General features: G+C 36.6%; 1 protein-coding gene across 3 annotated transcripts; it reads right to left on the bottom strand.

Annotated features, from left to right (window-relative positions):
- Positions 1-156893: 156893 nt before the first annotated feature.
- LOC150106175 (uncharacterized) lies at positions 156894-412116 on the bottom strand. Of its 3 annotated transcripts, XM_090394523.1 has the most exons (5): positions 411989-412092; positions 315194-315327; positions 260642-260877; positions 172308-172383; positions 156894-161567 (listed from the first exon to the last, which is right to left on the bottom strand). In XM_090394523.1, the coding sequence occupies exons 4-5, from the start codon at positions 172323-172325 to the stop codon at positions 158682-158684; spliced, it is 2904 nt and encodes a 967-aa protein (XP_090250649.1). In that variant the 5' UTR covers positions 172326-172383; positions 260642-260877; positions 315194-315327; positions 411989-412092; the 3' UTR covers positions 156894-158681. The 3 variants fall into 3 exon arrangements, with proteins under 3 accessions (XP_090250649.1, XP_090250648.1, XP_090250650.1); XM_090394522.1 differs by lacking the exon at positions 315194-315327 and having other exon boundaries at positions 411989-412116; XM_090394524.1 differs by lacking the exons at positions 315194-315327; positions 411989-412092 and adding an exon at positions 411010-411067.
- Positions 412117-576716: the final 164600 nt, after the last annotated feature.

Raw genomic sequence — 576716 nt, 5'->3', positions numbered from 1 at the left:
GTGTTGTGAAATTATACTCCTAGGAGATTAAAATCTCCTACGTGTATAATTTCACTGTTGGCAAAGTGGGATTGGAGAAAGTCAATTTTTAAGGAGAGGAAATTAGAGCTCAGAGTGGTTGGTTGTGTTGGGGGGAGCGATAGTGAGCAAATGAATTTTTGACTGAGTGGGGAAGGGATATTTTCAGCCAAAGTTGGGTGCTCTCTGGCAAGGTATGTCAGAGCAGATGTATGTGCAGACACCACACTTGGGATGAAAGTTGTTAAAGAGTGAGTAGTTTGGAAGGTTGAGATAAATAGTGCTGGGAGTGAGATTTGAATTTCTGCCAGAAAGAGTACGGCTTGGCAGACTGAAGATGGTAGCAAACACTATTAAGATTTAGCTTAAGGATGTTGGTGTTTGGGGATTGTCAGTCATATGTTAACCTCAAATGTCTTGCACATTTCCTATGCAGTGCCTGAATACTGGTGGCTGCTAGGGGCATCACTTGGTTTTGGCAACAGTTTAACTTGTTTGTAGTCAATGATCCAACTGTTGTCACCATTTTGACATTTTTCTTCGAGTTGTCTTCAAAACTGGCATCTTTTTTCCCTTTGTGAAAATGATAAATCTGGTCTATGATATGAGTAATTTACTCATATCATAGCACGTGTGCACAATTGCAGACAAGTGTCTTTAACCTTGTTGTTGATCGTTATTAATTTTGATGTGCTTTTCAACACGTCACATACCAAATCTGAGTCTTGCTGTGGGAAGGTTCCAAGATAGTGGAAATAAGGCTAGATAGTTACATCAAGGAGACTCCAAGGAATAAGAAGAAAATGAACCAAATTAAGTAAGTCAGATATTGGATAAGTTGGTTGAAGGTAGAATTCAGGAATGGGTGAATAGGAATAATAACTTATGTTGGAGAGAACAGCATGGGTTTCTGAAAGGTAGATTTAGTCTTAGTAATGTACTCATATCATCTGAGTGATGAATTGAATAAGAGAAATGTCTACACTATGATACTGCTGGTCTTTGCAGAGATATTTGAGAGATCTGTACAGAAAACTATTACATAAATTGGAGCAGCAAATAGGAATAGATATGAAGTTGGTATCAAGGATTGTGGTTGGCTGACAATGAAAGTAGTATATGGTGGAGTATGAGAGTGACTAGTGGAGCTCTGTACTAGGACCACAACTGTTATTTGTATAGCAGTGATATATAAAATTATTTGAGAGGAAGTATTCAGTTGTTTGCTGCTGATATCTGCATAATATCTGCAATTAAGCAAACACAATAACATAATAATCACTAGTCGATGATTATAACACTGCTTTGTTTATCAATAGTAATTATAATGGGAAAATGATTTATGTTGTTATTTTAATGGCTAACATAACCTACTTTCATTTAGCAATGCCTTTTTTTACAATGTCATTGGCTCTTTACTCAAATCTTAGGGCATTACTGAAGTGTTATGAATCCAATATATAAAGAATAATATAGGAGGAAAATTTGGACATACCCTTTTTTGAATGTTGTTTTCTGTCTCCTTATCCTGGCGATATGCATCTGCTGTTAAGCTGTTAAAGGAAGAGGGCTTTGGTAAAGTGGGGGAATTATATGAAAAAACAGGTTTTTTATGTGTATAATATTATTATGGGTGCATGGAGAACATTTGGGTGGTAGTGTGAGGGAAGGATTTGAAGACAGAAATTTTTTGGGGGGGAGAGAAGGGATTGATAGAAAAAAGTAAAGGGTGGAAGTAATGGGGTGTGAGCAATTTTGACAGCTTGTTGTCTTCGATATGGGAAGTGGAAACTATGTCATGTCAGTTTTTGATGTGCATGTGTTGTCTCCTATTGTTCAGAGCCATTACCTAATTTTTATGTTATGGAGCTTCCAACACTCAGAGATTATGCAGTCAGTGGTCGTTTATTGAGTTTTCATCACATTTTATGGCTGTCGTTTCTGATATTCTAAGCATTGTTTCATTATTATGTCTAAAAGGATGGCCTTGTCGATTTGCAGGGTATGTTTCTGTTCAAGGCCATGGACTGCTATTTCAGTTTCCCCTGTACTTTGTATCCTGTTTTTCTTTTTGTTGTTGCGTTTTTCTGTTTAAATGTTCTCTTTAGGAAATAAGAACCTAGCCTAACCATACCACCAGAGATTAGCTCTACTAACACATTCCTTGTTGTTAAGAATGTCGAGATCTTTCCTAATATCTTCATTTTAATATGATGTTGCCATTGATGCCATCTGTTCAAATAGCTAATCTTTCTCAGGATTCTCATATTTGTTGTCTCTAGTCTTTCATCAAGTGTTTTGCTTCAAATCTAGCTTTCATATTCATAAGTTAAAATTGGATTGAACACTGCCTTGTATACAGCCAATTCAGTGTTTTGACTAATTTCTCCTAGTCTATATAATTTATTCAGTTGACTTTCTACCATACCACCTTAATTGATTCCGTTGTCTACAAGGGTTGTTCAAAAAAGACCAAACTTTTTAAGCAGCATGCCAATCAGCAGAGAGTGCACTGTGGCTACTGACCACACCTAGCAGGTTTTTACAACACAACGACCGTGTAGAGAGAGAGTATGTGATGTGATTCATGGAAAAAGTTGTTTAACACTCTGATACGTTCCTGAAAAAGTTTGCATCAGCATAGGATTTTGCCATCAAATGTTGGTGGAAAAACTTCAGATGTCTCTCGTCGGTGAAACATTCTTGACACGTTTGTTGATGGAGGATCAGAAAGAGAATCATGTTTAAACCAGTCAGGAAATGCTTGCCAGTTCACATGACAATGACTTTCTTTAGAACATCATAACAGGAGATGAGACATGGGATTATGCTGATGTTGAAACCAAGCTGCAATCATCAGAGTAGGTGGAGAATGGATCCTGTTGACCAAAATAAAGCATGAATGAGTCAGTCAAAGATCAAGGTGATGGTTGAGTTAACTCATAGGAAATGCATTGTCCATTATGTATTTGTATTATCTGGTCAGAAGGTAAACAAGGAGTTGTACCAGGAAGTTTTGGAACGTATGAGAGATGCTTTGCACAGGAAGAGGACTGAAAAGGGAAAACCAGGCTTGGATTTTACCCCACAACAATGTGCCAGCTCAGGAATTGCTACTCATCTGGAGTTATATGGCAAAACATCAGCCCTAGCACACTTTTTCCAGTTTCCAAAACTTAAAACCGTTTTGAAAGGAAGTCATATCCAAACCATTGTTGCGATTTGGGATATATGATAAGAGAACTGCACACCTTCACAGAAAGTGCATTGCACTAATGGAATAAACATTGGAAATGATGTATGACAGTAGAGTGGGATACTTTGAAGGGGACAGAGCTTACAATTTTGTAAAATGAGCAATAAAGTCTTTATAACAAAAGTTTGGTTTTTTTGGAACATACCTTATATTTCTACTTAATTTACCATCTTCAATACAAAACATCGTGCCTAAGTAGCTAAAATGTTTTACTTGTTCTATAGCTTCTCCATTCACAACAAAGTTAATAGTTTAAATGCTTCTGCCTATTTTTCTTGTCTTTCTCTTATTGTTGCTGAGGTTCATTCCAAATCTATTACAACAGTTATTCAATTTCGTTGGAGAACCTTGCAGACTTGTAGCGGATTTATTTAGAATTATAACGTCATTTGCATAAAGCAAAGAGCTGACATAACATCTCCAATCTTGATATCAGCTTTAATAACACTTTCTTTCATAACATAATCCATGTAGATAATAAATAACAGAGTGGATAATGTACATCATTGTCTGACAGCAGATTTAATACTAAAGCATCTTCCTTTACTTCCTTCAATTCAAGCTTGTGATTTTCAACTCAAATAAAGACAAAGTAATGCTTGAGGTAATGCCCAACTGACACCTTACAACTGTAGCGTTTTGAATGGCTTTTCTGTTGGCACCTTATCATATGACTTTTACATATCTACAAAACTTAAATACAGATATTTGTTATATTCCCCTAATTTCTGAAGTATTTGTTATAAAGTTAAAAATCTTGAGAGCTTCTATTTGGCCTGAATCCCACTTGTTTTTCACCAGGCTTTTCTTCCACAATCATTCTCAACTGTTTCTCAAGTATAATTGCTTAAATCTTACAGGGAACACCCAGTAGAGAAACACCTCTTTAATTCTCACATTCAGTTTTATTTCCGTGTTTATATATGGGTACTATGAGAGCTCTACCCCAATCATATGGAATTTGTACCTCTGTTCAGGCTTTCTGAACTATAGTGCAGCCATTGTAAGAATTCATACCTCCAATTGTCCTTCCACATTTCAGGCTTTTGATGGCTTTTTTTCTACTTCAGAATCGATATGTATACCTGACTGCATATGTGTTGAGTGTTTTTTACAACTGTGCTTTCACTGATTGTTTGGTCAAGGAACTGTTTGAATTCCTCCAAACAATAAGTTTATATTTTCACAAATGCGCATGTCACCTTTAATTTCTTTACAGCCCTCTATCTCTCATTTCTGAGCTTTTTCAACAGCCTCCCTAATACTTTTTCATCTTCGTGATATTTATTTTCTATGTTCTTAGCAAACACTTCCCATGACTTTTGTTTAGCTAGCTTTACAGTATTTAGCTTTCTACATTATTCTGTATTCTCACAAGCTGAATTATTAGTAGGAACTTTTGACATGCTGTTATTTTCCTTCAATGCCTCTTGCTTCCTGTGTCCACCATGGAGTTCTCATTTTTTCTGAACTTGCACAACAACTTCACCACATGTCTCTCTGGGCTGAATCAATGAATGTTTTCTTCAGGATTTGCCACTGAACTTCCAAGGTTTGTTTCCTATTCTCCAACTCTTTCATTTTTCTTGAATAATGTTTGTGTATTTTTTCTACCATTCAAATCTGAGAGCTGCTCACCTTTTATTCACTTTTAAACTTTCTTACATGTTCTTCTTTTCAATATGAAATTCAATTTTATTCTGCTCAAGACTAAATGGTTTATCACTTCCAATTTCAAATCCTCTGTACACTCTGGTGTACAGAGGATTTGAGATTTGTTTTCTCACTGGCCCCAGTGAGAAAACAGCACTATCAACAACAACATAGTGAGACTTTTCTCATTCCTTACCTCTTCTCTCCATGTGAATTTGTGCAAATTGTATGTTGGAAAATTGTGTTAGTAATAACCAGTACATTTGCTGAGCAGAAATCCAATTGTCATTATTATTAGCTTTGCTCTTTTCTCCAAATTTTTCCAAAATATTTTTGTATTGTCTGACCAACCAATTTTTGCCTTTTTCTTTGTGTGAGCTACTTTCTCTAAAGCCTCAAAACATTCCTCCACTTTTACCCTCTGTTACTTTTATGCATATTTTAAAAACTGCAGAAGTAACAAGTGATTATCAGGGCTGAGAAGAGAAAGAAGCAGATATCTGAAATAATAATGAAGAGTTATAATATATAAATAATATTCAAATCAAAGTTATAATATTCAAATAATAATAATTGAGAGGCAAAAATATTCTATAAAGCAGGATGTAAAGGAGTTGTTAGAAACCAATCTGAAGAATGTGAAAATGAGCATTGTGAAATCTCCTGCCATGCAAAGATAGAGACGAACTTTGGAGAGAAATGGTAGTAAATGAATATGCAGGTTGTGTAGAAGTAGCGATGTATGATTTGTGGGAAAACTACATTATTAAATGCAGAAAATGCTGAGGAGAAGGGGAATGAATAACTGGGATGAGAAAACTAAGCAATAATCAAAGACAAGAAAGGAGTATATAAGCAATGGAGAAGCATAAAATTAGCTGGAAGCAGAAATTAATCAAAATTGCAAAAGAGCTATAGGAAAAAACATACAGGGAAAAGAATAGAGAAATATGGGATAATTTCTTAACAAAATCGAAAGGAGATCAGTGAAGAGATCAAATCTAAATATTTCATGTAGTTTTACAATATTATATATATTGATTATAAATTTCATTAATGAACATTATTTTATATGATATCACTAAAGATATATAAAAAACTTAAACTAATCTAATATATATGTAGTGTTCATGTTTAGTAATATACTTATATGCTTAGTATTACTGGTGTCACTATGTGGTTAAGTGGTACCAATAGTAATCTGAAAAAAGTAATTAAGTAGTAAAATTGCTTACTGTATACTGTAATCCTTAGCAATTCATATAGAAATAATGTTGTAAGTATATTATTGTTTGCTTTTTTATAATAGTGTTTGTATGGCACATGATTACTGTAGATGTCAGGATTGTAGTTATGGCAACCATTTTGTCCCTTGTTTTGCACTGAATCTTGGTAATAAATATGCATGATCGTTTTTTTACAACAGCCGCTGCAGGGTTACAAGAACACTATCAAGCAGGGAAAGAGGCCAATAAGCTCTAATAAACTACTGAGTTGCATTCTCTAATCTTTAACAACTTTCCAAGCAGAAAATGTGAAGTTAATAATTGAATGACTGCATAACATACCAAGCTTTTTTATATGAGAAGCAAGTGATGTACAGGGTGTTCGGGATAAATTTGACATATTTATAATTAATTATATTTTTCCATAAGTTACATGTATTAACACACACTTCTCTTCATTTAAAAGTTTGGACCCTTCTTCATTCATATACAAGATGTCAGAAAGGATGGATAGCTGGAACCCACCTGAATCATGGAAGAGAATAACTTGTATCATGATGATTCGTGCCCGCCATCAAAATAAGGATATTACGACTGCTGCCCAATGCTCCCTGAATACAGTAAAAACAATCAGGCATGAACTAGAGACTTGCAATGGTGACTACGAGGATGTAGCAAGAAGAAAGATCCCTAGCAGACGATCTGATTGCGTTCGTACAGCAGAATTCCTCGCAAATCTGCAGGAACAGGTGTTGAAGAACCCTGGCATTGGAATTCGGGCTTTGTTCGTGGAGTTGCTAACTGTAGTCAAGCCCTGGATAACAAGGGTAGCCAATGGTAGGCCGTATGTATGGCAGCAGGATTCGGCCCCTTGCCACACCTCTGGGAAAAGTCAAAAATGGTTGTCTGAAAATTTCTATGACTTCACCAGTCCAAATGTTTGGCCTCCAAACTCCCCAGACCTTAACCCCATGGATTATTTTGTATGGGGCGCAGTTGAAAAAGACACCAATCGCACTTCCAGTAATACAAAAGCCCAGTTAATGGATAAAATTAAAACAGTTTTTGCGGCCCTTCCTAGGGAGACTGTAGCATCAGCTTGTTCGAGGTTCCAAAGCAGAATTGAAGCTGTGATCGATGCTAATGGTGGTTATTTTGAGTAAATCTTGTTGATAGTATTGTAGTTAACTCTGCCTGTAATGTTTTTTTGTCAATTCATTAAATTTAATAGATACAAAGAAGATTTTCTTTTTCCTTATGAAACTGTCAAATTTATCACGAACACCCTGTATGTTCCACATAGCAAGAGAGAATCAGCAGTAAACTTTCTTTTATTGGAAAAGCATTTGGAATGATCAAATTATTGTATTCTTGTTGTCTGAACAATTATTCTTCATGCCTACTTCAGAAACATCAGAAATATTTAAGGAAACTTGCTTATTGAAAGATGACATATGCAAGTATATTTGTCAAGCAAGGCTTTTTAACTTTGAATATTCTAAGAATTTCAGATAAGGTGTAATGAATGAGTTAAAACAATAAAATAAGTACTGCAAAGTCAAGTGAAACTACATAACCTTTCGCTGAATGGTATGTTCAATTTGTTTTATATGGTGTTTGGTGTGATTTGAATTTAACTGTGAGAATCAGAGAATGAAATCATTTTTCTTGAGCTGATACTGAGTAATTCTTAGAATGGCCAATTAATTATGTGTGTATTAAAAGTTAGAATTTAAATTACTGCCTTTAATTCTGTAAGGAACGACATAAAAATGATCTTATTATAGACAATTATCTTGTTCAACATTATATAAGTTGAATAAGATAATTCTGTATAATTATATATATCAAGATATATATCTGATCTAGGGATAACTAGGTCAAGATCATTTGCATAATTTACTTTCATAAATTTACTTTCATAATTTACTTTCATAAATTATCTTGTTCAACATTATATAAGTTGAATAAAATAATTCTCTATAATTATATATATCAAGATATATATCTGATCTAGGGATAACTAGGTCAAGAACATTTGCATAATTTACTTTCATAAATGAAGACTAACCCAAAACCTCAATAAGACCGAGCTCAGCTCTTTTCACCTGAACACCAAAAGTGGCAAATAGGAAGCTTCAGGTCATTAACAACACAACACTGCAGCATCACGTTTTCTCTAAATATCTGGGTGTAATCTTTAATAACACAGTTTCTTTCAGAAGACATCTGGAGAATAAGATCATAACTGATAATATCATGCAAAAACTGTATGCTTCTGCTGCTACTACATTGCAAAGTTCCAGGTTGGGCCTAGTCTACTCTGCAGCAGAATATTGTTCATCAGCATGGCAAAAGTTCTCATATCAAGAAAATCAACATGAGAACAAATGCAGCAATGAGGACAACAGCCAGTAGAATGGAGTGGTCCCTTCTACTAACTTCCAACTTTCAGCAACATTGCACCCCAGAACTTGCACAGACAAGATGCTCTCAAAAAAGTGTACAAAAAATATAAATATATGAAGACCGCCTAGACATGAGTATAAATTGCTTTAAATCCTGATTGCTTTCACTCATACTGGCTGTAAATAGTAAATAGCATTTAAAATGTTCATTCAAAATGGCTATAAAGTGGAAAGAAAAATTCCACCATATTTAAACAAGTATGTCCTTCCCAACCAAAATCAGAAAGGGATTGAGCTTATGCAATGGCACTAATTTACATTCCTTCCATTCCCTGGGCACCTTTCCCATAGCCAGACTTTCACTGAAAGGCCTGTCAAAGGAGCTGTCAGTTCCTTAGCACATTCTATCAAAACTCATGATGAAATACCATCCAGTCCCACAATTTTACTGACATCCAGAGTACTCAGAATTTGGAACACACACTCCTCCTGCACCTAAACCCTCGAACCTGCCCTATCCCTCCATTATTAAAATTTACTCCTCCAGGAAGAAATCCACCAATAAAGTGTTCATTGAACAATTCCACTATGTCCTCTGCATCAGTCACTCTATTCCCATTTTTATCCCTCAATGTCATTCTTCCAAAACCATTTCTCCTCCTTCTGGCCACATAGCTAAAAAATTCCCTCGGATTTTCTTTGGATCTTATGGCCAATCTCTTCGCATACTCCACTTTCACCTTACTATGATACTAGTCACTCTCCTGGCCTGTGTCTTATATTCTTCATGCATCTGCTCTTCACATGTACCTTATACTGTATCTCTTCCATAGCCTCTTTTTCACATGCAGCTCCTGTTTAATATTGTTTGTCATCCACTTGACACCAAATTGTGTCCTCTCCTTCACTCGTGGAATACAGCTTACTATTACTACTAACAAAGATTCCTTCACAATTTCCCAAGCACTAGTGATATCCTGGCCTTCCAATTCCTTCCTCCATGAAACTTCTTCAAGTTGATGTCTAAGACTATTGTAATCACCTGCGTTATAATTCCACATATATTCCCATCTCTTTGATACTCCTGCATATCTATTCATCTTCCAAGTCAAAACCACATAATCACTCTATCCAATGGTGATCTCACTTATTGTCAGCTCTTCTGATGTTATGACCAAATTCAAAACTCTTGAACCTCTTGTTCCCTCTATTACATGTTGCCTAAGACATTTGTCCCTCAAGAACTCCAGAAATTCCATTCCGTTATTGCTATATGCATCTTCGTCTCCCCAATTTATACTGCTGTAGTTAAAATCTCCCATAACAAATATTCTTCTTACACTTGCCAAGCTCAACTGTCAAAACATCTCTTGGTCCACACTTTCTGTGCTCCGTGGTATGTAGCAACACACCACTAAATAATGTTTTGCTTATCTCTACCTGACATCATATGCTTTCAAAATCATTACTGTATTCCATGACTAACTTCATAGAGGTTGGATATAGGTGTTAATAACATAATTGGAGTTATCAAGCTTCTTTAAATATAACACACAGAATTATAAGAAACAAGAATAGGGATTTTAAAAAAATTGAAGTTTGAAATAATCAAAGAGAAAACCTGGCTGAACTTTTTTCAAAACTTATGACAAAATAGTAATGAAAATAATACTGATTTAATGCTAAATATACAGTGGAAGATATAACATTACAAAAAATCCAACATACTGCAAAGAATATCATTAAAATCCCCTGGAGAAGATAAAATAAACTTAAAACTTAATATGAAAGTAGGCAACAAATGTCATTTGAAATATATAATAATCTCTAGAGACAAATAGAAATCTCAGAAAGTTGAAATACAGCAATTATCATACTAGTATACAAAAAATTACTCTCTAGGATCCAGAATTTGGTTGGCAACAATGGTATTATCTTTGATGGATAGCATGGATATGCTAAAGAAAGATCATATTTTAATAATCTACTTACTTATTACAATAAACCAATGGCTTCATTGGACAAGGACATTAGGGTGCACAGCAGCTAGGTTCTCGTTCCTGTCCCCTGTTAGTAGCCATTAAGGGAAGCTAAAGCTGCTATCAACCAAATACAAGCAATCGAACTAAAATGCTCCCAAATTCATGCCCTACAGGATCCTACCTGGGGCCAAGCCTAAAAATAATATAATTTAAAATTAAATGTTTCTCCAGTGTCAAGCAAGATTTCATTGCAAATATTTGCAGAGATAATGACAGTGGTGTGCTCTGCCTGCAAGAAACTCACAGAGGAGAAGGTGCTGCAAGACCTTACATCCATGACATGAAATTCAAAGAAATACCCCACGATAAATATGACAGTGCAATATTTACAAAAAAGAGAACTTGAACCCATCGTCCATTGAATCAACGAAGTACAGAAACATTGAGATTATTACGATCACATTTAAAAATATCTCAATCACCTCAGTCTATAAACCACCAGAAAAAGCTTTCTCCTTCCCTGACAGCCTCCTCAATAATAATGCATACATGACTAATGTTGTATTATATGACATTGACAGTCGTAGTGTTAACTGAGGTTACACAAAGTCCAATAAAGATGGAGAAGTTGTTGAATGGGTTGAAAACCTGTCTCTAAACCTGATACATAATCCAAAACTCCCTGCATCTTTCAACAGTGGCAGATGGAAGTGAGGCTATAATCCTGACCTCATATTTGGTAGCTCAAAAATATCCAACATCTGTATTAAAAAGGTTTTAAATCCAATTCCACATATACAACATAGACCAATAATGCTTCAATTCATCCCAGCAATTATGCCTAACACTGTCCCTTACAGACGACGATTTAATTTCCAAGAAGCTAATTGGAAGGGTTTCATGGAGGATCTGGACCTCTCGATAGAAGAAGTTCTTCCAAACCCTCAAGAATAACCAGAATTCATAAAAACACAAAAAAATCTCCACCAAACACATCCTCCAAGGATGCTGCACAAACTACATTCCAGGCCTTTCCAGAGACAAAGCCCAGTATGCTGATTACTTATAACTTTACAACACCAACCCCTTCTCAGAAGAAACAATCCATGCAGGAGAAACATTATGCTCAAAGATGGCAGAGGAAAGGCGTTCCTCATGGAAAAAAGAAATAGAAGCGATTGATATGACCCATAGTAGCAGAAAGACATCGAACTCGATCAACAGAATTAGGAAGGATTTCTGTAAGACACATAAGCATCAACAGGTAACAGCTAATCAAATTGCTCACCAGCTGCTGCTGAATGGAAACTTCACTAAAAACACAAAAAATAAGATACATAGACCCCCAAGTGAGGAACAAAATATAATTAACTCAGATGTCACCATCACTGAACTCAACGCTGCCATAAACCTATTAAAACCTAGAAAATCTGCAGGCCTTGATGATGTCTGTAATGAACAGATTAAACATTTTGGAACTAGGACTAAAGAGTGGTTATTAAACCTATTCAATACTTGCCTCAGAACCCTAAGAATACCAACTATCTGGAGGCATGCCAAAGTGGTGGCCTTTCTGAGACCAGGGAAAACCCCAACTAAATCAAAAAATTACCAACCTATATCACTAATCAGCAACCTCTTTAAACCCTATGAATGATTAAGTTTGAATAGGCTACAACCCCTAATCGAACCCTACCTTATTGCTGAGCAGGCTGGCTTTAGACCAGGCAAATCCTGCACATCACAAATTCTCAACCTCACTCAATATGTACAAAATGGTTATGATCAAAAACTAGCCACAGGAGTAGTCATTTTAGAACTCAATGCAGCATATGATACCATAAACAATCTCACACTCAGAAAGAAAATATACAGAATAGCTAGAGACTATCACCTTGTGCTCCTGATCCAATCACTCTTGGAAAACAGATGCTTTTATGTGGACCTTGGGGGTAGGAAGAGTCGCTGGCACCACCAAAATATTGGCCTCCCCCAGGGAAGTGTGTTATCACCATTACTTTTCAACATCTATGTCAATTATCTCCCATCTTTCCAGAAATGAGGAATTTTATCTATGCTGATGAACTTGCCATAGCTACTCAGTCAAAAAATTTCAAGTTCATTGAAACTACTCTATCACCTGCCTTAAATAGTCTAACCACATACTATACCAGCAATCAAATAAAACCAAACCCCTTGAAAACCCAGACTGGCCTTTTCCACCTTAACAATAAGGAAGCCAACAGGAAGTTACAGATTTCTTGGGAAGGCTCTAATATAGAAAATTCCTGGAAACCAATCTACCTCGGCGTGACTCTCGATAGCACCATCTCATAATATATCCACAGAGAAAACACAAAGGCAAAAGTAAATGCAAGAAACAACATACTAAGGTAGCTTACCTCCAAACGGGGTGCAGACCCTAGCACACTGAGATCTTCTGCCTTTGCCCTTTGATATTCTTCTGCTGAATATGCCTGTCCAGAATGGTCCAGATCCTGCCATGCTGAAAAACTTGTACCAGCTTTGAATGAAAGCAGCCACTTAATTACAGGATGCCCGAAACCAACATCGCTAAAAGACGTGTATACTTTGGCTGGTATTGCACTCCCTTCAATTCGAAGATCTGCATTCTCAGCTGGTGAAAGAAGCAGAAAAATGAATGCCATCCACTGTTTGGCCAGACACAGTACCCCAAAGACTAAGATCCCGACATTGCTTCCTGACAACTGTTGAACAACCCAAAAACCTCCCAGAGACAAGACTTCAACAAGGGCTTGCACTATATCCTGAAAATAATACATGTATTCCAACAGCCGAACATTTTCCACGTGGTGCCCACTTGGACTGGAATACTTGGAAAAGCCTAAACAGACTCCAGAGGACAGGACGCTGCAAACAAAACCTTATCATATGGGGATACCTCACTGGCCCAGACAATTGTGAGTGTGGGACAACCCAGTCCATGGAACACCTTCTTTCTTGTCCCTTTCTTTCATCACCTTGTGCGAAAGAGGGCCTTATATCTTCCACAGTAAAAGCAGTTGATTTTGCAAGATACTGTAGGAACATCTGACCATGTTTATTGTATATAAGTTAAGTTATGTATAGTTTCCTTTTTTCATATTTAATTTTTATTCCCTATATAATTCACCTACCAAATAAAAGCTGATCTCATTGTAATGTATCCTCATTTGTTGTAAATCATGTTGTACCACTTACTACTCTATTACTTGTGTTTGGATACGAAATAAATTGAACAAAGAAGATAGATACACAATATTATACTTAGGCTTTGCAAAGGCTTTTGATCACACTACAGATGATCGGGATGGATAATAGACTACTGCATTGGATTGGAGATTGGCTATCTGAGAGGTATCAGCAAGTTGTGTAGAGGAGCAATATCCCAGAAGAGAAAAATCACTGGTGGTGTCCATCAGTGTGTTTAAGGGCCATTTTTGTTTAACCTTCCTACTGGCTGAGGTAGATGAAATATCCAGCCCACCATAGCATTCTGCATGGATCAAAACTTCATTGGCATTGTACCTTTCATCATGCCATTACCTCCCTCCACCATTAATCCCTTTACGGCTATTTAAAGCCATTCGTGGATTAACTGTTAGTGCCTGCCTAACAGTTTGTGTCACCGGTCTTTACATACACTGTTTTACTAGGAATTTACTTTACTGTCCTAAAATATTTGACTTTTTGCCTCTAAAATGATTTATTGTGTTTCTTCCCAAAAATTGAAACGAATTTCACATGTGAGAAAATAATCAATCTTGAAACAACCACCGATCAGCCTTTGCAATGAATCTATTTAGTAGTAGCAAATTTGCTGTATTATAAATTTATTCTTCAAATCACTGTAATGGAACAGTTGCACTGGTTGTTTCAATATAAAAACAACTTTTTCGCGAATTTTCAGATGTTTGCATTGATTATGAACATATGTCACATATTTATATTTTTAAATAGTATTGATTGAAATAAATATGACCTTTTGCTTTCTTTCCTATCAAAATACCATTATATGGATTATCACATTTCAGTTCTGGAAACGAATTTTTTTTATGAACAACAAAATGTTATATTGCATAACTCGGTTTCAGATCATGAATCTTTTTAGTATCGAAAATTTATACCCAATGATGTTTTATCAGGGATACTTCGTCTTTTCTTTTTTTTTTTAAGACACACATTACTATAATATCCAGTACATAACCACCGTAGATATGTTGAAAATATAATATGAAGGCTATGATATACAGAATAATTCAAAATTTTTGCTCGTTTTGAAGATTTTATAATGCCCTCCCCCCCCCCGATCCTTATCCTCTCCTGCAATTCAATTACATAACCACTCTAAATTTCTACAAGTTCGAAAAAACGTTTCAAGATATTCAAAATCTATTACTTCACTTTACCATTTCGACAAAAGAAATAAGACAATAATATTGTTGTACTGTGATGCTTCTAATCCTGTACTATTTCTTCGCAATCTAAAACCAGCTGTTCTACTGTCTGCAGAAATGATTTGAAAGTTTAGAAATACTACACTATATTTTTACCACATAAAATTGTTTATATGCATACCACACAAAAAAAGTTTAGTAGTGTTATTTTAGTTTCTTTTTCTTAAAATAATCTAAATATTTTTACTTCTACTTATGCTTCTGGTTGCTATAATCTACGTCTTAGAAATATTTGTAGTAATCCTCTTAACTGGAGGGAAAGGAATAGGCTTAGATTACTCTCAGTGCTATTGAGAATGCTTAGCTAGAAGGGACACCAAAGTGCCTCAAGCTATAGTGCGAGATACATCAAGAATGTCGTGTTTCGTTTTCAATTGTTCATTAGTAGACATCCTAACATAGAAAAAATACAGACATTTCTTTTGCAGGTTGATACAGTATTTAGGCTGAAATAAGTTCTTAATTTATAATGATCACTTACATTTTTATTATTGAAAAATTATTAATTATTTCATATAATTATCTTGAAAAAGAGGACCTGAATTATTTTAAAAGAAAAGGAGCATATACTTCACATAATCTTATTTTTTGGGGAGATAAGGAAGGTTATTTTGAAGACATATTCAATTTGCAGATATTTCAGAGAATTTATTTTATAAATCGTTCGCAAGACTACTGTTATGAACGTAAATCACTTGGGGAACATACCCATTCATTTTAGTGTAAATAGTAGCAAAGGTTTAGCTACTTCAATAATGCCACATATCTAAACTAGAAGAAAATGTTGTTATATCTGCTGATGTCAGAATTCTTACATAAATAATTTTTCTGGCATGAATTCTCTATCAGCTATAATGTAATCAATCTACAGATTTTTGCCCTCTTGTTTTCTACCATCTTATGCACAGTGATTTCATCTTTGTACTACAAGAAAAAAAATCAGATAACACAAGAAATATATGGAGTATTTTCTTTTTCATTGGGTTAATTTACAATGTTCTCTCTTTGTGTTTTGAAAAGAAAGTAAAGCTATCCTGACTGTTTGGCCATATTGTAACTGCAAAGGACTTGATATACTGTTGGTAAGTCTAGGGGATGTGGCTAGTCTCTGGTAAAGCAGATAAGAGATGCCAATTTCTTATGGGTTTCTAGTTGTAAGGTCATATTTCCTTACGATTTTTTGTTAATTTTTCAGATCTGTCCAAATATATGGAACTTGATAGTTTTTGATAAATCTCTGTTCTGAAGGGGAAGTGGTAGAGATTGTGGTTACAGTTTTAATATTTTAGGGGGGGGGGTTTCATTAGCTAAGAAAGTATTAATACTTTCTTAGCCAATGAGAATGATATATGCAAGTATACTTGAGAAACGGTTGAGAAGAATTGTGGAAGAAAAGCTTGGTGAAGAACAAGCTGGATTCCGGCCAAATAGAGGTTGTCAGGATCAGATCTTCACTTTACAACAAATAGTGGAGAAATCATGGGAATATAACAAAGATCTGTATTTAAGTTTTGTCGATTTGGAAAAGGCATATGACAAGGTGCCAAGAGAGAAGCTACTCACTACGTTACAGTTATATGGAGTCAATGGGGCATTATATCAAGCAGTACTTAGTCTTTATTTGAGTTGTAGTCAGCAGTTAGAATTGAACGAAGTACAGGAAGATGGTTTAATGTTAAATCTGGTGTGAGACAAGATGTACGTTATCCCCTCTGTTATTCATAATCTATATGGATCACATTATGAAGGAAAGTGGTATTAAACATGATATCAAAATTGGAGATGTTAAAGTCAGCTCTCTGCTTTATACAGACGATATTATACTTCTAAATAAATCTGCTACAAGTCTGCATTAATAATATTATTCATAAATTGAATAACAGTGGTAATAGATATGGTATGAAGGTCAGCAATAAAAAGACAAAGACAACGAAAATTGGCAGAATCATTGAAAATGTCAACTGTGTTGTGAATAGAGAACCTGGGGAACAAGTAAAATATTTCACCTACTTGGGCACGATTTTTAGGGAAGATGGTAAATTAAATATGAAAATAGACAATAGAATCAACTAGGCTAGTATGGTACGAAGTCAGTTGAATAAATTCATATGGAATAAAAGAGAAATTAGTTGGAACACTAAATTAGCTGTATACAAGATAGTGTTCAAACCAGTTTTAACTTATGGATGTGAGAGCTGGATCAGAAGTAAAACACTTGACCACAGACTAGAGACCACAGATATCTGAGTCCTGAGAAAGATTAGAGGCATGAACAAATGGCATCAATGACAATATCTTATTAAAAACAAGAATATCAGGAAAGAACTTGACATTGTCTGCATCCAGGAATGTGTTAGCAGAGCTAATCTTAAACAAATTGGGCGAGGAAAGATTAGCAAAACTACTGTTATCTGCCAAGTTGTCAGGAAATGAACCAGAGGAAGACCAAGATATAGGTGGATTGATATGGTACAGAGTGCCTTAGACGACAGAAATATAAGATCTGGTAATGTTGGAGTCTTGACAAGTAACAGACTGATTTGGAGGAAATTTGTGGATAGGAAGATAGTAATGATGTAACTTTTTCATGTAGTACTATCATATCCTGTACACCCTTGAGGGTACGTGGCAGGAATTTGATGATGATGATAGGGCACAATTATCTGAAATGATTAAGTTTGCCCTGTCATATAGTGTTCTCTATAAGCTCATATTGTCAGGAGGGAGGAAGGGGAACTGCAGGTGATTGTATCTACCTGTATGTGTAGGTTTTCTATAAATTAAGAAGTAAGGTATCCATCAGGCTGGTATGTAATCTGAGTATCTAGGAATGGGAGACAATTGTTTTACTTTTCCAAGGTAATCCTGTATCCTGCGGTGTTGCTTGTTTAGGTGTGTTAAGAAGAAATTGGAGTGTATCGAGATCGTGCGGCCAAATGCAAAACATATCACCCATGTAGTGTAGACATGGGGAAGTTTTTAAGGCTTCTTCTTCAGAGGTTCCCATAAAGAAGTTGGCCAGGGGGTGGAGAACCCATGGCAGTGTCCCATCTATTTGTAGAATTTTCCTTGCCAAATGAAATAGACTGAATTCATGAACTGAAATAGGGCTGAGATATTGAGAGGAAATATGACTTTGAATGAGGTCTGAGGTATCTTTGAGTGAGATATTGATAAATAAAAAGGAGACATTAAAACTGACCATTATCCAGTGTGTTAGAGTGTCAGGTTTTCTATACTGGATTTAAAGTGGGCTGAGTTTTTTTATGTGTGAAGGTTAGTTGCCATATATTGTGCAAGCACTTTGGCTAAATGTTTGGCTAATTTATACATGGATGAATCAATGCCATCAACAGTGGAACGTAGTGACAAATTTTGTTTATGGATTTTTGGTCTATATATCTGGGGGGTAAGTTCTAGATTTATATGGTTTTAGTATGTAACTTCCACAGGCCAAGTGATAACCTTTCTAAGGAACCTATGCACTGTTATGATTTGTAAGCTAGTAGGATCATAGTCTACAGGGAGGTAGATATGATTTATAAGTAAAGAGGCAAGCTTGCATGAGTAATGTGATTGGTTTAAAACCACTGTGGCATTTTCCTTATCTGGTTTGGGAATTAATTTGTTCTTGCTTATAAGACTATTACACTTTTTTATAAAATCTTTATCAAGTAGCTTTATTTTTATCCTCCTACATGTTTTGCCAATCTGTTTCTATTGACATCCTCAGGGAATACAAATCAGTAAGCTAAAATGAAGGTTACAGACTAGGTTATAACCGATTGTTCTAAATCATACAAAAAATCGGTATTGAGCGTGACAATGTGCGTGTCCCGTTAACATGATTTATTCGTAATGACTCATGACGTAATTGTTATGAAAGTTCATTTCTTTGATATTTAATGATCTGATAAATGGTTTCCAAATTTCTGGTAAAATTAGACCTTGATTCTTGTTTAGGTTTTCAGTTTTACAGACAACTGTAGCTGCTTCTTTATAGGTTCTTGAATGGTAGTTATCTTCTATGTATGGCATAAGGCTCTTATCCCATTCGATGGTTAGTAGAGGCAAAGTGGCCTGAAAGGCCTGAAATGTCTTGTCTGTTATTTCTGACATATCCAATGTGTTCTTTCTTTCTCGTTTCGAAGCTTCTAGATGTCTGACCTACGTAACTAATACCACATGAACAAGGAATATTATATACTCCAGAGTACTTGTAGAATGGGTGAGGATCTTTCGGTGATCTTAAAAATTTCTGAATAGTGTTGATTGGTTTGAATGCCACCACTCTGATCTTATGTGGTTTTAAAAGGTTAGCTAATTTTTTGGAAATGTTGACAAAAGGAATCGTGATTGTACTGATGTATTGGACGTCATCACGTTGTCGATGTGGTATATCAGTAAATAGAATCTTGTTATAGAGTCTTTTAGGGTAACCATTTAAAGAAAGTTCTCTGGATATTGTAGTTAATTCCGTTAGTAGGTCATCCTTGTCTGTCGTATACTGTATAGCTCTTTTCTTGAGACTATGGATAATGCTAAGTTTCTGAGCTATGTGATGAGCTGAGTTGAAATGGAGGTAACGTCCAGTATTTGTAGGTTTTCTGTATACAGATAAGTTGATACTATTATTGGATTGTTTCTTTATTAAATCGTCAAGGAATGGCAGTTTTTTATCTTTTTCCATTTCTAATGTGAATTTGATGGTATTGTGGAAACTATTGATTTGGTTGAGGTAATTCATTAGTTCTTCTTTTGTATGATCCCAAATGATAAAGATGTCATCTACATATCTGTACCAAATTTTCGGTTTTGGAAAGATCGGGGTTAAGATTTTTTTTTCTGTAGATCTTCCATGAATAAGTCAGCACAAGGAGGTGAGAGGGGACTACCCATAGCTAATCCAGTGAGTTGTTTGTAGATCGTTTCTTGCCAAATGAAATAGTTAGAAGTTAAACAGTGATTGAACAAAGTAGTGATGTTTCTTGGGAACAATTTGTCTAAGATGTTGATGACTTCAACCACTGGAATGTTAGTAAATAGAGATGTGATGTCCAGGCTTGCTAGTATCCTCTTCAAAAATAGGGATGTTTTTTTATTTATCTATAAAATGTTTTGAGTTTTTAATATAAGTATGCGAGAGATGAATGTGTTGTTGTAAAATGTTTGCAAGATACTTGGATAGTTGGATACTTGAAAGATACTTACAAGATACTTGAAAGAGAAACTTGGAGAACAAACTGAGCTCAGGACAAATAGTTACCTGTATCATATATTTATTTGACACAAACAGAAAATCTTGGGAAAAGAAGAAGAAACTTTGTAGAGATCCTTGTTATATTCAGGGATTTCTCATCAGACCTCGAAAAGATATCTAATAAGCTGTCGAGAAGAAAGCTTTGATATAATACAATTCTATGCAGTAAATTGAACATTTTATCAAGCAATACATAGCAAATGATATCCAAGATAGCAGTAAGAATATAAAGAGGAAGGAAGTGATGGTTTGATATGAAATCCGATGTGAAACATGGTGCATGCTATTATTTTGCAGTGAATATGGTATTAGGCTTGATATCAAAATAAGATAATAATATTGATATCATCAATATTATGGAGATGAATAAGACTAATTTGGAAGAAACTGTTGAGAAAATAATGTAACTATTTCATACAGTACTTACTATTATTGTATCCTTTATGCCTCTCGATTCTATGTGTGTATTATATATTATATTATATTATATTATATTATATTATATTATATTATATATATATACACACACACAATTAATTTCCTTCTATCCTTTCAAAAATGTGGTAGAAGGACATGACACTTGCATGTATGGTACCACAGCCATTGGCTGTGGTAAGGAAAAAGCAAAGTAATTTTTCAAGGATAAAGCATGGGAAGCTGACATTTTATACAAACACAAATTTTGTTCATTTCAAAGCTAAACAGCAGAACAGTAATGAGTGCCAGATGCATCATACTCAATAAATGCTTCTCATGTAACAGTTACCACAAGTGAACATTTCCACCCCTCTCCTATTTAATGTTTATTTCTTCAGAATAATCATCCTGTGTTTTCTTCCTTCTCTCCAAAATTAGCTATAAATAGTTCAGACATATCCTGCTACTAGATAAAATGTACTGATGATTAGCTTGATAACTTGCAACCAGTAGCTTATATGCATGCATGAACATGCATTTTGCAGGAACTCCAAACATGCAGACATGGTAATAAAAGCTGTCAAAGTTTAGCTTTGTGAGTTTGTTTGTAAGAATTAAAAAGAAAAATATGATCCTGCATATGTTGTATTTGTAAAAACTGAAGAATCTAATCATTAGGACACAGTATACAGGATGAAGTTACTTCAGAAGATGGAATGAACACAAGAGGAGTATTGTATTAGACAACATTACTCCTATTCTTATAAGAACAGAAAAAAGTGGAAGAATAATAAGTGGCTGAATAAAAATAATATTATTTAGACTGAAAAAAATATTTATATATGTACATTTGGGAAACATTTGCTATATGTTGCAAATAGTTCATTACACAGAGCAGAACATTAGCCTGTAATTTATTTCAAATTGCTGACTTCAAACTTGGATGTGATGGATATCAGGGAAACAGTTTAATATATGTACATGAAATAAAAAATCGACCAATAATGACTACTAAACTAATTTTAACTTACTGATTTTAGTGAGGTGTGGTTAAAAATAAAACAACTCCAAGGACAACAGATGTGAAAATAAAATTACAGGAGTGAACACGTAGCTCTAATGATAAAATTTTTACAATATAGAAAACTTCAAGAAAATTCAACACTAGTGTGTTAAAATGTTCTGTCAAAGTTATCAAAATTTATTTTGAATTAAGTCGTGCTTACCCTTACATGTCCTGTTCAAAAAATGACCAAAGATATTGATGGTAAGCATGAGCTTCAGACATAGCATACAAAAGATATGTTGCCTGGGCTACAGATGTAACTTCATTAATGTGGGTTAGTAATGAAATTTTTCAAAAGCACACTACCCTCAGGTGAATCCAGTGGACAATTAAGATGATTAAAATTCTAAAAAACAGATGGAGAAGACCTTGTCTAAGAACTTCAAGTTCATTGGTAGAATTCTAAAAGATTAATAAATGTGAATTTAATTTTCATTTCTTAGTAATTACAAGCCACGAATTTGTGAAATAATTATCAAAAAGAAAGCAATGCATATATATTGCAATTTTGTTCACCAATTTGTTTGTCTGGTTGTCATGTAACAGACAACTTTTAATTCAGTGAGTATTTCAAATTAAATAGTATAAAACTATAATGAAATAGAACAAATTATGCATATTATTATTATGGGCAACTCGAAGGAGTCCTTAGACTCATTGAGGGAGGCCCTAAACATCACGTCAAGAACAACTATCAGCATCTGGACAGTATCTATCATACTTTGCTTTGAATTCATTTACAGTCATGGCATCCACAACAAACTCAGGCAGCTTATTCCACTCATTCACCACTCTCCAAGTAAAAACTCTAATTCTAACACCCTTGCTAACTACACTCTTGCTCAATTTCTATGGCATTGAAATATTTCATATTTCAATGACCCCTAGTTCTCCCACCACCAGACCTGTTCTAAAAATTTCCTCTGAATTAATACTGTAAAAACCATTCAGTAATTTGTATTTTTCAATCATATCACTCCTTTTCTGCCATTTAACTAATTTCTGCAACCCAGAGATCTTCAACCTGTTCTCATAAAGTTATTATTAGTATTATCCAGGCCTCCATGTAGTAAAAAAAGACTCATCATGGGAAGTTTGTTTTCAGGTAACACAGTTTATCGTATCACATTGTCTGTTCCAACTCCAATCACTCTCTCAGGCAATGCAGTCCAAGGTTCAACCACCCTCCATGCAAAGAAACCACTCCTCACGATCTTGCACAAGGCCTCTTTTCGTAACTTCCAGGGATGCCCCATTGTCATTGCTCCTTCCTGCCGTTCCACGAAGTGAAAGAACTCTCCAATGTCTACCACGTAGCTGTCTCTAAATAGTTCTAAATGTCTCTAAAAGGTTCAACCACCCTCCATGCAAAGAAACCACTCCTCACGATCTTGCACAAGGCCTCTTTTCGTAACTTCCAGGGATGCCCCATTGTCATTGCTCCTTCCTGCCGTTCCACGAAGTGAAAGAACTCTCCAATGTCTACCACGTAGCTGTCTCTAAATAGTTCAAGTCTCGATCATATCACCTCTCCTTCTTCTATCCAAACTCTGCAGTCCACATTCCCTCAGTCGATCCTCATAACTCATATTGTACAGTCCTGAAAATATCTTTGATATCCACCTCTGTACCCCTTTCCACAGTCAATATATCCCCTTCAAATCCTGGGGACCAAATCTGAGAACAATAGTCTAAGTGTGTGGGCTGATCAGAGTCTTATACAATGGAATGATAACTCTTATCTCAGCAGGTCAGCATCCTTCTCAGTATTGCAGCAATCCTCTGAGTTACCCTCACCACCTTTGCAATATGCCCTCTGAATTTCATTTTTCTATCAATCATCACCCCCAGATCTCTTGTTTCCCCTGCCTCCTCCAATCCAGTGTGCATCACCCCATTGATGGATTCCAAACCTCAAGACTTTACATTTTGCTCTATTGAACTGATACCCCCATTCCTTTTCCCATCTATCTAGTTTATTCAAATCGGCTTGCAGGATGCCACATCTGCACTATTACTGATAACCCATTCATTTATTAAGTTATTCAGAAAATTTATTCCATAGACCACCTATCATCTTCGTCACTTGCCTCTGGATCCAAGATCCCTCCACCCCATCAAGAAGAAACCCTTGTGTGCAGATCTGGGCACAGTAGTCAAGGTGAGGTCTTATCAAGGCTCAATAAAGAGGAACAATAACCTGCATGTCTCTGCTCATCAAAGTATTCTTCAGTAACCAAGTGATCTGATGAGCTGATTTAGCCCCTTTTGCAATGTTCCCCCTAAACTTCAACTCGCTATCTCCCAGAGTGCTAAATGGAGACCACCAGAAGTAAGGCGTCTGAAAAACAGTCGCTTGCAGAAGTCAAAAGCAAAGACAATGCTGATTTGCTACTACGATTCCAAGGGCATTATACAAAGAATTCATTCTGCCTGGCCAAATAGTCAATGATGAGTTTTATCTAGAAGTTTTGAAGCAATTGATAGCGGGAATTTGTCGTGTACAGCATGAAAATCGTAACGATGGACAGTTCAAAACACATGTCACTCTTGGTACTATAACTCAGTTTCTAATGATACAAATATCGTAAACATTTGACACAATACTAATGAAGGTTGCCCCTTTCGACAACAAAAAGATACAACAGGCAGGGCCATTAGCTTCTATTTTCGAAAAGTTCGGGTTTTTTGGACAGAAGGTGTATATCGTTCATCAAAAACCTAAATAGCAGTGGTCCAAGAACAGAACCCTCTGGCACACTACTAGTCATTCTTTTGGACTACTCCTGAATAAACTACACTCTGATATCTCTCCATCAACCACCCTCCTATCCACCTTACCAACCCTATTTCCATCCCTATATGATGCAGTTTACTAATTAGAATTCCATGTGGTATCCTGTCAAAAGCCTTAGCAAGGTCGAGCAGTATCACTGTAAAGCCATTACCCTTATTCAGTTCAGCCGCCACTTTGTTACAAAACGTGAGCAAGTTATTGTGGCATAATTTACCTTTCACAAAACCATGCTATCCCTCATACCGTATCCCATTATTATGATTATTATCATTATTCGTATACCTCCACGGAGTCCGAAGACTCATCGCGGGAGGACACCTACTATTATACAACTGTCTCAACCAATACACCGAACCTCTACTACTAATCATCTCCATCAACATCATCTATCGCCCACCTCCATTACAACTAGTATTTTTTGTTTGTAAATTGCATGTGTCCTGAAGGGCTGATTTGTCTGTATGCAGATGAAAAACCCAACTTTCTGGGAGAAAAAACCCTGCTACCTCTGTATGAGATCGGCTAACTCACCTTCGATTGAAAATCGTCCACATAAAGATTCCTCCCATCATGACGAGAATTGAACTTACACCTATTCCAAACGAAGGGAACAATGTACCGTCGTTCTTCCAATTGCACAACTGCAGAGGCGCTATCTATTCATTCACATATTTTGCTCTAGACTAATTTCTCCAAAACCTTGACAATGATTCCTAATATACTGATTGGTCAGTAATTTGATCAACAGTCTTGGAGCATCCTTTATGCAAAGGAATTATTTTCCCATCTTTCTACCCCCTCAGGACCAACCCAGACATGAGAATTGTTTTGCTGCTTCACATAAGACATGACCTGGTATACCATCCAATCCCACAGATGAATTTACATTAAGGTTTTGTAATACACTATTTACTTCCATTACATTCATCTCAATTCATGTATAAGCTACTGGTTTCCTTATTCCTGCAATAACACCACCTGGATGATATACTTTTGCAAAGTGCTCGCTTAGTAATGCTACTATTTTAACTGATTCAGTCACCTCCCTACCATCTGCGTTCCTTAAAATCATTCTGCCATATACATTTTTTCTTTTACTTGCAGCATATCGAATGAACTGTTTGGGATTCTCTTTACCTTGCATTGCTAATTACTTTCATAATCTGCATTTTCTTTTCTTACCACACTAGTTACCCCTCTGGCCTGTGATTTATACTGTTCATGTGCCTGCAGGTCACCTTTCTCCTTAAATTCGCTCCACAGTTGTTTCTTTTTTGCAGCTCAAACTTAATGGTGTTATTCATCCATTTAACTCCCACTTGATTTACTATCCAGACTCCAAGCACAGGCCAGAAGGGTAACTAGTGTGGTAAGAAAAACAAAAGCAGATTATGAAAGGAAATTAGCAATGCAAGCTAAAGAGAATCCCAAACAGTTCCTTGATATGCTGCAAGTAATTTTCTATACCTATACCTAGAGAGGTGTGCAGTCAGCCAATGCTCCTTTACCACTTTCCATGCACTATTAACATCCGGCCCTTGCAGTTTTACATGCCATGGCACTGAACCAAGTAATCTCCTAAGCTTGTCATGCTTACCAGCCCGGTAATTCCACATGTATAATGTCTTAATTTAAAATTCCACACATTTAGCCACCTCCCAGGTCAAGATGATCACTCTCTGCAATTAGTGGCAACATGGTGATATTCATTACAGTCAAATTCTCAGATGCAATTACTAGATCAATCACTCTCGAACCCCTAGTATATTCCATTACATTCTGTCTCAGGTAGTTATCCCTCTTAGTAACTGCATAAAAATCCATTTCCTTCCTCCCATGTGTCCTCTCCTCCTTCCATTCAATGTTACCATAGTTGAAATCCCCGATAATAGTTACCTGTCCTCCAATCCATCAGTCTATTTGCCTATGCATACTACCTGCATCATTTATTCCATCACCTGGTCTATAGCAACACCCAACTGTATATTTTTGTTCTGCCGGCCTCAATCTCATCAAATAGTGCCTCAAATATGCTATTTTCATTATTCTGCAGTTGAACTTCTATTCTCTTTGGCTGCAATTCATCAGCTATCATCAATAACACTACTCCCCATTCTTTTCTCTCTGTCTCTCCTGAACATACTTCACCCTTCACATTCTATCCCACTAACTATATCATCTTCTGTCAGCCATGTCTCACTAATATACAGAAGCATTTCAGCAAACATATATAAAACATTCAATAAACAAATATCACTGTGTTATATGACACTCCAATTTTTCTTTTCATTCCTTTCTCTTATTAACCCTCCTTAACTTTTCTGAGTACCAGATTAGTCAATCATATTCATTCAATTCTCTCCCTAAAAGAAAACAAAATTTTAATCTTAAGATGTGACTTCTTGATATAGGAATAGCGAGAGTTTTAAAACAAAATTTTAATTATGACATTTTATTTGGTAAAGAAAACAGTAATATATAAGTAACAAAAACTGAAGGAAGTCATGAATTATTAAACAATTTTTATGAACAAAAACACAGCAGCCAACTAGCAACTAAATTCACTGTCTTCCTCAGCATGGAAAGATAAGGTCAGGTACTTTAAAATTTCAGCTTCAATTGTATTTACACTGAAACTATATGGCATAAATAAAATTACGGGATAGGAAAAAATTAGACGTGCTGGGTGTTAAGTATGCAGAAATTGTTCACAAGACTTACATTCCTGAATGTGTCTAACTATTCAATACCAGGAATAATAGATAATCATTACTCTGTATTTCTTGGATCATCTGTTTATTTTTAACCCAGTAGCAGCTCCATTGGTTTGAACACCTGTCTTTTATATAGCTATTTTGACTAATTTATCACTTATTCTACAAATATTTATTCAGTTGAATTGATTGAAATGTTCCTAATGGAACATTTTTGTAAAGAGCACTGTGATACCGTATATCTTTGATTTAAACAATGACAATTAAACTGAACAGCATCATATAGCCTTAAAACAAAAACAATTTCAATATTCAACCAAAGTCTAGTAGATCTGGTGGCCTTCAGTAAACCCCTCCATGGGAAATATTATTATATCAATCTATTAATTCATAATTTATTTTCTTATTTTTAAACTGGTTGTTGTCTTTCTTAAGCTTTCGTGGTGCTTTTTAAAATACTATTAGTATTTTAATTGTGCTCAATTTTCATTGTACTGAATATGCCTTCAAACATCAAGTGTATATCATCACTATAAATCATCCAGCAATGTCTATCTAGTAGAGCAATGACAAAACTCACAAATTACCCATACATTGTCTTAAATCAGTTAATTTCTTGCATCCAGGGATGGGTTGATAGGCATTTTAATGAATGTACTATATCATTCCTTTGCTGCATCCCCAGGAGTAGATGAGGATATGTGTTTCCAGAAATGTCTGTGAATATTTGTTTTCATTGGAAGAGCAAGAGTGCTTACAACAGGAAAAACATGGGGAGAAACAACCCTGCTGTCTCTGCATGAGCCTGTCAAGTTGCTTTTGGTTACAAATCATCCAGCAATCTTGGTATTTCCAATCAAAGGGCAATGTTATGATTAATTACTGTACCAGTACTCCTATTACTACAACCAAATTTTTTGAAACTGAATTCATGATTCTAATGACAAAACTAGAAGAATTTTCCCAAAGTCATAGTCTAAGACTGAATAAATCAGTGCTTCAAGGAGAATGAAATTAAATATATGAGCAATTTTGTGGCCTAAACAATACAAGATTCACACAACCACCTTCTCATATACTAAACATATTCAACACACATGGCTAATTTTTGCATCCACCTACATTTCATTAATTTTTAAATATTCATTTAAAGATGACATGTTCAACAACTAAGTTAGATAACAACCAGTGTACATAAGTTTTTGTGAGCCACTTGAGACATAGCAAAAACCATAAGTACATGCATATGAGTTCAAGAAACAGTTTAGTTACATAAAGATTATTAATAACATATATAACTAAATATTTCAATCTGAAACTTAGAGACACTCTTCCAATTCAACAAGACAGAGTGATATAATACAGACCAAATTTTTATTAAGGAAACAGTCATAACAGCACAGCTTAGGCAATGTATTGGTACTTGAGAATATCTTTAAATAAGCACTCAATGCTTATTTAAATAAGCACTTTAAATAAACACAGTGAATCAATGGCCAGTGTTGATTCACTGTGCAAAACTAAACCAGGACGTTTTTAAAAACAGAGTATACAACTAATATTCCTGCAGCTCTTCTTAATAAAACACAGTATTTGTGCACAGTTTGAGATAGAGCAATCCCAAGGAGCCTAGTAGCCAGCTGGAAGGGAAAGAAACCTTGTCATTGGTAGAAGGCAAGATACAAATTTATGTGACAGAAATAAAGTAGGGACCAAGTTATTTTTTCCCTAGGTCCTTTGAAATTGATTCACAGATTCTAACAGTATATGGGAATCAGCTAATGTATTTATCGTACTTATTGTTTTTTGCTACTTCTCGAGTGGCTCTAAAAACTTATCTATATTCGTCATGTAACTTAACATATTGAACATGTCAGTTTTATATTTACATGTTAAAAAAAGTATGATAGTGAAGGTGCATATGAAAATAACCTATATGTATTGAATATGTATAATATATGAGATGGTGAGTATGATTCAATTATGTGTATTGCTTCACTACAGGATTACTCATAGGATTTCATACATACATCCTACATACAAGGTAAGAGTTCTTTGGAAACAGACTTGTCTGTATTAATGATATACTGATTTTATTCAGGCTGAACTATTCAGTTGCATAATCCCAGGGATAACATAAAATTCTAGTTTAAGGTCATATGGGTTGGAATACAAGAAGTGCTCTATTAAAAAGAATTTTGCCAATGTGTACTCTTTTTTTGAGATAGAGAATGTGCTAAATATTGTTTTATGTATCAGCCTCTGAAAGTTAGTTTACAACATACTGATGTTTTCAGTCTGCCAGATGGAGAGCAGGTGATGAGGATGTTCAGAAAGCTAATTTTCCATCCTTTACATTCTTCACAAGGAATTTCATGGTCAGAGGATTATTATTATTATTATTATTATTCGTGACACCTCCAAGGAGTCCGAAGACTCATCGCAGGAGGACACCTACTATACAACTGTCTCCATCACTCCACCGAACCTCTACTACCAATCATCTCCATCAACCGCCCACCACCACCACAACTAGTATATTTTGTCTGTAAATCGCGTGTGTTCTGAAGGGATGATTTGTCTGTATGTGGGATGAAAAACCAGAGTTTCCAGGAGAAAAAACTATGCTACCTCCATATGACATTGGCTAACTCACATTGAATATGTTGGAAGCATGAAGATACAGCATTTTCAGGATGTGGCCAAATAGCTATGCCCTTATCCACATGCCATAAGCAGAATGCAGATGACTATTTAATTGAATATTTTTACAATGGTTAATTTCTCATTTCATACACTTACTCTAAACAACTTTTCAATATTGTTATAGAAATCAAAGTACCTCTCTGACCAGGTTTCTGTATTTGTTCATGTTGGTTTCATTTTGTGTATTATTTCTTCCTGCACTTTTGGCATTATATATTTTAAACTTACTTATCTGCAGAAATAAGTATATTTTCTGATGCTTGCATACTGATTATCAGATTTTAGGAATAAGATTATCCTGTAGATTAGTATTTTTTCAACATTTTTATCTGGACACAAGCCATGATAGAAAACACATTTAACATCGTGCCCCGGTACAACCACATTATATATACAGTATATACACTCACACAAATTATGCACATATATATATATGAAATTAAATAAGTTTTACAAAACAATGTTCCTTACTACATATAATGAGCGACCACATTACTAGGAACACTCAGTCATAAATGTTCCTAATAAAGTGTTCACTCAGTGTATAATAAAGTAAAAACAAAAACCTAAGAGTAAACGTGAAATGTGTAAATGTGAAAACAGCTGAATATTTTATTAATATTTAAATACAACACAGAAAAAACTCAAAAGTAAAATATTCACTAATATAATTTTAAAAAAATTTTAATGGTATGGGTATGCATGCCATAAAACAGGAGAATTCATCTTATCTATAGTCACTCACAAATCTCTGGCCTCAATTTCATACATTTCAATTCCAATCAATGTGATATACAGCTTGTGGTCTCTTCCTCACAGTGTATGACCTTACAATTGGCACATGAAACTGACAGCCACCATCCTATTCCCATACTACCAGTCCATTTAAGTCATCCTGCAGGATTTCTTTACTCTTCTTAGCTTTCCATCATTAGAAAACAGCTGAATATTTCCCCTTAAATCATTTCTGTATCATTGATGTACAAATTAAACAACAGTAGTCCAAGTACTGATCTGTGTCATAATGGTAAACCAATAGTCATTCCCATATGCACTGATTTGATATCTGTCCATTAGTCACTCTCTTATTCTTGCTTGATATCCGTCCTTATTTACACCTATTTATTATTATGAGAGCTCCTATTTTCACTCCTATTTATGTAACAGTTTCATGTGATATCCCATCACATCTTCTGTGAAGTTCATCAGTAACACTTTTGGTAATTCTGTTTCCATAGGATCTACATCTCACTCATTTCCTTCTTCCAGCAGATGTAAGTTCATAGTTAAAAGTTCCTTTTAAACCCTTCCCCAACATAACTTTTTCCAGTATTTCATGTGCTAGCATAATATATATCCAAATTACATTAACTTCTGTTTAGCAATCAATGCTTCCAAGGAGCATTCTGTTTTTATATTCTTTAAAACCTTATTACTCATTCTTGGGGACCATGTGATTCTTAATAGTCTCCTCCATACATCCATAATTCAAACAAATCAATTTCCTTGTTTGCTTCTCAATGTTCCAGCTTTCAAACCTCTACATCACTACAGAAACGACCATTGCTTTAACAAGTAACTTTTGCAGCCTTGCTAATATCTATGTCTTCTATATTTTTTGTCAAATTTAACATAGCTCTTTCCCTATAGCTATGTTTTTTTTTCAATTATCTTCACATTGACCAATTCTTATTCTGGATCTTAGTAAATCATAGCTATCAATCATCTCCCTCAATAACAAATGTATCTAAGTTGCAGAAGTTTTTTTGTTTCGCTGATGTTTATATTAAGCCACCTTAATTGCTTCTCCACTTATCTAAACAGAATCAACTGCTACATATCTTCCTTAGTTTATGCTATGAGGATTGCATCATCTGCATATCTTAAATTCTCTATTTTTCTGCCTCCAATCTTCTTCTTGCTGGGTCTTCATCTAAGTCAGCCATTCTAATAACATATTTACTATAAATATTAAAGCATTTGTAATAAATTTGGTATGAAAGTAAATCAGAAATGAAAAGAGAAAGCAATTAACAGTGAAAACATGAATTGTTTAAAAACATGAACTGCAAAGATGCTAAATTAAATATGGAATTGACAACAGAATTAGAAAACTGGTTAAAGTCAGCTGAATAAATTTATATGGAATAAGAAAGAAATTAGTGAAAACACTAAATTAGCTGTATACAAAACAGTGTTCAAACCAATTGTAACTTATGGATTTGAGTACTGGGTTAGAAATAATGATTTCTAATAGAAAAATTGATACTGTTGATGCATGCCTTCAGGAGGATTTGAATAGACTTTTTTACTTGGACAAAGGAGTTTTATGCCATGAGGAAGTGCAAGGTGTTGCATCTTGGACTGCAGAAATATAAGGCTGTGTACTATATCAATGGTGCCATACTGCAGGAAGTGGATGAATTTAGATATATATTTAGCAGTGATGGTTGACAGTGAACTGAAGTTTATGGTGCCATACTGCAGGAAGTGGATGAATATAGATATATATTTAGCAGTGATGGTTGACAGTGACCTGAAGTTTATAGGGCATATTGCTAGTGTTGCAAAGGCTGTACACCAGAGTGCTTCTAAGATAAGAAGTACTGTATCATGTAGGAATAAATGTGCACTTCAATCTGGTCCCCTTGTTTTCAGTGTGATGTGAAGACATTGAGAGTCCAGAGGTGAGTGACAAAGGCAATGTCAGGACTTTGAACTGCTGGCTATGGGGAGAGAGGTTGAAAAAGGTGACGACAGAGTTTGGTGCATAGAAAGAGGTGATATGATAGAGACATTTAAGCTAGTGATAGGATTTTATCGCATCAATCCAGATGAATAACCATGATATATGAAAGCTATTTCAGGTGGTATGGTCACTTAAACAGAATAAGAAAGGAAAGATTAGCAAAACAATTGTTCTCTGCCAGGTTAGCAAGAAAAAGACCCAGAGGAAGGCCAAGATGTAGATGCATTGATACAGCAAAAAAGCACCTTAAAAGACAGAAATAAGATCTGATATCAGTCTTGACAGATAATAGATTAATTTGTAGAAAACCCTTTATCAGATGTAAGTAATGGTGTAACTTTTTCATGTAGTAGTGTCATAATTATCCTTCACAACCCCTGAAAGTATATATAATATCATCAAGACTTTCATGATATTAAAAACACAGGGTGACAATATCATTGGCAAGTGGTTATTGTATCTACTCTCTAACCAGCAGGCTGCAGGTTCAAATACCACTATATTTGTGATTATCTTTAGGTGAAATGTGAATTTCATTATCTGATGTGAAACTACAACCCCACTTATTAGAGACGTGAGAGTGGTGTAAAAAGTTTCAAAATTTGTATCTGGAGCAGGATTTCAGATATACAAATATATACAAATAAATGTATATAAAGCAAATAAACAAATGTATATAAAAATATACAAAACTGATAAATTAGTATTATATGGTATCTCCATGGAGTACAGAAACTCATCATAGGAGGCACACAAGACTGTCAAAAACATAAAACCTATCATATCTTTCCTTATACTCATTTACTGTCAGAAAACTCAATTAATTTGGAAATCCATTCCACTCATTCACCACTCTCCATGCAAAATATCTAGTCTGCACACCTTTGCAAACCAGACACACAATTGCCATGGATTTGCTGTCACTTATTATAAATTACTAAAACAAGAACTTACCTTTTACAAAGCTGCTTCCCACTACACAGCATCGGATCTCTATCAACCAACTGTTGAATTTTGCCATTAACCAACTTTTTCCAATACTTTAACAAACATTCCTGAGATATGAATTGGGATGTAGTTTGCTACTTTATCTCAGAGCAACCCTTTTGTAGTGGAACTATCTTACTCTCAATCCACTCCATTCGAAACCTTGCGAACTATGAATTAGATTGAAAAACTACATCCAAGGCAATACCAATTCTCTTACACATTCACATAAAAAAATACCTTGCCCACACATGGACACTCCAGGTTCTCCAATTCACACATGCTGCAGGATTTGGCTTTTTTATTGGGGGGAGAAGAATGAGTATTGATGTTTTATAATCTCTGTCAGGATATTTTCTTTCAACTCTGTTGCCAGATATTCTCAGTTGCTTTTTTTCACGACTTTGTCCCCATTTCACGACTTTGGCAGCTGTTCCATTCCTCATATCACCTAACTTTGCATTACATTCCTGAGATATTTTATCATAGCTAACTTAACAAATTTTCTCCTTTTAAATTCGTTTCCATATTAATATATTTCTTGCACAAATCCTCACCCATATTTCATCTTTGTTTCACTCTTCTATCAAATGTTTTCTCTTATTACTTTTTTAGTATTCCTAATCTAGTGTTAAACTTTCCTGTAACCTCATTTATCAATAGAATATCTCTGTTATCTATAGCACACACTAACTGTTGCAATCTACTGTAAACTCTTCTACCTCTTGTTCACTTGCATCTATACTGAGTGCATATACTTGTATCAGTGAGACATGCATTCATGCATCTATACAATATGCATCTATTCTGATTTGTATTATTCTGTTAGATACAAGGTTATATCCTAAAATGTAGTTTTCATCCTCTTTTCTAACTATAAATGCAACTTCATTTCTTCTGAAATATTCATGTCTAGAGTAGTAAATCCTAAAGTCATCAGTATTGAAGTAACCCATTCTTGTTTATCTAAGCTCATTATTTCCTAAAATCGTAATCTGAGTTGTTCTAATTTTTTTCTTGTTACCAGTACCAGTTTTAATTGATTTATATTACTTCTTACATTCCATGATCCTATTTTATGTCATTCAATAAAGTGGAGACAGCTTCTTCTGAAATTAACTGTACTGGAGAATAAACTTCCTTAAGGCTTTCATCCAACTTTAATTTCATTGGAAGTTTCGCTCTGATGTTCTCAATAATTGTTTTGATGCCTTCTAACCTCAAAAATTTCCTGGGGGTCCCATATGAATAACTTAAGCCTGCATTCATTAGACTTTCTTGGCAAAATATGTAGACATGGTTTGCCATTGCCTTCTATGTTTCCAGTGCATATCTGTCTGGCATCAGAGAATCCTACTAGAGAAACTTGCACTTCTCCAGACAGCAAAGTCATCTACAATCAAAGTTCATATCCACCACCACACTAAAGTGGTGTGCATCTGACATGACGAGGAATTATGTCTTAGCAACAGCTGTATAAATTCTATTTCCTTTTCTTCCTTTGGCCATTCCTTTTTCCAATCTGTGTCCAATGATTATACAGATATCTCTGGATTCAGAAAACTCATCATGGGAGACAAACTCTGGCCTTCATACACACAATACCTAATACACATTTCCTTATCCTTAGTCATAGTCAGGGCACTCACAGCTACTTGTTGAAATCCATTTCACAAATTGACACCTCTCCAAGCAAACATCTAGTCTACACACGGTTGCTAATGACACTCGTAAACAAATTGGAGATATTTTCTCAAGTTCTCTATTCGCCATATACTGAAAATTTCTTTTCTGTCAATCAGCAATATCAAAATGTGAGAAATGATAATACATCCAAGATTACACAGAGGATTTGAAACAGAATCAGATTTAAAATAGAATTACCTCTTAATTGGAAAAATAAAATGGGAACCAAGATGGAAAAAAAACAAAAAAGCATAAGGAAAATAGAAATTTCTAAGCCTTCAAAGTTAGACTTTTGGATGACAATAGCATTAATGATGTGCAATTTAAAACTTATGAATGTTTGATTTCTGGAATTTTCCATTTAATATTTCTAGGATCAGAAATATTAAATGGAAAAATAAAAATACTAGAAAATATATGGCAGGATAGCATTTCTAATACTGTCATTCTTGAAGAAAGCCAGCAAAGACATCTAATGGTATCAAAAAATAGTCAGTTGAGGTAGTTAAGACACTAACTTGGACATCCACCTTTACCCACATGCAGTGCTCTGGATCCAAAAGGCCAGTATTACTGAAGCCAAGAATAATATTACTATTATTATTATTATATATTGGAGGAAAATTGTAGATAGGAAGTTAGTAATGATGTAATTTTTTCATGTAGTACTGTCATATCCTGCACACCTCTTGAGGGTACATAGCAGGAATTTGATGATGATGATGATTATATATGCAGGTATCGCCATCGAGTCCATAGACCCATTGTAAGAGATCCATTTTAAAAACATTAATCAGCAATTGTCAATGGTTGTCATATTTTGCATTGAAATCATTCATCAACAAAGCACACACAACTGGCAATCTCTTCCATTCACTCACCAAATAAACAGCTGCAAAAAAACCTGAGGCAACCAAATCTGTGCACAATAATCCAGATGAGACCTTATCAAAACCTTATAAAGAGAAATAATAACCTATTTATCCCTGCATTTCAGGATATTTCTCAATATCTAGGTAATCATATGAACTATTTTAGCCACATTCGCAATACACCCATTGAATTTCAACTCCCTATCCAGCAATATCCACAAGTCTGGCTTCATCGAGTTCTTGGAGTATAGTACCATCAATATGATATAGAGCTGGTAATCTTTTCATTCCAAAATGCATAACCTTACACTTTGCCACATTAAATTGACATCCGTTCTGCTTTGCCCATACTACCAGTCTATTTAAATCATCCTGGAAAATATCAACATACACATCAAAATATCTGCTCTACTTAAAGTTGCATAATCTGAAAACAACTATTTCCTCTCAACTTATTTCCTATATCATTAATGAACAAATTAAATAGTAGCGGTCAAAGTAGAGAGTTCTGTGGCACACCACTAGTCAATGGCCTTCTACAGGAGTGCATGCCTGCATAAACTACCACCTGATATTATGTCATCAACCACTCTCTTATCAATACCCATTTGATATAACATATAAATGAAATATACTATCAAATGCCTTTGATAATTCCATTGTCATACTGTTAGTATGATCATATGGCCCACCTATCACCTTATTACAAAATACAAATGTGCTACTGAACATTACCTCTCCTTTACAAAGTCATTCTTCCCCCCCATACAATAACTCATTCCTAAATTTTGTCTTTGACCAACTTCTCTTATACTTTGACCACCACTCCTGAAATACTAATTGGTCTATAATTAGCTATTTGTCTTGAAGCCACCTCTATGCAATGGAACTAATTTTACTTCTTTCCATCCATGTGGAACTCCACATCAGCTGGGACTCTGAATAAAAATCTAATCAAAGGGACTAACATTCCGCTAGCACATTCTCATAATAAATGAGCAATAGCTGTACTGACATATTTCTTTAAGATCCAATTAAATTAAATTAAACCCAATTATGATTGTTTAGGATCCAATGTAACTCGACTCCCTCTGTTCTTATTTTCATCTTAAATCCTGACATATGTATTACTGTAATATCACCACCTGGATGATATGCTATTGCAAAATGATTATTCAATAATTCAACTAGTTTGTCTGCTTCTACTTCTGCACCATCTACATTCTTCAAAATAATTTTACTGTGGTCATTCTTTCTTTTGCTTGCCACATTCTGACAGCTCTTTTGGATTACTCTTAGCTTGTTCAGCTGGTCTCCTCTCATACTCCCATTTGGCCTTCCTTACTAGTCAGTTACTTCTGGCTTGTGCTTTATGCTGCTTGTGGGCTGGTTGGCCACCTTTATGACTAACTATCTCTTTCACATGCTTCACTTTCTTTTTAACACCTACTATAACTTGTCCATTTCATTCCCAGTTTATAACTTCTCTTAACTCTTGCAGTTAGCCATTTCTTCCTTCAAACACCCCTTTACCAGCTGCACTGCACTGCACTACTAACATCTTTTCCTTGCATTATATCCTCCCATGGTACTGCTTCAAGCAATTTTCTTAGTTTCTTGCAGTTCTCAGCTTTTAATTCTACATCAAACCCTTCTTTACTGAAAATTCCACATGCTTAGCCACTTCCCAGATTACAAACGAATGATTACTCACATGAACTGCACAGGTAATTATCTGCTGCCTTAGGTAATTATCCCTGAAAAGCTGCATAAATTCCATTACCTTCTGCATATACGACCTTTCCTCCTTCCAATCTATATCCACATAATTAAAGTTATCCACCCTTTACTTATTGCATTTACTAGCCAATACATATCACCCACATCATCCTTTGCATTTCCTGGTCTATAACAGGAGCAGCCAACCAAATACTTTCTCACATTAGCTTGTATCTCACACATTTATATCACCAGATGGATCATCCATCCACTGTTATTACAGATGACTGAATATTAGAAAATTATTTCTGAGTAACACTAGTGTTTGTATATGAATGAGGAGGGAAACGTTATTTTGATGACTGATTACATTGTGAACTTGGGTCTTTTTTCTATTGTGAACAACATTGCTTAATTAATATCCCAAAACTCTTTTATTGATAGAAAATATATGAATCTTGAGTTCACATGTGTGTGGAAAGGCTCATGTGTTCACAGTATAGGTTATTCATTTTCATGGTATTGATGGCAATACAGAATGATACAAAAATAATATTTATAAACATTTGCTGATATTTCACTGGCATTATATCCAGTATCTTCAGAGCACAAAACAGTTTGTCACAGTACATGAAATACCAATTTTAACTTTATGACTAATTAGGACTAGTTTCTTGTGCTATCTGTTACAAAACTATTCCCAATGTTTTACCACATTGTTATTTTATGAACTGTTTTTGTGGTCTGAAGATGCTAGATATCAAACCAGCTAATTATCAGCAAAGAAGATAATAAATATTTCCTTATCATTTTGTGTTGTATCTAATCAACCTGTATGTATTAAGTTAGGGTTTGCTACAAGAACAAAATTTCAAAAACTTCTATTAGGCAATCCTTTAAAAAAACATAGCTTCATAGAACTGTTTTCCTCTAAGAAATTCTTAAAAATACAATTACTCTAAAACTCTAATCACCTTAATCAAATGTTTGGCTAACAGCACGCTGGTGTAGTTAGGACTAACAACGTTACAAATTCAGACAACTTTCTTACCATAGGTGTTAGCTGATTTTTTTCTTACCTTTTAGCAGTCATGAAAAACTTATTGCGCCACATATAGAAATCTCTGAAGTTGGAAAAAGAGAGGGAAAATTATTTTATAAGTCAACATTGAATCATTCCAAATTGCACACAAAACTACTACATAAAAACTTATCAAAAACTGGCATGGCACAACATCTACATGAAAGAGTAACCAATATTGGAGGTTTCAGTGTACAGAGCCCTCTCGCGATCAATCCTTTGTGAAAAAAGATATTAATGAAAATAATAATAATTACAGCAAAAACAGCTGCATTAATTTAGTCTTCTTTTTTTTATTTTTTATTACCATTATGTGACACAACCAGGGAGTCGAAAGCCCCATCTAGGGAGAGTGTGCCAACAGCATCGAACGATTGAATCCCTTCCAACTACTAACCGCACTCGAACTTGCTTAAATTTTTGCAAGCCTTTAGTAGCAGAGACTCTACCAATCGAGCAACCTTTGCTGGCAATTAAATCTTTGAATGACCGTCTTGGTCATTCAAAGATGAACTCCAACACAAGAACTGACAGCAGTAAAAAAACTTCTATTTATCAAGGTTTGGTGAATTTTCTTACTTATTTCTGTTGTCTGAATATGTAGCGTTGTTAGTTGTAGGTCAGGGTGTTCACTTAGAACATGTTTGGTTGTTTGGTACATATGGAATTGTTTTCTACGTTTATTGTCACTCCATAATTGTTTGTGTCCAAGTTAAACCTAGTCTAAAACCGAGCGAAATATTATCCAGTTATTAAATACATCATTTGTTTTAAATGTCCTGTTGTTTTATATCATACCTTTAAAACATTGCTAAATAATTTCCACCACACCTAAGCTTGTCCACAAGATTGAAATGTACTCATGACTACATTCATTTAGGATTTTTATTTCTACAGCTATTCTGATAACTCATTTTGTTTAAATAACTTTCAAAGTAATTATTCCAGATAACCAGAATATCTATGATCCAGATTTCTGCTACCTTTAACATCTCTAAATCCCCCTTACGTCTTTAGTCATATTCTGTAACACACATAATATTTTGACATTTCCATGATAGTAATATTTTATATTCTTCCCCAAACTCTTTCGTTTAGTCAATTTTGTGTCCACAGTGTGCAGTGGCAGATTACCCAACAGGTGCACTTGGTGCGTTCCTAGGGCCTCGTCATCTGGAGGGGCCACAAAAATTATATAGCAAAAAGATAATATGCCTCTAAAAATGTAGTGAACGTTTATATTTATTATTTATTTATTATCTAATATATTTTAGATAACTAATATTTATTTTCTATTTTATTTTTATTGCATATTAGAAAACAATTAGGAAACATATTAAAATGAAAAGGTGATTTGAATCGGGAGCAGAAAAAAGAAAACGAAAAAAATAAAAAGTAAAATATGCTCAAAATCAAACAAACTTCCTATCATTATCTTAAACCAGATTTAAAAATTCCTTTACATAAAGGGCCTTATAAAAAATTGCACCTAGGGCTCAAAGGAACATAATGTGCTTCTGACAGTGTGCCCATGAAGTAAAACAACAACAATTATTATACTAAAATATAGAACTATATTTAGAATTGTCAATAAGATATTCAAAATAATCTCCCTCCAACTCCATACAATGTTTACTCTGTTGTACAGGTGTTTGAAGGAATGATAGAAGTTCTGAACGGGAACTTCCATTATTGTCTTGCCCAAACCACATTGGATGCCTCAATATCACTGAATAGCTCCCCTCTCAAGGCATACTTCAAAGATGAGAAAGATGAGGAAAAGTTCGTAGGGCACAAATGTGGCGAATAAGGGGGATATTCGATCTCATAGATTGACTTTCAAGCCAGAAACTGTCTCATATGGGGTAGCACACAACACAAGCCTCAAAGAAATCTTACTCTTGCGCAAATCTATAAGATTAATGTAACAGTTTCCTTACTGGCACCAAGCTGCAGAGCAAGTATCTTAGTTATTATTCGCCTGTTATAGGCAACAATTTCCTGAGCTTTCACATTTTCATTTGCTTTACCCAATGCTACATTTCATCTCACAGATCGAACGTCTGTGGGACGTGGTAGGGTCAATATCAGGGTTCTGTGGAGGCTAGTCAAATGTGTGGTGACCATCGTGTTGTGATCCTCAGTTCTGAATGTTTTTTGTGCAGATTCGTGTTCCAATCGTTGCCGGGAACTCCGCATTAACTGTGTTGGCTGACGAATGGTGGTATTTACATATTATCCTTCACTGTGCTTTATGGTCACGTTTCATGAGTGTGGTAGGTCATCCACTGCAGGTAGCACTTGCAGTTTATTCTCAACCCTTCCATCTTACCACAGAATCGCTGATTGTTGTCCAGGGATAGTCCAAGTTGTCAACAATTTGCCGAACATGTATGCCTGCAAAATGACATTATATTACAATGCCTCTTTCAAACTCTCAGTTCCAGATGAAATGGCTATGACAAGAGCAAGCATCAAAAATTATACAGTTTTAAACATGTGATGCATTACATGCTACGATGTCCCTTGCTGGCTAGGGGTGCCCTGGACTTCTTTCTAAGCAGGGTATAAAACCACTTTCAAAAGAAATGCCTAAGCTTGCAGGAAGAAGGAGAATGCAAAAATATTGAACTCCAAGAGACATCTGAATATTGTAGACAAAGCAATGCATCCTAGGTTGTGGCGATTCAAAGGAAGTGACCATTGTCTCTTTCAGAAAGACAATGTATGGTGCATGGTCATAAGGCAGGTATTGTAACTGCAGTGTTACTGGACATGAACTTCACCATACTTGATTTACCTCTATGACAAAATGATCTAAGCTATGTAGAACATTTGTGTGATCAACTAGAGCATCAGGTGAGGTCAAGGGATGTCAGCCTCACAACAGTCCAGAACCTCATTACATGCCATCAGGAAGAATGGTCCAAACTTCTCATTGACCTCAATCGTTAACTTGTGGAAAGTATGCCACATAAGATTGGTGCAGTCATCACAGCGAAGGGACATCCTACATCTTATTATGGTGGGCACAATGGCAGTTTGTTCCACACACTACAGTTGGTCTGTAGACTGCTTTCCAAGCAATGAAAATATTGTAAATATCATATATCAATAAAAACGTTTGAGTGATTTGTTGACAAAAAAATTCATAATATTAATGTCATCATTATTATTAGTAATAGTATATCTTTCGGTGGCTAGCAGTAGACCATCCATGTGAAATTGCAAGTCATTCTATCACATAGTTTGTTTTATACAGCTGTCTGAAGTAAAAGTGTTGCATGTATCCCTTGAAATAGATAACATTAAGTGTGGTTCGGTTATAAAATTCTTTGTAAAGGAAGGTTTAATGCCAAAAGATATTCATTTGAAGTTCATAGTGAAGCTGCCGAGTTTAAACATGGCCGTAACAGCCTTGAAAATGTTCCACATGAAGGATGTCCAAAAAGTGAGACAACATCCAAAATCATTGATTAAGTACAGGATATGATACTGGATGACCACAGAGAGTAAATATGCATGACATTGCTGAGACTATAGGCATTTCGAAAGAACAAGTATGATATATTTTGCATGAAGAATTGCAAATAAAAATGCTTTGCACAGGATGGGTTCTGTGCTTGCTCACAGCAGATCAAAAACACACTTGTACGAAAATCTCTGAACAGTGCTTGGAGTGTTTTAATAAGAATAAAACTAATAATTTTTTGTATGTTGATTTATTACTATGGATGAAACTTGGATTACTCTCCAGAATCCACACAGCAGTCAAAACAGTGTACAGAAGCCAGTTGTGCGCCAAACAAGACAAAATTGGTTTTATCAGCAGGAAAGGTCATGGCATCAGTGTTTAGGGATGCTAAAGGCATTTTGTTTATTAATTATCTTGAAAAGGGTAAAACAATAACCGAGGAATATTATTTCTATCTCTAAACCAGACGAGACGAAAAAATGTGGGAGAAAAGACCTGGTTTGCAGAAGAAAAAAAAAATCTTTCATCAGGACAATGCACATGCCCATAAAGGTATTTTGGCAATAGGAAAATTAAAGGATATGCATTATGAATTGTTAGAACATCCACCCTGTTCCCCAGATTTGGCTCCCTCTGACTGCTATCTCTACCAAAAACTAAAACTCTTCCACTAGTCAGCGTTTTATTTCGAATCAAGAGGTGATTGCAGCTGTAGATGGGTTATTTGTAGATCTGACTGATAACCACAACAGGGACGGGATAATGTCCCTGGAGCATCTCTGCGATAAATGTATTAGTCTTAAGGGAGATAATGTTGAAAAATAAAAATAAATTTGAAATTATAAATTCGTCTTTTCATTAAGCCGAGAACGTATCAGACCTTAAATACATTTAATAATAAATAATAAATATATACTGTATGATTCATTTAATTGTATAAATGTTGTAAAAATGCAACACTAGTCAACCTCAAGTTATAAATTACCACCTATACTATTATTAATACATTATACCGAAAAAAAGGAAAAGTTGTACGAATTGCATTGAAACAAAAAAAACACATTTGTATTTGTTGTAAATATGTAATCATATGCGCTGACTATATTACAGTTACCATATTCTAAAATGCCAAAATGCTGACACTCCATCGCCTGACCAACTCGTTCCGGACACAAATATCTAACACAAAAATAAATACATATGTTTGAAATATTTACCTTTGTAAGCTTTTCATTAATTAGATGTGTTGAGTATGCTTATTACAACACACAAAATATGAGATTTTAACTGTCCTCATAAGATGTATGAAACAAGAGAGGCCTACATGAAAAATAATTGTTCTTATCACACTGCATACATGTTAATGAAAATTACTTTGTTAATGAAATTAATTATTTGTTAATGAAGTTAATGTGTTAATGAAAATGACTTTACAGCCCATATATATTTTTCACTAGACCTAATTTTCTTTAGCAGTTCTTTGTTTCGACACAAATAGTCGAACAAATTTTACATGTAAAATGTCTGTAATTAAATTTAACCAAAGCAAGTCCTTTCACAGGTTCTATGCTAAGTCTATTTCTTTCCTTGGTCCACTGAGCTTGTGTTAATGAAAAGAGCCTTTTAACACTGGTATTTTGATTTTGACTTGGAATTGCAAACAGAAACTGAGCCATCTTTGCAGTTTCCTTGTACTGTTCTTCACTCTTACAGAATTCAATGTAGTCACACCATTTTATTCTGACTTGACACTTCTTTTCCATCATATGAAACAACAAATCTCTTCAAGTTGGAAAATTGGGCAAAAGAATCTCTCATCAACTTGCACACCTCACTTCATCAAGAAGTATATACATTCTTGTACACTTTCCTATGAGAGTTCTTTAAGACCTAGCCACTTAAAACAGGAAAATTCATTAAACTCTTGCATCCACATGTTCAAATAGTCTCAACACCCTACATAGATTATTTACACATTACACCACAACGTTTTTACCCCTGATTTGAAGCCATCACTTTCCATTTTATTCAACATGTCCTTTGTTTTCAATGTTACGAAATGTTCATGTTTCCTTTCCTAAAGATGATCATGTAAGGAAGATTGTATTTCCATTATATCGATAAGGGAATTGTCTTCTTTGTCTAGCCTACTAATATGTGAATGGAACACACCAATTAGAGACTGCAAATGCCATAGATAGATTCATTGAAATGATCTTCAAAAAAGTTCTTTATTACAGCTGGTGGTCTATTTTGAGATAAAACAAATGATGTAAGATTTGGATACATTTGAATTAGTCTTTTAACAGCAGGTAACAAGGAGAACCATTGTGTTTTTCTGTGATTTAAAACTAGCTGTTATTCTATATCCACAAACTCACAGAACCCCTTGAAAGACTCCACACAGACATTGTATATTGAAAAGTAATTATATATTTTAACTATTAAAGTTTGTAGGCCAATGTCCAGCAAGTCTGTACCATGTGGATGCAATTATTGAGGATGTATGTAGGGCATCCCACTCCGACCAATGATTTGTTAACAATCCTCTTTAAGTTGGCAAATACATTACTGCCTTGACCTCTTGCAAAACCCCCAAACATGATATTGCAATCATCAAGCCCAAAAGCAACACATTTATTTTGAAGTCCCAAATTGTTTAGTGTTTCACTGACATAAGTTGAAATAGTTTCTGCAGTTTCATTTGGTTTAAATTTAACATTTACTACTTTAATCTATAAACTTCTATTGTTGTTGTCAAAATATTGAATAAGGATAGGAAATACTTTCACATTACCATAGTTACTAGCATCTATTGAAACACCAGTAAAGGGAATATCTGTCATGGATTTGATTATAGTTTCTATCGAATGGAGAGCAAGAACATAATTTACAACGGCAATTTTGAATTGCTGAAAATTTGCTTCAACAATCCAGTAGCACAGTCCATGAAATTGTAACTGTTGTGATGAACAACAGTATGATATGCAAGGGTGCCTTCAGCAGCACTTACACTGTCTTCCGATTCTGAATTTGGCTTGATAAAATAATTATTTAATTTCCTGCTATTTAATTTTCCTGCTGAACTCTGTCCGCTAACACATTTAAATGATTTTCTGTTTTTTCATGTAGTTCTGAGTCTCTTATCCCATACTTTGTGACCAAAACATATGCACCAGGACTGCATACAATACATTCAGCCTCCCATTGGCTCATCTACAGGGCAAAAACATGGAATTTTTTCCTTATGATTATCATTGAAGGGGCACTTTCTTTTAACTTTAGACATCCTCCAGATAATCTTAAAATAAATATAAGTAAGATGACATAAAATTATATCGTAATGTTTAGGTAGGTCTATATAACGGTTATGTGATAACCTAAAACGTGGTATATATTTTAATTCTAATATAATTTGATATTTTAATACCTTACTTACTTGGTAAGTTCATTAATACTAATAACAAATGAACGAAACTAAGGAAGTGCCTTGGTTTCCACTTCAAACACAACCACTATCATAGCACTAAGCACTCAGTAACACCATTAACGTGAGGCCAGAGTCAGCAAGAAAGAGCAAAAAGTTGAAAAAAAACGAGTGTGAATGTCTAAAAGCACAATTCGATTCGATTATTGATTCAAAGGTTCTATAATATAACCAACCTCCTGCATTTTTGTTTCACTAATTTGCCAACACAGGAGAAACGGCTGGGGAAAAATCTGAAATGCTCCCACAGAAATGGGGATAAAACGGTGGTTTTTCGAAAATGTATAGGGATATATATATATATATATATTATTTATTTATTTAACTTGTTAAAATAAACATTACACGATAGGTAACAAGGACTATTTACATATTATATATTATAAGTTTTTAATTATATATATTTCAGAGAAAGAAACATTTTCCTTTCGGGTGTACAATACAGAATGCAACAAATGAATTAAAAATTTACAGTTCAGTTTCAGTCTGAGTTATCTTTCAGATGAAGCACATTGTCATCGCAATCCAGAAGAGGGTACCAGTCAGATTCCACATCTCTATGAATTTCGCGACAGTTCTTGTTTCTTTGAAGTGCTCAAGTTCCAATATCAGCCTTATTTTTAGTTTCCGATGGAGGATATATATGAGGGTTTGTGCAGTTTCAGTGATGGATGGGTGCTGGTTACTTCTTGTCTGTTTTAGGTGGAAGCTGTAGATGACGGCCTTAGTGCAGATGAAGAGAAAATTGCATGTTCTCTGTCTGTTTTCTTCTGTGTGGACTAAATTCCGTAAGTCTTCTTGGCTGTGTGCACAGTTACAGGTGCTCGAGGCAGTATTCAGGGCCTAAGTGATTATCATTTTGTTTGCAGGACAGGTCAGATATGTGTGTGTTCCAAGGTACCTGAAACGTCACAGAATAGACACAGATCCATTTCTCTTAACTGAAATTTGTAGAGCTTAGAAGGAGTTGGCAAGATGTTGTGCCATAGTCTCCACTGTACATCGAAATCTGGTTTGGCACATTTTGATTTATATGGCAGATCCCACTGAAAACTGTGTGGTATATGCAGCCTTGTAGATGAGAGTGTTAAGGCTGACTATAAGAAGGGCGAGGATGGGGACATGAGGAAGTGGTATATTTTCTTGTAGTTTGAGGGAAGAATTGGAAGTGAGGTTGATATTGCTTTTCAGTTTTTGGGTTCTTCATTGGTAGGCTTGTGAATGCTTTCCACTTTAGGGTTTAGGTTAGGAGGTCTCCTGTGACTCTTATTCCTGCCCAGTTCGATGTAGGCAAAAGAAAACGCTGGCCTGTTGTGAGACTTGTGATGTTTCTCATCGCAAATAGTGGCTCTGTAAGTACAGCTGATTCTGTTGATCCTGTGAGTGTGTGATGAAGGCCTGTGTTTTTCCATTGCTGTAGAGCGTCTTTGTAAAAAAGAGGTAGCTTAGGAGGAGATGGTGCAGGACTGGCCATTCGGAGGATTGTGGAAAGTGAAGTCCTCTGATGGATGATTTCGTGATGTAATCGAAGGTGGTCACATAAGCGTGATTGCATTGAAGTGTTTTTAGGAGGAGGATTATCCTGAAGGATCTAATCTTGTTTTCATGGGAAATCAAACCTTGACTTCCCTTGCTGAGTGGCTTGCAGGTTTGAGGGTATGTTGTCCAGTGAGTTTTGTTCAGAGGAAACGTTTGATTTCCTTTTGAATGTGGTAGAGAAATGCTTCAGGAGGTGTGAGTACTTTTAGCGTATGCCAAAGATACTCGCAGCCATCTGGTTAACTATTAGTACTCTTCCTCTAAGTGATGACATGTGAAACATGTGAAACAGGTGCTAGGTAAATGAAACGCTGTTCCATTTACCTAGCACCTGTTTAAAACGATTGTGCAGCTGAGTCCAGTTCAGTGTGTTATATATTTTGGTGTTGCCAAGGTATACACCTAGGTATCTTTGTCCCTCGCTTGACCAGGTACATTCGATCGGAGAATCATTTCTAGACATCCATCTGCCTGACCACAAGCCCGTGGTTTTGGCAAAATTTAATTTGGCCCCTAAGGCTTGTGCATATAGTCTGTGTGCTTCTTCGGTTACTGTCATTTCTTCTTCATTTCGTACTATTACAGTGACGTACTCTTTTTAAGAAGGGTTCTATGGCCAGTGTGTATAATTGACCTCATAGGGGACATCCTTGCTTGATCCCTCGAACATGACAAAGTGCGAGTGAGCCTCTTGTTGATTTTTAAGTAGAAGTGTGCATCTCTGTAAAGCAATTGCACTGTTTGAATGATGAGAGGACTATACCCAAATGCCTTCAGAACTTCATAAAGGTATTCGTGCTCTACCCTGTCGAAGGCCTTCTCCAGATCAAGGCCGACGAGAGCTAGATCTTCATGTTGGCTGTTTGCGATGTGGATGAGATCTCTTATTAAATGGAGGTTGTCATGTATTGATCTTCCTGGGACAGAGTACGTTTGATTTTGGCCAATAACTTCGGACAGTGTTGGATTTATTCGGTTTGCTATAACTTTGGAAATGATTTTGCAATCGGTATTAATTAGGGAGATTGGACGCCAATTCCGGATATCCGTGCGTTCCCCTTCTTTGCTATCAATCGTGCTACTGAGGTCGTGACGGATTGTGGGAGGCCATTGATGGAGGCTTCTTGCAGTGGTTTGAGGAGAAGTGGTCCGAGTTGATTCCAGAGACTTGGAAAAACTCTGACGTGAGACCATCAAGGCCAGGAGATTTGTTCTTTGGCAAAGATGTGCATGTGGTTTTCAGTTCATCTAGCGTGATTTTCTTTTCTACGTGGTTCCGATCTGTTGCAGAGAAATTTTTTTGTTTCTTTCAGTATTTCGTGAATGGCATGATGGGATGTTCCTGTAGTACTGTATGCATTCTTGTAGTATTGTAGGATTTCAGAGGTGATTTTTCTTGAATCTTCTGTGATGCTGTCATCTTGAAGTCTGATAGCAGAGATAGAATTTACTGCCTGGCATGTTTTTTCCAAAGAGAAAAAATATTTTGTGGGGGCGTCTGAAAGATTTATTTGTGTATGCTGCGATCTAAGTAGGGCACCTTTTGCCGATAATTCTGCCTGTCTTTGCATGGCTTGGAAGGCAGAATGATGTTCAGGGCTTTCTTCTGGGAGATACTTGAGCTGTTCTTCAAGTTGTCGGATTCTAATGTTCCTCTGTTGATTATTCTGGTGACTGTAGATCTGCGTAAAGGATTTTATTCCTGATTTTAAGTGGGGCCACCATGTTTTCGTTGGTTCTGTATCCATTTTCGAGTGAGTGAGGTTGGTTATTAAAGCCTGAGTGTTTGTTATATAAGCTGGATCTTTCAGGAGAGTATTGTTGAAAATCCAATAGGCACTTCCTGATTTGGATGCTTCCCAAGATAATGAAATTTGCAGCTTGACGAAGCAATAATGATCTGATATGTAGGAAGGGATGTGTGGAATGTTTCTAACTAGAGGCAAGGTGTGTTTGGAAATGTATCTGTCCAATCATGCTTGGTAGAGTGGCCTATTTTTTGCTGTGATTGCTGACCTCCATGTGTAGGATTTCTTATCACGATGTTGATGCCGAAAGCCGTCGATGAGTTCATTATCGTTTACCAGTGTTTGAAGTTTGTTTATTAATTGGCTACGATGTTCACCACACTGAAGTCTGTCTTTTTCTTGGTCAAGAGTGCAATTAAAGTCTCCAGCTATTATGACATGTTCTTGGTCTATACTGGAAAGGTGGTTTTGAATGAAATCCAGGAATTGTAATGCCAGAGCATCCTGTTGTGGTATATACAGGGTGTTCGGGATAAATTTGACATATTTATAATTAATTATATTTTTCCATAAGTTACATGTATTAACACACACTTCTCTTCATTTAAAAGTTTGGACCCTTCTTCATTCATATACAAGATGTCAGACAGGATGGATAGCTGGAACCCACCTGAATCATGGAAGAGAATAACTTGTATCATGATGATTCGTGCCCGCCATCAAAATAAGGATATTACGACTGCTGCCCAATGCTCCCTGAATACAGAAAAAACAATCAGGCATGAACTAGAGACTTGGAATGGTGACTACGAGGATGTAGCAAGAAGAAAGATCCCTAGCAGACGATCTGATTGCGTTCGTACAGCAGAATTCCTCGCAAATCTGCAGGAACAGGTGTTGAAGAACCCTGGCATTGGAATTCGGGCTTTGTTCGTGGAGTTGCTAACTGTAGTCAAGCCCTGGATAACAAGGGTAGCCAATGGTAGGCCGTATGTATGGCAGCAGGATTCGGCCCCTTGCCACACCTCTGGGAAAAGTCAAAAATGGTTGTCTGAAAATTTCTACTTCACCAGTCCAAACGTTTGGCCTCCAAACTCCCCAGACCTTAACCCCATGGATTATTTTGTATGGGGCACAGTTGAAAAAGACACCAATCGCACTTCCAGTAATACAAAAGCCCAGTTAATGGATAAAATTAAAACAGTTTTTGCGGCCCTTCCCAGGGAGACTGTAGCATCAGCTTGTTCGAGGTTCCGAAGCAGAATTGAAGCTGTGATCGATGCTAATGGTGGTTATTTTGAGTAAATCTTGTTGATAGTATTGTAATTAACTCTGCCTGTAATGTTTTTTTGTCATTTCATTAAATTTAATAGATACAAAGAAGATTTTCTTTTTCCTTACGAAACTGTCAAATTTATCCTGAACACCCTGTAGATGTTGAACACATGCAGGGTATTATGGTTGGGTGCTATTATGTGAGAATACAGGGCATATCCTGGTATCTCAGCAATCACATTTAGTTTGTAGGGAGATCTATGATGTACACCTAAGCTAACTCCTGCTCCATGATGTTGTTGGGTTGCAGAGTGCTGTAAGTCACAAGGCCACTCTGCCCATCTTCTGGATAAATTGGTTCAGGAGTTGATGTTTGTTTCTTGCAGAAGCATTAGGTCTATATGATATTTTTGTACCTGGTCAAGGACTATTCTGTTGCGTAGAGCAGAGGCACATCCTCCTCTTGCATTGACAGAGAAAAGGCTTATAGACATTATGATTTATGAAAGTTTGATTGTAAGTTTAATCTAATATTGATCCTGGTACTGTGTTTGTAGCCCGTTAATTAGGTAGTAGATTCGCTTACTCCTGTTGACCTCTGCTCTGCTTTTTTTACATTTCCGTTTCGAATGTAGGTCCTGAAGTTGAGATATTAGTTCCAGGATTCTTGTGGTGTATTTAAGGGCTATAGTTAGTTTGTGAGGAGAGCTTTGCCCTTTCTGTATGAAGGATGACAGCTGCTTCATGGTTAGGGGACCCTCAGTGTGGGGAAGTTCGCCCTCAGCTTCCTCTTCTTCTAGGTCGTCATGAGGAAATACAGTTTCCTCATCGTCTGTGAGCTCTGTTTCTCCTTGGCTGGCTGCAGGTGATTAAAGGCCATTTTGAGTAGTTTCTTCTATAGGGTGAAGTTTTGAATTTATGGGAGGCTGGGTTGGTGATTCTGATTACTGGGTCTGGGGATTGCTTTTAATTTGTTCGTCCTTGTCATCTCTGTTGGGAGCATCGGTGTTTACGTGCTGTGAGACTTTGTTATCAGAGCCTTGGATCTCGATACTTTGCTGATGTTCAAGAGCGACATGAGCACTGTCTTTTCCATTTCGGGATTTTCTTTCCTCCGTAGTTCGTGATGGGGAGAGAATTTTTGGTTTACTTTTTCCTATGCTTTGATTTTCTTCATGTACGATGTTATTCTGTTCAACTGGTTTGCTATTCTGGGCTGGGATGTTTGTTGATGAACTGTTGGTAATATAGGGAGATTATTTCCTAATGTGACCATCTTCATGACAAAAGAAGCACTGTGATGAGGAAGATAAGTTGAAAGTGCAGGTTATTCCATTTATGTCCGTGTTGATTAATTTTGGGAGGTCGTGTAGTGCGTCGTTGTTTGGAAAGTGCATTAATGCCTATCTCCGAAAGCTTTTGACATGGGAAAATTCGGGCTTCTTCATGACTGCTGACAATGTGCGTATTTTTCCTGTGAAAGAACCGTATCTTGATAACATGGATCTAATGAGTTGATGAGGAATTTCAGGGGGAACATTTGATACTGTTAATTTTGTTTGGGCCAGTGCTATTGGGGCTGCTTCGAAGTGATAATCGCCAATATCGATGCCTTTTTGCAGTACCGTTTGTGCCCATGAGATATGGCTAAAATATACCTGCACAGTTCCAGCTACGCGGGAAGTGTCAGTAATATTTTTTGCTGGTACAATTTTGGCGATAGCTGTCAGATAATGTTCTAATGGGATGTTTTCTTTGGTGGCGAAAATAACAATCCCATTTCCTCGGGAAATGACGTTCGTAACAGTGGTAATTATTTTTGCGTTAATCGGTTTACTGCTGGCTGATGTGACATTCGTGTGTGAGATCAGTGTTTTGGGAGACGATGGTTTATTTCCATTAGATACAACATTAGCGTACGATTTTGAATCGACTGACCTGTTTTCCATGTACATAGCTCCGGTGAACGTTGCTCTTTCTGGGTTTGAAGTTGTAGGGGGTCTTTGAATTGCTAAATGCTTGGTAGTACATGAATGTGCCGTTGCCATGGCGGTTAGTCCTTCACTGGCTATAGCGTCAGGTGAGAGGTGCAGGAGTCGGAGAAGAAATTATGGCGTTGAAATTGAAGATATATACGGACTCGTACACCAGGAGAAGAAAACTGTCATAAATCACTTATCACTATATTTACGCGTACACGACTAGTATGAGTAGATAGCTCTCAGCTTGGAGAATAAAGCCATATAAAAAATTAAGTCCTTCCTTTCGGATAAACGTATAAAAGGTGGGGGAATGGAATGCAGGAGCGGTATGAACGCATGTGCACCACCTTGGCCACCTAATTATCTATAGATAGATAGATTTTTTTTTAAATTTAACTTGTTAAAATAAACATTACACGATTGGTAAAAAGGACTATTTACATATTATATATTACAAATTTTTTAAGTATATATATTTCAGAGCAAGTAAAATCTTCCTTTCGGGTGTACAATTGAGAATGCAACAAATGAATTAAAAATTTACAGTTCAGTTTCAGTTGAGTTATCTTTCAGATGAAGCACATTGTCGTCATCAATCCAGAAGAGGGTACCAGTCGGATTCCACGCCTCTATGAATTTTGCGACAGTTCTTGTTTCTTTGAAGTGCTCAAGTTCCAATATCAGCCTGCTTTTTAGTTTCCGACGAAGGATGTACATGAGGGTTTGTGCAGTTTCAGTGATGGATGGGTGCTGGTTACTTCTTGTCTGTTTTAGATAAAAGCTTTAAATGACGGCCTTAGTATGGATGAAGAGGAAATTGCATGTTCTGTGTCTATTTTCTTCTGTGTGGACTAAATTCCAGTAGTCTTCTTAGCTGTGTGTGTAGTTACAGGTGCTCGAGGCAGTATTCAGGGCATAGGTGATCATCATTTTGTTTGCGGGACAGGTCAGATATGTGTGTTCCAAGGTACCTGAAACGTCACAGAATAGACACAGATCCGTTTCTCTTAGCTGAAATTTGTAGAGCTTAGAAGGAGTTGGCAAGATGTTGTGCCATAGTCTCCACTGTATATCGGAATCTGGTTTGGCACATTTTGATTTATATGGCAGATCCCACTGAAAACTGTTTGGTATATGCAGGCTTGTAGATGAGAGCATTAAGGCTGAGTATCAGAAGGGCGAGGATGGGGACACTGACATGAGGAAGTAGTATATTTTCTTGTAGTTGGAGGGAAGAATTGGAAGTAAGGCTTCAGATTGTACAAGATGAAATATTGGCTCCTAACAGTTTCTAGGAGGAATACGGATTTTCTAAGGTGTAGCGATATCTGGATAGGCTTTTATAATGGAGGCTTGCAGCTGTTGATATTGCTTTTCAGTTTTTGGGTTCTTCATTGGTAGGCTTGTGAATGCTTTCCACTTTAGGGTTTAGGTTAGGAGGTCTCCTATGACTCTTATTCCTGCCCAGTTCGATGTAGGCAAAAGAAAACGCTGGCCCGTTGTGAGACTTGTGATGTTTCTCGTCGCAAATAGTGGTTCTGTAAGTACAGCTGATTCTGTTGATCCTGTGAGTGTGTAAATGAAGGTGTAGCGATATCTGGATAGGCTTTTATAATGGAGGCTTGCAGCTGTTGATATTCCTTTTCCGTTTTTGGGTTCTTCATTGGTAGGCTTGTGAATGCTTTCCACTTTAGGGTTTAGGTTAGGAGGTCTCCTATGACTCTTATTCCTGCCCAGTTCGATGTAGGCAAAAGAAAACGCTGGCCCGTTGTGAGACTTGTGATGTTTCTCGTCGCAAATAGTGGTTCTGTAAGTACAGCTGATTCTGTTGATCCTGTGAGTGTGTAATGAAGGCCTGTGTTTTTTCATTGCTGTAGAGCGTCTTTGTAAAATAGAGGTAGCTTAGGAGGAGATGGTGCAGGACTGCCCATTCGGAGGATTGTGGAAAGTGAAGTCCTCTGATGGATGATTTCGTGATGTAATCGAAGGCTGTCACATAAGTGTGATTGCATTGAAGTGTTTTTAGGAGGAGGATTATCGTGAAAGATCTAATCTTGTTTTCAAGGGAAATCAGGCCTTGACCTCCCTTGCTGAGTTGCTTGCAGGGTTGAGGGTATGTTGTCCAGTGAGTTTTGTTCCAGAGGAAACGTTTGATTTCCTTTTGAATGTGGTGGAGAAAAATCTTCAGGAGGTGTGAGTACATTGAGGGTATGCCATAAGATACTCACAGCCATCTGGTTAACTATTACTACTCTTCCTCTAAGTGAAGACATGGAACGAACGCTGTTCCATTTACCTAGCACCTGTTTAAAACGATTGTGCAGCTGTGTCCAGTTCAGTGTGTTATATATTTTGGTGTTGCCAAGGTGTACACCTAAGTATCTTTGTCCTTCACTTGACCAGGTACATTCGATTGGAGAGTCATTTCTAGACTTCTATCTGCCTGAGCACAAGCCCGCGGATTTGGCAGAATTTAATTTGGCCCCTGAGGCTTGTGCATATAGTCTGTGTGCTTCTTCGGTTACTGTCATTTCTTCTTCATTTCGTACTATTACAGTGACGTCATCGGCATATTTGATAAGGTAATTTTTTGATGTGGCTCTATTATTCTGGTTGGTTTGGAGATGATGGTGTCATGTACTGTTTTTAAGAAGGCTTCCATGGCCAGTGTGTATAATTGACCAGAGAGGGGACATCCTTGCTTGATCCCTCGTGAGTATCCTTCGAGATCCCTCGACAAAGTGTGAGTGAGCCTCTTGTTGATTTTTAAGCAGAAGTGTGCATCTCTGTAAAGCAATTGCACTGTTTGAATGATGAGAGGACCATACCCAAATGCCTTTAGAACTTCATAAAGGTACTCGTGCTCTACCCTGTCGAAAGCCTTCTCCTGATCAAGGCTGATGAGAGCTAGGTCTTCATGTTGGCTGTTTGCGATGTGGATGAGATCACTTATTAAATGAAGGTTATCATGTATTGATCTTCCTGGGACAGAGTACGTTTGATGTTGGCCAATAACTTCGGACAGTGTTGGCTTTATTCGGGTTGCTATAACTTTGGAAATGATTTTGCAATCGGTATTAATTAGGGAATATATATATATATATGTCGATATATATATATATATATAGACGATTCTTGCAATCTGTATTATTCTGTGATATAAATTCCACAAGTGCAATTATAAACATCTTTCAAATGTAAATGATGCAAAATGTAAAATGCAAAAATAGCTGTTTATCAATTTTTTGTCAAACGGTAAGTATATATTTTTTTGTTAGGATTAGTATTAATTTTAACATTGATTATAATATCACACTGTCCTAATCATAATAATTTTAATAATATATAACGAAATGTTCTCTACATGCATGTAATTTCTTCCAAAGATAATAAACTGTTTTAAAGAGAGAGAGAGACAGACAGAGAGAGAGAGAGAGAGAGAGAGAGCGACCTCTAAGGAGTCAGTGACTCATTAAGAGATGCCAAGAATTAGATGCACCACATATAATACTTATTCTTGAATTCATTCACATTGCTTGCATATACCATATTCAATGTCAGTACATTCCAAAAACGCACAACTCTATGAGAGAAAATTCCAGCCCTCATCCCTTGTTAGCAGAATTCATTCTCAGCTTCCAAGGTTGCCCTTTTCGCACCCTCTGTAAATTGAAAATTCCATCAACTGAATTCCTGTATGACTCTTTCATACATTCGTACGTCTCAGTCATATCGCCCCCTCTTTCTCCTGTGTCCTTGTGTATATGCCATCTACAAATTCTCAATCTGGCTTCAAAATGAGTGTTTCTCAATCTTGATATCAGTTTAACACCCTCTGTTGCACTGTTGCCACTGTATCAAAATCAGAATCTAAACTATGAAACCAGTCCTCCTCACATTAATCCAAGTGAGGTCTTATCAAGGCCTCGTAAAAAGGCAAAACGACATCCTTATCTCTACATGTTAAAATTCTTTTCAGCATTGCCATTACTCTCTGAGTTGTATTTGCAATCTTGGCTACATGGACCCTGAAATATAACTCCCTATCTACTAACACTACAAGATCCCTACCCTGTTCATTTTCTTGTAGCAAAATCCTACCAGTATAATACGATATTGGGTATCTAATCAGACCAAAGTGCATGACTTCACAGTTACTTACACTGAACTGGCATTCCTTTTCCCATGCCCACAATTCCAGCTAATTCAAATCATTATGCAAGTATTTCAAATCAGTAATATCCGAATTACTCTATCCACTTTGCATCATCAGCAAATAGCTGTATGTCGTCTGTCAAATCTTTCCTAATATCATTAATGTACAGATTAATTAACAGTGAACCAATCACTCATCCTTGTGTTACACCACTAGTTACCTTAAATCTTGCAGACTCATATCCCCCATATACCTAGATATCGGTGAGTTATCCGTGCTCTTATCCACTCTAATATTTTATAATCCAAACTCATATCTCAAATTTATGCAACATTATTCCATGCTGTATTCTGTCAAAAGCCTTAGCAAAATCCAAATGTCTCATGGTGTATCCATACCCCTTGTCTAGTTCAACCGAAAATTATTATAGAATGTGAGCAAGTTGCTAAAACAACCGTCTCTTAACCACCCAACCCGCCAAGACGTATATATGCGTCGAGGTTACCATGGATGCAAACTGCATATTAAAATTGTATGGGACTAATGTATTTTATCCATATTGATGGGAGAATAAACGTCGTTAATGAATTTATGCTGCTTATTGCAAAATAAAGATTGATTGTCAACCCATTTCTGAATGCAAACCTTGACCAATTTTTCGATATTCTTCACCACTACTCCTGACATACTGATTGGTCAATAGTTGAATACATCGGTCTTCACCCTTGTGCAATGGAATTATCATTCGTTCTTTTCATTCCTATGGAACCTTCCCTATTCTGAGACACAAATTATATAGATTGGTCAAAGGAATTGCCAGTTCAGCTGAATACTCTTTCAGCACCGTTTTCATATCCAAACTCTCCCTATTGCTGAATTGTTATTCAGCATGGGCATCAGCTGTAATACCTGCTCTTCATATAGCTGAATTTCTTCATTCAGTGCAGAGGTAGGATTCAGCTCAATGTTGTCTACTCCAGGTTGATAGCTTTTAGCAAAATGGTATTCATTAGTTAAACAACCTCTACTGCATATGTCACCCTCAATGCTTTGAGAAGTGCTATTCTTTCATATTCATTATTTCTTTTACTAGAAGCATATCGATAGAATTTCTTTAGCTTTCAGAGCCAGTTGCTTTTCATACTCATATGCTACTTTCTGTACAATATTTGTGATTTTTCTTGCAGGCTACTTATAATTCATAATGGACATCATCCATATTACAGTGTTCCTTCCACATCATCCGTTTCTTTAGAATCTTTTGCTTAATAATATTGCACATCCAACAAGAAATTTAAGACGTTCACACAACGCATCCCATTCTGATTGAAATTATTTGTTACCTATGTTTTCACTGTTCAAGTGACCAGAAACCAGCTCGCAAATGGTGAAATTACAGCAAAAGATATTCCACTAGGCGCCACATATAATTATGTTCTAAAATAATCTAAGTAGTCATTACCTGCAGATCGTATTAAGTGTTTCAGCAAAATACAGTACATAATCTGGTCAGATATGTCTCTAATTTCAGGACATTTCTATTTATTCCGCATCTAGTTGATATCCAGTTATGGAATGAAAAAAACGAAAGCGAGAAGAGGATCACACTTAGAAGAATCAATCGTTTAGTTGCCTTCTTTATCGGCAATATTAAGATCCCAGTTAGGTGAGGTCACTACCCAAACTGGTTTCGACCTTTATTGAGGTCTCATCAGTTAGTAGGTAGACCTGGAATACCAAGGTTTAAGTGATACTGAACTTACATATACCCGTACTAAAGAATTGCCAGAGCGGTGTACCTATATATTATTATTATTACGATAAAGAGCCAAGAGGCTATTTTTTTCGTTAAAGTTTTTTCGTAAATTAAGTTAAGGGGGTATAAATCCCTCATTATTTTCAGCCGGATGTGAACCTCAGAGATCGAAAACTTACTAGTTTTCGATCTCCGAAGAAAGTGCCGAATTTCATGCCGAAGAAAACTAGTTCTTTGGCATAAACTCTTAGATTTCGATAGTTTTCGATCTCCGAGTTTCACATCCGGCCGGAAAATAATCAGGAATTTTTATCCCCCTTAACTTAAGCGTATTAGATCTCCTATTTCTATTACTAATCAATAATCTCGATGTTGGTAATTTTATTTGGTGTTTTTACATTATATAGATGTAAAAATATATAAATTAGTGTGCAATTAGTGTTTGTTCATTTGTTCACCTTTCGAGGTTGTGTTGCTGCTGCACACCAAATTACTAGATTCGCATTGTTATGCGGCCCTCGGATAATTTTTTTTAATGAGGCCCTCATATTACCTAGTGTTTGACAGCCCTATTGTAAAACATTGCCTGTTTAAACAGTAGTTAGTAAACTGGAAGGAAAAGAATACATGGTCAGTGTCCCTTTCATCAGGATAAGAAATTTGATGTTATCTTATCACTTATCTATTAGCTAGACCTCATTACAATAATAAATCTGAAACCACCCTTTTAATTTTAACAGAATTTAACATTTTGTCTCTTTTCAAACTAAAAATCAATGTAGCATTTAATCAAATTCAGTGAAAAAACACGTTTTATGACAATATAAGGATTAATGAAGGAAAAGAGTTTTTAAATATCCACTCTCAAGAAATGAAATCAAATTATTTCTCGTTACCTGTTTTATTTTGCTAACTGTGGCACTCTTATGGTAATCGGGCATTAGACTGATGTTTAAAATCCAATTATTTTAGTTAAAACATTATTAGGAAAATATAAAAGTTAAGATATGGAGTTGGCTACTGAAAAAATGGTATAAAAAGAGAGGTTATTTTAGATTCAGAAATGAAACTTTATACTTTGATTTCATTATGTTCTTTATGGTAATTACACACAAACACACACACAGGTCGTAAACGTGTCGCAGATTCAGAAACGCGGATTGTTAAAGTAAGCTGAAGACATTCCTTATCTAAAGCAAACATGAACATTTTTCAAGCCACTTTCAAGCATTCGTGCAGGGCGGTGTCATGGATATTATGTGTACACTTGGCAAAATAGAGGTTTATTTGGAATTCAAACAGTAGAATGGAAATAGGCTGTCACTGTAATATGTATTCCTTCACATGCTGTTATTGTTCCCCTCATGAGGAAACAGAGTATTATTTCTTTAAACACGGTTCCTCTCTCTCTCTCTCTCTCTCTCTCTTTCACTGTATTCACTTTCCAGAATATTTCTTTTGTTAACCAATACCAGTCTCATTCTTGGTAAACCATTACATGTAATGTATCTTGGCATCTGCACATTAAGTCTGAGATCTTCTAGCCTTTTAAAACACTTGAGTGCATGTATTATACCTTGCTCTGTGGCACTAAGTTATACCAAAAATCTGATACCCAATCAAACGGCTCTTCATATTTCAAGAGATTTCTTTATCAAACTTAGTAAAAATTAATAAGCAAACACTTGCATTAAAGACATTTTTAGCCTTTTACTGAGGGAATTGCTAAAGATTCATTTTCCATGCTATTTCAAAAAAGAAGAATGTGTTAATCGTCGGAATTCAGATTCTCCTGTATTTGAATAACGTTTGCAAGATTTTTTTTATATAAGAATCCACTGCTCTCCATAAGGTACGGTCGATGGTAGGTGATTAAAAAACCAAATGAAGAGTCTCTAATTTTCCGTCTAATATGTTACTCTAATTAGGCTAAGATTCAGGTTGTTATAAAGAACATGGTGATGATTACATCTTTGTTTCTCCTTATGGACTAAAACATTTCAGAATGTGCATTCTTATTACACCTTGTTCATAATGATGCAATATGGTTACGAGGTTCTAAACAGATGACAATATATTTAAAAGTAAACATTGTTAAACTTCCATAATATAAACGCGGGAAATTCAGAATTGAATCAGAATGCATGGCTGGAAGATATTCAGTTCAGATACATTGTAAAGCTAATGAAAATTACATTGGCTGCTCTATGGCAAAGTAACTTGTAGGTTTCCCTAATCGCTCTAATATTAATTACCACATATGTTTCAAAGTAAGTAACTGTATGATTTTAAATCATAACCAAACCCGTCATTATTTGCTGTAATTCTTATTATGCTATAGGAAGAATTTCGATCATAATATCTTTGATTTCGAAAAAAAAGTTAAATTAATATAAATCATGATCATTTTTTAACTCTTTAGCTTTGTCAAAAATTTTTAAAAAAATGTATTTTTTAATGTAATAAAACAATATTTTCCTTGCATGTTTTTCACAAACTTTCTTTTCTTTCAGGAATTATATTATAGTCATTATTGTGGTTATATTATTATCACTGTTATAATTTTAATTTTTCACCAAGCATTTCTGCTGCTGAATATGAATAGACAAATTACATATTTGGTGTGTGTGTGTGTGTGTTCCTCCCAATGGTAATCCTATCAGGAGGTAATTTATTGCTACATGTTCCATTGCATACAATGCTTATATTACATGTAGATTCCAAGTACTGATTTACATTTACATTTCTAATTTTGTATTCATATTTCCATTTCCAATTTTGCATTAATATTCATATCTACATTAAATTTTTACATCTATATGTGCATATTGTGACTTTTGCATTCATATTTATATTTATATATACATATATTTAAAGTATATAATTCCTACATTATGAGTAATTTATGTTACTTTACCATGACTGGTGGTTTTTTGGCAAATTTAACTAATTCTGAGAAATACGTTTCGATAAATCTCTGTTTTGATACTTCCCACTTATCTGCTGAAGTGATGTCGTGTTGCATTAGGGGCATCCATATGAAGTCCAGTAGCTGGAAGTCATAAAGTGTGTGGTCAACAGTCTGTTGGAGTTGTGAATTACACATACATGATGGTGATTCCAGGATATGGAATCTGTGTAAGTAGTGTCTTAGTTTTCCATGTGCCATTAATAGTGTGGTTAAACTTGAAGAAATGGCATGTTTTTCAGTTGGAGTCTGCTTCTGATGCTTGGCAAGAATTTGTTTGTTGTTGGTCCGTTTTTTGATGTTTTCCATTCTTCTTCCCACAAGTCTAGGGTTCCTTCTTCTGCAAGTGTCTTTATAGCAGATTTTTTGAGTACTTTTAGTAACTCGTTTCTAGCCACTTTTTTAGCCAACTGATCTGCTCTCTCGTTTCCTACAACCTCTGTATGTGCGATCACCCAGCAGAACTTAATTTCCCATCCCGATAGAGTGAGATTCAAAACTAGCTTTCTTGTCTGTTCTGTTAACACTGTATGGTTGTTCTGGTTTTGTGTGTGTGTGTGTGTGTGTGTGTGTGTGTGTGTGTGTGTGTGTGTGTGTGTGTGTGTGTGTGTGTGTGTGTGTGTGTGTGTGTGTGTGTGTGTGTGTGTGTGTGTGTGTGTACACTGAAATCTTCATAATACTCTAATACTCCTTTCTTCCCGGAAAGACCGAAATTTTAATGAGGACAATACCTGCTTTATGTGGAGAAAACAGTAAACGGTAAAAAAAATTAACAAAATTGCAAGAAATTAGAATAGTTTATATATATATATATTATTCTAATTTCTTATATATATATATCATGTGTGTAGAAAGTATAAAATTTTGCAGGCGTAAACTTGACTTATTTGTCTGTTTGCTTACTTGGGAAATAGAATAAAAACCAAGTTTAAAATAGCTTGGTATCTTTAACTCGACACTGGTAGCCCTTGAGTTTCAAAACATTTCAAATAAAGTGAAATGAAAACCATGACATATAGAAGTCATATATATATATATGACTTCTATATATATATGACTATATACATATAGAAGTCATATATATATATATGACTTCTATATATATATATGACTATATACATATAGAAGTCATATATAAATGACTTGTATATGTATATCTATATATATATATGACTTCTGATGACTCGAATTTTGAAGACTCGACACACAGGGTAACCCTGGAGTGTTGAATCTTCAAAACGCGGGTTCTATCCCCAGGTGCCCAATTCCCGAGTTCTGGATTGGTAAGCCAGTTCTCCTTGAATTCTAATGACTCAACACTTAGGTAGCCCTTGAGTTTCAAAACATTTCAAATAAAGTGACATGAAAACAGTGATATTTTAGCTTATCTTTATATATATATATATATATATATAACATATTAACCTCTTGTCAAACAGTCTAAAAAACATAGTGGATTATATTAAAATAAAAAATATAAAACCCTTATGATTCTGATAGAGATTGAACTGCCCACTCAGTCTCCAAAAAGCTAAATAGGGTATATAAAGGCCTCGCCTACTCCCTATAAGGGAATAAAAGGCGTTAGCTGATTTATTTTTTTTATAATTCTGATTTGTTTTCAGTATTCTGTAAACCAATCAGGATTATAAGGTTTTTATATTTTTCTATATTTTATATATCGTACAACGAAGGACATCTGATCACCATGAGACAAGTGGGGTGTTGAGTCAACACTTATGAAACAGTACTTAACTATTTTAAGTTCTTCAACAATAAATTTGATTACTTTCTCGCCCATTATTTTAATAAATTCCTTACACATGGCAATGGAAAGGAAAGATACGAAACAAACCATTTTCCTTTTTTCCCACTTTTGGCAATGTGCTCAGCTGAAAGGGATCAAATTCACTAGTGTCAAGTTACTGACCACTATACAGTAGCTTTCCTTGCTGCTGTCTCGGTCTGTATAGTTATGCAGAATCTAATTATATGCTGATATGCTTGCAGACTAAACTTACAATGAGGAAAAGAAAAATATATCTCTACTTTTGAGTAGATGCAGCATATAAGGAACATGTTATAATTATGAAAATGAGAGCCTGGAAATTTCCGCTGACCCTCAAAATTTGCCACTCTAGGCCCAGGCCTATACTGCCTATACCTAAATACGCCACTGTATGTGTGTATATATATATATATATATATATATATATATATATATATATTTCAAAAAATAGATTTAATGACTCCAAGACCGAGATAACATATAAAGATTTTAATGATAAATACTACTAGTTTCGGCATATAGCAGCCTTCTTTAGGTATTTATAAAGGAAAGGAATACTAATAAACATTGAATTATTTAAACAAACTGGAAATTACAGGTACAAATTGCTTCACATAATCGATACATAAAAACGTTGTATTTTTCAAGTTGTTGCAACTGGCGTGCCATTGTTTGTTGCAATTGTGCGTGCAAGTTCACGTGAACACCAATATTGAATAACTGCAGCATGGCTATCTGGGATATATATATATATATATATATATATATATATATATATATATATATATATATATTATTATTAAGAGATACCTCCAAGGAGTTAGAGACTCATCGATTGAGGCCACATACTCACAACATCCAAAGGCAATCCATTGCAATCGCACATCACTCTCTGAGAGAAAAATCTAGCCCTTACACACTTCTTAGTGGCCTTCATTCTCAGCTGCCAAGTATTAGCTCTCGTTCTTTCCTCACCCTCCATAATTTAAAGACTTCCATCAATTGAAATCCTGTATACATATATAGATGTTTAGTGGAGTTGGGGAGGGAACAGCTCCCTGTGGCACTCCACAGTTTACTGGTAGCTCTGTACTGAGGTTTGACTCGATGCATGTGATATGTTTTCTATTTTAAAGGTGTGCTCATGAGTGAAAAACCAAATTGTGGATTTATTAAAGAACGCAAAGGGTTACGGAGATCTTATAATAGCCTTCAATGCCTTTTATAATATTTTGTCAGTTCATTCTTCATTTGCATTCACAACCAAAATGAAACATCTGTAAACACCCATGTAACATATTTAATGAAAGTTCAGAAGTAAGGCAACAATTTGATTCATATCCTTTTGTTAAAGAAGCCTCATGATTTTAGTGTTCTTTTTGTTGTGGCAATCAATCATCTCCTGAACCATAGCAGAAAATAATTTAATGGCGGCTCTTTTCCACCATCTCTTCAACTTCAGTTAGCGATAAATTCATAAGCATATTTCTTGTAACCAAAAATCTCGATTTAGATTTACTGCTAGATTTGTTTCATAGCGTAAAATCCAACATGATATTTGTGCAATACTTCAATATGCATCGTTTTACAAAGAGGAAAATGTACTGTGACGAGATGCTTATATTTTTAGAAAAAGAGATAGACACTGATTATTAGTGTAATACTAGAGAAATAATAATATACGAAGAATTAGACTTGTGTAGAAAATGGATCTCATTTTTGAAGTATTTTGATCTCATCTATGAAAAACAAAATATTAGTATATTTCTAAATGTTATTAAATTGAAATTCTACATACGAAAAGTGATATCTTCCTCTTTTATCAACAATTTAAATTTGTTTATCCGTGGAATAGGCCTACTGGGGATACCACGTTAAATAAATAAATAAAAATAACGAGCCTGATACTCTACCTCAAAGGTGGTGCAGAAAAGAATAAATCTGTCCCTTTTCTGTCTGTCGATATTCCCATTAAAAAAAGCAAATATCAACATTAAGTAGGAATAGTTTCTTTTCCGTGCTTTATTCTAGTTGTATGCCTAAATGTCGATAAAGACTAATTTTATATCCGACTTAGATTCAATCAACAACAAACAGGCTTCTATTAGATCGTTTTCACGGTTGCTAAAGTATCCAAAATCTGGAATGATATTATGATAGTTATCGGTTTCCAAAAGCTTTTACCCTCAAAATGTGTTTTTTGTAGAAAGAAAGAAAGACAAAACCTGAATATTATTCATTTACACGACTCCTCTATATTTGATATTGTTTAGTTTCTTGGCAAAAAAACTTTTAATCTTCGATGTAATGAAAGAGTTGTGGTTGCATCTGTTGTGAAATGGTTAAGTGGATGTTAGCTAATCATGATCGATGCAGAAAGTTAACCATGGCTATTCGTACTGTAATTTTTTTATTGCTGTCCATTTTTTCTTTCGTACACTGAAGAGGCAATTGGTCATTTTTTGATGTATGTTACAGCCTTACTCCCAACAAATGGAATTTATTAGGAATTAGAAAAGCTTAAGGAATTTAGTCGGTCTTAATTTGAGAACTTAAAGATTAGTTGTCAAATCTTCACCTTCGTATACCCCTTTGGGTTCTGTGAGTTTCTCTAAAATTGATTGCAGAAACTTTGGATTGTCCATAGACTGCTGTTCTGGAGATACTACTGAAACATCAAAAGATTGGAAGGCAAATACATTACCTTTTCCTTAATGCACGATTTTTTTATTATTATTATTTCTTTGCCTATTTTGTATTCCCTCTGTTTTCGTATGTTCAGCTGCTGGACATTTTAGAATGTTTCTTGCTTTCCAGGAAGGAAGCAAGAAACATTCTAAAACTTGAAGATTTTAGCCATCTGATATCCAGCGAACAGTTTTTTTGCAAAAAATGACTGAATTTATATTTCAATGTTAAAGTAACATATTTCATTGAACTAAATTCTAATATTTTTCAGGTAAATAAATCATCGATAGAAGGACAATAGCACCGCTCTCCAACTTACCCACGATCAGGTGTTTCGTCAAAGTGATTCACATTCATATTCGGAACAACTGCAATTCATACAATTCTTGATCGATGCTGGAGCAGATGTAAGTGATTCGTCAGAAAAGGATCTGATGCGTTCAAGTTCTAATTTCGAACCCGACGAAGTGGTAGAAAAACTGATGAATGCTAAATAATACCTGAGAAAATGTGACACAGACCGCACGTCACCGTTATTTTGACTGGCTAGGAACTGTAAGAAGAGTGCAGTTATTATGATGGTGGCAGCAGGAATTGACTAACATAGGCAAACATGCTTTAAGAACAAGTTGCTTCTTGATGCCGTTGAAAAACTGATTTAAAGAAGTGGTTGCTGGATGAGGTGTCACCTTCGCTTTTTGCTGCTTAATCTAAGTCATGTTTCCACCAGAAACATCTCGGAAAGAAAGCTGGAATGCCCAATGACACTGAAAAACTATTTAGATGTAAAAGGTTCTGGGCACCTCAGGTCTGAAGTGTAATTTATGAAGGACAATTTTGTAATTCAAGGATTTATATTGGAAAATATTTAAAACTTCTGTGAAGTATTGACAAATTGTGAATAACGTGGACAGCTGTACAGTTTCTCAGTGACAGTTGTTTGATTTACTCTGTTAATAAACCTTTGTAATTGAAAACTTAGTGATTTATTCGTTCAGTCACACACACACACACACACACACACACACACACACACACACACACACACACACACACACATATATATATATATAAAGATAAGCTAAAATATCACGTTTTCATGTTTTTGTCACTTTTTTATTAAACGTTTTGAAACTCAGGGGGCTATGCTGAGTGTCGAGTCATCAGTATTCATGGACAACCGGCCTACCAGTCGGAACTCAAGGGGTTTGTCACCAGTGGCTGGAAACCACCTTTAGAAGACTCGGCACTCAAGAGGCTACCCTGAGTGCCAAGTCTTCAAAATTCGGGTCATCAGAATGGTATTCATTCTTAACAAAATGACTTTGCCGCATCAACAGGACATCATTGAACGATGAAGAATTTTTTCATAATTCACATCATTTAGCAAACTAACAGAGAAGCGTATTCATTCACTTATTATTACTCTTCATTATTCGAATGATAATAAATAGGAAGAGGATTTTTATGTAACAGATTGCCACTGCTTACAGTCACATCAGTTACGCAAAGGAATTTAAATGATACCTAAGTTTAGGGTTATTTTGTTATACTTTCCAAAATTAATTTATTTTTATATACAAAAAGCTTGCATTATTTATATTCGATCAAGATGTTTAAAATAACTTTTAATAGTTATTTGTATTCTTTGCAAAAAAGTAAGCTTATTCAGACCCCTGTAACTCTTTAGAATCATTACTCTTAAATTAGCAGAAACATTTTCCACCATTTTTTTAAAGAATAATATAATCTGATTGCAATGCTGTAGCCAATGAAGTTCCGACTGAGGCTTGGCTATTGCTGTTACCCTCTTGCTATGATCAGAGCTTTAATTTAAAATGAATGGCGGAAACATTTTTATGACTATGGGAACTGCGTGTTGTGGCCAGGATAAAAATAGCCCTTCAAGTTGGAAGTTTCATTGAATATTAACAGCACGGAGAAAGGATTAAAAGTAATTTTGATGCTTCCAATATTTCGTTTTCATCACAGGGATTACAAAAACGTTTTGTAACACACACACACACAAATATAATACACTAGTGAGTGAAACTAAAATCCTATCTAGGTGGTGCACCCTCTATGGGCATTTGCAGGTGGCCTAGGATGTAAAAAGGGTTCTCTGATAATTAATGTTTCCCAAATTTTTGGAAGTTTGATGCAACCATATTTGTTTAAATTAGGCTGATTCCTGAGTGCAAATGCATATTCAAATAACAGTCTTTCTCTTCTGAATTTACTATGGTGGAGCATAGTGGTCTTTTTCCAGGAGATTCTGTGGGTTGTATCCAAAACATGGTCTGCAAGGCCAGGTTGACCATAATCGTGATTGCAAATCTATGACTTGTATTCTTCCAACCGGATGAATGCTGATCTACTTGTCTGTCCAAAGTGAGCCAGTTTACAGGCACAAGGAACTCTATATACTCCAGGCACTGAAAGAGGAGGGAGCTGGTCTTTGATGGAATGGATAAGAGTAGCAAGTTTAATGGTAGGGCTTAAATGCTGTATGGAGGTTGTACTTTTTTAATGATCTGGCTACCTTTTCTGATGTACCATGGATATAAGGTATGGTGATGGCATTTCTGAAGTCCTTCTGAAGAGATGGTTGGTTAATGGGGAACGACTTGGTTATTTTTTTAATTCTTAGTCACTGTAGCCATTGGAAAGGAAAGTGTTGTGTATGTGTTTGAGTTCTGATGAAAGGGCAGTTTCACTGGAACAAACATTGTGGGCTCTACTGGTTACAGTTTTAATAATGCCATGCTACTGAGAGGGGTGGGACTGGGAGAGTTTTTGAATCTATCTGCCTGTGTGTGTAGGTTTTCTATATACAGAGAAAGAAAGGCTACCATTAGGAAGGCGTGTTACTAAGGTGTCTAGAAAGTGTAAAGTATTGTTATTTTCCTTTTCTATGGTAAACTGGATTCTTGGATGTAGACTATTAAGGTGACTGAGGAAGGAATCTAATGTATCTGGGCCATGAGGCCAAATAGAGAACACATCGTCTACATGTCTTAGTCAGATAGAAGGTTTTAGAGGGGAAGAATCTATGGCTAGTGTTTCAAATTTTCCATGTAAAAATTGGCAAGAAAGGGGAGGAATCTATGGCAGTTCCCTCTATCTGCATGTAGATTTTGTTCTTCCAAGAAAAATAACCAGATTTGATGGCAAAGGAAAAGAGATCTAAGATATCAGAAGGAAAAACGTTTTTAAGAGTGTTTAGTTGTCAATTAGGGGAATATTCGTAAACATGATGAGATGATGTCAGAGCTGACCAATATGTCTGTATTATTTAAAGTACGATTTTCAATTAATTTTTTAAAGTGGGTAGATTTTTTTACATAGGATGAGGTAAGACCACTGAGGGGGGATTAAAGAGGTTGCTAGCTATTTTGATAATTTGTAGCAAAGTGCACTGGTGGCATCTACAGTACTATTGGTCTTAGGGGAAATTGGGTTTGTGGATTTTTGGTAAACCTATATACGCAGGGGACGAGAACCAAAAGGCTTCAGTTTTTTCTAATTTCAGGAGGCCAGGCAGACAATTTCAAGTAGGTTTTTTAATTTTTTAACTTGAGTTTTTCTGGGATCGTGTTCAAGTGTATGTAGATAGTGCGATCACGGAGAATGATATCCATTTTACGCTTATATTCTGAAGCGTTAAGAATGACTGTGGAATTTCCTTTATCAGCACTGGTAATGACAATGCATTTTTCTTTCCTTAATTTTCTGAGGGCAGAGAGTTGTCTGGAAAATAAATTAATTTTTGGAGATGAACACCAGGAAAGAATGTTAGCTACATCAACTCGGATATTATTGGCTATTTCTGGAGCTAGGTGACAGATTCTGCGTTCGATGTTGTACATAATATCCAATACTGGAACATCTTTAGGTGCGATGGCAAAATAATGTCCGAGGCTTAGGGCACTAACGGCATCTTTGCTAAGTCTTTTAGATGATATGTTGACTACTGTATGAAGCAGCCGAACTTGAGGTAGCGGTTTAGAATTACACAGGTTATTAAACTTTTTATGTGCTTTTTTTGGAATTCTTTCTGAGAAAAGCTTCTGAGATGCTAAAGAGAATAGACCAAAGTTCAGGATTGAGTAGAGCGGAGAGTTCTGATTGTAACGAGCCAAGAGTGGTGTTTGTATTAGCGAGGCTGGAGTGAGTAGTGGTAATCTGCTCTCCTAAAAGGGTTTATTAGATTTAAATTTGGTTTTAAGCCTAACACAGTTAGGAATAACTCTAGAGTCCAGACATCTTTTTTGAAAAGGCCAGCCAATTTAATTGCCACAATAAGCTTAGATTCGACTTACCATACAGTTTTGCTTTGTGTGCTATTTCTTCACTATGAATGATCAGAATCCGTGTGTTGAGGCTTAAGTGCTGTGAAGAATTCATGTTAGCGGTTTAACACGTTCACTGCCACGCTACTTCGGCAGAGTCTGTTCCCGTACGCCGAGTAATTTCACTTCTTCAAGGTCAGTACGGTAATCTCGTTGCCGGTGGTAAGTATCATACGAGTATAATCGTAGTTGGCTTGTGCAGAGCATATACCATCTATGAGAATACACAGTTTTGATGCTAGCGCCACAAGCCAAGCATTTTCACTTCTTCAAGGTCAGTACAGTAATCTCGTTACAGGCGGTAAGCATCATAAGATTATACTCGTAGCTGGCTTGTGTGGCTGGTTTACCAACTACGACTATACTCATAGTTGGCAGCGAACGTGTTAATGGAATATTAACAGCATGGAGAAAGGATTAAAACTATTTTTAATGCTTCCAATATATCGTCTCCGTAACAGAGACATCTTCATGGATTGCAAAATCTTTTGCAACAACACATACACAAATATAATACACAAGTGAGTGAAACTAAAGTCCTATTTAGGTCGTGTGCCCTCTATGGGCATTTGCAGGTGGCCTAGGATGTAAAGAGGGTTCTCTGATAATTAATGTTTCCCAAATTTTTGCATTAAAATTAGTTTTAATATTTTCTGAGTGCTGTTAATGTTCCATTAAACCTCCAACATGAATTTGTGACAGCACTTAATCCTCGACACATGGATAAGAATATCCACTAGCCCCATTGTAGGCATTGCATGTCATACGAGGCAACTAAAATGGATACCCAGGGAGGGTAATGGATGGCAATTCTATAGCCAATGATGTTTAAGCGAGGCTAGGCTGTTGATGTTACCCTTCTTCCAAAATCACAGCTTATATCACTATATTACCCCATCCATAAATTTCCTTCTACAGGTAATGGGGAATATGAAAAGCATATTGGTTTCTCCTATTTAGCCAAAAAAAAGACAGTGAAAAGGAGTGAAACAACTCATATTGTTGGGAAAGCGCTTCATGCAATAATTGCATTTTGCTTCGGGTAGCTTAATGAATAAATAAACCAAACGTTCATCTGCAAAGTGATATCCTGTATTTTTTAAACTCTTGAAGAAGATTTGATCATGTTGAAGAAATAATAGTTCAAGTTTCTGTCTTTACAGCTACTTGAAAAGAAGGGTGATGACTTTAAAAGTAAGCGTTTGTTAGCCTTTGCGAACCTGTGGCAAAAAACATTATATGAAATCTTTTGTCAAAAGTAATACTGTTGGTATCAGTTTTGGTGAATATATAAGTATACAAATCCAAATAACGTCCCACTAAAGACGAAATTAAGAATTGGGATTGTAAGAAATGATGTCTGCAGAATTCTTCTGTTCGTGGTGGTTAACTGAGACATTGAGAAATGAATAAAAGGTCATCATTATCTGAAATGGTGATTGGATTTGAGTCACAATTGTGACTTCATAATATTAGGATTCACTCAATCTTACTCAAATAGTTTTCGTTGATTGTGAAAAAATGGTTATTGAATTGATCTACTAGTCGTTTTTCTTCCTTCTTCTTTCTTCTTTAAATTATATTTCCAAACTCTGATTACAAAGTTTTTAACCCAACTGTTCCTTAGAACTGTTGGGAAAAGCTTGTTTTGTTATGAAAAATTACCCAGGAGATGTTGATTTAGGACCTCTTACTTGAATTTTTTTTCTACTTAAATTTCTAGCAAATGCATGATGGCCACATGATATTATACCATTGTATTTTTTCGTTGGGATATTAATATGTAATAGTGAGATGAAATGCTGTTCCTCACAAGTTCGTATTCGTATTCCCGATTAGGAGATCTTTGTCTAACTTCATCTTTACCCAATTTTGTAAATATTAAAACATCCAGCTTGTCTGTAAATCTTTGGTTTTTCTGGAATTCAACTTATTAATAATATTATTATATTTTAGAGTATTACAATTTCTGAAAACTACAGTATAAACCTTGCACTCTATCTGTACAATTTATTCCCATCAATCATTACTGTTGTAAGTCAGTTTATTCTGTAGCTGGTTTCTATGATTTTAGAGAGATTTACCTTACTTTTATTATTAAAAAACTGCCATTTCATACTTTATTGATATATAATAAACGTTGATGTTTTTTTTCGTATTTTATATCCAATTCACAATGTATATACACTATAATACTTACTATGTAAAACTATGTAGAAGAAGAAGATTTCTTCTTCTTCTTCTACATAGTATTCTCTAATACTTCCTCTAATACTTATCTTCATTTGAAACTTGGCAAGTTTAAGAGCTCAAAGTCGCATACAAAGCGTACGCATCCGCATACGCTTTGTATCCATCATATATTTCATTGTGTTTACAATGGTATTATAATTTTAATAAGCACTTCGCATCCATGATAACGTGAACGTCTATAGACGTCTTGGCCGGTAGCGTGGTTAAAGCAATACTGAACATCATATTTATGTAAGTTCACGTAGAATGTAAAAAGTGAAGTTTACATATGAATAGTGTACTGAATATTCTTCCATTATGAACTGAACACCAAGAATCATCTCATTCCTAAACTCTACTGGACAAATCCAGTGTCAAAAAAAAACTCCTCCCTCAAAACTGAGTGTTTAAAAAACTTTGAGGGAAAGATAAGAGAGTCGCGTTCTGCATACAGAGGAATAATAAGACGAGATCCTTTGGAAAAAGACTGCAATCGCCAGAATCCTATAAAATACCAAACTAATTGATTAAAAAAAAGAAATAATGAAAGAAGCTGAGAAGATATTTATCTCGTATACTTCCCGAATGCTTTATTCCCGATGTTCAATCATATTTCCTTGAGTATCTCGTGGTGACGACTTTCCAGGAATGTGAAATGACATCTGTTATTCATCTGCGAAAGAAAAAAAAAGCAGTCTTGAATGGGGAGAGATATAATGTATATGTAGATAAGCACAATTAAATATAATTGTGAATTTTTATAATATAGAACTGTGTTGTAAATATAATATACACATCGAAAATAAACACGTCCGAAAAGAGGAGGTACTTTGCTTTATGGGATACAAATGATATATAAGTCATTAGCCTCTACTATATATATATATATACAAATAGTTGAGGCGTGATTATACTTCACTCGCAAAACTTTGTTTGGCTTCCTTGGTATTAAAACCAAGTATACAATTTCCTGGTATCTTTAACATATATATACAGTGGTGAGCTATAAGGGGCTCGCGATGGTCGCGTGAGCCCTTTGTTAAATTTTTCTCAAATTTGTGAGCCTCTTGTTCTTGTTTAATAATCTTGTAGAACTAGAAAATACCACTGTGCAATGTATACATGCTACTATAATTGCTATTTTGAATTCATGCGGATTTTCTGATAACTATATAAAAAATTATTTCATTGCATTTTGTTCTGATGGAGCTAGTGTAACGTTAGAAAACAAATCAGGTGTTGCAATCAAACTTCTACAAAAATTTCCCAACGTTGTGATTTGGCATTGCACTCATCATTTACATTTAGCATTAGACGATTCGATAAAAAACATTAAAGAAATAAATCATTTTGAAATATTTATGGATAAATTATATGCTTTTTATCATCAATCACCAAAAAATCAACGAGAATTAAATACGATTGCAAAAGACCTTGGGATCGAAATTTTAAAGTTCGGCCATGTGTTTGGACCATGCGTTTGGACTGGGAATTTAATCAGCTTGCAAATTACGAACGGCTCTTGATTAGTGGACAAATTACCGAGCTTTATGCAAGCATTTTGCATCTATATGAATACGGATTCATATCGATGTCAAATCAATATCCATATGAAGGATATGGATATTGTAATACCCAATTTAATCCGACTTGTCAAATTAGAATTTTTAAAAGATCTAGCATCAATGATTAACATCCTACAAGAATTATGATATCCGGCAGAAGCACTACAAAGTCGCAATATACGTACTGTATTATAAGTGCTAAGTTATGTTTTTTTTCTCGTCGATGCTAGCCCTTTGTTAAAATTTCCATAGCTAAAATTTCCATAGCTAAAATTTCCATAGTTAAAATTTCCATATATATATATATATATATATATATATATACAGTGGTGAACTATGGATGTATATATATACATCCATATTGTCCTTTATCACAAAACTATTCACATCACAAAACTAGACCATAAGGAGGAAAGTATGTTTCGATAATTTACGTAAATTTAGTGTTATGAAGTAACTGAAATAACACATTAATGGCATCAATATATGATAAAGATAACATAAAATAAGTCATCATTTAATGGTCAATTCGGTAAATTTATTCCCATATATAAAGCGCACCTATTTTTAAACAGACCCGAATTGATTTAAACAGCGGAGGAGATGCTTTCAGATATTCTGCTATCAAAGTAGAATTAACAGAAATTAATAACAAAGACATTTCCTTGAAATGCATATTGTGAAAATTGGGTTAAGTGGATTTTATGTGAATAATATTGGAACCAGTGCTATTAATACAGGTTAGCGCTTATAAGTGGGACTAATGAGCTTCTCCCCTTGTTAAGTCAAAGAGATAATTACTTAAGGAAAAAACAAAATTTGGAAACGGATGAATTGATGAATACTTTCTTATTTATATTCAGTTGAAAAAAAAAATAATGCTTTATTTTATAAATTAGGTGCAATTAAAACTCTTATTTAAAAGCTCTTGCTTTTCACCACTAAGACAACAAACGGGATACATTGCTAGCAGTTATAAATCGCAGAAAGTTAGGGAAAATAATTGTCAACATCGTGTTATACAATATATATGAGGGTGGTCTGAAAAGTTCTCGGCCTAACAATGAAAAAAAAAACGAATTTATAATTTCAAAATTATTTTTATTTTTCAACATTATCTCCCTTAAGACATTTATTCCAGCGGTGCTCTAGGGCTATTATCCCATCCTCCCTGGAGTGGTTCGCAATATAGATCTCCAAAAAACTCCTCTACAGCTGCAATCATCTCTTGATACGAAGAAAAACAGTGACCAGTGAGGATGAGATAGAAATCAGAAGGAGCCAAATGTAGGGAATTGGGTGGATGTTTCAACAATTCATAGTGCAGATCCCTTAATTTTACCATTGCCCAAACACATTTGTGGGCAGGTGCATTGTCGTGATGAAAGAACTTTTTTTTCTTCTGCAAACCGGGTCTTTTCTCAGGAATTTTTTCGGGTAGTCTGGTTAAAAGATCGGAATAATATTCCCCGATTATTGTTTTATACCCATCTCAAGATAATTAATAAACAAAATCCGTTCACATCCCAAAATGTTGATACCATGACATATCCAGCGAATGGAATCGACTTTGTCTTCTTTGGCGCTAAACAACCGGCTTCTGTCCACTCTTTTGACTGCTGTTTGGATTCAGGTGCATAATGGTGAATCCAGGTCTTATCCATAGTAATAAGTTGATGCAAAAAATCAGTTTTATTCTTGTTACAATGCTCCATGGACTGTTCAGAGATTTTCATGCGAGTGTATTTTTGATCTGCTGTGAGCAAGTGCAGTACCCATCTTGTGCAAAACGTTTTGAATTGCAATTCTTCATGCAAAATATATCCTACATGGGCTTTTAAAATTGGTGGCCTCATCAATTTCACGCACTTGGACTCGCTGGTTATCCAGTAACATATCGTGCACTACATCAATTATTTCTGGTGTCGTTACAATTTTCGGACGTCCTTCATCTCAAGGATGGTACTGCCACATTTAAATTTGGCAGTCCATTTCTTAATTGTCAAAAAGGAAGGAGAAGAGTGTGCATAAATCTCTATGAAGTTCGAATGAATTTTCTTGGCGTTAAACTTTCTTTTACAAAGAATTTTATAACCGCACGTTACTCAATTTTATCTATTTTAAGGAATACAGACGATACTTTTGCTTCACACAGCTGTATAAAACAAAGTACTTGATAGAAAACAAACTACCTGATAGAATGACGTGTAATTTCACACAGATGCTTATGACAGATATACGAACTTATGAAAAAAAATTGCCAATAGTGTTGCCATCTATGGTGGAGGTCGAGATCATTTCAGACCACCCTCGTATACGTAATACAGCAGCAATAAGTGTAGTAATCCAGTGTATAGTTGTAATACCTTCCATATAATGACTGACTTACTATTGTGTTCATCCATATATGCGTCAGAGGAATCAAAGATTTTTTTCTACGTTTACTGCAATAAAGTATGCATCCCGAGTTATTTCATTATCATTTAGAGAGGCAAAAAAATGCGTTTAAACATAAGATAATTAATTTTACTGTACCTGAGATGTCAGTTGTAAAAGTGTTTCTTTGCTGTGGACATGCATCTACCTACTTTGTATTCCCGAATGGTCGCTGTGATGGTGAAGGCATTTGGGAAATAACATAATGCAATTCGTATTAATCCATGCAAACCTAATAAAAATCCTAGTAACAGGTTTTCTGCTGTTGGTTCTTAAAGTGAATTCGCAAATCACTTTTAATCACTCGAATAACAAACAAACTGTTGTTATAAAACACCATTAATATTCAACAATCAAGCGTTTTATTACTTTTGTTTTTGTTGTTTTATTGTTGTTGCTGTGATTATCACTAAAACCTGTTTTATTTTTATTTTTAATTAATTTATTTATTTGTTTATTTTTGTCTTTGTAATTAAAAGTGTGCTCAGTAATGTTGGCTAATGCCAGCTAATGGCTAATGATAATCAAATTATTCAATAACGTAGTAATCTAATTAATGAGTCAGACGATAAAAGAACCGATGTCATTAGTTATATATATATTTATATATGGCAAGACAATATGACCTTTGGAGTCATCCTGTGTCTCTATGTTGTTATGTTGACGGCGGGATAATTGGTTGTTAATACTTTTTAGAGAGTAGCCATTGTTTTTAAAGGACTTTGAAGAAAAGGCGATCTCCTCTTTTACTTTAAAACCAAAAATTTGGCTTAGATATGTGGACGATATATTCCTCATATGGGAGCATGGTACTGAGAATCTTAACAAGTTTCTCGACCACTTAAACAACCGCCATCAAGATATAAAATTGACTATGGAGATTGAAGAAAATAGTTCCATCTGCTTCCTAGATGTTAAACTCACCAAGACGCCTAAATCAACTAAAGTCTCTATTTTTAGAAAGCCAAAACACACAGACAGATATTTGCATGTGTCCTCCCATCACCATCCAGCGCAAAAGTTGGGTATTATATCAACTCTAGCGAATCGTGCAAGATCTGTACTGTCAGATGACGAAGAACTGAAAAAGGAACTACAACATCTTAAATGGACCTTTATAAACAATGGCTACTCTCTAAAAAGTATTAACAACCAATTATCCCGCCGTCAACGTAACAACGTAGAGACACAGGACGACTCCAAAGGTCATATCGTCTTGCCATATATCAGCACACTATCCAAAAAGCTGAGCAGAATTCTAAAGAAGTTTAACATAAAAACGTGCTTCTCGACTCTGCCAAAAATAATATCATGCTTCAACAACTATAAACAACCTCACAACCTTCTACAATTCCCAGGTGTATACAAGGTCACTTGTGAATGCGGAAAGCCTTACTATGGGCAGACAGAGAAATCTCTCTTACTACGTCTCGAAGAGCATCAGAGAGACATTGCTTATAAGAGAACCAGAGCAACTGCTCTGTCGGGCCATGTCCTGCTTTCAATAAACACGAACAACGAAGGCCACCAACATGAAATAAATTGGACATTGACTTCAAACCTACACATCAGCCATGATGAAATAGAGCACCGCATTGTCGAGTCAAGGGAAATCACCTTAGACCCTTTTCATTTGAATAATAATCTTAGCTATAATTTGGCAGACTCTTTCAACTCTACTATTAGATACTGGAGATCGCATGATTCCACACACGCACAGGTGTACAACAATAGAACTTTAACTCGGACTGTAGTTAAAGCTCATAATAACTGTAATTTATAGTCGAATATTATGACTTTATAATTGTATAGCTTTAGAGTTTGTCAAGGTTAATTTAAGTGTCTTTTATTATCTTTCTATGTTCTTATCGCCTGAAGAAGTCATTTTTGACGAAACATGTTGCGTTTTTTTTCAAATAAATGTCATTGTGTTATAATTCTCGGGTTTAAGTCAGTTAATTTAGAAAAATAAATAAATAAATATATATATATATATATATATATTTATTTATTTATTTTTATATTTTTATATATATATATATATATATATATATATATATATATTGTTTTATGAAAAAAATTGAAAGTCACATAATATTTTATATACGCCAATGTATTTGAGTTGATGATGACAAGGTTTTGGGTGGCTAATTAAGGAACGGATCTTTAGAAGTGGAGTGAACAAGATTCTGATATTGTATTTTTTTAGAACTTTTGCTAATTTATGTGAAACAGTACTTATGTAAGGAATAGAAATATTGCCTTTGAATCTATTTGTTTCTTCTGAGTGATGTCTAGGAGGATTAAGAAGGAATTTGTTAATGATTTTCTTGGAATATCCATTAACTTCGAAAGAAGTTTTCAGGTGGTTTATTTCTGTAAGCAGTTCATTTGGATCATCAAGAAGAGAACGGGCTCTATGTCCCAAGGTGGAAATTATTCCAAGCTTATGAGGAGGGAAATGATGGGACTGACTGTGCAGATATCTGTTGGTATGTGTGGGTTTTCTATATATCGATATTTTTAGTTTACCAGAAGAGTGAGTCAGTTTGACATCAAGAAAAGGCAAGGAATTATCCGTTTCAAGCTCAGCAGTAAACTTAATACTTTGATGTCAGAAGAAACAAATAGATTCAAAGGCAATATTTCTATTCCTTACATAAGTACTGTTTCACATAAATTAGCAAAAGTTCTAAAAAAATACAATAACAGAACCTTGTTCACTCCACTTCCAAAGATCCGTTCCTTAATTAGACACCCAAAACCTTGTCATCATCAACTCAAATACTCTGGTGTATATAAAATATTATGTGACTGCGATATTCCTTATTTCAGGCAGACAGACAAATCTGTCGAAATGCGTATGGAAGAACACATGAGAGACATTACTTACAAGAGACAGCGAGCAAGTGCATTACCAAGTCATATCCTTTTCTCGGCTAATCCTAATGATGATAACCAAAGTCACAAAGTCTGCTGGGAAAAATCTACAAACATCTTCCGTTGCAGTGACGAAATAGAGAGAAAAATTGTGGAATCGAGAGAAATCATCTTCAATCCTGTTCATCTAAGTAACAACTTAAGCTACAACCTCCCAGATAGTCACTCAGCTGTAACCATGTACTGGCGTTCACGTGATGCAGCAAGCACGCACTCTGCCAACAATGCAACAAATGAAAGAACAGCTTCAAATACAAATACAACGTTTTCATGCTAATTATGTATAAAGACTGTCTATGCTGTTCATAGTCTTTTAACCCTCAATGTTCATTCTGTCATATATATATATATATATATATATATATGTATATATTTAATTAATTCCAACCACTGGGTGAGAATTCTGTCTACTGCAGGTTCAATGGAGAGCCACCTTGTTGAACAATTGCTTACAATTCTCAGAGAAGCATCATTTTCGTTGATAGTTTGATACAGCTCTTTGTATGCTGCTTGTCTTGAAGAAGAATGTGAAATCACTTATATGTTTCGGCAAATAAAAATTCTAATTTTCTTGGGAGAGATTCTGCAGAAGTGTGAGACATTGTAATGAATGGCATACACATCTAATTAAAATTAAGCAGGGAATATATGCTTCAGTTGTTCATAAACGCCACAATATCCCCAACCATAACACTGGCATTGTCTGTACTGATTGCAATGAGATTTTTAATGTTCAGTTTCTTGGTCAAGAGCTCTTTTTTCAATGCAGCCACAATACTACTAGCTTCACACTTTTCTAGAACCACCATGCTCAGAAATGTCTGCATAATTTTGTTGAATTTCCTACTATAATAAATGATGACAATTCCTAAAATCTTATTCTGTAATATCATTCGATTCGCCTATTATCAAGCTGAAATTTTCATCTCCAATGTCCGCAATTAGATCTTCTTCAAAATGCTCACTTAGAATGTTCTTTTATAATTGCAAAGCACTTAGTTCGGTGCATTTTTACCTTTTACATAATTTGACTGTCTGGGATGATATTTTTGCTAAGATCTACCAGATGATCGCAACTGTTGAATGATGAGTGACAACAAAGGAATAAGTTATTTTATAAACTTGGTAAAAATAACCAAGTTTATAAAATAACTTGGTTATCCTAATATATATATATATATATATATATATATAGTCGAGTCTTCAAAATTCGAGTCATCAGAAATCAGGGGCGGAACCCCCCTTTCGAGTTATCACAATTAAAGTAGAACTGGCCTACCATACCGGAACACAGGGGGTTGGGCATAGCCCCCCTAGTTAATAAATGAAATATATAAATAATAACGGGAATATTTTCACCTTGCCAACACTCAAAATTGGTGTGATATGGGTTCCAAATTTCTTGTTTCAGAGATATATATATTACAAAGTTTTGTAATACAAATTTCTGCTACAATGGAGTTTGGCAGAATCACCAATAGTATTACTACCTTATTTCTGTTTCTCGTGTGGGAGGAAGACAGTGAAATGTCACTCTTATAATTATATGAGATGTTATAATGGCAAAAATATTAAGAAAAAAGTCATTTGCACTTCCTCTTCAAAACACAAAGAAAGAACATTGTAAATTCAGCCAGTGGAAAAGAAAATACTACATATTTTTCTTCTGTTATCTGATTTTTTTTCTTGTAGTACAAAGAAGAAATCACTGCATAAACATGAAGTCTGCAGGAGGGGAAAAATCTGGAAATTCGTTACATTATAACGAATAGAGAAATCATGTCAGAAAAATTATTCACGTAAGAATCTAATCTCAGCAGCCATAACATTTTCTCCTAGATTAGATATCTAAAGTAACTGAACCTTTGCTACTATTTTACACTAAAATGAATGGGTATGTTCCCCAAGTGATTTACGTTTGTAACAGCTGTCTTGCGAACAATTTGTGAAATAAATTATCTGAAATATCTGCATATTGATTAGGTATATACCCCCCCCAAAAAACGGAAGATTATGAAATGCATATGCACCTTTTCTTTGAAAATAATTCAAATCCTCTTTTTCAAGATAATGGTATGATTTAATTTCTAATTTTTGATAATAAAAGTGAAACTGATCATTATAAATTAAGCAATTATTTGGGCATAAATAATGTATAAGCATGTAAACGAAATGTCAGTATTTCTGTTAGGATATAGGTAATCAACAATCGAAAAGGAAACAAGACATTCTTGACGTATTCTGCACTACAACCTGAGGCACTTTAGTGTTCTCCCCTTTCTTCTCAATAGCACTGAGAGTAATAAGCCTTCAACTTTTCCTCCAGCTAAGCAGATATTAGCAAGTATTTATAAGACGTAGTTTATTTCAGAAATAGCTTCCAGCAGCAGAAGTAATATTTAGATTTTTTTTAAAGAAAAACAAACCGAAATAATACTACTGAACTTTCTTTTGTGTGGTATAGATATACACAATTTTGCATGGTGAAAATATAGCATATTATTTCTAAAATTTCACAAAATTTCAGCGGACAATAGAACAGCTGGTTTTAGATTGCAAATAAATAGAACAGAATTAGATGCTTCACGATACAATCTGATTGCCATATATATCTTTTGTCAAAGTGGTAAAATGAAGTAATTGATATTGAATGCGGTCTAGAAAATCTTTCAAACCTGTATAGAAACTTAGAGTAGTTATGCAATTGAGTTCCAGGAGAGGATAAGCAGGGGAGGAAGCATTAGAAAATCTTCAAAATGAGCAAAAATTTTAAATCATTCCGTATATGATATTTTTCACATATCATATTTTCAACATATCCACGAGGTTAGGCACTAGATATTATCGTAATATGCATAATACAAATAAATAAATAAATGACAGTAGAACAGCTGGTTTTAGATTGCAAATAAATAGAACAGAATTAGAAGCTTCACTATACAATCTGATTGCCATATATCTTTTGTCAAAATGGTAAAATTAAGTAATTGATTTTGAATGCTGTCTAGAAAATCTTTCAAACCTGTATAGAAATTTGGAGTAGTTATGCAATTGAGTTCCAGGAGAGGATAAGGGGGAGAAGCATTAGAAAATCTTCAGAATGAGCAAAAATTCTAAATCATTCCGTATATGATATTTTTCACATTAAATGTTCAACATATCCACGAGGTTAGGCATTAGATATTATCGTAATATGCATAATACAAATAAATAAATAAATGACGAAGGTGAAGAATCACTGCTAAAATATCATTGGATATAAATTTTTGATACTAAAAAGACACAATCGGAAACCGAGTAATGCAATTTTGCATTTTAACATTATTTTTTTATTTTGTCTTTATTGAATAACAAAAAATCGTTTCTAAATCTGAAATGTGATGATCCATATAATGGTATTTGGCTAGAAATGAAAGCAAAAGGACATATTTATTTCAATAAATATTATTAAAAATATAAATATTTGACATAATATTTTCAAAGCAAACATTTGAAAATTCTAAAATTAGAAAAAAAATTATTCAATTATTATACGTAAAGTGAAAGAACAACCAGTTCAACTTTTCCGGTGCACTGATTCATAGAATAAAATACACCAGAGTTACTATCACTGAACAGATTCATTGCAAAAGCTGATCAGTGGTCATTGATTTTTTCGCATATGTGAAATTCGTTTCAATTTTTGGGAAGAGACACAATAAATCATTTTAGAGGCAAGAAAGGTCAAATCACTTAGGAGAGTAAATGAAATTCTAAGCAACACAATAGATGTAAAGACAGGAGGAGGGGACAGAAATGTCATTCAGCAACAGATAATCCACTAATGGCTATAGAATAGCCGTAACGAGATTAACGGTGGAGGAAGGTAATGGCATGATAAAAGGCAAAATACCGACGAAGTTTTAAATCATGAAAAAAGCTAGGGAGTGTTGACTATTTCATCCACACTGGCTGGTTGGGAGGTTAACGTAACAAGCGGTGTACCTCAGGATTGAGTCCTTGGGCCATTATTGTTCAATCTATACATTAACCACAACAGGCAGGGTCTAACATCAGATGTGCAATTGTTTGCCGATGATGCGAAGATAGGCCAGGCAATCAGGGATGCTACTGATATTCAGCAATTATAAAAAATGAATTGAATAGACTGGAAATTTGGGCAAATGAAAACGGCTATCAGTTTAATGTTAGTATGTGTACAGTTATGCACTTTGGCGAGATTACAGTTCCTGGAAGCATATTATATTAGCGAGGTTATGATAAAAGAAGCTGAAGAGGCAAGGGATCTTGGGGTATTGGTGGATAAGAATTTAAAGTTCGAAGGTCACATAGAAAACGTTGCAAATACAACTCAGAACAGAATTGCTATGTTGAAGCAAACCTTGACATGTAAGGATAAAGAAATCATTTTGCCACTTTATAAGGCTTTGATAAAACTACACCTAGATTAATGTGCACAGATTTTGTCTACCCAGTTCCAAGGGGATAAAGAAACTGTGGAAAGAGTGCAGAGAATAGCTACTAAGATTATATCTGGATTGTGGGACTTAGATTATGAGGACAGATTGCTAGTATGTGGATTACAGACTCTGGTTAGCAGGAGAAAGAGGGGTGATATGATAAAGGTCTATAAACTTTTGAATGGGTGTTATAGCATTTCAAATGAACTTTTTCGTTATATGGAAGGCGGGGAGAGAAAACGGGGGCATTCATAGAAGTTAAGGTTGCTTTGAGTCAAGAAAGGGTTAAGAGCTAGATTTTTCTCCCAGAGAGCAATGAGTGAGTGGAATAATTTGCCCTTAGGGGTATTGAGTGCATCTAGTGTAAATGAATTCAAGGGAAGGTATGATAGCTGGGTTGGGTAATTTACAGCCTCCCTCAATGAGTCCTTGACTCCGTGGAGGTCTCAGAAATTTTTTAACATTTTATTATTTCTCAGATAACTACATACATTATATGAACACAATTATGCATAACAAATACTTTCTCGTACATAAAGTTTTTTTTAAATAATAATAATAACAATTTTAAGTTAAGGGATATTACATCCCATATTGTTTCTTAGCTGAATAAGAAACTCAAAGTGTTTCATGCCGAATATAGAAACTATATAAAGTTCGGCGAGTCCAAGTGTAAGCAAATACCTGGATACTGCAGCAACTGACCCTTTAGGTAGTGCAAGCTAAGGCAACTCATATCAAAGGTGGAGCAAGCTCCGATCACTATTCTTGATATTTACCCATGATGTAAACTTAGCTCCTTGCATATGTCACTACCCATACCGGTTTCAACCTTTATTGTGGTCTCATCAGTGAGTAGGTAGACCTAGTTAATAATACCAAGTTTGTAGTGAACAGAACTTACATCCATTGTATGAGAATTGCCAAGAGGTATCCTAAGGGTGATAAATAAGTTATATGTCGCCGAACTGAAGCCTTTGGCTCTTTATAATTAGTAATTTATTAGGACACCTCCTGGCAATTCTCATACAAGGGATGTAAGTTCTGTTCGCTACAAACTTGTAACTAGGTCTACCTACTCACTGATGAGACCTCAATAAAGGTTGAAACCGGTCTGGGTAGTGACCTTTCCTCATAATGTAGAACAGTAATACAGCTCCTAGGAGCTAAGTTCATATTATGGATAAATATCAAGAATAGTGATCGGAGCTTATTCCACCTTTGATATGAGTTGCCTCAGCTTGCACTACCTAAAGGGTCAGTTGCTGCAGTATCCAGGTATTTGCTTACGCTTGGAATCGCCGAACTTTATATAGTTTCTATATTGGCATGAAACTCTTTGAGTTTCTTATTCGGCTAAGAAACAATATGGGATGTAATATCACTTAACTTAAATAACTTATATGTCGCCGAATTGAAGCCTTTGGCTCTTCATATAATTAGTAATAATAACAATAACTGTTTACAACGTATATTATTATAATATTCTTAATAATGATTATTACAGATGTTTCTTTGCAATTTTATACTCTATATATACAATATTAATTGATATAATCACTCTGCATTGCATACCTGTGTTACAGTTATTACATACATTTGATTGCATATGTTACATTACTTACATTACATACATTTGTTTGCATATGATACTTACATTACATACATTTGTTTGCATATGACACTTACATTACATACATTTGTTTACATATAATGCATATATTACATACATTGCTTTACATGTGATATGTACATTACATGCATTTGGTTACATATGATACTGTTACACCTGATATCTTGAGAATATAATATTCTCAGTTATCATGGTGTAACATGAAAATTAAATAACATAAATAAAAACCCCTGCATAAAAAGGATAATTTAATTGATAAAATATTCTTGCATCCAGTATAAAATGAGTAAAATGTAAAGGTCTATTGTTTAGTTAAGATAACAAAAGAAAAGAATGTATTAAGATGTATTATGACTAAATATGGAATTTTTTTCAAATAAGTAGCTAGCTAAGAATTAATATAGTAATGCGATTAAGAATGAAAGAGTTAAGTGCATAAGTACAAAAGAATGAGTCATAAAATGCGCTATGTAAGAGGCTACAGATTAAGCATTAAGTAGAATTCTGAGAAAAGGTTTGAAAAGGGGTTAAGATAGAGGCTAGCAAGGGAAATAACGGAATATCGGTTAGGGCCTGTACCCGGATAGAAACTTCGTTACGAGTTGCCGATCAAAATGACGTATGGCGGCAAAATACTATCCAATTGGTAGACAGACGGAAAACAAATAGGAGGCGGGAGAAAGAAGTAAGAAAGGGCGCCGACAGGGAAGCAGCTATATAAGGGTTGGTAACCCCCCCTCGGGACTTTTGACCAGGGAACCTTTTTTCTTGAAGGTTCGTTTCGAGGGGGTAGGCTCTCTTGGTTTGGGGGAGGACGTTTAGATGGTCAAGGAGGCTTGGGGCCTTTTTTTCCTGTTGCGGGAGGAGAAGAAACGTTTGGATAGTCGCGGTGATTTTAGTTGGTTTTTTCTAGTGGATTTCATGGTGTTCCTGAGTGGAGAGAAATGGCTTATATCCTCATGCCACAACAAGGAACCAAAGGTGAGCAGGAAAGCTTCGCCCGTATTCCTATGTAGAAGGCAAAATATACCATAAAGTCACAGGAAACTGTGAAGATATAGGTGTCCTCGTTTCGGATAGTACAGCCGATGGCGCAGATGTTCATAAAGCCGGAATTGTAAGAAGTTATTCAAGCATGTTCGTTCAATAGAAGGTAAAGGCCCGTAAGTGAAGCTAAAGAAAGATATTGTGAAATTTGTCTTATGTTAACTAGAAGTTGTTTGTGATAGGTACCATTGTCATAATACGGAACTGTTAAAGTGATTAAGGAGAAATTATAATAGGACTTTAGAATTTGATAGAGAGTGTTAAACTTAAACTAGCTAGAATGGAAATTTTGTGAATAATTAATTGCCCTAAGAATCTTGAGTGCCTACTATATAGAAAAGGGAAGTTAATGACATAGATGTGCGTTATTGAAGTAAATGGTTTTGTTAATATTGAGTTTGATTAGTGTAAATTGAGTAATCAAGTAGACTGAGGAATTTGAATGACCAGTGTGATGTATAAAGAATCGGATTTGTCATAAGTATGTGCTAGATTTGTTAATAACTTTATTAGTGCTTTTGAAGTTGGATAATCTATTAATGTGTGGTGATCTAATCTTTCCATGTTATGTGAATTCATGTTTTGTATGAAATTTTGTGGCGGCATGATTGTAGTAACTTTTGTCGAATCATAGCCCAACTATTTGTATTAAGCTAAACTTAGTGTGCAAATAATTTAGGTGAATAATTTGATATGTACCATGCTTAGAGAAATAATAAACCTTTGTTTAATGGAAAAGAAAGTTGTCTGATAATGCTAATCCAATGCACCGCTTAGAAACATTCGAGCCTAACCATGCAGGGAACTAAAGAAATGGGAAGTTTAAGAAATTAATGTTGAGTAACAAGAAATAGTATCATGACTGCAAATAGATACACTTTCAGATATTTGAGTTCCTTTCTCTGTTTATGCATAAAATATCTTAAACTAAATATCCTAAAGGGCACAGCTAAATACAAATACTAGGGATATTAAGGGGAACAATAGCTCACATATAAAATAGAAACTTAGTTGATGTCTTGAAAATCGAAATTAGGAGGATATAGACAAAGGCAGTTTGGAAGTCAAACAAAAATTCATAAGATAGAGACGTAACAATACATCTTGAATGAGAACTAATTTCTCTGCTTTCATCCTTGAAGCTTATATGTAAACTTATCTGAGGATGACACCAGTTGGTTATTATTTATTGGTTTTTTTGCTGTGTTGGGAAGCTAAGAAATCTATGATTGAGAAATTCGCGCGCGCGCACGGACACACACACACACACATGCAATAGCTTGGAATGTCTTGATGCGTCGCTGAACTGGAAGCCTGAACGAATATATTTTTTCATTAAGTTTGTATGGTATTTTGGGTGCATGTTCTTGTTCATTGTATGTCCTTAGAGCTCTTTCAGGATATTGTAGTTGGTAAGGTTTCTCTATTCAAAAATGTAATTTGTATATCATGTCTGGGATGTAGAAGTTTCGCGTGGCCTTGCCATAGTGATTATTGAATTTATATGTGATATAATTAGTTGTCTGAGGTTTTGTTATACGGTATGTATTTCTGACTGTCCTGTAGTTGGCATCGAAATAATGTTTTAGCAAAGCTGCATAGTGACAAATGTTTTGCTGTCAGTATTTTGTGTTCTGACATTGCAGTGTATATAAAATCGTTATTTACTTTTTTTGAATGCCAAAAGATCAGTTTTATCATTTTGTACTGTAGCGACATTAATCTATTTAATTTGTAGGGTGCACAAAAAGCATACGTTGTTATAGCGTATTTTAGTATATTTTGGCATAGTGCTTTGTATATTAGTGTTTTAGGCATATGGTAACTATGTCTTTTAACCTGTAGAGTTTGCCACTTATTGTTCGGAGTTTGTTGTGTAGATGGTTTATGTGGTTATTCCAGTTCATATCTGCATTGAAGTAAATTCCAAGGTATCGTATTGATTCAACCTGAGTGATTGTAGTGGTTTTGCTGTTCTGTATGTTTTTTATGTTGGAAAGTGGATGTTGGATGGTTATATATTTGTTATCAACTGGTCGAGTCAGTGGATTTCTGAATATCATTAATTTTGTCTTTTCTGAGTTTAGGTGTATGGAGTTTTTCGTGAGCCAGTCTATCATCAGATTTATGTCATGTTGAATATTTGTTTGGGCTATGCTTGCGTTATTATGGATGGATATTATAGCTGTATCGTCTGCATATTGGAATATCTTACCTATTAGAGGTAGCTGATTAACCACCTTACCGGCCGTTATGGATCAAATACGCATCCGCATACGCTTCGTATCCATCATATATTTCATTGTTATAACAATGGTATTACAATTTCAATAAGCACTTCGCATCCATGATAAAGTGAACGTCTATAGACGTCTTGGCCGGTAGCGTGGTTAATATCGTGCTTGTAAATGTTGAATAGAGTTGGGGAGAGTACAGCTCCCTGTGGTATTCCACAGGTTACTGGTAGCTCTCTGCTTCAGTTTGCCATGATGCGTGAGCTATGTTTTCTATTTTGAAGGTATTTTGTAAACCACCTGTGAAGGGGCCCGTCTATTCCAACATGCCTCAGATTTTCTAACAAGGTTTGATGTGTGAGTGTATTGAATGCTTTAGTTAGATCAATAAAGACTACCATGGCAATTTTGTTTTTGTCTAAGGCGGTATTAATTACGTCTGTAAATTCTTCCAAGAGAGATGTTGTTCCCTTATTTTTCTGAAATCCATATTTTGTTTTGGGAATAATATGAAAGGTCTCTGTGTATGCTGTAAGTTTCTTCAGTATGATGTCCTCCATAATTTGATTGATAATTGGTAATGTTGCTATGAGTCTGTAATTGCTGATTAAATTTCGTTTTCCATGTTTGTATATGGGGTGTGATTATGACGGTCTTTAGAATACTTGGTATCTGTCCTGTTTTAAATATTTTATTTATTAATTTAAGTAGGATAGGACTTAAACTAGTTGCATGTTGCTTTGTATCTTTAGGTCTTATACCATCAATTCCTGGGCCTTTTTTTGGTTTGATTTGATTTGTTCAGAGTATTGCAGAGAGAAGTTCTGCTTCTTTTATGGTTGGGAACCATGATGTCTGTTTTGATTGCAGTCAATGTAAAGGGTCACGTTTTGTGATTCGGGAAATATTTCTGTCCAGTTCTTGGATGGCGTCAGCAGAGTATTGGTTAAAGTCATTTGCTAGTTGTTGGATAGGTTTTGCGTGTTTTATGGTTTCGGAGGTGGTCATGTTGGAAACATAATCTAGCATCTCATTGATCACATGCCAGGTTTGTTTCGTGTTATTTTGTGCAAGGTTAGTTTATCTCTGTAGTAGCTTCTTTTTGCATTTCTGAATTGTGTTGTAAGGCGAATCCTTGTTATCTTATATCACAAAATCCTTGTTATCTTATATTCAGTTTTTAAAGCTGTATTATTGCTTTAAAATGATATCGCTTTAATTCTTTCCATAAAGCGTCCATTCTGTGTATTTCTAGGATTAAGTTTTGTGCTATCCAAGGATTTTGTGTTGTTTTTGAACGAATTCTGACTTTCTTTGTAGCTTTCATATATATTTCCTCCAGTGTGAGTTTAATGTTGTTGTATAAGATATCTGCTGAATATGATGCAAGGTGTTCCCAGTCTGTTTTTCTTATTTCGTGGTTGACTATTTCTTCATCTATTATTCTTTTCTGTCGCTTTTCTTCTGTGGGACATTGCATGGATATTGTCTTGGTGTGCAGGTTTAGAGTGGTGAAGTAATGGTCTGCTACTTTGCAGTGTAACTATTTAGTGGTGCTCGGACGTTTATATGATCTAGACAGGAGGCAGTGATAGTATTTCCGAATATTTCTTCTCTAGTACATGATGTTATTGTTGGCATTAGATTATACTGTACATGGATAGAGTGTCTAGGTATTGTACAGTGTTGTTCTGGTTTTAGTTTGCCATATTTATGTTTATGTCGCCAATTATCATTTGGTATTCGGTTGATCATATTTCTTGGCGTGAAAGCCAGCAATTCAGTTCTTGTAAGAATTTTATCATGTTTAGGTTTGGTGGCCTGTAAATAGCATTTAGTATTATGGGATGCTGTCTGTTTGTTGTATTAGTGATTTTGATGCAATGGGTTTCAGAATGTTCAAATTGATAGGCCATTTCTTTTGCTATTAATTTTTGTGGCCTCCCCCAAATATTAATACTTGGGGGAGACCACACTCCTACCAGGTGCGTCCCCCGGGTGGTGGATGGGGGAAACCCAAATGGGTTGCTCTGAATATAGAATAAAGTACCGTGGACCAAAGGATGTAGCAGATCCATGGCAAGCTGGCTACATTATTATGCAAGTAACTTTCATGAGCAGGAGAAAGTCTACAAACTGAGATAGTGCTACTGTGTACGGGACAACCGACGCGCCTACTCGACGACCACATAGAGTAGGTGAGAAATCAGCAATCTGGTCAGCCAAGGATGTGAAACATGTAGCCACCCTCAACATAAGATCACTATACTGACCTGGAAAATTGCAATTAGTCCAGGAAATTTTAAAAAGACTGAAATGGAGTATTTTAGGTTTATTAAAGACACATTGGTGTGGAGATGGATTCATGGATTTACCAGAAGGAAGACTGTACTTCTCAGGAAGAAACGATAACATACACAGAGAAGGAGTTGCATTATTAATTGACAAGAAACTTACACACTCAGTAATTGAAATAAACCCAGTGTCTCCTAGAATAATCACAGCCAAACTTCAAGCAAAAGAAAATCAAACGATTAATATAATCCAAATATATGCACCAGACAGTAACCATTTAGAGGAAGAAATAGAAAATTTCTATGAACTACAACAGGAAATAGATAATCCCAAAAATAGAGAACTCATGATAGCGATGGGAGATTTTAATGCCAAAATAGGACAGTTCACAGCAGACAAAAAAGATATGATGGGGAAATTTGGATATGGAGAGCATAACGACAGAGGAAAACAGTTACTCCACTTCTGTAAAGCAAACGATCTAATGATTACAAACACATTGTTCTATCAATGCACTAATAATAAATATACATGGATATCCCCAGATGGTAATATAAAGAACTGCATAGACTATATCATCATAAACAAACAATGGAAAAGATCAGTAAATAATATACGAACATTAAGAAGTTTTGATTTTGACACTCACCATGAAATATTAACTCCCAAAGTGAAGATAAAATTCAACAGGAAAAACAATATCAGAAAAGAAAAAACAACAACCTATCAAAACTAAAAGATAGCTCAAGCAGAAGTCGATATTTAGAACACTTGTGCTTGAAATTAAAAACCCTCCATCTTCCAGAAAAGCGGAAAATACTGGGAAGAAGGAAAAGAAACAGTGTTATCAATTGCAAAAAACACTCTAGGTTCCAAACCCAAAATAAACAAACAGTGGATAACCCAAGAAATCATAGCTACCATAGAAAAGAAAAGAGAGGGCAAGATACTTGTAAACCAACAAAACAATGAAGAGAATAGAGAAAAATACAGAGCACTAAAAATAAAGTTGATAACCTATGCAAAAAAGCCAAAGAAAAATGATTAGAAGAAAAAGCTAAGAAATGCCAAGAAGAATACCAACAAAATAACCTAAAAGTCTTCATTATACTGTAAGAGAAATTAAAAAGGATTTCTCAGCAAAAGCGGTAACAATGATAAACAACAAGATGACTGAAACCGGGAATATTGAATATATAAGAAAAATCTTATGAAACCATTTTAAGACTATCTTCCACCAAGGAAACAAAACTACAATGCCAACAATAGAAGAAAATAATGATCACCCAAACATTTTACAAGAAGAAGTTAGATACGCAATAAAACAGATGAAAAACAATAAAACACCAGGCATTGAAACTATCCCTACTGAACTGTGGTCATATGGAGGCAGCATATCAATAGAATATATAAACACCCTATTCAATAAAATACTACAAATAGGAGAGATCCTACATGACTGGTGAACTGGAAAAATCATCCCAATATACAAGCAAGGAGACAAAAGAGACTGCAGAAATTACAGACCAATCAATTTACTCCATCACACCTATAAAATATTCATACGAATTATACAAAATAGATTAAAAAACACCTATGAAGAAATGATAGGCATAGAACAAGCTGGTTTCTGAGGAAGCTATTCAACAATAGACCAAATTTTCACATTGCACCAACTAGCAGAACTCAGCTGGGAAGACCATAAAGAACTATATTGTTGTTTTGTGGACTTTAAATAAGCTTTTGATAACATCAAGAGAGAAATCCTTCTTAAAATTCTACTAGAAAAAGAAATAAATAAATATATAATACAGTTTCTTATAAAATATTATTCTAAGACAAATGCAATAATTAAAAAGACAAACTCACAACAGAACCCATAGAAATTCAAAAAGGAGTAATGCAAGGATGCCCATTATCCCCATGGCTATTCAGCATATATCTAGAAGAGGTTTTAAAGATGGCAATAGAAAATGAGCCTGGAATCAATGTCAATGGTTTAAATATAAATAATATCAAATATGCAGATGAGCTCATCCTTCTTGCAAGAACCCCAAATGAACTACAAAAGTTGATCAACAAGCTAAACGAAACCTGTAAAGCATATGACATGACAATAAATATACAAAAGACAAAAGTGATGAAAATCGGGAGGAACAGAACTACCATCTCAGCCGCACTAAACGGAGAACAAATAGAACAAGTAGACAACTTCGTATAGCTTGGATCAAAACTTACAGAAACAATAGATGAACTCAAAATAATCAAACACAGAATAGCGATAGGATGAACCACCATGGAAAAATTACAGAAAATATGGAAAACAAAAAAGATATCTAAGCAACCCAAAATCAAATTATATGAAGCAATAATTATACGAACAGTCATCTATGGAGCAGAAGCATGGAATGTTAAAAAAAGATGGGAGAAAAAACTGCTGGCATTTGAAATGAAATGCTTAAGAAAAATAAATAGAACAAGTTGGATAGAAAAGAAAATGAACATTACAGTCAGACAAGAACTAATGTATAAAAAGACAATAATAGAAAAATTAGAAAACAACAACTGAGATGGTTTGGACACAATGTACGCATGGACACAGACAGATTTCCTAGCGCCCTAATCAATACTTTTCCAACTGAAAAAAGAAGACCTGGAAGACCAAGAATTACCTGGCTGAAATTAATAAAGAACATCTCGGGATGCAGAACACATAAGGAACTTTTTTCGAACAGCAAGGAATAGAGAAGACCGGAAGATCCTGCTCAAGAGACGACTCGACCCGTCTTAGACAGAAGAGAAGAAGAAGAAGAGAAATATTAATATCCCCTCCCCCTCTTTTTGTTTGGCGACATGATCTATGTTGTTGGAAGCCTGGAATTTGGAAGCAGTCGCTTCGTCATATGGATACTTCTGTTAGAATCAATATATCAATAATATCAGTGTAATTCCTCAGATAAGCCTGTAATAATAACCAATGTTTTCGGATGCTTCTGATGTAAATATGGAAGATTGAGAGACCTCTCGCTTGTACTGTGTGTTGTTTCCGTTCATCAAGCGATTCGAAACACCCTGTATGTAATTACATACAGGGTGTTCGGGATAAATTTGACAGTTTCGTAAGGAAAAAGAAAATCTTCTTTGTATCTATTAAATTTAATGAATTGACAAAAAAACATTACAGGCAGAGTTAATTACAATACTATCAACAAGATTTACTCAAAATAACCACCATTAGCATCGATCACAGCTTCAATTCTGCTTCGGAACCTCGAACAAGCTGATGCTACAGTCTCCCTGGGAAGGGCCGCAAAAACTGTTTTAATTTTATCCATTAACTGGGCTTTTGTATTACTGGAAGTGCGATTGGTGTCTTTTTCAACTGCGCCCCATACAAAATAATCCATGGGGTTAAGGTCTGGGGAGTTTGGAGGCCAAACATTTGGACTGGTGAAGTCGTAGAAATTTTCAGACAACCATTTTTGACTTTTCCCAGAGGTGTGGCAAGGGGCCGAATCCTGCTGCCATACATACGGCCTACCATTGGCTACCCTTGTTATCCAGGGCTTGACTACAGTTAGCAACTCCACGAACAAAGCCCGAATTCCAATGCCAGGGTTCTTCAACACCTGTTCCTGCAGATTTGCGAGGAATTCTGCTGTACGAACGCAATCAGGTCGTCTGCTAGGGATCTTTCTTCTTGCTACATCCTCGTAGTCACCATTGCAAGTCTCTAGTTCATGCCTGATTGTTTTTACTGTATTCAGGGAGCATTGGGCAGCAGTCGTAATATCCTTATTTTGATGGCGGGCACGAATCATCATGATACAAGTTATTCTCTTCCATGATTCAGGTGGGTTCCAGCTATCCATCCTTTCTGACATCTTGTATATGAATGAAGAAGGGTCCAAACTTTTAAATGAAGAGAAGTGTGTGTTAATACATGTAACTTACGGAAAAATATAATTAATTATAAATATGTCAAATTTATCCCGAACACCCTGTATATCTCATGGTTCACATTCATTTTTGTTGTATTGAGATCTTCGTATTGAACTAAGTTGGAGGCTTTTGTTTCACTCTGGCAACAACAGTAATAATAATAATAATAAAATTCCACCAAATGCAACATTTTCATTTTAGTGTTGTGATATGAAGAAAAGAAGCCACGTGTAAGAAACAGTGAGGAGTAACGTCTTATCTGGTTTGGGATTATTAACTATTTACAGCAATTACACATCAACAAAGTGATCCCATATGATTTACAAAAAAAAACCAGCAATACTTAAAAAAGTCCATATTTTACGACGCAACCTGACACACCATTCTTAGATTCTTGGTTAGAATCTGAATTGTTCAGCATCACCAGTCAATCATTGTTTAAATGATATCTATTTTGACTGTGTATGGATTACATGAATATTGTTTAGGATTATTTTTATTATTAGAGACCTCCAGGAAGTTAAGGACTCATCGAGGGATGCTATAAATCACCTAAGCCAGCTATCATACCATACCTTTTCATAAATTCATTCACACTAAATGCACTCACTACCCCTAAAGCAAACTATTCCATTCACTGCTCTGTGAGAGAAAAATCTAGCTCTTACTCCTTTCTTGACTGCAAACAAATTTAACTTCCATGGATGCACTGTGTTTTCTCCCCACCTTCCATATAATAAAAAAATTCTTCAGATGATACAACATATTCAAAAGTTTATGAACCCCTATCATACCACCTTTCTCCTCTTAACCAGCCTGTAATCCACATACTCTCAATCTGTCCTCATACTTTAAATCTCATAATTCCAGATATAATCTTTGTGACTCTTTTTTGCAACTTTTCCTTAGCTTCTTTATCCTCTTGTAACCCTGGAGACCAAATCTCCACACAATAATCCAGGTGTGGTCTTATCAAGGTCTTATAAAGAGGGAAAGTAACTTCCTCATCGTTATATGTCAAGGGTCGTTTCAACATCGCAATTATCCTATCAGTTGTATTTGCAAATTTTGGTATGTGAACTTGGAACTTTAAATTCCTCTCCACCATTATGTCAAGATCCTTGGTTTCTTCAGTTTCTTGTAACATAACCTCGCTAATATAATACACAGCTGGAAATCAAAGTATATAATTTGACACTTACTTCCAGTAAACTGATAGCCACTTTTGTTTGCCCAAATTTCCAGCCTTTTCAAATAATTTTGTAAGTGGTGGATATCCGTAGCATCCCTGATTGCCCTGCCTATCTTTTCCTCACCCAGAAAATATTATGCATATTGTGTTAGAGCCTTCCTAATGTTGTTAGCGTACAAATTGAACAACAGTCGCCCAAGGGCTGAACCCTGAGGTACACCACTAGTCACTTTAAATCTGACAGATTCACCCTCTCTGTATACCACATTTTGCTATCTGTATCTGGACCATTCACTGATTCAAGTCAAGAGTTTATAGTCCAGTTTATGTAACAACCTTTCGTGTGGTATCCTATCAAATGCCTTAGTAAACTCCAATATTATCATAGTGTATTCATTCCCTTTTCCCAACTCGGCTTTTAACATTGTTATAAAATATGAGCAAATTGCCATTACGTGACCTCCTTTAGTAAACCCATGCTACTACTTGCAGAGTATAGCTTGTGTATAGATGTATCAACCATATTGATGTATTTCTTACTAACTTCTCTAAAATCTTCACTACCACACCCGAAATACTGATAGATATTGGTAGTTACACACATCCATTTTTGCACCACCCTTGTTCAATGGAACTATCATACATTCTTTCCATCCATGTGGTATCATTTTTGAGCTGAGATTCAAGTTAAAGAAACATGTGAAGGCCTAGCCAATTCTGCTGAACATTTTTTAGAAGATGTGCTGATATTCCATCTCTCCCTATTTGGCAAATTATCATCCAGGTTACCTCTTCATCCAATGTAGCAGTAGCACTGTGCACCATGCTACATGCACCTGGTTGATACATCTTAGCAAAGCGAGCATTCATTAATTGATCAATCTCATTAGCTTCTGACACTTCAGTACCATCTGCATTCAATAACTTTATTCGCTCATGTTCATTCTTTATTTTTCTTGCGAAATAAGGATGCAATTCTTTTGGATTGCCTTTAGCTTGTATGGCCAATTACTTTTCCTACTCCGATTTAGCTTTTCTCGCAATACTCGTTACTTTTCTGGCCTGAGCTTTATATATTTCATAACTCTTCTTACTCTTATTTTCACGATATTCTTTTCACATCCTCTTCTTCTTGGGGATCTCATCCATTTCACTCCCAACCTATTTATTCTTCGAACACTTGGGGAGCATTAAGATATCGCCTCATTTCAGCATTGTTCTAAGATTCTCATGCATTGCTGACATTTTATCATTCAGTAACTGATACCACGGGACCAAAAATAATATTTTCCTAAGTTGATCATCATTTACTTCTTTGTGGTTCAGCATGTAACCTGTTCTAATTGGAGCATCAATATGATTAGATACTTCCAAAGAACCTACAGCATGATCACTATCACCCTTGTGTTGAAATAGTTTTATTCTTAACAGAGGCTCCTTCTGACGCTATGAGCAAATCTGACAATCTTTGACCTGGAGTTCCTTTTTTCGGATTCTGCTTCAGAAAACTGTCTTCTAAAAATATAATAAATAGCTCTTCATTATTATCATGAATTTTTTTTCTACGCAGTTTGTTAGGATATTTGAATTCACCCATAATGGTCGCTCGTTTAGTACTCATAATGCTAAATTGGCAATGAATTTCCTCGTCCCATGCAGCTGTGCTGCCAAGTCTCTAGCAACACCTCACCATATATTTCATTCTGTTAGTCTCCACTTCACACCAGGTAATCTCAAACTCGCCACTACCTGAGACATTGTTACCATCATTGTTTCCTCCTCTCGTAACTCTTCTATCATTTCTTAAAATAGTATACCCATTGCAGTCGATCCCAGTTAATATACATGATTCTGATAGCCAGATTTTACTAATGCTAGCAATCTTAGGCTACATCGTATTCAATAAAGCAACCAACTGAACCATTTTGTTTCTAATGCTCCTGGCATTTTTGTATAGACATAAAAAATTACCACCTAGCCTATTCTTATAATTTGATATGCAATTTATTTGTTCCTGTTGAAGAGCTTTCTCTTTTCCCTCCTCAGACATACTCAAAAGATCCGAACCCAAAGCATATTTTTCCATCCCTAAGCCACTTACATAACCATGTTCGAAGACATTTATATCTTCATCACGTTTGCAATCATAGCTGAACTTTGACACACGTTCCTCATTTCTGCCTTGATGACCTAGTTTCCATAACTCATTGCATTAGGTCTCATACCAAGAAATAATCTCTCCAACCCCCTGATGACAAATGAATTCAAATACAGGCCATCCTTCTTATACAAGTATTTTCTGCCATTAAACACATTCTATACATCTAAAAACTTGCATCCATTTCTTCTACACAGCCTGTGCATGAAATCATTTGCTAATTTCACCCTCCTTCTTAGCTCAATACTCTCATATCTGGGTAGCTCTGTAACTTTTTTGCGGTTCTTCCAACAAACCTTTCATATTTTCTCTCAAATACTATTTTATGCTACTTAAATTATTAGTTTCTTGCAGAACTACCATCTATATTACTTTCCTTTTCTATTTTTCAATTACGTTTGCCATGTCTTTAATTTTTGCCCCTGGGAAATTAGAAGCGGTGCCTCCCTCGGTAAGCGCAAATTTTAAGATTGAATCCCCATACCATGTAACCTCTTTTTTCTTAGATTTTAATTGACTTGCCTTGTTGTTATTAATAATATGATTACCAAGTTCAATTTTTTCGTGCCTCTTCTTGTTCTCATCCTTTTTCGTATCCTGTCTAACGGTTTTTCTGCTTTTCCTAATTCTCGTCGATTTTCTAATAATTTCCTTTAATAATTTCCTCTAATAATTTGCTATAATAATTTTTTAATAATTTCCTTTGGTCGCCTGTCTTTCTAGTTGAGAAGCAAGCTGTGGAAAAAGTTAAAAGGCAAATGACTAAAGCAATATCAGGTTTGTGGAATACTGACTATGAAGACAGGCTGAGAGAATATGGATTACAGACACTATTCAATAGGCGGAAGAGGACGATATGATTGAGATATAAAAATTGCTAAGGGGTGCTTATTAAATAGATGCCGAGGATATTTTAAAGGGTTGAAGGAGGGAAGGGGATAGAGACAAGAGGTCATTCTTGGAAGTTGTATAAAGGTATGGTGCATAAGAGAGTGCGGCAAGACTTTTTGCATGGAGAGTGGTTGGTGAGTGGAATTTATTGCCAAATAAGATGGTGAGTGCAGAAGCATTGAACCAATTTAAGGTGAGGTATGATAAATAAACATTACTGCTGTTAGAATGCATCTTACTATAGTCTCCCTTGTCTTGACTGTCTTGACTCCAGGAGGTGTTTATATAATAATAATAATAATAATAATAATAATAATAATAATAATAATAATAATAATAATAATAATAATCGGGATATTTCTAATGTCAGATTATCCTCGGATAAATTATCATTATCACTACAGCAACATTTTTGTTCATCAGGACAAACGACCTCTTCAGTATTAACAACTCTAACTTGACTTTAGACTCCTGTTGCGACGAGTTTTCGATGCCATTCTTAAGAGGAGCAAAATCTAATAATATTTCTATAATTTTGTTAATAAATGCTCTAGTACAATAAATACACAAAAACCTACAATAATGTAATAAATTTAAAAATAAATCTAAGAAAATATTCAATAAATCAAAAAAAATCACCGATCTTTCAGGAGCTTCCTAACAGCAGGCCTTTTCATCTTTATCTGGTGAAAAGACGTATATTAGGCTTAAAAGACATGACAGTACAACTCAGATCAATTCTTGCAGATTTTTCTCACCTGCTCTTCTCAAGAAAACGATATATTACCTGAAACCTGAACGTTCACTAAAGTTAGATTCACGGATGGCGATAAGTGCAACTAAAATTATCTTTCATTGGTGTAATTTCGCAACAGAAATATAAACATACATAAACTGGCATTAGTTTCGAATTGTTTTAAATCTATCGTACATTTACCGCCTTATTCCACCTTTCCTGCTCAAACGAAAAGTAGTTCGAAAAAGTTCCAAGCTTGCAACTTTTTTCAGACAATGCAGACTTCCACCAAACCAAAGTCGTCTTCCACCTAAGCTCTCAATTAAACGCAATTTCAGTAGAAATAAGATTCCTTTTCTCTTGACTTTCAAAAAAACTTACCGTTCGTTGAAAAGGTCGTAAATAGACAAAAGTTTTAATTTTCTTTCGGTGCTGGCTGGCGAACATAGAAAATTACAGGATCGAACGAGTACGGATACGACAAGTCCACAGCTCTTCTTCAGAGACGGTAAACATTTCGATGGCGATGTCTGCTTCCTGTAAATAAACAAATTCGCAATGAATCCAATCGCAATGAAAGCACCATCGATTTTAATGGGAATACATTCAACTTTCAAACATTCGAATCCTTTCCCCATTTCTCGTTCACGCGGACTGCAATATGCTCCAAATGGAGACGCAGTTATTTCAGAATGTTAAGGAATTAATATTTGCAGATATTATGGGGAAAAGAAATGTCCAAACAACTTTTTTTTCATTCTTTTCTAGGAATTCGAAAAGTACCAAAATCAAACTAACCACCAGAGACGTTAGCATTATTACTTTGCGTTGTGACGATCTCCACACAATCTACTATAAAAAATTATTTCAATATTTCACTGAATCACTTTGAGAAGAAGCGAGCGAAAACCATGAAGACAGAAAACATGAGAAGAAACAGAGAGAGAGAGAAGATGAAATAAAGAAAGAAGAGCAACAAAAACACACACAGGAATATAGTAAAAAGGTACAAGTTTTAAAAGATTTTTTCCCTTCTACATAAAATATCAACGGTCAATTATCGAAACGAATTTCAAAAACTTTATTCAGACATTTCCATTCCAATCCTGCGAGGACAAAAACTTTACTGATGCCTCTCAAATATTTGTTTCCAGTTTTCCACACAAGTTTTTTCTTTTTAAAAAGAAATAAATGAATTATTTTTTAAGATGACACAAACGTTTTCTGATGCTTCTTCCACTGAATTAAATTGGAACCATTAAAGCTAAGTTGTCGAATGAGATTACCTTTCTGTGGACCATTCCAACCATTCCTGTCCATGTCCTGTTTGGAACTCGACCTTCCCACTGTTTATCCCCAGGTGTCACGATGGTGTATCAGAAAAAAGAAAGAAAACGAATTTTTCAAGGTGATTTTGTATGAGCAGCACCGATTTGTTGACACTTCTGAAACAAAGCGACAAGTGCAGTCGCTTTTCACATTTCACAGTCATACAGAACTAAGCGTTATGTTTGTGTTCCTGGTCACAGGATGAAAGAGGAGAAACATGACAAAAGCTGCAACCGAACCCTTTAAGTTCAAGAAATCCAGCTGTTTAAATAAGAAAAAAACCTGTTATCGTAAACTATATTTACAATAAAGTACGTTATTTATTTTTGGAAGATTTATAATTTGAACTTAGCAAAGGGGAAAACAAATACCTAAATTGCAGCATTTCTGAGAAGAACTGAAGACGTCTGTATTCTAAGCCTACAGAAGGAACGAGTCCACCACCATTCTCACGTGCTGTTATTTCGAACACATGCTGGAACTGAAAGTGAAGAGAAGCGTAATGCCATTAAATTTGCAATTTGTTACAATGGAAAGAAGCGATTTCAATACCGAGTACAAACGTGCATCAGCATGCACCGCTATTGGCAGGCAAATATTGTGACACGTGAAGTAAAGGAAAATGTGCCACGTAGCATAGAAACTGGTGAACTTGCTTAAACGAAGAGGAAATGTTACTCGACATCACAAAGCCTCATGACAGAGCTACAATGTAGCTCTGCAATGAAGTGCAGCGAGAAAAAAGGTGAAATGATTATGATGATTAGAACAAAACTCTGACAGGCAGTGGAAATTGTGTGGAATCAAGGGGTCGGGGAAGAAGGCTTAATTAAGAATTGAGAACGAGATCAAGAAGGAATGATAACGCTAGTCCTTAGAACATGCAGGAAGAGAACAGATAACGTGGATATGTGTGGAGCAAGCAACATATTTTGGAAATCTTATAAAGATAGCGTGATTAAGAGAGTGAGACGGTTGTTTTGAAGATTGGATATTACTGGATGAATTTGCAAGTACACAGATGGCAAAGCAAATTCACACAAATTATGGCAGATGCTGTGCGTTTTTAGATTGATCCCTTATCTGGTTACCTTCTTCCATATTAGTCTGACTGCGGAGGTGTTCGCAGTTATAATGACACTACATCGACACGATTTCATTCACATAAACTATGATGCACTATAGAAGCACTATCGCACACTTTCTAAAAGGGCTCGAGACTGTTGTGAGAGGAAAACAAATAAATGAAAAAAAATAAATGCTTATTTTAAGTAAAGGCAACACCAAATTTTAAAAATAATTCTGTGCATTTCAAAGTCTTCGCATGATTAGCTGACCTCAGAGCCTTGCAAACAAATACTAATGTAACATAAACATACCAGGAGATATACCATAACAGCATAAGAGAACGTATGCACCAGGAATACCTTCCTGGCAAATATTTCGAGGAAATATTTGTGACAAGAATTTCGACGAAATTCTCTTGGAGAATGTAGGGGTGCTATGACTGGAAGGGGGAGGGGATAAGACGTGATAATATCGAGTGAAAATATAGCACAGCGGGGAAAGGTACAGGAGTTACGCAACAAGATTTTAACTAAAAATTATGATAGTACGATAACTGCCCCTTACTAATCCGAGTTCATTTCATCCATCTCATGGAATCTTTGTCACTTCTTCATCGGTTTTTCATAGTTTGAAATTTTTTGTACAAATCATATCCATGAAAAGTTGCATCTTTTAGTACTATGGGGAATGGAGAGGAGGCTAAGGGCTATGGTAATTCGGAAACCTGATCAAGAGACCATACTGTTTTGAATGTGCTGAAGCGATTGCAGGCCTCCACTAAACTTTCACTCTGTGCGTTAAGCACCTAAAAACACACTTAAAAATTCATAAACGTCTATGCTAAAAAGGGATCGAACCATTGGCCTGTTGGATGGAGAGCAAAGACAAGATTCTCCAGATCAACCAAGACTGCAAAGATCGCCTCTTACCAAACAATTTACAGTGCACATCATCGTCATCAAATTCCTGACATGTACTCTCAAGGAGGGGTGTACTGGATATAGAATTATATGAAGACCTTACATCATTACTAACTTCCTATCTACAATTTTCCTTCAAATCAATCTGTTACCTGTCAAGACTCCAACATTATCAGATCTTATATTTCTATCGTCTAAGGCACTTTGTACGGTATAAATCCACCTATATCTTGGTCTTCCTCTGGGTCTTTTTCCTGGCCACTTGGCAGATAACACTTGATTTGCTAATCTTTCCTCGCCCATTCTATTTAGGTGACCATACCACCTGAGATTAGCTCTGCTAACGCATTCTTGGATGCTGACAATGTCAAGTTCTTTCCTAATATCCTCATTTTTAATATGATATTGCCATTGATGCCATCTGTTCATGCTTCTAATCTTTCTCAGGACTCTCATGTCTGTGGTCTCTAGTCTTTGGTCAAGTGTTTTACTTCTGACCCATCTCTCCGATCCATAAGTCAAAATAGGTTTGAACACTGTCTTGTATACAGCTAATTTAGTGTTCCGACTAATTTCTCTCTTATTCCATATGAATTTATTCAGTTGACTTCCTACCATACCAGCTTTGTTGATTCTGTTGTCTCTTTCCATGTTCAGTTTATCACCTTCACTAAAAAGTGTGCTAATTAGCTGAAATGTTTTACTTGTTGTATAGGTTTTCCATTAAGAATGCAACTGATGTTTTCAATGTTTCTGCCTATTTTCATTGTCTTTGTCTTTTATGCTGATTTTTACATCAAATTTATCGTCATCATCATCATCATGATTTCAAAGATTTAGACGTAGAGTGGCCTGTTCCAGATTTAGAAGTCATCCTTGAATCTCTTAAACTTTACTCTTTCCGCCTTCAATATACCCTATTCCTTATATGGGTTGAGATTTGGAAGAGAGCCAGTTCAGAAGCCTTGAGTTAGCACCCCTACCACTGGATTATCCCTCACCAGGCTAGTTACCTCACATGGAGAATATTAATCTACCTAATTTATTACAACAGTTATTCATTTTAGTCAGGGAATCTTGCCAACTTGTACCGGATTTATTCAGATGAATAAATCCAGTACATCATCTGCATTAAATAATAATTTAAGATAAACACCACCAAATTTGATATCAGGTTTAACCTTCTTACTGGCAGTGGTAGATGAAATAGCCAGACCACCCCAGCAGTATTCATGGATCAAAATTTCATCGGCATTCTACCTTTTATCAAGTATTTACCCTCCTTAACCGGATTAACTTTGGTAAATGACTTTTGTGTTACTTGGAATTTCCTTCACTGTATTAGGATATTTGATCGGGTTTTTCTTGTTTTTTTTTTTCTGCACAATTTATTTATTGTCTTTTTTCAAAAATAAAAACGATTTTTACATCAGCAGAAATAAATAATCAATCCTGAAATGCCCACAGATCAGCCTTTGCAATGAATATATTTTAGTAATAGTAAATTTCCTTAACTTTACTGACAATATGGATTCTTTTTGTGAATTTTCAAATGTTTGTTTACATTTAAAATATTGTCAAATATTTATATTTTTAAATAACATTTAGTGAAATAAATATGACATTTTGCTTTCTTTTTTTGCAAAAACTTTATATGGATTGTCACTTTTTAATTTTAGGAACGATTTTTTTTATGAACAACAAATGATCATAAACTGCATTATTACGAGGTTTCCGATTGTGTGTTTTTCAGTATCAAAAATGTATATCGAATGGTATTTTATCAGAGACTCTACGCCCTCTTCTTTGCTTGAAATTGCAACAGTTTTTTTTATTTTACTTTTTTTTTATTTTTTTGTAGGATGCACATTACTATAATATCAAGTACTTAACCACTATAGATATGTTGAAAATACAACAGGAAGGATATCTGTAAGGAATGATTCAAACTTTATGCTCATTTTTAAGATTTTTTACTGCAATTTCCCATTCTCCTCTTCTCTCCTGGAACTCAGTTACATATCTACTTTAAATTTCAACTGGTTTGAAAGCTTTCAGACAGTACTTAAAATCTCTTATTTCCATTTATCATTTTGACAAAAGAACTAAAGCAATAATATTGTTGTATATTCTAATTCTGTACTCTTTCTTTGCATCTGAAATGAGCTGTTCAGCTGTCTGCTGAAATTATTCTAAGATTTAGAAATACTATGCTATATTTTCATTATGTAAAACTATTTATGCATACCACACAAAAGAAAGTTCAGTTGAGTTATTTTTATCTCTTTCTTTTTTTAAAAAAAATTCTGAATGTTTCTGCTTCTACTGTTGCTGATTGCTATTTTTGAAATACGTCTTAGAAATGTTCTACAATAATTCTCTTAGCTGGAGGAAAAGCTAAAGTCTTAGATTACTCTTACTGCTTTTGAGGAACACAAGAGAGAAAGTTTTTCCCAGACGTCACACTAAATTGCCTTGAGCAAGAATGTCTTATTTCATTTTCAGTTGTTGATTAGCAGACATTCTAACACAGAAAAACTGACATTTCTTTCACAGGCTGATGCAGTATTGATGCCAAAAATGATTTCTTTCTTTATTTATAGTAACAGTATCACTTTGATTATCGAAAAATGCTAAATTATTTCATACAATTATCTTGAAAAAAGGATTTGAATTTTTTAAGAGAAAAAACACATATCTCTTACATAATCATTTATTTTTTGGTGAGGGGGGAAGAGGCAGCTATATTCAATCTGCAGGCAATTGTTACAAACGTAAATCACTTCGGGAAGATGTTCATGCAGTTTAGTGTAAAATAGTAGCAAAAGTTTAATCATTTCAATAATGTCACGTATCTCAACTAGAAGGAAATGTCGTTATAACTGCTGATGTTAGAACTCTTACATAAATATTTTTTCTGGCTTGAATTCTCTATCAGCTATAATGTAATCAATTTACAGATTTTTCCACTCTTGTATTGACAAAAGAAATATGTGCAGTCATTTCTTCTTTGTACTAAAAGAAAAAAAACAGATAATAACAAAAGAAAATATGTAGTATTTTCTTTTTCACTGGGTGAATTTACAATTTTCTTTCTTTGTGTTTTGAAATGAAAGTGCAAATGATTATTTTCTTACCGTTTTTGCCGATAGAAAATCCGCTATAATTATACGAGTGAAATTTTACCGTTTTCTCCCAATGGAGAAAAGAAATAAGGCAATAATATTGTTCAATCTGTCGAACTTTATTGTAGCGCATATATATTTATTATCAAACTTTGCTGTTTTGTAATAAACAAAGATTATTCGTGCTGCTTTGAAAATTGCTAATCTGTGGCACACACTCATACGAAAATTTGATAGACAAAGTTTCAGCAAACTGGATTCTTATTTACAAAAAAAACAATCTCATAATAGGCATATTTGTAAAACAATTGCATTAGGTGAGATTGTGGTACACAGAATGTTTCAAAAATTAAGAAATAAAACAACTCAGAGAATAATTTACCCTACCATTCAAAATTGTTTGGAATATAATTAAGATATTATATAGAATATAGAAATGTATATATAGAAATTTTGAACTACTTATATCACATCAATGTTTTGTGTAGTAGTGTGTTGGCAAGGATTTATAGATTTTTATTATTTTTTTAATTATATTATTTACATTTTTCATTTTTTGATGAAATAATTTACTTGAAAGATGAAATGGAAACAGTACAGTCAGGTTTCTCTGTATCAATATTTGTATTCCTGAAAAGAACTGTGTTTGAGGACCCTGAAAATAAACATTTTTGATTTTACTGTTCAAAATTCATAAATGTTGAACAGTATGGAACACCCTAAACCAAGAATGAAGGTCACCTGCTTTTTTATTGATATTTTATCCCTTCGAAAATATACTATTAGACATTTTGAAAGAACAATATATCATTGTGTTATAAAAATAACTTAAAAATTTCGCCTTCAAGATGAAATGGAAACAGTACAATCAGGCATCTCTGTATCAACAATTGTAGTCCTGAAAAGGACTGTTTTGATGGTCCTGAAAACAAATATTTTTGTTTCTATACTGTTCAGTATTTAAAAATCTGGAACAGTATGGAATACCCTAAAGCGCGGGTGTTAAACTGGCGGCGTGCGGCCCCCGACGCCGCAAGGAAATATTTTAAAAAAAGGACGATTGCTTTTTTATAATAAAACAGAAATACTGTATTTAATTGAATATAACTCTCCCTCACATATGACTCACACCCATGTACCCTGATTTTACTTTATGAAAAAAAAATTTTTAATTTTGCATGTACTGTACATCGCACATGAAAATAAAGTTTAGCCACTTTCACATCAGAACAATAACTTGCGCACCCACAGTAAACAACATGCCTTCCCCAACTGCAATTAGAGACAAGTGGTATAAAAACGGCACAAACTAATGAATCACATGTCTCCTCTCACATTAACTATGCTGTTTAGACTTATGCATAACCATATGTTTCACGGCAAAGACAGTATCTAACTAAAATTTATTGTTTTAGTTAGATGCGTGTGAGTGCCCCACTAACTCAGACACAAAGCTGCAATAAAATTGGTAAACGTGTTAAAACTAAGACATATAGAGTGAATGTTGTTAAGACAGTTTCAGATATTATGGAATTTGGTTGAAGAGAATTAGCGTTTCAGCTCAAAAATGTCAGCTTGACTTTTTGTTTTGGTAACGCGATCTTTCGTTAATACCGCACCAATCATATCCACATCTTCATAGCTGTTCTATCTCTATTGCCCTACCATTACCGCCTATTTCACGTTCTGCTTTCACTTCTCAGATATTTGTGAAGGGTGGTCATTACGTATCTATAATCTTGTAAATTACTTGTAATTTTTACTTGGAATAATGGGAAAGAAGATGACGCTATTTGGATAGATGACTTTCACAATGCACACAAGGAAACCGCTCTGGAGGCCGAAAGTAGCTATAACGAAGAGGAGATTCTTAGTAAGTCATCCCTATTTTCAGTTTTTTTCTGAAAACTTTAGTTTCTAAAAATCCCCTCATATATCTCTCACACCATGATTTTTTAGCTTTAATTTTTGGGGATGAAAACGTGCGAGTTATATTCGAGTAAATATGGTATCGATTTATTCGTTTTCATAAGAAATTTATAGTTACAATATGGATGCAACGACATGCTATAATTGCAGTAATAAAACTTTATATGGCAATTTCAATATTAGATCAGATCAGATCCTAATCAGTTGTAAACTATATTTATGCTTTCATTGTTAATTTACAGCATGCTGCTGGTAGTGTACTGAAGAAGTTGAGTTCTGTTGGCTACCAGCTATTTATGTGATGTGCAGCATACGCACTCATGGGAATTCAGCAGCTATGTGTTTATAATTGCCTGCTATAGTCAATCAGTGATATTTGAAGTCAGTGTGCCAAACATGATTCAATGACAATCTAGCAGTGAGAGAATCCTTTTATTATTTTTTTATTTGCAATAGTATCGTGCACTGGTCTACAGTTTTGTGCATTTTTATTCAAACATTTTTATAAAAATTGTTAATAATATTAATACTATATTTATTCACCGAGGCAATGTCGCTTTCCAAACCAACAAGAAAAAGAAAAATTGCTGATGAGAGGAGAAAATTTCAAGAAAAATGGGAATTAAATTACTTCTGCACTGAAACAAAGGACAAAACTGTGTGCATTATTTGTAATGAAACAATTAGTGTCGCCAAAGAATATAATATAAAAGGCACTACGAGAAAATTCACAGAGAACAATATTTACGCTTTGAAGGTAAACTGAGAGAAGAAAAATTAAGAAGTATGAAGAATTCACTTCAAAGTCAACAAGTATTTTCAAAACTTATGAAAGATAATGAATCAGTAGTGAGAGTCAGTTATGAAATCAGCTATTTATTGGCGAAACATTCCAAACCTTTTAGTGACGGTTCCTTGGTTAAGGAATTTATGATAAAAGCAGCCGAAAACGTATGTCCCAAAAATGTGCAAGTATTTCGCGAATATTGCTTTGTCCAAAAATACTGTGATCGAATGAATAACCAAAATGGCAGATAATCTGCGTGACCAGTTGCAAGAAATATCCGCAAACGTACAGTGCTTTTCAATTGCACTTGACGAAAGTTTCGATATTCACGACGTGGCTCAAGTTGTTTTGTTTCTTTAGGCTTGTGACGACAATATGAATATTACAGAAGAGTTCTTGGAAATGATTCCCATTCATGGAACCACTACAGGGGAAGACATTTTTGATGCCGTGTTGGCATTTTTGAAAAATATCAACTTCCTCTGAACAGGCTCGTAGCAGTCACTACCGATTGTGCTCTAGCAATGACGGGCAAAAATAAAGATGTTTTGTTTCAAGACTTGCAGCAAAGTTAAAGGAAAAGTATCCAGACAATCCAAAACTGCATTCTTTCTGCTGCATTATTCATCAGCAGATGCTGTGCTTCAAAATGTTGGAAATGAGCAGCGTACTTAAGCCTGTGACAAATACCATGAACTTCATCTGAGCCAGAGGTCGCAATCACCACCAGTTTGAACAATTTCTAAAAGATTTGGAGAGTGAATTTGAAGGGCTACTTTATTACACAGAGATTCGTTGGTTGTCTTGTCATAAGGTTCTAAAAAGCTTTTTTTTTACTTTTAGAGGAGACCAAATTGTTCCTAGAAATGAAAAATCATGATGTTGCATTTCTTAATGATCAGACATGGGTACAAGATCTAGCATTCTTAGTTGTCATTATAGGACATTTGAATGATTGAAATGTCAAACTTCAGGAGAAAGATCAGTTAATAACACACATGTATGATGCACTGGCATGGTTTAGAATGTAAGTTAGTTTTGTTTCAAAATCATTTAAAAGAGAATATTCTAAATTACTTTCCTATGTGTGAACAGTTGAACAATAAGAATCAAAGTTTTACCTTTTCTCAATATTGTCCCAAACTGGAAAAGATAAAAGAAGAAAGGCGATTTAAATATATCAAGGAGCAAGAGGAAGTTTTTTTGCTTTTTACAGATCCTTTTTCCTTTAATTTCGAAAAAAGCTACTGTTTTTATTCAAATGGAACTTATTGATTTCCAAAATGATTCTATTCTAAAAGCTAAATACCGAGATGTTGGTGTACCAAAAATATACAGTTATTTAGGTAAAAATATCAGGAAATAAAAAAAGTTTGCAACAAATATTCTATGTTATTTTGGAATCAACTATTTATTGTGAACAATTATTCTTATACATGAAAGGAAACAAAACAGCCCACAGATCAAGATTAACCAACGTCCACTGTTCTGCCATAATGAAGTTCGTATGCTCACAATCTTTAAGTCCAAATTTTGACAGGCTGGTTAATAATAAACATTGTCAAGTGTCAGGAAAAAAATAAAATACTGAAATTAAATTATTATAATTATATTATGCAAGTATATATATATATATTTTTAACCTGAAAATATAATTTTTCTCCAAAATATTTTCAGTAACATTTAAAAATTCCTTTAGAAATTCAAAATATAGGCTCCCCCTCTCCCACCAAAAAAAATGTACATAGAAGTATTTTATTTCAATGCAAACACAAAAAATTTCAAACTAACAGGAGGCTCTGTAAACATTTAAGTGAGGAAAGTATGCAAGGATTTATATTTTGTCCTGGAATTTAAAACTGTACAATAAATTGGGAAAATAAAAATAATTTCTATATTTTTATCCTCTCTAATATAACCAGCAGTTAAGTTGTCCAGCATAAAACAAGGAACTGCGTTCCTTGTTATAGAGAACTGAGACTCAGCTTCGCGAGATAATCTGGTTAAGTGTTCTCTACAGTGGGAAGGATTATCGCACCTTCTAAAGTACAAAACAGCCAAATCGTACTTCTTATCCATGTTCTTTCAACAGATGTATGAAGGGTATCCAGATTTAGCTGGACGTAGATATATTTCCTGGCCGGTTGGAGGGTTACTGGAAAGTACTGCTTTCCTTCGTCATATGATCCATAAAGATATAATGAATAACAGAGGAGGTAACATCCTTGTCTGACTCCATATTTAATATCAAACTATCTTCCTGTACTTTCTTCAATTCTGACTGCTGACTTACAACTCAAATAAGGACTAAGTATTGCTTAATATAATGCCTCATTGACACCATAAAACTCTAACGTTTTGATTAGCTTCTTTCTTGGTACCTTGTCACATGCCTTTTGCAGGTCCAATAAACTTATACACAGATCTTTGTTATATTCCCACGATTGCTCAATTGTTTGTCGTAAAGTGAAAATATGATCTTGACAGCTTTTATGAGCCCTAATTCCAGACTGTTCACCAAGTATATTTGTATATTTGGATAAATCTTAGGAACACTCATGTCATTCTCGCATTCAGTTTTATTTCCCTTTTTTTGTATATGGGTACTATGGGAGCTCTACTCCAATCATCAGGAATTCGTCCCTCTGTCTAGGCCTTCTGAACTATGCAGTGCAGCCATTGTAAGAGTTTTATACCTCCATACTTCAGCATTTCTGGTTCAATATCATCTATTCCTGCTGCCTTTCCACATTTAATACCTTTGAAATGCGTGAAATGTGGAAAGGTGTAGCTTGGGGGGCTATTTCTGCTTCAAGTATGGAATGCTGACTGCATCACTGTTGAGCGTTTTTTTACCACTCTGCTATTACCGCCTGTTCCATTTAGCAATTTTTCAAAGTAATTACTCTGTAGTTCAAGGATATCTTTTTCTCCCGTTTTCATCTCAACTTTATTATCTCCAGTTCCTTTTTCAGCACTCTTTCCTCCATTTCGGAGTCCTTCAACAACAGTCTTCCCATGAATTTTGTTCAGATAGTTTTACACAGTGTTTAGCTTTCTTACATTTGTCTCAGTATTCTCTAAAGGCAAAAGCTGACTTATTTGCCAGAAACATTCTATATGCTTTCTTCTTTTCCTTCACTGCCTGTTTAACTTCCTGTATCCACCATGAAGTTCTAATTTTATCTATCCATGCAGACTACCTCACCACATACCTCTCCAGCTAAATCAATCAATGTTTTCATCAGGACTTTCTGCTAAATCTCCAAGGTTTGTTTGCTGTTCTCAAACTCTTTCATTTTTCTTGAATAATATTTGTGTATTTTAGTCTACAGTTCACAGCTGAGAGCTGATCAACTTTTATTCTCTTTAAAATTTTCTTACAAGTTCTTTGTAATATGAAATTCAATTTTATCCTACTGAAGACTAAATGGTGATCACTTCCAATTTCAAATCTTCTGTACACTCGGGTGTCCTGCACGAGGGAGAAAACATCACTATCAACCATAACATAGTCAATGAGACTTTTGTTATTCCTTGCCTCTGTTAGATTGTGATAGAGTGGAAATTTCTGAACTCCTATCTTATCACAATCTAACATGCTTTTCCAAACAAGAGAATGAGATAAATACAGTAAATTGCCTCTAAGTGTAAAATAAGTAATATGTACATATGTATCAAACATGTTCTTTAATGAAAGGGTAAATAAGTATGTATTTTGTGCCGTTCACGAATGTGATTAAATTGATATTGAAGGTATGAAACAGTAACAGAGCATTATAAAAGTTCATATATAAAAGAATTATAGAATGCAAACACAAATTCAACAGTTGGGGGAGTCGAGTCCAAAGGTTACAGAAACATATGAGGGAGCAGCTCGCCCCAAGCAAACAACGTGACGTCAGCATACGTGTGATAAGCAGGGCAGAGAATGGACGCTCTGACGTAGCATGTCTGAGTCGGCCGGACATCGAAACAGGCGAAAATCGCCGAGAAGAATAGGAGGAAATATAAGGGTGATGCGACCCTGTAACATGGCGTTCCTGGATCTCCTGTGTGTTCCTCCCTCTCGTGAGGTGGCAGAGGGTGAAGGTGACCCGGTATCGGAGGGGATTCCGATTAAGGCAGTCGCGGGTCTTGGCGGCAGTATCTCCATGGAAAGAAGCAAGTCCGGCTGTCCACAGAAGGCCAGTTTCCTGTGAACCTATGAAGCACTAAAGAACTGAAAAGGGAAGATAAGTAAACTTTGTTTGTGTTACACTGATTTTGAGTGAAAGATTTGTGCCACGTTAATATGTTATAGAAGAAGAACATTAATGATATAGGATAGGATTGTATTGTTATCACTTTAGAAGAATATTGATTTTAACCTTACTATCTGTCATTGTGTTTAAGTTCACTTTTATATTGAATGAAGTTAAGGATATGTTAGAGTAAAGAATTGGCATAATATAAAGAGATTGTGAAAGATATGAATGTTATCTTGTGTAGTCTAACAGAGCTATGGAGTTTTAGATTGATTGTGATAATAGTACATAACTAATGCATTAGCGAACGTTAATATAATTCTTACTTTAGGAAGCTACTGTATAATATTTTATAAGTGTAATAGTAGTGTTTCAATATTATATACCTTGTCTGGAACTCCCTTAAGATAGGAATTTAATTTATGTTATTATGTGTATCAACTTTTGAGTGTAATAAACCTTGCTTTTGATTCTAACAAAGACTTTCTATGATTTCTGGAATCCGATGCACCGCTTATAAAATATTAATGCGAACCTATGCAGGATATTAAAAGGATATGTTTTCGCCACATCTGCAGAGTTGATAGGTATCATTAAGTACTGTCCTGAGATTACCTCTTGGTTGTTAATAATCTAATAGCACTAAGTGGCACAGCGAAACAAATAAATTTCTTGGCGTTTTACGAGAGGTAAATCTCAGACACTCTGATACTCTGGTACTACCTTCATCTCTAGGAAATTCCATTGTCCCTCAGAGGTACCACGTGCTACCCAATAGAGTGTAATATGGAGATATAGCATAAAAGATTAAAATAGTTGTGATAAGCAAATCGGCGACACAACACCTCTTCTCTCCATGTGAATTTGTGCACATTTTATGTTGGAATATGGTGTTAGTAATAACCAGTCCATGTCCTGAGCAGAAATCCAACAGGTATTTGCATTATTATTACATTTGCTCTTTTCTCCAAATTTTCCCAAAATATTTTTGTATGTATGCCAATCATTTTCTACTCTGCTATTTAGATCTCCTTAACGACCAACGTTTCTTTTTTCACTGTGACAGTTACTTTCTCTAAAGCCTGAAAAAATTCCTCCACTTCTACCTTAGTAGAACCTTCTGTGGGACCATAGGCACAAATAGGTTTCATTGTACAGTTCTCCATTCTGATTTGCCCACATCTCTAATTAAGAAAGCCTGCCATTCAAGAAGATTAGCCTCGTATTTAGTGTTGAATACTATGGCTACTCCTTCTTTTCCCTTGATTGTCATTGCCTGAATATAACAATTTCTATTTATTGCTCAGAAAGATCTCACCAGTTTTTGCCTTTTTTGTTTCAGTCACCCCAATTATGTTGATCTGGTATTTATCAATGTTCCTCAGCCAATTCCATTTCTTTTCTAATCAGGCTTCTTTTGTTGATAGTACACATTACAGTGCACACCGCATATTATCCTAACCTCTTTCTTAGAGAAACGAGCGGACTTTCGTTTGGTAATAAATCATAACAAAGAGAGAGAGAGAGAGAGAGAGAGAGAGAGAGAGAGTGACATGGAAGTCTGCACCTATTTTCTGGGTTACCTTCGAGAAGAGAGGCAACTCAGTGAGAAGGATTACTGATGCTAAGGGATCGAATATAATACAAGAATAGTGTAAATTACTGTTAGATTACATATCCCAATCGACATGAATTTCAGGGTGGAATGATTAAGGAAAGACTTTCAGTCGTGGAGAAATCGAATTCCACTGATGGAGATGTGAATGAATTTCCGGAATAAGAAAAAAGAGAACTGTAGAGAAATTAACAACATTTTTGTCAAGAAACAAGAAATGAAAAGAGAGAGAGAGAGAGGGGATTAAATTTATACAATCACTCTGATGTCATTAACATGTGACACCAGGGACTTCGTAAATACCTCGGAAAGACTCGTATTTTTTTTTTTTTGTGAGTGCGTGTATCACCCTTGAAAGTCAGTGAAATCCCTCATATATTTTGCATCATGAGTGTGATTATGTAGGCATTAGATAATCCGTACCCTACTCTAATTCAATTCGGGTCTGTAAGAAGTAAGCAGGGATGTAGTCCCTCACCAGATGATGAAGAAATTGTCTACTGACTGAGTGAGGATGGGGATAGCGAGAAGACGAGCTGGATGAAATGATGCTAGAAGTGTTCTTTGCTGAGAAGGTTCAAATTACCCTCCCCACTTTGAAATTCTGGCGTTCACGTGAGGAGTCTTCAGATGTCAAAGAAACGCGAATTAGAATGAGACAACCATCGGTCATGGCACAATCTCGTCCAGGAAAGATTCCGTATCGCACATTATCAAATAACTGGACTAAGTGATAGATAATTTTTTTCTTGTGAGAGAATGCAATGCCTTTTCAAGTCGCTTCGTGCTTCCAGTAATGTTGACGTTTATTTTAAACGTATATTATAAAAAATTCCTCTCAATGTTATATATATATATATCAATTTTTTTTCTGTATGTACACGTTTGTACTCATAGATATTGTCATTTTTTACTGACTGTGTCGCCTACATTGTGTTTTTAGAGTAACCAGTGGCTACGGCCCTTGGTTACACACATTGTGCAGTCTTTCTCATTTACAGGGTGGCCATGATTTGAACTTCTCTTATTCAGAACCTTACGTAGTTCGATCTAATTACTGGAATTTGTTTTCGGAGGCTAATTAACACATGGGAAGAAAGATTCTGCAAAAACAAAATCACAAAGTCGCTGATAAGAGGAATATGGTGCTGATGTAGCCTAAGAAGCAGAAAGTTTTCATAAAACGAAGTTAAGCACTTGTTTTCCGGACATAATAACAGCTATAAAGTAATTTTATCTGAATGAGTGCCATGCATCAGCTGCTATTCGTGAGGTTAAAACCTGCCAGAACTTGCGTAAAGGTCCTGTCAGCTAATGCAGTTAGATTGATAATTCGGCAGTTTGAAGAAACGTGATTGGAAGTTTGACCTGGCAGAGGACGGAAATCACTGCTTCCATGGGTAATTGACGAGTAACCCAGCAATTGCTGACAGAACAAGCGAACATTTTGCCGGTAGTAGCAGCGCCCGTGGAGTAGATCGACATATGCTTTATTAGATATGCTTTATTCAATGGTATGGAAAGTCTTGCACAAGATTATTACATTTTATCCATACGAGATCAGCCGCGCACAGCAGCTGCTAAACGATGATTATGACAAGCGACTGACATTTGCTCTGACATTCCTGGTTAGAGTAGAAATCGACGATACTCGGCCTTGGAAAATTCTGTGGCGAGATGAGGCATATTCGTGTCTGAACAAAATTGTCTAATTTGCGCATCCGAAACACTCCATGCGCTCCAGAAACTCCCATTACATGCACAGAAAATTACCTTTTCTGTAGCTTCACAGCAGATTTCATAAAGGGCCATTCTTTTCATGAGGACATCACTCAGACAGGACCAGTAACTTGTTCCATTAACACCCGGAAATATCGCGATATTTCGTGCGTTTTGCCATTCTGCAACTTCAGCGAATATGATTTCTGTATGACACTGTTTTCATGCAAGATGGAGAATCTGCAACCCCCCCCTCCACATTGCATGCCTGATACAGCTTCTACAGCATCGCTTGACAGAGAAAAAGTGATTACTCGCTTCTTTCCAGTTGAACGTCCACTTCGCTCCCCTAATATTAGTCCATGAGATTTTTGGTTTTCGGGGTTCTTGAAGGCCAACGTCTATCACGGTGGTGTCTAGAACTTGCCAGCCAGTCAGGACAATGCATCACGGGCACCTGGAAATTTTTTCTCTCACGGCTTCGAAGTAAAAGCTGACAGATTTTCGTTTTCTTATTTCATTTTGGCTGTGAAATGCGCCACTGCTAGACTTGAACTTGCAAGCGAAGTTGAAAATAAGAAGGAAAGGACACGCAGGAATTTCATCGTCATTTGTACCAGTTTATGGTTTTTTATCCTATTTTTTATGCAAATTCCGTCCCCAAAAGTTTGTAAACCCCTACTACAATTTAATTATTACCCTGGACAGCTTAAGCTTAGCAGATATCATTGGTGCACCAGAAGGAAATGAAAGCCGCAGTCTATTTGGAGACGTCAGCATATAATTTCGATAAACATTTTTCATGGCGAATATCATTTATTCATTGAAGTCAATGAACCAAAATGACTTATGTCAGCGGCACTAATATAAGGATCGCACACACACACACACACACAACGAATTCTTTTAAAGCTTGTTCAACGTCTACATTTATTATTTGCTGTCGCAAGTACCAAAAAAGTCTTTCTCCTAATGAAATCGACTCCAGTCAGTATCGTAAATGTCAGCATCGTTTCACTCTTTGGGCAAGGCCAAAGAGAGAAACGAAAACAACAGAAGAAATCAAATTACTTTTATTCAAATTCTTTTGGAAATGCAAGTGTTCAGAAATCTTGCATGTGGTCATCATGATCTGTGTGCGACACTGAAGCTTCTGGCTTGACGGAGAAAAAGATAACTTACTTGAACTGCTGCAATCCTCAACGTCATTCTTCCTAAAGTGCGAAGATCGCTTTCCTTTGGAGGGTGCATCTTCGCGCCTCCAAAATGCCGCAATTTGAAATCCCAAATGCCATTGTACTGCTCCAGATGCAGGATTTCATTCTGAACCAGCAAGAAAGATGTGGAAATGAGAAAGCGAATGCAAAGAAATCAGGGTGAAATGGGACTCTTAATCGCTGATTAGCACACACACACACACAAGCACACACACAACGTTTCAGCGGAATCAACTTTTAAACAAAGCGATTGGAAAGAGAAAGAAAGGGAGCATTCTGCAGTTCCATGATAAAAAATTAAAAATCGTTCATCACAAATCAAAGAAGAGATTGTTTAAAATTCTGTGTCATGTTGGTGATCTGAATGACGTCAAGTTGTAGTTCGGTTCATGAGATATTCATTGAGTCGGTTGCAACTCGATTGCTGCAACCTCTGCGCTTCACATTACGATTGTGAAGTACTGACTTGGCTGAACACTTCGTCCCCAACTTGCTAACTGATGCGAGAGGCAGATGAAAGAATTAGTGAAACGAGCTTGAGGCACTACGAGAGACTACATATGAAGACGCCAGACATTTTGACATGGGATAGAACAGAAAAAACGGCCTTTAAGGAGAGTCCGTCTGTCCAACAAAAACAAGGAACTTCGTGAGAAATTAACGAAAAATGTCAGTATCAAAGGATTAGAAGGTCGGGTGGTGCGATGGTGTCAATCTCATGCCATCGGAAGGACAAAGATATGGAGACTAAATCAATACGCGATTGACCACTCATACCCAGCCACAGTAAAACAAAAGGACATGGAAGCAAAACGATGGAATGCGGAATGATACTTTCCTGACCCTCCCTTCACATCCCGTAAGTACACCTCCCAGGTGGTGGATTCCCCAACCGTATTATGCACCACCTCAGGTGTCTCTGCCAGCAATGGTCATAAGAGCTGCTCATCAGACTGTAACAGATTAGGCCATCTGTCCATGAAATTTTATTCATGATCGTTTTATTTATCATCATTATTATCAAAAAAGCAAAGCTATTTTGGTAATGGCTCAGCTTCTCTTATTAAAACAGGATTAGGGTCTGATATATTTCTGTGCATTTTTAAAGGAAAGGATGGCATTGCACTCGAACAGGCCTTGATCAGGCTGAGATGGTACGAAATTAGGTGTTCACGATGAAGACACGCTGAATGTATCAGATAGCTTGAAAAACAAGAATAAATCCAATAACGAAATTCGAATTGAACAATAAAGAGGAGAAAATAAAAAAATAAAAAAAAGGGAACAACAACACAAAACACCTATTATTATCGTGAAGCCAGCAACATGACGGTGTGCTGGAAGTACCATTGAAAACGTCATCACCGATATTAATTGTGAGCTTGTGGCATAGAGACGATGCATTATGAGTAGATGTTGTATTATGAATTTTAATTGGATTAAATTAAATTCTTTATTCTGTTTAACGTAGTTGGATGAAAGGAACTGCTTCATTAAATAAATAACTTTGCTTTTTATTTTTAACTTTAATATACGTTTTAAGGAGCATGTTGATTTTATCAGAATTTTCAAGTATTCAGACACTGTCTTTAAATGTAAAAACAAACAATTTAAATAAAATGAAAATTAGCAGTAAATAAAAAATGGATTATGTGGTTCTAGCAATTACTTATATGGGGTTTAAGTCCAGCATTGTACATCAGCTGACTTATCAATCAGCTATTTGCTGAGTTGACGCGTTCTTACCCTGTAACCAGTAACAAAGTTGTAATCTCAAACTTCTGTGAAGGTGGGCAGTTACTAGAAAAATAAAACAAGCCACCTTACTTTAGCTTGTATATATCAGGGATGACTAGGGGTCGCATATTGTGGAGGACAGAAGAGAGTAATCCAGCATTTGAATTGCAGTAATACAAAGAGAAAATGGGTATTCTAGGAAATCACCTAATATCTGCGATAATTCATGCAAATGGGAAGAATAATTAATTGATCTGAATGGTACGTTAAGCTAGGAATCAGAAACGACAGCTAAAATTGACATAAAATCATGAATACCGTTAAGAAGTAAGTAAAAGAGGAAAAAATGTGAAAGCCTCCCCAGCAATGGGAGTGGCCTTCCCATGAAACTCTTGATGAAGGTACTTGCATCATAGACACCCGGGATTCGAAAATTTCAACCAAAGGCATCGTCGAAACTAATTCGGGGAAGAGGCGCTTTGATGTGTGAGTGGCTTCATAAAGTTAATTAGGATAAGAAATCTCTGCCTGCTCTATTTGAAGTAGTGCATATCTTGCAGACACTCTGCCATGGGATCCTTAGTGTCTCATGCCAGTCCCAAGCCTGGATAAAGGAAGGTCGGTCAGATGAGTGTCGATGCTCTGACCATAAAGAAAAAACACGATTCTTATCTGATGCCTATACAATCAACAGTTACAACATGCCAGCTCGGGCGTCGCACAGATAAACAAGGCCCGTGATATCAATCGAGCGATCGGGGTTGGATCGAAAAGTGGGATACTGAAACAGAAACTGAAACTTACAGAACTGTTATCAGTAGGAACGTGGAATGTGCGGACACTCTGGATGTAAGGAAAATTAGAACTACTTCGTGAGGAAATGAAGAGATATTGGTGTGATATTCTAGTACTGGTGAGATGAGATGGACATCATCTGGAGAGATCAATTGATGCGAACATGGTCAGGACATTACACCATGCACGAAGCAGGAGTTGGCTTCCTTCCTAACAAAAGATCTCGAGAGGCACTGTTAGGCTACAAACCAGTTAATGAACGAATCATAGTAGCAAGATTTCAGCAAACCCATTCAATATATCAATAGTCCAGATATATGCACCCACATCTGACAGCACAGATGAGGATATTGACCTATTCTACAAAGATCTGATAGAGACAATAGAAACAATGCCAAAGCAAGATGCGCTAATTATTGAAAGAGATTGGAATGCCAAAGTTGGGATAGATAATAATGATTTGGAAAGATTTGTGGGAAAATATGGTTTCAGAGAAAGAAATGAAAAATGAACGAGGTGAAAAATTGTTAGAATTTGCTATGGATCACGAGATGATGATCTGTAACACAAGATTCCAACAAAAGGAGTGTAGAAAATGGACCTGGCAATCAAATGATGGGAAAACCAAAAATATGATTCATATGATTATGATTAAAAGCAGATGGATAACATCAGTACAGTAGTGTCAAACTTTTCAAGTAGCAGATATAGACTCGAACCATAGTTTAGTGATTGCAAACATAAAGTTGAAATTAAAAAAGAAATATAAACCCCAACATTTAATAGAAGAGATACAGCACGAATTCAATAGAAGAGAATTCAATAGAAGTGATACAGCACGAATAAGTGAAGCAGAAATAGAAAAAGGTACAGAACAGTGTTAGAAGAGAAACTTAAAAGTGTGGAGAAAGAAAAAACTCGAATTTAAGAGTGAAAAGGCTAATGAAGGCAATAGAAGATGCAGTTGAAGAAACAGTACTAGAAGAAGAGAAGATCAAGAAGAAATGGATTATACAAGAAACACTGAAGTTAGTACAGGAGAAAAGAATGTTGAAGATAAGAAGGTATACATCAGAACAAATAGAAGAAAGTGTAATGAGGTGAAAAAAAGCAGTCAGAATGGATAAGATGAAATTGTTAGAACCCCAATGCAACAATATAGAACAGTACTACGGAGAACATAAAACAAGGGAGGTATACAAAATAATCAGAACCATTAATAGAAAGTGGCAACCAAAACAGACCACAATTAAAGATGAAAAAGGCAAAGTATTGATCAATAAAGAAAAAATTGTACAGCGGTGGACAAGATACTGTAGTAAGTTATATGAAGAAAAACTAGATTCAGATAGCGTTGGGAAACTGACTGAATAATTAAAGCAGATATCACCACCAGGTAATGAGCATGATATGGACATTTTAAGAGGAGAGGTAGAAAAAGCAATAGGACGGCTAAAACACAACAAGAGTCCTGGTGACTTTAATTATTTCTCCAGTAATGTTATCGTCACCAGGACTCTTGTTGTGGTTAAAGTATGGTTACAGAAATGCATCAACTATGTAATATGGCATGGAAAGAAGGGAAAATGCCAGATGAGTGGGTGAAATCAATAGTAACATTATACAAGAAAGGAAATAAGCTAGAATGTAAAAATTATAAAACAACTGCGTTGACAAGTCACCTTGGTAAAGTGACAATGATGATATTGACAGAAAGATCGAGAACACAATTGGAAGCATATCTTGCAGACGAGCAAGCAGGAATCAGGAAGGATAGAATTACAATTCAACAGATTTTGACAATGAGGTTAATAGCAGAGAAAGCTAGGAGAAAAAACAATAACATATATTCTTGCTTTGTTGATTTTCTGAAAGCATTTGACAGTATTGACCAGAAAGTTACATTAGCAGTTCTGGAATCCTATGGAATTGATAAAACAAAATAATAGCTATATTAAAAGATGTTTATCAGAATGCAGTTACAGCAGTTAGAATAGGTGATGATTTAAGGAAATGGTTTAAAACAAGCAGAGGTACTAGACAGGGAGACCCAATATCACCAAGCATTTTCATCACACATTTAGAAAGAGCAACGGACAAATTGAAGGAAGATGCCAAAGGAATATCTGTACACGGAATGAGAATTAACAATCTGAGATTTGCAGATGACATTGTTATTATTGAAGAAGACGAAAGAGAACTACAAAAAAACTGAAACTGTTAAAGGAGGAAGGGAAGAGATTTGGACATGTTCTTCTCACCAAATACCATTGTATTTGGTAAGAAGAATATGAAACAAAAGATATAAGTGAATGGAATTGATATAGAAAATGTAGAATAATTCACATATTTGGGAAGTAAACTGACATATGACAGACTAATAAAGAAATAAAGATCAGGATTGCAAAGGGAAGAACAAATCTGAAGGCGATGGATAACATCTGGAAAAGTAATGTGATCAGTGCAAACAAAACTAAGATTATTGGAAACATGCATCTTCAGCGATGTACTGTACGGATCTGAAACGTGGGTAATGAATAAGGAATCAAGAAAAAGAATTTTGGCATTTGAAAGAACTTGTTACAGAAAGATTCTAAGAATAGGATGGGTACAGAAAATCACCAATGAAGAGCTCTATCAGAAGATACAACCAAAACAGAATCCAATGCAGAAGATTATAAAACAGAGGTTGCAATTATTTGGACACATCTGTAGAATGAGTGAGGACCAGAAGATAAAGACATTTATGTTTGGTATTTTGCAAGGTTTAAACAGAAGAGGTAGACCATACAGAGAATGGATAGACGATATAAAAGACTGGTGTGGAATGGGTGTACAAAAATTGCAACACTGTGCACCTGACAAAGAAAAGTGGAAGAAGACAGTGAAACAGGCATCAGACATCAACGGGCAGTGAGCATGGTTCATGATGATGATGATGATAACATCTTGTGAAGCAGTTGGATAAACCTGTGTGATGTCTCATATGCAAGGTGACGAAGTGACATTTTGGCCATCGATTTACACACACACACACACACACACATATATATGTATGTGTATATATATTATATATATATATATATATATATATATATATATATATATATATATATATATATATATATATACAATAGCTTTCCAGGGAGAACAGAGAGTACTGCAGCAACTGCTGCCATCTCGTGGCCCTATCCTTAATTTATTGTTTATGCTAGCATTGTGCGATGCACCATTAACATTCCCTTTAAATTACTAGTGGTGGTAATCGGAGGTAGATGGCGTTGGCTTAGATAATTAAGGTAGTTTCGGTTGGTGAGGTGGTGCAGACGACTGGGCTGTAGAGTAGGTACCTTCCCTCGATGAGTCTTTGAACTTCTTGGAGGTGTTAAATAATAAAAAAATTACGAGCCAAAAAACAACAATCAACATATTATTTTCTAAATATTTCACGAGAGCCGAGTTACCCGAAATTATTCAAAAGCATCTCGTGAGGCAATGGAATAAACCAGCAGAATGTCGTATATGCAAGAAGTCACAGTGATATTTGAGTGCAGTCGATTTACATGCACAGCGGACGAAAGAAACAAACCATCGAATAGACAGAGAAAGGCATTCTCATTGGCTGATCTGCAAAAATGTGGGGAAATGAATGATAGTGAATTATGTAGGTTGTTATTTAAGTATTCAGTTGTTCAGTGCCAAGCAATATCTTTCAGCCGATCACATAAAAGTAATTCGATACACAAAGCACTAATTCCAGCTATTGCAATACGCTGCCTTCAGTTCTTATTCTGAAAAGCGCACACAGCCTCACCTACATGCCAACAGATATTCGTAGAAGTAACAATCGTAAATTTCTTAATTCAATACCGACTAACTAAACGAAACCTCTCACAAAGCAAGAAAAAGGAACCAAACAGCAGATGAAATAACTATACACTGACTAAGCTATCACTGTGTCCAAAGCGACGAAATTCATGACCTAAATTATAACTTGGCTTTTGCACTCATTAACAGCTTATATTCTCATATCCTTTCTCCTAATTTTCATTTTATTTTAATTTAGTTTTATGTTGTTATTTATCGATACGCAGAATTCTCTTTCATGGAAAGCATGGGTTTGCTAAAGGAAAATCGTATTAGAGTAATCTGCTTCAGTAATGATAACAAGATGAAAAATGAATTGGACAAAGGGGATGCATATGCAGTGGCATCTTGAAAAGGCCTTGGATAGATTGCCACATCACAAACTGGCAATGAAATTGGGACAGATGGGGATGAGTGATAGATTAGTGCATTGGACTGGAGATTGTCTAATAGGTATCAGCAAGTTGTTTGTATAGGAGTGTTATCCCAGAAGAGGAAAATCACTAGTGGGAGTCTGTTTTGGAGCCGTTGTTCTTTAATTTTCATGTAAATGAAAATTAAAGAACAGTGAATAATTCTAATTCATTGGAAAGGACTTAAATGGCGATACATACTCGTTTGTAGGTTATGCAAAGTTGGAGAGAATTATGAGGAGTAGAAACGGATGTGGCGATGGATATTTTACATACTGTTGATATAAATTTACTAGCAAAGAATGAAGAGGACCTACAAAGATTAGTGAATACATTCAATAATGGAGCAAAAATAAAATATGATCAACAGAAAAAAAAGCTAAAATGATGACGGCTGACAAGGCACCCATAATATGAAAATCAGAAATTAAAGGGAAAATAATTGAACAAGTTAGTAAAATTAAATATTTAGGAATAAAATAAACAACTATGGCTTCAGACAAAACGAAGTTCAAGAGCAAGCAATAAAAGCTAGTAGACTATCTGGATCCCTCAAATGCCTCATCTGCCGAATAAGAATGTAAGCAAAGAAACAAAAATAAAATCCTATAAATGAGTAATCAGACCAGTATGGACACATGAAACATAAACACGTGCAACAACTACGGAAATTAAAAAAGCAATGAAACTATTAAGAATAAAAGGTTGTTTCCGACCCATATCTCACTGAACTATGCACAGAGAATCGGTAACAGCAGGCATATGCCTATAAGTAAAACAAAAGTTTCCAATTCAGGGAACGATATGGAGATAAAGAATGCAGGATGGAAAAGTAAAGAAAAGGAGAACTAGATGCAAAAGTGAAAAAGAAATAGAGGGAAACCAAGAAAAATATGACAGGATACATTCAAAACGGAGGGACTATAAGCATAGTGTTGTGTCCCTATTTACGATTATTAAACTTTCGTTTTCTCATTTCAAGTGAATCTCTATATTTTCTTTAATCAAAACTTAACTATGCACGAGATATTACAAAATTCAAATATTTAAGCTTTTTCTCCCCTCAGTGTCCCTAATATTTATATTATACTGCCCCTTTCAGGACATAAGGTTTAAGATATATAATTCGAAAACAAGGAGCAAAATACAAAAACATGTCTGAGCGTGAAACTATTAAGCAGTCGTGACCCTTTATCTCATAACTTAACACATTAATTTCCCGTGTGATTAGATTCGTACGTTTTCAAGTGGTGCATTAGGCAGCAATTTCAGACAATTGTATTATTAATGAACAAAAGTATATTTAATATCTTAAACATAGTGCAATTCAATTTCTATTATATAAAACACAATTCAATACTAAGAATAAAATTACAAATACACAAGCAAAATATAAGTACTAGGGCAAAAATCCTATATGGGAATTTGCGATCATGCTGTCATAACAGACTTTATACATATAAATATACACATATAATCCTGGAACAAATTAACACTTTACTTAACCTTATACTAGTCAGAATTCTATATATTGCTATAATACCATGGACATTAATGTTTATATTCAGTTTACTTTATCTAACTTACAAAACAAAACAATGCAGGTTAAACTATCCTTTCACTGTGCCCATACATATATTTGACCTTTAAGACACTCTCATTATGAAATACCATGTGCATACATAAATCTCTAGCACATGAATGCTTATCAAATAATATAAACTAGTTTACTCTCATTCTACTCTGATTTGTACTAAAGTCCTAGTATATCTTCGACTGTCCAGTAATTAACAATGATTGCAACTATATGCGATTTCATCTGATACAAGATTTTACAGTACCTTTCTTGGACGAACCCTGGTTTTCATGTTCTATACCTTTCGTGCTTGAATAAAGGACACAAACGGGATCTTCTATTCTATCATTATGGAACTCATCATGTGGACACGGATTTCTATATAGATTTTCATTCCATCTATACGAGTACTGGCTGATGAGATACTTAGACAATTCCTTCCTTCTTGTAATACACGGTGTTCCTCGTCTCTTCCAATAGGAATACGGGATCGAATTCACACTTTGTTTCCTCGTTGTGTCGGACGGAGATAACTCCTACGCCATCACTCAGGAAAACCCATGTTACCTATCCAAAAATTCGAGAAGAAACTCTGAGGAAATAAACCCTGTGGGGGGTTCCTAACCCTTTTATCTGCATGGCCCCTATCGGCCCCTTCTTCAATTTCTTTTCTTCCCCCTACTGGAGTCGATCTCACTCCCCAATTAAAGTCGTGTTTTTCTGCCCAAAACATGCTACGGTTCTTTGCACGCGATCACGGGATGGCATCTCGCTTCGGGAATTGACCTTGAGCGATCGTCATTTGTTTTAAGCTAGCCTCTATACTAAATTAATCCCTTTTTTTTTTAATTTACTTCAATATTTTAATCTCCTCTTTGCGAGGTTAAACTAGCCTCTCACATACAAATTCTTATCTCTAATCTTCTATGTCTTACTTAACCTATTTTTTCCATATCCTGTTTTTTTTGTAATAAGAATCCCTTTTTTCTTTAGTTAAACAAAAAACTTCTGCTATAATTAATTTTCTTGGATGCAAGCATATTTTCTGTCTTTAAATATCTTGTATTTTATAAAATATAAAATTTTATATTTTTATTTTCTTGTTACACCATGATAAGTGAAATTTTTACATTCTTGGTTATCAGGGTGTAACAATAGTGCATAATAGTGAAAAGAAGAAACGGACGTTGTAGAAGATGTGCTTTGCATTATGGGATACTAAGCCAAGTGATGTGAAGTCATCAGCTTCTTTATACAAGTTTCCCCAATCCTGGAAATAGTTTAGGTGCAAACTTGTTTGCTTATACTTGGATAAAGGATTAAACCTAGTATATAATTTCTTGGTATTTTTAATTTAATTTATAGTATAACCAAGTGGAAAAAGTTCCAACAACTTTATCCAATTGAGAGAATGCAAACTGTAGAGCCTAGTGGACAGTAGGAGACAGGGGCCGTGATCGAGACTAGAAGTCAGTAAGAAGTAATTACCAGATCAATATGGATGAGACATTAGGGCTGGAGGAAGGCCATCCCTGGAAGCTTTATAAGAACTGTGCGAACAACAGGTAAGGAGGAATTTTTTGTGTGAAGAGCCATAGGTGATTAAAATACATTGCCTGAAAGTGGTGAGTGCAGAGAATGAATGCATTTAAGTGATGGTATGATGAGCTATGTGGGTCAGAGTGGGAATGTATAGGTCTCTTCACTCCATGGAGATCTAATAATAATAATAATAATAATAATAATAATAATAATAATAATAATAATAATAATAGTTTGGACTTCAGAAATGTGAAACCCCTCAAGAAAACACCCCCAATGGAACACGACCTTGTTGAGGCAGTGTGGCTTGCATGCTTCAGTGATTTTGAGAGCTATTCTGGTGCTAATATAACTGCCAGCAGAGCCACCCTTGTCAGACAGGACTCATCTGAGGAGTTCCACCCCCATCTTAATGATGAAAAGTAAGATTAAATCCATACCAGAACAGTCGATGCCCGGATCATCAAGGGGCTGCATCAGATGTTGGGGATCCTGGGCATCAGGCAACAAATGAGCTACAGGACCCATCTTTCCTTGCTAGGAAATCAGTTCAGGAAGCTGAAAAGCGACTGGACAAAACTAAACGTAAAAATTCGACTGTAGAAGAAAACAGAGAAGTTATGGAATGTGTTTACAGATCAACATGAGAAAAACGGAGTTTTCAAATACATATGCATTTAATTTGGAAACAAAAATTCCCAGAATCTGCAATAACAGAACAAAGACTTATGGACCAAAAGAATTTTATTTTTGATAACAAAATATTTACTGAACTTGAGCTGCAAAAGTTAAGTAATAAACCAACAACTCCAGTAACAGCAAATCATAAGGAGGTAGCAATATCAGACTTTGGAATTCAACTCAGTAAGCATCAAGCAGACAATATACCTCAGAATGTTTTGACAGAAGTGCAGTGTAAAATGAAGTCAGGGATACTGGAACATATGAACTCCATAAATGACTGTATAAGACTACCACCATTAAAAGCTTTACATAAATCTACGCTAAAACACAAATTCTGTGACTAAAACCACAACAACCAACAGTATAAAGGAAACAAATCAGCTCCTATACAGCACAGCCTACATCATTTCAGTGAAGCTTGGTTCCAAACTGAAAGAGCAAAAGCCGAAGATGAAACAATCTGCACAATGGAAAATCCGGTTGGAACGAAAAGTCAACAATCTTCGAGATGATCTGAGCAACTTAAAGAGTTTTAAAGGATGGCTGAAAAATAAAAACATCAAAAGCAAGCTGATTAACACATAATTTGGCCAACAAAATAATTGCTGAAGTTACAGAACAGCTAAAAAAGAAGTATAGCGACTGCAGAGAAAATTAAAAGATATGAAGCAAGAATAAACAATATGTATGTACAAAATATGAAATTTCGACAGAACCAACATCACTTCTTTCAGTCTCTTCAGAGAAATACAAATGCAAACAATCATTCACCATAAAAAGAAGAAACACTCAAATTTTGAAAGTCAATGTGGGATTAAACATAATAAAGATGCTTCATGGATTAAGGAAATAGAATCAGAATGAAACAAAAACAAATGCCAAATGTCAAAATGTCATTACTACTTAAGAAATGGTCAGTGCTCAAGCTAGAAAATTAAACACTGAAGTGCACCTGGCAAAGACGAACTTCATGGATTTTAGCTAAAACATCTAATCAGTCTACATGATCGAATGGCAGAACAATTTAATTATTTCTTGAAGTCAGCCTCATTGTAAGACTGGATATCTGCGCACACTTTTCTCTTCATGAAATATAAGGGTGCAGACCCAAATAACTCTCGTCAAATAACATGCCGACCTACTATGCTTAAGCTGTTCATTGCAATCATAGCAAATTCAATATATCACTACTTATCAGATAATCAGATTATCCGATTGAACAAATAAAAAGACAATTTTCAAAAATCTAGAGGAATAAAAGACCAGTTCCTTACTATTAAAATAATCCTCAGGAATTCAAAAAGACGAAAATCTATCTTAAACGTGTCATTGATAGAATCTAAGAAAGCATTCGATTTCCTTCCACAATCTTGTATCCTGAAATCACTAAAATATTTGGAATTAGCAAAAACATACATTCGCTTTTGGCTATTGCCATGAAATCATAGAAAGCAACTTCAATAGTCAATAACGAACGACTCGGAGATATTAGCATTTAACATGGAATTTTTCAAGATGATTCCTTGTCATCATTGCTTTTCTACATTTCTTCGATACATTTGTCTATGGTTTTGAAGAAAACAAAACTTAGATAAGAAATTCTTAAATATAATATCAAAATGTCCCATCTTTTGTATATGGATGACTTGAGGTTATATGGAAAATCAGCCCAGAAAATAGTCTTTCTAAACATGGTTCGCATTTGCCATCAGGATATCAAAATTGAATTTGGTTTACATAAATATGCAATTTTATCAATTAAACGAGGAAAAATTAATGACACTAGCAATTTTAATTTTTATCAAGAAAAATGCATAAAAATAATTTCAACTGACGAAATCAATAAATACCTACGAATATTTGAAGCCAGTGACATTCTCCACTCGAAGGTTAAACAACAGGCAGCAGCAGAATACACCAAAGGAGTTAGAAATATTCTGAAAACAAAACTAAATGGATATAACACTATTAGTGCAATGAATTCTTGGGCTATAGGAGTGATCCGCTACCCAGCTGGCATAATATATTGGACAACAAAAGAAGACCTTGACAAACTACTGCAAATCTAGAAAATTAATGATTATGCATCATGCATTACATTCACGAAGTGATGTCTGGTTTTATCTATCAAGGAGAAGAGGTAGATGGGGGTCTGCAGCAAATGAAACAGACAGTGGAAAAAGAGGAAATTAGCTTAAAAAGTTATATCGCCAATAGCTCTGAGCAAATGCTTCAAGCAATTACAAAAAGAGGGCCTAAAAGCAACAGGAAACAAATCCGATTACAAAAATCAATAGCAAAATAACCGCTATGTGCGCTGTGTAAATAAACCCTTGCATGGCCAATTTCTTTGAGATAATGAGGACAAAATTGGTTTGATCAAGACGTGACAATGGCTACAATATGGACATATTAAAAAAGAAACAGGATTTATTCTAACAGCTCAAAAACAGGCATTACAAACTAATGCATTGAAAGCAAAAATTTTGAACATCAATAATAACAGCAAATGCAGATTGTGATCAGAAAGATGAGACTGTAGAACATCTAATTAGTGACTGTAGTAAAATGGGTCAAACTAACTATAAATACCGCCATGACCAAGAGCCAGAATAATTCATTGGCATGTAAGTAAAAAATATACCTTTCCTACTTCCAACAAGTGGCAGCATAAAATAGAGACAGTACTGAAAACGAAACAGCAAAAATTCTCTGGGACTTTAGAATACAAACTAATCGGCATTTGGAATACAATAGGCCTGACATCACAATCATTGAAATCAACAAGTTTCGATTATTGATATCGCAGTACTCACCGATAACACCATCAACAAAAAATTGTGAAAAATCACTAAATATCGAGATCTGGCGTTCGAAGTTGACCGGCTATGGCTTAAACACACCAAAGTTATTCCAATATTTATCAGTGCACTTCGTGCAACTTCAACTATCAAACCATTTTTAGCAATTAAACATCGACGAAGCGACCCCAGTAGTATGGATGGCACTTCTGACGAGATCAAGATAAGACAAGGAATCGTGATGTGATTGGGTGTTGATCTGATCGCGTCATGAGTTTGAAATTTCCCTAGGGGCATATGTGTCAGTGCCGTCAGTTCTTGTGTTTTGGTTCTCATATGGAATTATGGGTGATGGTAAAGAAAAGGAATCGTGACGTGAATGAATGTTTGTTCAGATGATGACGTCATGACGTTATTGTTTTGAATGGAAAGGAAGATATATTAGTGGATAAGGATTCGTGTTGTGGATGTGTGTTATCAGATGAAGATAAGTGACATAATTTGTTAGTTGTAAATAAGTGACATATTGAATTGAATGGAAAAGGAATATATATTAGAGGATAAGGATTCGTGTCGTGATTGATGGGACACTTTTAACCAGATCAAGATCAAGATCAAGATAAGATAAGGAATCGTGACGTGGATGTGTGTTGTTTTCAGATGAAGATTAAGTTTGGAATAATTGGAAATTTCGGGGGAACATATGTCACTGTGATATCATATGGTGTTTTAGTTTGCCTATGGAATTATGGGCGATGTTTTTGAGATAAGATATCTTGGAATTTTCTCAGAGTAACAAATATGCATCATTGGTGTCAAGTTTTGTGTTGGTTGTCTATACATGGCTATACAATGCTGGTGTCCCTCAAACACACACACACGTTTTTTTTCCATAGCTCATACATATTTTATTCTATATTTATATTCTAAGGTTATATTCTTAGAGTAGTGTCGTGATGGCGGCAGTGTTTAGGCTTTTCTGAATAATTTAATTATGTGGTGGTGTGCCCACAAACACATGCACATTAGACATGAAAAGTCACCAATGTATCCATGGTGATACTCTAAAATGTACCCTATGATTATTCTTATGGAAAAAAAACTTCAGTATTACAATTGCGCTTACCAAAACATAAGAGCAGTGTTCTTGAAATTACAAATATCACTTATGTTTAAGTTAAAAAAAAGATTAACTTGCATTTCTTTCCACAATGGGATATCTTGTAACTATCTAGGTGTTCTGAATATTCCAATTGTTGATTTTTAAAATATATTCACACCACAAAACATAAGGTCTGAAAATGCAGTTGACTCTATTTTTCCATATAGTTACTGTAAATATCGTTCATATCTTTCACACCTTGTTTTCTCATACTATGTTTTCCCACGGGTTCTGTCCAAATGATAATTTAAATTACTTACCTTTTTTCCAGAATGGCTCTTCTAAATGCGAATATTTCAAAATAGCTGAATTTTATATCCACAATACAACACACACTCACAGATGATTTGAAAGAACAATATTTATGTAAATAACTAGAAAATCTAGTTGTCATCCTTTAGATATTTATCCGTTTGGTTCTGTTCATTAATTCCTTCGCATGGTTCTCATGTTATGTTTATCACAAGCTATCTGTCCCCAATGACATCATACTGTTGACGATACTAATGGTTTCCTGTTTTTGGAATTCTGATAGATTTGTCATTAAGACACATAATTTTTTTTCTCTATTTCACTTTAAAAATCAGTTAACTACAATTTTTCTAGCCAGGATAACTGAGCAATAAATAAATAAATAAATAAATAAATGTGTGAATTTTTTTCCCCACAGTGCTTATATTTTCATTAGTCTTTCTTGAAGATTAGTCATTAATTTCCAGTCTTAGTTTTGGTCCTCTTTCAGTTCCCACAGTGACTAAGTGATTTTAGCATTCATGTGAGGTGAACTATGGTTTTTACAGTAGAGGCAACAATTTTCCATTAACTCAACATGTCTTTTCCTGACTAAAATCCGACAATTTCGCATATCTAGAACCTTGGCGTTGCGATTTTTTTACGATAAATAAACAGAATTGCATTAAGGTATAATGTTATGAATTTGTATGTCAAGCCAGCAGAACAAATAACTAGTTATTTCTTATTGTTTCAAATGAATATTGGGATCATAGTATACTTTGTAATTAATTAATTTATTTAATTTTCATGTTACCAAGTTCTGATCATTTAAAACTTCAACTATATGATATGCTTAGGTAAGCGTACAACATGTCTTTTCATGACTCATTTCATTCCTTTTAAGTCAATGCGTTTACTTTTACATTTAAGTCAATGCACCACCTGCAATATTTATACAACGTGCAGATGTAAGAAACACGGGAGTTTAAGATAGTAAACGGTTATGACTGCAGTCAAGAATTAATTAGTAATGGCTTGAGAAATTCTGATAGTTTTGGAAATAATGATAAAGTGTGAGTCATATCTCTGACAAGAAATTCTATCTTGTATAGAAACTAAGATGGCACAGCTTATCAAATAAATTCTTAGTCCCGAAAAGGATTTGATACCAGATTTTCAATCAGGGAGAAATTGGGTCTAGCTTGCGGCATTCTCTTTGTTTGAGTTTTGCACACGATTCTAATTCTAGGATAGGTTATTCAAAATCATAGCACAGCAGATAAGAACGAACTTGAATGAAGTTTTAAAGGAATAAAACGTTTTTGTCATTTAGAAAGAAATTAAATAAGTTTATTAAGGAAGTCATTGGAGTTTTACAATACAAATTAATTTTAAAAAATGGTGTTACAATGGCACAGCTGACAGGATGTAGATTTACATAAATTAAAGAGAGCAAAATTGAATTTGTAAATCTAAGTAACCCGGTTTTGACTTAAGATCAGACGATTTTGGTGCAGGAATCTATTAGCAATAATAAGCAAGATATTATCGAAATTTCGTAAATCTATCTACAAGTATGAGTCTACCATCTAGTTCAAACATGGATGGAAAATTTTTCAGAACCATTAATCCTCAACAAGTTTTTCCGCAGTTTTCCAGAGAAGAGAATGGGACGACTTCTTAGTTCGATATTGTCCTCTAGTCAAGCTACGTTGAGGAAGACAGGGAGGTGGAGGGAATTCCAACTTTTGATCTTGCTGCATAGTAAGTTGGTGGGGAAGGCTAAGAATTTCCTCCATTCTTCTCCCATACTTAAAGAAACACTAGACTATGCAAAATTCAAGGATGTCCTCATCTCTCTGTTTTCTAAGTTGAGAAGCACTGGTCCAAACTTAGGGAAATTACAGAGAATGGTACAAGACTGTGAGAATGTGACTTTTATCAAGGTTATTGAGCCTTGCTCACACCCTGCAAGTATCTAATGAGGATAAGTCTCACCTGGAATGGGCAGGTCTTTCACCAGTTCATATTGGGAGTGAAGCAAGAACTCAAGGAAACATCCTATAAAAAGAAAGTAACTAATATAAAGTAGTTCCTAAATGCAGAGAGATAAAGGGCAAATACTTTGTGACCTTGGTCACGCATCTGCTACTGGCAGTGTAAATCTAATTAAGAAGGCAATTCAGATAATAACTCCAAACCAGAGAAGGAATCTCAAGAGAAAAGGGAGAAGCATATGAATTTAGATAAATGAGGGAGATAGAACTAATTCTGTCAACACTAATCAAATAACAAGTGGTGTGTTGGATATAAACGAGGTCCAATCGAGAGTTCAGAGAGAGGGCAAACGCTTACGACAAAAAGTCATGGATCGCCTTGATGCTGTTTAAACCCAGCTGGCAGCAGTATCCACAAAAACCTCTTAACTCCTCATTCAAGTCAATCGGACAGCTGGGATAGTAAGGTTAGAAGCTGAGGGACTGCAACAACCCCTGCTTGACCGGTTAGACATAGTAATGAAGAAACTGGCTGAGGTGACTTCTCAAAATACATCAATCCCTCCTTTGAAACTGGAGGGATTGATGATTCCCTTCTGAGGGATTCAGAACGGAACCTCCTAAATGGTTCAGTTGTAGCAAGCCTGGGCATTTTGCTCAGCAAGCAAAGATCCAGTAGAGGTTATGATGGAAGATCAAATTCCCACTTGTGAACAGAGCTTGAGAAGGGGGTTAGAGAAACCGCTACCAGTCCCAGAGTTGACAGTAAAGGGAATTATCTGTGGTAAGCACTGTAAAGCAATTCTAGACCAGGTTCCCAGGCCTCTATTATTACAGCAGATTATTTTGAGAGGATAACGCCACGTGAGGGATAACATCTGTTATTTTAGGCCTACACGGTTATCCAGAGTGTCATCACTTACCGTTCATGTCTCAAAGTCAGTATTCTTGAAGGTATGTTTACCAGAGTTTAATGTGTGTGTTCGCCATGAGTTCTTGATCCTGCCCAGGTTGTCTCTCCCACCCATTAAACTAATATTTGGAAATGACTTCCTAATCAAGAATAATTTTATATGTAACTATTCCAATGGTGAAATACACCTTCTAGAAAGGAAGAAAGACAACAAGAACATACTAGGGTCACAATCTTCAGTTAGAAGTAGGAATCGAGTCGAAATAGGCATTCAATGCGGAGGCACTGCAGAACAGATAGAAGTTAGAGAAGGTATGACTCATGACCAACTAAATTCAGAAGAGGCTTCCACTTCAGAAGAAAATGAACCTACTGATTTGCCTAGTGAAGTGAAAAGTTCAAGGGAAGACATGGAAGAAATTCATCCAAGAGCAATAGAGATAAAACTGGTCATGTTTTTAACTGCCACAGGACAGCTCACAGATTTTCTAAACACAGAGAGAATTATTGGAAAAGGAATGACAAGATGAAGCCAGCAACACACAGGCAAAAAGAGAGAAAACATCATAAAGAAGGGGACATGAAAGTTCTGATAATTTGAACACAATCTATCATAGATATAGGGCACATTCAAGCCAAAATCACAGAAATGAGAGATCAGTAAATAACATGAATGGAAAGGGAGGTATAACCAGTGATGGAAGTGAAAAAACTTGTCCAATGTAGATATAACCTAAGACCAAGGGGAAATAGGAGAACCTACACTAGAAAAATTGGGTGACTGAGGTGAAAAATTTTCCAGTGAGAAAATTTTTTTATTTTAAGGGGGAACCAATGTTAAATCTGGAATGAACACTTAAATTGTCTTCCAGTGATTCATTTGGGATTTAAATGAGATGCAACATCTTCCTGGAAAAAAATCACTTGAAAATAGATAATAGTTGAATCTTTGTACGTATAGTATTAATAGTCTTTTCATGGAAAAATTAAATTGTATAAGATTGTAAATGGTCCTTAAATAACAAGAAAAAAAGGTATTGTAAAGGTCCCTTTGTAATAAGAATGTCAAAGTTTAGCCTAAACAGTCATAATCCGATTAATAATATGACTGCGGGCAAATTGCGATACGAACCGAAGGCACGTGTAAACTAACCTCACGAAGATGCAATGAGAAGAGAAGGTGCGATGTGCAAAATTTCGGTGGCATCTGAAAAATCAATGATGTAATAGGGAGAACAGATGGAGCGTATAAACTTTAGCGATGCTAGTTCAGGGCTTCTTTTTGGTGATTTTTTTTCAACTCGTTCAGGTTTTGGGTGTTGGCTGTCCCCTGCAGTTTTCCATGGGCAGTTGCTTCTATGTGACGGGAACGTGTAAGTGTTGTTCGGCGGCGACGATATGGCAAAGTAGCGGGCTTGTCCAAGTATAGTATTCCATGCAACAAGATGAACAGCGAACACCAAGGTTTCGAGTAGCTGCAAACACACATTTTCGTCTGATGGGTTCCTGAGCATAAGGTTAGAAAGCACGTGTCCGAGGAATTATCGAATGGCCAAAACAAGGAAAAAGGAATCAAAAGACAAGGAAGCGATTGGAAGGTCTAAAGGAACAGAATGAGAAGTATTTTCTATTTGAATTCATCAGGCCGGTAAAGTAGAGTTTATGTCTTATTGTATATCCTGAAGGGTGAGCAAATGTGTATAAAATTTGTAAATCAGACTTGTTAAGGCAGAAGTCAGGAGTTTGTACATATTTCTCTAACAAGGATCTTTAGTATTAGAATTGTAAAGTTTCAAGCATTATTGTTAAATTTTGGTCGATGTATTGTATTGAAGTTAATTAAGGAGGAAGTGAGACTAAATCTACTTGTTTATATTAAGTAATTGGGATATAGACAGGTTTAAATTTTGTTATACATCATCTGATGAGAAATACCAATTGTGAACCTTATCTTGCGTGTTAGTTTACCTTATTTAATTTTAAGGGCCATTCAACTAATTTAAGTTTTGTTTAACATGTATCATATTTAGTATGAATAAATTTCTTTGTCTTTTAATAATACATGTCTGATCATTTAAGTCAATGCACCACCTGGTATATTTATAGAACCTGTATATGTACGAAGCATGGGAGTTTAAGATAGGAAACAGTTACAACTGCAGTTAAGAGTAAATTAGTAAAGGCTTGAGAAATTCTGATAGTTTTGGAAATCGTGTAATCTGTGAGTCATATGACTGAGAAGAAATTCTATCTTGTATAGGAACTAAGATGGTGCAGCTATCTTAGCTATCGCAAATAAATTCTTTGTTCCAAAAAGGATTTTATAACAGATTTTCAATTGGTGAGAAATTGGTGCTAGCTTGAGGCATTCTCTTTTTGTTTGAGTTTTGCACACGATTCTAATTCTAGGATAGGTTATTAAAAATCATAGGAGGACAACAGATAAGAACTTGATTGGAGATTTAAAGGAAGAAATAATTTTTGTCATTTAGAAAGAAATTAAATGTTTATTAAGGAAGTCATTGGAGTTTTACAATAGAAATTAATTTTAGAAAAATGGTGTTACAATGGCACAGCTTACAGGATGTAGATTTACATAAATTAAACAGCAAAATTGAATTTGTAAATCTAAGTAGGTTGGTTTTTACCTAAGATCCGACGATTTTGATGCAGGAATCTATTTAGCAATAATAAGTAAGATATTATCGAAAGTTTGTAAATCTTTCTACAAGTATGAGTCTACGATCTAGTTCAAACATGGATGATGGAGAATTTTTCAGGACCATCAATCCTCAAGTTTTTCCAGTTTTCCGGAGAAGAGAATGATGACGTCTTAGCTTTCTTTAGCTATGTCGAGGAGTTGAGGACGGCAGGGAGGTGGACAGACTGTCAACTTTTGATCTTGTTGCATAGTAAGTTGGTGGGGAAGGCTAAGAATTTCCTCCATTCTTCTCCCATACTAAAAGAACTAGACTATGCAAAATTCAAAGAATTCCTGATCTCTGTTTTTCTAGGTTGAGAAGCCTTGCTCCAAACTTATGGAAATTACAGAGAATGGCACAAAGAGCATGAGAATGACTGACTTTTATCACAGGTTATTGAGCCTTGCTCACACCCTGCAAATATCTAACGAGGATAAGCTTCACCTGGAATGGGCAGTCTTTCACCAGTTCATATTGGGAGTGAAGCAAGAACTCAAGGAAACAGCCTACAAAAAGAAAGTAACTAATATAAAGTAATGCCTAAATGCAGTGACAGATAAAGGGCAAATGCTTGGTGACCTTGGCCCCCGCATCTGCTACTGGCTGTGTAAATCTAATTAAGAACGAAGGCAATTTCGATAATAACTCCAAGCCAGAGAAGGAATCTCAAGAGAAAAGGGAGAAGCATATGAATTTAGATAGATGTAAGGGAGATATAACTAATTCAGTTAACACTAATCAAATAACAAGTGGTGTGTTGGATATAAAAGAGGTCCAATCGATAGTTCAGAGAGAGAGAGGTCAATTACTTACAACCAGCCATGGATCGCCTCGATGCTGATCTCAATCCAAAAATCAGTTGTCTATCAGTGTAGAAACATTGAGTTTTGAGGTTTAAATGAAAGGCAGAATTTTCCAGATATCTACAAGAAAATCCATTCAACTGACAGATGACATTACTCAGATCACTTCATCATTCAATTAACATTAGGAATTATCACAAACGGGGGGAGCTTAACACGTTCGCTGCCAACTACGAGTATACTCGTAGTGGCTAATCCTGCTTCACAAGCCAGCTACGAGTATACTCGTAGGACGCTTACCGCCGGGAACGAGATTTTTGTAGTGACCTTGAAGAAGTGAAAATGCTTGGCTTGTGGGGCTAGCTTCAAAACTGTGTATTCTTATAGACCGTATATGCTCTGTACAAGCCAACTACGAGTATACTCGTAGGTCGTTTACCTCCGGTAACGAGATTATCGTACTGACCTTGAAGAAGTAAAACAGCTCGGCGTAGGGGAACAGACCATGCCAAAGTAGCGTGGCAGCGAACGTGTTAATGTACCTATTGATCTTGCTGGATCTAATGTCCAATCCTCACCTTCTCGGTGTGCATCATGTTATGTATCTACTGAAATACTGAAAGCGGATGGGCTGGCAAATTCGGATTTAGCTGACCAAATTGATTTCTTATTGGCTTTAACCAGAATAAAAAACTGATACCACATAACAGAATTTCCTGCCAGCTGGGGCATTATCAGGTTAAATAAGGCCCAAATTGTTTTTGCCAGGGAACCAGGGTGAACAGTGAAAAGTCAGGCACTGGAACAAATCCTGAAATACATCGCAACTCAACACAAGCAGAGATCACAAGATTCATACTATCATCATAAGAAGCTTGAAGGACAAAGAAATGGTGCTAGCTGAGGAATTGGATTAGTACCCGATCAAAATAATAGAGGTTACTGAAACAAAAGACCAAAACTGGCAAGATCATTCTCAGCAATAAATAAAATGTTATTCAGGAAATAATAATCAGGAAAACAAGAAGTAGGTATAGTAATTAACATTAATAACAGGTTAATCTTCTTCAATGGCAGGCAATATTAAGTAGAGTGATGTGACAAATATGAGAATAGGGATATAGACAATGAGATTTATTTGTGCCTATAGTCCCACAGAAGGTGTATATTCTCCTAATATACAAGTGGAGGAATTTTTGAGGCACTAGAGAAAGCAACGGACAATGAAAAAGGAAAAGTAGGTCCTTGTTCGAGATCTCAACAGAAGAGTGGGAAATGATTCAGACATACAAAAATATTTTTGGAAAATATGGAGAAAAGAGCAAAACTAATAATAATAAAATATAACTGTTGGATTTTTGCACAGGGCATGGTCTTGTTATTACTAACAATGTTCCAACAAAAATTGTTCAAATTCACATGGAGAGAAGAGTGAAGGAATAAGAAAAGTCTCATTGATTGTTATTTTTAATAGCGATGTGTTTTCAGTGGTGCAGGACACCAGAGTGTACAGGGTCTTTCAAAATGGAAGTGATTCACTATTTAGTCTTAAGTAGGATGAAATTCAATTTCATATTAAAAAGCTCATGTAAGAAAGTTTTAAAGAGAATAAAAGTTGAACAGCTTTCAAATGTAAACTGTATGCTAAAATACAGATTATTCAAGAAAAAATGAGTTTCAGAACAGGAATGTAACCTTCGAGATTCAGTGGCAAGCCCTGAATAAAACATTGATTGTTACAGACAGAGAGGCGTGTGGTGAGGTTCTCCGCAAGAATAGAAATATCAGAACTCCAGGGAAAATACAGGAATACAGGAAGTTAAACAGACAGTGACGGGAAAGAAGATAGCATAACAATTACTAACTATTATAATAACGGAATTAACTCACCTAAATTATTCTTTATTCGTAGAATTTTCACCTGAGTATCACAGGCATCATCAGTACAGATACATGGCTAATTAAACAATAACTGTTATATTCACAAAGCGCCACCTAAGTAGATAAGGTTAAATTTCCTAAATTTATTTTTAATTATTTAAATTTAATTATTCAATTATAATAATTTTAATTTTTTTTATAAATATGTGTCTATACAATTATATGTTAGGAAAGATTTGATGCTTTATAAAGTACTGTCTCCCACAAGGGGAAAAGACGTAGACCATCGGATCTGTTTAGGTCAGGGGAGTGAAGTAATGTTTCACGTTTCTTTTTATAGCATTCCATTAGGAACCGCCTTTTGTGAATGACTTTTGTCTTGTTCCACTTAACTCTATGTCTAGTGTTGATGGCACATTCTGCAATTCCAGACTGTTTGGGTTCAAAGTACTGGATGTACGACTGGTGTTCTTCTAACCGGACCTGAGCAGATCTTCCTGTTTATCCGAAATATGATAATCACAAAAGCAGGAAATCAGATAGACACCTTGATAGCTGAGATGTGGGAGCTTGTCCTTTGGAGACATTAGGAATGTGGAGATTTTTCTGAATGGTCTAAAAGCCACACAGATATTTACTGGTTTTAGCACCTTAGCAATGCGTTCACTAACCCCGTGTACATACGGGATAGGTATACGTGTAGGTTCTTCTGTACTTGAAGAGGATGCTGGAGCACTACTACTTAAAGCTCTTTTTATGAAGGACTTCTTATAGCCATTGGATATGAAGGAGGAATTAATATACTGTAATTCTTTTTGTAAAAGTTGATTACCTAATTTCTGACAAACAGGAAGATCTGCTCAGGTCTGGTTAGAAGAACACCAGTCGTACATCCAGTACCTTGAACCTGAACAGTCTGGAATTGCAGAACATGCCATCAACACCAGACATAGAGTTAAGTGGAACAAGACAAAAGTCATTCACAAAAGTCAGTTCCTAATGGAATGGCTATACAAAGAAACATGTGAAACATTACTTCACTTCCTTAACCTAAACAGATCCGATGGTCTACGTCTTTCCCCCTTGTGGGAGATAGTACTTTATAAAGCAGCAAATCTTTGCTAACGTATAATTGTAATATACACATATATATATATTTATAAAAAAATAAATTTAAAAAAATTTTAAAAATGCTTTTTTAAATTATTATAATTGAATAATTAAATAATTATTTAATAATTAAATAACTAAATAATTAAAAATAAATAAATAATAATAATAATTAATTAAATTTAGGAAATTTAACCTTAACTACTTTGGTGGCACTTTGTGAATATAACAGTTATTGTTTAATTAGCCTTGTACCTGTACTGACGATGCCTGTGATACTCAGGTGAAAATTCTGCAAATAAAGAATAATTTACGTGAGTTAATTCCGTTATCATAATAGTTAGTAATATGTCTACTCATGGAATTTCCTTACTGAAACTTATAGCATATCAAAAGTTCCTGATGAATAAGTCAGCTTTGCTCTTAGAGAATACAGAGAGAATTGTAAGGAAACTAAATACAGTAAAACTAGCTAACAAGTCACGGGATGACTGGTAAGAACATAGAAAATAAATATCAAGAAGGTAGCAAAATATTCTAGAGTCTGAAGAGTCTCAGAAACGGAGGGGGGGAGAGAGAGAGAGAGAGTGCTGCCAAAGGAATTGGAGATGATAAAGGTGACAAGAAATCTGAAGAAAAAGATATCATTGATGGATGGAATAATTACTTTGAAAAATTGCAAAACGAAACAATCAATTACAACATTCTGGTAAAAAAACACTCAACAGGCATGCAGTCTGGAATACATGTCCATACTTGAAGTAGAAAAAACCATCAAAAGCATGAAATGTGGAAAGGCAGCTGAAGTAGATGACATTCGATCAGAAATGCACAAAAATTATTATTATTAGGGGCTGCTCCAAGGAGTCCTTAGACTCATCGAGGGAGACCCAACATAATGCTAAGAACAACTATTCAGCATTCACACAGTATCTATCATACTTCACCTTGAACTCATTTACAGTCATTGCACCCACAACAGACTCTGGCAGCTTATTCCACTCATTTACCACTCTCCAAGTAAAAAAACCTAGCTCTAAAACGCTTGCTAACCACACTCTTACCAAGCTTCCATGTATGGCCCCTAGTCCTCCCACTACCAATCCTATTCTCAAAAATATCTTCTGAATTAATCTTATAGAAACCATTTCTTTCACTCTTTGCTTTTGCTCCCTAATAGACTCACATCCTTAATGGTCGCACTAGGTTGGTACGATTTCGTCAAATTCTCTACTATCACACCTCGTACTAACGAATCTCCATACAGCACTCGCTCCTTCATTTTCTTTACGTTCACAATCATACTCTTATTTTTCCGATCACACTTTTTTTATTGGCTGGTACACTTGGTAGATATTTGTGCATACGCTCCAGCTTTGCTCTATGTATCACTCTGCTTAACAGCGCGATCTCACTCATTGCATCTATCTCATCTTTTTTATTATCTGTTGAATCATGAATTTGCTCTGTATTAATACCTTCGAGGGAGACCCAACATAATGCTAAGAACAACTATTCAGCATTCACAGAGTATCTATCATACTTCGCCTTGAACTCATGTACAGTCATTGCACCCACAACACTCCATACAGCACTCGCTCCTTCATTTTCTTTACGTTCACTATCTTACTCTTATTTTTCCTATCACACTTTTTTTATTGGCTGGTACACTTGGTAGATATTTGTGCATACACTCCAGCTTCGCTCTATGTATCACTCCGCTTAACAGCACGATCTCACTCACTGCATCTATCTCATCTTTTTTATTATCTGTTGAATCATAAATTTGCTCTGTATTAATACCTTCATTCACACTTTCTACATTCCAGCCCTCACAGCTCTCTGGTACAACCTCACAATTTCTTATCATATCGAGTATGGAGGCAGAAAAGTTGAACAGCGGACTGTATAATTCAGAAGGCCTGGACAGAGGGAGGAATTCCAGATGATTGGAGTAGAGTTCTCATAGTACCCATATATAAAAAGAGAAATAAAACTTTATGTGAGAATTACAGAGCTATTTCAGTACTGAGTGTTCCTGGTAAGATTTATGCGAGTATACTTGACAAACAGTTGAGATGGATTGTTGAAGAGAAGCCTCATGAAGAATAAGCTGATTCAGGCCAAATAGAGGCTGTCAGTATCAGATTTCCCTTTATGAGAAATAGTTGAGAAATCATGGGAATATAATCAAGATCTGTATTTAAATTTTGTAGATCTAGAAAAGGCATATCAGAAGGTGCCACAAAAAAAACTATTCAAAACTCTATCATTATATTGTTTCATTGGAACATTATATCAAGTAATTCTTAGTCTTTATTTGAGTTGTAATTCAGCAGTTAGGATTGAAGAAAGTACAGGAAGTTTGTTTAATGTTAACTTTGGTGTCAGACAAGGATGAACATTATACTCTCTGCTATTCATTATCCATATGGATCACACTGTGAAATAAAAGTAAAGTGATATTAAACCTAATATCAAAATTGAAGATGTTAATCTCAGCTCTTTACTTTATGCACGATGTTATACTTCTAAATAAATACAGTACGTGTGCAAGATTCCCTGACTAAATTGAATTACTATTGTAATAGGTTTGGTATGAAGGTAAGCAATAACAAAACAAAGACAATGGAAATAGGCAGAAGGCATTGAAAATATCAACTGCATTGATATTTGTGAGTGGAGAACCTATAGAACAAGTAAAACATTTCAGCTACTTATGCACGATTTTAGTGAAGATAAATTAAATATGAGCGGTGTTTAAAAAGTTTGTTAAATTCCAAATAGTTGGCAACACAATGCATTCATTCATACCAGTGTTGGCACGTATATTTTTCATGACCCCTTGCAAAAGTTTACCACATGCAATGCATAGTTCCCAATTGGCAAACATTTAAAATGACCGTGGGTGCATTTTTCATAAAAATAGAGAAAATCGAGTTTTGTGCAGTGAGAACACTTTTATTTGAAGAAGTGGATGGCCACACAGATTAAAGCTGCATTAAATGAAGTTCATGGGGACGCTGTACCAGTATTAAGGACTATTTATTTTGGGATAAATGAGTTTGAATGTAGTCATAAGGTCCATTGAAGATGAAGCGAGATCCAGATGTTCTGACAAACGTCAATGGAAAGGAAATGATTAGCAAATTAGCATGGTATCTTTATGGAAGACCACCGAGTTAAATTGCATGAGATTGCTGAGATTTTAGGTATCTGATGAATGGGTGGTAATATCCTGCATGAAAAATTGCACACGAAAAAGGAGTGTGCATGATGGGTGCAGCGATTGTTGACTGCCGATCAAAAACGCAGTCACCACAGTGGACAATGGCTAGTGAAAGAACTAAAAATACAAAGACTGTTTTGTTAACTGGGAAGGTGATGGCTACTGGTTTTTGGTATTCCCAAGGAATTATAATGTCAGACTATTTGGAAAAGTGTAAGACAATAACAGTGATCTATTATGCATCATTGTTGGACTGTTTAAAAGAACTGAAGAAAAACCAACCAAGATTTGCACACAAAAAGTGCTGTTTCATTAAAACAATGCACCATCCCACACATCAACCATCACAATGGCAAAATTGCATCAGCAATCACAATGGACAATTTGAGATGATTGATTCCACATCCACGGTATTCTCCAGACTGTCCAGTGTGACATCTTTCTCTTCACAAACTTAAAAATTTGGCTTGGTGGGAAAACATTTCCTTCAAATGTGTATGTCATCATGGCTGCCAATGACTATATCTGCACAATTTGACAAATCCTACTTTTAGATGGGATGAAAAAATTGGAAACTTGCTGAACAATATGTGTAGACCTTGATGGAGAATATGTGGAGAAATAAAGGTGATGTTTTTCAATAAAATGTGCTTAACTTATTTTTTACCAAATTTTTCAAACAACCCTCATATGGAAATAGACAACAGAATCAATAAAGCTGTAATGATAGGAAGTCAACTAAATAAACTTATATGGAATAAGAGAAAAATGAGTCAAAACAATAAATTAGCTATATACAAGACAGTATTGAAACCAATTTTAACTTACGGATCTGAGAGCTGGGTGAGAAATAAATCACTGACAATATTATCTCTAATCTATTGTAAGATAAGAGAATCCTAAGAAAGATTAGTGGCATGAACAGATGGCATCAATGACAATATCATATTAAAATGAGGATATCAGGAAAGAAATTAATATTGTTAGCATCCACGAATGTGTTAGCAGAGCTAATCTCTGGTGGTATGGTCACTTAAACAGAATGGGTGAGAAAAGTTTAGCAAAACAAGTATTATCTGCCAGGTTGGCAGGAACGAGCCCCAGAAGAAGACCAAGGTATAGGTGGATTAATATAGTAAAAGTGCCTTAAAAGATAATATTATAAGATCTGATAATGTTGGAGCCTTTACAGATATCAGATTGATTTGGAGGAAAATTGTAGATAGGAAGTTAGTAATTATGTAAGTTTTTCATGTAGTACTATCATATCCTGTACATCGCTTGATGGTACATAGCAGAAATTTGATATGATGATGATTAAAAGAAACAAGGCAAAAAAGATCATGAGACTTTTGTTTGTTAGGAATGCTCTGGTTTTTGGGGTTGGCTGTTTGCTGCTACTGGTTCTCTGATCTGCTCGGGTTGGTAGTATTGTTAACTGAATGATGTATTTTCAATATTGATACCAAAAATACATCATTTCATAACAGAAGTAAGTTTTCTGATCATCCATGCAGCAAGTGAAAAGCCAATAGTGAAAATGTCACCTTCTTTATTCAAAAAAGTTTAGAATGACTGACTGGTGTCCAAAAACAGTTAAGAAGCTATGCTTTGGTGATATCCTTGTAGAAATATATATCAACACTCTGAAATACTACTCAGAGCAATATGACTGTGTAATCCCCACAGTCATGTCATTCTGAGCCAATTACAGTAAACACTTCATAAAGCACTCAACTCATCTAGAGGAGTAATCTCAGAATGGGATATCTTTGATGCTCCTGATAAATACATATGTTCTGAGCTTAAAGATAGGTGAGTGACAAATAAGAGTTGCATCCTGATCTGTTGGGATGGTCATTTAGTTCGAACCCCAAACATTATCCTTACTTTTGGTACACCAACACTGCCACCATCTATAAATGAAGGGTATCTCAACTGTCCTTTTAGACTGCACTAAGATGATTCAAAGATCAGAAATATAGACATGCCCAAGCTGCATGTCATGGCTTTACCATTTCTGCCTGATGTAGTAATAAAGAGAATGATAAACTTTCTCTGCAAATAAAGCTAAATATCTCACTTGTAGGGGAGATCATCCAGCTTACTTCCATGTCAGAAGTCGATAAATGAAAATGAAATACAAGAGATTAAAAGAGAACAAAATCTATCATATACAGATGCAAAAAAGGAAATTAGCCACCACCACACGTCCTGAGATCTTCTTATGTTGACAAGGTGCAGTTAAGAAAATGTCAACAGCAACTCAAACTTATATGGCTATCCCACAATCTGATAATTTCACCACACCAGAACTTTATGAAACATGAGGGCTTCTCTGTTAGTGACAATCACATGACCATTACTCTCATTCTAGAAACAACTCCAAAATTGGTACCACTCTATAAGAACCCACTTCTTAAAAATATAACCAGGATATTACTGAAAGTTAAATCACTAGGTATTCCCACAGAAGAAACAGTTGCTTTGAAGAAATGGACATTGCCTGTCTATACTTCCCAAAATCAATTGATAAAATCAACCTGAGAAAGGTCAGTCATTAACCTCTTGAAAATCAGACAAGTCTATGAAGCCAAAACAAAGGAAATTTTCAACATTGGAACTGTTGTGGATTTCACCAGAATATTCAATGATATTAAGATTTTGCTGCAGAAACAGAAGCCTTCCTGTTTCTGCCTGAAGGAAACATTTAAAACCTAGTGAGGACCCTGCCTTAAAGAATTTTACCATTGTATGCAATGGTAAACTCCAGCAGAACTGGAGATCGTCCTGCTCGTGGTCATATTTTGCAATAGATCTTACAATATGCTCCCTGCGATTATCACTGCCCACATGGCTTGTCGAAGAGAACATATATGGAAGTGAACATATTCCTTTTTTGCACAATGCCTTCACAAGAAACCTGTTTGCCTACAAAGATCCCTGTGTGGAAATTAGACCAGGATCATGGGGTATATTCTGTATATTATCCACAACATCAAACTTAACAGCTTTTGAATGTGCTCAGACAAAGTATAATGTGTGAGATATCAAAATCAAAAGCAATTTAGGATCCATTTACCTCATCGATTACCCAAACAACCAGAGTCAAAACTGAATGGGATAAAATCCAGAAAAGTATATACAGAACAAACTGTTTGTTTACTTTGGATCATAATGCATTGTTCTTGCTGATCCCAGAACTATTGCACACTTAGGGAGAATATTTTGCTAGAATCTAAGCAACTGCTTCATATCCTCCTGAGTTTTTAATATTGAAACAGCAGCAAAATTTTTCTACCAATGAGCATAAAAAGTACAATCATCTGTTTGTGGAACTAAAAATAACTCTTTTTTCACTCACCCCAATGCAGTAGGTTCTGATGACACCCATTATGGAATGATAAAATATCTTCCATCATATTCTATGGATCTTTTCTTAATATATATAAACAGAATAGTTAGAGAAGAAGAGTTTCTGTATTCTAGACATAAATCAGTTGTGAAGCTATTCCAAAAACAGGAAAGGATCCAACACAAGTAATTAATTAGGGGTATTGCAATGATTAGCTGCCTTTGTAGGATATTAGAGAAAATGATTAATGCCAGACTTCTCAGAACACAATAATCTCTTCTGCAATACACAATGTGGCTTTGTAAACACATTACTCAACTTTTGACCACTTGGTCAGTTTAGAAATTTGTATAAGACAATCATTCTTCAAACAAGAATATTGTGTTTCAAGAATTCTTTGACATGGAAAAGTTTATGCTAAAGATATGGCATATTAAAAGACTTGTATAACTTAAGAGTCAGAGAACACGTTCTCCTAAGCCCTAGATATCAGTGGATACAGGAAGCTATCCTTCTCCAGTATTTATTTAAATTTTTTCTGCCTAGCTGAAAATGCACTCTTCATCCAGATCCTGTAATATGAATACGACAAACTGTTACTCCAGTAGCAACAAAGGTTCTTGGGACTTATCTTTGACAGAAACATAGGTTTGCATTCCTTGCACACACCTGTCAATTATGAGAAAAGTGCAAGAGCGCATTGAATCTCCTCCACACTATCCTCTACTGAATGGCGTGCTGATCGATTATCACTGCTTCCTCTTTATAGTGCACATATACATTCAAAGATTAATCCATATGAAGTGTGCGGGTCTGAAAGGTATGGTTTGGCAAAACAGGGTAACCAAAGTTAGATCCAATCCATTATCAAAGCATATGGTTAACTATTTGTGCAATTTGCCCAATCAAAGCCTTTATGCTGAAGCAAATTATTCAGCTATATCATTTTGACAGAAACAGTTGTATCCTAACTATGCCCTAAAAATAAAGTCTCTCCAAGGGCATGCAATGTGGACTAGACCTTCTGCCTGCATTGAACGAGCTCAATATCACACATGTTACTGTCATTCATAATTTTGGAATGCATATTAAAGAGATTATGGAAACTATTGACATGAATGTTGACATTGCTTACACCAAACATAACAGCATTCCTCCATAGCAGTTTGCACTCTGTCCCAGAACCTGTCACTTTGTCAACTACGAGTCTCACACATCATTATACTGACCTGGTTGGCTGAGTTGTAAGAGTATCCTCTCCAGCTAAAAGGCTGCATGTTCAAATCCTGCCATGGGTATGGATGTTGGGATTGTCTGTGAAAATACTAGTCCTGGTGGCAGGCAGCAGAGGGCATTGGTGTAGTTAGGTTAGTTTAGTTAGTTGGTCAGAGTTAGTTAGTCAGTTTGTTAGTTGGTAGATTGATTGGGGGTAAGAGTTGTAGAGTACGTACACTCCCTTGATGAGTCTTGGACTTCCTAGAGGTGTCATATAATAATAATAATAATAATAATAATAATAATAATAATAATCTATTTTGCCTCCAAGTGTGGCTCATGCTTCCAAATCTGAGATTTCTGTTGGATGAGCTTCTGATTTTCCTATCTCCAACCAGATCCCTCTCTATCACAATAATTATACAACAATGATGGTCTGAAAAGTTATTGGCATGATTTTTTTCCGAGTTGGAACATCTGTCATAAGCATCAATGGGGAATTGCAAGTCATGCTATGAAGTAGTTTGTTTAATACAGCTGTCTGAAGCAAAAGTGTCGTGTGTATCCCTTGAATTGGATAAAATTTGGTATCATGCAGTTATAAATTCTTTATAAAAGGTTTCGTGCCAAAAGAAATTCATTCGAAGTTTGTAAAACTTTATGGGCTGCCAAGTCTAAATTTGGCCGTACCAGATTTGAAGATGATCCATGTAAAGTCTATCGAAAAAGTGTAACAACACCAGAAATCATTGATCAAGTGGAAGATATGGTATTGGATGACCAGCTAGTCAAAGTGCATGAAATTGCAGAGGCTATGGGCATTTCAAAGGAAAGTGTAGGATCTATTTTGCATGACGAATTGCAAGTGAAAAAGCTTTGCACAAGACGGGTGCCACTTCCTCACAGCAGAACAAAAACGCACTCACATGAAAATATCTGAACAGATATTTGGAGTGTTTTAACAAAAATAAAACTGATTTTGTGGGTCAATTTATTACTGTGGATTTGATTTGGATTCACGAACACACACCAGAATCCAAAGGGCAGTCAAAACAGTGGATAAAAGCTGTATGTTCAGCACCAAAGAGTAGACAAATTCAGTTCCATCAGCAGGAAAGGTCATTGCATCAGTGATTTGGGATGTTAAAGGTATTTTGTACATTAATTATCTTGAAAAGAGTAAAACAATAACCAGGGACTATTATTCCAATGTTTTAACCAGACTAGACAAAACAAATTCATTAGAAAACACCCAGTTTGCAGAAGAAAAAATCATCTTTCAACAGAACAATGCCCACAATGGTGTTTCGGCAATTGGAAATTTAAGGGATCTGTGCTATCAATTGTTGGAAACCGTATTCCAGAGATTTGGCTCCCTCTGATTTCTATTGCTTCCCCAAACTAAAACTCCTAATCCCTAATTAGTGTTTTTCTTCATATTAAGAGGTGATTGCCCCTATAGAGAGGTATTTTGCAGATCTTATTGAGAACAGCTACAGAGATCCAATCCCTGTAGCTGTTCTCGCTGGAATAAATGTATTAACCTTCAGGGAGATTATGTTGAAAACAGAAATAATTTTGAAATTATAAATTCGTTTTTTCATTGTCAGGCCAAGAACTTTTCAGACCACCCTTGTACAACAAAATAGCATGCCACTCGGCTCACACTAATTTGTGCACATCAAAGAAAACTCTTTCGAAAAGTGTACAGTTTATATACTCTGAGTTCTTTACAGGCTATATCCTCTCCTGTGTATAACCACATCCAGTGTTTTGTAAGGTGTTCTGACTGTTGTACAAAATGAAGACCCCTAATTTTGATGTTTCTTTGTTCTCTATTGCACAAATTTGCAAAAATAATGAAGAAATTTAATATTAGAACTTACTTCACTACCCTCCCAAAACTTCATTCTTCCCTGAGTCAACCCCAACCAAAACCTCACCAATTTCAGTTCCCAGGAGTATATTAAATCATCTGCAGTTGTGGGAAGCCGTATTATGGGCAAACCAATAAGTCTATCTCACTCCAGTCATGTCCTTTTCTCTGCCAACTCTAATTTTGAAGAGCGTTAACACCACATAGACTGGAATCTTACTACAAATATTCATAAATGCCTTCAGGAACTAGAACGACACAGAATCGAGAAATAGTTCTGGATCCCTCACACATGAACAGTAATTTAATTTACGGTTCCTGAATCACAGAGCAGTAATTCAGTTTTGGCACTTTCAAGATAGTTTCCACTCACTAATGCTTCGAGCTAGACCTGCCAATGCATACGCAAGTTCAATTTTGATTGTTGTGGTTCCTAACTTGTTTATATGAGAAGTTTATTTTTTATCTTGCTAAGTTTCCAGTTTTTTGTGAGAGTACGTATACCTGAAGACGTTGCCATTCTGATTTCATCAGAATGGCAACGTCTTCAGGTATACGTGAATTTGGTTCCTGAAGACAAACTCAGGAACTGAATTTGTCTTCAGGTATAAATTACAGTTTTTATCTTATCACAGTGGTTCTAGTCAGTAAAACTCTAATATAAAACTATATATATTTAAATTAAAAGTTTTTAATTAATTCTTTTTATTTTATTTATTTTATTTCATTTTATTATTTTTTAATAAGTTAGGAAATTTAATGACCTTTTTAGTTATCTTACATTAGCTTAGGTGGCACCTTTTGGAATTGTCAGTTATTGTTCTATCAGCTTTGTACTGAAGATGCCTGTGATATTCAGGTGAAAATTATACTAATAAATAATATTTTATGAGTTAATTTTGAATGGGTACTGATGGTAATTCATTATTGAAAACACAAACTATCTTTTCATTTCTATCGTACATATACAAAAAGTAATATGGCAGATACACTTGTGGGAAATATTCCAATTCATAATAATCTAATATCCACAAACGATTTATCCAAAAATAAATTAAATGTTTCATTTTTGTTGCTGTTTTGTTAATATTTCATAGTTTTCAAATTTTTTCGCTCTAACCTTTAACACATCTCAGGAAATTTATGCATCGTCACTATTGCATGTTAAAATTTTCTGCACTTTTTAAATAAAATTTCAATCCAGTTAATATTTCACTCAAAGTCATTACCAAAGAGGAATGAATCATATTTGACTTTAATTTGACTGTATGCTAGTTTTTCAATAAAATTTTGAATATCTATAATCTGCAATCATTACTTTTCATCAGCTGAATACTACTCTGAAAATCCTGCCGTACATGTCGTTGTCCACACTATAAATGTGTGGACAATGACTTGCACTCATTTATAATGAATGTTATGTTTAAATGCCTTTCAATCTGACATATAATTGGTGGGAAACTTTTCTGCATTTTTAACAAATGCTCTTTTATAAATTCTATCATATGTTGTGAACACGTTATTTACAAACAAACTTGCCATTAAAATTTCCTTATTGGTTCACAATTTTAATGAGCTTCATTGAACTCTTTGCATGGGATATTTCATTGGTACCCCTATTCCAAACTAATTATAAATGTACATTGTTTGGGACAACATTTGGTACACAGTACATTTAATAATTCTCTCAATTTGTGGAATATTACAATGCTAATGTTTGCAATCAAATTTTCAATAGTATCATCAAACACAAAATTTGATATTTCTGAATACATGATATTTTGAATGTCTATGAGTATGCTATCAAATAGTTATTTCTTTGATACCTTTAATTTGATATTCAGTGCATTGTACAAACGATAAGAAGTTTTTAATTCTCATTACTTGACTAATAATAACGCAGATGTATTTATAAAATGGATGAAGAAAAATACAACATAATATATTGATATTTTAACAGTATATATCTGACATTAATATAAAATGCCAATGATAGAATACTGTAATAACCTCTAGTGGACATTCTGAAGTTAAAAACCTACCCACTAATTAGACACAAATATCATTTCCCTCAATCAAAATGTACTTTAAAACAGATATAATCATGTTTTATAATTATGGTAAAACAATTGGGTACCTAGTCAGTAAACTAAACTACTATTTCTGCATCCTGATAGCCATTTTCATATGCATTTGATGTGATATTTTATTCGTCACGAAAATGTAAACACTTTTCAAAATTTAACTTCGAAAATTTAAATTTCAACTTTGAAAATAATTATATTTCAGTGTACAAAAATGTATATAAACATAATTACATCATTTGCTTTTTGGAATATGATATATCTTATCCTAGGAAATTAGTTTGAGTTAGCAAATGATCAAAAGCAAATGATCAAAAGTTAGCAAATGGCTAATATATGGATTGATATAGAATTCAGTTGAATTCTATACCAATCCATATATTAGCCTTATTGCTAAAATCGCTAGCGAAATTGTTTGCAACAATTGTTTCCAATTCTGAAATCATATTCAGCAAGCCACTGGAAGTTCTAGGTTTGCAATTCTCAATCATTACCAGGTTCATGCTAGAAGCAAATCATTTAAATAATGTTTCCTCTACCTCAATTTCATAACAAATGGGTGTATATTAAAGGTTAAGAATCCCAATACTGTACTGGAAAATGACATTCCCAAACTAGTGCTCTACTGGAGAACAACTTTAATGGAAGTAAAAAATAGACAATGGTATGATGTTTTTAATACTTATTTATTAAAATTATTGTACATGTTTATGAAACACCAAATGTTTCAATATGATTGAAAATTGTGAAAAAATGTATAAAAACGAAATGTATAACAACATATTTATCTCCAACTTTGGAACTTATACAATCCTCATTCGTTAAAAAGTCAGAATATATAAACACATAGGAAAAGGAGTGACAATATTTTACTAAACATATTAAAAGTCACTACAGTGACCACTATAATTTCGAAATTATCAGAAATCCTATTTTCTCACATGATGACTGCAATCACTGTGATATGTACTTCACTAAAAATTTACTAGCTTAGTTGTTAATAGTAAAAATTCCAAACAAACTCTTATACATCGAAAACGAACACGTCAATAACCTACCATTGAGTTTTGCATGCAAAGCAATAATTTATGAAAAAAATATCCAGTTTAATTGTTTAAAACCAGTAAATCGGAATGAAAGCATTATTGAATAAACCAACAGACTAATCTATTTTGTCTAGAAATGCATAAATTAAATGATTGTACCAAAGAAAATTTTCCAATTCTGAAACCATATTCAGCAAGCCACTGGAAGTTCTAGGTTTGCAATCCTCAATCATTAGCAGTTTCATGCTAGAAGGAAATCATTTAAATAATGTTTCCTCTCACTCAATTTCATATCAAGTGGGTGTATATTAAAGATTAAGAATCCCAATACTGTATTGAAAAATAACATTCCCAAACTAGTGCTCTACTGGAGAAAAACTTTAATAGAAGTAAAAAATAGATAATGGTATGATGTTTTTAATACTTATTTATTAAATTATTGTACATGTTTATGAAACACCAAATGTTTCAATATGATTGAAAATAACAAAAAAAAGCTTAATATATAAAAATGATTTTATAAATGTGCATGTTTTAAAAAATATCATAAATTATATAAACTCATGGTTATATTAGCTCATTCCAGTGGCCAGCAACAAAATAATCTGTCATGTATTCTAATAAATCCTTGGACTTTTTTAAAATTAGTCCCAGTTTGGAAAAATTAATTTCCTTTAATGAAGAAATATATACCAACATCAGTTACATTGAAACCATCATATTCATTATACACACAAAATATTTCAACTTTTCGATCGATCTACAAAAATACATACGTAGTATAAGAAATGGATATGTTACCTGTAAAATCTTTCTATACTTTAATGTATTCATTAATAAATAAGAAAAGAAATTCGGACAAATTTCTACAGAAATATCATGTACTATTGTTCTAAAACAAATATTACCATTTCTTAAACTCATTAATGATGTTGACATAATTTGTCCAAGAGAATTCTCCTTTCACTTTAAACAGTAAGATTTTACACTCATTTTTTTAGTTTTCTTGTAAATAAAAAAACTTGTATATATAAAATTTATTTTTAAAACATTTAAAATATAAAAATGTAAATCCTATAAAAGTAGCACTTCTTTATAACTCTCATATCAGGATGTATTGCATATATTACCTTTGGTGAGCAAAGAATAAAGAATATATCAACATATATATTCTTTGATAACTAATATTTAAGGAATTGACAGCGTATACTAGAAATATAGATTAAATAAACTCTAATATATACTTTCCGATATTTCGGCGAACGTCACGTTGCCATCTTCTTGGGAACTTACTACAAAGACACGTGCACCAAAGTACTAATAACAGCAAATGAGACTGAAGCTAGGAAGCTAGCATTTTCCTAAAGTCCTGATGGTGCCCCCCTGGCAGGCTATATTGGTAGTTCTTGGCCTTTGGGCTGAAGTTCTTCTGATAAAAGTTTCCCAAATTTGGGGCAGTTTCATGCATCCAAATTTGTTGAGGTTTGGCATGTTCCTAAGGGCCGAGGCTGATTCCATGAAGTCTTTCATACTTGAACTTGCTGCGGTGTATTACTGTGGCTTTCTTCCATCTTATTCTGTGGCGAGTATCCAGAGCATGGTCTGCAAGCCCAGAGTGGCTGTACTGGTGAAATCGGATGTAATCCTTGTGTTCTGAGATTCTGATATTTGCTGTCCTGCCTGTTTGGCCAAAGTAGGACAGTTTCAATCAGGACTTTAGGAAAACGCTAGCTTCCTAGCTTCAGTCTCATTTGCTGTTATTAGTACTTGTGTGCACGTGTCTTTGTAGTAAGGTCCCAAGAAGATGGCAACGTGATGTTTGCCGAAATATCGGAAAGTATATATTAAAGTTTATTTAATCTATATTTCTAGTATACGCTGTCAATTCCTTAAATATTAGTTATCATGTTTAACCAGCATATAAGCCTCTCAACAAGAATATATATTCTTTATTCTTTGCTCACCAAAGAAACTACAAAAGATGTGATTCATTTTCTTTTAAATATAAAAATAAACAATCCTTTAGAGAATACAAATAAGAGAAAAATAAAAAACGAATTGGTACCTGTGATATTAAATATCCTGAAGTATTCTACAACTGTGAATTTGCAAATAAAATTATAGTTTAGTTATGTAATCAATAGTTTTAGTAAAGACAAAAGAATTTATATGCAAGGTCTTTGAGAAAAAGAAGATTCACAAAATATGGTAGTAATAATTAAGTTTCCAAACTTATTGAAAACCAATACCAATAGAGAACTAGAGAACTAAACAGTTAAAGAAAAAAGTGACCAAATTCCATTCCAAGATAAACTTTGAAGAATTGTTAATAAATATTTTAGTGAAGTTGCAATAGGTCAAACCCCAACTAAAATTACTGAAGATGATTTTAAAAGATATCAAAGTCATTTAGAAAATGATAATATTCATGTTACACAAAATGAAATAAAAACATTAGATTCTTTATACAATCCAAAGGAAGATGTAATATTGAAAAGTGCTCAATCAGATCAAGGCAGAACAGCACTGGATATTAATTAGAAAAAAGTATGGATTTTTTTAGTTTTCTTTTAAATAACAAAAACATTTATATAAAATTTTTATTTTTAAAACATTTGAAATATAAAAATGTAAATCCTATAAAAGTAGCACTTCTTTATGACTCTCAGATCAAAATATAATATCCCATGAGCATTCTATTCAAATCTTGTATTGCATGCTAACTTTTTCCAAAGAAAAGATCAGATGCTATTTTATTACCAATCATAATGCTATAGATATAGATACAATTAAACTATATACAATAAACGGGAAATTAAATTGGAAATGAATACCATAAAAATATAAATGGATACTGCAATCAGTAACAAATATTTTGAAATGAGAAATATAAATGCCTTACAAAGTAGGGCGTCCTTCTTTTTAACAAAAGGAAACAATTCATTCTATGATTATTGTTATAGTTTTAGGTTGTAAATTTTTATTATGCTATTTAAATATAATGTCAACTTTTTCAGGACAACCAAACTTTAGTGTGGTATTTGGTGCTTTAACCTGAATTATATTTGATTCCTGAATGTTACTACTTTTGTATTTTAGTTTTTTTACTCTAAAAAAATCGACATTGTCAAATATATAATATTTTCTCTGATTTCACTTGATGATTCCTGTTTAATATAAATTTTGTTATAATTGTGTTTTCTTTTTAAGTTTGGTTTAGGCATTTCTTTATTTTTATTTAATGAAGGAAAATGGGGATTTAGATAATGAAAAATCTGTAGTCTCTGAATATGTATGTACTCCATTTGGAGGAGTTTTAGAACTTTCGAGAGAATCTTTGATTGTATTAATTATAGGAGTTTCTGATGCAAGAAATTCTTTGGAAGCTGGGGAAGATAGCAAGTCATTAGAAACTGCAGCATCATTGGAAGCTTTGGGGTAATTAAAAATTGGGTTGCCATTGGAAGCTTGGGAGTAAATGGACAATAGGGAAGTTTGGAAGTCATCAGGACTTCCAAATTCCAAACTGGGGAGTCATTAAAAACTGGTGGAGATATGGATTCATCAGAAGCTATGGAAGGTATAGATTTAGCTGAATCTATTGGAGCAATAACAGATGCATTTATACTAGATTCAGCTGTATGAGAAATGTCTATAGTAGGTGTCTTGAAAGAGAGGAGAATTGTGATGAAGGGGGAAATTGAGCCTTTTCTAATAGGGAATTTTGATGTTTTATATGCCTCCTAATTTTAAGGATACATCTTCTTGGTAGTGGGATAAATTTCTTTTCATTACTAGTATTTTTTATTGATTCCTTTATACACACTTTCTTATTTTTAAGCTTTTTTTTTATCCATTTTTCTAATTGTCTTGAATTTACTCTCTCTCCATAATTATTTATAATTTCTTTTTGGCTTTTATTAAGCTTGTATGTTTCAGTTTGTTCAACTTCTCTTGGTAATACTTCTGAATAGTGAACTGTATTAAAATTTTCATTTGATGAGTTTGAAGGATTTTGATTTTCAACAATTATAAGATTGTGTTGTATCAGGTTATTAATGTTGTCTTTTGATATTTGCATCATTAGGTCAGAGGTCAACATATTGGCATCAATATTGTCAGAATGTTCTGTGAAATCTCTAAGAGAATCCAGGTCTTCTGTTGTGTGTGATTGTTTGGCAATTATGGTTTCAGTTTGTTCAACTTCTCTTAGAAATACTTCTGAATAGTGAACTGTATTAAAATTTTCATTTGATGGGTTTGAAGGAGATTGATTTTCAACTATTATAGGATTGTGTTGTATCAGGTTATTAGTGTTGTCTTTTGATATTTGCATCATTAGGTCAGAGGTCAATATATTGGCATAAACATTGTCAGAATGTTCTGTGAAATCTCTAAGAGAATCCAAGTCTTCTGTTGTGTGTGATTCTTCAGCAATTATGGTTTCAGTTTGTTCAACTTCTCTTAGTAATACTTCAGAATAGTGAACTGTATTAAAATTTTCATTTGATGGGTTTGAAGGAGATTGATTTTCGACTATTATAGGATTGTGTTGCATCAGGTTATTAGTGTTGTCTTTTGATATTTGCATCATTAGGTCAGAGGTCAATATATTGGCATAAACATTGTCAGAATGTTCTGTGAAATCTCTAAGAGAATCCAAGTCTTCTGTTGTGTGCGATTCTTCGGCAATTATGGTTTCAGTTTGTTCAACTTCTCTTAGTAATACATCGGAATAGTGAACTGTATTAAAATTTTCATTTGATGGGTTTGAAGGAGATTGATTTTCAACTATTATAGGATTGTGTTGTATCAGGTTATTAGTGTTGTCTTTTGATATTTGCATCATTAGGTCAGAGGTCAATATATTGGCATAAACATTGTCAGAATGTTCTGTGAAATCTCTAAGAGAATCCAAGTCTTCTGTTGTGTGTGATTCTTCAGCAATTATGGTTTCAGTTTGTTCAACTTCTCTTAGTAATACTTCAGAATAGTGAACTGTATTAAAATTTTCATTTGATGGGTTTGAAGGAGATTGATTTTCAACTATTATAGGATTGTGTTGTATCAGGTTATTGGTATTGTCTTTTGATATTTGCATCATTAGGTCAGAGGCCAATATATTAGCATCAACATTGTCAGAATGTTCTGTGAAATCTCTAAGAGAATCCAAGTCTTCTGTTGTGTGCGATTCTTCGGCAATTATGGTTTCAGTTTGTTCAACTTCTCTTAGTAATACATCGGAATAGTGAACTGTATTAAAATTTTCATTTGATGGGTTTGAAGGAGATTGATTTTCAACTATTATAGGATTATGTTGCATCAGGTTATTAGTGTTGTCTTTTGATATTTGCATCATTAGGTCAGAGGTCAATATATTGGCATCAACATTGTCAGAATGTTCTGTGAAATCTCTAAGAGAATCCAAGTCTTCTGTTGTGTGTGATTCTTCGGCAATTATGGTTTCAGTTTGTTCAACTTCTCTTAGTAATACTTCTGAATAGTGAACTGTATTAAAATTTTCATTTGATGGGTTTGAAGGAGATTGATTTTCAACTATTATAGGATTGTGTTGTATCAGGTTATTAGTGTTGTCTTTTGATATTTGCATCATTAGGTCAGAGGTCAATATATTGGCATCAACATTGTCAGAATGTTCTGTGAAATCTCTAAGAGAATCCAAGTCTTCTGTTGTGTGTGATTGTTCAGCAATTATGGTGTCAAAAGCACTAAGAAATTGTTCAGCTGTTTGCAGTGATTGTTCCATGGTTGGTGGTGGTTGTACAATAGCTGCAATTATATCTTCTATAGATGGCAATAATTGCTCTGTGACTTCATTTAATTGATCTGTGGTTGTTGGTAATTGTTCTGTGATTGGAAGTGATTGGTCAGTGGCTGGAAGTGATAGTTCAATGGGTACTGTGTAAGAAACGTCAACTGTATCTCCATCAAAACTGGACCTCAAAAAATTTGTATCAGATGCATCTAGATATGACTCTTCGATGATATCTTTTTCATATAAAAGTGTGTTCTTTGTTACAAAAAAGAAATAAAATGTGTCATTCATAATTTTTATGAAACTGTTAGGAGGAACATTTTTTTTTTCAAAATATTGAATGAATTCTGGACAACATGTTACAATATTTGTCGTTCCTTGGAAATTAATAAAATCGTCAATATTTTTATTATGATTATTGTTACCAATATAGAATATTGCATTTGCATGAAATATAGTGTAAAATTTGACATTGTTGGTTTTCATAATTCCAAAATATGTATTCCGAGAAGCAAGAATGTAACGGTAATTATCACTTTGCCATTCTTTAAAATATGCACTCTTAAAGAATAATCTAGCACTTATATAATAGTCTAGTATGTCATAACACACATTTCCTTTTCTCCCTTTGTTTGAAATCTTAAAATCTTTGTCCTTATCATCCACTTCTATTGCAAAAGTTGCCACTCCTCCATTTCTGGATCTATAGTTTCTCATAATTTTGCTCTCTTTAAGGCTCTGCATAAAAGCCACAGCATCAGCCTATAAAGAAATCAATATAAACCATAAGTTACTATTTTAGTGCTACATAGCGATCTAAATCAGCGTTTTTCAACCTTTTACACCTGCAGACTGGGGAAAATAGGAGAAATATTTCGCAGACCAGCTGATGGCTAAGACAGAAACATAAACCAATGTAGATATTATTTTATTTATTAAATCCAATATTATAAAATTACAGTTTTTTGCTAGTGCAACATCTGCTGCTGCTTAGAGGTTAGAAAATTTGATATATGTGGCAGGAGCATCGTTTCTGAGACGAAGCGCTGCAATAACATCCATTTGATTTCTCTGTTTGGTTTTCGTTACTGACATGGCTGAAAAAGTCTTTTCACACAAATAGAAAGTCAAAAAATGACCAACAACTTGATAGTTTTATAACTCAGAGATGGATATTCTTTTTCGAGTGATATCCAAAATTGAGACAATGATTGCATTTCATGTCTGGACACCAGAGTGACATCAGAAAACAACTTGATCAGCTTTTCTTTTTCACGAGGATCAAGTGAACATGATTTTATATCTTCCAAGAAGGGATTATTAATCCAGAGGTTATCTTTATAAGGATCCTCATTTTTAGGGAAATAATTATTAAAGTGTTCAGCTAACCCCTTAAATGTTGACTTATGTTGATGACTTACTAGTTGACATCAGTAGCAATTAAAAATTCTCCCAAAAGTGGAAACATTTCTATATCTTCGAAAGAGCCAGGTTATTTTGGAATGCATCAATTTTATTTCTCAGCGTAAAAATATTTGTACAAGATCCCTGAGGAGAAATATTAAGTTCATTAAGAAGGCTAAATATGTCCGCCATATACGCAAGCTTAGCCATCCACTCCTCATTCAACCAAGGCCATTCAACTTAGTCAGATTTTCGCTCTCACAGAAACTGCTTTACTTCTTTTGCAGTTCGGAAAGGCATGCAAGAACCCTTCCTCTCGATAACCTCCTCACTTCTGCATGGAGAAGGAGATGTTGGTGGTGTGAGTCCATACTCTCACAGTGTTGTGAACAGCCTGGTGTTCATAGCTCGACAACAAATTTCATTAACGATCTTCACCGCATCATTCATCACAGTGTTTAGTTCAGTAGAAAGCTTCTTTGCAGCTAGGTCTCCCGGTGGAACATACAGTGAGGGGACAAAATTTCTGAGTACACAACATCTTTTATTTTCGCAACTACACCTCAGCAACGTCCAGTCATGCTCGCAGCACCGTCCATACACACTCCGATGCATTTGCTCCAGTCTAAGCCCTGGGCTTGAAAATACCAGTTAAGTGCATTAAGTATCTGAATTAGTGGTAGTTCCAGTAAGTCAATGGAACAAAGAAGTTCTTTGCTTAAGTCTTCATCTTCACTAAACCTCACAAAGCAAAGTAGGATAGCATGTTTACTCATGTCAGTTGATTCATCAAGTTGAATCACGAAAAATCTTGATTTCTATATCCCTTCTACAACTTGCTTTTCAGTATCAGTGGCCATATCAATAATTCTCCTCTGAATGGTGGTGTCCGAAAAGCGATATACCCTCCAATTTAGTGCCTTGATGACCCAAAATTTCTTATATGACATCTAAGATGCAAGACTTTACTAATTCCTCACCAATAGTAAACGGATTTTTCATTTTAGCTATTCGAAGAGCAAATAAATAACACACTCAAAGCAGCGACTTATCACTAGTCGTCATCATTTTCATTTCACTTTTCTGACTTTTCATCTGGTTGCATAATCTTTCAAAAAAGACCAGTGGCTTATCAATAAAATCTCTGTGCTTCGAATGCCAATGACAAGCAACTTTGGAAGGTTTCACAGAGCCATTTCACGGAGAATTTCGGAACACACTACACACACAGGCTGTGGCAATAGTTCACTGCCAGCGGCTACAACGAGACCAAGCTTTAAATAGTCCTTGTCAAAACACCTAACAAAGTTTCCTTTTTTTTTTGGTTTCTATTGTACATTCCAAAGTATCAACATATTGACTTTTCTTTGTTTCTTCTAAACTTGAAGCACTAGTACTTGGCATACTTTCGGTATCATCAATACTTTTCTTCTGAATATTGTCCTTGCCTTTACTAAAGATTAACGGTTTTGCAGTTTGACTTTTTTGTCTCCATTTTGTAGGGTTTCAAATTTTACGAAACAAATAACTTGTTTTCCAAAATACCACAACACAATATAGCTTTGAATGCAAATGACAATATGCACAAGAGTGGTAAAATAAGAATTTTTGCAACATGTTTTCAACAGGTGAGTTGATGCAATATTGATATTCGACAGCCGTGCACTTCACCTATACTTCTAGCTCTACATTGTTGCATGCAGCATCCCACTCGCCCTGCAACAATGTACCGCCTGAATCATGTAGCCTCTATATGATTTGGAAGAAATTTTTGGTGAACCGCCAGGAAATTTGCCTGACCACAGGTTGAAGAAGGATCTATATCATTTGTTAACCCTAAACATTTACATGCCATCATCAAAGCTTGGCAAAATAATAAAACATATTACAATTATTGTGCAGCAAGCAACGAAAAATGACTGTAAATTTCAGTATTTGTTGCAATATTTTTCATTTTATTCCAGATCCAAATCACATTACTAAATCGTTTTATGTAAAAATGCCAAAATTCACTTTCTTTATACATATATAAAAAAAATATTCACAGTTAATTGCTGGTGGTCGAGTTAAAAAATATAGCTCAAGATTTATTCGTTCTACCTGATCCAATCTATTGGCAATTATCTTCCTCATTAAATTACGAAACACTGATCAATTATTTAAATCCCAATAAAAAATATTGTATTTATAATGAAATTTCATACAAAAGAAACAGAGCAATAGACAGTAGTTTTTGGCAATCAGAATAATTGATGCTGGTGTCAACTATAAACTTAGCTATTACTATAATCTTTTGCAAAACAATCCACTAAATCATTGCAGCATCACATACCATTCCAAAGGCAGAGTCCATTTGGCAATCAATAACCATTGCTAAATTGGCAGTATATACAGGGAGAACCATCACAGTGCCTGCTCCTTTCTTGTGCCCAAAAAAATCATATTACCAAAGTATATTTACAATACATTAAAAATAGATAAATGGTTCATATTCAACAAAATGTTGTCACTTCTACCAGAAAATTTAGGTGCTCACAAAATCAAAGATATGTGGGGGAACTATTGCATAGGCATTCCTTGCAAAATATTACATGGATTGAATGGGATTTTGAAAGTGCTGAATTAAATGTTTGGTCTGTTTCCTCATTAGAAGCACAAGCTGATTGTCATTTTTTGTTAAACAGGTAAGAAAATAGTTTTACAAACAAAATTGAAGTCAGTGATGTTCGAAAACATGGTTACAGTTATTAAAAATTAAGCAATCACTTACAGGATGTTAGTAAACTACAGTCAGATAGTTGACAATGAACAAATTATACAAGGGTAGGCTGAAAAGTTCTGGGCCTCGACCATAACTGGCAACACTATTGGCAAATTTTTTGGTACATCGGTCATAAGCATCCATGTGAAATTGCAAGTCATTCTATCAAGCAGTTTGTTTTATACAGCTGACTATAGCAAAAGTGTTGTCTCTATCCCTTGCAATGGATAAAATTGAGTATTGTGTGGTTATAAAATTCTTTGCAAAAGGTTTAACACTAAAATAAATTCATTCGAAGTTCAATAAACTTTGTGGGACTCTTCTCTGTTTTCAGCGATTAAGAAATAGGCTGTGAGTATAAGTGTGGCCGTACCAGCCTTGAAGATGATATACATGAAGGAAATCCAAAAAGTGTAACAACACCACAAAGTATTGATCAAGTGCAGGATATGCTATTGGATGACCAACGAATCAAAGTGCATAAAATTACTGAGACTATAGACATCGCAAAGGAACATGTACAATATATTTTGCATGAAGAATTGCAAATGAAAAACCTTCTGGAAGATGTATGCCAAGCTTGCTCACAGCTGATCAAAAATGCACTCGCATGGAAATCTTTGAACAGTGCTTGGTGCATTTTAACAAGAATAAAACTGATTTTGTGCATTGGTTTATTACTATGGCTGAGATTTAGATTCACCATTACACACCAGAATCCAAACAGCAGTCAAAACAGTGGACAGAAGCAGCACCAAAGAATACAAATTCAGTTCCATCAGCAGGAATGGTCATGGAATCGCTGTTTTGGGATGCTAAAGGCATTTTGTTGTTAATTATCTTGAAAAGGGTAAAACAATAACTGGGGAATATTATTCCCTTTTACCCAGACCAGACAAAAAAATTCGCAAGAAAATACCTGGTTTGCAGAAGGAAAAACATCATCTTACTTGCCCACAAAGGTGTTTTGGCAATCGCAAAAATTAAGGGATCTGCACAATGAATTTTTGGAATATCAACCCTATTCCTTACATTTGGCTCCCTCTGACTTCTATCTCTTCCCAAAACTAAAATTCTTCCTCGCTGATCAGCATTTCTCTTCAAATCGAGAAGTGATTGCAGCTGTAGAGGGGTATTTTGCAGATCTTACTGAGAACCACTACAGGGATGGGATAATGGTGCTAGAACATTGCTGGAATAAATGTATTAGTGTTAAGAGAGAGATTATGTTGAATAATAATAATTTTGTAATTATAAATTCGTTTTTTCATTATTAGGCTGAGAACTTTTCAGACCACCCTGGTATATGAAGATATTTTAAGCAAAATGTACTACAAAGAATTAATGTCAAAGAATACATTTTATAGCCTCAGTCAAAAATATTTCACTAATATTTGATAACAAACTCAATCTTTTCGTATTCAGGTGACACTTGAATTGAAATGAAATTTTGCATCTCCATGAATAAAATGGCACTTTTCGGTATAATACCATCAGAGGTATACATCATATCAGTGTCAAATAAGTTTTTTTTCATTACAGAAAGCTTAAGCATTACCACAAAACCTCTTAAAAACCTCCATCGACACACCTCCACTCCAATGTGAACGACCTTTGACTGGTTATTTTGTCATTTTATCTTTTATACAATTTTTTACAATGTGCATATGATCCTATGCTTTTCCTATCAATGCTTGTCCTTTGAATTCATTTCCCTTGTGATTAATTAAGCAATCATAATCTCTACCATTATCTATTATATTCAATAACTTCCCAATTGTTTGCCTCTTTATGATGCAGTTCGAATTTATTAATAAATCTCGAATAACTTCATATCTTCATCGACTGCATATGGTATTTTTGCCCATGCAAGCTGCAGAATTTGCCACTGTGACCAGACTGAATATTTTTCAATATGATAAACAGATAATGGTTCATTTTGTAATACTTTAAATGATATCCATTTTTGGTGTTGTAAACGTGATCAGTATGTTTAATTTACATGAAATATTTGCATTTTTATATCCAGTATATTCAAAGTTCACTTTACTATGTCCAAAAATATATCATGTTTTGATATATTCATAGAGGGTAAAATGTTTCGCCTCCTTAGACTCCCTAGAGAATTAAATTAAATTCAGATTGTGCAGGTTTGAGTAAATGAAAAATATTTGTATTTTCATTTACACATGCAATCTTCTTCAGTTAATCCATTGTAAGTGGCAAACATCACAATTATTTTATAACTATATTTCCAAAAATCTATTTACAATATACATTTTTGTAAATAGATTTACAAAAATACTGGTTACAAAATCTATTTTCTGCCATCAAAAGTACACCTTCGTGATTTGCTTTCTTTGCAGAATGCATATAACATTTCTAAAAAATAATAACTATATATTGATTCCATAGAAAGAATAGATTTTCCAAACCATTTAATGTTCGTATATATTCTTAGGAAATTGATTATGATTGAAATATGGAATAAGTTCTATACATGTTATTAAACTAGTAAGTAATGCAAGTCATTAATTATAGTATCAAATTTGTTCAAAAATTGATGTCCTTCAGAGAAAACAGTCTTCATACGTCTATAAATTGAATTTGTTTTCATTAAATTTATTAAATTCAGTGTTTCCCAACACGATTACCAATATTCGGTAGTAATATTGGTAATCGTGTTGGGAAACACTGGTAATCCCAACTGTGATTAGCAATATTCGGTAGTAAGTAATAACAATATATTTCTTGATCGTCATGCTCCATAGTAGCACACACACATCATCTGTCTTCCAACATTTTTCATGTCCTTTGTCCCTTTCAAACAAAAGAAACCAATGCACAATCATTTAAAATTCAACGCATAATTTGATTTTACTTTATTAGATATTTTGCACGTCAATTGACTAAGATACATTATTAACTGGAAACAGGCCGAATTGAAATTCTGATAAGTACTCTTATATCAACATATATTTTGTTAATAATTCCAATTTCACAATTTTCTCTGAATGGCACATTAGTCAACATTTTCTTCTTAGATTCAGATTTGTTATTAAATTGCATCTCTTTTAGACAGCATATATATCAGATCTCCATTTTCAATATACCTCATGTGAATTTTTATTTGTTTTTTTAATTGCTTATACAGTACTTTATCACATTTCCATTTTTAATGATGAACCACAGATTTTTTTTAAAATAACTTATAAAACAAATGAGTGGGCATAATGGTATTTTGTGGTGCAAGCTACTGATATCAAATATTCGGCCATAGTGATGTATCATATAAAATTTTCAGCATCGTCGTCATCATGAGTATCAAGGATTTAGGACTAGCATGGCCTGTTCCATCCTTAGAAGTCATCATTGAATCGTTAAGAGGACGTCCTGGTTTTCTTTTTCCTAATGGCTTGTATTTTAAAGCTTGTTTTGGTAACCTTTCTGTTTTCATTCTTTGAACACGTTCCATTCATTTGTTTATATTTTTTAATTTTTTCTATTACAGGTTCATAATTTCTTCATTTCTTTTGTGATCAAATAGGGTACACTTTGCAGTTTTTCTCATAAACTTCATTTCTGCTGTTGTTAATCTTTGTCTTTTTGTTTTATTGTCCAGATTTCGCTTCCATACATTAAGACTGGTAGGGCTAATGTATTATATACTTTTAATTTGGTTTGTTTTTGAACTAGAGTTAATTACACCTGTTATTTTTAAATATTTTCCAATTTTTACGTTTATATCTTTTTCATATGTGATCATGCATCCCAGATAGTTAAATGAATTCACCTGTTCTAAGATTTTGTTATCTATTACTATTTTAGTTTTTGCTGGATCTTGTCCTTTAAAAGCCATAATTTTTGATTTTTCTGTTGATGTCATAAACTTTGGCCATCTTATTTAGATCTAAAATAGCTTTTTGTAAATTATCTTCAGAATTTGTAATTATTATTTGGTTGTAGGCAAAGAGTAGTGTGTTTAAGTTTACTGTAGGAGAAAGTTTAATTCCTTGATGTAAATTTTTATTTCAATTTATTATTTCATTTAAGTAGATATTAAAAAGAGTTGCTGAGAGGATCGCAATCGGATCCCTTGATTTATCTCTCGTATATGATTGCTCGTGATTTAATCTTATTTGTATTTGATTATTTTCATATATACTTGTGATAGCTTTTAGGATATTATTTGGTATTTGTCTTTCTTTTAATATGTTAAATAATATATTTCTTTTAACTTTGCCAAATACTTTTTCAAAATCAATAAATGAAATGTGTTTCTAAATTGAATTCTCTTCTTTTCTCTATTATTAATTTTAAGCAAAAGGCCGGGTCTATACATGATCATCCTTTTCTAAATCCATTCTGTATTTCTAAAATAAAGTTTTCGGAATATTTCATTAGAATCTTAAATTAATGAAAGAATCTTAAATTAATTTCATTAATTTAAGATTCTGCTATGTATTTTGTAACAGGAATTTAGTATAATGATACCTCTATAGTTTTTAGGGTCATCTCTATTACCTTTTTTAAAGATGGGAATCAAAATTGCTTTTTTCCATTCTCCATTCTATTGGGAGGATACCAGTTGAATAAATTTTATTTAAAAATAATGAATCTTGTTCCTGCGTATTTATATAGTTCTGAACCTAGCTTATCTTCTCCATTTCTTGTTTCTTTCAGGTTGATTTCTAATTCTTCTTTAGTTATTTCCTTTTCATTTTCGTTAATTGTTTGCCAGTTGTCTTTTTTAAAATATTTGTCTGTCCACAATTCTGTGTAGTAATTTAGAAATTCTTCTAATTTCAAATCGATGTTTAATTTTATGTTTTCTTTGGTATCTGCATTTAAGTGTTTCAAAATCTTATATACATTGGGTCTTATTTTACATAAATCATGTTCTAAATTAGAAACAAATTTGTTCCATGATTCTCTATGTCTTTTTCTGACTTCTCTTTTAGCTATGGCTCTTATTCTTTTATATTCTATTTCATCTTCTAATCTTTTACTGCTTAACCACTTGTGATAGGCTTCTTTTTTTTTTATTATTTCTTTCATTGTTTAAAAAAATTTTATTGAATTTTTTGGTGCTTCCTAAACTTTCATTTGCTGCAGCATTTAGTATCGTTTTTATATTAAGCTATTCTATTTCTATTTCTTCATTTTTTTTTATTTTATCTAGATATTGGTTAATTCTTGGTTCATATAGCCACTGTACATTTGTATCATTGAATAGTCTAGTTTTATAAACAAATGTTTCAATTTTTCTTTCTGTTATTGTTACTTGTAGCCATTTAGGTAGTAATCTTAATTTTATTTTAACAAGGAAGTGTTCACTGCTTATTTCATATACTCTGTGAACGCTAACATCTAGTGAAAATTTTGATGTCTTTTCATTTAATATAAAATAATCTAATATTGATTTCCATCCTCTTGCTGCCCAAGTATATTTCTGTATGTCTTTATGTTTATAGAAGGAATTCATTATTTTTAGGTTATTATAAACTACAAAGTCAATCAATTTTTTAACCTTTTCTGTTTAGAGTGTGTTCTCCATGTATTCCTATATTATTATTAATTGTCGTGTTTCCATTTCTTGCATTTAAGTCTCCTGCTAAAATCACATAATCATTTTTATTTATTTTATTATATGTTTTGTAGCTGATTATAAAAATCAATATTATCCTGTTCTCTTCCTTTTTCTGGGGCATATAAACCAATTATTGTTAAATAGCCTCTATCTATTTTTATTCTAGCTTCTATTATTCTTTCATTCCATAATTTATAATGTTTTAACTGTTTTGAAAGGGAGTTATGAATCCAAATCATGACTCCTGCGGATGCTCTTTGGTCTGTCGAGTCTACTGTCACCGTATATCACAAAAATTTTTGGTTCTCATAGTTCCTTTTAATTTCTTTTTTGTTTCAGTGATTACTGCTATTTTAAAATTTCTTTCATTTAATAATTGACGATGAAATAGTTCAGTGGTAGGGCTGCTACCTTGAGGCTTCTTCCGAATTTAAACCCATAGGAGGAATAGGGTATATTGAAGGGGAAAAGAGTAGATTATAGAAAAATTATAGTAAGGTTTATAGAGAGCATAGTTGTAAGGCCAAAAATGAAAAGACCCCATGTTCCTCGAGTACTCTAATAGCATAAGGGTCATAAAATAAGAAGAGTTGGCTGATAAGGCCTTATAGGAAAGATTAAAGTAAGTGGATCTTCCTCAAAGTAGAAGGAGAGGATAGATCCAGCTAGGAGTCCATGGGAGTGCCGCTTCCCTTACAATGAAAATAATTGCCCCTTATGGCCCTGTTGGTCCACAAGTCCTTATTCAGTATATTCGGATCACCCCACCATACACACACAGTGGGCTCCCCTATCTGCCACCCAGGGGATGTGCTCTCTAGGGGTTACTCCCACCCACCCCCCCAAGAGATAACCTTTCGTGTCTACAGGATAAGGGCTTTGAAAAGTATTGCAATAAATCTTGACTATTAATTTCCTTTTTACTGGATGTCAATCTCAACATTAAATCACCTGATCGATATTTAATATTTTCCCCCATCCTTTAATTTTTTTGTACTTCTTTATGATAAAGATTCTTCAAAAAAATGAATTTAACACACTTTTCTTCACTATTATATCTACACATTCATATTATAGTTTATTTAATCAGATCCACATTTCGTACCTCGTTTTTCAAAAACGTGGGAATTGTTTTAATGATTCGTTAATGTTTATTTATATCTGTATGGCATGAATAACAAATCATGCAGTATAATACACATAAAATTAAAAGTCATTTTAAAAACCAATAAAATTAAAAAGTTAATGTAAAAACAAGTGATAGCAATGTCAGTAGTTACTCCTCATAGTTCCCATTGATAATATTTCACAATCATATCACATTATTCTTTAATTCACAAACAGCGATATCTGAAGCTGATCCAATCATAATTGGCCATATAACGTTTTAATTTTTGAAAATGAATGTCACACATTTTCTGCAAAATAACAGACCATTCAAAATCGTGAAAGCAGTATGTTTCTCTTGTGGGAAGGCTAAACACATTGCATAAAAATTTTTCAGTATAAAAATTATAACTGTTTATAATATGACAAATGATTTGTTTAACATTTCCTTTTGAGCTGACAACTGTAATACTTGCTCGGCAAAACTGTCAGTGCATTTATATCTACCAAAACCAGTAAAATGAATCACTGAAATGATAAAAATAAAAATAACAAATAATAAATATCTATTTACTCGTTTAACATATTCTATATATGTTGGATAATTATCACCCATAATCGATGATAAATATTTACTTACAGGACTACCCAGATTCATCTTGCTTTCTGCAGTTTTGCTTTTTGAGGTCTCTTCTCTGAAGTGTTTCTTTGAAGTGCTAAAATAAGAGTGAAAATGAATAGGCAAGAAATTGATGATTTGCCATTATTTAAGAAAAGAGAAAAATGAAAACGGGGTTCATAAGGAAAGTATTGAAAACTGGGAAAATGCATGGTGCGTTCCCTAAAATTAATGAACATACATATAGATATACACTTAGTTAAACAAGACTTAAATTTAATTCACCTAGTTATTGAAAATGGATAACCCTTATTAATTGGGCCCATAAAAACATTCTCAACCTTGATCAATATGCACCATTTCTCTTTTACAATGGACAGAAAGAACACTGATTTAAAAGAAATAATTTGCATTGCACTAGATACACAAAATGAAGACATGAGAATACTCATGTACATTATAATCAACATAGAAGTCTTCATAAAATTATGAGCTGCACACTATGTATAAAGGTAGATGGCTCCCTATCCTCCCACTATCCAACTAATGCTGTGGTCCCACAAGGTTCAGTTCTCTCGCTGACCCTCATACTTTTGTATGTACATCAATGATCTACTTCAGTTGACCTCCAACCCAATACACTGTTTTGCAGATGACAGCACATTGCACTTCTCCCTTTCATTTGATAAATCTTACCCTACACAAATCACTTCAACCCAGAGAACATCAACCACAACTTCCCTTAGTATAATAACATTTGGTTTACAGATCAAGCGTTGATCAATTTTATTAGCTTAACCAACTAGTTTAGCGACACTTTAACTGTTTGGCATCTTCAAGGCACTTACATATAGGCTGAAACAATCTCACAATTATGCGCTGCAAAACTGACAAGAATAATTATAAAAAACTGACTAGAATAATTATAAATAAAATAGTATCGAAAGTGAGTGAAACACGTATCGCATGTACAGGATTAGCTAGCCGTTGCTAAGGAACTTTCTGCAGTTTGTATTAAAGTTCATTTCTTTTGTTTTTAGAGATCTGATTAGGGTTTACCATATCTCTGGGAGTATTAGGCCTTGATTTCTGTTAAGGTTGACAGTAGAACGGGCGACTGTGGCTGCTTCTTTGAAAATTTTTGAATGGTAATCTTCCTCTATGTAAAGGGAACAGCTTTTGTCCCACTCGATGACATGTTTAGTTGTAGAGAAATAAGACAATAGGCCAGAAATGTCCTGTCTGTTGTTTTTGACATAGCCAATGTGCTCTTTTTGCCTGATTTCGAGGCTTCTCGAAGTCTGTCCGATGTAACAAGAGCAACACGATTGCTACTAAAGCCTTCTAAGCTACTAAGATCTCTTTTGGAGATCTTAGTAGTTTACGAATAGATTCTATTAGTTTAAATGTTACTCTTATTTTGTGTTGTTTGAGGAGGCTGGCGAGCTTGTTGGAGATGCCACTTACAAACGGAATTGCAATAGTTTTTATATATTGAATATCTTCTTGTTCAGAGAAAAGGACTTTATTGACTAGTCTTTTTGGATAGCCATTCAAGTACAGATTGTTGGAAATTAATGTTAACTTATCTTGAAGGGTCTCGTTGTCAGTTGTGATGTGAATCGCTCTTTTCTTTAACATGTGTACAATACTAAGTTTATGAGAGATGCGGTGAGAGGAGCCGAAATGTAGGTTGCGACCTGTATTGGTCACTTTTCTGTACACTGATAGATTTATACTGCCATCAATTTGTTTTTGATTAAGATGTCTAAAAACAGTTGTTTTCCTCTTTCAAGTTCCAGAGTAAATTTAATAGAATGATGGAAGGAGTTGATCTTTTTTGAGAAAATCATATAGGTCATCTTTGTTGTTCCACACCATGAATATATCGTCCACATATCTAAACCAAATTTTAGGTTTGGGAATAATTTGGGATAGGATTTTGTTTTCTAAATCTTCCATAAAGTCAGCACATGAAGGTGAGAGTGGGCTCCCCATCACCAAGCCTGTTAATTGTTGGTAGATCTTATTTTTCCAAGAAAAGTAGTTAGAATTTAGGCAGTGAGCAAACAATGAGGTTATATCTTGTGGGAACAAGGTACTTAAGATGTCAATGACCTCCACTACAGGAACGTTTGTAAAGAGAGAGGTGACATCTAGGCTGGCTAGAAGATCATTATCCGATATGTTGATGTTTTTTAGCTTTTCCACAAAATGTCCGGAGAATTTAATGTAACTCTCTGAGTTGATGTGTTGTTGTAAGAGTTTCGAGAGATGTTTGGACAATAAGTAGGTCAGAGAGTTGATTGCATCAATGATTGGGCGTAAAGGAATACCATCTTTGTGCACTTTTGGAACGCCATAGAGTCTCGGAGTTAAAGGATGCATGGATTTTAGTTTTTTAATCAAGTCTGTTGGCCAGTTGGATAAATTGCATAGTAATTCATTGGTATCATGGTGGTTTTTAATGTCGGATCTTTTGTTAAAAGATGGTAAATGGACAAGTCAGATAGTAGATGGTTGACTTTGTCCTCATAGTCCTTTGAGTTCAGTATTACAGTACTGTTTCCTTTATCTGCTTTAAGTATTATGATGTCTTTGTTGTTTTTTAAATCATGAATAGTTCTTCTATCTAGTGAGGAGAAGTTTTGTTTTGTGAAATAGGGAGAGGAAAGTATACAACTTTTTAGTCTTAGATCATTTGCTGTGTGAGGCGGTAATAATGAGATTCCTTTTTATGGACTACAGATATTAATATTATTATACTAATTCATATGATCAAGAAAATAAACCTTCATTAACAACTCCCTTAATTCAGACCTCCAAAACATCCTCCAATGAGGCTCAAGATAACCTTGTTAACTTCAATGCAAGCAAAACCCAGTTGTCGTATTTCCACAAAAAAGAAACATTTTCCCCCAGTATTATTATTATTATTATTAAACAAGACCTCATGGAGTCAAAGACTCATCTAGGAGGTCCTTTTATCTCACACACATCTCATCATATCGGGTCTTAAACACATTCAAACTCCTTGCAGACACCACACTCTCAGGCAAGGCATTCCAATCATTCACAACTCTGCACGAAAAAAACCTGCCTCTCACTCCCCTACTCACACCCTCTTTATACAGTTTCCAGGGATGACCTCTGGTTCTCCCCTGATCTCCCACTATTCTCTGTAGAACTTCTCCACCATTGATCCTATAGCAACCCCTTACCAACTTGTAGGTCTCTATCATATCTCCCCTCTTCCTTCTCTCCACTAGTCTCTGCAAATTACATCTTTTCAATCTTTCCTCATACTCGACATTCCAGAGGTCAGAAACTACCTTAGTCAGTCGCCTTTGGACCCTTTCCAACATCTCTTCATCCTTCTGAAAACCAGGTGACCAAATCTGGGCACAATAGTCCATGTGTGGCCTAATCAAAGCCTTATACAATGGAACAAGAATCTCCCTACTTCTACATGTCAGTGTCCTCCTCATCATTCCCAGAAGTCTTTGTGTTGTCTTCACAATTTTGGCGATGTGACCCCTAAATTTTAGATCCTTATCCACTATCACTCCCAGATCTCTTATTTCCTCTACTTCCAACAATATATTCTTACCAAGCATAAATTCTGCATCCCATCTTTGTTTTCCAAATTTTAAAACCTTACATTTTGCAACATTGAACTCACATCCCCATTTGCTTGCCCAATCAATCAATTTATTCAAGTCTTCTTGCAAGGCCACAACATCTTCACTACTCTTTATGGTTCGTCCCAACTTTGCATCATCTGCAAACAACTGAATATCTCCATCCAAATCTTCGCCGATATCATTAATATACAAGTTAAATAGTAATGGCCCTAAAACAGATCCCTGAGGCACTCCACTAGTGACTTTCCTTTTCCTGGATATTGCACCCCCATACACAACTTGTTGATACCTATCAGATAGCCAGTCTCCAATCCAATGCACTAATCTAATATCCAACCCCATCTGCTCTAGTTTGACTGTCAACTTATCATGAGGCACTCTATCAAAAGCTTTTGCGAAATCCAAGTATATTACTGTGTATCCTTCTCCTCTGTCCAAGGAAGCAGTCACTTTATTGTAATAATAAGTAGATTACTAAAACACGACCTCCCTTTAGCAAATCCATGCTGTCCATCAAAGATTATACCATTGTTGTCAACCCAACTCTGGATTCTAGTTCTCACAAGCTTCTCCAACAACTTAACCACAACACCCGACACACAGATAGGCCTATAGTTTGATGCTTGAGTTCGATCACCTCCTTTATGAAGTGGCACAATCTTGCCCTCCTTCCACTCTTTAGGGACTTGACCAAGTGCAAGACTCGTATTAAAAAAATATGTCAAGGCAGGTGTCAACTCTCTGGCACATTCCTTCAGAATACGCGGTGATATATTATCAAGTCCCACAGCCTTATTTACATCTAGTTTACTCAACTCCCCAAACACCTCTTGCTCACTTACAGTCAGTCTCTCCTCCCCATCATCAACTGCTCTTAATCTCTCCATGAAGTCACATTCACAAGATTGAAAGATCTTTATGAACTGCTCATTAAGTATCTCCACCACACATTCTGCAACAGCTGTCTTTATACCATTTCCTCCAATCAATGTCATCCTTCCATAATCATTCTTTCTTTTGCTGGCTACATATCGAAAGAACTCCCTAGGATTCTTTTTAGCTTCATTAGCTAACTGCTGTTCATACCTCTCTTTAGCTACTCTCACCAACCAAGTCACTCTCCTTGCCTGGTCTTTGTAGAACTCATGAAATTGGTTACTTCCACTTCTCTTATGCTGCCTCCACAATGCCCTTTTTCTCTGTATTGCATGCTTAATCTCTTTATTCATCCATCTCACACCTAACTTATTTAACCTTCTCACCCGTGGTATACATTTAGACATTGCATCCACTAAATATTTTTTGAAAATCCCCCAAGCTGCATTGATCTCTTTTCCAGCTAACTCCTCATTCCATGCTACACCTGCAAGCTGTCTCCTGAGCTCTTCATAATCACCCCCCTTGTAGTTCCACATATACCCTTTTTTCACAGGGGTCCTTGCACTGCTGGCAACTACCCAAGTAATCACCTCATGGTCACTTTCACCAATTGGTGGATGATTTGATACCTCATTGATAATTACATCCTCCGATGAGATGACCAAATCCAAGATCCTTAATCCTCTTGTGCCCTCTGTTACATACTGTCTGAGGTAGTTATCCCTCAAAAACTCAAGAAACTCATTTTCTTTACTTCCAGTTGCTATCTCTTCATTCCAGTCTATATTGCCGTAATTAAAATCACCCATAATGATCACCCTTTTCTTATTTGCTTGGCTTATTTGACTATACATTTCACTATCACCATCTCTGGGTGCACAGACGCAATTAGTGCAACCATTTCACTCACTATCTCTGGGTGCACAGACGCAATTAGTGCAACCATTTCATCCGCCTTGTTTCTTATACTTCTAGCATTGGTATACAAACGCAACAACTCATTTCTGGATCTACAGCTAGTTCCACTGATACCACTCACTCGATGTGATCTCTCCATGCTGGACTGGGGCCATTTCCCTTTCTGCTTCTTCATTTTAGAACCCTTTGCAATTCCATCTGTTTCCTTTTGATCCCTGATCATCCCATTACTTTCCTGCCTACACATTCTCTCACCTCCTCTTGGAGCATCCACCTTTCTCACGCTGTGTATCCCTGTCCACCCTGAGCCTCCCCGTTTCCCTGCTCCTCTTGCACACCCATTCTCTCATTATCTATACTCATACCACTCACTTCCACATTCATTTCCACTCCTTCAATCTCTCCTGTCTTACTCTCCTGCTCTTCCACATCACTCCCCTCTTGATCTGATTCATTCTCTCTATTCACTTCTCTACCTTCCAGCAGCAGTCTCTCCAAGCGACTCACACCATAACCACTCAAATGCAGTCCATCGCTCCCATACAGCTCACTTCGTCCCTCAAACTCATTCCACACATTAACAAACTGTACTCCCATCTCCTCACACATTTTAGCCAGAATATCATTCATAATCCTTGCTCTCCGCCTCATTTCACCACAATCATACCTAGGCAACACACTGACCACCCTTCCTGTCACACTATTCTCCTTTATCTTTCCAAGCAGTCTCCTGACATTCATTTTGACATGCTCTTTGTTCTCTCTCAAATCATTTGTTCCAATTAATACAATTAACTCTTTTGCTCGTTCCCGCCTCATGTTCAATGCCTCAATCACTCTACTCATTTTACCGCCTGGAAAACATACCTTGTGCATTTTATCCTCTAGCACACCTTTAATAATGGAGTCGCCATACAACGCCACTCGCTCATCTTTTGTTAACTCTTTCATGCCATCATGATTTATTTTAATAGTTTTGACCTGCATTCTCTTAATTTCATTCCGCATCCATTTCATTTCTTGCTTCATCCAATCCAATTCACCTTCTGAACCTCGCGACACATTCACTCTATCATGAAATCTTTCTAACTTTCTAACTCTCGACCCTCTCTTCTCACTTTCCCTCTCATTCATCCTTCTTTGTTTCCGTACTTTCGGTCCAACATACGTCCAACTTTCACTGTCATTCTTCTCACTTTCACTCTCACATATCTTTCTTTGTTTCCGTACTTTCAGACTAACATGCGTCCAACTTTCGCTATCATTCTTCTCACTTTTACTGTCATTCATCTTTCTTTGGTTCAGTACTTTCGTTCCAACATGCGTCCAACTTTCGCCATCAATCATTCTTTTTTCGCTATCATTCATTCTTTCGATTTTTTTTACTTGCGGTTTCTGCACCACGCCATTTCTACTTTCATTCGTTCTCTCAATTTCGTTTCTTTCCGCCTCACTTTCGTCCCTTTTAACATCCGTTACGGTTGTCAAATCGCTCTTTTTCTTTTTTCCTGATTTTTTAACATTTTTTCGCCTGTCTTTCTCGCCATTCTCTTTCAAACGTGCACTCACGACACAATCGGTACTAGCACTTTCTGTCATCAACTTCATATTCGCATTCATCAATTCCTCGTTCAGGTCACATTTCGCACACACCCTTCTTCCATCCGCACTAAACATCCACAAATCATTTATGTAATCGAAGGAATACATATAACAGACCTCACACTTAACGAACCTACTGAAATCCAAATTAAAATCATGGAATGACAATGCAGCCGCCATTTTTTTTCTCTGCAGGTTACTAGGTCTAATATTAACGTTTTCGTATTTAGTTTAAGCAAGAAAAAAACCCCACACTAATAATATCGGTAGCGTACAACGTTTACAGCCGCTCTTACTTAAACAATTACGCATATATACTTAATTATTCCTAGTAAAACTTATCTGAATCAGGAGCTCTTCAAAGCACATTCGTAGCGCTTGACCCACTAGCGCCCTCTATTATTTTTGATAACACTCAAAAAAGACAAGATGAAATTTCTCTTCTTGGAATTACCATGATATCAGGCCTCTCCTGGCATAAACACATCACAACCATTGCATCCTCAGCTTCCAAAAAACTAGTCTTTCTCTTTCACTGAAGATGTTACTTCACTTCAAAACAGCTGTTAACCTTATACAAAATGCAAATCTTCCCAGCTATCGAATAGTGTTCTCACATCTGGAGTGGAGCTCCTAAAAGCTCCCTCAAAATGCTCGACTCAATACAGAGGAGTGCAATTAGACTTACAAATGACCAATCTTACCAACTCGCTCCCCTCACCTTTACATAGACGTTTAGTCTCTGCAATTTGTATATTCTATAAATATTTCCATGGGAAATGTTCATCTGAAACAGTATCAATAATTTCCCCACTCTGTACTAAGCCCATTGAAACACGTACCGCTGCCACCCAACATTACTTCACAGTACACCTTGAAACCCACCAAACAAGTTTCTTTTCCTCCTTCTTCATCCCTGCTACTGCTGTATTGTGGAACAGTTTCCCCCTGATGTGTTTCCCAAGGAATACAACATACAGGCTTTTAAATCGAATGTCAACAAGTTTCTCCTTTCCCATCTCACTACCCATATAACGGTACTAAAGTACTATTGGTTGACCAGCCAACCTCTCGTATATGGGCCCAACATTAATAAACACTATTGAATAATGTTTTCTAAAGGATTATATGCCAAATTCATGATAGCATTTGAAACCAGGAAAACAATACCAACTATACAGACAAGGAATTAGCTTTATAGTATCTTTATGGAATACCTTTTCTCATTGGTTAGAATCTGTTTGAAGACACTATTTCCAAGCATATAAAAGTCGCTCATATTAACTTAGTTGTTACTATGTGAGGATGATCCAGTGTTAGTGAAATCCACTGGTGTAAAAGATATTGAGGTGATCCGAAGTCGGGTCTAAAATATATAGATATTCCAAGCATTCAAGACCCAAAGTTAACAAGCTTAGGTAATATAATTTTCTTATTCTTATTTTTATGTTAATTATGGTTCATTAATTTCTCATGGTCATCAATTATACTTTTCTTCAACATTACCTTGATTAATTGAAATACCTGACATTTCTTTAAAACCTTGGACCATTAACTTTACCTCCATATTATTTTTATATTTACAATAATTTAATTCTTTGTTTATTTTAACATAAATTAACTTAACCTGTGCATTATTTTTTCTCTGCAAAATTGTGGTAAAAATAATGTACATGTTCAGGTAGTTGATGTATAGTTAATGTTGGAAAAAAAAATTATATTGCCTTAATATTATTCAGAATTATGTAGATGATGTCCTATATCTTCTAGAGTTGACATGAAATGGCCTCAATATCTTTTATACCGGTATACTTCACTTCAGTTGACTGTCATTACTTAGTAGCTACTGAGATAATATGAGGCCCTTTTGTATGGTTTGAAATGTTGTCCAAATACATACTAACTAATGTGATAACATCTCTATGTGGAAAGAGTACTATCCAACAAGAAATTACTATAATATAGGTTATTTCCTGTAGGAAAAGAAATTATTAGAAAATAGGTTATAATTACTGTAGCAAAATAGGTTATAGTTCTTGTATCAAACTACGTTATATTTCCTGTTGTGCCTGATTTGTGACACCATTACTTATTAGTAAGACTTCTCATTGGTTAGAATCCGTTTAGTGACACTATTTCCAATCAAAAAGACCCTCATATTATCTTAGTTGCTACTATGTGAGGACGATCCAGAAGAGTGAAACCCACTGATGAGAAGATGGTGAAGCAGTTCCTAATCTGGTCTAAGAGATATAGATATTCCAAGCAGTCTAGAGTTAAGCTTAGGTAATATACTTTTCTTATTCTTATTTTCATGTTAATTAGAGTTCATTCATTTCACCTGGCCATCAACTTTACTTTCTTGAATATTAACTCAATTATTTGAACTACTTGAAGATTTCTTTAAATACAGATAGTTCACTTTATGAATTTTTTGGATCGGAATTGTTATTTTAAACTGTGCATGGTGAAGGCAGTTATGGGTGTGTACAGGCAATTATGAAGTATGTAATGATGTAGTTAGCAGTTAGAACGAGCCTCAGTCACTCACAAGCTTTGGCAACGCAAGTGTGTTAATCATAATTTCCTAATATTATATCTGATTTTTATTTTGCTTTCTTTAACTATAATCCTTTTACTTTTCCAGCAATGATAAAAAGAAGCAACAGTGCAAAACCAGAAAAGGAGCAAAAGAAAAAAAAGTAAACCAATTACGGTAGAGAAAGTATGAAATTATTACCAGCCATCAAGCATGTAGCACTGTTATAGAGCTTTCTGAAAATTTTCTCTTGCTGCTTCTAGTTTTCACCATTTTAAAGCATAAAAAAATATGACGTCTTAGACTATTATAATCACTTGCCTTATAATTCCACATATGTTCCCTTCTCTTTGATACTCCTGCACGTTTATTCATTTTCCGAGTCAAAACCATATGGTTACTCTCTCCAACTGGTGGGTGAAATGTCATCTCTCATCTCTCAGTTATTATCAACTCTTCTGATGCTATAAACAAATCCAAAACTCTTGAACCTCTTGTTCCCTCTATTACATGTTGCCTAAGACATTTGTCCCTCAAGAATTCTAGAAATTCCATTCCCTTATTACTACATGCATCTTCCTCTCCCCAGTTTAGACTACTGTAGTTAAACTCTCCCATAACAATCATTCTTCTTGCACTTGCCAAACTCAACTGTCTAAACATTTCCTGGTCCCCACCCTCTGTGCTCCTGGGTCTGCAGCAACACCCCACTAAATATCCTGTCTTGCCCACCTCTACCTCATACCATATGCTTTCAAAATCATTAGTGCCACTGCCTACCAAAGTTTCCACTCTCGCTTTCCCTTCCTATCCTGCCAAAAAATGCTATACCCAGTGACTGCTATTCCTGTCATCATAGCCTCTACTGTCAACCACATCTCAGTGATCCCAATAATTTTTGGCCAGGCTGATGCTATTTGCACCACCAATTCCTCTCCTTTATTCCAGATACTCCTGGCATTAGTATAAAGCATATAAATGCTGTTGTTTCTATACCCAGCATTATACACCCTCTAGACTCCACTGGGCTCAGTGTTAGCTGATGTCCTCCCCCTTTCTCCCAAGTACCCATTCCACAAGAGGCCACCCCTGCTACCACCCCTCCCTGGGACACACTGACTTGTTCAGAACAGCAATCTATCCAGATGCCTACGTCCTTCCTCATTTAAATGTAAGCGATCTCTTGCATACAATTACTCTCTGCCCTCAAATGCACTCTAAGCATTCACATATTCCAGTCCTCTCTTGTCACACATTCTAGCTATTATGTCATTCAATATTACTGCTCTTCTGCTCAGCTCGTCATTATGATACCTAGGCAAGACACACACACTATCTTTCCTCTCTGTGTCTTCTTTTGTACCACCTCAAGCAAGAATCTTATATCTCTCGTGGCCCTATTCACACTACCACTCAAGTCATTTGTTCCCACAATCATCTCATCCACTCTTTCACCTCTCTTAACGGCCAAAGCCACACTTTCTATCGTTCCTCCTGGCAAACACTCCTCACACATTCTATCTTGAACACCATGGATCATTGAGTCCCCATACATTACACCTCTTACCATTCCCTCTCTCCTACTGCTTCCATTTCCTCCTCTTCTTGCATTCCCAGACCTCTCTCTCATTCCCTCTTTCGTACTGTTTCCATTCTCTCCTCTTCTAGCACTCCCATATTTCTCTCTCATTCCTACTGTTTCCATTCTCTCCTCTTTTAGCATTCCCATGCCTCTCTTTCATTCCCTCTCTCCTACTGTTTCCATTCTCTCTTCTCTTCTAGCACTCCCATGCCTCTCTCTCATTCCATTTCTCCTACTGTTTCCATTCTTTCCTCTTCTAGCACTCCCATACCTCTCTCTCATGCTGTCTCCTACTGTTTCCGCTCTCTCTCCTCTTCTAGCATTCCCATACCTCGCTCTCATTCCCTCTCTTCTACTGTTTCCATTCTATCCTCTTCTAGCACTCGCATCTCTCTCTCTCTCTCTCTCTATCCTACTGTTTCCATTCTCTCCTCTTCTAGCACTCCCATATTTTTCTCTCTCTCCTACTGTTTCCATTCTCTCCTCTTCTCCTTTCTCTCCATTTCCATTTCCACATTCAATTCTATTCTCTCCTCTCCTATCATTCCCAAAACTCTCTCTCTCTCCCCTACTCTGATTTGCCTTGCATTTATCTCTTCCATTTTCCTAATCTCATCTTTCATACTTCCACCGAGACATTCCACCTCCTCTTTCAGCTCCTCAATCTTGCTCTGCAGGTCAGACACTGTTAATTGAAATTCACTCTCCCAAACAAAACCATCTCCTAAACTTTCACTCACGCCTTCTGCATTATCAACTATTATTTTCTCATTCATATTTTTTTCTTCATTCTATCCTATCACACTACTCGTCTTCCAGTATTCATTTCCTGTTCCTGAAGCAACAAGGTCGGTTATTGAGATATCTACTGCATTTATTTCCTCCCACTGCCTAAACCTTATGCACCCTCCCCCCTCTCTCTCTCTCTCTCTCTCACACACAAGCCAGATATCCAATTCCCGAGACGCATACATGCCGCAAGTACTGCATGCCATAAACACCTTTATTATATTGCTTAAAATAGAGTTCTTAAATGGTGGAGGACTTGGCGACATCATTTGCGACTACAGCTGAATCTGCCATTATTCGTTACTGCCGTAGTAATAATTAATGATTACTACTAGTAATCATTAATTATTCAAAATAGTGTCACTAATTAGTGTCAAAAATAAACACTAAATAAGTATTAAGGAGTATAAATAAATAAGAAAAGTACAAATAATTACAAGCAAAACAAAACATTAAGTACACTAAATAAAATGAAATAAAACTAAATACAGTAATGAAAACTTAGCTTCGTCTTGTCTTCCACCGTTCTGCATTCGACCCCGTCTTCTCAGTAACCAAAATAAACAATATCCCGACCATAACTAACTTCAAAAAACAACCACTTAAGTACACTTATATTCCAGAGAAACAATTTAGCACTCAAAAATGTAGAAAAACGGACTATTCACTGATTAAAAATCACTTTCTTTAGCACAGCTCAAATTCACCACCACGTGCTACGGCGACACTAGCGCCACCCCAAAACCAAAGATATACGGTTAAAGCCAAAATCTGGCTTAGACACGATGATGTTTTTATTTACTGGTCCTATGGTGGCTGTCATCAGGTGGCTGCCAGCCACCTAAACAAACAACACAAATGCATATAATTGAAATTAAAAGTCAGAAAACACTTCCTTTTCTAGATACACTTGTGACACGTCTTCTTTCTGGCAATGTTTCCTTTACTGTTTACCACACTCCTACACACACACACTGGCCAACATACAGACTTAACACCATCCAACACAAAAACTCGGTGTTATTAAAACTAAAAACAGGCTTTTGAATATTTGTTCCAGAGAAGAAGCACTTAAACATGAATTAAAAGTTATCAGCAATGCCTTCCTGAAAAATGGCTACAGCAAAACTACTATTAATAAAATTGTTCACAAGACTCCACTTAAAAATAAAAAAAAATAATTACAATAAAATTGTAGCCATTCCATGCCTTAAAGGTATATCAGACAAAACAGAATACTACAAAAATGAAACTTAATGACACCTTTATACCTCTTCTGCAAAATTAAAGAACTAATTCAAAGCCTTCAAGGATCATGCAGTGGCCAACTGTGGAGTGTACCATATTCATTGCACCTGTGATTTGTGCTATATAGGTGAAACAGGATGCACAATTCCTATCAGAAAAAAGGAACGTAAATAGCTATTTATGGTGTGATGGCGTGATGTAAACTACAGGTGCTTACCCAGTCAATAGTTTACATCACACCATAATATGGTATGAGCATAAATTTAAAGAGGCCTGTGAAATTCTTATCAGCTACCCAAATGGTGGTCTAAAAATCCCAAGAATATAGATGGCACATATTCAACCCCATGTAACCTTTTCAGCTATGAGTTAATCATAATTCTGTCTGTAAGAATTGTGAGATCTTATTAATACAACATCGATGTTAAATTATGGATTAGGCTACCACATTTCCTGTATTAAACCTATCTATATGAATTTCTTCTCTGATGATGTTATAAACAAAGGTGTGCCCATTTTTGAAAACCTGTACGCAATGTTGAGCTCACTCTTAGCTCTTCACTGGAGGAAGAAATTCAGGTGTATATTACGATGAAGCATTAGAGATATTGCACAAACTGAATAAGAATTCAGCAATAGGAACTGATAAGATATAAACATGTGTGCTAAGAGACTGTTCACCTGAACTGGCTATTCCTTTAATGAGACTGTTTAATATAAATCTCACAATAAGATTCTGCAAGAATGGAAAAAAGTATGATAATTCCATTGCATGAGGGGGATGCAAAGTTTGATTTATCCAACTATCAACAACGACAGTGAATCTCTACTTTGCAATCAGCAACATGGGTTTTTTAAGAGTTTAAAAGGAAAAGTCATGTTGTAGCAACTTGCTCACATTCTATAACAATATTACCATTGACCTAGACAAGAAGAATTGATATACCATGACACGTGAAGATTTTGATAAGGTCGTTGCCAGAATACAGCATGTATGGTAGACTTGCATAAATTCGAGATGGGTTTGGATTATATGAGGGTGATTGAAAAGTTTTCAGCCTCTGCCATACATGGCAAAACTATTGGCATGATTTTTTTTTCAAAGTTTGTACATCTCTCACAAGCATCCATGTCAAATTACAAGTCATTCTATCAAGCAGTTCATTTTATACATGTCTCACATGCATCCACATCAAATTACAAGTCATTCTATCGAGTAGTTTGTTTTATACAGTTCTCTGAAGAAAACGAGTTGCTTGAATCCCTTAAAATGGATAAAATTTTGAGTATATTGCGATTGTAAAATTCTTTCTAAGGGAAGGTTTACCGCCAAAACAAATTCATTAGAAGTTTGTAAAAATTTATCGGCACTCTTTTCCTTCATTTTCGACAATTACGAAATGGGTTTAAACGTGTTTTAATCGAGTTTAAACATGTTCATACCATGTTTAAGCATACCAAGTGAAACCATATGGCCATACCATATGAGAAAGCTTTGCCTTGAAGATGATCTACGTGAAGGAAGTCCAAAAAGTGTAACAACACCAGGAATCATTGATCAAGTGCACGATATAACACGGATGACTGGCGAGTCAAAGTGGGTGAAATTGTTGAGACTATAGGCATTTCAAAAGAACGTATAGGATATATTTTGCATGAAGAATTGCAAATGAGAAAGCTTTGCACAGGATGAGTGGCATGCTTGCTCACAGCAGGACAAAAATGCACTCACATGAAATTCTCTGAATAGTGCATGGAGCATTTTAACAAGAATAAAACTGATTTTGTGCATTGATTTATTACTATGGATTAGATTGGATTCACCAGTACAACACATTCAAATTGGATAATAGCCGTATGTCCAGTGCCAAAGTAGACAAAGTGGGTTCCATCAGCAGGAAAGGTCATAGCACTGGGATGTTAAAGGCATTTTATTTATTATCTTGAAAAGATAATTAATAAATAAAATTAAAATTATTGTTTTACCCCAGGTAAAACAATAACTGGGGAATATTAATCTGACTTTTTAACCAAATAAGAAAAAAATTTGTGAGAAAATACCTGGTTTGCAGAAGAAAAAAAGCATCTTTCATCAGGACAATGCACCTGCCCACAAAGGTGTTTTGGATTGGAAAATTAAGGGATCTGCACTATGAACTGTTGGAACACCACCCTATTCCCCAGACTTTGCTCCCTCTGACTTCTATCTCTTCCCAAAACTAAAACTCTTCCTCGCTGGTCAGCATTTTTCTTCGAACCAAGAGGATGGGAAAATTAAGGGATCTGCACTATGAACTGTTGGAACACCACCCTATTCCCCAGACTTGGCTCACTCTGACTTCTATCTCTTCCCAAAACTAAAACTCTTCCTCGCTAGTCAGCATTTTTCTTTAAACCAAGAGGTGATTGCAGCTTCAGAGGGATATTTTGCAGATCTTACTGAGAACCACTACAGGGACAGGATAATGGAGCTGGAGCAATGCTGTAATAAATGCATTAGCCTTCAGGGAGATTATGTTGAAAAATAAAAATAATTTTGAAATTATAAATTAGATTTTTTTTTCAATGTTAGGCCGAGAACCTTTCAAACCACCCTTGTAGAATAATAACACAGATAAAAGGATGGCTAACTGAGAGATATCAAAAAGTGGTATAAATGGTGGTGAGAGTCTCCAAGCATTGGGATGCTAAGGCATTTTGGTATCCTTGTGGTAAACCACTGATATCAGTGGTTATTCAACTATATATATTACTGATATTGGGAAGGATTTGACAAACAACATAAAGCTATTTGTTGATGATGCAAAGAAAAGTAGGGTAATCATATTTGCTGCTGCCACACAGTACTTGCAGAATGATTTCAATAGGCTGTAATCATGGGTATGGGAAAATGAATGTCTGTTCAATATCAGTAAATGTAAAATCATGTACTTCAATGTGATTAGATATAAAAATTCATATTATATTGGTGCTATTACGCTTGTAGAAACTAATGAATCTAGTTGCAGTATTAGCTGATAGGAAGTGGAATTTTAGGGGCCATGTAGTAAAGACTGAAATAATGAAAGAATTAAACCAAGAACCAGTAATAGAAAAAATTAAAAAATATAAACATAAATGGATGGAACATGTTCAAAGAATGAAAAAAGAAAGATTACCAAAACAAGCCTTATAAAGTACAAGCCATTAGGAAAAAAAACCACGACGTCCTCTTAAACGATGACTTCTAAGGTCGGAACAGGCCATGCTAGGCCTAAATCCTTGAAACGCATGATGATGATCATGTAGTAAAGACTGCAAATACCACTCAAAAGATAATTGCAATGCTGAAAGGAATGTTGTTCACATGTAAAGATTAGGATGTAATTTTGCCTCTTTATGAGGCATTGATAAGAACTGACTTAGGCTATTGTGCACAAGCCTGGTCTTCTGGCTTCCAGTGTGATTGTTAGAGGAGGGCGCTAGTTGCTGGAGAATGTGGTGGGAAATTTGAGCTGTGCTGAAAAAAAGTGCTTTTTTAATCAGTGAATAGTCTGTTTTTCTATACTGTTGTAGTGCTGCATTGTTTTTCTGCAATATGAGTGTCCTTCAGTGGTTGTTTTGAAGTTATTTGTTTGCTATATTGTGTATTTTGGTTGCCGAGAGGACGGGATCGGAATCGGATGCATAATGGTGGAAGACAAGACGAAGATAACATAAGTTTTCATTATAGTTTTATTTTATTTATATTTAGTATACTTAAATTTTTTTTGTAATTTGTTATACTTATAGAGTTATACGGCCTTATACGTATTTAGTGTTGAGTTGTGACACTATTTAGGGAGACTATTTTTGACACTAATTAGCGACACTATTTTGAATAACAGCAGTATTGGCAGTTAAAATTGCAAATGGCATATCACCAAGTCTTCCCCCATTTAAGGACTATTTTGTATGATATCATAGGGGATTTTTTTTTAGCATGCAGGACTTGTTGAATGTATGCATCCCAGTGGGTGTATATTTGGCAGGTGAGAGAAGGGAGAATACCTATATGCGCAAAATGCATACAATGGGAGGAATTTGGTGAGTTAGATATGACTATAACTAACCTCATTGAGTCAGAGATGGGAGATTCTCCACCTAGAGAGCTGAGTGAAAGCAAGAGAAATATGAATAAAATAATGAGAATGGGGAGTATGGAAAGGTTGAATGATTGTGAAATTTTTTGAGATGGTCTCAATTGGGAGGATGAATGGCAAATAAGAGTGGCTGACTTGCAGAATAGATAGATGAGCTGAAAGAGCAGGTGGATGTCTAGGGAATGAGATGAGAAGTGTCAAAGATGAGATTAGGCAAATGGAAGAGAAATGCAAGCCAAATCAGAGTATGAGTGAGAGAGAGAGTTATGGGAATGATACAAGAGGAGAGAATAGGAACAATATAAGAGAGGAAATGAGAGAGTTATGGGAATGATAGAAGAGGAGAGAATGGAAACAGTAGGAGTGAGAGGAATGCAAGGGAGCACTGGAACCAAGGATAGAGTGATAAAGCAGGTAAGTAGGGGGCATAGAGAGAAAGTGTTAGGGATGCATGTGAGCAATTGAGGAACAGGGTGGTAAGAAGCATAATGTATGGGATTCAGTAATCCGTGATGTTCAAGATAGGTTGTGTATTTGCCTGGAGGAACGATAGAAAGTATGGCTATGGCAATTAAGATGGGATGAAAGGGTGGATGAGATGATTGCGATGGTAGGACCAAATGACTTGAGAATAATGTAAATTGGGCAGGAAGATATATGAGATTCTTGCTTTAGGTTGTATGAAAGAAGACAGAGAAGAAAGATAGTGTGTGTGTTTCCCAGATAGTGACAAGCTGAGCAGAAAACCAGTAATATTGAATAATATAATAGCTAAAATGTGTCAGAAGAGAGAATTGAAATATGTGGATGGTTGGAGGGCATTTGAGGACGGAGAGGAATTGTATGCAAGAGACTGCTTGCATTTGAATGAGGTAGGACATAAGCATCTGGAGAGATTGATGTACTGAATGAGTCGGTGTGTCCCAGGGTGGATGGAAGCAGGGGAACGACATCAGGTAACCTCTCGTGGGAATGGGTACTTGGGAGAAGGGGGGGGTGACATCAGGTAACGCTGAGCTAAGTGGAGTCTAGAGGAGATAATGCTGGGTATAGAAACAATGGCATTTTTAAGTGTCATGCGCTTTTAAGTGTTATCCTTTATTCCAGATACTCCTGGAATAAAGGAGAAGAATTGGTGACGCTGATAGCATCAGCATGGCCAAGATTTTTGGGATCACTGAGACATAGTTGACAGAAGTGAATAAATAACAGGAATAGAAGTAGCAGGGTACAGCATTTTTTGGCAGGATAGGAAGAGAAAGCATGGTGGTGGTGGTGTACTGCTTATGATAAGTGATGAGTTATGTCATCTATGAGTGGAGGCTTTGGAAGGAAGTGACACTAATGAGGTGGGCAAAACAGGATATTTAGTGGGGTATTGCTACAAACCAAGGAGCACAAAGGGTGGGGATAAGAAGATGTTTAGACAGCTGAGCTTGGCAAGTGCAAGAAGAATGATTGTTATGGGAGATTTTAACTACAGCAGTATAATTGGTGAGAAGAAGAATCATGTAGCAATAAGAGAATGGCATTTCTAGACTTCTTGAGCAACAAATGTCTGAGGCAACATGTAATAGAGGGAACAAGAGGTTCAAGAGTTCTGGATTTGGTCATGGCATCAGAAGACTTGATAATAACTGAGATGCCATCTCTTCCATCAATTGGAGAGAGTGACCATATGGTTTTGACTTGGAAGATAAATAGACATGCAGGAGTATCAAAGAGATGGGAACATGTATGGAATTATGAGGAAGGTAATTATAATAAGACTTCAACTTGGGGAAATTTCATGGAAGAAGGAATTGGAAGGACAGGATATCATTAGTGCTTGGAAAATTGTGAAGGAATATTTGTTAGCAGCAATAGTAAGCTGTATTAAACAAACAATATTAAACAGGAAATTCATGCGAAAAAGAGGCTATGGAAGAGATACAAAGACAGGTGAAGAGAAGATGCATGAAAAATATGACATGGGCAAGGAGAGCAACTAGTATGGTAAGGAAGGCAAAACTGGAATGAGAAGAGATTGGCCCTAAGATCCAAAGGAATTTTTAGCTGTGTGGCCAATAGGAGCAGAAATGATTGTGGAAGAATCACATTGTGGGATAAAAATGGAAATAGTGACTGAAAAAGAAGATATAGTGGAATTGTTCAATGAACATTTTCTTGGAGTATTTCAACTTGGAGGAGTAAATTTTAATATTAGAAGGATAGACTAGTTTCGAGGTTTAGAGGAGAATGTGATCCAAATACTCTGAATCTCAGTAAAGCTGTGGGACTAGATGGTATTTCACCACGAGTTTTTGTGCTAAAGAACTGACAGCTCCTTTGACTTGGCTTTTCAATGAGTCTGGCTACGGGAAAGGTGCCCAGAGAATGGAAGGAAAGTAAGACTGACCCATTGCATAAGGGCAGAAGAAGACTGAAAGTGTCTAATTATAGGCCAGTTTGTGTGTCATCAGTAATTGTTAAGATCTTGGAGAAATTAGTGATGGACCATATACAGCATTGGGCAGATGATGGTAATGTTATCTGTGAGAGTCAACATGGATTTGTGAAGGGGTGCTCTTGTTTTAGTAATATCCTATCCTTTTAAATAAAGTTACAAGGGCAGTAGATGAGGGAAAGGCATATACTGCCATTTTCTTGGACTTAGGGAAGGCATTTGACAGGGTGCCACATAAGCTGATATTTAAGTTGCAGCACATGGGTCTGGATGTCAGATTGGTCAACTGTATTCAGGATTGGCTATCAGATAAGTAACAGAAAGTTGTGTATGTGGGGCACTTTCACGAGGGAGAGGGTTACAAGTGGAGTCCCACAGGGACATACATTGTTTAATCTTTATATCAATGACATTGTTAATGGATTGCAAGGGGATATTTTCAGTTGTTTGCAAAGGTTGGGAAGGGTTATCAGTAATAATGCAGATGTGGTAGCCCTGCAAGAGGATTTGAATAAGCTAGACAGATAGACAAATGAATGGAGGTTTTAGTTTAATGCAGCAAAATGTAATGTAAGGTTTGGGACATATCGATGGGATGCTGCATACTCTACGGGAGGAGTTAAACTGGAGGAAGTAGGGGAGACAAGAGATCTGGGGGTTGATGATTGATAGAAACCTGAAATTTTGGGTACATATTGCCAAGGTGGTGAAGGTAACAGAGAATTGCTGCAATAATGAGAAGGACACTAACCTGCAGAGATAAACGAGTTTCAGCTACAATGATAGTTATGATACAATGATAGGATGGTTTCAGCTACAATGATAGTTATGAGGATTGGATGAGGGAATGTGGACTGCAGAGTTTGGTGGATAAAAGAAGGAGAGGTAATATGATTGAGAATTTTTAACTGTTGAGAGGTGGTTACAGGGTTGGCAATGGGGAGTTCTTTTGCTTGGTTGAACAGCAGAAAGGGGTGATGGCAAGGGGCCATCCCTGGAAGTTACAAAAGGAATCTGTGAGCAGGAGGGTGAGGAGTATTTTTTTTTTTGCATTGAGGGTGGCTGAACCATGGAATACATTGCCTGATAGAGTGGTGAGAGCGAGAACGGTCAATGAGTTTAAGGAGTGGTATGATAGACTTTGTGTTTCCTAGGAGGGTAATCCCATGATGAGAGTCTTGACAGACTGTGTTTCTTAGGAAGGACCTCCCATGATTAGTCTTTTGACTCCATGGAGGCCTGAATAATAATAATAATAATAATAACAATGATAATAATTCTGACATATTGGGGAGAGTGTTAAAATGATATCAAGATTATAGAATACTGATTATGAAGACAAATTGAGAATCTGTAGACTGGGGACACTAGCAAACAGAAGAGAGAGAGAGCAATGATATGATTGAGACTTACAAACTTCTGAAAGGGTCATACAGGTTTTTAGTTGATTTTTCAATTTATGGAGGGTGGGGAAAGGACAAGAGGGTATCCTTGGAACTGAGAATGAATGACACTAAGAGGAGAGTGTGGACTAGATTTTTCTCATACAGGTTGGTGCATGATTGGAATGGATCCCCCATTTGATGTTATGAGTGCAATCTGTGTGAATCAATTTAAGAATAATGCTTGTGCATGTAGTATGTGGCCACCCTCAATGATTCCCTGACTCCATGATGTAGTTATTTATGCTTAGTATGAATAATCTCGAGGCCAGCGGTAATCGACATATGAGTATATTCGTAGTTGGCTTGTGAAGCTCATATACCAGCGAACGTGTTAATCAGTTACAGTCTAACTGTAACTGATTAACACGAAAATGCTGCAGAAGTAAGTACTTGTGAATTTTAGTGCGAGTTGTTTTTAGAAAAAATAAAAATATATCAAAATGGATGAGACTAGTAATAATTATTTGGATGTGGAAAATGAATCTAATAGTTCTTCAAAAAAAGCTCGGCTCAAGAAAACGTTTATGTATTTCTTCAGATTCGTGATCTGATTGTAGCAGTTAAAACATTACAACAAATAATTCAATTGGGCAGAAAAGAAGTTGCTCAAAATGTCCAAAAGCATAGAAGAATAAAAGGTTTGAAATACAGAAATAGAAGGGGATATTTAATACCTGCAAAAACATTTGTAGATGTAATATGTCGATGTCGTCAGAAGTGCAATAAAAAAATTACTTCGGATGTAAGAGAAGCTGACATGGAGGCATTTTATAATTTAGACAGTGAACTTGAGCAAAATATTTTTAAGCGGTTGTATTTTTTAAGCAGTTAACGAAATAAAAAGAAGACGCCCGAAGGATAACAGTAAAATGCCAAGATCATGTTCTTTCACATATTCTTTTCCAAATAGCCAAAAAAATTATATTTATGTTTGCAAAAAATATTTTAAGGATACTTATCAGATAAGTGATGGACGAATATATGACTGTTGCTGTAAAGAACAAGTTTTGTCTATGATTGATCATCGCGGTTGCCATGTTCCAAGTAATAAAATCGATGACATATGTTATAAAACATAGACTCATTTCCCACCTATACTAGTCACTACACAAGAGCTCACAATCCAGGACGAAAATATTTAAATCCAGATCTAAATATTAAGAAAATGTACGAACTGTACATCATGCAATGAGAAGATGAAGATATAGTACCAGTGAAAGAAAAATATTACTACAAGGTATTCTCCACTAAATTTAATTTACATTTCAAGCAACCATCTAAAGATACATGCCAAACTTGTGATTCTTTGCAAATAAAAATTCAGTCTTTGGATAGTGAGGGAATTCGGATGGCAAAACTTGAAAAGGACGCTCACAAGAGGCTGAAAAGGCTCATAGTCATATGGCTGCAGATGGAATGGCAGCATCCACAGAAATTTTTGTATTTTCTTTGGACTTAGAAAAAGCAAACGTTTTCTTTTAGCTTTTCCTAAACTTACTACATCGGTAGCTTATTATAAGCGAAATCTATATGTTTATAATTTCGGTTGCTACGATTTTAATAAAAAATATAAGCCACATTTTCATTTGGCAAGAAACTGAAGGATCTTGCAGGTCGCAGGAAATTTCGTCATGGCTAATAAAGTATAGAAAGACTTATGCTAAAAATTATGAAAAAATAACCTATTCAGATTCGTGTACCGGACAAAATAGAAATATCAAAACTATCTCAAGTTTATTGAAATTGGTTCAAAGTACAGAAATAAGAGCTGAGTCAACTGAAATGAAATTTTTGGTAAGTGGACATAGTTATATGCCTAATGATTCAATTTTTGCCATTATCAAGTCACATGTAAAAAAAATTCAAAACATTTTTTACCAGATGATTGGTACAATAATCAAAACCAGTAAAAAGAAAGCACCATTTAATGTGGTTCAAATGACTCATCAAGAGTTTTTATCAACAGATCCTTTAGAAAATTCCATCATTAACAGAAAAGTAACAGTTACAGGGTTACCAGTAAATTGACTCAAAATGCACTGGATAAAATTAGAAAGGTCGAAACCCCACGTCATAACATTCAAATATGACTTTAATGAAGATTCAGAATTTCATGCCATTAATATAAGAAAATCTGTAGCAGGTAGACCACTAGGTCTGAAAAATGTAGAACAGCCTTTGTTATATCCTACAGGTAGAACTGTGACAAGAGAAAAGAGGAAAGATATGATGGACCTGTTGAAATTCATTCCTCCTATTAAACATGATTATTATAAAAACATAAGAACAAATCGACATGACGGGACCTCAAATACAGCTGACGAAGAAGACATCATTTATGTTGCTGATGAATCAATTTAAACAAACTAATAATAATAATTGTAACAGAACAGTTATTATTCATTTTTGCAAAAAATCTTTAATAAAAAATGTATGATAATGAAGTTTTTCTGTAAAAAAATAATTTGAAGGCTGAATTTGATGTTATTACTTTTTTTCACAAATCGATTCACTTCCTTAATCAAGCAAAAATTTTAATAATAATAACAATTACTCCAAGGATATTCTATCTTATACATTTTATATGTCGTTAGATAAAAGCTACATCTGCAATAATACATTCTACAATGGTTATTTGAATTTATATTTTAAAAGGAATTTTAAAAAACAATGTATATTATTTTATCACTTTTCTCCACTTTTTGTTTTACAGAGTTAATTGATTTGGCACAAACACACACACACACTGTGTGTGTGTGTGTGTGTGTGTGTGTGTGTGTGTGTGTGTGTGTGTGTGTGTGTGTGTGTGTGTGTGTGTGTGTGAATACTCCAGATATAAAGGTCAATATGAAGGTCAAAATGTTAAAACTAAATGGTCAAAATTAAACTAAACACAGTTGCAGACCTACTAAAATGTAAGAAAACCTATGACTGATGGCATTTGTGATATGTTGCCACTCCCATGTGATTGTGATGACCAAAGGTCCTCTTAATATTTCAACAACTGCTCACAAAAGCAACTTGAAAAATCCTCCTCTCAAAGCTATTCCTGTAAAAATACATTAATTTGCTAGTCATATTTCACAGTCTAGCTTTGAACATAACAGACTTTTGTAGTCTGCATCCTTTCACTGCTCTTGCAGAAGAGCACACAAACCTTAAACATACAAATTTTAGGAACCATACTGATGTATTTTTTTTCTTTTAATGCATAACAATTATGGCACAGATTTATTATTGGGTATCTTTCTTGGATTAACACGTTCGCTGCCAACTACGAGTATACTCGTAGTAGGTGAACCTGCTTCACAAGCCAGCTACGAGTATACTCGTAGGACGCTTACCGCCAGGAACGAGATTATTGTAGTGACCTTGAAGAAGCCAAAATGCTTGGCTTGTGGGGCTAGCATCAAAACTGTGTATTCTCATAGACCGTATATGCTCCGTACAAGCCAACTACGAGTATACTCGTAGGACGTTTACCTCCGGTAACGAGATTATCGTACTGACCTTGAAGAAGGAAAACTGCTCGGCGTAGGGGAACAGACCAAGCAAAAGTAGCGTGGCAGCGAACGTGTTAATAAATATATCATAATGTCTTCTGAAAATATGATACTCCAAAAAGTACCATCTGAAAAAAGCACAACTCTGTTCTGCACTAAAATAACTTCCGTATGATGTTTTACTACTATATTAATCCAAGAGAAGTATACAAGATTCACTAAATTGAGTTTTTTTTTAGATTGGTTGTTCAACTATAGAACATTAGTATCATATATGGGTAGTGGGTTGGGAAAGGAGAAAAATGTTTAGATTTCATTTAAAAGCCTCTATACTGTATTGCTAGGGGAACTCAAAGGGAAACTTTGCTTTTCCTGAGGGAAACACATCACAGGGAAGACCATGTTATCCCTACTACTACACAGCAGTAGTAGGGATAACAGAGGATGAAAAGAAATTTGTTCTGTGTATTGTGAAGGGATGTTGAGCAGCACCTGAACATGTTCCAATGGGCTTCGTATTGAGTGGGGATTTATGGATGGTATTTCAGATGAACATTTGCCTTGGACATATTTATAGAATACACAAATTACAGAAATCAAATGTCTGAAATTGAGGGGAGTGAGTTAGTAATAGGGCTTATTTATCAATCTGATTGCTCTCCTCTGTATTGAGCCAAGTTTCTCATATGTGAGAGCAGTATTCAATAGCTGGCAGATTTGTGATTTGCATTTTAAAGTTAACAGCTGTTCAGGGGTGAAGAAACGTCTTGAGCAAAACAGAAATCCTAGTTTTTGTAAGCTGAGAATGCAAAGGTTGTAGATGTGTTCATGCCAGGAGTGGCTTGCTGTCAGGATAAATCAAAGTAAAATCTTATCTTGTCTGGAAATGTGAATGTTATCAAATAAAATCCTGGGATAGAATTGAGTGGTGGTTGATGTTCTGTAGGTTGAGGTGAGTTGTGTAATGTTTATAAAATGAGAGGGAGAAGTACAATGTGCTGTCATTTGCAAAACTCTGTAATAGATTAGGGTTCACCTGAAGCAGCTCAGTAATAAGTAGAAAGAAGAATAGAAGGCGAGAGAACAGAATCTTGTGGAACTCTTATCATTATTCGAATGTAAGAGAATAAGGAACAGTCCACCATCACACTGTGTGTCCAGACAGAAAGCTGGCAACCCAACTGTAGAAGCCCAAAGACCAAACCTTAGGAGTTTGCTTAGGAAGATTTTGGTGTCAGACCTAATCAAAAGCTTTGCAGATATCAAGTGCAACCACTTGAGATATGCTAAACTTCTTCATCACACTTGTACTGAAATGGGTGATATATATGAGTAGATCTGTTGATCAGTAGTGATGGAATCCATACTGGGGGACATTTATTAGCTGGTTGCTTGCAAAGTAGTGCAGGAGTTGGGAATTGATGGTTTGAAATAGGGCAGTAAGTACTATTCAACTGCAGGATTGAATACAAGCCAATTTTCAGGTTGTTGGATAGACACCAGAGGAGGAGGAGAGTATATATTCAGGTGACATAGGTTAGCAGAATACGTAGGTTCTGAAGGGTTCTGCAAAATAACCTTTTGCAGAACCCTTCAGAACAGTTGGTTAAATACCAGAAGGGCCAGGAGACTTTTTTTTGTGTCTCATTTAGAAAATATATTCTTCTGATCTCTTTCTGGCAAAAGGATATTGGGCAGCTGGAATGACTGGGGCATTTACCATTGTGTTATACATGTATTGGAGTCAAAGTATGAAGCCAGCAGACTGGCATTTTCTGTGGCGTTGTTAGAATAGAGGCATTGGATATGGTCAGGGTGGGAATAGTGTTGGGCAAAAATTACGACAATTGTTTTGGCAAGAGATCAAAAGGCTCAATAGTCATTAGGGCAGACTGTAAGGTTCCTGGTTTTTGCTCTTTCAAACCCTGTTTTGGAAGCACTGTTTTCTGAAACTTATTCCTTTCTCAGTATAAGTACTTAAAGGAGGGTGAGGTTTTTTATGTTAGCCAGTTGTGGTATGTTTGATTTTTCATTTCTAGTCTTGGCACATCTTTAGGAGAACCATATGGTAGTTGGGTAATAGATGTTTGGAGAGTAGTGTGGGAAATGTATGTTTCCATGCCAGAGAGGATTACTTTGGCAATATAAGAAAGAATATAGGAAAAGAATTTAGTAATATAGGAAAGAATAGTCCAACCATGGAAATGAGGCATAGAAGTCAAGTAGGCTGTTTCACTTGGCACTGTTATTATGCCAAACCACTCATGTATATGAATGGCTGTATAAGCCTTGTTCTAGGTGAGAGGAGATGAGCACTATATTGTGGTCAGAATTAATGAGGGAGATTACTATTTTTACTTTGTATTTGGAAGGGTTATTGGTGAGAAACAGACCTAGGGTATTTTAGGAGTGGTTTGGATTATATTAGATAAGATAGGGAATTTGAAACTTCAGAAATGATCATACAGGAAACCAGTAGAAGGAATTTCGCATTTTATGAAGAATGGGGAGAGGTTAAGAGGGCCGTCATGAAAGACAAGTATGAATTAACAAAGAAAGTGGATGAGATGTAGATTATAATTTTCATCAAAGAACAGGGTATTACTTGAATGCCTTATCTTTGAATATGGTGCAAGCTGGTGGTGTGACTAAATTTAATAAAACGGGATCAGCATTCATTACCATAAAATTATGCAGACTACAACCATGATATGAATAGTAACTTTAACTGATATTTTGTTTTTGCTTACTGGTATGTCTGACAGTCATTAGTCACATTCTCCAGCCACCTAAACAAACAACACAAAGACATACAATTCACAACTGAAAGTGAAAGTCAGAAAAAAATTACTTTTCTAGATACACTTTTCACACATCTTCTGTGCAGTGTTTCCTTCACTGTTTACCGTAACCTTACACATACTGGTCAATATATAGACATAAATTCTTACAACCAACAACAACAACAAAAATTAGTTGTCGTGGAAACAGTAAAAAAATAGGGCTTTAAAGATTTGCTCCAATGAAAAAACATGAATTAAAATTATTTGAAAAATGTCTACAGCAAAACTACAATCAACAAATTTCCTAACAAGACTTATCCCATCCATCATCAAAGCATATGGACAGCTAGTAGTGCCATTTGCCCAATCAAAGCATTTATGCCGAAGCAAATCAATCAGCTATATCACTTAGACAGAAACAGCTGTATCTTAACTATGTACTAAAAATAAAGTCTCTACAAGAGCATTCTATGTGGAATAGATCCTCTCTCTCTCTCTCTCTGCATTGCAGGAGCTCAATATCACACACGTTAGCCTGAAATATTAAAAATATTAAAGAGATTATGGAAGCTATTGGCATGAATGTGGACATTACTCACCAAACATAACAGCATTCCTCCATAGCAGTTTGCACTCTATCCCACAACCTGTCACTTTGTCAAGTACAAGTCTCACACATCATCATACCAGCCTGGTTGGCCGAGTGGTAAGAGCATCAGCTCTCCAGGTAAAAGGCTGCGGGTTCGAATCCTGCCATGGATATGGATGTTGTGATTGACTGTGAAAATACTAGTCCTTGTGGCAGGCAGTAGACAGTGTTGGCAGTGGCATAGCTAGAGCTTTTGCTGCCCAGGGTAGTTCCTGAGTTTGTCACCCTTTTCAATACACACCAAATATACTAAAAAAAGTCAAAAAGACCATAGCGTTTTTGACAATCTGAGGCTTAGTCACCATCAGCGCTGGTAAGACTGCCTAACGTTTTCGCCACAGATCCCTGATCACCGTAAACTCCCAAACGCACAGCAGTATGATAGATTTGTTTAAATCTACACTCTAGAAAATCTAGAATTTAGACTAAAAATCTAGACTCTAGTTTTCCAACAAGGGGTCAGCAACTTGTGCATGCCAAAATCGCTTAATCTTTGATGCAAAATTTTCTCACATGCCAAACGAAATTTTGGGGAACATTATTATTTGGTGTCTTAAGTATTGGGAAGACCTTTACAAATAATCAAAAATCGCACTAGAATGGTAAAATCAAAGAATATTGTAAGAGTGATTATTGTAAAGATTGAATGAATATAAAAATTAGTGATGGAATTTTTACTTAAAAGTCCTTCTACCCTGTTGATAGCGTGAATATTTTTTATTTGCATTTAAGTGTAAACTAGATGTCATATAAAGCCACACAATTTAAAGATGCAATTTTTAACATCAGCAATTACTTAAATAAAGAGCCAATACGCTTCATTTCAGTGATGTAACATTATTTAAATTAAGGGGATATTAAATCCCACATTGTTACAAAACCGAATAAGAAAACTGAAAGATCGGAATCAAAGAGTTTCATGCCGAATATAGTCAACTATAAAAGTATCGGTGGATACTAGCGTAAGCCAAAGCACATAGTACAAACTAGAACAACTCATAGCAAAGGTGGGTAAAGCTCTGATCACTATTCTTAGTATTTCCCATAATGTAAAAACACATCTCCTAGGAGATGTATGATGTTATACATTATGGTGGAAGGTCACGTTAGAAGTTCTTTACGCTATACCCTCGGTATTAATTTAGTCTACCTACTCACTGATGAGACCTCGATAAAGGTCGAAACTGGTCTGGGTGGTGACCTTCCGCCATAATGTACAACATCATACATCTCCTGGGAGATGTGTTTTTACATTATGGGAAATACTAAGAATAGTGATCAAAGCTTTACTCACCTTTGCTACGAGTTGCCCTAGTTTGTACTACGTGCTTTGGCTTATGCTAGTATCCGCCGATACTTTTATAGTTTACTATATTCGGCATGAAACTCTTTGATTCCAATCTTTGAGTTTCTTATTCGGTTTTGAAACAATGTGGGATTTATTATCCCCTTAATTTAAAGAGTAAACAATGATTCTGATTTTTTTTCTTTATGAAGATCAATCAGACATAACTTTATTCAAGTTTTCCCAATATATTGCAGTGCACAATCTCATAATCGTTTTTCTTGACTAAAGCACAATAAAAGAAAATAAAATTAAGATATAATTGTATTACTTCCTAATCCTTACGAGTAATACATAAAAATTACAAACAAAATAAATTGTTATTTTACCTACATAATATATTAAACAGAAGTCAATCTTTACCATTTTTAGCAGAAAACATCAAATCAAAACTAAAGAAAAATAGTTGACATTTTATTTATTTAGTATCAGACTTTTGCTGCTGCTGCATTATTGACAATTAATTTATATCAAGTTTATATTTTGTAACCTTTAGAGATATGCATGAGCTACTAGTTTCATCTGTAAGGCTTCTCCTGTTAGAGACTTAACAAAGGTCATCACTGAGAACAATGATTCACAAGAATATGTAGAAGCAAAAATGGATAATGATGCTGTTGCAAGGGTTTTTAAACATACAAAAGTTTCGGGAATAGCGTTCCAAGCTCTTAGTACGTCTTTTTCCGCACTTCTCTCTGTACTCCCGTCTCTAATCACCCCTTTTCAATATTTTTCAAGTCCACTCTGAGGTCAACATATTTCTGCCTCCAAATTGAGCTATTTTTAAAATCAATTAACTGCATTTCAAAATCATCCATATTTATCCATGAAAACATCTGCAAGTTTATTTGAAGATGTTTTTGTGTCCTGTAGTTTGAGGTTCAAGTCATTTAAATGTTCACAAAAATCTGTAATAAACATGAGTTTACAAACCCACACGCTGTCATACATTACTTTATAAGACATTTGTTGATTAGTCAAAAAAGAGATTTATCTCATCCAGGCATTCCACAAATCGTTTCTGAACAAGACCTCGACTAAGCCAATGAACATTGTTGTACATTATTAGTCCTTTGTACACCGAATCCACTTCATTCAATGGATTCTGAAATTGTATTTCATTCAAAGCAAGTGCAGAAATGTAATTAACAACCTTGGTTACATTTTTCATCACTTCTTGAAGTTCCCTTAGGGCAGCATTTGCACATAAATTCTCCTCATGTAGGATGTAATGAAAAACTATTAGTGGATGTCCAACATGTTTTGCAAACAGATTTACAAATTCTGCTTCCTTGCCATGATTGGCAAGGAAGCAGAATATAACTCATCTTCACGTATAACTCGCATCACTGATTTTACTTTGTGAAAAAAGAAATTGAAAAATTTCGCATATACCTCTCACAAGGAAAAAAAAATCGCATTCACCTCAGGGCAATAGCGACTCGCTTCCGGAGGCAAACCACACTCCCTGACACGTAGCCAATAATGACTGCAGACACAAGTAAAAGCAGGTTGTTTTACTGTATCACTGAATAAGATAGTCCATGCAGTTAGCCTAGTGGCTTTGCGCTTCAAAACCATATGCCTGGGGAAGGAATGTCCTGGGTTCGATTCCCATTGCCGATGAGAGGAGCTTGAGGATTTTCCTCAGCCATAGTCAAGTTATTCGGTCTTGGGCATAGACAGCAGGGTTTTCCCCCAGTTTATCTGGGGTTTTTCATCCCGCAAGCAGGCAAACCAGCCCCGTGAACACACACGGATCTACAACCATAAATACTTAACCTCCCAATGGGGGGGGCTCGACTCGCCCCAATAGGGACGGGGTGAAAAGGGAGGAAACTCCATATGAATAAATAAATAAAAACTGAATAAAGTACAGACATTTGCAGTCTGTGTATTATATTTCTCAACAAATAGTGCAATTAGAGACATCTGGGATAAAAATGGCACTAACTAATGAAACACATGTCCCCTTCCCACAGAAACTATACTATTTAGGCTCAAGCAAAACCATATGCTGCACCAGCAAACACTAAAAACTAGATGTGTGGCAGTCTTTCCTCCCCAGCTCAAATGCAAGGCAACAGAAAGTGTTAAAATTCGTAAACGTGTTAAAGCTAAGAAATATATAGTGAATATTGTTATGGCACTTTCAGATATTGAATTTGGTTGAAGAGAATTAGCATTTCAATTCACGAATGACTGCTGGCTTTTATCTTTGACTCGTGCGATCTTTTGTTAATACCGCACCAGTCGTATGCACATCTTCATAGCTGCTATATCTTTACTGGCCTAGTACCATAGCTGTCTAATCATTAGTCATTCGTGAAGGATTATTCATTAAGTATCTCAAGTCTTGTAAATTACTGGTGTTATATCTTCGTCTTTGGCGTCTTATCTCTTATTGTCTTATCTTAAACTTTCTTTTACTTTTTAATTTTGTATTTTACTTATTATCAGTTAATTATTTTGCCAACAAATTTGTATTATTTAATGACTGCGCCAGCCAGCAACTGAATCCTGATATGCTATCCAAGATTACTTAGAAAGAAATGCAGGGATCATGAGTATGGATTATTTAGTGTGTTAGGTGGATTATTATAGGTGGATTGATATGGTACAAAGTGCCTTAGATGATAGAAATATAAGATCTGATAATGTTGGAGTCTTGACAAGTAACAGCCTGATTTGGAGGAAAATTGTAGATAGGAAGTTAGTAATGATGTAAATTTTTCATGTAGTACTGTCATATCCTGTACACCTCCTTGAGGGTACATGGCAGGAATTTGATGATGATGAAGTCAGAGAAGATGTTTAAAATGTATTTTTTTATTTAATTATTTTTTAAGATGAGCCGTGGGTTACTTGCCGGAAAAGTCGTTGGTGAGCCACGTTTGGCAGGCATGCCAAGGGTTGTCCACCCCTGCTCTAGACTAACCATACATAAAGAATATAATAAATATTTTGAACAGTTTCGATAATGAGCCAATTAATCTAAATGTGTAACAGATTAAAAAAACTAATGATGAATCAGGCATTTTAGCATTTTTAGGGTAAAAACGGAATTATGTTTGTTGATTTTTATACACTGTATAAACGCATCAAAAGGGTTAAGCAAAAACCCTAACATGATAGGGAACCACCAGGCCCTAAAATCTTGTTGATGGTTATACGCAAAATTAGAAGAAATTTTGACCGTGTGGTGCCAGCTGCTGAGAAGCAGCTGCCACAGTACAGTATAAGCAATAAACCAATAAAGCAATTGCCTTGCCATGCATTTTATTGTTTTATTTTTAAGAATTTGGATTATAGCATGATGGGGATATGTAATGGTTTTGTTATATTTATATTTTATTTATAATTATAGTTGTTAAAAACTAATTATTAAGTAATAAAAATTACTAAGTTAACATAAAGAAAAGAATCATCGACAAATAAAATTGTGTCTCATGTGATACCCCCAAAAAAGTGCCGCACGGGGTGGACTGCCCCCCCTCCCCCCCTGCAATGCCACTGGGTGTTGGTGTAGTTGCAGGTTTCTTAGTTGATTGATTAGTGGGAGGAAAATTGTAGATAGGAAGTTAGTAATGATGTAAATTTTTCATGTAATTATCATTGAGGAAGTGCACTTCCTCAATGAGTCTTGGACTCCATGATTGTGTCATGTAATTATAATAATAATAATCACCTATTTTACCTCCAACTGTGGCTCATGGTTCAAAATTTTTCAAGATTTCTGTTAGCTGAGCTGTTGATTTTACCATCTCCAACCAGATCCCACTCTATTAGAATAATTATACAAGGGTGGTCTGAAAGGTTCTCGGCCTCGACCATTGATGGCAACACTACCAACAAGATTATTTTTCTAAGTTGGTACATCTGTCATAAGCAACCATGTGGAATTGCAATTCATTCTATCGAGTAGTTTGTTTTATACAGTGTCTAAAGCAAAAGTGTTAATTTTATCCATTTCAAGGGACTCAGACGAGTATCATGCGGTTATAAAATTCTTTACAAAAGAAAGTTTAATGCCAAAAGAAATTCGTTCAAAGTTCAGTTTATGGGCACTCTTCTCTTTGTTTTCAACAGTTAAGAAATGGGCTGCCGAGTTTAAATGTGATCATACCACCTTTGAAGTTGATCCACGTGAAGGACATCCAAAGAGTGTAACAACAGAAATCATTGATCAAGTGCACGATATGTATTGGATGACCGGCAAGTCAAAGTGCATGAAATTACAGACTATGGGCTTCAAAGGAACGTGTAGGATATATTCTGCATGAAGAATTGCAAATGAATAAGATTTACACAAGATGGTTGGCATGCTTGCTCACAGCAAATAAAAAATGCACTCACACGAAAATATCTATGCTTGGAGTGTTTTAACAAGGATAAAACTGATTTTGTGCATCGATTTATTACTATGGATGAGACTTGGATTCACCATTATACACCAAAATCCAAACATCAGTCAAAACAGTGGACAGAAGCCAGTTGTTCAGCGCCAAAGAAGACAAAATTATATATTTAGTTTAATCCTTTATCCAAGTGTAAGCAAACAAATTTTGTACCCGAAGTATCTTCAGGACTAGGGCAACTTGTGGCAAAGGTGAACAAACTTCACATAGTATCCCATAATGCAAAGCACATCTCCTTGAGGACATTTTTAATGCTATGCATTATGGAAAGGGAATATGTGGCAAAGGTGGACAAACTTCACATCACTTGGTGTAGTATTACTATTATTACTATTATTACGGGCAACTCCAGGGAGTCAATTAGACTCATCGAGGAAAGCCCCAAATCATATTCATCACAACTATCTGACATTCATACAGTATCTATCATACCTCGCCTTAAACTCATTCACTGTCACAGCATCCACTACAGACTCAAGGAGCGCTTTCCACTCATTCACTACTCTAAAAGTAAAGAACCCAGCTCTAACACCTTTACTAACCACACTTTTGCCCAGTTTCCATGGATGTCCCCTAGTCCTCCCACAACCAGCCCTGTTCTCAAAAATATCTTCTGAATTAATTTTATAGAAACCCTTCAGTAATTTGAATGTCTCAATCATATCTCCCCTCCTCCGCCTATCAACCAATTTTTGCAACCCACAAATCCTCAACCTGTTCTCATACGGTTCATTCCACAGACCTCCTATCATCTTGGTCACTCGCCTCTGGATCCTCTCCACATCCTCCCCATCAAGAAGAAACCTAGGTGACCAAATCTGAGCACAGTAGTCTAGATGGGGTCTTATCAAGGCTCGATAGAGAGGAACAATAACCTGCTTGTCTCTGCTTGTCAACGTATTCTTCAGCAACCAAGTGATTCGATGAGCTGTTTTGGTCACTTTTGCAATGTGTCCCCTAAATTTCAATTCCCTATCCACCAACACTCCTAAATCTCGTGCCTCATCAATTTCCTGGAGCAGGGTTCCACCAATGCAGTAAACTGCCTCCAATCTTTTCACCCCAAAATGCATAACCTTACATTTTGCCACATTAAACTGACATCCATTCTCCTTAGCCCAGACCTCCAATCTATCCAAATCATCCTGCAAAATTTTGACGTCATCTGCATTCGCTATTGCCCTACCCAACTTCGCATCATCTGCAAACAAATGAACTGTTCCTCTCAGATCATTTCCTATATCATTTATGAACAAATTAAACAGCATTGGTCCAAGAACAGATCCTTGTGGCACACCACTAGTCACAGGCCGTCTTGTGGACTCTACTCCCGAGTAAACCACTCTCTGATATCTCTCCGTCAACCACCCTCCTATCCATCTCACCAACCCTATGTCCATTCCCATATGCTGCAATTTACTGATTAGAATTCCATGTGGAATCCTGTCAAAGGCCTTGGCAAGGTCCAGTAGAATCACCGTAAACCCATTACCCTTATCCAGTTCAGCCGTCACTGTGTTATAATACGTGAGCAAGTTACTGAGGCATGACCTACCCTACACAAAACCATGCTGTCCCCGATACAGTATCCCATTTTCTTCAATCCAATCTTGTATTTTCCTTTTGACTATTTTCTCTAAGACCTTTACAATGATTCCTGATATGCTAATTGGTCGGTAATTTACAACAGCAGTCTTGGAACCACCTTTATGCAGCGGAACTATTTTCCCCTCTTTCCACCCACTCGGGACTAACCCAGTCCTGAGGCTCAAATTAAACAAAATGGTCAAGGGTACTGACGATTCTTTAGCTGCTTCTCGTACAACATGAGCTGGTATACCATCCAATCCCACAGACGTATTGACATTGAGGTTATGCAATAGACTACTCACCTCCACTTCATTAACCACAATTCCCGTATAATCTACTGGTTTATTCGTTTCTGCAATGTCACCACCTTGATGATATACTTTTGCAAAGTGCTCACTCAGTAACTCAACTATCTCAACTGATTCAGTTACCTCCCTACCATCGGCATTCTTTAAAATCAATCTGCCATGTACATTTTTCCTTTTACTTGCTACATATCTAAAAAACTGTTTAGGATTCTCTTTAGCCTGCATGGCCAATGTTCTTTCGTAATCCTTTTTTGCTTTTCTTACCACACTCGTCACCCTTCTGGCCTGCGCTTTATACCGTTCATGTGCCTGCCGGTCACCCTTCTCCTTAAATTCCCTCCATAGTTGTTTCTTTTTTTGCAACTCAAGCTTAATGGTGTTATTCATCCATTTAACCCCTACTTGATTTATTATTCGGACTCTAGGTATACAGTCAGCCATTGCTTCATGCAAGCACTTCTTAACTACCTCCCATGCACTATCAACTTCTAGTCCTTGCAGTTGTACATGCCATGGCACTGAACCAATCAAACTCCTAAGCTTGTCATACTTTCCTGCCCGATAATTCCACATGTACCCTGTCTTAATTGAAAATTCTACACCTTTAGCCACCTCCCAAGTTAAGACCCTATGATCACTCTCACCGATTGGTGGCAATGTGGTCATATTTGTTACAGCCAAATCCTCAGATGTAATTACTAGGTCAAGCACTCTCTGACCCCTAGTATTTTCCATTACATGCTGTCGCAGATAGTTATCCCTTAATAACCGCATAAAATCCAGTTCCTTCCTCCCATGTGTCCTCTCCTCACTCCAATCAATGCGACCATAGTTGAAATCTCCCATAATAATCACCCTCCTTCCACCCATTTCTTCTATTTGCTTGTGCATACTGTCACCACCATCTTTTCCATCACCTGGTCTATAGCAGCACCCAATTGTATATTTAGTTCTGCTAGCCACAATCTCACACCAAATGGCCTCAAATGTGCTCTTTTCTCTATCCTGCAATTCAACTTCTATTCTCCTTGGCTGGAGCTCATCAGCTATCATCAACAATACTCCTCCCCCCATTTTATTCTCTCTGTCATTCCTGAACACACTATACCCATCACATTCAATCCCACTAGTTATATCATCTACAGTCAGCCATGTTTCACTAATACCTATAACCTGTGGTCTGGAAGTGCCAACCATGGCCAAAAACTCTTCCTTCTTGTTCCTAATACTCCTAGTATTAGTGTACATGAATTTAAGACCCCCATTAGCCCCAACCCTACCTTGATGCCTTATATTAACTATCCCACTCTGATTTGTTGTCCTTATTTGCTCTAGCATATTATATTCATTCTTACATTCAACTGCCTCCATAAGGACTGTATCTCTACCCCCCCCTAACAAATCTAGTTTCCCTGAATTTGCACATCCACTACATTCAGCAACACTTTTTCAAGTCTTCTTACACCGTAACCATTCAAATGCAAGCCATCCACCTTATATAGATCCTTTCGCCCATCAAACTCACTCCACACATCCACAAATTCCACACCACTCGTCATACATAACCCACGCATAAAGTCATTTGCAATTATAGCCCTCCTTTTAAACATTTCACTGTCATACCGTGGCAAAAGACTAATCATTCTAACTCTCTCACTCTTTTCTTTTGCTACCTCAAACAATTCATTCAGGTCTTCTATCATTTCCATTTTATCTCCTTTCAAATCATTCGTACCTGCCACAACAATCATTTCTTTCACCCTTTCCTTTTGCTCTCTAATAGACGCAGTTACGTCCTTTATGGTCGCACCAGGTTGGTACGATTTTGTCAAATCCTCTACTAACACACCTCGTACTAACGAGTCTCCATACAGCACTCTATCCTTCATTTTGTTCATGTTCACATTCATACGTCTATTTTTCCTGTCATACCTTTTATTATTGGTTGGTTCATTCAGTCTACTTTTGTTCATGCACTCTAGCTGCTGTTTTGCTCTTTCTATCGCACTATTCAACAACGCGATCTCACTCAATGTATCTATCTCATCTTTTTTGTTCTCTGAGAAACCATTTATACTATCATTCACACTTTCTACATTCACACTCTCACAATTTTCATGTACAACTTTGCCGTTTCTTGTCATATCCCTATTTCCTTCATTTTGAAGGTTGACAAAAATATCACACTCACGATCCGAAATACGCTTCAATTCCGCATTCTCCCTACATTTTCTACACACATTCAATTCTTTATCATCATCTAACCACACTCCGACCGCACTCCGCAAAGCGTACATTTCACAGCTAGTACACTGACTCATTTCTTTTATGCTACCGTTCTTTGATAACGATGGCGAACCTTCATTACTGACCGCCATTTTCCTACGCACAGGTGCCATATTTATCCGTAACGTGTTTTGTCAAATTAAACGTTATAACACACCAAAAATAGACGCACTAAAATACGCAAGGCAAATAAAACAAAACTACACAATATTAAGTAATTTGTATCGATAACTGAAAATGATACTTATCTTATCTGGAGCTTGCACGAACACTACTCATTACGAATTCATCTAGCGGCGACTTCCGACATAGATTATGTTATAAAACACTTTAGTACACTAACCACGTTAATAAAGCTCTGATAGTATCCCATAATGCAAAGCACATCTCCTTGTGGACATGTATTCCCTTCCCATAATGCATAGCATTATACATGTCCGAAAGATGTGATTTGTATTATGGGCTACTACTCCAAGTGATGTGAAGGTTGTCAACCTTTGCCACAAGTTGCCCCAATCCTGGAGATACTTCAGGTGCAAACTTCGTTTGTTTACACTTGGATAAAGGATTAAACTAAATATATAATTTAGTCTAACCAAGTGAAAAATACTTCCAAAATCATTCTCTGATCCAGGGTAATTCATTAATAAATTGTGACACCTTTTGGCAACTTGTATAGGTAAATATGACTTCTGCATTGCTTCAAACCTTGGTATCACCTCTGGATCCTACTAAAGAGACCTCAATAAAGGTTGAAATCAATCTCTGTAGTGACCCTTCCCATAATGCACAGCATTAAACATGTCGGCAAGGAGACGTGCTTTGCATTGTGGGATACTAACACAAGTGATGTGAAGTTTTTGTCCACCTTTGCCATGAGTTGTCCCAGTCCTGAAGATACTTCAAGCACAAATTTTCTTTGCTTACACTTGGATAAAGGATTAAACTAAACACACTCGGGTCTCTTTTTATGCAGTAGATATACGCCACAGAAAACCGCTTATACAAATCAGAGGAAGCAGACCTAACTTACATTGAAAAATTAGAGATCTTTCCATTTTTCTAAAACCGCATAAAACAGAAGCAATGATTTAAAAGCACCTAAAATCGCATAAAAAATGTTTATAAAAATTCAGGAAAATAAGAATGCCTAAATTTGTTTTAAAGCTTTATTCGTTTAATTTTAAAACTTTTTTTTTACATTTTTTCATCAGAATTATCATTGCTATTAGACAATATTCAGCAACGTTTGCAAACTGGTGCGAAATCACTTTCATCACCAGAAGATATAGTCAGCACATCCGATCTGTATGGTAAAGGCAATAGTTCTTCACAAACAGAATTAGATTCACCCTCATTCTGTACTGATTTTTTTTCTTCGTAATCAGTGATTAAACTTTGCGATGATGATTTTACTAATTTTTTATACAGTGTGCGATATCCAGACATACAGTTCTTCAGCTTACGTTGGAATTTAAAGGCTCGTTCAGAATTTGTGTCATGAACAAGAAAATGATTTTCCAATTTATTTCACAGTTCAAGACCTCAAATTATATTTCCAGTGAGGGGAACAGGTTTTTCTTCTGCTTCACTATCGTTTTCTAGATCTTTGACAATATCTAAAGTTAATCGATATCCAATAATATCATCGTCACTTAAGGCATTATCCACAAGCAATTTGTCTATCATTCTGGCTAAATGTATCAAAATCTTCTCCACCAATTTCATGTGCCAAAGTAATGATTTCAGCTGATAATGTAGATGTTTGGATGGTTGCAACACATCCAGGCCAAGCTGCTTTCCAGCAGGCATTTAAAGTTTGTGCTCTTAATTCAGTGATAGCAGATGCAACATGATTTAAAGTCCAAAATAGAATTTTTTTACAAACGTTACTTACTCTTAATGATTCAGTTTCTAGTTTATCCAATATAAATTGAAAAGTGTGCTTAACGTAATATTTTTTAAAAGTAGCAATTATGCCTTGATTTTATGATTATTATTATTATAAAAAACCTCCATGGAGTCAAAGACTCATTATGAGCAATTATGACTGAATAATGCTGTATTGGGTGGAAAAAACACTAGCTGCACATTTGGATGTTCTATGTGCAGATGACAAAGTGCATTGTCAACAATTAATAAAATTAAAATCCAGAGCTTCTTGCTTCATATATGTTTCCACTTCTGCTACAAAGCAATTATTGAACTATTCAGTAAATACAGCAGTTGTTATCCAGGCCTTTGTATTAGCCATCCAATGTACTGGCAGCTGTTTTACATCTTTGCCTTTCAGAGCACGTAGTGTTAGAGATTGATTTACTAGGAGGAGTTTCAACATTCGATCACCTGATGCATTGCTACAAATTAACATTATTCGATCTTTGCTTGCTTTAAATCCACTTGCCTTTTTTTCCGACTTTGTGATGTAAGTTCAACTAGGCATTTCCTTCCGAAACAATCCTGTTTCATCAGTTAAACACTTGATCGGGACAATATCCGCCATTTTGAATAATTTTGACTAACTTCTCTAAATTTTTGGTTGATTCTTCATCTGCTGCTGCTGCGACATCGCCTGTAATCTTCACGTTATTCACGCATTCCTTTTTAAAAACCCGGTTAGCCATCCTTTGCTAGCCAAAAATTATTTTTCAGCCTGGGAAGCAGAAATAGATGCTCGAATTGCTTCATCTATTCATAAAACCAAAGAGCTTTTTATTAATTAAATAACCACATGTAGGAATTCTTATTCGAGTTAATTCTTCAATCCAAATTACGAGCACTCGTTCAGTATTTTCTAATAAAGCATCTCTTGAGTACATGATAATCTGGCACTTAGTTTTGTGCCAGAAATGACAGATTTTCTTATTGCAACTTCATTCTTTTTAATTACTCTTATAGTAGATTTGCCTAAATTAAAATGTTTCCCAATTGCTGTAGATCCCTCTCCTTTTGCTAAGCGATCTAAAATTGCAATATTCATTTCCAAAGAAATTGCTTTTCTTTGGTGCTTTCTTTAAAATAAAAATTCGCAAAATTTAGACTTATGATAATGAAAGGCAAACACAAACTTACTCCCATGTAAAATTAAACTTCACTGACACTCACTGCTCACACATTAATCACGTTACGCCAGAATGTGCTGCAGCACGCCGTTCATTATGTACAATGGTATATAACTTTAAAAGTTATGCACCACATAACTTCAAAACCACATAAAAAGATACACATAAAAAAGTGACCCAGGTGTATATACTTTATAGTCTAACCAAGTGAAAAAACTTCCAACAAAGAAGACATAGTCGGTTCCATCATCAGGAAAGGTCATGGCATCGGTGTTTTGGGATTATAAATGCATTTTGTTTATTATCTTGAAAATGGTAAAACAATAACAGGGGAATATTATTCTGATCTTTTAACCAGACTAGACAAAAAAATTTGTGAGAAAATTTGTTTGCAGATGAAACAATTCATCTTTCATTAGGACAATGCACCTGTGAGAAAATTAAGGGATTCCACTATGAATTGTTGGAACATCCATCCACTTCCCAATTTGCTCCCTCTGACTTCTATCTCTTTACAAAACTAAAACTCTTAATCGCTGGTGAGCATTTTTCTTCGAATCAAGAGGTAATTGTAGCTGAAGAGGGGTATTTTGCAGATCTTACAGAGAACCACTACAGGGACGGGATAATGGTCATCATCATCATTATACGTATCAAGGATTTAGGCTTAGTATGGCCTGTTCCGGCCTTAGAAGTCATCGTTGAATCGTTTAAGAGGACGTCCTGGTTTTCTTTTTCCTAATGGCTTGTACTTTAAGGCTTGTTTTGGTAATCTTTCTGTTTTCATTCTTTGAACGTGCTCCATCCATCCATGTTTATATTTTTTACTTTTTTTCAATTACTGGTTCTTGGTTTAATTCTTTCATACTATCTTCGTTTCTTTTGTGATCAAATAGGGTATACTTTGCAGTTTTTCTCATAAACTTCATTTCTGCTGTTGTTAATCTTTGTTTGTCTTTTTGTTTTATTGTCCAGATTTCGCTTCCATACATTAAGACCGGTAGGGCTAATGTATTGTATACTTTTAGCCTGGTTTGTTTTTGAACTAGGTTTGGTTTAAATATAGAGTTAATTACTCCTGTTATTTTTAAATATTTTGCAATTTTTATGTTTATATCTTTTTCATTTTCATAAGTGATCATACATCCTAGGTAGTTAAATGAATTCACCTGTTCTAAGATCTTGTTATCTAATACTATTTTAGTTCTTGCTGGATCTTGTCCTTAAAAGGACATAGTTTTTTATTTTTCCGTTGATATTATCATACCATAATCTTTGGATATCTCATTTCGATTTAAAATAACTTTCTGTAAGTTATCTTCAGAATTTGTAATTATTATTTGGTCATCTGCAAAGAGGAGAGTGTTTAAGTTAACTGTAGGTGAAAGTTTAATTCCTTGATGTAAATTTTTACTCCATTTTATTATTATTTCATTTAAGTAGATATTAAAAAGAGTTGCTGAGAGGGGACATCCCTATCGGACTCCTTGGTTTATCTCTCTTGTATATGATAGCTCACGATTTAATCTTATTTATATTTGATTATTTTCATATATACTTGTGACAGCTTTTAGGATATTATTTGGTATTTGTCTTTCTTTTAATATGTTAAATAATATGTTTCTTTTAACTTTGTGAAATGCTTTTTCAAAGTCAATAAATGCAGTATGTGTTTCTAAATTATATTCTCTTCTTTTCTCTATTATTCATTTTAGGCAGAAGGCTGGGTCTATACATGATCGTCCTTTTCTAAATCCATTTTGTACCTCTAGAATAAAGTTTTCGGAATATTTCATTAGTTTGTCATTTAAGATTCTGCTGTACATTTTGTAACATGAATTTAGTATACTGATACCTCTATAGTTTTTAGGGTCATCTCTATTACCTTTCTTAAAGATAGGAATCACAATTGCTTTTTTCCATTCTATTGGGGGGGGATACCAGTTGAGTAAATTTTATTTAAAAATAATAAGTCTTTCTTTGAATCTTGTTCCTGCATATTTATATAGTTCTGAACCTAGCTTATCTTCTCCAGGTGATTTTCCGTTTCTTGTTTCTTTCAGGCTGATTTCTAATTCTTCTTCAGTTATTTCCTTTTCATTTTCGTTAATTGTTTGCCAGTTGTCTTTTTTAAAAGATTTGTCTGTCCACAGTTCTGTGTAGTAATTTAGAAATTCTTCTAATTACAATTCAGTGTTTAATTTTATGTTTTCTTTGATATCTGCATTTAGGTGTTTCAAAATCTTATATACATTGGGTCTTATTTTATATAAATCATGTTCTAAATTAGAAACAAATTTATTCCATGATTCTCTATGTATTTTTCTGACTTCTCTTTTAGCTATGGATCTTATTCTTTTATATTCTATTTCATCTTCTAATCTTTTACTGCTTAACCATTTGTGATAGGCTTCTTTTTTCTTTTTGATTATTTCTTTGATTGTATCATCCCAGATCTTCAGTTTTTTCCTTTTATTTAATTTTTTGGTCTTTCTTAAGCTTTCATTTGCTGCTGCATTTAGTATCGTTTTTATATTGAGCCATTCTATTTCTATTTCTTCATTTTGTTTTATTTTATCTAGATACTGGTTAATTCTTTGTTCATATAGCCATTGTGTCATTCAATAGTCCAGTTTTATAAACAAATGTTTCAATTTTTCTTTCTATTCTTGTTACTTGTAGCCATTTAGGTGGTAATCATAATTTTATTTTAACAAGGAAGTGGTCACTGCTTATTTCATATCCTCTGTGAACTCTAACATCTAGTGAAAATTTTGATGTCTTTTCATTTAATATGAAGTAATCTAATATTGATTTCCATCTTCTTGATGCCCAAGTATATTTATGTATGTCTTTATGTTTATAGAAGGAATTCATTATTTTTAGATTATTATAAACTACGAAGTCAATCAATTTTTTACCATTTCTGTTTAGAGCGTGTTCTCCATGTATTCCTATATTATTATTAATTTTCGTGTTTCTAATTCTTGCATTTAAGTCTCCTGCTAAAATTATGTAATCATTTTTATTTATTTTATTATATATGTTTTGTAGCTGATTATAAAAATCAATATTATCCTGTTCTCTTCCTTCTTCTGGGGCATATAAACCAATTATTGTTAAATAGCCTCTATCTATTTTTATTCTAGCTTCTATTATTCTTTCATTCCATAATTTATAATGTTTTAACTGTTTTGAAAGGGAGTTATTAATCCAAATCATGACTCCTGCTTGTGCTCTTTGGTCACTGTCGACTCCACTGTATATCACATTAAAATTTTCAGTTCTCATAGTTCCTTTTAATTTCTTATTTGTTTCAGTGATTACTGCTATTTTAAAATTTCTTTCATTTAATAATTGGTCTAATTCTATTTCTTTATATGCTATTCCTCTTACATTCCAGTTTGCTATGTGTATTATATTTTGTCGTTTCCATTTTCGTTTTCCCTTTTCCATTCCAGGGTTGTTTCCCATAGATTCAATCCGATTATCTTTTTCTGTCAGCTTACAAGTATGGTTATGTTCTCCATGTCAGGGGACTAGACTTACGATGGAATAGTTCAGTGGTAGGGCTGCTACCTTAAGGCTTCTGAACTCACCTTCTTCCGAATTTAAACCCATAGGAGGAATAGGGTATATTGAAGGGGAAAGGGTAGATTATAGAAGAAATATAGTAAGGTTTATAGAGAGGACATAGTTGTAAGGCCAGAAATGAAAAGACCCCATGACCCTCGAGTACTCTAATAGCACAAGGGTCATAACGTAAGAAGAGTTGGCTGATAAGGCCTTATAGGAAAGATTAGAGTAAGTGGGTCTTCCTCAAAGTAGAAGAAGGAGAGGATAGATCCAGCTAGGGGTCCATGGGAGTGCTGCTTCCCTTACAATCAAGATGATTGCCCCTTATGGCCCTGTTGGTCCACGAGTCCTTATTCAGTATATTCGGACCACCCCACCATATATATATACACACACACACGCGCGCGCATGTACACACACACACATGGTGGGCTCCCCTATCCGCCACCCAGGGGACGCGCTCTCTAGGGGTTACAGGGTCCCCTGATCTTACAGAGAACCACTACAGGGACGGGATAATGGTGCTGGAATAAATGTATTGATTCTTAAGGGCTATTATGCTGAAAAATAAAAATAATTTTGAAATTATAAATTTTTTTCATCATTGTTAGGCCGAGAACTTTTCAGACCACTCTCGTACAGCAGAGTAGCATGCCATTCGGCTCACACTAATTTGTGCACATCAAAGAAAACGCCTACCAAAAGTGTATAATTTATACACTCTGAGTTCTCTACAGATGATATTATCATAATGATGGGTGACCTAAATGCAAAAGTGGGCTCAGAAAAAATCTCATTTTGCATGAGAAACCAAGGGCTTGGAATCAGAAATAAAAGAAGTGAAAGATTAATTCAATCCTGTGAAACCAATGACCTAATAATTGCCGACACATATTTAAATATACCCCTCCCAGAAGACTATATACATGTAAAAACCCTGGGAACATCTACAGAAACCAAACTGACTATATAACAAGCAAAAGATACTGAAATGCAATAACAAACAAAACATATCCTGCAGCAGACATAGGATCAGATCACAAACCAATGATTGCAAAAATCAAAATAAAACTTAAGATACCAGGACAACCATCCATAAGAGGAACTTATAATTCAGACTCACTTAACAAGCAAGTTAAAGACTGCTTTATAAAATAATTCACAAAATCGCTTAACAAGTCTGACATCACAACTCACGCACAAAATAGAACACCAATTGATGAAATTAACATGAAGTGGAAAACATTGAAGAATAGCATCAATGAAGTAGCCAAAAATACACTCCCACGATCAAAAAGGAAAAGGAGTAAATCTTGAATAAATGAAAAAATAAAGTTGACGGAACAAAGAAAAGTTAAAGAACAAACCTGAATATAAAAGCATGAATTGTCATCGTATGTTACGCTTTTTGAGCAGGCCTGCACATTTTACCGCATTAGCTTCCGTAACCAATAATCCAGCAGAATAGGTTGGTTCTTCTTATTCCTGATTGTATCCCATTTCTGTCAAAGTGTGTGTTCACAGGGCCAGTTTGCCTGCTTTGCAGGAAGAAAAACTCCAGGATAAACTGGGGGAAAAAATCTGCTGCCTGCACCCAAGACCAACTGACATGGCTATGGCTGAGGAAGATCCTTCAGCCACTCATGTCTCTGACGGGAATTGAACCTAGGACACTCCTTCTCCCCGGAATATGGATGTGCAGACAAAAGCATGAATAATTTGTCTGGAATGTAAAAGGAATAGAAAAAAAGACAGGAAAGCCAAAGAGGAATGGATTAAGAATAAATGTACAGACAGAAAACCTTGATAGAAAACACAGAGATGAAAAAAGATGATGAGATCAGAGAAATGACAAACAGGACAAGTACAGTAAATTGCTCAAGTGTTAGAGACTCAAGAGACCATATTCTAATGCATAAAAAAGAAATGGAAAGATGGACTGGATACACAAGGAAATTATACGAGCAACAAAGAAATAATATTCCCAAACAGACTGATTTAGAGGGCCATACAGTTTACTTTGTGAAGTTGAAAATGCCATCAGAAAACTAAAACCACATAAAGCTGCAGGAATAGATATCTTGGCAGAATGGTTAACGGCTCTTGATGGAGGAGGACTGAAATTCTTAACAAAATTATCCAATAAGATATATGAGACTGGATTTCTACCCAGTGATATTAATCACTCAATTTTCATTCCAATTCCCAAAAAAACAAAAGATACAAGATGTCAAGAGTTCAGGACAATTAGCATCATCAGTCAAGTATCTAAAATCTTCCTATACGTTATTCTTGAAAGAAATAAAAGAAAAATAAATGTAGAAATAAATTATACACAACGTGGCTTCAAGAAGAATGTAGTTACAAGAGAAGGTATTTTCAACGTCAGAACCATCATAGAAAGATATCTAGAAAAACAACAAGATGTGTGCCTCTGCTTCATAATTACAAAAAGGCATTTGACAATGTTCAACATCAGCAATTAATTGAAATCCTTTCAAAAATAGGCATGGACAGAAAAGTCATTAGGCTAATAACTAACCTTTATTGGGAACATACTGCATCTTTGAGAATAAATAGAGAGACCTTAGAAGAATTCCCAGCTCAGAAAGGTGTGATACAAAGCTGTCTTGTCTCCAATTCTCTTTAACCTGTACACAGAAAAAATATTTAATAAAATTAGTAACATCAAAGGAATCACAGTAGGGGGCAGAAACATTAATAGCCTAAGATATGCAGATGCCATGGTTCTTCTAGCTGAAAACAAGTATGACCTCAAGATTCTTAGAGATGAAACCCTCAAGTACAGCAAAGAATATGGCCTCAGTTTCAACTTTAAGAAGACAAAAATCATGATAATTTCAAGAGAAAAGGAAATACCAAAAATAGGCATCAATATAAAAGGAAATAAATTAGAACAGGTGCAAATACATACCTCAGACACTGGATCACAGAGAATGGCAGGACAGAAGATGAAATTAGAAAAAGTATTGAAATTGCAAACTCAACTTTCAACAATATGAAAAATCTACTGACATCTAGAGAATTAAATCTGAAAACAAGACTAAGAATCTCCAAATGTTACTGGACACTCCAATCTGAGTGTGAAAAAACTGGAGACCTTGGAAATGTGGATGCTGCCAAGAATTATGAGGATATCATGGAAAGGCAAAAAGACAAATGAAGAGATACTAGAGATAGCAGGCATAAACTTTAGCCTGATAAAAGAAAGTCAGCTATTTTGGACATATTCTGAGACATCTGTGCCTACAAAGGACAATTCTCTCTCTCTCAACAGTTTCTTTAAGAAGAAACTGTTGAGGGAAAGAGAAGGAGAGGAAGACAAAGACTGGAGTGGATGAAATATATAGAAGACTGGACCTATCTCTCATATGAGGAATGCAGCAGAGAGGCACAGAATAGGACATGGTGGAGACATATGGCAGTCAATCTCCTGGTGGGAGAAGACACCTTACAGGACAGGACTGCATTCATTTTTTTCATTAATTTCAAAAAACTTAATTTTTGTACATATTATTTACTAACTTATCCCTTTATGATAATTTATTAATACCTTGTGAACTACTGTAACCTTTGATATGGTGCAGCATGACTTTTGCTGTCCCTTCATCAATAAATCTTAAATCAGTTAACTACCAGCAGCCTACAGGATAAAAATATGACCAATATATGCAGTATCAGATGGCAGTTTCTGCAAGTTAATGTAAGTCACTGCCAGTGAGAAGTGGAGATTAATTAGCTCCAAAATTACCACTATGAAAGTGCTATAATTCTCTTGAATTATAGCACTTTCATAGTGGTAATTTTCAGCTGCTCACTTTAATCATTCTTCATGAATGATTAAAGTGAGCAGCTGAAATAATGTTGTTATAGTGATTGACAAGTTGCTTTCTTTATTAAAATATACAGAGAATTCCGAAGAAAGGCTTTTCCCATCATCAAAGGCTGGTTGGTAGACTGAATTTATTAGTGAAAGACAGGAAAAGACCTACTGTACCAAACCACATGTTAGAATAGTACTTAAGGTAAAAATAGACAGTAATAAAGAGATAAATTAGTAAAAATCGATTGAACTGCTGTTCCCTCCCAGAATGTGACAAATGGTATGAAGTGTTGAGTTGTTCACAAACACAGGTGGATCATCAGCTCTCAACAAAAAAGAATGTATAAGATGAATGTGACTTATGAGGAGCCAAGCAAGAACAACTTCCTCTCTTCTGTTTCTCCAATGACTTGACTAATAATGCTCAATCTAATGTAATGTATTTCTCTGTGCTTCTTGCAATGATGACTGCCAGTGGATTGCTAGCTATGATATTATAAACTGTTGTAGTCTATATAAAAGTGACAAACATTACCTGGAAAATGTATGAGCTGATATAGCAGCTGCATTTGCAGTATCATTTCCCTTATTTCAAAGTGGCTGGAAATCCAGCAGAACTGAATATCAAAATTACTCCTTCATTCCATAGTCCACAAAGAACCATGAAAAATATTAGGAAATATTTTTCACAGAAATATTCCACATCAATCAAGCACCTATTCAATTATTTATATTGGCTATCCAGTTTATTCTATGTCTGCTTCTTTTAGTAGAATAAGTCCTTCAAGAACATGCACTGATAGAACATTTGATTTGCTGATATGATATGTTATTTTCTTTGAATTTATCATAGTTGGTGTAAGTGGTCCAGGAGGCTTGGAAGCCTTGTTTGAGACATTATCTTCATGTTACTCGTGATTCATCTCTGGGACTTCTTTTGTGTGAAGCACCAGCAATGTACCACAAGGTAACACTACTGGCCAGATGGAACAGAACCTACACCCCAGATGTGTGCATAGTCTCTAAAGACCCTCTCTGCCAACAACCAGAACCATCCTCAACAGATTCCCTAATAGTTAGATTGTCCAACACTAAGAGAGACAGGCACATCAATCCCAATCACCAGCAGAACACCAATCTTTAGATGGAACCTATGCAGATCCAACTGGAATGCATTTGAATAATCAAAACTGCAGCCAAAGCCTCTATTCCTAGAGGCTACAGAAAAAAATACATCCCATGCTGCAGTAGAGAAACTGAGGAACTTTTAGCCAAATATGAAGACGGAAGACCAACTGTTGCTAAGGAGCTCATAGCAACGCAGGATAAAAAGAGAAAAGATGGATCACAACCATCCATGAACTTGATTTCACATCTAGCTGGAAAAGCTGGTCACTTCTGAGAAAATTAGGTGGGGCAGAACCAAAAACACACAAAACAACAGAGATAACTCCTGATCAAATGGATAATCATTTATTGAATACCGCCAAGATACATCCCAGCTCTATCAGGAAAATTACTCTGCAACCTTTCATCAGACAAATCCAGAACATCCTGAACTTGTACATCCAGTATCTCGGTAAGAGGTACAGACAGCCTTAAAACTCACCAAGAATGGCAAGGCTGCAGGAATGGATGGTACCCTCCCCGAGTTTCTAAAACATCTCGGTCAACAAGGCCAAACATAGCTGGCTGCCCTTTTCACAAAAGTTATAATGATTGAAAAACTACCAAATCTGTGGCAGGAAGCCAAAATAATTGCCATGCCCAAACTAGGGAAAGATCCAAATGATGTCAAAAATCTATGACCAATCTCCTTGCTTTGCTCCACCTTCAAGCTCCTTGAAAAACTTCTCCTTAAAAGAATATCTGCACTCATTGAAAGAGTACTTCCGATTGAACAAGCTGGCTTCAGGCGGGAAGAAGTCGCTGTGATCATGTCCTGGCCCTGACAACACAGACTGAAGCAGGCTTCCAGAAGAAACTTAAATCTGCAGCCACTTTCATTGACCTAACACAAGCTTATGACACAGTCTGGATCAGGGGCCTCCTCCTAAATCTAGGAAATATTATAAGGTGCAAAAAAAAACTTTACAGCTTCTTGAACCCATTCTCTCCAACAGAAAGATCCGGGTCCATATTGGCAGAAAAAAAGAGCAGGCCCAGATTCCTTCATAATGGTCTCCCACAGGACTCTGTGTTATCCCCTTTACTCTTTAACATCTACGTGCATGAGTTACCACATATTGTATGCCCACAGATCATGGAACCTGGGCTGGCAGATTACCAAGAATAGCCAATCCATGCTGAAGGGGAGAAAGAAATAAACGATGTATGAAATGGTCACCAACATACAAAATCACGTGCTTTATACGTAAAATTTTCCAACTGTTATACAAGCAAAATAGTTACCCCTTTAGAAAACTACAATGCTCATAAAAGAAAAGTTAATTTTCCAACGTGTAATAAAAAACAACTCAACCAACAAGATGGATTGATTATCCTATTTTCGGAATGGATTCTCCTTCTTCTAACATGTGCAGGAGTGTTGAAGGGTCTTGCATTTGTGGGTGTACAGTACCAGCTCAAGCAAGTATTTGTATGCTGATGACCTAGCGATCCTACATCAATCTACCCCCTTTGTCATTGGAATCAACCTGGAACATAGACCTGAACATCCTAGAAGAGTACTTCAAGCAGTGGTACTTGAAGCCAAATCCAACAAAAACTGTGTCCACAGTATTTCACCTGAACAATGCAGAGGCGAATCGACACCTCAACCTTTCTTTCTGTGGAAAAATGGTAGAACACGACATTCACAAAATACCTTCGAGTAAGCCTGGACAGAAGCCTAACCTATAAAAGGCACATCACCAACCTGTCCAACAAAATTAAAACAAGAAACAATATCATTTCAAGGCTTGCTGGAACAACCTGGGGTTGTGGTGCAGAAGTCCTAGGGTCATCTGCACTAGCAGAAACTAGCCCTCACATTCTCGGCAGCAGAATATTGTGCCCCTGTCTGGGAAAGAAGCACACACACTAACATTATAGACACCCAGCTAAACTCTATCATGCACACAATTAGTGAGACAGTGAGAAGCATCCCTCTCTCCTGACTGCCAGTCCTATCTAACATTGCTCCATCAAACATACGGAGAAGATAAGCCTCGATTAAAGAATTTAATAAAGTAATGAGCAATCCACTCCTGCCCCTGCACTAGACTCTCATAAATCCACCTAGTCTTCGCCTAAAATCTAAAAAGCCTTTCTGGTCCATGGACGAACTCTCTTCAGCTGCCCTGCCATCAACACCTGACATCTGGAGAGAATACTGGTCCAACAAATCTTCCAACAAACTGCTTCCTCGTAGAAGTTCCTGTGCTCTGCAGCCTAGTTTTGCTCTTCCTAAGAAGATTGGGTCATTATCAAAAAAGATCAGAACTAACCAGGGCAGATGTGGCGACCTACTACATAAATGGAGACTGGTAGACTACCCTTATTGTGATTGTTCTCCCGTGGCTCAGACAATTACTCATATTGTGAACGACTGGCCAAGGCGCCAATTTCACGGTGGCGGCCTACAGGACATCCATAAGGTGACGGATGAGGCCTTGGACTGGCTTTCCAGACTGGATATCGACCTGTAGCTGTTCTGTATTCCTTTTGCCATAAGAATAAATAAATAAAAATAAATTTTCTTTGAATCTTAGTTATGATGTTATCTCTTGGACCACAAGAGAATTGATTCTTTGTCTGACATCTAACAAATTTCTGATGTGATCAGTATGGCATCTCTAAGAATCAGCTATAGCACGTTTCAAATGCCAGGTACTTCTTTTCTTCTTTTAGGAGGGTCCAAGTTTCACTTCTCTAGAAGTACTGAATTAACTATTAATATTGAATATCAAAATTAAGGACCTTTAATCTGTATATCAGTTGAAGAACCTCACAAAGCACTTGATGTGAATTATATGCAGGAGAGGTCTCAGAACTTAAATCATTAATATTGATGGGAAGGTAATCAAGAGTGTTTTGTGTGCATTAAATAATGGCATGTACATGGATGAGGGAATGAAACTTCCTTAGATAGTAGCAAGAGTTGTTGCATGACAGAGTGTAAACCTGATACAGAGTAATGATGTTATGTTCAGTGCAGGTAATGTTGTTAACATTCATACCAATAGCTTTTACATAATCTATTTACCATGCATTCTCAAGAGACATACAGCAGTCTGATATGTGTGATACTCAGCTTCCCAAAGCAGTGAAAAGATCAGCCCATCTAGGATGCCCTGGAAGAGACTCAATGTTTCTGTCAGACAGCAGGTTTGTTCTCCTTAACATAAAAACTTTGAATGGGAGATGTGCAAAATGCACCAGTAACTATTAGCATTCCCTTAAGATAAATAGGATCCAACCCCAGCATGCTACTGCCTGCTACACTGAAGAACTGTACACCCGAGACCAAAAGCGCTGTTTTGAATGTATGAATTCATGATAAAAATGAAACAATGAAGATTAATCTATACTCTGTAGAGGATTGAGTGCAGATGAGATTGAATAATCTCTTTCACTTTACCCTAAGTTGACAATTGTGTGCAAGGAATATGGGTTTGTGTCAAACATGATTCCTAAGAATTTGGCTTCTGTTACTACTGGAATAAAACTTTGTCTAATTCCTAACTCAGGATCTGGATGAATAGTGTGATTTCAGCAATAGTGTGCACAAACATTTTCTGCTGAAAACCTGAGCCCATTACTAAGGGCCCATGAAGAGAAACATGATCAACTGATGACTGAAGTAACCTTGGGATCTCTTCTTGATGTGCCCAAGATAATGTGCTTCCCACTTGGACTTGGCAAACTAAGCAAGACAGAAAATAGAAGAATATACTGTCTAAAACCTAGGATACAGAGGTCTTCTAATACCATATATATCCAGGATGTGTTGAAAGATTTTATCATGTCAAAGAATAATGTAAAACCAAATATTCTTATTTCAGGAATAACACATTTTCTAAACAGACCAAATTGTCAATATGATGTTATCTTCAGCCCAGAATGTGGGCTGAAGATAACATCATTGCTTTCTAAATACTAGAGGGGGGTCGGGCATTAACCAATTTGTCAAATATATCACAAAGAAAGCAAGTCAGAGTGATAAGTTGATAATTGTTTGTTTGTGTTGGATATTTTCATGGTTTTGAGGTGACAATGAAAATTAACTTATGCTAAGAAGCAGAAAGCTCTTCTTCTAAGTATTCCATTGTATAGTAACAGAAGACTCATAGAACATGACAAAAAATGTTTTATCATCTCGTAATGGATGTCATCATAAATTTAGTTTAATCCTTTATCTAAGTGTGAGCAAACAAAGTTTGTGCCTGAAAGTATCTTCAGGACTTGGGGGAGGGGGGGGGGGTACAACACCAGGCAACTCGTTGCAAAGGTGGAGCAAGCTAACATCACTCCTATCTCAGTATCTCCCATAGTACAAAATACATCTCCTTGCAGATATGTATAATGTTATGCATTAAGGGAAGGGCCACTACCCAGACTAGTTTCGACCTTTTGTGAGATCTCTTCAGTGGGAGCCAGGCCCAAGTGGAGATACCAGGCAGAAGCATTAGCAAGGTCATCTCTAACTATAGGAGTTGCCAAATCAGTGTGCCATCTTTTTTATTAAATTACTCTGGATTTAGAGAAAGATGTTGAAAGTTTATTTTTCACTTGGTTAGACTATAATAAATTTAGTTCAATCCTTTATCCAAGTGTGAGCAAACAAAGTGTGTGCTTAAAAGTATCTTCAGGACTGGGTAAGGTGGTATGATACCAGGTAACTCATTGCAAAGGTGGAGCAAGCTAACATCACTCCTATCTCAGTATCTCCCATAATGCAAAACACATCTCCTTGCGGATATGTATAATATTATGCATTAAGGGAAGGACCACTACCCAGACTAGTTTCAACCTTTATTGAGATCTCTTCAGTGGGAGCCAGGGCCAAATGGAGATACCAGGCAGAAGCATTAGCAAGGTCATCTCTACTTGTCATCAGGACCTACACTAGTGGGATGACGCAGCAAGAGCTTCATCTTTAACACGTGAATGACAGAACAACTCTAGTCCATTGATGGAAGTTTAGCCACTGTTTCTATCATTGCTTTTTCAATATTAAAATTTAAGAGGATATAAAGCTGTTGCTAACTAGCAAAATTGTCTTACAAAGCTGCAATAGTTTTGGAATCAGAAACACTAAAAAAATCATGTTCCAAGATAGACAAAAGTCCATTTTATATCTAACTTTCTTTATCCAGATTTGATCTTTCCTTGGCTGCTCAACACTCTGGGCTCCACAGAGACTTTGGATAATAGTGTAAATTGAAATAATGTTTTTGGAGTGGTGGCTGTTACTGCTTATATATCACTACTTCATTGAAAAGTGTCTGACTACTTATGCATTAAGTATTGCAATATTGGAAAAAGTACTCCAGTCAGTCTTGTCCATTTCACAAATGGGCATCCCTGTAGGAGAATATATACCATGAGAAGACAGTGCAAATAACAGAAAAATTATGCTTCCATAGATGTTCACTTCAATGTTCTATATGAGAAGTTGAAAAAATGGTAAGCTAACACACTGTATAATCTATTGTAGAATGCAGGCAAGCAGCATGTGGAAGAATGTATCGAGTATCATCAAGATGAGAGAGAGGTCATGATCAAGCATTCACTCAATGATATGACCTTGTCTATTCATGTTGGCACTATCCCAGCATGTTGTGTTCATTAAGTGTGGCATGAGGCAGCTGCAATATAATATAAATAGAGTATACGTTGCAGTTTTTCTCATAAACTTCATTTCTGCTGTTGTTAATCTTTGTCTTTTTGTTTTATTGTCCAGATTTCGCTTCCATACATTAAGACTGGTAGGGCTAGTGTACTGTATACTTTTAGTCTGGTTTGTTTTTGAACTAGGTTTGGTTTAAATGTAGAGTTATTGTTACCTGTTATTGTTAAGTATTTTGCAATTTTTACGTTTATATCTTTTTCATATGTGATCGTACATCCTAGGTAGTTAAATGAATTCACCTGTTCTAAGATCTTGCTATCTATTACTATTTTAGTTCTTGCTGGATCTCGTCCTTTAATGGTCATAGTTTTTGATTTTTCTGTTGATATTATCATACCATAATCTTTGGATATCTCATTTAGATCTAAAATAGCTTTCTGTAGTTTATCTTCAGAATTTAATTATTAGTCGGTCGTCGGCAAAGAGGAGAGTGTTTAAGTTTACTGTAGGAGAAAGTTTAATTCCTTGATGTAAATTTTTATTTCATTTTATTATGATTTCATTTAAGTAGATATTAAAAAGAGTTGCTGAGAGGGGACATCCCTGTCGGACCCCTTGGTTTATCTCTCTCGTATACTTTCCTAAGCTTTCATTTGCTGTTGCATTTAGTATCGTTTATATATTAAGTCATTCTATTTCTATTTCTTCATTTTATTTTATTTTATCTAGATATTGGTTAATTCTTTGTTCATATAGCCATTGTACATTTGTGTTATTCAATAGTCAAGTTTTATAAACAAATGTTTCAATTTTTACTTTCAGTTCTTGTTACTTGTAGCCATTTAGGTAGTAATCTTAATTTTATTTTAACAAGGAAGTGTTCACTGCTTATTTCATATACTCTGTGAACTCTAACATCTAGTGAAAATTTTGATGTCTTTTCATTTAATATAAAGTAATCTAATATTAATTTCCATCCTCTTGCTGCCCAAGTATATTTATGTATGTCTTTATGTTTATAGAAGGAATTCATCAATTTTTTATACATCAATTTATACATCAATTTTTTACCATTCCTGTTTAGAGTATGTTCTCCATGTATTCCTATATTATTATTAATTTTTGTGTTTCCAATTCTTGCATTTAAGTCTCTTGCTAAAATTACATAATCATTTTTTTTATTTTATTATATATGTTTTGTAGCTGATTATAAAAATCAATATTATCCTGTTTTCTTCCCTCTTCTGGGACATATAAACCAATTATTGTTAAATAGCATCTATGTATTTTTATTCTAGCTTCCATTATTCTTTCATTCCATAGTTTATAATGTTTTAACTGTTTTAAAAGGGAGTTATGAATCCAAATCATGACTCCTGCTTGTGCTCTTTGGTCTCTGTCGACTGTATATCACATTAAAATTTTCAGTTCTCATGGTTCCTTTTAATTTCTTTTTTGTTTCAGTGTTTACTGCTATTTTAAAATTTCTTTCATTTAATAATTGGTCTAATTCTATTTCTTTATATGCTATTCCTCTTGCATTCCAGTTTGCTATGTGTATTATATTTTGTCATTTCCATTTTTGTTTTACCTTTTCCATTCCAGGGTCATTTCCCATAGATTCAATCCGATTATCTTTTTCTCTTTGCTTACTAGTAGAATTATGTTCTCCATGTCAGGGGACTAGCCTCACGATGGAATAGTTCAGTGGTAGGGCTGATACCTTTAGGCTTCTGAACGAGCCTTCTTCTGAATTTAAACCCATAGGAGGAATAGGGTATATTGAAGGGGGAAAGAGTAGATTATAGAAGAATTATAGTAAGGTTTATAGAGAGGGCATAGTTGTAAGGCCAGAAATGAAAAGACCCCATGGCCCTCGAGTACTCTAATAGCATAAGGGTCATAAAATAAGAGTTGGCTGATAAGGCCTTATAGGAAAGATTAAAGTAAGTGGATCTTCCTCAAAGTAGTAGAAGGAGAGAATAGATTCAGCTAGGGGTCCATGGGAGTGCCACTTCCCTTACAATCAAGATGATTGCCTTTATGGCCCAGTTGGTCCACGAGTCCTTATTCAGTATATTCGGACCACCCCACCACATACACACACGCATGCGCGCACGCACGCACGCACGCACGCACACACACAAGAACACACACGTGCGCACAGTGGGCTCCCCTATCCACCACCCAGGGGAAGTGCTCTCTAGGGGTTGCAGGGTCCCCCGAGAGGCAATATAATTATTAACAAGTTTAATCTCATTTAGCTCACAACTCAGTTGTAAATATACTGTAATCAGGAATACCACAGATAACAAATTTGTAATGTTTTCAGAATAGTGTGAATCTGGGCATGTTGGAAAGGAGTATGAGTACCAAAAGGATAACTACTCCTTTTGGTACTCATACCAAAAGGATGAACAAGAGCATCTACAGATGTCCTTGCAACTAGCAATGAAATTCTTTAAAGTAGTCCTCAGGGGTTTAAATGTTTCTTACAGAAAGAAATAGAATGACTTGTGTTTCTGCAACAGAACTTAAATATTACTGATATTTTGGAGACATCCAAGACAGTTCAACTGTAAAAATTTTCTACTTGGTTTGGCTATACATATTTGTCAATTCCAGTTTCCCTGAAGTTGGGGAGCTTAAGCAACCAATTTTGGGAAGCATGTATAGTCATTGTCCATCTCTTACACTAGAAAAAAGTTCAATACATTATCTGATATGTTAAGAACATTTGTTGAATTTAGTTCATTTTTGGTGGATAGAGAAGTATACATTCTTTCATGTTTTAGTGTCTGGCGATTATCTTTCAGTGATACTCCTGTGATAATTTTCTTTGAAATAATTCTCATGGAAAGGTCATTTTTTGGAGTCGTTTAAAGATTTCGACCATAGATCATGTGACCAAGGCACTCCACAGAGAAGCACTCATAATCATAGTTCAGGTATGGCGAAATTATCAGATGGTGGAATAGACATACGCATTTGAGATAATTTTTGATGCTTTCTTAATTGCCACCTTCACAGCACAAGAGAACCAAGAAGAGGTGTGTGGTGGTGATAGTGTAATTTACTTTTTGCATCCTAATATTTTTTTACTGTTTTTAACCCTTCATATTTCATTGACACCCCTTCACCACTGACAACCTCAGAAATAAGATGGTTGATCTTCCTGATAGTTGACATTTTCCTTTCTTGCAGGAACATGATTTTTTATCATATTTTTACAAGCACACTGGGCAAAGGTAGTAGAGCCACAACAGGCAGCCTGGGCATGTGCAGATTTCTCACAGTTAAAGAATCTCAAGGGATTAAGAATGTGCAACTCACAGGACAGCTGAGATAAACTACTTTTATCTCGCTAGAGGTATGGGTATATTGAAAGTAAGTTTCTGATGGAATCAAGTGACCATCTGTGTCCCAAAATGTACCTCATACCTGTCACTCCTTCATCTTGAATATATGTCCTCATTTGGAAAGTCAAGATCTCATTTTGATATACCTCCTTTAGAAAAGTGTTTTATGAATTATTACTGTAATTGATATTCCACTCACTGATGTTTCTCTAAGTATTGCTGACGGTGCATCCAGAAGAATAATACCAGATCATAATTTCTATTTTGTAAGTAACTATTTTTGGAGTTCATGCTAATCCTTCCAAACCCTTATGAATATAGAAGTTGATATTTTCCTGGATGGTTTTTACCTGTTGCATTGATGATGAGAAACACAGGTAACATTTATACTGGTGTCATATTTTCTGTTTCTTACAACTGTTAGAAATTGTTTCTTACAAATGATATATATACAGTATATTGTACTTGATTGGGACCTTGTGAGGGTCCCTGAGAAATATCAAAATGAAGAATTCATGATCAAGAGATTTTTTGTTGGAATCAGAGCTTTCCACTGACTATAAAGCCACATACGGGCACCCACTATCTGGCAGGCACTAAATATGCTCTGATGTGGCATGCAATGATTTAACCACATGCTATACCAGAACAGCAAGCCTTTGACAGCACTCCAGACCATTGGGGATAGGAAATTACTGAACACCGTTGAACTGCACAAGCAAGCTTACTAGACAATTGATCCTGACTGCACCATCCAGCATGCCCATTTTGCTGAAGCAAAGTCAAAGTAGTGCATGCTATAAATTAAAGATTCTGGGAAATTATATTCCTGCTTTAATCCTTTATCCAAGTGTAAGCAAACATTTTTGTGATAGAAATTCGTGAATGATAAAAAGAGGAGAGAATGGAATTGGATATGGAAATGGAGAGAATGGAAACAGGAGAGAGAGGTATGGCAGTGCTAGAAGAGGAAAAAATGGAAACAGTAGGAGAGAGGGAATGAGAGAGAGATATGGTAATGCTAGAATAGGAGAGAAAGGAAACAGTAGGAGAGACGGAATGAGAGTGCTAGAGGAGAAGAGAATGGAAACAGTAGGAGAGACGGAATGAGAGAGAGGTATGGGAGTGCTAGAAGAGGAGAAAACGGAAACAATAGGAGAGAGGGAATGGTAAGAGGAATAATGTATGGGGACTCAGTGATCTGTGGTGTTCAAGATAGGATGCATAAGGAGTGTTTGCCAGGAGGAACGATAGAAAGGGTGACGATGGCAGTTAAGAGAAGTGAAAGGGTGGATGAGATGATAGTGATGAGATGATAGGGAACAAATGACTTCGGTGGTGGTGTAAATAGGGCAGCGAGAGATATGAGATTCTTGCTTGAGGTGGTACGAAAGAAGACACAGAGAGGATATATAGTGTGTGTGTTACCTAGGTGTGATAATGACGAACTGAGCAGAAGAACAGTAATATTGAATGATATAATAGATAGAATGTGTGACAAGAGAGAGGACTGGAATAAGTAGATGCTTGGAGTGCGTTTGATGACAGAGAAGAATTCTATGCAAGAGACCACTTACATTTGAATGAGGAAGGATGTAGGCATCTGGAGAGATTGCTGTTCTTAAAAAGTCAGTGTATACCAGGGAGGATGGTAGCAGGGGTGGTCTCTTGTGGGAATGGGTACTTGGGAGAAGGGGCACGACATCAGGTAACACTGAGCCCAGTGGAGTCTAGAGGGGATAATGCTGTGTATAGAAACAACGGCATTTATATGCTATATACTAATGCCAGGAGTATCCAGAATAAGGGAGAGGGATTGGTGGTGCAGATAGCATCAGCCTGGCCAAAAATTATTAGTATCACTGAGAAGTGGTTGACAGAATAGGATATAATAACAGGAAAAGAAGTCGCTGGGTACAGCATTTTTCGGCAGGATAGGAAGGGAAAGCGTGGTGGTGGAGTACAGCTTATGATAAGTGAAGACCTATGTCCTATAAATGGAAACTTTGGAAGGCAGTGACACTAATGATTTTGAAAGCATATGGTGTGAGGTAGAGGTGGGCAAGACAGGATATTTAGCAGGGTGTTGCTACAGACCCAGGAGTTCAGAGGGTGGGGACCAGAAAATGTTTAGACAGTTGAGTTTGGCAAGTGCAAGAAGAATGATTGTTATGGGAGATTTTAACTACAGTAGTATAAACTGGGGAGAGGAAGATGCATGTAGCAATAAGGGAATGGAATTTCTAGAATTCTTGAGGGACAAATGTCTTAGGCAACATGCAATAGAGGGAACAAGAGGTTCAAGAGTTTTGGATTTGGTTATAGCATCAGAAGAGTTGATAATAACTGAGATGACATCTCTCCCACCAGTTGGAAAGAGTAACCATATGGTTTTGACTTCGAAAATGAATAGACATGCAGGAGTATCAAAGAGACGGGAAAGTATGTGGAATTAACTTATAATAGTCTAAGACGTCAACTTGGGGAAGTTTCATCGAGGGAGGAATTGGAAGGCCGGGATATCATTAGTGTGTGGAAAATTATTATTATTATTCAGGCCTCCATGGAGTCAAAAGACTCTTCATGGGAGTCCTTCCTAAGAACATAAAGTCTGACAAGATTCATCGAAGGGAGGTTCCCCTTAGAAACACAAAGTCTATCATACCAGTCCTTAAACTCATTGACCGTTCTCGCTCTCACCACTCTATCAAGCAATGCATTCCACGGTTCAATCACCCTCCACGCAAAGAAACCATTCCTCACCCTCTTGCTCACAGTTTCCTTTCGTAACTTCCAGGGATGGCATGTTGTAATCACTCCCCTCCCGCTATTCAACCAAGTGAAAGAACTCCCGTGTCAACCCTGTAACCACCTTTCAACAGTTTAAAAGTCTCAATCATATCACCTCTCCTTCTATCCACCAAACTCTGCAGTCCACATTCCCTCAGCCGATCCTCATAACTATGCTTGTAGAGTCCTGAAACCATCTTTGTCATCCGTCTTTGTATCCTTTCCACAGTTAATTTTTCCCCTTCAAATCCTGGGGACCAAATCTGAGAACAATAGTCTAAGTGTGGTCTCATCAGAGACTTATACAACGGAATGATAACCCTTTTATCTCTCCAGGTCAGTGTCCTTCTCATAATTGCAGCAATCCTCTGTGTTACCTTCACCACCTTTGCAATATGTCCCCCTAAATTTCAGGTTTCTATCAATCATCAACCCCAGATCTCTTGTCTTCCCTACTTCTTCCAGTATAACTCCTCCCATAGAGAATGCAGCATCCCATCAATGTTTCCCAAACCTCAAGACCTTACATTTTGCTGCATTAAACTGACACCCCCATTTATTTGCCAATCTATCTAGCTTATTCAAATCCTCTTGCAGGGCTACCACATCTGCACTATTACTAATAATCCTTCCCAGCTTCGTATCATCCGCAAACAACTGAATATCCCCATGCAATCCACTGGCAATGTCATTGATATAAAGGTTAAACAATATAGGTCCTAGTACTGAGCCTTGTGGGACCCCACTTGTAACCCTCTGCCTCCTTGAAACTGCTCCACCATACACAACTCTCTGATACCTATCAGACAGCCAATCCTGAATCCAGTTGCCCAATCTAACATCCAGATCCATGTGATGCAACTTAAATATCAGCTTATCATGTGGCACCCTGTCAAATGCCTTCGCTAAGTCTAAGAAAATTGCAGTATATACCTTTCCCTCATCTAATGTTCTTGTAACTTTATTATAAAAGGCTAGCATATTGCTAAAACAAGAGCACCCTTTCACAAATCCATGTTGTCTCTCACAGATAACATTACCCTCATCTGCCCAATGCTGTATACGGGCCCTCACTATTTCTCCAAAATCTTAACAACTACTGATGACACACAGACTGGCCTATAATGCCAAGTGGCATTATAGGTCAGTTATGGGAAGAGTCACTACCCAAACTGGTTTCAACCTTCACTGACATATGTTAAAGCACAGGGATGCCTCTCCAAAAACTCTGACCAACCTACAAGATCAATCTAAACCACAGTGAGTGACTCTAAAGGATCACTACTAAACTCATTAATCCTGAACTGAATCACTCTGAGATAGGAAACTCGGTAGAGGTTCTATCCACCGAGAGGCAAAATCTGCTAGATAGAACCTCTCTACTCTCCAACTGAGCAAACCCAATGATGAACATTAATAAATGTCATTGGTAGAAACCAGACGCAGAAGATATACCAAGGTAGAAGTAATGCAGAAGTCATAATTTCTCACACAAGTAATAAAATGGTGAATCCCCTTAGTTTTAAATTACTCTGGATCAGAGATGCAAAGAAATTATATTCTATCCATTTTTCCAAGCATAAGCAAAGAAAGTTTGAAAACGAACTATCTTCACTACTTGACTACTTGTATATAGAGGCTAATGACTTCACATCAATTGCACTATCGTCCCATAATACAAAGCACCTCCATTTGTAGATGTATAAAATGGCATATAATGTTAGGCACTATGGCATCTATATACATTTTTTGCTTTCTTTTTAATGTCATGCCCATACACGAGTGGTTGGCTGATCAACCTATAGTACATTAGTACCATGTACTAATGTACTATAGGTTGTACTAACTAGCCCAGTCATGAAGATACATTCAAACAGTGATGCACCTTTTCGCTAATATATTGAAAATACTTGACTCCATCATTCCTTGAACCTTGGCATCACTTCTGGGTGTGGCTCCCACTGATGAGATCTCAATAAAGGTGAAAACAGTCTGGGTAGTGGTCCTTATCATAATTCTATACATTATGAGAGCCACTACCCAGTATACACATCCAAAAGGGGCATATAGAGGCTAATGTCAATTCATTAGTCTATACACAGGTAGCCCAGATTTGATGATACGTCACATGCAAAGTGTGTTTGCTTACAAGGTTGCTTACACTTCTTGTTTGAATCTTTAATCCAGCTGTAAGCTGGATTAAAGATTCAACCAAGAATATAATTTCTTGGCATCGTTAATTCACAGTTTATCATCATCAAATTCCTGCCATGTACGATCAAGGGGTGTACAGGATACAATAGTACTACATGAAAAATTTACATCATTACTAACTTCCTATCTACAATTTTCCTCCAAATCATTCTGTTACCTGTCAAGACCACAACATTAAGATCTTATATTTATATCATCTAAGGCACTTTTACCATATCAATTCACCCATAACATAGACTAACTCTGGGCATTTTTCTTGCCAACTTGGCAGAGAACACTTATTTTGCTATTTTTTCCTCTAGCAATCTATTTAAGCAACCATACTACCTGAGCATTCCTGGATGCTGACAATGTCAAGTTATTTCATAACATCCTCATTTTTAATATGATATTGCCATTGATGCCTTCTGTTCATACCACTAATATTTCTCAAGACACATATCTACAGTCTCTAGTCTTAGGTGAAGTGTTTTACTTCTTACCGAGCTCTCAGATCCATAAGTTAAAATTAGTTCAAACACTCTTGTATACAGCTAATTTAGTGTTTTGACTAATTTCTCTCTTATTCCATATAAATCTACTCAGTTGACTTCCTACCATACCAGCTTTGTTAATTCTGTTGTCTATTTCCATATTTAATTTACCATCTTCACTAAAAATCATGCCTAAGTTGCTGAAATGTTTTATATGTTTTATAGGTTCTCCCAGTGGTGCAGCTAGAGCTTGTGCCACCCCACACACCAAATATACTACAAAAAGTCAAACAACGTATATGGAGATAAATTAAAACACTCTGTTTATTTTGAAGTAAAACTTTAATTTCAACATTCTAAAATGTTAAAATCCTCTATCACATTGGCAAAGTCTATTTAATCCTAATGTATGTAATTCTTAATTAGTTTTGTTTAGAAAAACTCGTTGTGAGAGGAGTTTATCTAAATAAAACTGATGTAAGCTTACAGCAATTGTGAGGAAAATTTGCAGTAGTATCACAGTATTTGGAAATGAGTTCAAGCCTATTTTAGAATTAACTGCAAAAGTTCAAAAGGTTCAAAGTGTCGCCCAGGGCAGACCGTGCCCTCCTTGCCCAGCTATGCCACTGGGTTCTGCATTCACAATGCAATTGATATTGTCAATGTGTCTGCCTATTATTGTCTTTGTCTTGTTGTTGGTTGCTGACCATCACACATATCTATTACAACAGTTATTCAGTTTAGTCAGGGAATCGTGCAAACTTTGAAAAGATTTATTTATAAGTATAACATCGTCCGCATAATGCAGAGCTGAGATTAACATCTCCAATTTTGATATCTGGTTTAATACCACTTTCTTTTATAATGTGATCCATATAGATAATGAATAACAGAGAGGATAATGTATACATCCTTGTCTAACACCAAATTTAACATTTAAACCACCTTCCTGTACTTCCTTCAATTCTAACTGCTGACTTACAACTCAAATAAAGACTTAAGTATTGCTTGATATAATGTCCCATTGACACCATAGCATTTTGAATAGCTTCTCTCTTGGCAACTTGTCATATGCCTTTTCCAGATCTACAAAACTTAAATACGGATCTTTGTTATATACCCATGATTTCTCAACTATTTGTCATAAAGTGAAAATCTGATCCTGAGAGCCACTATCAGCGAGTTCTTCCACAATACTTCTCAACCGTTTCTCAAGTATCCTTCTGTAAATCCACCAGGAACACTCAGAGAAATACATCTGTAATTCTCACATTCAGTTTTATTTCCCTTTTTATATATGGGTACTATGAGAGCTCTATGCCAATCATCTGGAATTTGTCCCTCTGAACAGGGCCTTCTGAACTATGCAGTGCAGCTACTGTAATAATTTTATACCTCCATACTTGAGCATTTCTGGTCGAATATCATGTACTGCTGCTGCCTTTCCACATTTCTGTCCTATCGTGGCTTTTTCTACTTCAAGAATGTATTTATATTCCTGACTGCATACCTGTTCAGTGTTTTTTTTTTATTACTGTTCTGTCAATGATTGTTTCATTTAACAACTTTTAGAAGTAATTACTCCATACTTCAAGGATATCTTTTTATCCAGTTTTCATGCTACCTTTATCATCTCAAATTCATTTTACAGCACTCTTTCCTCCATTTCTGAGCTTCTTCAATAACCTCCAAAATATCTTGCCACCTTCTTGATATTTATTTTCTATGTTCTTACCAGTCTTTCCGTGACACTTGTTTTGCTAATTTTACGAAGTGTTTAGTTTCTTGCATTTGTTTCTGTATTCTCTAAGAGCACAAGGTGACTTAATTGCCAGGAACTTTTGATATGCATTTTTCTTTTCCTTCATTGCCTCTTTAACTTCCGGTGTCCACCACGGAGTTCTGATTTTTCTATCCTTGCAGACAACCTCACTACATGCCTCTCTAGCTGAATCAATCAGTGTTTCTTCAGGGATTGTCACTAAATCTCCAAGGTTTGTTTCCTGTTCTCAAACTCTTTCATTTTTTCATCAATAATGTTTGTATATTTTATTCTGCAGTTCACGTCTGAGAGCTGCAAACTTTTATTCACTTTAAAACTTTCTTACATGTCTTTTCAATATGAAATTCAATTTATATTGCTCAAGACTAATAAATGGTGATCACTTCCAATTTCAAATCCTCTGTACACTCTGGTTTCCTGCACCATTGAGAAACATCACTATCTACAATAACATAGTCAACAACACTTTTCTTATTCCTTGCCTTTTCTCTCCATGTGAATTTGTGCACATTTTATTGTTGGAACATGGTGTTAGTAATAACCAGTCCATGTCCTGAGCAGAAATCCAACAGGTATTTGCCATTGTTATTAGCTTTGCTCTTTTCTACAAACTTTCCCAAAATATTTTGTGTATGACAATCATTTCCTACTCTGCTATTTAGATCCCAACAAGAACCAACTTCTCCTTTTTCATTGTCAGATGCTTTCTCTAAAGCCTTAAAAAATTCTCCACTTCTACCTTCGTAGAACCTTATGCACAACCATAGGCACAAATAAGTCTCGTTGTCCAGTCCCAATTCTGATATTTGTCCACATCACTCTACCTGAGACTGCCTGCCATTCAAGGAGATTAGCCTCGTATTTAGTGTTGAATACTATGGCTACTCTTCCTTTTCCTTGATTGTCATTGCCTGAATATAACCTTTTGTATTTATTGCTCAGAAAGATCTCATGAGTTTTGGTTTTGTCACCCCTATTAAGTCGATCTGGTACTTATTCAATTCCTCAGCTAGCTCCATTTCTTTGCCATTCAGGAATCTTATGTTAATAGTACTGATCTTGAACTCTGGTGATGTTGAGTTAGGGTGTGGTTTAGGATTTGGAATTCATAGTTTAAGCAATTGAAAAAACTTTCAACATCTAGTGCAAGACTACAGGATCCCTCATTCCAGATGTCCATGTGTCACACCATACTACAAAGATGGCAGGAGGATGCCAGATACTAGTTATGACAGTCTGAAACAGGATGGTAAAAAAAAAAAACACTCAGGAAACATAAGAGAAGAAACATAGAAGAAAAGTAAATAGAAAGAAGGAAAAAGGACAGCACCATCACTGGAAGGTGCAATCTACCACAAGTATGTGTCCCGCTTGGAGGGATCCATCAAATGACATAAAGATTAATTTCTTCAAATGCTAAAACTCATCACAGGAAGTTAATATGGACATAAGAAAGAGTGGTGGTTTGATAAGCATATTAGCAATCAAAATGTAATAATTTTTCACTCAGTTTTATTTATTTATTATCCTTCTAAAAACTTCATATGTACTGCATCTTGGAAAAGAAAAATTATTTCAAAAATCACCAAAGAACAAAGAAAAGGAGAAACATTCAAATATGACATGCACTTTAAAAATTTCTTGCTTGAATGTCTTCCACTGGCTAAATTGAATAATTCCTTTAACTATGAAGAAGTTTGCTTGCATAAATTTAAATACATTTTAACAATATACAACTAATTAATGCAATGGCATTAATCAGCCTTGTATCAATGCACCACTTAGCTAGTTAGCTAAACTAGTTAGTTAGATAAGAATAAACTTAGCTAGACCAGAGAGAATGACTCAGGATGCTTGTGATGTCTACTGTAAAGATATATAACTATCTTTATATGATTTTCTTTATGAAATATATTGTTGTTTAGTTAGTTAAATGTGAAATAAGATATGTATAAAAATATCATTGTGTTGATAAAATTATATTTGATGAAATGATATTTGACTAAGAAAAATATAGTTGCAGTTAACTAGCAAGGCTGTTAATCTTCAGTGGGCTCTGTGGTTTAAGTCACCAGCAGAAATGGTTTTTCCAATTTAGCAACAATAACAAAAATTAGCCACATATACATTTTTAATGTGACTCAAACTGGATAGGTTGGAAGCCTATAGTACATTACTACATTGGCTATCACAGATTCTTTATATCCATACCAGCCAAAGAATTAAAAACTTTTATTTAACCACATCGCTGTCAATATGGATATCATTCCTCAACACTTCATATCCATCATATATTTCAATGTAATATCAGTGGTATTACAATATTAATATGCACTTCGCATTCATGGTAACTGGGACATATATATACATCTTAATACCTCCTTTACCCTGAAATATAGCACCCATGGTTTGGAATAAATTCCACAAGGTATTGGACTGCATCTACATCTAACAACATGCCAGGCTTTCACCAGTCATTTAACTGCCTCAGATTTGATGGAAGAGGAATTTGATGTGGAATCTATTTTCTGAACATGTCCCAATCAGTCTCAATGGGGATCAACATCCAGATTTGTCATGGCCATGGAATATGGTGGAAGTTGCTGACTTGCTTGCTGAACCACTGCTGAACAATGCTGAATGTGATGAATAGTAACACTATTGTCAGTGAAACAACTACAGTCAGATGGGAGAAAAGTCAACACTGGAGGACAGATTTCAATGGCAACAATGTTCAGACCCGGAGAACACCCAACCTTCAAGTAATATCATGGGAGTCATTCCCTACTAAGAGAACATGCCCCACACCAAGACATCACCTCCAGAATTATCAGCTAGGTTTACAAAGCAAGCTGGGTTCATCATTTCTTTGGGCTCCTGGCAAACTCTCTGCTTACATTGGAAGAGAACAAGGTACACTGTGACTCATCGCATGAAGCACATCTGATGTACTTCATGCTTGAAGTACATCAGATGTGCTGTATCATATACAAGAGAAGATGACATTAATATCAAAATTTCAAGCTTCTTAAAGATAACACAGATGATTAATAATATTTCAAAAATAACCAAATTCAAAAGCCTACAAAAATGAACATTTATAATATTTTCACAAGATATTCAGCAGTAAAGCATGCAGTGGCGTATTTAGGTATAGGCTCTATAGGCCTGGGTCTAGAGCCTATACCTAAATATGCCAGGCTCTTGTTTTTGTAATTATAACATGTTCCTTATATGCGGCATCTACTCACAAGTAGAGAAATATTTTTCTTTTCCTCATTGTAAGTTTAGTCAGCAAGCATATTGGCATGTAATCAGATTCTGCATAACTATACAGACCAAGACACATACCTGAAAAACTACAGTATTGTTGTCGGTAACTTGACACACAGGCAATAGGGATTGCGGTCGAGAGAGAGAGATTGATGCTAATTAATTTTGTATCAGTATTATTCTTACTAACTGTAACAACTTTTCCTTCTTTATTATTTCGAATTCAAATTAAGATTGTTAATTGTTGCCCTTCCTTCAACTCTTTAGTTCAGTATTCCTGATATCTTTGTGGCAGTTAAGACGTGCTAAATCTGAAATTATTTTTTAGAGTTTTCAGTGCCCTGGTTATATGTTGTTATCAGAGTGGAGGTAATACTGTTTTATTGTTTTGCTTTTAAAAAGTTATAAATTGTGTAAATCATTCCGATACTTCCTGCGTGTTTTAAATTACTATTTAAATTTTAAAACAAGAGTGACGGTAGAAAACGACTTAACTTAATCAGTGGTAGTGAATATAAGAAGAGGAGAAAAGAAAAGGAAGCGAAAATTAATGAAGTAGCATCAAAGACAAGAACACTGGACAGGTTTTTTTTGGTCAGTATCTGCTAATAGTAATTGTGATTTGGAAAAAGAACAAGAAGTGGTTGAGGAGATGGAAATTGAATCTGTTTCAAAGACATGTCAATAACAAATCCCAACAATTTTGGCAGCACAGGTGATAGTAAGTAATGACCCAGCTGAGTGGATTCTAAATGACGAGTTTATCGCAGTCAACAGGTTTCCACAAAATTTAGACAGTGATCTTTCAAAATCACAAAAAGCTTATCCTGACAAAGTAAGACATGTTTCTAAGAAATTCATTGAGAAGAATCTGATTAATGGCAAAAAAATAATAAGATTTTCTTGTTTACTCTCCTAGTACCGGAAAGATCTTCTGTGCACCTAGTGACCTTTTTTGGTGGAGGGAGAGCTGATGATAGTCACTTTGTCAGTGGATTTAATGACCAGAAAAATGCAAAACCATGAGTGAGTCATCATGAGAAAGCAACTAGTCATATGAATTGTCTGATAGCTCTGAAACAAAGAGCAAATCTTACAGGGAGAATTGACTTACAAATAACTCAGCAACTGGAAGAAGAAATTAAGTACTGGAAGGTGGTTTTAAAATGAGTAGTTGCAGTTGTAAAAACATTTGCCAGTAGAGGACTTGCTTTGAGGGGTAAGGAAAACATTTTCAGTTCTGTGCATAATGGAAATGTAATGATGTGTCTAGAGTTAATTAGTGAATTTGATTCCTTTCTTGCTAAGCACATTGCCAAAAGCAGGAAAAAAGGAAAAGGTTTCATTTCCTATCTTTCCTTTACCACATATGAGGAATTTATTAAAATAATGGACGAGAAAGTAACCAAATTTATTGTGGAAGAACTTAAAATAGCTAAGTACTATTCCATAAGTGTTGACTCAATACCAGACTTATCATGTCGATCAGCTGCCATTCATTGTACGATATGTGAAAGAACATGAAACTCCTGTGGAGAGTTTCTTGCATTTCATTCCTAACAGAAGTCACAAATCTGAAGAGTTACAACAGGCAGTTTTGACTTCACTAAACAAGCTTGGAAATGATGTAGCAAATTGCAGCAGGCAGGCATATGATAATGCTAGTAACATGTCAGGCAAGTACACAGGACTGCAAGCAACAATTCTTGAAATAAATCTATTGGCAGAATTCACACCATGTGCTGGACATTCTCTGTCTCTAATTGGTGCTTGCCGAATCCTGTCGGTACTCTTACGCATTTTTTTATGTCCTTCAGAAACTGTACGTATTTTTCACATCTTCAACACATCAGTGGAGTATTCAAAGGAAGCACCTGGAAACTTCTGCAAAAGTAATCGAACATCCTTCGCCTACTCGTTGGTCAGCTCGTGATGATACCTGTTAGAGTCTTCATGAAGAATGGAAGGAAATAATTTCCACTTTGTCCGAAATTGAAAATGACACTACCTAGAAGAAAGTTACGCAACGTGAAGCAAGTGGGATTCTATGGTAACTTGTCACCGGAGATTGGGATCATGACCTGCCTATGAGGTGATATTCTCACAAGAATGAATGCCACAAGCAAGAAATTAAAAAGTGTCTACGGGTCCCTCAAAGAATATTTCAAAGAGCTACAGTTACTCTATGAAGAACAGGACAAGAAACTTAGTGCAGTTGACTTGTATGAGGAAGAGAAAAAGAGGAAGAAAAAGACCACCAGGTTTTTTTGACAACAGCGCAGATGAAAGTAACGAAAATGAAGGCGAGTACAATCCATCAGTCAGTTTCAAAACTGATACTTAGGACACAATTTGCATGGTCTCTCATTCGAAATGAATCAAAGAAAAGTGTCGTATGAAAACCTCTCGAAGGAGTTCCAGTTTCTCACAACAATGCATGATATGTGAAAAGGATGTCATAAAAGTGGCAAAAAACTTCAAGAACACTTTGATATTGAACCTGAATTTGTAAACGAATGTCTGCATTTCAGAGTGCCTGAAATCAAGTGACCTAGAAATAAAGACATTCCAGAAAATTCTACACGAAGCATTACAGTGTATACAACCCAATCTGGACACTGCTGTTATGATTTTTCTGTGTAAGATGGCAACAAATTGCTCAGCTGAACAATCAGTTTCTGCCCTCAAAAGGTTGAAGTACTACTACACAACAACTATGACCGAAGAAAGGCTCAGCAACTTGGCAGTTCTACAAATTGAGAGTGATATTACAAGGGCACTGGACTACGATGATGTGATAAATATGTTCACCAAGCGAGCGGCAAGACATAGAATATTCTAGGATATTTTGGGTGAGTCATAATATATATATATATATATATATTTATATTATGAATTTACGATATAAATAGGTTATGCATGTAAATCAGCATGTTCATTAAATATGAGGGACGGCACTTTCTGCGGACCTAGGGATAGGAAATACCTAAATACGCCACTGAAAGTATGACATCATCATCATCAGGAATTTGATGATGATGAAGTATGACAAGATGTCAAACAGTAAATTATGGACTCCAAAAGAAAAAGAACTTCCTAGGGATAGAGGCAATATTATCCAGACAAGAAAAATACAGAAATCTGCAAAGAACTAGAAATAGACTGGGTATTGTACAAAATACAGCAATACTGAAAGAAGTAAACTAAACATATTAAAAGAATGGGTAGTTCAAGACTACTCAATAAGATACTCCAATACCATGCATATGGAGGCCACAGAAGTCAGAGGCAGTTATGGAAGAGATGGAATGAGACCAGAATAGGCTAGTGGGCCTAAATCCGTGAAAAGATGATCAGTATGCCAACAGGCCTCACTTCGGCAATGCAAAAATTATTCAAAATTAAGTGGATATTGAATCCAACATTATTTCTTAGCCGAATAAGAAATTCTAAGATAAGAAATCTAAAAGTTTCATGCTGAATATAGAAACCATACAAAGTTTCGGTGAGTCAAAGCATAAGCCAACACCTAGTAGTACATGCTGGGGCAACTCGTAGTAAAGGTGGATTAAGGTCCGATCACTGTCCTCCTCAGTAGTTTCCCATATTGTAAAACACATCTCCTAGGAGATGTATGCTGTTATACATTATGGGGGGGGGGTCACTACCCAGACTGCTTTTGACCTTTGAGGTCTCATCGGTGAGTAGGTAGACCAGATGTAAATACCAAGGTTGCAGTGATAAGGAGATTATATCCTTACTATATGAGTTGCACCAATAATTAACTGAGATAAAGAGCCAACAGACTTCACTTCAGCGATGCAAAAATTATTCAAAATTAAGTGGATATCAGATCTAACCTTATTTCTTAGCCGAATAAGAAACTCTAAGATAGGAAATCTAAGGGTTTCATGCCGAATATAGAAATTATACAAAGTTTCGGCGAGTCCAAGCATAAGCCAACACCTGGTAGTACATGCTGGGTCAACTCATGCTTGGACTCACCAAAACTTGCCGAATATAGTTTCTATATTCGGCATGAAACTCTTAGGTTTCCTATCTTTGAGTTTCTTTTTCAGCTAAGAAATAATGTTGGATTCAATATCCACTTAATTTTGAATAATTTTTGCATCGCCGAAGTGAAGCTTGTTGGCTCTTTATCTTAGTTAATTATTGGTGCACCTTTTGGTAACTCATATAGTAAGGATATAGCCTCCATATAACCAAGGTTGCAGGATATAATCTGCAACCTTGGTATTTACATCTGGTCTACCTACTCACTGATGAGACCTCAGTAAAGGTCGAAACCGGTCTGAGTAGTGACCTCCCCCTGTAATGCATAACAGCATACATCTCCTAGGAGATGTGTTTTACAATATGGGAAAATACTGAGGACAGTGATTGGAGCTTAATCCACCTTTACTACGAGTTGCCCCATCATGTACTACCAGGTGCTGACTTATGCTTGGACTCGCCGAAACTTTGTATAGTTTCTATATTCGGCATGAAACTCTTAGATTTCCTATCTTGGAGTTTCTTTCGGCTAAGAAATAATGTTGGATTCAATATCCAACATTTTTTTGAATAATGATGAATATGGAAAAATAAAAATTAAAATATAACTTTGTTAATAGCAGAACGCGTAATGATCATAGTTGTGTGTGTGTGTGTGTGTGTGTGTGTGTGTGTGTGTGTGTGTGTGCACGCGCGCGCGCATATATATGACAGAATGATCATTAACTCGGTTAACATACATAGTTTTATGAGGAATTGAATGACTAGAACCGAGATTTAAGTAAAAAGGTTTTAATATAAAAACACTACTAGTTTTGGTCTGTAACAGCCTTCTTCAGGTCATATATATATATATATATATATATATATATATATATAATCATAGACTTCTACTCGGTTGTTGTGATACATTTTTAAAAAATAGATTTAATGACTTAAACCAAGGTAAAAAATATCAAAGATATTTCCATTAATGAAAATGACATTATAGCAAGTTTTGACATTGTCTCTTTATTTACTAACGTTCCTACAGACGAAGTACTTACATTACTAAAGGAAAAATTATCCAAAAAAATGTTTGCTTTATTAAAACATTGCATTCGTTCTGGTTAGTTTAGATATTGGGACTCCATTTATCAACAAAAACAAGGCCTTGCAATGGGCAATCCATTGTCCCCAGTTCTAGCTAACATTTTCCTAGAAGATTTTGAAACGAAAGCTATATACCTTCCTTCTCATTTAAACCAAAACTTTGGAAATGTTATGTTGATGATATTTTCATTATATGGAGTCACGGACGCACATCTCTCATAGATTTTCTTCATCATCTTAACAACCAACATCTTAATATAAAATTTACTGCTGATCTAGAACAAAATAACTCCTTACCTTTTCTGGAAGTAATGATTACACGATGCTCTGAAAGATTAAAAATCTCTATATATACAGGAAACCTACTCATACCAATAGATATCTACATAGTCATTCTCATCATTTCCCACCACAGAAGCTTGGAACTATATCTATATTGAATGAATATGGTAGGACACAGAGAGTGTCCTACCACGCTCTCTGTGTCCTAAGGTAGGACACAGAGAGCGTGCTCTGTGTCCTACCTTAGGACACAGAGCACGCTCTCTTTTGAATGAACCGGATGAACTCCAAAAAGAAATAAATCACCTCTCTCTTATCTATAAACAAAATGGATACTCTGAAAAAAAACGATTAAGAAATTTCTTCTGGATCCTCCTAGACAGTGCACCACAGAAACTAATAATAATTTTAAAGGCAGCACTCCATCCCATACATTAGCACAGTCTCTAACACATTGGCTAAGGTCCTTAAAAAATACACCATCAGGACATTCTTCACCACATTTCCAAAAATCCATTCTCTTATCAGCCATCCAAAACCTATTCATCGCAACCTAAAATATCCAGGTGTATATAAATTATGGTGAGATTGCAATATCCCGTATTTTGGACAAACCAACAAATCTATTGATCAACGTATCGAGGAGCATAAGAGAGACATCTCCTATAAAAGATCACATGCAACTGCGTTGTCCAGTCATATTTTTTTCTCAAACAATCCTAATGATAATCTCCAAAGTCACTCTGTTTGCTGGGATAAATCAGAAAATATTTTTCGCTGTGGTGATGAGTTCGAAAGAAAAATTGTGAAATCCAGGGAAATCATCCTGAATCCTGAACACTTAAACAGCAATTTAAGTTATAACATCCCAGATAACCACACTGCAGTTATTCAATATTGGCGTTCACGAGAGCCTGCACGCACACATGCAATAAACAATAGCACGCCAGTTAGAACAACTTAAAAAATACGTTTTTTGTTTCAATTATGTGTTGCAATTTTTACCTGTAATTTTCAGTTTTTTAGATGCTTCAATGTTTATTACTATTCTCTTCCTTTAATGAACCTGATGAAAGCTGTTATAAGCCGAAACTAGTTGTATTATTCTCGTTAAAACTTTATAAGTTACCTCAGTTTAAGTCATTAAATCTATTTTTTAAAAATGTATATATCTATATAACTGGGAAGAGACCTCCATATATCTTTTTAAGGAATGAGGAAAGCTGACCAGAGCCTTATGTTTAATCCTTATCTTCTCGTTATGTACCGTGTTAATCATCTACCTAGACACTGAACAAACAAGGAAGAATCCTTAAACGTGTGGACAGACTTATGTGTTCGTCGAATATGTTGTTTATTTTTTAACGGTATATATTAGAACACAGAAACTAAGTAAATAATTAATTTATTAACTTATTGCTGATATTTCGCTGGTGTTATAACCAGCATCTTCAGTGCACAAAAACACAGTTTGTCACAATACGCGAGACTATAACAACATGGTGTAATCAACGGACTAGTTAAACAAAATTGTAGCAGCAACACAAAGACTAGAGTCCTGATTTTTGGCGCCCTCTATCTGAAGTCCAAGCCACCCAAAAATAATATCCCACATAAGGAAATCTTTGCTATAAAAGAGCTACAGAACAACAGCCAAAATAGCCAGCAAATGCTTTATTAAAATTTCGGGCAGACTTTGAAGTTTCATTCCATATCAGGATCAATCAGCATCAAACAAAATTTCCTTAGCATGCTGAAGGTGAATGAAAACTAGCTCAAGTTCTGCAGTTACCTTCTTAGTCGTAACATTTTCTTCTTGTTCACGCTCCCTATCTTCCTCTTCTTCAAATGCATGCTGTTCTAGTTGAAGGAAATTATTCTCATTTAGCTGTTTCTGAATGGGAATCGAGCAAGTGTCTCATATCTTCATTATCCAGTTAATTAAATCCAAGTTCTTTTCCAATAGTGCTCATTTCTTCAATAATTTTATCAGCTGGGTTATTAAAATCAATGAAATCATTGCACAGTGAGCTAGGACCTTCTGCCACACAGCTCTCATATTTTGGCAGTGAGTTCCTCCCATGCTAAGTGAATATTTTCTACTGCTTGCTTGATATCATATTTTTTCCAAAACTCAGGTAAAGAAATTGCATTCTCTTTACTCACTGCTTCAAGGGCCTGGTTAAAGGTTTTATGAAGGTAATTTGCTTTAAACAATGATATGACTCCTTGGTCCATCAACTGAAGTAAAGAAGCATTTCGGGGCAAAAAAACAAAATCTTCACATTTTCATTAACATTGTCAAGTCCCCTAGGGTGTCTGGGATCATTATCAAATAACAAATGGGCTTTAAAGGTAACATTATTTTTCTTGCAGTAATCTCCAACAGAAGGACAAAAATAACAGTTGAACCACTCCTCGAAAAGTTTTGGTCACCTAAGATTTATTTGATTTCCAAATTACTAGCAATTTTTGTTGGTTACGTCCTCTTAATGATCTTGGATTTTGCACACCATAAACTGACATATGCTTGAGTTTATAGTCACCTTCTGTGTTGACTCTTCTAATAAAAGTGTAAGACGATCTTTAAATACTTTGTATCCTGGTTGAGATGCTTCCATTTTAGCTAAGAAAGTTTTTGTTGGCATACGCTTCCAAAAGAGACCAGTTTTGTTGACTTTGAATATTTGAGGATCATCATAATCACCCTCCTGAATTATCCATTGCAATTCTTCAGGAAACATGGCTGCAGAATCTTTATCAGTACTAGCAGATTACCCAGTTATTCTTACGTTATTAAGTCCTGCTCGATTTTTAAAAGTCAAACCATCCTAAACTTGCAGTAAAGCTTTCACATTTCTCTTGAAATTTGGTGTCTTTCCATTGGGTAAAAATACTGAGAGCTTTTGCCTAAATATTCCCTGTACTAAGAGGTATTCTTTTTTGGTTATAATCCTTAATCCAGAGGGGGAGAAGATGCTCCATCTCAATCATTAAATGTCTTCTATTTCAAGTGATTTGCATGCTTAAAGAAGCAGTAGCAACTTTTCCTTGTCCTTCGTATTTTTTGCTCTTATTTAATATGGTCCAAACTGTAGACTAGCTGTATCTCAGGTCTAAAACAATCATTGTATTACTAGTGCCACATTCATGTCTCTTAATGACTTCCAGCTTTTCCTCTAATGTAATTACTTTTCTTCTCTTTTTATCACTTCCACTTTCTTTATCAGCCTTTCTCTTTTCCATATCAGGGGGTTTGAATATAATAAAGCCTTATAGGTATCTAAATGAAAGCAAAATGAAGGAACAGTAATTGATCAAGAAAACGGTTTGCACAGTGTCGAGAAAATGGTGTGCATGCAATGATAACTTTGAGTCAACTGCCGAGTGTCACTGGCCACCTCTGGCAGCACTGCCACTGCCCATGGGCTGCAACATTGAAAAGTGCCATCACTCACTGCAGATTGGCGACAAAAAATTTCATGTAACATAAAATGTCACATAATGTAAAAAAATCACATAAACTGATTAATCACTCACTCAGAGCAGGAAATAGTATCATTTCACTCAATTGTGCTAACTGGTTATCATGCATATCGAATTCACGTTAAGTAAGGTTGTCTTGTACCTATCATACATCTACTTTGAACCTATTCACTGTTGGAGCTCAAGACCACCTCTGGCAATCTGTTCCACTCATTCACCATTCTCCAAGTACCAAGTCCGCAGACCCCTACTAACAACACTCTTCGACAACTTCCAAGTGTAATTATTGTTTTCTCCTACTCCCCATATCTTGAAACTTTCTTCTGTGTCAACCTTATAGAATCCCTTTAGTAACTTATAAGTATCTATCATATCCCCTGTCCACTGCCTGTCAGCTAAACTCTGCAACCCACACACCTCAATCTAACTTCATAGGGAACATTCCATAGACTTGTCACCAGCTTGGTCACCCATCTCCTGATCAAAAAATGCAGATGAACAAATTTGTGCACAGTGATCAACATGCAGCCAAATCATATAATAAAGAGGGATAATAACTTCCCTACCTTTACCTGTCAATGTGTTCAAAATCCAAGTAATGCTCCAAGCTATTTTGCCAACTGTTGCAATATGTCCTCTGAATTTCAAATCTCAATCCACAATCACTCCCAGATCCCTAACCTCATCAATTTCCAGTAAACTATTACCATCAATATGATAGAAAGTATGTAATTTTTCCATTCCATTACCGTACATTTGACAACCACTGTCCTATGTCCACACTGCCAATTTATTATAATCATCTTATAAGATATCTATATTCCCTTTATCAATTATTGATCGCCCTAGTTTTGCATCATCAGCAAACAACTGAATATCCCCCTTTCAAACCTTCTGCTATATCATTAATATACAAATTAATTAAAGTGTAGTAGAGTCCTGGGGCACTCCACTATTCACCCTCCTTTGCCTTGATTCCACTCCACCATACATCATCCTCTGATGTCTAACAGCCACCCTCTATCATGCCACCAGCCCATCCATTCCCATTTCCTCCAACTTATGTAATAGTTTTCCCATGTAGTATTCTGTCAAATGCCTTTGTACAGTCTAGCAGTATCATGGTGTAGATATTTCCTTCATTCAATAAGGCTGCTGCCTTGTAAAATGTGAATAAATTACGAGGCAGGATATATCTTTTATGAAGCAATGCTGCAACCTATGAAATGTCATATTCCTATCCACTAATTCCTGAATTACTTTTAACATACTTTTCCAATACTTTAACTACCATTCCAGAAATACTGATTGGTCTGTAATTTGTTACTTCTGTCTTTGACCAACCTTTATTTAATGGAACTATCTTACCTGATTTCCACTCCCTTGGAGCTGAGACTTAGATTAAACAACTGCATCAGAGGTAATGCCATTTCACTTCCACATTCTCGTAGCACACAAGCAGACATACTGTCCAGGCCTACTGCTGTATTCACATTCATATCTTTCAATACACTGAGCACTTCGAGTTCATCTACCACAATGTTCAGCTAACGAATGGTCCCTCTCTCACAGACATTCAGTTTCTACTTTGTGCCTCTCCTACAGATAGTGTGCACTCTCCTTCATGCAGAGTGCACAATATCTGTAGTTCAGCAGAGCACTCTCCTTCATGGAGAGTGCTCTGCTGAAATGGCCACTATTATTCCACCACTCTGCTCCAAAACGATTTAAACAAGAGCCACTGCTAACCAATATCCTTTTACAGTCCCAACTTCACTGCTTCCGTTTTCATTCTATCTACTTCTGTCCTTTGGAACAGCCTCCCACTCTACCATACTGAAAGATTACAACCCTCAGCTGTTCAAGCAAAATGAGAACAGATTCCTCCTTTCTTCTATTCCTCATGCCTGCACATAACACAAATGTGCTATAGGTCCTGTGGTCTTTCATGTCTGGATCAGATATTAAAAAAAGTCTCTGTCACCTCAGTAACTGCAAAGTCTACTCTACTTCTACTCGGTTTATTCTTGTGACCCTGGTTGTGCTCTCTGATACTGCCTTGCTCAAACAATCTTTGACCACTTCCCATGCACTAATAACATGCATTCCATGTAGTTTCTTATGACATGGATTCTCCAAGTTGCCTCCAAAATTTTTCATAATTTCCAGCTTTGTAATTCTGCATAAACCATTTCCTGACTGAAATTTTCAGATGTTGAGCAACCTCCCAGCACAAGACTACATGGTCACTTTCCTCAATCAGAGGTAGACTTGCTACTTCAGTTATAGACAGATCTTCTGATGCTATTACGAGATTCCACACTCAAACTACTCTTCCCTTTCATCATCACATGCTGTTTCAGGTAATTACCCTTTAGTAACTATATAAATTCCATTTCACCACGTGCCCTTCCCTCCATGCAACCTATATCACAATAGTTGAAGTCTTCCATGATAATTGTTCAGCCTACACTCATCATGCTAATCTGCAGATGCAAGCCATCCACATTTTCTCTGGGATCCCCCAGGTCTATATCAGCAACCAATAATATATTTTCTCCGATTAACCACTATCTCATACCAGACAGCCTTAAATGAACTATTTCCATAAGATCTACAATTTCCTTAACTTCTAGTTTTGTTAGTAAGAAATTCAGTTATTATTAATAATACTCTTCCTCCTGCCCTGTAAACACTCCAGTTGTATGGTGTAAATGGGACATTACATCAAGCAATACGGTATCTATTTCAGTTGAAAATCAGCATTTAGAATTGAAAGAGGTAGAGGAAAATGGTTTGGTGTTAAGTCAGGTGTGCAACTAGGGCAAACATTATCTCCACTGTTATTCATCATCTATGCAAATCACATTACAAAGGAAAACAGCATTATACTTGATGTGAAAATTGGAGATATCTCGGCTCCTTACTTTATGCAGATGTTCCAGGACAAGTTTGCAGGACTCCCTCACTGAATAACTGCTATGATAAATTTGATATGAAAATGAACATTAAAAAGACAAAGACAATGAAAAAAGGCAGAAGCATTGAAAATATCAACTTCATCATGAATGGAGAACCTATAGAACAAGTAAAACATTTCAACTATTTAGGCACAATTTTTTGTGAACATGGTAAATTAAAAATGGAAATAGACAACAGAATCAACAAAGTCAGACCCAGGAGAGATATCACCGAACTGAACAGAATAAGTTTATATGGAATAAGAGAAAAATTAATCAAAACACCAAATTAGCTGAATACAAAATAGTGTTCAAACCAATTTTAATTTATGGATCTGAGAGCTGAGTTAGAAATAAAACACTTATCCAAAGGCTAGAGATCACAGCTATGCGAGTCCTGAGAAAGATTAGGGGCTGAACAGATTGCATTGATGGAAGTATCATATTTAAAACAATGATATTAGGAAGGAACTTGACATTGTTAGTATCCAGGAATATGTTAGCACGGCCAATCTCAGGTGGTAAGGCCACTTACACAGAATGGGAGACAAAAGATTAGCTAAACAGGTGTTCTTTGCCAGGATGGTAGGTAAAACACCCAGAGGAAGACAAGAAGTAGGTGGATTGACACAGTAAAAAAGTGCCTTAGAAGGATTAAATCAAGAATTTCTTAGCATGTTTAATTTAGTGTAACAAAGAGAAAAAACTTCAAACATCTATCTCTAATCTACAGTATTAAGTGCAACACTTTTTGATTGCTTGTATATGGGTAATATATGACTTCTGCATTACTTCGACCTTGGTATCTCTCGTGGGTCTGGCTCCCATTGATGACATCGCCAATTTCAGCAACATTTTCTTTCCTTTGTTTTTTACTTTGATTTTATTTTACTAGTGCTAGTGATGGTTTCACCCCCACTCACACTGATTGCATTTAAGTAAATATTAAGATTGGTGTAGTGCAATTAATATCTGCATTACAAGATTACTTTTGATGGTATCACAGCCGCAATTTTATAGTGTCTCAAATATAACATTTGCTAGTGGTGTAGATATGTTTCTATATCATGTGATTAATTCTCAGTCTTATGAGCGAAAGGTTTTTACTCTTGCAATCAAACAGAAGCTTTAGTCCCACCCCCCCCTTGAGATACTGGTGCCAATCCACCAAGGATGCAAACACCACGAATTAAAATTCCAGGATGTGAAGAAGCAAGACAGGTGACTAAGGTTTTTTAAGAGCTAGTTGCTGCTAGTAAGATTTATTCTTTTACACTGTACAGCAGAGGGGAAACACTTAATTGTAGTGAAAGATGTAAAAATAAGGGATAAACTGTTACAAGCTTTTTACATTCAAAGGTAGCACAGTAATTCCTGTGATGGTGAGATGCCAGGTTAAAATAGTGAAAATCAACATTTCCAATGGAATATAAAAGAGAATAGTAATGAAATTCTTATATAGACATTTTGAAATGGGGTAAAATCAGTAACATATGAAAGAGTTTATCAAGTGAGGATCTAAACTGGTTTTCTGGTGAGGTTATCTTCACAATGGATATGAAGAGGGCAACACCAGATTTTGTAAACATTGGTACAAGCCCAGTTATGGTAAACTATTCTGGGGTGAAGAGGCAGTGCCTGCACTGTCTCAATTAGAACAGCATACATATAATTACTTGCATGACAGCTGCCCCAAATCTGAATGTTTCAACTGCATGGAGATCAGAGATATCCCTAATCAGTCTCAAACCCTGCCAGAAATGTAAAAGTTCTGAATACTGCATTAACACCTGTCCTTTTAGAACTTTTGCTGAAAGATTGGGAGCACTGGCAAAGCCAATTAGAACAGCATACATATAAGAGAGGTATAAAGAACAGTTCCTGGATATTCAAATTCAGTCTAGTAAATATCGCACTTTAAACAAACTATACTTGGAAAAATCAAATAAAATGTATGACCAAATTATCCCCAAAATTCCAGAACTGCAGGAGCCACTTTCCCAGTCAAATAAGGATGGAAAAACATCAGTTGAAATTACCAATAATGAACCTAGTATAAAAACTAAAGAGATACAAGATGAAATGCAAACACATAAAACTGTTCTACAAGGAGAAACCGGAGAAGAAATGTAAAAGCAAGTAAGACAACTGAAATAACTTAATATGCAGACAAGATCATCAAATGAAAAGCTGAATTAATAAAAAAAAATTAGGATAAACAAAAATAATTGAAAGATGTGTTAAAAAAGGAACTAAAATTCCCAGGTGCAAAAATTCAGGATATTAGCCACACCATCCAGATGCAAAAATGTACGTCAAAGAAAATGATTGTCTTGTTACACAAATGATTTCAGAGGTGAGAAGTATTCTAGGAGGGAGGATGTAAAGGGGTTGTTAGAAGAGGCAAAACTTAAGAGCAAGATAAAGATTGTAAGTCTCTTACCACGTTATGATAGAGACGAACTGAGGAGGAAGGAAATAATAGCCAATGCATCAATTGTGCAAACTGAATGATGTAGAATTTGTGGATTATGGTCTCCATTTGATGGAAAGAAGGATTTATACAATACTGATGAACTGTATCTAAATGGTTTTTGTGTTAGGTGTCTGGCAAGAGCTTTGTTTACTGAGCATGCTGAAGTACAAATTCAGGGAAACTTAAGCAATCAGGATGGAAGCAAGTGTAAAGGCACCCATGAATCGAGTGAGTAAGAATGACAAAGTGAAGAATCTAGTCTCTTAAGCGAAAATTTTGAATAGAGCACTCAATTCAGAAGGTAAAAGTGGGGGACTAAAGGCATGCTGCAGTTTATATATACTAATGCCAGAAGTATCAGAAAGAAGAGGGAAAATTTTTTGACATTGGTTAGTGCAACATTGCCAAAAGTTATAGGCATTACTGAGACTTGGCTAACAGCAGATGATGTCGTTACAGGGATTGAATGTGAGGGGTTAGTATTTTCAGATAAGACAGAGAAGATAGAATGGGGGAGCAGTACTGTTGATGATATCGGATGAATTGTAACCAAAAAGAATAGGAGACAGGTAGGACAGTGGCTGTTCATTTAAAGAAATATGGTGTGAGATAAAGGCCACTAAGAAAAAAAATATACAGTTTGTTGTTGCTATTGGCCAAGAAGTTCAACAGATGATCTGGAAGACATGTATCGCCAAATTAGTACAATGCAAAAGGTCAAGTGATTATTATGGGGGACTTGAACTATGGAGATATAGACTGCAAGGAGGGAAATAGAATTTATACACCTGCTAAGAGATAATTACTTAAAGCAACATGTGATGGACGGACTAAGGGTGGTACAATATTGGACCTGATCAGGATCAGAAGGGCTATCCATAACCAAGGTGACAGCATTACCTCCAAATGGGGAGTATCCATGCGGTCTTGACTTAGGAGATTTTAAAACATGAGGAATATTCTATCAAGGAGTAGTAGTTTGGAGGTAATGGAACTAAATTCTGATACTCAAATATATAACGCTAAACAACAAAGGGATCACGTGATATGCAGTCATGGCTCCCCCCCTTTTCTTTCTTACGTAAATTGCTTCCACCTTCACTCATACAGGTCCGAAAGTTTTATAAGTGGTAATTCAATCTCAGAGACAACAGACTCATGAACTTTGATATAAAGAAATACATTTATTATAAACACTTGCATAGATACACTTTAAGTAATAATTTCAATGCTAGAGAGTCTGAACCCCCCCCCCTTCTTTAGGTTAAGATATCCAAAATTTCAATTCTTATGTTTAAATGAAACAATCCTATATCTCTGTTATATTATTATGTTCAGACTCGATTATTCCATACAGGTTTACTCAGTGCTCATTTTCTAAGCACAATTATATACAAATTTTATACAAAGTATGTCAGAGGCATTCCGTCTTGTATTTTAACATGGAAAAATATTCTAATTCGTGCTCAAGCTCTATACCCCCACAACTTAATTAAAATTCAGGCTAATATCTAACATTATATCATATAACTTCTTCCTGACAAACAGTTCAAAGGTTAGGTTCCCTTCTCAGCACAAGCTTAGAGTGGCACCAGCTTATTTGATACTATCAGATCAGTCCAAGCAGTCTTTTCAGGACTATGGGTAAGTTAATGTGTGGAGCTCCTTAAATCCTTGGCTCCTATTCCTTTTACGATTACAATTCTATAATGAGAATGAAAAATTGTACATTACCATCTTGTTCTTTTCATGGGATTTCCGTGACTTCCCTCCACGCTTTCACTTCCGATATGCAAGACTTCCATATTTTCTCACCACGTGTTTCTATGGCATCAGTGACTTACTTCCACTATCTTCGAAGGTTGCCCTTTGCTGACTTCACGTTGGCATAGCTTACCAACGGCTCTTTACTGGAATTCTGACTTCATTCCTTTGGTGGCTTTATTCGACTCGGTACAACAGCAACTGAGAGATTGTTGCTGGGCACCGGCAACAAGCTTCCGTAGCTATCCAGGATTGGACGGGAACACAGGAACAGAAAATGAGAGAGATCGTTTGAGTCTCGAGCCGCGCCTTATATTACAAATGCGAACACCCTCTCTCGGTGACTATGTCATACTCTTAGCCACAGCCGATTGGTCACCCCAACTCTGAACTGTTTTGACATGGTTTTAATACATAGATCTCTCGCACATTTAATAATAACAATTTCGGTCCTGAGACACAATTTCCCTTTGCTTATTTACACAGACATTATTAATTCTAAATACAGATTTCCTGTTTATTTAATATTAACAATCTCAGTCGGTTTGATACACTTTTGAGTGAATATATATACAATACTCTCTCTTAGCCCTTTCTCTGGAGGCATAAGCATGTCCTTATCCTTAGGTCTAATCATCACTGCGTGTTGAGTCGGAAACAAGATGGCTTACAAATAGTGAGTCAGCTCTTTTTCCGACACAACAAGAGGAAGCAGTATTAAATTGTATATGTAGGGTAAGGAGGATTAATTGATTAGGAGTTAGATGGATGAGGAATATCATTAAGCACAAGTTGCAGAAGAAGAAAAAGCTGGGTTGGTTGGTCGAGTGGTTAGCCTATCCAGCCAAAAGGCTGTGGGAATGGATGTTTGTGATTGTCTGTGAAAGTAGATGGTGGTCAGCAGTAGATGCCATTAGTGTAAATGATGTAGTGGTGGAGACGGAGAGTTGTAGAGTAGATGCCCTTCCTCGATGAGTCTTTGGACTCCCTGGAGGTGTCACATAATAAAGATAAAGGTAACCAGCAAACTCATGAACAGTATAAGGCTCATGCAGAAAGGTGACTAGCATGGCAAGTAAGGCAAAATTAGATTATGAGAGGAATCTAGCTGAGCAGGCCAAAGGAAATACCAAAGAGTTCTTATGTTATGTGACAAACAGAAGAATGACAATGAAAGATTAACCTTAATGAGTGATGATGGTCGCAAGGAGAGAGAAGTACATAAAATTGTAGTTACTGAGTGACTGCTCTGCAAGGGTATATCATCATAGTGACGTTACTGCTTTAACCTATGTGATAGACACTAATGTGGGAACAGAGGTGGATGAATTGGAGGTTCTTAGGATATTGCAGAAACTTAATTTAAATAGCACTGTGGAATTAGATGTGATATCATCTAGGGTTTTGTGAGAATGTGCAAGGGAACTGGCAATGCCTTTAACTAGGCTCTTTAAGTGTCAGCTCTGGTAGAGTTCCAAGGAAGTGGAAAGCAGGCAAAATAATTCCTTTACATAAGGGAGGTTCTAAGACTGTAGTAGCATATTAGAGACCAATCAGTATCTCAGGTATGGTGGTAAAAGTACTAGAAAAATTGGTTAAAAACAGAATTCAAGAATGGGTAGATAAAAATATGATACTGTATGAGGATCAACATGGCTTTGTGAAGGGTTGGTCATGCGTTAGTAATTTACTACTTTTTATAACAGAGTAACAGCCGAGTAGGATAAAGGAAATGGCTACGTTATGATTTTGCAGGGCTTTGCAAAAGTATTTGACAGAATACCACATGGAACTCTGTTATTCAAATTAGAACAAATGGGGATGATATGACACTGGTTAAGTGGATAAGAGGGAGGCTGCTGGACAGATAACAAAAAGTGGTATATGGAGGAGTAGAATCGAGGCAAAAACAGAGGCTAGTGGTGTGCCACAAGGTTTAGCGCTGGGACCATTGCTGTTTAATTTGTACATAAATGATATAGGAAATAACTCTGAAAGAAAATCTTCAGTTGTTTGCTGGTGATGTGAAATTAGGTAGTGTAATTGTTAATCAAGACGATGTGGAGTGCTTGCAGGATGATTTAAATAGGCTGTCAGTATGGGCAAAAATTAATGCGTGCAAGTTTAATGTCAAGAAATGTAATGTTATGCATTTCGGGATAAATAGATTACAAGTCATGTATCACATTGCTGGCACTGTACTCCATGAAACAGATGAAGCTAGAGATTTAAGGGTGGTGGTGGTGGTGGTAGACAGAGAGTTAAAGTGCAGAAGACATATTGCTAAGGTAACCCATAAGATTACTTGGCTACTGAAGAACACATTAACAAGTAGGGATAAGTAAGTTGTTATTCCTCTTTGTAAGGCCTTGATATGCCCACATCTGGACTACTGTGCTCAAGTATGTTTCACTGGGTTTCTTGGGGATAAGGAAGCGGTGAAGAGGATTTAGAGGTGAGTGACCAAGATGGTGAGTGGCTTGTGAATATTCCATATGAGGATAAACTGAGGAGTGTGGATTGCAGAAGTTGGTTGATAGAAGAAAATGAGGGGGATATGATAGAAACATTTAAGTTGCTTAATGGATTTTATAGGACAGATGCAGGGGAGTGGTGGGAGTGTTAGGACCAGATTTGTTGCTTGGAGAGTTGTGAATGAGTGGAATGGGTTCCAAGAGAGGTATGATAGATTGAGTAGATAGATTGTCTCTCTCACAATGACTCACTCCATGGAGAAACCCTATAATAATAATATTTACATGGAATAAAAGATAAATCACACAACACACAATAACTAGCAGTATACATGACTAAGCTAATTTTAACTTACAGATTTAAGTGTGGTGTGGTTACAAATAAAACAACTGAAAGGGCAATAGACATGAGAATACTTACAAGAGTGAACACATAGCTCTAATGACAGAATCATTTAAAAAAAAACTTCAACGAAATCAACACTATTGTATTAAAATGTAAAGTTATATCAAAATTTATTTTGAATTAAAGTGGTGCTTACCTTTACATGTCCTATTCATATGTGATCAAACATATTAATGGAAGCACAAGATATATTAGCATGGAAAAGAGATGATGCCTGGTCTACAGATTTAACTTCATTAATATTGAAAGTACTAATGAATTTTTCCAAAAGCACACTGCCACAACGTGGATCCAGTGGACACTGAAGAGGCTCCAAACTCTGAAGAACAGATGAAGACTTCATTTAAGAACTTGAGGTCAGTGGGCAGGATTCTAAAAGATTTATAAAAGTTGAATTTAACTTTCATTGCCTAGTAATTAAAAGCCAAGAATTTTTGAAACAATTACTTAAAAGAAGTAATGCATAAAAGTTACAATTTTGTTCATCAAGTTATTTGTCTGGGCATCATGTCTGCACAAAACTTTTAATTCAGTGAGTGTTTCAAGTAAAATAGTATGAAACAAAAATCAAATAGAACAAAAGGTGATTTAAAGCAGCATTTTAACAAACACCCGAAAGAAACATTCAGTAGAAAAAATAATTGTTATATGACACTCCAATTTTTTCATTCCTTTCTCTGTTGATTCCTCCGTAATCTTTTTCGGTGACAGATTAGAAAATAATCATGTTCATTCACTTTTCTCCTTTTCTAAAAGGAAAAAACTTAAGTCTTAAGAGGGAACTGTTTTCCAGCAAGAGAGAGAGAGAAAGAGTTGTAATACAGATTTTTTTATTTTTAATGTTTACATTTTACTTGGTAAAGGAAACAGGAACTGAAGGAAGTTATTATTATTAACCAGACCTCCATGGAGTCAAAAGACTCATCGTGGGAGGTCGTTTTTAGGAAAACGAAAGTCTATCATACCACTTCTTGAACCCACTAACCGTTCCCACTCCAATCACTCTCTCAGGCAATGCATTCCAAGGTTCAACCACCCTCCATGCAAAGAAACCACTCCTCACCCTCTTGAGCACTGCCTCCTTTCATAACTTCCAGGGATAGCCCCTTGTCATCGCTCCTTCCTGCCGTTCCACCAAGTGAAAGAACTCTCCAATGTCTACCCTGTAATTGTCTCTCAACAGTTTAAAAGTCTCGATCATATCACCTCTCCTTCTTCTATCCACCAAACTCTGCAGTCCACATTCCCTCAGTCGATCCTCATAACTCATATTGTACAGTCCTGAAAACCATCTTTGTTATCTGCCTCTGTACACTTTCCACGGTTAATTTATCCCCTTCAAATCCTGGTGACCAAATCTGAGAACAATAGTCTAAGTGTGGTCTGATCAGGGTCTTATACAATGGAATGATCACTCTTTTATCTCTGCAGGTCAGCGTCCTTCTCAGTATTGCAGCAATCCTCTGAGTTACCTTCACCACCTTTGCAATATGCTCCCTGAATTTCAGTTTTCTTTCAATCATCACCCCCAGATCTCTTGTCTCCCCTACCTCCTCCAGTACAGCTCCTCCAATTGAGTATGCATCCTCCCATATAACCTCAAGACTTTACATTTTGCTGCATTGAACCGACACCCCCATTTATTTGCCCATCTGTCTAGTTTATTCAAATCCTCTTGCAGGGCTGCCACATCTGAACTATTACTGATAACCCTTCCCAACTTCACATCATCCGCAAACAACTGAACGTCCCCTTGCAATCCACTGACACATACATACATACATAGCTCATGGCAAAAACATGATGTTAAAAAAGAGAATCATGATGTCATTATATATTAACAAAATTGAAGAATTTAAAATATTTTAAGTTAAAACTTTGAAGAAAACACAGATCTAATCTAAGAAGTTGGAAAATTAAAATAAGAGTTAAAAGTAAAAGTCTTAATATGTTATAATAAGGAAAATAAACATGTATATCATTATAAATTCAGATCTAAGTTCGTAATCCAGGTCACAGCTTCAGGAGGCGCTTGTAAAAAGTCATTCCAGTCATTCTGATAAGCACGGAAGATGCATTCTGTTACAATATGTTGCATAGTCTGTCGTGGAGCACCACAGTCACATTCTGGAGATGTTTGTCTGTTCCATTTATAGAGAGTATCTCCACATAGGCCATGATTTGTCCGAATTCTATTTAGTACCGTCCATGTTTTGCAAGGTAGATCTGATCCTGTGTTGATTTGATCACCTTTAAAGATGTTATGCAAATGTTCTTTCGTATTTTCCTTCCATGTTTCTTCCCACTTTGATAAAGGATTAAAATTATTTAGCACTAGTTCTGCTGCTGCTTGTAGTGATGGATGGCGAGATTTCAATCTATTGACATTAAGAGTTGGGAGATCCTGATGAATAGGTAGGTTCGGATTACCAGCAATTTTTTGGAATTCACGGACTAAAGAATTCAATCTACGTAGTTCTGTAGGAATAATGCCTGCTAAAAGAGGTAACCAATATGTTGGGGTCGATCTAATAGAGCCTGTAATTAATCTTAAAGTATTGTTCAATTGAGAATTGATAATCCTTGTGAGGGCTATTTAGCCACACAGGAGCACAATATTCAGCACTTGAGAATACCAAAGCAAGGGCTGTTGTCCGAAGAGTAGAGGCTCTAGAACCCCAGGTAGTGCCACAGAGTCTCTGTAGGATATTATTATGTGTCCTTAGTTTATATGCCAAGTTTGAAAGATGATGTCGGAAAGTGAGAAAACAGTCAAGTGTGACTCCCAAGTACTTAGGGAATGTATTATATGGAAATATAGTGTTGTTCAATTCAATTTTTAGTTTCACATTTGCCAAGTTATTATTTAGATGAAAACAAGATTGACAATATCATTGATATAAAGATTGAACAATACAGTTCCCAGTACCGAGCCCTGTGGAACCCCACTTGTGACCTTCTGCTTCCTTGATGTTGCCCCATCATACACAACTCTCTGATACCTGTCAGTCAGCACTGACTTTAACATCGAAAGATAAAATCGGTTACTTCAAAATTACAACTTCAACTCTATTGAAATTTAAACTGTATATGCATAAAGAAAGTTATTGGATGGGAAAAAAAGAGATCTGCTTGGTTTTAGAGAATGCAGAAATTGTTCATAATATTTACATTTTTTAATGTATATGTCTATTTTAATCAATACCAAAAACAATAGAGCATGATTACTGGCTTATGGTGGATCATCTGTTTTATTTCTGACTCAGTATCAGCTCTAGTGGGTTGAACAGTATTTTATAGAGCAATTTTATTTTGACTAATTTATCACTTGTTCTACAAATATTTATTCAGTTGACTTTATAGAAATGTCCCTTATGGCACAATTATATAAACAGAGCTGCGAGACCTTTCTACATCACACAAATTTATACTGAACATCAACAATCTATGGGAAACATTATTGTATCAATCTATTAATTCCTAATTTATTATTTTATTTTTATTATCTTCCTGACCTCCATGATGACACAAGACTCACTGTGGGAGGTCAACACAAAATTTATAATATCACTCCTTAAATTCATCCACACTGTGCACGTTCACCACCCTTTCAGGTAAAGCATTTCATGCTGCTACCAATTTCCATTCAAACTTATTTCTTACCCTTTTACTCACCACCTTTTACAATTTCCAGGAATGGCCATTGTCCTTGCTCCTTTTTCTTCATTCTACCATATGAAAAAAGTTCTCCATGTTAATAGGATAATCGTTCAACAGCGTACATGTCTCTATCATATTCCTCTTCGCCTTCTACCCACCAAACTCTGCAGTCTGCGTTCCCTCAGTCTATTCTCCTAATAAACATGATACAGTCCTGATATTTTATTATTCATCTCTACACCTTCTGCAAGGTTACCTTCCCGTTTCTTCTTCTTCTTCTGCTCATGGTGGGTTGAGTTCCTCAAAGACAAATTTTTGCTATTTCTTTCTGTCTGCTGTCTTTTTATGAAGTTCTATTATAGAGTTTAAGTTGGTGCTTTCAAATGTTGTCAATCCATTTCTTTCTTTGTCTTCCTCTGCTGGGCTGTCCTTCAATTTTACCATTTAATAATATGTTTGGTAGTTATTCAAATTAAGTGGATATTGAATCCAACATTATTTCTTAGCCGAATAGAGAAACTAAAAGAGTTTCATGCCGAATATATAGAGACTATAAAAGTTTCAGCAGATATAAGCATAAGCTGACCTTACATGACAGGGAAACTTGTAGTAAAGGTGGATTAAGCTCCGATCATTGTCCTTAGTATTTTCCCATAATGTAAAACACATCTCCTAGGAGATGTATGATGTCATACATTATGGTGGGAAAATCACCACCCAGATCGGTTTCGACTTTTTTGAGGTCTCATCAGTGGGAGCCAGACCAAGAATACTCAGGAAGAAGTGATGTGGAACTTATACTTTACTATGCGAGTTGCTAAACAAGGTGTCATATTACAAAAGGCACTAAAAATTACTGAAAAATAGAGCCAAAAGGCTTCTTCACTTCGGTGATGCAAAATCTTGGCATGAAACTCTTGTAGTTTCTCTATTCGACTAAGAAATAATGTTGGATTCAATATCCACTTAATTTGAATAATTCTGCATCGCCGAAGAGAAGCCTTTTGGCTCTATTTTTCAGTAATATTTGGTAGTCTTAATGGGTTCATTCTTGAAACATGTCCAAACCAGCTTAGTTGGCTCTCTTTTTTAGTGCTGTAATTATTGTTTCTTTAAAGTTAAGTTCTTCTGTGACTTTTTCATTTGTTTTTCTTTCTGTCCAGTTTGTTCGATTGATTTTTCTTAGGCTTTTCGTTTCAAAAGCATTGGGTTTATTCATTTCGTTTTTCCTTAAGATCCAGCATTCTGAGCCATAGAGTACTGTGGGAATTATCATTGTTTTATAAATCTTTAATTTGGGTTCTTTGCTTAATCTTTTATTGTTCCATATTTTTTTGTAGTCTGTCCATTGTTATTCACCCATTGTTGATTCTGTTTGATGGTTTCAAAATAGCCTAGATCTTCAGTGATAATTGAACTGCTTTACTTGTTCTATATTATTGTTTTCTATTTTCATTTGGATTGATTCCATTTTTCTTCCTATTAGCATTAGTTTTGTTTTACTAAAATTGATTTTCATATCATATTTGTTACTTGTTTGATGGAGCTTGGTCAGGATATTTTCTAATTTTTCTTGGCTGTCTATAGTATTATCTATGTCATCAGCATACTTGAAATGTGCTATATTTCTTCCATTTACAGTTATGCCTTGACACACATGTAGTCCTTTGTCTATTACTTCTTTAGGTACAGGTTGAATAAATATGGTGACAATGGACAGCCTTGCCTAACTCTTTTCTTAATAATTATTTATCTGTTTCTATGTTTTTGTAATTCACAACTGTTTGTGTTTCTGAATAGCAATTCTTGATACAATTTAATAGGTATTTGTCAAACCCTTTGTTTTCAGGTTCATGTTTTCTAGAATTTCAATGAGTTTGCTTCTGTTTACTGAGTCAAAAGCTTGTTTGTTGTCAATAAAACATTAGTAGAGTTTTTTTTATTTTTGTCTCTCATAAGATCTGCTAATCTGTTTAATGTGAAAATTGCATCTATTGTACTTCTGCTATTTCTAAATCCCAAATGCTCTTCTTCCATCGATTCTTCATAGAAATGTTTAAGTCTGTTTTGAAGAATCCTGATGAGTATTTTATAGCAGTGGCTTAGAGTGGTAGGTCTACAGTTAGTGCAGGATCTGACATCTCCTTTTTTGTGGATGGGTATGATCTGGCCTGTTCTCCATTCTGTTGGTAAATATCCTTTCTTTAGTATTTTGTTGAACAGTTTACTTAGGTAATTTATTATGCTTTCTCCCCTTTTTCTAGAAGTTATTTTTGAATGTTGTCTATGCCTGGTGCTTTATTATTTTTCATTTGTTTGATTGCTTTATGTATTTCTTAATTTAGGATTTCTTAATTCCTTTTATGTCAGAAGTTTCTTCTGGGTTATTATTATTACGGGTGACTCCAGGGAGTCCTTAGACTCATCGAGAGAGACCCTAAACATCATGTCCACACAACTATACGACATTCTCACAGTATCTATCATACCTTGCCTTGAACTCGCTCACCGTCATAGCACCCACAACAGACTCTGGCAGCTTATTCCACTCATTTACCAATCTAAAAGTAAAGAACCCAGCTCTAACACCCCTGCTAACCACACTCTTGCCCAGCTTCCATAGGTGTCCCACCACCAGTCCTGATCTCAAAAATATCCTCTGAATTAATCTTATAGAAACCCTTTAGCAATCTGAATGTCTCAATCATATCTCCCCTTTTCCGCCTATCAACTAGTTTCTGCAACCCACAAATCTTCAACCTGTTCTCATATGGTTCATTCCATAGACCTGCTATCACCTTAATCATTCGCCTCTGGATCCTCTCCACCTCCTCCCCATCAAGAAGGAACCGAGGTGTCCAAATCTGGGCAGTAGTCGAGATGAGGTCATATCAAGGCTCAATACAGAGGTACAATAACTTGCTTGTCTCTGCTCGTCAAGGTATTTTTCAACAACCAAGTGAGTTGATGAGCTGATTTAGCTACTTTTGCAATGTGCCCCCTAAACATCCTCTCCCTATCCACCAACACTCCCAAGTCCCTGGTCTCATCAATCTCCTGGGTACAGTTCCACCAATGTGGTATACGGCTGTTAATCTTTTCACCCAAAAATGCATAACCTTACATTTTGTCACATTAAATTGACATCCATTCTCCTTAGCCCAGAACTCCAATCTATCCAAGTCATTGTGCAAGATTTTGACATCTTCTGCATTCACTATCACCCTACCCAACTTTGCATCATCAGCGAACAAATGAACTGTTCCTTTTAGATCCTTCCCTATATCATTAATGAACAGATTAAACAGCAGTGGTCCAAGAATAGAACCCTGCGACACACGACTAGTCACAGGCCATCTTTTGGACTCTACTCCTGAATAAACTACTCTTTGATATTTCTCCATCAACCACCCACCTATCCATCTCACCAATCCTATATCCATTCCCATATGTTGTAATTTACGGATTAGAATTCCATGTACAATCATGCCAAACGCCTTTGCCAGGTCCAGCAGTATCACTGTAAACCCATTACCTTTATCCAGTTCAGCTGTCACCTTGTTATAAAACTTGAGCAAATTACTGAGGCATGATCTACCCTTCACAAAGCCATGCTGTCCCCTGTACAGTATCTCATTTTCATCAATCCATTCCTGTATTTTTACCTTTGGGTTGAAGGCGTCTTGATCTATGTTTTTTCAGCTACAAATATTTCTTTAAAATGATTAGTCCATATTGTTTCATGGCTACTTGTTGAGGTTCCATTTTTTTGCAATATTGAAACTGGGTTCGGTGAGTATGTCGTAGTTCTCTTTAACTATTTCATAAATGGTCTTGGTTCATGTTTTTGTATGCTTCTTCACATATTCCTGCTTTTTCTTCTAAATATGTGATTTTTGCTAATCTGCATTTTTTGTCTATTTCTTTTTTCAAATTTTTGTGTAATATTCTATTTTCTTCATTATCTTATTTTGAGATTAGTTTTGGATATTCTTTTTTTCTCCCATAACTCCAAAATCTCAGGTGTAAGCCAATCTTTATTTATTCTTGTCTGGTAGCCCAGGTGTTTCATTGCTGTTCCTTTAATAATTTCTTTACCTTTCTTCCAAGACTGCGAGACTGGATCTAAAGCAAGATTATTTAATTTTTCTTTTAATGCTCTCTGATAATTAGATCTTATCAAGCTATCATTGAGTTTCGAGATGTCTATCTTCTTTTGTTTTGGGTGGTTTATTCTCTTTCTTTTGAAATTGAATTCTAGTGTGGCTGATAGTAGCTCATGGCCTGTATCCATGTCAATCTTTCTTAATGTTTTGACATTTTGGAAGGAAGGTTTCCATTTCTTATTAACTATTATATAGTCTATTATAACTATTATATAACGATTATATAATATAGTCTATAAGTTTTTGATTTCATTGTTTGGTGATATCCAGATGTATTTGTGTTGTGGCCTGTGGTAGAATGAGGTATTTGTGATTGATAGTTGATTTATTTTGCAAAAATTAATCAAGTCCTCTCCTCTCTCATTCATCTCTCCATGATCAAATTTTCTCATTACTTCTGCTTTATCTTCAAATCGATCTTTGCATCAAAATCTCCCATAATAATCAGGATATCTCTTATATTCTTGTACTTGACACCAGGATTTGCAAGGGATAAATGTTACTTCATTATGATGAGTTGAGTTGAGACAGCGAGCAGAATAATGAATTGTGTGATAGCAGAGCTGTGTGATAAGAAGGAAGTACAATTTTTATGTATAGCATGTATTAGAGAGAAGAATGGAATTATACAGATGTAATGGATTTATTTGAATGGCTTTGGAGTAAGAGCACTGGAGAAACTGTTGCTAGATGGAAGTGCAGTGTGTTGTGTAAGCAAGAGATCAGGAGTAAGAGATGAAGTGAAAGATCAAGAGAGTGGTACTGAAGAGATAGAAGTGCTTGGAAATGGAAACAGTAATACTGCAAACAGGGCTGGGGCTAGGCTGGATGTCGCCTACCTGCAAAGCTGAAATGGGCGCCCCCAAAGAAATGGTAATTTATTTATTAATTTATTTTTATTTTTTCATAATCATGTGGAAAGAATTTACAAGAATTTTTTGTAAATTTGCAACTATAACTTTTTGTAACTGTAAATTTGCAGCAATTATATTGACTTACCTAATTATTATTACTTAATTCGTTTACAAAAATTTAAAGAAAGAATGAAACGTCATATTAACATGATGAAAGTTTATTTTTCACTTGGTTAGAGTATAATAAATTTAGTTTAATCCTTTATCCGAGTGTGAGCAAACAAAGTTTGCGCCTGAAAGTATCTTCAGGACTGGGGTAAGGTGGTACAACAACAGGGCACTCCTTGAAAAGGTGGAGCAAGCTACCAACACTCCTATCTCAGTATCTCCCATAATGCAAAACATCTCCTTGCGGATATGTCTAATGTTATGCATTAAGGGAAGGGCCACAACCCAGACTAGTTTCGACCTTTATTGAAGTCTCTTCAGTGGGAGCCAGGCCCAAGTGGAGATACCAGGCAGAAGCATTAGCAGGTCATCTCTACCTATAGGAGCTGCCAAATGGTGTGCCACCCTTTTTTAATAAATTACTCTGGATTTAGAGAAAGATGTTGAAAGTTTATTTTTCACTTGGTTAGAGTATAATAAATTTAGTTTAATCCTTTATCCAAGTGTGAGCAAACAAAGTTTGCACCTGAAAGTATCTTCAGGACTGGGGTAAGGTGGTACAACACCACTGAAGAGACCTCAATAAAGGTCGAAACTAGTCTGGGTTTTGGCCCTTCCCTTAATGCATAACATTAGACATATCCGCAAGGAGATGTGTTTTGCATTATGGAAGATACTAAGATAGGAGTGTTGGTAGCTTGCTCCACCTTTGCAAGGAGTGCCCTGGTGTTGTACCACCTTACCCCAGTCCTGAAGATACTTTCAGGCACAAACTTTGTTTGCTCACACTTGGATAAAGGATTAAACTAAATTTATTATACAAGTGAAAAATAAACTTTCAACATCTTTCTCTAAATCCAGAGTAATTTATTAAAAAAGGGTGGCACACCATTTGGCAGCTCCTATAGGTAGAGATGACCTGCTAATGCTTCTGCCTGGTATCTCCACTTGGGCCTGGCTCCCACTGAGGAGACTTCAATAAAGATCGAAACTAGTCTGGGTTGTGGCCCTTCCCTTTAATGCATAACATTAGACTTATCCGCAAGGAGATGTGTTTTGCATTATGGGAGATACTGAGATACACTTGGATAAAGGATTAAACTAAATTTATTTTAGTCATATTAACACTTCGAAACAGCACCCACCTTGTAGTGGCGCCCACCTGCAATGCAGGCCCTTAAGGCCCGCTTCCACTGGCCCTGACTGCAAGAGATGAAGAGAGAGAATGGAATGCAAGAGGAAGAGAAAAATGGGAGGAGCAATGGACAAAGAAACATGGCATAGGGAGAGCAGATGTTGGATGTAGTAATAAATGTATATATGGTGATAATCAGCATAGAAAGGGAATAGATCAGGTGTGAGTGAGGAAGTTGAGACTGAGTGGATATATGCAATAAAGAGCGATTAAGGTGATTGGGCAGGGGTAGGTGTGGTCGGGAAATCACAACAAACAAGTGGCTTGGATAAGACTAGTTATAGACCTAAAAGTGAACTGCTATTTATTTACCAATGCCAGAAGTATCTGCAAGAAGCGAAATGAAATGGTTTTACTGATTGAGTTTATATGCCCCAAAATCATTGGAATAAGTGAAATGTGGTTTAATGAAGATGATATTCTAACAGCAGTAGAAATGGAAGGATAGTTATCACAAGGATAGGAAAGACAAGAAGGGGGAAAGGGAGTGCTCCCGATGACAGCAGAGGAATTATGTCCACATAAGGTAGACATGAAAGAGGGGAAATAGCACCAATGGTTATGAGGTGGTGTGATATGAGGTGGAGGTTGAGAAGACATTTAGTTGCATGTTGCTACAGGCCAGGGAATCTACAAACATTACTTCATCACCCAACTAGTGATGAAGTAATGTATAAACAACTTCAGTTAGTGAACAAAGGAAGTGTAATTATTATGGATGATTTTAATTATGGAAGTATACTTGGCAATATTTCTTGAGCACTCTCCCATGACATTTACCTCTGCAATCTCGCCAAAATATGCTATACTATATGCTATAATTACTGAGATTTCTTTGAACTTCAGCCATTTGTCATTGACCAGTTTCTCCTCAACAAGAGAGACATTTTCCTCAGCCATCTCTTTCACAGGCTGAACATCACGAGGATCATCTTTGATGCTCTCTCTCTCTCTCTTCCTAGGCAAAACTGTTTAGCCCATTCCTTTATGGTGGAATATGAAGGAGAAGCTTCCCCATAAACACTAACCAATCGCTGTCTGATAGCACTTGGAGAAAGCCCTTCTTTGGTGAAAAGCACGGTATTCAATTTTTAACATTACAGCCACTTAGCATGCAACGTGTTAGTCAAACAAGTGTCTCCAACTGAATGACAGAAGTCAGTCAGTTGAAACTGATACACTAAGCTCCCTCATAGATGGTGCTGTCACGCACAGCTTTTAAACTTGGCACAAATTTTGTATGTCAGGACAAAAACATTTTGAACCTACCTCATACTTTCGATACTAAAGCAAAAATCTTGCATCATTAAAATAGTTTTCGTGTAAGTTCCCCTTGCCACACACACACACATCTCCAATCTCAAACTTTAAAATGACACCTTACATACCTCTTCTTAAGGAAATACTAATGTCTACCTATTATAACAATGACAAAACTTACAAATTACCCATACTTTATGTTTAAACCAGTACATTTCTTGCATTCAGGGATGGGTTGATAGGAATTTTTAATGAATGTACTATGCCATTCCTTTGCTCCAATCCCCCCCCCCCGCCTCCCACAAGCGGGTGAAAATATTTGTATTTTCAGAAATGTCTGTAGAAATTTATGCAGTCACTGGGATAGCTAAATTGCTTACAAGATGGAAAAAACCATGAGAAGAGAAACAACTCTGACCCCTCTGCATGAGGCTCTCAAGTCATTTTTGGTTAAAAATCAACTGGCAAGCCTGGTCTTTCCAAACAAAGGGCAATGCTGTAATCAACTGCTCTACCAGTACTTTAATTACTACAACCAAATATTTGCAATGAATTCATGATTCTAATGACAAAACAGTAATTTCTCCACAGCCAAAGTATAAGTCTGAATAAATCAGTGCTTCAAGAAGAATGATATTAACCATATATCACTACCCCACTGGCATCTGTCCTACAACATAGAAGCAAGTCCACACCCAGAACAACTCAAAGAAAGGTGATAAAAGTCAGCCAATGAACTTCCATCCAATTGCTTTCACTTCTGCACTCTAAAGTTATGGAGAAGGTCATCAACAACCAACTCTTGAACTACCTAGAGTCATACCAACTCAGCAGTGACCAGCCATATAGATTCAGCCACTTATGATCTACAACTGATCTTGCTTTCACCACCCACCTCTGGATTAAAGCCATGGAGAAACTCACATGATTGCCCTCAACACCTCAAAGGTATCTGGTTGGGTTTGGCACATTTCACTGTAGGAATACCTACAGTGAAATGGCTGAAAAGGAAAATCAGATCAGATCACAGACTACCAATCCTATCCATAGCTTTGCCAATGACAACACACTCCATTCCTCCTTTTCATTTTACAAACCTTGTAAGTGCTCAAGTATTAGAATCCTCAACAACTGCCATGACCAGTGACCTGAACTCAGATCTAATTATATCCCAGTGGTGCAAGAAAAACCTTTGAAACTTCAATGCTACCAAAAAACTCAGTCATGTCTGATCTCTCTCTCTCTCGCAAGAAAGAGTTCACATCTCTTCACCTTATCTTCACTAATACTGAGATATCCAAACACAATCAAATTTCTCTACTCAGATTGACCTGCACATCCAGTCTTTCCTGGCACATCATTTCAACTAAAGCTTCTGCAGCAGCCCAAAAAACTTGTACTTTTTTGTACAAAGCCCTACTTTATACCTTCACAGCTGCTAACTCTACACAAAGCCAAAATCTACCCAGACATGGAATATTGCTACCAAACTTCTCTGTAGGACTGCTCATTTCTATCCAGAAGAGGATAATCCAGCCAGTTAATCATCCCTCACTCTCACATACCCATTTCGATCCATCTCTCACAGATTTTCAGTTTCTGCCTTGTGCTTTTCTACAGATACTTTCGTGGACAGTGTTCTGCTGAAATGACCACTATAATTCCTTCACTATCTTCCAAAATCATTAAAACAAGAGCCACTACTAACCACTGCAATTTTACAGTCCATCTTGAAACTCTTTGAATCAGCTTCACTACCTCCTCTTTCATTCCATCTACTTCTGTCCTTTGAAACAGTTGTCCCGCTCCACTGTGCCTTCTCCAAATGTGACAAACCTCAGCTGTTGAAGCAAAATGTGAACAGATTCCTCCTTTCTTCTATTCCTCTTGCCCACACACACAGCATTAATGTGCTACAGATCTGTGGTACAGATTTTTATTAAGGAAACACCGTTTTCCTTAATAAAAATCTAGTCTTCACACCCTTGTTAACCACTTTCTCTTACTTAATTTCCAGGGATAACCTCTTGTTCTTCCACCACTAGCCTGCTGCTGAAATATTTCCTTTCAATCCTATAAAACCCTGTCAATAACTCGCACAAGTTATTATGTAGAATTTGTTGATCTATGGTCTACATTTGATGGAAAAAAGGATTTGTACAATGCTGATGAACTGCATCTACATGGTTCTGCTGTTAGGTGTCTGGAGAGAGCTTTTTGTTTACCATCTTGTTGAAGAGCAAATTTGGGAAAACTTAAGCAATTAGGGTGGATGCAAGTGAGTTTATCTAAAGGCACCAATGAGACGAATGAGTGTGAGAATGATCAAGTGTGAAATCTAGTCTCTCAAGCAAAAATATTAAAAAGGGTAGTCAATTCAGGAAGTAAAGGTGGGTGGGAGACTACAGGGATGTTGCAGTTTATAGACAGAAATCAAAATCATATTATGAGAGAAATCTAGCCAAGCAGGTCAAAGATAATCCAAAAGAGTTCTTTTGTTATGTGGCAAGTAAGAGGAAGAATGACTATGGAAGATTAACCTTAATGAGTGATGATGGTCAGGAGGAGACAGAAGCGGATAAAAAGTTGAGTTACTGAGTAACACTTTGCAAGGGTATATCATCCTAGTGAGGTTACTGCTATAACTGACAGACACTAATGTGGGAACAGACGTGGATGAACTGGAGGTTCTCGTGATATTGAAGAATCTCAATGTAAATACACCTGTGGGGTTTATTATTATTATTATTGTTCCGGGAAACTCCAAGGAGTCGACAGACTCATCGAGGGAGGCCCTAACATCATGTCAAGAACAACTATTCAACATTCACACAGTATCTATCATACCTTGCCTTGAACTCATTCACGGTCGTAGCACCCACAACAGACTATGGAAGCTTATTCCACTCAAAACTTATTCCACTAGTCTCCTTAATATGTCTCAGCTATGGTCGTGTTCCATCAGAGTGGAAAGAGGGCAAAATAATTCCTTACATAAAGAAGGTTCTAAGGTGGCAATAGCAAATTATACACCAATCAGTATCTCAGGCATGGCAGTAAAAGTACTAGAAAAATTGGTATTAAAAGAATTCAAGAATTGGGTAGATAAGAATATGATATTGTACGAGAATCAACATGGCTTTGGCTACATGATGATGATTTTGCAAAAGGCATTTGGCAGAACACTACATGGAACTTTATAATGCAAATTAAAACAAATAGGGATGGATATGACACTGGTTCAGTGGATATAAGGGTGGCTGCCAGACAGCTATCAAAAAGTGGTGTATGGAAATACAGAATTGAGACCAAAACAGGAGACTAGTAGTGTGCCACGATGTTCAGTGCTGGGACCATTGCTGTTTATTTCATTCATAAATGATATAAGAAAAATAACCAGAAAGGAAATATTCAGTTGTTTGCTGATGATGCAAAACTAGGTAGAGTAATAGTTATAATAGTAATAGTAGTAGTAGGTTGAGTAATCAATGTGATGTGGAGAGCTTGCAAGAAGATTTAAATAGGCTGTCAGTATGAGCAAACGTTAATGGGTGTAAGTTTAATGTCAAGAAATGTAAAGTTATGCATTTTGGGATAAATAGATTACAGGCCATGTATCACATTGATGCCACTGTACTCCAGGAGATAGATGAAGTTAGAGATTGGGGAAAGGGGGGGGGGGGAATAGACAAAGTTAAAGTTTTGAGGACATGTTGCTAAGGTTGCTATGGTAGCCATAAGATTACTTGACTATTGAAGAACACATTAACAAACAGAGGTAATTAATTATTGTACAATGAAACCTGTGGAAAATTCATGACAAAACAAACACATGTAATAACCACAGTAATAAGTTTTAATAAGTAAATATTTCATCCTAAGTATCATAGGACATCTTCAGTACAGTTAATTCTATAACAAGGTACAGTATGCATATTGGGATTCCATTGTAATCATGCCCTAACTGTATGTTATTCCTAGTTTGAATTAACTGTACTGACAATGTCTATGATACTTAGGATGAAATATTTGCTTATTAAAACTTATTACTGTTATTTAAATGAAGGGGATATTAAATCCGAGAGCTGGGTCAGAAGTAAAACACTTGACCAAAGACTAGAGACCACAGATATGAGAGTCCTGAGAAAGATTATAGGCGTGAACAGATGGCATCAATGGCAGTATCATATTAAAAACGAGGATATTAGGAAAGAACTTGGCATTGTCAGCATCCAGGAATGCGTTAGCAGAGCTAATCTCAGGTGGTATGGTCACTTAAACAGAATGGGCGAGGAAAGATTAGCAAAACAAGTGTTCTCTGCCAGGTTTGCAGCAAAACGACCCAGAGGAAGACCAAGATATAGGTGGATTGATACGGTACAAAGTGCCTTAGACGATAGAAATATAAGATCTGATAATGTTGGAGTGATGACAAGTAACAGGCTGATTTGAAGGAAAATTGTAGATAGGAAATTAATAATGATGTAATTTTTTTTTTTCATGTAGTACTATCATATCCTGTACACCCCTTGAGGGTACATGGCAGGAATTTGATGATGATGATGATGATGATGATGGATATTAAATCCCACATTATTTCAAAGCCGAATAAGAAACTCAAAGATCGGAATCAAAGCGTTTCATGCCGAATATAGTAAACTATAAAAGTATCGGCAGATACTAGTGTAAGCTAAAAGCATGTAGTACAAACTAGGGCAACTCGTGGCAAAGGTGGATAAAGATCTGATCACTATTCTTAGCATTTCCCATAATGTAAATAACTTATTACTGTGATTATTAGAGATAATTAAGTCATTGTTCCACTTCATACATCTTTGAGGCCTTGATACATCCACATCTGGATTACTGTGCTCTAGTCTGGGAATGAAGCTGTAGAGAGGATTCAGAGGGGTGACCAAGATGGTGAGTGGCCTGTGGAATGTTCCCTATGAGGATAGACTGAAGGTGTGTGGATTGCAGACAATGGTTAATAGAGGGTTTTATGGGATAGATGCAAGAAAAATATTTCAGCAATTGGCTAGAGGGACCAGAACATGGGGATCATCCCTGGAAGTTGAGTAAAGGTATAGTTAGTACGGGCATGAGGATTAGATTTATTGCATGGAGAGTAGTAAATGAGTAGTATTGTTACCAGAATCAGTTGCGAGTCTTTCTATGTTAATGGATTCAATGAGAGGTATGATGGATTGTGTGAATAGAATGGGTCTCCAGCAATGAGTTTTTAGACTCCATGGAGGAGCCAGTATAATAATAATAATAACTTAAATATAGGTATTATTTCTGGGAAAATTCCCATGTTACTCCTCTAAAAATAAATTATTTTAATGGCTAATACAGCCTATTTTCATTTAGTGCCCCTTTATTTTTCCATGTCACTGGCTCTTTACCCAAAATTCTAGGGTACTACGGAAGTGATATCAAAACAAATATATGAAGAATAAAAATAGGAGAAATTTTGGACATATCTTTTTTTGATGTTGTTTTCCCATCTCCTTATTCCAGCGATGTGCCTTCATATGATGTTAAGCTGTTAAAGGAAGGGTTTTTTTTTTTTTTGGGGGGGGGGGGGGGGAAGCAATGTGAGGGAATTATATTGAAAAAAAAGCAGGTTTTTTAATATATGTCTAATATTATTATTATTAAGGGTGGGTAGAGAGCATTTTGGGAGGTGGGGTGAGAGAATAATCTGAAGATAGAAATTATTTGGGGGGGGGGGGGGGGGGGGTGAAGAGAAGTGATTTAAGGAAAAAAAGTCAGGGGTGAGAGTTATGGGGGTTTGAGCCATTTCGACAACCGGGAGAAGTGGATGTTATGTCATGTCGTTTAGGTGTTTCTGTGTTTGGTGTACTTGTGTTGTCTCCTACTGGTCGGAGTCATGATCTAATTTTTATGTTGTGGAGCTTCCAACTCTTGGAGATTATGCAGGGTTGGTGGATGTTTATCGAGTTTTCGTCACATTTTATGGCTATCGTTTCCAATATTCTAAGCATTGTTTCATTGTCTTGTATGTCTAATATTATGGCCTTGTCGATTAATGGGGTATGTTTTCGATATCAAGAGCGTTGACTGCTATCTCAGCTTTTCACAAATTTTTCAAAATCGGAATTATCCAACACAACTTATAAATTAGGCCAACCAAACAGCCAAAACTAGGCGAACCAACCCGACAACCAAAACAAACTTCCCTACACAAAAAATTATCAAACTGTCATACATCCAGAACACATACAAAGCCTACAAATATATTTTGAAGGCTTTGTCCACCTGATGTCCACCAAAAACCAAAAATTGGCAACACTCCTAAAACCTACAAAACCTCACACACACAAAAAAATTTTTTTTTTAAATTTATTTTTTTATTAACCCATGGTATTATTACGCCAGATCATAGAGGTCATGTTCGTGTATTTTATACAGCACTTTTTCTGGGTTGTTATAGAGTTCACATTTGGAAATATTCATACAGTCTAGCAAATGCATTGGTGATGCCACGATGTTACAGATTTTGCAGGTGGGGAAGACTTTTATGCCATTGCTAAACTTGATTGGTCTTATGTGGCTGGTCTTGAGACAACAGATCATGGTAGTGGCACTGCAATTAAACTTGGAGTTGATGGTAGCTCCTGGATTTTCTGCTAAGTACCAGTGGTGAGTCATGTTCTGACTCACCACTGGTACTTGTGGTGAGTCAGAACATGAACAGTGTTCATGTTCAGACAGTGTCAGAACAGTGGGTCATGACTGACCCACCCAAAAAGAAAACATAAAAAGTCATCTTCTTTTTATGTTTTCTTTTTGGGTGGTTTTAAAAAGATCGAAATCTCTGGTATCACTTGATGTTGAGGGCATTTTTGCTACTTTATCTGCAGTTTCATTTCCCTTTAATCTCACATGGGATGGGATCCATTGGAAGATTATTTTGAAATCCTTATGTAGTTTGTTTATGTTTTTTGCTATGTCTCTAAGTATTTCTTGATGGCTAGTGTGGCAATTCTTAATAGCTTGAAGGGCTGCTAAGGATTCTGTGAAAAATATAAACCCCTTCAGGTTTTGTTTGTCCAAATATTGCAGTACTGTGTTAATGGCTATTAATTCTGCATGGTATGAGTTGCATCCAATACTGTTAGTTGTTTTTAGTTCTATATTATGAGAGCCATAGATGAGTACGCCACTCCCAGAATTGCCATTTGGATTTTTGGAGCCATCTGTGTAGATCTTTATTGAGTCAGGTCCATATTCCATTATTTTTTGAAAGGGCTAATGATCTCAAGATTTCATGGTTTTCTAGGCTTTTTTTCTCATGTTTCCCTATTTCAGAGTTGATAACTATATTTTTACTGCCTTGATTTGAAGGAAATGTTGGGTAGCCAGCTATTTTATTTGGACAATCCAATGGAATTTTATTTTCTACGATTTCATGCAATGTTGATTTTTTCTTTGTTTGTTGGTTTCCAGTTTTCAAAAAGTTCACTTGTTCTATGATGTGCAAGGTTGGCTCTTTTTTCTACAAATTTGGTAAGATTTTCTTGCCACCTAATTTTTAAAGGAACAAGGTTGGATTCGTCAGCTATTTTTCCAGGAGTTGTCTGAGAGGAGACCTCCACATAGCCTTAAAGGAATGCGGAGAACCGACCAGGGCGTCTGACCTAATGTTCAATCCTCACCTTCTCGTGGTGCCCCTGTTGGGTATCTACTTGGATACTGAACGGACGAGGATGGGCTGGCAATTTGGGATTTAGCCGACCAAATTGTATTCTTATTGGTTAAACCAAAATATAGAATGATGGTACAACATGACAAAATTTCATGCCGGCTGGGGCGTCGCCTGGTTAAATAAGGCCCCCATTGTTTTCACCAGGGAACCAGGGTGAACAGCGAAAAGTCAGCTACTGGAACAAATCTGAAAATAAACCCCAACTCAACATCACCAGAGTTAAAGATCGGTACTATCAACGTAAGAAACCTGAATGGCAAAGAAATGGAGCTAGCTGAGGAATTAGATAAGTACCAGATCGACATAATAGGGGTGACTGAAACAAAAAAGACCAAAACTGGTGAGATCTTTCTGAGCAATAAATACAAAATGTTATATTCAGGCAATGACAATCAAGGAAAAGAAGGAGTAGCCATAGTATTCAACACAAAATACGAGGCTAATCTTCTTGAATGGCAGTCAGTCTCAAGTAGAGTAATGTGGGCAAATTTGAGAATGGGGAACTGACAATGAGACTTATTTGTGCCTATGGTCCCACAGAAGGTTCTACTAAGGTAGAAGTGGAGGAATTTTTTGAGGCTTTAGAAAAAGCAACTGACACAATGAAAAGTTGGTCCTTGTTGGGAATCTAAATAGCAGAGTAGGAAATGATTGTGAGACATACAAAAATATTTTGGGAAAATTTGGAGAAAAGAGCAAAGCTAATAATAATGGCAAATATCTGTTGGATTTCTGCTCAGGACATGGACTGGTTATTACTAACACCATGTTCCAACATAAAAATGTGCACAAATTCACATGGAGAGAAAGGCAAGGAATAAGAAAAGTCTCATTGACTATGTTATTGTTGAAAGTGATGTTTACTCCCTGGTGCAGGACACCAGAGTGTACAGAGGATTTGAATTGGAAGTGATCACTATTTAGTCTTGAGCAGGATAAAATTCAATTTCATATTGAAAAGAATAACATGTAAGAAAGTCTTAAAGCGAATAAAAGTTGAACAGCTCTCAGATGTGAGCTGTAGACTAAAATACACAAAGATTATTGAAGAAAAAATGAAAGAGTTTGAGAACAGGAATCAAACCTTGGAGATTCAGTGGCAAACTCTGAAGAAAACATTGATTGATTCTGCCAGAGAGGCATGTGGTGAGGTTGTCTGTAAGGATAAAAAAATCAGAACTCCCTGGTGGACACAGGAAGTTAAAGAGGCAGTGAAGGAAAAGAAGAAAGCATACCAAAAGTTCCTGTCAAATAAGTCAGCTTGTGCTCTTAGAGAATATAGAGACAAATGCAAGAATGCTAAACACTGTGTAAAACTAGCTAAACAAAAGTCATGGGAGGACTTTGGCAAGAATATAGAAAATAAATATCAAGAAGGTAGCAAAATATTCTGGAGGTTGTTGAAGAAGCTTAAGAATGGAGGAAAGAGTGCTATAAAAGGAATTAGAGATGACAAAGCTGACATGAAAACAGGAGAAAAAGATATCCTTGAAGTATGGAGTAATTACTTTGAAAAACTGCTAAATGAAACAAGCAGTGATCACAAGCACAGTGGTAAAAAACACTGACCAGGCATACAGTCAGGTCAGTGTTGTTACATCCATACATATCGATACTTGAAGTAGAAAAAGCCATCAAAGGCTTGAAATGTGGAAAGGCAGCAGGAGTAGATGATATTCGACCAGAAATGCTAAAGTATGGTGGTATAAGAGTCTTACAGTGGCTGCACTGCATAGTTCAGAAAGCCTGGACAGAGGGACGAATTCCCGATGATTGGAGTAGAGCTCTCATAGTACCCATATATAAAAAGGGAAATAAAACTGCATGTGAGAATTACAGAGGTATTTCCCTACTGAGTGTTCCTGGCAAGATCTATGCAAGTATACTTGAAAAACGGTTGAGAAGAATTGTGGAAGAAAAGCTTGGTGAAGAACAAGCTGGATTCAGGCCAAATAGAGGCTGTCAGGATCAGATCTTCACTTTACGACAAACAGTCGAGAAAGCATGAGAATATAACAAAGATCTATATTTAAGTTTTGTCGATCTGGAAAAGGCATATGACAAGGTGCCAAGAGAGAAGCTACTCAATACACTGCAGTTATATGGTGTCAATGGGGCATTATATCAAGCAATACTTAGTCTTTATTTGAGTTGTAAGTCAGCAGTTAGAATTGAAGGAAGTACAGGAAGATGGTTTAATGTTAAATCTGGTGTGAGACAAGGATGTACATTATCCCCTCTGTTATTCATTATCTATATGGATCACATTATGAAGGAAAATGGTATTAAACATGATATCAAAATTGGAAATGTTAATGTCAGCTCTTTGCTTTATGCGGATGATGTTATACTTCTAAATAAATCCGCTACAAGTCTGCAAGATTCTCTGACTAAATTGAATAGCTGTTGTAATAGATATGGTATGAAGGTCAGCAATAAAAAGACAAAGACAATGAAAATAGGCAGAATCATTGAAACTGTCAACTGTGTTGTGAATGGAGAACCTGTGGAACAAGTAAAACATTTCAGCTATTTAGGCACAATTTTTACTGAAGATGGTAAATTAAATATGGAAATAGACAACAGAATCAATAAAGCTGGTATGGTGGGAAGTCAATTGAATAACTTCATATGGAATAAGAGAGAAATTAGTCGGAACACTAAATTAGCTGTATATAAGACAGTGTTCAAACCAGTTTTAACTTATGGATCAGAGAGCTGGGTCAGAAGTAAAACACTTGACCAGAGACTAGAGACCACAGATATGAGAGTCCTGAGAAAGATTATAGGCATGAACAGATGGCATCAATGGCAGTGTCATATTAAAAACGAGGATATTAGGAAAGAACTTGACATTGTTGGCATCCAGGAATGCGTTAGCAGAGCTAATCTCAGGTGGTATGGTCACTTAAACAGAATGGGCGAGGAAAGATTAGCAAAACAGGTGTTCTCTGCAAGGTTGGCAGCAAAACGACCCAGAGGAAGACCTAGATATAGGTGGATTGATACGGTACAAAGTGCTTTAGACGATAGAAATATAAGATGTGATAATGTTGGAGTGTTGACAAGTAACAGACTGATTTGGCGGAAAATTGTAGATAGGAAATTAATAATGATGTAATTTTTTTCATGTAGTACTATCATATCCTGTACACCCCTTGAAGGTACATGGCAGGAATTTGATGATGATGATTGTATTCCTTAGTCCACATATGATTTTAGCTGCATTTTCTGAATTTTAATATGCTTGTCTAAACTGGTTTGTGATGTTTGCATCCAGATAGGTGAAGCATATTCCATTATGGAACAGATAATAGAGGTATATGTAACTTTTAAAGTTTTAGCATCAACTTCCCCACACTTTAACTGAGATACTTTTCATGATATTTATCCTTCTTTTTACTCTGACTGCAACATTGTTGATATGTTTATTGAAGCTTAGCGATGGATCCAGAACAACATCAAGGTATTTGGGGTTCTCATTAAATGTAATTAATTGACTGTTTAGCTTAATATTTGATCTCCACTTTCTGAGGTGGTTATTGATAGTAAAAACACTGATTTCTGATTCAGTAGGGTTAATTGTGATTTTTTGGTTTTCACAGTATGCAGCTAAACTTTCAATGGCTTTGTTTAAGTAACCTTCTGCTGTTTCTAGGTTGTTGTGAGCTGAGAATATGACCAAATCATCAGCAAACATAGCTATCTTTGTTTCTTTATTTATATTTTTATCAAAGTCATTTAAGTGGATGGAAAAAAGGAGTGGGCTCAAAATGCTACCTTGAGGAAGTCCTTGTCTTATTTTCACTTTCTTGGAAAAGGTATTATTTATTTTAACTCGAATTGTTCTATTTCTTAGAAAGTCAAAGATCCAGTTAAGAACTTTCCCTTCTATTCCAATATGACAAAGTTTGGAAAAGAGTTTCTGCCTCCACACCTTGTCAAAGGCATTGCTAAAATCTATAAAAGCTGCAATGGTGGATTTGGTAGGTTTGGTCTGGAAGTTATCTTGAATTATCTGGGTTAAGTAGAAAAGTTGATCAGTTGTTGAGTGATTTCTTCTAAAGGCAGCCTGAAAATGTGGTAGTATGCTATTTTTGTTTAGATAGTGATTCAAACATTGTCCGTGCGGTTAGCCTAGTGGCTTTGTGCTACACAACCATATGACTGGGGAAGGAGTGTCCCAGGTTCGATTCCCATTGAAGACATGAGGAATTTGAGGATCTTCCTCAGCCATAGCCAAGTTAGCCGGTCTTGGGCGCAGGCAGTAGGGCTTTTTCCGCCAGTTTATCTGACGGTTTTCATCCCGCAAGCAGGCAAACCGGCCCCATATACAGCCAAAAATATATATCCCCCCCCCAGCAGCAGACTATGTGACAGGTCGGTTGGGAGTGGTACTAACAAGTAGTCGCATCTAAGTAACACGCGGACCCTGCAGAGGAAGCGGGAATAACGTAGTGAAAGAAGAAGAAGATAGTGATTCAAACATTGGAGTATCATTTTTTCCATTAATTTGCCTGGAATTGAATTCAGTGAAATTGGTCTATAACTTCCTGGTTGGTCTTGCAGATTGTTAGGCTTTAAGATTGGTATGATTGTGGCTGTCTTCCAGTCTTTTGGAACTTTTCCTTGTTGTATAGGCAAAGTAGCCAATCTAGGGCTAGGGAAGGAGAGATGTTTGATCATAATTCCTTGTATGTTATCTGGCCCACAAGATTTATTTAAATCTAGTCTCTCCAAGACATCTCCCAATTCAAAGATAGTAAATGGATGCCAGAATAGTTTGTTTTGATATTTTGGGGAGTTTGCAATGTTTTTCTGCTGTCGAGCATGTTTTGATATTTAATGGTATTTCTTTGTATTCATCTCTAGTTTGCTTATATTTTGAAAATGAAAGGCCAAGGAATTTGCGATCTCCCTATCTCCAATTTTGATATTTCTATCTGGATCTTTTAGCGTGTTAGTCTCACTTGCCTTTGGTAGGTCTCTTTGTAAATTAGCAGTCAGTTTCCAAAGTTTGGTATTTGAAGTGTTTGGATTTAAGTTGTGGCAAAATTCTTGTCACCTAGTTCTTTGTAATATATTATATTTTTGTTTAATTTCAGCATTTATCTTGTTGTACTCAATCCTGGTTCTGGAGAGCTTCCAATTTTTAAGATGTTAAATAATTTATTTAGTTTAGTTATTTCACTGGCAAGTTCCTGGTGAACCTTTGTGTAGTTTGAAATAACTTTTCTCCTGCAGCCCTTTGGAATACTTTTCTTTGCTGCATTTAGGATAGTTTTCTTCCAAGTTATATAGTCTAACTTCCAAGTTATATAGTTATAAAGTCGTACGAGCCGGGTGTGAACATAAAGGACGTCAGCGAATCTATTCGACTGCAAAAACAGAGGGTGAAAGAGATGATAATCGTGGCAGGAACGAATGATTTGAAAGAGGACAAAATGGAAATGATAGAGGATGTGAGGGGGTTGTTTGAGGTAGCAAAAGAGAAGAGTGAGAGAGTTAGGATGGTGAGTATCTTACCGCGGTATGACAGTGAAGTGTTTAGAAGGAGGGCCATAATTACCAATGACTTTATGCGTGGGTTATGCATGGAGAGTGGTGTGGAATTTGTGGATGTGTGGAATGAGTTCGATGGGCAAAAGGACTTATATAAGATGGATGGGTTATATTTGAATGGAGTTGGTGTACGGAGACTTGAAAGAGTGTTGATGAATGATGTGGAAGTGGATGTACAGATTCAGGGAAACTAGATTTATTAAGGGGGGGGGGAGGAGTAGATATGCAGACTTTAGGGGGTCAGTTAAGTGTATGAATGAGTATATTATGCCCGAGCGAGTACGACGGACAACAAATCAGAATGGGATAGTTAGTATAAGGCATCAAAGTAGGGATGGGACAAATGGGCTTCTGCGATTCATGTACACTAATGCCAGGAGTATTAGGAACAAGAAGGAAGAGTTTTTGGCCATGGTTGGCACTTCAGGCCACAGGTTGTCGGTATTAGTGAAACATGGCTGACAGAAGATGATAAAGCTAGTGAGATTGAATGCGACGGGTATAGCGTGTTCAGGAGTGACAGGGTGAATAAAAAGGGGGGAGGAGTGTTATTGATGATAGCTGATGAGCTTCAGCCAAGGAGTATAGAAGTTGAACTGCAGGATGGGGAAAAAAGCACATTTGAAGCTGTTTGGTGTGAGATAGAATCTAGCAGAACAAAATATACAATTGGGTGCTGCTATAGCCCGGGTGATGGAGTGGATGGTGGGGATAGTATGCATAAGCAAATAGAAGAAATGAGTGGAAGGAGGGTAATTATTATGGGTGATTTCAATTATGGTAATATTGACTGGAAAGAGGAGAGGGCATATGGGAGGAAGGAATTGGATTTTATGTGGTTATTAAGGGACAACTATCTATGGCAACATGTATTGGAAAATACCAGGGGGCAGAGAGTGCTGGACCTAGTAATTGCAACTGAGAATGTGGCTGTAACGAACATGACCATGTTGCCACCAATTGGTGAGAGTGACCATAAGGTCATGACTTGGGAGGTAGCTAAAGGAGTCGAATTTACAATTAAGACAGGGTAAATGTGGAATTACCGGGCTGGTAAGTATGACAAGCTTAGGTGTGTGCTTGGCTCAATGCCACGGCATTTAAAACTGCAAGGGCTGGATGTTGATAGCGCATGGGAGGTGGTTAAGAACTGTTTGCAGGAGGCAATGGTTGACTGTATACCAAGAGTCCGAATAATAAATCAAGTAGGGGTTAAATGGATGAATAACACTATTAAGCTTGAGCTGCAAAAAAAGAAACAATTGTGGAGGGAATTTAAGGAGAAGGGTGACCATCGGGTGCAGGAACAGTATAAAGCTCAGGCCAGGATGGTAACAAGGGTGGTAAGAAAAGCAAAAGCAGATTACGAAAGTAAATTGGCCACGCAGGCTAAAGAGAATCCCAAACAGTTTTTTCAATATGTTGCAAGTAAAAGGAAAAATGCTCATGGTAGAATGATCTTAAAAAATGCTGAGGGTAGGGAGGTAACCGAATCAGTCGATATCGTGGAATTACTGAGCAAGCACTTTGCAAGAGTATATCATCCAAGTGGTGACTTTGCAGGAATGGAAGAACCAACAGCTTATACTGGAATTGTGATGAATGAAGTAGAGGTAACTAGTCTATTACAGAACCTCAATGTCAATACATCTGTGGGATTGGATGGTATATCAGCTCATGTCGTATGTGAAGCGGCCAAAGAATTGTCAGTGCCCTTGACCATTTCGTTTAATTTGAGCCTCAGGACTGGGTCAGACCCAAGGGGGTGGAAAGAGGGGAAAATAGTTCCACTGCACAAAGGTGGTTCCGAGGCTGCTGTTGAAAATTACCAGCCAATCAGCATAACAGGAATCATTATCAAGGTCTTAGAGAAAATAGTCAAGAGGAAAATACAAGATTGGATAGAAGAAAATGGGATACTGTATCGGGGACAGCATGGTTTTGTGAAGGGTAGGTCATGCCTCAGTAACTTGCTCACGTATTATAACACAGTGACGGCTGAACTGGATAAGGGTAATGGGTTTATAGTGATTCTACTGGACCTTGCTAAGGCCTTTGACAGGATACCACATGAAATTCTAATCAGTAAATTGCAGCATATGGGAATGGAAATAGGGTTGGTGAGATGGATAGGATGGTGGTTGATGGAGAGATATCAGAGAGTGGTTTACTCAGGAGTAGAGTCCACAAGACGGCCTGTGACTAGTGGTGTGCCACAAGGATCTGTTCTTGGACCACTGCTGTTTAATTTGTTCATAAATGATATAGGAAAGGATCTGAGAGGAACAGTTCATTTGTTTGCGGATGATGCGAAGTTGGGTAGGGCAATAGTGAATGCAGATGACGTCAAAATTTTGCAGGATGATTTGGATAGATTGGAGGTCTGGGCTAAGGAGAATGGATGTCAATTTAATGTGGCAAAATGTAAGGTTATGCATTTTGGGGTGAAAAGATTGGCGGCAGTTTACTGCATTGGTGGAACCGTGCTCCAGGAAATTGATGAGACACGAGATTTAGGAGTGTTGGTGGATAAGGAATTGAAATTTAGGGGACACATTGCAAAAGTGGCCAAATCAGCTCATCAAATCACTTGGTTGCTGAAGAATACGTTGACAAGCAGAGACAAGCAGGTTATTGTTCCTCTGTATCGAGCCTTGATAAGACCCCATCTCGACTACTGTGCTCAGATTTGGTCATCTAGGTTTCTTCTTGATGGGGAGGTGGTGGAGTGGATCCAGAGGCGAGTGACCAAGATGATAGCAGGTCTGTGGAATGAACCGTATGAGAACAGGTTGAGGATTTGTGGGTTGCAAAAATTGGTTGATAGGCAGAGGAGGGGAGATATGATTGAGACATTCAAATTACTGAAGGGTTTCTATAAAATTAATTCAGAAGATATTTTTGAGAACAGGGCTGGTTGTGGGAGGACTAGGGGACATCCATGGAAACGGCAAAAGTGTGGTTAGTAAAGGTGTTAGAGCCGGGTTCTTTACTTTTAGAGTAGTGAATGGGTGGAATGCGCTCCCTGAGTCTGTGGTGGATGCTGTGACAGTGAATGAGTTTAAGGCGAGGTATGATAGATACTGTATGAATGTCGTTGAAAATTTATTTATCACTAGGTTAGACTATAATAGATTTAGTTTAATCCTTTATCCCAGTGAGAGCAAACAAAGTTTGCACCTGAAAATATCTTCAGGACTAAATATAGTGTTGTACTATCTTATCCAGTAAGTAGTGCAACACCAAGGCAACTCGTGGCAAAGGTGGAGCAAGCTACCAGGCACTTCTAACCCAGTATCTCCCATAATGCAAAACACATTTCCTATGTGGATATGTATACTGTTATGCATTAAAGGGATTGGCCATCTACCCAGACTAGTTTCGACCTTTATTGAGGTATCTTCAGTGGGAGCCAGGCCCAGAGCTGGAGATACCAGGCAGAAGCAGTAGCAAGTCATCTGTGCCTATGGGAGTTGCCAAAAGGTTTATCACCTTTTTTAAAAATTACTCTGGATTTAGAGAAAGATGTTGAAAATTTATTTATCACTAGGTTAGACTATAATAGATTTAGTTTAATCCTTTATCCCAGTGAGAGCAAACAAAGTTTGCACCTGAAAATATCTTCAGGACTAAATATAGTGTTGTACTATCTTATCCAGTAAGTAGTGCTGGGTAGATGGCCAATCCCTTTAATGCATAACAGTATACATATCCACATAGGAAATGTGTTTTGCATTATGGGAGATACTGGGTTAGAAGTGCCTGGTAGCTTGCTCCACCTTTGCCACGAGTTGCCTTGGTGTTGCACTACTTACTGGATAAGATAGTACAACACTATATTTAGTCCTGAAGATATTTTCAGGTGCAAACTTTGTTTGCTCTCACTGGGATAAAGGATTAAACTAAATCTATTATAGTCTAACCTAGTGATAAATAAATTTTCAACATCTTTCTCTAAATCCAGAGTAATTTTTAAAAAAGGTGATAAACCTTTTGGCAACTCCCATAGGCACAGATGACTTGCTACTGCTTCTGCCTGGTATCTCCAGCTCTGGGCCTGGATCCCACTGAAGAGACCTCAATAAAGGTCGAAACTAGTCTGGGTAGATGGCCAATCCCTTTAATGCATAACAGTATACATATCCACATAGGAAATGTGTTTTGCATTATGGGAGATACTGGGTTAGAAGTGCCTGGTAGCTTGCTCCACCTTTGCCACGAGTTGCCTTGGTGTTGCACTACTTACTGGATAAGATAGTACAACACTATATTTAGTCCTGAAGATATTTTCAGGTGCAAACTTTGTTTGCTCTCACTGGGATAAAGGATTAAACTAAATCTATTATTGTATGAATGTCGAATAGTTGTGATGAATATGATTTGGGGCCTCCCTCGATGAGTCTAATGACTCCCTGGAGTTGCCCGTAATAATAGTAATAGTCTTTGTCTAAGTCATCATGGTATGTGTGATCTTTCAGCATTTTACTTACTTCATCCTTGTATTTCTCCCAATTTGCCTTCTGGAAGTTCCAATGATATTTTTTTTTTTTTTTTTTTTGGGTGGGTATAGTCATTTTTGGGTTCAGATTGATTAAAATTGGAGTATGGTCGCTTCCTACTGGTTACAAAACTGATCAAATAGGTTTGTAGAACACCACAACGTTGTTTACAAATTTCCCTGTCAAAAAGACCATGATGTCACCTATGCAGGTTCTACCATCAGGTCTTTATGGACAAGACTACAAGAACACTTCCGTGACTGTAACATCCCTATTTGAGAACATTTAAACAATTAAAAACACAACAGCCAAAAATTAAACAGGATACAAAGTACAGGAAAAAGTGAGATAGCAGTCCATGGCCTTGAAAAAAAACATACCCACAAAATCACCAAGGTGATTTTGTGGGTATGTTTTTAATGTTGGATTCAGAATATATAGAGATTGGAGTAATTATTATTTGATTCAGAATCCAACATGATCTTCCATCACAAAGGCTAGACTTGTAAATATTATTTAATGTAAACAACTTATTTTACAAATTAATATTCATATAACTACCTTAATTTTGTCTAATATTTAATTAATTAAACAAAGATATATGTATTAATAATGAAAATACTGTAATAAATATTATTAAGCTATTTTATTCATTACTATATTAATATTATAAGAACTTGTATTTGATAATTTAACTGCGCATTAATTGAAATGTAAATATTCTTTATTTATTCCTGTTTGTAGGAGTTTAACGTTATGTAATAGCTCAATTTTATTATGTTTTGTTTTGTTGTTATGGAGATGCATGTAAGTAAGCGAGTGAGAGTTTTGGAACACCACATGTGAGGAGAAGGTTTATTGAAGAGTTTTAGAAAGAAATCACGAGAACAATTTAGGCAGGAAGAATGGATATAAAAAGGGAAGAACGCTGAAATTATGAGGATAGAAGAGATAGATTAGAGAGAGAAAGGAGAGGATTGGCATTAGGTTGGAATCAGAGCATTCGGCATTCGGGAATCACAGTGCGATAATAGCGAGTCGGCAAGTCGCTCAAGCACTAAATAAAGTCTACTATATAGTCGAGAGGCGGTTAGCTAATAAGTTGTAGAATAACAATTATAGCTACGGAAGACAGCTGAGTGACTACTAAATAGACTAGCGATATTTGAGTTGAGATTATTTCAGGGCCGACCTTTCAAGGACATACAGAACCTTGAAGCAAAGCACAGAGTTATTAGCGAATAGTAGAGGCTGTAAAATTGAAGTTTTCTGTTAGCTGTGGTTAGAAATATATTGCCTAAAGAATTAAATGAAGCAGGAAGAATGAATAGCTGTGCATATAAAACCTCAAGGTAAGGAATTATTGTGAATTGCCTTATTTCATGAGTGATCAGTAGTACTTTATGCAACGTTTGTTTATGTGTATTGTGACCGATGATTAATTCAGTTATTGCTTGGAAGAATTATTTTAATGAGTGCTGTTTAACGTGTTTACAGTTATAAAAAGTGTTTGCGTATAAGTTCATGAAGAAAAAAGATTATCGGTAAGATTATTCCAACCATTAATATTCCTATACAGAGAAGTGTGTGAGGTTCATCCTAGAATTTCTTTATATTAACAGTAATTATTCCGAAGATTAGCTGAAGTGTAAATTTAAAAGTGTTTGCTAACAATCCGCAAAGAGGTGTTGGTGCAGATTTTATTGTATTTGGAACTTAAGGAACTGTGAGAAGACTGTATTAGAGATAACAGGTTTACCATTATCTGAGTTTGTATGACAGTATTATCAGAAAGGCTGAAGTGTTTATAATAACTTATTTAGTGTTTTGATCTTAAATGTAAAATTTGTGATTCTAAAATTAAATGTTTGTTTTTGTTTATCAAAAGTTGTAGTTTGCCCGAATCTCTTTTACTGCACCATTCATAAAATATTCGAACCAAAGCGGGAGAGATAAATAAGTTAAATATACTCGGCCAGTATATATAATAACAACATATAAGAGAAGGGTTGCTAAGAGTTGGTTTACTCTTATACCTTCAATTCTTGAACTGATTCAGATATAAAGTGGCGCAGTCTTTAAATATAAATTTTCTTTATATTTGAGTTAGAAATCAACTTACAACTTATCAATTAGTTAAGAACATCATAACAGTAATCATGTCGAATCCAAGGTATAGATTGACAAGAAGTAGGATCCAACAAAATGGTGCAGTCGACAGGATTTGAATTCACTAACAAAGATCGTAAAATTAAGTATTAGATTTTGTAATAGTAAAAAGAATTTAAAGATAAATTAAGTGAATCAAGTGAATTGGTTGTAAACTAGAATCAGGCAAACAGAGAAGTTATTTTAGAATCCTGATTTTTTTTTTAAAGTTGTTGTTAATAGATTAGTATGGCTGTTGCATCTAGCTCAAAAATGGAAGATGATGAATTCTTCAGAATGGTGAACCCCCAACAGCTATTACCTCAATTTTCAGGAGAGGAATCAGATGATATATTGTCTTATTTTACCTATATTGAGAAGCTCAGAGAAAAAGCAAATTGGACTGACTTTCAGTTATTAATATTACTCAGAAATAAACTACTAGGTAAAGCAAAGACATTCTTATATTCATCTCCAATACTTAGAGAAACATTTGAATATTCAAAATTTAAGGAAACTTTATTATCTCAATTCTGAAAACTGCGAAGTGTAGGACCTAATCTATGGAAGTTACAAAGGATCATACAGAAAGATAAAGAGTGTTACTGATTTCTACAATCGCCTGATAACTCTTTCTAACAGTCTGAATGTATCCAATGCAGATAAACCACATTTGGATCGGGCAGTTTATCAGCAATTTCATCAAGGTGTTAAGCCAGAACTGAGAGAAACAGCTTATAAAAAGATCACCACACTAGAAGAATGCCTGAAAGCTGTCAAAGAAAAAGAGCAGATGATTGGTGACATTTGTCCCTCATCCAATGCAACTTTTGTCAATGCTGTGGATAAAATTAATTATCCCTTGGCCCAGTCTAAAGTTGGAGGGAAGAATAATAAGGAAGAGGAGAAAACAAAAGATACTGGAGCAAGTCCTATTAGTGTTAGTCACATGACTGTCAATGAAGATTAAATCAACAAGAAGTTGATGGCAGATGTACAGAGCTTAATTCACCAGGAAGTTGAGAAACTGAATCAACCTATTATGGATAGTCTTAATAAAGTGATGAAGCAATTGCCAACATTCACTCTACAATCTAAAGAAAACCAAAATCCCACAACAGATAAGGTTGATGAAAGAATTAAACTGGAAGTAGAAAGGCAAAATCAACCTATTTTGGCAAATATAAGTGAGTTGTTACTAGGACTACAAAATATTAAACAACAGATATCATATGTATCTCAACCTCAGATGGAGAGAAAACATAGAATCCTCCCAAATGCTATAGTTGCAATAAAGTTGGACACCTTCCTAGAAACTGTTTCCTTAACAAAAGAAATTACTCTAATAAAAGCTGGGATTCAAAGTATGGACACATACCCCACGGAGGATATAATAGAATGCAGAAACACCAAGGAATTTAAGAGGACGTCCTGGTTTTCTTTTTCCTAATGGCTTGTACTTTAAGGCTTGTTTTGGTAATCTTTCTGTTTTCATTCTTTGAACGTGTTCCATCCATTTATGTTTATATTTTTTAATTTTTTCTATTACTGGTTCTTGGTTTAATTCTTTCATAACTGGCGAGTTAGCCACTAGAGGGCTATATGGTATGTCGTGTTCGTGGATAGCTCCTGAACAGATAAGTGATATTTTGAGTAAAAATTGATGAACTGGAATAGTATTCACATAGTATTCTTTACTTTTAGAATTTTAGCAAGTCTGCGTGATTTTTGTGTAATTTTTGGGTATTTTAATAGTAAATTGATAGATAAGATTATCTGTGCACATGGCTCCCATAAAGAGGAATACAAAGATGGCGTCCATGTTGCAATAATTGTCTAAAAATCTTAACTTAAAGGATTTGATTCAGTGTACCATTTGCGAAATGTATGCATTGAGGAGAGTGGTTGGAGTCTGGTTAAACAACGATAGTGGAGTGAATGTGTGCAAAAAGTGTAAAGAATGTGAGGATTTAAAGAGTGCTTCAGGTCGTGTGAGTGATAACACACGACCTGAAGATAACAGTGATATTCGAGGTATGAATGGCGATATTTGCGAGGTAGTATCTGATAGCTGTGAGAGTGGCGTTGAAAGTGAGAATGAAGGTAAACATACAGAAAGATTGTATGAATCATTGGAGAATAAAAATGATGACTGACGCAATGAGTTTGATTTCTTTATTACGCAGAACGATACATAGGGCAAATCGGCAGCTGGAGCGTTGGCAAAAATGTTTACCAAAACGTACCGACTAATAATAGGCAAAAGTATGATAGAAAAAATAAGGGTATGTTAGTGAGTAAACAAAATGAAAGAGCGTGTGTTGTATGGTGATTCCTTAGTAAGAGGTGTGTTAGTTGAGAGTTTAACAAAATCGCACCAACCCGGTGGAAACGTTAAGATTGTAAGCGAGTCAATTAGAATGCAAAACCAGCAGGTGAAAGAATTGATAGTGGAGGCAGGTACAAATGATTTCAAAGGAAACAGAAAGGCTATGAGTGAGGATGTGAAGGAATTGCTTGAGGTAGGAAAAGAGAAGAGTGAGAGAGTTAGGTTGGTGAGTCTGTTACCGTGGTATGACAGTGAAGAGTATGGAAGAAGGGCCATAATTGCTAATGACTTTATGTGTGAATTATGTTTGATGAGTGGTGTGGAATTTGTGGATGTGTGAAATGAGTTCGATGGGCGAAAGGATTTATATAAAATGGATGGTTTACATTTGAATGGATTTGGTGTACGGAGACTTGAAAAGGTGTTGTCGAATGTAGTGGAAGTGAATGTGCAGAATCAGGGAAACTAAAGTTATTAAAGGGGGGGGGGAGTAGATATGCAGATTTTAGGGAGACAGTTGAGTATGTGAATGTGTGTAATATACCCAAGCGAGTAGAAAAGACCACGAATCAGAATGCGATAGTTCGTATAAGGCATCAAAATAGGGATGGGAAAAAATTGGCTTTTGCAATTCATGTATACAAATGCCAGAAGTATTAGAAACAAGGAAGAATTTTTGGCCTTGGTTGGCACTTCCAGACCACAGGTTATTGGAATTAGTGAAACATGGCTGACAGAAGATGACACAACTAGTGGGATTGAATGGGAGGGGTATGATGTGTTCAGGAGTGACAGGGAGAATAAAATGGGGGGAGGAGTGTTATTGATGATAGCTGATGAGCAACAGCCAAGAAGAATAGAAGTGGAACTGCAGGATAGAGAAAAAAGCACATTTGAGGCTATTTGGTGTGAGACTGAAACTAGCAGAACTAAATATATAGTTGGGTGCTGCTATAGACCAGGTGATGGAATAGATGGTGGAGATATTATGCATAAGCAAATAGAAGAAATGAGTGGAAGGAGGGTAATTATTATGGGAGATTTCAACTATGGTAACATAGATTGGAAGGAGGAGAGGACACATGGGAGGAAGGAATTGGATTTTATGCGGTTATTAAGGGATAACTATCTGCGACAGCATGTAATGGAAAATACTAGGGGTCAGAGAGTGCTTGACCTGGTAATTGCATCTGATAATTTGGCTGTAACAAATATGACTACATTGCCACCAATTGGTGAGAGAGAGAGAGATCATAGGGTCTTGCCTTGGGAGGTGACTAAACGGGTGGAATTCACAATTAAGACAGGGTACATGTGAAATTATCGGGCTGGTAAGTATGACAAGCTTAGAAGATTGATTGGTTCAGTGCCATGGCATGTACAACTGCAAGGGCTAGAAGTTGATAGTGCATGGGAGGCGGTTAAGAAGTGTTTGCATGAAGCAATGGCTGAATGTATACCTACATTGAGAATAATAAATCAAGTAGGGGTTAAATGGATGAATAACACCATTAAGCTTGAGCTGCAAAAAAAAAAAAAAAAAAAACAACTATGGAGGGAAAAAGTAACCCGAACGGTATAAAGCGCAGGCCAGAAGGGTAATGAGTGTGGTAAGAAAAGAAAAAAAGGATCACGAAACAACATTGGCCATGCAGGCTAAAGAGAATCCTGAACAGTTTTTTCGATATGTTACAAGTAAAAGAAAAAATGTATATGGCAGAATGATTTTAAAGAATGCCAATGGTAGGGAGGTAACCGAATCAGTTGATATAGTTGAATTACTGAACGAGCACTTTGCAATAATATATTTTCCAGGTGGTGACATTGCAGAAATGAATGAACCAATAGATTATACGGGAATTGTGGTGAATAAGGTGGAGGCGAGTAGTCTATTGCAAAACCTCAATGTCAATACATCTGTGGGATTGGATGGTATACAAACTCGTGTCATACATGAAGCGGCTAAAGAATTGTCAGTACCCTTCACCATTATGTTTAATTTGAGTCTCAGGTGTGGGTTAGTCCCGAGGGGGAGGAAAGAGGGAAAAATAGTTCCACTGCATAAAGGAGGTTCCAAGACTACTATTGTAATTCACCCACCTATTAGCATATCAGGAATCATTGTCAAGGTCTTGGAGAAATTAGTCAAGAGAAGAAAACAGAATTGGATAGATGAAAATGGGATACTGTATAGAGGAAAACATGGTTTTGTGAAGAGTAGATCATGCCGCAGTACCTTGCTCATGTTTTATAACACAGTGTGAACTGGATAAGGGTAATGGGTTTAGAGTGATTCTACTGGACCCTGCTAAGGCCTTTGACAGGATACCAAATGGAACTCAAATCAATAAATGGAGCAGATGGGGATGGATATAGGGTTGGTGAGATGGATAGGTGGGTGGTTGATGGAGACATACCAGAGAGTGGTTTATTCATGAGTAGAGTCCAAAAGATCGCTTGTGACTAGTAGTCTGCCGCAGGGTTCTGTTCTTGGACCACTACTTTTCAATATGTTCATTAACGATATAGGAAAGGATTTGAGAGGAAGTCTTCACTTGTTTGCTGATGATGCAAAGTTGGGTAGAGCAATTGTGAGTGCACAGGATGTCAAAATTTTGCAGGATGATTTGGATAGTTTGGAGGACTGGGCTAAGGAAAATGGATGTCAATTTAATGTGGCAGAGTGTAAGGTTATGCATTTTGGAGTGAAAAGATTAGCAGCAGTATATCACATTGGTGGAACCATACTCCGGGAGATTGATGAGGCCAGGGATTTGGGAGTGTTGGTGGATAGGGAGATGAAGTTTAATCAGCTCATCAAATCACTTGGTTGCTGAAAAATACTTTAACAAGCAGAGGCAAACAAGTTATTGTTACTCTATATCGAGCCTTGATAAGAACCCATCTAGACGACTGTGTCCAGATATGGGTGCAAGGGTTTCTTCTTGATGGGGAAGAGGCGGAGAGGATCCAGAGATGAATGACCAACATGATAGCAGGTCTGTGGAATGAACCTTATGAGAACAGGTTGAAGATTTGTGGGTTGCAAAAATTGGTTGATAGGCAGAAAAGGGGGTGATATGATTGAGACATTCAAATTACTGAAGGGTTTCAATAGGATTAATCCAGAAGAGATTTTTGAGAATAGGACTGGTGGTGGGAGGACTAGGGGGCCATACATGGAAGCTGGGCAAGAATCTGGTTAGCAGGGGTGTTAGAGCTAGGTTTTTTTACTTGGAGAGTGGTAAATGAGTGGAATAAGCTGCCAGAGTCTGTTGTTGGTGCTATGACCATGAATGAGTTCAAAGCGAGGTATGATAGATACTGTGTGAATGTAGAATAGTTGTTCTTGACATGATGTTAGGGCCTCCCCTTGATGAGTCTGTCGACTCTTTGGAGTTGCCCGAAATAATAATAATAATAATTTCTTCATTTCTTTTGTAATCAAATAGGGTATACTTTGCAGTTATTTTCATAAACTTCATTTCTGCTGTTGTTAATCTTTGTCATTTTGTTTTATTGTCCAGATTTCACTTCCATACATTAAGACTGGTAGGGCTAGTGTATTGTATACTTTTAGTCTGGTTTGTTTTTGAACTAGGTTTGGTTTAAATATAGAGTTAATTACACCTGTTATTTTTAAATATTTTGCAATTTTTACGTTTGTATCTTTTTCTTTTTTATATGTGATCATACATCCTAGGTAGTTAAATGAATTCACCTGTTCTAAGATCTTGTTATCTATTACTATTTTAGTTCTTATTAGATCTTGTCTTTTAAAGGCCAGAGTTTTTGATTTTTCTGTTGATATTATCATACCATAATCTTTGGATATCTCATTTAGATCTAAAATAGCTTTCTGTAGTTATCTTCAGAATTTGTAATTATTATTCGGTCGTCGGCAAAGAGGAGAGTGTTTAAGTTTACTCTAGGAGAAAGTTTAATTCCTTGTTGTAAATTTTTATTCCATTTTATTATTATTTCATTTAAGTAGATATTAAAAAGAGTTGCTGAGAGGGGACATCCATGTCGGACGCCTTGGTTTATTTCTCTCGTATATGACAGCTTGTGATTTAATCTTATTTGTATTTGATTATTTTCATATATACTGGTGATAGCTTTTAGGATATTATTTGGTATTTGTCTTTCTTTTAATATATTAAATAATATGTTTCTTTTAACTTTGTCAAATCTTTTTCAAAGTCAAGAAATGCAATATGTGTTTCTAAATTGTATTCCCTTCTTTTCTCTATTATTAATTTCAGGCAAAAGCAGGGTCTATACATGATCGTCCATTTCTAAATCCATTCTGTACTTCTAAAATAAAGTTTTCGGAATATTTATTAGTTTGCTATTAAGATTCTGCTATATATTTTGTAACAGGAATTAGTATACTGATACCTTTATAGTTTGCAGGGTCATCTCTATTACCTTTCTTAAAGATAGGAATCACAATTGCTTTTTACCATTCTATTGGGGGGATACCAGTTGAGTAAATTTTATTTAAAAATAATAAGAGTCTTCCTTTGAATCTTGTGCCTGCGTATTTATATAGTTCTGAACCTAGCTTATCTTCTCCAGGTGATTTTCCGTTTCTTGTTTCTTTCAGGCTGATTTCTAATTCTTCTTCAGTTATTTCCTTTTCATTTTCGTTAATTGTTTGCCAGTTGTCTTTTTTAAAAGATTTGTCTGTCCACAGTTCTGTGTAGTAATTTAGAAATTCTTCTAATTTCAATTCAGTGTTTAATTTTATGTTTTCTTTGATATCTGCATTTAGGTGTTTCAAAATCTTATATACATTGGGTCTTATTTTATATAAATCATGTTCTAAATTAGAAACAAATTTATTCCATGATTCTCTATGTATTTTTCTGACTTCTCTTTTAGCTATGGATCTTATTCTTTTATATTCTATTTCAGCTTCTAATATTTTACTGCTTAACCATTTGTGATAGGCTTCTTTTTTCTTTTTGATTATTTCTTTGATTGTATCATCCCAGATCTTCAGTTTTTTCCTTTTATTGAATTTTTTGGTCTTTCCTAAGCTTTCATTTGCTGCTGCATTTAGTATCGTTTTTATATTAAGCCATTCTATTTCTATTTCTTCATTTTGTCTTATTTTATCTAGATATTGGTTAATTCTTTGTTCATATAGCCACTGTACATTTGTGTCATTCAATAGTCTAGTTTTATAAACAAATGTTTCAATTTTTCTTTCTGTTCTTGTTACTTGTAGCCATTTAGGTGGTAATCTTAATTTCATTTTTAACAAGGAAGTGGTCGCTGCTTATTTCATATCCTCTATGAACTCTAACATCTAGTGAAAATTTTGATGTCTTTATCCAACTTTTCCAATACTTTTACAACCACTCCCAAGATGGTGATTGGTGTATAATTTTCTACTGCAGTCTTAGAGCTTCCTTTATGAAAAGGAATCATTTTGCTTTTCTTAGGGACTTTGTATAAGCTCAGATTTAAGTTACATAGCCAAGTAAGAGGCACTGGGAATTCTTTTGCACATTTACATGATCTGATATTGTTTTATTCAGAGACCCATTGATTATTATTATTATTATTATTATTACTATTATTACGGGCAACTCCAGTGAGTCATTAGACTCATCGAGGGAGGCCCCAAATCATATTCATCACAACTATACGACATTCATACAGTATCTATCATACCTCGCCTTAAACTCATTCACTGTCACAGCATCCACTACAGACTCAGGGAGCGCATTCCACCCATTCACTACTCTAAAAGTAAAGAACCCGGCTCTAACACCTTTACTAACCACACTTTTGCCCAGTTTCCATGGATGTCCCCTAGTCCTCCCACAACCAGCCCTGTTCTCAAAAATATCTTCTGAATTAATTTTATAGAAACCCTTCAGTAATTTGAATGTCTCAATCATATCTTCCCTCCTCCGCCTATCAACCAATTTTTGCAACCCACAAATCCTCAACCTGTTCTCATACAGTTCATTCCACAAACCTGCTATCATCTTGGTCACTTGCCTCTGGATCCTCTCCACCTCCTCCCCATCAAGAAGAAACCGAGGTGACCAAATCTGAGCACAGTAGTCGAGATGGGGGTCTTATCAAGGCTCAATACAGAGGAACAATAACCTGCTTGTCTCTGCTTTTCAACGTCTTCTTCAGCAACCAAGTGATTTGATGAGCTGATTTGGCCACTTTTGCAATGTGTCCCCTAAATTTCAATTCCTTATCCACCAACACTCCTAAATCTCGTGCCTCATCAATTTCCTGGAGAACAGTTCCACCAATGTAGTAAACTGCCGCCAATCTTTTCACCCCAAAATGCATAACCTTACATTTTGCAACATTAAATTGACATCCATTCTCCTTAGCCCGGACCTCCAATCTATCCAAATCATCCTGCAAAATTTTGATGTCGTCTGCATTCACTATTGCCCTACCCAACTTCGCATCATCCGTAAACAAATGAACTGTTCCTCTCAGATACTTTCCTATATCATTTATGAACATATTAAACAGCAGTGGTCCAAGAACAGATCCTCCTTGTGGCACACCACTAGTCACAGGCCGTCTTGTGGACTCTACTCCTGAGTAAACCACTCTCTGATATCTCTCCGTCAACCACCCTCCTATCCATCTCACCAACCCTATGTCCATTCCCATATGCTGCAATTTACTGATTAGAATTCCATGTGGTATCCTTTATTATATTATATATCATACAGTGCTAGCATTATATATCATACAGTGCTAGCATCTTTCCCCTGCAATTTCTTATGCCATGGGATGGCTCTACACTGCCTCCAAAGATTATATGGATGCATAATTTGGAAACATGAAGATAGAGCAGTTTGATTTATATGTAACCTGTTTTTAAAGATGAAGTAGCCTGAATACATGAAAAATTTGCATTTCTCTTAGTGGTCAAATATGCTCACATACTGACCACTCCCATTCTGTAAAAATTTCATTGGATATCTTGCCAAAAATGTTGCATAATTTGCTTTCTACTTCAAAATTACAAATACAAATCATAAAAATAATTACAATTACAAATAAATAAAAAATATAAAATTCATTACATCACATTAAATTTTAATTTTTTCCCTCAAATTATAAAATAGACATGAATAACCTAATCACATCACCCTCAATCAACATAAGCTCAATCACCGAAATCAATAAAGAGCATAACAGACCAATGCATTAAGATACTGACAATTAAAAATACACATATATGGGGGGGGGAATATATATATATATACACATATATATACACACACACAGTGGTATCCCACAAATCAGAACTGCGGTTCGAAAGAACAAAAAGTTTTATTTATTACGTATTATTATTTTGTGTGCTATTATTTTGCCTCCAAAGTGTACTCCATTGTTGCAACCAATGGATCAGAACATAATGCAATCCATTAAATTAAAAGATCGTAAAGACCTGCTTTTAAGTGTAATTTCCGAAAATTAGGACGTTACCACATCAATAAAAAAATATAAATTTGAAGGATGTAGCATTCTCAGTTGCTGCTGCTTAGGAAGCTTCGAACATCATGGAGAAAACTGTGGCCTTCTAGAATTTACCTAGATAACTATGGTTATATACAAAAAGAGGAAATTCAAAACGTGCATAACTTAGTGCATAACGTGCAAATCAGAAATTATAAATATGATGCTACAGAATGAATTAGAAGACCATGATGATGATAAAGAACTCAAAGAAAAAAAAGTAAAACATGGAGAGGTAGTTGACAGTTTCATATGAGTATAGAATGGGCTAAGGATGATGATATGCCATTCCACAAAATTTTATTGCTAATGCAGCTCTGAGAAGAAACATTTAAAAAAAGTTTAGCTTCCAAGAACAAAAAGAAAATCAGCGACTTTTTTTATTATTATCAACACCCAACCTCCATGGAGTAATAGACTCATCGTGGGAGGTACTCACTATTGCATACAATGCTCATCCAACCTCGTCTTAAACTGATTCGATGTGTCCACATCCACAACACACTCAGGCAATGCATTCCACTCACCAACCACCCTCCATGCAAAGAACCTGCTTCTCACTCCTTTGTTCACACCCTTCTTATACAGTTTCCAGCAATCGCCTCTTGGTCTACTTCCCTCTCCAATTCTATGAATAATCTCTTCCATATCTACCAGTTATCAACCCCTGGCCAGTTTATGTCTCAATCATATCCCCCCCCCCCCTCTTCCTCTTATTTATGAGGCTCTGCAACTTACATTCCCTGAATCTGTCCTCATACTCCACATTTCAAAGACCACTGACTATCTTTGTGAATCTTCTCTGTACCCATCCCAACATATCCTCATCACCATGAAAACCCAGCAACCAAATCTGCGCACAATCATCCATGTGAGGCCTGATCAAGGCCTTATAGAATGGAATCATAACCTCTCTATTTCTGCATGCCAGGGTTCTCTGCATCATTGCCATTATTCGACGTGATGTCTTCACAACTTGAGCAATGTGGCCCCTGAACTTCAGGTCCTTTTCCACCATCACACCTAGATCTTTCATCTTCTCTACTTCTGTTAAAGTTTCCCCCACCTAGTGTATACTTGGCATCACATCGTTGCTTACCAAATCTCAAAACCTTACACTTGGCAACATTAAACTGACAGTTCCACTTACCTGCCCATTCATGCAATCTATTCAAGTCCTCTTATAAGGCATTAAGATCAGCCTGACTGTGCATTGCTCTCCCCAGTTTTGCATCATCTGCAAACAGCTGGAGATCACTTGTTAAACCCAAACCAATATCATTAGCATACAAATTGAACAACAATGGCCCCAAAACTGACCACCGGTGACCTCTTTCGAGATACTGCATCTCCATATACAACTTTCTGATACCTATCTGACAACCAGTCACTGATCCAACCAGAAGTCTGTTATCCAATCCCATCTCTTTCAATTTAATTAAGAGCTTGGCATGTGGCAGTCTATCAAAAGCCTTTGCAAAATCCAAGTACACCACTGTATATGCATCTACTCTGTCCAAGGTATTTGTCACCTTCTTATAGTACATAAGTAAGTTAGTGAAACATGATCTCCCCTCAACAAACCCATGCTGATAACCACAGAGAATACTGCTGTTATCAACCCATTTCTGTATCCTACTTCTCAACAATCTCTCTCCAGGACCTTCACCACAACTCCAGATATACAGACTGGCCTCTAATTTCAAGTAACTCCCTTGGAACCTGTGCTGTTGCAAAACTATTGCTAAAACGTTGGTCAATTGGTAGAGCATCTGCCACTAATGGCTCAGTTAAGTAAGTTTGAGCGCGGTAAGTAGTTGGAAGGGTACCAATCATTCGATGCTGTTGGCACACTCTCCCTCGATGAGTCTTTGGACTCCCTGGAGGTGTTAAATCATAATAATAATAAAACAGGCATGCAATGCTACTGCCAGTTCCCTAGAACATTCTCTTAAGATGCGTGGTGATATTCCATCAAATCCTATCGCCTTATTAACATCAAGGTTATTTATTTCCTCAAATACCTCCTGATCATTCACAATTAAGTTATCCTCTCCGATGTCCTCTAAACTTAAGTTACTCATGATTCCACCCTGATCAGAATGAAACACACTTATAAAATGATCACTAAATATTATGTTGGAGGTTTAATGGATTTTTTACAACACTCAAAAAGAATTAAATTAGAATTTAATACTTCCTATATTTCGTCCTAGTCACTAGGACATCTACGGGGTTTACAAAAACAATTAATGTAACATGCACACAAAAACTTACAATACTAAGCCCAACCACGTGGGTGACACTAAAGTCCTATCTAGGTGGAGCGCCCTCTAAGGGCGGTAGTAGGGGGCCTGGAATGTAAGGTGGGACCTCTGGTGATGAGCGTTTCCCAAATCTTCGGAAGCTTAATACAACCGTATTTGTTAAGATTTGGTTGGTTTCTGAGAGCTGCTGCTGCTTCTAAGAAAAGTCTCTCTTTCTTGAATTTGCTGTGGTGGAGCATGGTGGTTTTCTTCCATGATACTCTGTGGGTGGTGTCCAAAACATGGTCAGCCAAGCCTGAATGGCCATAGTTGTGTTTAACGATGTACGACTTGTGTTCCTCCAGGCGGATGGATGCTGATCTGCCTGTCTGTTCAAAGTACGCAAGCTTACAGGAACAGGGTACTTTGTAAACTCCAGGCAGAGAGAGAGGAGGGAGCTGATCTTTCGTAGAACAGATAAGGGTAGCAAGTTTGCGGTAGGGCTTATATGCTGTGTGTAGGTTATACTTTTTTAGTATCTTGGCTATTTTTTCCGAAGTGCCTCGGATGTAGGGTATGGTGATGGCATTTTTAAAATCTTGTTGACGAGAGGGACGGGGAATGGGGAGGAATTGATTATTTTTTTGATACTGTGTTCGCTGTAGCCATTGGAGAGGAAAGTTCTGTGTGGTGGAGCATGGTGGCTCCACCACAGCAAATTCAAGAAAGAGAGACTTTTCTTAGAAGCAGCAGCAGCAGCTCTCAGAAACCAACCAATATTCCCTTAACTGACACTTTATCTCTCTTAGAAAACGTTTTCCCCTCTGACATCTTAGATCTCTTTTCCTTTGCCATCAACTCTGGATATTTCTCTTGGAATAAAAAAATCTACAAGCAGATAGAAGGAACCGCCATGGGTTCCCCCCTCTCGCCCCCCTTGCCAATTTCTATATGGAAGATTTCGTAAAAACGAGCCATAGACTCAGCCCCACTCAAACCTTCTATCTGGCTAAGATATGTAGACGATGTGTTCTCCATTTGGCCTCATGGCCCAGACACGTTAGACTCCTTCCTTGGTCATCTCAATAGCCTACATCCAAGAATCCAGTTCACTATGGAACAGGAAAAGAACAATTGTTTACCCTTCCTAGACACCTTAGTCACGCGCCTGCCTAATGATACACTATCCTTCAATGTATACAGAAAACCCACACACATACAGGCAGATACATTCACAAACTCTCCCACCACCACCCCTCACAACAATATGGCATCATTAAAACCCTTACCAAGAGAGCCCACAATCTTTGTTCCAGTGGAACCGCCCTCACTACTGAGCTTAACCACATACACAAAACTTTCCTCTCCAATGGCTACAGCGAACACAGTATCAAAAAAATAATCAATTCCTCCCCCATTCCCCGTCCCTCTCGTCAACAAGATTTTAAAAATGCCATCACCATACCCTACATCCGAGGCACTTCGGAAAAAATAGCCAAGATACTAAAAAAGTATAACCTACACACAGCATATAAGATCTGCCGCAAACTTGCTACCCTTATCCGTTCTACGAAAGATCAGCTCCCTCCTCTCTCTCTCTCTGCCTGGAGTTTACAAAGTACCCTGTTCCTGTAAGCTTGCATACTTTGGACAGACAGGCAGATCAGCATCCATCCGCCTGGAGGAACACAAGTCATACATCGTTAAACACAACTATGGCCATTCAGGCTTGGCTGACCATGTTTTGGACACCACCCACAGAGTATCATGGAAGAAAACCACAATGCTCCACCACAGCAAATTCAAGAAAGAGAGACTTTTCTTAGAAGCAGCAGCAGCGCTCAGAAACCAACCAAATCTTAACAAATACAGTTGTATTAAGCTTCCGAACATTTGGGAAACGCTCATCACCAGAGGTCCCACCTTACATTCCAGGCCACCTACTACCGCCCTTAGAGGGCGCTCCACCTAGATAGGGCTTTAGTGTCACCCACGTGGTTGGGCTTAGTATTGTAAGTTTTTGTGTGCATGTTACATTAATTGTTTTTGTAATCCCCGTAGATGTCCTAGTAACTAGGACGAAATATAGGAAGTATTAAATTCTAATTTAATTCTTTTTGAGTGTTGTAAAAAATCCATTAAACCTCCAACATAATGTCCTCACAGCACTTAAGCCTCTACACAAGAATGATCACTAAATACCTCATCAATGTCTTTTGCAGCAGTTACCATTCTACCACTTTCATCCCTTAACTTCCTCTTTGATGAAGGGTGCTTAAGGGTCAAAGCTGTATAACTGAGAGGAGACCTCCATATAGCCTTGAAAGGAATGCGGAGAACCGACCATAGCTTCTGACCTAATGTTCAATCCTCACCTTCTCGTGATGCACCATGTTGGGTATCTAGCTGGATACTGAACGAAAGAGGATGGGCTGGCAATTTTAGATTTAGCCGACCAAATTGTATTCTTATTGGCTTAAACCAATATACAAAATAATGGTACAACATGACAAAATTTCATACCGGCTGGGGCGTTGCCTGGTTACACAAGGCCCCCGTTGTTTTGGCCAAGGAACCAAGGCAAACAGCGAAAAGTCAGCTACTGGAACAAATCCTAAAACACACCCCAACTCAACATCAGAGTTAAAGATGGGTACTATCAACATAAGAAGCCCAAATGCCAAAGAAATGGAGCTAGCTGAGGAATTAGATAAATACCATATCAACATAATAGGGGTGACTGAAACAAAAAAGACAAAACCTGGTGAGATCTTTCTGAGCAATAAATACAAAATGTAATATTCAGGCGAAGAAGGAGTAACCATAGTATTCAACACAAAATACGAGGCTAGTCTTCTTGAATGGCAGGCAGTCTCGAGTAGAGTGATGTGGGCAAATATCAGAATGGGGAATTGGATAATGAGACTTATTTGTGCCTATTATCCCACAGAAGGTTCTACAAAGGTAGAAGGGGAGGAATTTTTTGATGCTTTAGAAAAAGCAACTGACACAATGAAAAGAGAAAAGTTGGCTCTGGTTGGGGATCTAAATAGCAGAGTAGGAAATGATTGTCAGATATACAAAAATATTTTGGGAAAATTTGGAGAAAAGAGCAAAGCTAATAATAATGGCAAATACCTGTTGGATTTCTGCTCAGGACATGGAATGGTTATTACTAACACCATGTTCCAACATAAAAATGTGCACAAATTCACATGGAGAGAAGAGGCAAGGAATAAGAAAAGTCTCATTGACTATGCTATTGTTGATAGTGATGTTTTCTCCCTGGTGCAGGACACCAGAGTGTACAGAGGATTTGAAATTGGAAGTGATCAATATTTAGCCTTGAGCAGGATAAAACTGAATTTCATATTGAAAAGAATAACATGTAAGAAAGTTTTAAAGCGAATAAAAGTTGAGCAGCTCTCAGATGTGAACTGTAGACTAAAATACACACAGCTTATTGAAGAAAAAATGAGAGAGTTTGAGAACAGGAACCAAACCTTTGAGATTCAGTGGCAAGCCTTGAAGCAAACCCTCATTGATTCAGCCAAAGAGGCATGTGGCGAGGTTGTCAGCAAGGATAGAAAAATCTGAACTCCATGTTGGACACAGGAAGTTAAAGAGGCAGTGAAGGAAAAGAAGAAAGCATATCAAAAGTTCCTGTCAAATTAGTCAGCTTGTGCTCTTAGAGAATACAGAGACAAATGTAAGAAAGCTAAACACTGTGTAAAATTAGCTAAACAAAAGTCATGGGAGGTCTTTGGCAAGAACATAGAAAATAAATATCAAGAAGGTGGCAAAATATTCTGAGGTTGTTGAAGAAGCTTAGAAATGGAGGAAAGAGTGCTGTAAAATGAGTTAGAGATGATAAAGATATCCTTGAAGTATGGAGTAATTACTCTGAAAAATTGCTAAATCAAACAAGCAGTGATAGCACAGTGGTAAAAAGCACTCAACAGGCATATAGTCAGGAATACATGTCCATACTTGAAGTAGAAAATGCCATCAAAGGCTTGAAATGTGGAAAGGCAGCAGGAGTAGATGATATTCGACCAGAAATACTGAAGTATGGTGGTATTAAAGTCTTACAGTGGCTGTACTGCATTGTTCAAAAGGCCTCGACAGAGGGATGAATTCCCGATGATTGGAGTAGAGCGCTCATAGTACCCATATATATAAAGGGAAATAAGCCTGAATGTGAGAATTACAGAGGTATTTCTCTACTGAATGTTCCTGGCAAGATTTTGCAAGTATACTTGAGAAACAGTTTAAAAGAATTGTGGAAGAAAAGCTTGGTGAAGAACGAGTTGGATTCAGACCAAATAGAGGCTGTCAGGATCAGATCTTCACTTTACGACAAATAGTTGAGAAAGCATGGGAATATAACAAAGATCTGTATTTAAGTTTTGTCGATCTGGAAAAGGCATATGACAAGGTGCCAAGAGAGAAACTATTCAATACACTGCAGTTATATGGTGTCAATGGGGCATTATATCAAGCAATACTTAGTCTTTATTTGAGTTGTAAGTCAGCAGCTAGAATTGAAGGAAGTACAGGAAGATGGTTTAATGTTAAATCTGATGTGAAACAAGGATGTACATTATCCCCTCTTTTATTCATTATCTATATGGATCACATTATGAAGGAAAGTGGTATTAAAAATGATATCAGAATTGGAGATGTTAATGTTAGTTCTTTGCTTTATGCGAACGATGTTATACTACTAAATAAATCAGCTACAAGCTTGCAAGATTCTCTGACTAAATTGAATGACTGTTGTAATAGATATTGTATGAAGGTCAGCAATAACAAGACAAAGACAATGAAAATAAGTAGAATCGTTGAAAATGTCAACTGCATTGTGAACGGAAAACTTGTGGAACAAGTAAATCATTTCAGCTACTTAGGCACGATTTTTAGTGAAGATGGTAAATTAATTATGGAAATAGACAACAGAATCAACACAGCTGGTATGGTAGGAAGTCAATTGAATAAATTCATATGGAATAAGAGAGAAATTAGTGAGAACACTAAATTAGCTATATAGAAGACAGTGTTCAAACCAGTTTTAACTTATGGATCTGAGAGCTGGGTCAGAAGTAAAAGACTTGACCAAAGACTAGAGACTGCAGATATGAGAGTCCAGAGAAAGATTAAAGGGATGAACAGGATGGCATCGTTGGCAATATCATATTAAAAACGAGGATATTAGGAAAGAACTCGACATTGTCAGCATCCAGGAATGCATTAGCAGAGATAATCTCAGGTGGTATGGCCACTTAAACAGCATGGGCAAGGAAAGATTAGCAAAAGAAGTGTTCTCTGCCAGGTTCGCAAGAAAACGACCCAGAGGAAGACCAAGATATAGGTGGATTGATAGGGAACAAAGTGCCTTAGACAACAGAAATATAAGATCAGATAATGTTGGAGTCTTGACAAGTAACAGACTGATTTGGAGGAAAATTGTAGATAAGTAATGATGTAAATTTTTCATGTAGTACTATCGTATCCTGTACACCCCTTGAGGGCACATGTCAGGAATTTGATGATGATCAACTTCATCTTTTCATGATCATTCTTCCTTCTACTTGCCACATATCTAAAAAACTCTAAGGTTTTTCTTAGCCTGATTTGCTAATTTCTGCTTATACTCTACTTTTGTTTTCCTCACTAACTGAGTCACTCTCATGGCTTGTTCTTTATATTCTTCATGTGACTGATTACCATTATTCATTTTGTACTTCCTCCAAAGGACTTTCTTTTTCCAGATTTCATGCTTAAGCTCCACATTCATCCATTTTACACCAATCTTATTCAGCCTTTTGGCCTTTGGGATACATTTGAACATGGATGCTGTTATGTATTTCTTTGTAAGTTCCCATGCAGCATTTATTTCCTTACCACTCAACTCCTCGTTCCATGTTACAGCTCGAAGTTGTCTCCTAAGCTTGTCATAATCACCAGCCTTATAATTCCACATGTATCCTTTCCTCACAAAAGCCTGCATATGATTAGCTACACAACAGGTGATTACTTCATGATCACTTTCACCAACTGGAGAAAAATGTGAAATCCCTCTAACAATTGCATCCTCTGATGAAATAATGAGATCCTCGTGTGCCTTTCTTTACATTTATTTCCTTACCACTCAACTTCTCGTTCCATGTTATAGCTCGAAGTTGTCTCCTAAGCTTGTCATAATCACCAGCCTTATAATTCCACATGTATCCTTTCCTCACAAAAGCCTGCATATGATTAGCTACACAACAGGTGATTACTTCATGATCACTTTCACCAACTGGAGAAAAATGTGAAATCCCTCTAACAATTGCATCCTCTGATGAAATAATGAGATCCTCGTGTGCCTTTCTTTACATGCTGCCTGAGATAGTTATCTCTCAAGAAATTCACTTTCCTTATTCCCAAATGCTATCTCTTCATTACAATTTATACTGCCATAATTAAAATCACCTATAATAATTACCCTTCCTTTGTTCATTAATCCAAGTTGATTATACATTTCTTCATCACCACTTTCCACATTCCCAGGCCTATAGCAACATCCAACTAAATATGTCTTCCTCTCAACCTCCACATTACACCGCACTGCCTCATAACCATTGCCACTATTTCCCTCTTTCATGTCTACCTTATGTGGATTTAATTCCCCTGCTATTATCAGCAGCACTCCCCCCTCCCTCCCTTCCCTTTTTTACAGAGAAATTTTTAAAAAAAATTTTTTTGCGTGTTATTTTGTGAAACATTTTTTTTATGTTGTGTACAAGAAAGTGATATTTTTTATGCAAATTTATGTACCGAACTATGCAATTTTATAAAATCAAAATCTTCAATAATACGGACATATGCAAACTAAATTTTTTACTAAAATAAACTTGTATTATTTTTTAAGTTTTATATTACAGTATAGTAGTTTTTTTTCTATCAGTTACTTCATTTATTTACCAAATTAAATTGATGTATCATTAGAATCTGATTATTTTTGTCTTAAATGCTAGTTACTGTTGTCTCTTGGGGGAAGATTCGCTAATCCGAACGATCACGGTTTATTAGTTTGGATTAGCGAGATACTATTGTATATATATATAAATTGACAGCTTATTTTGTTACCCACTGCAGGGTAAAGGCTTCACCCATTGTGGGAGGTTTTGGATCTACTACTCCCATGGTGACCCAATTTATATTGGGAGAGCACAATCACAAATCCTTACCTACATGAGATTCGAACCAGCAGCCTCAGTGGTTAGCATATCTGGAGAGCAGATATGCTAACCACTTGGCCAACCAGGCCAGCATACACACACACATGCTCAATAAGGGCAATGCAGATCACTAATCAATTTAATATTTTTGCATTGGTTAATTTCTCATTTCATACACTTACTCCAAACAACTTTTCAATATTCTTATAGAAATTAAAGTATTCCATGAACAGATTTCTGTTTTTTGTTCATGTTTTTTTTTCGTTTTGTCTTGAGATTTGTTAGAGACAAATAGATACAGTGTTTGTGTATTATTTCTTCCTGTACTTGAGGGATTATATATTTTAAGCTCACTTTTCTGCAGCAATAAGTATATTTTCTAATGCTTTCATATTAATTATCAGATTTTAAGGAAAGGATTATCTTGTACATCAGTGTTTTTCAATCTTTTCTAGCTGCAGCATCACAACCCGACACACACACATTATATATTAGAAATCAGATTATCTTCAACAAAATGCTTAACTATGGGAGTATAAAGGTTTTGTAGTGGCTACACTGCACAATTCAGGGGACTGTTCAGAACAATTGGTCGAATTCCAAATGATTGGAGTATAGCTTTCATACTTTCCATTTATAAGAAAAGAGCAAAGATGAATGTGATAATTACAGAGAAATTTCTCTAATAAGAGTTACAGATAAGATTTATGCAAACATACTTGAAAAGAGATTGAGAAAGATTGTGAAAGAAACTTGGAGAAGAATAAGCTGGGTTCATGCCAAATAGTGGTTGTCAAGATCAGATTTTCACTTTAAGTTTAGAAGAAGTATACAACAAGGTGCTCAGAGATAAACTTTTCAAAACACCACAGTTATATGGGGTGAATGGAACATTATACAGAACAATACGTAGTCTATATTTAAGTTGTCAGTCAGCATTTAAAATTGAAGGAAATACATGAAGATGGTTTGATGTAAAATCAGGGGTAAGACAAGAATGCACATTATCTCTCCACTTTTATTCATTATCTATATGGATTATATATACTATGAAAGAAAGTGGCATTAGCCCTGATATTAAAATTGGAGAGGTCAAAGCTCTCTACTTAATGCAGATAGTGTTGTACTGCTAAACACAACTAGTGAAAGTCTCCAAGATTCTCTAACTAAATGGAATAAATACAGCTGTAACAAATGTGGCACGAAAATCAGCAATAAAAAGATGAAACTATGACAAGAGGCAGAAACATTGAACACATCAATTGCATTCTGAACGGAGAGCATATAGAAGTAAAATATTTCAGTATTTAGGCACAGTTTCTATGAAGATGACAAGTTACACCTGAAAATAAACAACACAATAAGGAAAGTTGAATAATACTGCCTGCTGAATAAATTTACATTATTCAATATAAATTTATTCAGCTGGCAGTATTATCTTTTATTCAAGAGATAAATTAGTCAAAACACCAAACTAGCAGTATACAAGGCAATGTTCAAACGTTGGGAAATTAAATTATTCCTAACATGGTTGTATTCTCTATAACTTTACTGAAATGAATGTTCAAAAACCAGTTTTAAGGTTATGGATCTGAGAGTTGGGTTAGAAATAAAAAGAAAACAACAGATATGACAGTTTTGAGAAAAATTAGAGAAGTGAATAGATGGCATCAATGGCAAAATCATATTAAAAATGAAAATAACAGAAAATAACTTGATATCGTTAGCATTAAAGAATGTGTAAGCAAAGTTAATCTAAGGTGGTATTGGCCACATATAATCTGGATTGCTGATTTCATTAGAGGAAGAAAGATCAAGGTTAGAATCAATGCAGCAATATCAAGATAGTGGAAAAACCTGGGCGGGTGTTCACCAGGGCGCAGTACTCAGTCCTTTACTATTCCTTTTATATGTCAATAACATTCATCCTTACCTCACAGACGACACAAAAGTAGCTTTCTACGCAGATGATATACTACGCCATCTGGCACACTAGTGCTAAAATTAAAGAATCAGAGGAGATTCTAAACAAATCCATGAGAGGATTAGAAAAATGGTCAGATGAACTTAAACTCAAAATCAACCCAAATAAACAAAACTAAGAATCTTTAGTACAGACAGAAAAAACAGACATTCCTTCAATCCCAAAGTTATGATCAACAACAAGCTAATTGAAAAAGTCACAAATCCAAAATACCTTGGTATTACACTTGATCATAACTTTGAATGTTCAACAGAGCTCTAAAAAAATTAAATATACTGGAAAGGCTTTGTGGAACAAATTGGGGGACAAAGCCAAAAATCCTCAAAACTACGTAAACTACACTAATAAGGCCAATAATGGAATATGCAGTACCTATCTGGTTAACTTCGGCCTCATCAGTAAAAGAAAAATTACACAAAATACAAGCAAAAGCATCCAAGATTATCAATGGTGCAGTCTCATCCACTAACAACATCAGAGCCCAACAGGAATGTGGGCTCAACCTGCTGGAGGACAGATGAAAATTTGACACCATAAAATTCATAAATAATATCAGAAGCTACCAAAGCGGTCATATCTCCCTAAAAACTTATGAACAGTGGAATCAAAAGTGCAGACTTCACAGATCATCAACTTTACAATATGATGACACTATCAGGAAGGAAATAGGTCTTGATCAGCTCAATGCCCCCATAAACAAAGAACCTCTATTTTCCAGTCCTTTACCTACAAATACCTCCATAAATCTAAACCTTATCAAACTCTGTACAAAAAAAAAAAGAATCAAAAGAACTGCTCAAAGAAAAAGGCCTAAATACTATCCATGTGTTGACGCATAAGTGCTGTGAAGAATTCATGTTTGAGGTTTAATGGAATATTAACAGCACTAAGAAAGGATTAAAACTAATTTTTTAAGTATTAAAATTAGTATTAAAATTAATTTAATTAGTTTTAATCCTTTCTTGGTGCTGTTAATATTCCATTAAACCTCAAACATGAAGCCTAAATACTATCAACATTCTTTCATTCTCCAAACAGGTTGTTTGTTATACCGATGGATCGTCAGACACCAACATGATTAATGGAGGTGCTGGTGTTCTCCTTCTACTCCCGAAAGGTGAAAAATTTTCAATAAAAGTTGGATCTGGGAGAATTGCTTCCAATTTTACCAGAGACTTTACGCAATAAATAAAGCACTCGAAGCCTACTTAAAATTATCATCATCTCAACAATCTGAGGGAATGTAGAAAGTATTTTTAACTTGGGTATAATTATGTTAAAGATACCAAGCAATTTTAAACCTGGTTTTACTCCATTTTTCCAAGTAAGCAAACAGACAAAATGTCAAGTTTGCGCCTGCAATTGATGCAAGACTAGCTGATCCCACAGGTAGTGCAAGACCAAGGCAACTCGTGGTAAAGGTGGAGCAAGCTCTGATCACTAATCTTAATATTTACCCTTAATGCCAAAACACATCTCCAAGAAGGGGATGCATGATGTTTTGTATTAAAGGCAAGGGGGCCACTACCCAGACTGGTTTCGACCTTTATTGAGGTCTCATCAGTGGGAGCCAGGCTAGAAATACCAAGATTTAGTAATGCAGAGCTTGTAAGTATTTTACCAAAACAAGTTACCATAAGGTGTTATAACCTTATTAAATAAAAATCTCAGGAGGAGATATAAATGTAGAAAGTATTTTTAAACTTGGGTATAATTATGTTAAAGATGCCAAGCAATTTTAAACCTGGTTTTACTCCATTTTTCCCAAGTAAGCAAACAGACAAAATGTCAAGTTTGCGCCTGCAATTGATGCAAGACTAGCTGATCCCACAGGTAGTGCAAGACCAAGGCAACTCGTGGTAAAGGTGGAGCAAGCTCTGATCACTAATCTTAATATTTACCCTTAATGCCAAAACACATCACAAAATGGAGAAAAACCAGGAGGTTTTGCAGGGACTTTGAATTTAAATGAATCAACAATTCAAACAATCAAACAAAATGAAAATAAAATCTGAGAAAGTGTTTATTGAACACTTTTTATTAAACAAAAAGTTCTCAAAGTTTATAAGCATTTATAGTGCAGACCAGGTGTTCAATGAAGATGAATCCGGATTATATTGGAAAAAAATGAAAAAACGTACCTATATTTCGAAAAATGAAGGATCAACTCCTGGATTCAAAGTTTCCAAAGATAGAATTACTCTGTTTTGTAGTAATGCATCAGGTGAGTACATGACAAAGCCAGTGTTTATTAACCAATCCTCAAATCCTCTTGCTATGAAAAATTAAAATATGCACTATTTTATTTTGCCTAAAACATTTATGCAAATTGTACTTATTGGGCAAACCTAATTTAAGTACAAATTGTACTTAAACTTCCCTGAAGTTTAAGTATAATTTGTAATTTTTATACTTTTATTTGTTTCATAGTTTATGTTTTCTTAACTTACATGAATTACCTGAATTAAATAAAAATATATTTTTGTTGGATATGTCATTATTGTTTATATTATTTAAAAAAAAAAAAAAACCATTTCGGAACATAACCCTACTTTTTCTATGTGATCTGAAGCTCGCATAATGCGATTTATATAACGCGGCATTTCTGCGGAACCTAACATCCACGTTATATGAGGGTTACTTGGATTTTTATCCTCACACAGCATTTTTGATGTTAGAGCATGTGACTAGCTCTCTCACTGATATGCCCGAAATTGTTGGGATGGGAAAAAGAAATATTATTAGGTGGTGGAAGTGAAAGGGTAGTCAAGAGGGTGACAGTGGTCTTCCCTGCAATACTCCCCCACCCCATCCCTTAATCCCCTCTCCTACAGAAGAGGTCCACTAAAAAAAAAATAGCATTATGTGGAGGAAGTGAAAGGGTAGTCAAGAGGGTGACAATGGTCATCCCTGCTCCAAAGTTATCAGTATCAGTGGGAGGTGACATCACTAAAAGATATCTGCAAATGATGAGCTTGCTCATCTCCACTAAGCTGAGCAGACATCTTCTGCGAGAGGGAGGGGGAGGTTAGGGGACAGGGTGGGAGAGCATTGCAGGGAAGACCACTGTCACCCTCTTGACTACCCTTTCACTTTCACCACCTAATGCTTTTTTTAAGTGGACATCTTCTGCAGGAGAGAGGGGGATGTGGGTTAGGGGATGGGATGATAATAGCCAAGAAACAGAAAACCCGTCCTCTAAGTATTCTGCTGTATAGTAAGAGAAGATCCATAGAAGTTGATGGAAAATGTTTTAACCTCTCATTATAAATGTCATCAGCACTTACAACACAGTAAAAGATCAGTTTAGTTCCTCTTTAACAAATGGCTGATTGAACAGCTCTAGCACAAAGAGAGAAAGGTTTAGCCACTGTTTCAGTTGTTGCTTTATCAATATTAAAATTCAAGAGGATATAAACCTGTTGACTAGCAAAATTTTCTTTCAAAGTGTCTACAAGCTTTGGAATCAGAACATCCATTATGTTCCAAGGTAGACAAAAAGCACATTCCATATCTATTTATCCAGATTTTATTCCATAAAATTTTTGGCACTGGCTGTTTGATTAATTGATGATGTAAAATTGGATCCAAGATTTTTTTTGCACTCTGACATTTCACACATTTCACCGAGGAACATTTGAAAGTTATTAGATTTCATGTGGTGTTATCCAGAAATATACCCCCCCCCCCATGCTTCGTCTTGATATTTTTTGGCTGCTTGGCACTCTGGGTACTACCAAGGTTTTGAATACAGTGGAAATTGAACAAGTTTTTGGAATGGCAGCAGTTGTTGCCTGACTGCTTCAGCATTAAGTGCAAGATGGGAAAAAATACTTCAGTCAGCCTGGTCCATTTTGCAAATAGACATCCCTGCAGTAGAACATATTTCCTGTGAAGACAGTGCAAATGACAGGAAAATCATTGCTTCTATAGATGTTCTCTTCAATGTCCCAAATGAGAAGTGAGGAAAAATGGCAGGAGGACAGACTAAGATCTATTGCAGAATGCAGGCAGGCATATGCAAGAATACACTGACTATCATCAAGCATCACTCAATGATAGGATATGATCTCATCCATTTGTATTGGTGCTATCCTACACAGTGTTGTGTTCATTCAAGTCTTTCATGAGCAGTATGAGATGAGGCAGTTATATATTATTATTATTATTATTAAACAAGACCTCATGGAGTCAAAGACTCATCTAGGAGGTCCTTTTATCTTACACACACACATCTCATCATACCGTGTCTTAAACACATTCAAACTACTTGCAGACACCACGCTCTCAGGCAAGGCATTCCAATCACTCACAACTCTGCACGAAAAAAACCTGCCTCTCACTCCCTTACTCACACCCTCCTTATACAGTTTCCAGGGATGACCTCTGGTTCTCCCCTGATCTCCCACTATTCTCTGTAGAACTTCTCCACCATTGATCCTATAACAACCCCTTACCAACTTGTAGGTCTCTATCATATCTCCCCTCTTCCTTCTCTCCACGAGACTCTGCAAATTACATCTTTTCAATCTTTCCTCATACTCAACATTCCAGAGGTCAGAAACTACCTTAGTCAGTCGCCTTTGGACCCTTTCCAACATCTCTTCATCCTTCTGAAAACCCGGTGACCAAATCTGGGCACAATAGTCCAAGTGTGGCCTAATCAAAGCCTTATACATTGGAACAAGTATCTCCCTACCTCTACATGTCAGTGTCCTCCGCATCATTCCCAGAAGTCTTTGTGTTGTCTTCACAATTTTGGCGATGTGTCCCCTAAATTTTAGATCCTTATCCACTATCACCCCCAGATCTCTTATTTCCTCTACTTCCAACAATATATTCTCACCAAGCATAAATTCTGAATCCCATCTTTGTTTTCCAAATTTTAAAACTTTACATTTTGCAACATTGAACTCACATCCCCATTTGCTTGCCCAATCACTCAATTTATTCAAGTCTTCTTGCAAGGCCACAACATCTTCACTACTCTTTATGGTTCGTCCCAACTTTGCATCATCTGCAAACAACTGAATATCTCCATCCAAATCTTCACCAATATCATTAATAAATAAGTTAAATAGTAATGGCCCTAAAACAGACCCCTGAGGCACTCCACTAGTGACTTTCCTTTTCCTGGATATTGCACCCCCATACACAACTTGTTGATACCTATCAGATAGCCAGTCTCCAATCCAATGCACTAATCTAATATCCAACCCCATCTGCTCTAGTTTGACTGTCAACTTATCATGAGGTACTCTATCAAAAGCCTTTGCGAAATCCAAGTATATTACTGTGTATCCTTCTCCTCTGTCCAAGGAAGCAGTCACTTTATTGTAATAAGTAAGTAGATTACTAAAACATGACCTCCCTTTAGCAAATCCATGCTGTCCATCAAAGATTATACCATTGTTGTCAACCCAACTCTGGATCCTAGTTCTCACAAGCTTCTCCAACAACTTAACCACAACACCTGACACACAGATAGGCCTATAGTTTGATGCTTGAGTTCGATCACCTCCTTTATGAAGTGGCACAATCTTGCCCTCCTTCCACTCTTTAGGAACTTGACCAAGTGCAAGACTCGTATTAAAAAAATATGTCAAGGCAGGTGTCAACTCTCTGGCACACTCCTTCAGAATACGTGGTGATATATTATCAAGTCCCACAGCCTTATTTACATCTAGTTTACTCAACTCCCCAAACACCTCTTGCTCACTTACAGTCAGTCTCTCCTCCCCATCATCAACTGCTCTTAATCTCTCCATGAAGTCACATTCACAAGATTGAAAGATCTTTATGAATTGCTCATTAAGTATCTCCACAACACATTCTGCAACAGCTGTCTTTATACCATTTCCTCCAATCAATGTCATCCTTCCATAATCATTCTTTCTTTTGCTGGCTACATATCGAAAGAACTCCCTAGGATTCTTTTTGGCTTCATTAGCTAACTGCTGTTCATACCTCTCTTTAGCTACTCTCACCAACCAAGTCACCCTCCTTGCCTGGTCTTTGTAGACCTCATGAAATTGGTTACTTCCACTTCTCTTATGCTGTCTCCACAATGCCTTTTTTTTTCTGTATTGCATGCTTAATCTCTTTATTCATCCATCTCACACCTACCTTATTTAACCTTCTCACCCGTGGTATACATTTAGACATTGCATCTACTAAATAGTTTTTGAAAATCCCCCAAGCTGCATTGATCTCTTTTCCAGCTAACTCCTCATTCCATGCTACATCTGCAAGCTGTCTCCTGAGCTCTTCATAATCACCCCCCTTGTAGTTCCACATATACCCTTTTTTCACAGGGGTCCTTGCACTGCTGGCAACCACCCAGGTAATCACCTCATGGTCACTTTCACCAATTGGTGGATGATTTGACACCTCATTTATAATTACATCCTCCGATGAGATGACCAAATCCAAGACCCTTAATCCTCGTGTGCCCTCTGTTACATACTGTCTGAGGTAGTTATCCCTCAAAAACTCAAGAAACTCATTTTCTTTACTTCCAGTCGCTATCTCTTCAATCCAGTCTATATTGCCATAATTAAAATCACCCATAATGATCACCCTTTTCTTATTTGCTTGGCTTATTTGACTATACATTTCACTATCACCACCAACCACATTACCAGGTCTATAACAACATCCCACCAAGTATTTGATTCTATTCACCTCGATCTCACACCATACTGCCTCAAAACCACTGGCCCTATTTCCCTCTTGCATCTCTACCTTGTATGGACATAACTCTTTCTCTATCATCAATAGCACTCCCCCTCCCTTTTTATCCCTTCTATCCTCACGAAACACATCATACCTTTCCATCTCTATTCCTGTCAGGATGTCGTCCTCATCTAACCATGTCTCACTTATTCCAACAATCTCTGGGTACACAGACACAATTAGTGCAACCATTTCATCCGCCTTGTTTCTTATGCGTCTAGCATTGGTATACAAACACAACAACTCATTTCTGGATCTACAGCTAGTTCCACTGATACCATTCACTCGATGTGCTCTCTCCATGTTGGACTGGGGCCATTTCTCTTTCTGCTTCTTCATTTTAGAACCCTTTGCAACAACATCTGTTTCCTCTTGATCCCTGGTCATCCCATTACTTTCCTGCCTACACATGCTCTCACCTCCTCTTGGAGCATCCACCTTTCTCACGCTGTGTATCCCTGTCCACCCTGGGCCTCCCCGTTTCCCTGCTCCTCAATTACAACATAACGTTATCGAGTTCAAGTTCATTTACTCACAGTATGGTGGTAAATATACTGAACATACTGTAATAAGAAATCCCACAGATATGCAAATTGCTACTACTTTCAGAATAGTATGAATCTGAACATGTAGGAAAGGAGCATGATTACACAATAGGATAGCCACTATCTATAATTGTTGGAAGTTTTTCCACTTGGTTACACTATAAATTAAATGATAACTAATAATTAAGGAATTGACAGCGTACACTAGAAATATAAATTAAATAAACTTTAATATATACTTTCCGATATTTCGGCAATGTCATGTTGCCATCTTCTTGGGAACTTAATACAAAGACAAGTGCACGCAGGTACTACATAACAGCAAAATGAGAAACGAAGTGAGGAAGATACCGTTTTCCTAAAGTCCTGATGGTGCCCCCCTGGTGGGCTATATCGGTAGTTCTTGGCCTTTGGGCTGAAGTTCTTCTGATAAATGTTTCCCAAATTTGGGGCAGTCTCATGCATCCAAATTTGTTGAGGTTTGGCATGTTCCTAAGGGCTGAGGCCGATTCCATGAATAGTCTTTCATATTTGAACTTGCTGCGGTGTATTACTGTGGCTTTCTTCCACCTTATTCTGTGGTGAGTATCCAGAGCATGGTCTGCAAGCCCAAAGTGGCTGTACTGCTGAAATCGGATGTATTCCTTGTGTTCTGAGATTCTGATATTTGTCACTCCTTCCTAACACACACTAGTCACCTGCCAACCTGATGGAACCTTGGTTTTCTCAGTTTATAGAAAACCCACCCATACAGGCAGATACATTACCAACAATCCCATCACCCCCCCCTTCACAACAATATGGTGTTATTAAGACACTATTCGACAGGGCAAAACTAATCTGTTCAAATGATCAAGCCCTAACCCAAACACAAAAAAGATTACTCTAAATCCATCACCATTCCCTACATCTGAGGCACCTGGGAAAAAATCAACAAAATCCTTAAAAACATGACTTGACCACTTGTTACAGCTGCAAGGGACGTGGTATACACCAGGTAGGTCTGGGGGAAGTGGTTGGTCTTTAGTGGAGCGGATAAGGGATGCCAATTTTCTATATGGTCTGTAACAAGTGGTCAAGTCATGTTTTTTAGGATTTTGTTGATTTTTTCCGAGGTGCCTCAGATGTAGGGAATGGTGATGGATTTAGAGTAATCTTTTTTGTGTTTGGGTTAGGGCTTGATCATTTGAACAGATTAGTTTTGCCCTGTCGAATAGTGTCTTAATAACACCATATTGTTGTGAAGGGGGGGTGATGGGATTGTTGGTAATGTATCTGCCTGTATGGGTGGGTTTTCTATAAACTGAGAAAACCAAGGTTCCATCAGGTTGGCAGGTGACTAGTGTGTCTAGGAAGAGGAGGTTATTGTTTTTCTCTTTTTCCAGGGTGAACTTGATTCTAGGGTGTTTGTTGTTTAAGTGTGTTAGGAAGGAGAGGAGTGAATCCGGGCCATGTGGCCAAATAGCGAACACATCATCAACGTAGCGAAGCCATATGGTAGGTTTTTGTGGGGCTGAGTTTAAGGCTTTCTCTTCAAAAGTCTCCATAAAGAAGTTGGCCAAGGGTGGGGAAAGTGGTGAACCCATGGCTGTCCCCTCTATCTGTTTGTAGAATTTTTCCTGCCAAACAAAATAGCCCGAGTTCATTGTGAACTGAAATACTGAAATAAAGCTGAGATATCAGGAGGAAATTTAGCTTGGATTAGCTCTAAAGTTTCTTTGAGGGAGACATTCGTGAATAAGGAGGAGACGTCAAAACTGACCATTATGTCATTATGTTGGAGTGTAAGGTTATCTATACTGGCTTTGAAGTGGGCTGAGTTTTTTATGTGTGATGGTGTGTTGCCAGTATAGTGTGAGCGCGCTTTGGCTAAATGCTTAGCTAGTTTGTAAGTTGGGGAATCAATGCCATCCACTATGGGACGTAATGCCACATTTTCTTTATGTATTTTTGGGAGCCCATATATGCAGGGGGAGGGGGGGGGGGGTCTAGAGTTATATGGTTTTAGTCTTTTGGTAATCTCCACAGGCCAAGAAGTGACCTTCTTAAGGAGACTGTGGAGTTTTCTAATTTGTGAGTTGGTGGGATTGTATTCAATAGGGAGGTAAGTAGCTCGATCTAATAGTAAAGTCTTAAGCTTACCTGTGTAGTCATTATGACTGAGTACCACAGTGGCGTTCCCCTTATCCACTTTGGTGATAACTATTTCTTTGTTTTTCTTCAATTCTTGTAGTGACTTGTATTCATTAATGGATATGTTGGTTTTTGGTGGTTTTGCTTTTGTGAGAACACAGGCTAGATCCAATCTAATATCGTTGGCGATGTGGTTTGGAAGGTGGCGAATCCCGCGTTCAATCTGGATCATTATTTCCTTGGCCGGTAATTTCCTAGGAGCAATGCCGATGTTGTGACCACGTGACAGAGCGTTGAGTGCTTCAGGTTTCAAGATAACTGAAGAAAGGTTAACTACAGTTTTGGTTTGAAGTTTAGGTTTGGACGCCGAGTTCTTTATTAATTTATGAAACTTGTTGATATGTCGACTCCGTATTCGTTCAAATTCTTTATTTACCACCGTACACGAGACAACATGTAGAACTGACCAAAGCTCGTGATTAAGCGTATTTGAAAGCTCATTTTCTAGCACTAAAATAGCTCTGTTTATGTCGGCTAGGGAACCACGTGTAGTGGTAATTTGCTCCCAAAGTAAAGCATGGCTCGCCCAGTTATAAATACAGAGAGCTTTCCGTGAAAAGAAGCTGTGTTTAAATTTTACACAATTAGGGATAACTTGATTATCCCGGCAGCGTTTTAGGAATGCCAGATGGCTGTTGTCTGGATAACTTGAGCTTCAGTTTGCCATAATGGCGTGCCTTGCGTGCAAAGGAATCTCCGTGGATGATCGTAATTCTTGTAGAGAGGCTTATATGCTGGTTAAACATGATAACTAATAATTAAGGAATTGACAGCGTACACTAGAAATATAAATTAAATAAACTTTAATATATACATTCCGATATTTCAGCAACGTCACGTTGCAATCTTCTTGGGAACTTAATACAAAGACAAGTGCATGCAAGTACTACATAACAGCAAAATGAGAAACGAAGCGAGGAAGATACTGTTTTCCTAAAGTCCTGATGGTGCCCCCTGGCGGACTATATTGGTAGTTCTTGGCCTTTGGGCTGAAGTTCTTCTGATAAATGTTTCCCAAATTTGGGGCAGTCTCATATAAATTAAATATTAAATTATATAAATTAATTAAATAAAATATATAAATTAATTAAATTAAATTAAATATAAATTAAAGATACCAAGAAATTATATGCTTGGTTTATTCCTTTATCCAAGTTTAAGCAAACAAGTTTGCACCTTGCTTACACTTGGATAAAGGATTAAACCAAGTATATAATTTCTTGGTAATCTTTAATTTATCTATAATTATGTCCTTACAACTGACAGAGAAATTCTTTAAGGTGACATCATCAGAGGATTTTAAATATGTCGTATTTATTCAAATATAATTCGCACACCTGATTTTAGTTTATGAAAAAAAGAAATTGAAAAGTTTGGCATATACCTCGTACTTCAAAAAAAGTTTAAACACATTCACGTTGGAGCGATAATAACTCACTCCCAGCAGTAAACAATGTACCCTCCCCAACAGCTACTATACTACAGATGCAAGAAAAACAAGTAGTTTTATTGAATCACTGAATAAGTTACAGAGACATTTTCAGTCTGTGTAATATTTCTCAACAATAATGCAATTAGAGACAAATGGGATAAAAACGGCACTAACTAATAAATCACATGTCCCCTCCCACAAAAACTATGCTGCATAGACTCGAGCAAAACCATACATTGCACTGACAAACACAGTATCTAACTAAAAACCATTGTCCAATATTTCAATTACATGAAATAAGTGTTTGTTTGCTTGCATTTGAAATTTTCGATGTCGTTAAGCCGAATCACAAAGGCTAACTTCAGATAAAATTCTACCAGGAATTGAAACATGCCATTTTATGGGTGTGAGTCTGCTCACCAGCTCAATGCGAAAGCAGCATGCAAACAAACAACAATAAAATTCAACCGAAAGTTTGAAACTTTGTGAGTTGAGACTGCCCATGCAAAGCTGAAGTGGTACACAAACGGCAATGAGAAGTTCCGTCGGACCGAAAAACTGACAAAACACCATGATGTTATGAACTTGTTAAACCAAAGAAATATATAGTGAATGTTGTTATGGCTTTCAGATATGGAATTCGGTTGAAGAGAATTAGCATTTCAACTCAACATTTGTCAGCTTGCCATTGTCATTGGGTCATGTGATCTTTTGTTAATACCGCACCAATCACATTTACGTCTTCATAGCTGCTCTATCTCTACCTAAAATTGCTGTTTTATGCTCTGCTTTCACTTCTTAGTAGTCATCCATGAAGGATTGTTCATTACATATCTCAAGTCTTGTAAATTACTACTTTTTGCTTGAAATAATGGGAAAGAAGATGACTATTTGGGTAGATGACTTTCACGATGTATACAAGGAAATGGCTCTTGAGGCAGAAAGTAGCAATAGCAAATAGGAAATTCTTGGTAAGTCACACCCATTTTCAGTATGACTTTTTTTTCCAACTTTTTTTTTCTTTCAGGAAAAAAAAAAGTGGGGAAAAGACTGATATTTTTCCTGACATTTTTCCTGAAAACTTCAGTTTCCAAAAATCACCACATATATCTTGCATTAAGATTTTTTAACTTTAATTTTGGGAAAAAAAGTGCAAGTTATATTCGTGTAAATACGGAGTTTCTTGCAGGCAGAGAATGGCTTATGTTTCTGCAACACAACTAGAATATCATTGATATTTTGAAGACATCCAAGACAGTTCTTCTGCTGTAAAAATTTTCTACTTGGCTTGGCTATATATTATTCTAATTATTATTAAGAAAGACCTCCAGACAGTCATGGACTCATAAAGGGAGACCCCATACTTACACACACCAGCTATCATACATATTCTTGAATTCCTTCACACTGCTTGCACTCACAAAATCAATGGCAATCCATTCCAATCACACACCACCATATAAGAAAAAAAATCTAGCCCTCACCCCCTTTTTAGCGGCATTCATTCTCAGCTTCCAAGGATGCCCTCTTGTCTTTCCCCACCATACATAAATTGAAAATTTTCATCAATTGAAATCCTGTATGACTCTTTCAGAAGTTTTTCAATCATATCACCCGTCTTTCTCCTGTTTGCTAGTGCATGTATTCTACAAATTCTCAATCTGTATTTTCATAATCAGTATTCCATACTCCTAATATCATTTTTAACACACTCGTTTGCACTCCAATATATCAAAATCATAATGGAAACCAGGAGACCAGAGCTGCTCACAATAGTCCAAGTGAGGTCTTGAAAAGAGGCAAAATGCATGTGTCTTGTAAAGAGGCAAAAAGACACCCTTATCTTTACATGTGAACATTAGTTTCAGCATTGCAATTATCTTTTGAGTTGTATTTGCAATCTTTGCTACATGGTCCCTGAACTTCAACTTACTATCTACTAACACGCTAAGATCCCTAGCCTCATCAGTTTCTTCAAGCATAATCCCCCACCAATATAATACATTGGATATCTACTCATGCTGAACTATATGATTTACATTTACTGACAGGATTGTAACTGTTCTGGGAGTTCCTGCCAGTCCTAAATCCTTTTAAATAAAGAGACATTCCTTGTTGGTTTTCATATGTTGTATGAATGATAAGAAACACTGGTACTATATTGATATCAGATTTTTTGTATCCTACATCTGTTAACAAATGATGCATCTCCTGGAAGCATGCATTCCAGGAGATTGAAGATACGATAGGAGGGAAATGGATGTGAAATCTGATTAAGCAAGACATTTGTAAGAAAAGGAAGATGTGGAAGGAATAGTATGTACAGAGGAACAGTGGTGCACCCAGAGGGGGGGGGGGGGGGCAAGAGGCCTGGGCACCCCCCAAAGAAAAGGAAAAAACACTAGAAAAATTTCCAAAAATCTTTTCCCAATTAAAATTCATTTTTTTATTTATGTTGTGTGCTACTTATGAATTAGCGATCACTGCAGATGCTCAGTTATAGGTCATATGCGATGTGTAGTGTGTATTCGCAAAACGTCTACTCAACTCCCCCCCCCCAAAAAAAAAGGTTAAATTCTGAGTGCTCGGCCCCCTCCAAGATTAAATCCTGAGTGCGCCACTGCAGAGGAATGATGTCAGTTATGACAATTATAAGGACTAGGCGAGAAGAGTCACAACTGTTCTACAGAGAGAAAAGTAACTGGCTGTACAAGCTAAGGACGGCTCCAAAGAATTTTATCACATTATGCTGCAAATTGCAAATAAAAGAATGAATATCAAAGAATAGCTCTACTGAATGAAGATAGTGCGAAGGTGACAGATGATTGCCCATTTTGCTCATTATCATCATAATCAAATTCCTGCCATGTACCCTCAAGGGGGGAGTACAGGATATGATAGTACTACATGAAAATTTACATCATTACTAACTTCCTATCAACAGTTTTCCTCCAAATCAGTCTGTTACCTGTCAAGACTCCAACATTATCAGATCTTATATTTCCATCTTCCAAAACACTTTTTACCGTATAAATCTACCTATATCGTGGTCTTCATCTGCATCTTTTTCCTGCCAGCCAGGCAGAGAACATTTGTTTTGCTAATCTTGACTCACCCATTCTGCTGAAGTGATTTTGCTAATCTTGACTCACCCATTCTGCTGAGATCAGCTCTGCTAACACATTCCTGGATGATAACAATGTCAAGTTCTTTCCTAATATCCTCGTTTTTCATATAATATTGCCATTGATGCCATCTGATGATGCCCTAATCTTTCTCAGGTCTCTCATATTTGCAGTCTCTAGTCTTAGGTCAAGTGTTTTACTTCTGACCAGCTCTCAGATTCATAAGTTAAAATTGGTTTGAACACTGTCTTGTGTGCAGCTAATTTAGTGTTTTGACTAATTTCCCTCTTATTCATATAAATTTATTCAGTTGACTTCCTACTATACCAGCTTTCTTGATTCTGTTGTCTATTTCCATATTTAATTTACCATCTTCACTAAAAATCAGACCTAAGTAGTGAAATATTTCACTTGTTCTATAGGTTCTCCATTCACAATGCAGTTGATATTTTCAATGGTTTTGCCTATTTTCATTGTCTTTGCTTGTTATTACTGATCTTCAAACTATATCTATTATAACAGTTATTCAATTTAGTCAGAGAATCTTGCACACTTGTAGCAGAATTATTTAGAAGTATAACACCATCTGCATAAACCAAAGAGCTGAAAGTAACATCTCCAATTTTGATATCAGGTTTAATACCACTTTCCTTCATAATGTGATCCATATAGATAATGAATAACAAAGGGGATAATGTACATCCTTGTCTCACACCAGATTTAACATTAAACCATCTTCCTGTACTTCCTTCAAGTCTAACTGCTGACTTACAACTCAAATGGAGACTAAGTATTGCTTGATATAATGCACCCATTGACATCATAGCATTTTGAATAGCTTCTCTCTCTTAGCACTTTTATATGCCTTTTATATACACTTTTAGCACTCTCTTATGCCTTTTCTACATCTACAAAACTTAAATACAGATCTCTGGTATTATTATTACAGGCAACTCCAAGGAGTCCTTAGATTCATTGAGGGAGGTCCTAAACATCATATCAAGAACAACTATTCGACATTCTCACAGTATCTATCATACTTTGCTTTTAACTCATTTGCAGTCATGGCACCCACAACAAACTCTGGCTACTTATTCCACTCATTCACCACTCTCCAAGTAAAAAACCTTGTTCTAACACCCTCGCTAACTATACTCTAGCTCAGTTTCCATGGATTGACCCTAGTACTCCCATCACCAGACCTGGTATGAAAAATTTCCTCTGAATTAATCTTCAAAAACCCTTCAGTAATTTGAATGTCTCAATCATATCACTCCTTTTCCACCTATCAACCAATTTCTGTAACTCATTGACCTTCAACGTGTTCTCATAAGGTGCATTCCATAGACCAGCTATCATTTTGGTCACACACAAGAAACCAAGGGGCCCAGATCTGTGCACAGTAGTCAAGATGGGGTCTTATTAAGGCTTGATAAAGAGGAACAATAACTTGGTTATCTCTGCTCGTCAAAGTATTCTTCAGTAACCAAGTGATCTGATTTAACCACTTTTGCTATGTGTCCCCTAAACTTCAACTCCCTATCCACCAACACACTAAAATCTCTGGCTTTGTCAACCTCCTGGAGTACAGTTCCACCAATGTGATATACTGCTGCTAATTTTTTCACTCCAAAATGCATAATCTTACACTTTGCTATGTTGAACTGATATCCATTGTCATTAGCCCTGACTGCCAGTCTATCCAAATCATCCTGCAAAATTTTGACATCATGTGCATTCACTATTGCTCTACCCAACTTTCCATCATTGGCAAATGAATGAACAGTTGTTCCTCTCAGATCCTTTCCTATACCATTAATGAACAAATTAAATAGCAGTGGTCCAAGAACAGAACCCTGTGGCACACAAGTAGTAACAGGCCTTCATTTGGACTCCACTCCTGAATAAACTACTCTCTGATATCTCTCCATCAACAACCCGCCTATCCATCTCACCAATCCTATATCCATTCCCATGTCCTGCAGTTTAATGATTAAAATTCCATGTGGTATCCTGTTAAAGACCTTAGCAAAGTTCAGCAGTATCACTGTAAATCCATCACCCTTATCCAGTTCAGCTGTCACTGTATTATAAAACGTGAGCAAGTTACTGAGGCATGATCTACCCTTCACAAAACCATGCTGTCCTCCATACAGTATCCCATTTTCATCTATCCATTCCGTATTTTGCTCTTGTCTAATATCTCCAAAACTTGGACAATGATTGCTGATAAGCTGATCGGTTGGTAATTGCAACAGCAGTCTTGCAACCTCATTTATGCAATGGAACTATTTTCTCCTCTTTCCACACCCTTGGGACTAACCCAGAGCTCAGCCTTAAATTAAACAATATGGTCAAGAATATCTTCAGAATATCTTCCCGCCTCCTTGATATTTATTTTCTATGTCCTTACCAAAGTCTTCCCATCACTTTTGTTTAGATAGTTTTACACAGTATACTCCCATGATTTCTCAACTATTTGTTGTAAAGTGAAAATCTGATCCTGACAACTTCTATTTGGCCTGAATCCAGCTTCTTCTTCAGCAAACTTCTCTTCCACAATCCTTCTCAACCTCTATAATTTTCACATTCAGTTTTATTTCCCTTTTTATATATGGATACTGTGAGAGAGCTACTCCAATCATCAGGAATTTCTCCCACTGTTCAGGCCTTCTCAACTATGCAGTGCAGCCACTGTAACACTTTTATACTTCTATACTTGAGCATTTCTGATTGAATATCATCTACCCCTGCTGCCTTTCCACATTTCAGGCTTTTTCTACATCAAGTATAAATATGAATTCTTGACTGCATGCCTATTGGGTGTTTTTTACCACTGTGCTGTCATAAATGCTAGTTTCATTTAGCAATTTTCTGAAGTAATTACTCGTTACTTCAAGGATATCTTTTAGTTCAGTTTACATGTCACCTTTATCATATCTAATTCCATTTATAGCACTCTCTCCTCCTTTCCTGAGATTCTTCAACAACGTCCAGAATATCTTCCCACCTTGATATTTATTTTCTATATTATCCTTACCAAAGTTTTCCCATGACTTTTGTTGAGCTAGTTTTACACAGTATTTAGCTTTCTTACATTTGTCTCTGTACTCTTTTAGAGCACAAGCTATCTTATTTGCCAGGAACTTTTGATATGCTTTCTTCTTTCCCTTCACTGCCTCTTTAACCGCCTATGTCCACCATGGAGTTCTGATTTTTCTATCCTTGCAGACAACCTCATCACATGCCTCTCTAGCTGAATCAATCAGTGTTTTCTTCAGGGCTTGCCACTGAATCCCCTAGGTTTGGTTCCTGTTCTCAAACTCTTTCATTTTTTTCTTCAATCATGTTTGTGTATTTTAGTCTACAGTTCACATCTTGGAGCTGCTCAACTTTTATTCGCTTTAAAAACTTTCTTACATGTCTTTTCAATATGAAATTCAATTTCATTCTGCTCAAGACTAAATGGTGCAGGACACCAGTGTGTCCTGCACCAGGAAGAAAACATAGCTACCAACAATAGCATAGTCAAGGACAATTTTCTTATTCCTCGCCTCTTCTCTCCATGTGAATTTGTGCATATCCTTATGTTGAAACATTGTGTTAGTAATAAACAGTCCATGTCCTGAGCAGAAATCCAACAGGTATTTGCCATTGTTATTAGCTTTGCTCTTTTCTCCAAATTTCCCCAAAATATTTTTGTATGACAATCAATTCCTACTCTGCTATTCAGATTCACAACAAGGACAAACTTTTCACTTTTCATTGTGTTAGTTGCTTTCTCTAAAGTCTCAAAAAATTCCTCCACTTCTACCTTAATAGAACCTACTGTGGAATTATAGACACAAATAAGTCTCATTGTCCAGATCCCAATTCTGATATTTGCCCACATCACTCTTCTTGACATCGCCTGCCATTCGAGAAGATTAGCCACATATTTAGTGTTGATTACTATGGCTACTCCTTCTTTTCCTTGTCACTGCTTGAAATATAACATTTTGTACTTATTGCTCAGAAAGATCACAGTAGTTTGTATTTTTTGTTGCAGTCACCCCCTATGATGTCAATCTGGTACTTATTTAATTCCTCAGCTAGCTCCATTTCTTTGCCATTCAGGCTTCTTATGTTGATAGTACTGATCGTGAACTCTGGTGATGATGAGTTAGGATGTGTTTAAGATTAGTTCCAGTAGCTGACTTTCACTGTTTACCCTGGTTCCCTGACAAAAACAGCGGGAGACCTTGTTTAACAAGGCGATGCCCCAGCCGGCATAAAATTATCTCATGTTGTACCATCATTTTATATACAATGTGGTCGGCTGAATCCCAAATTTCCAGCCCATCTTCGTTCGTTCAGTATCTAGGTAGATACCTAACAGTGTGCACCACAAGGTGAGGATTGGACATTAGCTCAGAAGCCCTAGTCGGCTCTCTGTATTTCTTTAAAGGCTATGTGGTGGTCTCCTCTCACTGCAATCACTGCTACCTCTTCACTATATGAAGAAACTGAGGTATATGAGGAAGTATTAGAGCTGTTGCATAAACTTATAAACCTGATATCGCATCAATCCCTATTCAGCAATCGGAACTGATGGGATATCAGCATAGATAGTAAAAGTGTTCAGCCTAATTGACTATTCCTTCGATCGGACTATATAATTTGAATCTCAAAACAGGAAATATTCCACACGAGTAGAAAAAATGTGTGGTAAATCCATTGCACACATGGGTGGTACAAAGACTGATATATATAACTATCAATGTATTAGTATCAGCTGATACATTAATAGCAAGAAATGGGTACAGAGAATCTCTACTTTGCAATGAACAGCATGGGTTTACTAAGAGAAGGTGATGTTTAACCCTTTGACCATTACAAAAGCACTGTGCTCATTCGTTATTGTTTCTTTAGCATTACTAATGTGGTTGGAGCATTTCTGTAATTCGTTGGTATTAACATTCTGAGCATGTTTCCATAAACATTTTAGTTTTGCAATCATTATAACCATGCTAGGCATGTTTATGATTTAGTTTTCTTGCTTGCACATATAATGAACACAGCTGTAGCTTTTCCCCAGCTATAAGATGATGCCATATATTGGCTGGCTCGGTATGTTTACATCATCCTCGCTTTTGTTTTAAAAGAACACATGGCATTTTTCAAGATATCTCCGTAAGTAATTGCTCATTCTAACTATCTGAATTATATTTTGATGGAGATATCATGATATTTTATTTGAAGAAACGAACAAGAAAGCTATGCAGTATACAGAAAGCTATACAAACCTCAAAAGTTTCTTGTTGTTTTTGTTACAAAGACACAGACAGCAGTGGACTAAAGGTTTTTTTTAGCATTATTACTGCTTCAAGGAATAGTTTAGAAATCAGAAATAAAATGGCATTCGTCTAAAAAAAGGTTAATTGAAACACTACTTTTTTCAGAAGTGATATCGGAATGTATGTATTCCTTGATAATGAAATTTTTACACTTTGCCGACATGGATTCTAATGATCCCAATCCCAAACTTAAAAAAAAGGGGGGTTTTGGAACTCTCTCAAAAAGAAGTTGCAAGAAGTTTATACACCAGAACAAGATATTTGTGTAGATGAAAGCCTTATTTTATACAAGGGCCGACCTAGTTGGAAACAGTACATACCATTGAAGTGCTCTTGTTTCGGTTTGAAATGTTTTGAACTTTGTGAATCATCTGGTAGCTATGTGAATGAACTAATAATTTATACAGGTAAAGGAACACAAATTTTGGTACACTAATTCTCTGCTCAATGAGGGGTATTGTCCCCTAAATAATTTATTTTATTTATTTTATTTTTTTATATTTTTTCTTTTTCACCAGAGGTCAGGCCAACAATTCTTGTAGCAGCTAGTCAGTAATTTTAACAAACCAGTTCGATTGTAGTGTAGCTTGTTTTCTGTGTATAGTTGTATGCTCCAGAAGATGACCTTGACATAAAGGTCGAAACGTCCAATGTAGATTTTAGTTACAACAGTAGTTGTCTCCATAATTTTCAAAAATGTATTCGGATCACCATGTAAGCTTAAAAGAAAGAATATAATACACATTTACCAAACAATTACTGACCCGTGCCAATTTCCGTGTGTTTTATTTCTACACAGTGGTTTTCCTACATTTGTGTTTTTTTTAGTTATGTAATGGTTTTTTTTAGTTATGTTATGTACATTCACACATTTATTGTGTTATTCTTTTGTTCTTCCCAGCCCAGAAGAAGCTGTTAGTATATGTGGTGAAACTAGATGGCATAATCAACTATACTATTATAGATTAATAAATTTCATTGTCAGTTAATTTTACATTGCATTTTTTTTTTGTTCAAAAATTCCACATACTCATCGATAATTATTATTTTTGATGACATCACATAACTATAACCTCTTTCTAAAGCTGGCCTGGCCAAGTGTTTAGCATACCTACTCTCCAACCATCAGGATGTGGGTTAGAATCCTGCTGTAGGCATATGTATGTTTGATTGTCTTCAGGTGGGAGATGAATTTCAATGACTGGTGCAAGACCATTGCTCCAATTATTGAGGTCTTGAAGTGGCTTTAGAAAGGTCCATGTTTGGTCTCTAGCATTGGGTTTAGACTATGTATAGAAAAAAAAAAAAAAATTTAAAAACACAAAATATATAAAATTAATAAAAAAAAAAGCAAAATAAATGCTCAGTCCGTTCATCATACTAAAAGTATTATACATTTGCAAACAATTTTTCATGGGTGGGAGCAACATAAACAATAATGTAGAAAATACCATTATACTGTCATCCCTTGACTTACGGCGGGCTCCATTCCATCGGGGAGGATGTAAGTCGATACATTAAATCAACAAAGTTATAGGGGTTAGGGACTTACCGTAATAAGTACACTGTCATTTTAATTTTTAAAATGTATAAAAAACTGTACTGTGCATTACTACCACTATAAAACAGGAGAATAATCAGAAAATCTTCTTCCACAATCATATCTTCATTACCTTTCCTATGTGAAGGACCAGACTGCAGCACTTCTGGTCTAACCTTTTCGTTTTACACAAATTATGGACTCTACAACCATTTTATAAATAACTATTTTAATTTGCTGACATTTCGTTCTTCATAGTGAGATCATCATCTGGAGTACACACACACACACACACACTATACACACACACAGAGACAAGCTAAATTACATTTCACATAATATGCTGAAGAGACAATGATTTGATCAACAGTTATTCTACTGACTTCTAGTGAAAATAAAACAAAATTACACTAAATAAATGAAATAAAATAAATTAACTAAATGAAAACAATATTCTATTTCAGACAACATAAGAAAAGCATTCTTTCATATAGATAGTTTTGTTACAGTGAAAATGATGTCCTAATTCAACATGACAATTGTTATATTAGATTTAGGATTCTGGATTACCTATGGTTCTATTTAAAATTAACTCTTAGGGAGAAAGGTTAAGTGGGTAGAATATGTGCCTTCCATATGCTTGAGATTTTTAGACCATCATTATTGTTAAGATTAGGGTGATTGATAAGAATCTCACAGGCTTCTTTAAATTTATGTTCATACCATGTTTTGGTGCGATGTAAACAACAGATGCTTTTCCAGTCAATTCTATGTAAAGTGCTCAAGGCATGATCAGAAACACGAGCTTGACTGTAATTATTATGTTTAATGTGTCATTTATGTTCCTTTTTTTCTGATGGGAATTGTGCGTCCTGTTTTCCCTATATAGGGCAAATTACAGATGCGATGAATGTGGTATGGTGCAGAGAGAGACAGTGGATCCTTGGATGAGTTGAGTAAGTTCTTTAATTTTGCAGGAGTGGCTTTAAGGTTGTATTTTTGTAGTGTTCTGTTTATTTTGTCTGATATCCCTTTTATGTATGGAATGCCTTTGACCTGGCTTTTGAATGAAAGTCTGGTTGCAGGAAAGGTGCCCATGGAATGGAAGGAAGATAAGATAGCACCATTGCATAAGGGCGGTAGCAGATTGGAAGTGTCTAATTATAGGCCAGTTTTTGTGTCATCAGTAGTTAGTAAGATCTTGGAGAAAGTAATTATTTCATTACATTAAAAAAATATTTCATTTATTCACTAGAGGTCAGTAGAGTAACCGTTGATCAAATCATTGTCTCTTCATATTATGTGAAATGTAATTTAGCTTGTCTGTGTGTGTGTGTGTGTGTGTATACAGGGCTGGCGGAAGCAGGCATGCAGAGCATGCGGTACATGCGGGCGCCGCTACGAAGGGGGTGCCACCACCGGGTCACCGTTCATAAGTTCATTTTTAAGAAAAAATATTTTTTATCATAAAAACAAAAAATTCTTAGAATGATCAATATTAAATAAATAAGGCCGGATACACCGAATAAAAATTAAGAAAAATTGTATATTGCCGCATCTTTGATCAGCCGGCTGTTTACGATTTTGCAGCAAGAGCAGGCTAAATGCTTGCATAGAGAATGTTGTATCTACTGCAGTCTATCTGAAATGATGACCGGTTTTTTGTGCAGAAACGAATTTTCGTACAAAACATTTGTTGCTAGTTAACCAGTCATATGGTACGCATCTCGGTAGGCTACTGACCGTAGCACAGTGCAGACTATTATTTCGTCTCTGTGTCATATTGTGTAATAATTTCTTGTGAGTATAAAATAGAAATGGAATCAAAAATTAAAAAAAAAAAAAGTTATCCGGTGCACAAAATCATAAGCGACATGCTGCGAAAGAAGCAGATGTTAAGAAATACACTGGGGCTCTTAATAAATTTATTAAGAGCCCCAGTTTGCATTAAAATATAAAAATATTCTGATGTAGATTGTAATCAACTTGATACATCAGAAATCAGAGTTCAAGAACCGTGCACATCATCCATTTTGCATCAAAGTACCATTGAAACTATGAACAAGATAACAAGATGCATGATTTAAGTGAAAAACAGTTAGGAGAAGATTTAGTTGTAGTTGACCACGAAATTAACACATTGTTAGTCTCTGTAAATTTAGAAGATCCAGGTGAATGGTGAAATATTGATGAAAAGTTCCGAGTTGTTTTAATTGAAATTGGGCCTGTTCAAAAGAAAAATATAATATATCCCATATATACATATGGTTGTAAATTTGGCGACACGTGTTATAATAGGAAAACGGGGAGCTCGTGCCAAGAACATGGCTCATTTATTCCGAAATTTTAAATTCTGTTTTTTTGCTTTTGTTGCAAACTTTTTGCACCTACTGAATCAAGTAGTTTTGTAGAAGGTTATAACGATTGGAGAAACGTAAGTACAACTTTGCATAGACATGAGACTAGTTTAACTCACATGAAAAATTTCTTAAAATGGAAGGAACTTGATAAAAATTAAAAAACAAAACTACTATTGACTCAAATTTCCATTTCATACAGACTCAAAGCATGTATGAAATGGAAAAGAAACATTGGACGAGTGTTTTAGAAGGCTTGATTGAAATTATAAAATTTTTTGGTAGCCAATTTAGCTTTTCGCAGATCATCTGATAAATTATATGAAAGGAATAACGGCAATTTTTTAAAATCAGTCGAACTGTTTGTGAAGTTTGATCCCGTTATGGAAAAATCATGTTGAAAGGGACCTACATCGAAATAATAGAGTACACTATTTGAGTAAAGACAGACAAAATGAAATATTGGAAACTTTAAGAAAAGCAATCAGGGATACAATTTTATTATCAATTCGAAAATCTAAACATTATTCCATATTTTAGACTGCACACCTGATGCAAGTAAAACAGAACAAATGACCATTATTATTCGCCTAAATTCCTGTGACAATGGAATTGTCAAGATCAGCGAAAACGTTTTAGGTTTTGCAGATATATCAGATTCCATAGGTGCAACAATAATGGAACAACTGAAAAAATGGAACATCCCCATTGAAGACATGTGAGGTCAAGGGTATGACAATGCGGCAAATATGAAAGGGAAAAAAATTTGGGCTCCAAAATTTCCTTTTGAACAAAAATCCTCGAGCTTTTTATGTGCCATGTGCTGCTCATACTCTAAATTTAATCATTAATGATACAGCCAAAGTATATGCAGATACAATTAGTTTCTTTGCAATTATTCAAGAAATATACAATTTCTTTTCATTCTCTTACAAACATTGGGCAATCCTTTTAAAGTTCATAAAAATTTTAACATTGAAACAGCCATCAAAAACACGATGGGAAAGTAAAATTAATGCAATCGGCCCTCTATGATACCAGTTTGGAGAAATTTACGATGCACTTTTTGAAATTTTTAATAATGAAAATTTTAATAAAGAAACTCAGCATGAAGCACAAACATTATGTGCTAAAATAAAGGACTACAAATTTATTTGCTCTCTTATAACATGATTTACTTAACAGAATAAACCCTGTGAGTAAAATGCTTCAAGACAAAAATATGAACATTACACTTGCTTTAGAATTTATCGAAAACTTAAAAATATTCTTACAAGAGTATCGATCAGATACAAATTTTAAAGAAGTTCTAAATAAAGAAGACACGATAATTTGACATGTGTATCTTCATGATACACGATAAGAGTATCATGAAGATACGCCACAATTGCCAGAAGATAAATTTAGAGTGAATGTGTTTTATACACTTCTAGATGTTGCAATGTGTTCGTTAATAGAACATTTTGAACAACTAAAAACATATGATAATTTAAATTTCTTGTATAGATTACTACAAATTAATAACGAAGACATTGCAACATTGCAACGATTTAGAGATTCTCTTGAAGGACGGCGACAATAAAGACGTAAATGCAATAGAACTATATGACGAGTTATGTGCTTTCCGGGATATTTTTCGGAAGGATAATTTAAATATTCAAAACCCTTTCAATATTCTTAATTTTATTGTATCCAATAATTTATCTTTCCCTAACTTTTCAATTGCTTTAGGAATACTATTAACCTTACCTTTTAGTGTAGTGAGCGGTGAACGTCGCTTTTCCAAGTTGAAATTGATAAAACCTACTTAAGAACAAGTATATCACAAAAAAAGGCTTGTTTGTTTGGCGTTAATAGCTATTGAAAACGATATATGTGAGGAATTAGACGTTAAGACCATTATTTTTAATTTTATGAATATGAAATCAAAAACCCTAAAATTTTAATTTAAAAAAATTTCAAGTATATTTATGTAATTTAATTTATTTTCTGTTATTCTGTAAAGATGTTATTTTTTGAATACTTATATTATATGTTCTAATTATTTCTAAATTCTTTTCTTATTTTCTCATCTATCTTGAGTTTCTTTTATTTTCCTAAAAGATAGTTCCACTTATAAAAATTATTAAAAAATTTTTACAAGTGACAAAGAATTTAGTAACTTGTAAAATGCAAGAATTTTTTAAACTTTAGTTAAAATAAATTTTAACTTTAATTAAAATTCATTTTAATTTTGTTAGTGATTCGGTTTGGTGAGAAGGCTAAAATCCCTGTATCATTATATATTCAACGATTAAAGTGAAGTGGCTTTATCAAAATTTGCTTTAACTTTTGAGAATTTTTTTGAATATATGGGTTTTTAACGATTATCCGACCTAGTCAACACCCCCCGTTCATTACATTTAGCGAACCAACACGTGGCTGTTCTGTCAAAATTTATTTAACACGTTCATTGCCAAGCTGAAAATTGGAATTTCGTGTGGTGGCCAAATTTTTTTTTTATTTAGTTTTTATTGTGCTCAAAATAAGTTAATATCTTATTTATATGCTTTTATTATTAGGTACATAGGATTTATGTACTCTAAATATCTATTATGCGATATCGCGTGATATGTAATTCGGTCAAATAAGTTATATATTTTACAAATAAAAAACATTTAAATATAATAATTATAACTTTAATTATCAGTCTTTTATAATCACATAGAATTTTTAAAAATAATGTACAAATAGAAAAAAATAATTATCAAAAATCAACATTTATAGGGAACTTACTAAAAAAAAAAAAAAACTCAAAATAAATAAAAAACAAACTTCAAGCACGCTAAATCAACGAAAAACTAAACAAAATCGTCGCGTCATCGCCTTGTCCGAACGCCACCACTGTGCGCACTGGCTAACATAAACAATAGACAATGGATGGCGGCCATCCCCACTCCACGAAAGTCGATCCCTTCCTTAGTGGCCAATATAAATATTACGTGCCGTTTCGCTGTGGCCACTATACTATTCCACTTAGAAACTTGATAGCGACGTCCACACGATAACGCGTGATCGGCCGTTTGGTGAGAACTCTCACCACGCGATATCACATGATTGACAATGAACGTGTTAAGAAATTTCAAATAATTTAAATTTTTATTATCATAAAAGAACCACACACGCCTGGATCGTTACAGGGGCGCTTATATAGTCATTGCATGCGGGCAGCAAAGACCCTAGCGCCAGCTGTGTGTGTGTGTGTGTGTGTGTGTGTGTGTGTGTGTGTGTGTGTGTGTGTGTGTGTGTGTGTGTGTGTGTGTGTGTAAAACTGACCCGCTCTTCTGGTACATTTCAAATTTCAATGTATAGAAAGTCTACTCATAACAAAAGATATCTTCATAGTCAGTCTCATCACTTCCCTCCCCAAAAACTTGGAATAATTTCTAACTTGGGACATAGAGCTCGCTCACTTCTTGATGACCCGGATGAACTTCAAAAATAAATAAACTATCTCAAAACTACTTTCCACTTAATGGATATTCTGAAAGAATTATTGAAAAATTCCTTCTTAATCCTTCTAGTCATCATACAGAAGAAATAAATACATTTAAGGACAATATATCTATTCCTTACATAAGTTCAGTTTCACAAGCATTAGTCAAGGTTCTAAGAAAATACAATATCAGAACTTTCTTCACTCCACTTCCAAAAATCCGCTCCTTAAATAAGCCAACCCAAACCTTGTCATCACCATCTTAAATATCCTGGTGTGTACAAAATATCGTGTGATTGTGATATTCCTTATTTTGGCCAGACAGACAAATCTATTGAATTACGTATGGAGGAAGACATGAGAGACATTGCTTACAAGAGACAGCAAGCCAGTGCCTTATCAAGCCATATCCTTTTCTCGGCTGATTCAAATGATGAAAACCCAAGTCATACAGTCTGTTGGGACAAATTTACCAACATCTTTCATTGCCATGATGAATTTGGAGAGAAAAATCATAAAATCTAGGGAAATCATCCTCAATCCTGAACATCTAAATAATAACTTGAGCTACAACTCCCAGATAGTCATTCAGATGTAATCATGTACTGGTGTTCACGTGATGCTGCAAGCACGCACTCTCCCAACAATGCAATAAATGAAAGAACAGCTTTAAATAAAACTACAACGTTTTCATGCTAATTATGTATAGAGACTCTCTATGTTGTTCATAGTTTTTAACTTTCAGTGTTTAGTGTTTTTTCTTTTATAATGTCACCTGATGAAGGCTGTTATAAGCCGAAACTAGTCATGATTTACTATTAAACCCCCTTTTTTACCTAATTCTTGGTTTAAGGCATTCAACTCTATTTCACAATATATATATATATGTATACTCCAGATGATGACCTTACTATGAAGGTCGAAACGTAAGAAAATTAAAATAATTATTTATAAAATGGTTGTAGAGTCCATAATTTGTTAAAATGAATTCTGATCACCATATAACACTTAAGGTGTAACCTTTTGTTTTTTGATGAAATTTTCTGATGTTCTTTGCTTATTCCTCTTCTTCTTTTCATCATAAATTTGTTTATAGAAAACAAACGCATCATGCACTTTCCTTTCTACTTATAAGTAAAGTTCAACATTGGGGTCCATGTTTTCAGCCATTTTGAGAACACTGCTAACTTCAGAGAACATTTCTGCAAAACCCTTCACTGTGAATTGTTTAATTACCTTTTCTTGTTTCTCTTTTCCCTTTTCTTTTTCTCATTCTTTCTCTTATGCAACACATTGTTCCTCCTGTTCGACCAATTCTTCGTTGATTAGCTCTTCACGGGCACTTTCTGTGAGTTGAACTGCGTTGTCATCATTCACTTCGCGATTCAGATTGTTTGCTAAGCCCGCTATTTCTTCACTCAATTTACAAAGGTTTTTATTTTTGTCAAAACTTCCAAAATCATACACAAACGTTTTTAATGTCATTTTTCATATGCCATTCATACACTGAAAGGTCACTTCATCCCAAGCCACAGAAATATTTTAATAGCATGATAAATATTGAATGCTTTGCAGAACTGCATGAGTCTGATTATTTCTTTAGTGGCAGAAATGGCTTGTGAAAAAGTTCTCTGTAGATAATAAGCCTTAAAAAAAGACTGAAAGAATCCCCTAATCCATTGGCTGGATCAATGAAGTACTGTTTGGAGGGAGAAACATGACCTTGATCTTGGGGTGAAGATCACCGATGTAACGTGCATAACCCAGAGCATTATCTAGAATTAATGAAATTTTATATTCTACATTTTCTTTCACACAATAGCTTTCCATTTCACTCGCATAACAGTTGATTAAGGCATCCTCAAACAATTTTTGAGTCATCCACGACTTATTGTTCCAATAATGAACTGGAAGAGTATGCTTCCTGATGTTTTTGAAGGCTTGCGGATTCTCATTGTGCCATATCACAAATGGTTTCAGTTAATATACAGCCAGAATATGCCACAACAGTATCATAATACAGTCTTTAAGAGCGCTGAAACCAGGCATAAATTTTTAGCTTTTGGTGGAGCAATCTCTGCTTGGACATTTTTTTTCAAAACAAAGGGGTCTCATCCATACTAAATATTTGTTGTGGCAAATAATTTTCCCTCATAATAATTTTATCCAATTTCTCCATAAACTCCTTGGCACTTACAGATTCATCACACATTTTCACATTATGCAGCGCAAAACTATGCTTGAATCTCATGAATCAACTGGAAGAAAGACCTGCTTTCTCCTTCAACATGTTGAAGATACTTAGTGCCTTAGCAGTTAAGGCCATAGTGCTAAGAGGTATGCACTTTTGGTTCAGGTCCCCTATCCATGATGCAAGTAGCTTTACCATATCACCGATAGGACCTTGTCATTGCTTTGTCACTATCATCAATTTAATGGAAGCAAATCCTTTCAAAGCTTCTGTGATTTTATCCTTATTTTTCAAAATGGCCATCACCGTAGAATGAGACCATCCGAAGTTATGTGTGATCACGTTTACCAGCTTCATGTTGCTTTATAACTTGACACTTCATTTCAAGGTTAATTACTAGTCTCTTTTTCTGCGATTCTTCACTAGGGTTTTTGAATGGGCATGTAGGGGGTCCATGTTGCACAAAATATTGTGAAATATTTAACAACAAACAAAAATAACCTATCTCTCAAACACCAAATCAACAGAGGAACTGTCAAAGATGCATGCCAATTGCTGACTGAACTTGCCACTGAATGCACTGTTGTCACTGCACATGATGCATTGTTGGTAAATAGAAACCTTTTTACTTTACGCTCGCTTGTGTCTTGTTCGAAAGTATAGTCAAAAATGTGATTTATTCTCTTTACGGGTCACGGATGTAAGTTGAGGGATGACTACTTATTTTCAGGCGCATTTCCTATACATAAGTAAGCATATGTCCTTGGATAACAAAGATAAATGCAAACAATCACTGAACACAAGAAATCAAGATAACAGATAGGTATCATAAGTAGTAAAAATATTAGAGCAGCATTCCCAAAATTTTGTATGCCCTTTTAAAAATTTTAGATCTGCCATAGCTGTCTTCCCCTCCCGCTCAGACACATGATGTAGGGCTAATAAAAGGCTGTCGATGGGCAATATACATCCTTATGCAGTCAAGTCATCACTGTCTTCTGATGATATAGCTTGTTTCCACAAAATGAAAAGTGGCACAAACTTGGTGAGCATTACTGCCACAAATGCACACCTTCCAGTGCTCACTATGCCTATACTACTTTAAAAGAATGATCACAAAATCCAAATCACTCTCTGAAAGGGCCAAATGCTGGAAACTCGTATCCTGTCCAAATGGAAGTCTCTCTCTCTTTCTGATCCAAGACCATTAGGTGCAACTTTTGTGCACCAAGGTTTCCCACTCACAGATGGTACTGCAGTCAACCTTACCTAAAGACAAGGACAACTTATTTGGTATCACTTTTCTCTTCCAGTTCGTGTATTGATGACCTGGGTAAAGTTCCGTTCATTCCACCAAGAACTACTCACTCCGTGTCAACCACAGTCTTCCACTACACACAAGGCATCTGGCCGTGATGATATTCCACCTACTGTGTTGAAAACGTTTGTCCCAGAACTAACAAATATCCTTTATTGTCTCTTCAGTTTATCCTATTCAACTAGCATCTACCCTAAAGCATGGAAATAAGCACACATCTAGCCCATCCCAAAGAAAGGTGATAAAACACAACCAACAAACCTATCATCCAATCTCAAAAATTACAGCAAATGTCTTCAAAAACCAACTCCTGAATCACCTAAATTTTCCAAATGAACTCCACCCAAGCTTTGTGTGTCTTTTAATTTTGTCCATGATATTTTGATCCCTTGATATCTGTTGTCTTAAGTACATGTAATGATCTACTTGTTCAATGTCATTATTATTAATTTTTGTTATTTCTGGTTGGACATAGCTGAAGAATATAACTTGGCTCTTCTTTGGATTTATCTTTAGACCAGCTGTTTTGGTAGCAATTCGGAGTTCATGCATACCAGTCTATAATTCATGTGCATTAAAAGTAAAGATAATATTCCAATATTCCATTTATCTTCAGATGGTTTTCTTCCCAATCAAGAAATGTAAATATTTCTTCAAGCCACAGTGCGAATAGTTTTGGAGATATTATGTTTACTAATCTTATGCCATTCTCTATCTCCACAAGAGATGATTCCATTGAAATGTATTGTTGCTGTTGCATTGGTGTATGCTAATTTGATGGTCTTGGCACATGACTTGACTTGCTGGTTACATAATGCTTTAAGTATTAAAATAATCCAATTCAATATTAAACTGAATCCAAGGCATTCAGTTTTTACTGAATCCCATAATCAATAAAACAGAGACATTATGATATGATATTCATTACACCATTCAACAGTCTGTTGAATGGTGTAATTCATTAATAATGTAATTCATTAATAAAAACAAAATTCATTACTTCAAAATTCATTTTGAAGTAATGAATTCTAAAGCAACTTTGAAGGCCTGTATGTTCTTTTGCTTGTGCTAGGTCTAGAGCTGCACAAAGTCTATGAGCCAAAACGTTTTTTAAACACTACTGCTGGTAATGGGCTGATGGGGTGGTAGTTCTGCTAGTCTTTTACTTTACCTTTTTTTGTGTATCAGAATAAAGGGCAGTTTTTTTCATGCTCTTAGTTCACCTTCAGACCTTTTTCTTCCCAATCAAGAAATTTAAATATTTTTTCTAGGCATACTTGAATAGTTTGAGATATTATGCCTACTAGTCATATACTTTCTCTAGAGATGTGCAGGACCAGCAATATGTATTCTGCCACTCACGATCTGTAGTCAATTTTACAGCTTTCACCACCAACCTCTGGACTCAACAATGGAAAAATTTGGAGAAACTCACACTTGCTCTCAGCATTTTCAAAAGTATCTACCAGGGGCCTACTTAGCAAACTACCATCCTTTGGTCTACCTTCCACACTATGCAACTGGATTGACAACTTTTTCACTGCCTGCTCACTATGTGTCATGGTCATTCTTTCACCAACCCTCTTGCTCTTGTATATGATGACCTGCTCTCACACACCTCCAATCCTATCAATAGTTTTGCTGATGCTACTACACTACATTTCTCCTTATCATCTGACAAACCTTGTAGTGCTCAAGTATTAAAATCCTCAAGTTCCACCGTGACCAATCTGATGAACTCCGATCTCCTAGCTATATCTCAATTATGCAAGGACAGCCTTGTACACTTACGACAGTGGTGTGAAAAGTTCTCAGCCTAACAATGAAAAACCGAATTTATAATTTCAAAATTATTTTTATTTTTAAACATAATCTCCCTTAAGAATAATACATTTATTCCAGCAATGCTTTAGCACCATTATCCTGTACCTGTAGTAGTAGTTCTCAGTAAGATCTGCAAAATACTTCTCTACAGCTGCAATCACCTCTTGGTTCAAAGGAAAACGCTGACCAGCAAGGAAGAGCTTCAGTTTTGGGAAGAAACAGAAGTCAGAGGGAGTCAAATCTGGGGAACAGGATGGATATTTCAACAATTCATAGTGCAGATCCCTTAAATTTACCATTGCCAAAACACCTTTGTGGGCAGGTGCATTGTCCTGATGTGGGGAACAGGGTGGATATTTCAACAATTCATAGTGCAGATCCCTTAAATTTCCCATTGCCAAAACACCTTTGTGGGCAGGTGCATTGTCCTGATGAAAGATGATTTTTTTCTTCTGCAAACCGGGTCATTTCTCACGAATTTTTTCATCTAGTCTGGTTAAAAGACGGGAATAAAATTCCCCAGTTATTGTTTTTTACTCTTTTCAAAATAATTAACATTGGAATGCCTTTAGCATCCCAAAACACCGATGCCACGACCTTTCCTGCTGATGGAACAGACTTTGTCTTCTTTGGCACTGAATGTTTTGACTGCTGTTTGGATTCTGGGTGTAATGGCGAATCCAAGTCTCATCCATAGTAGTAAATCGATACACAAAATCAGTTTAATTCTTGTTAAAACACTCTAAGCAGTTTCTATATTTTCTTGGGAGTGCATGTTTGATCTGTTGTGAGCAAGCATGGCACCCATCTTTTGCAAATCTTTTTCATTTGCAATTCTTCATGCAAAATATATTCTACACATTCTTTTGAAATGCCTATAGTCTCAGCAATTTCATGCACTTTGACTCGCAGGTCATCCAATACCACATCGTGCACTTGATCAATGATTTCTGGTATTGTTACACTCTTTGGGACGTCCTTCACGTGATCATCTTTAAGGCTGGTACGGTCACATTTAAACTTGGCAGTCCATTTCTTAATTGTCGAAAATGAAGGAGAAGAGTGCCAAGAAACTTTTGTGAACTCAGAATGAATTTCTTTTACAAAGACTTTTATAACCACATGATACTCAATTTTATCCATTTCAAGGGATACAGACAACACTTTTGCTTCAGACAGCTGTGTAAAACAAACTACTCGATAGAATGACTTGCAATTTCACATCGATGCTTATGACAGATGTACCAACTTAGAAAAAAGAAATTGTGCCAATAGCATTGCCATCTATGGTCGAGGCCAAGAACCTTTTAGAACACCCTCTTATGCCACAAAAAATTAGTCCTGTCTGATCTCTTGCAAGAAAGAGCTCACATCCCTCTCCCTTATGGTTAATTAATTATCTCCCTCTCATAGATGTTGAGTTTCTGCTTTGTGGCTCTTCTACAGACTTTCGTGGACAGTACTCTGCTGAACTGGCCACTATTATTCCTCCAAAATCATCAGAACAAGAGCTACTGCAAACAACATCCTTTTAAAGTCTATCTTGAAACTCACCAAATCAACTTCACTGCCTCCTTTCATTCCATCTACTTCTGCTCTTTAGAACACCTTCTCGGATTCTACCTTTGCAAAAAAAACAACCTACAGTTGTTCAAAAAAATTAAAACCAATAAACATATTCTTCCTTTCTTATAATTTTTCTCACACATGGAACTAATCTGATATAGGTCTTGTGACCTATTGTGTGTGGTCCAAATACAAAAAAAAAAAAAAATGCAATTTGTGATAACTTATAATTCATTAAAACATGGTTTTTTTTTCAGATTTGCATGATAATAAAAATTACAAATGTGACAGTTTTTAAATACTAAATACATTTTGAATTAGATGAATCCAATATACACACTGAGAAAGAAAAATCATGAAATTCAAATTTTCAATCATAAAAACATTTAATGAGACAAAGTTGTTTCAATTGGAAAGGAGTTAATTAGGTGATATTCCATTCTATATTTATTATTTTTAGCCACAGATAGGGCTCTGCATCAAGAAGATAACTTCTGATATAAACAAGAGAATTATAATTTAAGATGTGAACAACTCCAAAATTTAGCAAAGTTCCACTGAGTAGTTCAAACTACTGTTATTTATTAAGCTTTTATCGGTTCAAATCATGCAACTGGAATGTAATCTTGCCATTAACAAGACACGACCTCAATACAAGTTCGTTGATATTTTGTTTAAAACTTCCTTTAGAATATTTCGTTCATGAAAAATTAATTATTGAATAGACCTACACTTACTGCAAAAGTATGGTAGCAAAAAGAGAGAAAAAAAGTAACCAAATTTTTTCAAAAAAAAGTGTCTTTTTTTTGAAAAAATTTGGTTACTTTTTTAACCTAGAAACCTTTTGTATATTTTGGGGGTAAGAATACCACACTTTAGGAAAGTATAGGTTTTATGCTCACGTATTGGTTTATAGTAATAGATAGTAATAGATAACAACTAAGATAGTAATAGATAACAACTAAGATAGTAATAGATAACAAGATCTTAGAAAAGGCGAATTCATTTAACTACCTAGGATGCATGATCACATATGAAAATGAAAAAGATATAAACGTAAAAATTGCAAAATATTTAAAAATAACAGGTGTAATTAACTCTATGTTTAAACCAAACCTAGTTCAAAAACAAACCAGACTAAAAGTACACAATACATTAGCCCTACCAGTCTTATTGTATGGAAGTGAAATCTGGACAATAAAAAAAAAACAACAAACAAAGATTAAAAACAGCAGAGATGAAGTTTATGAGAAAAACTGCAAAGTATACTCTATTTGATCACAAAAGAAACGAAAAAATTATGAAAGAATTAAACCAAGAATCAGTAATAGAAAAAATTAAAAAATATAAACATAAATGGATGGAACACGTTCAAAGAATGAAAATAGAAAGATTACCAAACCAAGCCTTAAAGTACAAGCCATTAGGAAAAAGAAAACCAGGACGTCCTCTTAAATGATTCAATGATGACTTCTAAGGTCGGAACAGGCCATGCTAGGCCTAAATCCTTGATATGCAGATGTATTGGTTTAAACTCGTAACTTCAGTCTTTCTCAACCTAAAAATATCTCTCTAATAGCCAGTTGAATATTCTCTGTAAATTAAGCAAAAACAATAACATAGTAATTACTAAAGTCAACAATATAGCACAGCCTTGGTCATCAATGCTAGTGATAAGCAGAACATGATTTGTGTTGTTCAAAGACTGCACTTTTATAAACTCCTGGATTATAACTCAGGATTCTAAGAAAGCACACAGAAAATGCTTCTAAGAGATGCCACTTATTGGCCTCCCGAAATAAAAAAAAAAAAATTCACCCCCCCTTTGCACAGATTACCTAAAATTCATAAAACTAATAACCTTCACTGACCCATATAGATGCCACTGACTCCCCCTCTTTTAAGTTAGCCAAACAATTAGCTAAATCTTTAACACAAAGTTACTGATTATACCTCATATTAAAAATTCCACTCTAATTCAAAATTGTCAGAACAGGAGATTTTCGTAAAACAAGAGCAGACATCAAAGCTCACCATAAGAGCTTTAATAGTGAATAATCAAGAGCAGTAATATTGAATGACATAATAGCTAGAATGTGTGACAAGAGAGGACTGGAATATCTGGATGCTTCGAGTGTGTTTGAGGACAGAGAGGAATTCTATGCAAGAGACCACTTCCATTTGAATGAGGAAGGACGTAGGCATCTGGAGAGATTGCTTTTCTGAAAAAGTCAGTGTGTCCCAGGGAGGATGGTGGCAATGGTGGCCTCTTTTGGATATGGGTACTTGAGAGAAGGGGGACGACATCAGGTAACACTCAGCCCAGTGGAGTCTAGAGGGGATAATGCTGGATATAGAAACAACGGCATTTATATGCTATATACTAATGCCAGGAGTATCCGGAATAAGGGAGAGGAATTAGTGGAGCAGATAGCATCGGCCTGGCCAAAAATTATTGGGATGACTGAAACATGGTTGAATGGTTGACAGATGAGGATATAATAACAGAAATAGAGGTCGCTGCGTACAGTATTTTTCGGCAGGATAGGAAGGGAAAGCGTGGTGGTGGAGTACAGCTTAAGATAAGTGACGACCTATGTCCAATAAATGGAAACTTTGGAAGGCAGTGATACTAATGATTTTGAAAGCATATGGTGTGAGGTAGAGGTGGGCAAGACAGGATATTTAGCAGGGTGTTGCTACAGACCCAGGAGTTCAGAGGGTGAGGACCAGGAAATGTTTAGACAGTTGAGTTTTGCAAGTGCAAGAAGAATGATTGTTATGGGAGATTTTAACTACAGTAGCATAAACTGGGGAGAGGAAGATGCATGTAGCAATAATGGAATGGAATTTGCAGAATTCTTGAGGGACAAATGTCTTAGGATTTTGTTAATTATTTAACAAAATCCCCTTTTCTGACAATTTAGTTTTACTGAAAAATGCTATCCTCCTTGATATCATTTATCTTTTATGTAATAGAGGGAACAAGAGGTTCAAGAGTTTTTGATTTAGTTATAGCATCAGAAGAGTTGATAATAACTGAGATGGCATCTCTCCCACCAGTTGGAGAGCGTGACCATATGGTTTTGACTTGGAAAATGAATAGACATGCAAGAGTATCAAAGAGAAAGGAACATATATGGAATTATAAGGCAGGTGATTATAATAGTCTCAGACGTCAACTTGGGGAATGTTCACGGAGGGAGGAATTGGAAGGCCAGGATATCACTAGTGCGTGGGAAAATATGAAAGAATATTTGTTAGCAGCAATGGTAAGTTATATACCGCGAGTGAACAAGAGGACACAATTTGGAGTAAAGTGGATGACAAACAATATTAAACAGGAATTGCATGCGAAAAAGAGGCTGTGGAAGAGATATAACGAGACAGGTGAAGAGAAGATGCATGAAGAGTATAAGACACAGGCCAGTAGAGTGATTAGTATGGTAAAGAAGACGAAACTGGAATATGAGAGGAGATTAACCTTAAGATCAAAAGAAAATCCTATGGAATTTTTTAGATATGTGGCGAGTAGGAGGAGAAATGACTGTGGAAGAATGATCTTGTGGAATAAAAATCTGAATAGAGTGACTAATGCAGAGGACATAGTAGAATTGTTCAATGAACACTTTCTTGGAGTATTTCATCCTGGAGGAGTCAGTTTTAATGCTAGAGGGATAGGGCAGATTCGAGGTTTAGAGGTACAGGAGGCGAGTGTGTTTCAAATACTGAGTAGTCTGGATGTCAGTAAAGCTGTGGGACTGAATGGTATTTCACCACGAATTTTGAGAGAATGTGCTAGGGAACTGACAGTGCCTTTGACCTGGCTTTTCAATGAAAGTCTGGCTGTGGGAAAGGTGTCCATGGAATGGAAAGAAGGTAAGATAGTGTCATTGCATAAGGGCAGTAGCAGACTGAAAGTGTCTAATTATAGACCAGTTTGTGTGTCATCATTAGTCAGTAAGAGCTTGGAGAAAGTAGTGAAGGAACGCATACAGCACTGAGCAGATGAGGGAAATGTTATCTGTGAGAGTCAACATGGATTTGTGAAGGGGCACTCTTGTTTTAGCAATATGCTAGCCTTTTATGATAAAGTTACAAGAGCATTAGATGAGGGAAAGGCATATAATGCCATTTTCTTAGACAGCGAAGGCATTTGACAGGGTGCCACATGATAAGCTGATATTTAAGTTGCAGCACATGGGTCTGGATGTCAGATTGGTCAATGGGATTCAGGATTGGTTGCCTGATAGGTATCAGAGAGTTGTGTATGGTGGGGCAGTTTCAAGGAAGCAGAGGGTTACAAGTGGGGGTCCCACAGGGCTCAGTACTGGGACCTATATTGTTTAACCTTTATATCAATGACATTGTCAATGGATTGCAAGGGGATATTCAGTTGTTTGCAGATGATGCAAAGCTGGGAAGGATTATTAGTAACAGTGCAGATGTGGTAGCCCTGCAAGAGGATTTGAATAAGCTAGATAGATGGGCAAATGAACGGGGGTGTCAGTTTAATGCAGCAAAATGTAAGGTCTTGAGGTTTGGGACACATCGATGGGATGCTGCATACTCTATGGGAGGAGTTAAACTGGAGGAAGTAGGGGGAGACAAGAGATCTGGGGTTGATGATTGATACAGAAACCTGAAATTTAGGGGACATATTGCAAAGGTAGTGAAGATAACACAGAGGATTGCTGCAATAAGAAGAAGGACACTGACCTACAGAGATAAAAGGGTTATCATTCCGTTGTATAAGACTCTGATCAGACCACACTTGGACTATTGTTCTCAGATTTACGTCCCCAGGTTTTGAAGGGGATAAATTAACTGTGGAAAGTGTACAAAGGACTTTTAAACTACTGAGAGGTGGTTACAGGGTTGACATTGGGGAATTCTTTTGCTTGGTTGAACAGCAGGAAGGAGTGATGACAAGAGGCCATCCCTGGAAGTTACGAAAGTAAACTGTGTGCAAGAGGGCGAGGAGTGGTTTCTTTGCATGCAGGGTGGTTGAACCATGGAATGCATTGCCTGATGGAGTGGTGAGAGTGAGAACGGTCAATGAGTTCAAGGAGTGATCTGATAGACTTTGTGTTTCTTAAGGGGGACCTCCCCTCGATGCATCTTGATAGACTTTGTGTTTCTTAGGAAGGACCTCCCACGATGAGTCTTTTGACTCCATGGAGGCCTGAATTATAATAATAATAATGATATCATGGTGTGCTTTGATGTGTGCTCTTTATTTAACAAAATCCCCTTTTCTGACAATTTAGTTTTACTGAAAAATGCTATCCTCCTTGATATCATTTATCTTTTCAGTTTTGCCATCCGTGCTACGTACTTCTCTTGGAAAAGATACCATATATAAACAGATTGTGGATACAGTTTTCAGCTTCACCATCTCTTCCTCTAGCGAATTTTTTATGGACCATTTTGGAACAGCTAAGATATATTAATGTGTTCTATATTTGGCCACATAGTTCAGATTAGTCTCTTTCCTCTCAATCCCAACAGCCTGCATCCTCAAAATCCAGTTCACCATGAAAAAAATAATAAATAAATAAAAATAACTGCCTTTTCTGGATACTCTAATCATGCATCATCCCTATGACATGCTGTCTTATTTTAATTTACATTCCAATTTACGTTGTGAATTCCTTAAGTAATTTAATAATCATGTACAGCCAATGTATAAGTTTTTCTACAGGAAAATCGTAAGATCTGTGAAGAAAACAGGTCATTTCATGAGAAATAGGAAAATGAATTTCTGTTTATAAACAGTAACGACAACAAACCACAGTGCCTTGTGGGTTTGCAAGTATTATCATCACAAAGAAGTTGAATGACCGAAGACCACCTTCAGGATTTGTTACGAATATCGTCATCATCGCTGAAAATCGACTTTGATGAACTTGTTGCCACAGATGAACGCCCACAGTGTTATCATTAAGTTTTGTTACATGTAAAAAAACCAGAAATATGTAATTAAATTTAATTTAACAACATATTTAAATCAATCAGGTATTTTATATTGTTCTCCCAGTAGTAAAATGATTTAACAAATATAGTAATTCAATACATATAACTATTGCCTTGAAAAAATGCAGTTTATTTTTATTTAAGTTCTGTCTAAAAGTGTGCAGCCCATGACTGCCACTCATCATATATTGGCCCTCATATAGAATGAAGTTGCCCACACCTGATCTAGATGATTTTAGGCATGGAAGAACTATTGGAAAGCTTCAAGCCGGATGCAGACTTACTGATATTGCCAGAGAGTTTGGAATCTCACATAGAATATCCATGCTATGTCAACATTTCAAACCAATGCAACATGTTCCAGTCATTTGCTAAGAAGTTGCCTTCACTCTACCACAGAGCATGAAGACAGATTTTTGGTAATAACAGCAAAACGTAATCAACACCACAGCAGGTTATTGTATAGCATTGCTGTACAAGTTGGCTCTATTCAAGCACAGTATGTGAATATCTCGACAAATTGTGGCAAGACACCTGCGACAAGTAAGCCTAGAAGCCTGTAGTCTGCGTCCCTTTTTCTACAGCTCATCGCAGTACATGTTTCCAGTGGTGTTGCATCCATAAAAACTGGACAAGTCACCAATGGGCCAATGTACTCTTTACAAATTAAAGGCAAGGGTCACTACCCTTGGATAATGCATAACATCATACATCTCTGCAAGGGGATGTGCTTTTGCATTAGGGGGAAATACTAAGGAAAGTGATCAGAGCTTACTCCACCTTTACCATGAGTTGCCTCAGACTTGAACTATGTTCAGGTGCAAACTTGACTTACTTGGGAAAAAGGATTAAAACCTAGCTTATAAAATTGCTTGGTATCTTTAACAGAGTATATTCATCATTAAATTTATATCTGCTTTTAACAGTTCATTTGGTATACAGTCTATATCAGTGCCTTTTCCATTATTACATTCTTTTAGTGCTTTTTTGTATTTCACTTCTTTTTTTTTTTATTTCTTTGGTAAAAAAATAGAGACTACTTTTTAATAGTTTTTTTTCCTGGTATTTGAATTTCTTTTTCAGGTTTCATTCTATTCATTATCTCTTTGAAGTATAAATATTCTACCCATTCTATTTTCTTTTTATTATTGTTTATTTCCTAGTTTCTCTTTAATAATATCTGCTCTTCTTTTCTTGCTGTGTCATTGTCCTCATAATATTATATAATGTTTTAGTATCACCTATTAGCTGTAATTAATGACTCATTAAGTAGAATTTCAATAACCTCTCTTATCTTTTCTTGCTTTTTTTAAATCTGTATGTATTTCTTTATATTTCTCTTGTAAGCTGATATTATTATTATCTGAGTCCTCCAGATAGTCAAGGACTTATCGAGGGAGGCTATGAATAACCAGAACCAGCTGTCATACCTTCCCTTAAATACATTCACACTAGATGCACTCACTACTCCTCAAGGCAAACTATTCCACTCACTGCTCTGTGAGAGAAAAACCTAGCTCTTATGGTGCCGGTCTGGTTGGCAGAGTGGTTAGCGTATCTGGTCTCGAGCCAAAAGGCTGCAGATTCGACACCATAGGCAGAGATGGTTGTGATTGTCTGTGAAAATCTAGTGGAGGTGGGAAGTAGATGGCATTGGTGTAGATGATGATGGTAGTTGCAGTTGGTGAAGACAGAGTTGTAGTGCCCTCCCTCGATGAGTATTTGGACTCCTTGGAGGTGTCATGAAATAATCTCATCTCTCTCATCACATTTTCCTTTCCCCATCTTTTACCTTGCAGTGTCGAGGGTTTATTAATCACTGGACCTCAACTGTTCACAGGATAAGGTGGTCAGCCCTATGCCCCGGTGTATCCTATGTCCACAGTGGGGTTGAGTTCTCAAAGCCGGTTTGCCTGCTTTGCGAGATGAAAAACCCCAGATAAACTGGGGAGAAAATCCTACTGTGCACGCCCAAGACCGGCTAACTTGCCTATGGCTGAGGATCCTTCAGCTCCTCATGTCTCCGACAGGAATCGAACCTAGGACACTCCTTCCCCAGGCATACGGTTGCCAAGCGCACAACCACTAGGCTAACAGCATAGATGTCATGTAATAATAATAATATTATTATTATTTGTAATTATAATTATCCCTTTCTTGACTGTGAACAAACTTAACTTCAATGGATGCTCCAACATTACCTCCTCACTTTCATATAACAAAAAATTTCATCAGATGATATTCTATAACACCCATTCAAAAGTTTATACACCTGTATCATATAACACCTCTTTCTCTTGACTTAATGGTATTTTTAACGGTATTAACAACACCACCACACAATTTTATCAAAAGATGTTTTATTAACTGCTTATATTTCACTGAATTTCAAATCAGCATCATCAGAGCACAACAAACTTGTACACAAGACAGTAAGTGAAACAATACAATTGCAATGGACAAAAGATCTAGTCCTATTTTGGCATCCTCTAATGTTGTAAAAAAAAAAAAAAAAAATTACAGCTATATGGGAGTTGCTCTTACAATAACAGTCTCCCAAATTTTTGGAAAATTAATGCAACCATATTTGATCGGGTTAGGAGAATTCTTCAAAGACACTGCTGACTCAAAAAAATAATCTTTCAGATTTGTAACAACTCCTAAAGACACATTCATTTTCTTCCATCTAATCTTGTGTGAAGGAGTGTCCAAAGCATGGTCTGCCAGTCCTGACTTGCCATAGTAATAGTAGCAAATGTATTTTTAATGTTCTTTCAGGCAGATGTTAACAGATCTTCCTGTTGTGCTAAAGGGTGAAGTTTACCCTTAGGTGAGTGGATCAGAGTTGCTAGTTTGACATGAGGTTTGAAAGTGGTGCATAGGCCATGTTTCATCAAAAATCATGTTTTACTTTGGCTATCTTTTCTGATGTACCTCTAACACAGAAAATAGAGATAGTCATGTTGTGTTCTTGTGTATTAGAGGAGGGAGGAGTAATGGCGCTGTGTAGTATTTTATCTATTTTGTAGGAATTGTAGCCATTGGCTAAAAATGTATCGCACAGATATTTGAGTTCTGTGGTCAGAGCTGTATTGTTAGAACAAATGGGCTCTGTGTGCATTTTTAAAATGCCATACTGATGGACTGGAGGATGTGATTGTTTATGTAGGTAACTTCCTGTGTGTGCTGGCTTCCTGTAAATGGAAAAAGATAGTGATCCATCTGAAAGGTGGGTGACTAATGTGTCAAGAAATGGTAAACAGTTATTAGATTCTTTTTCTACTGTGAAGTAGATTTTGGGGTGTTAATTGTTTAAGTAGGTGACAAATGCATCCAAAGTGTCTTGTCCATGGGGCCAAATGGCAAACACATCATCTACACAGTATAACCACACTAGTGGCTTGTATGTAGCTGTGGTAAGTACTTTGTTTTCAAAGTGTTCCACGTAAAAGTTTGCCCCAGGAGGGGGGGGGGGGGAATTCATAGCAGTACCACTAATCTGTTTGTATATTTTTCCTCCCCATGTAAAGTAACCTGCATACATAGTAAATTTGAATAATTCAAAAATATCAGGGGAAATTTAGAGTTGATCAAATCAAGAGTCTATAAGTGGTACATTGGTAAATCAAGAGGTGACAAAACTAACCATTATGTCTGAATTTCTTAGGATCTCAATTTTAACTAGTGTTATGAAATGGACTGAAATTTTTTACAAAAATAAAAGAGTTGCCAGTAAGGAGAGCAACTGACTTGGCTAACTGTTGTGCCAGTTTATATGTGAGACTATCTATGCTATCGACTATGGGGCGTAGAGGGATATTAGGTTTGTGATTTTTGGTAATCCATAAATACAGGATGGTTTAACAAACTGGTTTAATTTTTTTTTTTTTTTATGATTTCTTTGGGCCAGGAAGTCACTTTTTTTAGTAATTTTCGGACTTTTTTCCTTTGAGATATACTGGGGTTTTGATCTATAATTTGGTAAATGGAACTGTCACAAAGGAGAGCTTGCATTTTTCTGTTATAATCTTCTTCATCCATGATAACTGTTGCAATTTTTCCTTTATTGGCTTTTATATAAGAATAAAAATATTATTATTACAACTTTTTAAGGCAGTTATTTCATTACGTAGTATATTGCATTTTTGTTTAGAATACTTACTATATCTAAACGCACATTATTGGTCGTGATTTCTAATTTTGGAATTTGTTTGGGTGTGACGACAAAGTTATGCCCTAGACTGAGAGTGTTCTTGGCTTCTTCAGTGTGTGTTAAGACAATAAGTTTACAACAACAAGGTCTCATTGAAGTTGCTGTCGGAATGTGATATGTTGGCACTGTTGTAGAGTTCATATTTCTTCAGGTATCTGCTTTTAACTTTTAATTCTTTTTTGTTGATTAGTTCTTCACATTTTTTTCCTTTATTGGCTTTTGTAATAATAATATTTTTATTCTTATATAACTTTTTAAGGCAGTTATTTCATTACATAGTCCTCCATTATACAAGACAGTGTTCAAACCAATTTTAACTTATGGATCTGAGAGCTGGGTCAGAAGTAAAACACTTGACCAAAGACTAGAGACCACAGATATGAGAGTCCTGAGAAAGATTAGAGGCGTGAACAGATGGCATCAATGGCAATATCATATTAAAAATGAGGATATAGACAAATTGGCCCTTCAGAACACACGCAATTTACACATAGAATACCAGTTGTGGTGGTGGTGGCAGTGGGTGGTAGATGGCGTTGGAGATAATTTGTAGTAGAGGTTCGGTGTAGTAGTTGAGACAGTTGTATCAGTTGAGACAGTTGTAAGTGTCCTCCTGCGATGAGTCTCCGGACTCCTTGGAGGTGTCAGAATAATAATAATAGGAAAGAACTTGAAATTGTCAGCATCCAGGAATGCGTTAGTAGAGCTAATCTAAGGTGATATGGTCACTTAAACAGAATGGGCGAGGAAAGATGAGCAAAACAAGTTTTCTCTGCCAGGTTGGCAGGAAAACGACCCAGAGGAAGACCAAGATATAGGTGGATTGATACTGTACAAAGTTCCTTAGATGATAGAAATATAAGAGCTGATAATGTTGGAGTCTTGACATGTAACAGACTAATTTGGAGGAAAATTGTAGATAGGAAGTTAGTAATGATGTAAATTTTTCATGTAGTACTATCATATCTGGCACACCCCTTGAGGGTATTTCAGGAATTTGATGATGATTAGTTCTTCTTGTAGAGAAGTGATAAAGCTGTTTAACTTACTAAGCCTATGCGAGTAGTGCCAATTTGCTCTTGGAGAAGCGCTAAACTTGCCCATTGATAAATATAGAAAAGATGTGCCTTTCCTGATTATAATGTTTCCTTAAATTTGAGAAAAGCTGGAATGATACCACTGTCGCAGCATCGCATAAGGAAGGCTAACTTGTTCAAATTTCTGGACAATTTCAGTTTCAATTTACTGAACTGTCGCACTTTGTATAAAATATCTTCTCCATGCAGAATCATCGATCTAACAGATAAGCTTAGGCATTGATGGTTATTCATGACTTAATGGTATTTTTAATGGTATTAACAACTCCAAACAATTTCATCAAAAGATGTTTTATTAACTCTTATATTTCACTGAATTTCAAAGCAGCATCATCAGAGCACAACACAGCTAGTATATGCAACAGGGAATAAGTGAAACAATACAACTGATGGACAAAAGATCTCAAGTCTTATTTTGGTGCGTTCTAATGTTGTAAAAAAAAAATTACAGCTATGCAGGAGTTGCTCTTAGGGTGACAGCCTCCCAAATTTTTGGCAAATTAATACAACCATATCTGTTCAGATTAGCAGAATTCTTCCAAGCCATTACTGATTTAAAAAATAATCTTTCAGTTCTAACGATATTACTCTGATCACATATCTCAAATATCTGCACCATACTTTCTTAGCCAATGGATACAATTCCTACAAAATAGATAAAATACTACACCCATTACTCCTCTTTCCCTCCCCTAATACACAGAAACTAAACATGACCATCTCTATTCTCAATGTCAGAGGTACATCAGAAAAGATAGCCAAAGTACTGATAAAACATGGCCTTCGCACCATTTTCAACCCTCATGTCAAACTAACAACTCTGATCCACTCGCCTAAGGGTAAACTTCACCCTTTAGCACATCCAGGAGTGTATTAAGTTCTCTGTGATTTAGCCTACTATGGACAAGCAGGAAGATCTGTTAACATCCGCCTGAAAGAACATAAAAAACACATTCGCTACTATACTGTGGCAAGTCAGGACTGGCAGACAATGCTTTGGACACTCCTTCACACAGGATTAAATGGAAGAAAATGAATGTGCTATTTAGGAGTTGTTACAGATCTGAAAGATTATTTTTTGAGTCAGCCATGGCTTTGAAGAATTCTCATAACATAAACAAATATGATTGCATTAATTTGCCAAACATTTGTGAGACTGTTATTGTAAGAGCAACTTTCAGGTAGCTGTAATTATTATTATTATTTTTATTTTTATTTTTTTTTTTTTTTTTTTTTTACAACATTACACCAAAATAGGACTTTAGATCTTTTTTTGGAGGAAATGAAGGAAAGAGTGCTGTAAAGGAAATTAGAGATGACAAACGTGACATGAAAACTGGAGAAAAAGTTGAAGGTATGCAGTAATTATTTCGAAAAACTGCAAAATGAAGAGCGAGCAGTGATGACAGCACAGTAGTCAAAAACACTCAACAGACATGCAATCAGAAATATATATATATCCATCCTTGAAGTAGAAAACGCAATCAAAAGTCTGAAATGTGGAAAGGCAGCTGGAGTAGATGATATTCGACCAGAAATGCTCAAGTATGGAGGTATAAGTCTTACAGAGATTGCACTGCATAGTTCAGAAATCCTGGAGAGAGGGACGAATTCCAGATAAATGGAGAAACGAGCTTTCATAGTACCCATGTATAAAAGGGAAATAAAACTGAATGTGAGAATTATAAGGATATTTCTCTACTGAGTCTTCCTGGTAAGATTTACATAAGTATCCAGGAGAAACGGTGAAGGATTGTGGAAGAGGAGCTTGGTGAAAGACAAGCTCGATTCAGGCAAAATAGAGGCTCTCAGGATCGGATTTTCACTTTACGACAAATAGTTGAGATATCATGGGAATAAAACAGATCTTTAAGTTTTGTAGATCTGGAAAAGGCATATGATAAGGTGCCAAGAGAAAAGCTATTCAAATTGCTACAGTTGTATGGTGTCAGTGGGGCATTATATCAAACAATAATTGTATTGTAAACAGAGGCTATTATTTTCAGCTATTTTAATAATGAGGCTGGCAGCACCTTTGTAATATCTTTATTATAAGTTTTCCTTATATTATCCTCTCTTATTCTACATTTAGCGTAAAGAGAAACTTTTTAACTTCAATACTAAATAATTTCATGGAACAAATTACTTATTTACTCTCTGCTTATAAATTCAACTTTTTTAAACCTTAGTCTATTCACAAGGAGGTTAGCTAACTATGCCAAGTTACTTCATAAATCTTATGCCAATTATTAACATTCCAAACTACTCTCTTACAGACATTTCTTATTAGGACTTGATTATATATCACCACGTATTCTGAAGGAATGTGCCAGGGAGCGGACACCTGTCTTGACATATTTTTTTAATACGAGTCTTGCACTCGGTCAAGTCTCTAAGGAGTGGAAGGAAGGCTAGATTGTCCCACTTCATAAAGGAGGTGATCGAACTCAAGCATCAAACTATATGCCTATCTGTGTGTCAAGTGTTGTGGTTAGTTGTTGGAGAAGCTAGTGAGAACTAGGATCTAGAGTTGGGTTGACAACAATGGTATTATCTTTGATGGACAGCATGGATTTGCTAAGGAGGTCATGTTTTAGTAATCTATTTACTTATCACAATAAAGTGACTGCTTCCTTGGACAGAGGGGAAGGATACACAGTAATATACTTAGATTTCGAAAGGCTTTTGATAGAGTACCGCATGATAAATTGATAGTCAAACTAGAGTGGATGGGGTTGGATATTAGATTACTGCATTTGATTGTAGACTGGCTATCTGATAGGTATCAACAAGTCGTGTATGGGGAAGCGATATCCAGGAAAAGGAAAGTCACTAGTGGACTGCCTCAGGGGTCCGTTTTAGGGCCATTACTGCTTAACTTCTATATTAATGATACAGGGTGAAGATTTGGATGGAGATATTCAGTCGTTTGCAGATGATGCAAAGTTGGGATGAACCATGACGAGTAGCGAAGATGTTGTGGCCTTACAAAAAGACTTGAATAAATTCAGTGATTGGGCACGGAAATGGGGATGTGAGTTCAATGTTGCAAAATGCAAGGTTTTAAAATTTGGAAAACAAAGATGGGATGCAGAATTTATGCTTGGTGAGAATATATTGTTGGAGGGAGAGGAAATAAGAGATCTGGGGGTGATAGTGGATAAGGATCTAAAATTTAGGGGACACATAGCCAAAATTGTGAAGACAACACAAAGGCTTCTGGGAATGATGCGGAGGACACTGACATGTAGAAGCAGGGAGATTCTTGTTCCAATGTATAAGGCTTTGATTAGGTCACACATGGACTACTGTGCCCAGATTTGGTCACCTTGTTTTCAGAAGGATGAAGAGATGTTGGAAAGGGTCCAAAGGTGATTGACTAAGGTAGTTTCTGACCTCTGAAATGTCGAGTATGAGGAAAGATTGGGATGTAATTTGCAGAATCTGGTGAACAGGAGAAAGAGGGTAGATATGATAGAGACCTACAAGTTGGTAAGGGGTTGTTATAAGATCGATGGTGGAGAAGTTCTACAGAGAATAGTGGGAGATCAGGGGAGAAACACAGGTCATCCCTGGAAACTGTATAAAGAGGATGTGAGAGGCAGGTTTTTTCGTGCAGAGTTATAAATGATTGGAATGCATTGCCTGAGATTGTGGTGTCTGCAAAGAGTTTGAATGTGCTCAAGGCACGGTATGATGAGGTGTGTGTGTGTGAGAGAGAGTGATAAAAGGACCTCCCAGATGAGTCTTTGACTCCATGAGGTCTTGGGGTAATAAGAATAATCTTCTCATTTTCGTAATAAGTTTATCTACCCTTTGCACACTACGTGTCCTATCCCTATGAACACTGGAAAATTTGTTTGTTAAGACTGCACCACCAGTGTCGTTTTATTGGCATAAAACTCATTAATACGGCCGGTTGACTTTTCTTTCTCTCTCTGATGCAAATTCCTACAGTACAATTTAACACAAACAGTCGCAGTCTAATAGCACTTAACTTCGCACTTCTGCTACCTTACTTGGCTCTTGCTCTTAGGTTCACTTTTATTTAGGAACAGTGCATTGTAATTAGAAAGATCAGGCAGCACTCTAGTGACAGATAAACAAAACACATTTTATTTACACTAGTATATAAAACATACATCAATCAAACAATAGGGAGGTTTTCCTCTCTACTTATCTGTTAAACCTTTAGCATAAAGAGAAACTTTTTTAACTTCAATACTAAATAATTTCATGGAAAAAATTACTTATTTACTCTCTGCTTATAAATTCAACTTATTTAAACCTTAGTCTATTCACAAGGAGGTTAGCTAACTATGCCAAGTTATTTCGCAAATCTTATGCCAATTATTAACATGCCAAACGACTCTCTTATAGACAATTCTTATTAATATTAATTTAATTCTTATCAGTCCATCTATAACTTATCTCCTAGATTAAAAAAGGAATGAACAATAAAAGATGGAACAAACTTAGAGAGGCTCTGTGTCGCACACTCATCCAAGGAGCTTTCACTAAAGTCTCTATACTTTTCCTATTGTCTTGGGCCTTAGATTTCCTTCTGGAGTGTCTTGCTACAGCAGCATTTCGTCAGGATAGCGGGGGCTTTGGACTGAATCTCCGGCATTCGAATAGCTCAGGGAAGAGGTTTCAGCACACAGCAAGTTTTCCGATGCTTGAAGTTTGCTCTGCGACTATTGGTTTCAGTTGACCTCCCACAGTAAAATACGTCTGACCGACACTGCCTCGGGTATTTATTTACATTGGCATTTCTCTCATTGTTCCCATTGGCTTCTCTTCTGGCCTCACCGTAACGCCCCGTCCTCTGGATCCTACTCCCAATATATCTGCCTTTAACTAGCAATATTTTTCTGTCGATCTTCAATGCCTTTTTATTTCACCATCTCCGGGGCCTTGCATGAAGTGTTGAGACCCCCGAAGAATACGGCACGATTCTTTGATCTTCAGTTTCGAAGATCAAAACCGTTCTTTCTTCTCCTGATATACTACACAAATCCAATTAGACCGACACTGGAACTACTTGTGAACTATCTTTATACACAGAGCATGTAAACAATGGTTTCAAAAGCGCTATGTTAAACAACAGCATATAGGTTGCAGTGACATAGCATTTTCTTTTGTTTCTAGCAAACTTGACATTTTCTTTGTTTACTATGTTTTGGCCAGGTTAAGTTTAACATAGGATTAAACATGTTCTTCTTACAAATGTTGTTTTTATAATACAATCTTTATACAAAAATTGTTATTCTTAATTTACAAACTTTTGAGATGTGACCTCTGTAAAGGTCGATGTAAAGGGCTTGTAAAATTCCAAGCTACATCGAATTTTACAGTATCATTTAAGTTGTAATTCAGCAATTAGAATTGAGGGAAGTACAGGAAGATGGTTTAATGTTAAATCTAGTGTTAGACAATAATGTACATTATCCCCTCTGTTATTCATTATCTGTATGGATTACATTATGAAGGAAAGTGGCATTAAACCTGATATCGAAATTGGTGATATTAATGTCAGCTCTTTGCTTCCCTACAAGTCTGCAAGATTCCCTGACTAGAATGAATAACTGTGGTATGGTCAGCAATAACAAGACAAAGACAATGAAAATAGGCAGAGGCATTGAAAATATCAACTGCACTGTGAATGGAGAACCTATAAAACAAGTAAAACATTTCAGCTACTTAGGTGCAATTTCTAATGAAGATGGTAAATTAAATATGGAAATAGACAACAGAATTAACAAGGCTGGTATGGAAGGAAGTCAAATGAATAAATTTATATGGAATAAGAGAGTAATTAGTCAAACCACTAAATTATGTATATAAGACAGTGTTAAAACCAATTTTAACTTATGGATCTGAGAGCTGGTTTGGAGTAAGTAAAACACTTGACCAAGGACTAGAGACTGCAGATACGAGAGTCCTGAAAAAGTTTAGGGGCGTGAAAAGATGGCTTCAATGGAAATATATTAAAAACGAGGATACTTGGAAAGAACTTGACATTGTTAGCAGAGCTAATCTCATTTGATATGGTCACTTAAACAGAACGGGAGAGGAAAGATTAGAAAAATAAGTTTTTTCTGCCAGGTTAGCAAGAAAAAGACTTAGAGGAAGACCAAGATATAGGTGGATTGATACAGTAAAAAGTGCCTTGAAGACAGAAATATAAGATCTGATAATGTTGCAGTTTTGACAGATAACAGTTGATTTGGAGGAAAATTGTTGATAGTAAGTTATTAATGGTGCAATTTTTTCATGTAGTACTAATCATAATACCCTGTACACCTGCTCCCCCTTGAGGGTGCATATCAGAAATTCGATGATGACATAAAAATACATACTTCAACTGACATAAATCAACAAAATCAACCGATTTATATAATGCATAATATTTTTAAAGGAAATTATATAAAAAGCCATCAAAAAAAAACCTGAAATGAGAAAGGTAGATAGAGTAAACGATATTTGACTAGAAATGCTCATATATGGTAGCAGAAAATTTTATAGAACTTGGAATGAATAATTCAAAAGGATAACTGGCCAGAAATTCAAATTGAAGATGATTAATCAATTAATGATCTGATAGTAACCATTTATAAAAAGTGAAATAATTCAAACACAAAAAGTACATATGAATGGTTCTACTACATTTTCTAAGTAAGATTTATGTGGGCATATTTGAGAAGAGGCTAGAAAAAAGTGTGAATGAAAGCTAAATAGTAACCTGGATCAGATTTTTAATTTAACACACAGAAAATCTTGGGAAAATAAGGCCTTATACTTTGTAAAGATCTTTGTCCATTGTAATCATCAAATTTTTGATATGTACCCTGAATGGGTGTACAGGATATGATAGTACTATATGAAAAACTTACATCATTACTAACTTCCTATCTACAATTTTCCTGCAAATCAACCTGTTGGCTGTCAAGACTCCACCCATATAAGATTTAATATTTCTATCTTCTAAGACACTTTTTACTGTATCAATCCACTTATATCTTGGTCTTGCTCTGGAACTTTATCTTGCAAACCTGGCAGAGATTAACTCTGCCAGGTTGGCAAGAAATTAGCTTTGCCAGGTTGTCTGAGATTAGCTCTGCTAACACATTACTGGATACTAACAATCTTAAGTTCTTACCTGATATCCTCATTTTTAATATGATAATGCCAGTGATGTCATCTGTTCACGCCTCTAATCTTTCTCAAGACTCTCATACCTGTGGTCTTTGGTCAAGGGTTTTATTTCTAACCCAGCTCTCAAATCCATAAATTAAAACTAATTTGATCACTGTATATAGTTTAATTAGTGTTTTGAATAATCTCTCTCTTATTCAATATAAATTTATTCAGTTCACTTCCTACCATGGCAGCTTTACTGATTCTGATTTCCATATTTAATTTACCATCTTCACTAAAAATCGTGCCAAAGTGGCTGAAATTTTTTAATTGTTCTATAGGTTCTCCATTCACAATGCAGTGACATTTTCAGTGATTCTGCCTATTTTCATTGTTTTTGTCTTCTGATTGCTAACCTTCATACCAAATCTATTTCAACAGTTATTATATTTAATTATAGAATCTTGCAGACTTGTACTGGATGTATTTAGAATTATAATATCACCTGCATAAAGTAAAGAGTTGAGATTAACATCTCCAATTTTAGTGTCAGATTTAATACTTCATATTAAATAATTCCTTCATAACGTAATCCATTCAGATAATAAATAACAGACAGGATAATGTACATCCTTGTCTAAAGCCTGCTCTATGCAGTGCAGCCTTTGTAAGACTTTTATACCTCCCTACTTGGGCATTTCTGGTTGAATATCACTACTCCCGTTGCCTTTCCACATTTCAAGCTTTTGATGGGTTTTTTCCTGATTGCATGCCTGTTCAATCTTTTTTACTACTGTTCTGTCAATTATAGTTTTATTTAGAAACTTTTCAAATTAATCCATACATCAAAGATATCTTTTTCACCAGTTTTCATGTCACCTTTATCATCTCCAATTCCTTTTACTGCACTCTTTCCTCCATTTCTGAGCTTTGTTCAACAGCCTCCAGAATATTTTGTTACTCTCTGGATATTTATTTCCTAGGTTCTTACCAGTCTTCCCATGACTTTTGTTTAGCTAGTTTTACATAGTGTTTAGTTTTCTTACATTTGTCTCTGTATTCTCTAAGAGCACAAGCTGACTTATTTGCCAGGAACTTTTGATATGCATTTTTGTTTTCCTTCACTGTCTCTTTAACTTCCTGTATCCACCAGGGATTTCTTATTTTTCTATCCTTGCAGACAACCTCACCACCTGACTCTCTGGATGAATCAATCTATGTTTTCTTCGGGATTTGCCACTAAATCTCCAAGGTTTGGTTCTTGTTCTCAAACTCTTTCATTTTTTCTTCAATATTTTTTGTGCACTTTAGTCAAGCAGCTCTCAGATGTGAACCAAAAATTTTTATTCGATTTAAGACTTTCTTACATGTTCTTCTTTTCAACACGAAATGCAATTTTATCCTACTCAAGACTAAATGGTGACCTCTTCCAATTTTAAATCCTCTGTACACTCTAACGTCCTGAACCAATGAGAAAACATCACTGCCAACATAGTCAACGACAATTTTCTTATTCCTCTCCTCTTCTCTCCATGTGAATTAGCGTACATTTTTATGTTGGAACATGGTGTTAGTAATAACCAGTCCATATCCAGAGCAGAAATCCAACAGTTATTGGCTATTATTATTAGCTTTGCTCTTTTCTCCAAATTTTCCAAAAATATATTTTTGTATGTCTGACAATCATTTCCTACTCTGTTAGTTAGATCCCCAACAAGAACCAACTTTTCCTTCTTCATTGTGTCAGTTACTTTCTCTAAAGCCTCAAAAAATTCCTCCACTTCTACCTTAGTAAAATCTACTGTGGGACCATAGGCAGAAATAAGTTTCATCGTCAAGTTCCCTATTCTGATATTTGCCCACATCACTCTACTTGATATTGCCTGCCATACAACTTTGACCCTTAAGCACCCTGGAATTCTTTTCTATAGAGTTTAAAACAGATTTTTAATTTTGACATTTTATTTGGTAAAGTAAACAGTAACATATAAGTAACAAAAACTGAAGGAAGTCATGAATTATTAAACAATGTTTTCTGAACAAAAAAAAAAAAAAAACAGAATCCAACTTGCAATACTAAAGCCACTCTTTCTTAGCATGATAGAGAAAGTCAGGTACTTTAAAATTAAAGTGCTTATCCTTACATGTCCTGTTCAAAATATGTGAACAAACATATGTTTCAACTGTATTGATATTGAAACTGTACGTGCATAAATAAAATTACTGGATGGGAAAAAGTGAGATTTGCTTGATGCAGAATTTTTTTCACTAGACTTACATTTCTGAATATGTCTATTTTACTCAATATCAGGAAGGATATTGACTTATTATTTGACTTATTATTGACTTATGCAGCACTTATTGGACCACATGCTTTATTTCTACCCCAGAATCAGCTCCACTTGTTTCAACACTGTCTTTTATATAGCAACTATAACTAATTCTTCACTTACTCTACATATATTTATTTACGTTGACTTTATAGAGATGTTCCTTATGGAAGAGAGTTGCGAGACCTTTTTACATCTTCAAATTTAAACTAAACATCATCATCAAATTGTTGCCATGTATCCTCAAGGGATATACAGGATATGATAGTACTACATGAAAAATTTACATCATTACTAACTTCAGATCTACAATTTTCCTCCAAATCAGTGTGTTACCTGTCAAGATGACTTCATCATTATGAGATCTGATATTTGTATCTTCTAAGTCACTTTTTACGGTATCAATCCACCTATATCTTGGTCTTCCTCTGGGTCTTTTTCCTGCCAACCTGGCAGAGAACACTTCTTTTGCTAATCTTTCTTCTACCATTCTGTTTAAGTGACCATACATCTGAGATTAGCTCTGCTAACACATTCCTGGATGCTGACAAAGTCGAGTTCTTTCCTAATATCCTCATTTTTAATATGATAGTGCCATCTATTCTTGCCCCTAATCTTTTTCAGGACTCATATATGCAGTCTCTAGTCTTTGGTGAAGTGTTTTATTCCTAACCCAGATCTCAGATCCATAAGTTAATATTGGTTTGAACAATGTCTTGTATATGGCTAATTAGTGTTTTGACTAACTTCTCTCTCTTACTCCACATAAATTTATTCAGTTGACTTCCTACCATACCAGCTTTGTTGATTCTCCTGTCTATTTCCATAATTAATTTACCATCTTCACTAAAAATCATGCCTTAAGTACCTGAAATGTTTTACTTGTTCTATAGGTTCTCCATTCACAATGCAGTTGATAATTTCAATGCTTCTGCCTATTTTCATTGTCTTTGACTTGTTATTGCTGACTTTTGTACTATATTTATTATAACAGTTATTCAATTTAGTCAGGGAATCTTGCAGGCTTGTAGTGGATTTATTTAGAAATATAACATCGTACGCATAAAACAAAGAGCTGACATTAACATCTCCAATTTTGATATCAGGTTTAATACCACCTTCCTTCATAATGTGATCCATAGATAATGAATAACAGAGGGGATAATGTACATCCTTGTCAGACACCAGATTTAATGCTAAACCATCTTCCTGTACTTCCTTCAACTATAACTGCTGACTTACAACTCAAATGAATACTAAGTATTACTGGATATAATGCTCCTCTGACACCATATATATGTCGCGTTTTGAATAGCTTCTCTTGGCACCTTACATGCCTTTTCCAGATCTACAAAACATAAATAGAGATCTTTGTTATACTCCCTATTAAGTATAAATTAACTATTAACTATAAATTCCTGACAGCCTCCATTTGGCCTGAATCCAGCTTGTTCTTCACCGAGCTTTCCTTCCACAATCCATTTAAACTAAACATTGATTGAATTAAACTGAACAGCATCATGCAGTCTCGAGGGCCATGGGGTCTTTTCATTTCTGGCCTTACAACTATGCCCTCTCTATAAACCTTACTATAATTCTTCTATAATCTACTCTTTCCCCCTTCAATATACCCTATTCCTCCTATGGGTTTAAATTCGGAAGAAGGCTATTTCAGAAGCCTTAAGGTAGCAGCCCTACCACTGAACTATTCCATCGTCAGGCTAGTACCCTAACATGGAGAACATAATTCTACTAGTAAGCTGACAGAAAAAGATAATCGAACTGAATCTATAGTAAATGACCATGGAATGGAAAATGTAAAACAAAAATGGAAACGACAAAATATAATACACATAGCAAACTGGAATGTAAGGGGAATAGCATATAAAGAAATAGAATTAGACCAATTATTAAATGAAAGAAATTTTAATGCATTTTGAAAATTATGGAGACAACTACCGTGTTTGAATAAAAACTTTAGTTTAATATAACTAAAGTCTACATTCGACGTTTCGACCTTTATGTCAAGGTCATCTTCTGGAGCAAACAATTATACACAGAAAACAAGCTACACTACAATCAAACTGGTTTGTAAAAGATACTGACCAACTGCTACAACTATTGTTGGCCTGACCTCTGGTGACAAAAAAAAAAAAAAAAAAATTTATACATCAACACTAGAGTCTTATTATTAGTATTATCTGTTGGTTGTAGAAATACATTGGGCACAACAACAACAAGTATCTATTTTTTCTTGTTGCTGCACCCAATGTATTTGAAACGTCGAATTTAGATTTTAGATATATTAAACTAAAGTTTTTATTCAAACACGGTAGTTGTCTCCATAATTTTCAAAATGCATTCTGATCACCGTGTAAGCTTAAAAGAAAGGAAAGAAATTTTAAAATTGCAGTAATCACTGAAACAAAAAAGAAATTAAAAGGAACCATGAGAACTGAAAATTTTAATCTGATATACAGTGGAGTTGAGAGAGACCAAAGAGCACAAGCAGGAGTCATGATTTGGATTCATAACACCCTTTCAAAACAGTTAAAACATTATAAATTATGGAATGAAAGAATAATAGAAGCTAGAATAAAAATAGATAAAGGCTATTTAACAATAAATGGTTTATATGATCCAGAAGAGGGAAGAGAACAAGATAATATTGATTTTTATAATCAGCTAAAAAACATATATAATAAAATAAATAAAAATGATTATGTAATTTTAGCAGGAGACTTAAATGCAAGAATTGGAAACACGAAAATTAATAATAATACAGGAATACATGGAGAACATACTCTAAACAGGAATGGTAAAAAATTGATTGAATTTGTAGTTTATAATAACCTAAAAATAATGAATTCTTTCTATAAACATAAAGACATACATAAATATACTTGGGCAGCAAGAGGATGGAAATCAATATTAGATTACTTTATACTAAATGAAAAGACATTAAATTTTCACTAGATGTTGGAGTTCACAGAGGATATGAAATAAGCAGCGACCACTTCCTTGTTAAAATAAAATTAAGATTACCACCTAAATGGCTACAAGTAACAAAAACAGAAAGAAAAATTGAAACGTTTGTTTATAAAACTAGACTATTGAATGACACAAATATACAATGGCTATATGAACAAAGAATTAACCAATATCTAGACAAAATAAAACAAAATGAAGAAATAGAAATAGAATGGCTTAATATAAAAATGATACTAAATGCAGCAGCAAATGAAAGCTTAGGAAAGACCAAAAAATTCAATAAAAGGAAAAAACGGAAGATCTGGGATGATACAATCAAAGAAATAATCAAAAAGAAAAAAGAAGCCTATCACAAATCGTTAAGCAGTAAAAGATTAGAAGATGAAATAGAATATAAAAGAACAAGAGCCATAGCTAAAAGAGAAGTCAGAAAAAGACATAGAGAATCATGGAACAAATTTGTTTCTAATTTAGAACATGATTTATATAAAATAAGACCCAATGTATATAAAATTTTGAAACCCTGAATTGAAATTAGAAGAATTTCTAAATTACTACACAGAATTGTGGACAGACAAATATTTTAAAAAAGACAACTGGCAAACAATTAACAAAAATGAAAAGGAAATAACTAAAGAAGAATTAGAAACCAGCCTGAAAAAAACAAGAAGCGGAAAATCACCTGGAGAAGATAAACTTCAGAGCTATATAAATATACAGGAACTAGATTCAAAGAAAGACTCTTATTATTTTTAAATAAAATTTAATCAACTAGTATCCCCCCCAATAGAATGGAAAAAAGCAATTGTGATTCCTATCTTTAAAAAAGATAATAGAGATGATCCTAAAAACTACAGAGGTATCAGTATACTAAATTCCTGTTACAAAATATATAGCAGAATCTTAAATAGCAAACTAATGAAATATTCCGAAAACTTTATTTTAGAAGTACAGAATGGATTTAGAAAAGGCCGATCATGTAAAGACCCAGCCTTTTGCCTAAAATTAATAATAGAGAAAAGAAGAGAATACAATTTAGAAATACATATTGCATTTATTGCTTTATTGACTTTGAAAAAGCATTTGACAAAGTTAAAAGAAACATATTATTTAACATATTAAAAGAAAGACAAATACCAAATAATATCCTAAAAGCTATCAAAAGTATATATGAAAATAATCAAATACAAATAAGATTAAATCAAGAACTATCATATACAAGAGAGATAAACCAAGGAGTCCGATAGGGATGTCCCCTCTCAGCAACTCTTTTTAATATCTACTTAAATGAAATAATAATAAAATGGAGTAAAAATTTACATCAAGGAATTAAACTTTCACCTACAGTTAACTTAAACACTCTCCTTTTTGTCGACGACCAAATAATAATTACAAATTCTGAAGATAACTTACAGAAAGCCATTTTAGATCTAAATGAGATAGCCAAAGATTATGATATGATAATATCAACAGAAGAATCAAAAACTATGGCCTTAAAAGGACAAGAACCAGCAAGAACTAAAATAGTAATAGATAAGATCTTAGAAGAGGTAAATTCATTTAACTACCTAGGATGTACGATCACATATGAAAATAAAAAAGATATAAACATAAAAATTGCAAAATATTTAAAAATAACAGGTGTAATTAACTCTACATTTAAACCAAACCTAGTTCAAAAACAAACCGGACTAAAAGTATACAATACATTAGCCCTACCAGTCTTAATGTATGGAAGCGACATCTGGACAACAAAACAAAAAGACAAACAAAGATTAACAACAGCAGAAATGAAGTTTATCAGAAAATCTGCAAAGTATACCCTATTTGATCACAAAAGAAACAAAGAAATTATGAAAGAATTAAACCAAGAACCGGTAATAGAAAAAATTAAAAAATATAAACATAAATGGATGGAACACGTTCAAAGAATGAAAACAAAAAGATTACCAAAACAAGCGTTAAAATATAAGCCATTAGGAAAAAGAAAACCAGGACGTCCTCTTAAACGATTCGACGATGACTTCTAAGGCCGGAACAGGCCACGCTAGGCCTAAATCCTTGATATGCAAGATGATGATCTATTAATTTGTAATTTATTATTTTCTTATTTTTAAATTAAGAATTTTATTGAGTGGCTGTTGTCTTTGTTATGTTATGGTGGTGCTTTTAAAAATGTTATTTGTATTTGAATTGTATATTCAATTGACAAACAATAATAAACAGGAATTGCATGCGAAAAAGAGGCTATGGAAGAGATATAAGGAGACAGGTGAAGAGAAGATGGATGAAGAATATAAAACACAGGCCAGAAGAGTGACTAGTATGGTAAGGAAAGCGAAACTGGAATATGAGAGGAGATTGGCCCTAAGATCCAAAGAAAATCTCAGGGAAATTTTTAGCTATTTGGCCAGTAGGAGGAGAAATGACTGTGGAAGAATGATATTGTGGGATAAAATTCTGAATAGAGTGACTTATGCAGAGGACATAGTGGAATTGTTCAATCAACACTTTATTGGAGTATTTCATCCTACAGGAGTCAGTTTTAATGCTAGAGGGATAGGGCTGGTTCGAGGTTTAGAGGTACAGGAGGAGAGTGTGTTTCAGATACTGAGTACTCTCAATGTCAGTAAAGCTTTGGGATTGGATGGTATTTCAGCACGAGTTTTGAGAGAATGTGCTAGGGAACTGACAGTGCATTTAACCTGGCTTTTCAATGAAAGTCTGGCTGTGGGAAAGGTGCCCAGGGAATGGAAGGAAGGAAACATAGTGCCAATAAGGGTGGTAACAGACTGGAAGTGTCTAATTATAGGCCAGTCATCAGTAGTTAGTAAGATCTTGGAGAAAGTAGTGAGGGACCGTATACAGCATTGGGCAGATGAAGGTAATGTTATCTGTGAGAGTCAACATGGATTTGTGAAAGGGTGCTCTTGTTTTAGCAATATGCTAGCCTTTTATAATAAAGTTACAAGAATATTAGATGAGGGAAAGGCATATACTGCAATTTTCTTAGACTTAGCAAAGGCATTTGACAGTGCCACATGATAAACTGATATTTAAGTTGCAGCACATCGATCTTGATGTCAGATTGGTCAACTGGATTCAGGATTGGCTGTCTGATAGGTATCAGAGAGTTGTGTATGACGGAGCAGTTTCAAGGAGACAGAGGGTTACAAGTGGGGTCCCACAGGGCTCAGTACTAAGACCTATATTGTTTAACCTTTATATCAATGACATTGCCAGTGGATTGCAAGGGGATAGTCAGTTATTTGCAGATGATGCAAAGCTGGGAAGGATTATTACTAATAGTGCAGATGTGGTAGCCCTGCAAGAGGATTTGAATAAGCTAGCTAGATGGGCAAATGAACGGGGGCGTCAGTTTAATGCAGCAAAATGTAAGGTCTTGAGGTTTGGGAAACATCGATGGGATGCTGCATTCTCTATGGGAGGAGTTAAACTGGAGGAAGTAGGGGAGACAAGAGATCTGGGGTTGATGATTGATAGAAACCTGAAATTTAGGGGACATATTGCAAAGGTGGTAAAGGTAACACAGAGGATTGCTGCAATTATGAGAAGGACACTGACCTGCAGAGATAAAAGGGTTATCATTCCGTTGTATAAGTCTCTGATCAGACCACACTTAGACTATTGTTCTCAGATTTGGTCCCCAGGATATGAAGGGGATAAATTAACTGTGGAAAGGATACAAAGACGGATGACAAAGATGGTTTCAGGACTGTACAAGGATAGTTATGAGGATTGGCTGAGGGAATGTGGACTGCAGAGTTTGGTGGATAGGAGGAGGAGAGGTGATATGATTGAGACTTTTAAACTGTTACAGAGTTGACACTGGGGAGTTCTTTCGCTTGGTTGAACAGTATGAAGGAGTGATGACAAGAGGCCATCCCTGGAAGTTACTAAAGGAAACTGTGAGCAAGAGGGTGAGGAATGGTTTCTTTGCGTGGAGGGTGGTTGAACCGTGGAATGCATTGCCTGATGGAGTGGTGAGAGCGAGAACGGTCAATGAGTTTAAGGAGTGGTATGATAGACTGTGTTTCTTTAGGGGGACCTCCCCTCGATGAATCTTGACAGACTTTATGTTCTTAGGAAGGACCTCTCACGAGGAGTCTTTTGACTCCATGGAGGCCTTAATAATAATAATAATAATTTTTATTGAACTGAAGATGTTTTCGATACTAAGGTAAATTCTACATCATGTGTCAATCAATACTATGAATCATTCAGCAATATCCATGTAGTACAGCAATAACAAAACTCACAAATTACCGATACTTCATGTTGGGCAATTTGTGAATAATAATAATAATTTTTATTGAAATGAAGATGTTTTCGATACTAAGTTGAGTTTACTCAACTCCCCATACGTCTCTTGCTCACTTACAGTCAGTCTCTCCTTCCCCATCATCTACTGCTCTCAATCTCTCCATGAAGTCACATTCACAAGATTGAAAGACCTGTATGAACTGCTGATTAAGTAACTCCACCACACATTCCACAACAGCAATTCTTATAGAAATTAAAGTACTCCCTGATTAGATTTCTGTAGCTGTTCATGTTGGTTTCATTTTGTGTACTATTTCTTCCTGCACTTTTGGAATTATATATTTTAAGCCCACTTTTCTGCAGAAATAATTATATTTTTTAATGCTTGTATACTGATTATCAGATTAAAGAATATCCTGTAGATCAATATTTTTACATATATTTCTGACCATGATCCACAAAAAAAAAAAAAAAAAAAAAAAATACATTTTACATTGCGACCTGGTACATACACACTATATATACACTCACACAAATTATGCATATATATATATATACTAAATGAAATAAAAGATTAACAAAACAATGTGCCCTTACTACATATATTGAGTGACCAATTTATTAGAAACACCTCCCCATTCAGGAAAATGGGAAGGTGTTCCTAATAAAGTGGCCACTCAGTGTATAATAAAGTAAAAACAAAAACTTAGGCGTTTGAACCATATGAAATATGATTTTATTAACATTTAAATACAATATAGGAAAAAAAAACTCAAACAAAAACAAATAAAATGTTTACTAATAAAATTAGGAAATATTTTATTTCATACTATGGGTGAGCTTGCCATAAAACATAGAATTCATCTTATCTATAGTCACCCCCAAATCTGTGGCCTCATCCGTTTCCTACATTCCAGTTCCCACCAATTTGGTATACAGCTTGTGATCTCTTCATGTCTTCACCTTACACTTGGCCAAGTTAAACTGGCAGCCACTATCTATTCCCATACTGCCAATCCATTTAAGTGATTCCGCAGGATTTCTTCACTCTTCTTAGCTTTGCATAATTGGAAAACTGAATATTTACCCTTTAAATCATTTCTGTATCACTAATGTACAAGTTAAACAACAGTAGCTCAATACTTGGGCTAATGTTATTTAACGTCATAATGGTAAACCACTAGTCATCTTCATATGCTGTGTTTTGATCTCTGTCCATTAACTGCTCTCTTATCCTTGCCTCATATCCATCTCCATTTCTCCTATTTATGTAAGTTTCATGTGGTATCCCATCAAAGGATACCAGGAGAGGTGATATGATTGAGACTTTTAAACTGTTGAGAGATAATTATACGGTTGACACTGGGGAGTTCTTTTCCTTGGTGGAACAGCATGAAGGAGCAATGAAAGGGGGCCATCTCTGGAAGCTATGAAAGGAAACTGTGAGCAAGAGGGTGAGGAGTGGTTTCTTTGCATGGAGGGTGGTTGAACCATGAAATGCATTGCCTGATAGAGAGGCGAGAGCAAGAATGGTCAGTGTGTTCAAGGAGTGGTATGATAGACTGTGTTTCCTAGGAAGGACCTCCCATGATGAGTCTTTTGACTCCATGGAGGCCTGAATAATAATAATAATAAAGCTTTTGTGAAGTTCCGCAGTAACACTTATTAGCCATTTTGTTTATCCAATTCAAGTTTTACCTGATGATATAATGTGAGCAGATTACTAAGGCAAGACATATCCTTCAATCTCTGTCCAATTCTTATATAGGTAACTCTGCAGAGTCAGAAAACTCATCATGGGAGACTTGCTCTGGCCTTTATACACACAATACCTAACATACCTCTCCTTATCCTCATATACTGTCAGGGCACTCACACCTCTGGAAATCCATTCCACTAATTCACCCACTCTCCAAAAAATCAATTCTGCATACTCTTACTAATCACTCTTACACAAATTACAGAGACGTTACAGTTCTCTATTTGCCATGTACTGAAAAATTTATTTTTTGTCAATCATAAGGAACTCCTTTAATAACTTATAAGTTTCTATCATATTCCCGCTTTTCTGCCTATCAACAAAACTTTCCACAGCTATCCTCATATGCAGTATTCCACAGCCCTGTCACCAAGAGAGATAATAAACCACCTGTCTTTACGTTTAAATATGTTTTGCAATATCCATATAATCATTTGAGCTATTCTGCCAACTTTTGCAACATGCCCCCTGAACTTCAACTCTGTCCATCATTACACCCAAATTCCTAGCATCATCAATAAAAGATAGTATGTATGGTAAGACTGTACATAGTATACAATCTTATATTATGCAATAGTAAAATGACAACCATCATCCTTTGTCCACAATGCAAATTTATTTAAATCATCCTTCAGGATATCTACATCATCTTTATCAACTATTGTACCCCAGTTTTACATCATAGACAAAATGAATGTCCTGCCTTTTATATCACTCCTTATATCATTAATATACAAATTAAAGAGTAGTGGCTCTAGTATACAACCTTGAGGCACTCCATTAGTCATACTCATTCTCCTAGATTCCACTCTGCCATATACTTCTCTCTGATATCTGTCTGTCAGCCCCTCCTCCCATTCATACCATCAACTCCTTATCCATTCCCATTTCTGGAAGAAATACTCATGTAATAGTTTTCCATGCAGTATTCTGTCAAATGCCTTTGCAAAGTCTAGCAGCATAATGGTTTAACCATTTCCTTTATCCAATTCTGCTGTCACTTTATTATAAAATGTGAATAAATTACTAAGTCATGACCTACCACCTTTTACAAAAAATTCACTTCACCTGATGAGCTGTAAAAATCTTATCTGTGTGTATATACTGTAAGATCCCTTTACTAACTTATGTTTCTATGATGCCTTCTCTCTCACACACATTCTATATTCCAAGAAAAATAACCAGAAATTTACAAACTACCGCACCACTGCACTTATCTCATAGCAAGATTCTACTACACATTATTATGGAAAGATTAGAAAGTTTTATAAACCATCAGATCTCAGAAGAACAAGCAGGATTCAGGAACTAGAGTCGGCGTAGCACGTGGTGGGGAATTTGAGCTGTGCTGAAGAAAGTACTTTTTTAATCAGTGAACAGTCTGTTTTTCTACGTTTTTGTAGTGCTAAGTGTTTTCTAGAATACGAGTGTCCTTCATTAGTTTGTTTTTTGAAGTTAGTTGTTGTCGCGATATTGTGTATTTTGGTTACCGAGAAGACAGGGTCAGAATAGAATGCATAGCAGTGGAAGACAAGGCGAAGGATAAGTTTTCATTATTTAGTTATTTTATTTATTTATATCTTGTGTACATAAATGTTCTGTTTGTACTTTTTCTTATAGTTATACTCCCTAATACTTATTTAAGGTTTATTTTTTTTTACACTAATTAGCGATTATTCAAAATAGTGAATAATGGCGGCAGTTAAAATTGCTCTATATCTGAATTAGTTCAAGAATTGAAGAAAAACCAACTCACAACTATCCTCTTTTATATGATGTTATTATATATACTGGCCGAGTATATTTAACTTACTTAATTTTCCCGCTTTGGTTCGAATATTTTATGAATGGTGTAGTAAAAGAGATTCAGGCAAAATACAACTTTTCATTAACAAAAACAAGCATTTAATTTTAAAATCATAAATTTTACACTTAACTTCAAATCAGTAATTAAGATATCACAATCACTTCAGCTTCTCCGATAAGTACAATCAAACTCTGACAAGATAAATCTGTTATCTGTATATCACAGTCTTTTCATAGTTCCTTAAGTTCCAAATAGAATAAAAATTGCAATAATACGTATTCATAAACAGACACTTTTAATTTTACGCTTCTTTTAATTCTCCGTGATAGTTACTGTTAACATCAGGGAATTCTAAGATGAAACTCAGACACCTCTCTGAACAGAAATATTAAGGTTGGAATAATCTTACCGTTAATCTTCTTCCTTCATTAACATACACACAAACACTTTTTATAACTGTAAACACTTTTAACAATAAACAGCACTCATTAAAATAAATCTTCTAGCATTAACTGAATTAATTTATGGGCACAATACATATAATCAGATGTTCTTGTATGAAGCACTACTGATTACTCTTGAATTAGGGCAATACACAATAATTCTTTAACTTGGGGTTTTATATGTACAGATGTTCATTTCTCCGGCATTCAAATAATTCTTTAGGCACTATAATTCTAAACACCGCTATCATTAAGCACAGCCCTGTTGCCTCTATTTATTCTCTAGTTACTTCTTACTATGCTTCACGTTTCAGTGTGTCATTGAAAGGTCGGCCCTGAAAATAAATCTCAACTAAAATATCGCTAGTCATTCAGTAGTCACTCAGCTATCTTCCGTTGCTTTATTTGTTATTCAGAAACTTATTAGCTAACCGCTTCTCAACTTGTAGACTTTATTTAGTTGCTTGAGTGACTCGCCGACTCGCCATTATCGCACTGTGATTGCCGAATGCCCGATTCCAACCTAATGCCAATCCTTCTCTCTCTAATAAATCTCTAATTAATAATTCCAGCGTTCGTCGCTTATATATCTGTTTTTCTCGCCTAAATTCTTCTCGTGATCTCTTTAACTCATTCCTTTTCAGTAAACTTTCAGCTTTCTCCCCACGTTCTGTTCCAAAAACGTGCTCGTTCACTTACATACATTTCCATGACAACAAAACAAAATATAATAAAATTGAGCTATTACATAACGTTAAACTTTACAAACAGGAATAAATAAGGAATATTTACATTTCAAATAATATGCAGTTAATTTATCAAATACAAATTCTTATAATATTAACATAGTAATAAATAAAATAGCTTAATAATATTTAATACAGTCCTTTCATTATTAATACATATATCTTGATTAAATAATTAAATAAAGTTAAAGGTAGTTATATGAATATTAATTTGTAAAATAAGTTGTTTACATTAAATAATATTTACAAGTCTAGCCTTTGTGATGGAAGATCATGTTGGATTCTGAAACAAATAATAATTACTTTAATCTCTACATAATCAGAATCCAACAGTATCATTTAATCTTAACGCAAAGCACGGAAATAAGATTGATTAACTGATGCTCCTGGAATATAATTGTATGAGCCTGTATATTAAGAAGAATGTGAGAGGGATTAAGTGAGCTTATTGCAGTTACGTGAACATTTGTGCATGATTTTATATCTTTTATATTATTATTACATGATTTCCTGTGTATGATTTTTAATTGTATTAAAATGCATTATTTTAAATCAAAGTTTGTATGTTCTGTTGTTTGAGACTGACTTACCACTTATAAAAGTTTGAACCTGTGTAAGTGGGGGGGGGACATTTGATGTAAGATAAAGAGGGGAGCAGCGACTGCACACCACATTTTCTCAATACTAAAAAATATTGTCGAGATAGTAGAGTAAGCTTAAGTATAAGGAACTAGTTACCGGCTGGCGCAGTCAATCTAAAATAAATAAATTTGTCGAAAGCTAACTTCTGGTACAAGTAACCTTAAGATATAAAACTAAAGATAGAAGTAAAGAAAAGAAAGAAACAACAAAAGATAGTGCAGAACCACGAGGGAAATCGAAGACATAACAGAGGGAATGAGAGAGAGTTATGGGAGTGATAGAAGAGGAGAGAATGGGAACAGTAGAAGAGAGGGAATGAGAGAGAGAGTTGTATGAATGATAGAAGAGGTGAGAATAGGATAAGTGGAAAAGAGGAAATGAGTGTCAGATATAGGAAAGATACAAGAGGAAAGAATGAAAACAGGAGAGAGGGAATGAGAGGAATGCAAGAGAGAGCAGGGACTAGGGATAGAGTGATATCAGGAAAGCAGGCAAGTAGGGGAGCACACAGAGGAAGTGTTACAGGAGAGAGAGAGAGAGTGTGAGAGATGCATGTGAGCAATCGAGGAATAGGATGGTAAGAGATGTAATGTATGGGGGACTCAATGATCCATGGTGTTCAAGATAGGATGCGTGAGGAGTGTTTGCAAGGAGGAACGACAGAAAGTGTGGTTATGGCAATTAAGAGAGCAGAAAGGGTGGATGAGATGATTGTGATGGCAGGAATAAATGACTTGAGTGGTAACATATGAAGGGCAGTGAGAAATATGAGATTCTTGCTTGAGGGTGTACGAAAGAAGACACAGAGAAAAAAGATAGTGTGCGTGTTGCCTACGTATGATAGTGATGAGCTGAGCTCAGCAGAAGAACAGTGATATTGAATGGCATAATAGTGAGAATGTGTCAGAAGAGAGGATTGAAATATGTGGATCTTGGAGTGCATCTGAGAACAGAGAGGAATTGTATGCGAGAGACCGCTTGCATTTGAATGAGGAAGGACGTAGGCATCTGGAGAGATTGCTGTTCTGAATGAGTCAGTGTGTCCCAGTGTGGATGTTAGCAGGGATGGCCTCTTGTGGGAATGGGTACTTGGGATAAGGGGGAAGACATCAAGTAACGCTGGGCCCAGCTGAGTCTAGAGGGTATAATGCTGGGTATAAAAACAATGGCATTTTTATGCTTTATACTAATGCCAGGAGTATTTGGAATAAGAGAGAGGAATTAGTGGAGCAGATAGCATCAGCCTGGCCAAAGATTATTGGGATCACCGAGACGTGGTTGACAGAAAAGGATATAATAACAGGAATAGAAGATGCTGGGTACAGCATTTTTCGGCAGGATAAGAAGAGAAAGCATGGTGGTGGTGGAGTACTGCTTATGATAAGTGACGACCTATGTCCTCTAAGAGTGGAGGGTTTGGAAGGCTGTGACACTAATAATTTTGAAAGCATATGGTATGAGGTGGATGTGGGTAAGGCAGGATATTTAGTGGGGTGTTGCTACAGACCAAGGAGCACAGAGGGTTGGGACCAGGAGATGTTAAGACAGTTGAGGGTGGCAACTGCAAGAAGAATTATGGTTATGGGAGATTTTAACTACAGCAGTATAAATTGGGGAGGGGAAGATGCATGTAGCAATAAGGGAATGGAATTTCTAGAATTCTTGAGGGACAAATGTCTTAGGTAACATGTAACAGAGGGAACAAGAGGTTCAAGAGTTTTGGATTTGGTTATAGCATCAGAAGAGTTGATAATAATTGAAATGACATCTCTCCCACCAGTTGGAGAGAGTGACCATATGGTTTTGACTTGGAAAATGAATAGACATGAAGGAATATCAAAGAGATGGGAACATATGTGGAATTATAAAGAAGGTGATTATAATAGTCTTAGACGTCAACTTGGAGAAGTTTTGTGGAGGGAGGAATTGGAAGGCCAGGATATCATTAGTGCTTGGAAAATTGTGAAGGAATATTTGTTAGCAGTAATTGAAAGCTGTATTCCACGAGTGAAGAAGAGGACACAATTTGGAGTAAAGTGGATGACAAACAATATTAAACAGGAACTGCATGTGAAAAAGAGGCTATGGAAGAGATATAAGGAGACAGGTGAAGAGAAGATGCATGAAGAATATAAGACACAGGCCAGGAGAGGCATCAGACTAGTATGGTAAGGAAGGCGAAACTGGAGTATGAGAAGAGATTGGCGCTAAGATCCAAAGAAAATCCTAGGGAATTTTTAGCTAAGTGGCCAGTAGGAGAAGAAATGACTATGGAAGAATGACATTGTGGGATAAAAATGGAAATAGAGTGACTGATGCACAGAACATAGTGAAATTATTCAATCGACACTTCATTGGAGTATTTCATCCTGGAGGAGTCAATCTGAATACTAGAGGGATAGAGAAGTTTGAAATTTTGAGGTGCAGGAGGAGAGTGTGTTCCAAATACTGAGTACTCTGGATCTCAGTAAAGCTGTGGGACTGGATGGTATTTCACCACGAGTGTTGAGACAATATAATTATGCTAAGGAACTGACAGCGCCTTTGACCTGGCTTTTAAGTGAAAGTCTGGCTGCAGGGAAAGATGCCCATGGAATGGAACGAAGGTAAGATAGTGCCATTGCATAAGGGCAGTAGCACACTGGAAGTGTCTAATTATAGGCCAGTTTGTGTGTCATCAGTAGTTAGTAAGATCTTGGAGAAAGTAGTGAGGGACCGTATACAGTATTTGGCAAATGAGGATAATGTTATCTGTGAGAGTCAACATAGATTTGTGAAGGGGCACTCTTGGTTCAGCAATATGCTAGTCTTTTATAATAAAGTTACCAGAGCAGTAGATGAGGGAAAGGCATATACTGCAATTTTCTTAGACTTAGCAAAGGTATTTGACAGGGTGCCACATGATAAGCTGATATTTAAGTTGCAGCACATGGGTCTGGATGTCAGACTGGTCAACTGGATTCCGGATTGCTGTCTGATAGGTATCAGAGAGTTGTGTATGGTGGAGCAGTATCAAAGAGGCAGGTTGCAAGTGGGGTTCCACAGGGCTCAGTATTGGGACCTATATTGTTTAACCTTTATATCAATGACACTGTCTGTGGATTGCAAGGGGATATTCAGTTGTTTGCGGATGATGCGAAGCTGGGAAGGGTTATTAGTAATAGTGCAGATGTGATAGCCCTGCAAGAGGATTTGAATAAGCTAGATAGATGGGCAAATGAACGGGGGTGTCAGTTTAATGCAGCAAAATGTAAGGTTTTGAGGTTTGGGACATCGATAGGATGCTGCATACTCTATGGGAGGAGTTAAACTAGAGGAAGTAGGGGAGACAAGAGATCCGGGGTTGATGATTGATATAGAAACCTGAAATTTAGGGGACATATTGCAAAAGTAGTGAAGATAACACAGAGGATTGCTGCAATAATGAGAAGGACACTGACCTACAGAGATAAAAGGGTTATCATTCCGTTGTATAAGACTCAGATCAGACCACACTTAGACTATTGTTCTCAGATCTGGTCCCCAGGATTTGAAGGGGATAAATTAACTGTGGAAAGGGTACAAAGGCGGATGACAAAGATGGTGTCAGGACTGTACAATGTTAGTTATGAGGATCAGCTAAGCGAGTGCGGACTGCAGAGCTTGTGGATAGAAGAAGGAAAGGTGATATGACTGAGACTTTTAAACTGTTCAGAGGCGGTTACAGGGCTGATACTGGAGAGTTCTTTTGCTTGGTTGAACAGCAGGAAGGAATCATGACAAGGGGCCATCCCTGGAAGTTACAAAAGGAAACTGTGAGAAAGAGGGTGAGGAGTGGTTTCTTTGCATGGAGGGTGGTTGAACCATGGAATGCGTTGCCTGATAGAGTAGTGGCAATGCGTTTAAGGAGTGGTATGATAGACTTTGTGTTTCTTAGGGTTTGACCACCTCTCGATGAGTGTTGATAGACTTGTGTTTCTTAGAAAGGACCTCCCACGATGAGTCTTTTGACTCCATGGAGGCTTGAATGATAATAATAATAATATACTTAACGTCAGACAAATAATAGAAAAAAGCAAGGGAATTCAACTTAAGCCTTTATCTATGCTTTATAGATTACTCCAAGGCCATTGAATGAGGTGGGATATTTTATGGGATATCATGTAAGTATCAGGAATACCAAGCTATCTAATAACCCTCATAAAGAACTTATGCCAAGGAAATCAAGCAACAGTAAGAATTGAAAACTCAGTGTCCCCTGCATTCCAATTTGAAAAAGGATCAAGACAAGGATGCATACTCTCACCATTACTATTCAACCTTTACAATGAAACTGTAATGGAAAGATCTCTAGAATAGTGGAATTCAGGCATTAAATTAGGTGGCCAAACAATCACTAACCTACGATACGCAGATGACACAGTGGTAATAGCAACAAACGAACAGGAATTAAAATTCATTCTAAATCAATTAGAATGGGAAAGCTTAAGCCATGGTTTACAAATAAACCAAGATAACACCAAAATAATGATTTTAAACAACGCAGAAGAGATAGATATAGAAGGAATTGGAATTGTTGACAATTTCAACTACCTTGGGGTGATAATAACAAAAAAAGATGGATGTAAAAAAAGCCATGAGAAGAAGAATAGCACTAACTAAGAAAGCGATGACTGATTTAACAAAGATCTGGAAAGACAGGCACATCTACAAGAAGACCAAAATTAAGCTTGTAGAAACCTTCATTTTTTTTTTTTTTTTTATCTTTCTCTATGCTTCTGAGTCATGGATAATGAGAAAAGATGACAGAAGAAGAATTGAGGCATTCGATCTCTGGTGCTGGAGAAGATTGTTAAGAGTGTCTTGAACAGAAAATTGAACAAACAAAAGTATCCAAAAACTGAATATTCACATAATACTGATAAACATAACTGACAAGAGAATAGTGCAATATTTTGGACACATGTAGAAGGGAAGGCAACTGCCTGGAAAAAATTATCATCTAGGGTAAACCATGTGGGGGAGGGGGGGGGGAAGAGGAACCTCCCAACAGGTGGATTGACCGAATATCAAGAATCACTGGACTTAAACTAGAACAAGCAATAAGAGAAGCATAGGGGAGAAAGAAATGGCAAAGCATCATCAGGAAAGTCACGAGTCCTCAGACATGAGGAGATCCAAGAGAGAGAGAGAGGGAACCACTATGGGTCCCCCCCCCATCATCTCCTCTTGCCAATTTTAAAAAATGAGCCATAGACTCAGCCCCTCTCAAACCTTCTATCTGACTAAGATACGTAGATGATGTGTTCTCTGTTTGGCCTCATGGCCCAGACACATTTGACTCCTTCCTCAGTCACCTCAACAGCCTACATCCAAGAATCAAGTTTACGATGGAAAAGGAAAATAATAGCTTACCCTTCCTAGACACCTTAGTTACACTCCTTCCTAATGGCAAACTTTCCTTCACTGTATATAAAAAACCTACACACACAGGCAGACACATTCAAACTCTCCCACCATCACCCCTCTCAACAATATGGCATTATTAAAACTCTAACCAAGACAGTCCACAATCTTTGTTCCGGTGGAACGGCGCTTTCAACTGAACTCACCCACATACACAAAATCTTCCTCTCCATTGGCTACAGCAATTACAAAATTAAAAAAATAGTCAGTTCCACCCACATTTCTTGGCCATCTCTTCAGAAGGAGTTCAAAAATGCCATCACCATACCCCTACATCTGGAGCACATCACAAAAAAATTGCCAAGTGCTTAAAAAAGTACAACCACCACACAGCATTTAAGCTCCACCGTAAACTGGCTACCCTTATCCGTTCCACCAAAGATCAGTTTCCTTCTCTCTTCTGGCATACTTTGGACAGACAGGTAGATCAGCAAACATCCATTAGAACACAAATCATACATCTCCAATTATGACAGACCATGTTTTGGATACAACCCACAGGATCTTCTAGAAAACAACCACAATGCTCCAACTCAGTAAATTCAAAAAAGAAAGACTATTTTTAGAATCTGCAGCAGCACTCAGAAATCAACTGACTCTAAATAAATACAGTTGCATTAAACTTCCAAAAATTTGGGAGACGTTAATTATCAGAGATCCCAACTTACATTCTAAGCCACCTACAAAGGACTTGAGAGTCACCCACATATTTAGCTTAGTATTGTGTGTGTGTGTTACATTAAATTTTTGTGATCCCTGAAGATGTCTCAGTGACTGGAACAATATATTGAAAGTATTAAAATCAGTTTTAATTCTTTCCAAGTGTAGTTTAAATTCCATTAAGCCTCCAACATGATGTCCTCGCAGCATTTAAGCCTCTCAACACATGGGCTATTTTTTTTTTTTTAAATGTATATAAAGTAATGGCTGTATATAAAGTAATAAAACACATGTTTTAGTCTCCACAAATTGTACACAATGAAGGCTGCCTACTATGTAACCATCAAAGGAAGAATAAGTTCATGAATAACACAAAACACAAGCAAGAAAGGTGAACAGCATTTCAATGAATGCAAATAAGACAAATAGGACAAGAGAAATCCAAGAATTCTTTTTGTGGTGTAATAAAATAAAAGAATTACTCCAGTGGAATAAATTTAATGAATGCAGCTGGCAGACATGGTGACAAAAGTAGAAGATATAGTTGAATTACTAAGTGATTACTCTGCCATGATGTGTCATCCAGGTGAAGATAATGTAGTGCTGAAAGATATACAAGAGCAGTTTAATAAGGATTTGAGAACAAGAAGACACCCCTAGAAATAAACAAGCTAAAGTCAAGGCATCTTCCAATCTTAACAGCAAAAAATCTTGCAGAGACAAATTTCAACATGAAGGAGAAGTGGAAAGAGTCCTAGTGTAACACTTCAACAGGGGTCTTCCATGAATTAGTGGACCCAACACAGATACCTTCGGGTTTTGACCTACCTCGGAAAACTTGGTCTGCCATTAACCGATTCCGCTTCAACCATGGCAGATGTGCAGACCACCTTTACAAATGGGGTATGATTGCTTCACCCAGGTGCGACTGTGGATCACCCCGCCAGACAATTAATCATATTTCAACAGAATGTGTCCAACGTGCATACAGTGGAAACCTGTCAGACTTCATCCATGCTACACCAAGTGCAGTTGACTGGATAATCAACCTAGACATTCAGTTGTAGCCTATTCTTGAGTGTCTCTTTTATGACTGTATTATGTCTTATTATTGTACATATGTCTATTACCATGTCCATATATATTAAGGATGAATGTAATGTAACCTTTCATGTGTGAGCTATATGCTAAATAAATAACTAAATGAGAACAAGTTTTTTTTTTTCTTGAAGAGTGATGAATAACAGGAATGAGTTACTATAGGTGGTCATTGAATGTTGAATTCATTTATAATGGCTAGTGTGAGCTTCTCAAAGTGTCTTCAATATCCATGATGTTCGCACAATAACATCTTGATATGTATCAAGCAAAGAGCTGAATTTAATGCTCCAATTTTGATATCAGGTTTAATGCTAAATTTCTTCATGTGAGTAGATAAAGAATTGGAGATAATGTGCAACCTTGTTCTTATGGAAAAGGCAAATGACATTGATGCCCAGAGAAAAAGCTGCTTATTCTTTAATTCAAACTACTGACTTAAAGTATTATATCCCAAGTTCTTTGAGCAGCTTTTTCTCTGGGCATCAATGTCATTTACCTTTTCCAGCTCTACAAAATATGTTGAATGCCAAAGTTATTGTTTTTCATGCACTCTAGGATGTGACAGAGGATGACATTTGTCCTTTGATTAGCAGATGAGAGTTGGCAGTTTGAAGTGTGCACATTTGAATGTGATTTCTAATTCATGTATCCAGATACATCTTTCCAAGTGTTTGCCAAATACACAGGACAGAAATAGTAGGTTTGGATTAATGTGTTAGGGAATGGAGCTGGGGGAGAGATGCAGAATTTTATTATTAACATCCAACCTCCATGGAGTCAGCAACTCATCATAGGAGGTACATACTATTGTACACACTACTCATTCAACCATGCCTTAAAATGATTCAATGTGCCTACATTCACAACACACTCGGGCAATGCATTCACTCACCAATCACTCTCCATGCAAAGAACCTGCTTCTCACTCCTCTGCTCATGCCCGTTTTAAACAGTTTCCAGCAAAGGCCTCTTCTTTAACCCCCCTCTCTCATTCTATGAAAAATCTCTTCCATGTCAACTTGATAACAACCCCTGACCAGCTAATATGTCTCAATCATATCCACCCTCTTCTTCCTATTCATGAGGCTTTGCAATTTACATTCTTTCAATCTCTCCTTGAACTCCACATTCCAAATCTTGTCTGGGTCCTTTCCAACATATCCTTGTCACCATGAAAACCCGACCAATATCTGTGCACAATAATTCATATGAGGCCTAATCAAGGGCATCATGACCTATTTATTTCTAGATGTCAAGGTCCTCTGCATCATTTTCATTATCCGATGTGATGTCTTCACAACTTGTGCAATGTAGTTTCTGAACTTCATGTCCTTGCCTACCACCATTCCCAGATCTCTCATTTCCTCAACCTCCTTTAGAGTTTCCCCACCAAGTGTATACCTTGCATCCCATCGTTATTTACCAAATTGCAAACCTTACACTTTGCAACACTGAACTGACAGTTTCACTTACTTGCTCATTCATGCAATCAATTCAAGTCCTCCTGCAAAGCCATAACACTTACTTGACTGCAATTGATTCAAGTCCTCTTGTAAGGCATTAACATCAGCCTTACTGTGCATTACTCTCCCGAATTTTGCATCAGCTGCAAATCATTAGTTAAACCCATCCTAATATCATTAACATACAAACTAAACACCAATGGTCCCAAAACTGACTGATGTAGTATACCACTAGTGACCTTCCTCTTATGGGATACTGCATTCCCGTAAGAGGAAGTGCAGTGAATATAAAACTTTCTGGTACTTATCTGACAGCCAATCACTGATCTATCTCAGATGTCTATTATCAAATCCCATCTGTTTCAATTTATTTAATACTTTGTCATGTAGGAGCCAATCAAAAGAAACGTTTTTGCAAAATCCATGTACACAACTGTATATGCATCTCCCCTGTCCAAGGTATTACTTCACAGGAGTTGTAATAATTGGTTATAAAGTAGTTGTTGTTATTTGAGATTGCAGCTATGAGGAGAGTGAATTATAATCCATAATTAGCATTTTTTATTCTGGCCACTGTCTTTATGCAGGAGACAAAACACAAGTTACTATGAGGAAAAAACCCTACAGCTGTTTATGAAACTGGCTAGGTTAAAAGATGAGACAAAGGGAGCTGAGTTCTGTGTCAAGGACTACATCATTAAAACAAACAACCCTGAATTCATGAGTTAGTGTTTTGAGAATCCCATTTTGTTGTGCAAGATGATAGTGTGATTATTTATGCAAGATTCTTGCAGGTGTACGTGTTTGTATGTACTGATTTTCTATACATATTATTATTGAGAACCTCAATGGAACTGAAAGACTCATCATAGGAGGCCTATCTTAGACAATACTAAGTCTTGGAAAGTTTTTTTTTTTTTTAAATACAAAGTCTATCAGACCATTCCTTAAGCCCAATCACTGTCTGCACATTCATCACCCTATCAGGCAATGAATTCCATTGCCTAACCACCCGCTGTGCAATAAAAACCACACCTCACCCTAATAACTTACCTCCTTTCACAACTTTCAGAGATGGACTTATAACCTTCTTCCTTTTTGTTCTGCTATATCAAAAACTTTGTGGCAATCTTGTAAATACCACTCAAATAGAAAAGGTGGATGAACCATTTCAAAGATGTGCAAGTGTGTCAATAATGGGTATTTGATTCTTTTTCTCATGTGAAGTATATATTTGGTGTTGATTATTCAGACTAATTAAACAAAAATTCTATATCACCAAAGAAACATTATTTATATTAGCAAAGCGAGAGTAAAGTTTGGGGAGAAGCACTGCAATACCACCTATTAGTTTGTAGATTTTTCTTTAGATGTAAAACAACAGGAAGAGGTTTAATATGAACTGGTTTTATCTTGATTGGGAAAAAATCCCATTTCTTTCAAACAAGAGGTAACTTTTTTGTTTTCAATAATTTAAGAACTTTGTGTGATCTTTATCTATAATCTGGTAAGCAGAACTCTCATTTAGAAGGAGCATTTCTGTTATTGTTATATTCAGTATGATTTTATATTCTGTACAAAATCACCATTCAAGCCATATTACTATGATTCCCAAACATGGAACATCACTTATCAGCAAGCAAGTTAATATCTTTAGCAGCTTTGGGGCAACATGCCATCCAACAATACTAGGATAAAGATAGCAGGGGTGCATTCCTAATACTCTCATTCTTGAAGAAAGCCAGCAAAGACTTCTAATGAAAACAGTTTTAAAAAATAAAAAAAATCAGCTGAGGTGGTTGGGAAACCAACTTCAGCATCCACCTTTACCCACACAAGAAAGAAATGGACCTGGCTGAGGAACTGGATACCAGGTAGGGTCCAAAAGACGACCTGTGACTAATGGCGTGCCACAGGGTTCTGTTCTTGGACCACTACTATTTAATTTGTTCATTAACGATATAGGAAAGGATCTGAGAGGAACTGTTCATTTGTTTGCTGATGATGCAAAGTTGGGTAGAGCAATAGTGAATGCACATGATGTCAAAATTTTATTATTATTAATTTTATTATTATTAATATTATTATTATTATTGTTCCGGGCAACTCCAATGAGTCGACAGACTCATTGAGGGAGGCCCTAACATCATGTCAAGAACAACTATTCGACATTCACACAGTATCTATCATACCTTTAACATGCAGAGACAAACAAGTTTTTGTTCCTCTGTATCAAGCCTTGATAAGACCCCATCTGGACCCAGTTATGGGCACCAGGTGCCTTGAACTCATTCACGGTCATAGCACCGACAACAGACTCTGCAAGCTTATTCCACTCATTCACTACTCTCCAAGTAAAAAATCTAGCTCTAACACCCTTGTCAACCACGCTCTTGCCCAGCTTCCATTCATGGCCCCCTAGTCCTCCCACAACCAGTCACATTTTCAAAAATATCTTCTGGATCAATCTTATAGAAATCCTTCGGTAATTTGAATGTCTCAATCATATCACCCCTCCTTCGCCTATCGATCAATTTCTGCAACCCACAAATCTTCAACCTATTCTCATAAGGTTCATTCCACAGACCTGCTATCATCTTGGTCACTCGTCTCTGGATCCTCTCCACTTCCTCCCCATCACAAAGAAACCCTGGTGCCCATAACTGGGTCCAGATGGGGTCTTATCAAGGCTCGATACAGAGGAACAAAAACTTGTTTGTCTCTGCATGTTAAAGTATTATTCAGAAGCCAAGTGATTTGGTGAGCTGTTTTAGTCACTTTTGCAATGTGCCTCCTAAACTTTAATTCCCTATCCACCAACACTCCCAAATCCCTGGCCTCATCAATCTCCTGGATCATGGTTCCACCAATGCGATATACTGCTGCTATTCTTTTCACCCCAAAGTTCATAACCTTACACTTTGCCACATTAAATTGACATCCATTTTTCCTAGCCCAGTCCTCCAAACTATCCAAATCATCCTGTAAAATTTTGACATCCTGTGCACTCATAATTGCTCTACCCAACTTTGCATCATCAGCAAACAAGTGAACACTTCCTCTCAGATCCTTTCCTATATCATTGATGAACAAATTGAAAGCAGTGGTCCAAGAACAGAGCCCTGTGGCACACCACTAGACACAAGCCATCTTTTGGACTCCACTCCTGAATAAACCACTCTCTGGTATCTCTCCATCAACTACCCTCCTATCCATCTCACCAACCGTATATCCATCCCCATCTGCTCCAGTTTATTGATTAGAGTTCCATGTGGTATCCTATCAAAAGCCTTGGCAAGGTCCAGTAGTATTACTGTAAACCCATTACCCTATCCCAGTTCAGCCATCACTGTGTTATAAAACGTGAGCAAGTTACTGAGGCATGATCTACCCTTCACAAAACCATGTTGTCCCCCATACAATATCCCATTTTCATCTATCCAATCCTGTATTCTTTTCTTGACTAATTTCTCTAAGATCTTGACAATGATTCCTGATATGCTAATCGGTCGGTAATTTACAACAGCAGTCTTGGAACCACCTTTATGCAATGGAACTATTTTAGCCTCTTTCCACCCTCTAGGGACTAACCCAGACCCGAGACTCAAATTAAACAAAACTGTCAAGGGTACTGACAATTCTTTAGCTGCTTCTCGTACAACACGAGCTGGTATATCATCCAATCCCACAGATGTATTGACATTGAGGTTATGCAATAGATTACTCACCTCCACTTCATTCACCACAATTCCCGTATAATCTACTGGTACATTCGTTTCTGCAATGTCACCACCTGGATGATATATTCTTGCAAAGTGCTCACTCAGTAACTCAACTATATCAACTGATTCAGTTACCTCTCTACCATCAGCATTAAAATCATTCTGTCATGTACATTTTTCCTTTTACTTGCTATATATCTAAAAAACTGTTTACAATTCTCTTTAGCCTGCATGGCCAATGTTCTTTCGTAATCCTTTTTTGCTTTTCTTTCCACACTTGTTACCCTTCTGGCCTGCGCTTTATACCGTTTGTGTGCCTGCCGGTCACCTTTCTCCTTAAATTCCCTCCATAGTTGTTTCTTTTTTTGCAGCTCAAGCTTAATGGTGTTATTCATCCATTTAACCCCTAGTTGATTTATTATTCGGACTCTAGGTATACAGTCAGCCACTGCTTCATGCAAACACTTCTTAACTACCTCCCATCCCATGCACTATCGACTTCTAGTCCTTGCAGTTGTACATGCAATGGCACTGAACCAATCAAACTCCTAAGCTTGTCATACTTTCCAGCCCAATAATTCCACATGTACCCTGCATTAATTGAAAATTCTACACCTTTGACCCTATGATAAGTCTCACCGATTGGTGGCAATGTGGTCATATTTGTTACAGCCAAATCCTCAGATGTAATTACTAGGTCAAGCACTCTCTGACCCCTAGTATTTTCCATTACATCTATTCCATTAAGGGATAACAGATAGTTATCCCTTAATAACCGCATAAAATCCAATTCCTTCCTCCCGTGTCCTCTCCTCACTCCAATCAATGTGACCATAGTTGAAATCTACCATAATAATCACCCTCCTTCCACTCATTTCATCTATTTGCTTGTGCATACTGTCACAACCATCTTTTCCATCACCTGGTCTATAGCAGCACCCAATTGTATATTAATTCTGCTAGCCACAATCTTACACCAAATGGCCTCAAATGTGCTCTTTTCTCTATCCTGCAATTCAACTTCTATTCTCCTTGGCTGCAGCTCATCAGCTATCATCAACAATACTCCTCCCCCCATTTTATTCTCCCTGTCATTCCTGAACACACTATACCAATCGCATTCAATCCACTAGCTATATCATCTATAGTCAGCCAGGTTTCACTAATACCAATAACCTGTGGTCTGGAAGTGCCACCATGGCCAAAAACTCTTCCTTCTTGTTCCTAATACTCCTAGCATTAGTGTATATGAATTTAAGACCCCCATTAGCCCCAACCCTACCTTGATGCCTTATATTAACTATCCCACTCTGATTTGTTGTCCTTATTTGCTTGGGCATATTATATTCATTCTTACATTCAACTGCCTCCCTAAGGACTGTATATCTACTCCCCCCTCTTAATAAATTTAGTTCCCCTGAATTTGCACATCCACCACATTCAGCAACACTTTCTCAAGTCTTCTTACACCGTAACCATTCAAATGCAAGCCATCCATCTTATATAGATCCTTTCGCCCATCGAACTCATTCCACACATCCACAAATTCCACACCACTCGTCATACATAACCCATGCATAAAGTCATTCGGAATTATGGCCCTCCTTTTAAACATTTCACTATCATACCGTGGCAAAAGACTAATCATTCTAACTCTCTCACTCTTTTCTTTTGCTACCTCAAACAATTCATTCAGGTCTTCTATCATTTCCATTTTGTCTCCTTTCAAATCATTCATACCTGCCACAACAATCATTTCTTTCATCCTTTCCTTTTGCTCTCTAATAGGCTCAGTTACACCCTTTATGGTCGCACCAGGTTGGTACAATTTTGTCAAATCCTCTACTATCACATCTCGTACTAACGAGTCTCCATACAGCACTCTATCCTTCATTAAGTTCATATTTGTTCACACTCGTACGTCTATTTTTCCTGTCATACTTTTTATTATTGGCTGGTTCATTCAGTCGACTTTGCTCATACGCTCTAGCTGCTGTTTTGCCCTTTGTATCACACCATTCAACAATGCGATCTCACTCATTGCGTCTATCTCATCTTTTTTATTCTCAGTAAAACCATTAATACTATCATTCACACTTTCTACATTCACACTCTCACAATTCTCTGGTACAACCTCGCCGTTTCTTGTCATATCCCCATTTTCTTCATTCTGAAGTTTGACAAAAATATCACACTCACGATCCGAAATACTCTTCAATTTCTCATTCTCAGTACATTTCTACACACATTCACTCCTTTATTATCATCTAACCACACTCTGACCGCACTCCACAAAGCGTGCATTTCGCAGCTAGTAGACTGAATCATCTCTTTTATACTACCGTTCTTTGATAAAGATGCCGAACCATCATTACTGGCTGCCATTTTCCTTCGTACTGGAGCCATACTTACTTGCAACGTATTTTATTAAATTATAACACACCAAAAACACACAAAAAGATGCACTAAGAGACGCAAGGCAAACAAAACTACGCAATATTAAATTAATTTATCAACAATAACTGAAAATAATAATTATCTTATCCGGAGCTTTCATGAACACTATACACTACGAATCCCTCTAGCGGCGACAGCCCCAATAAAATGTTATAAAGACTCGCAAAATACTCTAAAAACACGAAAATCGTTCTAATATACTATAAAACCAATTTCCTAAGGAAAAACACACACAAAAAACACCAAAAATCACCAATTTTATACGATCACTAAATTACACCGACCACTCACCATATAACCTTGAACCCTCTATCCCCTATATTAACCCTCATTTTGTTTCTTATTCTTATTAAAATCTTTATAAGTCATCTCGGCCTTTAGTCACTAAATCTATTTTTTAAAATGTATCACAACAACCGAGTAAAAGCCGATTATCACACATGCACATATATATATATATGTGGGTGTGTGGGTGTTTCGTTAATTTCTTTAAATATACGTTAATTTCTTTTCCAGCAGTGTGTGTGTGTGTGTGTATACACACACACACTGCTGAAAAAGAAATTAACGGACACCATAGTGTGAGGCTTTTGCAGGATGATTTGGATAGATTGGAGAACTGGGCTAAGGATGTCAATTTAATGTGGCAAAGTGTAAGGTAATGCAGTTTGCAATGAAAAGATTAGCAACAGTATACCACATTGGTGGAACTGTACTCCAGGAGATTGACGAAGCCAGGGATTTGGGAGTGTTGGTGGATAGGGAGTAGAAGTTTAGTGGGCACATTGCAAAAGTGGCTAAATCAGCTCATCAAATCACTTGGTTACTGAAGAATACTTCAGTAACCAAGACGAGCAGAGACAAACAAGTTATTGTTCCTCTCTATCGAACCTTGATAAGACCCCATCTTGACTACTGTGACCAGATCTGGGCACCAGGTTTTCTTCTTGATGGGGAGGAGGTAGAAAGGATCCAGAGGTGGGTGACCAAGATGATAGCTGGTCTATGGAATGAACCTTATGAGAACGGGTTGAAGATTTGTGGGTTGCAGAAATTGGTTGATAGGCGGAAAAAGTGTGATATGATTGAGACATTCAAATTACTGAAGGGTTCTATAAGATTAATTCAGAGGATATTTTTCAGAACATATCTGGTGGTAGGAGGACTAGGGGCCATATGGAAACTAGGCAAGAGTGTGGTTAGCAAGGGTGTTAGAACTAGGTTTTTTATATTGAGTGGTGAATGAGTGGAATAAATTGCCAGAGTCTGTTGTGGGTGCCATGACTGTGAATGAGTTCAAGGCAAAGTATAATAGATACTGTGTGGATGTTGAGTAGTTGTTTAGGGCCTCCCTCAATGAGTCTAAGGACTCCTTGGAGTTGCCTGCAATAATAATAATATAACAGAGGTGACAGAAACTAAAATTGGTGAGATCTTTCTAAGCAATAAATAAAAAACATTATATTCAGGGAATAACAATCAAGTAAAAAAAGGAAAAGCTATAGCATTCAACACTAAATAGGACGCTAATCTTCTTGAATGGCAGGCAATATTAAGTGATGTGGGCAAATAACAGAATGGGAACTAGACAACGAGACTTATTTGTGCCTATGGTACCATAGTAGGTAATACTAAGGTAGAAGTGGAGGAATTTTTTGAGGCTTTAGAGAAAGCATCTGACACAATGAAAAAGGAAAAGTTGGTCCTTGTTGGGGATCTAAATAGCAGAGTAAGAAATGATTGTCAGACATACAAAAATATTTTGGAAAAATTTGGAGAAAAGAGCAAAGCTAATAATAATAACTCTTGGATTTCTGTTCTGGAAATGAACTGGTTATTACTAACACAATGTTCCAACATAAAAATGTACGCTAATTCACATGGAGTGAAGAGGCAATGAATAAGAAAAGTCTCATTGACTATGTTCTTGTTGATAGTGATGATTTCTCCCCGGCAAAGGACACCAGAGTGTACAGAGGATATGAAATTGGAAGTGATCACCATTTAAGTCTTAAGCTGGATAAAATTAAATTTCATATTGAAAAGAAGAACATGTATTAAAGTTTTAAACCGAATAAAAGATGAGCGGCTCTCAGATTCACGTGAACTGTAGACAAAAATACACAAACATTATTCGAGAACAAATGAAAGAGTTTGAGAACAAGAACCAAATCTTGGAAATTCAGTGGCAAATCCTAAAGAAAACATTGCTTGATTCACCCAGAGGCATGTGGTGAGGTTGTCATCAAGAATAGAAAAATCAAAACTCCATGGCAGACACAGAAGTTAAACAGACAGTGTAGGAAAAGAAGATAGCATATCAAAAATTCCTGGTGAATAAATCAGCGTGTGCTCTTAGAGAATACAGAGACCAATGTAAGAAAGCTAAACACAGTAAAACTAGCTAAATAAAAGTCATGCGAAGACTTTGGGAAGAACACAGAAAATAAATATCAGGAAGGTGGCAAAATATTCTGGAAGATATTGAAAATAGTTCAGAAAAGGAGGAAAGAGTGCTTTCAAAGGAAATTACAGATGATATGTGGCATGAAAACTGGAGAACAAGATATTTTTGATGTATGGAGTAATTATTTCGAACAATTGCTAAATGGAATAAACAGTGGCAGCATAGTGGTAAAAAAACACTCAACAGGCATGCAAACAGGAATACATATCCATAGTTGAAATAGAAAAAGCCATCAAAAGCATAAAATGTGGAAAGGAAGCAAGAGTAGATAATATTCAACCAGAAATACTCAACTAGGTATAAAAGTCTTATAGGCCTTATAGAGTCTCTTAAAGTCTTATAGAGGAACGAATTCCAGATAATTGATGTAACACTCTCATAGTACCCATATATACAAAAAGGGAAATAAAATGAATGTGAGAATTACAGAGGTATTTCCCTACTGAGTGTTCCTGGTAAGATTTATGCAAATATACTTGAGAAAAGGTTGAGAAGGACAGTGGAACGGAAGCTTGGTGACGAATAAGCTGGATTCGGGCCAATTAGAGGCTGTCAGGATCAAATTTTCACTTTACGACAAATAGTTTAGAAATCGTGGAAATGTAACAAAGATCCGTATTTATGTTTTGTAGGCTGCAAAAGGCATATGACAAGTTGCCAAGAGAAAAGTTATTCAAAATGCTACAGTTATATGGTGTCAATGGGGCGTTATATCAAGCAATACTTAATTCTTTATTTGAGTTGTAAGTCAGCAGTTAGAATTTAAGGAAGTACAGGTATCCCTCGATTAATGCAGTTAATTAATCCCTCGATGTTACTGCATATATCAAAATCACATTAATCAAATCTAATAATCAATGGTAAAAATTACAATTCGTCCATGATCGATTACTGTATTAATAATTCGCTTTATGTGGTATTCTTTTAGGAAAGATAAAAAACGAATGCAAAGTAAATGTTTAATAAATACTTGTACCTACATTAGTTACTGCAAATTTTTTTTATTAAAAGAAGTTATCAAGAGTCGTTTGAACAGTTTTAGTTTTTTTCCTTATCGGCATAAATTCTAAGATAACAAGCAAAATCACTATCCAGAGACCTCGACAAACAAGCAATAAAACATAAAGAAAAAACACTGTAAATATAATACATGATGGTACAAATTAAGTTAATATTGAATCCAACACTATTTCATAGCCAAATATAAAAACCACAAGTTTCATGCCGAATATATAGAAACTAAAAGTTTTGGCAGATGCAGCCATAAGGAACCTTATGGGCAACTCGTAGTAAGCTCCAGATCATTTTCCTTAGTACACTATTTTCCATAATGTAAAGCACATCTCCTAGAGGACATATATGATAAATAAGCCTTTGGCTCTCTATTTCAGTAATACATGATGGGTTATTTATTTTCAGTTACAATCTAGAAATTATTGAACAAAGAATAAAAAAAGACAACTAAACCATACTATACTGACATCGGAGGTCACAGCATATCTCTCAGATACAATTTACTGTCAAATATCACAAGTATATATAACATGTGTTAAACCAAACTGACAGCAAAAAAATATTGCAGAATATCATTCGTAACATATGAATTCACAGCTACTCATGACCTGCAAGCAATACACTGAATTGTGTAAGAATATTTACATTAAACATTTTGCATGTATCTGTCAGATCAGCTGCAAGCTCCGCAGGGTTAAAGGCGTGTTAATCAAAACTCTTTCCGCGTATATCAAGGGATTGCCGCAATTAATTTCGCAGCGTTAATCAAATCCTGGGTTAAGCAAAACCGCGTTAAGCAAGGGATACCTGTAGGAAGATGGTTTGATGTTAAATTTTGTGTCAGACAAGAATGTATATAATCCCCTCTGTTATTCGTTATCTTTATGGATCACATTATGAAGAAAAGTGGTATTAAACCAGATATCAAAATTGGAGATGTTAATCTCAGCTCTTTACTTCATGCAGATGATGTCATACTTTTAAATAAATCCAATAAAAGTCTACAAGTGTTCCTGACTGAATAAAACTGACATGTCAGGAATATATAACTGAATAACTGTTGTAATAAATCTGGTATGAAAATCAGCAATAATAATACAAAGAAAATAGAATGAAAATAGAAAATACAATGAAAATAGGCAGAAATATTGAAAATATCAACTGCATCATGAATGGAGAACCTATAGAATAAGTAAACATTTCAGCTACTTAGACACTATTTTTAGTCAAGATGGTAAATTAAATATGGAAATAGACAACAGAATCAACAAAACTAGTATGGTAGGAAGTGAACTGAATAAATTCATATGGAATAAGAAAGAAATTATTCAAAGCACTAAATTAGCTGTATACAAGACAGTGTTCAAATCATTTTTAACTTATTCAACTGAGAGCCGAGTTAGAAATAAAACACTTGACCAAAGACTAGAGATCACAGATATGAGAGTTCTGAGAAAGATTAGGGTGTGAACAGATGGCATCAATGGCAATATCATATTAAAAACGAGGATATTAGGAAAGAACTTGACATTGTTAGCATCCAGGAATGTGTTAGCAGAGCTAATCTCAGGTGGTATGGTCACTTAAACAGAATGGAAGAGGAAAGATTAGCAAAACAAGTGTTCTTTGGCAGGTTGGCAAGAAAAAGACCCAGAGGAAGACCAAAATATAAGTGGATTGATATGGTAAAAAGTACCTTAGAAGACAGAAATATAAGATGTGATAATATTGGAATCTTGACAGATAACAGATTGATTTGGAGAAAAACTGTTGATAATAAGTTAGTAATGATATAAGTTCTTCTCCTATCCTGGATACCCCTGGAGTGTACATGTCAGGAATTTGATGATGATGATATTTACTGACTATTGCTCTGTTTCATCATCTGCAAGCAACTGAATATTTCCCCTCAGATTGTTTCCTATACCATTAATTAACAAATTAAATACTAGTGGTCCATGTACAGAGCCTTGTGTTACGACAGCAGGCCTTCTATAGGAGTGTATACCTGAATAAACTAATGTATGATATCTCTCCATCAACCACTTTCTTATCCACAACACCAGCTTCATATCCATACCCATTTGATATAACTTATGTATCAGGATTATATGTGGTATCCTATCAAATGCCTTTGATAAGTCCTACAGACTATTGTAGGCTGGCTGTCATCTTATTATAGAAAATAAATTACTGAAATACGACCTGCCTTTCACAAATCTATGCTTCCCCTCCCTACTCCCCCCATACAATATCCCAGTCCTGAATTTTGTCTTTAACCAACTTCTCCAATACCTTGACTACTACTACTCCTGAAATACTAATCTGTCCTCTGGAACTACCTCTATGCAATGGAACCATTTTCACTTCTTTCCAATTCCATGGAAACTCTACATGAGCTGGGACTCAGGTTACACTATCTAGTCAAACTGACGACTAGTCCTCTAGCACATCCTCACAATACAAACATGATATCCCATCCAATCCCAAAGCTGTACTGTCATTCAGATTATGTAAGATCCTATGTATCTTGACTCCCTCTGTCCTTACTTCCACATTAAAACCTGTTACCATAATATCATTACCTGGATGATACACTATTGAAAAAGTATTATTCAATAATTAACTAGTTCGCCTGCTTCAGCTGTTTTCATAGCATCTGCATTCTTCAAAATAATTCTACTATCATCATTCTTGCTTTTGTTTGCAACATGCTGAAAGAACTATTCTAGATTACTCTTAGCTCATTCATTAATCTGATCTAACACTCCAATTTTCCCTTCCTTACTATACTAGTCATTCTTCTGGCCTGTGGCTTTATAGAGCTCGTGGGCTTGCTGGTCACCTCTATCTATGAATCTCTTCCACATGCTTCTCCTTCTTTTTATCTCTTGCTTAACACTGTAACTCATCCATTTAATTCTCAGTTCATTAATTCTCTTAACTCTTAGTATGTAGTTGGCTACTTCCCTTAAATCACCCCTTTACAACTTACACAACTAACACTAGTATTAACATCTTCCTCTCTAATACTTCAGTAGTGTTCATTGGAGTATTAGATTAGGGAGTATTGGAGTATTAGACTAACAATTCCACTATGTCCTCTGCATCAATCACTCTATTCCCATTTTTATCCCACATTGTCATTCTTCCACAATCATTTCTCCTTCTACTGGACACACAGCTAAACAATTCCCTAGGATTTGCTTTGGATCTTAGCACCAATCTCTTCTCATATTCCAGTTTCGCCTTCTTTGCCATACTAGTCATTCTCCTAGCCTGTGTCTTATATTCTTCATGCATCTGCTCTTCACCTGTCTCCTTATATCTCTTCAATAGCCTCTTTTTCACATGCAGTTCCTGTTTAATACTGTTTGTCATCCACTTTACATCAAATTGTGTTGTCCTATTCTTCACTTGTGGAATACAGCTTACTATTACTGTTAACAAATATTCCTTCATATTTTCCCAAGCACTAATGATATCCTGGCCTTCCAATTCCTCCCTCCATGAAACTTCCCCAAGTTGATATTTAAGACTATTATAATCACCTGCCTTATATTTCCACATATGTTCCCGTCTCTTTGATACTCCTGTCTATTCATCTTTCAAGTCAAAACCACATGGTCACTCTCTCTCCAACTGGTGGAAGAGATGTCATCTCAGTTATTATCAATTCTTCTGATGCTATACCCAAATCCAAAACTCTTGAACCTCTTGTTCCCTCTATTATGTGTTGCCTAAGACATTTGTCCCTCAAGAATTCTAGAAATTCCATTAACTTATTGCTATATGCATCTTCCTCTCCCCAATTTATACTGTTGTAGTTAAAATCTCCTATATATCAATCATTCTTTTTGCACCTGCCAAGCTCAACTGTCTAAACAACTCCTGGTCCCCACGCTCTGTGCTCTTTGGTTTATAGCAATACCCCACTAAATATCCTGTCTTGCCCACATCCACCTCATACCATATGCTTGCAAAATCATTAGTGCCACTGCCTTCCAAAGCCTCCACTCTTAAAGGACATAAGTCGTCACTTATCATAAGCAAGATAGGAAGGGAAAGCCACCACGCTTTCCCTTCCTATCCTGTCGAAAAATGCTGTATCCTACTACTTCTATTCCTGTTATTATATCCTCTTCTGTCAACCATGTCAATGATCCCAATAATCTTTGCCCAGGCTGATACTATCAGCCCCACCTATTCCTCTCCTTTATTCCGGATACTCCTGGCATTACTATAAAACATAAAAATGCCACTGTTTCTATACCTAACATTATCGCTGCTAGACTCCACTGGGTTCAGTGTTAGCTGATGTCGTCCCCCTTCCCCCAAGCACCCATCCCTGCAGTGAAACACCATCTTGTTCAGAAAACAGCAATCTCTCCAGATGCCTATGCCCTTCCTCATTCAAATGCAAGCAGTCTCTCGCATACAATTCCTTTCTGTCCTCAAACGCCCTTAATTCCACATCAAACCTTCTTTACTGAAAATTCCACATGCTTAGCCACCTCCCAGGTCAAAACTGAATGATTGTTCTCACCAACTGAAGGCACATCCATCTTAGTTACACACAGATCCTCAGAAGTAATCACAAAGTCTAGCCCTCTGGGTCCCCCTTGTGCCTTCCATTACATGCTGTAATGGAGGGTAATTATTTAGGCAGTTATCCCTAAGACACTGCGTAAATTTCATTTCTTTCCACCCTCTGCTCCTCCCTCCAATCTATATCCTTATAATTAAAGTTATCTATCCTTTACTTACTGAATTTATCTGATACATATCACCCACATCATCCTTTGCATTCCCTGGCCTATTAGCAGCCAACCAACTACTTTGTCATGTTAGCTTGTATCTCACACCAAACAGCTTCAAAAGCACAGTTTTCCATTTTACTAATTTCCTGTTAGGAGTAGAACTCTATTGAGCAGCAAATAATCTGATATCAGTAATACTCCTATCCCCAATCCATTTGTTCTCTCTGCCCTAAAAATATCATAACCTTCATTTTCTATGCCAATAATTATATCATCCTTAGTCAGTCGCATCTTATTAATACCAAGAGGAACTAACCAATGCTAAAAATTCCTCCTTGTTCCTGATACTCCTGGAATCAGTATAAATAAATTATACAACCTGACAGGCCCATAATTAAGCATATGCTTTGTATCTACAATCTCATTCTTATTTACAACCAACCTCAGAAACTATAGACAGCATTTTCTTGCTAATCACACGCCCATTTGCTTTATTGCCACCTGCATGCTCCCTAACCTGCTTCCTCCCTAAGAACTGTGGTTTCCCTGATTTCAGTCAGCAAGGCATTTTCTAAACTCCTAATACCATAAACAAATCTTTTCAGCCATCAAACTCACTGCACACATCCAGAAACCACACTCCATTCCTCCTACACAACCTATGCATGGAGTCATTTGCAATTATTACTCTTCTTCGAAACTCACCTATATCATAGGCGAGTTTCGAATCATATTTGCCACATCATCATCAGTTGATGATGTGGCAAATGATGAATGCATCAGTCTTGGGACTGGTAGCTCAGCAGCAATTTCCTCCATTCCGCTCTGTCATTGGCTTTCTTCTTAACCTCCTGGTAACTCCTCAAACCCGTGCTGTCTTTGACTTGGTCAAGAAAGCTTTTCCTTGGTCTGCCTCTTCTTCTTTTCCCCTCTATTTTGCCTTCAGTAATTCTTTTCACAAGTCCATCATGTCGGAGTATATGTCCAAACCACCTATCCCTTCTAATTTTGATCGATTTAATTAGAGTTCTTGTTTCATTTATCTCTCTCAGGGCTTGTTGGTTTGATTTTTTTTCTGTCCATTTTATTTTGTTCATGCGGCGCCAGCACCACATTTCAAAAGCCTCCAATCTTTTTACATCTTCTCTGCCTAGAATCCAGGTTTCACATCCATGGAGTGCAATGCTCCATATCAATCTCTTTACTATTTTTTTTTTTCAATTGTAGGTTGAGGTTTCCTGTTAAAATGCTTTTCATCTTAGAGAATTGGGCTTTTGTATTGTTTATTCTTGATCTTATGTCTTCTCTTGTTCTGCCATCTTCTGTTATTAGGCTTCCTAAATATTTAAAGCTTTTCACTTGTTTTATTTGTTCCCTGCTGATGTCTATATGCTCTGTATTAATAGGGATTTTGCCTGTAACAATGATTTTAGTCTTATCTGTGTTGATTTTCATTTTATATTTTTCAAGGTTATTATTTAGCAATTCTAGCATTGTTTTTAACGTTTTTCTGTTTTCTACTATAAGGGCTATGTCATCAGCAAATCTTATACACATGACTTGCTCATCATTTATCTTTATGCCACTATTTATTTTATCTTTAGTTTCCTGAATGGCCTTTTCAATATATAAATTAAATAAAAGTGGTAAAAGTATACATCCTTGTCTTACTCCACTCCTTATATTTATTATTTTCTCCTTATCATTGATTTTAATCCATCCATTTTGATTTTTGTAAATTTGATAAATTATTTTCTTCTCCCTCAAATATATGCCGATATTAGTTAGACAATTTAGAAGTGTTTGCTGATTTACTTTATCAAACACTTTCTCTAAATCAAGGAAGCAAATGTAAGTATTTTGACTAAGGTCTAATCTTCTCTCTATTATTGTTCTTAAACAGAGTATTGCATGTCTTGTTCCTTTATTCTTTCTGAATCCAAATTGGTCTTCATCCAATAGACAATCTATTTTTGAATAAATTCTATTTTGAATAATTTTTAACAGAATTTTGCTAACATGTGGGATTAAAGCTATTGTTCTAAATTGGCTGCATTTGTTTGCATTATTCTTTTTTGGTATTGGTATTATGGTTGATTTCATAAACTCCTTTGGTATTTCTTCTCTATCATAGATTTGAGCTATTAATTGATAGAGTAAGGTTTTTGTCTCATCATCTAGATTTTATAGCAGTTCTATAGGAATATTGTCTACACCTAGACTTTTTCCCTTACTCATTTCGGACAGTGCTTTATCAAATTCTTCTCGCATTATTGGGGGTTCTAGATTATTATTATTATTATTGTTGTTGTTCCGGGAAACTCCAAGGAGTCGACAGACTCATCGAGGGAGGCCCTAACATCATGTCTGGAACAACTATTCAACATTCACACAGTATATATCATACCTTGCATTGAACTCATTCACGGTCATAGCACCGACAACAGACTCTGCAAGCTTATTCCACTTATTCACTACTCTCCAAGTAAAAAACCTGGCTCTAACACCCTTGTCAACCACGCTCTTGCCCAGCTTCCATTCATGGCTCCCTAGTCCTCCCACAACCAGTCATATTTTCAAAAATATCTTCTGGATCAATCTTATAGAAACCCTTCGGTAATTTGAATGTCTCAATCATATCACCCCTCCTTCGCCTATCGATCAATTTCTGCAACTCACAAATCCTCAACCTATTCTCATAAGGTTCATTCCACAGACCTGCTATCATCTTGGTCACTCGTCTCTGGACCCTCTCCACTTCCTCCCCATCACGAAGAAACCCTGGTGCCCATAACTGGGCACAGAAGTCCAGATGGGGTCTTATCAAGGCTCGATACAGAGGAACAACAACTTGTCTCTGCATGTTAAAGTATTTTTCATAAGCCACGTGATTTGGTGAGCTGTTTTAGTCACTTTTGCAATGTGCCTCCTAAACTTCAACTCCCTATCCACCAGCACTCCCAAATCCCTGGCCTCATCAATCTCCTGGATCACGGTTCCACCAATGCGATATACTGCTGCTATTCTTTTCACCCCAAAGTGCATAACCTTACACTTTGCCACATTAAACTGACATCCATTTTTCCTAGCCCAGTCCTCCAAACTATCCAAATCATCCTGTAAAATTTGGACATCATTTTCATCTTTGATGGCATTGTTTTTGCTGTTCTTATTAAATTTGAAAGTCAGTTTGTTAATTTCTTTATAGACTTTCTCTATGTTTTCTTTTTTAAATAATTCATCTATGTTATTACACTGTTCTTCCAGGTATTCTTTTTTGGCTTGTCTACATTTTCTTGCAATTTGATTTTTAAGATATTTGTATTTGGCCACATCTTCTTCTTTAACAGCATTTTTATATTTTCTTCTTTCATCCATAAGGCCAAGTATTTCATCTGTTATCCAATTTCTTTTTTCTTTTTCTGCATTTTTCAATAACTGATTTGATGAATTAACTTTGAATTTGTAATTAACTCTTTAATCATATTCCATTGGCTTTCAATATTATTCTGACTATTTATGTTTTCTGCCACATATATGGAATATATTTGCCACAGCCTCTGATAATTCAAGATGTGGCTGAGTGTCAACAAATCCAACAATAGGCTGTTTGTTATCAGTAATTAGCATATCTTCTTCATGATGTGCATCGGAAGATACATTATTTGCGGTTGACATCTCTATCAATTACTGCATCCTTTCCAGATGCAATTTGAAGTTTCCAGAAGCTCACCTGCAACCTTTTTAAAAACTGTAAAATTGGAAAACATTCAGCAGCAGCAAAAAATGTGAACAGCTGACCTTGTGAGATACTCATTTCACCCCTACACATAAAATTCACCATCACTTTCAGATCTGGAAATTTAAAGTCCTTGAGAATCACACTGGGATGATTACAAGAATTTTCAATTAATAAAATGAAAAAATAGGGGGGAGAGCTGCATGCAGATAATACTATACTGTGTGCCTTTAGGTTCTTATCATCACACATTAAAGTTACATGCACAAGGGCTTCCCTAGAAAGCAAGTGATCAAAAAATAGTAAGGTACTGCTGTTCTGATTGGTCCATTTCAAATAAATAATCTGCGATCCCATCCCTATGAAAATGAAGTATAATTATTCAATAGATGACAGCAGCAATAAGCAACAAGTGCATGCAAGTGATGCTATATTAACAATGGCATAGTTTAATCAACATAACCTTTATATTGAGGTTATGAAACATTTAAATATGATGATTTGAGTTTTAGAGTAATTGTATTTTTGAGGAGAATACTTTTTCTCCTCAAAACTACAATTACTTTTTCTTTTAGGAGAATACTTTTACAATTACTTTTAGGAGAATACTTTTTCTCCTCAAAAATACAATTACTCTAAAACTCAAATCATCATATTTAAATGTTTCATAACCTCAATATATACTGCCAGGTTGGTGTAGTTAGGCCTAGCAACATATTCAAATAGAAACAAATAAGAAAAATCACTATATATTTTGGAATTAAAACTAAGTACAGCACCTATAATAACACAAAGAAATTACTGAAATAATACTCGAGGAACTTTATATAGTTTTCTATATTCGGCATGAAACTCTTAGATTAGAATTACTATCTTTGAGTTTCTTATTCGGCTAAGAAATAATGTGGTATTCAATATCCACTTAATTTTGAATAACACAAACAAATATCAATAACTTAATACTACTAAAACTGTTACCATGATCACCAAAAATATGAATTATACGATTGATATACAGACAGTCCCCAGGTTACAAAATCTTTAATATCTGGAGAATCTTTAAGGTTGGATTTGTATGCAACTCTGATCCTTGATGAACAGCATGTGCTGTTCATCAAGGATCAGAGTTGCATACAAATATTACATATACGGTAATAATAATACTATAATGGGTCATATGTGGCAATAATAATACAATGTAATAATAATAATAGTAATAATACCCCCTGTACTGTAATAATAAGTTTGTGCTCTTTCTTTCAATCAAAATCATACAAAATATTTAGTACGACATAGGAGAAATTTCAAAAAAGAATATTAAAGGTTGCCAGCAAAAGTTGGTCGATTGGTAGAGCCTCTGCTGCTAATGGCTCACGCAAAAAGTTAAGCAAGTTTGAGCGCTGTTAGTAGTTGGACAGAGCTCAATCGTTCGATGCTGTTGCCACACTCTCCCTCGACGAGTCTTTGGACTCCCTAGAGGTGTCTTGCTTACTGGAAGGGGCATTTCTGAGGCAAGGAAGTAGGCTAACATTAATCGGAAGATTGTTATAGAGATAGTGCTGAAAAGGATGGAGTGGGTGCTGGAGAATCAGGATTTGATTCTCTGGACTATTTGCTGTCCATCACAGTCCATGGTCCACTCATAAAACTGAATAAAAAAAAGTTAACACTTTCGTCTCGGAAAGTGATGCTCTACATCAGGGGTTCCCAACCTTATGCCCGCGGGCACCATGGTGCCCGTCGACCAATTTGTGTGTGTCCGCCGCTGTTCAACCATGTGCCGTATAGTTTGAAATAATCACGCAACAATTCGTGGCAGGCTATATGACTCATGCATTAATAACACATGACAAGTATTAAACGCATACAATGTAATGTAGACACGCATTCGAAGTTGTTCATTCCAGTTTAAGAAACTGGAATATCATCATATTCTCCTAATTATGAAGCACTAGCCAATGAAATGCAATGCCAAAGATCACGCTAACTTACATACATATATATTTAAATTTTTGTATAATGTAAACTTTTAAGTAATAAAACATTTGATTATAATGTAAACTTTGTATGTATTCATTTAACAAACGAATTCAAAAAATTTGCTTGAAAAAATAGATAGTGCCTGTCGCCCTATCGGTATTTTATAATGTGCTCTAGGAAACAAAAAGGTTGGGAACCCCTGCTCTACGTAATCGACTGTATAAAGAGACTAGCCCAGGGTGACCACCCAGCAAAAATATTTCGTACTAACTTATGCAGGAAAAAGGTACTAGATCTGAAAAAAAAAGTACTAAATTTTCGTGTGCTTTCGTTTCACTCTATGTAGGGCATTTTACGATATTACTACCTTATTATCACAGATGAACTCAATGTCAAACCGCTAAATTAACACATGTACAACAAATATGAAAGAAAAAAAAGTCAAACCCACTTCACTGTAGTCATCTATGAGTCCAAGAGCTGCAGTTGTCAATCATCATAATAGAAGTCCCAGTTGTAACTCTAACACTTCACATGTGTATTAATTTACCGTATAATTTTTTGTGTTTAAATAATGTAACATTAAATCTTCAGTTATTTATTATGCTATTTACACATATACAGGGGTTCCTACCCACAAGAAAAACACTGGAAGTATTTATTCATTATTTTTAGCAGATTCATTAATTTTGCTAAATTAATTAACTCTTCAGAAATAGTAAAATCTGTAGCTGATAAATGTTTAAATTTTTCTTTTGTCAAAAGGAGTTCATCAAAGGAGGGTTTTTTTTTTTTTTTTTTTTTTTTTTTTTGAGATTTCATTGTGTGAATCTACAGCCAAAGCATTTTTAATAAGATAGTTACAATTAGTGCATCCACACTGTATTTCCTTAGCAATTTCACTATCAGGAGCAATTGTTTTCAATAGAGTTGGAAGAGTATCCATAATCCATAAAAGCAGATTGTGTTCGGCATCCAGGCCTGTTCAGTTGGTTTGCGCCTCCTGAATGCAAAATTTTGTGTCCCCCTTTCCATTAAAACTTAAAGGATCCCGAAGTACAATAACACGTTACAAATCATTTTATTATAATGCATATTAAGAGGAATGTATATTAAAATAAAGAAAAAACATATAGTAAAAAAAAAACAACTTATTTTTATATAATAAACAAACATACTCCTATAATGTAACATGGAACACGACAAGAAAAGAAGAAGAAGAGACTCTCAGAATAACTGAGATTGCAATGGAACATAGGATTTGTAACATCAGCAAAATGGAACATGTTAGAAACACGGAACTAAGAAAGCAATCAGGCATAAAAGATGTGGTAACTGCAGCACATGAAAGCAGGATGAGATAGGCAGGTCACATAGCCAGACTGAGGAATAATAGATGGACATATAGAATATTCAACTGGCAACAAGAATAAATAGAAAACCAGGAAGACCACCTACAAGATGAGAAGATCCACTAGTGAAATCTATGGGTATAACATGGAAAAGAGAGAGGCTCGATATCGAGATCGTTGAAGGCACCTTTGTGACCTGCACTCATGGAGAAATCCTGAGTGAAACACAGGTCCATCAAGAAGAAAACTCAAGAAACTCCTACAATGTTTGTTCAGTGTGTTGAAAGCAGTGATTAAAGTAAGTTGTGTTGAAGCTCATACCATTTATTTAACTACGCAGCGACTCAGTCCCTCACTGAAATCTCTCACATTCGAAGGTGACAAATATGCACAGACAGTTCAGTGTATTATTTATTCCCTATTTTTTATGAACGTGATTATATCGCTCGATTATATCGCTCCTAAATTGTGCCTCCCGGGTTTTTGCACCCCTGTATGGGAGGGACCTGTCTGCATCATATGCACATATTCTTAATTCTGCCTCTTGAATTTATTTTCCCGACCAGAATTTGGAACGGATTTAAACAATGACATTATACCTGGTGACTTCTTTTAGATTCCACATTCTGCTTGTGTTTTGGAGTGTTTGCGAATAACGAATCAATAGACATTTTCTACCATTAATGCTTATATCATAAAATTTACAATAAGCAGTGTGTCCTTTACTTTTACCTGAATAAATCGAGGATTTAAGAATTGGATCCTCCAACCATTCTTCTTTGAATTTTTGCTTATACGATTTTTTCATCTTTTTTTGGACGAACCTTGTAAACCTGAATTTGAATCATAATTGGCACCACTTTCTCTTTTATCTGAATTACCTGTGTGCGAAGTGGTTTCTTGTGAGTGGAAAGGGCTGGCATTGAGATCTTCACTTTCAATTTTATGTACTTTACTGACTGAATGCACCCTTAGATTTAGAATCAAATTTAAATTTAGAAAGTTTTTCTTGTCCATGTTTAAAAGTAAAATCTAAATAATAATATTTTCGATGAAGAATTAAAGAAGCTTTTGTTAATAAAATTAATAAAAACACTGGACTTCTTATAACGTGCGAGAAGTGTTTGAACAGCGAAGAATATATTTTCATTGACTAATGTCAGTCGGATTGCGTGAGTACGGGATCGTAAGGGGAGAGAAGACTAGCGAACAGGTGTAGGAAAAAAAGGGAAATCATATTCTTGTGTCATTGAATGTGATATATGGGGAGGTGGGAGAAGAAAAAATATTAAACTGTCATGTTGTTATTGTTATTATTATTATTCGGAAGGGAAAAAGTACTAGATCTGTTGGTGAACGTACTAAAACACTAAAAATTTACAAAACGTACTAGATCTAGTACGAAAGTACTACACGTGGTCACCCTGGACTAGCCGCTAGCGTAAAGATGCTGTGCAAACGAACCGCTTACGCCATGAAATTTGTTTACATGCGCGGAAGAAACTAGTTCCCGAATTCTTAATTTACGAGCAATTAATTATCCTTATGAGGAGTCTTGGAAACCGTTCGTAAGTACAGTGCGCAGTAATTCGCATCATCCGTAACCCGGGGACCACCTGCATATGCATCATTGTTAGTAAAATGCTAAAAGAACTAAAACCGTTGTTATGCGACTGGAATTTCGAAATTTTCGTGACATGCTATTTCCTACCTTTCAGCAATCATGGAAAACGTAAAAAAGTATCACATACAGAAATCGTTAAATTCGGAGAAAGAGAAAAAAAAACTATTTTTTTAAAGTCAACAATGAAGCTTTCCAAATTGCACACAAAAATGTAAACACCAATCAACAGATGGTATGAAACATTAACTTACGTTGAAGGTTTGTATATTGTATAGTGCCCTCTTGCAATGAATCAATTTTTTTTCAATCAATCAAATATTATTATTATTTATATATATAGTTTTAATACATTATATAATACAATTGGGCATAACACTTACTCAAAAAAAATCAGCTAACGCCTTTTTGTTCCCGTACAAACATAATATTTTTTAAATAATAATTGTAATAATAATAATAATTTTATACAACATATATTATTATAATATTAACAATTATGATTATTACAGATTTTTATTTTTCCATTCCAACCCTATGTATATACACAACAACAATTTTTAGGGAGAAGGTGTTTTAAAGGATTTCGGATGGACTAGAAAGTGCACAAGATTGGTGGAGACGTAATTCAAAAACAATTCTAAGCTGTGCAATTGAGGTGCTTGGTGAAACATCCGGAAAGATAAGAGAGAAGAAGAAGGAGGGTTGTTGGTGAATAATAATGTACAAGAAGCAGTGAAGGCTAAGAGGAAGGCAAAGCAGAGGTGGGACAAGTGAAGAGTGGATGAGGACAGGGAGCGGTACAGAGAGAAAAAGTGAGAAGCCAAGAGAGTTGTTGCACAGGCGAAGGCTATGGCATATCATGACCTTCATGACCAATTAGAAACAAAGATTGCTGGAGACGTAATTCGAAAACAATTCTAAGCTGTGCAGTTGAGGTGCTTGGTGAAACATCCGGAAAGATAAGAGAGAAGAAGGAGGGTTGTTGGTGAATAATAATGTACAAGAAGCTAAGAGGCTTCTCGTACATGACGGCTAAGATACTTGACGATACCAAGATACTTAACGGCTAAGAGGAAGGCAAACAGAGGTGGGACAAGTGAAGAGTGGAAGAGGACAGAGAGCAGTACAGAGAGAAAAAGTGAGAAGCCAAGAGAGTTGTTGCACAGGCGAAGGCTATGGCATATTCATGACCTTCATGACCAATTAGAAACAAAAGGACAGAAAAAGATTTATCGATTGGCAAAATGTAGAAATATGGCATCAAAGGACATTGTACATGTGAGGCAGATCAAATACTCTGGAGAAAGGGTTTAAGGAGGGATGTGGATATAAGAAACAGATGGAGACTATACTTTGAAGGGCTTTTGAATGAAGAAAATGCAAGGACTCACAGAGAAGATGAGGAGCCTTATGATGGGATGGTGCAGAACATTAGAAATGGAAGTAAAGTATTTTGTCCCCATCTGCAAGAGTAAAGCAGATGCACAAGACTGTAAGAATTACAGAAGAATAAAGTCGATGTCCCACACAATGAAAATCGTAGAGAGGGTTCTTGATGGAAGACTGAGGAAGGAGGTGGAGATTGCAAAGGAGCAATTCGTCGAGCCTGGTCGATCGATGACAGATGCTATCTTTGGGTTACGACAGATGATGGAAAACTTTCGAGAGAAGCAACAGGAGCTACATCTGGTATATATTGATCTGGAGAAAGTGTATGATAGAGTGCCAAGGCAAGAAGTCTGCAGGTGTCTGAGGGAGAAGAAGGTACCAGAGAAATATATCAGGTTGATGCAGAAGATGTACTGAAATATGAAGACAATAGTTTGAACCTGCCTGGGAGAGACAAAGTTTTCCAGTGACAGTTGGCTTGCATTAAGTCCGTTCCTGTTTAAAATTGTGATGGAAATGGTGACAGAGAAGTTGAGAGAAGATGTGTGCAGAATCAAGACAAGAAGTGGCAGCTAAACTGGAAAGTTGGAGGAAAGTACTGGAAGAGAGAGCTATGAGACTGAGCAGAAGTAAGACAGAGTATATGTGTTGCAAAGTGGATGGCAGCCAGGAGACAGATTTGGAGCTGGAAGGAAATGTCATCAGGAAGGTCAGTAGCTTTAGATACTTAGGTTCCACAATGAAAGAGGATGGCGAGGCTGAGAAAGAAATGGGATGCAGGATACAAACAGGATAGAGGAACTGGAGAGAGATGGCTGGAGTGCTATGCGATAAGAGAGTGCCGATCAATCTAAAAGTCAAATTTTACATAACAGTAGTGAGACCAGCTATGACGGATGCTACAGAAACTATGTCCTTGAGGAAAAATAACATCAGCAGGATGGAGGTACTGGAGATGTGAATGCTTAGGTGGTTGTGCGGTGTGACCAGAAAGGATCATCTGAGAAATGACTATGTAAGGGGAACATTGAAATTTACGAACGTAGGAGCAAAGATACAGTAGGCAAGGTTGAGATGAATTTGTCATGTGATAAGGAAGGAGGAGGAGAATGTGGAAAGAAAGGTCATGCAGATGGATGCGCAGGGAAGGAGGAAACACGGACGGCCAGAGAAGAGATGGAGGGAGATGGTTGAGCAAGACTTGAGGATGAAGAACTTGGATGTAGCTACAGCCCAAGACAGGAGGTTGTGAAGGAGACTCACCACAAACAGCGATCCTACTTAAGTGGGAAAAGCTGCAGAAGAAGAAGATATATACACAACAATTGGTATTATTTCTCTATATAATAATTTTAAATAATAATTATTTTTCTATTATTATCATACAAATAATAATAATAAATTACAATGATTATTATATATTGATATGCATTTACAAAACATATTGTTCTGTATTATTTCTTTTAATAGTGAAATTCATTCACATTTTTCCAGTTGAAGTTGGATAGGTCTGATATTCACTACTGTATTAGGATGAGAATTTCATTCACATTCACACGCACGCGAGTGTGAATGAATTTCTCTGCGCACATGATAATTTGCAATATCGTGACGCGTCACTGTACTGGAAAGCTTAAACTAATACAGTATATTGTGTTTCATTAAGTTTGTAAGGTGTGTAGGATGCATAACTCTTATTCATTATGTCCTTCTACATGTGTGGGATGCAGAAGTTTCAAGCAGCCTTTCCGTATTGATTGTTACATTTATATGTGATATACGAGGTTGGCTGAAAAGTTCTCGGCCTCGATCACAGATGGCAATACTATCGGCAGGGTGTTTTTCTTTTTAAGTTGGTACATCTGTCAAAAGCATCCATGTGAAATTCCAAATCATTCTATTAAGCAGTTTGATTCATACAGCTGACTGAATCAAAAGTTGTCTGTATCCCTTGAAATAGATAAAACTGAGTATCATGCTGTTATAAAATTCTTAGTAAAAGAAGGTTTATCGCCAAAAGAAATTCATTCGAAGTTCATAAAAGTTTATGAGCACTCTTCTCCTTCGTTTTCGAAAAATAAAAAACGTGCTACCGAGTTTAAACGTGGCCATACCAGCCTTGAAGGTGATCCTTATCAAGGAGGTCCAAAAAGTGTAACAACACCAGAAACATTGATCAAGCGCAAAATATGGTATTAAATGACTGGCGAGTCAAAGTGCATGCAATTGTTGAGATTATAGATATTTCCAAAGCACGCGTGTAGGATTTATTTTGCATGAAGAATTACAAATGAAAAAGCTTTGCGCAAGATGGGTACCGCACTTGTTCACAGCAGATCAATAACACACTAGCATGAAAATCTCCAAACAGTGCTTTTAATAAGAACAAAACTGATTTCGGCGTCGATTTATTACTATGGATGAGACTTGGATTCACCATTACACACCAAACTCCAAACAGCAGTCAAAACAGTGGACAGAAGTCTGTTGTTCAGCGCCAAAGAAGACAAAAATCGGTTCCATCAGCAGGAAAGGTCATGGCATCGGTGTTTTGGGACTCTGAAGGCATTTTGTTTATTAATTATCTTGAAAAGGGTAAACAAATAACTGGTGAATATTACTGTGATCATTTAACCAGACTAGATGAAAAAAATTTGTGAGAAAAGGACTAGTTTACAGAAGGAAAAAAGTCATCTTTCATCAATACAATGCCCCAGCCCACAAAGGTGTTTTGGTAATCGGAAAATTAAGGGATCTGCACTATGAATTGTTGAAAGATCCATCCTATTCCCTAGATTTGGCTCCCTCTGACTTCTTTTGCTTCCCAAAACTAAAATTCTTCCTTGCTGGTCAGCGATTTTCTTCGAGTCAAGAGGTTATTGCAGCTGTAGAGGGGTAATTTGCAGATCTCACCCTGAACCACTACAGGGACGAGATAATAGCGCTGCAGCATTGCTGGAATAAATGTATTAGTCTTAAGGAAGATTATCTTGATATACGAAAAATAATTTTAAAAGAAGTCAGAGGGAGCCTGCTAAAACATTATTTCGTTTTTTCATTGTTAGGCCAAGAATTTTTCAAACCACCATTGTAATTAGTTGTCTGAGGTTTTGTTACGTGGTTTGTCTTTCTGGCTAGCTTGTAGTTGACATCGAAATAATGTTTTAGCAGAGCCGCATAGTGACATATGTGTCTTGCTGTTAGAATTTTGTGTTCTGACATTGCAGTATATATAAATCCGGTATTGTAGTTTCGTTCCCAAAAGATAAGTTTTATCATTTTGTTCTGTAATTATATTAATCTATTTAGTTGTTAGTGTGCAGATAACGCATACATTGTTTTAGCGTGTCTTAGTATATTTTGGCATAGTGCTTTGTATATTAGTATATTGAGGGGTGTGAGAATTATGCTTTTAACCTGTAGAGTTTGTCAGTTTTTGTTCGGAGTTTGTTTTGTAGATGGATTATGTGGCTATTCCAGTTCATATCTTCACTGAAGTAATTCCAAGGTATCGTACTGTTTCAATCTGAGTAATGGTAATGGCTTTATTGTTGTGTCTGTGTATTTTATTTTGAAATAAAATATATGTTGAAATGCTACTACTGGCTAACGCAAAAAATTGAGCAAGTTTGAGCACGGTTAGTATTTGGAAGTGGATCAATCGTTCGATGCTGTTGGCACACTTTCCCTCGATGAGTCTGAATTCCCTGGAGGTGTCATATAATAATAATAATAATAATAATAATAATAATAATAATAATAATAATAATATATTATGAACTGGTTGAGTCAGCAGATTTCTGAATATTATTAATTTTGTGTTGTGAGTGTTTGGATGTATGGAGTTTTTGGTGAGTCAGTCAATATGCAGTTTATGTTATGCTGCATATTTGTTTGGGCTATGCTTGCGGTATTATGGAGAGATAGTATAGCTGTGTCATCTGCGAATTGGAAGATCTTGCATTTGAGAGGTAGCTGGTTAATATGGTGCATATAAATGTTGAATACAGTTCAGAAGAGAACAGCTACCTGTCGCAATCCACGGGTTAATGGTATCACTCTACTGCGTTTGACCTGATACGTGTGATGTGATTTCTATTTTTGATGGTAGTTTATAAACCCCCTGTGCAGAAACCTTCTTGGAACAGATGGACTTCTGGAAGAAGCCTATCTGTTCCAAGATGTCTTAGCTTTTCTAATAAGGTTTGATATGTGAGTGTGTCAAATGCTTTAGTCAAATCGATAAAGACTAACATGACAATTTTGTTTTTATATAATGCGGAATTAACTGCGTCCCTAAAATCTTCCAAGTGAGATGTTGTTACCTTACTTTTCTGAAAACCATACTGTGCTTTGGGGATAATATGAAAGTTCTCTGTATATGTTGAAAGTTTCCTTAGTACGATTCGCTCCATAATTTGATTTATAATTGGAAGCGTTGGTATGAGTCTGTAATTATCGATTGTATTTCTTTTTCCGTATGTGTATGGGTGTGATTATGGCCTTCTTCAACATACTTGGTATTTGTCCGCTTTTAAATATTTTATTTAATAATTTTAGTAGGATAAGGCCTAGGCTAGTTGCCTGTTGCTTGATTTCCTTAGGTCTTATACCGTTGATTCCTCGGCCTTTGTTTGGTTTGATTTGTGGTATTACTGAGAGAAGTTCTTCTTTTATGATTGGGAACCATAAAGTCTGTTTTCTATGAGGCCCAAGTGGAGGATCATGTTTTCAGAATGGAGGGATATTTCTCTGTAATTCTTGAATGGAATCTGCAAATTATTGGTTAAAGTCATTTGCTAGTTGTTGGATCCATTTAGTTTTTCATGAAGATGTGTTTTATGGTTTCAGAGGCGGTGGTATTGGGAGCACAGTCTACCACCTCGTAGATCAGATGCCAAGTTTGTTTCATGTTAGTTTCTGCGAAGGTCAATTTGTCTCTGTAGTAGTTTCTTTTTGCATTTCTTATTTGCTTTGTAAGGCGATTCCTTGTTATCTTATATTCTGTTTGCAAAGTTGTGTTATTTGGATATCGCTTTAATTTTTTCATAGGATGTCCTTTCTATGTATACCGAGGATTATGTTTTGTGTTATCCAAGGATTTTGGCTTGTTTTTGAACAAATTCTGATTTTCTTTGCAGCTTTTTTATATATTTCATTCAGTGAGAGTTTAATGTTTTTGTATAAGATATCTGTTGAATCTGGTGACGCCATGGGTTTTTCAGTCGATTTTTCTTATTTCGTGGTTGGCTATTTATTCGCCTATTATAATGTGTTGCTTTTCATATGTGGAGCATTGCATGGATTTGTCTTAGTGTGCAGGTTTAGAGCCGTGAAGTAATGATCTGCTACTTTGCACTTTATGATTGCTGTAGTGTAAATATTCGTTGGTGCCCGAATGTTCATATGACGTAAACAAGAAGCAGTGATAGCATTTCCGACTATTTCTTCCCTAGTGCATGATGTATAGCGTATCTAGGTATTCTACAGTGTTGTTATGGTTTTCGTTTCCAATATTTATGTTTATACCACCGATTATCATTAGGTATTCGGTTGAGCATAATTCATGAGAGTCAGCAATTGAGTTTGTGCAAGACTTTTATCACGTTTAAATTGGGTGGCTTGTAAATAGCATTTAGTATTAAGTGTTGCTTCGATTGGTGTTATTAATGCAAAGGATTTCAGCATGCTCAAACTGATAAACAATTTCTTTTGCTAATAATTTATGTTAGGTATATATTAATATTCCACCCCCTTCTTGTTTGGTGGCAGGATCTATGTTGTTGAAAGCCTGGAATTTGGAAAAAGCAGTTGCTTAGTCATTAGTAACGGATACGTCTGTTAGGACCAATATGTCAATAACACCGGTGTAATTCTTCAGATAATCCTGTAGAATTAACAAATGTTTGGTGATGCTTTCTGATATTAATATACAGGATGGAGAATCCTCTCGTTTGTCCTGTGTGTTTCTATTCATTGACGAGTCAAGAGTACAATCGTCGATATATTCTGGTGTTATTACATGTCTGATGGTTAACATTCATTTTTGTAATGTTGGGATCTTCTTTTTGATCTAATTGGGAGCTTTTATTTCACTGTGGAAGCCTATCTATCTTCCGAGCTTTTGATTTGTATTGACTTTAAAGTTTGTGACTTCCTCAAGAATATCTTAACATCTCTGATGCACAAAAATTGATAATTTGTTTTACTGTTTTTTTGCTTTTCTTGCTCAGTACAACAGATTCTAGTTGAACGGTGTTAACTACTCAGATAGAAATATTGGTATATTATCATGCGATGTGTTCAAGTCCTTGGCAACTGGTTTTTTTCAGTCTGAGGCCTTTTATGAGATTGTGGATAATTTATGAGATGTGTGGATAATTTATGAGATGTGTGGATAATAATAATAACAATGACAACAACAATAATCTCATCAAATAAGGCTGCATTAATTTATCTAATATTAGAAAGGCGGTCATTGAAAAATCAACTCCAACTCAAGAACTGACTCTGAAAACTTATATTTATCAAGCATTACAAACTCTAACTTAGAAGATGTTTGTTCTTTACAATTGGAATTGTTTTATACGTTTATTGTCACTCCTGATAATTGTCCGTGTACAGATTAAAGCTGCTATAAAAGGGAGCGAAAACATTATCCAGTTATTAAATATCTCATTTATTGTTAATTCTCCTGTTGTTTTTTTAATCATACCGTTAAAACATTGCTAAAGAATTTCGAACACACCTAAGCTTGTCCAAAAGACTGAAACATACTCATGACTATATTTATTTTGAATTTTTATTTCTACCATTGCCCTAATACAGTTTGTTTTATTTTATTTAATAATCTTTGAAATATTTAGGAATTATAAATAACAAATACTTACACAACAATATGAGTACTTATTCCAGATATCTAGAATATGTGGATTTTAGGTCAAATTTAAGATCTCTAAATTCTCCTTACCTTTTTACCTTTTTATTAGGTATATTCTGTAACCCACAGAACATTTTGACGGTTTGATGATATTAATCTTCTATATTCTTCCCCAAAACTCTTTCATTTAGTAAATCTTATTTACGAATAAATCATGTATAAATCACGTAAATCATATGATTTCTTATATTTTTAACTGTATTCTCTGAGAACATATGCTAATACCCTTCCATAACTCCGCCACCTATAAGTTGCTGAGTTTACTATGAATACGTTTATTATTATTATTATTATTATTATTATTATTATTATTATTATTATTATTATTATTATTCGAAATTCAGGAATTGCGGAAAGAAGTAAACACACTCAAGTGTCAAATGGAACACATGCTACAAAAAGAAAGAAAAAAAGAACTTCAAATTGAGGGAATAACGAAAGAAAATACAGAAGACTTAAGCAACATAATGCAACTGATCGGCAGCAAAATTGGAATTCAAATCGCAACCACAGATATCACCTATATTAACCGAGGCCCGCAAAAAAATAAAGAGAGACCGCCAACAATCATCGCTCGTTTTACCAACAGAAATCTGAGAGACTCCATTCTTACAGCAAGCAAGAAAACAAGGCGGACAACAACGATCCTAACTGATAAGAAACTCTCAACACCAATCAATATAACGGAATATTGGACTCCGTACTTCAAAAATCTTCTATACCAAACAAGGAAGACAAAAACAGAGAAAAACTACAAGTTCTTGTGGACAAAAAATTCCCAGATATTTTTGAGAAAGAATGAAAACACTCGAGTATACATAATTAAAAGTGAATCCGACTTACACAGCCTACCAATATAAAACACTAACTTTTCACATCCTTAAGAATAAGATTAGAACTCATTTAAAAACTAAATAATGGAGATCTCAAAGATAGGCGAACATATCCAGTCAGACAACATAAACTTCAAGGTCTTTGACTCTTTGAAGAAATGGTCAGACAACATTTCCACCAACACCAACTTCACAATCATACATACAAACATAAAATATAAAAAAACACTGGCTTACATTGATAACACAGCTCAATTATACCATGATGAATATAGATGCGCTAATACTGACCGAAGTTGCAATAAACGACACAGACATTTAAGCATACAGCATAAATAATTATCAAACCTACAACTTATGTAGACCAAACAAAAGAGGAGGTGGCATTGTGGCATTTATCAAAGAAAAATACAATGTGACAGAAAAACAAACTCACTTCGAACATGCGGAAACACTAATTTTGGAACTTACAAATAGCCAGAATAGTATCAAATACACAATAAACACAATATACAGACCCCCAGATAATAATCCGCTCAGTTTTCTTGACGAGTTAGAAACATGGCTAGGGGGAATCGAACCGCGTACAACACACAGGCTCATCCTAATAGGACACATGAACATAAATACTCTTGACCACGCTTCTTCAACCACAAATACATATCTTGATATACTAAGTCAGTACAACATAAACCTTACCTTTAACTCCCCAACAAGAGAAGAAATACTCAATAACTCACTAACACAATCATGCATTGATCTTATCTAAATACGGGCTCCCATCCATACATATACATCATCAGTAATTAACGTAAAAATTGCAGATCACTACTTTGTCTCAACTTCGTTTTATTACGTTTCCTACCCCCCCCCCCCTCCCACCACCACAAAAGTCGACAAAATTCGATCATACTAAAGAGCATTGTCGATAACCAAGTAAAAAATACAGACTGGAATTCCCTACTTAAAATAAACGATCCTGTAAGATTATACGAGATTTTTTCAACTAAAGTTCATAGACATATACAAAAAGCAACAAAACCTACACAAACAATCCATGGATAAATGACGCCATACTAAATACTATTACTGTAAAAGAAAATCTATGGAAAAAACTTAAAAAGTCACCCAGTAACACACATTTACAAACCTTATACAAAAACACAAGAAATCAACTAACAACAAAAATTCATAGGGCAAAAAGACGCTACTACTTCCACAAATTCATGGAATATAACGACAACATTAAGCAAACATGGGCTTCACTCAACGAATTAGTAACCCTAAAAAAGAAAACTTCAGCACAAGATTTTATTGCAAAAAGCTTCGATCAGGACACAAACCAAGAGGAACTAGCAGACTCATTCAACCATGCTTTCACAAACAACATCACACAACTCAAAAAAACACAATCTACCAACGATCAACAAAAAACTACCGACACAAAGTCAACAACAAACGATGTATTTTCCACCCATAACAAAACAGGACCTGAAAGAAGCAATCCCACAACTAAAACCAAAGACCACTCCAGGAATAGAAAAGTAAGACTCACACACCTTCTAACACACTTTGAACAAATAAATCCAATACTTTTGAAACTCGTGAACATAATATTCGACACAGGCATTATTTCACAACAACTAAAAACTGCAGTAATTACGCCAATATACAAACACGGCAAAAGAAACGATACTCAGAACTACAGACCAATAGCTACACTACCAGTCATCTCAAAAATTCTACAGCTATTTACAGAAGTACAACATCATCTCACAAAACCAATATGACTTTCAGAAAACAAAAAGCATCATTACTTTATTAGAAGACATCGCCGACACAATAAACAAAGCTCTCGACAAAAACAGGTACGCCGTCCTTATACTGCTGGACCTAAACAAAGCATTTGACACACTTGAACATGACATACTACTCACCAAACTATACTCAATAGGTATAAGAGGAAAACTGCATACATGGTTCAAGAACTACCTCTCAAACAGAACACAAGTAACAAAAATAGGTACATGTCACAGTCGGAGTATACAAGTAAAACACGGTCTACCTCAAGGTTCCATATTATCACCCACTCTATTCAACATATACATTAACGGTGTTCATAACATATCCATAAGAAGTCAATTATTTCAATACGCAGATGACACTTCAATACTAGCAATCCACACAGACATCAACACAGCTCTCTGCAAAGCGCAACAAGACCTAAACGAAATCACAACATACTTCCACCAAACGCAATTCTAATAAACGGCACCAAAACACAGATGTTGATAATACACAACCCAAGAATCATACGCCCTGCATCACTATCGATACATTGTCACACATACCGCTGCATTAACAACAAAAATACCTGCCAATGTTCCGAAATCAAACCTGTAACACACGCGAAATACCTCGGTCTCTATATAGATTCCCACCTTAAATGGACAAAACATAAAATACCTACACACCAAACTCCGAATCATCGCAGCAAAACTCTTCCAAGTTAAAGACATTATTCCACCCAACATAAAAAAAACTCCTATATCACGGTATCTGCGAATCCCTACTCAGATACGGAATAACGTCTATGTAAATACATCAAACAGCCACCTAACAAAATTAGAAACACTACACAGGAAAATCGTGCCACCAGTGATCTGGACACCTTACACGCAACAACCAATATCCGACAAGCACATGGCGATACACAGAATTCTGAGCATTAAAAACCTGAAACACTACATGATATTAACAAGGAATTACTTCAACATCACCTATAGAAACAACAGAGACACATATCGTATAACATGACCTACAACAACTCTCTACATCCCCCACACCCTTCAACAACTCATACGGTTCTTTTGTGAGATCACGTCAGATACCCACGCAACTCAACAACCTACCAAGAAAATTAAAATACGTAGATAACTACAGAACATTAAAAAACGAACTCCGGAAAATATACCAACAAAGGTAAGAAACCATTAACACTAATATACACATCACAAATCATTAGCATCCAATGCCTACATCCCATACATAAACAGTAGCAAGAATACAAATCGTGAAGGCTAAATCCCACTCTCTTCATAAAAGCTAGCCCAAGCTTCGAAGTAGGTGGGATTAACTTGTCTCACTCATCTACAAGTAATCCTTATAAGCAAATGCAGAAATTTGTATGTCTCAAACTTAAAAAAAAAAAATAATAATAAATAATAAAGAATTATACAAAAAATTCTGTTTAATATTCATTGTTAATATTAGAAGAACATGTGTTGTAAATACATAATATAAAGGAGGAAAAATATTATTAAAAATTTTAATTGAAATCCGATGTAGGAATTGCAGCGCTTAGTGTTGAACTCTGTAAAATTATTAGGTGCAATGTCACACAAGATGTTTATTGTATATATAAATATTTTAGCAATTTGTTTTGGCAATTATTATTGTTGTTATTATCAAATTTTATAATCATATAATTATAATCATATTTTATAATCATAAAAGCTAACCCAAGCTTCGAAGTAGGTGGGATTAACCTGCCTCACTCATCTACATGTAATCCTTATAATCAAAGAATGCAGATTATGTAATAAAACAGTCAGTAAAGTATATAACAATAATGAAGATACTGATATTAAAAAAACATTATGTGATAATATCATTAATATAATTTTACTGCGTAACATGAAAATATAATGTAATAAAACATTATTATTATTATTAAAAAATTATGTAAATAATGAGTTTACATTGTATGTTTGTGACAATTAGAAAATATGATATTTTAATTGCATATGTGTAAATACTGTTGTATAATCACACTTTCTCAAACTTTGAAAAAAATAAAAAATAAACTACAACATGTAATATTATATTGTGTAACTCTAAACTATATAATCGTAAATGATTGCTGTGATTATTCTTTTAAAAAATAGCAAAAAACTATGTTATCATCATTATTATTGAAATCTCATCATTGTGAAAAATATATGTAGCACTTAGTGCTGAACCTTGTAAAATAATATACTGATATTATTTATAATTCATACTGATATGATAAAATAATAATATGTAAAATAGTATATATGTAAATATTTGAGAGATCAATAAATAAAAAATTATTATTATTAAAAAAAAATGATTATTATTAGTAGTAGTAGTGGTTGTATTAGTATTATTACACTATTCATATAAATACACAAAGAACCATTAATATACTTACAACATTCACAGATTTCAACATAATCACTGATTGGCTCATGCGCAATTCTATCGTAATAAATAGCAAAATATCTGAACTCAATATTTACAGACAATTCACAGAAATCATTGAAATGTCATACTTCACATTACCCAAAGAAAACAAAAACCAACCCATGCCCAACATTCCAGGAAGTTGTAAACAACAACTGCTTAGACTACAAAATGGATGGAACAAGCATATTAATTATACGCACACAAAACCGCGGATATCATCATCATCATCAGTCATCAATATCAAATTTCTGATATACGCTATCAAGGAATGTACATGACATGATAGTACTATATGAGAAAGTGGCATCATTACTAACTTCCTATCTACAATTTTCCTCCAAATTAATCTGTTACCTGTCAAGACTTCAACATTATCAGATCTGATATTTCTATCGTCTAAGGCACTTTACAGTATCAATCCACCTATATCTTGGTCTTTTCCTCTGGGTCGTTTTCCTGCCAACCTGGCAGAGAACACTTGTTTTGCTAATCTTTCCTCTCCCATTCTGTTTAAGTGACATACCACCTGAGATTAGCTCTGCATACACATTCCTAGATGCTAACAATCTTAAGTTTTCTATTTATTTATTATCCTTGTTTTTAATATGATATTGTCAATGATGCCATCTGTTCAAGCCTCTAATCTTCCTTACGACTCTAATATCTGGGTCTCTAATCTTTGATCAAGTGTTTCATTTCTAACCCAGCTCTCAGATCTATAAGCTAAAATTGGTTTGAGCACTGTCTTATATATAGTTAATTTAGTATTTTGACTAATTTCTCTCTTATTCCATATACATTTATTCATTGACTTACTACCATACCAGATTTGTTGATTCTGTTGTCTATTTCCATATTTAATTTACCATCTTCACTAAAAATTGTGCCTAAGTAGCTGAATCGTTTTACTTGATAGGTTCTCGATTCACAACGCAGTTGATATTTTCACTGTTGATGCCTATTATCATTGTGTTTGTCTTGTTGTTGCCAAATACCAAATCTATCACAACAGCTATTCAATTTAGTCAGGGACTCTTGCGACTTGTACTGGATTTATTTAGAATTATAACATCATGTGCACAAAGTAAAGAGCTCAGAGTAACATCTCTAATTTTGACATCAAGTGTAATATCACTTTCCTTCATAATGTGAACCATGTAGATAAATGACAGAGGAGATAATGTACAGGGTGGCCATAAAATAACTTTCCCTCTTTGGAGGCATCTGTAGCTAAAATCAATAAACAGAATGAGACTAAATTTTATATTGAGACTTTTGAAGGCATGTGGAGATGATTTCAGCTAACAAAAGATTTAGTACCAAAAGTCCCCGATAGGGGAAATTTTGGCGCTGGCGGAGCCGAAAGGAGTCAAATATTTGCAGTAAACGTAGGTAAAAAGTATTATGCAAATTTTACTGTGCGTGTGACAGCAGCGCCACAAATTCCACTTTAAAAGGGATTGGGAACGTTCAGGCAGTTATTCGAATGACTGACGAATTGTGCTCAATATGCGTCCTACCTTGCCTTAGTGTGCTTTACTTGTTAAGTTGTTTTATCTTAAACAGTGCAATGCCGTAGCGGCCCTTCGGGAATTTAGAAGGCTTCATAACCTGCGTACAGGTCCTATGTCATCTGTAGCACTGAGAGCTATGATTAAGAAGTTTGAAGAAACTGGATCACTAGGAGTTTGACCTGACAGAGGACGGAAAGCAGTGCAAGCAGAGACAGTAACAGACGTTGCTACTGCGGCGTTCAATGACACTAGGACCAGTACTGGTCCAAGCGCACGTGCCGTAGCTAGCAAACTTGATATGGCTTATGGTATAGTCTGAAAAATCTTACAGAAAATGCTTCACTTCTATCCGTATAAGTTCAGTCGTGTGCAAGCACTAACTACCGCAGATTATGATAAGCGCATGACCTTCGCTCTAACGTTTCTTGCCGAATGGAGGTCGACAATGATTGGCCTTGGAGAATACTGTGGGGTGATGAGGCTCATTTTAATGTTAATGAGTCGGTCAAGACTCACAACTGCAGAATTTGATCATCTGAACATCCCCAAGCGATCCAGCAAGGGAGAATGCCACTGCATTCTCCCTTTTTAAGTGGAATTAGTGGCGCTGCTGTCACGTACGCAGAGTAAACTTTGCACAATACTGTTTACCTGCGTTTACTGCAAATATTTGACTGCTTTTGCTCCGCCAGTGCCACAATTTACCCTATCGGCGACTTTTGATACTAAATTTTTTCGGGGAAATCATCTCCCCCATGCCTTCAAAAGTCTCAATACAAAATTTCGTCTCATTCCGTTCATTGGTTTTAGCTACAGATCCCTCCAAAGAGGGAAAGTTATTTTATGGCCACCCTGTACATTCTTGTTTGACACCAGATTTAACATAAACCCATCTTCCTGTACTTCCCTGAATTCCAACTGCTGACTTACAACTCAAATACAGACTAAGTATTGTTTGATATAATACCCCATTGGAACTTCGGACAGCTTCTCTCTTGGCACCTTTTCGTATGCCTTTTCCAGATCTACAAAACTTAAATACAGATCTTTGTTAAATTCCCATGATTTATCAATTATCTGTTGTAAAGTGGAAATCTGATCCTGAGAGCCTGTATTTGTCCTGAACCAGCTGTTCTTAAGTTTCACATCCACAATCCATCGCAACCGTTTCTCAAGTATACTTGCATAAATCTTTGCAGGAACTCTCAGTAGAGAAATACTCAATAATTCTCACATTGTTTTATTTCCCTTTTTATATATGGGTACTCTGAGAGCTCTACTCCAATCATTGGGAATTCTCCCCTCTGTTCAGGCTTTCTGAACTATGCAGTGCATCCACTGTACGACTTTTATATCTCCATACTTGGGCATTTTGGTCGATTATCATCTACTTCTGCTGCGTTTTCACATTTCTGGCTTTTGAAGGATTTTTCTACTTCAAGTATGGATACGTATCCTGAATGCATGCCTGTTGATTGCTTTTTACCACTGTGTTGTCACTGATTGTTCCAGTTAGCAACTTTTCGAAGTAATTACTCCTTACATAAAGAATATCTTTTTCTCCAGTTTTCATATCATTTATATCATCTCTAATTCCTTTCAAAGCACTCTTTCCTCCATTTCTGAACTATTTTCAATAGCCTCCGGAATATTTGCCACCTTCCCAATATTTATTTTCTGTGTTCTTCCCAGAGTCTTCCCACGACTTTTGTTTAGCTTGTTTTATACAGTGTTTAGCTTTCTTACATTGGTCTCTATATTCTCTAAGAGCACAAACTGAATTATTTTCCAGGAATTTTTTATATGATTTCTTCTTTTCTTTCACTGATTCATTAACATCCTGTGTCCACCATGGAGTTCTGCTTTTTCTATCCTTCCAGATAACCTCACCAGATGCCTCGCTGACTGAATCAAGCAATGTTTTCTTCAGGATTTACTGGATTTACAAGGGTTGGTTCTTGTTCTCAATCTCTTTCATTTTTTTCTTGAATAATGTTTGTGTATTTTAGTCTACAGTTGACGTGAATCTGAGAGCCGATAACACTTCGGTTCTCTTTCTGCACTTCCATCTCAGTATAGTATCATTGATTATTGACTTCAGATGGTCTAAGTTGTCAACAGTTTTGCCAAAGAAATATGCCTGGAATATGGCGTCCTATCGCGTTGCTTCTTTCAAACTCCGTCAGTTTCCTTCTGGCAATCATTTCACCCAAATACAGTTGCACTAACTTGGGACCATCATAGTCTTCTTTTTATACTGGCTACAAACACGTGACACATTGCATGGCATGATGTAGTCAGTGCTTTTCTATAGCCCATAAAACCACTGGCAAAAGAAATAAGTCTAAGCTTGTGAGAAGAAGAATGGTAAACATCGAATTCCAAGAGCAATCTGGTCATTGCAACTCCTCCTTTTGTGTGGCTTTTCTACAGAACTAACTATTGTCTCTTTCAGCAAGACTGTGCACCATTCAGCAGCAGCTACTGTAACTGCATGATTTGTGTATATGAAATCACCACACTTGACTGTCCTCCATGGAGACATGATGTTGTAAAAACTCGAGACTATAGAGTTTTTCCTGCACGGGAGGCCATTGCATGCTTTGACGATCCTGGAAGAGTGGAGATACCTCGGTATTATGTTCACCCCAAAGGGAAAGTCTTCTGTCCCTTTTATCCTAGAAGCTGGGATCGCTTCTTTGAGGAAAGCTCCTCTCAAGCCCCAGCAAAGACTGTTTCTCATTTCCTACTATCTTCTACCTCGCTTTTACCACAAGTTGGTGCTTGATAGGACATATATCTCAGTACTGTCCCGAATGGACAGGGCTATCCGTTCAGCCATGAGATCATTGCTCCAACTGCTGCCTGACACTCCTACTGCATATTTCCATGCAAGGATGAAGGATGGCGGGCTTGGGGTTCCATCACTTAGATTGCTGATCCCACGCCTGCGACTATCAAGAATCGCGCAGTTAGAACTATCTTCTTCCCCCCCTCTGCAGGGAGGCTTTCTATAGCCCATTAATAGAAGAAGACTTTAGGCGGGCTAAAGGCTGGTCCCATTATCAAGGTACTTTAATCGAGTCAGCACCCGCGGAACACAAGAGGTGGGCATATAGAAGTGTGCAACTGTTGCACTGTTGCACACTTCTTTAAAAGAGTCATATCTGGTGTCTCCCCAGCATGATTGGTAAGGGATGGCACCAGACTCCTCCTTGGGTTCGAGTATATTGACCTTATAAGGAAGAGGATCAATGCCCAGCCTACTCGAGCCCGCACAGCTCGATGGGGTAGTGACGACTCTAACGGTAGGGCTGGCTGCCACTACAGTGAGACATTGTTTCATAAAGCCTAGTGTTGCTTCCGCATCCATGGGGTTCGCGTGAGGAGGCATGACTTGGTTTCCATTTTGAACAACAGCTTTAAGAACAAAGGTTGGGAGACTGCGGTGGAACCACATTATAGAACCTCCGCAGGTTTGCGTAAGCCAGACTTAGTGATTAAAAGAGGTGGTGACGTTTGGGTAGTTGATGCCCAGGTGGTGGGAACAGGGCGTACACTAGCCTATAGCCATAATAATAAAGTAAATTATTATAAAACTAACCCAGATCTAGTTAGTAAGATACGGGAGGAGCATGTGGCAACTCCGAGGTTTACCAGCGCCACCATCTCTTTACATGGTGTATGGAGTGTAGATAATTATATGGACTTAAAACAGCTTGGGCTTACGCAAAAGGATATAAACGTTCTTTCCTTGAGGGCCCTACAGGGCACACTGGTGGCATGGCATTGGGTAAAACACTTTAAAGGCTTAAGCCTATTATCAAGTCTGGACGAAATGTCTGGAAATTTTTTTAATATTAGATGGAATAATGTATTTTACTTGGAAGAGTTTTGCTGCGATGATGCGGAGTTTAGTATGTAGGTAATGTATTATGTTTTGTCCATTTAAGGTGCCAATCTATCTATAGGCCAAGGTATTTTGCATGTGTTATGGGATTGAATTCGAGATTTCGGGGTTCAGGTATTTTTGTTGTTAATGCTACACCACTATCGCTACACTGTCGCCCCCGCACCACTATCGCTACACAGTGTAGCGATAGTGGTGCGGGGGCGTGATTCTCGGTCCAGGGTGTTAATATTAATATCACCTATCATGATAAATTTGTCTGTTGTGTAATTGTTGATGTCATTTAGCCGTGTTTCTGATTCTCGCAGTAAGCTGAGAGGGTTTCAATCTGCAGTTATATGTATTGTGGTTGCAGTTAGTCATGATTTCCGAATGCAATGTTTCTGCATGTTCGAAAGCAGGGCCGGCTCTACGAACGGTGCAAGACGTGCATTTGCACTGGCTAACAAGTTTTTTTTTGTTTTTTTTTGGCGGAAAAGTTGGCATAAACTATACACAAAGTAAGGGAGAAGAATATGCTACTGCACAGGGCGGCAAAATTCCTAGGGGCGGCCCTGTTCGAAAGTGGTTATGGTTTCGGTCACAGTGTGCTTTTCATTTTTACAAATGCGATGTGCATTTGTAAATGAAATGATCTACGTAATGTCTAACGTTGGTAATTGTTGATGTTATACGCAAACGCTTCTACATTACTTATAGAAACTTCGGTCAAAATGAGAAGATTTTTAAATGCCAGGAGGTTTGAACAGGGTTGGTAGAGTAAGCCAGTATTTCTTTATGCTTCTTATGTTTGTGTGTAGTATGGCAAGTTCAGAATTTGTACAAAAGTATATATCCAATTATTTCAAGATTCGAATACAACACAGTTAACGTTTTCCTATTGGATATGTTTGGCAGGATTTATTGTAGTCATATTAGTAGGAGAAAATTGTGTAAAACTTGTTATTTATAGTATACAAGCACGGCCGGAGTAACACAATTTTGTGCCCCAGGCAAACTCCTTCTTTTGCGCCCCAAGTTTTTTTTTTCCCTTGAAGTAAGGCTTTGTAATTGTCTTTCCGTCTATGACACTTGATGACATCCAAGGATCTTAATGGGAACGCCTTAAATAAAACCTCATTGATTTTCTTTATCCCTCAAGCAGAAAAGATCTTCGCCACTTGTGAGATATCAATTCGATCTCATGAGTGGCGAGGATCTTTTCTTCTTCGGCAGTCCAACATGATTTGATGCGCTCTGTTCTTATAGCAGCGTTGGCTTCGGCTGGATGTTTTGAGGTGCGATGTAGGCCAGGGCCAACTGCGGTAGAGAACAATCTCAGACCTAACATATGAAGTGTCTGATATTGGGAACTCCATGGCCACCAGAACAAGCATGATGAGAAATTGAATAAATGGGTTGATGACAGTCTTTGCAGAGCTTTCGTTACCTTTCGTCCAGAGGACTCCGCTGGGACGGGTGGCAGGATCACCTCCAGAAAAGAAACAGACATCTGGATTCACACTCGACGAGTTTCCTGGTTCCGGCCTATAAGAGTCGGAGCCTTCATCTGATGAGTTATTGCAAGCGAGGAAACTTAATCCTACCAGGGAAGCTAACCATGGAAGGGAGGAATAGCGTAGCAGGCCAGTCTGTCACCCGAAGGTGTCCAGGAATCTCCCCTAGGAGGCCGCCTACTGCGGCACTTGCGAAATGTCTCAGGGGAAGTGCAAGCCAAGACAACAGCGCTTCGCATTCTCAAAACCTTGCAGACTCAGATCCCCCGTATACCACTTTTTGATATCTGTCAGTCAGCCATTCGTTTATCCATGCTAATGTTGTATAACCCAAACCCATTTTCTCCAATTTATACAGCAGTCTGTCATGTTGTATTCTGTCAAAAGCCTTAGCAAAATCCAACAGTATCATGGTGTATCCATTCCCCTTGTCTAGTTCAATGGTAACATTGTCATAGAATGTGAGCAAGTTGATAAAACATGATCTTCCCTTAGTAAACCCATGTTTTTCATTGCAAAGTAGAGAATCACTGTCAACCCATTTCTGAATGCGGGCGCTAACTAATTTTTCTAAAATCTTCACCACCACTCCTGAGATACTAATTGGTCCATAGTTTGAATACATCGGTCTTTGTACCACCCTTATGCAATGGAATTACCATACATTCCTTACATTCCTGCGGAATCTTCTCTGTTCTGAGACTCATATTAAACATTCTAATCAAAGGAATGATCAATTCATCTGAACACTTTTTTAGCACACATGCTGATATTCCATCAGTTCCTATTGCTGAATTTTTATTCAGTTTTTGCGACAGCTCTAATCCTCGGCCTCACTCACCTGCGTTTCTTCATCTAATGAAGAGGTAACAGTGAGCTCAATGTTGCCTATATTAGGTTGATAGCTTTTAACAAAATGGGCACTCATTAACTGACCCTCTTCTGCATCAGTAACCCTCATTCCACCTGGATTTAGAAGAGTTATTTTTCCATATTCATTCTTTCCTTTACTTGCAGCATATCGAATGTAATTCTTCTGAGTTGTCTTTAGCAAGCACAGCCAATTTCTTTTCATAATCAGACTTTGCATTCTGTACAACAGTTGTGACTATTCTAGACTGCTGCTTATAAGGTTCATAACGGATGTCATCCTTATGCAAACGGTCTTCCTTCCACAACGTCTTTTCTTACGAATCTCTTGCTTAATAATATTACACATCCCTTTGATTCCTACTCTATTTATTCTTTGAAATCTTGTGATACATTCTGATATTGCATCATTTAAGTATTGTTTAAACGCTTCCCATACACTGTCTATCAATATCCTTTCCATCCAATAACTGATCCCATTCCACTGAACTCAGTATGCTTCTCAGTTGGTTATAATTTCCTGCTTTGTAGTTCATCATGTAACCTTTTCTGAATGGAACATTCATAAACTTAGTCACTTCCCAAGTGAGTGCCATATGATCACTGTTACCAACTGGAGGCAGAATAGTTACGTCTTTAACTGAAACGCCCTCTGACACTATAATCAAATCTAGCACTCTTTGACATCGAGTTCCTTCTGTCACATGCTGCGTGAGGAAGTTTTCCGCAACAACTCAATAAATGCATTTTCATTCTTATAATGAGATTCTACTGCTACCCAATCAATATTTGTATAATTAAAGTCTCCCATTATGATTACTCTTTTCGCGCTTTCGTTTTCTATTTGGTGAGTCATTTCTTCATCACCAGCAACCGATCCACCAGGTCTGTAACAACACCCCACTGTGTAATTTGTCTTATTAGATTCCACCTCACACCAGATGGCTTCAAACTCACTGCCACGTGAAATATTGTTAGTAGTATTACTACATTCGTAGGTCTCAACTCTAACTGGATTTAAGTCATCCAATATCATTAGCAGCACGCCCCCTCCTCTCCTATCCACTCTATCCTTCCTAAAAATACTGTACCCATGACACTCGATACCAGTTAATAGATCTGATTCTGATAGCCAGGTCTCACTAATTCCTACAAACTGAGGTCTTAACATATTGACTAAGGCAACAAACTCTACCCCTTTTTATCTGATACTCCTAGCATTCATGTACAGACATAATAATCTACCTTCATGTTCTTTAGTATCCCTTGTTTGCAGTCTGTCTGACCCAATTGGACAACTTGCAGATCTCTATTCTTCTCTAAAGCCTTAGACGTGTAGACATCTTTGCACACATATGATTGGTCCGAACCGGACGAACACAAACCCGAAATCGTTCTCACCTCGTCAACATTCCCATGACAAAGCCCATTCCCGTCATTAAAGTTATATACTATTTTCGCTCTTACACTCGCATTCACATCATTCCTCCTTTTATAATTTAGTTTCCCTGACTCTCTGTGTTAGTTCTCATACCGGTTATTAGTTTTTCCAGACTCCTGATACCAAAAGAATTCAGGTGTAGGCCATTCCTCTTATACAAATCCAATCTTCCGTTAAACTCACTCCACACATCCAAAAACTCACATCCATTCCTTCTACATAGCCTATACGTGGAATTGTTTGCCATCATAGCCCTTTTTTGATTCATTGTTGCCATAGCGAGGTAAAATACTAACGATTTTCACTTTCTCACTCTTCACTCTTCCAGTAACCCTTTCATGTCCTCTCTCATACTGAACTTATCACCAGTTAAATCGTTCGTACCTACTACAACTACCATTTCATTTACTTTTCTTTTCTGTTTTTGAATTACTTGAGTTATATTTTTAATTTTCTCTCCAGAGAAACTCGATGTTATAACTCTCTCATATACAGTATATTCATGTTTTATTATAGAGTCACCATACCAAATAACTTCTTTCTTTTTACTAACAAGTCACTTACCTGATTTTCTTTATTTTTTGACTTACCTATTTCCATGCTTTGTTGTTTCTTATTTTCCTGTTCATTTTTCTTTTTCTCTCTATTTAAACGTCTCTCAACTTTTTGCAATTCCCGCGTTGTCTCTCTGATTATCTGCTTCAACTTTGCTATTTCGGCGGTTAATTCATTTTCGTTAACCTCCTCCATGTGCACAATAACCTTGTTGGCAAGGCTAACCTTCTTGTTCTCGCATGCGGTGCTTTTTTTTTTTTTTTTTAGCTTTAGCGTTCTTGCCCTTTTTTGGCGTCATTTTAAACGTATAATAAATATTAAAATGTCTTAATAAAAATATATGATAAAATACTAAATACACTATAAAATACTAAACTCTACCCTAGTATACTACAAAACACTAATTTTCTAAGGAAAAACACAATAAAAAAGACAAAAATCACCAACTTTACAGGAGCACTAAATTCGCCTACCCAAATATTAAAATATCTTAATAAACATATATGATAAGATATCAGGATTGTGGAATACTGATTATGAAGACAGGTTGAGAATTTGTAGATTGCAGACACTAGCAAACAGGAGAAAGAGGGGTGATATGATTGAGACTTACAAACTGCTGAAAGGGTCGTACAGGATTTCAATTGATGGGATTTTTCAATTTATGGAGGGTAGGGAAAGGACGAGAGGGCATCCTTGGAAGCTGAGAATGAAGGCTGCCAAGAATGGTGTAAGGGATAGATTTTTCTCTCATAGGGTGGTGCGTGCTTTGAATGGATTTCCATTGGATGTTGTGAGTGCAAGCAGTGTGAATGAATTCAAGAATAACTATGATAGCTGGTGTGTGTAGTATGTGGCCTCCCTCGATGAGTCTCTGACTCCCTGGAGGTCTCTCTTAATAATAATAATAATAAATAATAATAATAATAATAATAATAATAATAATAATAATAATAATAATAATAATAATCCTGAAGGAACACGGCCTTGTCGTGGCGGTGGGGCTTGCGTGCTTCAGTGATGTTGAGAGCTATTCTGGCGGTTGCATAGCTGCCAACAGGGCCACCCTTGTCAGACAGGTCTCAACTGAGGAGCCAGACCAACAGTGCTCCATCCGCCCAGATTAATGGTGAAAAGGAAGAAGAGATCCTTACCGGATCAGTCGACGCCCGGGTCATCAAGGACTGCGTCAGATGTTGGGGATCCTGGGCATCAGGCGACAAGTGGGCTATAGGACTCAGCTCTCCTTGCTGGGCAATCAGGGTAGGAAGCTGAAAAGCGACTGGAAGAACCGAAATGTAAAAAATGGACTGTAGAAGTAAACAGAGACATTATGAAATGTTTTTACAGATCAACACCAAAAAAACGAGGTTTCAGAAAACGTATGCATTTAATTTGGAAAAAAAATTCCCAGAATCTGCAATAACAGAACAAAGACTTATGGACCAAAAGAATTTCATTTTCTAACAAAATATTTACTGAACTTGAGCTTCAAGGGTTAGGTAATAAGCCAACAACTCCAGTAAGAGAAAATCATCAGAAGGTAGCTACATCAAACTTTGGAATTCAACTCAGTAAACACCAAGCTGACGCCATACCTCAGAATGTTTTGGCAGAAGGGCAGTGTAAAATGAAGTCAGGGATATTGGAACATATGAACTCCATAAATGACCGTATAAGACTACCACCATTAAAAGCTTTACAACAATCGAAGCTAAAACAGCTCCTCTTAGACGCAAATGCTGTAATTGAAACAATCACGACTAACAGTATAAAGGAAACAACTCAGCTCCTATACAGCACAGCCTACATCATTTTAATGAAGCTTGGTTGCAAACTGAAACAGCAAAAGCCGAGGATGAAACAACCTGCACCATGGAAAATCCGGTTAGAACGAAAGGTCAACAGGCTTCTAGCTTAGATCGATCTAACCAACTTAAAGAGTTTTAAAGAAGGACGGTTGAAAAATAATAACATCAAAAACAAACTGATTAACACATATAATATGGCCAACAAAACAATTGCTGAAGTTACCGAAGAGCTAGAACAAAGAATTACAGTGACTGTACAGAAAATTAAAAGATATGAAGCAAGAATAAAACAATATGTACAAAATATGCAATTTCGATAGAACCAACGTCAATTTTTTCAGTCTCTCCAGAGAAATACAAATGCAAACCATCATTCACCCGGAGAAGATACACTCAAATTGTGGAAGTCAATCTGGGATAATCCTATTGAACACAATAAAGATGCCTCGTGGATTAAGGAAATAGAATCAGAAATGAAACAAAAACAAATGCAAAATGTTATTATCACTAAAGAAATGGTCAGTGCTCAAGCTAGAAAATTAAAAAACTGCAGTGCACCTGGCAAGTCGAACTACATGGATTTGGGTTAAAACATCTAACCAGTCTACATGATCGAATGGCAGAACAATTTAATTATTTGTTGCAGTCAGGCTCAGTGGAAGACTGGATGATATCTGGGCGCACTTTTCTCTTCATGAAAGATAAGGATAAGGGTGCAGACCCAAGTAACTCTCGTCCAATAACATGCCTACCAGCTATGCTTAAGCTGTGCACTGCAATCATAGCAAATTCCATATACCGTTACTTGTCGGATAATCAGATTTATCCGATTGAACAAAAAGCCAATTTTCAAAAATTGAGGAACAAAAGACCAGATCCTTATTAATAAAATGATTCTCAGAAACTCAAAAAGACGAAAAACTAATTTAAACATGGCATGGATAGACTACAAGAAAGCATTCGATTCCCTCCCACACTGCTGGATCCTAAAATCACTAAAAATATTTGGAATTAGCAAAAACATATGTTCATTTCTGGCTACTGCTATGAAATCATGGAAAACAACATTAATAATGAATAATGAACGATATAGAGATATCACCATTAAACGTGGAATTTTTCAAGGTGATTCCTTGTCACCATTGCTCTTCAACATTTCTTTGATACCTTTGTCTATGGTTCTGAAGAAAACAAAACTTGGATATGAAATTCCTAAATGTAATATTAAATTTCCCATTTGTTGTATTTGGATGACTTGAAGCTACATGGAATATCGGCCCAGCAAATAGATCCTTTAATGAACACAGTTCGTATTTTCTGTCAGGACATCAAAATGGAATTTGGTTTAGATAAATGCGCAATTTTATCTATTAAACGAGGAAAAATTAATGAAACTAACAATTTTAATTTTGATCAAGAGAAATATATAAAAGCAATTTCAGCTGACGAACACTATAAATACCTAAGAATATTAGAAGCCAATGATAATCTCCACTCGAAAGTTAAACAACAGGCAGCATCAGAATACATTAAAAGAGTTAGAAATATTCTGAAAACAAAACTAAATGGATTAAACACAATTAGAGCAATGAATTCTTCGGCAATACCAGTGATGCGGTACACAGCTGGCATAATAAATTGGAAAAAAGAAGACCTAGACAAACTGGACTGCAAAACTAGAAAACTAATGACTATGCATCATGCATTACAGCCACGAAGTGATGTTGACCGGTTGTACCTACCGAGGAGAAGTGGTGGACGGGGTCTGCTGCAAGGAAGACAGAGTGTGGAAGAAGAAGACATTTGTTTAAGAAATTACATCGAAAATAGCTCTGAGCCAATGCTTCAAGCAATTACACAAGAGGGCCTTCTAAAAGCAACAGGGAACAAATCCGATTACAAAAAAGGAACAACAAAATATCCGATATGCGCGCTGGAAAAATAAACCCTTGCATGGCCAATTTATTCAAAGATACTGAGGACAAAATTGACCTGAACAAGACATGGAAATGGCTACAATACGGATACATTAAAAAAGAAACAGAAGGATTTATTCTAGTAGCTCAAGAACAGGCATTACAAACTAATGCAATCAAAGCAAAAATTTTCAACATCAATAATAACAGCAAATGCAGATTATGAGATCAGAAAGATGAGACTCTAGAACATCTAATCAGTGCCTGCAGCAAAATAGCTCAAACTTACTATAAATACCGCCATGATCAAGTGGCCAAAATAGTTCTTTGGTATGTATGCAAAAAATATGGCTTTCCTATTTCTGATAACTGGTGGCTGCATAAAATAGAGACTGTATTGGTAAATGAAACAGCAAAAATTCTCTGGGACTTTAGAATACAAACTGATCGGTATTTGGAACACAGTAGACCAGACATCGCAATTATCGAACATCGACAGGTTTGGATTATCGATATTGCAGTACCCAGTGATAACAACATTAACCACAAAGAACTGGAAAAAATTACTAAATATCGAGATCTGGCAATCGAAGTTGGCCGACTGTGGCTTAAACACACCAAAGTCATCCCAATAGTTATCGGTGCATTTGGTGCAACTTCAAAGAAGCTGTCCAACTATTTACAGCAATTAATAATCAATAACGCGACCCCATATGACCTACAAAAAACAGCATTACTTGGAACAGTCCATATTTTACGACGCTACCTGACGGACTATTCTTAGATTCTTGGGTAGAATCTGAATTGTTCTGAATCACCAGTCAAATTTTTATTTATATGATATCTTGTTTTGACTGTGTATCAATTATGTGAATAAAATAATAATAATAATAATAATAATAATGTCCTAATCTGTTGATGCACGTCTTCCAAATGATCCCTGCCACTCCCTGGCCTACAGCAGCAAACAAATTTACATTTTAAATTATACATACTTTTGGTCGTAAAATATTAAAAAATATAAGACTTATAGATAAACTGACCATTGATTTTTAATTCGTACGTATGTTCGTACAATATTGCCTACTGGTTTCGCTAGTAACTGACTAGCTTTTTCAAGGCTTTCACAATACAAAAAATTGATAAATGCAAAAAGGGTTTAAGAATACAAAAAACATTCACGTGACATGTCTGTATGCATTGTGACTTTCTACTAAGTATCATGAACACGCGTTACATGCAAACGCGTAATATGATTATTCGCGTACTGTAGTTCTGTTGAACTGAGGGAATTTAGATTTTTCCAAGTATCGTTCAGTATGGCCGCTTGATTTCTGTTTAGGTTGCTGCCTGTACGTAGCACTACTGCAGCTTCTTTGAATAATCTATGTCTGTAATAATCATCTACGTAGGGCATAGAGCTGTTATCTCAGTCTATAGTGTGGTTTGAAGTTGAAAAGTGATTTGCTAAACCGGAGGTGATCGTTCTATGGTGATTTACATCGCCAACATGTTCTTTCTGTCTTATTTCCGTAGTTTGTGCAATGTAGGAAAGACCGCACGTGCATGTAATACACACCTGGATATTTATAAAATGGAACACTGTCCTTAGGAGATCTTAGAGCCTGTCTGATGCTAGTAGTTGGTTTAAATGCAACCCTGATGTTATGGGCTTTTAACAAACTCGCAATTTTGGTGGAAACTGAACCCATAACGGGGATGACTGCTGTTGAAATTTGCTGGGAGACTGTTCTTTCTCGTTGGTTATCTTTGTATAGAAATATGTTGATGATGTTTCGAGGATCACCATTTTGCTATAGTGTTATAGCGATTTGAGACAGTTCTGTCTGAACTTCATCTTCGGAGATAAAAGTTCTGGCTCGATTTCTCAACATGTGAATGATTCTCTGTTTATGTGACCCATGATGGTTTGAAGAGTAATGTAGATATCGTCCAGTGTCTGTAGGTTTTTTGCAAATGGACAGTTTGAAATTGTTATCATGTCTTTTAACTAGTATGTCCAAGAAGTGTAGTTGTTCGTTGTTTTCTACTTCTAGAGTAAATTTGATTTTATTGTGGAGTGAGTTGATTCTATTGACAAATATATGCATGCAGGATAACATGGAAAACCTACATATGTTTGTCAATAGAATCAACTCACTCCATCAACTCATCTCCCTCGATGAGTCTAAGGACTCATCGAGGGAGGCCCTCAACAACTACTCAACATCCACACAGTATCTATCACACTTTCCCTTAAATTCATTCACAGTCATGGCACCCACAACAGACTCTGGCAACTTATTCCACTCATTCACCACTCTCCAAGTAAAAAACCCAGTTCTAACACCCTTGCTAACCACACTCTTGCCCAGTTTCCATTGATGGCCTCTCGTCCTCCCACCATATAGCTCAACCTCTTGCAGTGTTATCGTCAAGATCCTTGTGCTTGTACAGTGTTTGACAAATTGTTTAAATTTTCAATTTTTTACTTATTTTCATATTTATGGTACTTCCAATACAACCATATGGAGCCATCAAAAAAAAAAAAAAAACCAGAAGTGGTATTCTCAAGCATTTAAAGAAAATTAGTTAAAATATCCTGAATTAAAAGATTGGCTGCAGCAAGACCTGAACAGCAAAGATACCGGTTACTGTAAGTGTTGTAATCTGTGCTAATAAAGCATAAAGATTCAGCCAAACATAAAAGTAATTATGAGTCTGCTAAGTGGACAGCTGTTATTACTCAATTTCTTAATAAGAAAGCGTCAACAGAGGATAAACAATTAGCTAGAAGTGAGTTAATAATTGCTAGCTTCTTTTCTGAGCATAACGTCCCATTTTCTCATGTTGATCATTTTGTAACGATGTGTAAACATTCATTTCCGGATAGCCAAATTGCTGGAAAGTTGGCAATGAAGAAAACTAAACTTTCTTATGTTATTCAGAATGGAATATCATTCCATGAAAAGTCTCAACTTACCGAAATATGCAAGAATCAAAAATTTTCAATTATAATAGATGAGAGTACAGATATCTCCGTCACTCAAATCTTGGCTGTTGTTGTAAGGTATTTTGATACAGATAAAAACGATGTAGCTGATGCATTACTAGACATAGTATGTGTAGATAACGGAAGTGCTAAAAGTCTTTTCAGTGCTGCCAAAACTCTTCTGCTGGATCATGGCATTCCCCTTAGCAATATCATTGGGTTTGGTAGTGATAACGTCATCTTTCAACAGTTTCTGAAATCCACTGTTAACGCCCATCATGGAGGAAAACAGTGGATTTCAGAAACTGTTGAAAGATGACGTCCCATCTGTTTTTGTGATGGGTTGCGTTTGTCATCATTTGTTCTATGTGCTAGTTATCAGTCAGTGTTTTACCCTCATACTTGAAAGCTTTTCTAAAGGATTTAACCTCCTATTTCTCCCGCAGTGCTAAGCGGCAAAGAGATTTTTTACTCATTCAAGAAGCTGCTGATATAGCTAGACATAAAATTCCCAAACTTGCTCAAACCAGGTGGCTGTCAAGGGAAAATGTGGTATCAACTATTTTAGAACAGTATGATGCATTAGTTCTATACTTTCAAAATGAATCAAGGACAGATAAAATTAACAATGCCAAAAAAATTTATGATACACTTACTGACCTTGGAACCAGACCAATGCTTTTTTTCCTTCAGTAGATTCTTGAAAATGTAAATACGCTTAATATATATTTTCAATCAGAGCATTTCCGGTTACATCAACTATTCCTAAATGTATCAACAGAATATCTCAATTTACTTAGTTGCTTCATTAAAGATGAGATTTTAAGAACAGCTGAATTATCAGAAATTGATCCAAGAAACCAAAGCAACTATAAAACTGCCAATGATATTTACTTCGGTGGTAGAGCAATGGCGCACTTAATTAGAAACCCTTTCGAAGATAACTCTATTTTGTTGAGATTTAAAAATGACTGTTTAAAGGTTCTTGTGGAACTTAGTTCGCAAATGAAGAAAAGATTTGTCTTCGAAGAAGACAGCATTGTTGCAAAATTACGAATTTTGGACCCAAAAGTTGCTAGTGACCCTAGCCAGTCACCATCTACCATTATTCCTCTTCTTGTTGCTCAGTTCCCCTCACTGGTTGATGATATTAGGTTAAATCAAATAGATGATGAGTGGAAAAGCTATCGTCTCGTAGCATCAGATCTAAAGATATTGGCATTCATTGACTGACATAAAAGATGGCATGAATAATAATAAATATGGTTTACTGTCATATTTTATGACAAATCTTACTATTCTGCCGCATTCATCTGCATGCGTGGAGCGAATTTTCTCACAAGTGAATTGTATGAAAACAAAATTAGCTAATTCGTTAAAAACAGAAACTGTGAGAGACAGAATCCTAGCAAAGCAGTGCTTAGCGAGACAAAATGCAACGTGTACTTCTTGGGAGCGACGGAAAACATTAATCACGGTGTTGGAAAGTCACACAGTTCATAATAGATATAAAAATCGACTTAATATCGCAAAAAGCAAATGTGATCAATTACCAGAAGATATTGGCGAAGAGGAAGAGGGAGGAAATGTCAATTAAAGTAAGTTAAGCATGTATTCTTCGTATAAATAAACTTATAATTTTTTTTTAAATGAAAGTATACTTTGTTACAGGAAAAGAGAAAGAGAGAATTAATAAAAAAATTTAAAAAATGAGCAAATTTTTAAGTCATTTTTCTGGTCAGTTAGTAGATAACTATTTAAATGTCAATTTTTTCGTATTTTATATTATGTTTTTAATTTATGTGTAATGTTTTAATTAATCCATGCAGAATTATAAATTAATAAAGGTATATTGAAGTGCGTAGTTTGAATTTTTTGCATATTTAAGAGCATATTTCGGATGTTTTAAATGTTTTTAGTGTATACCTCGACGCATATTTTGCACTTTTTTACGATCTAAAAATCCGAGCCCTAGTTATTACTACCTGGGGAATTTCGAAAAATGTGAGTGGCAGCTCTGTACACATGATCTGCTGTTAGCTAAGTCCAACTAATCATGTAATGTTTGGCGAGGTTATACTAACCAATGCCAATAACATCTGTCCCTCTTGTACCTGCTACTTCTGGTATGTAGAAACTGCAGCATCCCTGTAGGTCCTCAACCAGCATTACTTCCCGAATTGACAGTTCAATATTTTCAATATTGAAATGCGTATTCAATATTTTTGCTTGAGTGACTAGATTTTGCATTTTTGATCAGTCTCACACTATTTGGTTCATTGGTACTGTCACACACATTCACATTCGGCTGCATCGCCCTCCCTAATTTCTTTAGTTTTCTTGTCTGTGCTACACTCTTAGGGAACATATCTCTCCACAGGGTGGATCAAAATTCTACGTACAAACTTTGAGGGGAGGTAGAGAACATCCAAATCAACCATATTCACATAGGAAGCATGACCGGAAACGCCAACCGAAAGTGATAGGTGGCGCTGTTCGACAGCGCTCTAGGTGAGTAGTTGGGGCTTCCTCATCAGGGTGACCACTACTAGTACGAAAGTACTAGTAGTGGTCACCAACACGTTCAGCAACAGATCTAGTACTTTCTTCCTTCCGGATAATAATAACCACAACAACATGAGAGTTAGAAGTATGAGTTTAATATTTTTCTCTTCTCCCATCTCCCCATATGTCGCATTCAGTGCCACAAGCATGATTACTCTTTTTTTCCTCTCCCTCTCAATGTTCGCTAACCAGTGGCGAATTCTCCATGCTTGCTGCGCAAGCTCATTAATTGAGAAAGAAGTAATATTTATTTGTTAATAAATGCATGCATTTGTAGACAGGAAACGTTTTAAGCTTGCCCGGCTATATTTGAGCTTTGCGTTGTGTATCGAAGGCCGATCCTTGCTCGTCTAGTCAACTACCTTGGCTTGCTTGGTTGCAGGAGTTTCAGGTCCTCGCAGCAGCACTGTGATTTCATGCGTGGGCATAATCATTTCACGTCGTCTCACTCTGTTACTTAAACACAGGCCATACGCAGTCAACGTAGGCTATAGCCAGTGAGCTTCAGCCAGCCTTGTAAAGGCTGGCTGAAGCAAGTGTGTGTTACTTGGGAAAATTAAGTTACAACCAACTTTTTATGACGATGTTAATGACCAGTTCATAGAGAAGAACCGTAAGGTAGAATTTGTATCCAAGTAGCTAAATTGAAAAAGATAGAATATCTTTTTTAAAATAAATGTTGTATTTGTATGATTAAATGTACATAAATTTCTAAATATATAGTTTTAAATGGTCAGTAACTCATTATTTGGCTAATCAGACATCAATCACACTTCTCACTCCCTGAATGATAACAAGAGCAAGCGTGAATTTCAAGACCAGCATTCGCCCCTGTTGCTAACCTTCTCTTTCCCCACCCCGATCCTATACTCTCGCAATCCGACTGGCAAAATATATTCTTCGCTATTCAAACACTTCTCGCATATCATAAGATCATTACAACAAGTGAAAAAATTAAAACTTTTAATATGAGTAACTACCTTGTATTGATGCACAGTGTAGTTTGGAGCCCATTGGAAAGATAAATCCATCCGACAATGGTCAGTTTTTAGACATTGAAAATGTATATTTAGGGCGTTACGAAGAGTTTGATAGAGAATGGCAACTATTGAAAACTGTAGAAGCATTGAAAAAGGTCAAGAATTCATGTTTGTTTGTTTGTTTTGGAATAAAGTTTTTGAAATGAAAAATGCTGTAGGAGAACAAATGTTTCCTAATTTAGCAACATTAGTTAAAGCTGTACTCTGCCTCTTTCATTCATCAGCAGCAACTGAAAGAATATTTTCTGCAGTAACAATAAATAAGAATAAAATAAGAAGTCAACTACAAACTCCCTTGATAAATGGACTCCTTTTGACAAAAGAAAAATGGAAATAATCATCAGCTACAGATGTTACTATTTTTGAAGAGTTGCCTAATTTAGTAAAATCTACTAAAAATAATCAATATATACTTCCAGAGCCGGTCCGAGAGTATTTGATGCCCCTAGGCAAAGAAAATTTAGGCGCCCCTATACATTGTCTCTCTCAATATATATATTTTTGCCATACTCACACACGTACACGGACACCTACACATGTGGATATTTCTAAAAATAATATCATTCCCCACTCATCTTGGTACAGATGCCAGCAGGAGGAAAATCTCTGCACTTGAGGTTAAGTATACAAAGAGCAGGGGAGTGGAAGAAATAGAGAAAGGCGAATATAATGTAGGATCATCAGCGAGCACCAGGACGGCTTGACTTATTTCATTTTTTTTTATTATTAATCAAGGTTTTACTAATTTGTTTCAAAGGTTGTAATTTTTCTCCGAACTATGTGGCAAAATCTGGCGCCGTGAAGTCTAACGCCCCTAGACGATTACCTAGGGTCGCCTAATGATAAAACCGGCCCTGAATACTTCCAATGTTTTTCTTGTGAGTGGGAACCCCTGTATATGTAAATAGCATATTAAGTAACTGAAAATTTCATGTTACATCATTTTAAACACTGAAATAAGACTAAAAAGTATATGGTAAATTAATATGCATGTTAAGTGCTAGAGTTACGATCGGGACTTCTCTTATGATGATTGACAACTGCAGCTCTTGGACTCATAGATGACTACAGTGAAGTGAGTTTTGACTTATTTCTTTTCATATTTGTCGTACATGTGTTAATTTAGCGGTTTTACATTGAGTTCATATATGATAATAAGGTAGTAATATCGTGAAATGCCCTAAATAGAGTGAAACAAAAGCAAACAAAAATGTAGTACTTTTTTCAGATCTAGTATACCTTTTCCTGCATAAGTTGGTACAAAATATTTTTGCTGGGTGGTCACTCTGTTCCTCATTCAAGCTTTCAACATCATACGAAGAATAAGCGTCGTTTTACGAACGCTGGAATGGAAGACATGCACCAACTACTATTGAACTGTTCAGTTACGCCTAATAAAGTTTTATTACAATACTCACTGCCTTGTGTCATTTCTGTATCTTTGTGTCCCTATTAGTACCTTCCGATGGCGTTTTCGGCCATGCTTTCCTATGTGAATATGGTTAATTTTAATGTTCTCTACTTCCCCTGAAAGTTTCTAGGTGGAATTTTGAACCACCCTGTAGATACCTAAATCCGAATTCATTTAAGGGCAATCCTCCCTCAGCATTGTACAAATCTTTATGTCCATGAAACTCAGGTCATAGGTCCACAAACTCTATATCATTCCTCCTTCACAACCTGCATATTGATTCCTTACCTACCATCGGCCGCCTTCTCAGTGTGAGTCTGTTGTCCCTATAATAGAGGCGAACTGAGAAGGAGGCCGATGGTAGGTAAGGAATCAATATGCAGGTTGTGAAGGAGGAATGATATAGAGTTATTGGAAGGAGTGAAAAAGAAGAGCGAGCAGGTGAAGTTTGCTCTTCTTTTTCACTCCTTCCAATAACTCTTTCGCATCCTCCCTCACACAGTACTTCTTACCTCTCAGATTATTGCTTCCAGCCTAAACAAGACACAGTATTGAAACGATAAAAACGGAAAACAATCAAAAATATTTCATGCTGTCCAGAAAACGGAAATCTAGTTAATAGATGAAACTCTCCCTCCCTCCCTCCCTCCCTCCCTCCCTCTCTCTCTCTCTCTCTCTCTCTCACACACACACACACATAAATAAATAAACAACAAAACTCCACTTTTTCTCGGATTTCTGCTTCTGACTTTTCCTTTCCACAAGCATTTCCTTTTTTTTTATGTCGTGCGGAATTTTGAACCACCTGTAGATACCTAAATCCGAATTCATTTAAGTGCAATCCTCCCTCAGCATTGTACAAATCTTATAGGGGGTTGGTGGATCAGCCTAAATTACGTTAGTACCTTGCATGGTTAGTGGCTTGGGAAAGGAGGAACTTGTTTACATTTGCTTTAAATTACTGCAAATTGTATTCCTTGGGAAACACAACAGGGGAAACACCCTGCAGCAGTTGCAGGAATGAAGGAGGAGGAAAAGAGACTTATTCTGTTCGTTTCTTGGTATACTGTCAAGAGATGTTCAGCAGCAGCTGCACGCGTTCCAACGAGCTTAGTACTGAGTGGAGGAATTATCGATGTTATTTCAGATGAGCATTTCCCATGGAAATATTTCTAGAATATACGTACTGCAGAAACCAAACGTCTGTGTGAATGTGGGAGAAGAGTTGGTAAGAGTTGGGTCATTAACAAGTCTATTTGCTCACCTCTGTATTGAGTCAAGCATTTTGAGAGAGCTTTTAGGGGCTCGACCCCATATATGAGAACAGCATTAAATAGCTGGGCAGATTTGTGATTTGTATAATGTTAACAGCTGTTCAGAGGTGAAGTAACATCTTGAGCGAAAGAGAAATCCTAGTTTTGTTGAAGTTGAGAATGTAATGGTTGTGATGTGTTTAGGCCAGGAGAGGTTTGATGTAATTATACAAATCACAAATCTGTACAGCTATTGAATACTGCTCCCATATATGGGGTCGGGCCCCTAATAGCTCTCTCAAAATGGTTGACTCAATACAGAGGTGAGCAATTAGACATATTAATGACCCATCTCTTACCAGCTCTTCCTCCACATTCGCACAGAGGTTTGATAAGATCTCTCTTCTGAGAAGAGAGATCTTATCAAACCTCTGGAAATTTCGAAACTGGAAATTTCGGTATCATCAAAAAGGTACTGGGGGGGATGGTTCTTTTTTTTATGGGAAATAGAACAGAACTGGGTTTTATCCATCCATATTCAAGGCCCACCTTTCCTAATTGGGTTGTAATGGCAGCAGTTGTAAGAGGAACTTCCAATAGTCACGATCCTCCGCCACCAAGCTCAGGTGTTCTGGTGGGACTCCGAATATAATATATTTTCGGATATAATCTATACAGCGAGTCCTTGGCCTCCCGCCCTCTGGCTTGGCAGAAGGCGGAGGCCAAGTTACGTTGGTAGGTAACTTGGCCTCCGCCTTCTGCCAAGCCAGAGGGCGGGACCTGGTCAGAATTTTGATCTCTCAACACAGAGAAGCAGTGGTTGAGTATTGAGGGTTCCCTGAATTCCAGGGCTTCAGACCTATAGTCTTGTCAGCCCCACAACCTCTCGAAGGAACCTCATTTCAACCGCTTGGATTCGAGTCCGCATTCTCTCAATCATTACCCAACTCTCATGACCATAGGTGAGGATGGGGACATAAGCTATATTGAAGACAGCGAGCTTTGCCTTCTGGCTTAACTCCTGATTCAATACTACCGAACGGCCAAACTCCCACATTATTGCGCTTGCTGAGCCAATTTGAGTATCTAGCTCTACGTCCCACTTTCCGTCACTCGTGAATATTGAGCCAAGGTATTTAAACTTCTCCACCTGCCTCAGTGGGACTCCACTCACATGTAGAGTGCACTGGGATGGTTGTCATGAGACCACAAATGTTTCAGTTTTGGCCACACTGATCTTCATCCTGGCTTCTGCACAAACAGCTACAAACCTATCCAGGGTCAGCAGGATGTCGTCTGTGGAAGAGCTAAGTAGAGCTAGGTCCTCAGCAAAAAAGCAGTCGTTCAATGCTACATCTTCCATTTCTGATACTCTCACTGCCTCAGCTGTGCCGATCAATCCAGTCCATAAATATTATGAAAAGTAGGAGTGACAGAATACACCCTTGGCAGAGACCAATGGAGACTGTGAAAGGTTCCGACTTTGTACTCTTAACCCTGACACAAATCGCCGGGCATTCATACAGGGAATTGATGGCAGCTAATAGTTGGCCATCCACTCCATACTCCTGTACTACTTGCCAAAGCGTATCCTGAGGAACCCGGTCATATGCCTTCTCCAAGTCCACAAAGCATGTGTAGACATTTTTGGCAAATTCCCATGATTTCTCAAAGACTTGTCTTAAAGTGAAGATTTCGTCAGTTGTGCTTCTACCATGACGAAAGCCACATTGTTCTTTCTGGAACTTTGACTTAACTATGCTCCTGCACCCTCTTTCGAAGCACCTAGCATATACTTTCCCAGGCAGGCTGAGCAGAGAGAGATGGCATGATAGTTGCTGCAATCTCTCTCTGGTCTCCCTTCTTGAAAACTGGTATTGAGGCGATGATTAGTCTCACAGCAGAAGAGGTTCATTTAGCAATAAAATCGCTAAAATCGGGCATGGCTGCTGGTGATGATGAAATTCGGACCGAAATGCTAAAAGTCTTAAATCGAAACGGTGTTCTCTGGCTGACTCGAGTGTATCAGGCTGCAGTCCGATTTTAGCGATTTTATTGCTAAATGGACCTCTTCTGCTGTGAGACTAATCATCGCCTCAATCTGCACTTCTTGGATGTCCACAATTGCTGGGCCACTTGGTTAAGAAGACTCTCAAAGTATTCCCTCCATCTGTGGATGATATCCTTCTCTGTTTTTAAAAGTGCACCATCAGAGGCAGCGCCGGCTCGAGCAAATTTTTGAGTGTGGGCAAGATTTTTTTCCTCCCTTCGGTCGAAATTGTATATGTATATATAAAAATTATATATATATAGTGAATAAATAAATAATAATAATAAATAAATAAAATATTTTTGCGTTTATTATATAATGAGTACATAATTTTAACACAATTTATAAATATTACATAAATCACATTAAATATGACAAAACAAATATGAGGAAATCTAAATTAAGAATGAACAATTTTAATTATTTAAAAAAAAAAATCAAACTTTTCTAGCCTTAATTTCGGCAAAAGACTTTACTACTTCTCTTAGGTCTAATGTCTTGGCTATGTCACTTTCAATAGATAAAGTGGCTAAGCCATCTAATCTCTCTTGGGACATTGTGGACCTAAAATAATTTTTAATAAGTCTTAATTTAGAAAAACTGCGCTTTGCACTAGCTTCGTTGTGATGTGTATACATTAGGAAAAAGACGTATGCAGTTATTTCCACAAATATGATTTAATACTTCTTTGGGAGAATAATTGTATGATATCTTCCGAGACAATATTTTTAATTCATCTAATAAATCTATTGCTGAAATATCTTTTTGATCACCATCAGACAGAACAATTTCTAAGTTGAAACAACCTTTTTTTTTACTGTATCATTATCAAATTTTAAGTTACCAATGTTAAAGAGAAATCCAAAAATTGATTCATATTTGTATAGCTGTTCAAATCTCTCAGTAATTGATGTTATTGCTGAATCAAGAATTACGTTTAAAAAAATTCATTTGAAAATGTCGCTTAAAAATAGCGCAGCTAGTCATGACCATCAACTTATACAATAAAATATCAATGTCAATTATCAAGTATCTATCAGGTTTACCGGGACCTCCACAGGGTCAAATATCCACATCTTTGCATAACACTTGTTAAACCAAACTGACAGCAACAAAAGTGCAAAATGGCTCTCGTAATATACTCATGCGCAGATACTCATGACCTTCAACCTATACAATACATTGGTTAAAGAATATTCATGTGAACAATTAGCATGTATCTGTCAGATCAGATGCGAGCGCCCGAGTGTTAAGCAGAGCCATGAGGCAGGGTGCCTCTATACTACACCCTGTCGACGATACTGGTCCTAGGAATTATCAAAATAAAAATAATTATTTGGAGCTTGTATAATTAGAATAAAATATAATTATCTTTATAAATATGTATATATAAATTACATTTTTTAATTTTTTTTTTGCCTCCAGTATAATTGTAACATAAACTCTAAGTTTTCTGCCCTTTTACTTTTCTGCCTGCAGCATTCGCCCATTCCACCTCTGCTTCGCTCCGGGCCTGATCAGAGGCCTTAATTGCCCTTGCTGTGTATTTCCTCCCTCGAAGGCGGCAGATGGTCTTCCAGAATACGTTCTTTGCATTTGCATAGAATGAGTCTAATCTTTCTCCATTTCTTTCTCCTTTGGATGTCCACAACTGCTGGGCCACCTGGTTAAGAAGGCTCTCAAAGTATTCCCTCCATCTGTGCAGGATATCCTTCTCGGTTGTTAAAAGTGCACCATCAGAGGTCTTCATTGCCCTTGCTGTGCACGATTTCCTCCCTCGGAGGCGGCGGATGGTCTGCCAGAATTGCATGGATTCCCAAAATCCTTTGGGAATCCATGCAATTTCATGCCTCAGCATACTAGAAACGCATCTCAGGTGACCTGACACTAAGCCATGTTAGGTAGGCCTCCTTTTTTGCCCAGACAGAACCAGACTTGGTTCCACCAAGGTGTCTTTTTCTCACTGTTCTTCGCCACGCTGAGCCACTTTCTGCCACAGCATGAGAGTGCAGAGGCAGTGACAGCAGTTCTGAACAGATCCCAGTCCTCCTCAAGATCTGCAGTATGCTTGGGAATTTCTTTGAATCTGGAGGAAATGTCATCTGCAAAATTCTTCCTCACAGCCTCATTTTCCAGTGCCTCACATTTCATGCGATACAGCTGCTTAGGCCTAGCAGCGTTGATGGTAGCATCTAGTTTCTGAAGCCGTAGAGTGCAGACAACAAGGTGGTGGTCAGTTGACAGTTCTGCCCCTCTCCTCAAACGAACGTCCAGCACTGAGGAAAATAGGTTTGTTGAAATTATAAAGAAGTTAATCAGAAACCTTTGCCCAAGTCTATCCCTGTACCAGATATACTTATGGACTTCTCGGTGCTGGAAGAAGATATTCATTATGGACAAGCTTTAGTACAGGAGAAGTCCAATAATTGCAACCCATTCAAGTTAATGTCAGGGTCTCCGTTCCTCCCAACCACACCCCTCCACGCCGGGTCATCTGTTCCAGCATGTGCATTGAAGTCACCCATTAGCAGGACTGATTCCATCTCTGCCACCCTGTCAAAAGCAGCATCCACTTCCTCTAGGAAAGCAGAGTATACTGACTGCAGATTAGGTGCATAGGCTTGCACCACAGCCAAATTGTGGTTTTTCATGTGGAGCCTTAACACACATACCCATACTCCCAATGTGTTCCATTCAGCAACACAGTCTGACAGCCGGGGGCTTGTGAGTATCCCCATGCCCACCTGAGCAGACATTGTTGGGCTCACACCAGAGTAGTAGAACTTCCACCCCTCATCCAGGTCAACAGTTCCAGAGTCTCTCCTCTTGGTCGAAGAAAGCTCGACTAAATCTAGTTGGTAGCGCTTGGCTTCCTCAACCAGTTCCTCCTCCTTCCCTGTCAGATGTTCCAGTTGCCTAAAGCCATAGTCAGGTACTGTTTTCTTCGTAATTTCCGTCCTTTTGCAGAACCATTTCTTTGCACTGCTCCCCCTAAACACCTCCCCAAACAGGTAGCAGGCCCATTGATGGAGGTTCCTCTAGCACAATGCTGAGGAGTGATGTCTAAGGGAGACCGTAACATATTTTTCAAACTGGTCTCTCAGCCTAAAACCCAAACGCAGCGTTCAGTAACCCGCCGAAGGACAATGCAGTCTGACCATTGTATGATGACCTAACCATGTCACAGTGTTTGGTAATGCCCTGTTACACTACCCTGTTAGCGTAAGACGAAATGACACAGAAAAATAGGAAAGATTCACCCCTAGCCCTAGACTACTCTAATAGCATTGGGAGGGGGGGAGCCAGAAGAGAAGAAAGAAAGACACAAGGAAGGAAGAGTAGGGACCAGTCCACAGATAATATAGCAGATGTGTATTACATGAAGTAAGGCATGGTCCAGCATCAGGTACCTCGAGTTTGTCACTCCCGTACTCACTAAAGTGAGCCCCTGAGGACTGGGTTTTCTTAGCATTGAAATTGATGAGGTTATCTGAACCCCATTGTAGGATGGCTTGGAAATCAGAATTGAGGATGGTAATGGTTGATGTTCTGTAGATTGAGGTGAGTTGTGTAGAGTAAGGTTTATCAAATGAAAGCGAGGAGCATAGTGTACTGTCGTCTGCAAAACTGTGTATTGGGTTGTGCATCCAAACAGAAAGCTGGCAATCCACCTACAGAAATCCTGAGTCAGATCAAATGATGGTAGTTTACTTAGTAAATCTTTGTGCCAGACCCAGTCAAAGGCTGTAGAGATATCAAATGCAACCGCTTGAAATTCGCCAAACTTCGCCATGACATTTGTCCAGAGATGGGCGACTTATGTGAGTAGATCTCCTGTTAATTGGCAGCGACGGAATCCATATTGACGGGCGTTTATTTGGTGGGTGTCTTTAAGGTAGTGTTGGAGTTGGGAATTGATGATTTTTTCCATTACTTTTGACAGGTCTGAGGTAAGCCAGATAGGGTTGCAGTCACTTGTCACCCTTCTTGAAATGGACTGAATATATAGGCCAATTTTCAGTTTGTAGGATAGATTCCAGTGGAGTAAGAGAGTATATATAGGCAACATAGGATAGGAATCAGTTCTGGTGTACAAAGTTTCAGGACGATTGTAGGAAATGCTATCAGGGCCAGGAGACCTTTTTTGTGTCTAATTTGGTTCTGAGAATATATAGATATAGGGACATTGTATGTTGAGTCTGCAATGGTTGGAGGTCATTTACAATTGTCAGTTATGCATGCATTTGAAGCAAAATATGAAGCCAGAAGATTGGCTTTTTTCTGTGGGTGATGAGGCAATAGAGCCATCTGGGAGTGATAAGGGTCGGAAGAGTCTTGGGAAGAAGTTATGGCCAGTTGCTTTGGTGAGAGACCAAAAGGCTCGGCTGCAGTTGGACAGGCTGCTAGTTTCATGCTTTTTTACTTTTTCGAACTCTGATTTGGAGGCATTAATTGTTGTTGTTTTTCTTTGCATCTATTTTGGGCTTCGGTATGAGTTCTAAAGGAAGATGAGGTTCTTGATTTCAGCTAGTTGTGGTATATCTGGTGTTTCATCTGTCCAGCCTTGGGACATCATTTGGTGAACCAGGATTTATTAGGAAATGGCAGTTCAGAGTTCTTGGAATGTGAGTTTCCATGCCAGTGAGGATTATTTTGATCACAAGCTCAGTGCGTATGTTTGGGTTGGAAGCCCAGAAGTAATAGTCCCAACAAGGGAATGTTGGGACTATTGCTTCTGGAATTTAGCCTCCACAACTTCTATGCCCAACAAGGGAATGTTGGGGATAGAAGTTGTGGAGGCTGTCCCACTGGGTACTGTTATAATGCCAAGCTACTCTTGTATGGGAGTGTCTGTGTAAGCATTGTTGCATGGTGGAGGATATGAGCACTAGATTGTGGTCAGAATTACTTAGGGGATCACTACTTTCACTTTGTATTTGGAGGGGTCATTGGTGAGGAAGAGATCTAGGGTGTTTGGGGAGTGGTTTGGGTTACCTGGTATTTTAATTGGCATCTGAACAAGTTGTGTAAGTGATAGCAAATGTTTCAGCATCTCAGCCTGCAAGATCTGTATAACTCGAGGAGGAAAGCAGCTAGTATTTTGGACATTAAAATCTCCTAGGAGGATATTTTTGCTGTTATGAAAGTGGGATTGGAGAAAATCGATTATTAACGAGAGGAAATTAAAGAACTCAGAGTGATTGGTTGTGATGAGGCGATAAAGGCAGGAAATGGATTTGACTGAGTGTAAAGGGCATATTTTCAACCAAAGACGTTTAAAGTTGGGTGATTCTAGGTTGGGTACTCTCTGGCAAGATATGTCAGAGCGGATGTCTGCACAGACCCTACCCTTGGGACGAAAGTCGTTAAAGAGTAAGTATCTTGAAAGGTTGAGATGAATAGTGCTGGCAGGGAGGTGAGATTTGAGTTTCTGCCAGAAAGAGAAGGTAGGGTTTGATAGAATGAAGGTGGTAGTGGACACTATTAAGGTTGGAGTTTAAGCTACGGATGTTCGTGAAGTGGATATGTATGGTTTTTTCATATGTTTTACCGCTAGGGTCTTGCTCATTTCCTATGCAGTGCCTGCATATTGGTCTCCGTGGTGGTTAGCTAGTGGCATCACACTTAGTTTCTGCACCAATTTAACTTGTCTGTAGTCGATGATCCAACTGTTGTCGCCATTTTGGCGTTTTTCTTCGAGTTGTCTTCGTAGTTGGCGTATTTGTTCCCTTTGTGCAAATGATAAATCTGAACGAGCATTTAGGCGCGATTGGGGACAAGTGCTTTGCACTTGATGTTGATCACAGTTATTTGTTTTGATGTGATTGTCCATGTATCAAGTCACTTTTACTAGGTGTGGAAGTTTCGTTCTGGCTTTTCTTTTATTTCATGGCACGAAACTATAGCACCCGACGATATTCTTAGAATCTTTATTGTATTCTTCCTCCGCTAGTTTGTTTATGTCCTCTGTTAATGATTTTCCATTTTCCGTCGGAAAATTCAAGATAATGACATTAATTTTTTTTTTTTTTGTCTCCATCAAGTCGTTTACCATTGATATGATTAGATCGCGGAGTTCATTTGCGAGCTTACCTTCCACTGCATATATTTTGGATGAAAACGTTTTGTTGAAAGCATCGCAGTCCTGTTTGAGGTTTTCGATATGTGTACCTATTTTCAGCAGTTGTTTTACCTAAGGGAGGCACAAAGAACAGAAGAACAGCTGGTTAAATTTGATAAGTAGCCTTTGCGCAGATTCGTCTATTTTGGCATAGGAAGCGTGTAGTCAGTGGCAACACAACTCGCAGAATGATACCCTTTTTTCTATCTGTGAAGCCAGTTTTGCAGATGCAGCACATAATAGGTTTGTCGGCAGCGATTGACGGCACTGGGCTGACGAGACATGGGGTGGACGTTCGGCGTTGCCTTTTGTTGCCGCCAATAACAACCAACAGCACTTAATAGAAAGCTTGTCTAAACGCTATCTCATACCAGTGGCAGCCAGTGAAAATTTCAAGTGGGGGTGTTGCATATACAAAATTTTTAAAAAAATTCTTTTTTTTTCCTAATCAGTAATAAATTTATTAATAAATAAATTTACATATTAAAAAAATCAGCTAACGCCTCTTTATTCCCGTATATAGGGAATAGGTGAGACCGTTTTAGCCCTATCTATCTTTTGGAGACTGAGTGGGCAATTCAAATCTTGCTGGTACCCAATCAGAGATAGCTGGCCCAAGGCCATCACTAATTAAGTGGCACGTAGTGAAGAGAGATGGTTTAACAAGTGCCGCCATCTCGTGGCCCCTAACCATAACACCCGTATTTAATATTTGAAATAATGTGGGTTCTACGGTCGATTTTCTTGAGTTTACCAAACGAAAAATCCAAGTTTCCCAGAGAAAAAATCCTCTTGCCCATGCCAGATATCGACTAACTCGGGAACCAGTCGAAAACAAGCTTAGAAAAATTTCTTCTAGTTGCCGATTAGAGTCAAAACCAAGAAGGCTTCCTTCATGCAGTCAAGCGCCATTGTGTGCAAACGCCATATCCACTGAGCTACATTTCATTCAAAATATTTCACCCTAAACACGAACACACACCAATAATAAAAGTTTCGTATCTGACAGAAATAAAGTGTGCGTGCATACAATTTATCTGTAGTAAAACTGTTCAAACGAGCAGTGTCAGATTCACCTGTTACATGCAATGACTAATGCAAACGAATATCGGCGAGTCTAGCTGCAATGGGCCGAACGTGATAATTCCGATACTGCAATAGATCACAGTGCATCTGTTTCGTGTAACGATAATTGAAAAAATATAATTCTTTTCACATTTTCAACAGTGATAGTAGTATTTGGTCACTAAGGACAAGATCAAGATAAGATAAGGAATCATGATGTGTTGGTTGTTCATATGATGACGTCATTGTGTTTGTGTGTCATGAGTTTGGAATGTTTGGGATTTTTCTGGGGACCATCTGTGTGTGTGTGTGACATCACGTTGTTTGTTTTGTTCACGTATGGAATTACGAGTGATATTTCAAGATAAGGATTCATGTTGTGATTGGTGGGACACTGAACAAAATAGGGGTAGGGTGAATGGGCAAAGCAACGATAGTGTCGTGGATGTGTGTTGTTAGAAGATGAAGATAAGTGACGTAATTTGTGAGTTGTAAATAAGTGACGTTATTGTTTTGAATGGAAAAGGAAGGTATATTAGTGGATAAGGATTCGTGTTGTGATTGGTGGTACACTATGAACAAAATAAGGGTAGAGTGAATGGGAGAAGCGATGCCAGTGTCGTGGATGCGTGTGTTATGAGATGTAGATATGTAAATGGTTTGCGTATGGCATTATGGGTGATGGAGAGTGATAAGATAGAGTTTGGAATGTTTGGAATTTCACTCGGGGGCCCCCAAATCGGTCATGGACATCACGTGGCGGGTTTAGTTTGGATATTGCATTGTGGGGATGTTTCGAGATAAAGAATCGTGACGTTATGTGTTTGGAAATTTCTGGGGAACATATGTCTCTGTGACATCATGTAGTGTTTTGGTTTGACTATGGAACTGTGGGTGATGTTTTGAGATAAGATATCTTGTAATTTCCCAGGGTGACAATCACCCGTCATTGTTGTTAAGTTTTGTCTTTGGTCATCTATCAGTGGCAGCACGACTTTTCCAATAAGCGTGATATTTCTGTGAAAAGATGTGAAAATGTGAAAAAAAAACGCGTTTTTTTTGTTCTGCAGTTATCAGTGTCAGTTGGAGGTGACATCACTAAGTTATCTACAAATGAGGAGCTCACTCATCTTCCCATTGATGAGCCAACATCTGGAGGAGATGGAGGGTGGGGGAGGTGTTGGGTAGTGGAGCCTTTCAGGAAAGACCAGTGTCAAACTCTCGACTACCTGTTCGCTTCCACCATCTGTTTTTTTCATCCCAACAATTTTGGACACCTGTAAATGGCTAGCTCGCTCATCTCATTAGTTATCAGTTTGAGGTGACATCACTAAAAGATATCTGCAAATGGCAAGCTGGCTCATCACCCCTTGGATGAATTCGAGCCACAGAGATAAATTTTGCCCTGTGATGTCACAAACTAAGATAAACTCACATTATTAACAAATCCACCAGCATGCAAAAACATGTTTGTGTCATCTGTTTCATTTTTGAATGAACGGTCAGGGTAGGGGTCAGGTAAACAGTACTATAAGGGAAAAAACCAGTTGAGTGTCTTTTCAGTTACTGCAATTCGTTCATAAAGTGCAGCTATCGTATTATGTTGTGGTGTTTTGTGTCCAGTAAAGTAAAATAATGAGTGAACCACAAAAGTCTTTGAAATTTTCTTTCTTCAGGAAAATAGCACGAGATAAAACTCTTCTCATAGCTCTAAAAGGATGAAAACCGATTATTATTTTAGAAGACATGTACATTGTGATGTATTTATCCAGGACTACTTGGGAAAAGTTATGCAGGAAGTGGTCTGATATCCTTGGCTATTTGCAAAGAAGAGTTGACTACAAAATGGATCTTGGTGACTGTTATATTCTGAAATGCCAAGATGGGGAATTAATGCTCGATGATACAGGAGCTGGTGGATGTACATTTTTCTCTATTAGTTGTGAAGAAGCTGAGAGATTTTCACCAAAAATGTATGACATTGACAATCATTTACTATTTTTGGAAACTGAATTACCAGCAATTTGTTTCGTGGGGAAAATTATTACTAATCATCTAAGTTCATCAATGGTAAAATTAGACCTTCAAGATTTTATTCAATTCGATAAAGGTTCTTTATTTTGGGATATTTACGAACATTTTACAAAAACTGCTTGTGTATATCTGGTGACAAAAGAATACACAGAAAGCTTAACAAGGCATGATCTCATTTCCAGACTGACACAATATCAAATGTATGGAGCTGTACTTACTATGGTATCTGCTGTAAAATCTCTTTTGCATGACCAACTATTTTCATGTAATATAACCAAGAAACAATGAGTAATGAACATTTTCTTTATTGAAATCATTGGAAAATGTAAATAGTGTAAACTAAATATTGTGAAATATTTTAGGTAATTACAAGTTTCGATTTTTTCTTTGTAAATAACAATATTGCAGCAAAATAAAATATGCATTTGTAAATCTTAAATGAACAAAGATGTCTGTTGTTGTTGTGTTTTCCACAGTGAAATTTTTACTCAGTTATTCAGTTTAGAATTAGATATTTAAATCCGTAACTTTATACCTTAATGCAATTCTGTTTAATTATTGTAAAAAAGTCACTACTGTGAAATTAATGCCAGGAATGCAGGGAGGAGGAAAACTGATATCCTGTAATTAATTATTTTACAAAATTGTCTAATGCTACCTATTTGACATTGCTTGAGTTATCTGTAAACATTTCGTTCACATACTCGAAAATCCGACCTGTTAGAATTGATTTTTACAGAGAAAGAGAGCAAATAATTTAACCCAAAAACATGACTTAAACTCTTAAAAAATTGGCATAGAAAAGGGTTTGTACTCTGTAGATAACACAAATACAAATTTTGGCTTTCCCCATACAAAGTAAGATGAAACACCTCAACAGCATATCCACCAGAATGCGAAAACATCTCTGTGGGTCATCAGCACAAAAATTTCATTTTTGAAGGAACGGTCATGGTTGGACAAGGTAAGGGTAAATAGTACTATAAGGAAAAACAATCGAGTCAAGTGACTTTGGGCTAAAGGCAATCGTTCATCAACTGCAGCTGCAACTATTATATTGTGTTGTGGTGTTTTGTGTCCAGTAAAGTAAAAATAATGTGTGAGCCACAAAATTCTTTGAAAGTCTCTTTGTGTAAAATTCTAATTGGTTAGAATTTTGTAACAGAAAGCTAACTTAAATATAAGATCAGAGTTAATAAACAGTGAAATAATAATAATAAATAACTATTTATTTGTGGTGGAAAATGGAGTAATGTAAGAAGAATGAAGGAAAACGAATATGTAAAATCTACAGTGGGTGAAAAATACGAATTTTCAGTTATCATTGGTATAATTGTTGTACAATTTCTTTGGAATAAGACTTCAAATTTATTTCCTAAATACATTTATATTTCTGATGGAATTATTGTAAGATATGCATTGACAAAATCGCCATGTTGTTGGAACGAATTACCTGAAAGAGTTAAAAAACAGAATTCTTTGTTAATAAAATATAATCATCAGCTGAAGTGGGAAATTGGTTCACTATCTCTGGACAAACTAAGAAATTGGATGATAAAATCAACATGCAAATATCAAATATTACTTGGCAAAGGAAGAGAAAAATCAAAAACATTAATGAGGTTAATAGGGAGGCCTGTTCTTGATTTAAATGAAATTGTATGCCCAAAACGTGAAAACATAACGTGTACTTTTAAATGCTTTTGGTAACATAACAAAAGATTCTGTGCTTGTAATAATGCCCAAAAATATTTGTATTGGTTTTAAAAAAAATAGAAATGTAACCGTTAATTTTACTACAGTAACAAGTTCCCAAGAACAGAAATGAAAAAAACTTTCACACAAGAGTGGGAAATCATACCCTATGACTGCTAATGTTATAATAATAGCAAGGAACAAAACCTATAATGCACTTTTCACTTTATTTAATTTCTGAATGGTAGATTAAAAAAAGACAACATTGTGAATAATATTTCAGTCAAATAAAATGTGTAAACTTAAATGAACAACTGGATGTCATTGATCTTCTTCTTCTTCTCCAGCTTCTCCCACTTAAGTGGGGTCACTGTTTGTTATGAGTCTCCTCCACACCTTCCTGTCTTGGGCTGTCACCACATCCAAGTTCTTCATCTTCAAGTCCTCTTCTACCAGCTCCCTCCATCTCTTCTTTGGCCACCCACGCTTCTGCCTTCCTTGCACATCCATCTGCATGACCCTCCTTCCCACATATTCGTCCTCCCTCCTCATCACATAACCAAATTATCTTAACCTTGCCTCCTGTATTTTCGCTCCTAAGTTCGTAACTTTCACTGTTCCCCTGACATAGTCATTTCTCAGATGATCCTTTCTGGTCACACCACACATCCACCTAAGCATTCTCATCTCTGCTACTTCCATCCTGCTGATGTTATTTTTCCTCAGGGCCACAGTTTCTATAGCACATGTCATAGCAGGCCGCACTACTGTCCTATAAATTTTGCCTTTCAGATTGATCGGCACCCTCTTATCGCATAACACTCCAGCCATCTCCCTCCAGTTCCTTCAACCCGCTTGTATCCTGCATCCCACTTCCTTCTCAGCTCCTCCATCTTCTTCCACTGTTGAATCTAAGTCTCTCACCTTCCTGATGACATTTCCTTCCAGCTCCAGATCTGTCTCCTGGCCACCGCCCACTGCACAACACATATACTCTGTCTTACTTCTGCTCAGTCTCCTACCTCTCTCTTCCAGTATTTTTCTCCATCTTTCCAGTTTAGTTTCCGCTTCTTCTCTTGAATCTACACACAGCAAGATGTCATCTGCATACAACATTGTCCAAGGTGCATCTTCTCTCACCTCCTCTGTTACCACCTCCATCACATTGATGTGTTATGCAAATTTAAGTTTGGAATTTGGTAACATAGAAATTAATAAAGTATACTACTGAGCTAATATTCGTTGAAATAAGAATAAATAATTACTTAAATATAAAGGGCCAATAGGCTTCACTTCAGCAATGTAACATTATTTAAATTAATGTGGGATTTAATATCTACTTAATTAAAAAAAATCACCTAATGCTTTTTGTTCCCATATAGGGAGTAGGTGAGGCCATTTTTAAGCCTAACTTTTGGAGACTGAGTGGGCAGTTCAATCTCCACTAGTAGCCAATCAGATAGCTGGCCCAAGGCTATCACTAATTAATCGGCATGCAGTGAAGAAGGTGGCTAGTAAGTGCCTCCATCTGGTGGTCCCTAATCCTAACACAATACATTTAATGTCTGAAAATAGTGTGGGTTCGACGGCCATTTTCTTGCGTTTACGGGACGAAAAACCTGGGTTTCATGGAGGAAAAACCTGCTAGCCCATGCCAGAGATCGACTAACTCTGGAACCGGTCGAGAAAAGATTTAGAAAAAGTTCCTCTAGTCGGCGACTAGATTCGAACGCCTTTCATTGTGCAGTCTAGCTATGTAGAGTGCAAATGCCACCTCTTCTAAGGCTAAATAATCATTTATTTTTGTTGGAAAAAATAAATAAATATAATAAGTGTGTTAAAATATATATAAAGTCAATTGGGACTAACAGAAATGAGACAAACAAGGAATATGATGGAAATTGTTGCCTCTCCTGTAAAAACCATAGTTCAACTTGTTTTGAAATGTCATATGGAGAAAATAACGTGAATGTCACGTATGCACCCGTGGAAAATCATACACTATGAACATCACCACAAATGTAAAATCATAAGAACGAAAAAAAATAGTGTCTTTTTTACTTTATTTAATTTCTGTATGTTAGACTCAGTAAATACAATTTTTAAATAATATTTCAATCAAATCAAAGGTAACATAGAAATTAACAAAGTATATTACTGAGCTGATATTCATTTGAAATAAAATAAAACGCTAATGAAGAGTTCCAAACCAATCAGAGAATGTCACATATTGATACGACGAATTAGCGAGCGGAAATGAGATTTGAAGTTTGGATTGTCATGTGGGAAGTATTATCAAAACCTCAAATAAGACCAGGAGAATTCCAAGCCCCAGTCAGAAAAGTTCAGAAGTAGCCACTACAAATTGGCGAACAGAAATGACACAGTTTAAGATATGAAAAATCTACAGACATTCGTATAACTTTTACTTTTAGTATACATCATCCAGTTGTAGATCTGTGTTTTCAATGTTCTGAAAAATCTTTCTGCAATGGGTGCTCTCATTTCGCTTCTGGTCATGTAGAAATGAATATTATGGTTCTTAAACAATGCACGAACTTTCTTGTTGCAGAACTCTTTTCATTGATTTGTGTTTATGTAACATAGCGCTTCTTTAAAAAAGAATCGAAAGCATTAACAACAGCATCTGCTGATTTCTGCTTCAGTGTTCGAACCCACACAAATCGGGAAAAACAATCAATGCACACAAGAAGGAAACATACGCCCCATTCTCTTTTGCATGGGATGACATATCTGCCAAATCACATTGAAAAGTGTGTAAAAGTGTCGGAACTTTGATTTGATTGTGTTTAAACTTTCTTCTAATGGGTTTATGTTTCACATATGTAGGCTGTGTTGCTAACCAACATTTCATGGTTTCATGCGGCAAATTTGTATGTTTCTGTAAAGCTTTGAACTGATTTTTAAAGTAAAATAGAGAAAACAAATTACGAGTGGTAATACCAAATCTACTAGTATTCCAAAAACAGGAAGTCGCATGTGGCCTCAACCCTATGATGTCATTTTGGACAGAAAGCATGGGAAAACATAGCATGAGGTCCCTTGCGAATGAAATTAATCCAGAGAAACAAATAGATGGAAATCTAAAGGATGAATTCAACTATATTTTCTGGTTATTTACAGAAATATCGTTCTTTCAACTCATATGTTTTGTGTGTGTGTGTGGATGGATATAAAATTCAATTATTTTGGAATATCTATTCTCATTAAGAAAAGTGATTCTGGAAAGACTGTGAAGTAATTTAAATTATCATTAGAATTTCTAGACTACATACAAAAGTTGTTGTAATCCATTTAACTCTCAGTTTATTTTAATTTATTTTTTTAAATGCTGTTTGGTTTATCTCTTGACTATAAACTAAAAAAATAGCAATAGCCAAACATTTTGTAAAAAAGATAACGTTAATTAGAAAAAGTAATGAAGTTCCAGATCTTAAATGTACACAAATCAAAATATTCGGATGAGTTATGTATATGAGGAAACAAAAGTGTGTTTGAGGGGGACACCAGCATATTAATTAATTATTCTGAAAAAAGGTCTAAACACTGCCTTCATCTCGACTCTACTCTAAGAATTCCGATAGTCTTTTAACAGGAAAGAAATATCACCCTTATTGGAAAAGTTGTGCCACCACTGATAGACGACCAAAGACAAAATTTAACGACAATGACGGGTGATTGTCACCCTGGGAAATTACAAGATATCTTATCTCAAACATTGCCCACAATTCCATAGCCAAACCAAAACAATATGTGATGTCACAGAGACATATGTTCCCCAGAAATTTCCAAACACATAACATCACAATTCCTCATCTCGAAACATCCCCAACAATGCAATACGCAAATCAAACCTACCACGTGATGTCCCTGACAGATTTGGGGCTCCCGAGCAAAATTCCAAACATTCCAAACTCTATCTTATCACTGTCCATCACCCATAATGCCATATGCAAACTATTTACATATCTACATCTCATTACACACACACATCCACGACACTGACATCGCTTCCCCCATTCACCCTACCCCTATTTGGGTAAAAGTGTCCCACCAATCACAACACGAATCCTTATCCACTAATATATCTTTTGAATAATATATGTAAATATATAATAAAGCATCAAATATATCTTTATTTTCCATTCAAAACAATAACGTCACTTATTTACAACTAACAAATTACATCAAATATCTTCATCTAATAACAACACCGATCTACGACATGGATGTCGCTTCCCCCATTCACCTACCCCTGTTTTGTTCATAGTGTCCCGCCAATCACGACACAAATCCTTATCTCAAAATATCACCCATAATTCCATAGGTAAACAAAACGAACAACGTGACGTCACACACACACACACTGATGTTCCCCAGAAAATTCCAAACATTCCAAACTCATGATGTCACACACACAATGACGTCATCATCTGAACAACCAATCACGTCACGATTCCTTATCTTATGTTGATCTTGAATTTGTCACTAGTGACCACCATACTACTAGTGACACTCTTCATAATTCAGCCTTGTATCTATAATAAATAAATAATTATATGTTATTTTAACAGAATAAAATAAGATTTACAAAAAATAGCTCACCCTTCCCACGAATACGTGCCAATAATAAGTTTCGTATCTCACAGAAATAACGTGCGCATGCATACAATTCATCTTTAGAGACACTGCTCAAACGAGCAGTGCCGGATTCACTTGTTACATGCAGTGACTCGCGCAAACGAATATCGGCGAAACGAGCTGCAATTGGCGACCATGATAATTCTGACACTGCGTTAGATTTAGATCGCAGTGCATTTGTTTCGTAACCTAAATCGTTAATTGAACAATTACGATTATTAACTATCATTCAATAGTTCAATCACTGTCGAAACATAAGCTGTAACCTTTAACATGTTGTATTGGATTTATATAATGTGAAAGCATTGTTATTATTTATAAACACAAACAAAATTTAATGTTTTCATTTTTTCCTTGGAGTGCTGCAGTATCGCAGTGCTTATGTACAAGCTGCCACTGCTCATTATAAACAAGTTTCGTTATCGGTAGTTTATAGCTTATTTTTTACACTGTATAATATTCAATAACATTTTACTGAGTCGCTTCTCATCCTGTTTTGCCTGATTTAGTAACTGGGCAGATGCACGTTTTCACATAATTATTTGAGATACAAGAACAACATTAATTTTTAAATTTTTCACTGTTTATTTGATCAAAACTAGGGATGAATTACATTAACCCTCCAACTGGCCAGGACGTATATATACGTCCAGCTAAATCTGGATACGATTCAATACACTTGTTGAAAGAACATGGATAAGAGGGAAGTGCAATTTGACTTTTCTGTCCTTTAGAAGGTGCGATAATCCTTCACGCTGCAGAGAACACTTAAACAGATTATCTCTCAAAGCTGAGTCTCAATTCTCTATAACAAGGAAAGTAGTTCCTTGTTTTATGCTGGGCAACTTGACTGTTCGTTATATTAGAGAGGCTAAAAATATAAAAATTATTTTTATTTTCTCTTTTTATTGCACAATTTATAATTCCAGGGCAAAATATAAATCCTTGCATACTTTCTTCACTTAAATATTGCGTTAACTTGGAGAACCAATGTTTAATGTTTTTGTGCTAATTTTGTCAGTATCACTAAGTTTTTTCAAACTATTGTAATCTACTGTTCTTTGCACTTCACCTTGTTGGTTTCCCTGTATAATCGATCTTTACAAAATGATATAAACGGTTATGATTTAAATTGATATGTACATATTTTCTGCTAGTTTATATATTTTTCTCCAATTTTAAAGTAATCGATACTTTTGCGTATATTCTCTGATACAAAATATGTATATGTGCATGCATCAAATGTGAAATTTCGTATTTTCACAATAGAATTGAACTTTATTTCGACTTTGATAGTTTTGTATCCCCCCCCTCCCGCTTCATGATAGAGAGATCCCTGATCGTACTGTTTCCATTTCATCTTTCAAGTAAATTATTTCACCAAAAAAATGAAATAAAAAAAATCAGCTAATGCCTATTTGTTCCGTATAGGGAGTAGGCCAAAAAAATGAAAATATAAATAAAATAAAATGATTAAAATATATAAATAATAACGTTAACATTTCTCCCTTGCTAACACACTACTACACACAGCATTGATGTGATATAAGTTCCAAATTTTTGTGTGTGAGAGGCACATTCTGTGTACCACAATCTCGCCTAATACAATTTTTTAAAATATGCCTATTATAAGATTGTTTTTTTTTTTTGTAAATAAGAATACAGTTTGCCGAAAGGTTGTCTATTAAATTTTCATATTAGTGTGTGCCACAGATTAGAAATTTTCAAAGTAGCACGAATAATTTTTGTTTATTACAAAACAGCAAAGTTTGATAATAAATATTTGCGCTACAATAAAGTTCGACAGATTGAACAATATTATTGCCTTATTTCTTTTCTCCTGTGGGAGAAAACGGTAAAATATCACTCGTATAATTATAGCGGATTTTCTATCGGCAAAAATGGTAAGAAAATAATCATTTGCACTTTCATTTCAAAACACAAAGAAAGAACGTTGTAAATTCGCCCAGTGGAAAAGAAAATACTACATATTTTCTTTTGTTATTATCTGTTTTTTTTCTTTTAGTACAAAGAAGAAATGACTGCACATATTTCTTTTGTCAATACAAGAGTGCAAAAATCTGTAAATTGATTACATTATAGCTGATAGAGAATTCAAGCCAGAAAAAATATTTATGTAAGAGTTCTAACATCAGCAGTTATAACGACATTTCCTTCTAGTTTAGATACGTGACGTTATTGAAATGATTAAACTTTTGCTACTATTTTACACTAAACTGCATGAACATGTTCCCGAAGTGATTTACGTTTGTAACAATTGCCTGCAGATTGAATATAGCAACCCCCCCCTCAACCAAACAATAAATGATTATGTAACAGATGTGTCTTTTCTCTTAAAAAATTCTAATCCTTTTTTCAAGATAATTTTATCAAATAATTTAGAATTTTTCGATAATCAATGTGAAACTGATCGCTATAAATAAAGAAATCATTTTTGGCATCAATACTGCATCAGCCTGTGAAAGAAATGTCACTTTTTCTGTGTTAAGATGTCTGAGCAAGTGAAAGCAAAATAAGACATTCTTGCTTGAGGCAATTTAGTGCGACTTCTGGGAAAATTTTCTCTCTTGTGTTTCTAAAAGGAGTAATCTAAGACTTAGCTTTTCCTCCAGCTAAGAGGATTATTGTCCAGCATTTCTAAGACGTAATTCAGTAATAGCCACCAGCAGCAATAGAAGTAGTCATATTTAGAATTTAAAAAAAAAAAAAAAGAAAGAAAAAGAACACAACCGAACTTTTTTGCGTGGTATACAGTTTTACATATTGACAATATAACATAGTGAATGATATAATCACGTAATCACAAGAAAGATATTTATTTAACCAAATATTTCGGTCTGGAAATAGCAGACCATCGTCGGTGGTATTACAAGAACAGTTTAAAAAATATATATATACAAGCTAGAATACTAACAATAGATCGTTGAAATTAGAACCAAAAATCCATAAGATTGACTATCCTCTTCGTCCAATAGTAGATTGCATTGATTCTCCTACTTACCGTATAGCCAAATATCTAGCTAAATTACTGAAATCTTACATTGGCAACTCGAGTTCTTTTTTAAAAAACTCCTCAGATTTCTTAGAAAAATTAAAAGATGTCTCCTTACAACCTACAGATCTTATGGTTAGTTTTGATATAGAATCTTTATACACCAATGTACCTCTTAAGGAAACTTTAAAACTACTTGCTGACATCTTTCCTCAAGATATTATAAAACTATTCGATTTCGTTATACATTCTGGTTATTTCATATGTCAAAACAAATTTTATAGCCAAGTAGAAGGAACAGCCATGGGAAGTCCTCTTTCTCCAGCTTTAGCCAACTTTTATTTAGAACATTTAGAAAAAGTCCTCTTCACATCTAGTTTCCCTCTACCATCTTTTTTGGGTAAGATATATAGATGACATATTTGCTATTTGGCCTCACAGTAAAAACACTTTATCTTCCTTTTTAAACAGTATTAATTCCTTACATCATCGCATAAAGTTTACTATGGAATTAGAAGAAAACAACCAGTTATCTTTTTTAGACGTTCTCCTCATCCGATCATCTTCAAATATTCTTACAACTACAGTATACAGGAAACCAACATTCACAGGTCGTTATATTCTGAAAGAATCAGCCCATCATCCATGTCAAAAAACAGGAATTATAAAATGTCTCATCAAAAGAGCCAAAACTAATTGTTCTACTTTTGATTATCTACAGAAAGAACTTTCTACTATCCAGCAACACATGAAACTCAATGGCTTTTCTGAAAAAAGTATTCAACGTCTTCTTACATCTTATAATCCTCCACAAAACAACAAAGATTCAATACGTCGAGTACCTATTCCTTATATCTCCGGTATTTCAGAACCTATCGCAAGAATTTTGAAGAAATATGATTTAACAGCTACGTATTCTCCTATTAACAAATTGTCTTCTCATTTTCCTTCTCCTAAAGACAAACGCTCAACTTTATCTCTTCCTGGAGTTTATCAAATTCCTTGCAACTGTGATCTCTCTTACTTTGGACAGACTGGACGTTCTCTTGAAAAAAGAATCCAAGAACATCAATCATCCATTCTTCACAATAAACCTGAAAAGTCTGGTTTGGCTCAACACGGGATTGAAACTGACCACAGCATCCTTTGGTCCAAAACTCGCCTCTTACATAGATCCCGTTATAGGTTCGAACGTTTGTTCAAGGAAAGCGTGGAGGCCTTGCTCCATCATCCCAACCTGAATCGTAATGACTGCATATCTATATCAAAAATCTGGGAAAGCCTAATCAAGATTACTCATTAATTTTTTTTTTTTTTTTTTTTTTTTTTTTTTTTTTTTTTTTATAGCAAATTCAATCATGTTTCTACTTCAAAATATTTCGTTTCATACTTAGTGATATAACATCACGCGGCATGTTCTAATTTCAACGATCTATTGTTAGTATTCTAGCTTGTATATATATATTTTTTAAACTGTTCTTGTAATACCACCGACGATGGTCTGCTATTTCCAGACCGAAATATTTGGTTAAATAAATATCTTTCTTGTGATTACGTGATTATATCATTCAGTCTTATGTCGCAAGTATCCTTAAAACAACAAATTCTTATCCTTCACGGGGAAAATGCTACCAAAATAACTGGTAAATTAGGAAAACTTTCAGTTATACAAGGTAGGTTACGAGCAAAGATTAATTTCTTAAAAAAGTGCCGCGACAACAAGATTATTCCCAATTTCGCTAAGATTAAAGAAACAATAAAATCTCCTGGAGCTCATAATATTTACCGGAACACAAGTTTATCTCTAATCCGTAATCAACTTAAAGCTGCTAAACGTGATCTTGCTATTCACAGTCATCAGACTTCTGATTTACGCACCTATATATCCACAAATTTGGATCCACATCTTTCTCACATAGTTCTAAATGTAGCTAAACGTTCTACTCAACGTGCTTATAATAAACTAAGTCAACATCTTAACCGTAAATATGAGGCTCTTTCGTCTAAACAATCCAAGCCATTCATAACTCCAGATAATTAGATTGTAAATATATCCGGACGTCCTTTGACTAAAAGCGAAACCCTCATCCTTTCAAAAGGACATGATTTTTCTATTGTTCCAAATAAAATACCATATCTAGATTTCCTAGTTAACATTGAAAGGAATCTTAATCATCTAACCAGCGATAAAGCTAATGCTCTTCGCCTAGAAGTCGCTTCTTCTCTACTTAAGGCTAAACTTCCTCCTTCTAACATATCTCCTTCTGAAATGAAATCTTTACAGTCCTTGAGAAAAAATAATCACCTCATTATCACTAAAGCTGACAAGGGAAAAGCAACAGTAGTTATGGACTCAGTAAATTACAGAAGAAAACTTTCTCTTTTGCTTCGAGATCGCTCCACATATCAAGAAATTGATTATAATCCAACCAACAGACAACTAAAGAAATTAAATTCTCTCCTTGATGAAGTCATCAGTTTGGATAAAGACACAATTGAAAGACTTAAAACTCATTTTGCAAGACCTCCTAGATTTTATGGCCTTCCAAAAATCCATAAGATTGACTATCCTCTTCGTCCAATAGTAGATTGCATTGATTCTCCTACTTACCGTATAGCCAAATATCTAGCTAAATTACTGAAATCTTACATTGGCAACTCGAGTTCTTTTTTAAAAAACTCCTCAGATTTCTTAGAAAAATTAAAAGATGTCTCCTTACAACCTACAGATCTTATGGTTAGTTTTGATATAGAATCTTTATACACCAATGTACCTCTTAAGGAAACTTTAAAACTACTTGCTGACATCTTTCCTCAAGATATTATAAAACTATTCGATTTCGTTATACATTCTGGTTATTTCATATGTCAAAACAAATTTTATAGCCAAGTAGAAGGAACAGCCATGGGAAGTCCTCTTTCTCCAGCTTTAGCCAACTTTTATTTAGAACATTTAGAAAAAGTCCTCTTCACATCTAGTTTCCCTCTACCATCTTTTTGGGTAAGATATATAGATGACATATTTGCTATTTGGCCTCACAGTAAAAACACTTTATCTTCCTTTTTAAACAGTATTAATTCCTTACATCATCGCATAAAGTTTACTATGGAATTAGAAGAAAACAACCAGTTATCTTTTTTAGACGTTCTCCTCATCCGATCATCTTCAAATATTCTTACAACTACAGTATACAGGAAACCAACATTCACAGGTCGTTATATTCTGAAAGAATCAGCCCATCATCCATGTCAAAAAACAGGAATTATAAAATGTCTCATCAAAAGAGCCAAAACTAATTGTTCTACTTTTGATTATCTACAGAAAGAACTTTCTACTATCCAGCAACACATGAAACTCAATGGCTTTTCTGAAAAAAGTATTCAACGTCTTCTTACATCTTATAATCCTCCACAAAACAACAAAGATTCAATACGTCGAGTACCTATTCCTTATATCTCCGGTATTTCAGAACCTATCGCAAGAATTTTGAAGAAATATGATTTAACAGCTACGTATTCTCCTATTAACAAATTGTCTTCTCATTTTCCTTCTCCTAAAGACAAACGCTCAACTTTATCTCTTCCTGGAGTTTATCAAATTCCTTGCAACTGTGATCTCTCTTACTTTGGACAGACTGGACGTTCTCTTGAAAAAAGAATCCAAGAACATCAATCATCCATTCTTCACAATAAACCTGAAAAGTCTGGTTTGGCTCAACACGGGATTGAAACTGACCACAGCATCCTTTGGTCCAAAACTCGCCTCTTACATAGATCCCGTTATAGGTTCGAACGTTTGTTCAAGGAAAGCGTGGAGGCCTTGCTCCATCATCCCAACCTGAATCGTAATGACTGCATATCTATATCAAAAATCTGGGAAAGCCTAATCAAGATTACTCATTAATTTTTTTTTTTTTTTTTTTTTTTTTTTTTTTTTTTTTTTTTTTTATAGCAAATTCAATCATGTTGCTACTTCAAAATATTTCGTTTCATACTTAGTGATATAACATCACGCGGCATGTTCTAATTTCAACGATCTATTGTTAGTATTCTAGCTTGTATATATATATTTTTTAAACTGTTCTTGTAATACCACCGACGATGGTCTGCTATTTCCAGACCGAAATATTTGGTTAAATAAATATCTTTCTTGTGATTACGTGATTATATCATTCAGTCTTATGTCGCAAGTATCCTTAAAACAACAATATAACATAGTGTTTCTAAATCTTAGAATAATTTCAGCAGACTGCTGAACAGCTGATTTCAGATGCAAAGAAGGAGTACAGAATTAGAAGCTTCCAATATACAAGAATATTATCGCTTTATTTGTTTTGTCAATACGGTAAACTGAAATAAGAGATTTTGAATACCGTCTGAAAGCTTTCGAACCAGTAGAAATTTAAAGTAGTCATGTAACTGAGTTCTAGGACAGGAGACGGAAGGGGGGGATTGCAGTAAAAATATCCTAAAAATGAGCATAAATCGTGAATCATTCCATACAGGATATCCTTCCTATTATATTTTCAACATATCTACAGTGGTAAGCATTGGATATTATAGTAATGTGCATCCTACAAAAAAAAAGAGTAATGCAGTTTATAATCATTTGTTGTTCGTAAAAAAAACAATCGTTCCTAAAATTGAAATTTGACGATTCATATAAAGGTATTTTGCAAAGAAAGAAAGCAAAATGTCATATTTATTTCACTAAATGTTATTTAAAAATATAAATATTTGACAAAATATTTTAAATGCAAGCAAACATTTGAAAACTCGCTAAAAGAATCTATATTGTCAGTAAAGTCAAGGAAATTTACTATTACTAAAATATATTCATTGCAAAGGCTGATCTGTGGTCATTTCATGATTGATTATTTATTTTGGCAGATGTGAAACTTCTATTTTTGGAAAGAGACACAATAAATTGTGCAGTAAAGGAAAAGAAGAAAAAAAAAAACGATCAAATATCCTAGTACAGTAAAGCAAATTCCAAATACCACAGTACATGTAAAGACAAGTGGCTCAAAAATCCCTCCACCACAGTTAATCTGTTAATGGCTCTAAAACCGCAGGTTAAGGAATTAACAGCGGAGGAGGTTAAAAATTCTTGATAAAAGACAGAATGCCGATGAAGTTTTAATCCATGAAAAATTCTGGGGTGGTCTGGCTATTTCTTCCACCTCGGCCAGTAGGAGGGTTAAACCAATTTAAGGTCGTCAACTTCAGAACATGCAATTGCATGTGGATTACGTCATACTCATATAATCATTCTATTCCAGCATTGTCCAATGAAATAGCTTTTTTCATATGCTGTGATTATGCAAAGCAACAATTAATTTCTCGAAACCAAACAGCGTGTCAATTGCACACATTTGAATGCCAAGTGGAGATCGACAGTAGACCTCGATGTCCGATATTGTTACAGCAGGTATGCACTGAAGTTAACAGGAAGATTAAAGGGCACGTATTCGTCAATTTCCTTGCAATCCAGGGGATCTGTCATTTGCAAGTTAAGTGATTGATACGTCTATTTAATAAACACAAGCTTATCTCCGAAGTACGAGGGTAGTCTGAAAGGTTCTCGGCCTCACCCATAGATGGCAACACTATCTGCAATATTTTTTTCCAAGTTGGCACAACTGTCATAAGCATCCATGTGAAATTGCAAGTCATTCTATCAAATTTTATAGAGCTGCCTGAAGAGCCAAAGTGTTTTCTGTATCCCTTGAAATGGATAAAACTGAGTGTCGTGCGGTTAAAAAATTCTTTGTAAAAGAACTTTACTTAAATATAAATAATGAGCCAATAGGCTTCATTTCGGCGATATAAACAATATTTAAAAGTGGATATTAAATCCCACATTGGTTTAAAACCGAATAAGGAACTCAAAGATCGGAATCAAAGAGTTTCATGCCGAATATAGTATGATAAACTATAAAAGTATCAGCGACTACTAGCGTGAGCTAATGCAAGTAGTCCGAGTACGTAGTACAAACTCGGACAAAGGCGGTGAAGTTCTGATCGCTGTTCTTGGTATTTTCCATAATGTAAAAAACATTTCCTACGAAATGTATGCTGTTATTACATTTTGGTGCGAGGTCACTACCCAGACCGGTTTCAGCCTTATGAATAAGTAAAGCCGTCTCTAAAAATTCGGACGATCCCTAGGCCACTCAATTGTGGGCGAAAGACCGTCCATCTCAGCGTTGGCTCCACTCAATGATGGCCCACCACGCCACTACCGAGCAGAACCGCTCTTATTCCGAATAAAAGCATTCTGAAGAAAAGCATTCACCAACAAAGCCCCTCACCAGGCCGTGCCGGAAAACACTTTCCCCCGGAGACTCAAATTGCTCCCTTAAGGCAAAAACCTTAAGAGAGCGAACTCATAATAACCCTCCTCACCGGTTTCAGCCTTTTTTGAGGCTTCATCAGTGAGTAGCTAGATCAAATAGATACCAAAGGGTATAGAGAAAATAACTTATATACTCTGCTATGGGAGTTGTCAAAAAGGTGCACCCATTAAGCTACTTAAATATAAAGAGCGAATAAGCTTCATTTCGGCGATATAAACATTATTTAAATTAAGGGGATATTAAATCCCGCATTGTTTTAAAACCGAATAAGAAACTCAAAGACTGGAATCAGAGAGTTTCATGCTGAATATGGTATAATAAACCATAATAGTAGTCCAAGTACGTAGTACAAACTCGGGCAACTCGCAACAAAGTACTACTACGTACTTGGGCTATTTGCATTAACTTACGCTAGTAGTTGCCGATACTTTTATAGTTACTACATTCGGCATGAAACTCTTTGATTCCGATCTTTGAGTTTCTTATTCGGTTTTAAAACAATGTGGAATTTAATATCCCCTTAATTTAAATAATGTTGATATCGCCGAAATGAAGCCTATTGGCTCTTTATATTTAAGTAACTTAATGGGTTGCACTTCTTTGACAACTCGTATAACAGAGTATATAAGTTTTCGCTATACTCTTTGGTATTAATTTGGTCTAGCTACTCACTGATGAAGCCTCAATAAAGGCTGAAACCGGTCTGGGTAGTGACCTCCCTCCATAATGTAATAACAGCATACATTTCCTAGGAAATGTGTTTTACATTCTGGAAAATACCAAGAATAGCGATCAGAACTTTACTCACCTTTGCTGCGAGTTGCCCGAGTTTGTACTACTTGCATTAGCTGACGCCAGTAATCGCCGATACTTTTATAGTTTATCATACTATATTCAGCATGAAACTCTGATTCCAATCTTTGGGTTTCTTATTCGGTTTTAAAACAATGTGGGATTTAATATCCCCTTAATTTGTAAAAGAAGGTTTAACACCAAAAGAAATTCATTCGAAGTTCAAAAGTTTATGGGGACAATTAAGAAATGTGCTGCCGTGTTTAAACGTGGCCGTACCAGCCTTGAAGATGATCAACGTGAAAGACGTCCGAAAAGTGTAACAACACTAGAAACCATTGATCAAGTGCACAATATGATGAGTCAAAGTGCGTGAAATTGCTGAGACTAGGCATTTCAAAAGAACGTCTAGGGCTAGGATATATTTTGCATGAAGAATTGCAGATGAAAAAGCTTTGCGTAAGATGGATGCCGCACTTGCACACAGCAGATCAAAAACGCACTCGCATAAAAATCTTCGAACAGTGCTCGGAGCGTTTTAACAAGAATAAAATTTATTTTGAGCGTCGACTTATTACTATGGATGAGACTCGGATTCACCATTACACACCAGAATCAAAACAGTGGACAGAAGCTGTTGTTCAGCCCCCAAAGAACACAAAGTCGGTTCCATAAGCAGGAAAGTCATAGTATCGGTGTTTTGGGGTGCTGAAGGCATTTTGTTTATTAATTATCTTGAAAAGGGTAAAACAATGACGGGGGAATATTATTCCGATCTTTTAAGCAGACTAGACGAAAAATTCTGTGAGAAAATACTCGGTTTGCAGAAGAAAAAAATCATCTCCCATGAGGATAATGCACCTGCCCACAAAGGTGTTTTGGCATTGGGAAAATTAAGGGATATTCACTATGAAATGTTGGAACATCCACCCTATTCCCCAGATTTGGCTCCCTCTGAATTCTGTCTCTTCCCAAAACTAAAACTCTTGGGATTTGACTAAGTTCATGAATATTCCATCAGAAAAGGTTACATGTCGAACTAGAAAGCAGGAAATTATGGTGTATGCTGGGTTCTGTGCCAGAGTGTCGGTTATTGGATGGGTAGGATATCATCTGGGCATGGGAAGGGTTTAAAAATACTTAAATGATGCGATATCAGAATATGTTCCTAAAGTTCGAAGAATAAATAGGTTACGATTCAAATGGATGTGTAATCTTATTAAGCAATTGATTTAAGAAAAGGATGATGTAGAATTAATACCGTGCGCATAAGGATGATGTCCATTATGAAAATCATATGCAGCAGGCCAGAAGAATAACAAGTGTTGTAAGGAAAGCTACGTCCGACTATGAAAAGAAATTGACTCTGCAAGTTAAAGACAACCTAAAGGAACTCTATCGTTATGCTGCAAATAAAAGAAAGAATAAATTTAAAAGAATAACTCTACTGAATGCATATGGTATGCGGGTAACTGATGAAGAAGTGACTGTTTAACTAATGAGCAGCCAATTTTCTAAAAGCTATCAACCTGGTATATGCACCATTCGACTCACCGCTACGTCTTCACAATATGAGGAGGTTCTAGAGCTGTTACACTAACTAAGAATTCTGCAATAGAAACTGATGGGATATCAGCATGGTTACTAAACGAGTGTTCAGCTGAAATAGACATTACCTCGTCCAGGCTATATAATTTCAGTCTCAGAACAGGGAAGATTTCGCAGGAGTGGAAAGAATGTATGGTAATTCCATTTCACAAGGGTGGTGCAAAGACCCGATGTATCCAACTAACCACCAAATCAGAAGCTGAGGAGTGGTAGTGAAGATTTTGGAAAAGTTCGCATTCAGAAATAGCTTGACATAAAATCTCTACTTTGCAACGAACAGCACGAGTTTATTAAGGGAAAGTCATGTTTTAGCAACTTGCTTACATTCTATAACAATGTTACCATTGAACTAGACAAGGGGAATGAATACACCATGATACTTTTGGATTTTGCTAAGGCTTTTGAAAGGATACAGCATGGCAGACTGCTGCATAAATTGGAGAAAATAGGTTTGGGTTATACAATATTAGCATGGATAAGAGGATGGCTGAGTGACAGATATCAAAAAATGGTATACGGGGGATCTGAGTCTGCAAGGCATAAGGTAACAAGTGGTGTACTACAAGAATCGGTGCTTGGTCCACTGTTATTCAATCTGTACATTAATGATATTGGGAAAGATTTGACGCGAGACATGCAACTATTTGCTGATGATACAAAGACAGGTAGGGTAATCAAGAATGCTGCTGATATGCATTGCTTATGAGAATAATTTGTATAGGCTGCATTTTCTTGTTAATAAATGTAAAATCCTGCACTTTTGTGTGATTAGATATCTAATGTCGTATTACACCGATGGTATTTTGCTTGAAGAACCTGATGGGACTATGGATCTTGAAGTTTTTGTAGATAGGAAGTTGAAATGTCAAAATAAGTTTCAAGATAAGGAAGTAATTTTGTTTCTTTACATTGCCTTGATAAGACCTCACTTGAACTATTGTGCGCAGGTCTGGTCTTCTGGTTTCCGTGGTGATTCTGATACAATGGAAAGAGAGTGCAAATGAGAGTGTGAAAAATGATATCAGGATTGTGGAGTACTAATTATGAAGACGTAAAGGGAATTTGTAGACACTAGCAAACAGGAAAAAGAGGGGGTTAATATGTTTGAGACTTTCAAACCTCTGAAAGGATTATACAGAATTTCAGTAGATGGAATTTTTTATTTTATAGATGGTTGGGAAAGGAGGCGAGGGCATCCATGCAAGTTGAGAATGAATTCTGTCAAGAAGGGGTGAGGGCTAGATTTTTCTCTCATAGAATAGTGCGTGGTTGGAATGGATTGCCAATGGATGTTGTGTGTGTGCTCAAGAAAAAATTCAAGAACAGGCGTAGCAGGTGGTGCGAATAGTATAGCTTCTGTCGATGAGGTCCTAATGCCTGGATGTCTCTCTTAATAATAATAATAATAAATATTATTATTATTATTATTATTATATGGCTGTATTAAAAAAATTGATTAGGTACAATGAGTACAGGTTGAAAAATTTGTGGGAACCTCAGAGTGAGAACCTTTATTGGGCATATAGCCAGCTTCATGAGTTACTCTTGCATTTATGCAATTGCGATCGTTCATTCAGAGATGAATATTATGTTTAAACGATAGGCTAGTACACGTTTATTGCCAGGAGAGGAACGGTTGATCTCCTATGAAGTTCGAAAAATCTATCTTGACACAGCTTCGCATTAAACGCAGATTGGTGAATATTTTAATAAAAATTAGCCATGCCACTCATTGCGTTTCAGACAAAAATACGAGTGTGAGGGTTTAGGACACCAAACTGAAGCAGCTATCTGCCGTAATAGGTCCCAGATGTTTTGAAATTCATGAATAGCCGTAAGTCACGCTCAGCTACTGATCATGGCTAAGGATGGAAATTGACTGTCAATGCTGATTTTCCATAAGTTAGTGAGTACTAGAATAGAATAGCTTCGTATGTTTATTCCCTTTGAAGAATAAAAAGGCTTTATACGATTTATTTTGTTTTATTTATTTATTTATTTTTGTTGTCCCACAAATTTGTACACTCGTGAAGGCCATTCTATCAGTGACATCTCAAAAACTGCTGAAAAATGCATAATGCAAAATTTTCGAAGATGTCCTTGCAGTAGTTTAGGTCGGTTAATAGTAGAAATTAAGATATTGAGGAAATCTTTTCTGCAGTACTCGGGAAAGGGGGACTCCATTATGCCTGCTGAGATTGCCTTTCTCAATGTCGTCTATAAGCCGAAGACTTAGAAGAAGGCTTTAAAACAGTAATTAAAATTTCCCATGTAGTTTGCTATCGGTTCTCTCAAGATGAATGCATATTGACAGACTAATTCAATATTCATATATTTTTTGATTTCTAAAAATCTGGTAAGGTATTTTTAACCTCTTATCCAAATTCGTCACGTCGAGTTGACCAGTTTTATTCGAACAAAAAAACAAAAATTTTCAGGTTGTTACTCTTTGAAACGCAAGCATTGAGACCAAAGCTGAGAGAGAGATCCACGATTTTAGTTCCCATCAGAAATACAACAAATGCATGAAATCCATCCAGAAGAGCTGAGGAATGACGTGCGTAATGTGCACCAAAGAAAACGAATCTGTTATTCGGTTGCCTAGTTCGTTATTATAATTATAATTAGCTAACGCCTTTTATTTCCTTATAGGGAGTAGGCAAGGCCTTTATACCCTATCCAGCTCTGTAGACTGAGTGGGCAGTTCAATCTTCATCGGTAGCCAATCAGTGATTTAGCCTATTTCGCTAAACCCGTTAAAACAAGGTTTCGGATCAGTGGCTGGTGCGTAGACAGGATTTAATTTTATACAGGGGATGCAATGCAAAGACGAATTAGCATACTGTAAATGTCAAGGGATCAAGGAGGGCCAAAGCATTTTGGCCACAAATAATCATCTACAGCAGGGTTTCCCAAACTGTGAGGGTATCCCCTTGGGGAGGTACAGACAGAGTCCCAAGAAGGTGTGAAGGATCTTTTAGTTGTACATTATTACAATTAATTCATTTTGGGAAAGGTGAATTTATTTTTAATTAAAGGCGAAGAGTTAATGTAGTGAGTGCTGGAGGAGGCACAAGCATTGCTTTCGCTTATGGCCAGCTTGTCGAAGTTGTACATATCACAATTTGGATTTGATAGATTATGCTGATAAGAAGAAGGATGATCTCATCGAACTACGGAGCAAATCTTTGCTAAGGCAATCAAAATTTTGATGAATTCTGGTTTTCACCCAAATGGCTGAATTCTCAGTTTTGGCAAGTAACGCTATTATGGCCTTAATCCCATTTGCTACCATCTCTCCATGCGAATCTGGGTTTTGTACTGGATTAGTGAGTGTAAAAACGAAGTTTAGAAATCGAAAGGATACCAGACATGATATTCGCCCAGCACTGTCAAAGTGTTCCTCGATTTTCTGTCCTACCTGGTGTGAAGCATTCATCTCATTAAAGCAGTTATGAAGAATCAGATAATTATTTTGTAATTGTTCAGCATAAATAATTTTGTTTCATTTGAGCATTTTTATTTTTTTATATTTATTAAAAAATAAAATTCATTATATTCTTTTCATTATTTATTTGTGTTAATTTTAGAGTTTGGATTTTCTGGGGAGATGTGTACATTAAGATTACACTAAAGGAAGATCGACAGTCTCCGAATTTAGACACTTTAGGACCTGCGAATTACCGCTAAATAGCAAATCTACTCGTGTGTAGAGTCCGGATAGTCACTTGCTAGAAGATAACGAGAACTCTGAAGTTACGCTGGGATTAAAGTCTTAATCCTAGCGCTCAAGTAGGGAATTGAGGACAGTGACACTTAACACGAATGTATGAAAAAATAAAAAAGGAAAAATTGTAATCCTCTTTGACAGGCTCCGATCAATTTTTGCGCCAAAAACAAAAACTATTTGCAGAAATCGACCACAAAAGCGATCTTAAGAGTGTGAGGAAAGTGGGGGGGGGAGGATTGAGGAATTCTAGTTTCGATCTTGAAAGGTGACGAAAGTTAGAACAGGGAAGAAGTCAATTGTGATTCGTAAAATCATTCTGCATGGAAATTCTATGGCTCATTAAGTTCTCAAAGGGCCTGCTCGCAGTCTGAACGCTGAGTACTTCGTGGGCCTCCCTTCATTTTAGAAAGCAGTCACAAAAAGATAAAGGAAAACTTGGTCCTTATTGAAAATCTAAACAACAGATTACCAAATGAAAAACAGACACGTAGAAAAGTTTCGGGAAAATTTGTAGAAAATATCAAAAATAATAATAATAGCTAACCACCTACTGGATTTCTGTTCAGAACAGGGAGAAGCCATCATTACTGACAACATGCTCCAACATAAAGATGCCACGAATTCACATGAAAGAAGACAGAAGGAATAAGAAACAATGTTAACTCTCATTACCAATGTTACTGTTGATAGCTGATATCCGTATTGATGAGTTTTGATCAGATTAAAACCCAATATCAAAGCGAAAAGGAAAATTTGTACAAATTTTAAAAAGAATAAAAGTTGAGCGACTTTCAGAGATGAACTGTAGACTTCACTATACAGTAAACTGGATCCAAGTCTTCGTGGCTCGGTAATCAATAAATCATTGATTAATTCAGTTAGGGAGGCACGTGGTGAATTGTTTCCAAAGGTAGGAACTATTTTTCTCAGTGTATGTGTAATATTTGTACATTATATAACCATGACGGGCTGCTTCTTGGATTATATATATATATATATATATATATATATATATATATATATATATATATATATATATGTGTGTGTGTGTGTGGTATATAAGTTTAAGAATTTTGGCAAATATAATCTGAAACTTTAAAAAAATTAAATTAAATCTAGGGAGAAAACGTGTTCCCTTATCTCATAAAAAGGAAAACTTTTGCACATTGAAGTAAACCTTTCACTTCAAAAAAATTCAGCTAATGCTTTTTTGTTCCTGCATACGGAGTAGGCGAGGCCGTTTCAGCCCTATTCTAACTTTTGAGTCTGAGTGAGCAGTCAATCTCCAATGATAGCCAATCAAAGATAGCTTGCCCAAGGTTATCACTAATTAAGTAGCCTGCAGTGAAGATACGACTCAATAAGTGCCGCCATCTCGTGGTCCCTAACCTTAATATTATGTGTTTAATGTCTGAAATAGTGTGGGTTCTTGAGTTTACATGATGAAAAACTGAGTTTCCGGGAGAAAAAAATCGCTTGCCTGCTAGAGATCGATTAACCTCAGGAACCGGTCGTAAAAAAGGCTTAGTAAAAGTTCCTCTAGTCGGCGATTAGACGTTTTATGTTTGGCCGATTTAGTGTTGAGGAGTGCAAACACCACTTCTACTGAGCTAGACAATCTCACTTTTGGGGTTAATAAACACAAAGGAAGTAAATATAAATAATTAATGGCCATTAAAATCCTTTATTAAATATGATTTGTAATTAAATATTTCCCGTAAAATATCAAAATAAGATTTGAATTACATAAGGGATAAGGGGAAATGCTTGGATTGTCTTTGTTTATCGTAAAAGTATGCACAACAAACGTCGCTACTGTTTCTGAGCCCTTTCTGCCGAAGACACGCCTGAGTTCAAGTCAAGTCTGTAATGGATGGATTCATAATTGCACCCGCTAGAGTAGAAAAACCAACATGAATTATATAGAAATAGTGGATATTAAGGAGTGCAAACACCTTAATATCCACTTAATAAACATAGATCCTACATTATTTCAAAGCAGAATGTATGCAGAAACTATGAAAGTTTCGTAATTTTGACCAGAAGATACAATCCTCGGCATTGGAGTTGCCTTAGCTTGCGCTGCTTAAAAGAATACTAGACCTCTTCTCAAGTGCGTCCAAATATTCGCCTTTTATTAGTGGATTTGATAAAGGTTTCACTGGCCTGACAGCTGTTTCGGACTGGTTAGATCTCTTCAGATACCAGGCAGATTTCTTAATTATTAAATAGATCTCTTAATTATTAAATCAGAATAAGAAATTCTGATTTAATAATAAAGAAATTTAATGTCAGAGAAATGCATTTTTCAAAAGTGAACTCTCAGTCTGTTTGTAAAAGTAACTAATAAAGAGCCACATGTCTTCATTTCTGCGAAGTAAATTACATGGATATTAATTTCTTCGAAATGCATCTGTCTAGTGGCTCCACCTATGGACAGAATTGTAATGTAGTTCGCGTTGTGATCAATTCTCTCTAGACATTTCTCCAAAAAAATAAAAATAAAATAAAGAAATATTTTCTCGTGTGCATAATCCATTCACTTACACGCGTTCCATCCGTGCAGGGAGAGACAGTGAGTGAATGAGTGAAAGATAGTGAGTGATGTGACGTGTGATCTCCTAATATCTGACTTTTTCAAACACCAAACTAACATTCAAAAAAAAAAAAAAAAAAGGATCGTTTTCCCGCTTTCCATTATTATTTTTACGTATTCTTTAAACATCGAACCCTCCAAAAGGAACAGTTTCTGCTGCAAGAGAAGAATGAGTGAATGAAGACTGAAAAAAAAAATTCTTCTTTGAGAGATTTATCGGAAAGAGGTTGTTTCAAACAATGAACGACCACCAGAAGACAGAAATCTAAAGAAAGGCTCGGAAATATTTCCTCGCCCCCCCCCCCGTTTTTTTATCATTTTTTTAAAGGATCGACTGTAAGATAGTTTTGGAGAAGGTTATTCCGTTTAGCATAGTTGGAGTACGAAGAAATAAGTCACCTTGGTCTTCGGGCTCAGCACAGGATGAATTCCAAGTATGTGAGAAACTTTTTTCATGAACTTTCGCCGTGGAGTGAGTAAGTGTGAAATGAATGTGGCAGCGATGCGACCGGCGGGATGGATAAGAGAAAGTAATTGGAAGTAAAACCGACATCTTCTAATTTATGGTGGAAACAACCCAGATGGACATGAACGGGGAACAGGTTTCATTCAACAGGAAAAATTTCGGTTCTCGTTGGTTGAATTTGAAGATTACAAGCAAAATGGTTCTGGGCGGTATTCATTAATGTACGTACCCCCACATAAGCTGCAGAAGAGGAAATAAAAGATGAATTCTATGAAAAACCAGTCCTCGAAAAAATTCTTCAAGACGATATAATGAGCCTGTTAGGAGATCCCATTAATCACTCGGCTGTCCGAGTAGTTAACAGGATTAGCGTATCCGCCCTCCAGCCAAAAGGCTGCGGGTTCGAATCCCGCCTTGGGCATGGATGGTTGTGATTGTCTGTGGAAATACTAGTGGCGGTGGTGGATGGCGTTGGCGTAGTTAGTGGATTGAGTGGTGGAGACAGAGTTGTACAGCAGCTGCCCTCCCTCGATGAGTCTTTGGACTCCCTGGAGGCGTCACATTATAATAATTTCAATGCAAAAATTGGGAAAGAAGGGAACATTTTTTTTCTTTTATATATACTCGTAAGAACATAACAGTTGCTATATTCACCCTATAATATTGTATAGGGTGAATGTCAAGCAGAATTGTAAAGAAATAGGTTCGCAGTTGACCAGAGTTTTACACTAAGACAAATTAAAAAAAAAAAAAAATGGAAATGCAATCAGCATCCCCATATATCATTCAGAGATTTTAGGAAAACATCTGACAGCTTTCATGGAGAATAAACGAACTTTGAACACTTCAGAAGTTCCCTCAAGTTGTGCGCGTGTACAAGCCACATCGGTCAAATATGGGAGCTCACGCGTCTAGGAACTGTGCGCACAATTTTTGCTTTCACAATTTCCAACTTACAGTCAATAATTTTGGAAAGCACCCCAAAAAGGAATTATGTGAGGAATCATACTTATTTTATTGAAAACTTTCATAATTTATTGCTAGCACGTGTTTTTTTATTTGTTGATCGAACAACACACTATTCTACACAAGAAATCTTCTGTGGAGTACTTCTTCGTGTGATATTTGCACAAATTAAATTTCTCTGCACGCAAAATATTAGATGCAGACAATAAAGAAATGGTCATCTGGAGATAGACTTTATACACGATGTCAAATCAGTATATCAAAATGCTAGTTGCTTTCCTTTTGGGTGCATTCAGAAACAAGATAAATCGGTGATGAAACTTTCATGTCGTAGTTTGTGAGGTGGAGCACGCTTATCCTTTGTTAGTAGCGGTTTTGTGTAGTAGTTGAAATTCCCTTTTGATGATGGTGTTATTATCTGTTTATACTCTAATCGTTTAGATTAACTTCTATTGCTTTATATCTTTCTTTTATCCTATCGTTTGCGCCATTTGTTATAATTGTTTCCTTATATCCTATCCTCGTTCTTATAGCAAGCTCACCACTAATCTTTACTTATTTTTCCTTTCTCTCTCACACATGTACGTAACTCTTTTTGTCCCTTCTCAAATTAATATATTTCTTAGGATCTCTGCAGTCATATTGGCCTTTCTATGCTCTAAACGTCAATTTATCACACTACAATCTGATGGAGTTCACCCTATAAGTATTAACACATTTATTTCTTTTGCTGCGCCAGCTAATACCTAGGATAGAAAGGATTCTTGCTCAGGGTGACCCCTTCAAAGAGACAACGATAATTTGATCAAGATTAATCCTATCCCTCCGCTTGCTTATTTCTTTCTTACACTCGTGGCTCGCTTAATATATTTATACTCATGGGTTTATCCCGCTTAGTTCGTTGATGATTTTATGAGCGGTAGTTTTGAATTCATATAACATAAGCAGATCAGGCAAGTACATGAATGAAACAATTTAATGAGCTTTAAGGTGATACACAATAATACAATTCAAACAGGTTAATATGGTAGCACTCAATTTAGTTCAAAGGCTCTAATTAATTTGTACTAATCACACATACTAAATTGCAAATAACACTAATACAATCATGAAGTATAAAATTCATAGGTCATCATCATGGCATTCTGATACACGTGGCCATCAGTTAACACAATAGCACAATTTACACATTAAGTTTAATATAATCAGATATCTACTCGGCCTCGTAGGCTAACAAATCTTAACACTGCTTCGGACCTATGCCTGGTTGTAGGCTACTCTTACAGTCCCTTAAGTTCAGTCCAATATGAATGTCCTCACAAGGAATTCACACTCTTCTATAACTGGAATTAGTATTTCAAAAATCTACATTACCATGTCTGTCCTTGAATTCTTAAGACTTGTTCCTGCCTTGTCTGGTCATCAAGGCCTTCAATATAGTCGCTTTAGAGGATATCTTCCGAAGATCTGTGCGAGTAAAATCTCCGCGAGAAACTGGAGGGTTGGCAAGGTGACATCGCCTTGATTGGAACGGCATCATTTTGGTTTGTCCGTCGCTCAGCTATCCAGTGCACGGATATAGCTTGGCCCAATACCAAAGCTACGACAGACGATCCAAATGCCTTCCGCGATAAGCCAGGAACTTCCTCCGACGACGAGCTCGACCGCTCTCCGGGAGATCAGGAACCAGGAATCCAGGAAAAAAGATCTGGAATCGTGCTTGCAAGGCCCTTTTTGTTTAACTCTTTCCTCTCGGCAAATCTCGAACTTCGCGATTCGCGCCAACGCGGTCGCGTGTGCTAACGTCGATCACCTTAACTCCCTCTATTTATTTTCGCACGTGTGTCTACTCTCCTTTCTTGGAAGACGCTTAGGTTTCCTTTTCCAATACTTCTCTCCCTCCCTTCTTTTCCATAATGCAGGACGGCAAAAGTGACCCTTGAACCCTGACTCATAGGCTTTGCTAATTTAGTACTAGAGACTGGCTTTTTCAAATGGATTTGCCAGCTTACATGGATCTCTATAACTGGTTCACACTTAATACTTAATAAAAGCTTATTATACAAATTCATGAAATTCCTAAATTTTAAGTGTTTTGTACTTGTAAACAGCTTACACTTGTCCTATTGCCAACGTTCCATATTCTCTGCCCTAGTTGTATTTGAGGTTGTGACCTGAATATTTTATAATACACATTTCATAGCTTATTCAAGACACAACAATGGATGCTCGTTAGCATTAGAGCAAAAGGGGTTCTTGTGTGAACCGATTGGGTGTGCGTAAGATTGTACTGGAGACCAAAAATTTTGTAAGGCAAAAAAAGGATTAACAAAAAGTTTTCCTTCATTTGTTTGTTTGTCAGACTTTAAAATTATTTATTTATTTTCTAAATTTGAAGTTAAATTCGAGTTATGTGTGTGTATGTGGGGGGGGGGGGGTGAATTCCATAGGCTTTTAATTAGACGTCGCAGAGGTTCTGCGTAGATGGTGGATTAACTGGGTGAGATGGAGAGTTTTAGTGTAGAGTGCCTCCCTCGATGAGTTCTTGGACTCTTCAGCTATGTCATGTAATAATAATAATAATAATAATAATAATAATAATAATAATAATAATAAAATTTTTGAGAATAAGACTGTTGTTTTCAGAATAAGATAATATAATAAACGACATTTTAAGATTTGAGGGAATAATATTTAGATACTGAAAAAAAAACAAAAAAAAAAACAATTACTATTGGCAGGAACTTATTTAGGAGCAATGAAATGTGTGTGTGTGTGTGTGTGTGTGTGTGTGTGTGTGTGTGTGTGTGTGTGTGTGTGTGTGTGTGTGTGTGTGTGTGTGTGTGTGTGTGTGTGTGTGTGTGTGTGTGTGTGTGTGTGTGTGTGTGTGTGTGTGTGTGTGTCGACAGTCCTGTTTATATGTAGAATTCCTTCTTCAGGTCATCCGAATATCTGGCTTAACCTCTCCCGATTAACCTAAAATACTTCCTCTAAGAATGTATATTTCGATCGTTCTCTTTTTGTGTATCTTTCCTTCTAATACCTTAATCCATTCATTATGTCTCCATACGTGTTCCAGAAGATGAAAGATGAAATTCAACAATCAGCACTCTTTTATTTCACGCAAGACTTCATTTTTTTCTTTCTTTCTCTGCAATTTACTCGTAGCAATCCCCTCCACTAGTGCATTTCAAACTCTTCAATGTTCTCCCATCCTTTTGTTGTTAACAGTCCAAATCTCAAAACCATATAAGATTGTGCTTCAAACATTTTTTTTTTACAAATCTTTTCTGTATGTCATAAACGTTTCCTACTTGTAATAAAAAAATCTCTTTTTCTTTAATAGTTCTTTAGCCATAGAAATTCTTCGTATATCCAACTTACATGTTCCATCGTTTTGATCAGCTCCTCCAAAAGCACGTTCATTGTTCTTACCTCTAATCACTTATTTATCCGACATGTTTTGCCTTTTGAGTCCGCCTCTATTTTTTCATTTTTGTGCATTTAACTGAAGTTTATAAATATATGAAACATTATCCATCCTAGATAATACCTGTTTTTAATCTTGTTCATTCAACATCTGCACTCCACCTACAGTTACTCCGTTCATTCCTTCTTTCTATTGCAGTCTCTATTTCCAGAAAAATAAGGGCGTCACTGCTCAAAGTTGTCATACTCCGTTCTTTATTTCTGCAGTTGCTTCATTTCCCTGTATTCGATTCTTGATTTTCTGGTTGGTATACCATTTCTTAACTGGTGTTCTATCCCTCCAGTGTATTCCAACTTCCTTCAATATTAGAAGAAGCTTGTACAGTATGGAATGTCTTTTCCAAATCTATAAAGGCAATGCATCTAGCTTTTATTTACTCAATTACTTCGATCTACTATTTTTTCTCAAGGCATTGTTTCTCTAATTTCCTTACCATTTTGGTATCCAAACTGATCTTCATCTAAATAGCATTCACTTTTTTATTTTATTCTGCGCGTCACGATTTTTCAGGCATGACTGAGTAAACTTAACCTTTGATAGTTCTTACAGCCCGTTGCATTCCGTATCTTTCATAGAAATCATACACTGCATTCCTGTCTCTCTGGACAGATTAAACCAATCACTTCAAATAAGACTTCGTGTGTCGCATCTCCCAGATTCTTTTTATTTTATTATTTTTTTTAATTTCAGCTGATATTTCATTTGTTCGTACAGTTTTTCATATAGGTAATTCATTACTCACTGTCTTCATTTCTCCGTCCAGTATCTCTGGTCCAAATCTTTCTTTTTTAACTTCGTATTCTGGTTCGATAATTTCACTATTCCTATTTTCTCCGCTGTACATCTCTTTGTTACAGTAATTTTCCTTTCTTTTTTTTTTTTGTCTCATACAACTTTACTTTTTGATTTATGATCAAAAAGATTCGTAACAATTATTCGAGATACATGTCAGCTGCTTCTGTTTTCAATATGTTTTCAATTTCCTTACATATTTCTTGTATCCAGTTCTCCATTGTGTTTTGTAATCTTCCTTAGTCTTTGGTATTGTCCCTTGTCTTCTATGGTCTTCTTTCTCCTTACTTTTTTCGCTCTACTGTTAATCTGGGCCCACCGCTTTCAGAAAACTACGGTTGTAGTTTTCTGAAAGGCAACGCTTTGTCTGCTGAACTGTTAATTATTTCCTTCATGACCGCCCAGCCGTTTTCACTATTCATCTCAAGCATATATCTTTTTCTTTTCTTTTTTCTTTAAAAAAAATGGTGTTTTATACCCCACGTCTTCAATAGTTCGGCACTGTGTGTATTTTGTTTGGTTTTATTTTGTTGTTATGTGCCATCCAGTCCTTTTTGACTCTTGGTGATCCTGAGGGAAAAGGGCTCTCCATCCCACTCGGCCTCTTGTCCTTTCTTTCAATAATTGGAAGTTCAAGTTAGTAAGTTCTTTTACGTTGTCCATTCCTTCTGTGGTCTTCTCATTCCCTCAATCTTCCCCAACATTTCCAATGAGTCATCAGCTCATATAACATATCCAGAGTCATCAACTTCTGTTTATCTGTTTATCGATCATCGCCTCCAGAAAGCATCTGTCTTTACATTCTCTAAAACCTTCTCATTGGTCGTTCACGAGATTCTTAATAGTCTCCTCTACGCCCATAATTCAAATGAATCAATTTGCTTTCTTCTTAATAATCCAGCTTTCACAGCGTATTTCGTAATTTTTGTCGTGTTTAACATCGCTTTTTATCCCATGACTATCCTTCTTTTAATTTCATCTACGCATTTACCATCATTTCTGATTCTGGACCCCAGTAAATCCTAACTTTCAAAGATTTATATTTTATCTCCCGCTATTATAAATCCATTTAAATTGCCAGAAGCCATCACGTTTGTTTTGAGCATGTTTGAATTAAGCCCGGCTTTGTAACTTTCCGTCTTAACCGATAGAATCAACCGCTCCAGATCTTTCTTAGTTTCTACTATAAGGGTTGTATCATCTGCATGTCTTAAATTATTTATTTTTCTGCCACCAATCTTAATTCCATCTGGATCCTTGTCTAAATCAGCCATTCTCGTAACATATTCAGTATAAATATTAAAAATGTAGGGCGACAGTACAACCCTGCCGCATCCCCTTTTTCCACTCGAACCCTGTCCGTTTCCCCAAAGACGGTTTTTACTGAATCTTCTTGGGTTATCATCCAGTTCTCTTATCAAAAGCATGAGATGTTCGGGTATTCCCATTGATCTCATTACAACCCACAGTCTGTTATGATCCACACAATTAAAAGCTTTCTTATAATCAATAAACAGATGAATACTTCCTTCTGAAATTCTCTTGTTCTTTCCATAATCCATCTCATGCTTGCTATTTGGTCTTTAGTTCTTCTACCACTCCTAAAGAAGCCTGCCTGTTCTTGTGGCATTTTTCTATTCATATATAGTTCCATCCTTTGTTAGATCACTTTCAGCATAACTCCTCTACTCGCATGTGAAATTAAGCGATGGTTCTATGATTATAACAATCTCTGAGATTTCTTTCTTCTTTTTTTTTCTTTTTTCTTTCTTTCCTTTCCTTTCTTTCTTTTTTCTTTTTTTTTGGAATTGGGAAGAATACTGATGTTTTCCAATCTCTAGGCCAGTATATTTTCTTCCAAACCTGTTGACAAATTTCAGTCAATACATTCACTAATTCAGCCCCAGATGCTCTCAATAATTCCACTGACACACCAATAGTTCCATAAACGTTTCCTTTTGGCAGCTGTTCCATTGCTGATATCACTTCGCTTTTCATTATGATGGGTTCCTCAACAAATTCTCTCCTTTCTAATGCTCCTTCAATATTGTTATCTTTCTTGTACAAATCCTCTACACACTCTTTCCATCTTTTTTTTCTTCCATCAGACATTTTCCAGAATTACTTTTTACAACTCCTCATCTAGGGATAAACTTCCCTGTAACATCATTTATTTTTCTAACATGATCTTTTGTTCTACTCTAATATTGCTTTCTTCAGTTTCCTTGCACCTTTTGTTTTGATGTTTTTCCTTATCTTTCCTAATCTGTTTTTGGAAATCTGCACTCGGTTGTCTAACTCTTTCTTTGTTTCTCTCAAGTTTCAGATTTCTTCTTTCCTCTGCTATTTGAGTAGCTTCTTCTGACAACCATTTGCAATCTTTCTTCATTGCTTAATTTAGTGTCCTTCTTTGCTGCTTTCCTGACTGTACAGTTTGTTTCTTCCCCTAGCTCTTCTACTTTAAATGCTCCATTTATGGGATTTAAATGAAATCTGATACAGTCCTTTTGTTTCTTCTTAGCACTTAATTTGAATTTAACTTCAGATATCAATAATTCATGATCTGTCCTAATCTGCTCCAGGTAGCGTTTTTGCTGCTTAGATAGCACTCCTCCACCTCCTGGGAACAATATAATCGATCTGATTTCTGTGTTCTCTATTAGGTGAAGTCCATGTGTACAATCATCTTTTATGTTGTTTTAAGCAAGTGTTTGCAATAAAGCAACTGTTCTCAAAACACAAAACTCTAACAGCCTTTCTCCTGCTTCATTCCTCAATTAAACTAAATTTTCCACACCTGTATGAATGTAACATTCACTGGATATGCCTTTATTCTGATCAGAATTACTCTATCGGACACTGAGTTGTAACCCAAAATGTATTTTGTGTATTATCTTCTAACTAGGAATGCTACTCCATTTCTTCGAAGGTTTTCATGGCCAGAGTAACATATCATGAAATCATCGGTATCAAAGTGACTATTCCTGTCCATCTCAGTTCACTGATTCCTGATATCTTAACTCGAGTTCTCATTTCTTTCTTCACCAGTTCCGATTTACCTTGATAGATGCTTCTTACATTCCATGTTCGCATTTTATGTAAATGAATAAAGCGGAGGCTTCTTCTTCTGAGATTAACTCCATCAGAAGTTGAACTTCCAGAAGGCTTTTAATCTCGTTTCATCATTCTTATTAACTTCATTGGAAGTTCCTCTCTGCTCTTCCCCATTTCAGTGCCTTCCGTCCTGGGTGTCCCATCTTCTAGCACTATATCACAATAACTTAAGCCTCTGTTCATGAGATTTTCTTGGCAAAATATATACAGAAGCGGTTTTCCATTGCTTTGTTTAGCCTACTAAGTAAGGCTAAACAAACTGCAAGATATGAAGAAAAGTAAAATAGGTAAGATTGGGAAAGAAATATAACAGGCGTATATTAAATGAAATAAGGCAGGGTCCAGCATCAGGTACCTCGGATTCGCCCCTCCCATACTCACTAAGGTGAGCCCTTTATTTTATATTTTGCAATAACAAGTGAGTGGTTATTCTTTATTTCAGCTCCAGGATAGCTGTAACAAGACTTTAGTTGTTTCTGTATCTCTCTTGATTAGTAAGTAATCAATCTGTTATCGTTCAACATCTCCTTGTGATTCACGTGCATGGCATCTTCGATTGGTACTTCACAAAGCGTGTTACCGACTATAAGGTCATGTTGTTTACGGAAATCTGAGAATCGTTGTCCTCTTGCATTCAAGCCTAGTCCAAATTGTCCAATTTCTTTAGATTTAATGTCGTCTCCCATCACTGCATTATAATCAAATTGCCTTTAACTGATAGTATTAGTTCCTCTAATTGATAAAATGCCTTTTCTATCTCATGATTTTCCGAATTGGTTGTTGTCAGTGCATATATAATAAAGGTTGTCATCAATATTGTCATTCAGGTCAAAAGTATTATTTTATCATTTCTTTCCCCAATCATTCCTTAGTAACAAATCCAACCATTTTGTCCTTTCTCTCTTCGACTAGAAATGATTCTGCAATTTTCACTCAAGTAATCTTTTCTAGTCGAAGATAGAAAGGACGAAACATGGCATGATTTCCCTTCGCTTTCTGCACCGCAGTTTCGCAACCATTTCGTAACTAATAACAAGACATCTGCTGCTATTGCTGCCTGCTGTTCTTTTTTCCACCTGTTGGCATTTAGCGGGACGCAGTGGAATGATCCCCTGCCACGATCAGGCAGCTAACAGGACTTGGGGGCGGGGACAGTAGTATCCTCGCTTGTAATCTCATTCAGGAGCATATCAGAGCTAATGAGGACGGACTGAAGAGTGTCGAATTGAATTCCACAAAGCAAGAAAACAATGATAAACAATGATAGTCCAAGTAGGAAGGTTATTTCATTTTTTTGGTGCGCAGTTTGAGACAGCGCTTACTCCGAATAGAGAGCGTTGGTTCTTTTGTTTCGCCATGAAGACTGAATGGCGACGTGCGAAATGCGCCAAAAGCTCTTCCTATATCCTGATAACGAAAGCATAAACTTGTTCTCTTTAGAGCAAACAAGTGCGCGATAAATGCGAAGCAAGAAAATCGAACTGCACCCGATTCTGTAGAGGATGCAGTGCGAATGATGTTCAACGTCCGCTTGCACTTTTCTCGAAGTTGAATGTGGACAACAAATGCAAGCTTTCTGTCCAAAATGAGTCCTAAAAACATTTCAGCGGGATAACAGTTTTCTCCATCCTTAATTTATAGGTTGGGTGAAGACTGCATTTCCTGCGAAAAGTGTACACAGACATACAAAGCACATATAAGCTGGGTTTAACTGGTCGGAGGTTTTTTTATTGTAAAGTAATAGCCTACTAGTTTCGCCGACTTGACTGTTAGCAGCTTCGTCTGGACATACAAGGTGACGAAGCAGCTTTAAAAAAGATCAAAAAAAAAAAACAAGCTAAGGATATCAGTTAAAACATAAACGAATGTGAAATATTATCTAAATTCAAATAAAACGCATGGAGCGTGTATGTTATCAGTCTGTTATACATGTACGATCTATAATTGGCAGCAAAATTGAACTCCGATCTGTTGAGTGATCCTATGAGACTTTTCAATATGTCACCAAGGATCATCCCTTGGTTTCTGTACAGGCTACCTCTTGAACGGATAACTAACGCAGCTTCTTTGATGTTGGGAACGAAAATCTTCTTCCAAGTACTGTACAGTACTTTTATCCCATTCGATGCTATGATTGCTATTAGAAAAATGGAGCGCCAAGCCAGAATTGTCTTCTCTACTGTTATTAACGTCCCCGCTATGTTCTTATCTCTAGACTTCTAGACGTTTGTCCGATATAATGATATAATTTAAACCATAAGAGCAGAGAATGTGTAAACTTCAGGATGTGTATAGAAAGCATTTTTGTCCTTCGGGGACCTTAACAGGTTGCGGATTGTCTTTATTGGGTTGAACGCTACTCGGATCTCATAAGGTTTATCTTTTTTAAAGCTGCTTCGTCACCTTGTATGCCCAGACGAAGCTGCTAACAGTCAAGTCGGCGAAACTAGTAGGCTACTACATTACAATATAAAAAACCTCCGACCAGTTAAACCCAGCTTATATGTGTTTTGTATGTAATAAGCAGTCGAAAAGAGCATTTACAGTGTATACAGACATTTTTTTTTTAAAAATGAAAACCTTCACCCATCACTGAAGTTACTCATGAACAGATGGATTCAGTTTCTGGTCGATTCTCATTCTAAATAAATGAAATAGAGTCAAAAACATAATTGTCACAATCAGCAATTTGCAGTATGCTGGGAGGTGTTCAATGATCGAGGGTAATTTAAAGCAAAGTGTTTCAATCAGACATGAAAGATTTGAGTAGAAAAAAAACGCTTAATGAAAAGAGGAAGACGACCCCTGAGACCTAGATTATAAACTTAAACAGAGATCAGTTGCTCACTTTTTGGGAATGAATCTCCAACATGTGTTTCTAAACGCAGTGCTCCAACTTCACTCTACGAAAGCCGCATGTGTTGGGAAAGATATCTTTGCTGTCTGGTTTCTGCAGTAACTAGAAACTACTACTACAGTAACTACTACTAGGTATTGGCCATGTTGTTCTCGAAGATCTTACAAAAACAGTCGATTAGAGCGACAAGATGGTAAATGTTTGTAAATTTTGGACCTCTCGTGACCTTCTTCAATGGGATCGTAAATTGCTCCTTGGTAAGCATTGTGATGGAGTTTATGGATGATGGTGTGAGATGTCGTATCGTCAGTGCTAATTTACAGGCATGGAGAGCAAAAGTGCTCTTCTCAGTTCCTGCTTGACGAATAACCCATGGGAAGGGTCTCCCGTTTCATGATTTCAGATTTGAGACCGTAACAGCTCTTGCGATCAAACCCTCCAAAGAGAAGCACTTGCTATCGGAAAAGTTCGAGTCGGCTGATATTGTCTATTGGTGTCTATTTTGATAGTTTCTTAACTGACACATTCTCGGCGCAAGAGAATTTCATGACGGATGGTGTAGGCTGGCGGCAAGCTTCCTTTTCACATCCAGTTTTTTTTTTTTTATCACTTTTTCATCCTCCCGTTTCATCACGCGCAAGAGAATGCTTGCTGGTCTTCCTCACATTTTAATGCATCAGATTTCTTTGCAGAACAAAAATCATCGTGTACTTTATTACCACATCGAGCAAGAATGATGAAGCCACCACATGCAGATTGGGCATGCCTATATGTCTGACCTTTAAAGCATCTCTGGGGATTAGGGAAGTGGAGCCCAAGAGTAGAGATGAGAAATCCTCATTTTACGGATAAATTAGACTTGGGAGTACCCAAAGTAAAGATGATATTCCTCGTCGGAACCAGGTTAGCATCCTTACTATCAAGATCCGATTCATTCCTATCGCTCCCTAATCTTTAAGCATATTTCATCCCTGATCTGAACATATTTCATCTAGAGCTTCATGGGGATCCCATTTTTGTATCCCACATCGAGAAACGTCGAATGTTTTATGAAGTATTAATCATACTCACACTCTTAGCGGTCTTTCTGAGAGTCGCTGACACGATGTTTAAGCAAGGATTATCACAGAACGTAGTTCCTTAACTGTCTTGAGAGATCCTGCGTTTCCTTTTTTTGAATGAAGAAGGGCGATATTTTCCATGTGGGTTTTTCACCTGTTGCACGGTGATGAGAAACGCTGATATATTTACATTGTGTGTGTGTGTGTGTGTGTGTGTGTGTGTGTGTGTGTGTGTGTGTGTGTGTGTGTGTGTGTGTGTGTGTGTGTGTGTGTGTGTGTGTGTGTGTGTGTGTGTGTGTGTGTGTGTGTGTGTGTGTGTGTGTGTGTGTGTGTGTGTGTGTGTGTGTGTGTGTGTGTGTGTGTGTGTGTGTGTGTGTGTGTGTGTGTGTGTGTGTCAGACTTCATTTAGTTTATTTTTGTTATCAAATGATGCATCTACAGCATCAGAACTTGTTGGGTCTTCGAAAGGCCCAACAAGTTATGATGGAAAATATGAGACTTTAGGATTCGTGATTAAACGAATCTCTTTGTTCTGCGCCAGAGATCGCGGAGCCATCCATCACGGGACCACACACATACGGCCACTACCCGACAAGCAACAAGCCTTGGGTAGTGGAATGCCAAGGCGACTTCGGAAGCTATACGTGCACAGCAGCCACTCCCACAAGATCATGGAGAAGCTGACTTCCTACTACGGCGTTGAACGTTACAGGCGAGCCCACTAACTGATTGATGCTTCCTCCGTCTTGCTGAATCAAGCGCTGAATTAGTTGTATACGGCATCAGAGTCCCTCTTTTTTGATGTCGACGGGTCGCACTGCAATGCAAGCGCAGCGGAAGGACGTTGGATCGATCTCAGTGATGGTGGTCAGCAACATCGGATAGTAAAAAAAAAAAGGATTTCCAAGAAGTAGAGCGAAGAATTCGGGAAGAAAAAAGAGGGAGAATGTGAAGGATCAGCAATAATAGTAGGAGTCACTTTTCACCGATCAGTTCGACATAGCGGTAAGGACAGCGTTCTCCTAGTGGATCGGTGTGATGTGATGTGAGGGATGAAAGTTACTTCATTCGTGCTCCACAACCCTTCATCACTTCTGCTGAAGGCATTTTCTTTGGTTTCCGTTTAGTTTCGTCTAATAATAATTTGACAAAAAATAACTTAGCTGCCGTTGTCCTATTTTTTTTTTTTTTTTGGTTTGCTAGAAAGTTTGTTAAAGTATTGATATAAATATTTTTATTGGTCTTGTTATAATTTTTTCTAAGAATTCGGCATATTCTGAATTTGGCATTCCCATTTAACGATAAAATTCTAAACGTGAACTTGTCGGAGTCGAGAACAGTCTTAGTGCGGTTAAAAGCTTTGACACGACTTTCCACACATATTCCATCCTTCTATCATATTCTCATCTTCTAACCTAACGGACTGAGTCCCTTTCTCTAGCGTGTTCTTCAAATGAATGGTAAGTACTCTAATATCGGACTAAACAATTTGAAGGTCTTTCCATTTGCCGGTGCTTGGCCCAGTGGACTGCGATATCGCTCTTCAGCCAGCAGGTTGCGCGTTAATTTTTCGATGTGGGTGCGCGAACTGAATGTTTCGGAAAGGCTTTACAATGTAAGATCGTCACGTCTGGTTCACGGATCAGCGAACCTCTAGTCCGCCCACGATACCACAGGTGTATCTCAGGTTAACAACCCTTTCCTGCGTGGGATTTGCATTTATATAAAGGGGGGGGAGAGTCGCGCGGGTTTTCATAAAGAATCGCCTTTCATTTAAACAGAGAAGGGACTGGCTTAAGGGGAGGAGATCAGCTCCCTCTGAAGAGAATCCTTCCGAGTGTTTTGTTTCCGCTCACTTTTAGAGAGCAGCCTGTCTGTATTGAAAGATCATCTGCCTCGCTCTCTGACCCTCTCTGAAGAGAGAGAGAGAGAGAGAATCTTAAAGCAGTCATTAAGAAACTTATCTTACTTGCGGTCACTCGAAACGCTTTCTAATCCTGCGACTTCCCTGCGGGAATTCCTTCCCACTCTGAGACGCTCATTAGGCTGAAACGTCTGCACGAATTTCAGTCCGAGTATCTTCTCGTCCGGGGCTGGAGACGACAAAGTATTTGATCGTTTACGACGTGGAGGATCGAATTACATAACAACAAGACATGCGGACGAACAGTTCGGAAATTGTCGAGTTCTCCTGCGAGTTTAGACTTAATGCTCGGCGACGCGACACTGACGGTTCTAACGGCGCGTTGCGATCGAACGTCTGTCGTAGCGTCGCCTTGGTTGTTTGACCGAGGAAGAAACGTCACGTCAGATGCCTCACATCTGACGTGACGAAAGAGAACAACGCGAAACCTTTTCTTGACACGCCGTATAAAAGTATGCAGCGAAACTCCCCCTTCCCCCCCACTACCAAGACTTATGGGGTTGGCGAAAGGAGCGGAGGTTTCTTTGCTCCTTTAGAACTTTCCACTTCGACGTGACTTTCTCGTACTCAACACCGCTTTCGTCCACTACTGGTGAAGTCGCTTCATGCGAGAACCTCTTCGATCTTATTCCCCTCCCCCAAGAGACCTACGTCTCGCGACCATTCTTGTATGGGGCACATATTATATATATTTGCATTATTCTGCTGGGAACTTTTCGGAAGAGCGGAGCAAAAGTGCACTCCTGGTCTGCCCACGGGAGATGTCGTAGGGGATGACCTCGTTGCCGAACCATGACCACGTGAATCCCGCAAGGTGTGCAAGCTTTCTCGGAAGAACCGCTGGCTACACTCGCAGGAAGTGCGCTTGTATAAGATGAATGTTGCCTTACATGGCAACATTCATCCTATAATCCCGTTAACGAGATTTGCCGCCCACCCACTCTGGGTTTTGGACGGAAACGGCTCGTTTCTTCAGAGTTCACAAACTTTTCCTTTCCGCGTTCGATTCCACTCTGGATTAAAATGCGCTTTGCATAAGAAGAAGAAGAAAAAAAACTTTTTTGAGGCGTCATCGGTCAACTCGAGGGCGTGGGGGGGGGGCACAAAGATTTTTAAGACGTCGCAATCACATCTTTTCTAGTTCCTTCCTTAATTAAAGCTAAAACGCGCCGGGCTGTTCGGAGCTTGCAATCTGCCACGAAGAAAAATGAATGGGAAGAAGTAAAGCCGAAGAGGCGGCCGTAGGAGAGTCAGCTGGTCAGTAACAGTGCGGTCGACTGTGCACACTCCGTTCTCCCCACCACCCGCTGTTCGTGTGACCAGGTCACGTGATCCAGCAGTTAATTAACGCATTGCGATTCATTTCCGCTTTTGGTTTGAAACTTTCCGCCCAAAACGAACTCCGCAAAAAAGTTGCAAGCAATCAGAGGAGGAACATCTGCACACCATCACGGCCTGAAAAAGCGAAGTGAAACGGGGAACTGAGGGAGAAAAGCAGGTCACTCATTTCACTGCTCAGTCCACTTGCGATCCGTTTGTGCAATCTCTCAAACACAAGTTGTTTCGATTTGCAACCGAAAGAAAGAACGAAGGCTAACCGGTAGTGTGTGTAATCGAGGATTGATGACCGAGTTCCGAGGAGGAGAATCACCTCCGTATGACCCCGACTAATTCACCTCCGATGAAAAATCCCTTATAAAGGTTTTCCAGTTCTAGATTAGATTCGAATCCTGGTCCTTTCGGTGATAGGGCATCAACACTGACTGAGCTGTAAAGCCCAAAACCGAGTTGGGGGGGGGGGGTGCATATTCTCTCTTGATGGCTGAAGCATACCCGAAAAGGAATTTCCAAGAAAATCGTTTTCATTTTCTTTTCGTTTCTTTTTAACGCAAGTTAACAAATAATCAGCGCCTTCTGCAGTCTAGACGAGTTCCCTTAAACGTCGGATGGTTATTCAGTAAGCTTTCTCTCTCTCTCTCTCTCTCTGTGCGCACTTCTCGAAGAAAAACTAAGGAAATCCGAACCGCCTGCTGCCATCAACAAGTGAAGGATGACAGAAATTTTTTCCTCTTTTCGAGGAGGATCCTCCCGCCAAGCGCAGAGAGAGTTGGGGAAGGTGGGAGGACAGGCCGTGGATTTCTTTTTTAAATAAGTTGTGCTGGCCATTTATAAATGCTTTTTTTTTTTTCAGTCGGAAAAAGAGCACGGAACTCTCGTAGTAGAAAGCACGAGAATCGGATTGTGTCAAGAAGCCGACGAGCATCGCAGTGGTTTTTAAGAGGAGGTTGTTTGGCTGGTCCAATGACGACCAGAAGTTTTTTTTTTTTAAGAATGTGGAGTTTTTAACTTGGCGAAACAAACTCACCGAAACAAGTGTGTTGACGGACTTAATAAATCATTCCTCTTCTAACCTCAGTGTGCTCATCATTACTTGAAAATAATTCAAAAACACTTAAAAAAACGCTGGAAATATATGACAATGAAGCGCTTAACTGATGTAAAGTTAACTCTAATTTACTGGCATTTCTAATATTTTATTATAAAAACTGAATTATGGATAGAGAGCGGAAGAAACTTTGAGAGCAGTCTGCTTACAATGATTTCTTGTCTTTTTTGGCTTTAATAGATCGATCTAACTGAAAGCACGCACACACACACAAATTATGAAGCCGATTATCAGAACGCACAGGTTTGTTGACTTACCAATACGATCGGAAATATTTCGTGTTCCAAGTTATGAAACCGGAGGGAAGTAAATCTAAATGAGAACAGCCAATTATCGAATGTATGCTGACTAGGGGGGGGGTATTTCCTGCTTTTGAATTAGAAAGGTCCACCCTCCAAGCAATGCAATACGATCACATCTCCTCGTCATTTGTGTGACTCGCGTGGTAATGATTACGCAGATTACCGAGTGTTTTGATTTTGGTTTTGGAGGTTCGCATCGCCACAGAGATCGACAAAGAGAAAAGCGACCGAACGTTAAACAGACAGCGGACGAGCAAGAAAACACGCTGCAACACTCGCGTAGGAAATTCTTGTTTTTTCTCCTCTCAACTAACAGAAACAAGATTAATTCCTCCTCAAATGCTGCATCGCTGCGTGAGTGAGCAGTGCATTTTCGCTTAACGCCAGTGAGAGGTTCGCCTTCTCGTCGAGAGAACACAAAATGTGCCGGCGTGACTGATGTGGGCGCCGAAAGGGACAGGGATGGCCTTCCCTCTGGAGCCTCGACGGATGCAGAAAAAGAAGAGAATAAACTTAATAAATGATTCCTCTTTCCGGTGGGAAAGTCGCCGTTCTTTAATGGGTTCAAAACCCACGCGCAGGGGAAAATGTCCTTAATGAAACTTGAGAAGGAAATCAATTATTCCGTAGAATTTCAGTTTGCATTTCGTAATGAAGGAGAAAAATCAAACTGATACTTTTATTTCATGAAATAAAGTGTGACGGTGACATCATCGGATTAATTATGTAAGAAATAAAATATGTTGACAAAAAGTATCATCTTCTCTCTCTCTGAGAATATATCTGAGAATACGTTGTACTATTAATGCTAAAATATGCCTTTTAGACAAAGAATGCGATTTTAACTCAAACATACGCTGAATGACAAAAACAACATTCATGTTGGTGCATCAACCACAGTTTGCTGAATCATTTTAAAGTCGACTCTCTTTTGGGGCTTGCAGCTTCACGAGGATTATGTCATCCCATCGTGTGACACGTGCATGTACTACTGTCCTTGTGCAATCAGATAAATTCGCTTATACAGGCCGTGAAGAGCAAGAGGAGATATCAGGAGCAGAGCCTCACGTCTAGTCTACACTCACGTGATTTAGCATTTGCCCTTTAGTGTGGGCCAAAGAGTCTCGGAGAGAAGAATGCTCCACATAACAAAAAAGGGGTAGAATAAGAACTGCAAGGATCAGAGAGATGACTGGACTAGAAGATATTGTGAAGTGCTGTAAAGCACATAAGTGGAAGGGGGGCGTATTAGTAGATTGCCAGACGAAAGGTGGACAAAATTAAGCACTGAGTGGATGCCAAGAGAAGGGAAGATCGCCATAGAACAAAATGGAGGGTTGATCTCGCATGGATGGACATTGGTTTAAACACTGACAGAACTGGAAGGTTAAGGAGGAGGAGGGGGGGGTCCTACATACAGCAGCGGATGGAAAGACAATAAAGAAAGGGAAGAACTTGTGTCGTGAATCTTCTTACAGTCGCTCGTTACTTTGTTGAGGAGAAAATGTGGCATAAAGTTATTTTTCCTTCGTTCGCAAAGTCGGTTTGATGAAGAATCTTTAAATTAGAACGGCGATTAATTCCTTTATTTAAAGAAAGGGTCCTCAAACACATGCGATTCAAAAATTAGAGAAGGCCTTTCACTAATGAAAGACTTCTTTTCATGACGTCTTAAATGATGCTCAGAAAGTTCTCAAAGAGTTTTCACTGCCAGTGTCTTAGTGATTACAAGTAGAGGACGTGCTGCAGGATAAGAAATCGGTGGATTAATAAGACTTCTGTATTCACATTTCGATTTCCTCCCTAACTTACGTGGCCAACGATTCTACCGGAACGTTTCTTGTACGGGCCATTTGAATTTCCTTCCTTCTATCGTTTCTGCAATGGAAAAACAGTACTGACGAAAGCGAAATCCCCAGTATTTCTCTTGATAGCAGTTGGTTTTCAATCAAAGAAAGTATAAGCAAACCCTTAAGGAAAGCCTTTTAAAACTGCAAGCAAGTTCGCACGCACGTAGAAAATGGGTTCACCTGAAATGCAATTAGCGGGGCAATTCGTAAATTTAATGCCTCACAAATGCTGATTCGACGATTTTCGATTGATTGCTCCGTGGTGTTGGACCTCTTCTTTGCAGAGTTTCCTTTGAGTTCAGAACTGCGGTCAAATTCAGTAAAACAGCTTTGTCTTCCTGACGTCATCTTGAAAGCAGCGTTTCCTCAGTTATTTTTCACATTTGGGTATTTTCTCAAAGACAGTAAATGTTTACTCTCTTCTCTTCGTCAGTGAAATTCTTATTTCACATTAAAGGCTTTCCCCTCAATCCATACGATTTATTTATTTATGCTTATGGCTACATGGAGCTGGTAAGTGAAAAGTACAATCACAATTTCCAGCAACAAATGATGAAAACCTTAACATATAAAAGCTCATTACATAAAAGGCACAACTTGCTTTATAAGTCTTTCCTTTTTTTTTTAAATAAAGCAAAAGTAACTTGTCATGATCAAGCCAGGGACAATTATTGTCCTACTGTAACAAGTATGACAAGTCTACATGTTCCCACAACACTTCACAACATAAATGTAGCTGTATCCTAGGTTTAATTAGAGAGCAGTTGTATCTTGTGTGAGAAAACTTGATCCATTAGAGGGGCCCATTTCACCTTACATCATCATCTTCTAACATGAGGTGGAGTTCTGTTGATACCATGACGAGGACTACGAGACTACGAGGACTACGAGAATAACGTCTTCGTGATGAGATGGGACCGTGATCTTCTGTTTCCTCCATAACCACCGCCACACCAACTACAGTCAAAGTCCAGGCTGAAAAACCAATTCTAGGCTGCATCCGTCACTTTGTGGATGTTCTGTAGGCCACCACCGTGAAATTGACGCCTTGGGCAGTCGTACACAATATGAGTAATCGTCTGAGCCATGGGAGAACAATCATAGTAAGAGTGATCTGACAGTCCCCATTTATGTAGAAGATAGCCACATCTGCCCTGACTAGTTCTGGTCCTGTTTATTGATGACCAAATTTTCCTAGGAAGATCAAATCCAAACTGCGGAGCACAGGGATCTTCTACCAGGAAGCCGTTTGTTGGGAGATTGGTGGACCGGTATTCTCTCCATATGTCATATATTTATGGCAGTGCAGCTGAAGAGAGTTCGTCCATGGACCAGAGAGGCTTTCTAGATTTGAGGCGAAGACCAGGTGGATTTATAAGAGTCTGGTGTAGGGGAAGAAGTGGGTTGCTCACTGCTTCATTAAATTCCTTAATCGAGGTTTGTCTTTTTCGTATGTGTGGTGGAGCAATGTTAGATAGAACAGGCAACCAGGAGAGAGGGTGTTTCTCACTGTCCCCCTAATTGTGCGCATGGTAGAGTTTAGCTGGGTGTCTATAATGTTAGTGTATGTACTTCTTTCCCAGAGAGGGGCACAATATTCTGCTGAAGAGAATGCGAGGGCTAGTGCAGACGACCTTAGGACTTCTGCACCACAACCCCAGGTTGTTCCAGCAAGCCTCGAAATGATATTATTTCTGGTTTTAATTTTATTGGAGAGGTTGATGATGTGCCTTTTATAGGTTAGGCTTCTATCCAGGCTCACCCCAAGGTATTTTGAGTGAGGCTCGTGTTCTATTATTTTTCCCTAGAAAAAATGGTTGAGTTGTCGATTCGCCACTGCATTATACAGGTGGAATACTGAGGACACTGTTTTCGTTGGCTTTGGCTTCAAGTACCACTGCTTAAAGTACTCTTCCAGGGTGTTCAGGTCTGTATTCAAGGTTGGTAAAGGAGGTAAATTGATGTAAGATCGCTAGGTCATCGGCATACATATACTTGCTTGATCTGGTATGAGGTAGATCATACATGTAGATGTTAAAAAAGTATAAGGGATAACACAGAGTCCTGAGGAAGACCGTTGTGAAGGAATCTGGGCCTGCTCTTTTTTTCGCCAATATGGACCCGGATCTTTCTGTTGGAGAGAATAGAATCAAAAAGTTGTAAAGTTTTTTTACACTTTATAATATTTCCTAGTTTTAGGAGGAGGCCCCCGATCCAGACAGCATCATAAGCAGATGGTAGGTCAATGAAAGTGGCTCCAGATTTAAGTTTCTTCTGGAAGCCTGCTTCAAATTGAGTTGTCAGGGCCAGGACCTGGTTACAGCAACTTCTTCCTGGCCTGAAGCCAGCTTGTTCAGTCGGCAGTGCTCTTTCGATGAGTGGTGAAATTCTTTTAAGGAGAATTCTTTCAAAGAGCTTAAAAGTGGTGCAAAGCAAGGAGATAAGTCGCAGGTTTTTCACATCATTTGGATCTTTCCCTGGTTTGTTGGGCACGGCAATTATTTTGGCTTCCCGCCACAGCTTTGGGAGTTTACCAGTCATGATGATTTCTGAGAAAAGGGCAGCCAGCCATGTTTGGCCATGGTGACCAAGATGTTTTAGGAACTCACGTAGTATACCATCCACTCCTGCAGCTTTGCCATTCTTGGTAAGTTTTAAGGCTGTTTGTACCTCTTCCAGAGATACTGGGTGTACGTGTTCAGGAAGCTCGGTTTCCATCTTCAGGATTTGTCTGGTGGAAACTTGTACAGACTTGTAGAACTGAGATGAATCTTGGAGGTTTTCGATAAATGGTTAGCGATTTGATGAGGAGTTATCTCTGTTGTTTTGTGTGTTGTTGGCTCTGCTCCACCTGATTTTCTCAGAAGTTACCAGCTTCTCCGACTAGATGTGACGAAATCGAGTTCATTGATGGTTGAGATCCATCTTTCCTTTCTGTTTTTATCCAGGGTTGATATGAGCTCCTTAGCAATACTTGGATCTTCAGTTTCCTCATATTTGGCTAGGAGTTCCTCATTTTCTCTACTCCAACATGGGATATATTGTTTTCTGTAGCCTCTAGGGATAGGGGCTTTTGCTGCAGATTTGAGTAGTTTAACAAATCTAGGAGAGCAATTGGGAGTGGGTGGAATTGCTCTAATGGTTTGTTCGATTTGTTTCTGAAATGCAGTCCAGTTGGACCTGCGGAAATTCCATCTAACGATTGGTGTTCCGCTGATGACTGGGATTGATGTTCCAATATCTATTAATGTACGACGATGTTGACTATTAGGGAATCTGTTAAGGATGGTTCTGGTTGATGGTAGAGGGTGATCTTTGGAGTCTTTAGTGACTATGCACAGATCTGGAGTGTAGGTTCTGTTCCATCTGGCTGAGTAAAGGGCATCGTCCTGCTTGGCATCATAATTCAAATACAAGTTATATGTATCCATCCAATTAGCTAGATTATTACCATTCCGGTTGTCAGAGGAATAGCCTCACATGGTGTGATGGGAATTGAAGTCAACAACATAGATAGCAGGGTGAGGAGGACGTCGGTCCATCTGATCAGGCCAGGATTGCGATGGAGGTTTGTAGACATTGTATATGGTGATATTTTGAACTTTAATACCTATGGAGTATTCTGTATCAGGAACACTTTTGGTTATATCCTTGAAACCAGACCCGATGTAGGTTGCTAGGCCATGCTTGAGGTGGCAGTTATAAGACACGAGAATGAGTCCTGGGATCTTTAGCCCATTGAGGCCTGTGTCAGGCACATGGGTTTCCTAGAGAGCCAAGACGTCAATTGCTTTATATTTGACTATTTTGCGGTTGACCTCGGCTTTCGATTTAGATAGCCCTTCTATATTTAGGGAACATATCTTGAGGTAGTGTTGATTAGGGGACTGTAACATATTTTTTGAAGCTTGCCCTCCACCTAAACAAGCAACGCGATCCTGTTATTCCTGGCGACGATCGAGCCGGCATGGAACTTTTTATGTTTTGTATTCATCATAATTGTGAGTAATCCAGGAGGAAATCTTTGGACGCCTTGTTTGAGACATTAGCTTCGTGTTGTCTGTGATTCATCTCTGGGGCTTCTTTTGTCTGAAGCACCAGCAATGTACCGCAAGGAAACAGTAGTGGAGGGGGAGGGACACGGGAAGGCTGTCTCAACCCCCCCCCCTATTCCATATGATGAAGGAACAGTTTATGAACTGTTTCTCCACTTCGCTCAACTGAAGTGGAGAACTTTAGTTTGCAAACATTTTCTGTTAGCACAGTCACGGCAACAAAGGACATTGAGCTGGAAAGATCTTCGTCCGAATCCCTCCTTGGTCACAAACAACAAATATAAGCTTTTCAAGTAAAGGTGAGTCTCATGTAGAGGAAGGTTTCTTTCTTCTGGAACCTCCTTCTTTACGCCACTGAGAAAAAACGTCCAGAAAATAACAGAAGTAGCACACTTCCCCGTGACAGAACATCGAGCCTGAAGGAATAAAGAGGAACGAATCCGACTGCTTGAAGAAAATACATTCCTGACTCACACAGTCGATAACTGAGGATGTTGGGTAGCGAACTTTCAGTGATCACTTTAGTGGGTCATCTACGAGCACTTTTCTTCACGGTTGATCGGAATGCTTTCAGTGAGGAAGCTGCGCTGCAATGTTCTTGCGTTGTGCTTTGTCATCGGCAAGTGGAAGAATTCGGATCGCAGCTTGCTAATGTAGATGGACGCTTCCACACTTAATGTTTCTGACAACTTCGCATCCGTCCCTCATTCCGAGAACTCTACCGCTAAATCAAATTTAGAGGCACGCTTATGCATAAAGTGGGGGGGGGGGCACCACTCTCGATAGTGCCGTTCTTGGAAAGAGTCGTATTACTTTGTTATCTGAATTCTATAATTCAGATAACAAAGGGAAGAAAACGTGCGAGTCCTTCAAAATAGGAATTGTGCGTATGTGCCAGCCAATTCGTATTTAGATTCGACCTTGAATTAAATATTATTTCGCAATCAAATCTCGAAACAGCATTCAACTTCCTCACACTGAAGCCAAGCGAAATCCCTCTACGTAAAAAAAAATCTTCTAAGACCGTCTCTTCTACAAAGGAAGTAAGCAGAATCGTCAGTCCTACGTTTTCCAAGTCGATAAGCATCTGGCCTCTGCCCTTCAGCATCACCTCACATACACACAAAAAACACCATTACACAAACACACACACACACACACACACACACATATATATAACGGTCTTTCTTCTTTCAGTTCAACGTCATGAACGTCACGAGGGCATCTATTCATATGCTTCTGAGCAACACGAAGAGTATTTCTTCCTCAGCTGCAAAAATGAATGTTTTCTGTTTTTTATTTAGGTATGATTCAAGCTGCAGTCATTTCTGTGTCTGTGCATGTCGCAAACTAGCCACGGTCCTAATTATGGGGAATAGTGAGATATAAAACGCCAAACCGTGGTTTAGCTTGGCTAAACACCAAACAGGTGAAGAATCACTTCAAACTGAAACAGGTTTTCGTTACCCGTCTCATAATTGAATTACGAGATGATCTGATAAAGCAGTGGATGACAGCGTGCTACCACTAGGTGGCGTGCATATATCTCCGTCTGAAACAAGCTTCCAGCAGCGATTGTATTCCATCCAAATTCGTCTCTCACTGCAAGCATCACGCAATCTTTAGCAGTTCAGATCTGTGGAAGGGAAACGGAAATTGCAGATCGCAAAATCCCATCCGACTGATTTTAGAAGCGCATTATTAGCGAAGCGCAATTCAGAAGACGTCTTAGCGTTGAGAAGGATGGGGAATACATGGCGTGTCTTGTGATGGGGAAGCTTCCTAATCCAACACTTTTTCCCTAATATAACACTTCCTCTTTCTACGACGAATAGAATGAAGTATTAGGTTAGGGAGGAAGAAATCATTCCACTTCCCTCTACCGAATGCGGTCCACAAAACTGTTGTCGGGGGGGGGGGGATCGTCTTGTTTTGCATGAGTTTATGAGAGTTAATATCTGGGCTTCAAACCAGCAAGTATTTGTTTTAATTTGGTTATATAACAAATACTGTCGCATGTGATGGCGACAGCCGAATAACATTTGTCCGTTTCCGGAGTGACACACAAAATCTTGACGTTAAGATCTAAGAAAGGTTTGTTTTTGTCAGGCTTGGGAGGGTGGAGAGCGTGTGTACTCTCAGAGCAACAGACGGTGCGTACGAATCCCAGTGGACATGATGGTAGCACCTTCCAGATTAGAGACACGAAGTCGCTTTCCAAACGATCTCATCTTATTCAGGTGAACCAGCGAATTCCCAAAAACTTGACGTCCAGCTGTAATGGAAACGTCGGCAAGCAGGTGGACGACGGTAAAGGAATTTATTTCCTTGAGTGCTCTACCAAAGGGTGTTCACTCTGTTGCGCTTAATCGGATCTCGCACGAATTACCCACTTCGATATTTCAGCTTTTTCAGCTGTTCTTCCCTGAATGAATCACTGGTTGCAAAATAATTAAATTTTTATTTTAATTTTAAGAAGATAGTAGAAAAAAGGGATGTGCTGCTAGTGGTATCAGATGACTTGAATCCAGTCAGAGTCGAAACCACAGACTGCAAAGTAGTAACGGTTTTTCATGTGGCAGTGAGTTTGAAGCCATTTGATGTGCCGTAAAGTCTAACAAGATCAAATATACAGTGGAACGTCCCTCCGATTGATGATAGGGATCATGATTCCATGATCTCTCTCATGGAGTACTGATTGGGAAGTTGCTAAATTCATGGATGTTCCAATTACAATTGCATGCTCAACTACAAACCGGGAAATTATGACTAGCTGAGAAGAATGCGAGGTTCTTCCATGTGGTATGGTTCGTTAGATGGTGAAGATATCGTGGTGCACTGGAAACATTAAAAATACTTCAGTGAAGTTAAAAGCCTGTGGACCCCCCTGGAAGTGGCGTTTGCACCCATGGCGCTAGGCCATACGAAGAAAGGGTTTTTAGTTCGAATATAGTCGCCCATTAGAGGAACATTTTCTAACCATTTTATCCCCACCAGTTGTGAATTAGTCGATCTCTGGTAGGGCAAGAGAGCATTTTTCTCCTCGAAATGCATGTTTTTCGTCCTGCAAACTCAAGACCTTCACCGGATGTCGTCTGAAATGGTAGCCAATCAAAGATAGTCTTGGACTAACTATCTTTGATTGGCTACCGTTGGAGATTGAATTTCCCCTTCAGTCTCCAAACGGTATAAAGCAAGACCTCCTGACCTTTTCCTTTTGGGGGCAAAAAAGGTATTGGGAATTTATTATTTTTTATTTTACATAAATGGTGCATTATTCGAATGTTTCCTACCTAGAATTCGAAGAATAAATATCATAGGAATGAAATGGATGTGTAAGCTTACTAATCATCAGGTTCTTAAGAAAAAGATGATGTGGAAGGAATACCATGTGCATAATGATTACGTCAGCTATGAATATTATAAGGAGCAGGCCAGAAGAGTTATCATACAATTGCTGTACAGAAAACTAAGCCTGAGTATGTAAAGAAAATGGATTCTGTAAGCTGAAGAAATTCTATTTTACGCTGCAAGAAAAGAAAGAATATCTTTAATGTGGTGTGCATGTGGCAGATGCAGAAAAGATTGTTCAACTAATTAGCGCTCATTTTCCTAATACTTTCCGACCTGGTATGCGCAACATCGAACTCACTGAAATCTCTTCATTCGATGAAGAAACTGAGGCGTATGTGGAAGAGGAACCAGAGCTGTTCCACCAACTGAATAAGAATTCGACAAAAGGAACAAATGGGATATCAGTGGGTGCTAAAAGAGTGTTCAGCTGAAGTGGATATTCCTTTGACTAGGCTTTCTAATTTGAGACTCAGAACAGGGAGGATTCCTCAAGAGTGGAAAGAATGTAAGATAATTCCACTGCACAAGGGTTTCTGATGTATCTAACTACTGGCCAATCAGTATCTCTGTCTGGAATGGTTGTGGATAATTTGTAATAACTCATATACAGAAATGTGTTGACAGAATCTCTACTTTGCAACGAACAGCATTAATAGGAAGTAATATTTGTGATGACATTTTGTAATAATGTTACCGTTGAGTTATACGAGGGGAACAGCCACACCACGATATTTTTAGAATTCCCTGAGGTTTTTGAGAGGATACAGAATGGAAGACTGGTGCATAAATTGGAGAATATGGGATTGGATTATAAAATATTAACGTGGATAAGGCGATGGCTGAAAGACAGATATAGACAGAAAAGGTGGCGTAATGGAGATATGAGTCGAATTTAAAGTGGCCAGTGTACCACAGATATCACGTGACATACAGCTGTTTGCTAACGATACAGAGATAGTCAGGGTAATCAGAAATGCGATTGATATGCAGCACTTCCAGAATGATTTGAACAATCTGGAATTGTGGTCATATGAAATGGCTGTCATTTCAATGTTAATAAATGCAGTCATGCACTTTGGTGTACTGATATACCCAATGTCGAATTATATTCGTGGGATTATGGTTGAAGAAATTGATCAGGCTAGGGATCTTGGAGTTTTAGTAGATAGGAAATTGAAGTTCGAGGGACATATAGCAAAGATTGCAAATACACCTTAGAGAATAATTGCAATACTGAAACGAACCGTAACATGCAATGATAAGGAAGTCATTTAGCCTCTTCACATGGCCTTCCTATAAATCCTCTTGGACTATTGTGCGCAGGTCTGGTCTTCTTGTTTCCATGGTGCTGCAGTGGTGAGAATGGAACGGAGAGTGTTGAAAATGATATCAGGTGGCTTAGCAAGACATTTTTTGAAGCCACTTTAGATCTCTAATTTTTTATTATTATTTTAATTTTATTTATTTCATACCCGAATAGTACAAGCTCGTCGGAGTTGCAAATTGTACAGAGACTACACAAATCGATGAGCGTACATGACGTGATGAGCATGAACGACAAGAACAACATACATAAGGGATAAAATACATAAACGCAAAATAAGAGCAGGCGCATCATTAACTGACTGTTTTGACATTGTTCAATGTCTCATTGTGTACGCTGATTCTAAACAAATTGCCGATCTTCTTGTCGATGTTCGAGTACTCTCTGAGCAGATTTCTGTACTTGTTTATGATGGTTTCTAATTCAGAGCGGTAAACCATTAAAAAAATTTGGAGCCGAATAAATTTTTTGCTTTTTCAAGCCTACTCTTCTGCACTTTTTTTTACTTTTTTTTGTTGTTGTTGTTGTTGCTGAAGCTCACATAATACGATTAACTGCTAATGATCTTCGAGCAGAAAACCATTAGCCCTCGAGATCCGTTGTAATCGTGAAATGATGAAGTTTCAAAACCATCTAACCGGTATAAGTGCTTTCATCTGGTTCTTTAACCTAAATTTTTGCTAGTAATAAGACATCAATATCATAATCTAAGTTTTAATAGCGGCTGCAAGTGAGATCCATTTTGTCTCTTATATTTCTTACGTTTAAACGCAATTACTTTTAGAGTAGGCTCATTGCTGAAATGCAAAAAAATCCTAATTCTGTTAAAGCATCGCAAACAATTTATTTCCGAAAGTAACAAATTCATGCACGTCAAGCAGGCTTTCGTTATTTTTAAAGATTTTGGCGATCTCTTTCACACGTTATCCGCCTGCGCAAATCTTTTCTCATTAGGAGATTCTGTGGGATTATATTTCTTGGTGAATGCAACAGATGTTTCGTATCTGCGGCGAAATATTCATTTAAGTATATTTTGCCATCTTTAAAATGATAATATCTTTAAGTTTTGTTGGCGAAGCTATTTTATCTCTGCCCGGTTGTATATGTGGGAGAATCTTAAAAGTTTTCTCGTTCATCTGATCGTTTCGGAGGGGAGAAATCACTAATATCATCAACATAATCAATATATTAATATAATCAATAATATCATCCAGTACGTGTTTTATAACTCTTGTGACCTATTTCTATCTCGTGTCACCTAAATTTGGCAATTTATTATTATTGATTTAACATACTCTATTATACAGTATATCTAATATACTCTATATTAATATAGTTTAATATAATAAAATAATAATAATAATAATAATTGCTATTTATTATTTATTTATTTAAGCCTTTGAAGAATTGAAGCCTTTGGCTCTTCATATAATTAATAAGCTATTTATTATTATTATTAGGATTATGCGCATTATTGTGGAGTCAGTGCACAGTTTCGCAGTCCTCACTGGTAAAATCAACTTAAATTTGCGCCATCTTTTGAATTAGTTTCCTTAGGGGACCTACAAATTTCAAATTTTGATTATTTATTTGAAGTTCGTGAAGTAAACTGCAGTTTTCCAGAGTTCTCCATTTTTGATTTAAGTTCTTTTATTTTCGTCAACTGTGATCAACAGGAACTTATTTAGCAGATGCGTATTCCGCAGAATCTTTTAGTTCTCTTTCTTTTAGTTGCAGATCACGCTGTTTAAGTTAGCAATGAATGACGTAACCGCACCGGTGTCAGGGACTCATTTGCCTACGAGCGCCGATCCGCACTGGTACTTTGACCTCTTTATTAGGCTTGGTTGCTCACTAAATTTGCACGGATTGCATTTCCGTTTCTGTCTTTCGATAACTTTTTGAACTGACTTTCACTTAGCTCTGCTTGCACAGCTTGAAGCAAATCGCCATTTCGCTGCAACCATGCAGCCGACGTGCTACTCGCTTTGTACTAAGTCGGAAGGCAAGTGGCAACTGTTGATAGCAAAGTGGGTCTTCAAACATTTGAAGATGCGTTTCATTCGAGTGGTAGGACAGGTGATGAGACAAGTGACAACTAAAATGAACGCACCCAACAGCAATTAACTATTTGAAACAACAGGCTTAGGGAGACTCTTTCATGGCTCTGCTGCACCAAATGACGTCTTTTGTTTGTTTCCTTCTTTGGATTTATAGTCGAAAGAACTAAGCTAGTTCTATTAATCTTGGTTCCTTCGGCTACTTGTCTATAACTGCGTGTGTTTATCGGCTAGTTTGTCCTCATGCAGGATTCTTATGAAATCCAGCGAAAGGGAAGCATCGATACCCAGTCAGCTACTGAGATTCGCAGGCCTCTGCAAACTAGCAAGGTGTTGTACGGCGTTACACCGGAAGGTGAAAAGCATCTACCAGTCGAACACTCTCACGAACATTGAAGCTCTTGGACGACTCTAACGTACGACAGAGCTTTCTTGGTCAGCGTACGGGAATGCAATCTCACCAGGCCGGCAAAGTATTGCGAGGTTGAATGAAACATTCACCGACCTCCTCATAATGCAAGAAACACGTGCATTAATTTCACACATTTACTCAGAAAACACGAAAGGTTTTCAGGAGGAAAAAATAAAGAAGAAGAAGAAAGAAAAGAAAAAAAAGAAAAATTATCCCCATGATTTATTTTTTATTTTGTGTGGGAAGCGCCGAACGTGATTTTAATTTTTCTAGAAATCATTCGCAAGTGCGCACCCTGTAGGTTGTTTTCCACTTTGCGTCTCCACCCCTTCATCCCTCATCCTCCATGAACCTTACAAGAGTGACTCCGTATCACGAGGCGGCGTGCGCACTGAGAAATTCCGTGAACCAGAGCAGACGTAACACGCCGATATAAAAGCGCAAGTGTAGCGAGTTCGATTGTTTGTTAAGGTTGTCACAGAAGCCGTCGAAAGTTTGCAGCGCGATCCATTGACCTTTCACCTGCGCTGCTAACCGTCTTCGGAAGAACGGTGAGCATCTTGTTTTGTTTGTTTCTTTGCTGCGATCTGTCTTTCGCTTTCCTTACATGCCCCTGTTAACCCCGAATCTTACGCATTTTAACAAACGCAAACTGAAGTTTCTCAAAATGCGTTCAACCCTATTCAGTTAGCTTGTTCATCACGCCGTGGAACTTCTGGCTGGTGGAATTTTAACGAAATTTCGAATTGTTACCAGATTTTTTAATCGAAATATTCCCAATGTAGTTTGAATCGGGCCACTACCGAACCACGAACAGCGTCGAAATTGGATTTCGCACCAGCTTAGCTCTGGTCTGTCTCACGAGCTCGACGATTGCAGCTGAGGAAAGTTCAGGAAGAGGTCCGTGAGATCCAATTTGACATTTTTAATGGCAAAACGACTTGAAATGACCCCTCTTTGGCTCGATGGAGTTTAACGACGTTTGTTTTCGTCGAGTCCTTTCAATCTCGGTTTCAATCATGCAAGCAAAAATACCGCGTTTCGAGCACTCTTAGCCAGAAATGAGTTTCTCACGGCGCTCCAAGTCTGATCGGACGGGTTTATCAATTACCGCCACTGTGACGGAGCGCTCTGAACGCCGTGGTTTCTCTCATGTCGCATCATTCCTCGCGAAAACATCAAGAAACTCCTTCAGTCGGAAATCCGTCTTGTCATTATAGCTGAAGCATTTGAAACTTCACTGCTGAAGTGAAGGTTCCGTTGGATCACGTGGGAGCGTAATATGCGTTCACCTATAATGGCAGGTTCGAGTCACGTTGAAAAATCATTCTTTGTGTGTGATTCCGTTTTCCCATTGGAGAAATCAATTTAAAAGAATGCCTCTATGAACCGATGGGATTAATGAAGCTTGAATTGGTTTTAGGATTAGTACCAAATTTTAGTATTCAGCTATTTAGGATTAGCATAAAAAATCGTCACTGCTGATCATCGTTGTCAAATTCCTGATACTCAAGGTATCAGGAATTTGACAGGTTGCTACCATATGGTGCTGCAAGATTGTTAATCCACAATTAGCCTATCACTTAGCGCTCCAAGATTGTGGCATTCTGTTCGGCTACGGCACTTCTTTGTCAAAGAAAGTTTTCAGAGAAAGAACTTGGTCTTTCTCTGAGTCTCTTTCCAACCATTTTGTCTTCAAAAACTAGTTTTTTTTTAAAATCTTTCTTTTAATTTACCATTCTGTTAAAGTGACCATACTACCTGAGATTAGCTCTGCTAACGCATTCCTGGATGCTGACAACATCAAGTTCTTTCCTAATATCCTCGTTTTTAATGATTCTGCCATCGGTTCACTCCCCTAATTTTTCCCAGAATCCTCATATCTGTGATCTCGAGTCTTTGATCATGTGCTTTATTTCCAACCCAACTCAGATCCGTTAGTTAAAACTGGTTTGAACACTGCCTTGTATACAGCTAATTTAGTGTTCCGATTAATTTCTCTCTTATTCCATATGAATTTATTCATTTGACTTCCTCCCATACTAACTTGGTTGATTCTGTTGTCTATTTCCATATTTAATTTATCATCTTCACTAAAAACTGTGCCGAAATGCAGCTGAGGTGTTTGCCTATTTTCGTAATTTTGGTCTTTTCATTACTGATTTGTACAACTGTGATCCATTTAGTGAGATAATCTCCGAGACATGAACTGGACACATTACGAGTATGACATCACTGGCACATAGAAAGAGCTAAGTTTAGCTCCTGATGCTGATTTGCATGTTTATTAATACCATTTCTTTCATAATACTCTCCATACAAATGGATAAATGTGAGTGAAGACCTTCTTACATCTGATTTTACATCAAACTATCTTCCTGTATTTCCTTCACTTCTAACTGCTGACTTACAACTTAAATGAAGACCATGTATTGCTCCGTATAATGTTCCATTTAGCTTTTATAATATTGTATGTTTGAAAAGCTTTTCTTTGTGCACCTTGTTGTGTGCTTTTTCAAGATCTACAAAATTAAGTAGATCTTTATAATATTCCTATAAATTCTCAGCTACAGTGTCGTAAAATGAAAATCAGATCTTGACAATTTTTTTTGCCTAAGCCCAACTTGATCTATTCCAAGTTCCTCTTCCACAACTTTTCTTAGCCTCTTCTCAAGTATGCTTGAATAAACTTTTACTTGGAAAATAGTACAAAAATTCCTCAGTCAACCTCAATCCCCTTCTTATATATGAGAGCTCTGCTCCAGTCATCCGGAATTAGTCCTGATCTGATCATTTGCTTTGAATGATGCAGTTTATTCTCTGCAAAGGTTTCTACCTGTGCAATTGAGCATTTCTGGTCGAATATCATCTACTCCACCTGACCTTTCTTTCAAGCTTTTAGTAGTTTTTCTGCCTCAAGTACTATTGCCTACTCCTGTTTGCATTTCTCTTGAAATTTTCTACTCCTGTTCTGTCACTGCTTGTTTCATTTACGTCTTCCAAAGTAATTACTCCAGCCATCTACAATGTCTATCTTCAGTTTTCACGTCGCCTTTATCATCTTTGATTCCTTTCACGTTACCCTTTCCTCCATTTTTAAGCTTCTTCAACAGCCTCCAGAACATTTTTCCACCTTCCTGATATTTATTTTCCATTTCTTACCAAAGTCTTCCCATGACTTTTGTTTAGCTACTTTTACACACAGCTCAGCTCTTACATTTTTCTCTGTATTCCTTTAGGGCATCTGTTGATTTATTTGTTAGGAACATTTGGCATGGTTTCGTCTCTAAAAATTCTTGAAGCGCTCCAAAGTAGAGAAATTCGATTCAGTTGATCTCTCTTACAGATTCTTTGATCTCTATCTAACAGACGCAGCGTTTCAGCACTGTGGCTGTTCTACAGGTGCTTCCATGGCCACTAAATCTCCAGTGAATTGGCAACCGTCATTCGTCCACTTTCTGTTGCACTTTCTTTAATAGAAGAGCAGCGATTTCCAGCACCCCTTCATTGAGCATGTGCAAACACAACGAACCTGCTACTCCTCTTTCTTTTTTATTCTGTCTCCTCCTTCCTCCGGAACAGCCTTCCTCATCAAGTATTCCAAAACAACTACAATCTGCAACTCTTCAAAAAAGCGAACAAATTTCTTTCTCAATCCTCGTGCAAATAAAGTGCCAGTCCGCATTCTGAGCAGAAATCCAGCGGGTGCTTACATAATTATTAGCTTCGACTTTTCGCCAATTTTTCCCAAAAAAAGGCCTGTGGGATTTACTTCGTACACTGCTGCTTCGATCTCTAACAAGATCGAAGTTTTGCTTTTTCTTTATTAACTGCTTTCTCTAATGACTCGAAAAATCCTTAGGATTTTTCGAGTCATTAGAGAAAGCTTCCGCTTCTTCCTTAGGAGAACCTTCTGTGGAACAATAACACGCGAATAAGTTTCGTTGTCCATTTCCCCATTCTAAAGTTTTTCCACAGGCTGATATTTGACTGTCACGCAAGATTAGCTTCGTGTTTGTGACGAATATTATCGCTGCTACTTTGTCATTGCTATGGAAACGATTATTCAGAAGAAACTGTCGACAGCACTTTAGTTAAAACGGCTCCGTTGTTGTTGCTATTATGTCGCTCACCAAGAATACTATTGAGAAAGGTCCAGATTATTTCAGTACGTGCGTGGTATTCTTTTGAGGAAACTCAATGCGTATATATTAAGAAAATCAGCGGAAATCATTTTTTTCTTTTCATCTGATATTTTTGTTTTGAGTGAAATTAGAAGCCTAAAAACTTGTTCGCTGGGAAGCAACTGTGTAGAACTTTAACTTCTCTTTGGAAACAAGTAAACTTTTTAATGACCTCGCAATACTTGCACGCTTGTAATGAACAACTTCGCAGAAAGCGATGACACTTCCATTGGAGGGTCACGGAATTCATTTTTGACCACGTAACTCTTTTCGTGGTCAAATTATAGATTGGCCAATCAGACTGAAATCCGAATGTCTGGCAAACAATCACGAATTCGCCCCATTAGGAGACTGATGGAGAACGAAATGAACTCCGCCCTCCAACAGAACAGGTGATGTTACACTCAGAGGAATTTTCTCATTTCTTTCAGACATTTGCTCTTTACTTGCATTTCTTTTAATGCAAAGAGCGAACTGTATATAGTTTAAATATTTTTGGCCTTCTCTAAAAGCATCGTTTTTCGGCTTGAAATATTCGAATCCCTTTTTATAAAAATAATCGGCTTTCGAAAAGCCAAAGTGAGAATATTGACGAGGCCATGCAGTTGATGAGATGATCGTCGTTCCAGCTCAGCGAATCGAAATCCCACGAGGCCATTGATTTCACTCCACTTCAACTGACTTATTTTAAACGCATATTCTAGAAAAGTATTCCTAAATGTTGTATGTTATGCCTCGACTATTTTGTGTACGTGTGCCCTCATAGATAGTCATTTAATTGTATCGCCTACATTTTTATTTTTAAAGTAACCAGGATGGCTACGACCCTTGGTTACACACATTGCACAGTTCGTTCTACTCTATTTCCATTTTCTTTCTTATTTCTAAGTCTTTTTCTTAAACCATCAATCTCTGTAATTATCACTTGGAAAATAATTGTAGAATATATATATATAGATAATATTATAACTAAATTTACTTTTTATTAATCTGATTTATTAAAAATCCATAATATTATTTACTGTTCATTTCGGTATTTGGCTTCTGCTTAAGGTATTTTATCGCTCTAGTTGCTGCATCTGTTTCCATTCGTAATAATTCGGGGTTTCAATAAATTACTTGCTCCCTCCTCTGGTATCCACAAGCGTTCTTCCCCACTTGAACAGAAACGCAGCCTCCCCGCGTCCCTTCTTCCATCCAGGGAATTCGCTTCGATTCCAACCGAACCGTCTTGTTTCCGTGGCCAAAACGGAGATAAGAGTCCCAACCACTTTTCAAAAGGTTCTTCTCTGCAGCGCACTCGGTGGGGATTCCCTTAGAAAGGCTAACGGGGAAGGAGAACAATCGCCTGGTTAGCAAAAAAAAAAAAGCGAAACAAATGTTCGATCAAACCGTTTTGTTCTTTTAACTTCATTACGGAATTCCGCCTGTCGTTTAATCACGAGAGGATGGAAGAAGCAGATCAGAAAGGAGATCCCTTCTTTAGAAAAAAGAAAGGAGCTCCTCATCACCTTCGTGGTCTTTAATCCGCCGCAAGGCACCTTTCAGAACGAACTCTCCTCCCTCTGCATTTCGTCAATCTCTTGCGGTTCTTCTGCTGCCGACTTCGAATTGCGCGTGACGAATATTGACCCCCCCCTTAATATTTGCAGTGAATTCTGAGACATTCCTTCCCCAGCTGTTTCTCTTCTGTAGATCAACGGCTTTCTCACCGTCTGACATTCTTTTAACGAGATTATACTCTGGTGCCGATGAATGTAATCTCGTGCTCCATTTCTTCTTCAGGTTTCATTTATCGGATAATTCTTCTCTTGATCGTACTTTCGCATCCTTTCTACTTTCTTTAGCTTCATTTTGCAAGTGGGCTGGATTCAACTTGCTCAATCCACTGGCAAACTCCTTCACCGAACGGGCGTTCGATTCTTCATCCATTCGAAGTCGATTCTTCTAGGATCGAAATCGATCCCTTGGTTTTCTTCTGGTTTGTTCTGATGTCGCCATCTTCTTCACGCAGGCTGCATTTCTACAGCAAAACTGTAGCAAGGAGGGTTGCTTACGAGGCGCAAGGAAATTTTCCTGGCCTCTGACTGATGGCGCGCGCGCACACACACGAATGTTCTTGATGCCACTAATCATACGACTGCACCAAGGATCATTGCAAGATGACCACAGTTGGTTTCAGTGTCTGGGATTAAAACTGCTGCTTAAAAATCCCCGACTTTTTGCTCAGGAGATCAGTTTAATGGTTTCGATGATTTACTGCAGCCCTTCCTGTTCGTTGACTGGGAAAGCAGCCTTCAGGGAGGAAAGCTTAAATGTCTGCCGTAGTGTCGCATTGGCCTTTGATTCGCGTCACTTCCACGCGCACACACCGTAGAGATTTTAATTATCAACTGGAGTGGTAAATCTGATTCGTCACTCTTGAGGTGAAGTTCATTATTTGGTGGCAAGGAATTGCACTCCAGAAAAGGGCGTGGTGGTGAGGGGGGGGGGGTAAGATGGAGGTTCGACGTTAAGCAATAGTTGCAATTAAGACTTTTTCAAAGCGTTTTTAGGCTTCCTTTCCTTAATTGAGTTACTAGAAGATTAGCGATTCGATTAGAGACAATGTGATTGAGGGGTCTCCATGGTTTATTGCAAGGCAGTTTCTGTGGTATTTGGTAACGGGAAGGGCTTCCTATTAAGAGACTACGAAGAATGCTCACTTTCAAGATGAGCAATGAGTGCGTGTGGTGTGGGGGGGGGGGACAACAAAAAAATAAAATGAAATGGGAAGAAAAACCCAATTTGAATTTTAAACACATCTCACCAAACTGTATTATTTCAATATCAACCCCGCATGTGAAATCATTATCGCACGTGAGCAAACGCATCGCCCGAAGCAAGCGACAACACGCAAGAATCCAACGCTTTGCTTCCCAAGGTGGCCCAAATGGACCCGCGTTATTCGGCGGAACTTTTAAATTGCTCTCCCCTTAAACGCTACTCGAAATCTTCATTTTTTTTTGGATTAGGAATAAGTCGTTGTATTAGGACATTCCATCGACAACCTCCCCGTTTTGTCGCCGATGAACCGACAGATCCTTCCGACGCGTGAATGAACGTGAACAAGAGCTCGCGTGGAACGGGCGAATGCCTTTTTCGTTTTACTCCGCCGCTGCGACGTAACTAACAAAGCATGCAGCGCGGTCGAAGGGATGTCTTGGCGATAACCTCCGAATTCTGTATTTGGCGGAAGAGGTGGGAGAACATCTCCGTCACGAACAGCTGGAAATGAACGAGCGTGTAAAGAGAACGCAACGGCGATCATCGGATGACTTCGCTCTGCGTCCTCAATTTATTTCTTAAAGTGGGGAAGAGTTTTAAGGGATACGCAGACAAATTTGTCACATCCCTTAAATGCAGGACGTCCTCGCTGACCCAGCAGTCAACGAGGCACCTTCTGTGAAGTAAACGGTTTCGTCCCTTTCAAAGATGTGCCGTCGACATCCCCCGTTAACGAAGTTGCGGAAATGAGTTTTCCTTTCGGTCTGCTACTGACGCCGTCTGTTTGTGGCGTTTTCAAGGGACAACACCATTATGAGAAAAGAATGAACGCAAATTCACTCTTTTAATTACGTCCGAGGCAGCTAAGGGTGTGTGGCTGCTGTGTTATGTCCGTTAATTGCGCGTGTTCTTCTGGCCTGTTTGCCTGTTTTTCGGGGCGAAAATCTCGAGTATCCGAGGGTAACTTGCATATAAGACCCATCCTCAGATAAAGGCCGTGATAAAGATTCTTCCTGTCGTAGAGGGGAATCGAATCCAGGTCTTTCCAAGATAGTCATCGTCGAAACCTACTGATCTACAGAGGCGCTCTTATTGCAGGCGACGAACAGTCATCCCTTTCCAAACATCTCATTTATTTTTTTTATTTTTTTTACTTCTCTAACACGTTACGCACGTTTAATGAGATTCTATTGTAATCATGCGCCCTTACTGTATGTTATTCCTATTGTTTAAAACTACTGTACTGATGATGTCCTAAGATACTTAGGATGAAATATTTACATTAAATAATTTTCACTGTGGTTTCTTTTAATTATCTTCTCATTCAGTCGGAAACGAAACGCTGCTTTTTGGCTTTCATCGCCCGATGGACAGGCTAAAGTTCATTTCGTTTTAATTTAGAGGTTTCAGAAGGGACGAACCTCTTGGAAATTGAAGATTTATTAACGCTGAAGAAGTACAAATGAACACAGTCGTGATGCAACAGTATTTGAAACAATACCCGTGATAACAGCAGATGTCCTGTTCTGAGTTAGACTGACGAGTGGAACAACAGTTCAACGTTCAGGCGTTCGAAACCGAAATCCTGCGGAATAGGTTGGTTAATACTTATTCTGGGAGGATGCTATGTCTGCGTATATTCACGAGGCCGGTTTGTCTCTTTTCAGAAACAAACAAAAAAAAAGTTTCCCGGAGAAAAAGGAAAAAAAAACAAAAAAACTCCAGTACCGTATGAGACCAACCTACTCGGAAATTTCATCGAAAACACCTAAAGGTTCCTCAGGTCATAGTGGGAGGGAGGATTCGAACAGTGGTTTTTCTGACCAACGAGCTCGTCTAAATCCACTGAGGCTCAAGCAGGAAGTAAAAAGTAATATCACATCCGCTGTAAAAATACCCTTCAATTACTGTTCAAATTTTAATAGTATAAAGAAAAGACTTGGGAATAAAGAACAGGACCTAGGAAAGTTCTTATAATGTTCTTTTTTCTTTGTTATGATAGTTACTATAACGATGCATAGGCAACTCTATTTGTTTAAACAGTAGTTAATTAAATGGGTTCTATTGAAATTTTTGTTTGGATTAGAAAGAACTGTACAGCGTGTGTAATAAGGACCTAAAATACAACGTAGATGATACAGTCGCTAAAAAATTAAACACTAAAATTAAAAAATTAAAAATCAACATTATTTAGCCCCATGAGGTAGTCGCTCAATCTTTTTCTGAAAGCATATTCTGAGGTTATTGAATTGATTTCATTTTGGATTCGTTGTAGCTGCTTGTTACAATATTCAACGATTTATGAACCATTTATTTTTTTTGCCTCGGGAACTACCAGCATGTTCCGGTCACAACGTAAACCAGAGTCAGTTATATACAGAAAAACGTTAGTGTTATTCTTACATAGAATAAACAACAAATATAAGTTTCTGTGATGGCAAAATATTATGAATGGCAAACCGGTCATTGGTTTATGCGAAGATATAGAATTGGCGAAGTGGGTAATGTCTATAGGTCTAATTATTCTATTCGTATCAAAGGAAGCGGATTGTTGTGGTAATCTCCACATGACATTGCAGTGAGGAATTTACTCAAGAATAGTTGAAGCATCTTACGAATTCCGAATGGACAAAAACCGAGTTTCAGGAGGAAAATGTTCCAAAATATTCTGTTAATTACGAACCTCAATTTATTCGTTAAAAATGAGACATGGAGTTCCATTTTGGGGTGCCATCGAAGAGGACCCGATTTTTTTTTTTTTTTTTTTTCTCGATTACTACATTCTTCATTTCATCCTCATTTGCGACCTATCGATAAAGTTGAATTCTTTATTGACAGCAGTGACTTAACGTACTTTGTCCTTTCGGTATCAAATCACCACTACAGACTTGATTCATTTCGTTAAGAACAGCGGCGACGTCATTGCCCTCGGGAAAGTCTCTTGTGTTACCTATTTTCATGCTGACCAACTTGCATTCCTTACTTTATCTTGAAAGTGTCTTGCGAAATTTTTATAGGATTTTTATCAACATAGGAAGAATCCCTACAATTTAATTTGCATTAAATTGTAGGGATTCTTTTGTATGTTTATTATAACATCCTAATCATATTTTAAGTTAATCAGTAATCCAGTGTATGCGATGATCCTTTTCTGCATTTTTTTCTTTTAATATATTGCTATTAATATATATAATATTTTGATGAATTCCTCATACAGTTGATTTACATTTAAGTGCTCATCGAGTGGTAGTTGATAATTTCCTGTCTATTTCTCAAATGTATTTATAATTTATTCTGCTTTCCATGTTTTAATTATTAACATCGCAGTTCATATCACTGCTATTCGGCAGAGAAAGGTGTAATAACATCGAGTGATGATCTGTTTTTTGGCTAAGATAAATAGAGGATAGCTCATACGACATTTTTGTTTCTTATGAATACAATATAATTTGCTCGTTTGTTTGATTCTGTTATTGCTATCTGTGTATGCGAGAAGTCCGTGCGAAGAAAATAAATTTTTATATTCTTCCCTTTTGCTATTATTCAAATCCAAATTTATATTCTCCACTAGGATTGTGCTTTAAAGCGCATTGTTTAACTCGCAAATCTATCAACTGGACCATCGTGCGCACGGGAATCTATTCGTCAGTGTGTCATAAATTGTCATTTATCCAGCGCAGCACATATTTGATTCCAATTTATAAGTATTTTTAGCGCCTTGTTAATCCGCCTGAGCGGTTATAATCCCGACGGTCTTGAAAGCATCGTAATCGACGAGAGAATATCGATCGATTTTAAGTTGTTTGTTCCATATTTCCTTTAATATGAGTATTTTTATTAGGAACCCCTCCCCATTTACCTGAATGGCGAGGTGTTCCTAATAAAATGCCCATTCAGTGTACATTTCTGAGAAGAGCAACATAACACAATCGAAATCTGATCTTAATGAAGTAATATTTCTGTGATATAAGCTTACGTGCTATGAGTTTGGGGAAATATCAACTTTTTTTTTTCACAGAACTTAAACTGTGCCATCAACACCAAGCAGATGCGGGATGTTCAAGTGTGCATTTGGGTCATCCTTGTTTCAGCTGTTCAGTTGGGTAGCATTCAGTTTTAGGTTACTGATTTCTTTAATTTTGTTCGTTGATGTTGTCTGGTGTTTTCATCCGAATCACTTTTATGTCCTTCCTCGTGAACAAATGACCGTCTCTTATCCGTACGTACATATCTGCGCCACTTTCTCTCTTTTGCTTTGCTTGATAAAGAAGTTGCTTTTGAAGTTCGGTCACGTGGTCGTTTATACTGACAGGCACCGGCTTTAGTTGTTCATCAAATTGTTGGGTTGTGATCTTCAGTTTTCTTGCTATCCATTTTTTTAATTTGTGATTGCGTCTTCCTGACACAATCTTCCTCATAAGTAGTTGTTGCATCACTCGCTCCAGGGTTTTCTAGAAGGTTAAGAAGATGCCACAGCAGCATCCGTAGTTCGTATTACTTGGGAAATAGGCGAAGCCTACTTATCAGCCTATCTTAACGTTATCTGATGCATTGCTGGTGAGATCCTCTCATTTTCAAGTCGATGGCAACTTCATAGAAAGACGATCCATGGGGTGGGGAACATCGTCGTGGATGGAGCAAAACTCTATCAATTTCAGGCAGTGTGATCAAAGGAAAGGTTATTTGAAATGATCCTTCGAACCCAATTCTCTTCGATCCATATCACCGCCCCCCATACATTATCCTTCCTCAAATGTTTTATCTCCGCAGCTCTTTTTCAACAGTTGAACGTGCCATTTAGTGATTTTCGGAGATTTTCCGGAAGATCAAATTATGGGAAAGGTCAGCAAGTGAAATGCTTTTAAAGTGTTGCATTCCGCAGCGTTTGCGCAAGTACCGCTCCCCACGGTAGCAAGTCTCCCTCCCCTTTAATCTTTCATCCTTCAAAAGCGAAGAACTCTTCAGCAAATGCGTTGATGAAATGATTTCTTAAAGCATTCGCTCACCAGCAAGATGTTTATTCTCCCCCCCCTCGTTTGTCACCTCAGCAAACTCGCGTGCCTTCAACCCCTACTTTTGTCTGTAAAATATTCGCAACGCTGAATTATTGATGTCCTGCGAAGACGCTCCTCTTGAAGCTTTCTTCAGCAACATTTCGAATAACCCTTCGTGCACGCACACGAACACTTTTGCCACGTCGAATTCCTCTACGAGGGTTTTTCCCTTTTGGTGGACCAAAAGATCGCATTGCCATCGGTACGACCGTGTTCGTCTGTAGGGGGTCATCGCTGCAGAAGTCCAACCCGCTTCCGCCATCCCATCGAGAACAATTAACGAATTCCTTCTCAAGCAAAGCAACGAATTTCCGTCCCCAGCGATGTAAGTACGCAGTGAGTTCGACCGCAGTTTTAAGGCTGCAGAAGCGAAGATCTTAGTCTAGTCACTTCCCGCTGCTTTCACTTGCGACGTGAAATACCCACCCTGTCAATTAGGCATCCCCCCCCTCCAAATAGATGAAATTAAGATTATTGAAGAAATTGCTGGCCTCACGTAGTCACGAAACGAAGGGCTCGAATGGACCATCGCAGAAGTTTTCATACAAAATGTCAGACACGTGATTACATGCATGTCAAACGAAAGAAAAGCTTTGAATTCGGAACTTGCGATGCTCATGTCTAATTACGCAACTGTACGGCAAACTCACTTCGTGCAACATCGTACTTGCTGCACGCCAGTGATACTTTTTCTGAACTTGTTTGAGAGGACAGAAAATGCTGTAAGCCTTAGTACATTAGTGTTGGCACCGTGGGTGTGCTGACACTAATTCGTGATGGGCTCTGGAAACCAAGCTCCAATAAACAGGGTGATGGGCTCTGGAAACCAAGCTCCAATAAACAGGGTGATGGTCTACTACGTGACAGCGACCTGGAGTGATGTGTACTGCAGATTTACTCTAAAAATAAAAGCGAGAGAGGAAAGAATTTCACTGCAAACTCTAATTTGCAATCAACTCGCACACGAGACTTCAAGAAACCTACAAAGCAGTGCTGTCGCATTTATGAGATTGGAGAGAAAGAAGGAATCAATCTTTTAATGCGATACTTGAAGAGTTGGCTTTTGCTCGCGAAGAACAATATGGCTACTGCAACGCGTAGAAATAGATGGAAAGAAATAACGAATGATGGTTAGATGGGGCAACGTCCATGAAGGTATAACGGAGTAATGGCGAAGCAAAGCGTCAATGAGAACGCAACTGATAAGGATTCGTAAGCGGACTGTCCTCTTCTGGACAGCATCAAGCATTCTCAGCAGTATTGGCGCATTCTTCCAAATGTGAGAACAGCATTCTAAGCTCGGGATGATTAGGGATTTAAAAAAAAAAAACTGCTCTTAAAGTAGTGTTTTGAACGAAGGAGCTTCCTGAAGAAATGATGTACAAGTATGCGATGAGTGTATGTGGCACAAAAGGCCAAAGGTTTAAGTCAGCTGAACATAAAATGAAAGAAAACCATGGTGCTTCTTCGTGAAAGTAACGTGGGACAGAATTTTGGAAGCAGCGAAATTCAATAAATTTCTTCGTTCCATCAGGGTGAGGAGATTTCGAAGCTGGAATCATCCGCCAACTTTCTCAAATGAAGAGAAACAGAACAGTGTCATCCACGGACGTGATTTCGGGTTAAGGAGAGGTCATTAATGTATAGGTGGGAAAATGCGGGTGGAAGAACAGAGCACTGAAGCAGGAATATCCTAACAGCGGCGCAAGAAATATGACAGGAAACTGAAGTCCAATTATAATATGCCAGCTTGATATGGTCTTTATGCCATCATCATAACGCTAATTACGGGTATAGACCATATTAGTCTATTCCGGTCTCATTATTCATCCAATATCCTTTTTTTTGAGGTCTACCCTGCCTTCTCTTTCGGGTGCCATTCGATTTAAATGTTCAATCCATTTTTGTTTATAATTGTTTAGTATTTTCTTCTATTCCTTTTGTTTTTAATTCTTTTAAAATGTCTTCGTTCTTTTTAAGTCTAATGTGTATTTTGTAGTTCTTCTCATAAATATCATTTCAATTTTTTTTATTCTGTTTATCTTATTTGTTTATTGCCCAAATTTCGCTGCCATATAATAATGTGGGCACTGCTAAAGAATTGTATATTTTCAAGCGCGTTTCTTTTTGTACTATATTTGGGTTGAGTGTTCTATTTATCAGGCCTATAATCTGTAAACATTTCGAAGTTTTTATTGTCTTTTTCTCCTTCCATTTCACATCCAAGATAACCGAAAGTATTTATCTGTTCTATTATTTTATTATTAATAACTATTTCGGTTCTAACTGGAGTTTGTCCACAAAATGCATTGTTTTAGTTTCATCTATGGAAATTTTCATGTTTAAATTATTTTAAACTTTAATGTTTAAATTATATATTGCTCTTTGTAAATTGCCTTCCTTATCTGATATTATTACCTGATCATCTGCAAATAATAGCAATTTTATTTTGTTATTCCGGGAAACTTCTATACCTTGATTGTTTAAGGTGTTCCACTGTATTAATATTTCATTAATGTAAATATTGAAAAGCGTTGGGCAGAGGACATCCCTGTCTTACTCCTTGGTTTATAGAATGGTTTTCAGACATATTTTCATTTATTTTTATTTCCTTATCTTTGTATCTATTCAATATTGCATGTAGTAAAATATTAGGTAAAATATTTATTCTTTGTAATATATCAAACAGTTTATATCTTTTCACTTTGTCAAATGCTTTTTCGTAATCTATAAGCAAAAGATGAGTTTTTAAATTCTCTTCTTTTTACTATAAGCAGTTTTAGACGGAAACCTGCATCCATTGTAGAGCGTCCTTTTCTAATCCATGTTGACATTCTAATAATATTTTTCACTGTATATTTTCAGTTTATCATTAAGTATTCTACAATATAATTTGTAGCACGTATTCAATAAACTAATACCTCTGTAATTAGCAGGTTTTGTTTTATCCCCTTTCTTCAATGTAGGCATTAAAATATACTTTTTATTTTTATTATTGAAAATAATAAGCCAGCTATTTATTTTCATTTCATTATTGTTTTTATTTCGTTGTTCCACATATGTAATTTTTTTATTTTTTGATATTTTTGTGTGTTCCTAGACTTTCATGTGCTGCTGATGCGATAGTTTCTTTTATATTATTCCATTCTTTCTCAATGTCTTAGTTTTCTTGTATTTTTTTTTCTAATTAATCCTCTGTTGGTATAAATTTCTTATACTTGAATCATTTAGTAGTCTTACTTTGTAATTAGATTTTGTTTCTCTAGTTTATTTTTTTTTGTAACGAGTTTGGTGGAAACCTCAGTTTTGCTTGCACTAAATAGTGATCTGTGTCAATTTCTAGCCCTCTTCTGACTTTAACGTCTAGGAAATGGTTTGCTGCTTTTTCATTTGCTATAAAGTAGTCTACTGTTGATTTTTGTCCTTTGTGCACACCACGTATATTTTTATGTTTGTAAAATGTATTCATTCTTTTTAAATTATATACTCAATGAGTAGTTTTGAATTACTGTTGAAGAACCAACAGTAAACAAAATCCATTCTTGTTTACTGTTGGTTCTACAAATTGTTCTATATTATTAACTTTTTCATTCCTGTTCTGGCACTAAGATATCCGGCTATAATTATGTGGTCTGTATTATTTAATTTTCATGTATTCCTTGTAACTCTTTGTAAAAGTAATAATTTTCTTCTTTTCCTTCTTCAGGGAAATACACTTAAATTTTCTTTATTTAATTTAATCGTACTTCTAATATTCTTTCATTCCAGTATATAATGAGTTATTTTTGTTTTAATCGATTTATGCATCCAAATCCTTACACCAGCTTTTGCATGTATTTGTTTGTCCCTTCCACTACATATGATATTGTAGTTAGCTGTTTCTTTTGTTCCTTGAAGCTTCTTTTTTATTTCTGTAAGAACTGCAATTTCTAAATTTTCGTCATTTAAAATTTTATCTAATTCTTCTGCTTTATGTGCTATGCATCTCATGTTCCATGTGGCATATTTCACCACGTTTTTCTTTTTCCAAAGTTTCTTAATCTTTTTCAGTTTGCGGTCGTTTCAGGTGTTTTCTTTCCGGTTTGGATTTCGTTCAGGCTTGAAAGTAATGTGTTTCACTATGTCAAGTGACTAACATGACGATATGTATCCTGGTGGTGGGGCTGCCACTTCAAGACAACTAGGCTTGCCTTTTTTTTTTAGTATATAATAGACCCTCGCCCTCGAATTGCTCTAATAGCACTGAGGGAAGGAATAAGAAGTGAGAGAGTAGAGGAAAGAAGAATAGAAGACCAGTCTACAGATACAATATACCAAGTGTATATTGTAGCAAGTAAGATCAGGTCTAGCTCGAGTATCTGGAGTTTACCATGCCCGCACTCGCCAATGTGAGCCCCTGAGGTGTTCTTGGTGCCACACTCCAGGAAATATCAAGAGCAAGTGATCACATGACGTCAAACTTTTCCGTGACTAATATACAAGGAAAAGTTTGCAGGACGTCTGCTCTGAGCAGGAACTATGTTAATGATGACTCGTAAATTAGTGCGCCTCCAAGTAGTGAAGAAATTGACCCTCAATGCCCTTCTTCCTTATTTTTGAGAGTACTAAAGTGAGAGAAATGGACGTAGTTTGATAGCTGACTTAACTCCCTTTTTTTCAGGAAGATACTCATAGACTTGCTTCCACGCCATTGGGGTGGACGTTAAATCAGTATAGCATCCTATATAGGCGGTACGGGATGTGAAAGTTAATTGTGGAACTCACTTTTTAACATATCTGGAGAGAGAGAAATACAATCTGTACCAGAAGACATTGGTATCAAGATCATTGGTATGATAATTTTTGATGTCCTTCTTGCGAAAGATGAGCGGAGTCAGTCATACAGCGAGTTTATTTGGGTATAATGATAATCAACTATCTTTAAAGCGAGTTGATGCCGAAGGGTCAACTTATTTGCAGGTGATGCTACTACACTGTTTCAACGTGAGAATGAGAGTATAAAGTATTTCCAGATTGAAGGTTTGTATGGCGGTTTATCGGAGGATTAAAATAATCTTTATTTCCGAAACAAACCAGCATTTGAGTTTTTTTTTTTTTTTTTTTTTTTTTTTTTTTTTTTTTTACTTGTGTGAATTTTACAGTATTTTATTTTTCAAATCTTGGATTGCTTTGACACACTTCTCGGAGAACGAAAGCTTGCATAGTGTCAAGTATCCAAGCTCTCGATCTTGGATACATACAAGTCCTCTGACTTGTGGTACTAGTGTTGATGTTTACATTTATACGTGGGTGGTCTGAAATGTTCTCTGCTTAACAATGAAAAAACGAATTTATAATTTCAAAATTATTTTTATTTTTCAACATAATCTCCCTTAATACTAATACATTTATTCCAGTGCCATTCTCCTGTCCCTGTAGGGGTTCTCAGTAAGATCTACAAAATACCCCTCTACAGCTGCAATCGCCTCTTGATTCGAAGAAAAACGGTGACCAGCGAGGAAGAGCTTTAGCAAGAGATACAGTAGAAGTCAGAGGGAGCGAAATCTGGGGAATAGGGTGGATGTTCCGACAATTCGTAGTGCAGATCCCTTAATTTTCTCATTGCCCAAACACCTCTGTGGGCACATGCATTGTCCTGATGAAAGATGTTTTTTTTTCTGCAAACTGGGTCTTTTCTAACCAATTTTTTCGTCTAGTCTGGTTAAAAGATCGGAATAATATTCCCCAGTTATTGTTTTACCCTTTTCAAGATAATTAATAAACAAAATGCCTTTAGCATCCCAAAACACCGATGCCATGACCTTTCGTGTTGATGGAACGACTTTGTCTTCTTTGGCGCTGAACAATCGAATTCTGTCCACTGTTTTGACTGCTATTTGGATTCTGGTGTGTAATGGTGAATCCAATTCTCATTCATAGTGATAAATCGACGCACAAAATCAGTCTTATTCTTGTTAAAACGCTTCAAGCACTGTTCAGAGATTTTCATGCGCATGCGTTTTTGATCTGCGCGGCACCCATCTTGCGCAGAGCTTTTTCATTTGCAATTCTTCATGCAAATTCTACCCTACACGTGCTTTTGTAAATGCCTACAGCCTCAGCAATTTTACGCACTTCGACTCGCCGGTCATCCAATACCATATCGTGCATTTGATCAAATGATTTCTGGTGTTGTTACACCTTTTGGACGTCCCTCACGTGGATCATCTTCAAGGCTGGTACGGCCACGTTAAAACTCGGCAGCTCATTTCTTAATTGTCGAAAATGAAGTGTGCCCATAATCTTTTATGAACATAGAATGAATTTCTTTTGGCGTTAAACCTTCTTTTACGAAGAATTTTATAACAGCACGACACTCAATTTTATCCAAGGGACACAGACAACAGTTTAGCTTCAGATAGCTGTATATATAAAAAAATATATATTTGATAGAATGATTTGCAATTTCATATGAATGCTCATAAGCATTCATTCTAAGAAGTCGGCAACTTAGAGAAAAAATATCTTGCCGACAGTGTTGCCATTCATGATCGAGGCCGATAACTTTTCACACCACGTGTGTGTCTTTTGTCCTTCTCGCGAAAGACAGCGAATTTAACTAGGTGAGACAATCTGCAAGTCTATATGTATATCAAGAATTTTTAGAGAAGTTGTTGGTGCTCCACCCCCCAAAAAATGTGAGCAGTATTCTAAACATGAGTGGATTTGTATATAGTTAAGTGTTGGTTGGGTGTAAAATATCATCTCGAAAGAAAGAGAATGCCTAGTTTTTTGGATGCGCACGAGGCTATTGATGGGTTTGTGAAGAGAGACTGCAGATAAACGCTAGTCCAAACAGAGACCTGATCTCCAGAGAAGATCAGGTCTCTCTTGGTGGCATTGAACCTGACAAGGTTGTTCTCGCACCATTGAAGGATAGAATGAAGATCGATATTTGAGGTACTAGTTGTAGATAATCTTGTGGCCTCGGATGTCAAAATACTGATGGTTTGTCAAACACGAATGATGTCAAGTACATCACTCATGTTTAGGTTGAGACTCGGGATATTGAGGCTCTAGAATTTTTTCTTTTTTCTTTATATACGTAATTCTTGTTGCAATTTTGATACCCTGTCATATCCCCACGTGTCCTCGAGGGCACAGAGGTCTGACATACTTCAGTTTACAGGCCGAAGTTAACCCTGTGAGAATGACCAGTCCTCTGCAGAGTGCCAACAGCATCGAAAGATTGACTCCTTCCAATTACTAACCGCGCTCAGACTTCCTTAACCTTTTGCTTGAGCAAAAATATACGGAAGACTCATCTCCACTCTCACTGTAATCGGAAAGGCAGTAATATGGAGTTGGTCAACCCATTCCTGCCGTAATATCTATTTTTATATTTTATTTTTGACTCCATTTTTGTACGTTGCTGCGGTGATTCCCTTCCTTTCTTCAAGACGAGCATTAATGATGTCGGTCACTGATGTTGGTGCCTGTCAAGTTCTTCAATACCCATGTCATCAAACCATTCCTATACAGACCTCGCTTTGTGGACGAGGATTGTTACCGTGTTGATACAACAAACAGTTGTTGCCATAAAGTTGGAAGCACAGAATCGTCTGGAATGTCATTATTGGTCGCAAAGTTAAAACCCCTCTCACTGGGACCAGGGGATTGGACGGCCAGAACCACGAAAAACAGCCCCAGATCACGATGTATCCTCCAAAAACGATTGGCACGACAAACTCCTGCAGGTAGCGTTCTCCTGGCATCTTCCAGACTCGTCCGTCGGACTACCCGATGGAGCAGAGCGTTTCATTACTGCAGAAAACGCGTTTCCACGACTGCAAAATCCAATAGTGTAAGTTTTACATCACTTCGCCTGATGTTTGTCATTACCCTTGCTGATGCCAGGCTTCTGTGCTGCTGAGCGGCCATGGAAATCAGAAGATTTCTTCCGCTCCTGACGAACAGTTGTGTTGACGTTCCTTGCAAGGCATTTCGATGACTCACTAGTAAGCGTTTAAACCGCGCTATCCAGGTTTAAACCCTGGATAGCACGGTTTGGATAGAGGGAAGGAGCAGCAACATCACAAGAAGCGATTGTGATGTTGCTGCTCCTTCCCACTTCACAATAACCCCAGTTACAATTGAAGCAGCGGCAGAAAGACAAATTTCCTGAACTGGGTTGTTGCGAAAGTAGCATCCTAAGATGCGCCATGCCGGAGCTCTTCGGTACGGCCCACTCTGAATAGGAAAGTAATATGGGAGGCACTTCTGACCAAATGCTTCCGGTGGGCGTGGCTTCCTGACGTCATTGTGAGTGACGTCATGAGTTTGGAATGTTTGGAATTTCCATGTGGGCAAGTGTGTGAATGGCTTCAGTTCTTGTGTTTTGGTTCGCGTATGGGATTATGGGTGATTTTTTTTTGTTCGTGAATGGAATTGTGGGTGATTTTTTTTGTTCGCGTATGGCATTATGGGTGATGGTAGAGATGGGGGTGGGGGGGGGGGGGGGTGGGGGGGGGGGGGGGTGGGGGGGGGGGGGGGTGGGGGGGGGGGGGGGTGGGGGGGGGGGGGGGTGGGGGGGGGGGGGGGTGGGGGGGGGGGGGGGTGGGGGGGGGGGGGGGTGGGGGGGGGGGGGGGTGGGGGGGGGGGGGGGTGGGGGGGGGGGGGGGTGGGGGGGGGGGGGGGTGGGGGGGGGGGGGGGTGGGGGGGGGGGGGGGTGGGGGGGGGGGGGGGTGGGGGGGGGGGGGGGTGGGGGGGGGGGGGGGTGGGGGGGGGGGGGGGTGGGGGGGGGGGGGGGTGGGGGGGGGGGGGGGTGGGGGGGGGGGGGGGTGGGGGGGGGGGGGGGTGGGGGGGGGGGGGGGTGGGGGGGGGGGGGGGTGGGGGGGGGGGGGGGTGGGGGGGGGGGGGGGTGGGGGGGGGGGGGGGTGGGGGGGGGGGGGGGTGGGGGGGGGGGGGGGTGGGGGGGGGGGGGGGTGGGGGGGGGGGGGATCTTGCTGTAAGACTAGAGAATCGAATGAAAAGAACCAATTCTGCGCGACAACCACTTTCCTTGAATGTGGACCGCAAGTTAACAGCGAAAATACGAGAAACGTTGTGATGTGAGAAGATTCCCAGGACCTGATTCGGGTTAGAAGGTGCTGAAAGTGAACTTCCTCTGGCAGTGACGTTGAACTGCGTAAAGAAAAGTTGGTCTCACTTTTATATCCAAGTTTTCGTCCCTTTCACTCAAGAAAATCGACCGTAGAATATTTCAGAAAATATATTGTGTTAGGGTTCACGATGGCAAAACTGTCTGTCGTCTCTGGCTACGGATGGAGATTCAACTTTCCCTTCAGTCTCCAAAAAGTTAGATAAGCCTAAACGGCCTCGCCTACTCCCTTTAAGCGTTCACTGATTTCTATATTTCAGGGGTAGTGGGAAATACATTTCTCCGGAATCTTCCTCTTCGAGAGAAGCTAAAAGGAAGGGAAAAACAAAACAAAAAACATTCTCTTTGAATCAAGAGAATTCAAAGTTGACCTTCCTGATTAACTTCCAGTGTAACTGTAGGCTGTAACTCAGCGAGACACTTCCAGACATCGCAACTAACTTTGCTTTGGTTAGATAAGTGAGACTGCTGAGATTGGTTCAGTGACCAACATCACCTCATTTCGATTGGTGGCGTTTTGCAATTGTAGCCATCTCACCTCCACAACCTGTGATTGGGAAGTGGAGTTGGATGGGTTTTCCGAAAAAAAGTCACGGTTGTATTTTATAATCCTGATGGACCAGTGCCTATGGTCTGATGCCTTCTTGTTTTCAAGAATGCCTTCAGTCGGAATTCATTCCAGCTGAGTCCATCCGTCATCGGAAACCATCCAACATGAAAAAAGAATTTTAAGTAGAAATGAACTTTGGCACATTGCTTTCTTTCCCAGGCTTCGCACAGGCCACACACACACACACACACACACACGGCTGAGATCATGATTCACAAGAATATTTCTAGCTAAGTAGCAGTAGGTTGAGCAGCATTTGGTTTAATTCAAATTGCGGTTTCGAGGGTATGATTTGTATATCGGTGACGAATTCTCCGATCGTAACGGAGACTTTGAAAGAGCTCCAATGGGGTTGGAAGGGGGAGAAAACTGCTATGGCGTGAATCGAAGTCTGAATGATAAACGAGAGGTTCTGATTTCTCGTATGTTTCGCGGACTCGTAAATCGAGAAATGTCACACCGGGTGGTGAAAATTATCTCCCACTTAAAGATAATCGCAAAAAGCTCGCGCTCGCTGCAGGATTTAAACCCGCAGTGTGTTAATGGGAGAGCGGATACGCTAACCACTGGACCAATACATATTCTTATGTTATTCAATTAAACTGGTTAATTTGACAACATTTTACATTTTAATATGAATTTCCCGTTAATATTTTCATTGCGTTGAATACATTTTTGCTCCTAATGAGGATATAGAAAAGAGCAACACGACCTCGGGGAGCAGCGAAATGTTAACACGTAACAGATGGAGATGTAGTCAACTTTATGCATCAGTAATCTTAAAGAGCTTCTTGTGCAAAGAGACCCGGAGGTTTAAAGAAAAAGCTGAAGGAGCTCGTCTCCTGAAAGAAACTCCAACTTGAAAAGGCAATCTCAAGTCCAATATGGATGCGCTTAAACTCCGGAGGCAACGTATTGAATTTACTTTTGTATCTGTAATTTTTAGAACATTTTTGCAAGAAATGAGTTTGAACCGCTGAAATCTTGCCATTCCCGGTGTAGGGCAGTCTTGTTAGGACAACAAATCCATGTTTTGTCTCTAAAGCAGCTTCCAGGACTATTTAATCTTCAAGCCATTCACTCACTTTATAATAGTGAAGTACTTTGCAGCCTGTCGTGAGTGGGATTCTTTTTTTTTTTCTCTATTTTTTTTTCGTAAGCATTTGACAAGTTGGTTTGCCCCCACAGGCGGGAAGGAAAACTGCTTGTGAAGTACCCTAATGAGGAGGGGGGGGGGGGGGGTATTAACGAAGCAGATTTGTCAATTAAATAGTCCTCGTGGACCTTTGAAATTGAAATCCGAGCTGTGTAAAGCGCCATCTGGCGGAATTAGTGAAATTAGAAGTCTCCCAGGAAAGGCAATTAGGGCAATCAATAAGCGTCGGAAGAGCGCCGACTTAAAATCAGCGTAGCAGCGGAACGCTTCTCTCATTTCCGCTGCAACACTTCGCATTTCTTCCTTATTAACAATCTTCAAAACCTTAAACTTCGTTTGTTATCGGAAAGATTTTGCCTTTCTACGTCATCATTCGCTCTCCCTGCCTCCCTTTAGTGGGGGAAAAAAATGAACTGTTTGATTAGACCCGCTCACGGATTTAAGGTTGCTGTAGCCCCTAAACTATCTTTTTAAGCCCCCTCTATAAGGCGAACTTTATCTGGCTAATGTGCGGAATAGTTTGTCTACTAAGGTAGACAACTGAAAGCCTCTGTTAAAGGAAGACTAATTTGAAAGGAAAGGAAGAACTGATTGGCAGAAAGCAAGCCTTTCCAGGAGGGGGACGACATTCCTTGTACCGCATTTACCCTCCCTTCGAAGAGGGAAGTGGAGAAATGTTTTATTTTCCCCTTTATGGTTATCGTATCCGCCAAGAGGTTCGAATCCCGCCTGATGACGGTTGTTTGTGATTGCCCTTCGTGGAAAGAGCATCTGCGACTCTACCACTTCCAGCAGAAGGCCCAGAAACCCAATAAAGTACGGGAGTGACCGTACGGCGTCGAAATGACGTCACATGTGGATAACTAACTTAGAATTCGTTGACGAAAGTGCTATGCTTCGTCTAACCCGATCTCAGTTTCTTTCCGAAACAGAATGGCGTCTTTCATTGCTAGATCCTCAAAAAACAAAAAAAAAAAAAAAAAAAAGTTACCGCCTGCTTGTCTTCTTTCACTCACGACGTTGGCGAAGTGTGCTTTGATACAATAAACGGAAATTTCGATCGAGCTCTGTTCACCAGCAGGCGCATTTCTGCAGGGGATTTAACTGCACTGATGACAGCTTCGAACCCCAGTTGAAAGAGCGCCGTTCACCCTACGAGCTGCTTGATCTCCTCCTCTTCCTTGCCCTCACTTGAGGAATCGGCCGCGGCGCTTCGAGGCCAAACTTTTTCTCCACAAATTTCAACTGTTTGGAAGAAAAGCGCTCTTTATTGAACACTTATGCCTTCCCCTTTCGCACGCCCCTCAAGAGTAGCTTTTCTGTACCTCCCCCCCCAATCGCGACGTCTGGAATTTTATCCTCACTCGTTTCAAACCTCCTTTCGTAACGGATAGTCATGTGTAATAAATTTAGTTTAATCCTTTATCGAAGTGTGAGCAAACAAAGTTTGCGCCTGAAAATATCTTCAGGACTGGGGTAAGGTAGTACAACACCGGATAGTCATGTGACTGACATGGAAGGGTACTTTCCAGGTCACGCGCCCTGCCAGGTGCACGTTTCTCACACTGCGACACCGTGACTAAAGGGATAACAAGTGTCATCCCGAACGCTGTCACTTGTCCCTAGCTGGAAGAACCGTTTGGCCTCGAGAATCGCCGCCGTCTTGTACGGTATTTGCTCGAACTGTACTTCTTTCTAGCCCTGTGTTTACATCAAGACTGGTAATTGTGTCGATAGCAGCAATGGATTATGGGAACGTGCAGTCCACACACAACCCGTTCAAACCGGTTTTCAACCTCCTGACCGGCCACGCTAAAATACGGATGCACCGACAATGCAAGCCACCGATCTCCATTAAGAGGCGCGATAATCCTTCGGGCTCAGAACAGTTAACCGGATTAACTTGCGTTCGTAGCTGAATGGAGAACAGGATTTATTAAGCACATCTTACGCCTTTTACAGTTCGTGTGAATGGAAGAACAAAATAAGAGAAGAGTCCACAATGAAATGTTTTTGTTTGTTTGGGAGGGGGAGGAATGGCCAACGCAATTAGTTTATTTTATTTATTTTGAAATGTGACCTCGTCCTTTCCTTGGAAAAATTTCATCCCACCAGGAAATGAAACAAAAATGATTCGTTCAGTCTTAGTGAAGAGCGAGGGAAGAGGATGTGACTGCAACCAGCAAAGTGAAGCACATTCGTCCGCTCGCTCGCTACTTTCTTCCTCTGCAAAAAGCTTTCCTTACAAATTTGTTAAAAATGCCGGAAATCAGAAGCGGCTCCTTGGTTGATATTCTTGTAACACCTAAGATTTCAAGTCTCAACAACGCCACGAACGAAAACCTCAGCCTCATTGCAGCCAACCTCGTGCCTCCTCAGTACCTGCCTCATCGCACGAAAAAACAAACGCTTCGCTCAAATACGACGGTCCCCCCCCCCTAAAAAGTTCTGTTCAGTCAGGAGCGGGTCGTGAACAGGCACTGCGAAACTGCAGCACCCCAATTTTTCTCGATATATAAATATATTTATTGATTTATTTATATTTGCTTGTAATATTTCATTTTATCATCAACAATCCTATACAATTCTCTTATTTCGTATAAAAAATAATAAGAATCCATCTTGCAGCACTTAGGAGGGCGAAGGACGCTAGCAGAACTGTTTACCACAGTGTCATATTGCTACGCTCGCAGGCATATGCAGATCATAGTGAGATGCGAGCTATTAGCGTAATGCGGCACTGTCTGTCGGTCGTGCAGTTCCACTGTTGTTTATATGCAGTTTGCGCCAGCAGTAGACTGTTCGTAGTGCTTATCGTGTTTACTCCGTCTCTTTAAAAATTTGGACATTACAATTAAAGACATAACATTTGTTATAGTTTATATTTTAGAACATTTATTGGGGTTACGATAATGGATTTTATTTTTAAGTAATTTTGAATTATACCAAACTGTGTAATTTTATCGATAATAAACGATATTTTTTCATGTTTAATTTTTTTTTTAAATGTTTACCATAATTTTGATATTTTATCTAAATACGTATACACTGTACTTACAGTGTGTATGTATATTTAGAAAGTTGCAGCACCCCCACGATTTCAAGCCACGGGCCTCCACTGGTTCAGGGCTTCCTTTCTTTGGAATTAGCAAGTCAGCAGAACTAACGAGCGATGGGACAGCTATGGGATGATTTCGCCAAGCGGGGCTATCGATCCATCACAGTTCTTGGCTGACCCATCTGTCGCTGATCGGTCATAAGCGATGTCTTAATTTTATGACACGAAGGTTACTCGCATGTTGTCATAACGACCACTTCTTTCCCCCCCACCTCCCTCCATGATATTTTCGCTGCTTCAGGAAAATAATAAAGGGGGGCGCTTTAAACATACCACTCCAGCAGTGCGAATGTCTGATTGGTTCTAAATTTCTCAATTCCTGATTAGTTTCTAAATTGGGATTGGGAACGGATGACTCGCGAATGAGCCTCTCCAAAAGTACTGGCAAAAGAAAGCCGCCACAGAGTACGCATGCGTGCCAAGCTCCTAACGATGCGAAGTTTTCTCCTTGTGCTGAAGCGAATCCTTCACGAGACGTTTTTCATCGCATTAATTACGGCTGTTTATAAAACTGTAAGGGGAGGATTCGCTCGATGACCCTCGTCTGATCAAGAAGCATCTTGCTTTTCAGTCGAACTGCAAAATGGATTTCACTCCTGACCTGCACTCGGACAACACACACGGCAAACGCTCATCATTCAGCCCTCTGAATGGGACAAGTTAGTTTTGCACGAAGAAATGCGTTAAGCTTTTTAAGGGATTATCTTTAAAAAGGATTGAGAAAGTAAAGCAAAGGGGATTACAAACAGGATCATCCTGTTTGCCCCGTCACTATGGCAACTTGTTGCTTTCAGCCCACCCTTCTTCGTGACAGCAGTAACTCCTCTTTCTGTTTCAGATTCCCATCATGCTGACCGAATCCCGGCGGGGACTCGTGGGCCTGCTCCCGTTTGTGGTGTGCCTCTTCCTCTCCGTCGAAACCCTCGACTGCAGGTAAGTGCGTTTTTAACTCGATATTTCTGGGATGGGTCATTTCGCGAAGGAAGAGGAAATGGGTGCACGTGCTAGTAAGCGATCACAAATTCGCCGAAAAGAAGTGACGGCGAAAGAATAACTCATTTCAAGGAATCGCAGAGCGAGGTGCGGTTCGATGATCGTGGAAAACAACCGAAACCGTGAATTGATGGGACGCTCGTTCTAAACCAGCTGCACCTCCTAGTGGCGGATCCTGCAACTAGCAAATGCAGGATCCCCAAGAGCCCGGATCATTTTCGAACATGATTTGTTTTGTTCGTTCTTCTGAAGCATGCGTTGCGCAAAATATTAATACAGCAAATGATGTCGTAACGAAGCGACACAAGACGGGTCAAGAGACATTTGTCTGATTTAATAACCAGAGTGAAGTGGTTTATTCTTTGTATGGTTATCCTGGTTTGAAGTCGCTTTTTGAAATTCGTTTCCAAGTTGTGGTGAAATAACAAATGAATAAGTCGCTGTTTATTGTAAAAGTTCTATTTCAGCTTTCAAGTGGTATAAAACAGCGGTGGTCTGTTAATGTTTCCAGTGTGATTTGTACACCAGCAATGCAAGATCAGAAACACTTTTCAAGAAAGAAGAGTTTTTCTTCTTTCTTACACCAGCCTCGGTAGAAGTCTGGGATCCAGTCGCAGTTAACACCACTTTGGGGCTCATCAAGTGAGCACAGCTTAAGTTCGCTTACGTGGATTAAAATATCTTCGTTTTTTTTTTCCTGTTAAAGTGGTGGCCTTGTGCATTATGTACATGAAGGAAGTGACGTCGTTTATGTACATGACGCAAGTAATTTGCGTGGCAATATGAAGGGAAAGTCCAGTCTTAAGTAGTAAGGAAGCGACTGGTGCGATGTGTTTATGCCAGGAGAGGCTGCAGATCATGTTTGCCCAAGCAGACATCAGATCCTGTCTGGTGATTTGTATATTACTAAGGGTTAGAGAAGGTGAGCTGAGATCCCTTTTCGAAAGAAAAGACAGGTTTGCGTTTTTTTCATTGAAGGTGACCAGGTTGCCTTCAGTCCTTTGAAGGATGGTAAGCAGATCAACGTGGACGAGTATGAATTCGGGGTGTGTGAGGGACGTGTTTTGTCAAATCAGTTAGACGAATGGAAGTGCACCATCACTTAGTAATGGATCTCCTACCAAGCTGTCCTAAAAACAAAAGTTGCAGGTCCTATTCCACCAAACACGCTTGATTCGATTACTACTTCCATCCAATGCAGTTGCCACAAGACCATCGCCAATTGCATAAACAAAGGTTTTCCATCCTTCGAAAAGTGTTCTCGGTTCATCTTCAATTATCTCGCAGAGCCCTAAACGGGTGGGCGATGTGCAATATACAGTTCCCCAACAATTGTCAACTTTGCCTTCTCGTGGTGTTCCCTGATTCTACACAAGGGGATCTGCCGCATATCGCGATTGAAACTTGTTCGCAAAAGGATACCCTCCTATGAAGAAGGCAGAAATTTGAACTGACAGATGGCTCATCTTCCAGTGACACCTCTGATCCGCTCATTGGAGGTCTCAAGAGTGACAAATGACACGTTGCGCGTGCAGAGCAGGAATTGTGGTTTGTGTCCGCTCTTCATGCATTGTGAGCAATGCCCTTCAAGGTCACTGAATAGGCACTCAAAAGCTCCTCCATTTCGAGAGGGCTTACAACAGAAAAACAGTGCCACGCGGCTTCCAGGTAGGGCACTTGCCGGAGTCTGTTCGTAACGAGTCAGGAGATTTCCCGGAAGACCTGCTGCAGGTCGCGTGGGGGAGAGCCCAAGAAGTGGTATGTGGGAGGCACTGTCGAGGAGACGACATTTTACCACAAAACCTGTGGTGAAATGTCAAGTGGGGTTTAATTATTCCGACTGAGGTCGAGGACTGGCTTTGTTTTCTATTGCTTTATTTATTTTATTTTTTTTTGGGGGGGGGGCCTTCTAAATGTTTAACAAGTTGGTGGGAGGAAATGATCTGTCATGTTGTATTCTTCGTACTCTCGGCTACGTTTCTAAGAAACACGCGATCAAATTGCTCGTTAAAAGATTTTGATTTTTGTGGTTCGTTTCCAACTTTCCAGGTTGGTTGAAAACCTGTCAGAAGCCCAAACTGCACACATTGTTCAGTACAGGGTGGTCCTTTCTCCAGCATTGAGACAAGTCAATTCCTTCTCCTGTCTGCTATCCTTTTTTTATTCTTTTCACGTTGTTTTTAATTCTAATATTCAAACAGCTAAAAGTAGTTTCGGACATACCCGGGAATTTGCAGTTCAGAGTTAAGAATAGTTATGGTTTAGAAGTGACGTGCAGATCAAAACTGAGTGAGCAAAAAACAGCGCGGTGAGATATAATATTGGTCGGAGAATTTTAACGTCAGCCTCGCCTGTAAAGAGTTGGCAAAAACATCTAGAATAACGAGTTTTATGACAATACAGGTCTCGGTTAACTGAGTGATGAGAATCTTCTCTCCTCCCCCGTCCCCGAAATATAATTTAAATATGAATAAGAGCCTCCGTAGCTCAGTCGGTATAGACGAAGCCCTCTGGTCGGAAAGACCTGGGTTCGATTCCTGTGAACTGAATCTGGTCTCTTTCGATGAAAAGTGAGGTTATCCGGTCTCATACAGAGGTACAGTTTTTTTTTTCAGACGGAAACTCGTGGTTTTCGTCCCCCTAGAACAGGCAAAACGGCCCCGTGAACACGCGCACACACAAATCTACAGTTATAAAATACACATTAATCTTTCATTAAGAGGATTCAACTTAAGGGACTGGAGAGGGAAGGGGATAAGCCCCTACGAAATAAATAAATACGAATGCTAAAAAATCGATTTGTTTTAATTGCAATTCAGGGAGTCTGAAACTGAACTCTGTAATTTCGTTTACTTTCTGCCATAATTCTGTCCGTAATTTAACTTCTGTTGGCCTTCATTCATGGGTTGAGTGAATCAAAGCGTTAAGGCCAAGTAAAAAAATGATTTGAATAATGATATAGAAATGATTTGAATAATGATATATATATATATATATATATATATATATATATATATTTTTTTTTTTTTTGGTCTTAAAGCGCATTCTCGTCATCTCATACCACAAAATCGTTTGATCTCGATGAAGTCAGAAATGCTTCCGCAAGGTTTAGTCAGCGCCTCCATTAATTTGCGCACTTGAAGAAAACAAATCTTCATAAATAGCGCATCTACTTCGCTGAAGTTCATTCTCCCAATAAAACTGAGTGTACACTTTAAAAAAAAAAAAAACTTGAAGAAACTGAAATAAAAATTAAACTCCCCTAAACTTTTTTTTACTCCATGTTCATTTATGCATCAACGGGATTAAGAAGTTCGCAAATGTATTAAAGCCAAAATAGGAATTCTCTTGCGACCGACTTTTTTTTTCTCTTTAAAATCCACTTGCGGCTGCGTTAACAAACGCCTGCCTTCTTGATAGTTATTACTCATACACCCTCTGTTGATACCTTTCAAAGTTGGAATGCCTCTTCTCTCTGGGGAAGAGGGGGAGAAGAGCTGTACGTTATCGGGCGCATCCATAAGTTGCCGATCAGGGAAAACCCATTAAATTCAGTGGACAGCTATAACCTGGGCTGCCACTAGCAAAATAAGGGACAGTGTTACCAAGGCAAGATGTTATTTTTTGAGTGACAACAGCGTTGCTGTAAAATACCTCAACTATCCGGTAATGGCAGATTTCGAAAAGCCCATGGCCCTTGTAACAAATTCATCAGTACCTACGGAAGACAGAACTTTAGTTGAGCAGAATGGCGACACAGAGACAGGGTTCAAATAATCATCTTTGCTTTCTGTGCGACAGAAGTAGATGCCAATTTACTATTATCCCGTGAGCACGCAAATGCATAATGTTTGATGTTTTCCAAATATAGTGAAGCAGCTATAGTACGCCCACAGATTCGAGACCCTTCGACACTTCTGCGCATGTCCCAAAAATGAGAATCCATTCCAATAATAGGGTAATCAATCCGTCTTCTGCGATGAGTTTGTTTATTATTACAGGTCGGAAAATTTAGCTTTTCTTTTACGAACATACTAGTTTTTAAGCTAGTACAGCGACAGACAAGAAAGCACGTGATTTCGCATGTTCTCGATCCATTCGTACATCCTTCATTTCTTTCTTCTATTCAGCATGAATCGACTATTCTTGGCAGAAAGCCAAGCGGAGTTCTACAAAGTGTGGGCGTACTATACCAGCCTTGAATACCAAGGTGGCACCTCTGTGTTCAGCGAGGAGAGGAATGTTCATCTGATTAAGTGAACGTTGAAAAACCAGAAAGTTTCCAAACTGAGTTATTTCTCCACCCAACACCAAATCTGTCATGGAACAAGTTGATCTCTATTTTAAGAAATATGGAGAACTGGAACCCAAAATATTTGCGGTCTCTGCAGACAGGAAAATTAGATATCCTTGGAAGGTTAAGCTTCTTTGGACTTGCTGAATCTGCTGGAGAGGGACAGGACATTTTGTAACTAAGTTGAATAACATTACTTAATCTTCTGCATCACAAGAATCTAATTCCCAGAGTATCTGTGATGGTTAGTAGCAACAAGAAACTACTTGCCAATTTTATCAGCAACAGAATCGTGACCTTTAGGGAAAATGCAACACGTCTTGCCTATTATTATATTTATTCAGGTTTATGCTCCTGTAACCGACGATGATGAGGAGGTAATTGACACCTTTTACAATTAACTAAATAGAGCCTTTGGAAGAATACCAAACAAGGACACTGTGATACTCCAAGGACCTAAATGCCAATGTTAGTTGTAGAAATATAAGAATATATGAGAGATTTGAACTTGGAACTAGGGCATACCGTTTTACCTTCGTGTTACGGTTGGGAAGTTCAAGGATACGTGGAAGGAAGGTGCTTAAGTGCCTGTTAGAGCCATTGATAGTGAACTTGGAATTAGAAGTAGAGCAGAAATAAGCTTATTGATTTGTGTATGGAAAAACTCTCTGAAGAACACGTTTTCCAACAACTTATAGAAGACATTACATCTGGATGTCTCCTGGAGACAGGTCAGAAATCCAATAGATCCCAATAATGATTGGAAGATGGAGAACAACGGCACAAAACACAGACAACCCCTGAGGTGTGAATTAGATCACTGATTGCCGATGTTGGGATCCATTTAGAAACCCAAAAGAAAAAAAATCTGTAAATAGAGAATTTTATACCAGAATCTTCGAAGGTTATAAGAATGAAAGCAAAGAAAGATTCCACTAGTTCTTACAACATGCAGAGAACGCTGCATCCGATGAATTATGGAACAAGGCCAAGATGATCTTGACGAAACCAGCAAAAGTCAAAAGCAAGTGAAAAACAAAATTAAGAGGACTTTTTCTCAAGAAAAACATTTGATGTGATTAATCTCAGGAAAGAAATGAACCGTAAGGGATGACAAATGAAAATAATGGAAATCATTACAAAGAAATTAAAAAAACAATAAAATCCCATAGGAAGGATAAACAAACGAAACTAAAATATGCGAAGAGATGGTTCCATGCAGATGGTGATGGAACGAAGTTTCTCTTTTCAAATATCAAAGGCCTCTCTAATAATTTCAAGGCAAAAAACAACATTGAAGATAATAGTGTGCGCCTAACTGGAAAAAGAGAAATTTTGAAGAGATGGAAAGAATACTGCGAGGGTTACTTCAAAAATTCAGATATTCAGGGTGGCCATATTAAAAAGGTGTTTAGAGCTCTGTAGCGAAAAATGTATTCGACGAAATTCAACCAAACTTGGTATAAGTACACTCTGGAACATGGATTTTATTGACAGAAGATAAAAATAGTACAAATTTCTGTCAGCAGGGAACATTTGGCATTATGGGCGCGTGGTTTGGGTTTAATTAAACAGTAATGGCTAGAAGAGACAACAAATCACTCTTCGTGTTCGTATAGCTTACAGATGTTGTTTAATATACCCTCCTTTCAGACGTTCTAAGAACTGTATTCTCTGAAGAACGTTTTCTACAACGGATCGAAACAGATCCTGCATTGATCTGCTCACATGTTGTGTTATTCTGTCTTTCAAGGTTGACTGGAAGGAGGAGAGGACACATGTGAGGAAGGAAATTGATTTTATTCAATTATTAAGGGATAACTATCTGAGACAGCATGTAATTGAAAATACTAGGAGTGTGAGAGTGCTTAACCTGGTAATAGCATCTCAGAATTTGACTAATGAATATGACCATGTTGCCACCTATTGGTGAGAGAGTGATCATAAGGTCTTGACCTGGGAGGTGGCTAAAGGTGTGGAATTTTCGATTAAGACAGGGAATATATGGAATTACCGTGCTGGCAAGTATGACAAGCTTAGGAGATTGCTAGGATCAGTGCCATGGCATGTACAACTGCAAGGGCTGGATGTCGATAGAGCATGGAAAGTGGTCAAGGAGCATTTACAGGAGGTTATGGCCGATTGTATACCTAGGGTCCAAATAGTAAAACAAGTAGGGGTTAAATGGATGAATAACACCATTAAGCTTGAGCTGCAAAAAAAGAAACAACTGTGGAGGGAATTTAAAGAAAGGGGTGAACTGCAGGCACACGAATGGTACAAAGTGGAGGCAAGAAGGGTAACGAGTGTGGTAAAAAAAAAAGCAAAAGCGGATTATGAAAGGAAACTAGTTATGCAAGGTGGAGATTCCCAAACAGTTCTTTCAATGTGCTGCAAGCAAGAAAAAACTGTACACGGCAAAATGATTTTAAGGAATGACAATGGTAAGGAGTTCACTGAATCAGTAGATATAGTGGAGTTACTGAGCGTGCACTTTGCAAAAGTATATCATCCAGGTGGTGACACTGAAAAAATGAAGGAGCCATTAGTTTATACGGGAATTGTGATGAAGGAAGTGGAAGTGAATAGTCTATTACAGAACCTTAATGTGAATAAATCTGTGGGATTGGATGGTATACCGCCACGGGTCTTACGTGAAGCGGCTAAGGAATTGTCAGTGCCCTTGACCATGTTATTTAATCTGAGTCTCGGGTCTGGTTTAGTCCCAAAAGGTGTGGAAAGAGGGGAAAATAGTTTCACTGCATAAAGGATTCAAGACTACAGTTGCAAATTACCGACCGATCAGCATATCAGGAGTCGTTGTGAAAGTCTTGGAGAAAGTAGTCAAGGGGAAAATACAGGAATGGATTGATGAAAATGAGATACTGTACGGGGGACAGCATGGCTTTGTGAAGGGTAGATCATGCCTCAGTAACTTGCTCAAGTTTTATAACAAGGTGACGGCTGAACTGGATAAGGGTAATGGGTTTACAGTGATACCGCTGAACCTGGCAAAGGCGTTTGACAGGATACCACATAGAATTCTAATCCGTAAACTACAACATATGAGAATGGATATAGGGTTGGTGAGATGGATAGGTCGGTGGTTGATGGAGAGATATCAAAGAGTAGTTTATTCAGGAGTAGAGTCCAAAAGACGGCCTGTGACTAGTGGTGTGCCACAGGGTTCTGTTCTTGGACCACTCGTTAATGAACAAATTAAAGATGTAGGGAAGGATCTAAGAGGAACAGTTCATTTGTCCGCTGATGATGCAACGTTGGGTAGAGCGATAGTGAATGCAAAAGATGTCAAAATCTTGCAGGATGTCTTGGATAGATAGGAGTTCTGGGCTAAGCAGAATGGATGTCAATTTAATGTGACAAAATGTAAGGTTATGCTTTTTCGGGTGAAAAAATTAGCAGCAGTATACCACATTGGTGGAACTGTACTCCAGGAGATTGATGAGGCCAGGGACTTGAGTGTTGGTGGATAGGGAGATGAAGTTTAGGGGGCACATTGCAAAAGTACGTAAATCAGCTCATCAACTCACTTGGTTGTTGAAAAATACCTTGACGAGCAGAGACAAGCAAATTATTGTACCTCTGTACCGAGCCTTGATAAGACCTCATCTCGACTACTGTGCCCAGATTTGGTCACCTGGTTCACCGTTTTCTTCCTCTTTTGTTGCTGTTTTCGTCTGCATTAAAACACAAATAATGTGGTTTTTTCTTTTTTGCAGAAGGTTCGTGTTCGCTCCCAACTGCCGAGGTGTCAGTGCAAAACGATCAGCATCGACGTTGTCCTCGTTGGCAAACCCCGTCAGGTAAGAACCTGGATTTGAATGTTGCTGTGACACGGTTTTTTAGTATTTGAATTGGGAGAAGAGATTGAGCTCATATAATGCGCATGCGTTGTAACGTTTACTCAGTGCGGCTTTCTTAGCCTTCCTCTTTTTCTCTCTTCCAGGTACGAAGACGATGACGAAGATAGCCCCAAAGATCAAATCCTAGACTACGAGATCCTTGACTGGAAAAATGGAGATGGGACGAAATCTGCATATCCTCGCGGATTCAGGGTAAGAAGTGCCATCTCTAAAAACTGTGCTTTATAAGTGTTCCAAAATGAAAAATAACATCCGAAATATGGAAGAGGAGTATTCTTTCATTTGTCACAATTGGCAGGCCAGAAGCCAGTGGCGAATTCTCTATGCTTGCTGCGCAAGCATAAAGAGAGTTCGTCACTGGCAAACACGTGTCAGCATCACTAACTAAATGTGACCTCATTTTGGGAAACGTAATCTTCCCGCAGAGAGAAGGTCGCCATCAGAAATATCCACGCGGAAGGTCAGACAGAACTTGCTACCACAGCCTTTCCGAAAATTGCTGTGACACACTGGAACTAACAATACATTTTTGAAACTTATGGAGACAACTACCGTGTTTGAATAAAAACTTTAGTTTAAAGTAACTAAAATCTACATTCGACGTTCGAACTTTTATGTCAAGGTCATCTTCTGGTGCATACACACTATACACAGAAAACAAGCTACACTGCAATCAAACGGGTTTGTTAAAGATACTGACCAACTGCTACAACAATTGTTGGCCTGACCTCTGGTGAAAAATATGGGTGGGGAGATCCGAAGGGCGTCGGACACTCCCTTGTTCTCGACTCCTGGCAAACGCTACGGAGTTTTCTCTCCAAGATTGCTCGGTGACGGTTGATGGGTTCTTTCGTCATGTGGTGTGCTGTTGTATCATGCTGTGTCGCGCGCATTCCGTCCAGCGGGTGTCCTGCGCATTGGAGGTGCAGACGGAGGCATCGCCTGCAGAACACGCGATCGTTCGTTGGAAAACGGAGTGACAGCTGGGGATTGCACGAGCGAGAACAATTAAAGAGACGTCTTATAGCTGCGGAAGAGCCGTTCTCAGGTGACGGCAGGAATTATCGTCGCGTCTGCTTTCGAGAAAGAGAGTTAATGCCGTGTGACCTACAACCCGCAGACGCCTCACGATGGCGTCTCACAAATGGATAATCGCGTTGGAGACGAAACAGAAACGCAGTCAGACAGAGCGAAACAATTACCTGCGACGGGATGGCCACGATAATTGACGGAGCAGAAGAGCACAACGACTCCGTTCAATTTTCTTTGATGCTGACAATGACACAATTCAGAAGCTCTCTCGCTCTCTCTCTCTCTCTCTCTCTCTCTCTCTCTCCTCGTATCCCAACATTTCCTTGTAAGAGCACTCGTTAAAGTGCACTCTCTTGTTAAAGTGCACCTTGTAAGATGCACTCTCTTCCTCTGTACTCCATCGCCGCATATTGGTTACTCGCAAGCTTGTGCGTTGCTTAACTTTCCCCTCTCATCATTGAAACAGAATAATCAATAAAAGCGACATCTTGGTTTATAGGTATTGAGGCAGTTGTAATTGCCCAACACGTTGAAGCCAACACGCTGCTGGCTCACTGCATGGCATGGATGGTTGCGAACGTTTTTCTGTGGGAAACCCAAATGCCTTCACTTGAGCAGTCCCAATGCATTTATAAGCATAACACAGTCATGTGAGAAAACGATGGGATTTTGTAAAAAAAAAAAAAAAGTGGGTTGACAAGGCGATCCTCAGCAACGTGTGGATCGCAGATACGGAATCCATCCTGGCGATCGTTTGATGTTTTCATGCGGTGAGAAAGTGGATTATTAATGGATTGCCGGCATTATTTTTTGAAAAAAAGCTAAAGCAAAATGTAGCAGAACGGTGACTTGGTAGTAAAGACCTGTTGCCCTTCTTACGAATGGGTTTGACATGGACTCATTTTCAGACTGCATTATTTTTCCAATCGAATAGGAGAGTGTGAAAAGGGCGACACGAGACAGAACTCGAGACAAAATAATAAAGCACACAAAAGCCAGAAAACGCAATCATGGTTGGGCTACATTTCGATGGTCGTTCGAGCTTTTGAAGCAGAAATGACGTTGAATGACGCTTGGAATTGCAGGAGAAAGTTGTCATGATCGAGATGAAAGAAAGAAAGAGCGACAGACACTCGTGTTCAGTGTGCGTGACGATCCACTAAAATCATCCGTGGGGGGTGGAAAGAAAGTTTCACGTAGATTTCGCTCAGCGGCTCCGGCAAGGCAAGGAAGCACAGAAGTAGCCGTTTGGGTCAGAGAGAAAGAAGTAATATTTATTTGTTAATAAATATTACTATAATTAAATGCATGCATTTATAAGCATTCCATTTAGGCTTTTATTTTTGTAGACAGAAGACGTTTTAAGCTTGCGCGGCAATAATTGAGCTTTGCGTTGGGTACCGAAGGCCGACGCTAGTCAAGCTACCTTGGCTTGCTCGGTTGTAGGCGCTTCCAGGTCCTCGCTTCAGCACTGATTTCATGCGCGCGCATAGCCATTTCCGCTCCCTCCACGTCATCTCACCCTGTTGCTTAAATACGCAGTCAAAGTAGCTCTAGCCAGTGAGCTTCAGCCAGACTTTACAAGCGGGCGTGCTGCTTGGGAAAATTAAGTTACAACCAACTTTTTATGACGATGTTATTGACCAGTTCATAAAGAACCACAGGGTAGAATTTGTATTCAAGTAGCTAAATTGAAAAAGATAGAATATCATTTGTAAAATAAATGTTGTATTTGTATGATTAAATGTACATAAATTTCTAAATATATAGTTTTAAATGGTCAGTAATTCATTATTCCGCTAATCAGACTTCACCTCTCGCTCCCTGAATGATAACAAGAGCAAGCGAGAATTTCAAGACCAGCATTCGCCCCTGGTGTTTACGCGAATGGCTGCGATCACTGTCAAAGCAGATCATGTCGGAGGGACAGAGAAAGAGAAAATAAGGGATGAGGACGGTGAGTCTTTCCTCGAAGGTTCTCTCCGGACCTGAGAATGGAGGGCGTTTTTGTGCACAATATTCCGTAAACGAGATGATCCCATCAGAGAGGTGGGGGGGGGGGGGAGAAGGGAACATAGTACTCTTCTTGCATCAATTTTACTTTGTGTACTTCGTTGATACTTTCGGTGAAAACGAAAAACAGTTTTCGTTTTCACGGAGTTTACAACTCGATTACAACATGTCAGTTTACAAGTCGATCGATTGCGCATGCGATGATCAAAAGATCGACTTGTAAACTGACAGCAGGTGGCGCCTTCGTCTGTATGCAGGTGGGAAAAGAGCATCTGACGGTATAAGATGAAGAAAACCTTTCGTCAGAGACACGGTGTGTCGCATCTTCAAATATGAACCGAAGTCGAATTGAGAGTGGTGGACTCACGGCATGAATTCGCGAATTTGGTTGAGTTTTTTTGTTCTTGTTTTTTTTTGTAAACATTTCGAATAAGCGTCATGAATATTTCGAGGGAGGGTGCGAAAGTAAGAATATACCGAAGTCGAGAATTACACGAGCGGATTCGTTTCATAACATAAATTGCTTTTTAATTTTTTTTTTCACGAGAGAAAGGAGAACCTGACAATAACTTTCAATTTACTTTATTTGTCGAACTGAATAATTTTGGCTGTGATCACAAAATGACAGTATCTGAATCTTTTCTAAACCGCTTCAGACCTCCAATAAGCAGGGCAGCGGTCTCGCACCAGCGAACCAAATTCATCTTCCATCTGTTTTGAGACATTCACGCGTTACATCCATGCCAAAGTGGGTTCGACCCCAACAGCTTGCCATTTCGAGAGCAGTCTCCACTCGGCCAACTACGCTTGCACAGATATCCCATCCCAAATATCGTTTATTTATCGCCGCACATTCACTCGAAATCGTGATGAGGAAACTCATGTGGATGAGGAGGAAGCACTCGAGCTGTTGCACGGTGGTTGATTTTGGCAGACCACACAATTCCCGTAACTCTCCTTCGCCTTTGACTGAACGCGTTCTAGTGGGTGGCCCATTCTCGGATCACTGCAGTCATCCCCGTTGTGCATCGATCAATACCTCGACAGGATGGCAGTTTCTATGACGTGAGTAACAACCGTTACTCAGGTCATAGAAACGTCACGGTTTCATTGACTATGAAAACGTCTCATTCACTTTGATTGCACTCTTGGCCACTACGAGTTTGAACTGCTAGCTGATCCTCGCGCGCCCTGACATCTCTCCATTCTTGCCTTCCCGCAAGAGAGCCCTGATCGTCTGTGGTGGATTCACCGGGTGACCGCGAGAACTTCGTGAAATGCCCCTATTCTACATTGCGAGTTTAAAATGATCCAATTTTTTCAATGAAGACCGCGTGGAAATCACCATTCATTGTAAGTGCTGTTTATAAGCAGTGCTTACGCAAAATCGAATATGCTTGAAATTCTAAGTGATGTTTAAACAGTGTGGAGATCATCGACATGAGCGAGGGGTAATTATCACAGCAGAACTGTTAATAAAAATAAATGTATAAAAGTGGGGAGGGGGAAGGATAGGTCGAGTGTGAATAATCACCTCAATACGAGTTGAAGGCAGGTCAGAAACTCTTCTTAAGAATGAAGAATTTGGGAAGCCTCAGGATCGGATGGGAGAAAGCAGTCAACGATTAAAATCAACTTGAGTAAAAACGAAAACTTCTGCATTTCGTTAAGTATGAAAAAAATGCACAAGAAAAAAATAGACGCTCCCCCAAACAAACAAAAAAACTCATACTTTTTATTATTCATACTTGTTGCTTCATTATGCACAGTGCAATTTGGATAAAATTCTTCTGCGTTACTTTTTCACAAAATTCTGTGTGACTTTTTTACATTACATTTAAGTAAATTTATTTACATTTGCTTTTTCCAAAAGAAAAGACAAATATTTATTATGCTCTATAATCCTAATAATATATCTTCTTATAGGTGAGAACAGGTATTTATTAATATGTAAATACATCCAATTACACCGAGCAAGCTACTCCGAACTTAATTTGTGCTTAACTAAGTTAAAGTAAGCAATGTTTCGGCCTCGTTTATGGACCCGAGAAATAGTCTTAATCCCTCTTAAAGGTTGCTTCCGATTTCTTTTTTGGAAAAGTAGACAGTCTTGCCTGAAGGTAAGGCGCTGGTCATTGAGGCTAATCCAATGTTTATTTCGATGTAAGAAGATAAGTAGGCTAAAAAGGTATATCTGCCTGAAGTCGAGGAAGATTAAGTGTTCACGGATTAACTGCAGTTAGATTAGGACTGAGGGTTTAATATTCTGTTGTGTAGACTGTACTTTGCTAAAGATATTTTTGTATACTCTCCCCTAGCTGCAAATTCCACACCGAATTCTTGAATATATATAAGTGCATAATGAAGTGTCCGTAGATATTTAGGTGATCGATACTGTGCGTTTAGTGTTGGTGTGCGGACTACAGAATGTGCACCTCAGTATGTTTTTAAATGCTTGGATATGGGTTTTCAGTTTTCGATTATGATTCACGTGTATGCCGAGACAGTGGTAGGTGTGGACCCTCTGGATGGTTTCGCAACCGCAGTCACTTCTGGAGTCGCGGGAAGTTGTGTGATATCGAATTGGCGAGATGAATGCTAATTTTGATTTTGTTATCACTGAACACGTGTGTAGGCTTAGTAAATCAGATTCGGTGCCACGCTTTAAAGCCGGCTTATCGCTTGATGAGAAAATTATTGCCGTATCATCAACACGGTTCCCTTTCAAATCCATTGAACAGAGGTAACTTACGTAGATCAGAAATAAAATAGGTTGTAAACACCGAGCCTTGTGGAACTCCAGTTTTGACGAGCTTGTATCCCCTTCTGAAGGTGTCGTTTATCTAAACTGCTTACCACTTGTTTTTTAAATAAGTTTGAAACCATTTCTGACGCTTCCCTCTGATTCCGACAAATTTTTAACGGTATACTATTGAATGGATCGACAGTCAAATACCTTCGGTACGCCAATGAAAGTGTTTTATGACTCTTGTTAACAGAATATGAGCTCAGAAAATTTTAGGCAAGCTTGTTCGGGTTTATGCTTTTCGATGAATCCGCTGATTTTTATTGAAGTTTATTGAAATGCATTTTTTTTTTATTGCGAGTGCAAGGAATTTTGAGAGAACTGATAGAACAGATTGGTCTGTAGTTTGTGTAACTGCTGCTTTTTTAAACGCCTATTATTAATTCACAAGAATATTTTTTTGTATGATATGAAAGAGAAATCTTGAGGGATATTTAGTCTGCTTACCGTTAGTCGTAGTTCATTTTCCGAGATTTCCGGTAGGAACGTGGAGGTTACTCCTCCTTTTCAGCCTGCTTTAAGAGCTATTCATTTGACAATCTTCCGTCACCAGTCGTAGATGCCGCTATTTATAAAGATGCTCATCCAAGCTTCATCTTCAGAGATTCATGGAAGAATACTTCTTTTGCCTTTTTGATTTCGTTCTTCAGAAGTTTTTTAAACTATCCAGATTATCCTTTAGTCTTTGCATTAACGAGATTCTTTTTGTGTTTCCTGTATAGCATTTCTTTTTTGTTAATTAAATCTTTAGTTATCCATGTTCTCTCTCTGTTTCTTGGAGATTTTTTTTTAGTGATAATGGAAATTAACTCCCTATAGAACTCATTAACGTTCATTTGTTCGTGTGATGAATAATTGAGTTTGAGACTGATGTGTTTGTTGGTCATATTTTGTGTAATCAATTGTTTGGCTTATCTGTGGGTTAAACTTGTTCAAAAAACAGCAGTATTAACAATTATTTCATTTCCATAACTTTCACAAGGAGATTGGTAACCAAGACGGGTAGCTTCGAACGCCTCATCCCAAGTGAGAGCATTGAGGGGTGGAGGTCTGCATAAAATTTGTTTTTAGATGAAAGGGAGTATTGTCACGCGATTCTTTAGAAGGAAGAAAGTATTTTTTAATTATTTATTTATTAATGTTTTCTGTCTTCTCTATTAATTACGGCGTCCACTTTAATTCGCAGATCCAAAGAATTTTCACAATTTCGGAGGGTTTTAAAAATAATCACAGCGCATTTCCAGATAGTCTAATTTTCCGCTTTTTGGCTGTCATTTTAATGCTCGAGTTGTGTACTTTTTTATTTGGATTTTCAAATTTTTTCCAAGACGGTTGCCGTGTGCTTTAGGTTTTCGGAGTGCTCTCTTCCTCCATTTGTATTCTACCCAGTAAGTCATACATTTAAACTTAAAATAAAAGCCGATTTTGTGTGTTTTTTATGAATGTATGTAGTGGAATATCTACCTGAAGTCACCTTTATTGAATTCTATGAAAAAGCTGCCTGGAAATCTGCAAAAATGTTAAACGGCTTATTTTGATGTTGAAAAACGGTTCTGTGGCAGCCAAAGAAATGTTGAAAATATTTACGAGAGATCCACTTGATTGGTGGCTCTGAAACAAACTCGATCCCATTCTGTTATGGTCATCCCTACAGCCTGGAACGCATTTGGAAAATTAAGAAAACCGGGAAGGGGAGTTGCATTTTCCAGCGTATTTAGTACATTCACTTATCAAAACAATTTTTAGGACCTCCTGAGTGTTGTGAAGTAACTAAAGTAGGTGAGGAGTTTATCAAGTCAAGAGGATTAAGAAGAAAACATACAATTGATATATATATATATATATATATATATATATATATATATATATATATATATATATATATATATAGCAGTAACTTATAAGGACGATATGTAATTTCGTATGATTAGGAGTGTTTCCAGCAGTATCGCCCTCAGGACTGAATCTTGGGGGGGGGGGGGAGTTGTGTAGACGATATTTGAGAATACACGCTCATCGTATACGACCTATGACTGAGCATCTGCAATGATCGCTCATTCATAGGAAGTGTAGAAATAGAAGACGACACAACATAAATAAAAAAAGAAATTAATTTTAATTAGGAAAAGATTTTTGGAAAATTTTCTAGTGCTTTTTTTTCTTCTTTTTTTTTTGGGGGGGGGGCTTTGTCTCCCCCTTCTAGGTGTGCCACTGGTTTCCAGAGAACAGGTCACCGCACTTTGAAGTGCTTATAAAATTTTGCTCTATTTTAATCCATTTGACTCCCGTGTAATTTTAATCCATTTGACCCACATAACAAACACAATCCAGACTGAGCGCTAAAATTTAATTTACTTTTCCAAAGGATGTGTTTGTGTATTCATGTTCAAACTTGTTAGCAATTTTAACGGGTCTAAACCTGAATTTCAGAATTATGAAACATTTTCCTTGATTATATTATTGCCATATTTAATTTTTAAATGATCCCTCAACGCCCATCATTTAGTTATCAAAATGTGATTCTGTCTTAAAAGTGAAATGAAGCAGCGAAGTATAAAAATTGGCAGATTAATTTGGAGTTCCTCCGATTAGATGTTCGACTTTTTATCGTCTGCTGTTGCGACAGAGAAGCACTCGTAACAAAAATATTGCCTTGAGAGGTGAGTGTACTCGGAGGAAGTGAAAAAAAAAAAAAAACAGCTTTCTTCATTTCCAAACGTAAGGATGAGAATAACAGCATCGAACAATTTTTATAGACCCATACGAAGTGTGTCTCGTAAAATTGTAAATATTAATTTGGACCCTCAATAACTTCCTTGAGCATTAAAATAAGCGTTTTGAATTTTTTTTTTCATACTTCAATAAAGGTGATTTTGGTTATACACACCCCACTACATTATATGTGAACAAAATACCCCAAAAATTCGACTTTTACTTTGAAGCTATAGCCTTCAGGGGTAGAATACAAAATGGGAAAAAAGGCAATCGGAACACTTAAAGCAGGTGGCCGCCATCTTGAAAAAAATTAGAATATCTGAAAATGCAAATACCCCCCCCCCCCCAAAAAAAAAAAACTATGGACCTTGAGTATTAAAAGGGGAAAATCGCAAATTAAACAATCGGGGAGTAAGCTGTAATTAATTTTAAAACCCTTGTTATCTATGGAACTGGCAAACAAAAATGGCCGTCATAATATTAATAGGATGCCAGGGGAGAGAAAAAAATATATATATATAAAAGTAGAGTAGATACTAGATCCAGCATTATTAAAAGGGGAAAATCGCAAATTAAACAATCGGGGAGTAAGCTGTAATTAATTTTAAAACCCTTGTTATCTATGGAACTGGCAAACAAAAATGGCCGTCATAATATTAATAGGATGCCAGGGGAGAGAAAAAAAAATATATATATAAAAGTAGAGTAGATACTAGATCCAGCATTATTAAAAGGGGAAAATCGCAAATTAAACAATCGGGGAGTAAGCTGTAATTAATTTTAAAACCCTTGTTATCTATGGAACTGGCAAACAAAAATGGCCGTCATAATATTAATAGGATGCCAGGGGAGAGAAAAATATATATATAAAAGTAGAGTAGGTACTAGATCCAGCATTATTTTTAAGGCGTTTTCTTATTATTAATTTAAGGTGCTTTATTTTAGTAAATACTTTTTAACACGTTCATTGCCTATCGCGCGATGCGAGTTCTCACCAAACGGCCGATCACGCGTTATCGCGTGGACGTCGCTAACAAAATAAAAAATTTTGGCCACCACACGAAATTCCAATTTTCAGCTTGGCAATGAAAGTGTTAAGCACCGACCGATAGTTCGCTTATGAAAAATACACCTCTCCGACACTTAGAGTTCCTTAGTATTGAACGAGAGTTTCTGCTTTCTTAAGGTTTCTTCCGGAATTTCGCTCCCAGTGAGGTGGGGGGGGAGAGGGTTGTCTCGAGAGAGCAACTTAACTCCAGGGAAAGTGTTTTCTGGCGTGGCCCGGGGGGGGCTTGTCGGTGGATGCTTTTCCCTGGAATATGAGCGGTTCTGCTCAGTGGTGGGGTGAGCCTGCCACTGAGTGGAACCAACGCCGAGTTGGACGATCTTTCGGTCACTCGTAGGGAGTGGTCCTGGGAATCGCCTAATTTTTAGAGAGGGCTTTACTTAAGTATCTGCCTGGTCTCTGAGGAGAACCAACCAGTTGGAAACAGCTGCTGTCAGGCCAGTGAAACCTTATCAAAATTGACTAATTAAAGCCGAATATATAGAGACGCTTGGGCGGCGCCTATGTCGACACTAACGCAACTTGTGAATGCCGAGGGAACTATTCCTGCAAACTCTCTGGTCAACTTTTTTATGAAACTTTCATAGTTTGAACATTCCGCTATGAAATAATGATGGATTTAATATCCACTTATGCAATTTTGCATCGCCGAACTGACGCCTTTTGGCTCTTTATTTTAGTAATAATAATATTACTATTTTCGTCCCTGGTAAAGGATATGGTAATGAAATAACTCACTTTCTTCCAATTGCAAAATCATACAGCCTAGATTTAATTTTTAATTGGATGATTTCACGCGGAATGACGTACAAGAGGTTTGCTGTTTGGCTTTATGTAAAATGTCCACGAGAACTGCTAAATTGCTCTCAGTTTTGTGAGTGTTGAGGTGATATTTCTCGTCTTGAGTTTGGCGTAATTGGCATTGGTTTTTTCTTGTCGGAAGTGGTGATGTGTTTCATTTAAAAGGTCAGATTATCTTTTAAGGTGCTCGATAGCACGGACTGGTAGACCAGTGTTTGTGGTAGTGGAGTGACTTTTCCCTCAGAATATTACAAAAATTAAAAACGTAACCTCATATTGGTGCATCCCTTTCTCATTTTTCAAAACTAATATTATGTTCACCGCAACTTCACCTCCTACAAAAGAAAAACGTGTCGCCATATGGCAATTTTACGTTTGACATTTCACCTTGTACAACAAACTTCCGGATCGAAAGTACGAACAATTCCCTTCTCGCGACTATCCCATTACAAAACTGGGTAAGCGCAAATATTTTTAATGCTGCTTTGTCTTTATTATTTCATTCTTTTATTGCTTTTCAAAAATCAAAGAAATTTTCTTTTCCCGTCTTTTTTCTGGTCAGAAGCTGCTGAAGCAAGACGGTTCCAATTTTCCATTCAAAACTGTGAACTTCGGTTTGCATTTTTCTTTCTTTTTTGAGCAGATGTTGAATGCCCAACGGCTCATATAACGTAAACGTTTTTCATGTTTATTTTTATTTGTAAGCTTCCTATAATAGTACAAAATGTTGAACAATCCTATGTGTAACCTAAGAGCAACAGCTCATCCGGGTTACGATATTCATAAAGTTACAAAAATTGTTGTAATGCAGTTTCATTATATACACATGTACATTCATATTATTATAATTACATAATAAAATCGCAGATAATTACATGAAACCAACCTTTAGTTAGGTTAACGTTCCGTTAAACACATCTTTGCAATTCTCGTTCGTATCGTAGAGAACGTTTAGATTTAGAACATTTTGCACCTTCAAGTCGCCAACAGCCTAAACTGATCTTAACTTTTTCTTTTCTTTCTCGCAGATCATCTTGCAGCACCTTCTCGACCAGTACGTCAGCTCACGTGCGAAGACGTGGCCCCACCAGAGCCCGGAGTTGCAATGAGGAGGAACTACAGGAGTACCTCCGGAGGAGCATTTCTTTCTCTTTCTAAGGAACTTTTGTACATAATGACGTGTTTCTGATGGACCTTTCACGAGCCACCCCGACTTCCCTCGCGCAGACTCCACACCTGAGGAAAGCTGCTCGTTTCCACTCTTCCGAGGATTTTCATTCTAAGTTCAAAGTAGAAAAGCGTCTCTCATCGCGATCGCAGGTTTCAAGTGTGTGGGAGGCAGCAAAATAAATAAAAGAGGCGTTTTATTGGCTGTGTCCGTGCTTTCATTACGCTAACACCAGCGGTCATCGTAATAAACGGGGCTGCTGCATCCGCATCGAATTTATGTACTGAGGACACCGTCTCGGCAATTTCCACTCTTCCGCCTTGTTCCCGTCTGGCGTCGTCCTTCTCACTGCAGCTCGAGAGGAGAATTCCGAAAGGGGAGGAGACCGATTTCGTGCATCGGACTTCGCAGGGAAGATTTGCAATCCCTCACCTTTCCACCGACGAACTCACTTAAAATGTGCACTTGGCGATCGCGCTTCGTTTACGATGCAAACTGTGCGAAAATTGTTCGTCACGGCGCGACCTCATTTGCACACAAATGGGATGTCGTAAATATCTGCGGCGTCCCTTCTCGCTCCGTACACCCACTGTTGTTAGCGGGTGTTCATTTCCACTCACTAAATGGAAGGGCAACACTCGGCCACGGACTGTCGCAGGGCTGCGCCGGAGTGTAGCACTTACCTCGTGTCAGTGTGTCCGCAAACTCTCTCGGGTTAAGACAGTTTGAGTTCGGAGGGAGTTTCTACGTCGTTATTTAAAATGTGATACACTCAGAGTCTGCACGGCATTTGAACGCCACCTGAATCCCTTTTGCTCGCTGTTAACATTGTAGTGTGCGATGGCATCGCTCATTATAAAGTCAAACGTGTTTTCGAAGTCACCTGTTCTGTTTACTGGGAAACGACATCGAAGGAGCGCACGCAGGATTTAGCCAGCGTGAGGATAAAAGGGGAACCGCTGCTTGGAATTTCCTTCGAGATTTCTAGTTTAAAAAAAAAAATAAATAAAATTCAGGGGAGGAAGAAGTGAAACTAGAAGGTGCTTTCTGAAATAGTTGAATTTTTTTCATTATCATAATTTCTTTCGAATCATTTTTCTGCCTCAAACGAGGCTGCACGAGGAGTATTTTCAGTTCAATTTGGCAGTCAATTCCAAGAATGCAGAAAAGCGTCTGCTGAAGCCATTTCAAACTTCTTACCAAACAAATTCGAAATCGCAAGGGAGAATTTTTTTTTTCTTCGAATGAACTTCTCTTCTTTCGTCTCATCGGCATCGGACGGATGCTGTGACTTTTGATGCACATCAACAAAATGCGGACGCCTGATTTTGAAGGATCTCGCAATGTATGTCACCTCTAAAGGGCAAATTTCTAAGCCTCTCTTAATTTAAATTCGGCACCGAACAAAAGATCGCCCCACAGTAAGTTTAATAACACAAACCTCCTCATTTCATGTAAGGGGAACTTAAAGGGACCTTATTAAAACAAGAACAAAACATCCCTTTAAATAGTAACAACGAATTCAATCGCTGAACATTTCCTAGAAAACTCATTCCGTATCTCCATATTAATTCCCCCCCCCCAATCTTACAGAAGAAGCAAGACGAGAAATGAGTTAAAAAAGTTAAATGAGAAATTCTCGTGCATTTCTAAGTATTCTATCATATCACGGAACTTCCTCTACCTTGCGAAGATCCATCGAATCTCAGAAAAAAAAAAAAAGCGTGGTGCAAGATCGCTTTCCCTTCTCTACAGAAGAACAGCGATGCTCAAATGGCTTTCAACTTATTTTCCTGTTGCTCCTTCTGTTTGAAGATAGTTTGCCATCCCGTTGTACTTGCGATAAAGAAAAGTTGCAGCGCAGAAATGTCTAACAAGTCAACAACACGATCGCATATTTGACCTTTTTTAAAGGTGGGTGAAGAAACCCTAGAGTTAAAGCGAGAATAACTTCAAAATTCTAACCTCCTATGACCTCCTCTGCAACCAAAAAATTAGATTTCGCTTGCGCACGAAGTGTTAATTAACCTCCGAACAGCTCCTAACCCTATCTTCTTCGAATGCCATCTCCTATCGAAGGTCGGGGACCACCTTGGCAAATCATGAGCGATTAATAAATAATCAGTCATGACGAAAGATCATTGCTTTGCGATGAATTTATTTAGTAGTAAAAAATTTGCCGTCTTTCCTTCAATTTAGGTTCTTTCATTTTACTGACAATATAGAAGCAATTTTTAAAGGTTGTTTGCATTGAAAACTACGTTAAATATATATATTTTTTTTTACATAACATTTATTGAAATAAATGACCTTTTGCTTTTTTCCTTGCAAAAACCATTATATGGATCGCCACACTTCAGTTTGAGAAACTTTTTTTTTTAATGAAGAAATGATATAAGTTGAATTGCTTGGTTTCTGATTGTGACTTTTTTAAACATCAAACTTAGATCTAATATTTCATCAAGGACTTTTCGCGTGCTTTTTTGCTTAAAATTACAATTTTTTGTTTTGTTTTTGTAGGATGCACACTGCTATAACATCCAATGCTTAAGATATGTTAACAATATATGAAGAATGTCCTATACGGACTGATTCAAAATTTACGTTCTCATCTTGACGATTTTCAACAGCACCGACCCCCGCCTTCTCTCCTGGACCTGAATTACAATAAATACTTTAAATTTCTATTTCTACTAGTTTGAAAATTCTCACAAGCAGTTTACAAAATGGTAAAATGAAGCTCTTACTTCATTTTACCATTTTGACAAAAGAAATAAGGAAATAACATTGCTGTATGCGTAGAAACTTCTAATTCAGGACTAATATCAGCTGAAATTATTCTAAGTTTCAGAAATACTAAGCTATATTCTCAAGATGTAAAACTGTACATGCAGGCCGCAAAAAAGAACAGTTCAGTATTATTATTTTTTTTTTCTTAAAAAAAATTCTAAATATTACAACTTCTACTGCTGTTGGTTGCTATTTCTGAAATAGTTGTCTTGGAAATACTGGATAATAATCCTCTTAGCTGCAGAGGATTATTATCGAAGGCTGATTATTCTCGCTGCTATTGAGAAAGATAAGAAAAACACTTCCCCACTAAAGTGCCTCAAAAGTATGCAGAATATATCATATCAGGAATGTCTTTTGGTTTCAGTTGTTGATTAGCAGACATCCTGAATAAATAGATATTTCTTTTACAGGCTTATACAGTATTTATGCCAAAATAATTTCTTAATTTATAATAATCACAGAAATCTTTATTATCGAAAAATCATTATTGCTCGTCCCTTCATCGGTGCCGCCTATAATTAGTGATTGGCGTAGGCGAGCTATCTCTGATTGGCTACCTGTGGAGATTGAACTGCCCAATCAGTCTCCAAAAGCTAGAGTTAAAAGGCCTCACCTACTCCCTATAAGGAAATAAACAGCAGTAGATAATTTTTTTATATAAAAATTATTATATAAATAATCGTTTTAATTTTTTTTGGGGGGGGAGGGGGGTTACCAACCTGTTCAACCTAGATATTTTAGAAATTATCTTCAAAATCGTTCACACGACAATTGTTACAAACGTAATTCACATTTGGTGAACATGCTCATACACTTTAGTGCAAAAGTCAAGTATAGATACTTCACCAATGCCACATATGTAAACTAGAAGAAAATGTATTTTTAAAATGTGCAGTAATTTCTTCTTTGTACTACAAGAAAAAACTAGATAATAGAAGAAAAATAGGTAGCTAGAGGGGTGGGCACTGGGGCGGCAAAAGCTCTAGCTGAGGCATAGTATTTTTTCCACTGGGCGAATTTACAATGTTCTTTGTGTTTTCAAAAGAAAGCACCTGATTATTTTCTTGCGATTTTTGACAACAAAACATCGGATATAATTATAAGTGACATTTTACCGTTTTTCTCCCACACGAGAAGAAATAAGGCAAAGCAAATTTGAGCGCGGTTAGTAGTTGGACGGGTTCAATCGTTCGATGCTGTTGGCACACTTTCCCTCGATGAGTCTTTGGACTCCCTGAAGGTGTCGCATAATAATAAGAATATTGTTGAACTTAGTAGAGTTGCAACCTTTCATGACCTCGATTTGAAACACGAAACAGATTATTTGTAGAGTACGCATTTCAATAATAATTCTATTTCTTAGACGTTGTAAAATATATGATATTGTCTGAGACATGTTCTATACGGAACTGATTTAAATTTCATGTTCGTTTTAAAGTACAGGTAACCCTCGCATAACGGAGATGTTAGGTTCCGTAGAAATGCCGCGTTATGCGAGACTCAGATCACCTACAAAAAGTATGGTTATGTTCAGAAATAGTTTTTTTTTTATTATATAAAAAACAATGACATATCCAACAAAAAATATTTTTATTTAATTCTAGTAATTCATATGAGTTAAGAAAACAAACTATGAAACAAATACATAGTATAAACTTATACAAATTGTATGTAAACTTCATAACGCATAAATGTTTTAGGCAAAATAAAATAAAGCGCGTATTTTAATTGTCATCACTGTCTTCAAAACCAACATTTCCAAGAGAACAAAACCAACATGTCCAAGAGATTAAGTGATGACGTCGTCATCACTTAATCTCTTGGACATCATTTGTATAATTCTCATTGCATACTTCGGCTGGTTTAGTTATCAAGAAGTCAGTAATAAGATCTTGCGTACCACTATGATGCAATTTTTTTTATTAAGTTCATAATACGGAGGAGCTAAACAAATATCCAATTGTCTCGTGAATTTTCCGGAGCGCTCCATTGAGGGTTCATTATCCGTAAAATGCCTTCCTAACTTTCTTGCCAAGTTCAATCCTTCTGCTAATTTCTTTAAACTGAATTCTTTAAGAATTCAGTTTAAAGAAACCAGAATCTACGGCAGAACTTTCCCCACTATTTGGTTCAGCGTCATCTATTAATTGTACCCGTTCCTCCTCATTTAAATCTGTTTTCCCATTAATTATTTCACTAATTTCGTTTTCAGCAATATCGCAAAATTTTGCCACTCTAAGTGGCCATTACTATAAAAATAAATTTACATAAAAAAGAATCGCATATTGTAACTCACCAGAAAATAAAGTGCTCAGCTTGAGATTAACACACTTATGATTTTTAATGCGCTTTCCTGGAAGAAAACGAAGACAACAATATTGACGTACAGAAGGGTATTTCCCCTAATTTAAATTCGCTACTTATAACTACAAGATACGGGCAGACGCAAATTTAACGAAGATAAAATCTGATTTTTAAGTCGCGCGGTGAAAAATATATGAAAATATAAAGGAATACTACAATTTGTAGACCGTGTTATATCGAAACCGCGTTGTATAAGTTACTGCAATTTGTAGACCGTGTTATATCGAAACCGCGTTGTATAAGTTACTGCAATTTGTAGACCGCGTTATACGAGGGTTACCTCGTATAACGCGGTACTTATACGTCTTCCAATCCCCCCGCAGTCACGACTGGCCATATTAACTGAATTATAAATAACTACTTTTTTATTCTTTCGCATTTCATACTTTTCGCAGTGTGTACTTCACATTTCAGAATTCGAAATCTATAACTTCATTTTACCCGTCGAGAAATGAAATTACTTTTCTCTTATCTATATTCACATCCTTCGCTATTTCAACTACTTTCTATTCTTTCTGAGTCCATCAGTTATTTAGGGAATAGCGATCAGCTAAAATTGTTCCTAGGTACAGTACCTAGGGTCTGTACCTCTGCACATGTTATACACCCCAAACCTCCGTCCTTACAAAATAACCAATTGTATTTATCTTTGCATGCTATCCACTGGTCGTGTCCGGCAAATCTTTCCTTTCGTTCAACGTATTAATATTATCGCATTGCAACTGATAAGAATCCTGTTTCTGTGGATTCGTTAGACTTCTTTCTCTTCAGAAACTACACATAAACTCGTTTTATATTATCACTATCATCCGAGCTATTTTTCCGTTCAAAGAAAGATACCAATGTACTTTAACACAACAACGTAGGCATAATTACCATAAAGAGAGAAAAGTCGCAAAACAAATGTTCGGGCCCGGTGCATAAAAAAGTTCCGGGGCTGGGCCCGGCTGAATTTAACCACTGATGAGACATTTCATCAGGGCTTTTCAACTGAAAATAAGTTAGTCTCATACTGAGATGGTTTTCCCTACTAGGAAGTCGTTTTTCAGTAACAGGCAAAACACCACACGCACACAATGTACTCGCCATAATTCCAATCAAACACAGCATTAATCGACTCAATCATTTTCCTGATTAAGACAAGTAAGCTTGAGTAGCTAACTGAGAGGACCGCTGCTTTTTTTTTTTTACTAAGTAGTTGTGGATCAGAATCCCCATACTGGCACGAATGATTATGGATTTTCAAACTTTTGTGGCTGTGGACATAAAAAAAAAAAAAAATCACTAGTCAGGCATCTATCAATATTTTTAATCTGGAAAAGGACCGTTTTGATGATCCTGGAAGGGAACATTTCTTTTCATACTGTTAAAGAGTCATATCGTGAACAGTATGGAACACATAGTACAAAGGCCTTCCCTCGTTGATAAGCCCAGATGTGGAGGCACGTTGCCCTTCTGCATACAGTACAATGCTGTAAAAGCAAATCAGCGAGTTCAAGACACATATAGCAGTTATCCATTGTAACCCAGTAACCTTTCTCCAGATAGGTTTGAAATCCCAAAGATATCCACTTTCTGCTTTGAAAGCATAAATTTATCATATGCTTTGCTTTCTTTTGAGAAAAATACTGCTTACATTTCAATCTGCTTCTGAATGGCATAAGGCTTTCATCAATATCTCATTCAAGAATGTAGTGATCTAAATTTCTGACGAATTATTATCAGAAAATCATAAATTTTGTTAGGACTGGGCAAGGATGATCATGATTAATCCAAAAATACAAATCCTTCACAATTAAACTGAATTGTTTTCCAGTCAATATCAAGAAACACTGCATGTTCAGAATCCATTCTGTAGACATTTCCAGTTTTTTTTTTTTTTTTTTACAATACTTTGCACAATCGAAAGCACTATCAACGCAAGTAGCATGTTGATATATTTGGACTCCAAAGTGTACTGCAAGAATACAGACCGTACTTGATGTTATTGGCAAGCATAAATGTAAGTTATTTAAGTTAATGTCGCCGAATTGAAGCCTTTGGCTCTTCATATAATTATAATTAGTAATTTATTAGGACACCTTCTTGGCAATTCTCATAGAAGGGATGTAAGTTCTGTTTGGTATTAACTAGGTCTACCTATTCACTGATGAGACCTCAATAAAAAAGGTTGAAACCGGTCTGGGTAGTAACCTTCTCTCACTCATAATGTAGAGCAGTAATACAGCTCCTAGGAGCTAAGTTCACATGATGGGTAAATACCAAGAATAGTGAACGGAGCTTGCTCCAACCTTACTATGAGTTACCTCAGTTTGGAATTACGCTTGGAATCGCCGTAGTTTCTATATTCGGCATGAAACTCTTTCTTATTTGGCTAAGAAACAATATGGGATGTAATATCCCTTAACTTAAACAAGTCATATGTCGCCGAATTGAAGCCTTTGGCTCTTCATATAATTAGTAATAAATGTAAAGTTATTGGTAAGCATAAATGTTGCTGTGTCAGTCTTCAGTAATTCCTGGTTTACCTATAAATGGAAACTGGACAAGCTGGTGCACATTTAGTGACCATCTTCTGCACAAAGACATGTCTAAACTACAGACAAAATTGCTATCTTCAGAGATAGAAAAATTTTGCTCACTCATCATCAGCAGTAGAGTAAAAGCTAATTCAAAGGTGAAGGCTCCAAATTTGTTGTTTGTTAAAAAACAAAATAGACAACACTAAAAAGACCCAAGCAACAGCCAAATACTTTGTTTTTTACACTAAAATTTTTTTTTTGTTTTCAACTTGCTAATTGATCAGCAGATATTCAAAGCATTTTTATTCTCATATTGCTTTTGTAGGAAGACACTGTTTTTTAAATATTCATTTCTGCAATTACCCAATATCACATAATTTCCTGATTTATAATATCAGGAAATAATATGTGAAAATATACAAAATCTGCTAATTTATAATAACCACAATTTAATTTCAGTATTGGAAAATAATGAATACAAACAAAAAGAAAAACCTAGCAGTTTATTGTATGCGATAATTTGGAGAGGAGGGGTTAGCAAAGGCAAGATGCAATTTTAATTGCATTAAGAAAAATCTGGAAATGAAACTTCCCTTTTGATGCTGCACTTAGATATTTTGAACTATAGTAAAAGTGTCACTACTACAAAACTGCCACATACTATCTAAACTAGAAAAAAAAATGTATACATAACAGTTTACTGCATAATAGCCATTTATTTCAATTTGCAACGAGTGATTTGTGGAAACCAGAAAAGTTGAAGCGCAAAGAACTACAGATCATGTTAAGGATTATTCATTACATGATATGATTCAAGATTTATGGGTTGCTCTTTATAAAGCAAAATTGTAAAACTGCAAACGTTCACACAATCTGTGAACTAAGATTATTAATAAAAAATTAATTTAAAATAGTGTGGGATGGGCATAAGCTGTACTTTTTAAAGATTTGGATTTTCATTAACTTATAAAATAATTATCTTGAATCAAGTTCTGGGAGAATAAAATGTATTGGTGACTAAGATAATTAGCAACAAAATTGATGACATTGGTCTTCCAAAGGTGACACAATATGAAGGATCTCTTATTTTGTACTGGCATTACAAGCTACAATTATATGATAAAAGTAGAAAAAAAAAAAAAACTTGTAAACATTTAGTCCAATATAACTAAGATTCCAGTTACTAAGCAAACAGTAAGCAACTGTTTTCTTGCTATTGGTAACTGAATGTAGCTATGCACTCGAGGTAATCTGGTGACGTGTTCTCTTCAGCATACGTAACCAAATTGCACTTCTTACCCACATTCTTTCAACAGGTAGTATGAATCGTATCCAGGTTTTGCTGAACGTGTATGTATGTCTGAGCTGGTAGGGAAGCTAATCAGTCAAGGTTTTTTAAGTGAGACTCCTATTCATTAAAGGTTGGGAACAATGTTTTCTGTGTTTTCAAAGTGGGTATACACACACCTATCTATAACTACATGTGCAAAATTTTTGCTTACAGAATTTCTAATTCACAATCATTTCTGAATGTTGTATAAAACCAAATTATATGATAAATCATACTTGTCACTTCTTATATTTAGTAATTTCTACATTGCAATATTACACTAACCCATTCACAACTTAAATAATTAGCTAGTCAGGTCCTCACCATGTGGACAAACTAATGCTGAGTTGCAGAGACATATCTGTTCAGATATGCTATGCAACACTGCTTGCATGAGTTGCATAGCAACTCATGCAAGCAGTGATGGATTTCTGCAGCTACATGGATTTAATCTGAGTTTGTGGTATCCAATTTGTTTTATTTGTTACTGCACATTTTGAATTACCAAGTAAAACCTTCCTCATTTCCTTTATTCCGTTAACAAATGACATTTAGCAGGGTCAAACTTCAAAATCAAGTAACTGACGTGTATCCTCAAGGATTGTACAGGATATTATAAAAAAACTTATATCATTACTAACATCCTATCAACAATTTTCTTCCAAATCAATCTGTTACTTGGGCTGGTGTTCCCCAGGGCTCAGTCCCTTACTATTCTTTTATATGTCAATAACATTCGTCCCTACCTTACAGAAGACACAAGTAGCTTTCTATGCAGATGATATAGCTATCTGGCACACTAGTGCTAAAATCAAAGAATCACGAAATTCTAAACAAATCCATGAGGTCTAGAAACATGATCAGATGAACTCAAAATCAACCCAGACAAAATAAAACTAAGCACCTTTAGTACAGGAAAAAAGACATTCCTATAATCCCAAAGTCATGATTAACATCAAGCTAATTGAAAAAGTCGCAAATCCAAAATATCTTGGTATCATACTTGATCAGAAATTACGTTTTGAACAACACATCTCTTAACACGTCCACCAGAGCTCTCAAAAAATAAAATATACTGAAAAGGCTTTATGGAACAAATTGGGGTGCAAAGCCAAAAATCCTCAAAACTACTTACGATAAGGCCAATAATGGAATATGCAGTAGCTATCTGGTCACCTTCGGCTTCATCGGTAAAGGAAAAATTAGACAAAATACAAGCAAAAGCATCCAAGATTATCACTGGTGCAGTCTCATCCACTAACAACATAAGAGCCCAACAGGAATGTGGGCTTCACCTGCTGGAGGACACTAAAATTTGCCACCATAAAATTCATTACTAATAGAAGCTACCAAAGTGATCATGTCTCCCTAAAAACTCATGAACAGTGGAATCAAAAATGCATACTTCACAGATCATCGACTTTACAATATGATGACACTATCAGGAAAGAAATAGGGCTTGATCAGCTAAATGCTAAAAACAACATTATTGTTTTGTGTTTGGTCACTTAACATTAAAAACTTGAGTTTTTTCGTTGACCATATATTAATAAATGATATACACATCCCATGTTCCTGTGAATTAAATTACATAGGCCAAACATCAAGAAGCCTGGAAATTAGGGGGAAAAAAGAGCATATAGGGGACATGAACAACAGAACAGATACTTCAAGATTAGCCCATCACTTCTCTATCTCTAACCACACCATTGATTGGGAAACAGCTCCATACCTAATATAGATTTTCGATGTAGAAACATCAAAGAAGCTGCAGTTGTACTCCATTCGGGAGAAAATCTAAAAAGAAATCAAGGAAATTCTGAAAGACATCTGGAAAAGCCTAATAAATTCAATCAGCTTACCAGAATTTCATTTCGCTAAAAACTATACAACGTACTCAATAAACAATGACTGAGACACCATGCTTATGTTACATGCCAATTTTATTTGGCTGTGTTACTCCTTTCTTTTTTTTACTAGTAAATGTTATTGCACTGTCATACTTATTCTGAAGAAGCCAGACAGAATAGCTGGTGAAACTTGTTGACAATTTGTGTATATAATTTATTAATACATGGTCAATGAATAAAACCAAGAAAAAACTCAAGTTTTAAACAACCTCTATTTTCCAGTCCTTTACCTCCATAATTCTAAACCTTACCAATCTGTGTACAAAAAAAGGCCTAAATACTATCAACCTTCTTTCATCCTCCAAACAGGTTATTTGTTATATCGAGATGGATTGTTAGACACCAATATGATTAACGGAGGCACTAGTGTTCTCCTTCTACTCCCAAAAAGGTGAAAAACTTTCAATAAAAGTTGGACCTGGCAGAATTGATTCTAATTTTACCAGCGAATTTCATGCAATAACTAAAGCACTTGAAGCCTACTTAAAATTATCATCTCAACAATCAGAGGGAATTATAATTGACAGTGACTCAAGATCAGCTATGGAGGCAATCAAAAATGGCAATACCAACACAAGACACCCATAAACTCTTAAATCAATTAAAGTGTTTAGGAAAGAGTTGCATTTTACAATGGATTCCTGCTGATGTAGGCATTGATTACAATTAACCAGCTGATAAATTAGGCCAGAGAACTCAACCAAGAAACTCGCATGATAACTCTTGCTGATGCTAACGCACTAGCAAAAGCTAAACTAATTCCACAGAAATCGGCGATACGTCAAATTTTTGATATCAATGCTGACAGAAAGACCTCCATCACGATACAAGACTACGAACAGGAAATTATAGAGGAATGAAGATCAATACAGATGATACGAGAACATATAGAAACTGCAACAACTGCCCTAATACTGAATTGACACCCACTTACATCTTTACCTGTCCACCAATTACAGCAGCCCCGCAAGCAATAGACCCTAATCCTGAACAGCTTTATACAAACAAAATCATCGACATAGCCAAAGTAGTTCAAGGAGCACATGGAAACATCTAAGTCTCTTCAAAGGACAATTCAATAACAACCACCTGTCAAGACTTCAACATTATCAGATCTGATATTTCTGTCTTTTAAGGCACTTTTTATCATATCAATCCATCTATATCTTAGTCTTTTTCCTGCCAACCTAGCAGAGAACACTTGTTTTGCTAATTTTCCCTCTCCCATTCTGTTTAAGTGACCATACCACCTGAGATTAGCTCTCCTAAAACATTCCTGAATGCTGACAATGTCAAGTTCTTTCTTAATAATTCGTTTTTAACATATTGCCATCTGTTCACACACCTAATCTTTCTCAGGACTCTCATATCTGCGGTCTGTAGTCTTTGGTCAAGTGTTTTACTTCTGACCCAGCTCTCAGATCCATAAATTAAAACTGGTTTGAACAGTCTTGTATACAGCTAATTTAGTGTTCCGACTAATTTCTCTCTTATTCAATATGAATTTATTCAATTTACCTCCCACCATACCAGCTTTGCTGATTCTGTTGTCTATTTCTATATTTAATTTACCATCTTCATTAAAAATCATGCCTAAGTAGCTGAAATGTTTTAATTGTTCCACAGGTTCTCCATTCACAACACAGTTGACATTTTCAATGATTCTGCTTACTTTCATTGTCTTTTTATTGCTGACCTTCATGCCACATCTATTACAACAGCTATTCAATTTAGTCCGGGAATCTTGCAAACTTGTAGCAGATTTATTTAGAAGTATAACATCGTCCGCATAAAACAAAGAGCTGACATTAACATCTCCAATTTTGATATCAGGTTTAATACCACTTTCCTTACAAAATGTGACTATTATAGATAATGAATAACAGAGGGGATATGTACATCCCTGTCTCACACCAGTTTTAACATTAAACCATCTTCCTGTACTTCGTTCAATTCTAACTGCTGACTTACAACTCAAATAAAGACTAAACATTGCTGGATATAATGCCCTATTGATACCACATTGAATAGCTTCTCTCTTGGCACCTTATGTTGTACCAACAAATACAAATGATGGTACAACATAAACTTCATATCTGCTGTTATTAATCTCTGTTTATCTTTTTGGTTTAATGTCCAGATTTCACTTCCATACATTAAGACTGGTAAGGCTAATAATGTATTGTATACTTTTTGTCTGGTTTGTTTTTGAATTAGGTTTGGTTTAAATATAGTTAATTACACAGTTATTTTTAAATATTTTGCAATTTTTACGTTATATTTTTTCCATATGTGATCATACATCCTAGGTAGTTAAATGAATTCACCTGTTCTCAGATCTTGTTATCTCTTACTATCTTTAGTTCTTGTCCTTTAAAGGCCATAATTTTTGATTTTTCTGTTGATATTATCATACCATAATCTTCAGAATTTGTAATTATTATTCAGTAATCGGCAAAAAAGGAGTGTGTTTAAGTTCAGAGTGTTTTTATTCCATTTAGGTAAATATTAAGAGTTGCTGAGAGGAGGCATCCCTTGGTTTATTTCTCTCGTATATGATAGCTCGTGATTTAATCTTATTTGTATTTGATTATTTTTATATATACTTATAGCTTTTAGGATATTTGGTATTTGTCTTTCATTTAATATGGTGAATAAAATGCTTCTTTTAACTTTGTCAAATGCTTTTTCAAAGTCGATAAATGCAATATGTGTTTCTAAATTGTATTCTCTTCTTTACTCTATTATTAATTTTAGGCAAAAGGCTGAGTCTATACATGATCGTCCTTTTCTGAATCCATTCTGTACTTCTAAAATAAAGTTTTCAGAATATTTCATTAGTTTGCTATTTAAAATTCTGCTATATATTTTGTAATAGGAATTTAGTATACTTATACCTCTATAGTTTTTAGGGTCATCTCTATTACCTTTTTTAAAGATAGGAATCACAATTGCTTTTTTCCATTCTATTGGGGGCTTACCAGTTGTATAAATTTTATTTAAAAATAGGAGTCTTTCTTTGAATCTACAAAACTTAAATACAGATCTTTGTAATATTCCCATGATTTTTCTCCACTATTTGTTGTAAAGTGAAAATTCGATCATGACAGCCTCTATTTGGCCTGAATCCAGCTTGCTCTTCACCAAACTTCTCTTCCACAATCATTCTCAACCGTTTCTTGAGTATACTGGCATAAATCTGACCAGGAACACTCAGTAGAGAAAGACTAATTCTTACATACAGTTTTATTTCCTTTTTTATATATATTTACTATGAGAGCCCTAGTTCAATCATCTGCAATTCGTCCTATGTCAGACCTTCTGAATTATACAGTTCAGCCACTGTAAGACTTTTATACCTCCATATTTGAGCATTTCTGGTCGCTTATCTACTCCAACTGCCCTTCTGCATTTCAGGCTTTTTCTACTTCAAGTATGGATATGTATTCCTGACTGCATGTGCCCGCTGAGCATTTTTTACCACTATGTTATCACTAGTTGTTTCATTTAGCAATTTTTCGAAGTAATTATTCCATACCCCAATAATAAATTATTTCCCAGGAACTTTTGATATGCTTTCTTCTTTTTCTTCACTGCCTCTTTAACTCCAGTGTCCACTATGGAGGTCTGATTTTTTCTATCCTTGCAGAAAACCTCACCACATGCCTCTCTAGCTGAATCAATCAAGGATTACCACTGAATCTACAAGGTTTGGTTCCTGTTCACAAACTCTTTCATTTGTTCTTGAATAATGTTTGTGTATTTTAGTCTACAGTTCACATCTGAGAGCTGGTGAACTTTTATCCACTTAAAAACTCTTACATGTTCTTCTTTTCAATATGAAATTCAATTTTATCCTGCTCAAGATTAAATTGCAATCACTTCTAATTTCAAATTCTCTGTACAATCTATATGTCATACACCAGAATCAACAATAAGAGTCAATATGACTTTTCTTATTCCTAGCCTCTTCTCTCCATGTGAATTTGTGCACATTTTTATGTTGGAACATGGTGTTGGTAATAACCAGTCCATGTCCTGAGCAGAAAACTAACAGGTATTTGCCATTATTATTAGCTTTGCTCTTTTCTCCAAATTTTCCCAAAATATTTTTGTATGTCTGACAATCATTTCCTACTCTACTATTTAGATCCCCAACAAGGACCAACTTTTCCTTTTTCATTGTCAGTTGCTTTCTCTAAAGCTTCAAAAAAATTCTTCCATTCTAGCTGAGTAGAACCACAGGCATAAGCAAGTCTCATTGTCCAGTTTCCCTTATGATATTTGACCACATCACTCTACTTGAAATTGCCTGCCATTCAAGAAGATTAGCCTCATATTCACTGTTGAATACCATGCTATTCCTTTTTCCTTGACTGTCATTGCCTGAATATATCATGTTCTGTTTATTGCTCAGAAAGATCTCGCCAGTTTTTGTTTCTTTTGTTTCAGTCACCCCTATTATGTCATTTTGGTACTTATCTAATTCCTCAGATAGCTCCATTTCTTTGCTATTCAGGCTTCTTATGTTCATAGTACTGATCTTGAACTCTGGGGATATTGAGTTGGGGTGTGTTTTAGGATTTGTTGTATCATCATAAAATGATGACACATCATGAGAGAATTTCATGCCGGCTGGGGATCGCACGGTTAAACAAGGCTCCCGATTGTTTTCACCAGGGAACCAAGGCAAA

Source organism: Typopeltis vanoorti, chromosome 6 (genome assembly GCF_054136105.1).
Source record: "Typopeltis vanoorti isolate ZY-2024b chromosome 6, IOZ_Tvanoo_1.0, whole genome shotgun sequence".
Lineage (NCBI taxonomy): Eukaryota > Metazoa > Arthropoda > Arachnida > Uropygi > Thelyphonidae > Typopeltis > Typopeltis vanoorti.
This window is presented reverse-complemented; position numbering and strand designations above follow the sequence as displayed.